Source organism: Cyanistes caeruleus, chromosome 10, assembly GCF_971803275.1.
Source record: "Cyanistes caeruleus chromosome 10, bCyaCae1.hap1.1, whole genome shotgun sequence".
In the NCBI taxonomy this organism is placed as follows: domain Eukaryota; kingdom Metazoa; phylum Chordata; class Aves; order Passeriformes; family Paridae; genus Cyanistes; species Cyanistes caeruleus.
The window spans coordinates 15,960,984-16,525,878 of record NC_141710.1 but is presented as its reverse complement, the minus strand read 5'-3'; the positions used below and the strand labels follow the sequence as shown (position 1 = coordinate 16,525,878).

General features: G+C 45.6%; 22 protein-coding genes and 10 long non-coding RNA genes across 99 annotated transcripts in view; 16 read left to right on the top strand and 16 right to left on the bottom strand.

Moving 5' to 3' along the window:
• The window catches only part of DVL3 (dishevelled segment polarity protein 3), a 34,020-nt gene extending 3,411 nt beyond the window's left edge, over positions 1–30,609 (bottom strand). For 2 of the 8 annotated variants that reach the window (XM_086844684.1, XM_086844685.1), the window contains exons 1-13: positions 29,920–30,123; positions 8,674–8,743; positions 5,221–5,342; positions 4,732–4,838; positions 4,026–4,161; positions 3,671–3,764; positions 3,233–3,302; positions 2,806–2,945; positions 2,532–2,608; positions 1,915–2,027; positions 1,278–1,427; positions 385–516; positions 1–155 (exon numbers count right to left, since the gene is read on the bottom strand). The exon at positions 1–155 is cut by the window's left edge and continues 13 nt beyond it. In XM_086844684.1, the coding sequence (XP_086700810.1) occupies positions 1–155; positions 385–516; positions 1,278–1,427; positions 1,915–2,027; positions 2,532–2,608; positions 2,806–2,945; positions 3,233–3,302; positions 3,671–3,764; positions 4,026–4,161; positions 4,732–4,838; positions 5,221–5,342; positions 8,674–8,743; positions 29,920–30,086 (1,533 nt within the window). In that variant the 5' untranslated portion in view covers positions 30,087–30,123. Of the gene's footprint in view, positions 156–384; positions 517–1,277; positions 1,428–1,548; positions 1,600–1,914; positions 2,028–2,531; positions 2,609–2,805; positions 2,946–3,232; positions 3,303–3,670; positions 3,765–4,025; positions 4,162–4,731; positions 4,839–5,220; positions 5,343–8,260; positions 8,340–8,673; positions 8,744–25,942; positions 26,267–29,919; positions 30,124–30,514 lie in introns of those variants that run through there. The other 6 variants (XM_086844681.1, XM_086844683.1, XM_086844686.1 and 3 more) reach the window with 6 other exon arrangements.
• LOC147651333 (uncharacterized) lies at positions 29,772–41,587 on the top strand. Its single transcript, XR_015274668.1, has 2 exons — positions 29,772–30,029; positions 36,121–41,587. It is a non-coding gene; the product is annotated as an uncharacterized LOC147651333 (long non-coding RNA).
• EIF2B5 (eukaryotic translation initiation factor 2B subunit epsilon) lies at positions 33,912–52,671 on the bottom strand. The gene is made up of 16 exons (XM_023932939.2): positions 52,461–52,671; positions 51,197–51,321; positions 50,649–50,834; positions 50,384–50,561; positions 49,108–49,188; positions 48,365–48,442; positions 47,972–48,284; positions 47,169–47,314; positions 46,739–46,874; positions 46,184–46,285; positions 45,439–45,546; positions 44,460–44,550; positions 43,552–43,675; positions 38,282–38,407; positions 36,675–36,785; positions 33,912–35,625 (listed from the first exon to the last, which is right to left on the bottom strand). The coding sequence occupies exons 1-16, from the start codon at positions 52,611–52,613 to the stop codon at positions 35,560–35,562; spliced, it is 2,124 nt and encodes a 707-aa protein (XP_023788707.2). The 5' UTR covers positions 52,614–52,671; the 3' UTR covers positions 33,912–35,559.
• Positions 52,672–65,400: 12,729 nt separating this feature from the next.
• Positions 65,401–67,364, top strand: LOC147651332 (uncharacterized). The gene is made up of 2 exons (XR_015274671.1): positions 65,401–66,258; positions 67,170–67,364. It is a non-coding gene; the product is annotated as an uncharacterized LOC147651332 (long non-coding RNA).
• Positions 67,365–69,104: 1,740 nt separating this feature from the next.
• Positions 69,105–115,610, top strand: ABCC5 (ATP binding cassette subfamily C member 5). 10 transcript variants are annotated; one of them, XM_086844670.1, is made up of 32 exons: positions 69,149–69,372; positions 70,559–70,733; positions 83,601–83,758; positions 83,997–84,152; positions 84,862–85,009; positions 89,684–89,917; positions 90,030–90,203; positions 91,469–91,616; positions 92,114–92,262; positions 92,834–92,941; positions 94,721–95,071; positions 96,547–96,618; positions 96,748–96,872; positions 97,481–97,553; positions 98,088–98,291; positions 98,952–99,095; positions 100,809–100,914; positions 101,596–101,780; positions 102,250–102,396; positions 102,730–102,859; positions 103,401–103,554; positions 103,669–103,797; positions 104,130–104,316; positions 105,293–105,382; positions 107,594–107,783; positions 108,505–108,664; positions 109,095–109,173; positions 109,772–109,885; positions 110,931–111,095; positions 111,757–111,840; positions 113,994–114,124; positions 115,092–115,610. In XM_086844670.1, exons 2-32 carry the CDS (start codon positions 70,605–70,607, stop codon positions 115,276–115,278), a joined length of 4,611 nt encoding a protein of 1,536 aa, XP_086700796.1. In that variant the 5' UTR covers positions 69,149–69,372; positions 70,559–70,604; the 3' UTR covers positions 115,279–115,610. The 10 variants fall into 10 exon arrangements, with proteins under 10 accessions (XP_086700802.1, XP_086700796.1, XP_086700795.1 ...); XM_086844669.1 differs by having other exon boundaries at positions 83,598–83,758; XM_086844673.1 differs by lacking the exon at positions 115,092–115,610 and having other exon boundaries at positions 113,994–114,418.
• Positions 113,270–117,388, bottom strand: LOC147651331 (uncharacterized). Its single transcript, XR_015274669.1, has 2 exons — positions 116,450–117,388; positions 113,270–115,766 (listed from the first exon to the last, which is right to left on the bottom strand). It is a non-coding gene; the product is annotated as an uncharacterized LOC147651331 (long non-coding RNA).
• A 144-nt stretch (positions 117,389–117,532) lies between these two features.
• RNPEPL1 (arginyl aminopeptidase like 1) lies at positions 117,533–139,112 on the top strand. 3 transcript variants are annotated; one of them, XM_086844680.1, is made up of 12 exons: positions 117,542–117,985; positions 118,175–118,351; positions 124,743–124,883; positions 125,531–125,682; positions 126,111–126,227; positions 127,369–127,604; positions 129,917–130,030; positions 131,105–131,217; positions 131,911–132,019; positions 133,414–133,641; positions 133,906–134,048; positions 134,724–139,112. In XM_086844680.1, the coding sequence occupies exons 1-12, from the start codon at positions 117,635–117,637 to the stop codon at positions 134,994–134,996; spliced, it is 2,154 nt and encodes a 717-aa protein (XP_086700806.1). In that variant the 5' UTR covers positions 117,542–117,634; the 3' UTR covers positions 134,997–139,112. The 3 variants fall into 3 exon arrangements, 2 of the variants coding, with proteins under 2 accessions (XP_023789034.2, XP_086700806.1); XR_015274665.1 differs by having other exon boundaries at positions 117,533–118,351; positions 133,906–134,160; XM_023933266.2 differs by having other exon boundaries at positions 117,539–118,351.
• An 816-nt stretch (positions 139,113–139,928) lies between these two features.
• On the bottom strand, positions 139,929–140,765 carry LOC147651330 (uncharacterized). Its single transcript, XR_015274670.1, has 2 exons — positions 140,687–140,765; positions 139,929–140,068 (listed from the first exon to the last, which is right to left on the bottom strand). It is a non-coding gene; the product is annotated as an uncharacterized LOC147651330 (long non-coding RNA).
• A 650-nt stretch (positions 140,766–141,415) lies between these two features.
• CAPN10 (calpain 10) lies at positions 141,416–154,591 on the top strand. Of its 10 annotated transcripts, none has more exons than XR_015274666.1 (15): positions 141,416–141,573; positions 141,946–142,152; positions 143,517–143,648; positions 143,895–144,091; positions 145,327–145,544; positions 146,062–146,203; positions 147,743–147,909; positions 148,486–148,769; positions 149,236–149,438; positions 149,807–150,062; positions 151,117–151,316; positions 151,910–151,955; positions 153,316–153,341; positions 153,906–154,055; positions 154,525–154,591. XR_015274666.1 is itself a non-coding variant. In XM_086844691.1 (15 exons), exons 2-15 carry the CDS (start codon positions 142,009–142,011, stop codon positions 153,967–153,969), a joined length of 1,962 nt encoding a protein of 653 aa, XP_086700817.1. In that variant the 5' UTR covers positions 141,416–141,573; positions 141,946–142,008; the 3' UTR covers positions 153,970–154,114. The 10 variants fall into 10 exon arrangements, 9 of the variants coding, with proteins under 9 accessions (XP_086700817.1, XP_023788703.2, XP_023788701.2 ...); XM_086844691.1 differs by lacking the exon at positions 154,525–154,591 and having other exon boundaries at positions 149,807–149,859; positions 149,977–150,062; positions 153,906–154,114; XM_086844695.1 differs by lacking the exon at positions 154,525–154,591 and having other exon boundaries at positions 141,478–141,573; positions 148,486–148,526; positions 148,638–148,769; ... (1 more) ...; positions 149,977–150,062; positions 153,906–154,114.
• LOC111933405 (cytochrome P450 2J2-like) lies at positions 154,287–163,596 on the bottom strand. 2 transcript variants are annotated; one of them, XM_023932943.2, is made up of 9 exons: positions 163,157–163,596; positions 161,981–162,143; positions 161,317–161,466; positions 159,757–159,917; positions 158,714–158,887; positions 158,351–158,492; positions 157,520–157,707; positions 157,266–157,407; positions 154,287–155,609 (listed from the first exon to the last, which is right to left on the bottom strand). In XM_023932943.2, the coding sequence occupies exons 1-9, from the start codon at positions 163,325–163,327 to the stop codon at positions 155,431–155,433; spliced, it is 1,470 nt and encodes a 489-aa protein (XP_023788711.2). In that variant the 5' UTR covers positions 163,328–163,596; the 3' UTR covers positions 154,287–155,430. The 2 variants fall into 2 exon arrangements, with proteins under 2 accessions (XP_023788711.2, XP_086700825.1); XM_086844699.1 differs by having other exon boundaries at positions 158,351–158,516; positions 163,157–163,556.
• LOC111933406 (cytochrome P450 2J6-like) lies at positions 155,520–178,681 on the top strand. Of its 4 annotated transcripts, none has more exons than XM_086844697.1 (14): positions 155,520–155,630; positions 156,173–156,321; positions 160,447–160,660; positions 162,272–162,444; positions 164,104–164,212; positions 169,215–169,328; positions 170,718–170,880; positions 172,378–172,527; positions 173,116–173,276; positions 174,004–174,180; positions 174,939–175,080; positions 176,375–176,562; positions 176,950–177,091; positions 178,276–178,681. In XM_086844697.1, the coding sequence occupies exons 7-14, from the start codon at positions 170,754–170,756 to the stop codon at positions 178,452–178,454; spliced, it is 1,266 nt and encodes a 421-aa protein (XP_086700823.1). In that variant the 5' UTR covers positions 155,520–155,630; positions 156,173–156,321; positions 160,447–160,660; positions 162,272–162,444; positions 164,104–164,212; positions 169,215–169,328; positions 170,718–170,753; the 3' UTR covers positions 178,455–178,681. The 4 variants fall into 4 exon arrangements, with proteins under 4 accessions (XP_086700823.1, XP_086700824.1, XP_023788712.2 ...); XM_086844698.1 differs by lacking the exons at positions 155,520–155,630; positions 156,173–156,321 and adding exons at positions 159,565–159,994; positions 161,582–161,760; XM_023932944.2 differs by lacking the exons at positions 155,520–155,630; positions 156,173–156,321; positions 160,447–160,660 and having other exon boundaries at positions 165,323–169,328.
• A 2,708-nt stretch (positions 178,682–181,389) lies between these two features.
• LOC111933409 (cytochrome P450 2J6-like) lies at positions 181,390–190,624 on the top strand. Its single transcript, XM_023932954.2, has 9 exons — positions 181,390–181,652; positions 183,222–183,384; positions 183,723–183,872; positions 184,839–184,999; positions 187,273–187,449; positions 187,614–187,755; positions 189,133–189,320; positions 189,543–189,684; positions 190,185–190,624. The coding sequence occupies exons 1-9, from the start codon at positions 181,482–181,484 to the stop codon at positions 190,361–190,363; spliced, it is 1,473 nt and encodes a 490-aa protein (XP_023788722.2). The 5' UTR covers positions 181,390–181,481; the 3' UTR covers positions 190,364–190,624.
• An 845-nt stretch (positions 190,625–191,469) lies between these two features.
• Positions 191,470–206,631, top strand: LOC111933604 (cytochrome P450 2J4-like). 3 transcript variants are annotated; one of them, XM_086844702.1, is made up of 11 exons: positions 191,470–191,704; positions 193,029–193,085; positions 193,827–193,931; positions 194,907–195,069; positions 195,998–196,147; positions 197,916–198,076; positions 200,499–200,675; positions 202,784–202,925; positions 204,704–204,891; positions 205,062–205,203; positions 205,967–206,631. In XM_086844702.1, the coding sequence occupies exons 2-11, from the start codon at positions 193,041–193,043 to the stop codon at positions 206,143–206,145; spliced, it is 1,452 nt and encodes a 483-aa protein (XP_086700828.1). In that variant the 5' UTR covers positions 191,470–191,704; positions 193,029–193,040; the 3' UTR covers positions 206,146–206,631. The 3 variants fall into 3 exon arrangements, with proteins under 3 accessions (XP_086700828.1, XP_086700827.1, XP_023789035.2); XM_086844701.1 differs by having other exon boundaries at positions 191,548–191,704; positions 193,833–193,931; XM_023933267.2 differs by lacking the exons at positions 191,470–191,704; positions 193,029–193,085 and having other exon boundaries at positions 193,725–193,931.
• A 12,419-nt stretch (positions 206,632–219,050) lies between these two features.
• LOC111933411 (cytochrome P450 2J6-like) lies at positions 219,051–230,343 on the top strand. 3 transcript variants are annotated; one of them, XM_023932958.2, is made up of 9 exons: positions 219,051–219,261; positions 220,566–220,728; positions 221,854–222,003; positions 223,029–223,189; positions 225,109–225,285; positions 226,415–226,556; positions 226,752–226,939; positions 227,363–227,504; positions 228,586–230,343. In XM_023932958.2, exons 1-9 carry the CDS (start codon positions 219,091–219,093, stop codon positions 228,762–228,764), a joined length of 1,473 nt encoding a protein of 490 aa, XP_023788726.1. In that variant the 5' UTR covers positions 219,051–219,090; the 3' UTR covers positions 228,765–230,343. The 3 variants fall into 3 exon arrangements, with proteins under 3 accessions (XP_023788726.1, XP_086700830.1, XP_086700829.1); XM_086844704.1 differs by lacking the exon at positions 219,051–219,261 and adding an exon at positions 219,795–220,068; XM_086844703.1 differs by lacking the exon at positions 219,051–219,261 and adding an exon at positions 219,799–220,172.
• LOC147651329 (uncharacterized) lies at positions 223,702–240,027 on the bottom strand. Its single transcript, XR_015274672.1, has 4 exons — positions 239,885–240,027; positions 227,493–227,853; positions 225,460–225,583; positions 223,702–225,271 (listed from the first exon to the last, which is right to left on the bottom strand). It is a non-coding gene; the product is annotated as an uncharacterized LOC147651329 (long non-coding RNA).
• EIF4E2 (eukaryotic translation initiation factor 4E family member 2) lies at positions 240,017–258,274 on the top strand. 4 transcript variants are annotated; one of them, XR_015274667.1, is made up of 8 exons: positions 240,017–240,173; positions 240,973–241,087; positions 242,197–242,331; positions 244,651–244,755; positions 247,478–247,630; positions 247,722–247,858; positions 255,259–255,362; positions 255,592–256,952. XR_015274667.1 is itself a non-coding variant. In XM_086844720.1 (8 exons), exons 1-7 carry the CDS (start codon positions 240,154–240,156, stop codon positions 255,302–255,304), a joined length of 711 nt encoding a protein of 236 aa, XP_086700846.1. In that variant the 5' UTR covers positions 240,017–240,153; the 3' UTR covers positions 255,305–255,337; positions 257,805–258,274. The 4 variants fall into 4 exon arrangements, 3 of the variants coding, with proteins under 3 accessions (XP_086700846.1, XP_086700847.1, XP_086700848.1); XM_086844720.1 differs by lacking the exon at positions 255,592–256,952 and adding an exon at positions 257,805–258,274 and having other exon boundaries at positions 255,259–255,337; XM_086844721.1 differs by lacking the exons at positions 255,259–255,362; positions 255,592–256,952 and adding an exon at positions 257,805–258,274.
• A 3,882-nt stretch (positions 258,275–262,156) lies between these two features.
• CHRNG (cholinergic receptor nicotinic gamma subunit) lies at positions 262,157–266,726 on the bottom strand. The gene is made up of 12 exons (XM_023932942.2): positions 266,574–266,726; positions 266,054–266,190; positions 265,906–265,950; positions 265,586–265,695; positions 265,336–265,491; positions 264,993–265,090; positions 264,022–264,225; positions 263,625–263,739; positions 263,265–263,379; positions 262,746–262,950; positions 262,510–262,643; positions 262,157–262,431 (listed from the first exon to the last, which is right to left on the bottom strand). The coding sequence occupies exons 1-12, from the start codon at positions 266,614–266,616 to the stop codon at positions 262,264–262,266; spliced, it is 1,530 nt and encodes a 509-aa protein (XP_023788710.1). The 5' UTR covers positions 266,617–266,726; the 3' UTR covers positions 262,157–262,263.
• An 884-nt stretch (positions 266,727–267,610) lies between these two features.
• On the bottom strand, positions 267,611–271,694 carry CHRND (cholinergic receptor nicotinic delta subunit). The gene is made up of 12 exons (XM_086843359.1): positions 271,572–271,694; positions 270,753–270,898; positions 270,527–270,571; positions 270,327–270,436; positions 270,056–270,211; positions 269,739–269,854; positions 269,280–269,480; positions 268,818–268,929; positions 268,581–268,695; positions 268,186–268,387; positions 267,962–268,080; positions 267,611–267,876 (listed from the first exon to the last, which is right to left on the bottom strand). The coding sequence occupies exons 1-12, from the start codon at positions 271,615–271,617 to the stop codon at positions 267,694–267,696; spliced, it is 1,551 nt and encodes a 516-aa protein (XP_086699485.1). The 5' UTR covers positions 271,618–271,694; the 3' UTR covers positions 267,611–267,693.
• A 652-nt stretch (positions 271,695–272,346) lies between these two features.
• PRSS56 (serine protease 56) lies at positions 272,347–274,277 on the bottom strand. Its single transcript, XM_023933271.2, has 5 exons — positions 274,103–274,277; positions 273,544–273,697; positions 273,347–273,436; positions 272,986–273,101; positions 272,347–272,857 (listed from the first exon to the last, which is right to left on the bottom strand). Exons 1-5 carry the CDS (start codon positions 274,247–274,249, stop codon positions 272,684–272,686), a joined length of 681 nt encoding a protein of 226 aa, XP_023789039.2. The 5' UTR covers positions 274,250–274,277; the 3' UTR covers positions 272,347–272,683.
• Positions 274,278–281,432: 7,155 nt separating this feature from the next.
• SLC12A9 (solute carrier family 12 member 9) lies at positions 281,433–292,900 on the top strand. The gene is made up of 13 exons (XM_023933272.2): positions 281,433–281,689; positions 283,767–283,901; positions 284,073–284,210; positions 284,427–284,726; positions 284,943–285,050; positions 285,165–285,276; positions 285,374–285,531; positions 285,796–285,878; positions 286,229–286,353; positions 287,697–287,889; positions 288,053–288,227; positions 288,956–289,102; positions 289,549–292,900. The coding sequence occupies exons 1-13, from the start codon at positions 281,509–281,511 to the stop codon at positions 290,382–290,384; spliced, it is 2,691 nt and encodes an 896-aa protein (XP_023789040.2). The 5' UTR covers positions 281,433–281,508; the 3' UTR covers positions 290,385–292,900.
• Positions 292,901–295,914: 3,014 nt separating this feature from the next.
• ECEL1 (endothelin converting enzyme like 1) lies at positions 295,915–306,071 on the top strand. 2 transcript variants are annotated; one of them, XM_086843468.1, is made up of 18 exons: positions 295,915–296,196; positions 297,621–298,506; positions 300,163–300,231; positions 300,376–300,486; positions 301,070–301,162; positions 301,392–301,516; positions 301,923–302,145; positions 302,286–302,384; positions 302,482–302,556; positions 302,999–303,102; positions 303,308–303,366; positions 303,511–303,562; positions 303,670–303,737; positions 303,844–303,968; positions 304,216–304,281; positions 304,486–304,581; positions 305,090–305,166; positions 305,404–306,071. In XM_086843468.1, the coding sequence occupies exons 2-18, from the start codon at positions 297,763–297,765 to the stop codon at positions 305,501–305,503; spliced, it is 2,286 nt and encodes a 761-aa protein (XP_086699594.1). In that variant the 5' UTR covers positions 295,915–296,196; positions 297,621–297,762; the 3' UTR covers positions 305,504–306,071. The 2 variants fall into 2 exon arrangements, with proteins under 2 accessions (XP_086699594.1, XP_086699595.1); XM_086843469.1 differs by having other exon boundaries at positions 295,934–296,106.
• A 103-nt stretch (positions 306,072–306,174) lies between these two features.
• Positions 306,175–309,510, bottom strand: LOC111933403 (intestinal-type alkaline phosphatase). The gene is made up of 11 exons (XM_086843471.1): positions 309,390–309,510; positions 308,732–308,848; positions 308,503–308,618; positions 308,130–308,304; positions 307,815–307,987; positions 307,598–307,732; positions 307,438–307,510; positions 307,222–307,354; positions 306,918–307,111; positions 306,699–306,809; positions 306,175–306,612 (listed from the first exon to the last, which is right to left on the bottom strand). Exons 1-11 carry the CDS (start codon positions 309,451–309,453, stop codon positions 306,350–306,352), a joined length of 1,554 nt encoding a protein of 517 aa, XP_086699597.1. The 5' UTR covers positions 309,454–309,510; the 3' UTR covers positions 306,175–306,349.
• A 96-nt stretch (positions 309,511–309,606) lies between these two features.
• Positions 309,607–313,030, bottom strand: LOC111933413 (intestinal-type alkaline phosphatase-like). Its single transcript, XM_086843472.1, has 10 exons — positions 312,685–313,030; positions 312,405–312,520; positions 312,156–312,330; positions 311,884–312,056; positions 311,675–311,809; positions 311,526–311,595; positions 311,272–311,410; positions 310,970–311,178; positions 310,710–310,826; positions 309,607–310,467 (listed from the first exon to the last, which is right to left on the bottom strand). The coding sequence occupies exons 1-10, from the start codon at positions 312,860–312,862 to the stop codon at positions 310,181–310,183; spliced, it is 1,599 nt and encodes a 532-aa protein (XP_086699598.1). The 5' UTR covers positions 312,863–313,030; the 3' UTR covers positions 309,607–310,180.
• A 1,695-nt stretch (positions 313,031–314,725) lies between these two features.
• DIS3L2 (DIS3 like 3'-5' exoribonuclease 2) lies at positions 314,726–491,700 on the bottom strand. 4 transcript variants are annotated; one of them, XM_086843961.1, is made up of 22 exons: positions 491,370–491,700; positions 488,257–488,973; positions 473,052–473,210; positions 472,616–472,758; positions 467,373–467,426; positions 463,189–463,290; positions 434,163–434,397; positions 421,818–421,924; positions 420,376–420,623; positions 413,625–413,798; positions 400,335–400,414; positions 387,871–387,983; positions 380,845–380,952; positions 377,235–377,468; positions 352,004–352,083; positions 324,773–324,956; positions 323,499–323,585; positions 319,352–319,499; positions 319,112–319,242; positions 318,774–318,878; positions 317,988–318,089; positions 314,726–315,256 (listed from the first exon to the last, which is right to left on the bottom strand). In XM_086843961.1, exons 2-22 carry the CDS (start codon positions 488,951–488,953, stop codon positions 315,158–315,160), a joined length of 3,390 nt encoding a protein of 1,129 aa, XP_086700087.1. In that variant the 5' UTR covers positions 488,954–488,973; positions 491,370–491,700; the 3' UTR covers positions 314,726–315,157. The 4 variants fall into 4 exon arrangements, with proteins under 4 accessions (XP_086700087.1, XP_086700088.1, XP_086700090.1 ...); XM_086843962.1 differs by having other exon boundaries at positions 488,257–489,019; positions 491,370–491,677; XM_086843964.1 differs by lacking the exon at positions 314,726–315,256 and adding an exon at positions 315,325–315,446 and having other exon boundaries at positions 491,370–491,669.
• On the bottom strand, positions 334,357–338,860 carry LOC147651328 (uncharacterized). Its single transcript, XR_015274528.1, has 2 exons — positions 338,721–338,860; positions 334,357–338,356 (listed from the first exon to the last, which is right to left on the bottom strand). It is a non-coding gene; the product is annotated as an uncharacterized LOC147651328 (long non-coding RNA).
• Positions 363,791–371,276, bottom strand: LOC147651327 (uncharacterized). The gene is made up of 2 exons (XR_015274529.1): positions 371,180–371,276; positions 363,791–369,094 (listed from the first exon to the last, which is right to left on the bottom strand). It is a non-coding gene; the product is annotated as an uncharacterized LOC147651327 (long non-coding RNA).
• LOC147651326 (uncharacterized) lies at positions 491,468–498,455 on the top strand. The gene is made up of 3 exons (XR_015274527.1): positions 491,468–493,926; positions 494,089–494,227; positions 495,191–498,455. It is a non-coding gene; the product is annotated as an uncharacterized LOC147651326 (long non-coding RNA).
• A 3,528-nt stretch (positions 498,456–501,983) lies between these two features.
• NPPC (natriuretic peptide C) lies at positions 501,984–506,635 on the top strand. Its single transcript, XM_086843969.1, has 3 exons — positions 501,984–502,344; positions 503,743–504,049; positions 505,389–506,635. The coding sequence occupies exons 1-2, from the start codon at positions 502,252–502,254 to the stop codon at positions 504,034–504,036; spliced, it is 387 nt and encodes a 128-aa protein (XP_086700095.1). The 5' UTR covers positions 501,984–502,251; the 3' UTR covers positions 504,037–504,049; positions 505,389–506,635.
• COPS7B (COP9 signalosome subunit 7B) lies at positions 505,840–528,844 on the bottom strand. Of its 24 annotated transcripts, none has more exons than XR_015274509.1 (12): positions 526,222–528,767; positions 525,511–525,645; positions 521,562–521,737; positions 520,330–520,405; positions 518,707–518,795; positions 517,938–518,140; positions 517,077–517,182; positions 514,660–515,795; positions 510,958–511,075; positions 510,048–510,153; positions 506,956–507,147; positions 505,840–506,855 (listed from the first exon to the last, which is right to left on the bottom strand). XR_015274509.1 is itself a non-coding variant. In XM_023932965.2 (8 exons), the coding sequence occupies exons 3-8, from the start codon at positions 521,721–521,723 to the stop codon at positions 515,637–515,639; spliced, it is 795 nt and encodes a 264-aa protein (XP_023788733.1). In that variant the 5' UTR covers positions 521,724–521,737; positions 525,511–525,645; positions 526,222–528,844; the 3' UTR covers positions 514,432–515,636. The 24 variants fall into 24 exon arrangements, 6 of the variants coding, with proteins under 6 accessions (XP_023788735.1, XP_023788733.1, XP_086700093.1 ...); XR_015274511.1 differs by having other exon boundaries at positions 507,045–507,147; XR_015274518.1 differs by lacking the exon at positions 514,660–515,795 and having other exon boundaries at positions 507,045–507,147.
• Positions 528,845–528,890: 46 nt separating this feature from the next.
• PDE6D (phosphodiesterase 6D) lies at positions 528,891–562,633 on the top strand. 2 transcript variants are annotated; one of them, XM_086843970.1, is made up of 5 exons: positions 528,891–529,004; positions 555,343–555,431; positions 558,572–558,697; positions 559,518–559,623; positions 562,007–562,633. In XM_086843970.1, exons 1-5 carry the CDS (start codon positions 528,955–528,957, stop codon positions 562,086–562,088), a joined length of 453 nt encoding a protein of 150 aa, XP_086700096.1. In that variant the 5' UTR covers positions 528,891–528,954; the 3' UTR covers positions 562,089–562,633. The 2 variants fall into 2 exon arrangements, with proteins under 2 accessions (XP_086700096.1, XP_023788737.1); XM_023932969.2 differs by lacking the exon at positions 528,891–529,004 and adding an exon at positions 554,646–554,715.
• Positions 531,700–538,209, bottom strand: LOC111933420 (uncharacterized). Of its 2 annotated transcripts, none has more exons than XR_015274525.1 (4): positions 538,078–538,209; positions 536,330–536,475; positions 533,834–534,125; positions 531,700–533,714 (listed from the first exon to the last, which is right to left on the bottom strand). It is a non-coding gene; the product is annotated as an uncharacterized LOC111933420 (long non-coding RNA). The 2 variants fall into 2 exon arrangements; XR_015274526.1 differs by having other exon boundaries at positions 536,330–536,472.
• LOC111933421 (uncharacterized) lies at positions 535,460–543,400 on the top strand. The gene is made up of 3 exons (XR_002866694.2): positions 535,460–535,602; positions 536,714–536,855; positions 539,037–543,400. It is a non-coding gene; the product is annotated as an uncharacterized LOC111933421 (long non-coding RNA).
• Positions 562,634–564,895: the final 2,262 nt, after the last annotated feature.

The following is a 564,895-nucleotide window of genomic DNA, read 5'->3' as shown; positions in this document are numbered from 1 at the left end:
CCCGAAGATGTAATAGCACTGCTCCGAGAAGGTGATCTTGTTCACGGTGTGTCGGATGTAGCCAGCCTTCAGCAGATTGCTGGCATATTTGCGGGACTCACGGCGGTCTGTAAAGCCCTCCACGTGGTGATAGAGCCAATCTACCACATCCGAACCTGCCACCAAATACAGAGTTAAATTTGGCAAGAGAGAGGAAGATGGCGACTCTTGAGGCAGTGAGCCACACTGGAGCAAAGACAAAGTGGGTCAAGAGGTTCAATGTGTGACTCTTGCCTAGTCAACAGCTTGTTTATGGTGACATAGATGCTCCCTTGCACACCTACTTGAAAATGGGCCACCCATTCCCCAGTCCCTGCCTCTGCTGCAGGCAGCACAGTCTCTTACCAATGAAGGCATTGGGGATGGTGATCTTCAGCCACATGCGGTCACGCACCTCGAGGCCTGACTCTGGTGAGGCCATGGCTTTGACAATGGTGGCCATGTCACTGTGGATGGACAGGTGAAAGTCATCGAGGCCTGTGGTGTGGATGAAGGAAGGTAGGCAGAGGTGAGAGGGGACAGAAGAGACAAGAGGGCCACATGGAAGCATCACACACAGGAGGAATGGGCTGGAGAACAATACATCGCAGACAGCCTTGGGGTACATGCTGCCCCCTTCCAGCCTTCCCATGTTATCCTCACGTGTCAGCCATTTCCTCTTGGGCAAAGTCCAGGCAAGAGTCACAAACTTACAACAAACTCCTGGCTTGTTGCCTCACCCAAGCTCTCCAGACCCTTGCTTCAGGGCTCTACACACCAAATCATCCCAAACTTTCAGAAAGCAACCAAGAGCCAGCCCTGTGCTCAGCAGGACCCTGACCCCAGCACAAGGGTCTTTGCTCTCAGCTGCCTCCTCTATTCTGCTCTATCTTTTGTCTGGGAGGACCTCTAAATTGCTCCAGGGACATGCTGAATCCACCTGGCTCCACATTCTCAGCAGCTAACCTCTGACTGGTCTGAGCCTTTCCTCTACACCTGCCAGAATTCCTGTCTGCACCCAGGCTTCTCTCCTCTACTCTCTTCACACAGAAGGCTGAAAAACATGATATTAATTCTCCGAGGTAGAACTCCTACTGATCAAAGTGCCAGCCTGGTGAGAGCTGCCTCCCTCCCAGTCCCTTGGCAGGGCAGATCTGGGCCACCCCAGCTGTCCCCAGGCAGATGTATTGCTCCCTTCTCAGCATAGTGAAAGTGAGGAGCCCGTGCAGCGGGTGCAGCACGGAGGCACAAGAACTTACGTTCAGTCTCTGGGATGGAGCTGGTGATGGAGGAGCTGGTGGAAGTGATTGTGCTCATGGATGGACTCATACCGTACGCTGGGTAGGTGCCAGTCATCGCTGCCGTGTGAGACACCCAGGCTGCCGGGTCGATGGGCCGGATGGGCTCACCTGCATTGAAGAAAGACTTGGTCAGTAATTGTAAGAAATTATCATCTCATCAAAACAACCTCTGGGAAGGGACAGGGACTCGGCACAGCCCATTCCATCCCCAGTATTTGCCGGGACTCACCCGGATCGGAGCATGGAGAGTCTGGCCCAGCCCAGATCCGCTGGGGAGCAACTGGGAGAGAAAGAAGAGAGGGAGGGTCAGCAGGAGAGGTGCAGAGGGAGAGATCCCCCTATGACTTAAGTGGGGGTTTCTCTTTCCTCTGGCGCCCCGAGCAAGTGACCTCCCTGCCCCAGTGAAACGCGTCCCCAGCGTGATGTGGGAAGGAGGGCTGGGCTTATGGGCATTTTGGTCTGGGAATAGGACATAACAGCCTCCTAAAAGGAGAGCTGAAACCCCATCAAACCCCAATTCAGTGCCCCATGGAATCACACACACAGGGGAGGAACAAGACAACAACCAAGTATGTGCTTAAGGCAGGGCTCTCACATGAGCTAGGCACCAGCGCTAAGGGTGGGTCAGCTATCCACTTACTCCTGGGTAACGAGAAGCAGCCCCGCGGACTGGGGTCCCAGCACTTGGCCACAGTCAGGGTGATGGGCCTGCAACAAAAAGGTGAGAGTTAGAACCAGGGCACAGTAACACAAACCCCTGCATGATGGGTGGGTGCTGTGTGCCAGCTCACTCCTGAGAGACAGGGAGAAGCTGCCAGTAAAGTGACCTTGCTCCCCCTCCAGCTATGGGTTTCCCTAGTGGCATGAACAAAATTATGTGACCCTGCTGAGGGTTGCTGATGACCCAAATAGAACCAGAGAATCACAGCACAGTTTGTTTCAGGAAGGATCTTTAAAGGTCATCTAGTTCAACTGCCCTGCAATGAGCAACAACATGGCATCCCCACCAAAAAAAGGGGCACAGACCCCAATTCCCTGCAATTCCGTTGGCTGCAGTTCTTGCACTGGACATGAAAACACAGGAATCACAGCAACACCAACAACCTAAGTTCTAAGCTACTGCAGAGGCACTGGCTGGAAGATACAACTCACACACCCCAAATACAAATTGTGCAGATGTACCTGGATGAAAGGAACAACCCAGATACTCACCCCGGCTTGTGCACAATCTCCCTCAGCACTCGCACAGCATCATCATTGCTCATGTTCTCGAAGTTGATGTCGTTTACCTGCAAACAACACAAAGAGGTGAGTCCCAGAGATGTGACCAGAGGCTGAGCTCCCCACTCAGCTCAGCAGTGACTCAGCTTCCTTCTTCCAAGCACAGCTTCCTGGGTTTAGCCTGCCAAAGTTCTCAGGGAGGCTTCTGGGTCTTTTCTTACTGCTTTCCCAGGCCCAAAGATGGAGATATGTGGGTGTGAAGTACCTGTAAGAGCATGTCTCCTGGCTCAATCCTGCCATCAGCTGCCACAGCGCCTCCCTTCATGATAGAGCCAATGTAAATGCCTCCATCCCCACGCTCATTGCTCTGTCCCACAATAGAAATGCCCAGAAAGTTGTATTTCTCTGCAGGGATGGAAAGAGAAAGAAGTCACCCCAAAGCATCAGACACAAGCACGCCTATCCTCAGTAAAACCACATCCTAATGATGGCGATTTGAACCCCTGCACACAGACATGTCCTGGGACACACAAACTCCTGAGAGGCAATTTCTACAACAGAAGCCAATCTCCTACAGAATCCATCTTCTTACTCCTCCCTCATGCATTCTCTTTGCCCCCTCCCCAGTTCCCTCTCCACGACCCAATCTCGCTCTGGAAGGACTGCAGGCTCCATGCACACCTCCCACTCACCCATATTCAGCGTGACCGTGATGATGTTCAGGGACATGGTGGAGTCTGTGATGCTGCTGAAGGATGAGGACTGCAACGTAAGCGAAACATGAGATGTCCTCCTGTGCCTCAGTAACATTCCCAGCCCTAGCTTCTTCCACTTGTCCTCTCCTTCTTGTCCCTCCTTGTGGCACTACAGCCACCACCCACAACTCCAGTCTTATCCTGGGAGCTTTGCAGAGCCAGAGAACAGCCATGGTCCTAATGACCTCTCTACAGCTGAGACAAGGCCTGTGGTCCCAGTTCTTGAGGCTACATTGGCTTGGAAAAGGTTCACAGCAAGTCTCAGAACTTGGACACTCATCCAAACCCATGCCCACAGCAGAAACAGCTGAATCCCTGAGAGCCCACTCTGACCTGCACTGCCCTCCCCAGGATACCCAGCCCCTTCCTAGGTACCCGCTCAATTCGAGGAGCCTTCTGTTTCCGCCGGCGTCGCTTGTGCCTCCTCATTAGACGGGAAGCACTGCTTTGCTCTGTTGAACTGCTAAACCTGCAGGCAAAAGCAAAAGTCAACTCTTCTGCTGCCATAGTGGTGGCTCTGGCAGCAAGAGAGCTATGGAAATAGTACAGGGAAGAGAAGACTGCAGGGTCAGAGAGGAGAACATGCACATGGAGGACAGACAATGGCAGAAGGGTCTGCTGGGTGACACAGAAGCAGGTCTGAGCCTAAGACTACTGTGCCCTGCAAAAGCACCTCTCTGTTCTGGAAGTCAGGGAAATTAGTGCCTCCCCAAGACCCAAGCTCTCCTACCTGCTGGTGGAGTCATCTTCATCTGAATCAAAGAAGCTGGTGGTCTCCAGCTCGCTGCTCATGAGTGTGGAGGAGCTCTCGTACCCACCCAGATCTCGGCGCCGCTCTCCCTTCACTGTCCCATTTACCCTGGGTGCTGTGAAAAGACAAGGGCTTGAGACAAACCCTTCCCCTATGCAGGGCTCATTGACAACCTCCTCAGAACAAATCTGGCCACCAGTCAAACCCATCTAGTGCCAAATAACTTCCAGTCTGCCCTGGGATCAGATCCATCTCCTATGGGATACCTCTTTTATCACTACAGGATGGGGAAGAGGCTGATGGACCAGTAGGAACGATGCTGCTAAACTTGTGGAAGACTTGAAGCTGTTTCCTTGGTAGAGCAAGAAGCAGCACAAATGGCAAGGCTAAAGCTCACTCTGCATCCCAGCTAAGAAGACAGAGGCACAACTGTCTCCTGCTCTTGAGGCTTCTACAGGAGATATCTCCTTTGACCACAAAGGGTTCAACACCAAGCTCTGCTCTAACACAGGTGTTAGCTCTTGCCTCCAGTGTGAGGCTATGGGCCTTCTAAAAGCCATAGAATAGCCCTTTTGAGCTGGGAAGCTCTACAGAGCAGAGAAAGTTGCCCCAAGTCTAGAGCTAGTGCTGCCACCATGCTCCAGCCATGCCCTTGCAGAGCTCTCACCACATTACCAACACTCACCATGCTCAGGCCCATCTGTCCGACGAGGTCGTTCCCTCTGTGATGACACCACCGAGTCTGTCTCTGTCTCATTATCCAAGTTTTCCCGACTCCCCCCAGTGTTAGGACTGTGATGAGATAAAAGCAACAAATATGTTCAACAGGGAACAACTTGACAAGGCTCTCTCTACCTCTGTCCTGACCAACACAAGGTTCCAGCCATCAGCTGTCTCCTTCTTGAGGGACAGGAACAACTACAGCACATCTACAAGTGCAGGGCAAAGGACTAGGGATGCTGTGCTTTTTCATTGCATTATTTTCAGCATGCCCTTGTTTGCTGAATAACACACTCCACATCTGCTCCCAGCCCCACTCTCCTCCCCTCTTGCTGGCTGGCATCCCTGACAATTTGGGTAAGAGTGTCCCAGCCCGGTCTGGGATACTAGTCTATATTACAGCAAATGCACCATGCGTCCCTTGGAAACCAGAACAGATGTCCATGTAACTTACTGGAAAGAGGGCGGCCTGGAGTCTCCAATTCCTCCTGTGCGCTCCATGGAGGGTGGCAGCTCTGTCTGGTTATCGGCACAGACCGAGCCAGCATCTGAATGGGAACCCTCTGCAGACACCAGCTGGAGGGATGAGAGACAGAAAAGGAAACAGAAAACATTTAGAAGAGTGGCCAAAGGAGCTGGCCAAAAGCCTGCCTGGCCCAGGATCTCATTTCTGGCAGTTGACAACAGCAGATGCCCAGGAGCAGGTATGGAACAGGCCAAGCATGTAGCAACATTTCCCCCCAGACACTGGCTATTTGTGGCTCAGGAATTCCTGACCCAGCAGTGAAGCCTGGCTGGGTGACAGCCGTGCTTGGACACTCTGACATCACCTGGACACCCACACCACACACTCAGGTAACCTTTAGCACACATCCTGCAGTAGGGACGGGATTGCCCCAGTTCTCACACTGGAAAAAGCAGTTACAAGTCACTCCTTTCCTCAGCTCTAGCAGCCTCTACAGCTCTGCCTTCAAGCTGCGGGATCCAGCAGGACTTTTACCTTCCCACTCCTCAGAAACTGGGGGTAACAGAGCTCAGGGCCAAAGCTAGCTTTGAAATAGAATCTTGAAACAGGCTCTTTTTCTGGCTTCCATGCATGCTTCACAAACTTTCAGGCTGTGTTCAGGTTATTGACTTGAGCACAACCTTCACCCAATCTCTGGGATGCTCAACCGATTCCCCAGTGCAGAAATTCAAGAAAGGGTTAAACCCTAGAGACTCTTTATAGCAGCCATGCTGTGGGGCAGCCCAGGAACATCAACACAGTGTGATTCTGGTTCTATAATAAACCATCAATTTCAGGGCTCAGGGAATGAGCTGGAGACTCTCCCAAGGGCCAGAGGCTCACCAGTGGAATGAAACAGAAGATAGCCTGAATGAACTGCTCCCTGTCCAGATTTGCATTCTCCCTTAATTTCAAGATGTAATGAACTGGGCTAATCCAAATAGGACCAAGCAAGAAAGCAACAAAAAGCTTGACAAAGGCATTCAGGATCTCCAGAACAGAGGTGAGAGATACCCACTGTTGCTCAGGACAGAAGAAACATGAAACATAAGCTGGATAAAAGCTGTTGTCTGAACCATAATACCCAGGGTAAATTGAGAAGCAGCACTACTGCTTGCTGTTGAGGGAATCACATCGGCATGGAGCCAAAAGCAGATGCCAACTCAGATGCTAGAAGCATAGCCCATTTATACAGGTCTTGAGTGCTTCCCAGCATCACTGATGAAAGAGCGGTGCCCTACCCACCTTCAGCAACTGGGGAAACCCTTGTAAGGGGGGGGTTGGAGCCCACAGATCATCATTAGAGCAGCAGATGAGAGGTCCACTGCCAGAGACATTGCTAACAGAGACAGGGATCTAGGTGGGACAAGGAAGACAAGGCAGCCTTGAAAAAGCCAGAGCCAAGGCAGCAGACAGGGCAGAGAGCAGCCTCTAGTGTCAAAAGCTGCAGAGCCCGTCCTACAAGCCCCAGGACAAGCCCAACGGCTCCTGCTCTCGCAATTAAGCAGCTCTTGTCTCACGCTCAGGTCAGCTTCCCTCCTTCCAGCAAGCCCCAGGCACATGCCTGGCTCTGCTCCTGGAACCTTCCTGGTGGCTTGTCTTCCCAGGACACATCCCCCTCCCTAAGGGCCACATCTCTACTCTGGTAGCCACTGCCTGGGAGCACAGGGTAGAAAAGATGCTGAAAGTGGTCAACATTTCCTAGGAAAAAGTCATATAATACTTTATGCTTGAAAATCTCAAAGCAACATCAAGCAAATAGATCTGGACAGAGGGAACTAGCCACAGGTAGCTGTCAAACAGTAGTGACAAGACTTGAGGGGGGTGTTCCCAAGCTGGCGGGATTGATGCTATCTTCCTCTAACACTCCCAAGGCTGGGATTTCCTCACAGGAAGGTTTTGATAACCATCCTGCACTTTTCCTGCCTCTTACACTGTCAGGAAATACTCACTTGGATTCAAGCCCCCGTCTTTCCCTGTTGCTAACATTAGTACTGAGTTCCTAAAATAGCATCATCCCAGCCTGTCTGTCAGAAGCAGCAAAGCAAGTGCACCCCTCTCAGCCCCCAAACCACCCATGAACTAGGAGACTATCAGCAGAGGTAGAAAAAGGGATCATCAGGTGCACAACGGCCTCTGGGACTGCCATTACCCTTCATGCACAAGAGCTGGGAGGGATGCTCACTCTGGGCACAGGTATCCAGCCCAGCAGAGCAGCAGCATGGTGGTCACACCAGACAGACCCACACCAGATCTGTGCCACTCACTCTGAACAACCAGAGAGCTCCTACAAGGAAAGCCAGCAGCTGCATGGATATATGAATCACAAGGAAAAGCACACCAGATTAAAAAAGGAGCAATGGAATGGATTTAGAGACTCTGGGACTCCCCATAGGGCAGGTGAAAGCAAAAAAGCAGCTGGAAAGGGTGGGGAGACTTCTTGGGGCACATGCAGCAGCAGCAGGATGGATGCAGAGGAATGTGTGGTGGCCAAGAGCCGGACACAGACTGTTTTCCGAAGGGCCTGGATAACCGCTAGAGGGAGGACGGCAGGCATCCGGCCCCGGCTCTTTGTGCAGGAGCCCAGCACAGCTTTTCCTCCCTGCTCCAGCCTGCACCCTGCTCCCCTGGCTGGAATCCCAGCGGCAGCCGTGTCAGCAAACCTAACACTGTTTGGTGCAGGGACAGAAGTAGAATTAGGTCTGACCTAACCTGATTTGCTGAGGATTTTTACTGCTCAGGATCTGTTTAGAGGTCTCTAGAAAAAGGCACATGAGTCTTGGCTCTCCTTCTGGTGTAGATCCACACACCCTCATCAGCATAAACTGCAGCTCAGCAGAGGGAAAACTGGATGATGTGCTGTGGAGACTCTCCCCCCACTAAAGGAGGATTCCCGTGGGGACAGAGGGAAGCATGCGAGCAGGGAGCAGAGCATGTGCATGGCATGGTACTGAGGGAAAAGCTTGTCCTGCAGCTGCCCAGGCAGTACCTTTAGTCTTCAGGGCAGTCAAATCCAGTCCGCTTCACCAGCACTAAAGTCACTTAAGCCCTTTGCGCCAGTCACTGGAGCGGGACTTTCCTTGGAAAGCTGACCCTGCCATAGGGGCACAGGGGTTATGCTGTGGACAGGCCATGACCATTATCTCTGCTAGGCATCAGTTACCATGAGCTCTTCATAGAGGTATCCCACATCTTCCCTGGCACAGAGGACCCAGCATCACAGAGAGCTCCCTCTCCAGCTGAGGGACTGGAGTGTGGGGATCCAGCTCATCAGCTTCGTGAGCACCAGCACACCAACAGCATGGAGCAGCCCCTGTGCTTTACTTGGCACTCCACATCCAAACGGTGCTTTCAGAGAGGGCAAAACAGGCTGAGAGATACTGAAGCAAGGGACTTGCTTACCCACGACACCACCCGGCCATTGAAGCAGGGAAGCTTGGCATTGTCATCCGAGATCTCTTCTTTCACCACCCTGCAGAGAGGAGAGGAGGCAGTCAGAGCTGGGTTCAGGACTTCAGAGGAAAAGGAGACTTTCCCAGATGGGTATTTGTACTCAACTTCAGGCAACCCAGGCCAAAATTCAGGTGCACATCACAGACTCAGAATCATTTAGGTTGGAAAAGACCTTTAAGATCATCAAGTCCAACCATTACCCAAGCACTGCCAAGGCCACCACCAAATCATGTCCCCAAGTGCCACATCTACACATCTTTTAAATACCTTCAGGGATGGTGACTCCACCCCTCCCCTGGGCAGTCTGTTTCAGTGCTCGACCCTTTTGGTGACGAAATATTCCTTATGTCAAATCTAAACCTCCCCTGGCACAACTTGAGGCAATTTCTTCTTGTCCTGTTGCTTCCTATTTGGGAGAAGAGACCAATCCCCACCTGAATACACCCTCCTTTCAGGGAGTTGTAGAGTGATAAGGTCCCTCCTGAGCCTCCTTTTCTCCAGACTAAGCTCCCCCAGCTGCTCTTCACAGAACTTGTGCTCCAGACCCTTGCCCCGTTCTGTTGCCCTTTTCTGGACACACTCCAGCATCTCAATGTCTGTCTTGTAGGGAGGGGCCCAAAACTGAACACAGGGTTCAAGGCGTGACCTCACCAGTCCCAAGTACAGGGGACAGTCACTGCCCTGGTCCTGCTGTCCACGCTACTGCTGACACAACCCACAATGACATCAACTTTTTTGGCCACCTGAGCACATGCTGCCTCATGTTCAGCCACTGTCAACCAGCAACCCCAGGTGCTTTCCAGGCTGCCTTCCCCCCAGCCTGCAGAGCTGGGGGTTGTGACCCAGGTGCAGGACTGAGCACTTGGCTTTGTCAAACCTCACACAACTGGCCTTGGCCTGTCAATCCAGACTGTCCAGACCTCTCTGCAGAGCCATCATACCCTCCAGCACATCAACACTCCCACCCAACTTAGTCACCTGTGAACTGAGTGTGCCCTCAATCCCCATGACCAGATCACTGATAAAGATATTAAACAGGACTGGCCCCAGTAGTGAGCCTTGGGGAATACCACTGTGAGCAGTCAATAGATGTAGCTCCATTCCTGACAACCTCCTGGGCCCAACCATCCAGTTTTCCACCCAGAGAAAATGTACTTGTCCAAGCCATGAGCAGCCAGTTTCTCTTGGAGAATGCTGGGGGAAATAATGCCAAAGGCTTTATTAAAGCCCAAGTAGATAACAACCACAGACTTTCCTTCATCCATTAAACTGCCCCACGTTGTCACAGGAGATCAGGTTGGTCAAGCAGGACCTGCCTTTCCAAAACCCATGCCAGCTGGGTCTGATTGCCTGGCTGTTCCGTACATGCCTCATGATGGCACTCAAGATTATCTGCCCCATGACCTTCCCTGGCACTGAAGTTGGGCTGACAGTCATGTACTTCCCTTGGATTCTCTTTCTGGCCCTCCTTGTAGACGAGCATCACATTTGTCAACCTCCAGTCACCCAGGACCTCCCTGGTTGACCAGGACTGCTGGTAAATGACAGTGACTCAGTGAGCACTTCCACCAGCTCCCTCAGTATCCTTGGGTGGATCCCATCTGGACCCATAGACTTTCGTCTATCTAAGTGGCATAGCAGGTTGCTGACCATTTCCTCTTGGATTACATTCATTCTGCTCCCTGTCCCTGTCTCCCAGATCAGAGGGCTGGGCACCTGAGAACAGCTGATCTTGCTACTGAAGACTGAGGCAAAGAAGACATTAAGTACCTCAGCCATTTCCTCACCCTTTGTCACTGTTTCCCCCCACATCCAATAAAAGATGGATTCTCCTTAGCCCTCATTTTGTTGCTGACATTATTTGTAAAAACATTTTAAGGGGTAGCCAGGTAAGTTCCAGTTGGGCTTTGGCCCTTCTAGCTCTTTCTCACAACATCGTTGTAGCACTCCTGAGTTGCCTCCCCTTCTTCCAAAGGTAAAATACTTTATTTTTTCCTGAGTTTGAGAAAAACCTCTCTGCTCAGCCAGGCCATTGTTCTTTCCCGCTGGCTTGTCTTCCAAGCATATAGGGACAGCCTGCCCCTGCATCTTTTAGATTTCCTTCTTGAAGAATATCCAGCCTTCCTGGGCTCCTTCACCCTTCAGGACAGCCTCTCAAAGGACTCTGTCAACCAAGTCCCTAATCAGGCCAAAGTCTGCCCTCTGCAAGTCCAAGGTGGCAATTCTGCTGATCCCCCTCCTTATTTCTCTGAGAATCAAAAACTCTTTATCATGTTGTGATTTGTGTGCACAAGGCCTCCAGTCATCGCATCACCCAACAGTTCTCTGTTCACAAACAACAGGTCCAGTGCTTGCCTTCCCCACCCGCTGTATCAGGAAGTTCTTCCACACACTCCAGCAACCTCCCAGACTGTTTCTGCTGTACTGTATTTCCAGCAGACATATTTCTACCAGTTTGCTTATTTCTAAAGAAATACATAATGTAAGCCTATTTATAATGATCTGAAAGAATCACAAACTATGCCAGAGATTTCTAATAGATGAAAGTGAAAAACATTAAACATGCTGCCTACCAAATGATACTGTTGCTTTTTAATTACATACATAATATTTCAACATCACTTTAAGCTTTATAGTTGTGCCATAATGTTATGTCCCTGTATTACACAAACAGCTATGTTATTACCAGCCTTCACAGTGAAAGAAGCACTAACTTTGTTCTTTCCCAGAAGTAAAAAAAAAATCAGTTTTCTTTGGAGAAAGTTTGGGTTTGTTTTTTTTTTATTTTAAATATCACTGTATCCCTAAATACTTTTCCCACAGAGAATATGCAATTAAAACAACTTGCAAATTCAGAAGATTCAATTACTACTATCTTTGATAAATCAAATGCCAAAATAGGCTTTAACAAGCCTATTTCCTTTTCTATCCAATGACAACATTTTAAGCATTCCAATTTAATACAAAGATATATAACAATTAGTTTGTGATACTACGTTCCCCCTAAACCAAGACAGGTCGCTTGACACATATTATGCTTAAAACATGAAGTAACTAAATAGTGAATAAATTATAGGGGGGCAGGAGGAGCAGGAGAGTCCAACAAAAGAGAACAAAGTAAAAGATGTGAAACCAAGAGAAATTATGTATTAAAAGTACATAGATTATAAGTATCTAACACTACTCAGAAGCGGAATCCTATCAACAGCTCCAAAAGGTCCCCAAGCCAGTCCCCAACTCACGGAGAATCGAAGAGGATGCAAAAGTGGGACACAGAGCTGTGACCCATTGCCCCAGAGTGCCATCGAGCTGCAGCACGCTGGGGCTTGGAGAAACAGGTGCTCTGGGCTCCTGGCTGTGCTCCCTGGTGTGCCAACAGCTGCCCCAGCTGTCCCTGAAAACAGGACACAAGGCTTGCCAACACTCATAAGGCATCAGCAAAAGGAAAATGCACAGTGCTGGAAGCCTAGACCTGGGGAGCAGGCTTGCTCCACCCTGCCAGCCCCACTGGTTGCACCAGTGTCACACACGCTCAGCAAAGGCTTGTCCCACGGGGTGAGAGGTAGCATGTCAACAGGCCTTTGCTGGCAGCTGGCACTCACAATCCCTGACAAAACTGGAGAGCCAGCAAAGGGACTGCACGAAGGCTACCCATCCCCAGAAGGCACAGATGAGGTGGTCATGGTTTGAGCAGTCTAATCCACTCCCAGGATGTGTGTTAATTCCTCTTGCACAGATGGAGAAGCAGGAAAAGCAGGAAAGGAGCAGTGATGATGGATTAAAACCCTGCTAGCTTAATGCTTCTTCAGCATGTTCTGTGCCAGCCTCTGCCCAAAGCCCCTGCAGCCCAGATGAATGTCAAATACAGGCAGTCCCTTTGGGACCCACCTTCTTTGGTGCCCACATCAGCCCTTTCCAATGCAGGCAAGTTGTCATCTCAATTCCAAGTGCACACACACATGCACCCTGCCCTGGCTGCACTAGCATCCATTCATACTGTCGCCAGCAGCCTGGACTGCATCCAATTCCTAGAGAGAACTTCAGGCAGAGCCAATTTTCAGTGCTACATGCTGCCTGCTCAGGGACACAGAGCCCTGCCTGTGGGTGAAGGGACAGGGTGATAGATTTGCTGGGTCAAGGTGACCAACCGCTCAGCACAAGTCAACTATTCCACTTTCAGTGGGGACAGAGGAAACCAACCCCAAGACCCGCCCATTGAGCCTCAGCTGCAATGCCTGATGGAGAACAAGCTCCCTCTGTCCTGAGAGCTGATCCCTCCTCACTCTTATTACCCTGCGGCTGCCCCAGACATCCCAGGGGTCAGCTCCACCCCGAGCAGTTTTCTCCCTCCTTCCCCAGCTACTACATTATTTATCACTCTTTATCACCCAGATGCCAGAGCACAATGGATTATATATTTAGACTCTACAGAGCAAAAACTGATAGTGCTGGAGTCAGGCACATGCCAAGCAGGAATATCTCTGCAGCGCTGCTCACATCTGTCACCCCTCACACCATCCCAGCTATCCATGCCCTGCATTCCTTTCCAGTCCGAGCCTGAACTGCAGCCTTCCCTTCCTCCTCCCACCTCTCACCACTCTTCCAGTCACACTTCTCGCACGGACGCGACCGCAGGTTCACACGTCAGAAGGCACTGAGCGAGCAGCCTCTGGGGGAGCTGTGAGCAGTGCCACGTCTCTGCTCCGCGCTTGAACGGGGAGGCAGCCATGAGATCAAACTGGCCTGACCATCCCGTCAATGTGCTGGGAACAGCACCCACCTGATACGGTATGAGCTCGGGAACTCTGAAAGAGCAAACCCAGAAGGAGTTCGAGCTCTCTCAGTTCTCAGCAAGCCTTTCCTTTCCCCAGAGCCCAGGGAAAACATCTGCCTAAGGCTGATTTAAGAGGGACTGCTTTGAGTTTACTGTCAGGTTTTGAATGTACCAATGTCCTGCTGGGGACTGGGTGCAACACGGCTAAGAATGGTGGCCAGGAAAAAAACCCTTTCATGTGGAGGCAACCCTAGCCTTGCCCAGGCGAATGCGAGTCCAGGACCCTCGGTGCTGCTGCCCTGCCCAGAGAATTGCCCTGCATGCCGAGGCCGAGCAGCAGCTCAGCGCCTGGCCCGCAGGCCCAGCGCTCCCCGGCACTCATCTGCCTTGAATTTTCCAACAAAGAGACCTGCGGGAGGGAGGAAGGAGGGAGGGTTACAGGGGAGGCAGGCCGAGTGGGCGGATGATTCCACCGCCATCCCCAGTGACACGGGGCCAAGCCGGGGGGAGGAGGAGGAGGAGGAAGAAGAGGAGGAGGGGACGAGGCTCTGGCTGCGCAGGAGCCCGGCCGGGCTGTGCGGAGGGGGCTGCCAGGGCTGACACAAGCAGCACATCTGCTCCCATGCAGCTGGGGGAGGGGAAGGGACAACCCCGGCAGCAGGGAGGGAAGCAAAGGAAACCCAGCTCCAACCCTGGCTCCATCCCTACCCTCCCACCAGCTCTTCCTTTGGAGCCAGCAGACCCCTCTCCCCACGGCCTGGGAAGATGCCACGCTCCCAGTTTCCCTCCCGCTGCCTTGCCGGCGGGAGCAGCTGGCAGCCTGGAATATGGATGCAGAGGCGGGTGAGGGACGGGCATGCAGACACTGCCTTCTCCGGGGAGTTCCAGCCCGACTCAGGAAATTAGAGGGTATTTTATATCACAGAGTCATGTCCTAGGAATGAAAGGAAGGTGGGGATCAAGAGAGTGTGCACGGGAGAGAAAGGAGGCCATAAACCCCAAGGCGTGGAGACGGCCGTGCCGTGTCAGACCCCGGCTGCGCACACATCACCAGCGCAGCTGCTGTGTTCCAGCCTCCTCGTTTCCCCTCGGTGGCCTCCAGCCTGGCTGAGGCTGCGGATACAAGCGAGTTTCTAGCTTCAGCCAGCTCTGGTCTCTCCTCAGCAGCATCCGCTAGCTAGAGCGAGGTCCCTGCGATGAACTCTGATGGAGTAATACAAGCCCAGTGAAAGAAGAAATCTAAGAGGCATGGACAAAGGTCTCCACAGGATTTGAACCCCAGATTTGGAGGCAGGCTTGGAGCCCAGCAGCAATTACCACTTGTCTTTGGCAGTCCCATCACCCAACTTGACTATCTAAGGGCTCGCAGCGGGGAGGATACTCAGAGAGAAATCACAGATGTGGAGGCAAACACAAAAGCTTAATCAGAGGGGTCAGTACCAAGAAGGGAGATAGGGATGGGGATCTCTCAAGTATGTTGGACAACTCGATGGCCACGATGAAAAACAGGGGACATGCAAAGATTGAGAAGACAACCGAGCAGGGACAATTTCATACTAAAAAGATGCAAAATTAGTAGAGCAGATGAAAAAAGTAAATGTCTCCTCAATTATTCAGAGGAAACAGAACAGCAGTTCTGTTCTTTACAGAACAGCAACGTTCTTTCCAACAGTGCGAAGCCCAGAAATTAAATTATAAACAATCTTCTGTTACAACATTCCAGAAGTGCACAATTAGGTTGGTCATTCCTGTAACCTTAACAGCCCTGATCTTCTACAGCTCAGAAAGGAAGAAAAAAAACCCAGTCAAACAAAAAATCATCAGGAGACACTTCTACCCAACAGCACAAGCTTCAGGGATTTACACACTAGAAATGTGATCTTATTTTCAAGACCTATTGTACATTCCCCTTAGGGCAGGGATGTCTTGCTTCCAAATAATTGTACAGATTAATAATGCTGCATAGCAAAAGAAAGCACCTTCATGTTTTACTACCCAAATATGAGCAGCTCCTGGCTCTAGAGAAAAATCCTCATCTCTTCCATAAGACAATGCTGAGGCCACAGGGATGAGCTCTGCAGCCATTTCACCAGAAGAAAAAATTGGACAGGGAAATTCTCTACGAGTGTTGGGATTTCAGTTGGGAAATACGTGCCTGTTAGATTAAGCCCAGACATGATATGTCTGATTCCCACGGAGATACAATTCACCCAAGGGCTACAGGCCTAACCAAAGAATACACATGGCAGCGATCACACGTGTATTTGCGAGACCTCGGGTTTTGCAGGCAAACAGGATGCATCAAACAGGATTAGAGGATTTGAGCTGTCTCTGTAAGCCAAGGCACTCTTTGGGTCTCCCTCACTGTATTTTCACCTCCTGTGCAAAGAGGAGTACAAATTGCATGACACTGGGGTGAGAAGGGCTCTCCGACCATAAACAGACTGTCACTCTCCCATTTAATTCCCCTTGCAAGCTCCCAGACAGGGTATTCTGCACTGCTCCTCTATACTGCAGCACAAGATAAAAAGGGAGACAGATTTGTAGAAGGTTTCATTCTGTTGGACCTTCCTCCCCAGAGGAGCTGTTGTCCTCCTGGACCCCATGTGAACATGAACTGCTTTGCAGCACTGTCTTTACTTGGTGTGCTTTTCAAGAATCAAAAAGCACAAAGCATCTTTTAGCAGCTGTCCTGTTACTGCAACAGTAACACAACTCTGCGTTTGTGCAGGAACAGCCACCCCTCCTAACAAGTCCAAGGAGAACCACGAGGACTCCTCAAAGGTCATTCCATTTCATATTACCATTCCATACTACCTGCACTACTCAAGAGTAGACTCTTTCGTTTTCAGAGAATGGTTTGGGTTGGAAAGGAGCTTAAAGTTCCAATCCCCCTGCTATGGGCCTAGAGCCTCCCTCAACCATGTTCACTTCTGCTGCCCCACAGCCTCCTCATGCACCACTCCCAGCTTTCTGTGCTTTGCCTCCATGGTCAGTCAGGAAAGGGCTGAACAGACATCCCATATGCCAACTGTTTTCCCTGAGAAGTCCTCATAAACACATTTGCAATCACTCCACTGGACAAACACCAGGACAAGCAGAGCCTCTGGGTCTGGGCAATGCTTGGCTCCAGCTGGATCTGTGCTCAGTCCTACAGGCATCACTGACTGGGTGGGAGATGACAGAGATCAGACCTCCTGTTCACCTAGTCCAAAGACTGGAAAAGGAATGGCATTTAGGAAGGAGCCACCCAGGCTCAGAGGCCTGCCCAGGAGCAGCACTTATCAAAGCAAAGCTACAAACTGATTTGAAGGTGAGCCAGAGCCCTGCCGGCCCCTCCCACCTTGATCCTTGAGTGACCATCAGGCTGCAGCCCTGCTCTGCAACCAAGCCCGACAGGCCTGTCCTCCACCGACCGACCGGCTGCAGGAAGCTGCAGGGGACTGCAGGAGGCACCTCCACGCTAATTAATCCCGCCCTACCCAAGCGATGCTTCCAACCTCCGGAAGGACATTTACAGACATCATCAAAGGAAGCATTCTGCAGGCCCCCGAAGGTTCAGTGACACTTTTTCTCTTTGAATTGGAAATCAGGACAAACGGGAACTTCCAGCAGAAGCCAAGTCAGGTTCTTCACCTTAGTAGCTCAATTTCAGCTCCTCGATAACTAAAAGCTTACGTAGCCCAACACAAGCCCTGCACAAGACAAGTGCAGGGACTCACTGTGAGAAAAAAAGATTTGAGGTTAAACATCTGCAGAAATGACCTTCAGGGAATGGAGACAATTCCACAGATATAGTAACAGTGGCCAAAAGCTGGGCTTATGTTCAGGGTGGGAGAGGAAACAGGCCCAAAGAGGAGGCCCCAGCCAGAGATGTGTATGAGACAGGGTAAAATCCTGATGTGGTTGCTGTGGTTCACACTAATGTTGTAAGACAGCAAGCACACCGGAGAAAGGAGGCTGGGTCTGCTATGACACTTAGCTCCATCTGGACACAGACAGCAGGAAGAGCCCACAAGGCAGAGCTGCAAAACGCCAGCTCCTGTCGACAGAGGAAAAGGGAGAGAAGTGAAAAAAGTGCAGAGGTAGACAAAGGGTTTATCTGGCTACTGCTGGTAACAAAATGCAAAGGACACAACACCAGCTTATCAAGAAGCTTGTGAATGAGGTGTTCGAGCCCCACAGGGAGCTCCTTGCAACTCCCCATGAGAGAGAACTCACTCCCCCCTTTCTAGGCTGGCTAGAAGAGCAATAGCCTTCCCTGCAATGTCCAGGGACTTCACACTGGTTAAGGCGACTGTGAGGAGCTGTAAAGAGCCCCAAGGGCTGCTGGGGGGGACAGTGTGATGTTTGCACATACACAACCAAGGGAGAAGGCCATGATGCCTGTGAAGGCTCTGCACACACCATGAGGAATGCAAGACCAGGCCTTCCTTTTCTGGCCCTCAGCTGAGGGACACCAAGTCAGTCCTGCTTTTTCTAACAGCAAGTGAAGCTCCTGCCAAGAAAGCGCTGCTGCTGTGGAATGTGCTGGGCCAGCAGTACAGCTCATTCCTGGAAAAGCATCAACTCAGTGGGAGAGCAAGGAGAGGAGAAGAGGGGGAAATTGGGAAGAGGGGGAGGGTGGGAAACAGAGTCTGAAAGATTGGACTTCCACACCTGGGGAAACACAGAACAGTCTGCTCACCAGCACCTCGTCATCATGGGCAGCCAGCACAGCATCCCTGCCCAGCACCAGCCCTATGCTCTAGGAGCTCCCTTCTGCCAGCCAGATACCTCCAGAGCAGATCTAGGACCACACAGACCAAAGCAGATGTCTGTGGGGAAGAGGAGCAAGGTTCATTTTCCCCCATCATGTTAATAATTAATTTAATTTAATGACAGATCTCCATGAGGAGATGACAAAGCACCCTCCACATGTGTCCTGTCCTCAAGACACTGACCAGCTCACATTACTCTCTCTTTACATAAACAATTTTGCAAGAGTCTCCCCAGGAAACCGGTTCAACCTCTTACCCAATGGGAAGGGGTCTTGAAGCATGACAAGCTATAGATGGCTGTACCTACTCTGCACATCCAGCTGGGCTGCCATCAGCAACAGCTCTCCTAACTGGGTCTGTAAGACATACAGAGAACCCCAATAAAACCAACAGGCAGTTAATAAAGTTCATAGCAAACTTTCACCACAAAACATTTGCCAAAGACAATGAAAAGGACTCACGCAAAGAGCCTTTCAGTGTCACAACAGCTGCATGGTGGCAAAGAGAATTCTGTCCCTGATCCCAAGCTATTGCAATACTCTGAAAAATGGGCAAACACTGAAAAATGGGCAGAAGAGAGTATGAGGGGTCTGAACACCCATAAGAAACTTCTCTGACCATTGCTAGGCCAGGGATACTCATTCTTTTTCTTCCTCATCTGCTTTTGACAGTATCATGCAGTGGATAGTACAAAAAATTCCCTGTATAAAAACTCAGCAAACAGAGCTTTTTAGTAGCCTTTTATATGCTTCACCAATTTCACTAAATTCAATCTTATTCACCAAACTCCATTAAAGACAGAGGGCCAAACCCTTGAATACAAGTGATGCCTACCAAGCATTCTTTACCAGGCCAGCCAGGCTTGCCCTCCAGCCAACAACCCAGCAAGCATGAAAATACTGTTCAACTCTTGGAAGAAAGAGACAAGAAAGGTGCTCCAGTCCTAACCAAAGCAAGCATGTGCTGGCACATGACTTACTCAACTAGAGGTCCAGAAAGCAGATGAAAGCCAATACATTACAGCAAATTAAAAGTCTTCACAGCTCCCATTTAGAGAATTCAGTTCAGGTCCTACCAGGACTCACCTCTACACCAGGAATCATCTTCCTTTTCAACAAGAGGGTAAGCTCCCCCTTAGTTTAAAAGAGGACAGTGTTTTGGATCACTGTAGCACCAGGTCCAACTGCTGCTTTTCTTTGACACTGTCAACTCCTGGATCTGACCCTGTCACATACCATGCAAAGCCTTCCACCTGCTGTCTCTGACAACTGCACCAAAGGCTGGGAAATGGCCACTGTCGTCCAGAAATCACCATCACATGACATTAAATGTTCCTCTTGTGGAGGGTTGGAAAGCCATAACTGCCAACTCTTAGGTCCTTCAAGGATGGAAGAGTGCAGTGGAAGGCTGCACAACCTGTCCACTAGTCTGTAAATATCCCATGAGCTCAGTAACTGTGTTGAACTGGTCATTCTACACATTCTACATTAACTATTCCCAAAGGCAGTCCAGAAATACTCATCACATGTTATTACTGCATTAGGGCCATTTCCAGTGTCTGTGGATCTGCTGGTAAGTCCAGTTACAAGACCACCCTGGTTTTCAGCTTCCTAATTATCTGCAACACTGACATTAAGTGCCCTTGAAGCATGTCTCCTGTAAGTTACATATAGAGTGACCACAAACACTTAGTGCCAGCATCACATGTTGATAAACCAGGAGCACAGCTGGACCCCTCAGTCAACATGGCCAGACACAGTCCCCACCTCAAATCTACAAAGCCTTCTACATGGCACAGCTGAGTCAGACCCAGCTCCAACATCATGCACACTGGCAGAGATGTTATACAGTTTGTGTTAGTTTGGAACTGTCCCAAGGAAACACAGAGCTTACCCTAAGCTGATGCAGATGTTGACATCTTCAAAGTCCCCTGGTACTTCCAGGTGGGGTGAACTAGACTAGACAAGGAATAGTCTTAAAGAGTTTTCCCAAGTCTAACCTTTTGTCCCCGGCTGAAACAACACATTTTTAATCTAGAAGAAAAATCCACCTCACAGGACTCCCTTCAGGATCTAAAGGTGCATTTACCAGCTCTAGGTCTAAGGCAGGTTTGCCATAAGGGACTCAGCTCTTCAGCCAGAACCATGAAAATCCACCCTTCTCAGAGCCACAAAACCAGTAAGAAAACTCAAATGAACACAGTGCAGTAGCAAGACTTCATGCACTGAGGCCCATATGGATTTCCAGTATGGTACAGCCCCAGCTGGGCTCAAAGGCAAGTCTCTGTGTGAATGGCACTAACATACTGGTTGAGCTAGGCAGGGCTGAATGAACTGGGACAGCTGGTTATCTGTATGCAGACACAAGTATGGAGTTTGCATATCCATCACAGCTTCTGAAAAAAGCTTCAGTTCAAGAAGCTGCTCCACCCTAGGGCCAACCAGGCAACAGCCATCAGCACTGCAGCAACTTTCTCTCTGCCCTGATGGCATCAGGCCACCAAGCCAAGGTTGTCACCCACTGCTGACACTGCTCTGGCTGTCAACAGCAGCACAGCACAATGCAGTGTACAGGGAACAACCTATCTGCTTGGAGATCATGACATACAAAAAGACCATGAGTAGGTGGTCAGAGTAATGCCGAGCGAAAGACTTGAAGCCCAGGCAGGGGCAGGTTTACTGTGCTAACATCGGCTTCCCTGCTATAATAATCCATGCAGAGCCAAAGCTCCTGAAACACAGACTCTCAATGTCCCCAGAACCAGCCTGGAGCCACTAGCAAACAAGGAAAAATTCACAAACACTGTTACCCAGCCTATCACAGAGACAGCTGCCAGCGATCAGAGGGACCACGTAGCAAATAAATTCCTCTCCAAACTCTAGGGGCAGGTCAAAAACCAGCAGAGGAAAGACCTTCCCACAGAGCAGCCAGTAATAGCTCTCTCAGAAACAGAGCTTTGCTCCAAGTCATGTGAGGAAGCCCTTCCCACTTCAGCTTCTGTCTTCAGCCAGGACCAGAAGGACAGACTCCCACTGCAGCAACTCAGTCACTGCTCAAACTGCATCCTCTTTTCCTCCAGCTCTAATATCATAACAAATTTTAGCCAACAAGCCACAAGGACAGACACTCCAGTGAGAAGATAATCACCACAAAGGATTTAGTGGAGCAGGGTACCCAAATGCTGCTTCTGCTGCCCTCCATAGCTAGCTGTGACTGGAAAAACAATGCCTCTGGCATGTCCACTTTAATAAATAACTGATACAACAACCACAACAGTCCCAAGCCTCTGCTGCGATACAGAGTTACACCGCACAGGAAGGTCAGTACCAGGCATCTCTGCCTGACAAAGCCTCCAGAGAGTTCCAGCCCATTCCTGTATGGGTTTAATATTAGTGCTACAGTAGTAACAGCATAGCAATGGAAACAAGTGAAACCAAGAGCTTTGGGGCTCAGGGAAACACTAAAGCTTCAGCTCTGCAAGCTAATGCAGTCCTCAGAGACAGTGATATTCACAGCCCAAAAGCTCACACTCTCTCTTAAGGCCACCATGGCATTACACAGATAAGCACATGGACAAAGCAGACAAAGTCACAGAGATTAAACTAATTCCCCTATTTGTACCTTATTGAAATGCCTTCCAAAAAGCCTTTACAAAAGGATTTGGTCCAAAAATTTCTAACGGCAGCCACCAGCGGGATTAAGTTTTACTTAACTTGCCAGCTGCTGCCTAACAAGCCAGCACCAGCGGGACAAACAGTAATGTAGCCACGTGGTGCCACATCCCCCTTCTGGAAAACAACAATCCATCCAGCACAGGTCAGAAGGGCAGGCTCTGAATAACAAACAAGGGATGGAGCAAGGAGGAAATCAATAGGAAACACCAAAAACACACAGCCCTGACTGCTGCCTCATCAGATGTGCAGCACGATGCAAAGCTGGTGCAACATGAAGGCAATTTCCTGTGGACTCAGTATCTGTTGTGTTCTGGAAGCCTAGCTTCTCTTCACAGGCTTTTTCACAGATCAAATATCTTAAACCACAACACTGTTCTATCTATTTGGATGCAGTCAAGGGTGGAGGAGTAGCAATTCATTACAGCAGGTACCCTCAGCTCAGAACAGTTCAGCAACTGCCATGCAGACATGGAAGAGGCTTCCCACCCCTTTAAGTATGCTGAACTCAAAAAGGACTTCAGGAATTTCAGCTATGCTCCCTACACCTCTATATATACAGCTTTCAAGTCTAGATAAAGGGCCTGATGCCCACCCTGATAGAGGATTGAAGCCAAACCCATGTGTGCAGCAGAAAAGCTGCAGGGGAAACCAGATTTTCTTTGCTTATATTCACAAACCCTTCTTTCCTAAGCATGGCCACCTGCATAGCGATGGGTGGCTGCCTCCACCTTCAAGAGTTCACACCTGCTAGGAGACCAGGTGAAAAAAATCACAGGAGAAAGAGGCCAGGAGCATGATGGTGAAGAGGGACTTACTGAAAGCTCAGTCCTCCAAGCACAATGACCTTGGGCTCATGGACCATCTACCTCCACCCCTGCATGCCAGCATCTTCCTTCTCAGAGTTTCTTATAAAACACTGTCTCCTCAGCAACATCCTGCTCTCACTGCAGCCATATAGGAAGGAACATCACTGCTTACACTACCACCCAGAAGACCCAGTACTCACCCTGCGGGTGAGCCAATGTCTGGGATTTGGGAACAGCAAAGTTCTAGATGAAATTCTAGAGTTCACTTTAGAAAAAAGATGTACCTCAGCAGGAACCAGAAAACTGAGCAGTGGGGCCACCACTATCATCCCATAATGACAAAAAAACCAGCTCAGATTGTGACCCATTATGGTGGTTTATGAGACATTTTCTTATAGCATTTTGCCTTGACCTCCAAGACTGAACCATGCTGGAGCACAGCTGTACCACAGTCAGGGCACACTGATTTACTTTGCAGCAACTTCTGAAACATCAAGGTAGGTTTTTGCTCTGTGCTGGGATTTGGAGGACCAGAGTCCTCCAGATGATTTCAGAACACTGAACTGCACCAAAACAGCTGCATTCACATGGCCAAGTAAAGGTTTCTTGACCTTTCTTTCTCTTTTTTTCAGAAATGACAAAAGAGGCTTAAAATTAAGAAACATTCCCATCAAACACATAACAGAAAACAATGCCTCCCTAAGAAAAATGCTGGCTTCAACATAACACCATATTTTGGGAGAAAATACATTCAGTAAAAAAAAAAAAAATTCTGACCAGTTTTGGCTGCAAACTAGCTCAATAGCTGTTGTAAAGCTTCATTGTTTGCATAGGACACACAAGGCCTTAGGGAAATTGGTCTGCAGCCTGATTTGGCGAACTTGGCTTTCTGAACGCCACCCCTGGGCTTAGAAACCAGGCTGTGACTGCCATCCAATGTGGCCTTCACATTGGATGGCAGTCAATGAGCAGCTCCAACCACAACTGAGAACACCAGACACCTACAGAGTCATTAATAGCTGGGTCTGAACAGCAGGACACACAGGGCCAGACGCAGGGCCAGGGCAGGGACTACTGTCAGCTAACCATCTCCATCTTCACCTCAGCCCTGGCACGGCTGCAGCCCCCACCACTACCACCACACCACTTGGAAACGGCCTCCAGCAGCAGCTCCAGCTAGAATCAGCTCCAGTGTCCGTGGGCCACCCTCAGCATGGGCAGCATTACAGGAACTCCCCACCACGAATGCAGACAGTGGTTAGCAGCTCTCTGCCAAATCCAGCTCAGGAGACAGAGGCACAGGCTGCAGTAACCTACATACAAAATGTCTGAAGTAACTTCCAGTGGGCCCTTGCTAACCAGGGCAGCTCACCTCACAGCAGGCACAGAAACACATCCTCTGGAGCACAACAGATGGGGTGCTGTGACCTCTCATGTAAAGTGCTCACCCTCCACATGGAATGGACAGGGGCTGACAAGAAACTGGAAAAAAGTGATAGCCACCTTCCAGTAGGGCCAATGCTGTCACTTAGACCAGCACAAACCATGTGAGCTCACAGGGGAGTTTTGTAGGCCCTTTCACTCACAGGCTTTTTGCCATCCTCTCCCAACATGAAATTCATGCTGACATGGAAGCAGTCTCCACCAGGGGCATGGGACAGGCAAAGGTCTTCTGGAGACAGCAAAAGTTTCCAATTAAGAATAAATTTTAGAAAGTTCCCAAAATCAAAATAAAACAACTCCCCCAACACACGCTACAAAGAGCTGGCAGGAAAGGCAGGGGCACTATGCCAGCGCTCACCACTGCTTAGAAACTGACACTGCTTATTAAGTTTAGGATCCCTTCCCCAGCTCCCCACATTTCCAGCCAGAAGGACAGTCACCGCTGGCATCAATTTCAAAAAGACCTTGCAATAAAAATAAATCACTCAGCCTTTCAGAGAGCATCAACACGTTTCCTCATGCACATGTGCAGAGATGAGGCCGCCAAATACCAATGGCATCTGACCCCTACACTGGGAATTCCAGCAGCGCCCGCTTTGTTCTGCCTCCAGAGTGTTGTCCTAATCACTGCCTCATACCCGGCTTTGGAGAGCAGGTGATAATTAAGCAGGTCTGGATAAGATACTGGGCCAGTCATTAGCTGGATACCAATTTTCACTTCACAGCTGAGACCAAGGAATCACTCACCACAGCTATAAAACTAAAATTGGAATTGAGACCTGTAAGAGGGAGAAACTAGCAGCAGCAGGAGGAGCAGCACCATCGCACCACTGTACCTCAGATCACTGGTGTTCTCCCAGCAATGCAGAACCAGTAGGATAGGGAGAGAGGAGTGGTCCCCTTGCAGAAGAATGAGGCCTTTCTGCTCTCCAGTCTAGAAGAGGGGAGGTGGCCAAGTGAAGATAAGTGAAATGATCACCAAAGTGATTTCTTCACAGGCAAAAGAAATTCAAACTTTCAGGCACTCCACAATTTACGAAAAGACAAGGCATAACTTCAGGCCAGGTGCTAAGGATTTACCCAGACACACAAATTGCAGTCATTAAACTGCTCTGTAAAGTTTAGCCTAACCTTTGGCATCGCCCGGTGGGAACACATTTTGATCAATAGAAAATGAGCAGTATCAATAAGAAACATGATCATAAGAAAATGAATCAAAAGAAATCACATTTCAGCTGATATAAGAATATTCTCAGAGTTGTACCACATGAAAAGACAAATCTGTAGTTCAGCTGAGGCAAACATGCACAACACCTGGCTGGTGAGAAGTCCATGCTACCCTACATTTCTCATGATGGACTTGGGTTGGAGACAACAATCTACACATGACTGAAGCCTATGTCCCAGAAAACTACAAACTACAGACCATCAGCATGGTCGCTCCCTTCCCACTGGCACAGGTGCCCAGAAGAATTTACAGTCCTGTTCTTGCAGCACCTCTATGGAACTGAGAGCTCTGTCATTCTAAGAGCCACACAAATGTTTGCCCAAGAAGCTCCCAGTGTCAAGCAGACAAAACAAGGCACAGTTGGATATTCAATTAAAAAAAAAAAAAAAAAGAAAAAGAAAATTAATTTAAAAGTCTGCTCAAAATCCTATGAAAAACCTGGGGGAGGTCTGATGGAGAAATGGAGAATGTGCATCTCACAAGCACTGCACTGATCTAAGGTGCTCTCCTGCTGACCAGCATACAGCTCTTACCTGTGAAACACTGAATGAAAAGATTCAAGCTGCAGGAAGAAACCTTCCCTAATGAGTGCAATGTTAGCAGCCAAGGGTATTTCCACACTTCGTGGTGAGACACATCCACACAAAGCATCTCAGGTCCAGGAAGAGTCTACCACATCTGTGCACTGCCACACTCACACCATCCATCAGCTGATCTTCATATGCCTCCACTTCTGAGATTAGCAACACACAAAGCCAACAAGGGCACAGATATCTGCACCCTGTTACATACAGCTGTAGCCCACTGCATCAGGAACAAAACCCTACAGCCTTCCTGCTGCTCACAACTCCTCTTCTCAGGACCAGGTGCATGAATTCTTCTCATTTCTCCTCCTTGCCACCCAGAAGTGATACCACTCTTGGGTCTTAATTATTTGAAGCTGAGCACTAACTCCTGCCATAGCCCGACAACTCCACAGCCACCCAGGGGAACCCCAGTTCACATTTCCAAGGAGATATAAACACTGAAGCTGCTCCATCACAACTCTGATTCTCAGAGCAAACAAATATTAACAAGATAAACAAAAGAATGAAAAATCCCACACACCAAGACTGAGGCTGTAATACTGCCTTGGGGATGGGGTGAGCTGAAGGGAATACCAGACTGGAGATCCACAGCCTGGAAAAAAGGAGGAAGAGTGAGAAGAATTCAGACTGGGCAACAGAGGTGAGAGGAAACATTGGACATCCTGCTCCAGCTGGCTCTGGAAACTGAGATGCCTCCATTCCTAATAAAACATGAGAGGAAAACTTTGGTTTATGCCACAGGGATCCTGCAGAAGGTCCAAAGCAGAGCCATGGGACCTGAGGGCCTCCTCCTCATTCATCAGCTGCCCTAAGGCCATCTACTTCATCTCTCACAGAGGGGGCTTTAACCTGGGTCCTACTCCTGGACATTGCCCAGTTGACAGACAGCAGCCCAGCACAAGCCAGAGAGAAGGCAGCCCAAGGCAATCCCCTCAGGAAAGGAGCTGAGAGGAATACATGTGTGAGAAATGCTTTTCCCTGTCACACAGCTTCTGAATGCCACCATTGTTAACCTCCTCCTAGTTTTCACTAATTGCCCATGCATTTATAGTCAAGCAGCCAAGGTGCCTCCTGCCCTTCTGTCTCTGATTCTCCCTGCAGGCCAATGGCTCGCTTTCTCATGGACATCAATTACCAGGGATCATGAAACTTTTCAGCTGGACTTGATGATCTTAAAGGTCTTTTCAAACCAAAATGATTCTTTAATTCTATTTTGTATGCTGCCTGGGGCTTCAGGGCTTCTCAGAGCAGCTAGACTGCTCTGGTTGTTCCCACCATGTTCCAGCCAACCACCAGCATGTTCTTCAGCTGTCTGGAAGGCAGCAGAGACAGCTTTCCTGAAGAAGCATTCATGGTGACACCATGTGAGGCTTGCTCTCTCTGTCATACCCCAGGCCTTGCACATGTTGCTCCAACTGCACAACTCATTGTTCAGGACTTCTCTAAGGAACAGGCTGTCCATACACAGCCCCCGACCCCCTATCAGCTGCACCTTCCCTTCCAGAGCCGTTTACGGTTCTCAAACAAGTTAGATGAACTGGTCACAACAAAAATCTCATCCCATGCATTTCTGACACAACTGATCTTGTGGTATCTTCCTGAGTGATTTTCCCCTCTCCCTGATATCACCCATTATAACTCCCTATGCTGCTTTATTGTTGAGTTTTGTTAATGTATCTTCAACCTCCTTTTGTAGAACCTTAAAGAGATAGAGGAGGATGAAAAGGCACAGCACAAAACTTCAGTGCCACCAGACCCCTCTTCCCAATGTGAGACACTGCTATTTATTACTAAACTTTGTTTATAGTTGCGCACTCTCCCACCCACATGGCAATGTTTCATTCAAGACAAGTTTGAATTCACTTCAAGAAAAACATTTCAAAGGATCCCAAAGCATTTGTTTACAAACAGCATGCATGGAGAATTCACTTCTCCCACCAATGAACATGGTCCCCTCCAAGACAGGGAGAGGCAGCTGTTTCATAGCACCCAACACTACTCAACAGCTGAGGGACAGGAAATGATCCACAGACAACTGATATTGCTGAAGAAACTTATGGAAAATGAGGACTGGAGACTTCTATTTGCCAGGGGAGAACGGGGAAGCTTCTGAGGACTAAAGCTCTCCACTGGGTCAGGAGGAATTTAGGGAGGCAAAGCATCCCAGACTGTGGTCAAAGGAGTGACTCCAAATTTCAAGCCTCATCTGAAAGCTGGCACCTCCCGAACTAACGGGAACCTGGGCACTGGGATAATTTGGCTGAGGAGGGGAGAGCACCCCCTGCTGAGGCAGCCACAAAGATCTCATCCAAGCCCCAACAGGCCCAGCCCTGTTCAACATGGGGTACAAGCCAAAATCACAGCCTAGAGAGGTATTCGGTGCAGTGAGAAGACACTGAGAGGCTATAAAACTGAAAACACTTTGCAATCCCAGCTCCATATGCGAGACCTACTGTAAACACTAAATCTTCAGAGGAGGAAGGACAACTCCTTCAAATACCAAAGTCCTAGGAATGGTAAAGAGTCGTATGTTGTGGAAGCCAAGAGCGTCCCAGAATGGAAAAAGAGGTGCTCAAAAAGGTTAAAGGAAAGTCAGATGTAGGAAATCCAGACACAACAAATTGATGACAAACAGTGTTACAGGGAGCTGGCTTCACATGGTACTTGCTCCCCAGAAGAGTAACCAACTTTAAGCAGGTAAGAGACAACAGGGACTCCCCAGAAGATTGGTGAGTACAACATCCATCCATGTGAGCACAGAACACACCTCCTCACCGCTTGTGCTGGGAGGAACCAAAGGGCATCACAAAAGAGGTGATGGAAACACCAGTGTTGGAAGAGAGCTGCCCTGCTGGAAATGGGATATGAGGCAGGGCTGCACCCCTATTCCATACCAGAGATTGAGCACAGGAATCTCACTTTGAGGATGGGACATGTACATTGGTACAGTGGGTCTTGCACACACCCCTTGCTCAGAGACAGGCAGCACATGGAGAGCTCTCACTCCTTCTCCATGGGGGCAGGGGAGGAGAAAGCTGGTCCTCTCTATGCATTCTTCCCAAAAATTAGATGCAGAGGACAGAGCTGCCAAAATGGATGTCCCTCCCCAAAATGGATGTTAGGAGAACAAAACTGTCCCAAATACATTTCATAGAAAGAGCTGATAGAGGTGGCACTACCCCCACACCGTGTTTTGGAAGAGGGAGCAAGGGGCACTTTCTCCAGGCAGACACACTGGGCGATGCCCAGGCCCTTTTGGTGGGTAATGACAGTCCTGAGTAGGATACAACCTGGGGATGCCACCCTAGACACCCCAATGTGGCCTGCATGGGAGATACTACATCAGGCAAGGTGTTGGCCAAACATCCTGAGTACGGGGAGGGGGTGACCCTCAGATGCGGATGATGGTCTCCTCCAAGGCGCCTCTGGCACCTAAAGCAGGGTATCACCAGCTCTCTCACCGAGTTTCGCATGGAGCAGCTTCTCCAGAGCTGATGCGGGATCCGAGGATGTGGGGCTGTCCCCGGAGGTAGCACCCAGGGACAACGAACCCCAGAGAATGTGCACAGGGGGGTACCACCATCAGCCTCCCACAGGTGAGATCCTGGGGTGCACGGAGGGTGTGTCCCCCCAGACAGAACCCAAGGGGGTCACCACCCCCATCCTCTACAAGGAAAGTCAGTGGGGATGGAGGATGGATCGGGATCCCCCTCCCCGCGCCGGGCACGAGAAGGGCACCTCCCCACCCCGGGGTCCCGGCCCCGCCGTCCCGGGGCGCAACCGGGGCCGAGGGGCAGCCAGCCCCGGCCCAGCCCCGTGACGGGCGGGAGTTCTCCAGTCGCCCCCCCGTGCTCCCCGGGGAGCCCCACGGGGCCCGGGCTCCACGCGTGGCCCCGGGGGACCGGGCCCGGGCCCGCTCTCACCCGAAGTCGTCGTCCATGGACTTGAAGTAGAACTTGTAGTTGGGGCGGTTGAGGAGCCCCTTGAAGTCGCCGAGGGTGACGCGCTCGGCCGGGATCGGCAGCTTCACCAGGTACGGCGTCTCCTGCTCGTCCAGGTGGTAAATGATCTTCGTCTCGGCCGCCGCCATGGCGCCCCTGCCCGGCCGCCAGGCCCCCGCCTCTGCCTCCGCCGCCTCCTCCGCCCCGGCCCGGACCCCCAGACCCGGCCCGGCCCCCGCCCGCGCCCCGGCCCGGCCCGGCTGCGGCCTCCGCACGCCCGCTCCCCCCGCGCCCCTTGTTCTCCGGGTCCCAGCGCCGCCCGGCTGCACGGCGCAAGCTCGGCCTCGGCCGGCCCCGCCCCGCCCGCCGTCCCGGCCCCGCCGGAACCGGAACCGGCGCCCCGCGGGGCCGCGGCGCGGAGCGGGACCGGCCCCGCACCGGCACTCGCTATGGGCCGGGACCGGGCTCAGCGGGCAGCCCGGGAGTTTGGGCTCAGATCCCGCCACGATGCTGGCCCGCACCCTGCCCCCGAGCCAGATCCCGCATCGATAGGAGACCCCCCTTCGCTAGAACTGACCCTCTCGTTTGGAACTGACCGCCCTACACACCCATCCACCGTGCCCCGTGGGGGTGCACGGCCCCTGGGACTGCACACCTCCAGCCCCATCGCCCGTGGGTGCGTTGGGGTTTATACTTTATATCCACATCCTCCCATCCGCAGCCTGGTACTCCCCGTGCACCCACAGTCCCAGTGCCAGCTGGCAATATACCTCTCCCAGGCTCCTCACCCCCATTCAGCTTTCACACCCCTGTTACACCCTCTGATGCTGCTTCACACACAGGGTCGTTCCTGTGTCCCACAGCCTCTGCTTCTGTCCACACTCCAAGCCTCCCCTTCTATCTCTGCAGCCCTGGTCCTTTATCACACACCTCCCAGCTTTCCCCATGCTCCTCACACAGCTATGTGCCCCGTGAGTACAGCTTACAAAACATGAGGCATATCCATCTCTACCCTACTCTACCATGTGCAGACGCCTCTGAGCTTCCTGTACTGTGTCTCAGATGGCCACCACACACAGGGACTATCATTGACCCCAGCTCATGTACAGCTGAGGCTTCCCTCTGAACCCCTTGTCACCATCCAACAACTAATCCCAGTACTCAGATCTTTTCCTCACTAAGCAGACTCTTTCCTCTGCTCTTCGTGAGCATCCCCCGTTCCACATACCATGGCCTCTTCAACTGGGCACCTTTTGGCTGTGTGGTTTCTTCCCATCCTCTATCTCCCTGGACCCCAGCACATCCTTACCTATAGTCATCAGCACTGTGATCCCAGCCCCTAGGACTTGCCTCTGTTCCACAGCAGTCTCAGGCTGTCTGATTTCCCCTCTGCACACCTTGCCAGCACCCAATGGGCACCACGGAACCATCTCCATCAGCAGTTTCCCGGAGCTGTGGCTGAGAGCAGAGCTGGGGTAGATGGAATTTTGGGAACACCCACCAACAGGAAGGACAAGAACTGCCTTGCACCGTCCTGGATTAGAAGGAACAAATGCAGAGGAAGCACCACACCGTGGGCCTGCACAGGGCATGAGACTAGATCAGCCCTCAGACTAGACTCTCCTGCCGTAGGAAAAGGAGTCAGGGAGGTCCTAGAGGGAACAGAGCCAAGTTCCTAAGGCAGGCAGGCAGGCTGAGCTAAATAAGCCTCCTAATGCATGAAATAGTCCTGCAGGCATTGCTAGTTATTACCTGGGCAGCACTGCTAGACTGGGGGAAGAACCTGACATTAAACTTAAAAAAAGAGTAAGAATCTAAGGGAAGTCCTCAGGTAAGCAGAAGTTGTAAAAGGTCTGAGACTTTCCTGTGTTTCCACATCAGCTCTTGGAAGATTGTAATTTCTTTATGCTCGGAGCTCTGGTAAAAGCTGGTGTACCTGGAATGAAGAATCCAGGTCAGGAATGGAAAAGTTTAGTTTAAATTACTTCTTCCTGTGTCAACCCTGACAGAGCTAATCCTAAAGTCTTTGTGTAACACCTCTCTGCCCCAAAAGCAGGCACATGTAAAAGAATCCTAGTCTGCCCTTAGCAGGGCCACTGTCTCACCCACCTCCCAGCACAGCTGTGGATGCACCTCAGAGCCTGTATTGTACACATTAGACACCTTTGTTACCAATAGGGCAATTTTCAGTAGTGCTGAGCTCCCAAAGGAGCACATGCAGCTCAGGGGAGCAGTACCACACCCCCCAGGGTAGTAGTAGATGAAATCTCATTGCTACAGCTGCCTTTTCTTTTAAAACAGGCCAAGTGACAGAATAGACTCAATGATGGATTGGTTTCACTGTTCACAGAGGCCTTGTGCTGTATGACTCACTAACACAGTGGCAAAGAAATTAGCAGGAGGGGATTACGCTGTGCACTCCAAGGTCCTCAAGGAAGAGTTTCTGAACTGCCTGTTGGCTTATTTTTGCAATTATTGCAACTTAAAAATTGCACCATTGATAACATTGTTTCTTCTTAGAGAGTACACAGGCTTCAGACATTTTAGTGCACCTTGGAACAGCCCAAAGCAGAGGTGATGTACTTGAGTTCCATTGCTTACACCTTTAAGCAACACCGAACTATTATCTTCTTTTAAAAGGGTTACAAGAATGCCTTTCTTTTCCTCCTCCTTTCCTTTCCTCCTTTCCTTTCCTCCTTTCCTTTCCTCCTCCTTCCTTTCCTTTCCTTTCCTTTCCTTTCCTTTCCTTTCCTTTCCTTTCCTTTCCTTTCCTTTCCTTTCCTTTCCTTTCCTTTCCTTTCCTTTCCTTTCCTTTCCTTTCCTTTCCTTTCCTTTCCTTTCCTTTCCTTTCCTTTCCTTTCCTTTCCTTTCCTTTCCTTTCCTTTCCTTTCCTTTCCCCCTCCCCTCCCCTTCCCCTTACCTCCCTCCCTGATGGAAAGCCAAACAACTTGATTATTATAGCCTTAGGAAAATAAATTACATTGCTCAGAGATGGGCAGCAATGATTCCACATTCAAGATTGCTCTCAAAGGCATTTCTAGTCTTCCAACCAAAAAAACTTCTTGACTGAAGCAGTAAGAAAGCATCAAGTCCATCCTACACTTCAGCAATGGAGTAAATGCTCCTTTAAAAAGTACCACACATATCAGTACATAAGGATGCTGCACCACACCAGAACTCCACCTTGGAGAGTATCAAGTGTCCTAATTTGTTTTCTTTTTGCTACTCTACTCTTGGCATCTGTAAAACTACCCCACCACACACACCACCAGGGCCTGAAGGACATGGCCATAAAGCAACATTCTCCCCTTGGATTTTAACTCCCAGGTAAAAAAGCAGCTCATACCACAAAGTTGGAGCAAAGGAGGAAGGAATGTGGCAAAAACAGAAGTGTAATTGTTACTTGGCAGAAATAATCAAGAACTTCTGGCAAACTGAACTATTTACAGCACTACATGTTAAATTTATTCTTAAGTCATTTTTACCCTGTAAAAGGAAAAAAATACTTGAGATGTCCAAAGAAATTTTAAAATAACCAAGTCTTGCCACTGTTTTGTAAATGGTTTTACTAAGAGCTCTGCAGTTGCCTTTCCCTGCCTCTGCCAACTCCTATTTCCCAACATCAGGAGGGCACAACGCAGGACATATCACCCATCAATTCCCATAATGACAAATTATAACATTTCTTTAGATTTAAGGTTCATCTTTGCAACATAATTCTGTACAAAACCAAACCTCACCCACTTCAGGATTCCAGGTTCGGAAGTTTTAATGAATTGTTCTCTAGTTGCAAACATGAGTTACCACCAAACACTTTCATTGATTCAGTGCTGTGCTGATTTCCTACCTGCCTATTGTGTGCTTAAAATCTGGGAAAAAAGCAGTGATGAGTTATTTAACTTACACATGAAGCCCTGCTCAAGGGCAGAGACTGGAGACATAAAATTCCAAGTCAAAAAAGGGAAACAAGCTGGTAACACCAGGATAGTTTTTATTTGCTCCCTGAATTAAATATTGGCAGATACAGAAAATTCAAATACCAACTATTTCCCCAACATTTACAAGACTGAGTTTGCAATGTCAGAAAACAAGGACATTTATGCACAATCCTGGCAACTGATAGTGTGAGTGCACAAGATGGCCCTGCCTGAACATCAGCTTTTTAGAGGCAGTATCCCTGGTTCCAGCATCAAATGCTGTCCCCTCACTGACAATTGTGGCACCACGGAACGGCCAAGTAAATATCCTGAGTGGGCAGCTCCAGTGCATTTCCCCCTGCAAAGGATTTATTCCATGCTCCTCCTGAAGGGACAGAGGCAAGGTCAGAACATCCAACAAATAACCCACCTATGAACACAAGCTGATGGTTGTGGTACCCTTTTCACTCTGTTTTTTGTGAGCAGGGGAGAATACAGCACAGTGACACTTCCAAGCAAGCCGTTCTTAAAGGCCTTGCTGCTGCCACACATTGTCTGAGCCAGAGGCACACGCACTCCCTGCTGCCTGCCGAGCTACTCTGCAGCTGCAGAGCCTCACGGTGGGTTTGCAGCACTTTCCCTGCTGTCTGAGGAAAGTTTTCAAATAAATAAACAGCCATGAAGTAAGCAAGCTTATGTAACTGAAATCATGTGGATACACAGACTGTGTGCTGCTGAAGGAAATACCATTCGCTCCTTTTCACACTGGAGCAGAACTTAGGAACTTGCATTCTCCTCAAAGCAGCTGGTGCAGTCAATGCCCCCAGGGCAAAACCCAAGTGTAGTTGGTGCAGTGGGAGGAGCCAGGCACCTCTGCTCCCTTTTCATAAAAAAGAGAAACAGACACTTCTCTAAAACATGCCTGCTAAGCTGGGGGCTCAGAAGAATGATATGTGCAGGATATGGTGATCCGTACAGCCATCCACCATCAGCCAACCCTGTGGGGAAGCTGAGCACACATCACCCCCAGTTCTACAGAAACACATGGTTTTACCAACTCCGCTGTGCAACTTGTGTTAGATCCTAACATGGCAGATGGCAAGAGATTTTCCCTTTTGTAAAGATCACAGAAGTGCCTTCTAGGCTGCAAAATGCCTTGGGCATCCTCAGACATTGCATCTTCTCCAGGCACAAGAACTCCTGAATTCTAGTCCTGCACTCCAGATCCTAATCCACATGCTCTTACTCACCAACCTTGCCAGTGTCTCTTCAGCAGGAGTTCCCTTAGCTCCAGAAGCAACAATGACTCCAAATACCTTAGCTGTATGACCACTCTTCCACAACCCTGATGGTTAGGTCTACAGGGGCATCGTATGCATTTGCATCTACTCTCTCCCTTTGTATTAGTAACAAGGACCTCCCAAAAATAGCTTACAGTACATCATATCCAGGTTCCAGAGGGATTCTAGGTATCACCACCTCCTGCTTTTCCCTTATAGTTTTTACACTGGGTTGCAACATAAGGTGCAAATGAGGGAGGGAGGGAAGTGGCAAAGTTGGGAACACACAACTGAATTAATGATGGGATTGTCAGTCACTTCGATGTCAGGCCCCACATCTACACACCATGCACTGGCATTGATCTTGCCCTGCCCACTTGGCCCAGAAAGGCAGTGAGAGCCTCTTCTCATGCTGAGCCACCATGTCAGTCTTGGTCGCCATCAGACGACTCCTCCTCTGCCTCCTCCAGCCACTGGATAAACTTCTGGAGCTGCAGAGAGAATGAGACATAATTGGGTAACAACTGACACCTAAGGGATGCTGGAAATGCTCAACAAATACACTTGTGTGAGTGACCATCACTATAATGCACAAGAAAGAGAATGTTTCCAGAAGAAACAGAAATGGAGGCAGATTGAGGGAGGGAGATACAATTAGGTGAAAAACAACTGGGATACCACAGACAAATGCAGACTGATTAAATTCCTAAAGGAGATTCCTCCAGTCAGACAATCCTTCCAACACTCAGCAAAAAGACAAAAGCTTGATGGCAGCTTCACCTCAGCTGACATGTTAGGAAAACTCTGCTGGGGAAAAAATCTTGTCCCTCAGAAACTGCTGTTATAAAGGCAGTTCATTTTATATTTTAACTGGGCTTGAACAAGCAGCTGAAAGCTTTGCTGACCTATACTAATAGCTGACTTTGCAAAGGTCTTGAACAAAGTTGTTCTTCAGATGGCTTTTTTTTCCTCTACTTCTCTTCCAGATCCAGGGAGGAGGACTGGAACAGGGCTCAGCAAAACTGCAGCACAAAGTTCTGCCTGATGGAGGAGGGAAGTTTATATGCTCCTTGCAACAGAAGCCAAATGAAACCACTCAGTACAGCAAATGCTTAGAAATATATGTGAAGGGACTGCTGAGCCAGGAATGAAAGCTTCAAAGGAATTGCATGGGGCCAGCACACAGGGCATTGGCCTAAAGCCCATTGCAAATGGGTGTTGGCTTAGTGAAGCCGTGCTGCTACTCCCAGAAAGTGCTGGCCTCGTGCTACAGAGCCCACTAGAAACAATTCTCATACTACCTCCATTCCTCATCCAAACAGGATGATTATGGCAGAATGCACAGAAATGTCTGCTCTGGAGAACAAATCTGTGTTGCTTAGCGCACTGTTTTTGTGCAGTGTTTCTTGGCCTACTATGTGATGGCAGCTGCTCCACAGAAGGTGACAGTGACACCAAACTTCACTCGAAGTTTCTTTCAGCAGCTGTTGTCTATCTTTCTCCCCCCACTGTGGCCTCTCCCAACACCTTTGTGACTCACCCGTTGGTTCTTACGAAGCTGCTTTCCTTTGTCAGACGTATCCCGCAAAGAGAACCAATTGAGAATTACATCTTCTTCCAGAATTTCCAGCTGGTAAAATGTCATCAACACCTGCATCAATTAGAAAAGAGCAACAGGCTCTCTATAAACTCTTTTGGGACTAGCTCACGTCCAAGTACAAAGTTTGCACGTAAGCTGTGTCTCTCAGCTCTGTCTTCTCCAGAAGGCACTCAGTCTGCTTCATTTTCCTTCTACTGTTAAAAATAACCGTGATTCTCCCACCAAGCCTTATGTTCCTGATGGATGCTGTGACACATAATGAGTCAAAGTTGAAGCCCCACCAGCTTCAGCTCTGAGGATGTTGGGTAGGACTGAGAGCAGTGGGCAACAAGGGGTCACAGAGGACATCAGTTCAAGATGTAAGTTATTTTTAAAGCAAACCCAAACACCATCCCCAAAGCAGATCCAACGAGCAACTGATGCAGGCTTACATACAACAGTGACACGGGCAGAGGAGCATGAACCTATCCAGCTCTGCACCCCAGGCTCCCTCCTCCTGCCAGCTCTCTCTTTGCAGTGCCTTATGGCAGGTGACAAAAACAACTGGTCATTCGTCAGCTCAAGCCCCTGCCCCGTGAGCAAGGGGGAGACACCATCAGGCTTTCTCAGGGTGCCTTTGTGCTCAGGCAGAGCAGGCACTTCGCCGTTGGTCTCCCTGCAGTGCAGCACTAACAAAGCTGGCTGCCAACTCCGAATATAAAGTGTCACTTCAATTCCCAGCCTCTAGGGAAACCCAGGCCCCTAGAATAATGGACACATGCCAAACAATTGCTGTGATTCAAGGACATTTTGGCTCACCAAACTGAAGGCTTTTGGCTCCAGTCCTAAGTGCTTTGCCATCAGCCAGAAGTACTGGTAGCAGAAGTTAGGATTACTCTTTCTTGAGGAATCAAGAGCTAAGCAGGCTCTAGGAGAGCTCTTCCAACACAGACAGGGGCTTCCTGAGTTGATGCTAAAGAAGCCTTGCAATCCAAGTCAAATGCTCTCCATGTGATAGGGCAGACAGAATGCAGGGACAAAATATTTGTGAAGGATGGTGAGGAGGAATATATGAAAATTCTCAGAAGCAGGGAGACAGATAATAAGCCACATGGCAGATTCCCTTTACTCCCAATTTCATAACTAGCTCAGCCTGAATAAAATTCCACTTTTATTCGCAGCTTTTCTGTTTTGCATTCCAAAGTAGGATAAACCATTTAGCAGTGAGATCCCAGGGACCATGGAGAGATAAATGAAATGAGTGAATCTCTGGCCTTGCCTCTTCCAGCGTCATACAACAAGGACATCTATGTTGGAAGCTGCAAAATAATAGCTCCCCACAGGCTGCAGGGTGGTAATTAATACTCACCCTCAGCTGTGCTCCCTCAGAGGCACAGGCAGACACAGAACTTTTTTTGTTTTTAAATAAATTGTTACAGATGGATTTTCTACACACCCTCACCACCAAGACCCCAAAATTCTCTCCCCTAAAGCAGAGAGGTGATTATGTAAATAGGATGCATTCTACTGTGAATCTAGCAAAAACAGGTTTGGGAGCGGATACTCACTTTAGCTATCGATGTGCAGAGACTGTCATGTTCCAAGAAGAATTCTTCAATGGCACATAAGGCATTCAAGTGATCTGACGCTCGTTTTATGTAGTTCTTAAACAATGGGGTCCAGTTCTTCAACAGCTGCAGGGAGAAAACACAGAAGATCTCCTGAGCTGAGATGGATGGGTGCACTCAGCCCTGTGTCTCAGCTGTGTTACACCAAGAAAGTGACCCAGGGAAGCATTTTATGAAACCATTCAGCTGACTACTTCAGGTATTTGACCCTTGCTGTCCATGAAACAGATGCTATTGAGTCTCACATGTGAGGACAGAACCTGGTTTTACTAAGGTTTCAAAATATCTATTAGCTTTCTTATTTTTGCCTCTCTTGATGGAATACTAGATCATCACAATAAATGTGTTCAATGGAGTCTGGTATTCAAATAAAACCTCTTCACTGCAGACTGATAAGGAGAGATACCTCCATGCTACTCAGAGCCTCCCCCCACAGAACAGCTGACATTTCAGTGGAATTTTCCTTCAAAGCAGAAGGACGAATAAGGCAACATAGAAAAAGATAATGCCAGGTTAATTACCAGCTGAGTAGAAGTGAACAGTGAAAAACAACCAACCCTAAAACAGGAACACGTCAGAGCAGCCCCTAAGTGCAAATCACACATTTGCTGTGTGCCTAGAGGCTTGTTTGGATCCTGAAGCCTGCTGCAGGGAATGGGTGGGAAGGATGAAGGGCAAGAAGTTGTTACACTATTAGTTGTTCTCTCCTCCAAGGCTTATTTTTCTTGAAGTTTTAAGTTTAATAATTTTAGTGCTGCCTCTTCAAACAGTATTTCTGAGTCTCCCACAGCTCCTTCCCTTGTTGTACCTATCTGGGAAATATGCAGCAGGGAGCTCTGCAAAGCAGCACAAACTGACCTGAATCTGGGATAGGAGATAATACTTAGATCCCTGTCCATAAAAATTTTAAAAGCTATCAGGGCTTGGATAAGATACAAAAATTCTTCATTGGCCACATCATGACCTCACCACCCTACAAAAACATCGTAGGAAATTAAATCAGAGTTCCACATCTTTTTAAATGGAATAATTCAACAGCAGGCAATCCTGAAACTACACCCCTGGCATGCTTGCACAGATACAGTGGTTTGCTGTGCCTTCAGCAGTGTCTCCTTGCAGAACACATCTGGTCTGTTTTGAAGGGAAATTGGAAATCCACAGGGGCTTGGGGTGTGATGAAGAAGCTTTTAGTCACCTACATTTGGGGTTCATCAGCATTATACTGTCCAGGATAACTGTTAACAGGCATTAGACCTGAGAGAGGGAGAGTGCCAGGCTAGTGAGGACTACCAAAGGTAGCCTGAGCTAGGAAACAATGCTGCTCTGCTCAGTAGTACTGTAGATGGAGTACAGAGCACTCCATCACCTCTTCAGAGACATTTGCTATGCAACCATGCTAGAATTTGCATGCCTCAAGCAGAAACAAAGAAAAGGATTAGTACAAACAAATAAAATGTGCAGTGGTACATTGGCTGGTTTAAGGAACAGCAGTAACAGCATAGAATGATCCTGATCATCATGGTATCACAATAAAACAACTGAGGGTTCTGTGGCATTTACAGGAGGTACTTTAGTGTTTAGCAAAATACTAAACACTCTTCCCTCCTCTACAACCATTTCCCCATTCTTATTATTCTTTGGAATCTTCACCTCAACTGCAGTAAAGCTACTGAGAAGTTCCTTCCAGGCTAAGAAACACTTTGTAATACCTTTCTATTAACACCTTTAAATCATAAGCAGGCACAAATCTAATCAGAAGCTATTGAGTTTCTGAAAGAAGGTTATTTGTAAAGAAAACACTCACAACCCCACGACTCAATTCAGTGTGCCTGCTGCTGGAAAAGGGAAAGAAGTAAAAATATACTGTGTCAAGTTGTATTGCACCGTAACTGGTGCTAATGGGGATAGTAGGGCTCAGCCCCACAGAGCCCCTAGGAAAAACATCCTCTAAGCCTGACCAGAGAGACTATTTTGGGAGTTTCATGAAAATCTAAACTGGAGAATTAGAAGCTTGCAATGTGGAGTTGATGAAACACTGAAAAATGTGGAAAGTTACCTGACAGAGAGGCCTATGGACAATATCACAATTTTTCAGGCTTTGACTCTACACAGATAATTCCTCAAAACAACCTACAGTTTGGAGAAAGCAATGAGATTTCTCTAACAGGTTGATTCATTTTTCATCAAATCTGGTCAACGATATTCCAACTTCAAAGAGGTTTGTGATCCAGCTCTCTTGTCAGAAGGACAGTCTCAACACCAAGATCATTTTATACCTACCACCAGCACAGAACACCATCAGGAAGTATGTGCAAAACATGATGGACAAAACTGTAATTCCAGCCTGTCAGACCACAACAGCAACTGTGCTAATCACCATAAATGGCTTCAGTGACAGCAGAAATCCATTTGGTCCCCAAATAAGCAATCCCACAGTGTGTTCACATACACACAATTACAGAATCCCAGATCTGGGAAAGGTTTATAGCTGTTGGAAAGGTCTATTTCTGCACCTTCTCTCCTTTACAGCTTGTACAAGAACTGAACAAGATGCCTGACATACCTCAAACTGGCTATCTCTATTTCTCAAGCCTGCATGTTTCATCTGAAAAAACTACCCACGGGAATATCCTTTACGAGATGCGTGTTTCCTAAAATTGCTGCAACACTTTAGAGCATCATGCTCAGGGGTCAGCACTTCAGACCACATACTGTGGTTTCACGTCAAACCATACATCACAACTATGGCATTCCCACCATTTCCCCTCCTGAGCTGCCTGGGACTGCTCTGACATAGGTTTTACATAAACAACCCATCTTAATTCAGCATTTCTTGGTCAGAGTTGAGCTACAAAGAGAGTGAGAAACATAAAAAGGTCTGTAAGGTTCGGTGGGCTTCGGATACCCATCACTCTCAGAATGCAGGTAGCCTCAACTCACACAAAATAACACTTTTCCATAACTACACCATTATGAGCAGCTCTCAGCCCAAAACTGCTATTGCCTGAGGCAGTTTTAGCTGCAAACTTCAGCAGCAACTGCTTTCATTATGTACTAACTAAATACCAAGCCTGTGCTTGGGATTTGCAGACTGCAAATCAGAATTAGTAAATTAATGTTCTTTTTGCTAACCAGGGAATTGCAAGCTGCAGAGAAGCCACTGTTCCAGATGCTGTACAACTTCTGCCCAAAGAATGGGTCTTTTCAGAGCACTGCTGGTAAATACACAAAGCTGCTGCCTCAGAAGACCAGTGATGTGTGTTTAATAAGCCTTTTTAGGGTGGTTCATTACATCTATTAGAGATGTATCTCATCCCAAATACTGGGTTATTGTAACAGTGACAAACATCATGAGTGCAAGTGAACACACCTGTACCTGACCAGGACACTGTGCTCCTGCTGAATGCAGTTCAGAAAGTCAGCACAGCAATCCTGAACACAGTGAAGGCACCATCTGATGCACAATCTGTCCCAGAGAAGGATTCTCTAAGAAACTTATTGGTTGTTCTTTACAAGGGAGAATCTAGAGAAACTGGCTGCCATGATGTTCAATTGGTTTGACACCTGGCTTTTTTTGAAAAATCTAAGGGTAATTTGTACTTCATAAATGAACACAATTCCCTGCCTAGACAAATGCCACCTGCCCATGACATGACACATGGCCACTCTAAACATTACAATTTGATTATTACTACTTCTCACTAAAGGTGAGCTGACTTGCTCTTTCTGCTGCTAAACATAAGCATTAGCTTTCCTTTGATGAAAAATATATGGACAAAGTTACCCAGAGAAACTCTTCATGTACTACCATTGTCTTCAGCTTCTAGGGGTTTGGGGTAATTACACAAAACTTTATGCATTTATATGCTTCATCCCAGACTACAACATCTTCTAACTGGGTGCTGCAGTGAAATTCTCCTTTACCACTCATGCTAGAGTAGGAGCCTAATCTGGAAGACCAAGAGATGCCATATCCCAGTTGGGATAAAAAAAAAAAATCCCACTATTCTATATAGCTACCAACTCCACACAAGCTGTTGTCTAGATGTACTGCTTTCCACCTAGAATCTAACACCTGCTCCAACATTTTCTTCAGTCCTCCTCCTTCAATTCTTTTTCTAGGACAGGACATGCTTGCTATTCAAGAAAACAGTCTGGAAAAATGAACAAAAGCAAGCAGAATTTAAACAGAGTGAGCAGCAAAATCTCACTAAGCCATCTGAAGAATAGATCAGTTTACATGGATGTTTTCTGCAGAAGGCAGAAATCTCCATGTAAACATGGACATGTTTGTTTACATTGGACATCACATGTCCAAGGGGTGAATTAAGTAGCATTCTTACACCTACACAAAGGAGAATGTTTTCCACCTTTTCCCATCAATTGAAAGCACATACTTCCTCAGAGAAAAGATTATGAGGAAGTTCAGTGTTCCTTTCAATCTCCTAAAAAAAAAGTAGTCCTAAAAAATTGAAGTAGTCTTTCTCAGACATGTGTCAGACCTATTCATTCTGAAAGAGCACATTCAGAATCTGTAGAGTTTGCAAAGTCAAATACATAAATGGACAAAGAGACAAAAATACTACAGTGACTTCAGCTTGGGTGAACAAAACCATTAAGAGAAAACTGCCTGCTTTTAAAAACAGATCCTACCCTATTTTGTCTGCCATAAGGCAGGAAATTGAAGTTGGTACACCCAACTATACAACCCATCTCCCTAGAAAGAAAGCAGAACTTTATCTTTGCACAAGGACTACGATATCATGACTTTACATTTGGCTTGAAAAAAATTGTCACCAATTACAGGATGCACACAAGGAAGATCCACTGGGATCCCCACTGTGCTCCCCACTGTCCCAGGCACAGGACTTGAGATGGATTAAAACCGCATTGCTGGAATGCAAGCCTGTAAAGACATCTCTACCAGACCTTCTCTTTTCACTTTTACAAATGATGCACTTCTACTGTCTCACACAGGCAACAGAAATAACCACAGGTATTGAAGTAGAGCTCCCACACTTGCAGTCTCAGGTGAGCTCTGTCAAGCAGGAACAACAGTTTCAGTTCATTCTTACTTCTATAGAAGACAAAGAGGCTCATGAACTCAAGGAGTTCAAGTGGCTCCAGGCTTAACCAAAGAGATTTCTCAGGCAGGAGCTACTTGGGGCACACAGAGAGCCCAAGGAAGAGTCAAACAGAGCAGGACTCACAGGAAGTAGTGCTGAGAAATAGTTCTGGGAGTCCAGGTTTGCATCCAGCTGCTGCAGTGGGAACTCCAGGATCACTTTACTGAGCACCTGCATCATCTCGTTCAGGCCAATGTTATATGCATACCTACAATGAAAAAGGCAAAAACCCCTCAACATTTCACACTGTCTGATCTCTGCAGACTGTGGCTATTCACAGAAATAGAGTAGAAAGTCTCATTTTCATCTTCTCAACCTATTTTTTGTTTATTTGGTTTTGCAAATATTCAGACAATAAAATCACTTTATCAGTGATTCATCAGGCCCTGCATAAGTCCTGAAAATGTGTTTTCACAATTGGAACAAGCTGCTGCAGGGACAGCACCCTCACATTTACCAGAGTGCTGTAGGAATGCTCTTTTACAAATACAGGCCCACAGGTTTAGATTTGACAAACACTAGACAAAAGGCACTCTGATTATGTGTTCTAGACTTGCTGCTGTAAAAATACTGTGGACAAGCCACACCATAGCACAGCCCCAGCTGCAGGCAGGTGGCTGAATGCTGCAATGCCCAGAGTAGCACACCCTGCATGAACTTCCAGGCAGTCATACCAAGAACTGGCTTGTTCTCTTCAGTCCACAGTTATTTAGCAGCAACTCAATCTCTTGTTACAGAGATGGGGCAGGAAAAGCCTAACCACCAAGGATGCTAGACATGCAGCTGGTGCTCTCCATCAACTCCTGCTGTCATTCAGTCATGATGTCTAAGCTGCATTTCTCATGCTCCATATTGATAAAATGCCTAACAATGGGCATTCACATGGTTTCTCCTCTTCTTTTGACATGTCTGCTGTCAATCCCAACTGTTCAGCATAAGGAACAATATCCCTAAGGATGTCCCAAGGATGCTTAAGGACATCCCCAACTCACTTGAGGGAGTTGATTTCCAGGACCAGGTTGTCACAGGAAATGTTTTCTTCTTCACCCCTTTGTAACGTACCCAGAACCTCATTCTGGAAAACTAATGAAAGAAAGGACAGGCAGTTAGACTTGAGGGAAAAGCACAGATTCTTCAAACTGCTCATTACTGAAGGAATGATTCCCTTCACAAAAAAAGTATTCTGACACAGATGTCTATTTGTTCTCTGTAAGCTGACACAAACCCACAGCAACTATACTTATAAATAGTGGGATATAATTCAAACAAAGGAAACCACCAACTAAATATCATTGATGTATCCACAGAAACCAGTACAAAGCTATTTACCTCTGCAGCTTTTTAGAGAAGATTTTCTGTTATACTTTCATAATCTAGTCTTTCCTATTCAGACAAACATCATCTTCCCATAATTGAAAGTATTAATTCAAATCTAAAATTTATTGGTGTAATTTCCTTTGTGGTGATATTCCAACATGAGAAAGTTTTTGAGTTTTTCCAATTTGGCCTGAACCTCTTTCAAATCCGGATAAGCTTAACACAACAAAACAGAAAATCAAAGCATCTCTTCCAAAAGAGGCAGCTCCTACAAGGATATTTATTTCTCCAGAATGATTACAGTACTAAGCTGTCCATACAGTGAAACTCGGCTGGACCTTCCCATAGTCTCTAAAATTAGGCTATGGCACTGCTATTTAAACAGACATCTCAGGGAGGTCTCTTTCATGAAGGTCCAGTGATGAGGATGAGAAAGATGGAGGCTCTTTGTCTAGTTTCTCACCCTTGACTGCCTTGGGTTAACCCAGTAGTGATACGGGGAATATTGAAGAACTCTGTAGAAAACGCAGGAAGTGAGATCAGGAAACAATGTATCATAGAGATGCTCAAATTTTCCTGTACACCTAAAGAAAGCAGCACAAACCTCCCACACTGCATTATCTACAGTCGCTGTACTTCTTTAGCCCATCTCACCTTTGATGTCATCCAGCTGAGGGGAAGCTGCCCGACTGTCTGGCTCCTCAGAGCCCATGCTCAGGTCACTGTCAGATTCGCTCTCTTCCTCAGAGTGCATAACTGGGCCTGAGGAAGGAGAAGATGCAGCATTCAGCACTAAAAAGCTGCAACTATCACATGCCATGAGGAACCAGCTGTCCCAGGGACTTCCCAACCAAGTCAGCAACTATCTGTCCTTGCAAGGAAGCTTCTATTTACAGGTCCAGATAATTATATTCGTTGCAGAGGGAACACTACAGCTGGCACTAGGATAATGGGATTTTTTGGGAGTCTGCAGGCAGACAACAAAGGACAGGGACAGAAGCAACTGCATTTTGCGCAGACTGCTGACTCACAGTGGAGCAATGTCAGCAGACCCTGCCACTGGCAGGAAGAAAGCCAACAGCACCTGGAATAGCCAAAGCATATTCCCATCTGAGGGAGGGCCTGGTGAGTGACCCATAGTGCAGCATTCCCAGCACAGACAGCTCTGTGTGTTAGTGTAAGGCAAATATCTAACAAACACCTTCCACAGAGCACATGTAGAGAGAATCTGGTCCATGACCTGCTTTTACCTCTCACTCTCCCTCCACACATAGCTGTTACATGGAGCCAATCTGCTTCACAAAGCCCAAGTCTTGCTCTAGACACAACTACCAGAATCCCACTTGGCCCACATGCCTATCTGTTCACCCCCAGGTGACCACACTAAACTTCTCCTCACCCCATAGGCTTTGTCTCTGCTCTTCTTCATCCTCTTCATTCTTGTCATCTGCTTTCCAGAGATAGCCTCTGCCTTCTGAGCCTACATCCTTTTTATTGTAACCTGAAAAAGAATCAGCAATCAGAGTGTGGATGTACTGGATCTGCTTACAGGCAAAGCTGAAATAGACTGATATAACCTGCATATTACTGCCCCTAAATAGCCTTCATCAAGAAGGAGCTGGGATTCCTGCAGATGCATATGGGTTTCAGCTTGGATTTTCTCACATGCTTTGACAAGTGACTTACTCCTTCCTACAGCAGCAACATTTGGCAGACCATGTTTAGATCCCTTGACAAACCCACACTGTAGCAACAGTATTTCACAAGGACAAAGCCCTTGGACACAGCTGAGTATCCTTGCTTGCCCTGATTAAAACATATAGGTTCCAGGTTGAATGAAGCACTAAGCACCCTGGCCCTGCAGTGTCTGGAATGGGGCTGGTAAAGACCCCAAAAGACCATGGAAGACAAAACCTTCTGCATAGCTTTAGTGCATGGAGACAGACTCTCATACCTTTCAATTTCACTTTGCTCTCCTTGTTTACACCAGAATCATCGCTGAACTGGTCATCGTCCTCTTCCTCCTCATCTGGGGGGTGCAGAGAGATCACTGTGCCCTCAGAGAGAGTAATGCCAGGACCCACTACTACCTGAAAATACGTGAGACATATCTTAATGAAAAACACTCTGACTGGCCCTTGTACTTCCACCAGAACCTCCTCCAGACAAGCTGTCCCTAGCAAGTGTAACTGAAGACATCAGCATGGCTACATTTCATACTATACTGTTCCAGCCAAGCAAAGGGAAGAAAAGGGTAGGAGCACTAGCACAGTTTCCACCTCTGCAAAAAGACTTGGGGCAGCCCTGTGTTCTGGAATAGTACAGTGTAAGATGAGTAACCTGCCAAGAGAGGCAGAAAGCAGAACAGACATAAATCAGCTCACCTGAGAAGACAGGACACAGCGGGGCTTTAGCTTTACTTTCTCCTTCACTTCAGCCTCATCACAGACAACAGAATGGTTAATCTCCACGTTATCTGCTACGTGCACTCGGTCCCACAGAACAGCTCCATCCAAAGTGACTTTATCACCTGTTATACACCAAGTACAAATTTGTTAAGGAAGGCTGTCTGGTGCTCTCTGACACTGCTGAGTCCACTAGGAAGCATCTTACTGACTCCCAACGCCCTTGATACATGATGGATGTTAGACAACAGGGCAAAATTTACCTCAGAGGCCTACATCCACTTCTTACCCAAAATTGAAAGACAAATTTGTTCCCTACAGAGAATTGAAAGTAACAACTGACACCTCAGTTTTGGACAAACACAGTCAATTCACAAAAAAAAAAATAAAATAGAAAATCCAGCCAAGGCGAAGAGGAAGTGAGCTAGGAGGGAGCAAGGTTAGGAGTGAGCTGCTAGGAAACAGCTCATGAAAATGGGGACAGATGTCCCTTATTTGCAGGATGTTGGTGGTTGATAACTTTAGATCAGTAAAGATCATGCATTCTCTGCTGCTGAAGTAACTCATTTGCATGAAGTACTTTCCAGCTTCATTATGGTACCCTCAAAACTTTAATCTATTTCCTCTGCTAGTAAACCAAGATTTTCTCCTTTCTTCACAAGCAATCAATCAGGACCCATGTATCATCCTCTCTCAGTGCCAAACACACTTTAAAAACTGAAGTTCAACAAATGTGTGTCCTGGCCTGGCAAGGCTGGTACATCCCTCATTCTTGCACTCACCTATCCTACAGTTCTGCCCAATAACGCTGTTGGTGATGGAGCAGTTGCTGCCAATGACTGTTCCCTGCCCGATGAGCACGTTTTCTTCCAGCACACTGCCATGGCCAAGGCTCACATCCACCCCTCGGTAAATATTGTGTTTAGAGTGGGTGTAACTCTGGTTCTTGTCATCAGTGAAGTTCATCTCTGGAGTGAGAGGATAAACCCAGCGCCGGATGATGTCAGAGCACACAGCTTCGTACATCAGTAGGTTGCATATATGAGCACCATACTCTTCTGTTGCTACATGCATATGGATCTGGTTCCCCAGGACCTGGGAGACAGGCAGGAGCACATCAGAAGGTTCTCTAAGGCAAAGTAAGAGGATCTCCCTTGTAACAACCCTCTCCTTACCTCCTCATTCACCAACAGACCACGCACGAAGTCATCCCGTGTCTGGTAGTCAAAATTGTCTGTGAACAGTTCAGCCACCTGCCAGAAATAAAGTACATGGAAATAACACAGAGTCAAATTATACAATATAGGAAAGCGATGGTCTTGTCTTGAACAAAGCTCTGACTCCTTCTGCTAGGAATATTGACCCTCCCATCTCCTCCTGAATCCATGAAGAGATTCTAGTTTTCAAAAGGGGTAAGACATTGCCTTAGCATTTCCAAGCAATTTGCCCAGCCTCACTTTGGAGTTTCACCCCCAAAGGAAGGCTGTGGACAAACTTTATCAGATCTGGAAGATATGTTACTAAGCCTTAGCTGGAATAACCCTGAATGTTACCCTATCATAGTACCAGCTTACAAGTACTGACACTTCAGAGCACAGCCACCACCTCTGCTCCACAGATGTTAATTCTACCAAAGTGAAATCACATTTTTTCTGAAATAGTTTCATTCTGTGCCAAATCAGACAGTCTCTGGATGCATCCACCATGTATTTCTGCCTGGGCTTGAGCAGCGGATGCCATAAACAGACTGAGCCTCCATGTGTTCCACACAGCAGCACCACATGATCACCCTGGCCCTCAGCTCAGACAGTTCTGTTTTCCAAACCTGGTACTCAGGCCACATAAAGCCCCTGCACACCAGTAGTACCAAGGGAGCAGTGCAGACTGATTTTTGGATCCTTGGAAGGGCAAGGCTCACCTGTGGAGAGCAGATGCTGATATGACAATCCAGCAAGTCATGGCGCACCTCGACATTCTCAATAGAGTTCTGGAACAGACTCTGATAGAGGAAAAAATTCAGATGACCTGAGTGCCCCATGCAGTACTGAACCCCAAAAGCTTCTATAAGCCAGGGGCAGTATTGACTGAATTATATTAAACTAGATGAAGTTCTGAGAATCAGAGAGATCTAGAAACTACACTAGACCCAATCCTAGCAAGCACAGACTGGTCACACAAAGAGTTGAGTGTCTGCTAGCAGAGACTGCCCCTGCCCTTACAAAGTGCAAGCCTCCCAGAAACAGCTTGTACTTCCAACAATCACTTTTCTTCCAGGAGGCTCCTTACCTCAGTCTCTGGGAGCTACAACTGTACAAAAAAAAAAAAAAAAATTGATAAAGCTAAATATAATTTTTACAGCTGTGGGTCAGTTTTGTATTGTTGGGTTTTGTTTCTTTTGGTTTTTTATTTTTGGTTTCCTACAGTGATTTGTATTTCCATTTGAAGACATGAAATAACCTCTTGATTACTGATTTGAGGATGAAAATATTATACAATCACAGCTTTAGTTCTGAGTTGAAGAAAAAAACTGGTCCATCTATCTCATGGAGAAAGTGCCTCCATAGACATTTACTGCATTAAGTCAACAAACAGGTAATAGGAGGTACCACTCCTTGCACCTCTGTAATCCCACCCCAAGTCAGGCTCAACAACACTTCAAAATGGAAAGGGTTGTTAAACACTGAAATGGACTGTCCAGGGAGCTACTGGTGTCCCATCCCTGGAGGTATTCAAGAAATGACTGGATGTGCCATGGTCTAGTTGATAAGGTGGTGATCAAAGGTTGGACTCTGATCTCAGAGGACTTTTCCAACCTAAATGATTTGGTAAAAATGATCTGTGTATGGTAGAGGTATATGCACCCCAATTTGGGAGCCCCTGCGATAGCACAAATAATCTCATTTCCCTGTTTTACATCATGGAAAGGAAATAAAGGGCAAAACCTGAACTGTGAGAAGTACATCTGCCATTCAGTTCAAACTGGAATGAGCCACAAACGTGTGTCCCAGCATGATTTCACCAAGCCTCAAATAAAGATTAAGGGGGAAAAAGCCAGTTTACCCCAAGTTACTTCCTATCATCTGCTTCTCCAAGAGGAGCAGCTAGGACAGTTCCCCAGCCCTCATTCGGGGAGGATCTCCTTGGGTGGGCTGCACTACCACAGTCCTTTTCCACCTGCCAGGTTCCAGACGCACCATAGGAAAGCGGAATCGTTTCAGCCCCTGCGTCCTCTGGTAGTGAAGGACACGGTTTGTGGCACTGTCCATAGCAATAACAATGTCATCCTCCTTGCACCTGGCATGGTGGCCAGGCGAGGACTCCTTGAATATCATCGTCATCACAGACACATTCTTTTCCATCTTGCGACGTAACCTAAAAAAGGAGGGCAGAACTATGAGAACACTCCTCAGAGAGCTACAGACCACAGTCTGAGCAAGCGTTCACTCTTCCAGCACCTACTTGTGCTCTTCCAGGGCTTTGGATATATTGAAGTTGGACACCACATCACCAGTGACCAGGATGAAGTCAGAACGAACAAGGGACTTGGCATCCACGTCTCGCAGCACGTCACCAAGGGAGCGGTACAGGTCCGAGGTGACAAAGCGCACCGTATTGGGAGATGTGTGCCGGCACCACTTGGATTTTCTGGAAGAAGGGAAAAAAACATCAGGAAGGAATAAAGAGGCTGTTCCTACCGACACACTACGACACAGTGTCCCAGTGCATGCCACACCCGTAAGGGGATGCAAGGAGCATCCTGTGACAGTGAGCCCGATATTGCCAGGCTCGGGTACACTCAGAAGGTGAACTGACAAGCAGTCCCACAACACTCAACTCTTAACAAACTGCACAACCACCCTCCTACACAGCAGGAACAGTCTTTTCTGAAATAGGAGACCACTGCTGAAAGGATGTCTCTTACAGTTTTCGTAAGAATCAGTGAGGCCTTTGAGGCTCACTGGAGGGTAGATGAATACTTTCTAAAACTAAAAAGAAGAGATTCTTACTGCAAATGCTCTTTTATCTCAGCTGACTTCCAACAGCAGAAAACAAAGGTTTCTTCCACTCCAGTTGCTGTTAGGAACTCCAAGGTATAGTCAATCATAGCCACATTTGCCATAGGTAAAAGAGCCTGAAAAAATAACAAAACCAAAAAACATACAGATAGCTGAACAAACACTCAGTGCCCCAACATCAGCAACAGCCCCTTCCAACCTGGGGATATAATGTGATCAATAGTACCAGAAACATAATGTAAGTAACCATACCAGGTTTTATAAAAACGTTTTACAGTTGATCTAAACAGTAAGAGCTAATTTGTGATCTTCTAGGGGCAGATCCTCAGTTCAGAAAGAAAGGCATAAAAATATGAAGTTATCACTGAAAACTGTTCAAGAAGACTCAGATAAATGACAAAGACTGGAAAGAACCCCAACAGAACAGTGCTGATTCCCTGACTCAGGCTTTAACTGCTTCAAGAAAAACCTGTCAGACATGAATGATGAAGCCACAGGAATATGAGTGTCCAGAATTAAACAAGGGGAAAAAAACCCAACCTAAAGTGAAATAAGTACTCTCTTGACTTGAGATTCAAATCACACTTTTAAACTGAGTTACTGAGTCACACCTTAGTGATGCCATACCATTCCTTAATTCATTTTTGGTGCTGTTTCATCTCAGGCCTGAGCCTGCGTGTATAATTACAAGCACCACCAACACTTCATCAGCAAATGAGGTAAGATAATTGTTCAGACTTAAAGTCTCCAGATGCTTTTCATGTTCCTTTAACACACAGCCTTTTGAGTTGGATAATTAAAAGTACTACCCCCATCCATTTTTCTGGCCATATTCTTTAATGCATTACAGCTGGCAAGGGCCAAGATTTCGTTTCTTCTTTTCTGATAATAAACAAGCCCGTCCAAACCCGCTGCCAGTCCTGCACCAGCCACAGACGAGGAGCCAACAGCGCAGTTCGCCAGGCCATATGGAAAAGCGGGCAGCACCAAGGCAGCAATCAGATCCTCGCTGCCTCTCCAGAGGGGACGGAAATTCCCACGGGCGAGAACTGTCGGAGCGCAGGAGGGGGGGACAAGCCGCGGCGGGGGTTGCCCGAACCCGGGAGGTCGGGGAGCCTCGCCCCCTCCCGACCCGGCCCGGCCTCTCGCCAGATCCCTGCCCACCCCGGCCTCCCGGGGACGGTGCACACCGAGATAGGCGGCCCCGGAGGCACCGGAGCGACGCAGGCAGCAGCACCCAGAGGGGATTTCTCACCCGTGGCCGGTCCTTGGAGATCGGGAAAAAGCGGCGGTTGAAGCTGTCGGCGACCAGCACAGCCTGGAGCGGCGGCGGCGGCTCCTCCTGCGGGTCGGGGCCGCGGGCGGACCCCCCGCTCGCCCCGCGCCGCGCGGTACCGCGGGCCGCCATCGCCGCACGCGGCCGCCGCCGCTTCCGCTTCCGCTCGCGACGGGAGCGGCAACGGGCGCCCGGCGGGGACACAACAGCGCGGGGCGGCGCGTCCCGGCCGCAGCGGGGCGGGAGCTGTTCCTTGGCTCCCCATCATCTCGCTCCTCCCGGCATCACCTCCGTGGAGAAGATCCGCCGTTGCAGGGCCTCAGGAGCGGGGAGAGGCGTTTCATCGCCATCTCCCGAGGAGGCAGCGGGGGTAGAGCCGCGCAGCTGCCTGGGGAAAGCCTGAATATCCCCACAGACGTCCCCAGGTGGCTTCGGGGTGTGTGTGGTGCTTTGATGTGACCCTGATGGTGTCTGGTTTAGGGAGCAGTGATGTTTTCTGATACACTTCCTAGCAGCGACGTGTTTGTGCTGCGTTTCCAAATGTCCAGACGCTGTTTCTGCAAAGGACAGCCTTGATGTGAAGCAGCCCGTCAGTGCACAGCTCTCACCTGCCATCAAAAAGCTGTCCCCAAAACCCACAGCCCCTGAGGGACCCATCGGAGCTCACCCAGAGACCCTTCCAGAGTGGATGGGAGGAAAGAAGACGTGGTTTCTGAGAGTGGGGGTGGCATTTTTCTTCTCCTCAGCTTGGTGAAGCAGCTGAGATGCTGCAGTGCTGGCTGTTCCCCTGCTTGGACACTGTCAGTTCCACGGATCCCGATCTCCTCCAGACATTCCTGCCCAGCCCAGGCTCCATCCTCACACAGCTCTCTGATTGTGCTTCAGTGCTATCCCGGTCCTCAGGGATGGGCCATGTACAGCCCTCAGCACAGAAAACCTGCCCTCAGCTGTGTCCCTCCTCTGCTGCCTTTCCCTGCAGCCAGTCCCACCATCACCTGCTCATTTGTCACTGAGGAAAAGCTGTGTGATAATCCTGCATCCAAAACCAGGAAAACAGGCTGAAAGACCTCTGTAGGGAGCTCCTCATGGGACGGCAGCAGAAGGGCTATGGAGGGTCCTGAGCCTGGCAGCCGGAGAGCCCTTTCCAGGGCTGGTGCTCGCTGCCTTGCCCCGTTGTCACACTTCTGCCCCTCCACGTGGGACAGGCATTCACAGCCCCTGCTCTGTCACCTCACCAGCCTCTCTTCATACCCCTCAGTCCCCATAAATTGACACACTGTGATGCCCTGCTCTGGTCCTCACTGCTGTCATCTGCTATTGAGTGACAAGCCAAAGGCTGAAAGAGTCTCAAATTCAATTGTGGTCTGAGAGAAACAGGGCATTTGCACCCCCACCTCCGTAGCAGGGCCTCTCCCAAGGGCGGAAGGTGGCACGCGCTTATCAGCCCAAGGCACACACAGATGGCCTTTCCATCCTGAGGGAGGGAAATTGAGGGAGGCACCACTTAACCACAGACCTACAGCACTGCCCCAATGTCATGGGCAGTGCCACACAGTCCCCGTAGCATTGCTGAGGGGTCTTTAGTAAAGGGAAGAAAGCTGTAACAGGCAACATGCGGTATTCCTCCCCACCGATTGAATTGCAGGTCCAGGACCGATGTAGAAAACAAAGTCTCCTCTGTCTTCTGAAGGACTCTGCAGCACTGGGTATTCCCTGAAATTTCCCTGAGCAGTTAAAATGTTTAGGCATCACTTACGTGGTGCCATCTGTGCCCAGTGACTTGTGACTGAGCTCTTGCTGTGCCACAACTTGCGGCTGAGTCGCTTGACCTTAGCTAGTGGTCTGGAAAAAAGCAGCAAGGATGGACACAACAAGAAAATATAAATTAGCTGCCCATGGGAAATAAATAATCCCCATCCTTTTCAAAAATAAATATCTGCATACCCCTGGGAATTCTGTTGCCCTGGCAAAGGAACTAACCCCAGAACAAAGGGTCCCAGATGGTTTCAGCACAGGGGTCACAGCCTGAGGAGTGATCCAAAAGGTGGATTTGTCATTGCCTGAGGGCAGGACAGCATCTTAGTTCCTGCTTATGTGGCACTAAGTGCATAAACAGCACCAGAAATCAGGTCTGATCCAGCTTGCACAGCCACTGCGTGTGTTGGGACCGGGCACAGAGAGGTTGACAGGGGAACCAGCAGATTATCTGGCTAATTACATCCTGTTCTCTCCAAATGAGGCGAGTTTCCAAGACGTTGCCCTGGTAAATTGGCAAGAACAAGGAAAGACAAATCAAGGTAATTGCTAATGAACTAAACTCAAAATCAGCTTGATAAATATTCCTCAGGCTTTGCAATTTCCCTTTGGTCTCACTGGGAACTTGCAGGCCAGCAGCACCCAGGCCAAACATTTTCTGAAAGCAACGTAATTCCAGGGGAGCTTTTAAAACTGAAATGACCTCATGAAAATTGAAATGAGAGGGAACTGGATTTGATTGGAGGTCTGCCAATCCCAGTATCCCACAGTGACTGGGCAGGGTGGTGGGAAGACAGAGACTGTGGGACTTCTCCTTGCTGCCTCATCCTTGGATATCCCTGGACAGAGCATACACCCTGTACAGGGCAGCAGACACTGACTCTGGGAATGATGAGCCTGGTGGGGATGCTCTGCTCCCTGGAACAGCTTTCTGGTCCCTGTTCCTGCATTTTAAAAAAATTTCTCTTTTCATTTGTTTCTGAGCATTTGTTTGTTTCCCTCCGTAGACACAATGGTCAATGAGGCATATCTAAGCCTTGGCAGACAGCTCTGGGTTTGGTCCTATATTAGACTGCTTTGAGACCCCACTCAGGGGCTGAGTGGAATCAGGGGGTCTCCAGAGTGGTGAGATTTGCAATGAGGAGGATCACAGGAAATCTGCATGGAAGGACCATGTACCTAACATGAGGCTCATTTCCCCTCATATGTCCTGCCTGGTGGCCAGCAACTCTGATGCTTTTAGAGCATCCTTCTGTGCCTTCAGCAGAGCTGTGCGACTTCTGTCATCTCAGCTCCAGGTCAGGGATGCAATTAGTGCCTAAACTCAGCTCTTCTTGGCCCACTCCATGGCGTCAGGGAGCCTGGTTTTGTTGGGGCAATTCCCACACAGTGCCAGATGTGACAGGCACAGGCCATGAACCCCAGCACACAGAACTCTGGGCACTCAGCAGAGTGTCCTGGACTTAGCCAGGACAGCTGATGCTCACTTGGCAGATCTAGAAAGGGGTCTGCCTGCCCCAAGCACCCTTGGAGGAGCTCCTGCCCTGGGGAGAAGGGATAGGCAATGGGCAGGACATGGACATTGTCCAGCTTTCTTATACATCTGAATGACTCTGTACCTGACACGAGATTTACCTGAGCATTGAACCAAATTCTGCAGGGAAAAATAAAATTGCAGACCACTAGTAAGTTAGTAAGCATGAAAGCCAGACAGATTCTACACCCCAACCCTTCTGCCTCCTTGCCTCCCACGCCCTGGGCTCTGGCCAAGCAGGGACAGCAGGGATACTGACTCACAGGCTATTCATCTACTCTTTGCTCATTTGGGTTTCTCCTGTGCTTCTCAGCAGAGGGTTTCTGCCAGATGAACTGCTGGGCTTCATCCGCTCTTGGCTCCTGGCTTGACATACTTGAGAAGGTGAACCAGACATGTGGCCACCCTGTCTGCATCCCCCTGGGTTTCCAGCTCTCCTGGGGTGCTGCTTGCAGACCTCTCTGGTATTGCTTTCCACCACAGGGGATTCTGTGCCCAGCATCCCTCAACTGCTAACAGGTAGAATGCATTACTGCTGCCTGAACTCTGGGCTACCACAACTCCCTGTACTCAGCTGCTGTACCAGCTGGGACATGCAACAAGGCAGGAGCTGCATCAGCACTTCCCCAGCTGCCAGAATATGGAGATGGAGCTGGAGGGGTCCATTTGCAAGGAGCAAAGCATTTACAGCAGAGAGGTGCTGATGGTGGACATTCATCCCGTGTCTCTAGATGCCACACAGGTATGTTAAGCTGAGAAGGTTCCCCATGTGTGGCACAGGTCTCCCTGGGGGGACAGGGGACAGCAGAGGCCCCTCTGCTTACTTACAGAAGGGACATCCATGTGACAGTCTGTCTGCTGCTGCCTGGAGCTCAGGAACCTGAAATGAGAAGGAAAGCACAGCAAAGTCCCAGGGTAAATTTCTCTCTAATTTACTTCTTCTTGGGACTTTTCCTGGTCCCAGGCCCTGCCCTCATAGACACAGGCTTAGCAGTAGGATATACTGCCCTGGATTTTTAGCTGAGTTTTCATTACAAGCCTTGCTCCAGTTTCTCCTGCTTGCAATGATTTTTCTTTCTTCACATGGCCTCAGCAAGAAATAGCTCCTCCCAGTTTTCATAAGTAGTTAATGGATGAATTCTGTGTGATGTGATTCATCCCTCAGGACACTGCTTCCATGATTCCTCACCAGCAGCTCTCCTGAGGAGAAACACCAGCCCCAGGGTGATGGTGCTCATGTCCAACTAACAGACATGGTCTTGCCCAGGTAACCATCGTGCAGATCCAGGAGCACCTTTGTGCTGCCCTTCTACTATCACTGCTCATGCTCTGGCTCCATCCTCTGCTGATTCATCCCTCTGGTCGCTCTTAGAGATTGAGGACTTGGTCATGGCAGGCACAGGCTCCTCAGTGAGCTCAGTGAGAACACCCTGTTCAGGGGTGGAAAATGAGGCAGTGGCCATCTGAGCTTGGCATGTGCTCCAGCCACAGGGACAGCAGTCCCTGGAGGCAGCCACCCTGTGTGACCCCAGAAGCTGCTTAAGCCTGAAGAGCAAAGCACATTTCCCGTGGGGGACAGTGCTGGAGCAGTCACAGGGACAGGCACTCCCGGTCACATGGGGACTGCCTGAGCATGAACACCCTGGAGCAAGGCTCCTCTCTCTGCAGAGCTCCCCTGTCCTTTCGGTATTTCTTATTCATATACAATGTTTTGCTCTGCTGCTGCACCAGCAACACCTCCTTTCCTGGGACCTCTGGCCTTCAAACCCTACCTTTGTGCTCCTGTTTGTCTCTGCACTGAGACATATGAAATGGGGTGGCAGCTTCTGAGCAGATTCTTTTTCCCACTTCAGTGGTACATAAGGTGGGAGGTAGCAGAGCTGCCTCCTGTTTTCCCAACTAACCCATTTCCAGCTCTGATATGTGTGGATATGTGTACCAAGAGAAGCTGGGAAGACCGACCCCCCCCACCTCCAAGGAGGTATATTGGGGTAGCCCAGACAGGCTCAGTATCTCCTAAGAAGGGATCTGTGGGCTGAGCCAGAGAGAAAAAGGTGTGGGGCTGGGTAACCATAACCTTGGGATTGTTGAGATGGGCAGAGAAATGCCATATTGCACAGCAGTACAGGGACAAGACCTAGCGTCACCTGCATCATGAGAAGGGAACCCATGGTGCCATTAGGGCTGCCAGGGACAAGGAGGCAACTGCCTGTTTCTAAACAGCCAGGACAAATACCCAGGAGAAGGTTGGCTGGTCACTGTCTGACTGCCCTCATTTTCAGAACAATTTATCTGGCTCCAGCTCATCCCTCCACTTCCTCCCACCTGGGGCCTTATGTCATCAACACAGAGCAGGCACCAGCCAGAATTGTTGCTCTGTTCCTGCTCCCTTGCTCTGAGATGGGGCTGCTCCACTCCTGTGCAAGGGCAGGGTTATTCATCTCTCAACTTGTCCAGAGGATGAAAAGGGCTCTTGTAGCATTCCCTTCAAAGCAGCCCCAACTTTGCCTGGAGAAGATGCACAATGAGGAGGAGTCCATCCCTCTGCCTTCTCCCCACTGCTGGCCCCAGATGCATCATTTCAGGAACGAGACAGCTCTGCTTCCCACTGCCTGGTCTGCCACAAGTGAGGGGGAGCTTTGATCCAGGCACAGCTATCTGTGCTCTGATCGCTGCCTTTCCTGCAAGGGCCCTGTTCAGAGGAGAGGGAACATTTCCTTTAACCCTTCTCTCCCTGTGAGCCTGGAGCTCCACAGGAAAGGCACCTTTATTACAACTTCCAGACCAAAGGGCTTCACATTTCTAAGGATGTCTGGGAACTGAGTGATGTTCAGTAACTGTGCTTTTTCAAGGATCCATTCCGTTGTTCATGCATCCAAGGTTTTGGTTTAGAAAATCTTTGTGCTGAGGCTGCCTACAGATCTAATTAATAAAGAGAATGAAGGGAAACTTTCTCAGGGGAACTCAGTGGCCCCCTTCCAGCACATCAAAGCTGCTGAGAAATCACGTTATCTTGACAGATGTTGTATACTACAGATCTGGTTACTGAACTTATGTTTCCCATGGACTCATTCCAACACTTCTTTTAATTTGTCAGGGATGTATTTCAAAGTGCAACATGCACATGGTTGCAGAAAAGTTGAAGGAAGTTGCTGATTAATGACCTTTTTCCTGGTAGGGTAGATGTGGTCATTCCAGCTGTAGTAGATACCAAAGAAAAGGTAATACACTGGAAACAAGAAAAGAGAAAGTCTCTTAGATTAAAGATTCTTTTTTTCTTTTTCTTCCAAGTCAAAGCAATTAATAATGCTGTAACACAATGTGCTCAGACATGTGAGGGGGGTCTGTACCTAAGGTACATGGAGGAATTCATCTCAGTGCTCCCATCACTTTCTGTCACATCAGTGGGAGTATTAGGCACAGGCAATTGGGATGCTTTTTCTCTGGGAGCAGCTTCCCAGTCTCCACTTGTCTGCAGCTCTCTCATTTGAGTGCTGGCTTGGGTGCCCTAAACAGATGTGTTATTTCTACTTCTTTTAACCCTTTTGCATTCAACCACAATCCAAAGCACTGGTGATATGACCAATCACAAGGTTTGACACCCCTGATTGCCTTATAGTTATCAAAATTGTTTATTGTCACAAACCTGAGATGAAATGAAATTATTATCTCCACCAGGTAGGAATATACTCCTTCCTCAGCATTCAGACAGCTCCCAACCCAGCCAGGCTTGATGAATGCTGTCAGAGCCAGTCTGGATTGCCTCTGGGGCTGTCTGTCCCCACTGGAGGGCCTCTACTTCCAAAGAGGGACTCCAGACACGACTGCAGTGCCAATACCCTATATGAGAATAAACTCACCTAGCAGGATCATAAGACTCAGCTTTGATCCTCAGCCCTTACAGATGACCCCTGCAGTGCAGGGAGTCACAGCCTCTTGGGTAGGGATATCTGTAAAGACCCAGCTTGAACTTTGAATGGGTATCTGCAATGACATGAAGTGCAAAACAGGGCAAAGGTAAGCCCAAAGATACCATGACTGCAGTAACTTCTCTGGGCTGATGCAACAGGAGAGCCCAGAGCATGCAGCTCTAAATGAACAGCCAGAGCCCAGCTCTTCCCTGCCATGGTGGATGGTGCAGGGATTCTCTCTGCAGAGACATTACCCAGGCCTACTCTTACCTACAGGTGACACAGGTATTCAGACAGAAACTTGATCTAAATCACATCTCTGCCTGCAGCCAGGACATCAGGGTGTGATCTGATTGATCTGATAAATGCCTGCAGTAAAATCTGTTTAAAACCATCTCTGTGCATCAGTGCAAACACATTGAGGAAACAGAAAGGTGAAAAACGAATCCTGAGAGTTGAACTTACTTCAGACAAGACTGTAGCCACAGTAAGTGCAGTGCAGAGTGCAGATCCTGGCTTTTTTAAAGACAGAGGAGGCAGCAGTAGGATTCACAAAAGCTGTACAATGCTGGAGCTTATTTTTCCCACCCACATGAGGAGCTGCTGTATTTTCAAGTCAGGAGCAGCTGGTGATTGATGGTACATGTGCCTCACTTCAACAAGGAGCTGGGTCTGAATAGTGTATGTTTCATTAGTTCAAACTGTTTCGATCTTTTGTCTTTAAGAAGAAGCCAAAGGTGGCTCCCTCATGGGGATGAACTTCTGCCCAGCAGTGGTTTGAGACCTTGCTTTGCTTTTCATACAGTGACTCTCCTTTGCCTCTATCCCATGGTTTCCAGCAGTCATGCATTTTTTAGGAGGAGGAAATGAGCCACAATTTGGAGATGTGGTACAATTGTGGTCACACAACAAGCTGCTGACCACCCCAAGAACTCACCACTGTCTCGTTGCTCTCACCCTGTAACTGCATTCTGAAGGAAGTGGTTCTTATGCTTCAAGGGCTTTACAACCCCCAGCTCCCACGTGCTGCACTCGCAGTCCTGGGGAGAGGGCAGGGGGAGCCTGGAGATTTTTCTGGTTGTCATATTAGGCTGTTTGTTGTTGTAAGTATTGTGGGGTTGTGGGACTGTGCTTTGAATTTACCAGGCTGCAGACCCTTGAGTTCCTTGGCCCTCCTCAAGCACTGTTCTCATCCCTGAAGCCACAGCTCGGGGGGTCCCTGTCCTCTCAAGTTGCAATGGAGAGCAGCACACAGCAGCTGGAGTGCTTTGTTTCCAGTTGACCTAAGCCATGATTACACAGGGGGCTTTTCCTATTTGTAGCTCAGAACAGCTGGGGGATTGTCCCTGCCTGCAGCACATGGGACAGGCACGTGACATGTCTCTGTGTGGCAAAACAAACCTATACCAGTATGCCTTCCTTTTCAGGGATTTCTGCAGCCTTAACAGCCTCTAAGTTTCAGACTGATCTTTTTGGGATATACATCTTCATTGCAGGCTTCACCATTCCTCAACCAGGCTGTTGCCTAGGCTTTGTCCTAAATTTTTTGGTGTCCCACAATGGCTGTCCCCATAGTCTCACTAGTTGAAGCAATGAGAGGAGGTTTGAATGAGTGCCATGGACACCCAGACTGGGACCCAGCCTCCTTGCACTGTGGCTCTAATCCACTGCTCAGAGGCCAAGACTCCACCAGGACACATACACGCATCCACTCACTCTGCCAGTCCCACACAAACCCTGTGTGGCTGGGGTTAGCAATGCACAGAGGGCAGCATGCAACTCCTGAGGAGCCTGGGGGCTGTAATGGCAGTGCAGGGTGGCTGCTGGTGCTCAGGCAGCACTTCCCGAGGAAGCAAAAGCAATTAGCTCAGCAAAACAAGATGTACACAGGGGGGTTGTATGAGGAAATCCCAGGAAACCTTCTGCTCTTTGTGTGAGGGGAAAGCAGAAGACAACTGCCTCTTCTGCTTTCTCCCCCAGCAGCAGAACAGAGCAAGTCTCCCAAGCCCTGATAACTACTCACTGCTCCCTAGAGTTCCCACCACTTTGCTTTCTGAACACTTAACTGCCAGCCTTCCCCTGCAGCCCCAAGCAGGAGTCTCCTAAAACCCCAGTTTCTTTCCCCCATTACCCCTGTGTGCAGCCAGGCCAGCCCCTGGGCTTGGCCACCCTGAGACCTGGGAGAGCTCCAGCCCCAGCTGCAGCAGCAAGGACAGAGCTGTGTTTGACTTGCAGCTTCTCCTGCCTCCCAGTTTTCAGCACACAGCGACAATCCCAGAGGCCCAACGCTCTCTGACCTTGGCTGTCCTCATTTGCTTCTAAAACTGGCTGATTGCACTGGCGAGCTCCAAAATTGGCATCCCAGACGGCCTTTTCTCCACCACGTGGGATTCCAGGCACCGCCAGGGGCTCCCAGCATTTTTAATTATTTTTCTCCTTTTTCTTTTTTGAAGGCTTTTTCGGTCATGCTGTTTATGCTGTTTCCAATAGGACAGAATGGCCTCCTCCCCACAGGCTGTTTGCTGTGTGCTTGCTTAGGCTGGCTCACCCTTCCCATGCATCTCAGAGGGGCACCTGAGAGCATGGAGGCAAATACAAGCTGGCTATATTTCCACTGTGGAAAAGCCCCAGGGTTTTAGGACACATGGGGAAAGAGACACCTTGACTCCAGCAGTAGTGGCAGTCCCTGCGGTGTCTTCCTTACATTCCCACTGTCAGGCACCAGGAAAGCATCCCATCTTGCCAGGAGTAGGGAAGGACGCAGATGTGAGGTATGTAATGACCATATGAGCAAGAATCTCTGCAGAGGATGAGAACAGGTGGTGAGAGAGCTGATGGCACCCACGAACTCTGTCCTGGGGGAGGACAAAGCAGCAGAGGAAGGTGTTGGATGTCACTGCTATGCAGCATCCCCAAGACCCTTTGCTGGCAGGGCCACTTCTCAACAAATAGGAAATAGGGAGGGTTTGGGGTAATGGGAGTGAAGACATGGCTAGTGGCAAGCTTATCATCTGCTGGAAGATGAAAGAGGTGGTGTCTGTCCATGTCTGATGTGCAGCTCATAGACGAGGAGCTGCTCAGAGGAGCTGCAGCGTTGTGGGTGCTGGCAGAGAGAGCAGCAGCAGGCAGCACTTTGCACTTTAAACAGGACTGTCACTGCTGCATCCACTCATCGCTTTTCCATGGTACATCCTGCTGGTGCCCATCCAGCAGGCTCTGCACAGCCACATAAACAGCCAACTAAAAGGAACCCACATCCCCATACAGGCCAGCCAAGTGACCTTGCTGCTGTGCCTGGCTCTGCTGTTTCCATGCAGCTGGAAGCAGTGACACTTTCACCTCAGTGGACCCACAGGTTTGTTTTTGCAGAGGTGGATGAGGAGTGGACAGAGCCCAGCTTTGCCCTGGCAGCAGACGGTGACCATGTCCCTGGGTGCTAGTGGGAAGGTCGTCCTGCATCATGCTCTGGCCACTAGCTCTGGGTTTTGTGAGGCTTAAACCAGTTCCCTCTGCTACAGCCTACATACAGCCGCAGCCATGGCTGCTTGGCCACCCCAAAAACTGTTTGAGAAAAGCAAACCGAACTGAACACAACATTCTGATGTGGCTGTTCCCCTTTTCTATGCCCTGTCTTGGGGACAATCCTGGGCTGCTTTTGGAAAGGGGTTAGAGGCATTTTTCCTTGCATGCCTCAGGCTAACCAAAGCCACTGCTGCACATCTGCAGACTATGGGAAATGAACCAGGGATCCAGCTGAAAGGACCTAACTCCCAAAGCCAGAGTGGTATAGTTAGAATGCATTCCAGCCCATTAATGCTCATCCAGACACATCTCCAGCTTTTTCATCACAGCACTGTTTGTCCTTTCCACTAATTTCATCAAATAACCAGCTATACAACACAGTCTGCTGTGCCAGTGAGAGCAGGCAGGCTCCAGCCTGACCCATGCTGCTGACTTCTATCGATTACTCTTTAGCTGTGGGTGTGGTGCAAGGCGTTGAAATCATGAAACTCTCTACCCATGTAGGTCTGCACCGGTTTCTGGTCCCTGGGCAGTTCTTTGCCCTTGAATTGATCTTGTCATCTGAATTATCAGCTTTATAGAAGAAAAATTGAACAATCAGTCCAAGTATGAACTGCCTTGAACTGGTTTTCTGCGCTGGATTACACTTCAAACATTGCAACAGCTTTGAAATCCTCTTGATTTTCCCTGTAAGAAAAAACAGTTCTGAGTAAGTTGCTGCTAATTGTGTTGGGAGGGTTTTATTTGTATCCCACTCTCCCAAAACCCAAAGAAAGTAGCATATGAAATAAGATACTTTTTCAGTGCTTTCTCCTCCCGACCTGAATGATGAATTACAAACCAAATTTAATCTGTGTGATACAGCGCAGCATTACACCGTTTACTTCTGCACTTTTACAAGAATAAATGCTGCAGAAAGAGGGCAGGATGATCAAAACCTGAAAAAAGAAAAATAACACCAAGAAGCATTTGTTGCAGAAGCATGACTATTTGTAGAAGCTGTTGAGAACAAGAGTAAAACACCGTTAGCTTGGCTAGAAAAGTTCATCTTCCCACATGAAGTGACAGGAAGGCAATGGGTGGTACTGCTGTAGCCTGGAGTGATATCTCTGCCTGGATCAGCTTAGGAGCTTCATCCTCTGAAGCATAATCACAATGCAAACGCCCACACTACCAACAGCTTTGCACAAACATCAAGCAAGTACAGTTTGTTTCCAGGAAAGCCAAATGCACAGGTATATTAAGATATTAATGAACTCCTTCTGCTAAAATAGGTCAGGAGGAAAGAGAAAGATTCCTGTTTTCTCTAGTTCCGAACATATCCCTCTTGAGTACTTTTCTGGGGAAAGGGCAAGGAAATAATGGCTCTTCACTGTGCTGTGTGAGCTGGCCTTCACTCTCAGCAGTTTCTGATCAGCAACACAGATTGTTCAGCACTGAACCAACATAAAGCACATGAACTTGAATGCCTGGATGAGTCATTTTCAAATCTGTAAGCACAATGAGACTGCAGTAATGAAAAAGTGAGAGCTCAGAGAGTACCCATTCTGTGAAGTGAGGGATTCCTGTGGTTTTGATTAGGTCTTGAACATCCCACAAGGTCCTGTGCCTCTCATGCCCTAAATCAGAGTAGCTGCATGGAAAATGCTGAGTTCCAAGAAATGCTCAGCTTGTGGTACTGGGTCTTTAGTGCTCCAAGTGTGCAAACCTCTCTCTGTGCAACTATGGCTGGGATGGGGGAAAGGTTTTGGTACTATGTCAATCTAGGGAGGTTATCAGCCCCCATGCTGTGTGTTTGGATGGAACCAGGTAGGCATGAATTGTGTTTGGTTGGTGTGTGCATAGTCTTGTGGACAAGTATCCATGTCCAGCAGACAGGGAGATGCCTGGCACAGCATGGACAGTTGTGTCTATCCAGGTGTTGCTGTGGGCAGCTTGGAGGGCAGCGCTCATGACCCTCGCCAGACCAGGAGGATAGATTAGATTATCCAGAAGGATATTTAGAAAGACTCTGATGCTAGTAACACTAAATATGTGCAGGGAGTATTGGTGCCTCTGGTTCTTCAATTGCAAGCCATGACCAAATCCATTAGATACCATAACTTTTCTTGAATTAAAAACAACTGTCACCAATTCTTGCTGTAACAATAATGACCTATTGTGAAATACTGACTACTATTAACGTCATTGTTTGCAGGAAACTGGACTACGGTTTTCACGTGACAAACCCAGCCCACTGATGTCCCCAGATAGCTTATTTTCTAGTGAGATTGAAGAGGGGAATGATTGAGCAAGCCACAGCAGTCTGTGACAGCCCTGCTACAAGTACCACCTTGACTTCTGCCCCCTCCCTGTCTCTGCAAGGGGATGTTAACTCTGTAGGCTAAGTATGATGGATTAAGAAGGATTACCTTCAGTGGTCTTGTTGATGTTTTTGCTACAAAAAATTTCTTTCCTCTGGAACTGTGAAAGTGGATACAAGATACAAAGGAAAATGAATAGCAATGTCTCTACCCTCCAGTTGTTGGCAACATATACCTACCTATGTGGGCAGCTTATTTCAATCTGCCAAGCTGCCCACATGGATTGGTGCTCATGTGGCCCAGCTGAGTCTAAGTTATTACTTTCAGGAAGAGTGACCTGAAGTAGTTGCAGTGCTATGGGAAATTTTTCAGACTGCTCTGGGAGCTCAAAGTCCTGAACAGTCTGTGTGTGAGAGGGAGACTTGGACATGATGGACAATAAAAGATTGGCTGCTGCACAGGGATAGGGAATCATGAACAAACTGATAATGCAGTCTCTTCAGACCTCCCTATTTCTGGACTTGTTACGGTTTGCAGTGCTACAGGCTAAATTTGGTCATGGGACTTCTGTTTGAGCTGTCCAATTAATCTATGAGTTCTGCACTTCATGGCTGAGAGCTCTCATCTGCAAGAGAGTAGAAAACCACTAGCAAGAACAACTGTCAGCATGCTCATCAGGAGGGACAACTTAGGAAACTCATGCTGAAAATGCAAGTGTCAGCACCCTGGACCAAGGATCCCAGTGGGAAAGGGTAAGAAGATGATGTCATCTGTGTATGAGGTACATAGGAAAGGGGATTTGGGAGAAGGGAAAGAACAGGTCTTGAACAAAGACCAACACTTCCACAAGCTGAACCTTGGTTTTCCTGATCAGTCTAGAGATACTCCATTTTCTGCTTTGATGGCTCAAATCAGTTTTGATTTCAAGCATTGCTTTAGATTTGTTGCTGATGATTTTTTGGGGTGGAGTGGAGCACCTTCTGGACACCTCTAAGAAAACTAATTTTCAGGTGTTGCTTCCTCACCCTGGTGTGCAGGCCTTGGCTTTGAAGCTGTTTCTGGCTCTTTGGTCTGGCTCTGCTTTTCTTTTGCAGTCAGGGCTGATTACAGCAAATCCCAGATCTTGAATCAGGGCAAGTTTTAATACTGTACAGGCCTTGTTTATGTAACAGCTCCCATCCCTCAGGGATGAATCCAGGACTCGCAGCACTACAAGCATTAGCTGCTGCCACTGGAGCTAAAGATGTAACTCCTCTGGCTGGTAGCACCAGTACATTTATAGCCTTTAGAACAAACGCTGGAGGAGACTTGTGACACACTAAAAAGTGGGTTATGCCTACTTAAGCATTTCATCCCACTGCCGTACTAAGGGAGAATGTACTCATAGGACCACAGGTGTGAAAACACTCCTGATGCTGCTGCCAGCCCATTGCCCAGAGCTGAGTGGAGTGTACACATCATTACCTACCAGCACTTTTCTACTATCACTCAGGTCCTCCCTTTTACTCTCAGATCTCCTCCAGCACTGAAGAAATAGAGGACAGAACAAGTGTAGGCAGGGCTCTGGCTCCCTTGGCTTAAACAACGGTCTCTGCTCATCTTTCTGAACACATTTTGTAATGACTTTGGCATAATGGAGGTTTATATTCTTCTTCCTTTCCAGGCATGTGATGCAGAGCCTTTGGGCTTCAACCTATCAGCAGCTCAAAAAACAGCCAGCCACCTCCAAAAACATCTCTGTTTGCCTCCACAGCCCAGGGGCCAAAGGCATGCTCACAGTCAGAACAATTTCAGGTCAACACCCTGAAATATCAGTGATTCACCTTGAAGCTTTAACACAGTTTAATTTTCTCCATCATTCATGCTTTGTCATTTTTGTTTACGCTGTTTAACTACACAGCTCAGTATTTGAACAACAACTCACCCCTGCGTTCCAGTATGTTTGGTGTAGACAAAGGTCAGTTTAATGACTGTTCAGGGACTTACTGTAAATTGCCTCCTGGCTTCTGTCTTAAAATCCACATTTTGCTGGGACATAGCATTTATAAAGCATGAAGTGCACCTTGAGTGCCTTCCCCAGCAAAATGCCAGTCCAACCAATCTGAAACTGCATGATTGCGAGCCCTGGGGAAGTGTCTGCAGAAAAATACAGCATCTATATTTGTTCTTGGCCGCTGTATCAGGGCAAGGTATGTCTGTCTGTCAGTTTCCCTGTCCCAAAATGTTAAGAGCACCTGCAATAGAGCTGATTCTCATTTTTTCCAGAAATAGAGTCAGAGCTCTGCAGGATGTGTGATCATGTATGTCAAGGAACTCTGCAGGGATTTTCTGGTACCTTACGGGTGTCCTTGGATTGTTACTTGTACGGTGACACCTTCTACCTGCACCTCTGGCTTGTGGGCTTGGAAGGAATATTCTGTCCCACTTTTATTTCCAGATTCCCATCTCCCTTCTTTACCTGAGTTCATTTCAGCATTTCTATCAAACTGACTCTCACAAACATTCCTGACAGGAGAGCAAGGACTGCGGTGCAAACAGGCACTCGTTACATAAACCACTTAAATGAGACATCAGCCAAATCTGGCTGGTGGAAGGAAGATGTCAGCTGAGGACAGGGTATTTAAACGCAGCAGGGGAGAAGCTACAGCTCAGGGTTTGTTAAGGATATTTACGGCCCTTTGTGAGAGGAAACGCAGCTCTGTCCATCTCTTCACTGACTCCCCTGAGGCGGGGGCTGGACACCCTGTGTCACACTCTTTTGGGGAAGCAGGACTGCTGGTCCTCCACCACACAGGGACATACAGCTGCAGCTTCCATCCCTTTCAGCCGGCAAAGCTTGGCTGTGAAAGCCCTGGGACAAGCTCCCCGTCCCTTTAGGTGGTCTGAGGGAGCTGGAAGGGCACAGCTGGGGCTTGGCGAGGGAATCATGCCCGACTCCTTGGGAAGCGCGTCGCGGGCCTGCGGCAGTGGCTGCCGCGGCTCAGGAGCCGCTACTGACTGCGGCCCCGGCTGCGGCCAAGGTTAAACCCGGATAAGGGCACGCCGCACTTTCCCCGGCCGAGGGACTGTAGATAACCGGCAGCGAATGACAGGCTGGTGCGATGCGAGCCGCGGGCCGGCCGGGAGCGGCGGACACCGAGGCCGCCACTCGTGCTCTGTGGGCCAGCACAGGCCGCCGCTCCGCCTCTGCAAACCGGGCAGCGCCCTGCGGCAGCCCCCGCTGCCGGGAGCGCCGCGACGGGGGAAAACCGAGACACCCCTGGCCCTCTCCAGCACCGAGCCAGCCCTTCGGCTCCGTGTGCGGTGTCCGAACAGAGCTGACCCCAATTCTTCCCACCGGCAGTGGCTCGGTGGAAGGAGCCGTCCTTCCCGCACTGCACGGTACCCGCCCGGTACAGCACGGCTCAGCACAGCACTGCGTTGTGCTGCGTTGCATTGCACTGCAATGCATTTCGCTGCCGTCCTCCCGAGCGGTGAGGAGCGGAGCGGAGAGCTGCGGTGCCGGAGCGATGCCCCGGTGCGCCCGCCCCGCCGCGGGGCTGCCCCGGCGGGCGGCGAACGTTCCAGATCCCCCACGCTGCGGCAGCGGCGGCGGGACGGGGCTGGGCGGGGCGCGGCGGGACGGGGGCACGGCCAAACGGAGCTCGCCCGCGCGGGGCCTTGAGGGAAATGTAGTTCACTGTAGCAGTCAGTGAGTGTCCAGCTCTGAGGAGCGGACTACATCTCCCATGGGGCGCCAGGAAGGAGCGGCCGCCGCAGCGCCCGCCCGCAGGCGCAGTAGGGACGCCGGAACCGCTATAAGCGGCGTTGTTTGGGTTCGCGGCCGTGGAGCGGAGAAGCTGCGGCGGGGCCGTCGGCGGGCGGAGGTGAGCGGGGCTGGTACCGGGGCGGGCGAACCTTTGTGTGATAAGGAGGCGGCTTTGCTGTCCCCTCTCCTGTCAGGAGCCCGGTCGAGCAGTCCCCTCACCTCTTCCCCGGTGAAGGGGCTGCGCGGTGCCCCCTCCCGCCGCGCTCCGTCCCGCCTCAGCTGCAGCCGGGGGGCACCTGTCCTTGGGCGGGGCGGTTCCCGTCTTTACGCCAGTGCGGCGAAGACACGGGGAGGCGGGGGAAGAGCAGAGGGGGGCTCCCCCCGGATTGCTGGGGGATGTCCGGCCGGGGGGGCTGCCCCGCATCCCCGCCGCGGGAGGGACGCGGAGCCCGCGGGTTCAGCATCCTCAGCCCCACGCTGCCGAAGGCGGCGATGCGGCGGCGGCAGAGCCGTGGCAGCCCCGCGCACCCCGGCAGAGCTGCTGGTGCAGTCTGACCAGCCTAGCGCAACCAGGCGTCTCCCACCGCCTTAGTTGAAGGCGAGCGGCAGAATGCAATAAAGCGGAGTTATAAAACAGAGTCTCGCAGTGGGGAGTGATTTTGTCTTCCGGACTCTGGTTCTCCTTCTGACCTTTCAGTGCAGTTTGATAGACTGGGTGGAAACCTGCAGCACTGAAGGTGTGACTCATTCCTGTGCATGCCTATACTTAATTATAGCACAAACCTATGGAGTAAGTGAGCAGTGCTATAGAGAAGAGATGTAGTTTTCTCTTGAGTGTTTATACTGACTAATTTTATCAAGTCATCTCTCTAGAGGGATTGGTTTTGCAAAACTTTGTACTGATAAATTATTGGATGTATGCAATTTCAGACTCTTTACAAAAGATTTTGGAGATTTGATCTTCCCATCAAGTTTCTCAGGGTTTCAGCTAAATGCTGTAGCTATTACTTTAATCTGTCAGATTGCATAATTGTATTTCAGAGATCTAAGGAAGGAAGTATGACAGCGCTCTAGTGCATTGAGGATCATTGTACTATTTGATTACCTCAGGGTATGTTTAAACTAGTTCATAAGAAGTTAGTTTTGTGTGGACTTTGAAAGTCATGTTATTATAGTTCTGTTGTACTATAACTCATTTTGCTTACTGATTTTTATTCAGAAAATAAACTTTAAAAATGGGTGACTAAAAGTAACTGGTGTATTGGGCACAGCACATAATGAAGGGGAATTTATTTATTTTTCAGACACTTGAGGTGAAAATACAGGTGTAAACCCTGGCGTTTACAGAAGATGAAAGACATCGACATAGGAAAAGAGTACATTATACCCAGTCCTGGGTATAGAAGTGTGAGGGAGAGAGCTGACTCCGTGCAGCACGAAGAGCAGGAAGAGTCTAATTTTCAGCATTCTAAACTTAAGGTCAGTTTCTTTTTCATTGTTTATTTTGCAGTCTTTATGCTTATTAAATTGCATGCAGCAGCCTTTTTGCTGTGCCAGCGGTATTATAGATTTGCTGCATTGAAGGTCACTAATGAGTATTGCCTATTGTGTGGAAGAGGTCATTCCAAGGGGTGCTGTAGCTATTTTGTTAACAGGTCTGAGCATCTAGTAATCATTTTTTACTTTGAAATGTGACTTTTCAGTAACATTTGAACAAAAGCTTTTCTAGTATTCAGATATTGATGTGAATCAAGGAACTTCTTTAAATCTTTGTGTTTTAGAGAATCATTTCAACCAAGCAAGAGCAGTGAAAAACTTGGCACAAATCATGTACCATTCAGTGCTGGCAGCTGAAAAAACTCATAATCATGCTGTGGTGGTTTCAAGGATTAATTTTCTAAAACAGATGTCTAGTTTGCTCTAGTAGCATGACTTTTTTACTTTTCCCCCTCAGATGAAAGTAATTTTTATTGAACACTTTCTTGAACATCTGTGTATTTATCATGGTGAGGTACTGTCATAGTTCTACTTTATTTTGAGAGCTGGGTCTTGAAATAACTACTGGCTTAGAGCTAGCCTGTCATTGTTCAGAGCTTCTGAATTTTACAGCTTGTTTTCACTGCAAAGAGTGCATATACTACCAAGTGCTATAGAGAAAGAAAAGGCTCAGAGAAATGGAAACACCCGCACTGGTGGAAGATATGGTCAGAAACCAATAACCCCTGCTAGCTGAAGAAGGTTAAAGATATTCCAGTGCTAGGATTCAGAGCAGCTAATATTTTCTTGCATATCCTGTTCTTGACCTTTTCTGAAATACTCCAAGGACTGATATATATTTACACACAGACAAACACACTGTAGATTTTTCTGAAAACAAATAAAGTTAACTGTGCTTCTGTCTGATTTTTGCAATGATGACTTCCTTGCAGATATGCTGCTTGTTATTCCACATAGATTTCCTATGATAGGACTGCCGTGAGACGGTTGGAAATAGGGGAATTGTTGTATCTGTATGGAGGAATTGTAAAGACCTCTGAAAAACCTTAATCTTTGCTTCGTTATAGTAGATGCTGAGATACTCTCTATTTCAGCTGAAGGCTTCCCTTGTTTCACTGGGTTTGAGGGGCTCCCAGTGCTGCACTGCTGGTTTTTGTGACTGGAGAGCTGAGCTCTGCAGCAGGCTGAGTGCAGCGAGCGCTCGCAGGCCCTGCAGCTCCAGTGTCCCCACAGGCTCTATGACTCAGCACAGTGCTGCTGACGGTGTTTGAGCAAGGTGGTGTCTGATTGCATTAGAGCAGGCACTGATGCAGAACCAAGAGCCCTCCGGAGTCATGGTGCAGATTTTTGACAGTCTTTATTATCTTGGTGTCATGGGCTTGCCACTGACCCTACCCTGTCCAGTAGCAAATCTGCTCTGTCAAATTACTGGTGACAACAGTGATGCTGTTGGCTGGCAGCTCTGTTTCCTGACCCGTGGCACTGGAATTCAACAGCAATCATTGTATGTTGTCTCTCCTTTGGTCTGCATCATCTAATCAGGGTTTAACTTTTAAAGGAAACAATACTTATCTTACCTGTACATTTTTAATTAAATGAAATCACAAAGCCAGCATATTTGTGGAATCTTTTGGTTTTTTGGGGGGTTTAATTTTGTTTTTTTTTTTTTTCCTTCTGTGGAGACCGAAAGTAAGCCAAGTCCTGCATATTTGTACAGCCTGGCATGAAAATCTCTAACTCTGAGGCAGCTTCAGGTCATCTTAACTCAGTTGCTGATCTTTTTTTACCCTTCTACCCCCACCATTTGATATGCTGCCTATGACTACAGGGTAGTACACAGATAATTGATTGCAAAACAGGGATTCTGTGAACTTGTGATTACTGATGTAAGAAAATGGCTTACCCAAGTTCATACCTTGAACTTTATCTGGTTTGTTCTCTTTGAGTAGAAGAATGAACTAAACTTGTTTTGCTAATGGAATCTTCTGGTTCTAAAAAGTTACCCGCTTTACTTGGTAGTTATCTTGTTCAGTATGCCAAGGTTGTGTTAATTTCTAGCTCAGACATTGGTACCATTTTTGTTTTGCTAGCCTTGCAGCTCGGGTGTATATGGTCCACAGACACAAACAGCTCTGAATTTGTTGCTACATGTCAGTGAGATTAAATCCTGCTTGCTTGCAGAGTACTAAGGTTAAGCAAAAGGAGCTGTATTCATAACACCTTATCTAAGTTGGGTATTCATGTTTGTGTACCAAGTTTTTCCCTTTCTAGTTGAAACAAGCTCTGGTTTCAGCAGTGTACTTGGATTAGGGAAGAGCAAAGATTTCTCTATCATAAGGCTGAACTTTGCCTGTATGGTTAAGCACTTTCCCTCTGTGTGTAAGAAAATGGTGTTTCAACAGAAGAGAAGGAACTCTGTCCTTAGCTACTTTGTATCTTTTATGGAACCTGGATTAGTTTAGATGCCTAAATCGGGCTGGTGACAGAACATGACAGAGGGCTGATGTGATGAGGGAAGGTAGGACCACAGCAGTTCAGATAGAGGGATGAGGTATAGTGGAACTCTGTTATTTGGACAACAGTGTCCAGTGTACCATCAGTAGAGGTGTGGTGACTCTCAAATTTCTCATAGAAAATCTGGCTCTAGTATTTGAACTAGGTTGAGCAGAAAATGACTAAGCTGTAAGCATGATCTGTATTGCCAGGAACAAGCTGCAAGCAAATGTGGGCTGTTATTTCACCAGTAACTTTAGATCTTTGTGGAATGCAAGTTTGATATTGTTTTGCAGCAGACTTTGACTGCATGAGGTAGACTGCTTGCTATCATGGTACACCCTTATAGGGTGAGGTGGAATCCTGTATGCTTAGGATGGTAGTCAAGAGCCACTGGTTCATTGCCAGTGGTGATGACCACTTCTGGCAGGGCTACAAGTACATTTGGCTGATCAATAATATGACTCATTGGTTTTTTTTTGTTGCCTGTATTGCTGCATTTTCTGCATCCTTCTTAACTTGACAAGTCTAGTTGATTTTCTGATCATGATCTTTGTAGGTGAAAGACCTGTTTTAGTATTGAGCCATGGTCCCAGAGCTTTTTTGTGTGTCTCTCTTCTTTGCATTGCATAAAGGATATATTCAGCTTTCCATTTGCTGTCTTGAAACCTCCATTCTTGTGTTTATTTCCTGCTGAAAGGATGCTGTTTCAAACTAACACAAATGTGTTCGTGACAATAGTGAAAAAGGACTAGCAATTCTTTCCTTGGAAGCTTAAATGCTGCTTGGTCACAGCTTGAAAGATCACATCTTTGAAAGACAGGAGCTTTTCAAATAGGCTTCCTGGAATCATAATTGAAATAATTCTGTAATATAAGTAGGTCTAATCCAACATTTCCTGGTGCCTAATGGGAATGTTGCTATAGAAATATGGATGTTCAAAATAGGCACTTTGGAACTGAAATTCAAGAAAAAAATTATTCCGCTTGTGAATACTTATATTCACCTCGTGAATAAGTGTCTGCAGTGTGTTCTGATAACAATTGATTTTTAAGTCTTTGGAGACCTTAATGTAGCTTACAAAACAGTCTTAACTACATGTTCCCACTGCATAGTACTGCACTAATTGGGCTTATTGTGTGTGGGGACATGCCTCTGCTGTAGAACTTGTAGGTGCACTTGCTGCCTAGCACTACAGTGAGTGGTCTTACTCTGTAAAAGCTGTTACATGACCAGTGAGTTATAATTAAGGGATGTTTTGAAATATAGATTAATACTTACACCCTTAGGACTTTCTGTTCTCAGAATGTCCCTATGTCCTTCACCTTGCAGCTGAAATAATTATGTGTAGTTTTTCTCATGGAAGCAGTGTGTCCTGGGGAGGACAGACCCTGCTGTGGCCATGAAATATGCTATAAAATGACAGGCAAGGAAGAGAAATAATTCATTCTTGAAATGCTTTTGGAATAGGCTTGTCTCAAATGTAGATTTTGTTTATTTGATGGAATAGTAGGCAATGAATTTTGCTTTCCTACCCCATTACATTTGCAGTAGAGGAGGATATGAGAACAAGCTGCCTCTACAATATACAAGACTCTACAATATATATACTCTACAATATATATAAGAGCTTATGAGAACTCAATTCTTGGAATTTGAGTTCCTACATTAATGATTCTATGGCACTTATTTACAAATTGTACACCAAGCTGTAGTTGGTTCTGGCTGGAATATACTGTTCAGGATGCAGTTTTTGCTGCTGAAGAATGACTGCATCTGTGGTAAATCTAAAGTGCAAATTGCTGCATTTCAAGGCCCTAGCCAGGGGAACTGTAGAGATGGCTTCAAACATGCAGGAAATGTGTTGCTAACTTTAGCTATCAGAAGCCCTACTAATATTCCTGTCTTTACCTTGATCTCTTGTTTTTCAGGTTTGTCTCTGACATCTTTTGCCCAAGACAGCAGGGAATGTGATCATAACTTGTTGGAATTGATGTAAATCCTTCAAGCCCTGATAGCTTTGAAGTGATTTATCACTGAGTATTTAAATAGATCAATTCTGCCTCAACGTCTCTGAAGCATCTGAGTGTCTGAGTCAACTGAACAACAGGTTAAAAATAGGGGTGTTGAGTGTATCCTGGGTACTTCTGCCTTTGAACTCCATGCTTAGAGCAGTCCTAGACAGCTTAACTATAAACTGTTATTTGTAGCTGAAGCTGCTAGCTGTGTCTGCATTTTTCCAGATGACTGCATATTTTTGTAACCAAGTAAACACTTCTTTTACTTCAAGTCAAATGAAGGCAAAATTTTAAAATCTGTTTCTTGTAGCAGTTCTATCATCTTTGAAAACTTCGAACACAGACTAGGTGAAGTAAACATTTGTGATATGTTCTAAAGATGCATTAATTCCATTATATCTCCAAAGAACTGTAATTACATGATTGTAACTACTGGTTACAATCATGTTTTGTTAAGTTGTTTTACCACTGAACTTCTGTTGGTAAAGCAGTCACTGACAGCGTGATCACAGAATCAAGTTACTCTGTCAAGGATCACTTGATAGAAGATCCTAGAATTGTTTGTTGGTGTATGTTTTAGAATGACCCTCTAACTACACTGAAGAAGGGATATATCTCTACCTTGTCCTCCATTTCTGGGTGAGCATATCACTTTCTGAGAAAGGAGCATATCCACAGCCAGTCATGTATCAAAAGTTTATCATTTGATTTGGAGTGGGGCTTATGGTATCAGAGAACCCTTCCACTTACAAGGAGGGACAAAAAAGCAAAACCTGTTACTGGGCAGAGACATTTTCTGGAGGAGCATTGATATTCTGGATAATTCACTGCTTCCATTGGAACTTGACTGCCTTCCTTAGTGCACAGCTATCTTCTGTCCAAGTCTTAGCCACATTATAAAACCTCAGCTCAGACCACATGCTGATATTGTCTTTGACTACTGTGGATTGCTGTCCCTTTGTTCAGAGCAGATTTCTATATCAGCCTGCTCATGACCAGAAGTGTGTAAGGAATAGATTAGCTATCAGTGAAGGAAATCTTGCAGTATCTTTTTCATTGTAATGTTCTGTTTTAGTGCTGCAGACATTCTGCTCTATGGCTGCTTCAGAAACTCAGTGTACAGCTATAAGAGTTGCCAGAAATATTTACTGCATCTATCTCAAGCTATTGGTGAACTTAGCTTGAAGCAAATTAAAACTGACATATATGTGTGGGGTTCTGATGTCTTGGGACACTGAAGTGGTTATTAGTTTTTGAAAATTTGTATCCTAGTGATAAGGAATAGTCACTTGTGTGCTGAGCCACAGACAGCAAACAAGCTGTTCCACAAACAAAATCTGTATTTCAGTTGTTTTTGAGGATGAAAGTTAAGGAATTTCAAAGTCAACATGTTTAGAGCCCTGAGATGTTTAGTTTGAGTTTCCTAGTTTACTGTTTGCTTTTGGAAACATGTGTTTGTACAGGAAGGTGAATTCAATACAAGATGGTTGTATTAGGCTTGATAAATGCTGTGGTGTCAAAGCTTTTGCTGGCACTCATTGGTGACTCAGTTCAATATGAGTTTAAATTCAAGGCCTTCCTGGATATTCCAAGTGTACAAAATTCACCTGTGTAGCTTCTGTTGTGACCTGACTTAGGCATGGCCTGAATAAAGATTGCTAATGAAGAACACCCCCAGAATGTGGCAGGGTGGTTCGGCAGAGCAGAGCTAGCAAGGCAGCCAGATTCTCAGCTTGAGCTGTGCTAGGTTGATCTGCTTAGTGAGGAGTTGGTTTCCCATTTTTGCAGTCAGAGATGTGTAGGGTGCCAGTTCTAAAGCTGGTTGTTTGCAGTTCCACAGGAGTTTGCTGTCACTGTGCATGAGCTATGTAGCTCTGGTGCTGGGTGATCGATGCCCAGCCTTAGTTCTGAGTGAATCCTAGAACCTTTGCTTACAAGATCATGAATACTGGTTTTAATGCAAAACAAAAGACAGGGATTCATGGATACCACAAGCCTAAGCACATGCACAGCTGCTTATCAGGTGCATTCATAGCAGCTACAGTTGCAAAATTCTAAAATAAGTGCTTCATGCCAAACTCTGTATTTCTTGGATTGCAGGAATAAGTGGATTTGCTAGGAAAGAGTTGAGAGCATCTCACCTCAAAGCTGATGCTGGCCAGCATTCAAGGGCAAGGTAAATTAAGAAATATTCCTGTAAGAAGCTGATATATCTGTCCTCACCAAGGACTTTCTGTGCCTCAAGTCAAAGTGCTCAATATCTGTGACTAAAATATTCAAGCTTACCAGATGTACATACCCTGACCTTGTTTGGCTACAGAGCCTTGATATCAGTACCAGGCACTATTGGGAAACTTCTGCTTTAATCTGAGGATGCATAAACTCAGGCTAGTTTTGAAACCATAACTCCAATGTTAATACAACTTCTGCTGATCCTGGCCCGGAAAAGTAACAGCAGATCTTGTGTAATCAATCACATGTAACTGTTAAAGCAAATAGCTAAACTTCAAGCTTTCCCATCTCAGAACTGTTGTGGTAAATCAGCATGTTTCTGAACAGTTAATTTGTATCTTTTAAGAGAAATGTCACAGCTGTACTTATTCCTGCATTTGGCTATGTGTTTGGTACTGTGAAGAGCTGTTCTTCCAGGTAGCAGAAGCTGGGAAGGCAGCAGAGAGGTTTCATGCATACCCTTCTTTTCAGGAGGTTGAAGAAAATGGAGTCTCTGACTTCTTGACGTGGTTCTTTTCAGCAGTTCTGGAAATTGTAACCATAATTTCTAGGCATCTGACACTATCTGTTGGTCTCACCTTGATGCTGTGTCAATTCAGTTGTGCTGTTTGCACTTTGCAATCAACGTGTGCAGGTGCCTAAAGGATCAGTGCCTCCTTCCTCACACCCACTGTCTCTGATCTAGCCCAGTGCCTGCTCTTTGCTGCCTCAGCGTCAGGGAGACAGCTGGTACGGGTGGATGATACACCAAACTAGTCTTAAATAGGCTCATGTTTTAATCAGACTGGGTATTATAAAGTATCCTAGCTACAGAGAAGGCTGGGAGCCTAATCCTGCAAATCCCCTTGTTAATATTTTTATAGATTGTGTACTGCATCAAAGGCAGTGAAAGGAGAGGAGAATTGTCTTGATAGACTATGAAGTTCATAGTGCACTTGCTGCTTCACCAAGCAACTGCAGAATTGATAATGTTAGGACCTGCAAACCTATTTAATTTTCAAGTGTTCTGGGGTTTGATGACTTGCAGTGTGGACAACAGTGCTTTAGGGGTTGCCTGTGCTACCCTTACTCCTTTCTAGTGGGAGTGTTCTTGGACTCAGAGGAATTTCTGGGAAGAATGTAATTACAATTTCAGAGAATCTTTTCTTAGACTCTTGTTTTATTTTAGTTGTGCTTAAGCTAAATGGAACAGTTGATTATTTTCTTCCCCAGCCCATACAAACTAATAACTTATCTTGTTTTGCAACACCAATCTTTTAATGAAGTTTTAAATATTTTTAAATTGCCCTTCATCCTGGAGTTGTAATATGGAGAACGCTTTAAGCACTGAGCAGCACTGATGATATAATTCTCTTTTTCATCACATGCCCACCTAGTTCTGAGCTCTGCTGTTCTGGTCTCTAGGTTTCCCATTTGTGTCTCCTTGCTGGGAGCTTTAAGGGCATGAGGAAGCCTGCTGAGCTCTGGCTGCTAAATGCAAGAGGTGGGAGTTCTGTTCTGCAGTGTTGCCAGCTCAGAGACCTTTACAACTTAAATCAAGCAATTTTAACTTTATGTAATAATAAGTCAATCACAGTAACTTTTGTATTCTATGTCAGCTGCAAGGACTAGTAAAAAAGTAGTTTTAGGTCTGTTCTAGTTTCCTGTCAGCTGCGGGTAGGACCAGAAGAGATGCAGCTTCCCTGCTGTGATCTGAGCCCTGGAAGGTGTTCTGCCTTATGGAAGAAGGGACAATAGCTGTTCAGTGAGTGGGGTTTGGGTTGTATGCATATAAGATTCTTCACCTGCAAGATGAGTAAGGGATGGAAAAATCTATTTTACTTTGCCTCCTGTCTTGTCTGCTTTTGCAGTTGTATGATGTTAGTTGTCAAACCAATAATTTGCTACCTTCCTTCAATTAGGAGATTGTTATAGGACTGTGTGAAAGGCTAGAATCTCCCTGGGTGGCCTTTTTCCTTCCCACCTGACAGCTGCTCCATTTTTCTTTACCTGTTCCCCACACTCAGATGCCCATGTTGCCTGCTTAGTATGTTTTCAGAAGTGTGCAAATTCACATAGTTGAGTTTACTTGCCTTTCTGATTAGGGTTCCTCATACCATTCTTGCTTCCTTATGGAACTGCTGACATCACGTGTATATGACAGCTTTGTAGCTTGGCTCCTGGATGTCCTGCATTTTCATGACCTCAGATTGTGGATTTGGTACAGCTGTCTCTAACTTAATGAGCAAATAGTTTCCCCTTTGGAATTTCTCTCAAATTTCTCGTAGAAAATCTGGCTCTAGTATTTGAACTAGGTTGAGCAGAAAATGACTAAGCTGTAAGCATGATCTGTATTGCCAGGAAAAAGCTGCAAGCAGATGTAGGCTGTTATTTCACCACTAACTATAGATCTTTGTGGAATGCAAGTTTGATAATGTTTTGCAGCAGACTTTGACTGCATGAGGTAGACTGCTTGCTAACGTGGTACACCCTTATAGGGTGAGGTAGAATAATTTCCTCACCTTACTCAGGCTTTCTGTCATATGTCTTGAGCCAACCATGTAATCTTTCTGACTCTCATTATCTTAGCTTATTGCTATGACCAATTTTTTGACAAGGAATTCATGCTAACAGGTGCTGGTATGGATTTTGTTGTTTTCCTGAGCTTAGAAAGTCAGATGTGGCAGGAGCACACTGTGCTCTGTGGTAGCAGCACCAGCTGTGCTTCTCTTTCTCTGCCCCTCTATGGCACACCCATGAAGGAAGAAGATCATGTGTGCAGTGATGCTTCCTTGGGACTCACCCCACTCTTGGGGATTGGGCCCAAGATTAAAAGTTTAACTGTTTTCTTAATCTGTTAATTCTTACAGTCATCTATTGGATTGTATCAGCATGTATTCAGGTGTGTCAGAGCTTCATGGCATGTGGAGTGCAGAACTATTATGCTGTTATGAGATGCCTATGGCTGCAGAAAATTTATTTGGCATCCACCAGCTATTAATAAGCTGCTGGATCAATGATTGTTCTTGCCCTCTGTCATGTATTTAGTAAGCCATGATATGCTTATCCTATGTGAGTTTAATTCTCCAGTATTTAGTGCATTTATGCATTTGAACCTTACAGTATCCTGTGATAGAGAATTCTAAATTTAAGTGTGCCTTGTTCTTTTTTTGTAAGAACAGTTGGTGGTCATAGTTCTTTCTTCAGGCCTTATGGACCTCTCAAATACCTGTACCTTTATTCCTTTTTTCTATCCAGCTGAAACATTGTAAGTTTATGCTATTCCAAGCTCCATTGTTATTACTACTCAAGGAAAGTAAGTTTAATACCCTTTTTGAACTGAACTGACAAGGAACAGAGTCTGGTGTTCAAAAAGGATGCACACGCTAGGGGTTTTTAAGTGGTATGGTAATATTTTCAGCTTTATCCCTTGTGTCTTTTGTAACAGTTCTTCATTGTTTTTTTGACCTTTTGGTGCTGAGTAGTCATTTGTTGTTTTCAATAAATGTCTGAATAAATCTTCCACTTAGCAGTGTCTGATTTAGGCTTGTTTTTTTTCTGTGAGCATTTCTTTGGAGTTATCAATATCATGTTGTATCACTCATTTCATTGCCTGTTTTGGCATATTAATAAGTTGATGAATTAGAAAAAGTGTATTTTAATTTATTTTTCATGTTTATTAGACTTCTATTTCAATAGCAGAGCTGAAGCCTTTTGTAGCACATTAGTAACGACTCAAGGCATTGGTTTCCAAGAAAACTGTGAACACATGCAGGCAATCAGAAAACCTAATCAGAAACCTAAATTAGGTTGGGATTGGTTTGTTTTTTTTTACTTCAGTCTTGTTCCTGAAGTGTATTGTTGAACAACTTAGTAGTCTCACTCCTTCCTGATAAACTCTGCTTTGAAGATTTCCTAATCTTCAAAGAACTACACAGAAGTGTAGAGTTGTTCTTAAATCTTAATTGTACAGTGGTGTGATGCATTAGTTTCTTGACAGTCTTGCATGTGGGATTTTGACAGTCTTACCAAGATGGAGATGAGCAATGCTCTCAACGAGGGGTTTGTGCTTGTACTTGTCTCTATGGCAAGACCTTATAAAGGCCTTTCAAAGGCAGTGCCCTTGTCTTTATCAATGCAGCTTTTCCACATCTGCTGAGAGAACTCTCTTGAGCAGCTCTGGAGAGTTGAATTATTTTTCACAGTGATTGTTTATGAATATTATCTTTGGACTGCCTAAACCCCTTGCAACTGTGCTTATTTATTAAAAAGCTATTCTTGTTTCTATGTGGTGAAAATCTGTTTTTATGCTCATCAACATACTGTTTTCTGTTTTGGAAGTTTCAAAATTTTTTTTGCTTATAGGCTTTTTTGTGTACTCTGAAAAGCAATGTTTATGCAACTAGCTTATGGCATCACTTGGAAACAAGTGTGCTATCAGCAACAAGATGTTTGGGCAGATCTGCCTGGGGCGTCTTGCAAGGGTGACACAACAAACCAGTTAAGAATTCCTCTGCTCTATCCAGAAAAGAGGTGATGCAGAACTCTTTCCTCTACTGACTCCTTTGGGATGTTTATGGCAGGTCCCTTACTAATGCTGATTTACACAGATTTAGTAAGGCAGTGTTGCCTTAGTGAGTCAGTAATTTAATATAAATTGAGTGAGAAGTCTTTTAATTGAGATTCCAAGTACTGTGTATTTTTGAGTCACTCCACTTGTCATAAGGTTTTAAGGTTCTTTTGTTTTTGTGTTACTTGGCTATCTTTTGTTACCATAGCTTTAGGTGATAGCTTAGCAAATATGTTTTTTGAGATAGAACCATGGTTTGTTGACAACATGCTTAGGCACTATTTAAGTACATCAGTTAAGTAAATAAGGGACAGATTTGACATTATCAATTTCCTGTTCTCATCCTTCACATGGGTGGAAGCAGCATCTTAATGTGCTATATAATTACATGTTAACATACTACAGACAAAGCCTATGATAAATGGCAATATTTCCAAAAACAATTATATGACTTGGAAGTCAGGAACCAAATACCTGCATTTAGTGTTTGCTGGAGGCTACAGTGTGTTAAAATTACTTCTTTTCAAGGAAATAAGCTAACTTGGCTCTGGTAAGTCAACTAATAAAGGCAGAGTCATAGTATCTTTGTAAGAAGAAATGTGTTGGTTTTTTTTTCTACAAAGTAGCTCAGGTGCAATAAACTAGAATACAATCAGGTAACATGGTCCTGCAATAAATGGCGCATTAAGTTAGCAAAACCAGTCAAGGGCCCTCTGCCAGTACAGGTAACAGGCTCATCTCATGTAGTATTGGCACATCTGGGTGTTCATCAAAAGATCTGTTTGAACTCTGCAACGTTTTGACTACCATGTATCACTGCTGTTTCTCCTCTTGGATTAGCATTTAAGTCTGCCTTTCACTGAGGCTGTGGAAACCCTCCCTGAGATAAGGTTTTGCTTTTTAAGTAAGCGGCTGTTACCAAAGTTGCTGAACCATTGAGAAGCTGTGCCTGGGAGCAGAGAAAATTGTCATCTTTGTTCCATTTAGATTAGGGGAAAAGAGGAACACCAGGAAGCATGATAAAAGGAAGTACAATTCTGCTTAGTGCATATTTGTTGTTTTTTTTATCTAATCCAAAGTGTTTTTGAATAAGGAATTTTAGTAGCATTCTGAAAATACTTTGTATTTTCTGTGGATAAGAATATCTAAATTATACTAAAAGGGTGTAAGTTTATCAAGAAAATGTCTTAATTTCACTGTGTAAGTCAGTCATTGATTTCCTGAATTGATGTCATAGGTACTTCATGTCGTCATTTTTCTGTACTGTATTTCCTGTAGCAGGATTAGTCTGGTTTATCCTTTTATCCTTTGAATGCACAGGCACAATACTGGTACAAATTCATGTTTTCCAAATTCAGCAGTCTAACACAGATGTAGAAGCTGTGCCTTCCATGGCTTTGCTGCCAGGATGAAGCCTGTGGTCTAAGACATTGAAATGACTGTGATTGTTGCACAATAATTTGCAGAAGAAAGAGGTGCAAAATTGCTGGAGATGGGAGTCATGGACTTCAAATGTAGTTTTGAAGTCTGAATCTGTTGTCTTTCTTGTAAAAGCAGATTGAATGCCAGGATGCCTTGGAAGCAGCAGCTCGGGCAGAGGGCCTGCCACTGGACACCTCTGTGCATTCCCAGCTGAGAATGCTGGACGAAGAGCATCACAAGGGCAAATACCACCATGGTCTGAATGCACTGAAACCCATACGGACCACTTCCAAGTACGTCTTTAGGCTACCACAGAACTGATACAGCATTTGCTTTTCAAACCAGTCACAAAGCACAATCGCAGATGTAGGTCTGCTGACTGGTACTGGAAACATCAGAATTTGTGTAGCAAGTGTGGACCATTTGGTACTCTGAGTGCTTTCAATGAGAGGAGGCTTTGTTTTTCTTGAAGATTTACATTTCCTGTTTCCTTTTTCATTTGTTTGTGATTTTTTTTTTAAATTCTTTTAGGCACCAGCACCCTGTTGATAATGCTGGGCTGTTCTCCTCCATGACCTTCTCCTGGCTCACTCCTTTGGCCCACAGAGCATACAAGAAAGGGGAGCTGTTTATGGATGATGTATGGTCTTTATCAAGGCATGAATCTTCAGATATCAATTGCAGAAGGTAAAGACATCTAGCTCGTCATTATTTTCTTGTTCCCATTTACTACATGTTAGTGCACAGGCAGTGGTATAGTGTTTCCCTAGAAGAGCAGCACTGACATTTTGTTTTGCTTTTCACACAATGGTGGAATTCACTTTTGTCTTTCAGAGACGACTTTCTCATGCAGCACAGTTTCTGTAACCTTGCCAATTCCATATCTTTAGGAGTGTCTTGCAATTCTTATTCTGATTTTGCATGTCTTTAATCTGATTTTTTTATTAAAACAATTTTTTTTTCTCAAGGCTACAGTGAAAACAATCTTGTGCTAAAATGAGAAATAATACTGTCAGTAGCAAGGTGATTTGAATGTGGATCAGATCTTCTGATCAAGCTAACCTTCTGTGGTTAATGAGAATTTCTTCAGGTTTTGATTCTGCAGCTTTTCTGTCAGTTCAGCAGAGAAAGGCTGTCACTATATTAAAATTGCCAAAGAGACTCCAGGCAAAGAAAAAGCACTGTGTTTTTCATCCCTCTGTCCTATAGCAGTAATACATAGATATTTCTCTTTACCTCACAGAATGTATTTATTTCTCTTAATATTATTTTTTGTTGCTCTGAGCTAGGAAGCACTTAAGAGTTTTAACAAAGAATTATCTATGAGACTGTATCTTTTCTCATGGTGAAAAATTTATGACACGAATAAATGTCATAAATCTCCTGGTTTTATTAGGCTGGAAAGATTGTGGCAGGAAGAACTGAAAGAAAGTGGGCCTGATGATGCTTCTCTCCGGAGGGTTGTGTGGATTTTCTGCCGCACCAGGCTCATCCTTTCCATAGTGTGTCTGATGATCACGCAGCTTGCGGGTTTCAGTGGACCAGTAAGTAATATCCATCCTTTTTTTAACAACCCCAGAGGGCTCCATCTCATGGCCAACTGTAAAATCTTAAGGTTTCATTGCAGAATCACTTAAATGTTTTGACTAGCTAGAAATTTTGGGGTAAAATTCAAGAGCAATTCAATAATCCAAGATAGGATTCCTACAGCTGATGGATCAGTTGCTGAATACCCAGGCAAGTTCTTGGAGAAGGGAGGGGGAGTTTAGGTATCTTGGAAGAAATGGACTTTTTGGCTTTTCTCTTTGGTTTTGAGTATAGTTTAAAGTTCTTCCCTAACAGCATAAGCTTAACTGCATAACTTGCTTTTTTCATAAGATTCTTATGTGCAGGTCTCCTAATTGTTTTTCTCTTTGAAATTCTGTAAATTTATCTTGGAATAAAATTCAGTCTGACAAAACGCTAATCTTAAATTATTGGCATTAATAACAGTTTTCAAGAAACGGACCGAAACATTTGTGAGAGCACTGCTTAAAATCTAATTTGAGCAGGTCTCAAGAAGTCTGTGGGCATAGTCTTTACTGATCCTACAGAGAATGGTCAGACAGGTTTCAGGTAGAAGTGTTAGAAAACATTGCTGCCTCTAGGAACGGCTGCTGTTTGTTGCTAAGGGTCGTATTGAAGATAACAACATGGGACTTGACATTCACACCATTTTTTGTCACCTGTTTGTTGCACGTGCTGTGCAGATTTAAAGTTGAAATTTTGACTAAATTTATTCTCTACACATTTCCCTTGAGGAGTAGGAGCAGTATTACTGCTAGTAGTACACGTTTCAGTGTGCTGGTAAGCTGGAGGTTCATTTCTTGGGTAAGTACACTTGGGTGCACTGTTAGGTGAAATGTCTTTTTAAAATGTTTTCCTGATTTTGAATGTCTTATCAAAATGATGTTCTGTTTTTTAAGTCTTAAAGTTTGCTTTGTTTCATGTAATATGAATAACAATGAATGTTTCTGTGGTATTGTTTTCTTTGTAATATTTTCTAGTTGTCTTTATTATAAAATATATATGAACGTACTTTGATAATTAACAATAAATCATGATTAAGGTTTTAACAGCACTAGCTTTTCCCAAGAAGAGCTTCTGTCATTGTTTCACTACAGGGCTTGAGGAGCTATTTTTATCTTTAGCAAAGAGCTTGCAGCAGGGTTACCCCTAATTTCTGTAGTGTAATGGTCTCAATTTGTTTCAGCCAAACTCTGCTGAATGAGAGAGAGTGAGAGGGGAAAGGAAAAAACAAACCAGCTTGATTATGTTGGGGGCTACTGCTGCAACTGATACTTGATATGGGTAACTTAAAATTATCTATAGACAGTTGCCCATTTACAGACAACCTTATTCATGTTTCTGAATAAGGCCAAATTCACTTTTGGTTCCACCATTTGGCATGAAAATAAGTCTTTACCATCCCTCCTCCCTGTTATTAAAAATGGCATGCCTCAGGGATATGCCTATGCTGTCTCCTCAGAAGTATCAGTGCTTTCCTGTATTGTTGTACGCTTTCAGTCACCTGAAGGTGAAAAGGGAGATCAGGAAGAGCACTTGACTTGACCTCATGTATTGGAGGAAAATTATGAAAGTGGAGTTAAACACTATATTAAACTTGAAAAAATTTAATTGAATGTCTGTGATCTTGAAATGCCACCAAATGGCTGTGGCTTTTCTAATGAGCATTGTGATGGTTATAACTGGAAATGAGTTGTTCAAGACTTCCTGTGTGGACTCTTTTGCTTTGGTTTGGGGTTTTTTGGTATCAGACCCTTCACGGGTCTTCGTCTGTTTTTATTTTGATAAATTTTGCATCTGGCACAGAATCTAAACCAATAACCTGGTGAATCAGCTGCATGTGTCAGACTGCCTTGCAATAACCATCAGAATGTACTACTATAGGTGATACACTATTTATCTCCAATTAATGCTTGCTACTATTTGATCAGCTACCAAAACTTTCAAGTTCTGGTGGAGGAGCAAAGAAGTTTCCTGATTGCTAAACAGAATCAGTTTAACTCCAGGTCTGAACAATGTACCTGTTTGCTACTGTTCAGAGCTATTATTCCCATCTGGGAGATGGGGAAACTTGCTATTTTAGTGGAGCACAGCTTGACAGTTTGGTCACTATTTGGAGGGGGGAGTGGTAAGCAATGGGAGGTAAGTTTTCCAGTTTCCCAGTTGGCTCCAGCTGCAGCCTGCCTCGTGCTGTGGCGCGCTGGCTGCAGCAGGGACGCCGGCACTGCAGTGGGACCAGTGACAGAAGCTGTTCTTCAGCATTTTCAGGATGGCTGTTTTCTGCGTCAGGATGAGGCATTCCTGCTGGCCAGAGCCACCGCCAAGAGCAAAGGTAAGGTAATGTTTATTCCATGGGAATGCTTAAGACAGCCAAGCAACTTGTACCAACCACTACGGTAGTAGCCACAGGAGCTCTTTTCCCCCCGCTTTAGCTTAGTTTATATACTGTAATGATTTTGTTTTGTAAGTAACTTTTTGCTGGATTCTTTTTATTAAGCTAATATGAATTTGAATAGTCCTTATTCAGATGTAAATGTTTAATTTTCTGTGACTTTTTCCCCTCCCTTTTCAAAATTCTTTAATCTGCTGTTTCCTCTTTTCTTTCTTCCGGAACAAAAATAAATTGGGGTGTAATGTAAGCTGGTCTCTATTTCATCATGGGAGATGCTGAATCTATAAAATAGTGCTGCAAAATTGCACTAAAGTTTTGGGAGGAATGAGACCCCAGGAAACATCTGCTATCTTTATACATCCTCTCTTGGAGACTTTCAGCAATGCTGTGGTGTGTGAGAAAATGCTTGCAGTCTGCGACCATGCTGAGTTACAGCTCGTGAGGAAAAAGGGGAATTTTCACCCCAATTGCTCAGTGACTCGGTTGCATATGTTGGATTGAATACTGGAAAAAGAAGTCAGTAATCTCCACAGTAACTGCAAACCAACTGTATGCAGTTGTGATCCAAACAGTCGATGTAAAATTAAATCCAATCAGGAGAAAGTTGGAATGCAATAGATCTGTGAATGTGAGCTCCTCACATTTGTTCAGTGATCGGTATGTAAATTTTCTCAGTGGCCATTCTAGAACCTGATGGACATCTGGCTTTAATTCACACCTGTGAAAAAGAGCAAAATTATTTACAGCATGTTTCCTTGGTTCTGATGTGCAGGATTATTTTCCTCCGAACAGATGAATTTGATCTCCACTTTTTTTTTTTTATTTGGTGCTGGGCTGTAGCTCTCAAAATCTTTGCTGGAGTAGTGGGTTTTGGTTTTTTTCCCCTCTCTTCAAACTATATAGAACTCCTACTTGCAAAACATGATTTAGCCAAGAGGACTTCAACGGACTATGTGAAAGGCTTCTCAAATATTTCCTTTGGTCTCAGATTTTTTGTTGATTTTTCTTGTGGGCAAAGGTAATTCTCTACTCTGTACTAGTATATCAAAAGCACCAGTATCTTAAAACATCATTTGTTGAAAAGCTCTCTAGGAAGTCTTTTGCTGTCTGTGAAGCCTTACTGTAGGATATTTTTGAAATCAGATTTCAGAATTTGTGCAGCCTCAGGAGCCTCCTCTGTTGGTACCTTCAAGTTTGACTTCTTTTGGACTTCGTGTACAAATACCATTCTGTTTTTGTATCTTTATAATTTTGTGTGTAGATTCAAATCTAATTTGTTAGAAGCTAAGACTGACTGTTAGATATTAGCCCTTTATAATTATCCTGTATATGCAGATTGTATGTTTATGCAATGGTCTACCTGTTGTATAGTGTTTTTTGAGATGTTACCATTTAAGATGACACTTCATTTCAAATAAAAGCCTATTGTTTCGCAGTTAATAATATTTAATGCTGGTGGTTGTGAATTGTATGATGTTATATTGTGCCATTGGACCACAAAGAGCTGGAGTTGGGAATTGGTGTTCTGGGGGCTGTCCTCTTTCTGCAGGTGATGTTTGAAATGTGATTCCTGAGGTAAAGTGTTTATGTTCTTGGGGGAAGAGGGTATGGGGAGGGATTGAATGGTTAATTTTTTTTCTTTTTTTTTTTTTTTTTCTTCTTCCCCATCCCCAATGATTTGTGGTATTGCGTACCTTGTGCTTTCTGCTTGTTTTTTTCTTTACTATTAAACTGCTGATGTTTATTTCCAGGAATGTTTTGCAAATGTCCTTCTCACTCTTCCCCTCTACAACTGTAGGTACATTGTTCCTTTTTATCAAATAAGCACGTTTGAAGCAAACCAAAGATAAAATAAAAAAGGTCTTAATGTCACGTAAAGGAATGTTTCTTAATGTGTGCAGATGTATAAGTAGTGACTATATTTTAAAACTCTTCTATATGATAATGCATTGCTTTCAGCTAACTGACACATTTATGTTAAGTTAGAAGACACGGAGGATTAGAAGCGTGCTGCGAGGAATATGGTTCCAAATTAAACTCTTTACTTACTAAATTTGACTCAGTGCTTGGCTCTTCAGCAGGGCTTGTGTTACAGTACTTCTTGCATTGACACCTTTTACTTCTGGAAAGAAGATGCTTTCTATTTCAAATGGCTCTTTTAAAAGCAAAGTAGCCTACTTATTTCTAACTTAACATAAAGTTGTTGTATGGTCTTCTGGGATGATGGGGTGTTCATGCAAGCTTGCATTTCTTCCTGTAGGCATTCGTTGTGAAACACCTCTTGGAGTATACCCAGCAGAGTGAGTCCAACCTGCAGTACAGCTTGTTTTTAGTTTTTGGCATCTTTATGACGGAAGTGGTGCGATCGTGGTCCCTGGCACTAACCTGGGCATTGAATTATCGCACGGGGGTCAGACTGCGTGGGGCTGTCCTGACAATGGCATTTAAGAAAATCCTTAAGCTGAAGAACATCAAGGAGAAGTCTCTTGGAGAGGTAAGCGGCAGCCGTGTTTTGGAAATGGCAGTGTGAAAAGGGATGTGTAATGTATTCCTTTGAGAATGAGCTGTGCCTTAAATCTAAATAATCTGTTCTGTCTGTTTTTCAGCTCATAAATGTTTGTTCCAATGATGGTCAGAGGATGTTTGAAGCTGCAGCAGTTGGCAGTTTGTTGGCTGGGGGCCCTATTGTGGCTATCTTGGGAATGGTTTATAATGTGATTATTCTGGGCCCAACAGGCTTCTTGGGATCTGCTGTCTTCATCCTCTTCTACCCAGCAATGGTGAGTTGGAAAGAGTTAAGACTTACTTTATTTTTCTTTGGTCAGACAAATGTATAGTTCTGAATAAAAGGTGTTGAAATGGGCTAGATTTAGTCAGTTTATGGCATTGCACATTATTAAAGTTGTTACAGTTCAGGAAGCTGAAATTTGGAAACAGGAAGCTCAAAGTGATAAAATTAGAAAATAGAGATAGGAAAGCTGATAGATTTGGCTGAGACTAATATTCATAGCTAAATGAAACTGCAGAATATTCAGGTGTTCATGGTTGAGGCTGGAAAGACATGAGGCCTCCAGCTTGTGTATGGGAGCTCAGTGTTGCATAAGCAGTGTACTTGATTTCTTGACTCAACACAACATGTTGAAAAACACTACATCTGGTACAGCTTGTTCTTGATGAGGTACTTCTGCTGAGCTGTGAAATAGGCTAGTTCAAGCCACAATCTTCTTGCCTATAAGACTGCTGAAGATTTGTCACTGTGTTCATAATACATGTTTTATAAAACCTGGAGGCTGAATACTGTGAGGTTCACTGTGGTCCAATTTATCTGGCCAGAAGTAATGATTATGTAGTGGGAATTGCATTTTAGAGAGGAATAAGGAGTGGAATTTGAACGTGTTTTTCAGTTCTTTCCACCAGTCCTCCTTTATTGATGGGGGATTTCAAAAGAGTTTGCAGGTGTATGAAGAAAGGCAAGGAGCTAAAACTTCCTCAAGTAGTGTGTTGGGTTTGAATTTCAGGCCAGGAATGGGATGAATGTAGGAGCAGCAAGTACTTTGAGACATGTCAAACAACTTTCTGTTTTTAGACTAGTTTAGAAAAAATATTAAGAACTGTTTTATTACCTTCATAGCACAGTCATAGACTAGAAATTGATCTGGCTGGGCAAAGTGCTGATTTGCCTTACAGAATCAGGTTAAAAGGCTGGCTAAAGTGGGGGTCAGCTTTGTGTGTCTTTAGGTTAACTTTGTGCTTCAGAAACTAACTGAACTGGTACTATTCAATATTGGTAAAAGTGCACCCCTTTATTCTCGCAAATTTTTGTTGAAATTTGCTCTCATGGGTCTGGTGCTTGGTGCAGGTGGAGCAGGAGGAAATGAATGGTGTTTCCAGCCTGAGCTTTATGTTAGAGCAGCAGTCTGACCTGGCCCTATCCCTGAATCCCGTTTTCAGATTAAAAATTCATTTTCTCTGGTAATTAGGAATTGAATGTACTTGTTTTTTCTGAGTTGCCATTAATGTTTCATGGTGTTGTCTTTTGTTTCAGATGTTTGTATCACGCCTCACAGCTTATTTCAGAAGAAAATGCGTAGCAACAACAGATGAACGTGTGCAAAAGATGAATGAAGTTCTTAATTACATTAAATTCATTAAAATGTATGCCTGGGTCAAACCATTTTCTCAGAATGTTCAAAGTGAGTTCCCACAATCTGCAAATGTCTCCTTTGATGCAGATGTCCCATTGCTTTGTAGCCTGGTGCATCCTGACTTAGTGCTGTAGGTGCTGCTGTACGAGCAGTGTAAGAACACTGTCATCCTTCAGGTTCCTCTGTGTTAAGCACAACGGGTTGGACAAACAGACCAGCTTCTGAAATTTCACCTTCTTGTGTAATGATGTTTATGGCATGATACTAATCTTAAATTTTTAATTTTGTTCCTCTTTTATTATTTAATAAATGTGTTGGCTGCCCTATTTTGAAAAAAATTCAAAAATCCCTATATTCATGTGCTGATTACAGACCATTATTGTTTCCTCCTCTATAATTGCTTTCTTGGAGAGGGTTTATAATCTGACAAACACTAAAGTGTAGACTTGGGTCTGTTAGTGTTCATAGTGCTATGGTACTGTCTGTTGTGTGTATGTACCCCCTGAATCACAGTGCAAATGTGGTGCCCCTGTTTGTGTTTCCAGAAATTCGTGAGGAGGAACGCAAAATCTTGGAGCGTGCAGGCTACTTCCAGAGCATCACTGTGGGAGTGGCTCCCATCGTTGTTGTCATTGCCAGTGTGGTGACCTTTTCTGTCCATATGATCCTTGGCTATGACCTTACAGCAGCTCAGGTAAACTGTTGGAAACATTCTTTATGCTTTTGCTTCTGTAGCTGTTCTGCTGAGCCATTTCTCACGTGGCTGTGCCCACGTGGCCAGGCTGCATCCTCACTCACATAAGTGAACATCTCATGGCTGTGACAGCAGCAGGTGTAGTCTTGTATTTTGCACAAAAGGCTCTTGGTGCTCCTTTGTCGTGACCTTCCTCAGAACAGGTTTTGGGCTGAATGTAAATGAGTCTTCCTGTTTGCTGTTTGGATGGGGCGTTGGGGATTACTGGATGTTTTTGTTTTGCAGTGTGCTTGGATGCAAAAAGCACAGATGTCTAAAAATAGGATTTGATTTTGTGCCTTCACTAGTAGGTTAATGCAGAATTTGCTGGTGGCTGCATTTGTTAGACCTACAAACAGAACAGGTCTGTTTTGGTCTGTTAAAAGCACTAGGGAAGGAGCTGGATGGTTGCTCTTGGACTGGGCCTTTTGTATGGTTTTGACTTGTTACTGTGCTATTTGAGCATTTAGAAGGCTGGAGCTGTTAAAAATATTGCACCCAATGTTGATTATTTTTCTTGTCTTTTTTTTAGGCATTCACAGTGGTCACTGTCTTTAACTCAATGACTTTTGCTCTGAAAGTAACTCCATTCTCAGTGAAGTCTCTGTCTGAGGCATCTGTTTCTGTTGACAGATTTAAGGTAAGCAGTCATTTGGCTTCACAGTTTTCACTGTAAGTGTGGAGTGTTGTATGTGTTCAGTAGATGCAAAGGGAATGCTTAGAAGGTAATATGATTTTAATGGCAGAGAAGTCCTTTTTCTTTACACTTAACATTCCAGATTATTTGATTCTGCAAGAGATACAAATACAGTGAAGGAATATGGGCAATTTAAGAATAAAATACCAGTGTGAGAAGCAAAATAGTCTGATTCAATGATTTTATGATTTTGAAGTTTGCCACAGGAAGAGATAAGAGTGAAGGACTCAGTGGCTCACTGTATAATAATTTTGAACTCCATTTTAAGAATGTCTGTATGAAAAACCTGCAACATGTGTACACGAAGTCTTATGCTTTGCTAATAAAACCTTTTGAGAATATCAGGTGTTAGGTAAGCAGTTTGACAAAAAACAGTGGAGTTTTATCTGTGGTCACAGAACCCTGAGGTTTTATATTTCCAGACCAGATTAAGTGACTGAAATTCCCCTATATCAGTAAAATGGAGCTGTGACCTGGCAAAAGAGATCTATGGCAGAAAATGTAAAATCCTGATAATGAACAATCTTATCTCACATCATGGGGATTGGAGGATGAATACACTGTGTGTACTTTATGAACTCAGAGGGGAGACCTGTACTTTGTCTTGTCTCTTGAAGATAACAGTGTATTACACATTGTGGAAATTTCCAAACTGGAAAATAGCACTTTCTAAATAGAAACTTTGACAAGCATTGACTGATACATGGATTCTGTGGAATGCATTCATGAAACAAACTTGTGTGAGAAAAACAGGATCTGTAGAGTGCTTTTGAGATTCCATTACTTCTGAGCAATTTTGCTTCATCTTCTGAGTCAGCCTAAAATCAGACTTGCTTAAATCCAAGTGCACTAAAGGGAAATTTCTGTGGGGGAAGAGAAGGAAAAGGAAATTGAATTATCTCCCAGTTTGGCTATAAATTGTGTAGGAAGTATAAAATAAGGTGGGCATACTCTTACATCACAGTAAAAATTTAATTGACTTTTTGGCTCTTTAAATGAGTATGAGCTTTCTTATGAATGTGCTTCAGACATAGCAATTGTAAGAATAAATAAGGCTGGGAATTGTGAATTTTTAGTCACAAAAGACTACTTGGTTCAAAACAAATTGTGTAAGTGGCAAACATTTTATCTTGTAATTAAATTGTGTGAAAACTGTCTTCCTAATCTGTTGATTGTAAATACTGATGGATGTGGTGGAAAACATGATACAGTTGACTTAATGGCTTACTTCTTATTGCCAAGCAGCCTTAGATCAGCTACACTTGTGCAAGATGGCTTTTTCACAGCAGAAAAGTTGATGGGTAAAGGCTCAAGTCAAAAGCCATTCTGTCTCTTTCCATAATGAGTTGGTGTGCAGGACAAGTCAGTCACTCTGTCTCAAGTGACTTCTCCAACCTGTGTGTTCTGCTCACGTGTTTTCAATCTGGAACATACAGAGCTGCAGTTGCAAACAGTGTCAAAGGAAGAAGCCCCTGTCATGTCACATCCAGAGTATTGCACTTCTGTGAAAGTCGAGTGTATCCAAGTGCTTCCACCACATCCAGGAATGCCCCAGCCACTTAGCAGACCTGGAGTTAGTTTACACTAATGAGCTACCTTTTGCTCTTCAGCTTCCTCCTACTATATAGCCTGATGTGTTTTGCTGCGTGAGTGTGCCGTAGGCTTGTCTCCCAGTCTTGATCAGGTGTCTCATCTTTACACCTCTCTCACAACTCCTATCAGAGTTTATTTCTAATGGAAGAGGTTCATATGATAAAGAAAAAACCAGCCAATCCTCACACCGCGATAGAGGTGAAAAATGCTACCTTGGCTTGGGACTTCTCCCACGCCAGCGTCCAGAGCTCACCAAAGTTGACCCCCAAAGTGAAAAAAGACAAGAAAGTCACCAAGAGCAAGAAAGAGAAAATGAAGCTACAGAATGAGGGACAGCAAGCTGTGCTGGCAGAACAGAGGGGCCATCTTCTAGTGGACAGTGATGACCATCACAGCCCCGAAGAGGAGCACAAAATCATCCACCTGGTTAACCTTCGGCTTCAGAGGACTCTGTACAACATTGACTTGGAGATAGAAAAGGTAAGAAGTAAAAGGAGGAAATCTAAACTTTTAAAAGGCCTCATTTTAGCTGCCCCCTGGAACAGAGAGCTGTGTGCTGTTTCATTTTGTATGAAATGGAGCATATTGCTTTTGTGCACTCCTGTAATATCCATGGCAACTGCAGTATCCAGGATGCAGTGTCTGATCTTGCTGTAAACAGCTGTGCCATTTTAGCAGCTAGATCTTTGCAAATAGCCTGTGAAACAAGGGCAGGCTGTATAGCTTGCACATCCAGCTGAGGGGTTTGCAGCTCCTAGGACAGTGTGTGAGCCTCTGAGCTCAGAGAATCTGCAGGGCACCAGCTACCAGCTTCTGGTGAACAGTGTGTTCCTGCAGTGGTTTGATAATTTTGCAGAGTTTCAGCTGTATCCTGGGTGAACATTTTAGGTGATTAGGTGTTCCAATGGAGTATAACAGTGCTTTTCATTGAAAAATGTGCAATTTTCTTCCTTGAGATTTTTTGTACAGTAGGAATCAGGTTTTCAAGAATTGTAGAAGCATTTGGAGCTATTGCTCCAAGATGGGTAAAAGCATGTAAGATGTCAAAGAAAAAGCATTGAACTTAATAGATGACATTATCTACAAATACAAGAGCTTTGCAGTTTGGCATTTGGATGTTGAAATAATGAGATCCATTTATTTATAAAGATATTAATACTTAAATTGTCTTATATAGCTCTGAAAATAGAGGGAGAGTTTAAACTATTTTAAACAGTAGAAATAGCTGTATTTTAAACTCTGGGGGAGAAAGCATATAGCTTTAAAAATTGCCTCAAAAAGGAGTATGATTACTTGCAAATGTAAAGGCTGGTTTTGTCTCAAGTGTGCTATCAAGATAAGGCCAGCAATGTGTTGTTTCACAAGTGTCTGTATACCTTTTTTGTTCACTTTACATTTTTTACAAAAAGAATAAAAATAGTTTTGATAAATTAATTGCTTAATGTGGGTATTAATCCACCCATTCTCTTGCAGAAAAATTATTCAAAATGACTGAATTCTAGTATTTTCATGGTACATGTTCTTTAGAAAATTGGATCTAAGTGGCAAGGGATTTTACTGGACCCATATATGCTAAATTCTCTTTTCTTTCAGACTTTTCCTCTATATCTTTCCTTACTACTCTCAAAAGCATCTTGATGCATTCTGTTCAGCCAGGCCTTGGCACTTTTGGTTTCTTGATCCTCCTGGCCTGTATCCCTCGTAAGAAGGAAGCTGATCTTCAAATATCTTCATTTTTACCTGTAGAATTGATTTCAATTATATTTCACTGTGAGATTGTATTCACTCTATACAATTTGAGCATTAAAATGCTGAATCTTGCTTTTTTTTTTGTCTTATGTCATTTTAGAGCTGTCATTCATATCCAACTTTCAGAGATACTAAAGGTAGTCTGAATTCTGAAAGGGGTGAAGAATGTAAGAAATGAGTACCATAATTATTTCCTTTCTGTGCAGGGTAAACTTGTTGGAATTTGTGGCAGTGTGGGGAGTGGAAAAACTTCACTCATCTCAGCAATTTTAGGGCAGGTGAGAAATCCTGTTTTGAGTACTTCTGCTTTTCTTTCCCATCTCCTATTTCACTTTTTTGTATTCTGTAGAATGAAGTCTAGTGTAAACATGGGGTAGGATAATCTCACAGCTGGTGTGTAATTCCAGATGACCCTGTTGGAGGGGAGCATTGCAGTAAGTGGGACGTTCGCGTACGTGGCCCAGCAGGCCTGGATTCTCAATGCCACTCTCCGGGACAACATCCTTTTTGGCAAGGAATATGATGAAGAAAGGTTTGTCAGACTGCTTGCTGATTTTCATGTAAGCTTAGTAATTATTGGCCCAAGCTTTGGAAAAATTTAATGCAGAGTTCACTGCAGATAAAGCCTCTATGTCCTTGTGGAGTCTGTTTCTAAGTCTCCTCTAAGTCCCATTTAGGATCCTGCCTCTCTTGCATGTGGCCCTGTGGCTGGTGGCTGTCACTGTGTCTGTCACTGCTCCTTGCAGTGAGGCTGGGCCTCATCCTGTGGACCTCTGGTTAAAACCAGCAGCTGCTGTGAGCAGCACTAAAGTGGTATTTGCTCCTGCTGTCCTGGCCTTGCCCTCTTCAAACACAACATCTGCTGTACTGACATCTTCCATGGCCCCCCTCCACTGGGGGACTTTTCTGTGGCCCTTAGCCAACTATCCCTGAAAACAAATTGTCTCTATCCTCACAATGCTTCTGAAGTAGGTGATTAATTATTACCCTCAGTTTTCTCCTGAGAATTCAAGGCAGATGATTTGTTTTAGGCTGCTGGAATATCTGCTGTTAGTGTAGAAAATGATGATATATGCTGTACTAGCTAAATAATTGTGGGGAAAATTAGTGTTCTTAACTATTTATCTACTTGTTCTTTAGATACAATACTGTGCTGAATGGTTGCTGTCTAAGGCCTGACCTGGCCATTCTTCCAAATGGGGACCTGACAGAGGTATGTTTTGCTTGAACTAAACTAATTAATACATGGAGAAAAGAGTTTTGGTTTGGCAGGGTAAACTAGAGTTGAGGGTACATCAGTCTGGGCTGCATATGAGCCAAGCTGTTGAATGCACTCTCTTGAACTGAGCTTAATGGGCCCTAGACTATTGAGAGTTGTACCCTGTTTTTCACTCAGATGTTGACTGTTTGGGAATTTTTTTATTCTGTTGTAAATTTAGCAGCCTTAACAGGTCCTAATGGAACTTGATTTAAAATAGCTAAGAAAAACAATGGCTTTGTTAATTCATAAAAGGTAAAATAAGCAGAGAAAGTACTGCCAGATTTCAAGCATATTAACCTTGAGTTTGAATGTATAACACATGTCACAAAGTAAACACTTAAACTTGAATATGCATGTGTATTAATATAAGATGTTATGGGGGAGTATTTTTATATAAAAATTAATATTATGGTCTGCTTTATTCTATGGTCTTCTATGTTGCACGGTGCTGAAGAAATAAAATAATGGATGTGTGTCTCTGTGCAGATTGGTGAACGAGGGGCTAACCTGAGTGGGGGACAGCGTCAGAGAATCAGTCTGGCTCGAGCCCTGTATAGTGACAGGGACATTTACATCCTTGATGACCCCCTTAGTGCCTTAGATGCTCATGTTGGAAATCACATTTTTAACAGTGCAATAAGGAAGCACCTGAAGTCAAAGACTGTCCTTTTCATCACGCATCAGCTTCAGGTACTGAATCTCCCATACTTTCTTGGACCTTCTTGAAATGGTTTGTTAATTGGTTGCCTTCATACTGGAAATTTCTGTGCCCTGACCTGTGACAGGACAACCCTGTCTGTCTATAGAATGTCTTGTTTACATTTATAAACTAGGTTTGAAAATATGCACTGAACAAAATTCAATTATTTTATACCAGTGTTGCTTGGTGTCTGATTGGGACTGGTAACACTTGTCTAATGAAAACTTACCAGAGAACTAAATACCTTGTTCAAAAATATTTTTGTTAACTTACTGTAAAGCTATTTCATCGCAGCAGAAAAGTTATATTTGGTGTCAGTCAATCAGAATTGATGTACCTGAGATTTTTTTGCTGTCTTCTGTACATAGAAATATTAGTGCTTAGTCTATCAGTATTTGCAGTGTTAAAGTATCCTGAGTCATGTCTTCCAGAAGAGATTGGTTTTGATAGGACACAAAAACATTTTATTTGTACAGTGTGAGTAATCATGGTGCTCTGGTCTGAGGAGGACCTCTGAAAATCAGCTGTCTGTTATGTGGGAATAGGTGTGCTGTGTACCAGTGTCTACAAGCTGCAGAGAAGCGTTGTGTGGGAGTGTTTGGTTATTGAACATCGTGATAGAGACTTGTTCTTACTGTCACTTTCTCCAGTATCTTGTTGACTGTGATGAAGTGATCTTCATGAAAGAAGGCTGCATTACCGAGCGAGGCAGTCACGAGGAACTGATGAATTTAAATGGGGATTATGCAACTATTTTTAATAGCCTACAGCTGGGAGAAACACCACATATTGAGGTACTTGTTTCTTTTAAAGTGCTCCGAATCTTGACTATTCTGAGGTGAACCAAGTGATGCTGTTGGAAACCTGGAAAATGGCTTCACATGTTTTCATGTGTTGATCTGACCAGTAGATTTCCTGTAGAAGAATCTGTGCTTCATTAGGACTTTGTCACAGTTTGCTTTTAGGGAATGTGTGCTAGAGAGGACTCTGCTAATCAGCTTGTGAGTTAATCATGAAAATACTGTAGTGTCTCCCCTGGTGATGCTCAGAGCAGGAGGTTTGTCTCTTTTATTGTACACTCTACAGTTTAATTTATCTCTGAATTAGCACAGATCTTCAAACTTTGTCTGAAAAAATTACTGGCTTGTTACTACTTTTTCAGTGGAATGTGACTGAGGCACAGCAGATGTGACAACTTATCAAAAATTAGATGGAACAGTATTTTGGAATCATAACTGAAATGTGTGTTTGGGGGAATTTATGAAAAAAAAAGTTTTTGCCTTGACAGTAATTCTGTTATGAAAAAAGTCTGTAAATGCAAACTTGAATATGTGCTCTAGCATTTCAGTTGGTGCAAAAATTGTAAATCTAGAAAATAACATGAGCCATTCAGTACAACAACATCTAAATTTTCAGCAATTTAATTTTTCCTGCCCTTCTGCTTTCTTTCCTGAAGTTAATCTCTGGAATAAGGATCCTTGTGTTTTGTTTTATAATAACTTACTTGTCTAAATTCTGTCTGTATTTCCTCTTAGAAAAGATTAGAAGTAGATGAGCAGTTTAGTTTTTAAGAGATGAGAGGCTCCTTACTCACAAGACATTTAAAGCATTTCTGAGATGGAAGCATTGTAAGAATCTATCAATATATTGAAGCAGCTTGGTGACACATTCTCCTGGGAGATGTTTGTGAAAGAAGCAAAAGGAATATAATGCATTCCTCTGCACATCCTTTGAGGCATGAAGATGATAGTTCTGCCATTTTAAGACTAATATAATGATAGTGAACAAGAGATTCTCCAGTCCTCATGCTTGGCTGACCTTCAGTGTCGCTGTAGACATTAGCTCATGGAAGGGAGCATTAAATTGCATTCCCTATAGGATAAGAATAAATGGATGATCAGTTGGATTCTCTGTGGTTTGATCTTGTGTAAAGTGTGGGAAGGCAGCCCGGAACATGGTGTGTAAGGGGTTTCAGTCCATGTAGGCTGACTCTGAACATGCAGTAACTCCCAGTTATGGGAAGATGGCTGGGTTTAGAACAGTGCTTGTGTGTGCACTTTAGTGTTTGGATATTGGATTTCTGGAAGATGAAGTTAGCCTGACTTTTCATAAGAAAGCTCTCATGAAATTTCTGTAAGTGCTAGAGTGCTTGGGGAAAAAAAGCCTCTTTAAAAAATTGTGAGTTACTTTTACAAGGGATAGGGAAATTACATCTTTCTTGCAATAGTATGGATATCATTCCTCTACCAGGTACGCTCATAATTTCACTGATTGTGGAAATTAACCTTGTACTCTGCCTGTATAGGTTGGTAATAGTTCGGAGTAGTAGAGGAGGAGAGTTTAATCCACCAGAGTTGGCAATCATCTATAATAACTGTGAAGTTAATATCCTCTGTGACTTGAATGCTTTTGTCTTTAAGAGGCAGATTAATAAAAGTTTGTATTTACATATGAAAATGTCAAAGCCAATTGCTCCCAGTATGTTTAGTGTCACTGTTTTCCTGCAGATTAATATCAAGAAGAACACAAACAATTCACTGAAAAGGCCCCAGGATAAAAGTACCAAAACAGGGTCTGTGAAGAAGGAGAAAGTTGTAAAGAAGGAAGAGGAGGGTAACTATGTAATCAAATTTCTGGCTGTCATTATTTTGTACTTCAATAAGCTCAAAACATTATATACTTCAAAGTATATTGTTAATGTACCTCTCAGGTTTTGGAAGCTGTCTCAATCCTAATCACTTAATGTGGTTGATAGGATACAGGCAGTGGGCAAAGAACATTCATTAATTCATTAAATATAGACACCTGTACAATGTTTTTAAGTTCAATCAGGCTCCTGTTGGTCAGATGCCATCAGCACAAAGGAGCTGGTACTGCCTTGTCTCCCACACCACCTCTCCCTCCTGTCCCGGGAGGGCAATGTATACACTTGGCACTGGGCAAGACATGGCATTTATGGATGAAGGGAAGTGCTGACCTCTGCAGTTCTGTTTCATGTTACCTTTGAACTTCATGGTTTAAAAAGCAATAGTGAGGCTGATCCTAGCCTAACATTTAAGTTTGTGCTGATAAGGCTTTTTCAGTTGTATCAGGACTTAAATGATTCTGCAGGAGAAATGTGACTTTTTGAAAAACTGTTTGAACTACTGAGTTCTAAGCATGAAGTAAGGTGTGTGTTTCTGAAAGTACTCTGCACAGTTTGAAAGACTAATTTTGTGTGTTCACAAATTTATAGGAGTTTAATGGAAGAGCTTTCTTTTCTTTACTCCCGTTTAATACTCTGTTCTTTCACAGGTCAGTTGGTCCAGTTGGAGGAGAAAGGCAAAGGCTCTGTTCCCTGGTCTGTTTATGGTGTCTACATTCAGGCAGCTGGAGGCCCCTTTGCATTCCTCATCATCATGGCACTGTTTGTGCTGAATGTGGGCAGCACAGCTTTTAGCAACTGGTGGCTGAGTTTCTGGATCAAGCAAGGCAGTGGAGTAAGTTAAATAGTTTTTCTACTCTTGTGTCTAGTGGGCTGGGGGTTTGCTCTGCTAGACAAATCCTAAGCAGTCTTGTGAGACCAAATGGTGCTTCCTAATTTAAGTAAGTTGTTAGGCTCTCCAGGAGGTGGTCTCACTAGGGAGTTTGTCTCCAAAAATAAGAGAGATTCAGTAATAGGAAAGATAATAATGTGTATGGTTTAATGCTGCTCTCTTGTTCCATTTCTTGATTAGTCTAAGAAAAGGAAGTGAAACTATGAAAGGGGCCAACGAGCTAATTTTAGTGTTGTTTTTTGTTTAAATGTGATTATTATACCTAACAGGATAATTTTTGTTAAAATATGGCTTGAGTTCAAATGACATATCAAATATAATGAGAATGAAGGCAGTTGAATTCTACCTCATGTAATGCATACATGCTTCATTCTTGTCTTAACCAACCTCTGAAACCTTGAATTTTCTGCAGAACACCTCTGTGACTTTGGGAAATGAGACTGTCATAAGCAACAGCATGAAAGATAACCCTCATATGCATTACTATGCTGGCATCTATGCACTGTCTATGGCAGTTATGTTGATTCTGAAAGCTGTTCGTGGTGTGGTCTTTGTAAAGGTATGTGCCAGTGCTGGCGTTTGTCTCTCCCTCCTCCTACTTCTGCACATTGTTTTCACTGTGGTTCTTTTGGATATCTCCCAAGAGAAACTTTTGAACCAGAGTCAATCATGTTATGTAATGTTTCCATAGCTAGCTCTTGAGGCTGCACTATGTTTCTGCTAAACTTCTGCCCAAATAATAGCTTCCTCCATTGGTTGGAAGCACAGAATGCAGTAAAAAAATCTCTTATGGCTGGAGAGAGAAATGAAGTAGAATATTTGGGTGCCAGAGGAGAAGCAGTGGCAAGAATATAACTGCTTTATAACACTGCAATGTTTTCTGCATTATCAGGGAACTCTCAGAGCATCCTCAAGGCTCCATGACGAGCTCTTCCGACGGATTCTGCGTAGTCCCATGAAGTTCTTTGACACTACACCCACTGGGAGGATCCTCAACAGGTTTTCCAAAGACATGGATGAAGGTATCTCTCACTGTGTGCCCTGTAAAGCCCATATTCAGACCTCCCAGTGAACTCCTGAGTACTCTCCAGTTTGTTGCTGTTGGGGTGATTGTACCCTATGTCTGTTGCCAAAAGTGCACTTGAAAAAACAAAGGAATTGGGATATACCTGGGTTATGATTCTAGAAGGCAGATGGTAGCTCAGGTCTGATCATTCACTTATGAAGGAGGAAATGTGCTGCTACTGTTGTACCTCCAGGCTGCACATGGACTCTCAGCAGTTAATGCAGGAGCAACTTAAAGCATTAGAGTGAAGCTGATGTGCAGCAGAGGTGGTAATCAGGTCAGGGTTCCATCAGTGCTATTTCTGCAAATGGGAGTAATTAGATGGCCAGGAACTCAGAAGGTAAAAACATCCCAATGAAAATGTACATTTTTAATTTGAATAAAGTAAGAGAAATCACTGTCTTTGTTACTAATGTACAGCTGTACTGAGTTGATTTCTATAGGGTGTTTTGGTTTTCTGTACTCAAGATCTTCCTCTTTTTCTTCCATTTCACCAGTTGACGTTCGTTTGCCATTCCAAGCAGAAATGTTCATCCAGAACGTCATCCTTGTGTTCTTCTGTGTGGGGGTGATTTCGGGGGTGTTCCCCTGGTTCCTGGTGGCAGTGGGGCCCCTCATTGTCCTGTTCACAGTTCTGCATGTTGTATCTAGGTAAGTGCACCAGCTGCTTTGAGTAAAAGTAGAGATACTTTCACCTTCAAGTACAGCATAGTGGTTGGCATATGGTGGTTCTGCATGAAACTCAAAGTGCTTCTTTCCTTGCAGAGTCTTTATTCGAGAGCTCAAGCGTTTGGACAACATCACACAGTCTCCATTCTTGTCTCACATTACATCTAGCATCCAGGGTCTTTCCACAATCCATGCCTACCACAAAGGACAGGAATTTCTGCACAGGTCAGTCTAGATACCTATCTGGGAATGGTGGAGCACAAAGCTGAATGCAGCAGCTTCTGGGATTCAGAAGGATTTATTACTGGGTTCTATGACTGAAAGTTGCTTTTCTGGGAAAAACAATTGGGAGAACAGAAGGAAGGGTAAGGGAAAACTGGGAAGATCATTAGTGAGGGAAGTTTTCAAACCCTGCCATCATGTTTTGGTTTGAAACTTGGTCAGTGGTGAGTCTTCCCACCCTGAATTCTGATACTGAAACAGGGGTCTAAGTAGGTCTGATGTTTGTAGAACATCAGGCTCATGGTGTCTACTAACCTTTGCTGTGTTTGTTTCAGGTACCAGGAGCTGCTGGACGACAACCAGGCCCCGTTTTACCTGTTCAGCTGTGCAATGCGCTGGCTGGCTGTGCGCCTGGACATTATCAGCATTGCTCTGATCACAACCACTGGCCTTATGATTGTCCTGATGCATGGCCAGATCCCTCCTGCCTATGCTGGGCTGGCTATCTCATACGCTGTGCAGGTGAGTGTGACCACATACTGTAATACTTAATTTCTCTTTTCATGTAGATGATATTTTTTTTATGTAGATGATATTTATGATACTGCTAATACCATAATTTTGAGCAAACAGCATCCAGCGCTGGTTCAGAGGAATTGCAGGGCTCTGAGCGCTCGTCTTTGGCTGCTGTTTGGCCTCTTCTGCCTCCTTGTGGCGCCGAGGTGAAATTAAAGCGCTTAGACACCTCATACTTAAAGCCATTGCTCTTGGGAAACGTTTCTAAAGCTGCCGGTTTCTCAAGGGATTCATGAGATACGGTGATTTTAAAATGAACTGTTTAATTAACTTGCTTTGAACACTTTAGTTGTATGATGCCCAATGTCAAGAGTATCAAATATCATAGAATTCTTTAGGTTGGAAAACACCAGTAAGGTCATTGAGTCCAGGTATTACCTCAGCAATGCCAAACCCACCACTAAACCATGTCCCCAAGTGCCACATCTACACGACTTTTTTAATACCTCCAGGGATGGCGAATCCACCACTCCCCTGGGCAGCCTGTTTCACTGCTTGGCAAGAAGTGTTCCTAACATCCAATCTAAACTTCCTCTGGCACAACTTGAAGTTGTTTCCTCTTGTCCTATTGCTTGTTAAGTGGGAGAAGAGAACAAACCCCAACTGGCTACATCCTTCTTTCAGGGAGTTGTAGAGAGTGATAAGATTCCCCTGAGTCTCCTCTTGTCCTGGCTGAGTTCCCCCACCTCCCTCAGCTGCTACTCACAGGACTCCAGACCCTTCCTCAGCTCTGTTGCCCTTCCCTGGACATGCTCCAGCACCTCAATATCTCTGTTGTAGTGAGGGGCCCAAAACTAAATACAGGGTTTGAGGTGTGATCTCACCAGTCCTGAGTAGAGTCACTGTCCTGATCTTGCTGGCCACATTAATCTCTTAATTCAATAACCAGTCACTGCTCTAAAATTTTTTTTCACCCCTTCAGTTAACAGGGTTATTCCAGTTTACAGTCAGACTGGCTTCAGAGACAGAAGCTCGTTTCACCTCAGTGGAGAGGATTGATCACTATATCAAGGTAGGACTGTAATGCATTCAACTGCCTGTTGTGAAATTTTGTGTTGCTTGTTATGTTGCTGGCCTCAGCCATAATCTGCCTTTGTACAGAATATATATTCCTGATCTTGGAAAGGCACTAAAGCCTGTGCTGTAATACTGCAGAGTGAGTTTGTTTTGTGAAGTACATGTATCAGCATGAGGGGGCTGAATGGCCCCAGAGCTGGTAGATAATTAAACCTATAGAGGCATTGCTGGGTTTGGGTAAGGCTATTGGAAGTTTGCTGACACAGTAAAGAATGGAGAGTGTGAAAGGGGTAACTTGGGGATTCAACACATTATTTTACAGCAGAAGGATGGTGTTCTGGCATCCTTCATTTCAAACCTAATGGAATTCCTTCATTTAAGCACAGATAACTGTTACTTTATCTACAAGTAATTCCACTTCATCCTATTAAGCGTGCTTTTCCACAGCTGCCTTACGTAACATACTTCTATATGCTTGAAAAGTCAAGGGAATGCTCTTACTGTAAACATGAGAAATGTGCTCAGCTGAACATGATAAATGTGCCAGGCTAAATGCTTAGCAAGCTACTCTGATTATCTGTAGCCCTTTCTTTGTAACTGGGATTTGTGTGTGCAGAGCTGGGCATAGGTCAATGGGGAAAGTGTAGCCAGGAGAAAGCCTCCTACTGGGTCTGCTGTGTGAAGTGAAAGGCTTTTCCATTTAATGTTCCCTGTGAACCTCAGAGGAAGCTAGATATATGTATTTGGTAAATCTGGGCTATTTAGTAGTTGATCTTTGTAGCTTTTTTTAAAGCCTGTGGATTTAATCCATGGGCTGAAAAACAGAAGAAAAAAAAAACCCCAAACCTCTCCCCTCCCCCAGCTAAATAAATCCTCTGGAGGCATCTAAGTAGAAAATTTCTGCATATGGAGGACTTGGTGACCACACAAGTTGACAACTGTGCCAAATATTGTATCTCTCACTGGGCTGAGATGGGTTTATCACAGTTAAGCCCTTAGTGGGAAAACCTACAGTTGTAGGCTGTTGTTTGGGCCTTTTTGAAAGATATATGTCTCATTCTATATCACTATTAAGCAATATTATCTCTAGACAGCCATTTATGAAACTGTAGAACTAGTTTGAAGCTGAAGTGAGGGTGGGTGGCCAGTGAAACACCATTCAGGTCCTGTGTTTTACCAGGGCCCAGGCTTGGCTTTTTTCAGTGGGGGCTCAAGGTTTTGAGTACCAAGCTCAAAGAATTGGAGCACTGTCATAGCAGAGGGCTGTTTTTTTCTCTCAAACCCCTGGTGTACAATTAATCTGCCTCTAACTAGATGTTGCAGATGTCCACAACTGAAATCCTTGTGGAATCTCTCAATGGTCAATGTAGGAAATGAGTGTCTCTAGAGGGTGATTTATTACCTGTTCCAAGTATTTACATTAGAATGAGAAAAATAGCACTCCAGAAATGCTGTTTTATAGCATTTGTAGAGATCTCCCTTTGCAGAGACTATAAAGGAGCTGTCATGGTCTTGTTCAGTTACATGAGGTGAATCCCATGACAAGATTGCTGCCATTCTTTGAGGGTGCTTGTGCCAAATATGGGAAAGTGACCTTGACTTCACTCTAAACATTCTATAAAGCCTTGTTTGGCTTTCAGAGGTTCTGCTTTTCTGTTTAATCTGTGAACTGCCCAACAAGGGGCAGAGTGAAATAGCAAAAGTGAGCAGGCTGGAAGAGACTTGGTGGTTCAGTAGGACAGGGGAACATGAGGAGGAGAAGGAAAAGGATGGTATTTACTATGTTACTTGGACAATCTCTTCTGTGTCAAAACCAACAGTAGTGACCCTGGCATGGCATAGCAAATGAGGCATAGAAATGCAGCAGTTTTTGCATCCAGTCTTTGGGAGTGCCATGAAACTCAATAGGATTGTGCTAATAAATAATAGGCCTAAAATACATTTTGAATCGCATTGAAGAAAACTACTCTTGTATAGAAGGACTGATGTCATTACTGAGGCAACAGGAGGGGAATTAACAGTGTGGTCAGTGTAATACAGCAAACTTCTGGAACACTGGGCCCACATCCAGGCAAACAGCTCATCATGAAACTGACATAAATTATCTGGGCTGAGTCTGCAGGGAAGACTGCTGAAAGCTGCAGCTGATAATTTTCCTTTGGTGCTTTGTTTTCTGGAAACTGAACTTTTGTATTTTTGTTAAAAGACACTTTCTCTAGAAGCTCCTGCTCGAATTAAGAATAAAACTCCTCCTCTGGACTGGCCACAGGAAGGTGAAGTTGTTTTTGAAAATGCAGAGATGCGGTATCGAGAGAACCTCCCTCTAGTACTTAAAAAAGTGTCCTTTACCATCAAACCGAAGGAAAAGATTGGCATTGTGGGGAGGACAGGCTCAGGTAAGGAAAAACACTAAGCAGAGTTAAATTATTACTTCCATAGAATAGATTGGGGCAGTCATATTGGTTCTTGTCTGTGTTTGAGTAAGTTGATGGCACAGGAGGGGTTGAGCACTCTGTCAGTGGAGGTTTCCATTCATGTCTGTACATAAGCAAGATCCCTGTAAAGAGCAGTGAAAACAAGTTTCCATTTAAAGCAGAGGGATAATATCCTGCTATGCTTGAACCAGTATGCTGATCATATTTAACTCCCCAAACCACTGACCAGCACAAATTGGTGCCTACAATGTGCTCATTGCAGCTTGTCTGACTCTCTTGAAAGATTCTGTACTGATGCTGCAGCCAGGTTTGGCTCTGAGCCATCTCAGAATTCTGTAATTTGAGGAATCCAAACCCCTGTTTCTGAGACTTAAAGCAATCTCAGAATGAGTTTCTAAATAAGTGATTTATTGTTGTATTGGGGTTTTGTGTCAGGGTTTTGGCAGTGGGGTTGGGGCAGCACTCCAGGGAGGGCTGCTTTGAGGAGAAATTAGGAGCTGCCCCCCACAGTTGCTCAGAAGTTTAAATGCTGAACTTCAGAACTTAGCAGAGCATTGCTTGCCAGAATTTTTTGGTATTTAAAAACTTCTTAGATGTGGACAGATTTTAAAATGATTTCTCATCTGAAAGCTGTTATGATTCTGTAGAAACACCAGTCTTCTTTTTCCTGTCTCATTTTTAGGGAAATCTTCCCTTGGAATGGCACTCTTTCGTCTTGTTGAACTGTCTGGAGGCTGCATTAAAATTGATGGAGTGAAAATAAATGATATTGGCTTGGCAGATCTTCGGAGCAAACTCTCCATAATCCCTCAGGAACCTGTGCTTTTCAGTGGCACTGTGAGGTTAGTGAGAGCATAAGAAGGCAAGAACGGACTGAGCAATCTTCCAGCTTATACCTGAAATGCAATAGGTGCCCAGTGAGGTGGTAGCTCTCAGGCATCCTAGCTTCTGTTCTGGTTTTGAAACAAAAAAAACCCAAAACACAGATGAATGATTTTAGCTGGCCTTGTGCAGCACTGGGTTTGATCATCCTGTATGTAAGCCTTGCTTCCCTTTAGATGTGGTTGAAGTTTCAGTATCTTTGTCTTCCATCTCTACTCTTGTTTTATGGCTCTTCTAACCTCAGTGTGCTGGGAACATCTGATTTCCTTGGCAAGGAAGCTGTTAGTGGAAAGCCAGATGGGAATCACCTGTATGGATGAATTAGCACACTGCTGGTTTTCCATTCATTGCTGAATTAAAATTCTGCTTGTTTTTTGCTTCTCCTTCCAGATCTAACTTGGATCCTTTCAATCAGTACAGTGAGGAACAAATCTGGGCTGCTTTGGAAAGGACTCACATGAAGGAGTGTGTAAGTATTATGTGCCCTGGGAGATGCATGTTTGCATGTGACTTCCAAAGCAACATAATCTGTTAGAAGCTACTTTAGAGGTCTTTATCTAAGCTTTTTCTCTGCATTTTCCCTCTTGTTCTCTATGCTTTATTTGACCTTTTTTTTTTTTTTTTTCCAATGATTTTATCAGACTGATATTTTTGGTATTTTAGGAACATGCCATATTCTGTGGGGTTTTTTTTGTATATAGCATAGCAGTTCTTCATCACAGGAATTCTTAGGGTGTTAAAACATTTCAGGTGATATTTTTCTGTATGTGCCTTCGATATGCATTCTGCATTTCTGTTTGTGACTATACATGTCACATATGCAAATTTGTGCTGAACTTAAAACCTTTTCAAGGCCCTCTGCAGCAAGTCTTGCTGCCATGGCATTTCCAATTCTTTTTCTTTTAAGTCAGGTGGCAAGTATGGCTATGGAACATTGGCTGCAGGAATCCCTACAGGGACTAGGTTCACTCTCTCCTCCTGATGACAAAGACTGTCAGGAGATGTGTTTGTGTTTATATGATTTTGTGCAGTGGTCTTAAGATTTTTGCCTCTTCTTTCCCACACAGGTTGCACAGCTGCCTATGAAACTTGATTCAGAAGTGATGGAAAATGGGGAGAACTTTTCTGTTGGAGAGAGACAGTTACTGTGCATAGCTAGAGCTCTGCTGCGTCGCTGCAAGGTAAGCACAGCAGGGAGGGAAATAGCTGGAGATACCAAGAGTATAGGATTGAACAAGCCTTTTTTGTGCTGGATTCTTTGTCAGAGGAATCACACCAATGATTATTGCAACCCAGACAGAGGTGTAAGGTTAAAACAACCAGGAAGGTGTCTGTAGCCAGCTCCTGTAATTTCCTGCTATTGAAAAGGCATTGCTTGCAAGTGCTAACAATAGTGTGTCAGACTGGCCTAATCATATATTCAGTGTCCTGTTTCTGGGGAGCATCAGATTCTTCCCTTCTTCCACCTTTTTGTGAATATGAGCCAAGTGTTTTCCTTCTACATGGTGCTCCACTAAAATGTGGGCTCCAAGTGGAATTTGGAACCATGCTATGCTAGCCAAGTGAAAGATTTTGCAGGAATGGAAAACAAACAATTATAGTAAGAAAGGATTTTTGGATTAAGATTGACGAGAATTCTGGTTTTAACAACCTTTTTTTCCGAAATGTGACATATCATAATATTTTAAAGTTCACTTTGCATGTTTTTGAAATTAGACTGCTCAGCAGAAGTTACTGCTGTCTCTGCAGTACCTGCACAAAGCATGTCCAATTCAGCTTTGACAGGAAATCACTCCAAATCAGTTAGGTCTGAGGGGAAGAGATTTCTTATCCAGCATAAGAAAGCCATTAAGCCTGGTCAGTATTGACTTGTTCCAGGAGGAATGTCACCACCAGGGATATGTCAAATGAGTTTACTGGTAAAATTTATATTTGACATTCACCTATTGAATATAAAATTGAAGGTAGTAGAAACTTGAGGCCCAGGTCAAAACCTGCATGTAGCTGTGACCATAAAATGTAAATGTCATCCATAGGCTTTGTTGAAAGCAATTACATAAAGAAAACTGAAAGGATACTTGTAAAACCTGTGTGCCCAGAACTCTGTAAGGATTGCCAGTTGTGACAATTCTTGGAAGTGGCCATTCTGCCTACTTTATGTATTTCTATATTCAGGGAGGGAAGGTGTGACCATGAGTAAAAGCCAGGATTCTGTGCTGTTTTCAGATATTGATCCTGGATGAAGCAACAGCTGCTATGGACACGGAGACTGACTTACTGATCCAGGAGACCATCAGAGAGGCGTTTGCAGACTGCACTATGTTAACGATTGCTCATCGCCTGCACACGGTCCTGGGCTGTGATCGGATCATGGTGCTAACACAGGGACAGGTGAGCAGGGAGGTGTCTCTGCCTCTTGTCTGGTGATGCCATGTGTGCAGACTGAACTGGGGGAACAGCTGCACTACAGGCTAGAAGATCCTGATTCATATCCTTGGTAATTATACTCAGTTGCTGTCTGTGGCAGGATCAATGACAAAGATTTTTTTTCACACCAAGAAAGTACCATAGAATAACAGTCTGTCTTTAAAAATCTTTTTGAGACTTCTTTGTAGGTTAATTCTAAGATGGGTAATAGCATAAACATCTCTGCTGGGGCTCTGTGGCAGTTTCCCATTACTTTCATAAAGCTCTGTGCCATCAAGGACACCTATGACAGATACTTTACCTATTTTTCAGGCTTCCATTTGGGAGCCATAAACAGTTAAATGCAAGAACACTGGGCAAGGTTCTTAAAGGTAGAGAAGGCAAAAGCTGATAGCATCTGCCTCTGCCAGAACCAGAGGTTGCTTCCTGTTGGGCTAGTTCCAGTTTATGAGCCAGTTTGAAGCATTCCAGGTTCAATATCCATAAATGCTATTTTCACTGCCTGGTGTCTCATCTAAAGATGACTGCTGTGTTTTCTATTCTTTACCATCACAAGTCCAAGGGGTGGGAGTCAATTCTCTGCTGAATTTTATTGACATATTTTACTTGCCTTGTTTGATTTCAGGTAGTGGAATTCGACACCCCGACTGCCCTTCTGGCCAACGAGAACTCGCGCTTCTATGCTATGTTTGCTGCTGCAGAGAACAAGGTTGCTGTCAAGGGCTGAAATTCAGGGCAAAGTCACTTTAATTTTGGAGAGCTACGCTCCCTGCCTGTGGCAGGCCAGCTCTTCCTCCTCCTCGCAGATTATTGCCTTTTCATCTTTTAATTTTTAGCACAATGTGTCAAGTCAGAGAGTTTTTAAAACCATGTCAGAAGAACTCTTCATGTTTTTATTATTGTATTTATTCCATATTACTAATTTTTTGTTATTAAATGCACTCTACAAATGGCTCAGGGAGCCATAGTTATAAATGTATCAGAGGCCTATAATGAAGCTTTATACATGTAGCTATATCTATACATAATTCTGTATATAGCCTATATTTACAGTGGAAATGTAAGCTGTTTATTTTATATTAAAATAAGCACTGTATTAATAACAGTGCATATTCTTTTCTATCATTTTTGTACAGTTTATGGTACCAGAGATCTGGCTTTATTGGACTGTATCAGACAACATTTTGTCTTTTACAGTTCATCTTTTCCTAGTGCCGGATTTTCTGCGTGTCTGAGTGGAAGTGAAGCTTTGCAATAGTGTCCTTTATTGTCACATCTTTGTCTAGCGCAGCAGAGAAGAGCTCTGTGGTGTAACTATTGCATTGTAATTTATCAAAGCTATTTGGGGCATTGCTGATGTTCACCACGGCAGGGGCTGCTGCTTCCCATGATGCTTTTCCAAAGCAGGGTTTTTAGTGATCCGAGTGGAAAAACCACTCCTGGGTCACATTAAGGCCTTGTATTTTCTCAGTGTCCTGACACAGTATTTCTTACTGTATCAGCAGAGTTTATTTTAATGCAAGCAAGCCCAAGCTCTTCCTGCTTTGCTGATCTAACACAACCAAAATCTTACTGTTTGTGGAATGATCTGTAACAAATTAATCATAAGGTTCAAATCATACCCTGTATGCTGGCAGGAAAGCCTTTTCAGAATTGCTTCAGCTGACTGACTCTTTACCTTGAAGCTGCTAACACTCCTCAGAGATTTAGGTTGGCTTTCACTGGCATGGGTACCACTAACTCTTTGTTCTGCTCACTTATACTAAGATTAATCAACATCGATATTTCCTGTTTCTTTCTTGCACACTTGTTAAGGAAGCAGTCCTCGACCCCACGTCTTCTGGAACCTTAAAGGGGTTCCTGTTGATCAGGATGTAACACTGGTGTAGGACATGGTTTTCTTACTGTAAATGACCTACCTCAGGTTACTGGGTCCTGCGTAGTGCGTTGCCATGATCACTGTACACCATCCCTGTTTTTTGGGACCTGTGGCCCGGGGGGACACAGTCGCTCCTGTGATAACCGTGACTTATTGAATGGTCAGCGTTGCATGTCTTTGTCAACTTGGACATTTTGTAGCCTTAGCATGTTTGCAAAATGTCTCATTGAGGCAGAAATCTGAAAAGTAAATAAAACTATTTTGGGTTTTGTAAATTTTATTGGTGTAAGTGGTTTGTTTTGGGCACATAAAGAACTTTGCACCTTTTTGAGCCTTTAGGAACAAGTTTCCAGGATTTTTTTTTTTCCTCTTCTTATGCACCTCAGTCTGATCTTTCATTCTTCAGAGTAAAGGTGTTTCTTTAAAAAAGAAGTGTACACTTTAAAAGTGTAGTGAGTGATTTTTGTGCCCTCCAGCATGGGGGTAGCTTGCAATACATGTATGTTGAGTAATACAGGGAGTAATAATTTATAGTCCAAGTATTCAAGCCAAGTTGAAGGGCTGAGGTCAGGTGGAAGACCTTCCTAGGCTCAGATTTTCCATTTTCTTTACCTGAAAGCACTACTGTTTATAGAGGGACATGACTGCAAAGTCACAGAAGCAATTCTACCTAGTAGTACCACAGGCAGATTGTGGTATTAACAGAGCTTGCACTGTAACTTGAAGTAGAATAAAAAGCATTGTTGTGATTGTTCTTAACTCTTGTCCAAAACAAGAATTAAGGGGCACAGACTTTACCCTGCTCCCAGGCTTGGAGTTTACCCCACGGACTTTCAATACTTCCTTTGAAGGAAATGAGCTAATGTACCTGGTTCTGCATGCTGCAGGGTCAGTGTGTGGCTTCACTTCGCAGCTAAGGCTGAGCTAACAGCAGTCTGGGAAAAAGGGGAGCCATCCTGATCTTATCCTCCTTCTTCTTCCAGGCTGGGACTTCCTCTTCCCTTCCCGATGCCAGCAGTGGCTCTTGTGTGGTCCAGTTCAGAAAGCTAACTTGCAGAAAGCAGGAATGCTGTACAAAGGAGGAGACAGGAAGGCACCACCCACAGGAAGGGAGGTGAAGTGAGGCTGCTCTTTTCAGTAGGTTCTGGCTGTAACAGTAGCATAGGTGTGAGGGGGAACGGCTCAGCATTCACTGCCCCAAACTGCTGCTTCCCAGTTACACTCTCCTAAAGAGCTGATTCCTTACTGCAGCTTTGGTCACCTGAAACAGCTCAGCAAGGTGTTAAGGGTCTGTGATGGAGCAGGTGAACAGTCATCTGTGAACAGCAGGGATTATCTCAACCATTTGTTAAACCTTGGCTGCAGCACTGTTACTTTGGAATTAAAGACGGAGACTGACAGAAGGAAATGTTCTTTCTGTTGTGATCACTTATGTGCTTCATTTGGCACTTGTCTCACAGGTGTACTGAAGTATTGCTGCTCACAGGGGTAGCTGTAATTTTTTTACTGGCTTTCATCCTGAACCACAGGAGCAAGCAGAGGCCTGACCAAAGGCCCTGTCACTGAAGGGGAAGGAAAGAACATTAATATTTATAAAGGGGACTGAAATATCTTTATCTTCGGAGCATTCTGAAAGAGGTTGATAATGATGATTGGAATGTTCAGGAGTTGGATTCTGCTTTAGAATTTATAGTGTGATATCCAGAGAAGACTTCATCCTATGAGGAATAGAATAAGACACTAGGATTGGGATAGAGACTTTCCTTAAAGAGATCCTACCCAAAATAGCATGGGAGATAGCACATGCTTCTGTTCTAGTTTAATATCAGCTGGCAACTAAGCTCCACACAGTCCTGTGGGATGGGGGGAGAACTGAAAGGGTAGAAGCTAGAAAACTTGAGAGTTGAGACCAAGACAGTTGAATAGGGAAAGCAGGAAACCACACAAGCGAAGCAAAACAAGGTATTCATTTCCCATTGCCCATGGGCAGCTATCTCCATGAAAGCAGAGCTCCATTGTGTGTAATGGTGATTTGGGAAGACAAACACCATCATTCTGAATGTTCCCTCCTTCCTCTCCAGCTTTTATAATGCCATATGGTCTGGAATATCTCTGTGGTCAGCTGTCTCTGCTGTGTCTACTCCCATCTCCTTGAGCACACTCAGCCTCCCTGCTGGTCAGGTGGGGAGCAGAAATGTCCTTGGCTCTGTGCAAGCCCTGCTCAGCAACAGCTATAAAACATCTCTGAATTATCAACGCTGTTGTTAGTACCAACCCCAAACACAGCTTGATACCAGCTACTGTGAAGAAAATTCACTCTATCCCAGCCAAAACCAGCACATTTTACAGCAAAGGCTGTGGCCCAAGACCAGCAGGTGTGCAAGATGAGAGACATTTGCCTGGGATAACTGGTTACTGTATTGTTCTCTGGAATTTCCATTACGTCAGTTTTGCTTATTCTGTCCAAACACAGTGAGTGCAGCTGATCCTGATTCATTATCAAAAGCTTAGAGCCTCTTCAAGAGAATGTGTTTCTGCTCATCTCATCTGTCTGATGAGTGGACACACTACACTTGCTTGGGACTTCAACCAAAGCACAGGTAGGATTCTTCTAAAATTACTCTGCAATTAACATGCAGTTAGATGGGTGTAATCAGAGTCTAAAGTTGTCCTGGCTGATGACATTTCACCTTCTCTGTGGTGAAGGTGTGCAGGGTCAGATCCTGGGGTTGCTGGGGCTGTGCTTTGCCCATCACCTGTAGATGAAAGCCGGGTCAAACAGGCTTAGTGCATCACTGGAAACAAAACTGGAGGAAGCTGCATTTTTTCAATCGGCAACTGGTGTGAGTGAGAGGAGGTATCAGAAGGATAAAAGCAAGACATTTGACTTATTAAAAGAAGACATGGACAGCAAAAAAGGCAGGACAAAATGTTCTTCTTAGTTACAAGGGGGTTTATTGCAAAGGCAAAATTTATTTTTGAAGGTGGTTCAAAAGAACACTGAGAAAGTGTGGAGCGCTGTACGCAGCAACCAAAGAGCCTGAGTGCTATCTCGTTAATTTTTACTGCAACAGTAGCATGTGTTTTACTATATATAAGTGATTACACAAAGGTTTTCTTTAGCTTCAGGTCGGTGGAGGGTGATACTGTGATTTGATTAACCCTTGGTTGAGCGTGTAACCGCAGCCACAATTTGCTGAGGCCACAATTTTTGCCTCTGGTGTGACGATACAGTGGAAACTGAGCTGGAATTTGGTGCAGATGCTGCAGTTGTTAGTGTAAGGTTTGGGAGGCTTTTAGAATGTACCACTATGGATTCATTAAACCCACAACCATGTGAGAAATGTTCCTGTCTTGTCCAAAATATGCGCCTTGGAGCCTCATCAGGCAGTGAGGTAGGCAAAGCATAACAGTGAAAATTAGAGTGAAAATAACTTACAGAAGTGTCATTACATGGGGCAGAGACCGTGCTTCTCTTTGCCTGGGGGGAGTGCAAATCACAGTTACTTGTGCACATCATCTTCCTTCCAGCTTGCTGACTCCTGCTGTTGCCATGCAGAGAAACAAGTGCTTGTACAAAGCTGATAATTTTGTGGTTTCTGTCCTTTCCAACTTAGGAAGATAGCAGTAGAGGGTGTGTGATTGATTGCCTCGACTTCTGGGGAAAAGTACATTATGTATGAGCTGTGCTCTGGGACCAGTTTACAGTGAGAGCTGGAGGCAGGAAACTACAGGCAGCCCAGCTGGGAGAGAAGGGATTAAAAAACCGGGTGTGTATGGGGTCCAGGGCGAAGGGAGGCTGTGTAGGGTTAGCTGTGAGCTCCATGTGGGTGTGTGACCAGGAGGAGTGAGGAAGCCAAACTATGTACCGGTGGGATGAGGGTGCAAGAATCAGCGCTGCTGGAAGCCGTGGGGTGGAGGGTTTGGGGCTGCTTGTCGTGGAGCTGGGGCGGGGGACGGTGAAAGTGAGACAGACATTCAGGCGGTGCGCTAGGAACAGCGCTGGCTGTGAGGGGACACGAGCGACCCGAGCGGGACATTGTGGCCATGCCAATGGCCGTCCCCAGAGCAGGAGAGGTGGGATCGGTGTGTCCGGACCAGGCACCGGGGCTGGCCTATGGGGAGAGGAGGGAAACTCTGCGTGGGCCGGTAAAAGCTGCCTTGTGAAAGGGGCACGGCCGGACGGAGCCGCCGGCGCTCAGAGCGGCACGCGCGGACACCCACGCCCGTGAGTGAGGGAATGAACGAACGGACGAGCAAAATGCACGAGTGAACGCTGCTGTCCCCCGAGCGCTGCCGGTGTCCGGGGCCGTCCCGGTGCCCGCCTTGTCCCCGGCCCGGGCTGAGGCGCCGGGGGCGGGGCGGGTGCGCGCGCAGCGGGCGGGGCGGGGCGGGGCCGCCCTCGAGCGCCCCCCGGCGCCCCCGCGGCGCCCCCCGGCGGCCGCGCCCGCCGCTGCTGTCCGGGCCCGGGCCCTGCGCTCTCTCGGCCGGTCCTTTCCGCCTCCCCCTCCCCGCCCCGGCCGCTCCGGCCGCCGGGGCCTCCCTCCTCCCCGCCCGCCCATGGATTTCACATAGCAGCCGCCGCCTCCGCCGCCGCCTCCTCCTCCTCCTTCTCCGCCGCTCCATGGCGGCTCCGGCTCCGCGGCCGCCCGGCCTGTGCTGCTGCCGCAAGGGCTCCGCGGCTGGGCCAGAGGCTCCGCCGGCCCCGCCGCCGCCTCCCGAGCCGCCGCCGGACGTGGCGTCGGCGTCCAGCTCGCAGCTCTTCAGTCTGAGGCACCTGCACCTGGGGTTGGAGCTGCGGCCCGAGGCGCGGGCGCTGGCGGGCTGCCTGGTGCTGGAGCTCTGCGCCCTGCGCCCGCAGCCCCGCGCCCTGGTGCTGGACGTGCACCCGGCGCTGCGCGTCCTCTCGGCCGCTTTCCGCCGTGCCGCGGCCAGAGAAGCGCCCTGCGCCTTCGCCTTCTCGCCCGCCGAGGCCGCCGCCGCCCCGGCCCCGCCGCCCCCGCCGCCCTGCCCGCCGCCGCCGCCGCCCTGCGCGCCGCCCTGCGCCGCCAGCCCGCCCGCCACCGCCACCTTCCTCTCGGCGCCCTGCATCGCCGCCGGACCGCTGCCCCCCGCCGCCCCCCCGGGGGACCCGCCCGCCGGCCCCCCGCCCGCCGCCGCCGAGCCGCCGCCGCCGCTGCCCCTCTTCGCCCAGCCGCCCTGCTCCGCCTGCCCGCTCGGCTTCAGGGTGGACCCCTTCACCGACTACGGCTCATCCCTCACCGTCTCCCTGCCCGCCGCCCTCCAGCCGCACCAGCCCTTCCAGATCATCGTCCGCTACACCACGGCCGACGGCCCCGCCGTGAGTACCGGGCGGGGGTTGGTAACGCAGGAAACGGGGTCCCGGGGCGGCTGGCAGAGCCCTCCCGCGCCGCCCGCGCCTGTCGCGCATCTTTGCTCTTGTAAGTGGCCGTCGGGGAAGCGCCCCGGCTCCGCAGCAAAGGCGGCGGGAGGTTTCTCACTGCCAGCCCCTCCGGTCCTGTCCCTGGCCCCATCTCCCGGCACCGCCAGCCCGCTGGGCAGCAGCATCTGTCCCCTGCCCGCGGGCCCTCGGCACTGCCATCCCCTCGGTCCTCCCGCACTCAGCAGCGGTGCTCGTACCGACCCAGCTGTTCTCCCTCCTGTCTTCCCCATCACGTAGACCCCAAGGCTATTCATCCTCCCCGACTCTAGTAATTTAAAAGTTTTTCGTTCTTTAAGGACATTGCAGTTGTTGGTGAGGAAAGTGAAAATTTGCAAACTCCAGTCTGACTCAGTCCTTCAGGATAAATTATGTCATCCACAATTCAGGAGTTTCCCTGGGGGTTTCGCCAGCTGCTAACAAAATAAGGCTTTGCACACCTAGGCTGCTGTTCCAATGAGCCATGGTCAGGACCTTTGAGAGGAACGGGGTGATTCCACATGTTCCTACAAGTTATCTGCTGAAAAAAGGGATGAGAAATGGCCCAAAACATCCCTTTGGCTGTAGCCATGGAGGTGCTTCCATGTCTGTGCATTAGCTTTCTTCAGCAGTGAAATGCTTTGTAAATTCTGTCATTTCTTGCAAACTCCCGTCATTTAGAAGCACTTTATTCCCAGCCTTCTAGGTGCTGCTTGTCAGACCTTGTGTTTTTAGGAAGTTATGACGGTGAAAATACAAAGTTCCCACTGAAACATCAGTTGTTTTTATTACTGTACAGTCTGTTCAGATTGGAAATTAAACTGAGGTGATTTTCATCATGTGGTTCATGAATCTATTTGCAAAAGAAATATTTTTTTATAAGAGTCATGCAACTTTCTTGCATCTATCTTGCCTAGAGGAATTGTCCCTCAGCCCTCTGATTTGGTGTTGCTGTTGCACTGCTCAAAACCAGTAAATGTGTGGATCTATTCGACTTTTACGGTGTATTTAACAAGAGCAGGAATTGAACATAAAAGCTTCTTGCAAAACAACCCACAGGAAGTAAATAGTAGGCCTTTCCTCTTGATAGGAAAGTCTTGCTGATTAGAATGTGTTTGCTGGATGTTTCTGTCTAATTTTATTACTACGTGGAAAATGACAAAAGTAATTTCATCCTTGGAATGATCTGAGTATTCTTAATACATTGGCTTGCTTGGAATACTGAGTTCCACATGAAGTTTTTTATTGACAGAAGTTTCCTGTGGTCATATGGTGACTTTAATGTTATAGTCTTTCCCTAAAAGTGCAAAAATGAAGTAAGATTCTGGCACTTTTAAAGTTCAAATCCACTTGGATACTGTTCCTTTTCATCTATGGAATTCCTGGCTTTACTATTTCCTTGTACAGTGCTCTGCCATGTAGATCACAGTATGTTCAGAAGATTCTGTTTGTTATTTTTTCCCCCAGGTTTATGAAGAAACCTGTTTCTTTTGTCCACTCTCTGCCTTGTTTATGGTGAGAAGGCTTTAAAGTTAATTTGGCATTGCTGTGTGCTCTGTAATTGTTCTCTGGTCTGGCTGAGCCACACCTCCCAAAGTACACGATAATGTGCTTTCCTCCTCTTGAACAAATTGTTTTATTTTAAGCCAGCCTGTGCTTTCCCCTGCGTTTTGCCAGCCCTGTTGCCAAATAGGCAGCCTGTCCTGCTGAGTCTATGGAGAAATGATCTCACTATCATTAGAATACTGATCTGGCTTTGGGAATGTGAAAACCACTGGAAGGTTCAGGGCACTGATTGATGTGAAGTTAATTTATTCTCATCTGTATTAATGTGTTGTCTCATTGGCCCCACATGCCAATGCATGTGTGTGGATGCTGAAGGAGGACATTTCTTCCATTCCCTCTGTTGTCTTGCTCCCCATGGATCAGAGGTTAACTAGTTATTCTTTGTACTGTTTTTTGAAGTCTTTATTGTACCTTTAACAGCATGTCCTGCTTCAGCTGAAATGAAGCTGCAAGGGCATATGTCAAGATTATTGATGGTCACAGCACTGGGGACGTACACTGTCCTTCCCTAGTGATACTGGAAAGCAGAAGCAGGCATGCTCACTGACACAAATCCTACCATGTTTGCTCACTCTCTGTTGTAGGTTTTGGCTGGCAAAATATTTGTCCTCGAGTAGCACCTGTTGTAGCCCTTCATGTTCAGCACACTGAAGTATTTTGTTTGGATCCAAAGCGGTTTGGTGCTATTGTAGTGCTCTCTCTCATTGCTGTCTTTTGGCCCGGCACTGCACTTTAACAGGGATGAGTAACCCATATCCGTATAAGGGTCAACGGGTTTATACTCACGTCTTGTAAATATTCTGGCAGTCCCTTTTCTGTCAGTGAGGCACAGATTTACAGTGTCAGACCTCTCTCTTCTAAAAGTTCTATTTTCTTTGGCCATTCTAGGAATTTATTCTCCTTAGGTCAGGGTTTATTTTCTGTGGGACCTTTAGCATACTTATGGGACCCATAAAACAATGACTGCATGTTACAGTGCAGTGTGAATGTGTTGGCAGTAAGATCAGCAGCAGAGATAGTAGTGTTTAAAATAAACCTGTTGTCTTGATATATTTGCTTTGAGCCATCTGGACATGTTATTTGACTGTCCCATTATTTCTCGTGTGGAGGAAGGAGCCAAGATCTTTGGTTGTTTGATGGACATTGAGAGACAGCTGAGAGATTAAATCTGCCTTTCACAGAGCATTCCAGCTCCCTGTGCTCTTAGGAAACCATATGCTCAGTACATCACCAGTTTCCATCAGAGACAAGGCTGTCACAATCATTATGTATCTCTCCTGGTGTGGGCTGAAGGCACACAGTGATCAGGTGTGTCAGGGACAGTAATCCTGTTCTTCCCCTCCTTCTTCTCCCCCATCTCTTACTTCTTGGCAGTACTCTTGTGTGATATTTTCTTTTCTCCTTCCCTAGAGAAAAAAATCTACACCTATCTCTTGCCCACTGTGTCATTCCTCTGATTTGGCAGTGCACATCTTAACACCAGTGCTATTTTCTTTCCTTAAATGCAAATCCTTCTCTGGGTTCTGGTACAAAAAAAAGATAACATTTCCTTATCTGAAGGATTTAGCAGAAAGGACAGCCTTCTTTGCAGTGCTAGGAGCTTCCCTGTAATTCCTTAGATTTGTCTTGATTCCTCAGTCCCCACAGAATGACTTGCTTTCCAGGTGTGCCTTGCTCCTGTCACGTGCTCTGCATCTCAGGTGTTTTGTTTACTTTGTCATCAGATAGAGCAGCTTGTTTGCGTAGAACAGAAGCTGTGGCTTTACAGCTCTTCCTTCGACCTTCATCAATAATGCATGTAGAAACATGGAGAGGTTTAAAATTAAAAGAGGCTTAGCTAATTGCCTTTGTCATTTGCCAGATTTGGGCAAAAGATTATGATCTAAGTCAATAAAAGTTATGCTCTTGGCAGGTGCCTTATAAAGTGTGAGCTTCTTTGCAGTATGTGGGCAGGGGAAAGCCTGGGCTGCCCGAAGCCTTTGTTCAGCAGAGGAATCATGCAGTAGGTCTTCTTAATTGAAATGCACCACAGAACAGCTTTAATGTGTGAAATAGCTTTCCTGTATACATGAAAAGCTAGATAAAAATGAAGAACATGATGATGATGATGATGTCATGTGTATTTGCCAAGGGGAAGTGCAGGAGGGATTTGGATGTGGAGTAGATGATACGGCCCCAAATACTGCTCTGTCCCTTATGCTCCACCATCCGCCCCAGCAGCACCCTGTGCCTTGCACTCCTTTCTGGGATGCTGCTTATACTCATTTTCCCCAGCCCATAGCCCTGCCTCTGTCCAGCAGCATAGCCTGGTCTATTTATATTACAGATCTATTTATATTGTTTCAGGATAACTTTCATCATTGTTCCAAGTGCGTCTGGAAAGAGAGACAGAGGCTTGCCATGTAGCTTCAGACATTAGAAAACAGGGGAAAAAATACTTCATCCTCTGCAAATGTTTTCCTTCTTGGCCTGTGGGGTTGGTGCTTCACTTAACTTCAATCAAATGTCAAATAAAGCAGGACTGGTTGAAAAGAAGTGGTCCTTAATTTATGGAGTTTCTTGTAAACAAGAATCAACTCTTGATTCCCCTTCCCTTCCTGCTTATGTTTCCTTCCTACACTGCTCAGGGAGAACTTCCCCATACTTCTCTGCTGTAAAGACATCATCTGTCAGCCCTTTTTCCTCCCTACTCAAGTGCTGCAACTTAGGTGTGGTGGTGCCTTATCTCTCTGTTTTCTTTGTTAGCCTCTTCTGTCTCTCAAAAAGCACAGGAAACTGTTTAGAAGATGAGTCTCTTCAGCAGGGCCAGCGATACAGACTGGAAGTCAGATATTGTGATACAAGCGCAAAGGTCAGAGGAGTGTTTTTAAAAGACATTGGGGGAGATCTTTGAAATTTGATTTCTGAGCCTCTTTCCTGGATTGTTAGAAAACTACTGCCCTGTATTAAAATACAGCACCTTCCTTTTTTTTGTAAATGTGTGTTCTGGGTGGAAGTTACTAGTTATTGGTGTGTAATGAGACATATGTCCCCAAGTGCCTTCTGGACCAGCTGTCTCCAGTTCCATAACGTGGCATTGCAGAAATGATATTGATTGCTATGAAAAGCAGGTATCCATGAGAAATGTAGTGGAAATCTGTAGCTATGTAGGTGCCTGCCCCTGGGCTGTGACCCAGGGCTGTGGGCAGTACTACACTGAAATGCAGCACATGGATGTGAACAGACAGGGCTCCTCAGAAGTCCTGCTTTAAGCTTGTTTCTGGTCCTGCAGGCTTGAAATAGAAGAGGGTAATCTTAAAACAAATTTCAGGAGATTAATTTTACTTCTAGATAAAGGTTTTTAATTTTGTAGTGCCTTCCACCTAAAAAACCCCAGTTAGCCAGCAGAAGTGTGAGACTCCATGGGAATACCTGAAAGCTGCTGACTGTGTGTTTCCTGTCCTCACCTTTCAGTGATCCCTGGGGGTGCTGCTGCAGTGGATGTTTTGGAAGGGGAGCACACTAGCATCTGAGGAAAAAGATCTAAAGGCAAGGGAAGAAGGTCACAAAAAGTAACCTTATAGGACAGAAAGAGAGAAAACTTCAACTTCCAAAAGTTAATTAGGAGACAGAGTTGTAATATCCTGTTAAAACGTGAGCAGACTTAGTACCCAGGCTTCTCTTCTGTGTTTCACTGCTTTCCCTTGAGGACCAGAACTGAACTAGTATTTCCACTAACTGCTGTTCCCTGATCTCAGATTTATTGGTTGCTTTGATCTAAGAATTCAGCAGACTCAGAAGTTTTATTCCATGTGCTTGACTGTTTCCAAGACTCGCAGTGGTTCCAATTTTATTGCAAATTTCATAATATTTGATATTTTCCATCAAAGTTCAGCTCCAGAGTTCTAGGATTACAAGGAAATCCTTATTTAAAATTGCTCCTACACTTCAAAGTTGGAAGCAGGGAACTTTTGAAACAGCAAGACCAAAAGGCAAATAATTGGACTTTTTCTTATTATTCTTAATCTGTTCTAATTATTAGCTGAGGGTCTGACTACTGATTTATTTGCTGTTTGGTACTGAAAATTGACGTGCTCGGTGGTGTGTTTTGTTGGCTTTTCTTTTGTGACCACCCAGAATCTCCTTATCCATTCTGTAAAAGGGGGCCTCCAGTGTCCTTGACCAGATGTTTCTTACATATACTGACTTTTTTGCATAGTGTCAAAATGTTTGATGCTTCAGCCAGGAGGGCAGTGTCAGGGTCACAGATAATGTTGTGTACACTGTTCAGCTTCAGGGATTTTTGGTTTGTGGATTTGGGTTTGTTTTGGGTTGTTTTCTTTTCAGCTTATGTTACCTGACCCCTTCTATTCCTGTTCATACTGAGTTATAAACATGGAGATATCCAGAGAAGAAGGTTCTTCACTTTGATAAGAAGATTGTGTGGATGTTTGTTAGGGACTTGTTATTAACCAAGCAAATTGATACAACAGAAATAATGAGTGGCTGGAAGTCACTATGTTACATGTCACCACTCAGTGTTCAGACAGTAAGAAATTTTTCTGAGCATTCCCAGCAAATAAAATGGAGTAGAAAGATGTATTGTTAGAGATGGAAATGTGTCCCGTGCCAGGTGTTCATCTGGGGAGCTAAGCAGCTGAGGTGGTGCTTCTCCCCCACAATCTCCTTGATTTCACGTTTTGTTTTTGGCAGTTCATCCTTGTCATGTTGTCCATTTCCCTCACCTCTTCCCATTGTGTTTCAACAGATCTGGTGGCTGGATCCAGAGCTGACATATGGCAATGCCAAGCCCTTTGTCTTCACACAGGGACACTCGGTGTGTAACCGCTCCTTCTTCCCCTGCTTTGACACCCCTGCAGTGAAATGCACCTACTCAGCTACTGTCAAGGTAAAGGATGGCTGTGAATGGTTCATGGAGCTCTTAGTTGCTGTTAACCTGTGAAAGCATAGTGACATCATGTTGTTTACACTAGTTTACATTAGTGGTTTACACCTGCGAAAAATACTGTTATAAAGAATACTGAACTTTTTATGTCCAGTTCTGGTTCTTGGGCCAGAATCAGGATAGTGCCACAAAAGTAACTCTGTTGCCTACCATGCTTGGGTCTTGCCTTCCTTGTACTCAATGCTGAAAGAGTAATTGTGAAATGAAAATATGAGAGAGAATTTGTCTGGTCCCTTCCAATAGTGATGATAATACTCAATTGTATTGTACCAGTTTTTGAAAGAAAAAACCTGAAGCCTTTTGAAATCAGCATCAAATAATGTTGCATTTTGTATAGATGAAATAATTCAATACGTGGGTGCTTTTGGGGCAGCTGGCACAGGAGGAGTAATATCTTTGGTTGGTATGCTTTCATGGATTGGGCAGATTGTGGTATAAAAACCTCGCAGAAATCTTACATTTTGTGTTATGTAAATGATTGTTTTTAATGTACATCATCAGACCTAGATGAAAATGAACCAGAGATCTGTGGTTCAGTCATTCAGCTGTGATTATCTGGTGAGTTGATGTGTATGATGTTGGTCTTCCAGGCTCCAGCAGGCATACAGGTGTTGATGAGTGCCACCCAAAGTTCCTACCTAGAAGAGGAAGGTGTATATCAATTTTATATGGAATATCCAGTTCCTGCCTACCTAGTGGCCCTGGTGGCTGGAGACCTCATACATGCAGACATAGGTCCAAGGTAAGATTTGCAGTGAATTCATTCTGCATTTTATGTCTCTGTACAGTGCTTCATACTGTAAAGTAGCAAAGATGTTGAGTCATTGATAAGGGAACAGTTGGGTTCATGTGAGCACGGAGAGAGTTTGAGGTGTAGTTGGGTATAAAGAAATTCATGGCACTGCCGTGGCAAGGTTCCTCTTTCATAAATGTTGCCTACTGTCCTCTGAAGTCATTACAGCTGCTTTCTCATTGCCTTGTTGAAGGGAATTTTGGTTACCTCTTTCCATGTTCCATGGAGCATTAGTCTAGGAGGGCCTGGGTCTGATGGGAGGGCTCCTTGCTCTATTACCATACATGGAATTATGGTAAGCAGTCAGGCTGGTTTTTTTTTCTAAGAGATAATTCAGTTTGCTGAAGTATCACCTGATGTTTTCTGTTTTCTGACAGGAGCAGAGTGTGGGCAGAGCCTTGCCTGCTGCCAACAGCCATCAGCAAGCTTTCTGGAATTGTTGAGCGCTGGTTGACTGCTGCAGAGAGTCTGTATGGCCCCTATATATGGGGAAGGTGAGTTTAGTCAGTCTCTTGGGAATGTGCAATGGGAACAAAATAAAACAGTATTGAGAAATGATCATGCTTTCTCCCTATAGCAGGGCAAACTAGCATTTCAACTGGCAGCATTATAGTAGTTGACAACAGACTCTGGAGTTTTGTCTCCACAAGTGCCAGGGAGGACCATGGCGGTGTTTTAGCTGGTTTGCAGGGCAGAACTGGAGGTTTCTAAATAGTCGATCTTTCCTGAGGATTGAGGGGTTTTCATACTACAGTGTTTTGTGATGTAAGTCCAGCACTGGGCTGGACACCATTTAAAATGTATGGTTGTTTTATTTATCTCATTTATTTCTGCATTTGTTGTGGCATGCCTGAGAATACTGGAAATCTCAGTACAGACTTATTGAGAGTCCAAGTCTCCCAAATCAACAATAATAGTTCTTGAATAGCTTGACTATGGATTATAAAAGAGTGGTTTTGAGAAAATACTTTCAGTCTTTGGATGGGAGAAAATGTTTACAAAGGTTGCCAATATTCTTTGCTAAAGGTAAGCAGGAAGGTCACCTTGTTGTTGACTTAAAAATATTGCTTGAAATAATCTGAGAACATGGCCCAGTGTGCCAGTGCCGATCACTGGTAAAGAAATTTAGAAAACAAAACAAGTATTGCTGTTGTGTTCTGAAGCAGACAGATTAAAGTTATTTTGCTGACACTGCATGTATAGGAAATCAGTTTGTTCATTGACAGCTTCCTAGCCTCTCTCTTTCCTGGGGGCCTCTGGGGACTCAACACTGTTGCACTACTGTTTATAGTGTAAACAGTTTTTGTGGCTCCCAGACAGACAACTTGTGATGAGTTTGTGTGTGTGAAGGGAGAACAATGCTTCTGGCATGTGCTGCATCTGCTGCACATCAAAAGACACTCAGGTCTTTATGTCCAAATATAAGCAGGTTCAAGAAAAGAAATTGTGATCCTCTGATCAGAAGAATCAGGTACCACTGGTCTAGAACGTTTGTTCCAGAAGTCACAAGAAGGTCTCAGAAGAGCATTCCCTAAAGAAACAAAAATTTTATTGTGTCTTCTGAAAGAAAAAAAAATTACTGTGTATCTTGTAGCTGCAGTTTACTAATTTTCTTTCTTCTCTCCTTAATTTTAGATATGACATTGTTTTTCTTCCTCCATCCTTCCCTATTGTTGCCATGGAAAACCCATGCCTGACCTTCATCATCTCTTCCATTCTGGAGAGCGATGAGTTTTTGATCATTGACGTCATTCATGAAGTTGCCCACAGCTGGTTTGGGAACGCGGTCACCAACGCCACGTGGGAGGAGATGTGGCTGAGCGAGGGCCTGGCCACCTACGCGCAGCGCCGGATCACCACCGAGACCTACGGTACAGCTGCAGAAGCTTCTCCTTGTGCCCCTTCTTACCACAACTCAGAGTTGCCTGCTTAGACTATTTGCCTTGGAAGCTCAGAAGTCTGTAGGGAGCTGGTTTTCAGTTAGGTTTTGTTTTATTTCTGGAACACACACCCACACACAGCCCCAAACTTTGTGTTGAACATCTTGCATACTCAGTTTGACGTTATCTTGGCTTTAGTGGGCTCAATACCTGATATGGTACCAGGGGCTTTGAGTGAGGTATGTTAGCACAATGTTGTGGGGACTTGGAATTACTGTTGGGTACCAGGCAGGTGCTGATATGTCAGAGGAAGGTGAGCAGAGGATGCTTCAGAGAAAGATGTAAGAAATCTTATCACAGTTACCTTGTAAAATAACTGTTCTCTGATCAAGTGTCCTTTTAATTCTAATCAGTTATTAGCTACCTACTGTTAAAAGAATTATGGCAGTAGCACTAAAAGAAATGTACAGATTTATGTAGCTGTTTATGTGCTGGAGGCTTCCTGCAGGATCATGAGCTAAGCCCTGCCTTTGCTTGCGTCAGTGAATTTCACAGGTCAGTTTTATGGTGCTGACTTTATAATATATAAGTAGTAAATTATTCCTCTTGCTTTTAAGTGTAATTGGTTTTTTATTGAAGTGGATAATGGGAACGTATGCTTTTCTAGTTTGTCCTGTTATGTTCTTAAATACCAGTTCCATGTGTTTTCTCACGCATCAATTGCAAACAGTCTTAGAAAAGTTCCTAGAAATCTTGGCAGCAAAAATGTTTAGAATAAAGCATTTGTTTTTATTCATGTATATTGTTTTTGGAGATGAACTGATGACAAGTTAGGAAAAGAAGTGCTCCGAGCATCTATAGAGATGTTACAATGCATATTATGTATCTTTGAAAGCTGTTTTATGTTGAGTAATTCTCAGTGGGTAGTGCTGTCCTAAGTCACATTATATATGGCAGTAATGTGAGTAGGTCAGCAGATATTAACCTCTTCATCATCGTAGTCTGCTCCATCCAACATAGAACAAATCCCTGCTGATTTTGGTGTGGTCTCTAGAACTGGTTGTTTCAAGAAGCATTTGCTGGGAAACTAAGAAACGTCTTTCCCTGTGCAATTTTTCAGTAAGCTATTTCTCCATTCTATTTTGTTTCCAAGACAAACCTCTGATCTAAATCTTACAATTTCTGACATAATTTCTGGAGTATCTTCTTTGCAGGCATTACAGGCAACTTTGCAATGGTATTGTTTAGAGAAATTTGAGTCCACTGACTACCACTCCTCTTGGATCTTGCTTAATTCTTATCTCTGTAGCTTGAAGTAATTGCCCTTAACACTAGTTATCCTAGTTCTTGCTTTCCTGGGAAGCACATCAATGTCTTTTCTCTGCTCATACAGGTTCTCCTGTTTTCCAAATACATCCTGGCTCTTAATTCACATTTGGCTACCTAGGACTCGGGTGTTAGATCGAGACTGAGGATGTACCTATGTAACAAATCCTATCATCAGGTTAAAAACTCAGCAAAGAAGGCTAAAATGTTAATAGTTATGGATGTTAAGTATCTTCTAAATATGAAAATCCATTTTCTGCAGCTTCTAATGTCTGCGAGGACATAGGAAAAAAATCTCTTGACTTGGCAGTGTAATACAGCTAGTTTGGTTTGAAAGCATGGAATGCTCTACATTGCAGCTAGGGAGAAGAGTAGCTTACCCAATCACAACTGTAAAAAGTCTTAATGAGAGGAAGGTGAAATACTTAGGGCAAAAACCAGGTAGGATGATAAATAAAGCTTAAAAAATATACAGAGGAACTATAATACAATAATAAAATCAATTTTTTTTCTTTTTCCACTCAAGAGGTGACATTTGCTTAGTAATATCCTTGGCACTGAGTATGGAATTGTGTCTACTATTCTACCAGTGACTGTATGTTTTTGTAGCAATTGATTGCTCCCTGAAAATTACCTGTACAATATTTTTTTCAGTGCTGCTCTCCTTATCTTGCAAGAACTGATGAGACTATGTCAAGGATGTAAACTTTAGCATAGTTTTCATGCTGTTTTATTTTTCAGTGCAGCCTGATGCATGATCAGAGTGAGTAAATACACTGGGTTAAGCTCTGACTTCCATTACTAATTACAAGGATGTTCTGCTCTCTGGTTTCTCTGTCATTACATTACTGTGATTCTGTCTCACTGTTCTATCTTTTATATATGCAGCAGCTTTTATTTTGTCCCTGTGCCAGTCCTGCACAGATCAGGTTTTGCTGATTATTTTCCCACAACTAACAAGTTACTTTCTGGGGTAGGAGCTGCCTTCACATGTTTGGAGACTGCATTCCGCCTCGATGCTCTTCACAGACAAATGAAGCTCCTCGGAGAGGACAACCCGGTCAGCAAGCTTCAGGTTAAACTGGAGCCAGGTATTGCTTTTGGCTGAGGCTGCTCTACACAAAATTATACACCTCTGTATATTCATGATGGAATATTGACAAAAAAATGGCTAATATTTACATATCCTTTATGGGGGGGGAAAAAAAAATTACTGGTTTGTAAACCAGTGTAAAACGAGGTAAGGAAGCTTTGCTTTCAAGCTTTTTTCAAGGTTGGATAACTCATCTTTACAGATACTGTTCTATGTAAGAGCAGACTTACTGATTAGAAAGAATGTGAAAAACTGCCTTGAAAGCTATGTGGGTTTAAATTCTGGGTATGTAAAATAAAGTATTTTAAAATGGAAGTATTTGGAAACATAAAATCCTCTGCTATTCAAAGTTCCTCTATTTATGTGTTCTTGTAAGAACTACATATGTATTTAGCATGTATGTGTGTATTTAGCATGTATGTATGTATTTAGCATGCAGATAAACATGTACTTGCTCTAAGTAGAGCTGTGCAGAGGCTGTTCAGTTATTCCCTGAGCCAGATGCATGACTGCACTCCAGATTTACCTATCTCCTATATAGAACCAGAGTTCTCTAGCTCTGTGGGCACAGTTGGGTGGGTGAAGCAGTCTTCTATCTAGATGATATTTAAAACAACCTAAAATGTAAGTAGAGAGTCAAATTTGGAGTCAAATGGAATGGAAAAGCACGTGTTGGAAGCCTCAAAAAAGGAGCAAGTGGTGATTACCTTATATTGATATATTTGAAAATTTGTGATATGGTGATTCCCAAAATCTGGCACTGACAAAAGAAAACAGGATTTGTTTTCCAGTTCCAGATCTGTTTTCAGTGACCTCTAGTTTGAAGTAACTTATTGCATTGGGAATTACTACTTACCTTACAATGATTGGCAAAAGAAAATATTATTTTTCAGGCTGTGTCTTTAGACTGCATCTGTTTAATTTACTGCAGTAACTTAAATGTGCTGATGACAAGCTTAGGTTTTATTAAGTCACTGTGTCTCACCTTGGTGATCTCTAAGGGGTCTGTATAACTCAGAAGGGATGGAAATCACTCTCCTCATTAGTTTCTTATCATGCTGTCTTCTTTCAGGTGTGAATCCCAGTAATTTAATGAACCTCTTCACCTATGAGAAAGGCTACTGCTTTGTTTACTACTTGTCCCAGCTCTGTGGCGACCCCAGACACTTTGACTCCTTCCTAAGAGTGAGTGTAAATATGTGTTTTCTTGATATTTAGAGCTGATTTTTTGTTTTTGTTGTTTGAGTTTTTTCTGCAGATTCTTTCACTGTGGCTAATTGTTAAGGGTAAAGTTGAATAAAAGTGTGTCAGAGCTGGAGGAATGTTTTGTGCCTGTCTGTCAACCTACATGAATCTTTCTACAAGATTTCTGAGATTATGAAGTGCTAGATATAGAATAGTAATATATATTTGTTATCTCTTGTTCTGTGCTCCAAGTAATTAGAAAGCTGTTCCAGCACAGTTTGCCTGTGACTGGAAAGATGTGACTTGATTCACTACTAGGAAGTGTTAACTTGGGTTTTTTTAACCAGGGTGACAAAGGGTATGTGTTACTATATTGGGTCAAGTCAGTGCCTGGAAGCACTCTTGCAAAATCTGTAGAAAATTGTCAGCAACTGCGTTGTTTTGGAAAAGGAAAATGAAATGATACTCAGCTGTCAATGTATTTGCAGCTACTCTTTTTTTTTTCTTGTTATGGTGCTTCTTTATGAGGCTGAGGAGGGAGACTATTTTTCTTTTTTTTTTAAAAGCTTCAAATAATTGTTCCTATTCTTATGTTTGTACTTTGTTGTTGTTACTGTTGTGGAATGCAGTGGTTCTACATCAAAAGGAAGCTGTGTTGCTCCTAATCATAATTTGAACATTTCACTGTTTTAGGCCTACATTGAGAAGTATAAATTTACCAGCGTTGTGGCTCAAGATCTTCTTGATTCCTTCCTGAATTTTTTTCCAGAGCTGAAAGAGCAATGTGTTGAGAGCAAAGCAGGTAGGAGATTTACTAAGTTAACTGTGAACACTGTAGAAAACCTGGATGATAAATTTTGTGCCTGGCTTGAAGGATGCAGGGGAATGCTAAGGCAAACAAAATATTTTGGCAGCAGCCAGGTGTTCTTGACAGAATTTGTGGTTACTGCCTCTATGTTGGGGAATGAGAACCTCTGAAATTGCTGACAGTTTTGGCATTAATTAGCTGAGTGTTCCTTGATTAACTTTCTCATTAACTCACCTTTCTGCAGACAGAGTGATCAATGCTTGTGAGATTCACACATGCTTAAATGCAGGGAAAAGGTGAACACACTTTGAAATTTCATCTATTTTAATAACAGAAAACATGTTTTGGGAGCTGTAACTTCCCCTAGATCCTACCCATACATATAAAATCTCTTCCAGTATGTTTCACTTTCCCTTATATCCCATATTTATAGCTGTTGGTGGATTTGTCGAAGGTCTGTGGCTTACCAGGTGTTTATTTATCTCACTTTCTTCAAGAAAGGAGATTCATGTTATCCTGCCATGTGTCCATCCCTATGAGTAGCAGTTGAGGTCATTGGTCAGTTTAAACCAGACTGGCAGAGTACAGCTCTTAAGCATACTGTGTGCCTGCAGGCTTTGTGGAGAGGAAACTGCCTGTGAAGAGGTGTAGATGAGAGCGTTTACTGTGGGAAAAGCTGCAGCATGAGCTCAGCAGTTCTGTGTTTTATTTGGCCCACTGGTAGGCTAATGAGTTAACCACAGAATTTGCTAATTTTTGCCTGGCTAATATTCAGGGGATGTGGAAGATAGGTTTAGTGTAGATGGTGTGAAACAGGAAGCATTGCCAAGGGTTAGGAAAGTACAGAGGTGGTAAAAGGTCAAGAGGAAGAGCTCTGCTGCAAAACAGGCTCTGCTGCTTGTGAAGAAACTTTTTTTTTTTGCTAGTTGCATAAATAAATATAAATTGCTTGGGTTTACTGGTTGGGAGGAGAAGTTTAGTTAGCCCTCTCACCTCCTTTTTTTTTATAAAGTGGGTTTTCTCCGTATTTGTCAGTCTTCCTCAAAATTCTGAGGGAGAAATGCAGACACGCAAATATTAGAGCATAATTTGAACATAGGTACTTGTCAGCTTGGCTGCCTTAAGAGCACATGTGTTTCTTGTATTTACTATACTGTTGAGCTCTAGAAAATTCACAGTGAGGTTTGGAGAGGTGTTGCCGGCAGTCTGCCAGGTGCTCCATAGGCTGTTCCATCCCAATGAGGCTGCTAAGACTGTTGTGTCACTATAACTATTGGTTGATGTTGTTAGAACCTCTTTTAACTGTGCTAGAACTGGTCCTGAACTTTGAGGCAGCCAAGCCACCTGCAGAACTCCCTGCTCCACATTTTTGGTGCTCCTCATTCCAGGACTGGAGTTTGAACGTTGGCTCAATGCTACAGGACCTCCATTAGCTGAGCCAGACTTATCTCAGGGATCCAGTCTGACCAGACCAGTGGAGACACTCTTCAAACTCTGGACCACAGAGCCTCTGGACTCTGTTGCTGCTGCCAGCAGTGTTGACCTCACTAAATGGAGAACGTTCCAAACTGTGCTTTTCCTGGACAGATTGCTGGATGGATCACCACTGCCACATGGTGAGTACTCTTACCAGCATAGTAGAAAATTATCCCTGGAATAATTGATTGAATTCTAAAGATCCCACCTCTGGTTGACTTTATAATTCACGTAAAGTCGGGTTGATGTCCTGGGCCATGGCAGAGAGATTAGGTGATCTTCAAAAGTCTTTCTCAGCCCAACAGATTCTATGCTTCTGTGATTTTATGAATTGTTATTATCTGATGACCCTCAAAATTGACAAAACAGTCATAGTTCTTTCTCTGTGTATGTGCTTTCTTCAGAGGTGATAAAAAAGCTCTCGGAATGTTACTCCTCTCAGCTGGACTCCATGAATGCAGAAATCCGTATCCGCTGGTTGCAGATTGTAGTCCGAAATGACTATTATCCAGACCTTTACAAAGTCCGTCGCTTCTTGGAAAACCAGGTACTAACTGCTGGATTAAAATCACTGCACCTCTCAGTGCATGAGACATGTGCATGAGACATGCGACGTGAAAGACCTTGGAACTTCTGCTTCCTGGCCAAGTGTAGTCCAGGTGTGTTGCGAAGGGGCTGAGCATGGCTCACCTGCTAGCGGTGGGGAGGAATGGGCAGATGTAATTTAAATGCCTACAGATAATCTCTGCTTTTCTAGCCTGACTCAATACCCTTGTTCCAGCTCTGCCCCATGCATTTTATGTATTGCTTTGTAGCAGCCCTGGCTTTTCCAGACCACAGGTTTTTGCACTACTAAGTCATGTGTTTATTTGAATATTTACACTTCAAGCAAGGCTAGGGCTCATGGAGTTCTTTTCAGTAGTTGTTATTGTGCTGGAGCAAAAGGTTAATGCATGTGCTCAGTGTGGCCTCTTCTATTTGGCCTTTAAAAAATAGTTCTGTTATTTGTGGAAGTAGCTCAGTCTCAGAGAGCAGATTATTTTTTTATTACCATTCATAAAAATCCTTGCATCAGACTTAGAATAGACTCATCTGTCTTTTGAATAAATGTGTTGTTTGTCTCCAGTCTGAAGTTACTCGGGGCTGTTGGAGTGTAGCTTTAGAAGAGACGAACTTCTTGACTTTCATTGAAGTGTTTTTATCTTGTTTTCCTTTTTTGTAGATGTCTCGGATGTACACAATTCCACTTTACGAGGACCTTTGCACTGGCACCCTCAAGTCTTTTGCCTTAGAAATTTTTTACCAGACCCAAAACCAGCTGCACCCCAATTTGCGGAAAACGATCCAACAGATCTTATCCCAGGGCTTGAATCCACTTCCTGCCATAGACACTACAGCAGTCACTACAGACACACCAGCAATGGTGCTTGAGGACAAAGTCTCAGAGGCCACAAATGGTGCCATTTCACTCAGGGATGTCAACGTGTCTGCTTAGATCACCAGTTCATGCCAGCCATGAAGCTTGAAAATGGGGACAGGAACAGAGGAAAGATACCAAGCGTTGCCTCCTTTCCCTCAGCCTTGCAGCTGCAGTGTGTTGTAACTGGATTTCTCTCCCAAAACACAATGAAAATGTGCCTTCAAGTATCCAGCGTTTGATACTGCCAGGTTTCAGAGATCTCCGCCAGCTGTGTGATGAATATTTTGATTCAGTTTCTACTGGGCAGGGACTCCTGGGCTGTTGCTTCTCCATGGAAAGTGGATAGTTCCCTTTCCTGAGGCTCTTCTGGATTTCTCCGGGTTTGTTGTTTGGTGGGGGGGAGGGTGGTTGTTTTGTTGTTTTTTTTTGGTTTTTTTTGTTTTTTTGTCTGAGGCCACTGAGGCATGTCCTACTTGCTGTGTGTATGTTGCTGGGGAGTGTGTATGTGTCAAGTTGTCATTGTCCTAATATTTGGGCTAAAGTTCTGTAAAGGAGAGACTCAGGAATTGTTAGTGGCAGCAAACATGTTTTCATGTTATGCTCCTTCCTGTGACAGAGGTATTGTGATTTCAGAGGAAGGGGACTAATGCTTAAATGAGAAACTAATTTTAAATAGCTCCTGTTTCCCCCTGCCCATAGGTGGCTAAGTAATAATAATAATAATGCTCTTTATATATATTAAGAGATATATGAAAAAGAACAGGGAAACATGATGGATTTGAAATCCTTCTGTAGTTAACCCTACTCTCAGTTTTCCCTTTGCACTCAATGGGACGAGCAATAAAGGAATGTGTAGGCTTGAATTTTCAAAAAAGTTAAAATTAGGTTCCCAAATCCCATCAATTCTGGTACTAGCTGGATACCTAAAACTTTTTAACTGTTTTGGCAAGTTTAGCTGCAACTTTTGCTAGTGTGTCAGGATGTGTGGCATATGTATCAGATGCACTCTGTGTGTCTCCTATTCTGTTCTTTTGGAGGAATTAACAAGACCTGTAATTTTTTTAAGATCCCCAGCATATCTTGGCCTGTAAGTCAGCCATGAAAATATCCATGCTAAGATTTTACTGCCTTGAATACTTTTTGCCTGAATAGCAGTTGCCCTGTCCTACAATAGTCTGAGGGAAATACCATCTTTCTTGATGTGAAACTTTTAAATCCCACTTTATCCAAGTCTGTTTTCTGACTTACAGTGGGAGTAAGGTGCCATTTCATTTCCCTGGCGTGCTGTTTCTCTGGATCATTGGCCAGCCATGCAGGATGGGAAGACACTGTCATCCCTCTGTGCTGTTTGGTCTCAAGAAGCTGAGGGCAAAGTGTCCTGGGGTATTGCAGAGTACAGGTGATAGTTCTTAGACTCTGTGCCACAAACTTTTTATTATGTGCTCTCTGTGAGCTCCCACAAGGCATCTCTGAGCTGATGCATCACCAGGATAGTATGAACAAAAGGCAAATCATTTGGAAAAGACTCAGCTAACAAAGATGTGCGAGAGAAATTGTTTTATACTTCAGGGCAAATTTTAGCTCTGCTATGGGGATCTGCATAGACAGGAAGAGGAGGAAATTTGGGAGGGTTTTTTTTTCTTCACCAGAAGTATCTGTTTACACCCATGTGTGGATGGGGACTTAGGTGCTGTTGCTGGATCTGCATTTTCTGGCTTTAAATTAATTTGGACTTCACCATAGCCTTAGCCTGGGCTGAACTGGGATAAAGCAATAATAAACTCAGGCCTCTGTAGTGCTTCACTAGTTTTAAAAATGGGCTATCAGCGTTTTTGGGCTTCAGAACTCCAAGCTCTTCTCTTTGCTCCTTGAATGGGATTATCTTTTAAATTCTGTTTTGTTTTCCCAAAAAGGATGGAGAATGATGTTTTCTACACAAATCTCTTTCATTTTCATTTCTTGTTCTATTGAAAGAGATTTGTACAAGCTGACTTTACACTTCTGGAGTTGCCTCTGTTGGTGCTGTGTCTCCTGGACTCCACTGCCAGCAGTGGCAGCCTGGTCGAGACCAGGAACCACTAGCATTTTTTGGAATCACGGGCCTCTGTTTTAACACATTTTATTTAGTGGGAGAATGTTTGTGACCCTGATGGGAATTTTTCATTTACATGGATGCCTTATGATGATTGTCAAATTAAACTAAGCTTTGTGACAAGTTCAGCCTTTTGGGCAGTTTTTTGGCGTCCCTGCGCTAGCTGTGTGGAAGAGCTAACTTGGTTCATTGTCTTTGTTTTGTCCTTTTCTGGGATGCAGCATAGAGGGAGTTTGGAAGCTTTTTCGAAGCTGCACAGGAAGGTGCTGGAGAGGTGGCAAAAGCAAACAATCAAAAATAAATATTATTTATTGTTACTAGAACTGACTGAAATAGATCAGCTCTGTGTTTGGGATAGACACCCATCAGAGTAAGGAAATGCTGGCTGAACTGAACAGACTGTTTCCTGGTTAAATAACACAAGATATAAGTGAGTGTTTCTGCTCTCATCTCTGTGAGATACTATGAAAATGGCTTTTTACCTAGGACCTCTTTTCTGAAACATGGAAGCAGAGCAAGATTTTTTGAAAGTATTCTGTGCATCCTCCTCCAGGTACTTCTCTTTCTCCTGTGAGTGAGGAGTGCATTTTTTATATTGTAGAGATAAAAAATTGGCAGCAGGTTTGTGGAGATAAGCCTTCCTTTTGTTGACAGAAAATAAATTAATGCTTCAGGCCACTTCTGTCTTGATTTGTAGTAGACTTCATATTGACAGGGAAATTACACTGTGATTAAATAGAAACTATTTGCCTTATCTTTGGTACATTAATTTCTGATCTAAGTTGGATTAGACATCAAATCGGTTTTATTCAAACAGATGCCAAGAGATCAGGTTATCTTTTTTATTTTGAAAATGAAAACTATTACTTTATTTCATTGCAGCTTTGAGCAGGGCAACAGAGGATCTAGAAATATCACTTGTAAAAAAGCTCTGAAGAGCCAAACAGTTTAATAAAATGGAGTATTTCTGACTTAAATTTATAGCATTTCATAGCTGCAATTGGTTGATACATTCAATATAATTCTTGTTAGCTACAGTATACTCTGTTAAGCTTGTATCAGTAATTTTGGTGTCTTGTTACATTGCAACATTTTAACCACAAACTCCATCAACCAAGAACAATTCTATCAAGTATCCCAAACATTCTGCTTCAACCAAAACTCTCTCATATTTTCGCACTGTAGTGACCTTGGCCATTGTCTTTTTCAGATAACACAGGACTTTCTGTACATCTAAGCTCATGAGCTGCACAATTCACTTAGGTCAAATACGCTTCTTCAGTCTTCTTTCCCTGTTTGTCCAAAGACAGAACAACACAGTACAGTCAACACGCTAAAATCACACCACACTTCTTTTCACACTTTTTACTATAGATTGATAAAAGCTGAAAGACACTTTGACCACAGTATCAGACTTGGTGTCTAAGAGAAACCATACTAGAAATCACTGTGTGAGATTTATTGAGCCACTGTCCTCTGAGACACAGAATTTTTGTCAGTTGTGAGGACACAGTTTGCCACTGATTTTGTTGAAGCCCCAAGTAAATTGGTTTAGCTGTTGATTACATGGACTCCTGAAATGCATACCTAATGCCTACTTTGGATTTGTCGACTTTTATCTTCCAGCTCTGGAAACTACTGCTTTGTTTGTGAAAGTTAAATTACTTACCTATAAACTACTTACCTCTTTCTCATGTAAGTACTTTTTAATTCTTAAAAACAACAGATTGATTGGTCTCTTGATGCAAGCTATCTTCCACAGCTTCATGTACTGATTTTGCTTGGGTGGAGCATGATGTTTCAATATCCTTTTAAAGTGGAAATTGCACATTGTTTCTCAAAAATTACCTCAATTGCTGCTGTATATTCCACATCAACTTTAAAATAATTTTTTATTGATACTGCCCATTCATCCTGTTTTTTCCATTAATAATAGTAGTAATTTGGGCACCTGTTAGTATATGTCTTACCTGGACATGAGAACCTTTAAAAGATAGAGAAGGGTGGAAAAACTATTCTGGAGGTGACTTTTCACTCTATACAGAGGGATACTAGCCAGTTGCAATAAATGATTGAGCCTGTGTGAACACTTCCCTTCAGTTCTCTTCCTGAGTGTATCTTTTGCACTGGAAAACTTACGTCTTACGCCTCTGATTCCTTGTCCAGAAAATTATGATTATGTTGAACATTATATGCTCTGTGTCCAACAAGGAAGGTGTTCTAATATACTGGAGACAAGCATTTCTCTAAAAATGAAATGGCATTAGTGGGGTTTGCAGAGCATTAGACCCTTTTCCAAAATCATATTCACTGAGATGCACTATCTTGTGTGCTGTGGCAGCCAGGCTGGAAATTTGGAGCTGTGCTCTACCTCTATGTGTACCTAATGTAATGAGAGAGGTCTATAACCCCAAATACCCACTCCAAAGTCTCACTTAAGCAAAGAGACACTCAATGTTGTTCCTTTGATACAGCTCTGATCACTGTCAGCTGATTATTGCTTGTGCCTTCCTAATCCTGGTATCAGGATTCAGAGAATTGGAAGAGCTCCCTTGTGAACAGCTTCCATGCATCAGAATTTGCAGAAACAGACACACACAATTGGGCCCAGCCACTGTTGCTTGATTACTTTTATTCATCTGCTTGTCCATGAACCAGTGGGAGTTGGAGACAAAAGGAAACATGGGATTGATGAAACCCCAAAACTGGCAAACATGAAAATATCAAACACTGTTCTAAAGGATCAGTTTCATTCACATGGAAATGGGCTGATTATTTAGCTGGACACAAATCCCTTTTAAATTTCTATAGCAATGGGACTCAACCTCTCAGTCTTCTTTCCTTCTTTCCAAGTAAAAATGAAGCACCTATGTTAAAGTGGACTGAGAAATAGGTTGACAAACAGGCAAATATAATTTTGTCTTAAAATATAGATATATTTTAGACAGGACATTCTGTCTAAATAGACCTGCACTTTGTCTTCAGAACAGCTTAATCCAGCAGGATTGCTAAGTGGCAACAGGGAAAGTTCTCTGCTGCTTTCATTCCAAAGTTTCTGGTTAACAGAAAAAAAAAAATCGTCAATTGCATACTGTATTAATTTGCCCCTTTCCAACCTTGCAGTGACAGGGAAGACATGTCACATATCTGAGGGACCAAGATAATATCTGTCTCTTTCCTTCTTCTAATACCTTAATAAATAAACAGGTATTTAACTAATTAACTGTTGCAGGCTGGACCTCTTGTATTTACAGTTAGAGCTCAACATTTATCCTGCTTTCTAGAATCGGTCCTCTAATGGAATTTATGCAGTTGTGTGATCGCTGTTTCCTAAAGAATGCAGGGGTGAAATCACACAGATCAGAGCCCCACTGTTCCTGACACAGAGGCCTTTTTTTCCCCTTTCCCTCCCCCAACAGAGCTCTCCTGTGTCGCTCACTCGCAGCCGCGCAGCTGCAGCTCCCTCTCATGAGCTGTGGACAAGAGGGTTATTCTTACTGCCAGCAGTGTTTCCTCTGCCCCCGAAAGGGTCAAAACTCCCATGTGAAAAGTCTTGTTTGTTGATTAAATTTGTAGTATGCAGGGGAGAAGCCTTGTGTCTGTAGAATGGGCATGACGAAGAGGCACAGAACCTATTTCCAAATGTCGGGGGACGGACAGCTGCTGCAGTTACCTGAGAGCATTTCCATCTGCTAAGGCTGGCTTGAGGGGGGAGGATTTCTGCATTCATGTCTGATAAAAGCCAGTCACGACCATGTTTTCTGTGACTCTCTCATTCAGCTGACCTCTCTACCTAAGGACCAGGTGACCTTAGACTCACACGCATCATCACAGGCAAGTGTGAAAAACAGATTTTTCGGTAAACACCTCCTCCTTCTACAGTGGCTCAGCAGCTTTTTTTATTGACCACACCTAACCTCCTTGAGAAACACTGATGTGAAAGGACTAAACGTGAAAAAAACAACAGCCTCCTTCAGTGTGCCCTGAAACCCAAAACCTCGGTGTGCTGAAGGATGGCCTCGTGGGGGCCTTATTTCTGCATTTCTGTTTTTTGTTCCTCAGCTAGGCAGTATTTTTAAGGCACTTTTTCTATTTCACTGGTCAGCGGTAGCTATCAGAATATGGGGATTAACATATCTCCTTTGTCGATTCAGTCTGTGGATGACTATATGGTGATAAACGATCCAAAAATGTGATCTTCGCCGTTAGGTCAGGAAAGCACTCGATGTGGGCCAGCAATTTCTCTGGGTTTCTCTGTCACAATCTTCATGAAAACACTTTGGTTTCATTTTCCTCCGTCCGTAGGATCCCGTACCTCAAGCTACGCGGGCAGTTTCCCATTTCTCCCAGGTATTCCCGGCCACGGAATCTCGCGGCTCCCGGGGCCCCCTCTGCTCCCCTCAGCTGGGGAGGGGCGGGGCCAATGCGTGGTGTGCCCCTACGTATCGCCCGCTGATTGGTCGATGGTGCCGTCCGTCATGCGCGGGCTGGGCGTGACCGCGCGTGCCGGTGTTGCCGGGTAACGGCCGCCCCGGGCAATGGCGGCGGGACCGCCCCGCGGTGAGGGGGGAACGGGTGCGGGGGCCGCCGGGCCGACACCTCTTGTGGGACCGGGGGCTGATGGGCAGGAGGAGGCGTGTGTGGAGGGGCCCTGTTCGGGCTGGGTGTGAGGAAAAGGGTGGGGGAGAAGCTTTGTGTGGAGGGTGTGCGCAGAGCGGGCGGAAGGGACCTAAATGGGTATAGGTCCCCTCAGGGGGACCTTCTCTTCCAGCTGAGCGCTGTAGGGTGGCATCAGGTGCTGGAAGAAGCCAGTAATGTGGTGATTCCAAATGCTCCGTGTTAGAGTGAGAGGCTGTCAATCCCTAAATAAATCCGCCATGGCTGTTATGTTTCCCTGTTGCAATTCCCCAGTAACACTCGCTTCTGTTGCAGGTTGGTGCCTGGCGATATAAAGTCGTAGGGATAAGCCGGTAAAGGTGCTTAGGACTGTTGAAAATGCTGGGAGAGAAAAAACAGTTAATGGTGGCAAGAGACCTTTACACAGACCCCACGTTTCCGGCCAGTGATACCTCTATATTTTTTGATTATTGTACCCCGCTCGCCCAATTCAGAGGCGAGATATCCTGGTTGAGACCTAAGGTGAGTTTTAAGGTATAAAAGGCTGATTTTATTAGAATGGGGCTTTTAGGTAGTAAATACAAAGTAGCACTGAATGACTGCTTCTGGGTGGTTTTTTTTGTTTGTTTGTTTGTTTGTTTGTTTTGTTTAGAAACACAGGAGTAATAAAACCAATGTATGTTAGCGTTAACAATACACGAGTTACACTTTTTTAAGTCTAGTGCTTGTTTGTGGAATTGATTTAAATCCTCTTGTAAAGCTTTTAAATTTCATGGCAGTAGTAGAAATTCAGATATTTTATTATAAATAAGTTTCATTATGCAAATTTTGTGCATACCAAGTTAGAATGCAGCATTATGTCATTCCCAGTTTTTTTGATGTATTGCATAACTGTCTTGAAAATAAGTAATTGGATTTTATAATTTTTCAGAAGCCTATTGCTTTTTTTGTGGTTGATTTCTTTGACAACAAGAAAGAAAACTTCTTAAGTTTATAACTTGTCATATGATTCTTATTGCTTTTAAACTTATAGCTGGGTTGTAGAGCAAGCTGTATTAGAGCTAAAAGCTTTAGAATGCATTTCTGAAGAACACCCATTTGAAGTGAAGTATTTATGATACTGCCTTTGTGTACAGGGGGAAAAAGGCTATAAAAATGTAATGGAGGAAGAAAGTATGTTGTCTTGAGTTATATTTTTTCCCCTGTGTCTGAGGCTGTGTGTGGAACAGTGACAGAGCTGTTGGTTATTAGGTGTAATTGGCAAACAAATGATTTCATGGAGTCGAGTTTGCAGCTTCCTGCTTTTGTACTTTACATCTTGATTGCTGCTGAGGGCTGATGAGTTAATTTCCATCTCTTGCAGTGTTTATATATAAGGAGAAATATTTCACAAACTCACTTTCAGATCAGATTAAGTATTCAGAACCTTGCATTTGAAATTCCCTCTTGTGCTACCGATTAATCTATTTTTCTGTGCCCTAGGGAAGGTTTTTCCTTTGTTCTAATTTTGAGATGTTTCTAACTTGGGATGTGCAGTTTAATGTAGATGGCATCAGCCTTGAAACAGTCAATCATAAGTCTAGCAAGGAGCTGATGAATTATGTTGTCTTTCACTTATTACTGCTTTTGCTAAGGTTGCACCTGATGGGTGACAATTGTGTACTGAAATTCATGTGGGAACTAGATTTACATTCGTGAAGTACCTGCAAAATACCCCAACAAGCCATTTATTTGTTACTTCTTACTTAGGCTGTGTATGAAAAGGAAATTTTCTAGAAGTAAAAATTCCCTGATTTTATGAGAGCTCTCTGGAGCCCTCCCAGTCCCTGAAACATAGACTTTCTTAGAATGCCATGCAGGCCTTAACTCCTCCTCTTTAATTTTAGGACATTTGTTCTTCTCCTCGGTTATTTTCAAACAATCTGGAGGATGTGCAAGTAAAACAAGGAATTTTGGGAGACTGTTGGTTCCTGTGTGCCTGTGTAGCTTTGCAGAAGAGCAAATACTTACTGAACAAGGTATGGAGTAGTTTCATGGTGGAGAAGTTTTCTTCACCTAATTGACAATTTTGTATCATTCAGCAGTCCCAAGCTGTCCTATGAATATTGCCTTCATTATGCTCAGTTCCACTGGTTTTGTTATCCTATTTTTTTCTGTGTTTGTTACAAACAGTTGATACTCAGTGTATTTTAAACTAGTTTTGTTTCCAAAGAATAAAATTAATGAATTCATTGTTTGCCTTGATTTTGGTTTTTGTCCTCCAGGTAATCCCTCCAGGTCAGCCCAGCTGGACAGATGAGTCCTACCAAGGCTGCTTCATGTGCCGGGTCTGGCAGTTTGGCCACTGGGTAGAAGTGACCATTGATGATCGCCTGCCTTGCCTTGGGGGCAAACTTTGTTTTTCCCAGTGTCAGACAGAGGATTTGTTTTGGCTTCCACTACTGGAAAAAGCTTATGCAAAGTATGTGAACACTGCTATTGATGAAAATGGAACTGCAATACTTGTATATTTCTTCTGCTTACTTATTTTACGCAGCTGCTTTGGGCATAGATCTGAGCGTTGTGGCTGCTGGCGGTCCTGTCATGGCTTGTGCAGAAGTTGCTCTTTAAACTGTATGTTTGTAAGGTGTGCTTCCAGTTGTATATGAGGTAAGATAGTCTTAGGGAGCTAATTCTGGTGAAAAGTAAACTGCAATGAATTTTCAGGATTCAAATTATGTTTGTTAAGTCTCTATCCATTAGTTATCTAATTTGTTAAAGGAAGATGTTCTGTTAGGGAAGATGAGAGCTCAATGAGAAGCAGAAAGCATGCAGATATTTTCATGGAAAGCAACATTATGTAAATTTGTGCTAGCTGCGGCTCTGGTTGTGTGAGTTTCACTTCTCTTTTGTATAATTTGTTAGTTTATGGTTTTAGAAAGAAAATGCAGCTATTTAATGGTTTATGGCACATCAGCGGAAAAACTGTCCAGATGGACAAAGCAATTTGGAGATAAAATGCGCTGGTAAGATAGACATCTAATGTCCTAAAGAATCTGAGCAGAAGATTTTGTGGTTGCCAGCAGAGGGCAGAGGCAGACTTCAATTAGGAAGTAACCTACTCAGCTGTAGATGCAGTGAGCACAAGCTGTGAAGCACCAATGTCATGTTAAAGGTTCTCTGCAGATTTGTAATGTATATTTGTTTTCTGTAGAGATCTTATTGTTCAATCTTAGAATACTATTTTAGTCTTGACGACTTTTGCTGTATTTTGCATCTGCTACATCAGGTGGGGCAGTCCCTTGGTTTGTTTAGGTTGTTGAGGGAAATGCTACTCTGATTATTTGTGCAGTGAATAAAGAATAACTGAAGAGAAAGAAAGAATGAAGTTAATCAAAAAAGATAATGTAGAGCGTGGATAATAAGGTACAAATGACTAGTACTAGACAACAGCAGTTTTTAAAATAGAATAGAGAGAATGTAAGAAACTTCCCATCAAGCAGTGGACTATGCAATGACTTACATATCCTTTAGATGTTGTGTTCTATATAAATAAGATAGTATGTGCTTTCTCTTTCCTACTTTGGATTATGAAGTAAGGCACAGTCACAGTTGTGATACAGAGTGGGGTTGAAGTGTGTAAGAACCGTGTTTCTTTTGTTCTACTGTGTGTACAAATTTTTCCTTAGTTTTTAATTTTTTTTTGCTTGTTTTTAGAGTGCATGGATCTTATGAGCAGTTGTGGGCAGGACAGGTGGCAGATGCTTTGGTTGATCTGACTGGAGGAATTGCTGAAAGATGGACCCTGAAAGACCCTGGAAAAAATGTGGAGAAAGAGAAGACTGGCATGGTTTTGGAGAAAGCAGTGTTTAGAAGATTGATGAATCTAAAGGAACAGTGTGTAATAAGCTGTTCAGTCCTCAACTCCAGACGAGGTGATAGTACATGTCTCTATTAACAGGCTTCAAAGGACAAGGCAGCCAGCAAATATAAGTGCTGATTCTAGTACCATGCCAGTTTCATGGTAAAATTTGAAATGTTTGGATAAATGAAGATTTAAGGATGTTACTGAGTTCAGGATGGGGGCTGCTTTTGAGTAGTGCTTTTTATATTAGAAGCTAATATGGTCAGTTCTCAAAAAAAATTGCACCCTCCCCCTCCACTCAAAAATGCACTCCCTTGAAAAAGCACCTTGAAAACCTCATTGAATTTCAGCACAGTGAATTTGTAGGGATTTGAGATCAAGGAGTGAGTTAATACAGTTTGCAATGTTACTTTGTTTCTCTGTAGTCACTTAAATGAACTATTTGGGGTTTCTTTGTGCTGTTCTAATACAGATTTAAAACTAATTTCATTTTATCACAAAATTGCCTTCTTTCACTAATGTTACTGTAAAATATGGAACAGATTATTTTGTTTATTTTCAATTTATTTTTTTTTTGGTCTATTCAGGTGCAAGTGAACTAGGAGAATTTCATGCCTTTATTGTGATAGACACATTGAATCTCTCTGAAGTGTCAGGCAAGGAAATCTTCCTACTACGAATACGAAATCCTTGGGGGAGGCGGTGCTGGCAAGGGCCTTGGTGTGAGGGGTGAGCAGTTTTATATTCATTTAAAAAACCATTTGTGTAAGTTTTGAAGCACAAAGCTTTTCTATGTATTGCATAGGCAAACACTGCTAATAATCTGTAGCAGAGGAGAGAGGCTTCAGTGTCTGTGTGCAATCCTTTAGAGAGCTGGAAGTTCACACAGCTCATTAGTTCTGAGGCTAGTAAATTTGATCTCCTAGCTCTCGCAGTCTAAATTTTTTAATAACTTTTTTGTTTATCAAATCATCATGTCTTTTTATAGAGACAAACTTAAGGTGCTGGCTAATTTTCTGTTTCTGATTTTTGTGCTTTTTTTGTTGTCCTGCCATTGATCTAAGTGTCTTTGATCCTGTTTGTTCTTGCAGTCACTCAGCTGTACTTGACTCTCTCATTTGATCCTGGCTCAGCTGCAGAAAACAAGCAAAGGAGTAATGATGAGATTATAGCAGAAAAAAGGATACATATGCTTTTTGTTTGTGGGCTTTCATTTCCATAGATTGATATGCATAGGAGAAGCTGGAATTAAGTCCATATAAAGTAGAAATAAAGAAGAGAACTGTTTTATAGGACTTGCAGAAATATGTGTAGCAGCTCAAATAGCAAAGTAACAAGAATGAAAGGGCAGACCCTACTTGCTTATTTTGGAAAATGTTAGCATGTTTTGACTGTAGAAAAGAACATGCAATTCTTGACCCAAGCAACAAGCGTTCAGCATTAAAATATGTTAACAATATGGTGATGTTAATGAACGTTTTTGTGGAAATGTTTTTCTTCCCTGAGTTAGATAATTTAATTGCATTTATTGAGACTTCAGCTGATGTTTTTTTCTTTTGTTTTGGTTATACACTTGGTCTCTTGTAGTTTCTTTGTCAAAAAGTAAGTTGCTATGTAATTCCAAGAGGATAGGGGGTCATTGGGTGGCCTTAGAGCCCTGTTTTATACAATGTTTTATACAATGTTTTATAACTGTTTTATACAGTTTATGCAGAACTGTTCTTTTTTGCTAGTGAAACAGTGGAAAATGTCAGAAGTACAACTTTTAATGAGCCATAAATGATGAGGCTCAAGGTTTAAGTTCTTGTTTTATCAAGACTTGGCAAGCAGATTCAGGGGGTAGCCAGTTGCTTAATACAAATGGCAGTTTTTTATGTAAAGCGTAACACTTCTTTCAGAACAATCTCAGTGCAGCTTGTTTTACTTTTTTGCCTTTTTTAACAACATTTAGGAATCTTTATTTTGCTCTCAGTCTTCTTACTGATTTACTGACTTTGCAAACAAAGCACCTATTTCATCCAGAAGTTTGTTCTGCATCCAATTTGGTATTAGGCTGTTTCTAAGTTTTCTGAGATAAGTTATGACTTGTGTTTCCTATGATCCATCTCATTGACCAGCAATGTGCAGAGAAATTTTCAATGAAATTATTTCACAATAAAATGAAGAAATCTCTTCTTGCTGTCCTGCTCCATAAGATATTTGGTAGAACATTGTTCTGGAACGCTACTGGGCAAAGAGCTTGAATGTTAACTTTTGTCTTATGTGCAGTGGTCAAGGATGGAACCAGCTAGATCCAGTAGTTGCTTCAGAACTCCTCTCACAGATCCAGGAGGGAGAATTCTGGGTTGATGAAGGTGAATTTTTCAGGGAATTTGATGAGATTACCGTGGGCTTTCCAGTCAATGAGGAAGGACAGCTTCAGAGTCTCTATACAGGTGTGATATAAGAAGACATCTTTATCATGCAAATAACATTGTCAAGGGGAAGAATTTATTTGAATTGCAAATGGGTGTAACAGGACTATAATTTCTTTCTCAGTTTTCCCCTCACCTTTAGATCCATAGGCCTTTTCTGTCTCTACTGCAAGAGCAGGACAAGCAGAAATTAAAGATCTTGAGAGAAAATGTTGCTATTTCTGTGAACTCTAGTTACTTGCTAGTTGGTTGAGAGATTAATGTCCTCTGTCTAGAAGGCTGTTATTCTGGACAGCCCTGTGATGTTTTGTGTTTAATGGTAGATATACTTGAGATTTCTAGTAACAATTTCTTGTAAAAATCATGTCATCAGTCTGTCATTACTAACTGTGGCATTAATTCTCATGCCTCTCAAAATCTTGGTCATGAATTTCTGCTTTAGGGAATGTCAAGCTATGACACAGAATGTTTTCTTGGGCTAGGGAGTCTCTGCCAGATACCTGTTGTGTAATATTAATTAATTATTTAATTGTTTTGTAATATTAATCAGATTCTCATGTCTGAAATCCACACCATGGTTTTTTCTTATTTTGTTAGAGAAAGTGCTGTATCACTCACAGAATCTTTTTGGATCCTGGGTGAGAGGCCAGTCTGCAGGTGGCTGCCGTAACAACAGCAGCTTCCCTACCAACCCCAAGTTCTGGCTGAGGGTCTGTGAATCGAGTGAGGTGTGCATTGCTCTGCTGCAGAAACACAGGAAATACAGCACTGACTGGGCTGGAAGGATTCAAAATCCAACTCGCTTAGCAGAGGAAAATCCATCTTTCACTGAGGGCATTCAGAGAAAACATTACCAGGCTGTGGGATTGCATGTCTGGAAGGTAATACAAAAGTGATATTTTTCTCTTTGCAAATAGAAGTTTAAAAGCATTAGTGAAATATTTGAATAAAATCATTAATTTCTCATGTGATATGATTCAACTGGTCACAAATTTTCTGTCTCTGCTTTATGCTGGAATGGATCTGTTTTTCTCACAGATACTGTCTGTACAAACTATTACTGGACTAGTACTTTCTTCTTATCGCTGGCACTTGGGACTGTTCCAAACAAGTGCATGACATTTCAGGCTGATGACTTGAAGCCATTCTAAATTTACTCCTCCTGAATATTAACTCTTCCTACTTCTCTTTGATGTTTAGGTCATCTGCTGACACTCTTGTCTTTATTTCATTTGTCAATATATGCGTGCTTAAAAATGTTTTAAACAATATTTGATAATTTTTAGTTTTTATTAAAAGCTACTAATTTCTCCTAAACCACCACACATCATTATGTGTCTATTCTAGGTGGAGAAGAAACGATTTAACCTTCCAAAGACCCTCTCTGCTCCTCCAGTTGTAGGTACAGTCTGCCATTCCTACGATAGAGAAGTCCATGTGTGCTGTGACCTTTCACCTGGCTTTTATCTTGTTGTTCCCAGCACTTTTCTGAAAGATGCAGTAGGGAATTTCTTGCTTCGTGTATTTTCAACAGGAAGGATCTCTCTCAGGTAGGTTTAAAACAAAGCAGAATGTTTCTTAAAATTGGTGACATCAATACTGGTGTAGCACTGAGTGGAAATGTTCAAAATATTTTGAAGAGTTGTGCAGGGTGCTGTGTAACAGCATTGTATTGTCTTTGAATTCATGCAAGTTTCTCAGCTCCTTGTTTTTGTCATGAAGCTGCTACTACCTCTTGTTAAAATACAAACCAGACGTAGCCAGATGAGTAGCATCTTGACTCTAAGCTGCAGCTTAGTGCTATATGCAGAGGCAAAATGTAGTGTTAGCAGCTGCTTAAAAGCTGGTCAGATTTGTTTATATTCTGTTAGTACATGTTTTATACACTTTAGTTTCTTTTCTCTCTTATGTTTGATAGTGAGCTAAAGCCACCACCCACGGATGCTGCCCTCTGTGAAGAACTCCCAGCTGGTGAATGGGAGACGGTGCAGCTGCATGGATGCTGGAAGAATGGGCTAAATGCTGGAGGTAGCAGGAACTTCCCCTCCTTCCATACCAATCCCTGCTTTCCCCTCTCCATTCCTGCAGGACCGGGGAAAAGCAGTGTGAAAGTCACTCTCCGTCAGCACTGCCTGGATAGCAAGTGTTGTCCAATAGGTTTCCATATTTTCCAGGTAAGGCTTCTGGTCAGTTTGATTGCTCATTTTCCCAGGGTCAAGGTTAGCTTGTCAGCACAGGGCTCCTTGTAGTTTGCAAGGGACTTGCTGTTTCTGGGAGAAACACAGGCTGACTCTGGGAAGTAATGCCCAAGAAAGATACGGAAAAATTTAGGTAGTTACACAGCATAGTAACCACATAATTGGTCCCACTGAACTCTCACAAGGTTCTAAATTAGTTTTAGTAATGATGAACTCTTTTGAAGATTTGCAAAGAATTCTCAGTGCCCTAGTAATTGAGGACCAGACCTTATGGTAATTCATCATGAAAAATTACTTTCTTTGCATCTAATAATTAAATGTCCATAGGCAAATGATATTGGATCAAAAGGACTGTGATATCTTGAGCAGGTGATCAGAAACAAAACAAGATTTGATTTGGTATGGATAGGTACTGCTTCTACATGTGTGTGCCAGTGTCCAACAGCATAAATGTAACCTGAGAAACTGCTGCTTAAGTAACTATTTTGCAAAGAAAGGTAGCTTTATTTTTAGAAAACATGCTTCAAAAAAAGTGTTGCTTAAGTGAAAAGTCTGGAGTTTGGCATCAGAAGTAATCATAAAACTTCAAGTATACAATATGTGAAGAAAGATTGGAATTTTTTGTGATTATAGGAGACTGAGATGAGGTCTAATACAACTTTTTAGTACAGGAAAGACTGCTAGATATAGGAAGGACACAGTCTGCTCAGCAGATCCCCGGGATGGAAAACAAGTGCTTTAGGCTCCATCAGGGAAGAATAAGTTTAGACAATAGAGAAAGCTCTAGAGATAATGTGAGTAGTGGGTTCTATACATGGTCTACAAACAGGCTAGAAATGATTCATCTGTTCTTAGTACTGCCATCTGGGTTTTCTGGAAGCTTTTTCATTCCTCTTCTCTCTAGCTCTGTACAGTAGAGCGAGTATTTGGAATAGAGATGGACCATATTACACTGTGGTGTATTAGGAATGAACCATTGTGAGACCTGAAACAGATGAAAAGCTAGGCATGTCTGCATTCTTTTTTGCAGGTGCCTAACAGCAGCTGGAAACCACAAACTACTTCTTTTGTACACTTGGAGCCACTGGTGAGCTGTGTTCCTCACTGCTATTCCCAGGAAGTCAGCCGACTTTGCAGGCTTCCTCCAGGAAGTTATGTCATTATACCTTCTACATACTTGCCCAATACAGAAGGCAATTTTACAGTGGTCATAGCAACCAAAATAGACAGGTAAAATTATATTGCCTTTTATTTGCACTTCTAGTCTTTTTAGTGCATGTATTACAGAATGCATGGAAATGCCTGTAGTAATGTGTTCTTGTGATGGAAACTTTGTGAAGTCCTTGTATTTCTGTTGTGTTTACATGCACTGCTTACTACTTTGATTATGTTGGAAGAATGACTGAAAAAGGGTAGTATTTGTTAAATCTTCTTGCATCAGTTACTGAATATCAGATATCTGTTGCTGGAGGAGATGGCACTAAAGTAATTAAGTACCAGCTGTATCATCCATGTTAGGTTTTATATTGAAAGTTAACAATGCCTTTTAAAAATCAGGATTGTTTTTGAGAAAATGCGATGAGTAGCCAGCCTTATTCCAGGTAATTCCTAACTATGATGTCAATAACAATGGCTCTGAATCAGAATTGTAAATTCCATAAGACTGCAGTAAGACTCAATAGAATTGTAGAAAGATTTGTTAAGGGAATGCATGTGGAACAAAGCCTGATATAACTTCTCTTTTTGAAGTGGGATAAATACTTGATATATACAAGATTCCAAATTCTTTGTGCAGAAATAAGTGTGGTCTGGGTTTTCAACAGGAAGCGCATTCACAGTCAGGAGACACTTGGACAAGTATTACAAGAGGTAAGTGATATATTTTGATGGATATAATTTGGTGTATTCATTCTTGGTGTCACCACAGATCTGCTTGTTTTAACTATATGTTATATCCTTCCACCATCTGATTGGTTTTGCTATTTGGTATACTCTGTATAAAATGTTTATATTGTTTGAAATTCTAATGATGTTATAGGGTTGTAAAGGCTTAAGAAAGCAGTGCAAAATGAGAAGATTAGGTTTTTATTTGTTTCCCTACAGCAAGCCCATACAGCATTCCACCATTATAATCCCTCCTGGAGTACAAGTTGTTTTGATCAAGTTAATGACAGCTATTTCAGATTTTGATTTGGTTTTGCTTGATTAGATAGGCATGTAATATAAAAGAGTTGGATGTGAATACTGAGTAACTAATACTTACGATGTTTTTATTGGGTGAAGAGAAGTTTGATTAAAATTTGTTTAATTAAAAAATAAAGTATTATTTTAACAGTGTTTTGAAGATACATGATTTGGTTGGTGGATCAAAACATGTCCTTGATAACACTCTGCTTATTAGGTGGAACAAGACCATCTAGATACTTGGGTCTTTCCCTCTGAGGTTTGAACAAAACAAAAATTGTAGGAAAAATTCTTCACCCAAGTTTAGAATTGGCTTACTCATTTTCTGAATCTGGGTCATGTTGACCAGTGATTACATTTTTTTCTTAAAACCACACAAACAGTATGGATTTTGTGTGCTTCACGAAGTGGACACAGACCTGTGTGTACTTTCCATATGGTTCCTGTTACTTTAATATTTAGGTGCTGCAGTCCTAGTGAAGGTCCTTTGTTACCACTGTTTTGGGAACAAAATGTTGCAAGGCTGTTATATCAAAAGCAATCTATTACAACTTAAGTTTCTTTATATTATTTCATGAAAACAGAATCAAACAAACACTTCAGATTCTTCAGGATAGGTTAAAAAATCTGGAAATTGTGGTTACGTTTTTCTTATCAGTGGAATGAATTAATGTCTGAATCTAATCTTCAACAATATGAGCTTTTGTAAAGACTGGATTTTAAACTTTCAGGAGTTTAGCTCCTGAGGGCTCCAGGCAGTCTTCCTCACTTTGTACTAGTGATTTCTAAAAGATGAATAACATCAGCAGAGCTGGATGTTAGTGTATTTTTGTAAAAGTTTGACTGTGTTCTCTAGTTACTGAGGTGATGGGATTTTGAGTTTTAAAGTTTTTTGGTTTTTTTAAAGGATGTTTCACATGAAAAGCTTGCATTTTGATCTTAGATTTAGTGTAAATCTTTCTTTTCTCTGATTCACTTCAATTCCTTCGTTACAAAAAACCCAATGAAGCAGCTTTTTTTCTCTGTATTGCGCATTTTGTTGTAGGTTTCCTTTACAACTGTGATGAAAAGGTAGTATGGAATTCTCATACTGTCGTTTCAAGAAACATTGGGAAGCTGAGGAATGCCTCATCTCTTGCTCTTCTCAGTTTTGAATGGGATAACAAGAAGATGCTCTTAGCGGAACTAGTTTTCATTGCTACCAGCTGTCAGGCCTGTGACGACTTCTTTTTAAAAAAACACCTCTTTTAATCATGAACACTGAATATTCGGTCTTCCCACATTTTTAGAAGGAGCACTGTACAGCAAATTATCATGTACCTCAGTTCTTCAAAAACATACAGGTGAAGAATATGTGCATTGTTTGAACCCAAGCTACAGTTCTGGAAGAAAACCAGAAAACTTATGTGTAAGGCCAGGTTGGATGGAGCCCTGATCACCCTGGTCTTGTGGAATGTTTCCCTGCCCATGGCAGGGGGATTGGAACAGGATGATCTTTAAGGTCCCTTCCAACTATAACCATTCTATGATTGTGAAATAATATTTTATTGGGAAAAAAAAATCAACATGACGGAATAACTTAATGTAACCAAAAGGGTGGTGAACATAGAGGAAAATTTTGAGTCTTTTTTTCAGGTGGGATATACCTCAAGTATCATCAAAATACACTGGAGTAGAAAAAGTCAAAGCTCGTATCTGACACTGCCAGTCCTGCTGCTGAGCACTTTACCTTGAGCCCTCTATGGAACCAAGCAGATTGGGGGTTCAAAGGAAAGATTATTTTTGGTGAGTTTTTCTTTAATGAATGCAAGAAATAAAAAGGACAAGACTTGAAAACCTTTGAACTGTCCTGTCAGACTGCTTTTGTAAATCTGTCAGAATGTTTTATGGAAGAACTGCCCTTGCTGCAAGAAATGTGAAGTTTAAGAGTTGTTTCTTAATTTATGTTTGAAAGTATTTCTTATTCAAGCAGGATTTTTAAAATATTATATTTTCCTCGATAAAAATAAAGTAACATTGAAAGTTTTAAAATGGCTTTTATTAAAAAGGTGAAAAATACCAATGATGTCAAGTATGCATTTATTCTGTGGTAGCAAACATTACCGTGTTTTAGAACCCAGTGGTTGTCACTTAGTGGAAGGGAATAATTGGAAATATTTTCAAGGGGAATCAACTCTTCCATTAGTTTTATGTCCCAGAAATACATAGTATTCTGCTTTTGTTTTTAATTACATCCTGTCATCATTTCTGTTAGCTGCTGTTGAACTTTGAAAATTCAAAGGATTTTAGGATGCTTTCAGCTGAATTTTAAATTGTCAAAACCTTCCACATCTGTTGATGTGGAAAAAGAAAGAAGAAAACACTGTGAGTAATAAATCTCTACTGTACCTACTTAAACAACTGTTAACATCTTTGTTTATATTCTTAATTTCTTGAAAAGCTGTTCCGTTCTCTTCAAATAGGAAATTATTGGATCATGCAATAATGTTTCTAAACAGAAGGAAAAGTTTTTGATAATGAATGGACCAAAGCTGTGATGAAATAGAACTTGGATACTGAGGATGTAAAGAAAGATATAAGGATTCCTAAATGGGCCGTGGTTATGAGAGGCCCTATACATACTATAATCATTTTTGTGTGTGTTTGAAGTTTATGCTACACTATATAATGCTTTGTGGGAGAGTGAAAGGCAAAGGACTCAACACTGTATGTACTCAGTTACCTCCTGCAAGAAGTTCTGTGAACTCAGAAGAGTAACAGCTTACTGAAGAACATTTTATTCAAGCATCCTAACTGAACAGTTGTGCCATTTTAAGAATGTGATACCTGACAGATCACATATGCAGGAAACTGCTTCATACAGGCTACTTCTCTAACATCCTACAGCTAATTCACTGCTACTGAGAGTGTGAAAATACATTTTTTTGGAAATATTGTGTGTTTGTGTATGCCTAAGACTCAATATGTGAGTTTGGCAAGTAGATTTATTTTCATTTCAGAAAGTTCGGTAGATGAGATCAGACCTCCTAAATAAAAACCCTATTTATTTGCTGTGTAGAGCTACCTCCATCTGAATAGGACTGAGATAGTGAAACATGTTTTTAGAGAATCCACACTTACTAACAAGTTGAAGTCTCTCAGCATTGTACTGTGTTGCAGACTAGCGTGGAATAGCACAGAGTTTATATGGATGTGGCTGCAGTATTGCACCCAAAATGTACTCCAGATTGATTTCCTTCACTCCCTCAGGGAGCTGGAATGTAAATGCCCGAAGGAGGTTGGTAAAGAAGATGAACAGTTCAACTCGTGCCATCTGTTCCCCCAAACATACACGGTGCCCTGCAGAGGAAAACCAAAAGAGTTGGTTGAGTAAAGTTAAATCTAAATCTACTGTGTTCTATATTCTGTTATATATATAAAATTCTGTTTATATAATCCCATTTCCTTCTGTAAGGAAGAAGGGGGTGAAACATTTAACTGAGAAGCTGTGCACCTTGGTCAAGTCTTTGATTTGGTGGTTTGGTTTGTTTAGCTTTTTTTCACCCCAGGAGCATGTATATGATTCTCCCTTCACATTGTTGATTCTTGTTCTGTGAGAGCCATGAATTTTTTCTTAGCTAAGCCAGATTTTGAAAAGATTCATAGACTTCAGAATCTTATTTTGGTTGTTGAGAAGGGAGGGCTGGAGCATTGTGGGATGTGGTTCTGAAGCCAAGGAGAAGGATGTAATCAGGATTTCTTTAACAGAAATTCAGAAGGGTAAATGAGGTCCTTGTAGTCATAACGCTATCAGGAGCAGATGTGTGAGCTAAGGGAGTGAAATGTGCAGTGATACATAGACTCAGGGACTCATTTTGGCATATTGATTACATGGGATATTTCAAGATATCTGTGTATTCCAGACTGAAAAAACCCAAGGATAATCAGAAGATATAAATACCCAGATTACATAAACAGAAAATAACCAGAGCAAGTTATAGTCCTATGTCACAGCTGAAGTGGGAATCCAAGTTAGTGGTCTCGATTCATGGCCATTTGGTGAGTGAAGGAGGTAAGAGGATAGATACCCATTTTGCAAAGATGATTTTGGGATTTACAGGAAATTTAGGCAATTTAAAGAAAAAACAACTGGAATTACTACATTTAATCTGTGTGTTACTCAGTTTGCTCTTTGCTTTTTCTCTACAGGAAGTGTGTAGTAGTATAATGTCACAGTAACATAAAAAAGCCTCAGCTGTTTCCCAGAGGTTTTATTGTGATTTTTTTACTAACAATACCACTTTCCTCTTTTGTGCTGCTTTTTTTCATAATCAGTTTATTGGAGAATCTGGTAGACTAGAGAAACTTTCTAGAGTTGTTTTATACTGCTTTTCACTCTTTTTTCCCCCCTTCCATAATCTTTGAATCCCTGCATTTTGCACTATAAGTTAGGGTTGTACATTGTAATATGCTTTTGAAAAGTTACAATTTCTTTTGGTTGCCTAAAAATATTCTACTGAAAACTTACAAAATCTACTGGATTTTGCTAGTTTTCTACAGATACAAGAAAACCTGGTGCTAGACTATTAATGTAGGATTTGGGAAACTGAGGTTTGGTTTCCTACTTTTTTTTCTCAATATATTTTGAAAAATGACATTACTTTTGTCATTTCACTTCCTGTTTGTAAGGTGAAAATAAATAATTTTCCTGATTTAGGGGAATTACATTGTTTTAATACATTAGGAGATAAGAAGCTCAGATATCCTTAGGTGGAAACCCTGCATCTGCTAAGGAAAAAGAGCATTATGTCTCCCAACCATATTTATCCTCTGTTTGAATATAGGAAAAATACAAAAGGCGTAACAATATTTGTGGCTCTTATGGCAGAACACCTGACTTAAAATCTTTGTGTCAAATACATTTGTATAAATGTGTGTTTTTAAAATTTTAGAAATAGTATTTTTAACCTTCCTGCAAAACACAGCAAACAGGAATATTGAAGGTCAGGGTGTTACCTGCTGAGAAAGGTAAGAATGCCTCTTTGTTCACAAAGTTGCCATCCAAATCTAGGAAATGATCTGGGTTGAATTTCCAAGGGGTTGCCCAGTGCTCAGTGTCATACACCACGGAGTGCAGATTTGGCAAGACGAGTGTGCCCTGCAAGAAGCAGCAGAGATCTTATTTTCCATAGATTTTCCTTCTCTCTAGATTACATAGATGCTAAATATTAACAGCTCAAAGATGAAAGAAACAGGGGTATCCAATATACCTTTTTAATGTGAAAACCCAGCAGAGTTGTGCTCCTCAGACACAGTCGAGGGACCCCAACAGAGGTGACGTTGCTGTAGCGCAGAGCCTCGTGAATCACAGCGTTTGTGTAGGGCAGCTTCTTACGGTCTGCATAGCTGATGACATGGGAGGGTTCCAGAACAGCCTCTATCTCTCTTTGAACCTTTTCTGCAGACAAATCAAAGTACTTTAATTCCCACTCCACACCCCTCCTCTTCTCCCCGTTTTTTCCAGCAGATTTTTGTATGACAATGTCCTGTATGAGGGAAATAAAAGAAATTATGTTGCTGTGAGATGCATTGGCATGTGGTTTGACTGTGAAGGTTGCAGTTGATCAAGGAAGTGTATCTCCCTGAAGCACAGGATGATGTCTCATTTAAGATGTATCCTACTTGGTGATGAGGCTAGTACAATTCTGTGTTTCAAAAAATGGATTAAAATTTGAAACAACAGGTATAATTTCTCTTGTTTATAAATATGTATCAGATTGGGTATTTTTTAACTCTCCTACTTCAAAGGTTAGGAAGAGACTAAGTTGCATATGAAATGTCTTTAACTTGTTATTCTGTTTTACCAATTCCTTCTAGTGAGGTAAAGCTGTGGCTACTACTAATTTCTGCTAGTGTTGCTGGTGAGCCAGATGGGGAAACACCTGTTTGTTTCATTTATTGACCTTCTATTTTGTGGATCTCAATTGCTGATGTACCACCACTCATGTGCATAGCTATGGGTTTTTTTGATGTCTTGCAAGTGATTGAGCTAATATTATACTAATGATGTTCATTGTGATGTTGATAGTGCTTTTGCTCACCTTGTATTTCTGGGTATTGGACCATGTAGAGCAGTGCCCAGAGAAGGGTGGTGCTTGTTGTTTCTGTCCCTCCCAGCAAAAGATCAATCACAGTCTGAACCATATTTTCTTTATTGAATGTAGAAGTAGGGTCGTCCTTGGTCTGTAAGGTATAGTCACAAGAAGACTGGGAAATAGATAATTTAAGATATTTCACATAGAATCTGTCATTATTTGATGATAACAGTGAGCAGTCCACCAAATCAAACACTTTCAGTGCTACACAAATAGTGTGCATGTAAAAATCCTTTGGCAATTATTGGAATAGTGTTTGTAGTAGGCATTGAAGCCAAGGAAGGGAGAGTGTGATAAACAGATACTTACTTTTGATATTTGAGCCAGGTAGAAGTCAATGAGATCCCGTGGATCACCTGTGTTCAGTCTCTCATGAGCCTGCACCTCCTTTATGACTAATCTGTGCATGAAGTTGCTGTATGCAAACACCTCCTGATGAGGCCCTGGGAGGTGGTGCATGAGCCATGGGAAAGCATCGTACAGCTGTGGTGTTAGACAGAAAGCAAAGAATGTCAGAACCCAGTTCTGATTTCCTGATAACTGTAAGGTCACTGCAACACGTGCGCAACCAAATTGGGATGAGAGGCAATAGACATAAGTAAGAGAGATTAAATACAGGGAACATGATTATATTTTTCTTTTTGGATGAATACCTAATAATGTAACAGGTGTTCTGAAAATGGGTGAGTAATTGAGTGCTGAACCTGACTCACAAACATATTTTCTCAACTGTGTATTTTTACTGTAATTTTTTTAGGCATCCCTTTATGAAGAGCCTGATAGTCTTTTAGAATGCCAGGGTGCCAAAATCTGCACAAGTTAAGCAATAGCTAGGGTTTCAAGAACTTTAAAAAATATTCTTCTTGGTGTGATGAAGTTGTAACCTGTATGTTATAGGAAGCTTGGAATAACTCAGATCTTGATGGTAATCTGAATTATGAATTAAAGCAAGATATCTTTTCAAAAGAGCATCAATTTGAAGATTTAGTTCTTATTAACTGCATTTCTAGATTGCCAGACTAAATGAAAGTTAAATTTTAGACGTTGCTTTGATTTTAAGAACTAAGAATCTTTAATACACAGTATTCTGCAAATGATTACTCATTGGAAATGTGTGAAAAGCAGTGATGACCTAGAATTTTAATTTTAGGATGTGATTTACAGACATAAAGAAGGATTAGAAGCCAATAATTACATATGTAATGATTTATTACTTCACTGTGGCTTATAGAACAATGATATGTTTGGAAATGGACATGTTTATGAATTATTGTCTCTGACTTTTAATTTCTTTTGACTTGTCAAGTGGAAATGCACCTTAAGGAACAAGAACAAGAAAATCAGATTCTTACCCTGCCCCAGATAGTACCTTGAAAGTAGATCACAAAATAAATAGCTTTGATGAGTTTGCTGAAAGATTCATCCTCACTGGAGAAGCGATGACCGAAAACAACAGCACAAATGATATTTGCAATTGCATGGACAATGGAAGTGTGGGGGTCAAAAGGTTTGCCTGTGAATATGGGAGGTGCTGTGAGAACTTCTGAATAGACTACAGCAAGAAAAACGAGGAAGACTTTTTTTTTAATGGTAAAAACAACAAGGGATCAGACTACTTTTAGAAAAATTTGACATAAGTGAAGCCTGGTTTAATACATATTAACTGTATGAATTATAAGTGCACAAAATCCTAATTTTCAATCTGCTGTTTACTCTTGTAAAATACAGTGATTATCAGTTCTGAAAAGACAAACATAAAGTCTCTTTTCCCTTCTTTGAATTGAGGTCTGGATTGTGTGGAAACACAAGCAATTAATTAGAACATATGTCTTCAAATATGGAGGTAGATATTTAAGTTTTGAAGTTAAAAAATAAAACAAACAACCCTCATCCCCCAAACAAAACCCAACTAAAACAAACAAAACAACAAACCAAAAAAACAACAAAATAATAGAATTTTCCTTTCTTAGAAATGACTTCTCTCTTTTTGGTTTACAAGTATCAGCTTAACAATCCAACCATTGATGTATTTTTTTCCACAGACTGAAAAGGCAAGGATCATACATTAGGGTGGAATACATCTCCCATTGAAAAGGATTAAATCCAGAAAAAAATAAATTAAGTACACATTCCAAGGGCAAACTTTGAAGTATACTTCTATGGAAAATGCATCCCTGACTTCAGTCCAGTGCTCCTGGTTGTTCTTGGAAAGAGTAAATACATTTATTGAGTTTAAAATTGAGAAGGGATTGGATGGTAAGTAAAGCTTTGGGCTATACAGAGACTCAAGGCAGATGATGTTTCTCATCTCCTACATTTTAAAGATGTGTGAATGTTGCTCTGGGAAAAGAGATGGGCCTGGTGCAAGGAGAGAGACCTCAGGCAACCTCCCTGTGTTTTCACATGGAACACGATGTGGGTGAGGGATTTGGCTGCTCAGAACATTTATATTTAATTGCTTTATTTTGGCAGCTTTCTAAAACTCTATTGGTTTCTATTTCATCCAAACCTTGAAAAGAATTTTTTTTGGATAACTGAACGATACATTCCTTGTGTTGGGGTTCTTCCTCTGCCAAATCTTAAAATTCTCTTGTCCTAGAATGACTTGCAGCAGGTCACACGTTGTGTATTTTAAGGCGGGTTTTTCTGTACTACTTGAGTATAAGGCTCATTACCAGCTGTGCTGATAATAAACATTTTTTAAACTCTTCTTATTTAAAAAAAAACCCCAATTTTATATTGCCCACTGTGCAGACAAAACATTTTTTTTGCAAAGAATGTAGTTAAGAAGCCAGTAGAAGTTCTGCTAACATCAACAGTATCTGTATTACTTGTAAAAATATACTGTGAAAGTTTTACTAGCTCTAATATTTCAGGAAAAGCTCTAAGTGTTGTCTTTCTAGTGAATTTACCTTTTGTATTTGCAAAGATATCCACAAGGTGACAGGCCTCTGTTTGAATTTGATGCTCCAAGTTATTCTTACCAAGTGCCAGACTTCTTATAATTGTCATGCCAAAGCGTCTCTGCTGCTTCCAGGTGTGGCCATTTGTCAGGAAAATACCTGAAAAACACAGAAACATTTAGTTCATTGCTGAGAAGGGAAATCCTTTCACTGCGAGAAGAAAATTTTGATTTAGATGAGGTTGTGTTTCACTAACAAGATAGAATTATTTCAGATTTCAGAGGCTGAGTTATCGTCTCTGAGGATTTTATGACCCCCAGCTGCTCATAAATGTGTCCTTGGAAACTGAGTGGGTTTTGGTGAGGACTGAACAGCTTTGTTTATAGAAATCTTCTACATGAGGAATCTCTTGGTTTAGAAGTGATACAATTTAATGGCAACTTCTCCAGGCAAGTATTCCTTTGGATCTATTGGGAAGGAAAAAGACTGAGTGATGTGCTTTATAAGACAATAAATTTTTGGTTTTTCTTTATTGTGCTTAGCTCTGCATGAAACATTTTTGCAATGAAAACCCAGTTATGCCCTGGTACAGCAGTAGCTGATGTGTGTGCACAGGAAAACATCTTCCTTCTCTACACCTTGTTCTTTCTCACTCTTGTGGAACACCTTGTACCTTTCTCGCCCATCATATCCCTGTAGAAAGGGGTGAGAGGTCTTCCAGAAACTTCTTCTGAGTGGGTGATGATGCCATCTTTTACTGCTTTGTATCCATTCAGGACAACCAGAGGTGTCTGTCCCATCCACAGTGTGTAGATGTTTCCATAGATGTTGGTTAACTGAAGAGTTGATAACAGGAAATTTGTAACTATAAACCAGGGAAAGCATGCACTCAAATATCATTTTATTTAAGAGTTTTCTGTAGTTGTAACTAAACCCATTTTTTGTCATCAAATTGAATTGCAAGTTTCAGAAAAGGATTATCTTTCTGTTATTAATGTGCTTTGGGAACAGAAGATATTTGTTCTTTATGGAAGAGATGCTAAGGGCATCTCTCAGAAGAAGATGTCTGAAAATTTCACAGAAAGAAACCCAGCAGGTTACTTTGTCAGCTCTGAGTCAAAGAACAAATGATTACAGGTAAAATCCCAGAGCTTTTCTCTTAATTTTATTAATGAACCAAAATTTTGGCATTTTCTTGTCTCTAACTTACAAAGAAAGAGATGTTCTTGCTTTCTTTTCTATGGCTTCCACAGGATATTTCTTATTTTCCTCTATTGTCATTCCTCACACCATGCTTATATTTTTCCTTGTAATAGTGGGAAGCAAATTCCTAACTTAAAAACCATTTTGATTGGTTGTATTGTAAACAAAACAGCAGTCAGATTCTCCTGCTTTGTTTTAGCAGTAGCCTGTTTATGGCAGACAAGAAATCTTTTTGCTGTAAAAACAAGGAAGAAAAGTGTCTGTTTAGGGCACATATTTGGTCTTCTAATGGAAATGTTCCAGTGGCACTGCTGTCAGGAAAGGAGAACTCTGCTAGAAGTGGCTTACAGGGCTGGATATCAACACAGAAACAGAATGAAAATGCCAAAAAAATACCATTCTATGACAGTGCTTGTGAGAATGTAACCAAAAGAGAGAGAAAAGAGCAAGGACTAAGCAATGGTGGTGTTTATTACTCAGAAATATTTTTAATATTAATACGTGCAGGGTCCTCGGAATCTTTGAAACTGGCTGGTGATCAAGATTGAGGTTTAAAAAAATAGCATTTTAGGCTGTTCCTATGCAATGCACAATTTAAGTTAAAATATATTCTGACTGATTTTCAACCACAGAGATAAATAAATACCTTACTGAGAGTTTCTCGGCGAAGTTTGAAGTCCAGCAGCCATAAATTTCCGATGATGGGGAGGGGAACTGGTCCTGGAGGAAGCTGGGTACGCATCCATTGCATCTTGAGGAACTGCAAAATCAGGAGACACACTACTAGAGCTATAAAAATCTCAGTAATCCCCAACATTTTATCAAAATTTGAACTTCTCACTGGGTTTTGACTTTTTTTGGTATTATCTTTTTCTGTTTTTTTTTTTTTTTTTTTTTTTTAATGTATGACTTCTGAAAATTTGGATTCGTGGAGATATGCTTCTTCTATTGAATCCAAACTCTTTCTAAGGATATGCCTCTGGTAGCCATCTCTCTCTGACAATCTACAGATTCCCCAAGCAGAACTCCTTAGAAAACCAAACTGTGTGATCCTTTGTGGTTAGCCAAGCCACACCCACTCTTTTTTTATGGTCTGTAATTGTGATCTGTCTCTTTTTTCACTTAGAATTTTGTTTCCTTATTAATCTTGAAAGTGGGTCGAAGTGCCAATTATTGAATAGTTATCCCAGGTTTTCAAGAGTTTTGCATAATGGTAACACCTCAGGCACTTTCATGTTGTTAAACATTGAAATGCATTAGCAAATGTCATTCTGAAATACTACGATTATTGTGTGGTTTCTTTATAGAAGAAGAAATATCTATTTGATATCTAAGGTCTCTGAGGTGTAAAAGAATGAATTCATGCAGCATAAAGCTAAACAATTGTCTTCAATAAGAAAAACAAATGGTAATTTAATAATTTGAAGAGTATCTTCTTTCCCCTTTTATCACATCCTAGGTTATGATATTATGCGAACACGAGTGAGAGATTACTTTTCTATCCATCAGATTATATGATGTTTTCTAACTTTTCTTTTTAAAAAATTTTAATTTTATGCTAAGTTTTAGAATCTTCTGGTGCAAATTTTGCAGATGAAACCATGCACAGGTTCTATTAGATCTGTGGAAAAGAACAAATAAGTGGAAGAGGCAAAACTTTTAATCCTTCCTGAGTTGTGGATCCCGTAAATTTATCAGAGAGGTTTGTATCAGTGTGTAGCAAATTTTAACTTGAGACTTACTTTTCATACTTACTGATATAATATGCAGTAATTGTCAACACCTTGTTCAAGAACCTAGCTAATTCTATCTTCAATTCTAAATAGAAGATTAAGGAAATCCATACAATTGTACAAGTTGCATGTTTCAAAAGTTTATCATAATTTTGCTGAGCAGGCCTGCTGAATTTTTCAGTCTGCACTTTTCAGCTCAAAAAGTTTCTGCAAATCAAGGTAGTCAACTGGAAAAAATATATGTTGTAATCCTGAAATATAAAGATTTAATGATATCCATGGGCTTCTTAAGAACTGAATTAAAGTTCAAGAAACTGAGAGTTACAGATATGGACACTCATTGCAGTTAGTTTTCTGATGAGCTTATTTTTTTTGGTGTGTGGGGGTTAGTAAAAGAAAACGTGGTAAATACAGTCTTGCATGAGTCAGTCTTGAGAAATGTGTAGATGACAATTGGTCTTTTTTTCTGCAGTAGATTGTAATAACTTCAGGTTCCAGCAGGAAACACAGGGGCAGTTTCACAGGGTAGCAGTGAAATTGCAGCATTTTCTTGCCTTACTTTCCTGAGCAGCCACCACCAGAATTCTCTGTGCAGTTTCATGCACCACTTCTGCTTCGATGTGCTGCATGTGCAGATGCTTTTGCAGGAAGTGTGGAAGTGGAGCAGCCATCAGAGGCCAAGGACATGCCTGTGCCTCTGTTATCTGTTTTTTTAGGGTTTTTTGGGCAGTGAGATGGAAACAGAAGAATTTGATAAGCATCATTTCCAGCAGCATGGTTCTATGAATCTTACAGTTGAAGAGTTAAATCAACAAAAAACTGAGGGAAGCAATTTGAAATTCAATAACTTTTATGGTTTTGTTAACCAGTTCTGGCAGTTCCATATGTATATCAAAAATTGCAGTGTTACTGAGTCATGCTGTTGAGCAGTTATTTATCCACCCATTTTTCAGATTTTGATGCTATTTGAGACTTTAAAATTAGTTACCTGATGAAACTATTTAACTAACTTCACTTGCTGCTTGTGTGCATGAGAATTTAATTTCTTCATTTGTTTTATTTCTCCCCATTTCATCCAGCTGGTCCTGTGTGGTTAAAAGGAAGTGAGTGCTGTTCTATTTCTTATTTGTGCACAGAATCACTTGTTAAGTTTGCAAGTTTTGCAGCAGTTAAAGGCTCCTGAAAACTCTTGATGCTCTCATGCCTATCAATGAGGGTATGATTTATACACTTAAAATAACGAGAATTAAGATGAGTTAAGCCATGAAGTTGCCTACTAATAATAGTAATTATGATGCAACTTAAGAAAACAAAAAGAAAGAAAAGGGCTTAATGTGAGAGAAATCTGGGTCAGCTGAATAATTCTGAGCCCACCACAAGCATTAGTCTGAGCCTGGACCCTTTGAACACTGTGGGCAGTGTCTTTGCCAGCTGCTAGGTGAGAGCTATGGGCAAACTGAAATACAGCAAGGCAAAGTTATTTTACAAAACATTGGGCTGAAGTTCACAAGGAGAGAAAAAGCAAGGAAGCTGTTTCAATAACCATGGATTTTAATATTTTCAGTACATGTGTGTAGTAGCTGTTCACATAAATCTTGCTTGATCTCCTCTGACTCTAATACTATTGCAAGAGCTGCATCTCCACTTAAGATGACAGCTATTGAGTTGGATTGTTTTGAGCAGATGAGGAAACCTGCTTTAGTAATGAAGATTTCAGGCCACAGGAGTGGGAAGCAAAGAAGAGCATCTTTAGGAAGGTTTGAAGCAAATGATAAATGTGCATATTGGGGGTGGAAAGGACTCCTGGCACACCTCTGCTCAGAGCGTGTGCCATCTGCTCTGACAGAAAACCAGGGCTCATTTTTTGTCTGTTGCAGGGACAGGCTCAGCACGTGCTAGAAAACACTGCCTGGTGCTCTTGCTGCCTGGCCTGGCCTCAAGCTAAACAGCACAGGCATTACTAAGCGGGTTTTGGGATTTGTTTGTGGGTTTCGGGGTTTTTTTGTTTCTCTTTTTCCACCCCCCAGTGGAGATGCTAATTTGGATTTGGATCAATTTAGCTGTCCCTTCCTCCCCTGCACTCCCTCATCTTTCAAGAGCTTCATAATAGGAGCTGTTAACATTGGAGGTATCAGAATTTCTCTGAGGGAAGAGTTACACTGACACTCTATGTCCAGGCAAGCGCTTAGAGAGGGAGAATGTGGCTTACAGCATAGCTGGAATGAACACAAGACTGGGAAATGTGAGCAAAAGAAATTCCCATTCTGTGTTTCTGTTCAGTTCAGGAAAAGAGAACTTTGCTGACATGTATTATGAAGAAAGTAGGTAGGTTTTTGCCTCCTGCTGTCGTCTGTTTTGTTGGGACTTGAAGATTGATGAACTTTTTAGGTTGCATAGACAAAGTACTGGAATGGGACTTGAAATTTCAGATTCTGTTCCTAGATTTGTTCATACCTTGTCTGTGACTCTCATGAATTTGATTTATCACTGTGGGCCTAATCAACCCTATGTTCACTTTTCAAAAGAACTTGAAGTTTGAGTAATGAAAGTCAAGCTGTAGATGGCAGGTATGACTGTTTCTGTTCTGTTCTTTCCCTGTATTTTATTCCCACTCCTCTGCTCTAAAACCTTCATTAGAAATGAGGGTTTTCTGAGCTGACTAAACATCTTCCATCTCTGCCAAGCAGCTCTTATGACAGTATTTGTCAGATAATAATGAGTAAGGCTTGCATGGAGAGGTGCTGATCACATCTGATGAAGCTATTGGAACCAGGAAAACTGATTTTCGCCAAAACAACTTGTTTGCAGAAAGCTTCTCTGTAATTACCTGTCTCTACCTACTTGATCTCACATTTACTTTATTTGTATTTTAGTCCGTAATTTGTGCACTTAAGTCCTGCAATTCACATACATTGGTGGAGTTAATTTAAATTGTCACTCTGCATTACAATGAATTGTAGCATCCATTGCTTTCTCTTCCTGCTAGTAATACACAATCATCTCAGTCGTCTCAAAATAAAACCAGTTGGTATATATAGTCTAATAGAGATTTACCAAGTTTTTTGCATCACTGGCATGCAGTGAGAGCAGAATTAGAAAAAGCAAGAGCTCTACCTATTAGGAAGGAAAGTGACTGCTGTAAACATTCCTCTTTTTGTTTTCCCATTGCTTTTGTTGTTGTTTGTTCTGTTTGGTTGGTTAGTTTTGCCTGTTTTGGTGTTGTAACGCAGTGCTATTCAGGTGAAAGCAGTGCAGACCTTGCTGTGGTGCTGGATATCCTCTTGGTGTGGGAGCTACCAAGGCCTGGTGCCCTTTCCGTCTCCCTGGTTTGTGAAGTGCTGTGTAATCTTGGCAGTGTTCTGCAGTCAGCTGCAGAAGAGTTGAACAGAGACAAGAATTTCAGAAAGTAAACATAGCACATACCCTTTTCTCACTGAAGTGTCAGGAAGAAGTAATTAATGTTGTACAGACAGTTTTACTTTTGGCATTTCCTAATGTTTGAGTATTTGCAGCCTCAGCATTCTTTTTGACAATTTTCCAGAGCAGTATCTCTTAGCCCAGATGCTGCACTTGGAATGTCAGATGTTGTGAACAGAACAGAAAATTTGAGGTAAGACTTGTTCAGATTAATTTGCCAGGGACAGAGGTTTAGAGACAGCCTAGGACCAACTCCTCTATTCCTGCAGGACAGTATGGTTATTGCAAATATATTTGCAATATATTGCAACTGATTCCTGAGCACTGGAAGAAATTTCTGGAATACAACCCAGATTAATTACTGTGTAAGGAAGGATTTTTTTCTCCAGGGAAGGGTTCTTGCCCTTGCCAAGAGTGGTTGACATATGCTTGAATGCTACCGAAGAACTTGAATGAATGAATAAAATGTGAAAAGATCTTTCAAAACATGCCTGATGTCCTTTCTGCCAGCTGATAAATAACACCAATGGATTATGCAAGTAGAGTTGCAAGAATGAGTTGAGTGTTTTTGGACAGCAAATCTTGAGACAGAATAACAGCCCACAGGGACATCTCTGCTGTGAAAGGAGCACAGCCACAGAGAAAGCACCAACATTCCACACAGCCTGTTCCACTAGCTGTACTCTAGAAATCTTTTAAGAACTGCTCCTGTTTGTAGGGATTTGCTTTCTGTTGAGGAGGTCTTTGCATGTGCTGCTTCAAATGCTGTGAATTAAAAATAAAGCAAAGAATTACAGGCTCTGGAATTTATTCTGCTGAGCAAGACTCCTGCTACTGAGATAAGGCAGAAACTAATTCATAAAGCCTCATAGGGGACAAGAACTCAACACCAAAATGGAACTTATTGTGATGTCTGTAACACTTTTTGCCATCTAGGAACCACTAGTTATTTTTGATTCTTCACTGTGCTATTTACAGTTGATCTGTATTGTTTACTGTGAAAACTCAAATTACAACACTTCATTGCTCTTGGTTCCCAAGTCTGCATCTGTACCCACTGTTTTACAAGGCTACTGGCTGCTTCCTTTTACCTCTGCCCCGAGAATGCTACAGGATCAGTGTTCCTGCCTTCACCTGACAGCTGCAACTTTGTACCTGAGTTCTTGGCATGCACGTAGGCAGTATTTTGAATGACACCTTCCATAAAACTGATTGCTCAAAGGGATGTTTCTGGCTGAGGTTCCCACCTTCTCTGATCCAGCCTCTGCTGGATCTTTAAATAATGGTATCATTAGCATATTGCAGCATGGTGATGTATTAAATAACACTCAAGAATGGAAATAATCCTCATTTTCTTGGATCAGGGACAGTGGTAGGAAAGCAGGGAAGTGAAAATTCAGAAATCTTTAATGTGACAGGGAAGAGTTAAGAAGAACAATACAGAGCCATTTCAACTGACAGATTTGTAGCAATTTTATAATAAGAGTTTGGAAGTGTGAAATGATGATAAGTGTAATTCTCATATCTCTGGTTTTGTTTCTTCTGAGTGCACAGTTCCTGAATCTGCAATGGAAGAGTCGTGGATTTCCTCCTGGACCAACCCCATTTCCCATTATTGGAAGCGTCTGGTGGATAAACTTTAGAGCAGATCATGGGAGCCTGAAAAAGGTATGTATTTGCAGGTGAACTTAAGTTCCTATATTTGCAGGTGAACTTAAGAGCTATTGAGGCAAAACCTATAAAAAATGATGATGGTTGTTGATAGGCTGATGTGGTAACAGGGAGAACCCTGAGAGAAAGTGAATTGTGGAAGTGAAGTGCCTGAACAAGTTAAGGTAAAAACCTGCAGACAGTCTAATTCGTATGAAAGCTGATATGTGTACAACTTAAACAGAATTGAACTTAGTAATTTTGCCTCAGAAAAGACTTATATATTTAAGGGAATCTTTGGCCTTGAAAGAAAAACGTGATTCTCAGATTTTCTATCACTGGCATATATTAAAAAAAAAAAATAAAACTAAGTGTCTTGAATTCAGAAGCTGTGAGAAGCACACCAGGACATCTTCTGCTGTCCGGGAATGGAAACAGGATTGTATCCCATATGCAGCCAAATCCTTTGATCCGTCGTTTCTCTGAGGTCCAGTCTGGAATGTGCTCTCTGCAGATAAACTAAAGATGTAAATGATGGTGAAAGGAAAGAACTGATGAGAAGAATTAGGTCCATGATAAGCCTGTTAATACAGATTCTTTCTGTTTTCAACATCCTCCACTGAGCCACAAGATGTCACAAAAGAACCCAGTATGTTACTGTGTTTTTCAAATTGCTTCCTTTACCTTATGTGCTAAGTGCAACTTGCAGGTCAGTGGGTAGCTGGCTGCAGCTGAAGGGAGCGTAAAAGACCGTGATGCTAAAATATTCTGATGGGTACATGTTAATCACTGTGAGAGGACAGACCTGTACTGGTTCTTGGTCTAGCATCACGGATTTTGTCCTTGCAGAATACCCACAGCACTGCCTGAGAGGAGTCCCTATCACTACCCAGAGAAGGGATCTACGCTTAGATGCCTCAGTTGAAAGTATTTCAGTATAAGACAGGAAGAGTTCCTGCCATTGAAACGTGAAATCTGTAGTAATAGAAGGGGAGTTACACCTGCAATTCATAATTTCAAGGAATTCTGGTTGTTGTCTGAGGGAATGAAATACGGAGTTGAAAAATGTAACCAACAATGGGCGGGTGAAATTTCACAGGAAACCTTACATAGATCCATAAAGACACAGGGGCATTTACCCTATTGTTGGTATTGCAAAGGTAACCAAGGCCAAGTTCTAGAAAGGGACCATTTTTTCTTGCTCACATTTCTGTGGGTGCTGTGTTCCCAGGGAGAGCCCAGATCCTTCCTGTGGAAAGCACCCCCACCACAAAACTCAGCCACTGTCCCTTTTCATCTCCAGAACCCCTGAGTAGCGTTGTGCTGGAGAAGAGCAGCCCATCATGTGTGCACATTTGTTGATGTTTCTCCCATGGGTATTTTTTTTGGCGCTGATCTTACCTGCAGCTGGCAAAAACCTATGGCAACATCTGCACCCTGTGGATGGGTCACAGACCTATTGTGGTGCTCTATGGGTTCCAAGCTGTGAAGAACGGTCTCACCAACAACTCGGAGGATGTTTCAGGGCGACTGCAGAGCTACATTTTCAACAAAATGGCAGAAGGAAAGGGTAAGGTTTTCATGTCAGTGGAAGGACTTCACCCTTGACTTTCTTTGTTTCCTTTTGTGTTTTTCTTACTGAAAACCTCTTAGTTCCCAAGTGACTTCTTCTGTCAGCTCAAGGTGAATTATATAATTCTGAAGCATCATCCAAAGTGGTCTCCAAATCCCACTGTCACCCATGTATTTCAGAATCTTACCAGAGCAGCATGGTCTTGTTTGTCCATTCTTAGTGTATTCTGTGTGTCCTGATTTGAAATAATCCTGAGTCTGTGGCCTCCTCTGCAAGCTGAGACTAAAGTAAATCTTTATGCTCCCAGCTGTTTGTTTACAACAAAGGCTGTAGTAAGGAAATCATATACACAACTCTGATCTTGTTCTGAAGTACAAAGTCACATGAAGGTCAGTGGAGCTTTCAATTTGTTAGCCAGTGTTCAAAGCATTGTATTTGCTATCACAAACACTGCTGAATCACAGTGGATGGAGAATAAAGAGTGATATGTTTAAAACAGAAATAATTGAACTTGTTTCCATCAGCCTCTTATTTAGAGAATGTACAGCAGATGCCTTTACCCTCTGTCAGGATTCATTTCAGAACTACAGACTGGAAAGTTTTAATTTGTAATGCTAGCTAATGTAATTAGAGAAAAACCACTTTAAGATACAGAGATTAAGTCTGTGGACATTTCATCCTTCATTTGGAAGGATCTTGTATTGCCACTTTTTATCTGGGTGCTGTGGAGAAAAGTAGCTGAGTTGTGACAAGTGCCGTAAAATTTGTAATTTGTAGCAGGGAGGGCTTTAACAAACAGCTGCAGCTCAGCTGCAAGTTTCTGATTCTGCCACACAAATACCACCTGCCTGTCCCTTGTTCCCAGGACAGCAGAAGGAATAGGGGAGAGTTATCCCAGTCTGCAGTGAAGCAGCTGTCTTGGGGAGCAAGCTGGCTTTCCCAGGGGAAGTGCAGGCTAGACTGGTGGAAGGAATTTCCCCACCAAACAAATAATTCATGCTGGGTGGTCTCTGATAGAACACAGACTCACAGCAGAGTAGCCTGGGATTCCTTTTTGTCCCACAGGAACTCTTGATCCAAAGATGCTGTTTGCAGATTGGCTAAAGCCTACTTTTCCTTCTCATTTTGGTTGGGTGGTTCTTGCCCTGGCTTCATTGTCCTTCCAGAAGGGACCTTTCCAAGATGAGAGCTCGATATTTGGTGTAAAGATCCTGGTAGAAGGATCTCAAAGACCAGAGACAGATGCTTCAGAAATAATAGAATTAAGTTTGGAGGGCAGGTGTGTGAGTCCAGAGATCCAAGTGGGTTTTTTGCAGGGATGGGAATATCTTAACCAAGGTGTTTTCTCTGCCTCTAACAACATTCAATTCAAAGAACACTGTCCTGAAGTGTCCCTCCTCTCTGAGTGATGAGAAGATGGCACTTACTGTGTTCATCATTTACAGTTATATGAACTTTAATATGACATATAAAATTTACTCTTGGTGGCTAAAGGTATCTTGGTCTCAAATGGTCTCATCTGGAAACAACAGAGGCATTTTGGAATTGGAACTCTCCGAAAGCTGGGAATGGGGAATAAAGGAATGGAGCGTGGGATACAAACAGAGGCTCGTTTCCTGGTCGAGTTCTTCAGAGACAGAGAGGGTATGGCATTGACACAGTGCTTGGGGACAGACACAACACAGACTGCTTGACTCTAAGTGTAAACACTACTTTTGTTACAGAATAGAATGGATTTGGAGCACACCTTAGATCGGCAGATGTAGGATAAGGTGCTAAAGAACTGCAGACCCCACATTCTGTGGGGTTTGCTAACAGAAAAAGAGCTATGAAGGAAATCCCTGAACCCAAAATACAAAGTTTCTTTGCTTATTTTTTTTTTTTTTTGAGAAAAAGCCCCTCAGAACCCTTGAGATTATTGTACAGCTGGACCTCAGTGGTCTCTATTTTGTGAGCAACACCAAAATTGAGATTTAAAAAGAAAAAAGAAAGCATAAAGGGAAGCAAATTTAAAAAACAAGGCCAGGAGTTTAAGATTTGAAGCTTTTGTGTCTTCATTTTTGAGTGGGGTTTATATTTTGTTACATTTCCTAGTGAATTTTGGGTGTTTCTGAGTAACAGTATAAATATCATAGGGGACATCTGTTATAAAATGTCACTATAATCTTGTTCCCAAATAGCAAAGGAGGAGAAGGAAGTGCTTTGGAGATTAATGTTTTTCTCTGTCTGCAGGAGAAGCTGTTGACCCTTCCTTCCCCATTGTCCACGCTGTCTCCAATGTGATTTGTGCTGTGGTTTTTGGACATCGTTTCTCCCTAGAAGACAAAACCTTCCACCAGCTGATTGAAGCCTTCAATCATATAGTGGCTTTTGGGAACAGCCACATTTATTATGTGAGAATATTACTTACAAGATTATATATTTCTTATTAGAATAATACTAATATGCAACTTATTTAATTATTGAGCTCATTATTTATTGAAATATAATTATATCAGTATGTATATTATTAAAGTATTGCATTATTGAATGCTGATAAATAGTCTGACTGTGAATATGAACTGGACCTCCCACTGCTTTGGGTTTGACATGATTCAATTATGAATATTGTATTAATAATCTTTATTAGAATGTCTTAACAAAGGTAATGTGCTTGGGATAATGAACTTTCCTGTAATGGAAATATGAGTATTGCTAAGGTGAAAAGATGATACTCTGTGCGAGAATGAAAGAGAATGATTTTTTTTTATTATTATTTTTTTTTTGATGCTAAGGTGGTAGACAAAAAAGTTTATTAACATCAGACATTAATATTGATGCGTGTTACATCTATCTGCAAAAGTAAATTATTTTGTTGGTGAATTAACAGGAAAAATACAGATGGAGTTCTGCAGTAAGGATGGGAAAAAAATCCAGGGTGGAAACTGTGCTGTCCCTAATTTGTGGTTTTAATGTGCTTTTATGTATTCAACATGTACTGAACATTTCTTTTTGATGCCACAGGACTTTTCCCAGAGCAACTAATTCAGTAATTTAACACCAAAACTGTTCATGCTACATGTCTATCACAAGGCTCTTCAGTGTCACTAACTTCCTCTGTGCTGAATTCCTGCTCCCCAGATGTGTGAAGTGTTCCCGTGGTTTGCAGAGCACCTCCCAGGACCTCAAAATAAAGCAAGATTTTCCCGGGATTTTGTTCATTCCTTTGTAAGGCAGGAAATCAAAAGCCACAGGGAAAAAGGCAGAATAGATGAACCAGAAGATTTCATTGACTTTTACCTGAAGCAGATAGAGAAAGTGAGTAATCAGCGCTGTACATGACACAGATCCAACCATAATGGGTTCCCTGCCCCTTCCCTGCTGTTTTCTGTCCACAACAACATTACTGCAGAACTGGACAAGTACAGCTTGAAAACTCTGCTTGTCAAACTCAAAATATGAACTTTGAATAGTTAGTTCAATAATTGGTTCTGGAAGTACACATTATTTACATTGGTTTGTTATCATACTGTGGAATCCTTAGTGTGGGCTGGGCAGCAGGGAGGACCTTGAAAAGGTGCAGCTATTTAGATGGCTGCCTAATTCTGATTCATTTTTGCCTTGTTGTATTACTTTTGTGCAGAGTAGTGCTGTATGAGTATCATGACAATCTTAAAATGTTGGCAGTCTCTGCTCTGAAAAAAAGCATAAATCTTTAAAAGGATAACATTATATATTAGATAGATTGCTGAAATTGGCAAATGTTCTGAGAGTGGCATGGGTGGCATAAAACTACCTTGAAATGTGTTTTTCTGCTGTGGAACAGAAGTCAACATGCCACTTTATAAGGCAGCATAACAGGACTTATACACCTGACACATTCAACTGCACCTGTAATTTAACAATATCAGTGTACTCATTTGAGTAAAGTCTTTGCCTGTATCTGTGTTCTGCTCAAGAATTTATATTTTCTCTGTCCTATAGAAATCTTGTTCCCTTAGATACAGTGATCACTGTCTATCTTAGTGCTGTTACACAGCTATACCCCATTTTACCATTCTCATTGACACTTGTAGACTAAAAATGTGCCCAATTCTACATTTGATGAAGACAACATGGTGCAGTCTGTTTTTGACCTTTTCCTGGGTGGCTCAGAGACCACAGCCACCACTCTGCGCTGGGCTCTGCTCTATATGTTGGTTTATCCTGACGTCCAAGGTGAGTTATACACACAAACATGGATATGATTCAAGTAGAGAAATTTTCTGTTATTTTATCTTTTTTTTTTTCTTTTTTTTTTTTTTTTTTTGCTAAAATCAAGGGTTTTTTTAAGATCAAGCTTTCTTTTTTAAAAGATAATTCCTGAACTTTGCTTTTAATAAGCCAATGTAGTAAAAAAATTCAGACAGTTTTTAAAATAAATTCAGGGCTATTTAGGTTCTGATATTGTATTGGGTCTTGCTGATTTTTGTCAGACTTTCAGCACTGTAAGCATATATTGGGAGATACAGGCTGAAAACACACAAGGTGAAATAAGAGTTTGGGTTAGGGAATAGTGATGCTTTTCTGGTATCCAGAGTGTGTAATAAGGTTGTATTATTTGAGTTCATTAACTGAAACATCAATTGAATTTCTGTAAAATAGATATATTTATTCTAATATATGGGAATATTAAGCAGAGAAGGAGGAAAATAATAGGAAGACAAAAAGATGATCCAGAAATTCTAGACTGGAGTATAGTTCCACACTAGTTTCAAAATTTTTGGATGATTTGGTAGAGGGTTTTCAGAGGTGATGAATTATTAAGCCATGTTCTTGATTCTCAGGCTGAGGGCTAGAAATTCTTTTCATGCTTGTGGTGCTAGAATGCTAGAAGAACAGAGCCCTGTGCACACACATGAATTTTAAATTCTGATAAATTATAAAGAAAAAAGTGCCTCTTAGCTTACTAGCCCAAGTTTTAAGTATGAAATCTGACCCCAAACCATTTGAGACTGTATAAGGTGTGTTAGTTACTGAAGCTTAGATAGCAGTCCAAAGAGATTAACACTTGGTGATGCTTTAGTAATATGATCCTGTTTCAGTTCTCAGTATTACACATGTATCAGCTTGATGGGATGGCTTGCTTGCCCTCATTAGTGTGCTGTGAGTCTGTAATTAACCTGGAGTAAAATCAACAACTTGATTTGATCAACAGAATTGATCTCTTAATAAGAAGGTCTTGTTATACTTAGAGTTTTCTCCCCCTCCTTTTAATATAATGCTCCATAAATCTGCTGAGCCTGTGGAAAGAGGGTCTGAACATAGAACCTATAAACAGGGAAACAGAGTGTAGTAAAATTATAATTAGCTGGTTGTATAAATGCATTTACACTTTAGGATATGGTAAGTATAAATTCTTTATATATTGTAAATTTTTCAATCACTACTATACTCTAAAAAGGAAATGAAAACTCTGTTTCGCGCCAAACAACATTCCTGTATTTATAATGGGTATTTTAATTTTTTTTAGACAAAGTCCAGAAAGAGCTGGATGCTGTTCTGAGTCCCTCCCATCTCATCTGCTACGAGGATAGGAAGAAGCTGCCGTACACAAATGCTGTGATTCATGAGATCCTCCGCTTCAGCAGCATTGTTTTAATCACAATTCCTAGAGAAGCTGTGAAGGATACCACAGTTTTGGGGTATCACATTCCAAAGGTACAGATATTCCTTCTATTCCAATGGATCTTTGGCCACAAGTAAAGGTTTACCATTAAACCCTTTCTTCTCCAGCTCAGGACAGGAAGGTCATTTCACTAGATTTAGGATAAGGTGCTAAAGAACTGCAGACCACACATTCTATGGCATTTGCTAACAGACTGGAAAAAGAGATGTGAAGGAATACAGCAGGGAAATCCCTGAACCCTAAGTACTGAAGTTTCTTTCCTTTTTTATTTTTTGAAGAAAAACCCCCCTCAGAACCCTTGAGATTGTTTTTCCCCTAACTATGTAATCTTTAATTTCTGCTGCATTTCCATGTGCAGAATTACAGCTGGAATCTCTGTTGGCACAGACAGAACTGTGCCAAGCACATCTTCCTTTCAGGGCACTATAATTATGGCCAATGTAGACTCTGCTCTTTTTGACCCTGCCTATTGGGAGACACCTCACCAGTTCAACCCTCACCATTTCTTGGACAAGGATGGAAATTTTGTGACCCGAGAGGCCTTCTTGGCCTTCTCAGCAGGTGAGTGCACTATGAACTGAGCCCAGTTATGTAGGTTAGATGAAGTTGTGTTATTTTCATTGTGGAGAAGGCCAAAGGGGAGTGTTACCCCAAAATGCAGGAACATGTGGTTTTCCCAGCCCAGAAAAATGTTTGTCTGCAAGAATAAGTTGTTTGGCAACTGTATAAATGCTTGATCTTAGATTTTTATGAAAATGCAGAGAAGATAAAATGAGTAAGGTCCCAAAATTCCCAGTTACTTAGGAACTTGAGTCTTTACACTGCTGCCCTTGGTCCTCCTCTGTATATGCCAGGTTATGCCATTACAGTGGATATTCTGTGCCAGGCTGCTGTGCTGGAGCTGATTTATTTTGTATAAATAATTCAATATTCATCAGTGCAGACAGATGAATGGGAGATCCAGAAGCTGGATCAAATACATCCAAAAATCTATGTCTTTCCTGTGGAGCTTCTGGAATCACTCTTTCACCAGTGTGTGAGTTTATAGAAGCTTAAACAAACAGAAGCTCTGGGGGATCATGCCAGGAGGGAATAGCCTGATTGTCAGAGCTGTCAGTTGAGATGTGAAAATGTCAGGCTCAGGTTTCTGGTCTAAATTGGGCAGAAGAGGAATTGATTTCTCACATCCAAATTGAATAACCTGACCACTGCATTTCAGAGTTTGTCACTGTCTGTCTATGGGAATTATATCCTTGACAGAGTTAATTGATAAGTTGGGAAGAGATTTTTCTTTAATATGTTCTTTTCACTGAAACCATTATGTAGGAAAATGTTTTATCAGGTGTAGAATGTCATCTGTCTTCTGATTTTTCACTGTTATTAGGGAAGATAAGTCAGTGCTAAGTGGAAAATGTGAGGGAACCTAAAGATGCCTTCTTGTCGTTTTTATTTGGAATCAAAAGACTGAAATCTCTTTCATAAAACTAGAGAATCCTGTAGATTAGGAAGCAAGAATGAAACTTCTGAGAAGCATCTCTGGTATCTTTTCTATAATATGGGCAGATACTGCTAAGATGAATTGCAGATATCTCAGTTGTGTGTCCAGTTCAGTCTGAGAAGAAATTGTCAAATTCAGCAAAGCTCTTAGTTCCTTGCTGAGCAACACTCCTGTGAAAAGCTGGGAAACAGGTGCTGGTTGCAGACCTTGGTGGGGACTGACTTCTCTTTCCATTCACCCCTTGCAGGTCACCGTGTTTGTCTGGGAGAGACGATGGCCAAGATGGAGCTTTTCATCATATTCTGCAGCCTGCTGCAGAAATTCAAGTTCACTGTACCAGAAGGAGTTAAGGAAGTTAACACAGACATTATCTTTGGGAGCACCATGAAACCCCATCCATACAAGCTCTGTGCAGTTCTGCGCTAGGTTGCTCAGCATTAGAGATTTAAGAGGCACAGACACAGGTTTGGTAGTGTGCCGGTATTTGTGCAGCTTTAGGGTTCTCATTTTTAGCTCAAATGCAGTGCAAATCTCTCCTTGTTGTGTTACATGTCTTAGAAGCCAGTCCTGAAAAACACTCTGGTTTCCTGTGTCTGGAAAGTGTCTGTACTTTTTTCCTGCTGTGTTACAAATGAAATAAATGTAGACAATTATTGCTCTGTCTAGTCTTACTAGAAACTCGGCAGAATCTTACTGGAGGGAGCAGGAACACCAGAGCTAGATTCCGAGGAGTCTTCCCATACATTCTCAAATCCAGAATGGTGTGTGGGAATGCTGTTCCCGGAGGTGGTGGCTCTGGGCATTGCCAGAGCTCCCAGCTATGGTTGCATGGGAACACAAAGCTGTGGAGGGGCGTCTCAGCTTGCTGGGAGCAGATTTGTCTCTTTAGCCAAGAGCCACTGGCCGATGATCACTTGAGACTGGAAGTAACAGAGAGACAACAGTGTAACTCTTCATTTGGCTGTGAGGCTCCTGACTCGGGCCAAAAGCAAAGGCAACCCCCTCCTATTGCCTGCTGGAAAATGCAGAGGGAAGCCCCACTGCTGGTGAAATGCGGTGGGTAGAATCAGATAAGGACCAGTGGGCTGGCCTGGAAATTGTTTTATTTTTTTATTTTTTGATATATGCTCTTGTGGTGCATTTGAGAGCCAAATCTATGAAGGTGGGAGTCTCACACACCAGGGTTTGTAACAACGATGATGTATAGCAGATTAGGTTTGCCATGTGTCCTCACTGATGCCCAAAAGCACAGTTCAGGGGGCAGCTTGCAGTCTTTGCAGTCTTGTGCAGCAAAGCTTGATGCCTGCAAAAGAGGGGCAGAGCAGGAGACATTGACGTGGTGTTCCCCAAAAGCTGTGGGAGAACCAAAGCTCTTGAGAATTTTCTGTGACCAGAGGGGCAGCTGCACACAAGCAGCCTTCTGAGAGCTGAGCTGAGCCTGCTGAGTCCAAACCCACACTGAGGGAAGAGCTGTGCAAGGTGCAGCTGGCAGAAGCAGGGTTCAAGAAGGGCTAGTGGACAGCAAGTGCCAGAAGCCACTCTTGCTGTGGGACTGGCCTTGTTAACCACCCTGTGAAGTTTAAACCCAAAGTCAGAGTGCAGGTTACTGTTGCTCTACCTGTTTCCTTCCTTGAAAAAAAAAGACTTTACAGTTGTTATTGCAAGCATTCTTCAAGGACTAGTTGGAATTACTCTGTTTATCCATAGTGTCATGGGCTGAAAGGAAGGGAGAGAAGAGAATGGGCCAGCAGCTCTCCTGCCAGGAGTGAAGGGAGGAGGATTCACTTGTTAGAGAATAACTTTCTGTTCTTCTGAGCTCTCAGAACCCCCCAGTTCCTCAGGCATTATGTTCTCTTCACTGAAGCTGTGGCAAATACAGCTTACAAAACCTTATCAGGCTTCTCTGTTCTCAACCTTCCAGCACCATCTTTTATGAGGAGAAAAGCAATTTGTATTCTCTTTGACATCTCTCCCAAAGACTTGGCAAAGCTGCCTCCCTATGTGCTACGTGCAGGCAGTTCGTGTCTAGGTTGAGAGATACAATCACCAGAACGTGGCTAATCTGTGTGGAAAAGTCAGAGTGAGCCTGGAGAGCCAGGGGAGATGCAGATCAGCCAGCCAGGACTGTGCAGGGGCCAGATGGGGCTGTAAGTGAGCAGGGCAGGCAAGCCTTGGGGCTGTGAGTCTCCTCCCAGGAACACTTCGGAAAATACTAAACTCAGAGCTGGGAGCAGTTTGAGATGAAGAAAGTGCAACACCAATGAAGGAACTAGAAGTCCCTAAAGTGATCTTGAAAGTCAGTAATTCAGTTCTTGAGGTTGATCCCAGTTCAATCAGTGGGCCAGCAAGATGGGTAAATGTTATTTCTCTGCCCTGGTTCTGGGGTAAACCAATGTCCTTCAAACCTCACAACTCTTATTTCTAGCCGTGCCAGCTCTGCAAGGTTGGTACATGAGCAGCAAGGCCATCTAGGTGGCTTCCCAGAGTGCCACTTGCTGCTGTCATTGTCAGATGAGCTGAGTCTAAGCTAATGCTGTTTCTGTGCAAGTGCCAAATCTGTGCTGATTATGTTCAAATGCTGCCCTTTGCAGAGCTGGAGTTGCTTAGTTGTATGAGAGCACTTGTGAAAGAAGCTTCAGAGGTAGCTGTATGTCATCTTTGTTCTCCTGCTGCAGGCAATCCAGGGGGATTAGCCAGAGGCAAGCAGAGGGGTGAAGAAATTTTGCTTTCTGCTTGGTCAAGGAGACTGTGCAGCCCCACTTCCCTGTGCAGCTGAGCAGGGAGTGGGAGGACACTGAGGTGTTAGATCATTATTACCATCAAACTCCTGTTACCCAATGATCAGTTGACATCTTTTATGGTCTGTGTGCCCTAGGCACAAAATTAAAAGGTAGAGTCATCCCCTGAACATCTTCCAATATAAACTGTGAGGAAAACTATTACAGGAATAGCAGAGAACATCAGAATCAACAGTATTGGGGTGAGTTAAGCAGCAGAGCATGTAGTTGGTGCATATGATGGCTGAACTTCTCAGTAACCCCGCTGCCCTTGGATGTGCAGCCAACCCTCAGGAAGTTTATTTTTATATCTTATTCTTGCAAGAGGTTTTTATGCAACCAGGGCCATGGGCAGAGATTTTTGTCACAGCAGGAGTCATGGCACAAAGAGGTGTATAATTAACCTGTATTTTGTGTCCCTTGCAGAGGCAATGATTGAGAGATGTGTAACTGTAATATAATGGAATGATGTCATATATACCTAAAAATAAGAACACTTAATTCTCTGGGATGGGGAAGTAAAAGTTATAAAGAGGGGAAAGACAGAGAGCCACAGGAGCGTCAAGTGCTTTTTCCCTTTTCAGGGAGGTAGCCCAAAAGCAAGATAAACTGGATCTCTCCTCTCTCTACACAGCAGTTGTAGAGAGACAAAGTAGCTGTGTAAATCAGAAGTAAAATGTTAACAGTGAGTGAGGTGCTGGTATTCTTTGTGGTATCTCTGCTGTTGATACAGTTTCTGAAACTGCAATGGATGCGAAGACGATTTCCTCCTGGACCAACTCCATATCCCTTCTTTGGAAATCTGCTGCAGATGAACTTCAAAATCCATCATGAGCATCTTAAAAAAGTATGTACTTTCTGGCAATCTATTAATGGACTCAATAAGCTGATCGAAAAGTAAATGTGTTTAACATAGTCTTATTTTGAATGCTAGGGAGGACTTTGTTCTAAATTGCAAAAATGTGGAAGTAGGTAGAGATAATTAAAATATCTGTTTCTTTGTGAAAATTTGCACTTACTATGAAACATATACTTAATACCTTATGTGCATATGAACAAAAACATCATGATCATAATAGTCCTGTCTTACATATAGGAAAAAGATGTATTTTAAAGTAGACTGAGTAATTCAGTGCAGTCTTTTGGATGTCTGAATTTTGACTGTTGTTGCACTGACATTTTCCAAATATCCCATTAAATAGCTACTGGGGACATGTGTGTTTCCAGTATGGACAGGATGATTTTTTTCATATACTTATTCAATGGATTTTTGGAAAGATCTTAGAATAAATTTTTTTCTGACATACAATTTATTCAGATTTTTACAAGAGATTTCAGTCTGCTTAGCAAGACCGAGTTTTTACATGGCTAAAATAATTCACAGTATGCTCAAACTCTTTTCTAAGTCCAGTTGTAATGTACAGCACTTCTGAAGTTTGTATCCTGTTTTTTTTATAGTTCTTATGCATCTATACTAAATATTTAACCTTTAAATATGTCAGTGATAGCACCTCACTCTCCCTCTTCATTCTCTACCTTCATTTCCCCAGGTTTTTCCATGTCCTGCCAGTTCTGTCCTCCTGAGCTGCATATTTCAAGGCAAAGTGATATTATTCCATAACATAAAATAGTAGCTAGTGCCTGTCTGCTGTATTTTCTTCTATTTCTGACATCCCAGACACGAAGAGTAGTACTGGTCACCACAAGGTTTCAAAAGCCATGAACTGGTCCTGACAAAAATGAATTAAGCACAAATGTGCAAGCACAAGCACATACATTTTTGCTCACTGTACATAAGTATTCCTTCTTGTTTGCTCCCAGGCAGAAAAATTTTGCAGTCTTCTAGTCCTGCATTTCTTGGGTTGTCTTAGCAGCACAGCACTCTTTCCTGCCTATTTTGCTACTTTTCTAGCTCCTGATTGAGCAGCCAGGGGAAGGACTGTCCTGCCTGCTGCCAGCGATGCCTGCGTGCACAGCAGCTGAAGACAAGGCTGTCACAGCTGAGCTAGAAAGGAAATTCCTACATTACTCAGCTCCTTGACTGCTTTTAGTACACTTGACACACAAAGAGGAATCTGTAGATGGTTCATATTAAATTCATGAGCTACTGCTGTAGCAAGTGGTGAGGATGGAAGAGTTCATCTACAATGAGTTTGAATCATAAGACATAATAAACAACATCACAGACTTTGGCAATATTGGCTGACATTTTAGAAACGTCATGACCTTTAATAAATGAGACTTTAGATAGAAACCCGACTTCAAACTATATTGTATGTAAGAGCATATCTGATGCTCTCTTCTCAAAGCCAGTCACCCTTAGGGCATCTGCCCAGGGGGAAGATCTGGTCCATCTTCTTTGATTTAAAAGCACCATTTCTCACTCTTGTTATTCTGATCCTGCTTTGTTCTATAGATGGCTAAAATTCATGGTAATATCTTCACCTTATGGTTTTCAAACACTCCTGCGGTTGTCCTGCAAGGGTTTCAGGCAGTGAAGGAAGGTCTCACTGCTCATGCTGAAGATGTTGCTGCAAGGCCCACAAGCAAAATTTTTCACCTTCTGACACGTGGAAATGGTAATTATTATTCTCAGAAATTCTTTTAATGTGTTCTATCCCTAGTTCTGAATATTGATTTAGAGCCTAAAAGTCCTTAATTTACATCAGGAAAAAAGTTTTAATTTTTGTGAGTTTTTAAAAACAATTCTATTCTATATTCTGTCAGAACAATAATGTCAGCTTAGAGCTAATGTAAGAGCTTCTATACAGAGAATAAATGGCTAAAATACAAAAAGAGAAATGTTGCCAGACTGCTGTAGAAAAATTGAAAAAATTTGAAGAAAAGAGAAGCTTCTTGGATGTACAAATCCATTCATTTAGAAGGTACTGACAGCATTTGTTCATTATGATTCTAGGTGTTATATATGCTAATGGTCACCTCTGGAAGCAGCAGAGGCGTTTTGGAATTGCAACAATGAGGAAAATGGGAGTAGGGAGAAAAGATAAGGATTATCTACTGCAAGAGGAGGCTGCTCACCTGGTGGAATACTTACAGAAAACAAACGGTATGTGAGGGTGGGCAGGGCAGTCTGTGCAGTGGGAGACTTTGCTGGAGAGTGGGGCTCTGGTGGCTTTTGAAACTATTTGATTACAAAAATGGATTCAAAGTGTATGTGCAGAGATATGTCTCAAAAGTCTGTATATGCTACCTGCATGAGATATTTACTTGCTGAAGTGTGAAACACCACAGCAAGCTCAGAAGAATTAGAGATTCCTGTCTTGTTATATATATGTCTAGTTACATATTTATAATATACTGGTCCCTATAGGTGTTTTTACTTCTGAGTCCATTCTATGTTACTTATGGTAACAGCATCAGGGTAACAGCAAACAGTAACAAAATCAGTGTCACAATGCCTCCTATTCCTGTGTAGAGAAGAAAAAGCATAAAATATGCAAAGTTTTGACCAAGGATGCACAGACCTGTTCTCTCCTCTGTCAAGTGTAGTAGAATAATCTCAGCTCACACAGCTTATGGTGAGCTCCTCAGTAAGAGAGGGAGTTTGTTCAGATTGTGGTGCTGAAAAATGAGGTGAATCAATGGGTAGGTTGAAATATTCTAATATGATAAAATGATATATATTCTAATATGGTAAAATGATATAAAAGAAGACTAGAAGGTGGTTCTCTTCTCAACTAATCTGTGTATTTAATGTCTCAGCTGGTTTTGTACCCTGGTTATTGCCAAACATGAGATCTGCTGATGCCAAGGTTTGATAAAATCAACATTTTTATAATTAATACTACTAATTCCATTTCCACCAGCAGTTTTTCCTTTTTTTAACCAACAGTGCTTTTTTAGATGTCAGAAGTTACTTTTTCATTCAGGCCTTTTAACAGTAAATTACAATTTGCCATCCAGTGATCTAATTGATGTCAGAAATATTTATGAAATTTTATCAGCTCCCCTCTCAGTGAGAAAAGCAGGAACAAGAAATTTTAATGGTGAATGCAGTCCCTTGTGTTTACAGGAAAACCTCTGGACCCCACTATGCCTGTTGTTCATATGGTCTCAAATGTGATTTGTCTTGTGATTTTTGGACATCGTTTCTCCAGAGATGACGAGAATTTTCACCGCCTGATTGAATCCTTTGACACCATTTCAGCATTTTTGAACAGCGTCTCCTTTTTTGTGAGAAAAATCAGTTTTGTTTGTTTGCTTGCTCTCTATAGATAGATGGTGCAAAAAGGCAACTTGCTTGTTACTTTTGTAACAAAAATAAATATTAGAGCACCTGGAATTTCTGGAGCGCACATTAGAACAGTGCTTCCAGATGCCTGGTTCAAAACTTGTTTCAATTGCTTGTGCTTCATCATAGCAGAAAAATTTCCTGTGTCTGGGGGACAGGGATGAAAATGCAGATTTGTTACATCACTGAGAGATGTACAAAGGACTTTTTTGCAAAAGTGCCACCTGTACAACTCCTGTGATTTAAACTATATTTGAAATCAGTAGTAAAATATGGGTTAAATTATCTGAAAAGCTCTGAAATAGGCTTATCCTAATTTATGTCTGGTGAACCGGCTTTCTTCATTCTGTCATATGACATGGCTGTCAAAAAATGTCAAGAATAAATGGATTTTTACGTCTTCCTTCACTGCTGCCAGCTGACCTGATATAAACTGGAGTAGAGAAACTGCTTTGTGCAAAGGTAACATGGCATGAAATTGCTTAATGGCAGCTTTTCCCTACAGTTTTTGACAACAGCACCTGTACGACATCTGCACATCCTTACAAGAATACAGTGACACAACAGAAGTCACCCTCCTTTAGCTGCTGGATGATATCTGTCTCCATTCAACTCCTAACTTCACTTCTGGTCCCCGGAGAGAAAAAGTCTCTCTTGCTTCTGTATGTGCATCTGTGACTGCAGCTGCCAAAGGAGCAGAACAGGTGGCCTCAGACTGGGGCAGTTTTATTATGAATCATTTATGAGAAGGAATCATGGTACTGTGTGTAGTCAAAAAGTGAATTTACCCATGCACAAGGCAGCTGCTTCTGCAGAATCTGTAGGAACTCATCCAGTTCTGTGTCTTGCGTGATTTCCACTGCCTCTGACTGACTGGAAACTGCTGTAAGCAAGGTCTTAGGGGATTTGAGGACTAATTTGATACTTTTGGTAGATAAGCTAAAATAAAATGACTTATTAGTAACTATCCCAGAATATACCAGTGGAATGATTCCTAAGCTACCCTTTTAATCAGGGTAGACACAGGTTCAGCTGTTTCCAAACTGCTCTCAGTAGTTATTTGTAAAAGTTGTTTTTAAAACACCTTAATAGTGTGTCCAGAGCAAACAAAATTGTTTTAGTCCAGCATTTCATTGTGTCCCACTCTCCACAGTGCTTTTACAGGAATGTACAATTCCTTAATGACTGGCTGTACTTACCTGTTTTCCTGGTAAAAGGACAGGTAGTGCTAAGGAAAATTATTCAGTAGGGCGAAGAAGAAATAGAGCTGGGAATCTGAACAGGCATGTGGGGAGATAAATCTTTGTAATGCACCTGCCACTTAAACAGGTGAGCCCAGAAGTTAAGATCTAACATCCATTATAATATGGGTATAATTTAAGCTGCAGTAGTTCTGTAACTAGAAGGACATGATGCAGTCTGTAAAAGGGGGGAAAAAGAAAATGAAATGAAGTAGAATGGAATGGATGTAAGAAGTGTTTTACTTCTTTTCTGCTGATATATGGCTTTATGACAACATAAGGACAAGAAGGTGAATATGGTGAACAATGAATAAATGGGAGGGAAGCCACACAATGCAGTGATTCTGTGTCATTGAGTTATTTTGCACATCACACAAATATGATCTATTTGCTTCTTATATATGAGAAGGCAAATGTGAGTAAAATTCCCATGCATTCACTATCCTATTGTAAGAAAATAAACCTGGGTTTGGATAGTTCTATTTTCACTTAACAGATGTGTCAAGGAAGTCAGCCTGGATCTGGTTTTTTTAGTGATGAAATGGAAATTATGTGTGTGTTGGATAAAGTGAGATTAGGGACAGGTTTCTTGGGAGATTCTTAGTTCAGCTGAGCAAAGTTCAGCCCAGCAAAGAATTGGGGTAGAGAGGAATTTAATTTATTCTTTCTACATCACATTTTATTTATATAATCTCTAAGTGTGGGTATATATATATAAATAAATACAAAACTTTTTCATATAAAACTGAGAGAAATTTTGATTTTTGCTCCTGGGAAAAATAGAATTAAGAAAGCCTTTAATCTTTAATGAATCATGGGATAAGCACTACCCCTTCAATCTAATGCTGATTCAGTCATCAATCTTTCACTTGCTTTTTCCACTACCCAGAAGCCTGAATTAGGATTCAAATTTAGTTTGCTAAATGTCACATGTTTATATGTAATATCACATATCTAAAATATCTCTCTTACAGATATATGAGTTGTCTCCCTGGCTTGCTGGTCATTTTCTGCCATCAGTTAAAAAGCTTAAGTCCTGTGTACATTTTGTGAATGATCTGTTAGCAAAGGAACTTGAAAGTCACAAAGGAAAAGGAAAATTTGATGAGAATCAATATTTTATTGATTACTATTTGGATGAGATAGATAAAGTGAGTACCTCTGAACTTCTCTCACACTTCATTAACAAAAAGGAATTTTAAGTGTTTATTTTATTATGGTGATGTCTAATATAAATTTAGAAGTGTATGATTTCTCCAGGTGGTTTAATTCTTCTTCTGTGTGCCATAACTTTCTTTTCAATCCATATCTGCAGACTAAAGGAGATGCTGATGCTACTTATGATGAAGTAAACTTTCGCCAGACCATTTTTGACCTCTTTATAGCAGGCATAGAAACTACAGCCACCACTTTACTGTGGGCATTGCTCTATATGGTGATTTATCCTGACATTCAAGGTAAGTGCATTCAAAGAGGTCTGCAACTCTAGCAATAATACAAGTTTAGATAGTGGTTGTGCCTGTTCAAAGAGAAGTAGAGGAACTAATAACTAAAGTGTGACTCAGATGAACTGCATTTGTTTCTTGCTGTATCCTTTCTAACATACAGCAAATTTCAGTTTGTTGGGGTTTTTTGGTTGTTTTTTTTGTTTGGTTTTTTTTTTTGTTTGTTTTTTTTTTAACGTATCTAAACAGAATGTAATTAATTTAATCGGCTGGAGGAATTTAGTCCCAGATGAGATAAATTGCACCATTGCCCCTCCACACAGAGTAATGCTTAGACTTCCACTAAGGAGTCTTTGGATCATCCTTTTAAATCTCTGACTCCTACTCTTTGATTAGCTCTTGGCCTCTTGTAGCAGAGAAAACTTAAATACAGTGTGAGGTTGCTAATATTGGGGTGAGTAGCTTGAAAATGTGTGCTTTTAATGATGATATTCACAGAAGAAAGATTCAGGTTGGCAGAGTTAAATGACTGGAAAAAAAAATGAGCCAGAGTGTGTGGGATAGAAAGGATTAGAAGGTACAAAACTCACTTTAAAGACGTCATAATTCAGAGTTTAACCTGAGTCCCAGGCCCAACAGGAGGGAGGTAAAAAGAAAATGTGGAAGTGTTAAGGAGAAAGGATCTCCCATTTTTGTTACCTTCAAAAGACTTAAAACTTGAGACTGAGCTGCACATACTGAATTTTCACATTTTTCATCTTCTCAGGATATATTAACACATTGTTAAGTTTTGGGGGGGTAATTCTAATTACAATGATAGAGTCTGTAGTATTAATAAAAAAAATAATTAGAAGTTACCATTTCAGCTTGGATTGGAAGTAAAAAAAAAGAAGTCCTTGGGAAAAATTAATTTGTGTGAGTGCTTCCCAAGGCAAGTAATTACAGAATAGCAATTAGGACATCTATAAATGACAAGCAAAATCTATGTGCTTCTTAACGAAGAACAATCCTTGATCAATTACTAAACTGTTCCCCTAACACATAATTAATATTTTTTCTCATTGCCTACCTGCCTGTTGAAATAAATATTAATAAAAGTCTTTTTATAAATTACCTTGGAGCAGTAGAGGTAACAGGAACCCACATATTATTATAGAATGACCTCATCTGCTGTCATTATTTTAAAAGTATATATGCAACCTATAAATAACTTTAATGTCAAATTTTTTCAGGTCATCTGTATGAGAATTTGAAGACATCATTTTTTTATAAAGTATATTTTCCATCTGGTTGGATGCCATTCTGACTATAAAAAGCAACAGAAACAATTATGACTATAGAGTTTATAGAATGTTTGCTGTATATTTAAAGCTGACTATTCCTCCTTAGAGAAAGTCCAGAAGGAGCTGGATGCTGTTGTGGGTTGTTCCCACGTATTTTGCTATGAGGACAGGAAAAAGTTGCCCTACACAAATGCTGTAATTCATGAGATCCAGCGATACAGCAACATACTCTTAATTGCACTGCCCAGACTGAGTGTGAAGGACACAGAGCTGCTGGGATATCATATTCCAAAGGTACAAATGTGCTGCATGTTTGAATGAATTTTATCCTTAGTCCATTAGATGATTTTAGAAAGGCTTTTGAGGTTTTTCCTGATTGGGGACATGAACTCTTCTTCTGGCAGTGCCTCTAAGATTTGACATTCTCTGTGGATGGCCTTTCACAAGGCTTTGTCCTAGATATTAGTAGATTCTACAGTCATAGTTTTTGTTGCAGCCACTGCTCTATTTTTTCAGAACACCATAGTTTTATCAAATATTGACTCTGTTCTGGCTGACCCTGGAAAATGGGAGACACCTGATCAGTTCAACCCAGGCCACTTTCTGGATAAAGATGGAAACTTCATAAACAGAGAAGCATTCTTACCATTTGCTATAGGTAAGTGCACTGAACAAGGATTTATTTACTTCTTGTGGTAACATCTTCAGATCCATACATTTCCCAGAATGACAGTGAAGGCACCTACAAATGGGCATACACAAATTGTCTTAAAGATCTCTAAGAAGAGAGAAAGTCCAGCTGTATGCAGAAAAGATTGGAAGAGAAGGAATAACATATAGAAAAGTCTTTCTTGGAAGACAGATCCAATTTCTCTCTGGACAATCAAAGCAGTAGCAGAAAAATGCATGGTGTTGGGAAGACTGTAAATGTAAACTATGCCACCCTGGTGACAATTTCTAGAATGTCTAAATGCTTGCTGTAAATGCAGATGGAAATTTTTTGTGGAAATACAAGCAGACTTTCAGTTATGAATCATTAAATGACAAAGAGAAAAGGATAAAATCTGCAGAAAACAAGCAAAGAAAATCCCAGGCAGTTTAGAAAGGGAGGTATGATAGAAATCCTTGGGCTGAATTGCCTTTTCTGTTTCTTCACAGGGCACCGTGTGTGTATGGGGGAGCTGTTGGCAAGGGTGGAGCTCTTTATTGTCTTTTCTACCCTCCTACAAGCATTTACATTCACCCTGCCAGAAGGTGTGAAGGAAGTCAACACCAAATTTGTTTTTGGGAGCACAATGAAGCCACCTCCCTACCAAATCCGTGCCATTCCTAGATAGGAAATGGCAGATTCAGGGAGGAGTTACTCTAAAACTGCTTCTGTATGTGAATTACTTTTTTCATGTCCTAAGATTTTTGCTTTCCTCTTCATTTGCTTAATCACTACTCTGAAAGATTCTTGGCAAACTGTTGCATCCTGAGCACTATAATTATAAAGGGTTCATATTTTGTTCTTTTTTTTTTCTGTTTGGAAAATATTTTTCTCCTTTGGAAAATAAACTTCTCCTGAGGTGTAACAAATAAAGACATTAAGGGAAGAATTACAGTTGGGACTTGTTTATTACCAACTGGAAAGAGGTTTTACAGAATCTTGAAGTGTGATCTATAAGTCTCATGAATAAAGATTCTTTCTCATAAGCCACAGTTGCATTTGTGGAGATGGGTTCAGAGGTCTTCCAGTCTGTCTCGTGGTATCAGTGGTTGAAGAGAAGCCCTTGGAGGAAGGAAGGCAGAAGTATGATCTGAGGTAACATTCCCTTAGACTGATATGGTTTGCTGTTGAGCAGGCCCGTTGTATACAACTCTATCATTGTCACTTGGGAAGAACATTCAGGGTTTCACCCACTAAACCGGGCAGCATTTCAACCCTTCTGATGAAAATAGAAAAGTGTTTTCATCAGGCAGTTGTGGAGAGCTTTTCATATCCTTGCAAAGAGCAACGACTGGAAGACAAATGACAACAGTGAGCAGGCACAGTGTTAATTTATTCTTTTTTATGAGCCCACTATTTTCAAGCAACGTGGAAACTTTTTCTTCATGCCAGGTAGTCTACTTGTGATGATTGCTCCAGATCCTCTAAAAGTTTATTCAGCTTCATTTTTTCTTTAATTTTTAAAATGGATTCTTTATCACAGTTAGATGACCTCACTTAGCACACCATGACCAAGAGTATATTTGGCATTACTGAAGAGTTCTGGAAGCCCTTTATGAGCCAGGTGCCTAAGGAATTGGCAAAAATGGATGTTTTCCGCTGCTCTGCTTACCGGCAGTTTAAAAGGGATTTTCTTTTATGGCATTGGGATACATTCTTCTTGTATGAGGTACAAATTGGATACTGCATGCCAACACAGAAAGGATTATTTTTATACACTGATTAGCTGACAGTGCCATCTCCAGGACTGACATCATTATCACAGCTGCCCACCTGGTGTTTTAAAGCACCCCAGTCTAACAGGCAGGGATGTGCACACAGGATCAAACCTGGGTTGGCAGTGTCTTCCCCTGTAGGATTACCTTTATGGGATGGTTCTACCCATATCCAGCATGTCCTGGCAGGTGGTTGGTATGAAGTTTCCTCATGCTGGACCTGCAAACATCCCCCGGGCAGTAGCTCCACACTGGTAAGAGACTAATTCATTTGTATCCATCTGGGTCTGGGAGGGGAAGCAGCAGTTGCTTGCCTTTAGCAAGTTAAAAATCACTAATTTTAAAGAATAGCTGGAAGATAGTGCTGAAGAAACGCTGCTGATGGTTGCATTTAGTAATTATTAAGAAAATGGAGCCTTGGCTATCTCATAAATACATTTTCCATCAAATAAAGTAAGATAAATCCCATGCCTCTGATCTGAACCAACCTACAGTCATCTTCCTTTTCCAGTGTAAGTGAATTGTATTCCAGGCTGGCTCCAGCTGAACACTGGTTAAAGGTGTGAGACTCCAGCCCTTGTGGGGTGAAGGCACCAGGGCTTAATTTCCAGTGCACATTAATGACTTTTCCTGATGAAAAATCACTTAGATGGAAAATCTTCTAATATCTAAAAGAAAAGGGAACACATTATATTGATTCCAAATTAAAAGTTTTGATAAATTGGAGATTTTGAAGCAGAGTTTGTGAGATTTCACTGGAGAGAAGGCAAAACTTAACAAATTTCTTTTTAAAGAGAATTTTACTTTCCCCATTGAAAGAGAGAGACAAATTAGAAATGATTGTCTTGGAAAATCACCTTTTAGTGTACACAAACAAAGCTTATGTGGAAACCTACGAATATCCCTTGGTCAATACACATTAATCAGTTATGCATTAGCAGTAATGAAGAGCCGTGGTTGAAGGCTAATTGACCTGGAGGTTTGTAAACTGTGTGCTGGTAGACTCCAGGCTGCTCCTGCAGGGTCTTCTGTGTTCCAGAGCCACAAACGCTGGAAAATAGCTTCTGTCCCAAAGTCAGCTTGTAAGAAGAAAGTTGGTTCCCAAGTCTTGGCAGTTTTTTCAGAAGATTAGTGAAAACATGTTTCTTTTGCAAGTGCTTTGCTCTCAAGGGATGGACAGTTCTGACAGGGAAGCATTTCTGCCAGGATCTGTAACATGGGACTGCAGTGGTTATGGTAATGTGGTGACCAGAACCCCTCTTGTGAGGTTTCCATGCTCTGATTGCAGCATGTGAGCACCCTGCTGTGTTTGTGGTTCCTGCCTGTGTTGAGGCTTGGCAAAGAGCCTTGGCTACAGACTCTGTTTACAAGTTACCAAGGATCCAAACTCATGTCATGACTAGTTCTTGCTGGGGCCCTTTTTTCTGGTAGTAGCTCAAGATCCCTACTAGTTTTTTTCCCATGTTTCTAATGTTTTTGGTTTTTTTTCTTTTAAATCTGTTTATTTAATACTAAATGTACTTTTCAATATGCATTATTTATCTCACAATAATTTCTGATATTTCTCAAATTATTTAGGGTATCCACTTTATGTCAAGACTGAACAGGGAAGTGCAGAAGAAGACAAAACCCTCTGTGAGTTTACCTAGTGCTAATAGGTTAGGGAAAAAAGTGAGGTCATACATCAATCCAGTCATATTTTCAATTACATTCAGAAGTGTAACAAATTTTGCTTTTTGTATTAAGCATTATATAGTTGTATATGTATCTTAAGATAAATGTGGGCTTTTAACTTCTATCAGCCTCGCCATTACTAGATATAACATGTACATGGAATATATACAAACCAATTTAAAAACTCCAAGATTTAATATCCACTTACATTTGCCTGCTTAATTTGTATGTATGGCTATTGCTTTTCTAAAAGCATTCCTGGAGTATTTGTAGGAACACATACCATACAAAATTGTCCCAGAAAAACTAGATGGAGAATTAGCATGCACCTGCATTGCCTGGAAAATCTTGGCCCAGTCTTTTAAGGTACCATTCCTACAAATCCTGTGATCCATACTGAATAAGTATAATCTGGATGAGAAGTAGAAGGGTGTGCATCTATTAATATGCTGAAGCATGAGAATGTAATAAGTGGAACAAAAAGGGAGTGGTTGATAATAAAGAGGGAGGGTTAGAGGTGGGGAATACTTATTAAGTGAATTCAAGCTCTTATGAAAAAACTGGTTTAGCAACCAGCCTTAATAGCTTCAATAGACAATTTTGAATAAAGGCAAGTTGGTAAAGGCAGACGCTAAAATGTTGACCATAAGTCAAGCTCTTGTAGCAGTGGCTGTATTTCTCCTAATTACGCAGTTTTTTAAGTTGCAGCGAGCACGGAGATGGTTTCCTCCTGGACCAGTCCCTCTCCCAGTCCTTGGGACGCTGATACAGCTGAACTTTCAGTTTAATCGTGATCTCCTCATGAAGGTACTTATTTTCAGATCCTCCTAATTGTTCAAAACTCTTTGTGATTTCTCCTTTCTCTTGTTGTTTGCTATGTGAAAACATCCTGGCCCAAACTGCATTGGTAGTAACTGTAAAGTAGCTGTAGCTGTTAACTGGCCACTGTGATATCACACTTGGTTTGGTTCACAAAATAAGAAAAAGATATTGCAGTGTAAAGTAGTTTGCCTAATGCTACGAAACCTAGTATTGGAATTTCTGAATGTGTGAAGATCATTCTGGTGTCTAAACCTATCCCCTTTAACACTGATTTTCACTGAAATTAGTGTGAAACTTGGTATCTTTCTATCATCCCTTGCCACTAAATTTGATGAATTCATGTGAAAATTGATATAATTTAGGATTAAATATCTTTGGGGATGATATGTCAGATTTGGAATTAAGGAAAAAATATTATAAAAAATTATTTTCACACCATGGATTTGTAGCTTTCTCTAGCTCGAGCAATGAAAAGATACTTCCCTGTACTCTGTGTGTATGAGCTTGTTTGTATTGACAGGATTAAAAACAGATGGGAGGAAAGAAGAAAGTCCAGTCTCTAAGCTAATTACTCCTCTGACAGTTCTGTGTTCTTTTGTGTTACTGTACTTGTGCAAAAGAAAGAACCCTCCTGAAATAAATTGCTAAATAGAAAATGCTCTTTATCCCATGGATGATTGTGAACTGAGCCTTGGCTTATATACAGTAATAAAAGATACATAATGTTTCTTGGCATAGGCATGTGGCTATGAAAAGTGAGAATGGGCAGGTGTTTCCTGCCAGTGAATGTTGGAAAAGACATTTATGATTTCTCAGTGATAACTGTAGTCTGGTGGGAAAGACAAAGAACACCACTCCACCTTAGGGCTGGTCCTGTAATCAGTGCAAAAACAGGTTCATCCTCTGTTTGCAGTGTGTGGGATTTCATCTGTGCTTTCCTGGCTTCTCTCCCACCTCTAGCTGGCAAAAATTCATGGCAACATATTCACCTTATGGTTTGGATGGGCCCCGGTGGTGATACTGAATGGATTTCAAGCAGTGAAGGATGGGATGACCACACATCCTGAAGATGTTTCTGGAAGGCTGGTGTCACCTTTCTTCAGAGCAATGGCCAAAGGAAAAGGTGAGATTTTCCTGGCATAAATAGTGCACAGAAATGTCATCTTGACAAATTGCAGTACCTTTTGTAGCTTGTGACCACCTTCAGAGGTAGCACAGAGGAAGGGTTTCTCTGTGAGGAATGGCTGCCAGGTGAACTGCAAGGTACAGAGAGGTGAAAGAGCTTTTGGAGAGTAGCAGGAGGAAAATACTAACAAGAGGAGAAGGATTCATAATATCTTCTATGGAATACTGGAGCAGATTCAGAGGTGATGGGATGAGGCAATGATAAGTTGTGGCACAGAGAAATGGAGGAAAAGCAGGAAACAGCCCAATTCCTTGTCCTGGACAAGCTGCCTCCCATTATGATACTTTCCATGGAAGAGTGACTTTGATGGTGGGATCTTCTTCCCATTCTCTTCCTTTTGTGAATATTTTCCTGCGGCACAGTTGCACCTAGAAATTCAGTGTGCTTCTTCAACCTTGTTGTAGGTTTCATACCACCAACCACACTAGAAATTCCCAAAGCCTGTCACAAAGCCTAAATACTGAACATTTCTACCCTGCAGACAGGAACTTTTCTCCCTGACTGAAGACAATCAGAACTCTTTCTCCTTTTCCTTTCATGAGAATCATTACCCTGATTCAGGTGAGCTTCAGGCATAGCAGAGAGCGTGAGACAAGCTCTGCAAAGAAGATCTAGAAAAGCAGCTGAGATATCCTGAGATTTTCTGGGATCAAACTTAATCCTGCAAGTCATCTTATTACCCAGCTGAGTTTGCCCATTTCAGCCTGCCAACATGATTACAGGTCACAGCTCTTCCTTGGTACCTTTGTGTTCACAGGCAATGCAACAATTTAATTACATTCTGTGGCTTAGTAAATCCTTTAATGTAGTCTTTGTCTATGATCAATATTAGCATGATAAAGAGCTCTTCCTGTAATGGATGTAGGAATTATGTTGGCAACCGGTCACACCTGGAAGCAGCAGAGAAGGTTTGCTCTGAGGACTTTACGCAACCTTGGTCTGGGGAAGAGAGGTCTGGAGCACCGAGTTCAGGAAGAAGCCCACTACCTGGTAGACTTCTTTGCAAGCATGAAAGGTATTTCTGCAAAAAATAGCAATACATTTTTGCCATTAGTCTGATATCTTTAGTGTATGAGCTTCTGTCTCCTGAAAATGAAGGCAGCTTTTGTTCCACAAGAGAGTGTGCAGGGTCCTACACTGTGTGGAATGGACCGAAAATGCAAAGCCCCCAGTCACTTTTGTGTTTTTAAGGATATTATTCTTGCTCAAAATGATTTACAAAGCTACTAAAATTGAGAAGAAAAACTGAAGATTATTTATTATTATTTACATTATAGATCCTAAGTTCTATACATTACATTATAGAACCTAAGTGGAAAGATATCTCTGAAGATAGTCTAGTCTAACCCCTACTCAAAGAAGGGTCAATCTGAGCAGGTTTCTTAGGGCTGAATTGTAAATATCTGCAGCAATGGAGACTTCACCACCTCTCTGGGCAACCAGTTCCACTGTTCAGTGAGTGCTATAGTAAAAACATTTCTTGTGTTTCCGCAGAATTTTATGTATTTACATATTTTTCCTGTTGTCCCACTTGATACCACTGAGAAAAGTCTAGTTCTATGTTCTTTTTATCCCTCCACCACGCATTTATACATATTTAGATATCTCCCTAAGTCATCTCCAGACTAAATAATCCATCTCTCTCAGCCTCTCTTATGCCAGATGCTTCAATTCCTCAATTGTCCTTGTGTTCTTTGCTCAACTTGTTCTAATATGCTGACGTTTCTCATACTGGGGAGTCCAGAGCTGGACCCAGCACTTCAGCTGGATCTTGCCAGTGCTGATCAGAGGGGAATGATCACCTCCCTTGGCCTGACAGCAATTAATTTCCTTATGCAGCCCAGAATGATGTTGGGTTTTGCCTCAAGGGCACATTTTTCGCTCTTCTGTGCTGGTGCACAGAGAGACAAAATCAGTGCTGATGAATTAAGCCTTGTAATGCCATTTGCACACACTCTGTAAAACACTGACTGGAATCTTGTCTCCCTTACAAGACTCTATCTTGATCAACCCAGTTAGCATCACGTGAGTTGGATTTCCCAATACTGATCATTATGCAAAGGCACAATAAGTCAGGACATGCTGTGGCTAGTGTTGTATCAATTAAAAGTAATTAGATTGAGACAAATCCTATGGTTTAAGAGCTAGGAGAGATTGGGATGTGACCATGTGTGCAAGGAAAAAAGCCCAGAACAGTAAGTTGCTAATCAGAATTGTGCCTTGGCTGTTGGGCAGTTGCATCAATACATACACAAATAGAGTTTTATGGTCATATATTCCATAGTCACAAAATAGTTTTCTTGGGATCAGGTTTCAAATAACTGCTTTAAAATTAGTTATTATACTTTGATACAACTGGTTGAAAGGGGTTTACAACATTTTATCTTACTGGAGGTTGTACATCTCTAGCAGGGTCAGACAAAACACAGTAGCCTTGCATGCCTCTGTGTCCTTGATCAATAAAGCTGACCCTCTTCTTGCTCTTTTACCCTCAAGTTCCCTTTGTCCATAGTGTTCTCAGTCATTCCCATGCTTGAGACATACTTTGATTTTGCCAGAAAGCAAATTTACATCATTTTTTTTCCCCCCTTACCTCTACATTTAAGGTGCCACACATTCCTGGGATTGCAATGAATCAGTCTGATACTACAAGTTTGCAAAAATATTACTGCTTCTCTGTGAAATGCAATGCCTTCTTTAAAGTTCTGTGGGTAACTTAGAGAATTCTCACATTTCACTACAACAGGGAATATTAACAATGGTATTTATTATTATGCTTGCAGGGAAACCTGTGGATCCTTCTTTCCCTCTTGTCCATTCTGTCTCAAATGTCATTTGTGCTGTCGTGTTTGGACATCGTTTCTCCAGAGAGGATGAGACCTTTCATGATCTGATTAAAGCTACAGAACATGTCTTCAAGTTTGGGGGCAGCTTTATTCATCATGTAAGTGAATAATCTGTTGTATTTTTCTGAATAAGACAGAGAGTGAGAAATGCAGATTCAAGAGCTATCAGGCAGAAGTTTTAGGATGGGTGAGTGATGCCCCATGCAGTTTTACTGGGCAGTGAGCTCTCTAAGTGTGATGGTGAAGCTCCACATGCCAGTCTCAGGCATTTGTGTTCATTCTCCTGTGTTTGGGTACTGTGGTAGGTTGCCCCTAAATCTTTGCAATAAGGCACAGGTTCATGCACTGCTCCTGGGTCATGGTTGTCACTTGGTTTCTCAGCCCCTGTGCACCACATGTTCCTGCCTTGGACATCATGATTCCTAAATATTAAATGTCAGGTCTGAAAGTGCAACTCATGTACCAAATTTAGATACTGTTTTATGTACAATCAACAGGGAGAGGAATGAGTCAAATACCAAAGTAGCCTGTGGCTACTTACCTCCATTTCTTCTGTAAGACACAGACTTGAAGACTTCCCAGAGAAATTCCACTTCTTTACCCTGAGTGAGGAGCAGCTCCAGGCACAGGCAGCAAAGGGCAAGAAATGCTATGACAGCAAATACAACTGCAAGCTTTGCGATTAAACAGTCTAAGAGTCAATGTTCCATCTGACACTAGAGGCCAAATTTGCACCAGAATAATTAAAAATTTCCTGAGAGTTCTGGTTCTACTGCTGAAGTTGTCCCATACATCTTATAAGTAACTTTTTAATATAGAATACATAAGCAATTCTTGGAGTACAGATGTCTTCCCACATCCCATGGAACCTTCTTCTCACTGAGTTATGGTCAGGTTCCCTTTTGCTTAGTTTAGCTTTTGTCCTGAAGCTGGTTATAGTGGTGGCATCTGCTTTTAGGACAGAGAACATAGCTCCTTTTCTTCTCTGCTTCCTATCCTGACTTGGATTTGATTTAGTCCAGTGAATAAGATACTGTTGGGGAAATAAGAACAGGGGTTCAAACCATTCCAAAGGGATGGCCACCATCTTCCCACCTCCCAGATGCAACAAGTACAGAGAATTATGCAAAAAAAAGTGGATATTGCTGCATCCACATCCCAATTTCTTATCTGTATCTCATGCTGTCAGGCACTGAACAGGGAGACACTGTGGATTGGGCCTCTCCATAAATGGAGGAGGAGTTTTGGCAGGTACCCAGGAAGGTGGATGGACACAGCTCCTGTCTTGAACACTGACAGCTAAATTCCACTTACAGGTAGAGTGCCATAATGCTGGAGAGAGCAGACATTTGGGAGTTGGAATGCCTCTAATCTGGGCAACTTTATGTGATTAGTCAGACCACAGTTGTCTAAGGTTTCTGAACACATTTTACAGGTAAAAAATATTAGAGATGGAACTAAACAAAAAGGTTATGAAGTTCTAAGTGAATTTACCAAGGACTGGACTAGTACTTTTTTTTTTTTTTTTTTTTTTTTTGTGATAAGGCAATCATTAATTGGTAGCTGAATGTCTGACAATAAGAGTGGATTTCCCAAGAAGACACAAGTATGGTCTGTCTATTTCAACCATACTCCAGTGAACACCTAATAATGTGCTTTTCCTAATGTGATTAAGAGAGTACAAGAAAAGCTCAGGAAAATTAAGGCTGAGAAAGGATAAAAAGTCTGCTGTTAAATAAACAATGGAATTATATTTTGATCAGAAAAATAACTATTAAGAGAACATTGTATCTTACAGATACAAGAATATACACATTACCCAGGCATAAATGTAGGCTAGAAACCAAAATTAACTTTCTAGCTATCAGAATAGGTTGAAATCAGCTATTTCTTATGCCAGATTTTCCCAAATGGTAAAACAGAAGGAAAAAATAATCTGGTCATGTCAGCTAACCCTGTCTTTCTTTCTAGAGAGAAGTACTCAAAACAAAGCTGTTCCTTAGCTTTTCTGGGTTTCAGATATTTGTAATTTCATGGAGGAGCCTTGAGAGGTCGATTGATACAGAGTAATTTGGGGGTTACCCAGCCTGTAAAGCAGCCACCGGGAGCCAAGCTTGCTTTGGCAGCATCCTGGTGAGGAGTTTCCAACTTTCTCTCTTCCCGGTGTTCTCCACTGGAGGGCAGGAGCTCACTTTTGAAATGCCTGAATGCAGTAAATAGCAATTGAAGATACGAATAACTGCATGGATGAATACCATTCATTCTAGTTATAGTAATTCTAATTTGACTTGTAATTCAGCTGAAAGCCTGTGGAACTCTGAGTCTCACCATCAAAACTAGAAATGATATGGTTTACTTCTCACAGCCTGAAAGCCCAAGCGCAGTCTTTGTCAGCATATTTTACTGATGAGACCCTAATTCCGAGCTAACATCAATGTTACCTTTCTTTGTAGCAGGCCTTGCTAGTGCGTTTTCTTGTGATAGAGACTTTGCAGGACCTCTTGTGTGTCACTCCCACAGCTCTATGAAATCTTCCCCTGGCTGATGAGCCGTCTCCCTGGGCCTCATAAGAAGGCGTTGGCTTGTTATGATGTCCTGAGCAACTTCACACGGAGAGAGATCCAAATGCACACAGAGCGTGGGACACCAGAGGAACCACAGGATTTCATTGACTACTACCTGGACCACATTGAAAAAGTAAGTTTTTTCTGCCCAGTCATACAGTCATAGGGGAAAAGGTCAACATGGACCATTAAATCATCACAACCAATCTGAATCATCACAATCTCTTGTCTTTCTAGACATCATAATGTGAATCCAATGACCAGGATCTTCCTAAATTCTTTCTGATCATTGATGTGCCACAGCACCTTGCAATCCTTTCATTAAAGGACAGGTTAATACACTATTTCTTTTTTCATTGGCTCAAATTGCAAAATGATTGAAAGTCTCCAGGAAAGAATCATTAATTACTAAATGAACAAGAGACCTGGGAAGACCTTTGGAAGAGAGTGGGGTGGTTTGGTTACAATATTTTGCTGGTAAAGGTTTGCCAAGAGAATTTGCAAGAGGACAGCTGGATTTTGAGTACATTTTATAGAGAAATAACCTAGGAGTCAGCAGTGTTTCAGACAAGACTGGAAAAGAGGAGTGTCAGAGTCAGCGAAGTGTCAAGCAGACAAAGGAACTGGGACAAATAAGGGCATTTTGGTCAGGCAGGAGTAGTAGAGGTAGGTGGTGAATCCATAGGGCTGTAGGAGGTGTGCACAAGATCTCTCCCTTTTCTAGACCATACCAGGATCACTTTGTACAAAGCTCTTGGGTACTGGATCCCAGCCCTGACCCCTGGACTGTCAATTGCCCTTCCCCTCTGTGACTCCAACCTTCACTTAAATCACTTTTCCTTTCTCCTCTCCTCCATTGTGGCAAGGTATTTTCCTCTTCCTGTTCTGCTTGGTGACAGGAAGAAAAATGAGAAAGAGGAGGAAATGGCAAGATGAGACTGGTCTTACTTGGATGTGGCAAGGCAAGGGTGGCCCAGAGAGCCAGAGGTCCTGGGGAAGTGGGCAGTGACTGCTCCTGGTGGCAGTGCTGTCCTGCAGGGACAGCCAGTGTCCCCTTCACCACTGCCATGTGCTGGTAGCAGCAACAAGAGGCAGCCACAGCCTGTTGGGCTGCAGCACGCACCTACCTCTCCCTGATAATTATTTATTGATCAATTCCCACATAAGCTGCTATATTCTTATGTCCGATGTGGATGTCAGCCTAAATAGCTTCTAGCTCCTTGGATCCTCTTGTTTTAATTTTTTTTTAATATCAGCACAGTAGCACACCTGGCTTTCCAAAGTATTTGACTTTTTCTAAAGCCTTTCATTGCTGTTCTAGGATTTATGAGACTTGACCATCAGTATACCAGAAATTGTTTCAATGAGCTCTTCTGGGACTCTGCTGGGTGGAAATCATCCAAGTTTGTTTATTAAAAAAATTGAACTGTCTGTAATAGATGAACAGGGGCAATAAAAAAAGATTAGATGATATTACAGCAGGGAGAAGCATCTCTCCTTCTTTTCAATTGCTCCACTGGCAAGAGAAAGATTCAACACCCCTGAGCATAATCTCTCTAAATATAGACAATGAATTAATTCCCCCAAACCATAAATGTGTTTATTTATAATTTCAGTGTACATACACATCCTCACACTCCTAATTGAAATCTGTAAAACCCCAGAGCAGCTGAACATGAATCATTGTGCCCTTGTGTAGAAGAAATGTGAATGCCACAGGTTAAGAACTTTACTCAGCCCAGTGTTCACTGTATTGCTTGATAGAACAACTGAGTGTGGACTTTGAATTAAGACATGAAGAATGATGCACTGGTACACCTTTTCAGAGGAAGATTTACTTAGGAAACATTCTAAATTAACCACTATTTGTACATTAAGGTCATAACCCTTTTTCTTTTTCTTTTTCTTTTTCTTTTTCTTTTTCTTTTTCTTTTTCTTTTTCTTTTTCTTTTTCTTTTTCTTTTTCTTTTTCTTTTTCTTTTTCTTTTTCTTTTTCTTTTTCTTTTTCTGAAGATGTGATTTAGCTTCATGATTAATAGTGGAATAAGCATAGCTTGTCTGTTTGTGAAATGTTAATTTTTGTGTTGATAGCCATCTGTGGTGTCTAACATTCCTTAGCAGTCTTTCTGCATTGTCCTATAAGGAGAAGACACTGCAGCTTGGAAAAAAACCTGCAGCTTGCAGTTATAAAATCACATTAAAACCTATTCTGTTTTTTCTAACTTTTCTTATCATTTGCAGTCCAAAGATGAACCCAGGTCAACATACAATGAAGACAACATGGTTTATTCTATAAATGACCTTTTCTTGGGTGGATCAGAGACATCAAGCACTACTTTGAACTGGGGCGTGCTCTACATGGTGGCATATCCAGACATCCAAGGTGAATAGATAAGCCCATCACAAATATCTCCCATGCAACAGAAAAAAACAAATCATAACATTTTCATGGCTCAGAGATTATTCCTAGATACTGATATAGGTCTAGTGGCACGTGTATCTTTTCATACTTGTGGGTCTGCCCTAGGCAGCATCAGTAGATCCAGGGATTAAATTAACTCTGTATTTGAGTTTCTTGTAACAGAAATTATTCTAGTCAGGAGGGGAAACAGATGGCTCCTCTGTTACATCTATGTGCATTTAAGAAGTTTGGTTTTAAGTCTGGTTTTTAAATAACCACCAATCCCTTTCATAGAGCACTGAATAAAAACCACAGGAAGAAGGATATTTTATGCTGGATAACAGAAATCTCACAGTTAGGTTGCAAAATATGTGCAACTACCCAGAGAAGAACAAGATTTTAAATGGATGAAAGAGATGAAGATAAGAAAAATTTGGTCAATTTGTAGGTATCAGACAAGAAATTCTGCTTAATCTCAAATAATCACATGTTTTGTTATCTCTTACTCTAATTAAGGTTATGAAAGCACTGACTCACCTGTATAATTTTATTTAGCTAAATATAATACCTTGCACATATTTGGGAAAGCAGGGTATGTGCAGAGTGATTTTTCCTGGGCTTCTTGAGTAATACATTGCATCAGGGCTCTCAGAACGAGCTGACACCAGTCTGTCTGTCCTCATTTAATTAATTGGTGGCTTCTTTTTGAACCCATTCATACTTTTCCTGTGTTGACATCCAGTGACAGTGTTCCACTCTGTACCATAAGGAGAAGTTTGGCCCTCTGCCTCATCACTGAATAGGGAAGAGAAATGTGTGTTTATATTATGCAGTGACTGATTACTTCAAACTACATGGATTCTCAAGTAATCATGTGCCTCTGGAAGATACTTCTTCATAGAAGGAAGTTTACTTAAAGATATTTCTGAATATGCATTTTAAATTCTATAAGGTGCTCAAATCTCTGTTGTCAGTTTAATCAAGGACTGCTGGCAGTCACAGACAGGCTTGATGGGAATGGGCACAGACTGATCAATGCAGAATGGGTTTCCCTGTGTCTTTCTGTTGTTCCAAAAGGCCTGGAAAAAAGACCAGGATCATTTATTAAAAATCTAAGGTTTTTTTATTTATGTGTGTACTGCCTCTCTTGATGTTTATAAATTAAAGGTTTTATTTTTGTTAATGCCTCCAAGACTCCCATGCAATAAGTAATTTAAAGCATACTGTTCTTGATTAAAAGGCAGATGCCAAGCAGTAGATACACTTTTTAAATGGTATTTGGGCCTTGTACTAGTTGGCATTGCTTCACTTAACAGATGCCCTGTGTAAGAACCATATCCTTTTAACAGGAATTAGACTTTTAAGGCTCAGACTCACCTGGCATAAATTTCAGAGAGCTGTGAGCTTAATGTTCCAAGTGGCTGCAGGTGTTTGAGGCACCTAGGCAAAAGAAAACCCAAAAATAAATCTGTTATCTCTTGGATTTGTGGTAGTAAGATAACACTTAGTTTTACATTTTTGAGCAACAAATGTTTTTTCTTAATCTACGATCAAATAACTGCAGACCCAGAAGCAGAGTTTTCATATGTTTAAGCTGTTGGAATCCTGCTACTTTAATTATCTTCATTAAATGTTACTTACTTTTCTTTATTAATTGTGGTGCTGTTCTCATAGTTCTAAGTTGGAAATGTCTTTGAAAATGAAATTACTGAAAATACTTGATATGTTTTTCCGCCTGAAGCAGTGAATGTTTTCCACAGAGAAAGTGCAGAAGGAGCTGGATGCTGTTCTGGGTCCCTCCAAGTTAATCTGTTACGAGGATCGGAGAGAGCTGCCGTACACAAACGCTGTGATTCATGAGATCCAACGCTTCAGCAACATTATCTCGGTTGGCATGCCCAGGGTGTGTGTGAGGAACACAACCTTGCTTGGCTTTCCCCTCAAAAAGGTACAGACACAGTTTCTCAGTTGCTACACACTTCCTGCATCAGTAGAGCAAGGTGTGGGCTAAAATCTGTTTGTGCCAGGGTATTCTCCTCAACAGAAGCGGGGCTGGATGCCTTTGGGTCATGGGCTGAATGTGAACAAGGAACAGAATGCAAGTTCTTCTCTTTTCAGGGCACCATAGTTCTTCCAAATATTGCTTCATCTTTGTATGACCCAGAGCAGTGGGAAACACCTCGACAGTTCAACCCTGGTCACTTCTTGGACAAGGACGGAAACTTTGTTGCCCAAGAAGCCTTTTTACCATTCTCAATAGGTAAGTGGGCTACACACTTTCACAGACCATCTATGAAACATCTTTCTTATTTTCCTGAATTTATCTTTTGAGACCATATAATGCTTTTTGTATTGGATTTGAAATTCTAGTTCAAAAGCCACCTTTTGTTTACAGCACAAACATCAACAGTTTGGATTGGGACTGTAGAATGAAGATATCTATTAAAAACATATTGGTTGTCTATTCTAAACTTTTTGTTGGAAGCCGTGCTATAATCAACATGATTGTTTTCAGTAATATATGTTCTACTGGACAAAAAATAACATGGAAAATCAGAGGTGTCCTGACAAACATATATATCTAACTTGCCCTATTTTTGGAAGGAAATTCTCTGCTAATGATTGTGGCTATTGATTTCAGGGACTCATTTCATACCAGACATATGTATGGAAAGCACTTTCAAGTAGTCCTCTTGATTCTTTATGCATTCAACACTAGAACACAACATCTCCCAGGAAAAGCAGGTCCTTATTCTTCATTTACCATGATGGAATGAATTCCTTTAAAGTTGTCAGTCAAATGACAATGAGTCTTTTGAGGAAATTGAAGGGAGCAGAGGGGTTACACAGTTATCTACAGCAGCAGATAAAATTCTTTGAAGGAAGAAGTACATGAAGCCTTTTTGTCATTGATTGCATTAAGTCCTACAGAAATTCTAAACTTTGCACTGTGTGGGGATGAACACAGTTGCTGTTGGGGTCAGGTTTATTTACTCACTGTCCTTCCCCTCTTCCCTCTGCAGGGCACCGGGTGTGTTTGGGGGAGCACTTAGCAAGGACCGAGCTCTTCATTTTCTTTGCCAGCCTGCTGCGGGCGTTCACCTTCCGGCTCCCTGAGGGAGTGACAGAGATCAACACTGAGCCCATTTTTGGGGGCACTCTGCAGCCTCACCCCTACAGGGTTTGTGCCATTCCACGCTAGGCTGGCCACATGCAGGGTGTCACAGACCATCTATGAAACATCTTTCTTATTTTCCTGAATTTATCTTTTGAGACCATATAATGCTTTTTGTATTGGATTTGAAATTCTAGTTCAAAAGCCACCTTTTGTTTACAGTAGGTAATTTTATTTAGACCCTGTTACCTGAAAATGAAGGTGATCTTTTTTTGTGGTAAAAATTCTTTTGATCTGTAAGACCCCATCATTCTCAGCCATAAAGGCATCATGCAGTTGCTGTCTGGCCTGGCAGGTATAAATGTGTGACACTGCTGAGCAAGACAAAATTGACTGCCAGACTTCAAAAATTCATTTATTATCTCTGATTATGAATTCATTCATTATCCTGTTTCAAAAAGTAAATCAGGAAACCTACCTAGAAAATTCTGCCTCTTGATGTCACTATCATCAATAGCAACATTTCAGTCAACATTTTGTTGATGGTCACTAATAAAAGATATGAAGGAAAAACTAAGAACTGCTTTTATTTATAGATGACTTACAGCTCACTGAGAATTTCTATATTTGATGCAGCAGAATATGTGTAAGGCATCTTTAAACCTGGCAGAGAGTAACTGAGTCCAACAGTGAAAATGTGCAGGCTGAAACCTGGTGAAGAGTGAAGATACAGTGAAGATACTTGGTGAAGAGAGAGATTTCTTTTGGGGTGCATATTTTTAGCATTTTAAAAGTCTGACAAGTTAATTCATAGACAGTCTTTTCTAACTAAGGGCAATTGTTTACTCTCATGCCTGACTCCTGTTAGGATCAGCACTGGGAGGCTGCTACACCAGGTGCAAGGACTTCCCAAGGAGCAGTTTGGGTGAGGAACCTACTTTGGTTAGAGATGATGGTAAATTGAAAAATGTTCATGGAAAATGCCAAGGATACTTTTTAAACATCTCAGCAGGTCAGCTTCCAGAAGCCAAAAAGGTATACACAAATACTAGTCAAATGCAATTAAAGAGCCTACAATTAGTGGAAAGGAAAAAAAATGGTTCCTATGTTAAATATTAATATTGTCTGGAAAAGTCTTGTAAAGTGTAAGTGAACTTGTCCTTCATTAATGTTCCTGTTTCTGTGAGAGAGGACAGGACAGCTGAAGAGATGATCATCTGCTAAATGAGTTATCACTCGATGTCATCCGCTATGTGATTGAGATTAGTTCCGGCAGTTCACCATGAATCACAAATTTAGATTTGTCTCATTATTTCTAATTCAATGGCTGATGGAACACAGCATCAAAATAGTAACCACTTGATATTTAGCTGTTATTAAATTAAATGGCAGGATAGCACTAGTGAAATATGGAAGATCACATCCTGACATTTTATGTGACAGAAAACTGTGCCCTGGTAGAAACTGATGTCAAAGTCTGTGTGGATTTGCATGTGTGCATGGGGAGATAAGGCAAAGCTGAAACCACAGTGATTTGGGCATGTTGGAGCTGTCATTGCTGCTTAGAAATGAAGCTGGAAACACCAGTAGCATTACAAGCATTAACATCTCTGCTTTGTGATGTAGTCACTCCTGATGGCCACGTGCTTCCACAGATATGCTTCCAAAAGGGAAGCTCGTGAATGAGCCTGGATGGCCAGGACAGCCCGATGCAGCTGGAGCAGGCTGAGCTGCCTGAACCCATGGAATGGCACAACCCAAAGCAAGGGGCATAAACACCACTCGTGCAGGTGTGCGAGAGGAGACACGCAGGGCATGTCAGAGGGAAGCTGCACCTCCTGTTGTGGGCAGGTTAGTGCCCATCTGTGAGAGGAGCAGCTCGTGGGTGGTTTCTAATCCATTGTGCAGAAATGTCCAGGGGATGAGAGCCCAGAACATGAGCCATGGCAGCAGCAGGATGTCAGAGGGCAGCTCACAGCACTGAGATGGGAGAGCTGTTGCATTTCTGCTCCTGCCTGATGTTTTTAAAAGTGAGACACTTTAGCTCATCTTCTAACAAATCCTGGTCTCTTTGAGCTTTTGGAAGCCTTTTTAAAGCCTGGCTGCTGCTGCCACAGAAGGCCAGCAAAGCTGATAGCAGATTTGAGGGAAGCCAGCTCCCACTCCTGAAGTATGTGCCAACCCTCTCAGCTTTGTCTGAGTGGTGTCACCTGCAATCAGGCTGCTGAGCTTTAAGGGGTGTCTTAGAGACTCCCCCTCACACTCACATCCTTAATTTCTCTTATACTCTTCATTACTTCTATGTTATTTCTCATGTCTTCCTCAGGCTCCATTTTGTTGTGCTTGCTTTTGCAGTTGCCTGCTTTTGTAGGTGCTTGCACCTGCTCAAGCATACAGGAGAAGATCTGGCTATAATGGAAGATACAGAAAAAGTAGAGAGGCAAAACAAGGTTTTGGGCTCATGTAGCTCTTGGAGAGGCTCAGAGCCTGGTGAATCTGTGATGCTCATCTGATGCCCTTTTCACTGAAAGTTTATACATGAAGCAAATACAAGTAGTAAAGAAAAATAATTGTATTTCTAGTAGTATAATGAGGAAAAATGGAACTGGTGGTTTTTCAAAACTGCAGTATATCAGGAAGGCTCTCTGGCAGATGGGAAACTCAATGGTTTTTTTGGCTTTTATTGTCAGTGAAAATGGCCAATGCATTCAACACCACTGGTGTTCAGGGAAGATTTCTGTCTAGGCTAGGAAGAAGAAGTTAGAAAATAGCTAGATAAACATGATGTTTTCAAATTGGCTGAGCTGATTCATCCCAGGGCACTTAGAGGAACAGTATCAACATCAGAGCTATTAGCAATTATCTATGAAAACCCGTGGAGGATGGGAAAAGGTCAAACATTTCCTTGTCTTCAGAAGGTAAGAGAAGTTGCAGTGTTATAAATCAGTCAGCCTGATTGCACTTCTCAGAATATCCTCAAATAATCAAATTTTAAGCACTGGAAAGAAAGCAGAGTCAGTGCTCACAAAATAATGTCAAAGTTACTTACTTCTGTTTGATGACATTGCTAGAGGTCTGCTTTCAGGAGAGAAGCTGTTAATGTAATTTACTGCTCTTTAATGTGGCTCTCGCAGTATCTCACAAATTCTGTGGAAATGTGGGGTATCTGAAGCTTGATAAAACTTCATGGAAAAGTCAGGAAATGCATATAAATAGTACTGTGTCAAACTGGAAAGACACACTGAATGAGATCCTGTCCTTCATCTAGTACTATTCAATATTTAATCAAGGACCTTGATAGTTAGTAAGAGCACCAGACCTGGGTAAGGCCTAATTTCTTGATGCTACCAGATCCAAACTGATGTCTGCAGCAAGGTAAGAAAGAGGTATTCCCAAACTTGTCTAAATTCAAAGAGATTTAAATGCAGGACAGTTTTATTTGTATGTATTACTTAAGTGAAAGTGTGAAAGTGCCATAACATGGATCCTTCTCCTTAGTAGTTTTAATGTCATGTAGCTGAAGCATCTCTCATTATTCCCTCCTTCCTTTCTTCCTGGAGTTACAATTTTCTCTGGGAAATGTGTCTGGGATATTTTTTTTCTTGATCATTATGGTTTCCATGGAGCAGTAAGCTGTAGCAGAAGGATATATTTTAGTTTTGCAGTGACTCAAAATGCCTCTAAAAGCTATAGAATTCAAACTCAAGTTTGTTGTCCTGAATTAAAATATTTTCTTTGGATATTCTTGAATGAAAGACTTAGTGGAAAGATTAAGAAGTTTTCATTAGGAATTTCTGAGACAGGTTACTTGAAACTGTATTAATGCATTGAAATAATTGGACTAAAAATGCCAATGAACTGTATTAATTTGAAGTAATATTTCAGTTGTGTTTGGGATATCTTTTGCTTAGTGAAAAGTTTATGAACTCCTAATATCTGCAAAGAAATCAGAGCCTGTGGTATTTTTAGCCAAATACTCCAGGAACCATTTATTTGCCATCCTGCAGTGTGAGATTCTAATGTTAAAAGAATAACAATAACAAAATTGCAGCCCTTTCCCAGAAAAGTTTATGAGATACAGCAGATGAGACTAGAGATGAGATAATAATATGAATATATTCTGTAGTCAGCTGATGATATGGTATTCTTCAAAGCTGCATTTTAAGGAACATTACAGAGAAAACAAAAAACCAATTGGAATGTTTTATATGATATTATTTTTGAAGTAACTTTTTTGAGCACTATAAAAGTTCTTATTTCAGTGGTGCAGTCACATCAGCATTGGCTCTGCCTTGTAAATTCAGATTGTACTGACAACTGCAAGCCATGAGTGACTCTGGTTTCTCAGGTAAGACAGGCAGCTTCCTTTAGCCTGCTGGTGAGTAGTTTTGGGAAGGGACAAATGCCACCACCCACCCCCTAATATTGAGGGTATCTGTAGTTTCAGTACTCACAGACAGCAACCAAAATCTTAGAGAAATACAGGCCATTATGGGACCTGCAGGCAGAGGTACATGGGGTTCCAGGCTGGCCACTCTCTGGCACTGTTGTGGCATTGGCCTGTCCTGGCAGAACTGGCCACGGCTCTGTGGGATCTCCCCTGTTTGGGAATCTAGTCCTGGCCTGTGGGTCTGATGCTGCAGCTAAGGGAAGCTGCCTATCCTTGAGCAGAGCACCAAGAGCTGTCAGGAAGCATGTTGGCTAACTCAGCATGGATCAAGCGGGAATTCCTCAGCACAAAATGATCCCGTGTGGATATTTCAGCAGCTCTGAGGCACCAGGCAGAGGGCAGCAGAGGCCATGAGCTGCTGAGCACACCCGTGTTACCTGGACATGCTGGAGCTCATCACACCTTCATCTGCCGACAGCATGGGACTGGTTGAGGATGAGATTGAAATGCTACAATACAATGTCCTTAAAAGCTTTCTTGGACTTTTTGGTAGAACACAGTGTCTGCACGGTTTCTTGGTTACATGGACATTATTCACCATGACTGTGCTTTTCTGCTGTCTGATCAAGATAAAAGGTTCATAATTTTCTCTGTACTCACAATCTCTCCCATGAAAGGGAATGCAGCACACCAGGGAAGCTCCCAAACAAATTACTGTATGCCTTGCACTAACTTCCATTTTCTCCAGGTGAGGTAGTGGCATTTGACCAGGTCCAGACATAGGAAAAACAAATTATACAGTTTGAAATGCGGGAATTGCATCTAAGATACCTAGAAGCAGAATTTTTATTTTATTTGTTCTGCCTCTCTCCTTTCCTTTCTGTTAAGTACTGCCAAGAGAAAATTTTGATGTAATCAAAACAAACAAACAAACAACCCCCATACCAAAGCCAAATATTCCCCCCCTAAAAAAAAATTTAAAAATGCCAACAACAACAACAAACCCAAAAAAGAAACCAGGAAATATTGAACAAAATAATTACGGCTATTCTCCATCAATTTTAGCTTGTTGTTGGTCCTTATCCAGGCTGATAGCAGGTTCTGCAGCAGGGGAGTCAATTAGGACTAAAATTGTCTTTTATCTTTATGATGTGTTTGACAGGATGCTTTACACAGAACTGACCTAAGTGATTCTCCTTGAACAGTGCCATCCTCTGATCAAAGAAAGCCCTGTACTCCATGAATCTGAGCAGCACAAAATGTCTCCCTACTTTTCCCTAATTATAGAATTACAGATTTGTTTAGGTTGGAAAAGACCTCTTAGACTATTGAGTCCAACCATAACCAGAGCACTGCCAAGTCCACTAGTAAACCATGTGCCAAGTACCAAATTTACACATCTTTTAAATACCTCCAGGAATGATGACTTCAGAACTTCCCTGGGCAGCCTGTGCCAGGACTTGGCAACCTTTTGTGTGCAGAAGTTTTTCCTAATGTCCAATTCAAAGCACCCCTAGCATAACCTGAGGCCGTTTGTTCCTGTCCTGCCACTCGTTACTTGGGAGAAGAGGCAAATCCCCACCTGGCTACAGCCTCCTTTCAGGGAATTGTAGAGGGATAAGGTCTCTCCTGTCCCTCCTTTTCTCCAGGTTGAATAATCCCAGCTCCCTCAGATGCTTCTCATCAGACTTGTGCTACAGACACATCACCAGCTCCATTTCCCTTCCCTGCACACAGTCCAGCACCTCAACATCTTTCTTGACAACTGTACAAGAAGTTCTGCAGGCTCTGAGGGCACGTCTCTTGTTCTCTGTCACCAGGTCCAGAACTGTGACCCTGTGCTGTCCCATGTGTGTTTGACATCCCCACTCTCTTCCATACGTCCTCACTCCAGCCGTCACACATAACCAGAGGATGCAGAGAAGCTGACAGGAACAATATGTAGAAGTGATGGATGTTTAGGAGAATACAGTTTGTTTTTTGTGGTAGAAGATGGTTTTCCTGGTTTATGTGAGAAACTCAGAGGTCTCTCTCAGGAATATTAGTGCAAGGAATAAAATTTCTTGCAGCATATCTACAGGAGAAATAACAGTTTTGACCTCAGGTGGTATTTCTCAATCCCTTTTATCACAACACTCATGGAATATTTTTTGGGGAAAAGGACCTTTCTGGACATTGCTACTGTATTGCACAAGCAATAATAACATTATTGGAACAATAAATAGAAGTTAGGTAATTTATAAATATATATATATATCTATTTCTTGCTTAATTTTGGGGATGTATCTAGCCACTGCAGTTATTTCATGTGCAATCAGTTGGGAAACTTGTGTCTAAAGGCCTGCATTTGCCAGTACCAACTGCTAATCCCTGGATACTGTATAACAAATTAATATGCAGTCACTGCCACCCAACTTGCCCTTTGGTCCATAAGTAATTGTCAAATGCTGAAAGCTACTGAATTTTCTTGCCATCTTTCTTGCAAGTTGCACTAGCACAGTTGCCATAGGTGCTGGAAGTTATTTCCTGGAGGCAGGAGCTGGATGGAAAAGCTGTGAGCAGCATTGTCCGAGTGCTTTCTTCCATAGGAGACTCGGATCAATGTGGAGGGGCACTGGTTACGTGTCCCTTCCTCCCTCCCTCAGGGAACTGGTAAAAAAGCAACAAAGAACCAGCAGAGAGGCAGATGTTGAGACAGGGCAGATTAACGGGGCCTGTCAGGGCATGGCCCCAGCTTTAAGTTCAATTTTGAAGGGAATTTCTTGCCACACACAGTGTGTAACTCTAAATCCCCTTGTTCCCTTCATATTAGCAGTATTGCAGTGCAAGTACCCATCATTAAGCTTTCCTTGGAAGTGAGGAGATAAAGCTGCCCTGGACCGGGAAGAAAGGCATGGATCAGACTTCTGGTCCCTGCACTTTATGCATGGCTAATTGTCACTTTGCCACTTTAATAAAACAGATGGTCTCTCTTAGAAGCTTAATGCAATTAGTGTAATACTTCAAAGGGCTGCTGCCCCAGCCACCATGCTGGAGATTGAGGAGTGTGTGATTGGAGGGTTATTAACCTTCTGTGATACTGCTTGGGGTTTTTTTCCTACTTAAGCTATAGAAAATCAAATACAGAAATGTCCCCTAAATCTTTCTCCAAAGTATTTTTGGATGCATATTTAGGTTGCTAAATCAGCCTCTCAAATCTAAAATGTTACACAAAAGAGCTCTGCCTGAGAAAAATCCTGTGAGGAATGATGGTGTAATTGAAGGCTGAGCTGCCAGTCACAGTTTTGGCCAGAGGATGTGTTACCTCCTCTGGGTTATGAGCCATCCTGACCCTCCCTAATGGCCATGTGGCTGCTTCTATTTCAGTCTTCCCTTGGTTTCTGCCTCCTGTAGCTTGACTCTTCCTTCACCCTAATTAAAGACTTTGAAGACTTGAAAATACCCAGCTGCAAAAGATTGCAATGGGAAGTATGAGGTGGAGAGAGGTAATGGAGTTGGTACAGCTCCATTTATATGAATCTGGGATAATGCATTGCTAAAAGTTGAGTGTAGTAATTAGAATACATTTTTGAGTTGTGCTGGTTCTACGGTCATGTTTTGCATTTAAATTCCTACTAAATGTAAATTTAGGAGTATTAATAGTTGCCTGATTAAAAAGTCTGCTCTGTTAACACATTTTAATTATAAAAAAATCTTGTAGTGCTGTGTAATTTTTTTGCCATCATATGTAGAAATAGATATCTTTGCCTTGATACACCTCAAATATATTTAATAATGATAAAGCACCCTGAAACACTTTCTGGAGTGTGAACTAAAGAAGGGAAATCATTGCTTCTTCTTAGTATTGTATAAAGTACATTGGAGTTCTAGGTCAGTGCTTATATCTTGATGTTTTTAACCCTGGTTTGATAGAGCAGACATTGTAAGCTCCTGGATATTGAGATTCTGTTCCTATTAATTGTTTGATGACAAACAAAGACAGGGTGGGAGTCATATTGGTATTTCCATCTTTATGTTATTCATTCACTGTTGTACATTACTGATTCCTTCTCAGCTTTTCCTGGTCTCCAAGTCTTCTCTGGTTTGAAAAGCTGCTTCTCACTTTGCAGTCACTGGTATCAACACCTGCAACTCTTTAAAGCTGTGTTTCTCTCATAATTGCCAAGCTCACAATCTGCAACCAACCTGGTAAGAAAATGTCAAGAGACAAGCACTCACCTGCAGTGTTCCCTGCTAGGGACACTTACCACCCTAAGTAAATCCTTAGTAAGTCAAGATCTACCTCAAATATTATTGGCATTTTTTGTGCTGAGATGATGTAACTACATTGAGTGAATCCCCAGAGCTGATGCTTTCAGTTGAGAATGACTCTGCCATGTGTTTATTCTGAACACAACGGCAGATTGACCAGGGCATTTCAGACTGCTGAGACCTGGGTGGAAGTAGAACACTATCCCCAGAGCCATCTGCTGTATTTGAGGCTATTTTGAGGTCAGTATCTTTATTCGGGAAGATGCCCAATGCTCTGCTTCAGAGTTTGTTTGTCCCTGATGTGTCTGAACACACTTAGGATCTCCTGGTCAGCCATGCCAAGATAAATTTCCTCTAAACCTTCTTTTACTCCTTCACAAGATTGACTGTGGCACCCCTGAGTCCTTGTCCAGTTTGTAGCTGAGCCAGGTTTGGTGCCAAGACTTTTTCACTTCTTGGTGCAGAGCTTGAGGAGATTGCATCTAACTCTGTCTTCCCACTTCCCTTGGGACAAACTGCTCCATGTTGTGTGGCTTTCCATGTGAATGCCCTGCAGCAGATGCAGTGTTTGCCACCTCTGTCAGTGATCTGGCTTCCTGAGTTTCTGTTTTCTCAGTCATGAAATTTGCAAACTTTGTAAACAGCATTTTTAGATTTTCTTAAATAGTTTAAAGTAATTGAAGAACATTTTAAGTAATGTACCTTTAAAGCCATTGCTTTATCAACCAAGTTTGTAATATTTTCAAATTAAAAAAGAAAATCAAACAGATAAATTTTTATCTGTTTTATCATACAGATTGTTTTCTCTATTTTGTGAAATTTTAAGACTGTAGAATGACTACATAATGCTTTATTTGTGTATCCTTGGAGTGGAAAACATGGGCAGACAGCTACCGGTCTTGTTTTAACTTTGACCAGTTCCTTCAGTATTAGTTCTCAGTATTTTCTCAGCCATTTGCTTTTTGATTACAACCCTCCTGGATTTCAAATTAGATGTATTTTTTTGTGATGAAGTGTTATGACACACACTTCTAGATGCTTAATTTCTGTCAGACTTTATAGGAGGCTCGTATGGAGTTTGTTTATTTAGGTTGACTTAAAAGAGCTCTGTCATCACTGCCCTGTCATTGTCGTTTTCCTTTTCTTGGCAGTCATCAGCTGTGCTGTGAGGAAACCACTGATAGAGATTGAGATGATAAATTGCTCCAGCTTATGACATTAGCATTGCACTTTACAGTTTTTTCCAATATTTTTGCTGGTGCTTCTCTCAGGTGGTTCTAAAAAGATGGTATTTGTGAACTTTGTGCTTCTATTTTTACCCCACAGGCCTGTACATGCTCCTTTACTCACTAGCAGCAGTAACACAGTGCTGTTGCCATCCAAAAAGGATCCTAATGTAAAGATACTGATTTCAGCCTCTTTTTGTGAAAATGGAAACTGGTTCTTTTTGTCAGGCTTGAAAATATATCTTCTAACATCTTTTTACTGTCTTTCCCTGTTGATTTTCTTAACCCTTTGAGGGATTTTGTTATGTAGAAATTTTGGAGATGATCCCAGGTACTTTATATTTTCCAGTGTTATGAAAAATTCATCCAGCTATTCCTTATGTAGAGGTATCATGCAGTTCCCAGTAGTCTACCCAGAAAACATCGAGTTGCTCTTCTCTTAGGCAAACTTTCTGTCACCAAAGGTCTTGCAGCAATTAGGACCAGGGGTGCCAGTCCCATTTCTGTTGCTTTTCTCATTTTTATTTTGGATATTTACATAAATTATCTTGTTTCTTCATGCTCTTTGTGTCACCTGAATTGCAGCCTTAATGCTCCCAGGTTCTATTATTTCATTCCACCTTGTGAATTTTGCAAGTTTCTGAAGACAATTGTGAGCAAAGATTTAAAAAGCGTAACAATGTATTGTGCAATTTCCACTTCTAAATATTATTTATTTGAAGCCTCACTCAAGGCAATTGACTGCTTCTTTGTGCCCAGTGTATGAACAGTTCCTGTGCTTCAGAGATCCTAATTCTGATATGACATTCCCTCTTGCCAAATGTGTTACAGTTTATTCTTCGTATTGAAATATTGATGTCCCAGAGCTGAAATGAAACCTTTGCTTACTCAAGTGTTTCAGGACCATGCTTGTTTGATTGTTGCATTACCTGCACAGCTTTACTTTTGCAAGCATTGTACTAATCTTCCTGAGACTTACTTCACACTGTGATTTTAAGTCCACTAACTTTGGCTTCCTGATAACTCTCATTAAAACTTGCTGGTTTTACCTCTATGTTCACTTCTTTGTACTGCTTTTTTTTTGGCTTACAGTCTTCTAGGTAAGCTGAGTTTTCTGCCAAAAATACAAACCCAGCAAATATTGCTGATAGTCTGTCCAGAGGAGGATGCATCAGACAGGAACAGGTCCGTGTGCACACAAGATCCTGATTTTCTTTCCAGCACAGCTCTTCCAGTGACATTAGGTAGTGGTGGAAGTAACAATTCATGCATCTGGTTTCAGACAGTTGGGGAAGTTTAAAAACACCGGAAAAGGAAAGCTAACGGTAACATCTGGCAGGATAAATTGCTGGATGGCTCCTTTGGCTTTGTCCTGATTCTGACACTGGTGATTTTACTGCAGTAAAACCTGACCCATGTTCTAAAAGAATTCAATTCATTCATTGGTATCAACATACTAATACAATACCAATATGAAACAACTAAAATTAAGCAATGGAATCTGGACTAAACAGAGAAGAGATGAACATGGTTTCATTTAGTCTATTCATAAAATTTATGTAATTTTTTCTAGCTTCAGTTGTCTGCACATAGAACTTTCTTCCATTTTTTTTCAAAATTTTTTAAAATTTGAAACTGATATTTTGGTTTGAAGAAACAAAATTTTCTGATTTTATGTTTTGCTGATTTCAGTCTCATAATGGGCAATGGTACCTAATTTGCACCAGTTTTAGCAAAGCCATGGAAGCCACCTCAGCCCAATTCTCACCATGTTGTCTATTATATGCACAGATAAGGTGATCAAAGATACTCATCTGTGCTGCCTTCTCTGTATAACACGGCACGTGTGCACCCACAAAAGCTGCAAAGCCTGGCCAGCTGAAGGAGATGAATGGCTATCACTGAGTCACATTACTTTCTTCATGCTGCCAGGTTTGCAAAATACCGCGTTTATGTCTGCGTTGGAGGGCACAGCAGCTTCTTGTTCAGACTTGAACTCACTTTTAGTGAAGACACTTTCTCTTCACAATGCAAGATTGAATCCTCTGGTTACTGGCACAGAGCTTTCCCCGATCTGTGCTTCAAACTCAGTGTGAATCCCTTCATTAGCAGAGGACAGATTTTTAATGTGTCCTGTAAACTTATTGAGAACTGGTAACAATAGCCATGATTCTGAAACTGACTAAAAAAATGTAGACAATAAACCAAGGTACATGAAGCTTTCAACCAGGTTACATTAAAAAAAAATATATAAAGAATTGGAATTTCATATTTATTTCATTTTCTAATATAAAAATTGTAATGTGATTTTAAAAATTATTTAATTGTTATGTGAGGTTTTAAGCACTGTGTCATTAGTGCTCACTTGGTGGAATGTTTCTTTCTTCCATTTACTGGAAAAAAATGGTTGAATGCTCAAGGCCAATTTTTCAGATATCACATATAGCAATCTCATCTTCTAATTACATCTTTAGTCCTTAACTACACTTGATTTTTCTTGCGTGAACTGTGTGTAGGCAAATTTGAATTTACAGCCACATTTAAATAATGCTTGTGATGAAAATGCCTGGAACCTTACCTACTGTAAGTACATACTATATATCCAATCTAACCTATTGTAAATATATACTCTGTACTATTGTAACTATATTCTATGTAATTGTGTAGCCTAACCTACATGTAACAATCATAACCTGAATTAAGTCATTCTAAGGTGAATCACTAAGTATGTTTCTAAAGTTCCCAAGGCAGATGAAACTGAGTTTCACCCATCTCATGTCCGGTGGTCAGCAAGGGCTCTCACCTGGTGTCACTCCAATCCAGATCTCCTAATAGACACCAGCAGTTCCCTGACACACTCTTCAGGAAAAATACCTTGAGTATCAGTGATTCCACATTCCAATACTGAGGCTTGCTGAAAGCAGAGAGATGTGCTGATCAAGGATCAGTTTGGTACATCTCACTATGGCAAACAGATGGGGTGCAGGAAAAGGGCAGGCATTGATGAAGAGGGAGGGACAGAGGGAGGGAAAGGAACTGAGACTTTATAGAACTCAGTCTGCAGACAAAACTGGTGGAACAAGAAGCAAGGTTACTTTTTCCCAGCTCCAGTACCTCCTTTTTTTATAGAGACAGCTATAAATCACCAGATAAATTAGCTCAGAAATGCTAACAATAACTCAAGGTTTTATAGTCCTGATAATTTTTTTGTTAATTGTTGAGTTTTTCAGGCTGCGAAAAGCTTCCAAACAATTCCCTCCTGGACCAACTCCTCTCCCGCTGCTTGGAAACTTGGTGCACTTGAACTTTCAGTTTCATCGGGATCTTCTGATGGAGGTACTTCTTTTAATATGCTCTTAATTGGTTATTTTTAACCATGACTTAAAAAAGTGTGATTAATTGAAGTTTTTAAGTCTGTGAAATTTACAGACAAGGTGTGGACATATAAAGATCAATTGATTCCTACATTTGAGTCATCTTCTTATGTGGAATATGTTGGCTTCATGAGAAACTTAACGCCCTTAAGAATCAAGTCAGTTTGGGGAGAGAGTTTATGACTTGTTATTAAGTTAGAGAACAGCAGTAATCTAAAAGATGCTTCTGCATTGCTAAGTGTGAATCTGTATCCACTACAGTGATAGCTACATCTGCTATTCCTACACGATACCTTTTAAAATTCTCACTGGTATTGCCTAATTTGATCACAAAGTGGGTAATATGGTGCATCTATGCTTGTAGTACAGGAAGGGCATTTGCTCCCCATCTTCCTACAGCTCCTGAAAACAGTTTGCCACTTGTTGTTAGTGACAGCTGTGGTAATTCCTCTAATGGTTTGTAGTGACCTCTAGTTCAGGTGGATGCCTGAGAGCACACAGGGGCCAGTGAGTACAGAGCAGACTCAGGTTGTGACTCTCTAGCAGGGAGAGGAAAGCCAGAATCTAAAAAAATATGAGGAGAAGCAAGTATCTGGTGTGATCAATTGGATTTAATTTTCGTGGCACCTCAGACACTGTCTGCCACCTTATTTATATCATTGTGGGTGTGCTGGAGCAAAGTCCATACTTGTAAAAAGCTTTTTCATGCATGATTTGAGTTCCTCTGCCATACACTCATCCCTGCTTGGATACCTCTGCTGTGTGCAATGTAAGTGCTCTCAGTGCTGTGAGGAAACCCTGGACTCAAATGCAGCCCACTGGCACTTCATGGCTGTTGGTTAATTTCCGTGTCCATGCCCTCTCCTGGAGCAGGTATTATCAGCTTATTTCATTTTGCAAAGGCAGGACTCGCTGGAGGTGCAGAGCCCCAGGGTGGTGCAGAGTGTGGCTCTTAAATTAACAAGGGACAAAATGTTTGGGTTGCAGGTGATGCATAAAGCACAAAGTTTTCTTTCTTTTACTGCAGAGCTGCTGCAGAATGTGCTTTGAAAAGACAATAACTTCCCCCTGGGGTAAATAAAATTAGCTGCTGAAAGCCTTATTCTCAGCAAAACAACAGCTTCTTCCTGATTCTATCTACATGGGGATGATGTTTTCAGCACAAAACTGTCCCCTGGGCTGGTGAATAGCAGGTGCAGTGTCTGTTCGAGATCTATATATGGGAATTCATCTGTTCTTTTTCTGGCACCTTTTTTCCACTTACAGCTGGCAAAGACTCATGGTAACATGTACACTCTGTGGTTCGGGTGGGTCCCGGTAGTGATACTGAATGGATTTCAAGCAGTGAAGGATGGGATGACCACACACCCTGAAGATGTTTCTGGGAGGCTTGTGTCACCTTTCTTCAGAGCATTGGCCAAAGGAAAAGGTGAGATTTTCCTGGCATAAATAGTGTAAAGGAATGTTGACTTGAAAATTATTCTGCCTTTTTAGACTCTGCCCTCCCATTCAGAATACTGTTCAAGTCCTCCACTGACTTTTGAGAATTTCTTGCTGTTTGCCATGCTGTCATTTGCACTGAGCTTTGCCTAGCCTAGGAAACACTCCAGGTTGTTTCTATGTGACCTTTTTGCTGTATTCAAGATTTATGTATATGATCCAACCAAGAGCCCAGCAATCTTTCCCTCATCACAGACTAATCCATTGTGGTACACAGGATTTTGCTGTATATCACATGAATGCAATGTTTGTTTGGTAACTGTATACATTATGGTTGCCAAACACTTTCCATCATGAGCAAGTCTTATAAAACCCTATTTCAGATTTCACATTTCTGTACTTGCGGACACTCCCAAACATTTTGTGAATACACTTTGATTGTGAGAGTACCTCCAACACAGGAAAACCCACTTATTCTTAAGAGTTTTCCAGCAGTTTGCACTCTTTTTTTCCTGCCCCTGCATTTGCTTGACTAAAGCCAACAGATTGTTTAGAGTTGGGTGAAGCCTCACCTTCACAGCAGCAGTTCAGGGCTCTTCAGATGATCAGGAGTGCAATCTAGCAATTAATGGAGTGTTGTCTCTTCCAGGATAGAAACACAGCCCAAATGTCCCTTATCTTTCACCTTCATCACCTCAGCCTACAAACATCACATTAATTGATCTATATCTCCACATACATACCTTGTTCTGAACTCTACTCTGTGGAAATTCATCCAGTTATTCATGTCTTGAGTGTGATTACTTGAGTATGGCTAAAGCAGATCTCCTAAAAAGCCATCTTAAGGTGTTTCAGGGTTTTTAAGACATCAAGAAATGGAGCAGTCAGAAAATCCTTAGATTGCTCTCTTCAATTAACTACATTCAATATTTAGAACAGTGGTCTAGTTATAGTTTGGGTATGTTAGGCTATGATTTTTGGTTATCAGTAACTTCACCTCGAGATACTTGTATCACAGTATATCCCCTGATTTACTCCATGTATTTTATAATATATATTTAAATGAATTGCTCATATCTATGGAAAATATTAACATGCCAGGAAACACCCTCAGGTATTATACTTGCAAGTGGTCGCTCCTGGAAGCAGCAGAGACGTTTTGGAATAATGACTCTGCGCAATTTGGGAATGGGGAAAAAAGGCCTGGAGCATCGAGTGCAAGAGGAGGCCTCTCACCTGGTGGAGTTTTTTGTGAACCTAAAAGGTATCTTACCTGCTAAGAAATCAGGCACCTTTCAGTCTGGATATGGATCCATATCTTCAGTATGCAAACTTACCAATGCACAAGAGCAGATAGAGCCTAGAATCACAATTATTTCTTTCTTATATAACTCTTCATACATCTAGTGAAGCTGGAAACCTCTGAAATTCCACCTCCATGGGCTGATAATTTGTCTGTGATATTTTGTACAATGACATGGTGCTGCTGAACTGCACAGGCAACCCATTCTCAGGCTGCCTGCCACGGGTAACTGAAGACTATTGCAGAGCTTACTAATTTCCTTAAATTTCAATGACATTGGGTGCCCTGCATATTTTAATATATATCTGGCAAAGTAACTATTGGCAAGAGAAACAAAGAAAGTAGGAGGTGGGAGGGAACTTCAGTGGATTATCAGGTTAATCCTAGAGTCCATGACAGGATGATTTCTATCCACATCATTTTTTATGAATATCTGTTTCATAACATCAGAAAAAAATCATCAGGTAGAGATATGATCTACTGCTCACAGCTGAGACTGTAAAAATTCCATTATATTTACTTTGCAGTCCTTGTCTGTCCATTCTTTTTCTTAGACCTTCCCACATTCTTCCAGGTTTTCCTTGTAATTAGTTTTTTACATTTTTTAACATGTCTGTCACTGACTCTCCTTAGTTCATCTCCTGTGGCACTACCTCCTCACAGTCTCTTTTCTGCCTCCTCACAGCTGAGGAGAGCAGATTTGATGTGATAGCCTAGAACAGATCTTAGCTGTACAACACTATTTCACAGGAAGGGCTGTGAAATTGTTTTAGAGCTATGAGAAAACAGTTTAACAGTGTCCTTTGTTCTAAGACTATGTTTGATTTTTATTAATTTATATTAGTGCCACATCTCTGTACTCATTCACATCCCAGCTGGACAAATAGAATATTTTATTAAATCTTTAATAACATCTAGTCCTATCTATATAAGGAACACCTGAAAAAAAAACCACTGAGAGTGAATTCCAATTACTGTGTTTGCAGGAAGACCTGTGGATCCTTCTTTCCCTCTTTTCCATTCTATTTCAAATGTAATTTGTGCTGTGGTTTTTGGATATCACTTCTCTGATGAGGACAAAACCTTCCATGAGCTGATCTGTGCTACAGAGAAAATATTCAGGTTTGCAGGCAGCTTTGTTCATCAGGTGAGTAAATCATATGCTGGTTTTTTTTCTGAAATAGGTAGAAAGTGAAAGAGCAGATACAAAAATGTATCTTCACTAAATACAGAGCAACAGGCAAATATAGGCTGGGAGCTAAGAAGTGTCCTTGGGGAGGGACCTTATGACTGCATCCTTGGTTTTAAGGCCATTTTTAAGAACTCTCTTGGTTTTTTTGCAGGCTTAGGGGCTTTAAGTCTTTTGGTATTTCTAAAACTATTAACAGAGACCTTTAAATTTAATTTGAGACTGGAGTTGGTAATATATTTGAATTCTGCAGTGTTGCTCCTCCCACTTCTATTTACTTCTCCAGTAATGGGTATCATTGAACTCTTCTGCTTTTTATCACTCTGAAAATCATATGCTGAAAATTTTATTTTTCCCCTACCTCACAAATAATAAAATATTAATTATTAATCTTTTCCTTACTGTGTTATAGCTCACCATTCACACATTGCAAATACATACATTCTCTGACAGTCTCACAATTCAAGTTCTGTCAGAGATTTTATTGTAGCTCCTTCCCACAAAATACCACAAAGACCAACTTTGCACTTGAGACTTTCCTCATGAATTAGACTTTGTGGTTTAGACCCTTAAAGAGGGACAAGTTGTGTGTAATGAGGAATGTGGATGGCATAGCAGATTTAACTGGCATTTGAGTTTTACAGGAAAAGGCAAACTAAAATGCTGATATGGCAGTAAACCATTCAACAAATCTGTCATGTGAAACTAGCACTATACAACTTTTCCGCAGTTGAAAATACAAAAGTAGATTAAATTTGTGGATGATCAAAACCAGGAGACTTTAAGATACAGAGGAAGTTCAGAGTATCTTGCTGCAAGGGTTAGTAAGCACTGTGGATTGGAGTTATGAGAATGGAAAAAATTGTATTGGTACAAAATGAAATTACAAAGCATTCTAGGAATTAATAAGATAATAATCAATAAGATTAATTATTCTAAGCTCACTTACTATGAGTTTACAACATGCAAAGGTTAAGAGGAAAGGGATTGGTGAACTAACAGATAACAGAATGAAAAAGGTAAACAGGATCTTAGGGTATTTCTAGCACTATTTTCCTTTTAGATCCAGTGAAGTGTTATAGTAGGTTCTGAAGTGTAATAATCTGTGAGACATATTCTAGGGTCTTGGACAACTTTTGCTGTGATTCTGAAGGGAAACAAAGGTGGAGAATTGGTAATTAAGTAACCTACAAAATTGTCACTTAGAGAGACTCTGCTTGTTAGCTCTTAAAGAACGAGGGGATAGAACTGCTCTTTGCTGGGCAGGGTGGAATGGCAGATGCTGCACAGACAGAGCTATCTAAGACAGAGAACAGTACTTAGAGCTGAAAAATGTGTGTGTAAATACACTCAGCAGGCTGAGGATGTAATATTGTTTACCATAAATAACACCAATTATTACTCCTTAGCAGTCACGAGGACTCTGACTGGGAAAACTAAATTAGCCCTTATCTCAGACTGATACCCAGTCCTTAATTCCTTTTGTGAGCTCCAGAAATTCCTGCCATTACTTGAGGCTGCAGACCTGTTAATCTTAGTAGCCCCATTGTATCCAGAAAGGATGTCCTTACATTTTGAGTGTGTGGGAGCTGGGGTCTCCAACTGTGCAGGAATGAGGTCATATAATGATCTTCATTAGCCAAATAAACTTAGAGGTGTGAGCAGAGTATTGTCAGAATTTCCTTGACCCCTGGAATTGTGTCAAATTACTATTAAAGCTCTCCCACATGATGGCAAAAATCTGCTCAAAGCAATGCTGATTGGTTTATTCCACTATCAACATTTCTGGGCAGGACATTTCATCCTTTTGGTGTATCTAAAAGCAGCTTTGTCAGTGACAGAGAATTCATGGTACCTCTTGTGTGTCACTCCCACAGATGTATGAAATCCTGCCCTGGCTGCTGTGTCGCCTCCCTGGGCCTCATAAGAAGGTGTTGGCTTGCTATGATGTCCTGAGTTCTTTTGCAAGGACGGAGATCAGAAGACATGTAGAGAGAGGGATACCAGCTGAACCACAGGATTTCATTGACTTTTACCTGGCTGAGATTGAGAAAGTAAGTGTTCATTCTGGGTGATGATGCTGTTACGAAGCAGTAACAGCATCATCACCCAGATGGTGATGGTTTTAATGGTCAAACAGACCATTAAATCACTCAGTGTGACCCTTCCACCATAGTTTCTTACATTTCATAAGCTTCTTAACATGAATACAGTATCTTGGGACTTACATGTCTCAGAAAGGCATCCAGTTTTGTATTTTGGTTGCATGAGTGAATTACCATCAAGTATGATAAGGGGTGAACCCACGAGCTCTCACTGCTTTCCATAAATATCCATTAGTATGTCTCAATCCTGTAATAAATATGAGACTGTTTATTCCTGTGGGCTACATAACTTTGGTAGACCACCTCATCTCCTACTGTGAAGCTCGTGTTTACAGTGGGATTAAACACACATGCACAAATCACTGCCCTGAAATAGCAAGCATGCTTCTTTGGGATCCAGCATGTGTACTCCAGCACCGGCTGTCCTTGTGCCACATAACTGTCTGGTTTCTCCCTTGGCAGGCAACCATTATCCCTATGTTACCTCTAATTTCCCCACTGTTTGGGGCATGGCTGGCTTGGCCCCTATATTCAAATTGGACAGCATAGAAAACAATTCCACAAACAATGCCATAATCAGCATTAATATTCTTCATTGCCCAGGCTAGTATTTTCCATAGTAAGATGCGAGTCTGAGATAGAGAGGCTCTGCCAAGTGCACTATGGCTTCTGCTTCAAATTTCAGGAGGTAAAGGAAGCATCTCTTTCCTAGGGTAGATGAAGTTTATATAGTTTCTACCTCTGGCCATAAGCTTTCAGCTAGTCAGGCTGCTGTGTCCTCACTGTGTTGGCTCATGGGCTCAGAAAGGAGCTGATACATCATCTTTTGTGATCAAGTTATCAAGCATAGTATTGCCTTTTTCTGATGAAAGAATAATCCACCTCATGAAAGACAGCAATGCAGACTTACTGTGCCTATTTGGGAAACTACTAAACTCTTAGTATGCATCAAAAACTGTAATTTTGACTATTCTTTGTGCACATGCCAGCTGTGGAAGTCCCACAGCTCTCACACAGAGGGCATACAGGATAACCAAATTTTTATGCTTTAACTTCAACTTTTTATCACCATCTACAGTCTAAAGAGGGGGCCAAGCCCAAGTATGATGAAGAGAATTTGGTATATGTCATAAATGATCTTTTCCTTGGTGGATCAGAGACCTCAAGCACTACATTATACTGGGGACTGCTCTATATGGTGGTGAATCCAGGCATCCAAGGTGAGAATGGTGGGATTTTCCTGTTTATTTTTACTATCCTGTACTAAACTCAGGCACTAAATAATATTAAATCACAAGATACAAACCTAATGTACTATGTTGAAATAATAAATTTTTCTATTGCTCCAAGAAAAGTGACCAGCTAAAGTATTTTATGCATTTTTCTCCTCTGAAGTGGTGAATATTTCTCCACAGCAAAAGTGCAGAAGGAGCTGGATGCTGTTCTGGATCCTTCCCAGTTAATTTGTTACGAGGATCGGAGAAAACTGCCCTACACAAATGCTGTGGTTCACGAGATTCAGCGCTACAGCAACATTGTCTTTGTTGGCGTCCCCAGATTGTGTGTGAGGAACACAACACTACTGGGATTCCCTGTCAAAAAGGTACAGGCACATTTTCATCTTCTTTCTTTGGCAGAGAGTCATTCCAGTTTTGTAACCAATTTTCCCTCAATAAACTACTTTCTGTTAAACTCAGGAATGTGGTGCCTGAGGAAGAGTTACTATTTGTGGCTCCAGGAATGAAAGAAGTCTTTTGCCTAGCATGTAGGTGCTCCTATAGCTGATAAGACTTATGCCAGGGAAGCCTCAAGTGCCTGCCCATCGTCACAACTGCAGAGACCAGCTCTGCATGGCAAGGGATGGACTGAGAGGAGAAACCTGTTTGCCAAAGCACTGGTTAAGACATCCCTGCCCAGCTTGGCACTCACTCAAATGCCAACAAGCAACAGTTTTATCCATCAGGCATGAATTGATGGGCGACAGGCACTTGTATTTGGAACTGAAACAACAGTTTCTTCTTTGCAGGGCACCATTGTTATACCAAATATAGCATCTGTTCTGTACGACCCTGAGCAGTGGGAGACACCTCGACAGTTCAACCCTGGCCATTTTCTGGATAAAGAAGGAAACTTTATACCTCGAGAAGCTTTCTTACCATTCTCAGCAGGTAAATGCACTGACAGTCTGAACTGACCCGACAGATGAGATGATGAATACAGAAGCATGAGATTATGGTATTTCTTCAGATAACATCTTCTATATCTGCAGTTTGCTGCTTTTAAAGAACATTCCTGGCTTGTTTCTACCAAAGGAGAGGCTTCTGTCCTGTCAGACCCCAAACTGTTCATAGGACACTGTGGTGGGAATCCTCAAACTCCCAAACTTCTTGGGCTGGCTGCATGCTGCAGTCATACACAGGTTTTGTCTGTAGTATTTTTTACACATAGCTGTTTTTCTGAGAAGTAATTTGTCTGATGTGTACTGGACTTAACTGCAATCCCTTTTAAAGAAACAAGCTGAAAGAAAAGCAGAAGACATCTTGATAAATACAGGTTTACAGTCTTGCTTACAGTACTGAAAATCCAGTTGCAAAAGAAGGAAACAAGGTAACAATGCACAGTTAGTAATCATACCTAGCAGTAAAGTATCTGCTAGTGGTTTTGTTTTAGTTTGTTGATAGTCACTCAAATGACCATACAGAAGTCGTTCCTTAGTTCAAATGGCTTGTTCTTTCCTTGTATTTGTCTGCTTTCTGGAAAATTAAACGTAATATTCACCTTCTGCTCACACTATTGCCAAGGAATTGGAATCCTGGGAAATGAATAGTAGGCATCATGCTTTGCTAATAAAGTGACCAAACTTCTGTTCAACTGCAAATGCCACTACTAAGTAATTTTGCTCTGTTGATGTTAACTCACTAAAGCATTTGCAAACAGCTGGCAGATTTTTTTGCGTGTGGTCCTGAAGTTCAAAATCTTCTGTAAAAGCAAAACAGTTTTTTTCTGTCAGGTCAAGAAAGAAATTATGTTGGCACCTCATGGATTCTCATTGATGTTTTGAGTCTCCTAACCTAAGACATTCGATGGAATCTTTTTGAGAGGGAATTCACAGTTTCAGTTCTGTGGCTTTCATGGTGCTCTCCTTAAACAAAACAAAACCCATGTCTGCTTTCAACAGGAATGAACGAGGTGATTATGAAACTGAAAAATTCCTAGATAATTCACTATCCTTTCCTCTCTGCTCTGCAGGGCACCGGGTGTGTTTGGGGGAGCACTTAGCAAGGACCGAGCTCTTCATTTTCTTTGCCAGCCTGCTGCGGGCGTTCACCTTCCGGCTCCCTGAGGGAGTGACAGAGATCAACACTGAGCCCATTTTTGGGGGCACTCTGCAGCCTCACCCCTACAGGGTTTGTGCCATTCCACGCTAGGCTGCAGCAGCCACAGGCCAGCATGAGACAGCCACCTTTACCTCCATGAATTTCCTCTCAAGTGTATAAACCTCCTGGCTACTGATACTAGTCTATCCCAGCATTATTCAGAAAGCGGATTCAAGCCAAGATCCAGACTAACAGTATTTTTTGGTCTGGTCTTTGCAAAAGTCACAGATATTCTCACAGGGATCTTGGCCGTATTCACTTCTCTGAGAACACTTGAAGCCAGATGCTGTGGCTCCCAGCCGAAGCCATGCTGTGTCTCCTTGTCCTGGTCAAGCAAAATCATCCTCATTCTCAGACCTGAGCAAACCTCAGGAAAATTCAACAGACTATCTCAGCAAGAGCTGAGAAGGTGTTATTTCTGTGAGTGGCCTGATGACCTCAAGTGATTTGACTGCGGAAAGCACACTATTAAAGCTTTGTTTTGGTTTTATTTTCCTGAACTTAGCCACTTATTTTGTCAACAGGTTACAAAAAAAACCCAAACAAAAATAAAACTGTCATCTAAATTCCAGGAAATACATTAGAATGCAGGTGCCTTCATATCTGAATTTGACGTTGTCTCCCATATACTAGGTAAAAAGTTATTCTGAAGTTGAAGAAAGAAACTTAAATTTAGTATTTACAATCAATGTGAAAGTGTGACTTTGCAGGCTGATTATAGTTCTATTATATTGTCAAATTGTTAGTTAGTTTTTTATTGTTTATTTTATTTTTAATTATGTGGATTCCCACCCATTATCAATCCTTCTTGGATAAGGCATTGAATGTGAGATGAGAGAGTCACTTTGCCTGTGAATTTCACTGCTAACTCCATGATAGAGGAATGTAGAGGCTTTGGAAGGCAGCCTCTAGGGGCTACCTGAACACTTCAGATAGTCTCCATTTCCTCTGTGTCCTTTACTTTTTTCATTACAACCCACACCACACTTCCTGGTCTCCATTCGACTTTCTCTTGCCCTCTTTCAGTTCCTGCTCCCACCCCTACCTTTTATCCATATAAACTCTATTTCAGGATTCACCTTGATGTGAGCTTCTCTCTGCTTTTTTTCTGCACAAGTATTAGTAGAGGAATCCATGCTGAGCTGAAACACCAGTGTGTTTTCAGAAGGGAACTTGGAAAATCTCATTTATTTGTTCTTTAAGGGTCCAGATTATGGAAAGAAGTGCACAGTAAACTGTGGAGGGGACACTAGAGGTGATTTAGTGTAAGAAATAAATGATGATGTGATGCAGGAATTCCAAAATATCTGTTATTTAAGGTAGCTGCTCCTTGGCACTGATTCAACTCAAGAATAGAAGGTTTGAGCACACAGCTGGAGGTGACAGCCAAGTTCATCTGTAACTTTGTTAAAGTGAAGTGCTGGAGAGTTCTTGTATGCGAATCGCTTTTGGAAAGGATTCAAATGTTGGAGTTGAGTAGAGCTGCCTGTAAACACTACTGTAAACTTAGCATCAGTTAGTATTGAGTTATTACTTAGTTATTGAGTTATTACTTAGTTTGTATTGAGGACCAAAAGTGCTTTTATGTTGTAAGATGAAGTATTTATAATTAAATCACTGTGGTACATCTGAACTTTCTGAATTTAAAATGGAGGAGAATGTTACTACAGAGAAGGAGGAACTGACCAGATCCTGGCATGCCTTGCAGCTCTGGCAGTGGTCTGTGCCAGCACAACCCAGCACTGGCAGGCTTGCAGGGCTAGAAGGGAAATGAGGGCAGTGAGAACTTTCACAAAGCAACAGCTGTTATAAATAATCCAGCCTGTTGCTCCATGCAACAGACCAAAGAATGTTCCAGGGCCTACACACTCCTGCTCAGCCTCCTTTCCAGGTTTATCTGTGCTTCTCCTCCACCCTATCAGCACACATCTGCTCCTATCCAATAAACCTGTGTCTTGATTTAAAAGACAGGTGTCTACCAAGAAAGGCAGGAACCTTCCTAGAATGGAAAAAATGACTCCTCTCTACATTATTATAACTTTGAAATTATGAGGCTTTCAGGCAAAGATATGTGGAAAGGAATAACAGTTCTTGACTAGAATGTCTATATACCAAGACAAACAAACAACAACAATAGCAGCAACACCGAATAGGACCACAAGCCCAGTCCCAGCCTCTCATGGCAGCAGGTGCCCTCCCCTCGGTGCAGCTCCGCTCCCCGCCGGCAGGGGCGCTGCTGGCTCCTGGCCAGGCAGGGAAGATTCCCCCGCGCCCACAGGGTTGTGGCTGTGGCGTGAGCGCGGCCTCCTCTGCAAGTGGTGATGGTGGCAGGAGAGAGGAGAGGGCTGCCCTTGCAAACCTCACAGCGAGACGCCGGCCTCTGGGCCACCCCGGATGGGGAAATAGGCTCTAGCAGCAGAGATGAGCAGACATGGGGTGGCAAAGTGTAGCCAAAAGCCCTGGGGCGGTGGCAGGAGCAGCAGGGCTGCAGGCACAGGCTGGGAGTCAAGCTTAGTGTATCAATAACCCCCGCAGCAGTGGCAAAAAACAGCCAGGACTGGTCGGACCTGGGAAGAGAGAGAAGGTGGAGGGAGGTAGGTGTTTCAGGTTTTCCCCTGGCTCTCACGTGTCCCTTGTGATGTCCTGGGAATGGCAGCAGTACGTGGGAGGTGCTCCCTCTGGAGAGTTTTCAGGGCACCTCCTGGCATCTAGATCCTCCTTTACTGTGTTCAGTGCTATGGCCAGCTTTGTGTTGGCTATTTTGTAACATTCTGTACATGTGTGGAAAATTAATTTCAATTAAACTCAGTAAAACTCACAGCTTTGGCTGGAAACTCGCTGAACGAGGTAAGACATATTTGCAGGGATGGTACAAAGAGATCTAGCATTAGGCTTGACTTGATTTACCATCCTCACTGGTGATTAAGAAGAGTAGAAGAGTAGAAATGTGACATTTTAAAATTATTCTAAACTCCTTGCAGAACTCTTAGATGAAAATAGGGGGTTTATAGGTCTGACTGAACATAAAAACGAAGACACAATGTAGAAAATAATTCATAGAATAAAGCATAGACAAATGTAGGTACAATAAAACTCAGACAAAATAGTCCTAAATTATCTGGGTCATTTTCCACTATGCTCTGAAGAACCTCTATAAATCTGTATGAATGATCTGTTAAGGTGATTTCACAGAGCTCATATTAGCTGGAGCAAATCAATGGCTTTATATGCACGTGGGAACATACAGAAATGAATAAAAAATGATGGGTTTCACTATAGATTTCCCCTTGTTTCAGAGACATCCACAGGAAATAAAGCAATCAGATTTTAAAAACACAGCAGCTCTGAACCCTATCTTTTAGATTGAACCAAAAGGTTTTAAAATTTCTTCTCCTTCCTCCATGTACTCTGGGGAATAATTCAGATTAAATTTCCATTCAAAATAGCTTTTATAATTTCCCCCTGGGGGAAGGAGGGAAGTCTCAGTAGGAGCTGAGAGACTACAGTGCGCTAGGTGAGAAATAGCTGGTGGGAAAGTGTCATATATTAAACAAATTTCATCTCAGCAGCCCCTGCCCTGCTGAAGATTCCAGAAAAGAAAAATTGCAAGGAATGAAGTAAAATGGTGGGAAGGAGAAAAACCTCTTTCCTACTGGTGGAGAAAAAGGAGTTCAGCTTTTGTCCTGATAAGCACAGAGGACAGATAGGGAGCAGCGAGGAGTCAAGGGAGCATTCAGCAGCTCCCACTTTAATTTTCTCAGCAAAAGTGTCACATCTGTGCTGAGAAAAGAAGACCAGACCCGCCCCGCCCCCCGCACAAGCCGGCTCTTCTCCCCCCCACTGAAAAGAGGCTGTGCTGACTTCAGATAGCACCGCAGCCAACACAACATCTCCCAGAAGTTACACAGCTTGGGTATTTAAAGTAGCTAACAGATAAATTATTAAATAATCTAAAGATGTAATATAAATAAGGGGTGTTATATGTGGAGTAATGCTGTATCTGCAGCTTACTCTTGTGAAAACAAATGTCACTTCCAGAGCCCATGAAAAAGAAGTGTGGATTTAGGGGACACTTCTAAGTCTCATAGGGAATGGTGCTTTAGCCATGTATTTCTAAATGCTGCTAATCAGCGTCCTGAAATGGAACCATCATCATTGTGTCAAAACATATCTCTTGGAAAAGTTAAGTAGTAGATCTTAAAGCCAAAATATACCTTAGATACTTCAGTATGTTGAGATATTCACAGAAACGTTTTCAGTTGTCAGGAACTTGTATGTTTTGCCCATTCTTTGGTAAAAAAGGAACACACAACTGCTGCATTTTCTAGCATCACCAAGGGCTCTGTCCTGCAGGTCGGCGTGGGAGGACAGTGGTGGGGGAATAGGAGCCTATGAACTTGTCCTAAAGCTTTCACAGATATAAGAAAATCCCATGAAGTGTTCTGAATTCAGCAGACTGGCAGATCTCTGAAAGAAACATCTGCCATTGAAAAACTTCCAGCTTGATCTTTTGCTATCATTCAAATCTTTTTAATACTGCCTATTTGCTTTTTCAGACATGAAATATGGTGCTTTCTCAGACATGAAGAGACAGAAACTTGTAAGACACTACTACTTTCTACTGCTCTTCACATTCACCCGGTTTGGAAAATCAGAGATTCTGAAAACTGTTGTTTGCTGAAGTCATCTGGAGTTGATGACTGTATATGTTGCAATGTTGGCTGTACTCTAAACTCACCCCTCTCTTGTCTGAAGATTAAAAGCAATGCCATCTCTGCAGTGTGACGAAGACAACCTGGTCTGGAGCCTCCACGTCCTCTTTTTGGCAGGAACAGAAACCACAGCAACCACAGCAACCACTTTGCACTGGGCACTGCTCCATATTTTGACTTATCCCAGAAAAGATGGGAGACTAATGAGGTCACATGCAAAACTGCTTGGATTGTGCTTTCTCAGAGAACACACCAAGGGCAGCACAAAGGTAAACACTTGTAAAACTGCATCCAGTTGGAAATTCATTCTCTCTGTGAGCTGACAAACACATCTGATTTATTCAGAGCCCCTTAGCTTCATCTTTCTGGCTTTCACCTTGGCAAGAAGTACCCACTCTTTATTCCCTTCCATGACGGTCAGGATGAAAGCAGAGGGAGCTGGGCACACAACAAGCCTGTGTAAGATAACTGGAGAGTACAATGTCTCTGCAGCTGTGCTGTGAGCACAGCCAGTTCCCCAGGCCTCTCCCAGGGTGGTCTTGATGAGACAACAGCATTGACAAATTGTACATTCACTGAGGGGAAACTCCCATCCTTAACATATAGCTTCAACATGGGATCAAAGGAACACCTTCCTTACAGGCCGCCACTGTCCTTCACCAGTACAGCCTGTTCCAAGCAGTGGCAGACCCCCTGAATGTCCTTCAGATTCCTGATGCTGAAGTTTCTCTCTCAGAAACTGAGTAAAAGAAACTTTTTATCTGGGGGAGAAAACGGTATTGGCAACTCCTGAGCTCTTGAGAAGTACTTTGCGATGCATCATTGTCTTTCACAATGTTTCTGAGGAATAACAAATTCATTAGATTTGTTTTCTGTCTTCCATAAAGTTCTTCCATTATAATGTCTCTCCATTCCTGAGCCATCCATACACTTTATACCTGCAAAATCTTATTAGGGCATTAGCTGCGGATGTTTTAGTGCATTAGAAGGAAACAATCACCAGAGAGTGAAACATAATTTCTGTACAGGGTAGTTCTCTGTTTACTGTCACTGGAGTGGTTAACTGGGAATGTATTTGTGACAGCAGCAGCCGAGGGCTCTGTGCTGCAGCTAAAATGATCAGTGAGTCTGCCAAAAGGGGTGGTCCTGCCCACTTTTGTCCTTGGCCATGTTCTCACTCTGCTCAGTGAGGCAGCAGCCAGCAGGTGAGTGTGTTCAGACTGCTGAGCCAGAATAAAACTAACACTGTAGCTAAAGCTGAAGGGCTTTCCACCAGATCAGCCAAATCAATCCAGGCCCTTTTTCAGCTTTGTGTTGCTGGATCCAACCCTGGTGAAAGGGAAAATGAGGGGATGGGACTTGCAGCACAGCAGGGAACTGAATCAGGTCTTTAAAGTCCAAGCCAATGTCCAGAGCAGGGAACCAGCCTTATTCTCACTGTGAGAGCTGAAAAGGGACCCACCTCAGTTGACTTGATCCATTCTCCTGCTCACTCTGTGCACAGTGGAAGGGACACACTCCATCGCTGCCCACATGCCTCTGCCTGGGACTAGATGGGGTTCATTTCCTGGGCTTCCAAGTGCTCCAACATGGCTAATGCCTGTGGGAGTGTGGATCTAGGGGCTGCAGGCTCTGGGGCTAGCAGGTCACAACTGAGTGAGGAGGGACATGAGAACAGCAATGTTTTCAAAAAGTCCATTTTTTTGTGTGTGTTTTTGTTTTTCTGTGTATCTGGATTTCTCTGATATTCCTGAACATCCAGAGGGCCTAAAGGAAACTGCCTCCAAGATTGACACCTCTCTCCTTAACCAGCTGTGGACACTGATGTTCCAGCTCACCATGAAACACTGTTGAAGGTATTTGTGCTTTTTATAGTTTCATGAATATTTAATCTGTAGACTCCTAATGTATCCTTGGCTAGAATATAAAAGCAGCTTTTTGCTCCTTCCTGGCTTCAGTCTGAGCTATGAACTTTCCAGGCAGAACTCAAGCCTTGTGTATACTTGATGGACTTTAGAAAGGACTAGTATTGAATGAAACAGGCCTGTAGTAACAGTTGGAGATGGTGTAAGGCACTGAACAGTCACCTGGCCAAAAATAATGTCTGAGGAATCCTGTTATCATGGCAGAAGTTACAAAGAGGAAGGAAACAGGAAGAATCAGCAAAAGTCCTCAATGAGGAGCAGAAAGCAAAGTTTGTTTGCTTAAGGAGTTAATTCTGTTGACTTTATTTTGGCAATACTGCTGGTTGTGTCTTGGCACAACAAGGCCATGGAATGCTCCTTGGCCAGACCTGGCCAGTGCAGAACCAGAAAAGCAGGTGAGACTGCAGCTCACTAGAGGTGTTACTGCTCCAAGCCAGTCCCTGCTGTTCAGAAGAGGAATGAAGGGAAAAGGATGAAGAAAAGTGGTATTACCTGTGGTGTTCAAATATTGAAGGTTGTGTTGAGACATAATTTCTTCTTCCCCAGAGTTCTGCAGGTTTTGGGAATGTGTTGCAAGTGACAGTAATTACCAGAGCCACCGTGCACTTCAAAACAACCAAGTGGATGGATTAAAGTCTTAATCATTTAACTGCATAAGTGAGCAGCTGCACAGACCTGCAGCCAGGTGACATTGTCTGTACTCTTTGGTAGGGTATCAAAACACTGCTTTTCTGGCTTCTTGTTGTTGTTGTTGTTTGACAGTGTAGAGGCATATTAGTAATATTACTGATTATCCTTAATATGGTGTACACCATATTAAGATGCATGGTGCATCTGCCATGATGAGTTAGGAGGGATTCCTGCTCAGGATTCAGGATGTGCCCCCATCTCTATATGTACCTCTCAATATATACCTATATTGATAAAGAGTTGAGTCCCTAAGCCTAGGACATATATGAGACAAACTGCATTATTAAGGCTTCCTGGTTTCCTGTGCATACAAAAGGAAGAACCAGCTCTGATGTTTCTTTGGGTACCAACTGGAATCCAGTTCTGGGATTCAGGCACTTGTTTCTTCTTCCCTTTCCACCTTGCTTGGGCTATTAAGGTAAAAGATTGGACTCAACTGCTGAGGAAACCATCCTTCAAATTACTGTCGCTTATGGAAAACAGACATTGCTCCTAGCAAGTTGACATCATCCAGGTTCCCATTTATATTTGCATGCATTTTCAGTATGGTCAGCATATTCCAGAATCCCTGGTTACATCTTTGTTTCCAAAAATTTCAAAGGAGAGGGTCTGCATCATCTAGAGAGATACAGATCCTGTTTATAGATGTTCTGAGTTCAGCAACACATTACCAGTGGATTCCTAAGAGCAAGCTGGAGAACTCAACACATGTTGAAACTGTGCTCAAACTCTTAAGAGCTTAACAAATGCCATGTTTTCACCAGTTCCCTGAATATCCCTAGAGCAAAGAGGTGCCTTTTCATCTTTGAAGTGTCCAGCATATATTATCAAAGTGCTGCAACTGCTCAGAAAAGGATCACATTTTATATATAAAGTTACATATATATGTATATAGTTGCATATGATGCAGGGACCATCTTTATTCATTCCTGTTTTATACTTTAAAATTCCTATAACATATGTTCAGAAATCCTTATGTCCTATCCCATACAGTCACAGGCTAGCTGATGTTTTTCGTATCTGAAATCACAAATCTTTGTGCAAGGTAACGCTATCTTGTCTTCCCTCCCTCTGTGCAATTAAGTCTTTCTCAACTACCCAGGTTAAAGAGTTTAAAATTGGCCTCTAATTTATAGTTGCCAGAGATTTGATTTGCACAATTACCGAAAACCCAAACTCCACTGGCAATCAGAAGGATCTGTAAGAGTTAAATACTTCCCAGACTGTTCAGGGTATGCAACACATCTCCAAAGAGAAACTCCAGATCAATGACTGATTGAAAAGTTTGCCCCACTGGCCTCACCAGATCCTCCAGCACAGCAGTGAGTGAACATTACCATCTAATGGCTGCACCTGCTAATTACAGCTATAATTCCTACTTTAATGGTGGAGGCTGGTCCTTGTTGTTAGTACTGAAAAGGCTGTAGGATTGGAAAACAAATAAACATGGAAAGATAATAAAAGCAGAATTTATGATTTTGCAGTATCGATCAATCCCCTCTGGTGGGCAATGTGAATAGAGGAATCCTAAAATATTTCTGGGTATCATGTCACAGTTGCTGCACTGATGGCTATACATGCTGCGAACACATGAATAATGATCACCATAAATAATAATCCAATGCATTAGTAACTGTGAAAGCCTTTTAAGATTCTAATAGTGAAACATGATTATGGCCTCTTTTCTTCCTTGAGAGCAAAATGAAATTTCTCCCATCCCTTCCCCAGCCAATGCCAAAGGTTGCACCAGTGCCAAGCTTCTCCCCACTCCTTCTCCATTTTGTTGCCGGTGTCATTTATGCCAGTGGGCCCATCTAGAAGCAGCAGAGGTGATTCAGGCTGATGACTGAGAAAGCTTGGACTAGGGAAGAAAATCCCGGAAGTCTGGGTCCAGGGTGAAGCTTGCTGCTTCACTGTCAGAGGAAGGGGGGAAATATAGCTCTGTATGTGCTCATTCTCCTTATTTCCAGCCCTGCTATTTCTGCAGCAAGCTGCAATTTCCACAGTAGGTTCAATGAGAGGTTCACACAGCTGATGCTTTCACACTGGAGTCTAGAGCATCATGCCTGACTCACTGCTCTCCTGCTAACCCTTTATGGGAGAGACAGATGAGAGGTTCCCAAATAGTGCTGATTATGCACTTTCCTGTAGGGTGAAGTCTTGGCCCCACTTATTATAAAGGTGCTGGAAGAACAATCCCCTGGTTTGTTTCTTGATTCCTGCAGTCTCAGCTATTTGTGTAATCCCATGCAAATCAAATGCTCAGTGTAACAATGGGTCAGAGCCTATAAAAGAAGTTAATTATGCAGCTTGCTTTGTTTGTAGGCATGGATCTCTCTGTTCCACTCCCTTCTGCCATCAAACGGATGGCTTTTTGGACATTGCTTCACTACAGAGGCTGTCATGTGCCAGAGGCTGCTCAGAGGATCCCAGGCCATGGCAGAATTCCATGGCACCTCCTGGCCTCAGGTAAGCAAGGGCTTCCCTGTGATTGTATCAACATCTGGCAGCATTCCTCAGTGAGCTGTGGCATGGAATGGTTGTTCTTTGCCAAGGCACAGAGAGGAAGGAGAGCTCTCAAATAAACACTGAACTCGGCTGTAGCCAGCACTGCTGTGCCCTTCTTTCTCAATAATGATCTCTCTGCAACTGTTCATGGCTTGCTATGCCTACAGAGCTTTGAATCTCCTGTAACAGCTCTCTTCAGAGAGACTGGCTTGACTTTACATATATAATATGCAGCATCAAATTTGTCATGGAGCCAAAGACTCTTAGCTTGTGTCTTGGAGAGTTTTATAATAACCCTGATATCCTGTGTTAGACTGGGCTGCAAGAACCCTCCAGAATAAACAGGACAAACTAACATGAATGTGGCTTTGAGAACTGCAGACAGGTGTTGACTTAAAATTTAGGAAGGAAAAGGTCATTTGGGAAAGACTTCACTTAGAAAACTTAAGAAAAATTGTATTTAAGGGCATTTGAATCTGCCAGATCTGAAAGCTACCGATGGAAAGCAGGCAATGCAGAAGTGTATGGTAATGGTCATCCTTAACACATTTCCCTACAAGATAATTATTTTAATAATTAAGAGGTCATACATTTCCTATAGTCAGACAAGTAATGAATTTAGATCATTGCATGGTCAATGGTTAGGCACAGTTCAGCTGTGAACATTCAGCCTGTAAGTGCTCTGTGAAGCCAAGATGTTCATGGCATTCCCCTGCTTGTATTTCCAGGTGCAGCTCCAGAACACTTTCCCATCATTACTGAGGCCCTCAGGCACTTTGTTGATCAGAAGGCTGCTGGCAGTGACACCCCTGCAGGATCTGTGAACTCTTACTAAGGCTGAGATCAGGCACCACCAGAAGAGCTGGGTGCCTGCACAGCCGCAGGACTTCATTGCTGCATGCCTGAGTGAGATGTTAAAGGTAACTAGTAATTGTATCTTAGGCAGCTGCTACATATTTCAAATGCTTCTAGTTAAAGTATTTCCAGCAGCACTCCTCCTACCTCTCCTCCTTTTTTTCCGGAGAGACTGTTAAGCTATTTCTTTATTTGAATTCCACCTAAAACATGAAGTGAGTAATGTGCTCATGGAGTAACATGGGAACAGATTCATGAAGTGCAAGGAGATGCTGAGGGAGGGACTATGGCCCTTACCCTCGTTCACTGTCACTTCAGGAGTGTGCAGGCTCTTTACTGAGACATCATTTCCCATTTTCTGTGCCATTCCTCACTGTACATGAAGGAAAAACGATGGGGAGGTCGTCGAGCAGTCGCCACAGGAGGCAAGGTGGGAAAACCCTTTGAAGAGTGACTGTCTGAGTCCTCAAACTGTACCTACCGGTGCAAAGTTTATTGCATGAATAATTCATAACGCTCTGACTCGGTCCACAGCGCCAGAGATGCCACACCCAAGATGGCGGCCCTGCCCTGAGGGACGCTTCCGACAGCTCGTTCCCTTTCCCGCCCGCCGTGCACAGTGTCGCGGCTCCGGGGGGAAACGCGGAGCTGATGGCGGGGCCGCCGGAAGAGGCGGAAAGGTTTCGCGGGCGGACCCAGCAGGGCGGAAGTCGCTGAGGCGAACGGGGGTGGCGGCGGCAGCGAGCGACGATGAACAACAAATTCGACGCGTGAGTGTCACCCCCGAGTCCCCTCCCGACCGAGCCCCGGTGCGGGGCCTGCACGGCTCCGAGCCCCGTCGGCGCCTCCCGCCGCTGCCCCGGCGCCGGCCGGGCGAGACACGATGAGTCACGGGGCTGCGCACAGCCCTGTCCCTGTAGCCGGGGCCCGGCCTGGCCCCGAGGGGACGCGGGACCGAGAAGTGTGGGCGGTGGGCCGGCAGCAGTCCCGCACCGCGGAGTCACGGGCCGCCCCGTGGCCCCGCTTGTCTCTCGCCTTTTTCGGCCCTTCGCAGGGAATGGGGCGGGCGGAGAGACCTGTGGGGTGCTGGAGGGACCTGTGGGGTGCTGGAGAGACCTGTGGGGTGCTGGAGGGACCTGTGGTGTGCTGGGTGCTGGCGCGGTGTCTGCTCGCCCGAGGCGCTGCCTCTGCTATGCTGGGGGGCGCGGGGAGCGGGGTGGGCAAGAGTCAGCAGAGGTACAATGTCAGGTCCTCATGTGGGCCCCCTGAACAGCAGGGAAGCCTAGCAAGTAACTGGGGTTTCCTGTGGCAGATCAGTATCTAGCACAAGCTACTTGAGCTGGTTCCAAAAAGCTGCTTCGTGGTTCACTGGGGCTTAAAAGTGCATGCCCAAGATGCCTGTGATGGGGATGAAAGCAAAAGTAGTTTTTACTGTGTGTGTTGTTAAGTGTAGATTTTCAAACTCTGGTGGCCCTTGTACCATGGAGGAGCTTTGGAGCAGAGAACTGCCTGGGCTTGGTGTGAACCTTCTCCGCTGTGTGATGGCTCTCTGTTATTTTTCTTTGCCAGATTGAAAGATGATGATAGTGGAGACCATGACCAGAATGAGGAAAATAACACACAGAAAGACAGTGAGAAGGAAAAGAATGATCGTGAGAAACCACAGAGTACTACCAAGAGGAAGGTATGGTGCTGGCATCTGCACTCACTGCCAGGGCATGGTGTGGCAGTGCTAGGGAGTCAATCCTCAGTTCAAGAATAATGAAAATATGTCTTGGAGGGCTGTGGTGTCAGTGCATTGTTACTGCTGCAGTGAAGACAGAGGGACTGTGTTTGATTTCATTAATTTGATGCCACTTTCAGAGGTCTCTCATCTGAGGGGTGAATGCTCCCTTCACTAACATAGTTGGTACCCTGCCTGATTTTTGAATGGAAATGAGAAGTAAAGCTTTATTTTCATCAAGAAATAAATTTGGAAGAGGACATGGGGAAAGGACTCCTGTCTGACAGAGCAGTAGTGGCTTGAAGGTGGTTTAGCAGGCAGTGTTTGTGACGCTGTTGAGATAACTTTTAAGATGTGTCCCTGTGTGTAATGTAGTCTTGTCAAGAAGGCATAATGTATATATCTCCTGATTTGTTTTTTTTTTTTTTTTCATCTTGTGCTTAGGAAAACTGCTCTGTCTGAAGTAATGCAACCCTTGTAAACTTGCCATAGTCAAGGAGAGATTTAAGCCGTGGTAACTCCGGTTACAATATCAAGTAGTATAAGATAAGGGCTTTGATTGGAGTTTTCTCTGTAAGTTTTGACTCCTTGCTAGTGAGCTCTCATTAGCCTCTTTTTTGCTCATTAGAAGTATTTTTGATCAGAAATCAGTGTTTTGGAAATTGAGAAGTGATGGCTGCCCACTGCTGGTGATGGGTTCTGCCAAAGCTGACATAACAAGTTCTTAGATTAATCTTCCCAGAGCACTGGGGTGTTGGTTGCTTAAGGCAATTGGTGTCACCAGTTTTAATTGCATTTGAATCATGATTCATTATAAGTGGGATTTACCCTTCCCAGAGGAGGAGAGTGTCTTTTTTTTTTTTCTTAGTTTGAAAAAGTTAAAACTCTCACATTTCCCTTTTTAGTTCTTTTTTTTTTTCTTTTCCTTTGAGACAGGCACAGGACAAAAAAAATCAGTAATGATGCCTCTGATGGCTTGAAGAGTTGCTTTTATATGCTGTAAATGTAATTTTTCCGTTCCCCTTTTTAGAGGAGCATACAAGGGGTAAACAAGCTTTTCTGTTCTGCAGGCTGTGGTTCCGGGGCCAGCTGAGCACCCCTTGCAGTATAACTACACCTTCTGGTACTCCCGACGGACCCCCGGGCGGCCCACCAGCTCCCAGAGTTATGAACAGAACATCAAACAGATTGGCACCTTTGCCTCTGTGAGTACCCCCCTGCTGTCCCTGTGCCACTGGGGCACAGCTGGTCCTCCTGGCTCAGTCCCTGTGTGCTGGCTCTGTGCACACTCAGTCTGTGCTCATGGTGCCAGAGAGTGATTTGCCAAAGCAAATGAGCTCTTGAATTACAGCAGGAGATGTGTCTTTAGCACTTTTCCTCTGCCCTGTGCTAGATCTTTGTGCATGGTGGTAGCTGGTATAATAATAGAAAAAAAAACAATAAGAGCAGGCATCTTCCATCTATGGCTAGAGCAAGAGAAGAAAGGAACAGCTTTTCTGTTCCATTTCTGTACCGTCCCTCACACACTTCCCTCCACCCACATTCTCACCACAAAGACTGTGTTTGGAATAAGCATCTGGTGTACTGTATTTGCCAACAGCTGGTGGCCTGTTGTCTGTCTGGAAGTGATGGACAAGGTGCAGTTTGATGTTGCAGTCAAATTAATTAAAAGGCAAATTGCTCTTCCTTTCCTAGTCTACTCTGTGGTTGCTTGTTCCTGGAATAAACTTGAGCATGTCCTGGAAAAGCGGTGTTGGGTTTTTGCATGGTGTTGACAGAGTAAACCCTCCCTCAAGAGCCCAAGATACATAAGCAAAATGAGTCCCTATTGGTATTCTAGAGCCCAGGAAGTCTATTGACTGTTTTCTTCCTTTTTCTTTTCAATCTGGTGTTTGCCCAGTTTTTTCAGGTTCTCTTATAAATGTTGATTTTTCCTACCAGTACATATCCTCTGCAATATGAGAATTTATAAAAACAGCCCTTTATTCCTTCTGGAGGCTGCCTAAAAATATGCCTGAGCAGCTGGGTTGTGTCACTGTATCGACACAGGATAAGGGTGGGAAGAAGAGCCTGTTGTTGTGGGTAGTTACTGCTCCTATTACCCTGTGTGAGCAAGTATTTTCAGTCCAGGGGATGAAAAATGTGGCTGCTGCTTGGTGATCTGGCAATAACTTTTCAGTCTGATAAATCAGTGTAGACTTAGCATTGATTTTTTATCTCCTTAGAGGAAAAACATTGTGTTGAATATTCTGTTGCCTGCTCTTTGCTGCAGAGAATTTGCTGGGGCCAGTGTTGGCTGGAAATGCTGCAGTTCTCTTAGGATGGAGAGAGACTGAACAGCATATCTGATATGTTTGGGTCTAAATTCTGTTTAAGGGGATGGAAGAGCAAACTTCAGAGAAAATTGTCTAGCTAAGTCTGGGTTCAGATTTATTCTTTCAGTGGAAAGCTCTAAAAGGTGTGAAATGTGAACCACTAGAGGGCATGTTCCCTCACTGTGGGAGTGTGATTTCCCCACAGATGTCTGACAAAAACAGATTGCTTCTGACCCCTCCTCAGTCTTGGTTCATAATTTTATTGGCTGTAAAAGTAAATTCCAGCTTAGGTGGCAGAGGTCACAAATTGGAGTGGAATTCCAAGTGCTGACCAAGTCATTAAGTGATATAGTGTTTGGGGTGATGTCTGACCCCTCCAGCTGCACTGCTGGTCTGCCTAATAGCCATTGTCTTACTGAATAGAGTCTTCTTAAAATGTGGAAATTAGTATAATCTCTTCCACTGCCTTGTTTAGGTTTAAAGATCCATCCTCTCTCAAATCCTTTCTTACCCAGCGATTCTCAAAAGATAAATATGCCTTTTAGCATATTTATGAACTATAAAAAATAAGTCCCTTGCCTTACAGTCAGATTGTCTCAAGCAGACACAGGGAAGTGGTCAAAGTGAAGTGGTACTAGTGTGTACCATGGTAGATTGTAAAAGGAAGTAAGAGGTATTGAAATAAAAAATCTGAGTAGTGCCTCCCGATCTTAAACTAGCACCAGAATGTATAAAAAACCTGCATACAGTAAAATTAAATACAAAAAAATAACTTATTTGAAGGCTTTTGCAGTTTCCATGGTCACGGAGAGCAGTGGTTATGCAGGGTAAAGAGGCTTGGCTGTAGCTGATGCATTTGACAAATATCCAGTGATTGAAAGTTTGGGCAGGAGTTAAAAGATATGTTTGGAACTGTTCTCCAGAGCAGCTGTTATCTTAGCACAGATTTCTTCAGACATACACTGAGTGACTTTAGAGGCGTCTCTTAAATATTTCAAGTGGTGGTCACCTGTAGTCAGAAACAGGCGCCCGAACTCTGACACTACTGTTGCCTTTTGTGTTGCCTAATCAACACTCTGGTGACGAGAGTAAAACAGAAGAGGGGCAGGCTGCTCTGGAGAGCTGGTGTAAAAATGGTAGCCTGTTTCTGTAGAAATCTTGACTGTCATCAGTTTGAGCAGCCTCATTGTGTGGTTGGTGTTGTTGCAGGTGGAACAGTTCTGGCGGTTTTACAGTCACATGGTACGTCCTGGGGACCTGACAGGCCACAGTGACTTCCATCTTTTCAAAGAGGGCATCAAACCCATGTGGGAGGTGAGTTGGAGCTCTCATTTCTGCCTTGATATTTTCCCACAGTATTTTAACAGTCCTGCTGCCAGAGAGGGAAGGTGGGGAAGTTGCTGGCTGCACCTCATCTAAGCTCTGTGCCTCCCAGTATAGGCACTTGCCCCTTATAGCTGCCTCCAGTGACAGCAGTGCAGGCTTTCCTCTGGAAGGACTGGACCTCTCCAAGTGGAATTCAACAAAGCTTATAAAAACCCACCCTCCTTTTTCAGTCAAGGAGGTGCATATGGTTAAAAGCCTGCACCCACAGCTGGAAATGAAAAAACAACTTTGCCTTTTAATTGCTTTGTTGTTGTTGGTTTTGGTTTTTTGTTTTTGTGGTTTTTGTTTTGTTTTTGGGTTTTTTGTTTGTTTGTTTTTTCTTTTTCTTTTTTTGTTCCAGGGCTTTAGTTTGCTTCTATTTCTATCCAAATCTGTTAAAGGAAAATTTAAAAAACATCTTTCCCCAGCAAATCATTCTTCCAGTTCCTGCCCTGCTTCCATCAATGACCAATAGCATTCACAATATGAGGATTTTATGTGTTTCTCTGAAGTACCTAATTATACTGCTTCGTCCTGAGAAATTTATATGTGACCCTTGTTAGCAATTATTTTAAGCAAGGTGTTTTATAGCCAGTTACTGCACATACTATTTATATAAAATGTTTAACCCTCTTTGGGCTCCTGGTGAGCAAGTTCCTCAGACAATGTGTCGACCAGAGAGTCCCCAGGTTAATGATGCCAGAATTTCTATAAAGCATTTCCTGGTAGACATTTTAAGATGGAGAGATTCTTTGGTATTTTTACTTCTGGCCCTACTTCCTTATTGTATTTCTAGAAGAGGACCTGAGATCTCACTTCTGGCCTTCCATGGCTGCATGCTTTGTAGGGCTTTGTTAATGCTTCTTTCTCTTCCAAACCAATCCTTAGTTACTGTCATTCTTGTAGGTACATATGTGCCTGTGTGTAGCTCTGATCCTTTTCTGCATCCATCTGTGCCTTTTCTAGTGAAGTCAGAAGCACTAAGCATAATATTCCCTGGTGATTTACTGGGCTGTAGATCATTATTATTCTGGTGAAGGAAAATCAAATGCTTGACTGAACTGAAGCTTGTTTAACCTGAAAGAAAACTAACAACAACCATAAAGCACATGATACAGCATCTGACTCCCAATCACTGCTCTCTCTGTAGCCTTGAACCTGCTTAAGCCACCTTTGAGATATTTTTAGCAGTATCACTCTCTTTGGCTGCCCATTAGTCATTGTGGAAACTTTGAAGAGTTAAACCCAAGTCCCAGTCTAAAGGCTGTGATGGTCACAACTTGGAAAACAAGGGTACTTAACAGAAACCAGTTTGCTTCTCACAGGATTCTGCCACATTCCTAGAACTTGTGTTGATTTGGATGGCTCCTGTTATGCTTTGAGGTTTGTCTGGAGCTGACGCCTTCTCCTTTCAGTCCAGCACATACCTGAAAAGTAGGAGTCAGATGAATGCTGCTGTTATGCTGACACTTCCATGTTTTCTCAGGATTGCTTCGTTAGCACTTGCTTTGTCTGAGAGAACAGATAAATGTTTAGTTTTATCTCAGCCCTAGGGAAGCTTTAAGGCTAAAATAAAACTAACTTTATTTCATTAAGAGGGGTTGGGCTGCCTCGCCTGGCATCTTCAAGGTGTGTCCCAGCTTGGCAGAGGGGATTGCTGGGGATTTGGAGAAGGATGTCCTGTTTCATGCAGTCCCCTCTGAGTCATCCTTTGTTCTCCCTTTCTGTCCTAGACCTGTTTTCCCTCACCCTTCCTAACCTCTTTGACTTGTTCCTACCTCTGTCTTCAGCTTTGGATGGAATTTGTTCCCCTCTCACCTTGTAAGATTTCCCAGCTACAGTGTTGTACCAGAGAATGCCAGTGTTCTGCACAGAGGAGGAGCTGCTCTTTGACATAGCTGTCATCCTGGGGAGCAGGGGAGGCTGTAGCAGTTTCCAGCTCTTTGTCACCTTTACAGAAGCACAATATTCAGGTGACAGACTGGGTGCTTAGCATAAAATTTTTTGTTTACCTTCTTCCCTCATTTTGGTTATTTCCCTGGGTCACCACAGTCTGGAGCAAACGTTCAGCTGTATGATGTGTTTTAATGTCAGTAGTTCTCAGAGAACAGGGTGGTCCTTTCTGTTAATGCAACTTGTGAGCACATTCCTAAAAATGTGGAAGGAAAATGTTTGTAAAATTTGGCTTGCTTTTAAAATACTGTTTTGCAAACACTTTCCTGACCTTCCATGCTCTGTAATGAGGGGGTTCTCCTGTTTTACAGGATCTTGTTGTACAAGCAGAGCTACATATACAGGGGATAAGACAAATGGTGAATCAGTCTCAGGTTTAGGAGTAGTTTTAAAGTCCTTGCCTCTGGCTCTGTTTGTGCAGATTGGTAGGCTGGCATTAGTCTTTGCTAGTGGGATCAAAATACTGGAACTCAAGTCAGGGCACAGAACTTTGTCTGGAAGGCTGAGGGCCATTGTTTCAAATACTTTGTATTCAAAGTAAGTGGTTTTCCTCTGTCTCTGTTTATATGCAGGAGAAGTGAAATAAAATGCTTTCACTTGAAAATACTTTCCTTGCCCCACCTAATCAATATCTGCTCCTGTGTGTGGCTCTGCTGTCTTGTGGGTAGCAGAAAAACAGCTAGGAGAAAACAAATCAATTTATTTCCCCTCTTCCTAGGATGATGCCAACAAAAATGGTGGTAAATGGATTATCCGTCTGCGGAAGGGCTTAGCGTCACGGTGCTGGGAGAATCTTATTCTGGCCATGCTGGGAGAGCAGTTCATGGTGGGGGAAGAAATCTGTGGGGCCGTCGTCTCTGTCCGATTCCAGGTGAGTGCTTCTGAGGACTGGCACGTGCTTCCATGTGGCAGGGCTGCAGCAATGCCCTGTGCTTACCCCTCCCTCCTGTGCCGTTCTGCAGGAGGACATCATCTCCATATGGAACAAGACAGCCAGCGACCAGGCCACGACAGCCCGGATACGCGACACGTTACGAAGAGTGCTCAACCTACCTCCCAACACCATCATGGAATATAAAACCCACACCGATAGCATCAAGTACGTGTGCTGGCCAGGGGGGTGCTGCAGGTTGCATGTGTGCTCGAGCAGCTCAGTGCATGGCACAGGCCTTGGCAGAAGTGCTCATGTGCGTTAGGGCTGTTCCTGCAAACTGACGTGCAAACAGCAGCAGTTGTTGCCAGCGCGCTTTGAAAGCCAGATTCCTGTGTTGTTGTCATACTGTTGTTGGGAGTGTTTGGTTCTATGAGCAAAACCTTTTTCTTTTTAAATGTGTGATCCAGGGTTATTTTAACAGTTCACCCAGCCTGTCACTTGGGCAGTCCAGGGTGGGACTGTGGCTTGATGTATTCAAAGACAAGAAAGATTGTGTGTGGGGGGGGGTGTCGAATCATTTGAATAAATAGAGATTCTGGGGAATAAAGTGCAGAAGCTAACAGGGATTTATGATGCCATTAGACTTATAAATGGTCTGAGGAAAGTGCTGTGTGAATTTACAGTGCTGTACAAATGATTTCTAATCATAATAAACGTCGTATATTAAGTCTTCCAGGCCCTGGTGACAGAGGCTCTTTAACAAGACTAGAAGATCATGGTACACAGAGAGTACAGCTGTATTTTTAAATAAGTGTATTATAGCTTTCCATATTAGGCCATTCAGGGTGACTTTTATTTCCCACAAAGTGACAAAAAATTGCATATATAGGTGAAAAATATGAAACTTAGAGGTGAATAATATGTTGTTTTTCTTTTTTTTCTTAGGTGTATTATAAACCAATACACTGATTAGGTCATATTGGTTAAATTAATACTTGAAAAGGTGCACAGAGAAAAAGAAGTGAAACAAATGAATAAGACACTGATGGGGCAGAGAGCTTTCTAATCTTGCCTGTAATGAAGGTGCAAGTATCTTTCATGATTTTCTTTCATCACGTTGGCTTGGTCTTTCCACGTAATCACCCTGTCATCAGTCTGCTGTCAGACAGTTTGATGGGATCAATCCTGGTTCTAGCAGACGGCTAGCTTCCAGTTTTGAGTATGGGGTCACTAGTAATTATACAGAAATCTCACTGATACTGCCTGCAGGCATCTAGAGTTCCATGAGGTTCTCCCTTCTGTGTGAATGGAAAAGAGAAGGGAAAGTGATGATTTTTTCAGTGATTTTGCCACTAACATTTCTCCTGCACTTTTTGCCAGGAGAGGGCACTATGGACTCTCTGTCCATGTAGGGAAATAGCAACGTGCTCATGTGGACACACAACAGAGTATTTTACTCCTGTTCAGCAGCAGCAGACTGCGGACTGTGGTGATGTGGCTTTGTGGTGAGAGAGCAGGGAGGTGTTTGACTTCTCTCAGTCTCTGTAGTAAAAGCTGTGTATGGAGCCTGCTGTCCTAAGATGTGGTGATGGTTCATGTAGCAAGTGTAGAATGAAAATGATGTGGCCTTTCCCTTGTGAGCTATCACCACCAGCATTTCCTAGCACAGAAAATGCCGCTATAGCAATGTTTGTTTTTGCTCTGGCAGGTGTAAGGCCATGAGTGATGGTGCATCCAGTAGTGTGGCCTCAATTCTCTACACCAGTGTAACATGCTGTGCTTGCTGCTCTCTCTTCCTGCATAGCATCCAAGTTTCATTTTATGCTGCTGACGTGTGGTGCAAAATGAGCTTGTCTGAGAATAACAGGTGTTGGAGGTATCAAGTTTAGTAGCTCAGATTACAGCTGGGAGCAATTCTTAAATAGAGGCCAACTGGCTTGTCTTCCACTCATTCTTCTGTGGGTAGGAGGGTTAGTCAAGAATTGCTTTGATGATGTCCCTTTCAGGTAGGTCTAAGCAATTAACCTTCTGCCTTGTAGGGCATCATGAAAGCCCCTTTTTTCCCATTGCCGCACTTGAGCTGCAGCAATCTGATTGCAGTGCTCTCCAGCATCTCCTTCCAATGGCACTGGTGTAAATTCAGAGCAGAACTGCTGTCAGTGGAGTTTCTGTGTAGTGGTGCACAGACCACTTCTTGTGCCTCTCTTGCCTGGTACCAGTAGGCAGCAAGGGGCAGCAGCTGCAGAGAGATGACGGTGACTGCTTTGTGACAGAGAAGAGCAGGACAGCCCCAGCTTTCAGTCTGACTTGGTTTCATATCATTAAGGTTCTCTCACTAATAAAGAATCTCTTGTGTAACTAGTTCTATCCTCCATGAAGTCTGGCTCCTTTTCCTTGCCCATCTATCAAGTCCTGTTGAAATACTGTCCGTCATGAATAAACTCCACTTATGCTGCACATGTACCATGTGATTTATGACTTGGGAGGGCTTCCTAGCCAGCACTCTATATTCACACTCTGGCTGTGTTTCATGAAAAGCTCTAATGGAAGAGCTGTGCTCTAGGCTTTGTCAGGGCTGCCTTTTGAGGGGGGCTTGTGGCATTTTTCATTTGTATGGGCTGCATCTCTCCACTAGAGCTCTGCTCATGTGCGGGGTTTGATTGGCATTGATTGTGCTTCAGGGAAGGGAGCATGCTTAGCAAGAAAAGAACAGGCATTTCTCAAAACCTTGACTTTTAGGTAGTGAATTGACCTGGATTAGCTTTTGACACACTGTAAATGAATGCTTCTGTAGAAATTGCTAGCATTCCTCTCACTGTGGAACCTGAGCCCTGTGTTTCAGGTTTTGTATATTCCTTTTGTGATGATGCATTTCATATTAAATCATTTCTAGACACCATTTTTCATGAGTTGTCAGTGAGGCTGCAGTCTCCTTTGTTTCAGAAAGTGGTGGTGCTGCCAAGCTGCATCTGAAAAGTACCTGTTGCGTCACAGCTATTCCAAGGAGCTGTTCTGCATTCTGTCCTTCCTGCTCTCAGTGGTGGGGCTTGTGCATTTAGCTAGATAAGCAGATCTTTCATTGCAATTTTCCTGTGTTTGTCTTTTCTCTTGCTTGTGATATTGACAAGCTGCCTAAATCCCATCGAGTAGAAGGGTCAGCCTAGTCTGTATGAATTTCAAATCTTGCTAGGAGAGCTAGAACAATCTCTTGGACTTTGCTTAATTCTGGAAGATTTACAGTACCTTAGACGTTACAGTACTGAGCACCTGAAGAGAACATATGTGACATTTTGTGGGCTGCCTTGTTTCTGTAGCTGGAGAGAAATTGCTTCTTTTGTTCCCTTTGAGGTGCATTGAGAGAGGGGCACTCAGATGCAGTGAACCACTTAATAGGTTCAGTTCATCAGTGTTGTTAACCTTGGAGATGACAAGGTCCAGTAGTGACAGTCGCTTGTGGACAGTGGTACTTCCTGTGGCTTGGAATTAAAGGAAAAAAACAGTCTCTTTTGCTGCTGTAGCAGGTGCACCTTTTTGAAAGCAGAATGTTGTCAACCACAGCCTGGCCATGTCTCAGTGAAGCCACTGAAAATATTCAGGTATCTGCAGTTGGGAGGGGGGTGGAGGGGAAGTGATCACTTTCACATTTGACTTGAGCATTGCAGCATGAAGTTCCTGGCTGCCTTGCATACACTTTTGCCCTGCCTGGGCTTATCAGCCTTTCTTTTCTGCCCTGATAACTGTGTGGTCAGTGACCATCTCCTTTGTTGAGAGCTCTCTCGCACAATACTGCCCAGGAATCCCAGGGAAATTCAGCAACACCGCTTCCAGTGCCAGGACAGAGCAGAGCAGAGGCCATCAGCAGGTTGCCACTGAGCAGGCTGGTGTGGAAATGTTTTGGTTGCTGTGTGACGTTATGGATTGTCCTGTCAGCTCTAAAGCAAGGCTGCTTTTTCTGAAAACAAAGCTTTGCTTATTCGTGAGTGCCTGCTGCAGTGAGAGCTGAGCAGGGTATAAAACTATCCTTTCCTTTCAAAGTCACCAGTGATAACTAATGGGATGGCTTGAGTAAATGAGAAGAATAGTTGATCTTAATAGAGCTGGTACTGGGTTCATTTCACTGCAGGCAGTTGGAGGAAATGGCCTCAGACTATATTCTAGGTAGGAAACAAGAGGATATCCTATGGAGGGAATAATGCATTGTAAGAAGACTGCAGGGGTGAGGTTCTTGGGACAAAAAGAGAGGAATGGCAAAAAAATGTGAGGAATTAGGAAGAGAAATCATTCTGGAAGTGGCAGGTGTTGGGCAAGAAGGTCAGTGTTTATAAGACAGCTGGTGGTAGGGTGCTTGTGAGATTTCCCTTGTCACTAGCAGAGTTCAGCTAATCCTGTAACTATTGTGGTTTTATAGCACTGGTTTCCATTTGCTTGCTGATTTCCAAAACCTTAGGAGAATTCCTCAGTGCTGCTGTTCTACTTGTGTCACCTGTACCTTTGACTGTGTCTTAAAAGGAGTGGGCAGGGTTAACCTTATCTAAAGAGAAATGGTTTGCAAATGGGATCCTCACACATTGCCTAATGCCTGACAGGGGAAGGCAGGTTGCCTTGGGTCTTGCGAACTCTAGAGCTGCATTGTTTCACCCTCATCCATTCAAGTCTGAGAGCAGGAATAAAATCTAGAGGAGAGCAGTGAGGTTCCAGATCTGATATCTGTCCTCTTCTCCTGAGTCTCTGCAATACTGGCTTCATTCATTTATCAAGTCCATTCTCCAGTTCCAGTAATGTTTCCAGGTGCTGCAAGTCTAAGACCACTTGCATAGACCTCATCTTTGAACTGAAGAATTCATTGATTCATTCTCCATCAACATAATATACTTTTTTCAGAAGTGTCCAAGACTTTGTGAAAGGCTTCCTTATCTTGGTGGCCAGTCTCATACTAAAAGAGTACCTATAACCTATTTATTTCATGGTTTGTTTGTTGGTTTTTTTTCCAAGGAGGTCAGTTTATTTGTGTTTATTTAGTTGTGTTATATTGCCTTTGCTACAGGTACTGTCAGAGAGGTGAAAGAATTATTTCAGGATAGAACACTATCCTAGATTTTATTTTTTTTTTCAAGCTGTTAGTCACAAAGTTCTTGTCTGGCTGTGAACAAATCCCAGGGGAAGTGCCCAGAAAGAGGCTGTGCTGCTCTGAACACCTGCAGAGTGTAATGAGTGATCAGTGTGCTCGGAGGTTCCATGTGGGCTGGCAAAAGAGACAGACCTTGGTGCCCTTTTGAAAGGTACCATAAGTGCACTCTGAGCTCTCTGAATCCTTTCTTAGCTGGGGAAGGAGAAGGTAAGGAGCAGGGTTGCACAGAGAAATACTGGAGGCAAACTGCTAGAACTTAATTGAGGATGTTTGCAGAAAACAGTGAGTGATGCTTGCACAATGATGATGTGGAAAGCCCCTTGAAGCAACTAAGACTGCCCTTCCTCTTTTTGCTGGAGTCTTCATTGTTTTTCTCTTGCTTCTTTTGTTGTTTTTTCTTCTTTCTTTTTGGGGAGATAGTGGCTTCTTTTCTCACTTTTTTTCCTCCAGTTTACATTCTGGGGCTAAAGGAAGCCCTGTCTGGGTCCTTACTTTGGGCAGTGGGGAAGAAGGTGGGAAGTTTCAACAGTTGTGGGTCAGGAATGAGTGTGGAAGAACAGCTCTGGCTGACTTTGGCCTGCTAACGTTTCCATTTCCCATCTGTTCAGTGGGAATAATCTAAGTGTTTGGGATCAATTCACTGAGTATCTGATCGCTGTGCAGACAGTATGGCAGTAAGGTACTAAAAATGTCTATACATAAAAATAACCTCTTAGACTCTCTGGCATTGTGCCTTTGGCATGTCACAGGTCATAAAGATTCTGCCAGATGAAATTAACTGGCAGCCTTGTTCAGTATGGAATGAGAGCAGTTTGCTCTCCTAGCATAGTTTAGGTACATTAGGGCAGACACATCCTAATGTGGATGTGGATTTTTTCAGTCAAGTCAGCAGATAGTTGGAGTCATTAGTACTATAATATGTATCAAGGTCTTGAATTAAAAATTCTTGGCTGGAAGAGCTTTTTCTCTCTGTCTGTGAGGACAGAGATGAAGGACTGTGCATGATGTTATTGGGATGTTGGAACAAGGAACTCCTTAGTGTGAAAGGGGTAATAAATTATCTATTACGTTGACAAGTAATCTGCCCTTGTGTTCCTTCTGCTGAGAAGTCAGAAGTTTGGGAGAGCTATGGGAGAGGAAAGAGATTTGTGATTGTTGTGGGTGATGGGAATGTGGTAGAGATGCAAGGGAGGTTGGAGGGTAGACATGAAGGTGGAGACTTTTTGACAAGTCTGGAAATTTGCAAAGATTACCAACAACTAAGAAGGATTCAGAGTTTCTCTTCTCCCTAACTTTATTCTGGAGAAAGGCTGTTGAACCCTGATGTCTTTATGTTTATTTGGGCTATGAGTTGATGGGAAAGAGCATGTGACACCTGGGCTGCTTTTGCAGATGCTGTTTGGGAGCTTGACTGAGGCTCAGATAAGAGCCAGGTTGGTGGTCTGGTTTTGGCACAGGTGCTGATTAATACAGGGTTTCCATTTCTGGACTCTCCTGTTGTGTTGCAGTGGCCTGATGAGGCAGTGCACAGAACAAAATGTGGAGTGGCTGAGAAGTACCAGCAAAAAAATCTAGAGGGTGGTCTGAATTTGATTGACCTGGGTTCTCTTTAAGGTCCCTCCAGCTCCATGGGACTCTGTGGCTTCAGAAAATGGCTTGGCATGTGCTGTAGGCTATTTTGCTGGGCATGGAGAACTATGAGGTTCTTTGATGTCTCTGATCCCAGAAGATAATAGTCATGCTCACATTAACCTCAGCATGTTTTCCTGAGAGGGTTTTCAGTATACTGCCTTTATAAAATCAACAGCAATTTTTCAGTCTTCTCCCTTCATCCATTGGTAATGTTCTCCACCAGGGAATGCAGTGTTGGGCCTGTCCCTCAAACTTATCTAAAACCATTTTCATTTCAAATAGTTGTGATGTTTTTACTGGGTCATTATTAACAACACAGGTTTACAATAGGAAATGAGACTTCCTAATAACAATTGGATTCTGCTGCCTGATCAATGAATTTCGTAAGAACTAAGCTGTGTGGCATTAAAAAAAGCCCCTTTTGGGGGGATTACCTGCGTATACAGTATGTGGGAAAGCATGAGGCCAGTAACTGGCTGAGTTTAACCAGCCAAGGAATGTGATAATCCTCCAGAAAGATGTAACATGGGCTATTTTATGAGCAATAGGAAATGGATATTCCATTTGTGACTAGGAAGGTCATACCTGTCTCTGGGTATTAATGTGGCTTTATCACCAGCAGCCAGTGGGAGCGCTTCATGTCTGTGCAGAACGCTAAAGCTGCCTTGTGCTGTCAGATGTTTGGCTGGATTTTAAGGATGCTTCTATCCACTAGAGCTATCAGAGAATATTGCCTTGCTCTCTGAAGACAAGTGCCTTTTAAACGTCATTGAATGTTTCTGCTCTCGTTAAAAGTTAAGAAGCCTTTGATCTGAAGTGCTATTTTTTGGTTTTTATTTCATTTTTTTTTCCTCTGGCTTGCCAGGGCCTGGGAGGAGTTTCATGGCCTGGTGAACAGCAGTGGCCGCTGATCGAACGCTCCCCCTCCCTCTGTCACACCCAGGGTAGGGCCTCATCTTTTTTTCCTCTGTGACTTCATGGCATACCTCTCAGCTTCCAACTTTCTTCCCATGGGCTGGCATTATGGGCCTGATGGTGGGCATTCTACTATTTGTTCTTTTCCAAAGGTCAAAATGATTTTTTAATTTTTTTTTTTACACCAGCATTTTCTGTTGAGGTGCTGTGTGCCATTTTGCTAACGAGTCCTTCCTCTGTATGAGGCACTTATATCGCAGACCTGGTCCCAGGAGGCTGAGAGGTATGTCTTCAGCTTGGGTGTGTTGCCTAGGGTTGACTGTAAGCAGGTATGGAGTGGTAAATGAATCCTAAGCACATCCAGGTGATGGATGCTGACACACAGCTCTTTAACAGTGGGCCGAAACAGAATAATAAATTAATTGGTCAGTAAAAGCTTGTTTGGGAAGGACACCCAGTAGCTACTGTAGATAGAAATAATAATGTTGTGGATAATGAGACAGCCACCCTCTACTGTGGCAGTGTCAGCCAAGATGTGCAGAGAAGATAGCCAAGGTGAGCCTAGGGCTGCTGGGAGCCTCACAGCTCAGACTGTTTTTCCCTGCAGTGCCCACTTCCCTAATAGCAGGTCCTTAAGAAGGGCCAGCAAGAGGCCTGGCCATGAGAGTTGGGTTGATTGTAGCCAAGTGGGATCACTGGATTGCTGAGTGCCAGAGGAGAGGAATCTACTGGAAGGAAGCATTTACAGTGTCCAGTTCCCATAACTGGGCAGTGGAATGCAGCTGCTCCAACACAGCTGAGCTCTGAGGAGCTGCCAGGGATCCCAAAACCTCCCTTAACAGCATTGGGCAAGCAATGTTCTCATACCTTGCTCTGAAGTCATGGGTTAAAATAATACCTCTCTCTCCTCACAGGTTTGGCTTTTTGTGAGGATCAGTGTTTACAAAATACTACACAGGCACTTGATAGTGTTGTTATTGTTAGATGACATTCACATGTCCTTCTGGAAGAGGAAACAAGCTCACTTCATGACATACCAGGCTCTGAAGGCAGCAAATGTGCCAAGAGTACAGGAAAACAGTGGCAGAGTTTGAGTCCCAGCTGTACTGAGTAGCCTGTGCTGAGCAGGGATAAGCAAAGGGCCTGGGGCACTCCAATAAAGGCAAAAGGAGGGAAAATGTAGGGAAAGTCTGTCCACTAAAGAGCTGCCTAAAGAGAGCTGTCCTCCTGAGGTAGATGGCACAGGTGAAAGTCCACTGTGGGATAGAAAGCCAAACCATTGTTGCAAATTAACCAGAGTCCAGTTAATGAATCCTGAATCACATTTCCAAATGGCAGCCCAGCCTGCTCTTCTGGCAAGTGCAAAGGTGAACCCCAGTCATCTGCAGATGGCCTCCAGCATGGATTTTGCTGTCATGTCATAGCAGAGTAACTTTTTCAACTCTAAAAAGTGGTTTTTACTTCCTTCTGTTCTTCCAGTTCTCCAGCCCACCTCATGGAGGTGTTCCAGCCTGTGCTGGTACAGCTGCCATGCAGCTCCTAGCAGCACACACAGATAGCTCAAGGTTTTAAATGGAATTTCACAGTCCTGCACAGCACCTTGCTGCTGAAGTTGCTGCCTTTGCTCTTCAGCGATTTGGTGTGGTATGTCCTGGGGCATCCCTAAATGTTTTGGCTTGGGCAGCTTACAGCCCTGTCCCTGTTTATGGGAAGAGCTGCCAAACCTATCCTATCAAAGTAATTGTAATCTCCTTTGTTTCCAACACACCACCTATTAATGTGGAAAGACGCTTTGCCTGTTGTTGTTGCTCACAGGCTGGCAGTAAGCAGTAACAGACTTCTGTAACCTGCCCCATCTTCAATTGCTGCAGTGCCATCAGACTTGTACTGAGGGAGGTTGTAGACCAGCACTCCTTCCTTGGTCAATTGCCCCTGAGGCTTGCAGCTGTACTCATGAGTGAGTAGAAGCTGCTGAAGAAACTCTTCTATTTAAACTTGGTGGAAACACCCTTTTCAGATTAGATACTCTTTTAAGGTAGGAGAGATCAGAGAGCTAAACTTGTTGACAGTATGACTAAATACAAGGGACAGAGACAGTGGGAGGTTGGTCTGATAGTGTATTTGTGCTCCAAGCAGAATCCCCAAGATAAATGTTTGGTAAGGAAGAGACCTTGCAAGTTGTTTAAACACCAGAATCCATCAGGGAGGTTTCCACATTCTATCATGTGCTTTACTCACAGGAGATGACAATTTTTTCTTCTCATTGAGTGGGGATGAACCAGGATCTCCCTCTGTTCCAAGTGTTCTGGAGTGACAGCTGACTTGTGTGAGAAGTCTGTAGTTAGGAAGATCTGCATGGGAGGTTTAACAAGCATTGATTTTGAGTGATGTACTGGGATGGCAACACTGGTAGCTGTGGTGGGGAGGATGGGGAGGTGCTGTGATACAAAGGAATTCACATCTTTAACCACGATTTTTCTTCCCTCTGTTTTCCAGGGATAATTCAAGCTTTCGAAACACAAAAATCACATTGTGAGAACAAGAGTTGGCACTAAGCTCCTCTCTCCGTGTTGAAAGCACTGAGAGTGCCCTCCGACCTCTGAAGGGACTCATGGGCCACTCTCGCACTCCTCCCTGGGGGAAGGATCATCTGAAGCCCTCCAGCAGCGGTGACAATAGAGGCCGATTTTGTCTTACACAAACTTTTTTTTAGCAGTGGGGCGGGAGGCAGCCTTTCAATTAGTGGTGGGCCCTTGGGGCCGCATCTTGCAGCACTTTCCTCTCTTTCTCTACATGGCACGCAGGATCTCTGGGATTCTGCCTCAACATCAGAGCCTTTTGCTGAGGGATACCAGTATTATAAATCTCTCTGCAGCTGGGAGAAGCATCCCAGTTGAGAGTCAGCCCTGTGGTTTTCAAATGCCCCTTTTCAGTTCTGCCAATAAATTATTGGGTCTCTTTGTTTCTCTCAGTCTCTCATTTTTTGGCTCTGTCTGAAATTCAGTGGAGTGGTATTTCTCTAGGCTTCTTGCTTTATCTTTGCCTCTCCTTTATACTCCCAGGTTAGTAGTGCCTTGTACCCATCCCTGTTTGTTACGGAGAGGGACATGAGCTTCCCTTAAACCAGGATAAAGAGATGTTTGGTGTCAGTTGTCTTCACTCTGTCTAGATGGACAGCCAGCAGCACTGGCTTAATTCAGGACCAAGCCTTCTTCTGGTGTGCACTGGGGTTTGCAAGTCTGGCCACCTGGGAAAGTGGGCCCCCAGTGGGTGTAGCAGAAGAGGGCAATGGCCCAGCCTGCTGTTCATAGCTGTGTGACAGCTGTGACCAGAAGAGGGGCTGGGAGTGACCCCCTGTCCTTCGGGGTGAGCCTCAAATGATGGGTTGTTGCCTGGAAAGCCAGCACGGCTGCAATTTGGATGCCAGGGAAACAATAGGAGCTAATTATTTCCTCTGATTCTGCTTGACTACAACACTAATTGTACTCATTAACAGCTCCAGCCTTTTCTCCTTTTCCTTGGGGAATCGAACAATTGCCTTTCATTTTTAATGGAGCCTTTGCCTTTGGGCCCAGGAGGGGAGGCTGTGGCCAGTGATGGGGCACATCTGCCCCATGTGCTTTGTGCAGTCCCCCAGGAGAAGAGGCTGCTTGGGCCAATCTGCTCGTGACTGCAGAACCAGCAGCCCGTGTCTGGGACAATTACCAGCCTTGGGGCCTGGGAGACCTTCAGCCTCATGACTCCAATTGCAAATTCCTTGTTTTACTATGGAAGTCTAGATTGAAAGCAGCAGAGAAAGCAGTTTAAAATACTCCATCTCCTGAAGAGTTTGTTTTCTTTGTTGAGGGTGACAGTTTTAGGCTGTCTCTAGAAACATTCCTTGCACTCAAAGCCATGACTAAGTGCTCCCTGTGCTCAGGCAGTCAGCACCTGGCTGGGCAGGGAGCAGGGCTGTTCCTGAAGCTGTAGTGGCATCCCTCTCTGTGTTTCTTGAGACCCATGGTCCTGTTCCTGCTTTTGGCACTTGTTTGTCACCAACTCTCAACCAAATGCTTTTCCAGACACAGTTTTTTTTCCCTGCTGTGGGCAGGTACTACTACAGCTGCTACTTAAGATTCCTTTTAAATACAACTCTCCCCTGCTGCTCTCCAGTGTTTGTTAGGGGGGATTTAGTTGCAATTACATTTTGGCAATCTAAGCAAAAATAGCCTTACAAGGCAGGGCTGAAATACTAGCTGCAGGTTTCTTTTATTCACAACACATTTAGCTTTTTGCAGATGACATCACTTAGGGCTTTAGTCCTGTTGTTGTGCCCAGCTGTGCGTCATGTCCACCTCTGTTATTTTGTGTACTCGCCCACTTCTTGCCTCTGATGGCCCTTGTCTAAGCTGGTGCTGATGAGTGCAGGCTTGCTATTAAATCTGAAAATGCTGCGGTCCTGCTGTGCTTGCCCTCAAATACGCTTTGTGAGTGAGCTGTGGAAGAGCCCTTCCCAGGGAAGCTGTTCTTCTCCTCCCACTGCCCCCATGGTTGAGATTTAGAGGAACTCAGCAGAGGTTCCTCTTACTCAGCCTTGAAGAGAGTGAGCTGGCTGGGTGTGGAGGTTTTCCTCTTTAAGGCTACTTTTCCTGAGGTCAGGAGAAAAGCAGTGGTTGAGCAGTGCCAAGCACTAGGTGCCTTCTATAGCCTGAAGAGGGATGGAGCCAAACTGGTTTTTCAGCTGGACTTTTGCTTTGTGGTCCACTGTGTCCTGCTAATGAGAATGGTAAAAACAGGCTTGAGGTTGTTTGGGAAGGGAAGGAGCTTCTGTCATGCTCTAGAAAGAAGTTTCAGATCCTCTTCATTCAGGAAGGAAGCCTTCAGCCACGGGAGCCCGAAATCTGTAGTGATTCAGGACCTTTTCTCCTTTCCGTACCCCAAAGGCTTTGAACACCCTTGAACTTTAAATCCCTGCAAAGTGGCATTTGGGAGAACTGGAAGAGCTTTGAGCCCTGGATCCCAAAGAAGAGCATTCCCTTAAGTTCTTCTTTCCCAGGGGAATGCTGAGTCGTGGTGGGCTCATGGGCCCTGGGTGTCTCTGGCTACAGCTGGTCTGATGGGGGTTGATGGCTCTTCCCAGCCCACAGAGAGAGGAGTTCTCTGTGGAGGGAAGCAGTTGGAGGATGATGTTGCCTTGTCTTGGTGCTTTTTGATGGAGTGTGGGCACATGAGGTTGATACTGGGCTGAGGAGGATTTTCCTCTCACTGCACTCCCCCCATAACCTCAGAGGGTGACCTGTAAGGCATTCCCCTGCCAGATCCTGCAAGGCATACCTGCTGCCCACGATCTGTGATGTACAGCTCTTGTTTTTGTTCTTGTCTCTGGAATGAGAAACCACAGAGATCTCCTAAGGGCTCATAAAACTACTGCTTGGTGATAGTGGAGAGTGGGATCTCTGTCACGAGCTCCTGGCAGGCTGGAGGAGCTCACTCATTTCCACTTGTGCTGTATGGACATGCTGGAGCCTGAGGTCACTGGCAGAAGCAGCATCCCTGGAGTGGTACGAAGTAGGTGATAGTACCTGACCCTGGAGACTGGCAGCAGGGCAATAGGCACCCAGTAATCAATGGGAAATAGCCAGGAAAAGACAGACCAGAGCTCATCAATTATGCATCTTCTTGGGGACGGAGAGCCTGGGGGCTTTGGCCATGCCGTGTGCTCTGGTTTGGGCACCTTATGGCAGCTCCTGGCTCTCACAGGGCTGGAGACACTGGGCCAGGAGGGTCTGACCCAGGCAGGGGGCAGGACCTGTGAGCACCCCTGCCTGCACCAGTGAGCACCATCCCCACCTCCTTCAAGGTGCCAGCTGCGAGCTCCATATTCACCTGGCACTGGTGCTGTGGGCACCTTGCAGAAAACAGGGGTAGGCTGGCACAGCCCCGAGTGGTTCTGGGCCATGACCAGGATGCAGATGTCCAAAAAGTGATGTCTCAGCTGCTGTGTGTTCCTCCCTCCTCCATCTGTGCCCACAGTGCCCAGACCCCTGTCAGGCAGTGCCAGGGGCAGTTGTGGGCAGTTATCAACTGGTTTTCTCCCAGCAGCAGCAGAGGCAGCAGGTGCTGGGACTGTGAGGCTGCTGCACAATCCTGTGATCCTGTGATCTTGGAGCCAGGCACAGGTGGCATGAGCTGGATCACAGAAGAGCAGATGCTGCTTGCCACCATTCCCAGGCTGACCTCTCCCATCTCCCCTGCCAGCACGGACAAAGCCAGGGGGCCCCAGAGGTCACTGAAGGGCACAGGGGGATGCAGCATTGCTGGGATGGGGGAAGGGGCTGCGCTTGACAGAGATGATCCCATAGGGCAAGGAAGGCTGGTGGGGGAGGGAGTAGTGCTGATGCTCCCAGCAGGATGGATGCCACAGGGCACATATCCCTGAAGGTGTTTGGGTGCCTGGTGGCCCAGTGTTTCCACTTCAAGCTGCTTGCTAGGGATCAAGGACAGCACTTTAGCTGTCCCCAAGATGCATAGTCAGGGTATAAATGGAGGGAAGAATTAGCTGCCACCAATCCCATCCATGGCTCTGCTGTTGCCCCAGAATGGGTGGCTATAGCTGTGACTCCTGCCCCACTGCCATGACAGGGATGACAGTATTCCCATTTGTCCTGGGTTTGAATTTGTAAATTTGCAGTGGGGTGATGTGGTTCTTGCTGACAGCACTGCTGCATGGCCCATTAGATGTCTGACTCTGGTCCAGTTTCCCCGTGTCTCATCTCACAGGACTGTGCAGCTAAGAGGTGTGTGGCCAGCCTGCACAGGGTGTACAACCAGCCTCTGAGGTGGGTGGGCATGGAGCAGAGATGCCATGGAGCCTTGCAAGACTTGGGGACTTTATTTCCACATTCAGCACAGCATGAGCACCCCACGTTCCTCCTTCCCCCATCTCCACCACTTGGCTGGTGGGCACCTGTGAGCATCACTGTGGCAGGTACTGCTTGGGGTCCCCAGGGAAGGGCAAGGGGGGTGCCTGATTGAAATGAGCCACAAGAAAGATTCCAACAGTGCCACACACAAAGAGAGAGGCCATAATGAAGAAGCAGACACGGTCGATCACCTGTCCCACCATCATCCACTCTTCGCTCTCCTGCCAGTGGCACAAGAAGGGTGAGGGCTGCACCTGCTGCCCCCTGTACAGATCCCTCTCCCCCCAGCCCTGACTCACGCTGCTGAAGTCGTTCTGCTCCCGCGTGGCATTGGCGATGTAGTTGCAGGCATCCACGCAGGCACGGATCTCAGGACCTGCCTCCTCCAGGCTCTGGCAGAAATCCTGGGTACTGCCACTCTCCAGACCACGTCCTACGAGCAGCAGAGCCAGCACAGCGGGCACCAGCAAGTGCTCAGCCACCTGGCACAAAGCCCAACTTCACAGGGAGGTGCCAACCCCCCGGGGTCACTCACCAATCTTCTCCAGCACAGTTTTCATCAGCCCATCTCTCTCCTTCTGCTTCTCAAAGAGCAGCTCGGTCCTGGCTTTCCAGAGCATGTACTCATCAGCTTTCACCATAAGCCCCAGGGAGCTGCGTCTGCGGGTGGCTTGCTGAGGCCCTGAGGTCTCCTCTGGCATGGCCATGCCCAGGTAGTGAGGCAGAAGGTGCAGGAACACCTGGGCACAGTGTCACTTGTGGGGATCTGTCCCCCTCACACCTCCCAGAGCACCCAATGGGTGTGACTGGTTTCCCTGGCAATGCTTGGAGCGTGGTACTATTGGGATGTTGGCACCTGCTGCTCCCCAGTGTTGGGAGTGGCTTGGTGGCACAGTGTGGTCCACTGGGGACATCTGGGGCCTTCTCTTTGTGCCAGGACTTGCACTCAGATGAAGGCATGCCTGCCACCTTACTCTGCCAGGGACATGGCCTTGATCCCCAAATACCCATCCCACTCCCCCTATATAAAGGGTAGGAGGATGATGGCAGCTACCTGGCGCACTCTCTGGGACATGGAGTGAGTGTTGGGTGTTCTCAGGGAGACGTTGAGGACAATGACAGCATTCACCACAATCACCACTGTCACCACCATGAGGAAGGTCAGGTATCTGGGGAGGGGGAACAGAACCTCAGTAGGGCTGCTGGGTCACAAGCTGTGGTCATGCAAGGTCCTTCTCTGTGCCTTCCTGGGCTGGAAGCTGGTGACTGGCAGTGAAACGTGGGCAAGTGGTAGCCCTCTGTCAGCCCCATCTGGGCTGAGGGTTTTTTCTGTACCACGGTCCTGACCCTGGCCACTAGCTGCTCCACAGCACCCGAGACCCTGCTGGCACCCCTATCCCAATGTGTCACTTACTTCCCAATGAGAGGCACAGCCTGGGAGGTCTCAGGAACCTTCTGGGCAATGAGGAAGAGGAAGACAGTCTGGGCCAGGAGAACATTGATGGAGACCGTGCATTTCTGCCCACCCGCTGCCAAGGAAAGGCAAAGGCAGAGTTGGGCATAGAGCAGTGCTGTGGGCATTGCCCTCCTAAGGCAAAAGACCCCCACCCAAAAGCTGAATTAGACAAGTCCTGCCTTGAGGCATTAACTATGGGATACTTAGAAATTTACACACTACCCTCAATCCAAATACTACAAGACTGGGTGAGAAGTGATGGTCCCCAAGCACAGAGGGGACGAGGAGCCCTTCCTGGAGTGTTGCTGTCCCTTTGCACATCCCCATGCCTGCAGTGGGCACGGTCCCAGTGTACCTTTGGCAGGGAGGAAGTAGACAAGCACAGCCATGGCAGAGATGAGGACACAGGGCACGATGATGTTGATGATGTAGAAGAGTGGCTTGCGCTGGATGATGAGGTAGAAGATGATCTGCTGGTACTGGATGTCATCTGGGGTGAAATGGTCTGCGTTGATGATCTTCCGAGCGGGGCGGTGCTTGATGGCCCATTCTCCATTCTCTGCATCGTGATGGTGCCAGGTGAGTCCCACTGTCCCCATGGGGGCACTGGGCCTCCAGTCCCCCAGTCCAGGGAGGAAGGGGAGGATTGGTGATTGGCATGGGCTCCACAAGGCACCCAGGCTGCCCACAGTGCTAGAACCACTCATGAGGGAGATGAGCACTGTGGAACCCAATATACCCCAAAAAGCAGTTGGATGGGGCATCTGGGCACATACGGGTCACCTTTAACCCCTTGGGGGCTCCCTGGGTGGGGAGCTGTGGGGCTGGGGTCCCCCCATCTCCCCATTTCTGTAGGGTCACAGAGAGAAGCCAAGCGTGACACTGGGTGACAGCGCTCTGCTCTCCCCTGCTCTCCGTGGGAGCGATAGATTTTTTCCCAGTCAAGATCGCAACTCAGGCCGGTAATGAAAAAATAAATCTCGCTGCCCGAAAAGCATTTTGTTCCTTCAATATGCAATTAAAATGTGATGGAAAACGTCATTGTTTGGCCATGACAGCTACGTTCCCAGCATCAATCAAGCTTGCAGGAGCGGTGCTCTCCGGCAGCAGCTGCCAGGCTGCAAGAGCCCCGAGTCGGGGGGGGTTAGAAAAACAAATCTCTCCCACACTCCCACTTCCACTAATAGCTTAAGTGCCCATGTAATGGTGGGAGCTGCTAATAGTCCCTGCAGCCCTGCTTTGGGCAGCCACCAATGCAGCAGCAGACCTGTTGGATGTCCCCTCTGGTGGGACACTCCTGTGCCATGGCTGTAGCTGCAGTGTTACCTGTGAAAGCCTCAGGGTCAATGAAGATCCACTCTATGGTCTGGCCATCCTCCACTGTCAGCAGAAGGTTGATTTCATTGGCACTGTACGTCTGGGACCTGGGGAGAGATGAGGTGCTGGCACAGGCTGGCATGCAGCAAGCTGGATGGGCAAAAAATGCCAGTGTGGCACTAGGTCATGCTGGCCACATCCAGCTCTTCATTAGGGTGCTTGGCTTGTCCATGGTGCCTCCTGCCAAGTGGCAGGGGACAGGCAGGTGGCACTTATCTGCCCAGGGGCAAAGGTGGGCATTCCACGCTAATCCCTGTGTCCCAGGAGGAGCTGCTGTGGTGCCCATGCTCACTGGAAGACCATGGTGCAGTTCTGCCAGTCAAAGGGGAAGTAGGTGACGTGGATGACACAGACACTGCGGTAGATGGCAGGGGGCAGCCAGTAGATGCTGCCATCAGGGGACACCAGCACGTTGGTGTAGAGGGTGATTTCGAATGTCCCGTCGATGCTGGGGGAAGATGGATGGGCTCAGTCCCAAACGATGCCCAGGGGGCAGCTGCCAGCCCTGTGTGGGAACATGTCCCCATTGCCCTGTCACCTACTTGTTCTCCAGGACAATGTCTGGCAGCCAGACCATGGTGGAGGGCACCCGCAGCAGCTGGATGTTGTCATATTTCTCAGGGTCCCAGCTCAGGCGATAATCAGACCATTGCTGGGAGAAGGAGAGATGAAGAGGAGGGGTCATGGAGCCCCCCCAAGATGAAGGAGATTGTGAGCTGCCTGTGCTATGCTGTTCGCAAAATGGGCTCATTTGGGGGTGCCCACAAAGGAAGGTGCACGTTGCAGTGCCAGCCCCTCATGTGGTGCCACCCTGATATGCAAACAGGTGGTCTTGATCCTGCCTAGAGGGGAGGGGTCTCACCATCTCGATCCAGACATTGGTGGTGAGGGTCTCCTCCCTTTCATTCTGGCAGGGAAGGAAGGAGAGAGATGGCTTTAGTGCCCTGCCTTCTGCCCCACATGTGAGGGCAAATTCTGTCCCACTGGTGGTACATGGGGGCATCTCTCACCAGGGAGATGAGGTTGGTGAGGGTGAGCTTGAGGGAGACATCGATGATCTCATCCCCTCGGGCCGGGCGCAGTTGTCGATTGTAGTTGGACATGAGGTCCTGGAGCAGCTTCTCCTCCTGGTTCCTGCAGGCCACACCTGGGAGGGCACACGCCGTGGGGACACCCCGGGGGAAGACAGCGGGGTCACTGATGCCCCCAGACCTGATATGTTGAGTGGGGAGGCACAGGGGTGTGTGTGCGGGAAAGGGATGCCCAGGCGTGTGTTCTGCGGGTGTGTGCGCTGCGCCCCATGACCCCGACAGTCCGGTCCGTGCCCCGCGGGCAGACAGGGCTGTGTGCCCACCCCGCCCTCACCCAGCTCCCCCGGGGACCTCTCCTGGGCAGGACACGGAGGCAGGGGGCTGCCAGCACAGGGACAGCCCGGTGGGGCGGTGCCTGGCGCTGTGCTCCCAGGGGTGACAAAGCTTGGTGCCAAGGGGGGGGCAGTCAGCCAGGCCTGAGTGGACGGGCAGATCTTACCTGCCAGGGTGCAGAGGACGAGGAGGAGGCCGTGGCCACGCATGGCGGTGCCGCAAGGGCTGGGGCTCCGCTCGGCCCCCTGCGCCGATGTGTTCTGGGCCGGGCGCCCGCCGGGACAGGACAGCTGTCCCCTGCCACCGTCAGCTGTTGCCAACAGCCACGGGGGCCCGGGAGGGACCACCCACTTCCCCCGCTGGTGGGGCGATGCCGCTTTGCCGGGGAGCTCCTCTGGCGTTTTGTGCCGGAGAGGCTGGAACTGGGGCAAGGGGCAAAATGAGCTCTGTGCCTTGGGTTCCCCGTGTCTCCCCCAAAGGGATGCATCTCCTTGCAGGTTATGGCAAAGGGGTGGCCCCTGCCAGCACATCCTGTCCCTGCCATGGCAGTGGCTGCCCCCAGACTATAGGGTGGGGAAGGGGCAGGCAAGTCCCATCCCATCAGCCTGGGGAGTGATGCACCCCCCGCGGGTTCAAATCCTTCCAGCCTCTGTGTAGGAGGGTCATGGGGAGGAGGGGATGTGGGTATGGTGAGATTCCTGGCTCAGTGGAGAGGATGTGACAGCTGTCAGAGGATGGGCCACTGCCGGTGGGGGGACGTCAGCTGCGTCCCCTGAAACCAGAGCCCTGGCATCCCACTGCTGACCTGGGGAAGGAGACACCTCTCTGGGCCCCCAGCCTTGCATTGTGGGATGGGGTGTGCTGGGGGGACACTGTGAGTCTAGCTGGGGGATCATGGGGGCAAGGGGAAAATGTGGGAACTGATGGCATCTCTGCCAACTGCAGTGGGTCTTCAGGGGATGGTGCCATGCTGGGGGGGGCAACTCTTTCCCCAGCCCATGCTGCCCCAAGTGTCCAGCCCACAGGGCTAGCAGGTCCAGTACCACCACATCCCCTCTGACAATCACCCCTTCCAGCCACAGCTGAGGTCCATCCAACAACACCCGTTCCCTGGGTGGGCATCACTCTCCCCAGGACACACACAGTGTTCAGGGTGGGCATTGTGCCCAGTGGGGCCCACTGAGGGCAGCCACCAGTTCAGTGTCCCATGGCAAGAAGTACTCAGCTTTATTTTCCCAAACCAAGACAGGTGGGGAGAGGCTGGCCCATGGGATCCCCACACCCCTCTAGATGAAGCGTTTGTTCTCCTCCCGGTAGTCGTAGGGGTCTCCAGAAAAGGGCAGTGGTGGTGGGTGGTTGTAGATGCCCATGAGGAAGATCCAGAGGGTGCCCACCACCAGTGTGGGGGTGATGATGAAGAAGCACAGGCGGTCCAGGGTCCGGGCCACGCGGTTCCAGTTGTCGACCTCCTGTGGAGAGAGCCAGGAGCCAGGCAGTGTGGGGGCACAGTGGGCACAGGGAGCCCCCCTGCCCCCCCAGTGCCCATGGTCCCACCTCATTGTAGCTGTTTTCTTCCCTCATGTGCTTGACGATGTAGTTTGCATTGTCAATGACAGGTTTTATGTGCTCATAGGGCTTCTCCTCGCCTGAGTCCATGCCCAGCGGCACCAAACCTGGGGATGAGAGGGGGTGGTGAGATGGGCTTCGAAGAGCTGCCAGCCCTGCAGACCCCATCCCTGCACCCTTCCGTCTGTCCCTGCGCAGGGGCTGTGGCTCACGGGCAGGGGTGATGCGGCTGGTCAGCCCGTGCCGCTCTGACTGCTTCTCGAACATGAGCTCGCTGCGGGACTTGACGCTGAAGTATTCCTCCGCCTTGGCGATGTAGCCGGCCGAGCTGCAGCGCCGGATGCACGGGGCACCTGCCGGGCTCTCGGATGGCTGTGTCATGCCCAGCAGCCGGGGCAGGCTCTCCAGGAAGACCTGGGACACAATAGGGAGTGTCGTGTCCCTTGGCCACCTCCCCAGTGTGTTGCCACCTTGTCCCCACTTTCTGCCCACAGAATCCATCCGGCACAGATGCAGTGCCAGGGCTGTGCTGCCCCATGTCCTCTGTGGGGTACAGCGTGACCCTTGTACCCACCAGTGCACCCACCCCAGCCCACACCCCGCTCACCTCTCTGACCCAGTCAGACATGATGTGGGTGCTGGGGGTGCGGAAGTGGAAGTTGAGCACCACGACGGAGATGATCACCACGGCTGTCACCAGAAGCATGATAAAAAGCAGATACCTGGTAGGGAGCATGGTCTTGGAGCCAGCATTGCCACAGGGTCTGGGCACAGGCAGAGCTGCCCTCTGGCACCAAGGGACTCCACAATGTCCCCGCTGCACTCAATGGTGCCCAGAACTCACTTTCCGATGAGGGGGATGGCATGGGAAGTGGCAGGCAGGCGCTGGGAGATCAGCAGGAGGAAGACAGACTGGGCCAGGAGCACTGAGATTACCAGGGTCATCTTCTCACCACCTGAAGAACAGGTGAGCTCAGGGAAAAAATTGCCCCACGTACCTCTAGCAGAACCCCCAGTACAGGGTTTGCTCTTCCAGTGTCCCATGATACAGTGCCCCATATAGGGGTTTTCTGTTGTGGGAATACCCTGGGGTCCCATGTGGGATATCCTATGCCCAAGTGCACCTCTGCCAGGGTACCTGGCCTGGGTGATGGTGTTCTGCATGGGGATATTCCAGTTCCAGGATGTCCTCATGCTGGGCATTAGGGTGTTGCTGTGCCCCAGGACCTGGTGCAGCTGTGGGACACGGAGGTGCCCCATGGATGTGACTCCCATTACTAGCACACATGCCACAGGGCTCACTCACTGTCAGCAGGCAGGTAGAAGACAAGGATGACCATGAAGGCGATGAGGATGCAGGGTATGACGATGTTGATGACATAGAAGAGCGGTTTGCGCTTGATGATGAGGTAGAAGGTGATGTCCTGGTGCTCACTGGTGTCCAGGGGAATGTCAGGGTAGATGTTTTTACGGGCTGGGCGGTGGATGATTTCCCATTCCCCATTCTCTGCCAGGGCACAGGGGACAGCATACAGCATGGGGGACACCTGCCATGACCATCCTCACCAGGTTCACTAGCACCAGCCTCCCCCACCAGGGTGTGGATAGCATTCCAAGGTGGAGTGAGTGCCAGGATGCCAAAGCCCCCAGTAGTGAACTTTCTCTATGGCAGTGCACCCCAGCTCCAAAGCGTCCCCTCACCACTGTCCCCCTCTTTACAGGGTGTCCCATTGCCACAGGACATGGCAGAGAGCACCAGCATTACCTGTGAAGCCTTCAGGGTCAATGATGATCCACTCCACTGGGTAAGACTTCCCTGTGTCTGGGTCACTGTCTGTCTTCAAGTGCATGTTGATCTCCAGGGCACTGTATGCCAGCGACCTGGACCACAGCCGGGGGGACAGACAGTGAGGGGCTGCTGGATACCCCCCACCCAACCCCCCCTGACCTCCAGCATGATGGACTTAGGCCACCAAGTCATCTACAGACCCCCACCTCGCTGCACCTCAACAGCAAGGGGAGGTGCTGGCAGCAGCAGGCACCCAGGCATGACATGGCCACCCTGACCCAGCCAGCCAGCACCTGAATCTGAGGGAGCAGTTCTGCCAGTCGAAGGGGAAGAAATCAACGTTGATGAGGCAGGTGCTGCGGAAGATGGCAGGTGGCAGCCAGTAGACATAGCCCGTGTCGTAGATGAGGACGTTGCAGTAGTAGGCAACCTCGAAGAGCCCATCATTGCTGTGCCAAGAGGGAGACAAGGTTATGGCACTGTTGGGAAGGGCCCAGGAGAGTCCTGGACATGCACTGGGAACAGTGCAGAAGGATTGGGAGGGGAAATTAGGGCACAGCTCACTTGTTCTCCAGGACTATCTCTGGCAGCCACAGCATGTCTGGTGGCAGGCGGAGCACCTCAACGCCCCCAAACTCAGATTTGTTCCACTGCAGGCGGTAATCAGTCCAGCCCTGGAGGGGAGAATCCACAGCTCACCCCCTCACCATGCTGGGCCACCCTATCGTGGCACAACTGATGCTGTGACACCTGTCCCTACTCACGTGCTCGAGCCATACGTTGGTGGTGAGTGTCTCGTCCACCTCTTTCTGCAAACAGAAACACGGGGCAGTGAGATGCCAGGGTGTCCCCCCAGCCCAGGACCCCAAACCCTCAGCATCCAGGGTTGGGAGAGCAGCCTCAGGGTTCGCTCCCATGCACCCTCCCTCACATGGGGGGGAGGCATGGCTGGGGGGCACCCCACAGTGGACCCTCCCCACTGGGGCTCACCAGTGAGATTAGGTTGGAGAGGGTGAGGGCCAGGTAGACATCTACAACCTCGTCAGTGGAGACCACAGGGCGCAACTCTTTGTCATAGCCCTTCTCTTCGAACAGGTGGTGGATGAGCCTCTCCTCGTGGTTCACACAGAGTCCACCTGGGGGTTTGGGGTCAGGCAAACCAGGGGGCTCAGAGGTTACTGGGCCCAGTGCCACCCCCCTAAGGATGCTTGGCAAGGGCAGGGTGGTATAAGAATAGAGGGGAGAGGAACAGGCCAGGACACTGCATGTCTGTGCTGCACAGGGGACCAGACATGGACATGCAGGAATGACAGACGTGTGGGAGCACATGGTCACACATGGTCACGGGACAAGGACGTGGGCACAGACACAGAGCAACACACAGATAGAAACCCAGCACAGAGAGGGACACAGACACGAGACATCTGGATACAGACATGGTGGAGCTGTGCACACAGGTGGCTTTACATACAGAACACACATGGACCAGTGTGTGCAGGGACACATGGTCATAGAATGGGGACAGACAGGCACTTACAGGGACACATGGATACAATGACACTGTGCACTGGCAGCACATAGCCTGGGTAGGGACATGGCTCTGGGTGGCACAGCCACGAAAGAAGCACAAAGGACACGCAGTGAGCAGACTCTGCCAGGTAAAACCCAAAATGCAGCCCTGGGGACCCTAGTGCCCAGTTTGGACCCTCCCACCATCATCCCCCACCAGCCCCACCGAGGGGACCCATAACCCATTGGCACCCCATGCAGCAGAGCAACAGGGCACCCCATGACCCAGACCCTGCTCACCCGAAAGCATCAGTGCCCCGAGCAGGGCCAGCAGCAGATTCCCCATGTGGTGCCCACGGTGCCCTCACGCCGTGCCAGGCCCTGGCTGCTTCCCTGCCTGGCCTGGCTGAGCGGATGTCCGGCTGCCGGAGGGAGTGGGAGATGGATGGTGCCAGGTGCTGAGGGGGAAGGGTACCGGCACCAGAGAGCCGCTCCAACCCCTCTCTTCCGGCACCGCCACGTGCAGGAAAGGCAAGATGGGCAGGCACAGCTGGTCTTGCCAGCCCCACAGGTGTCAGCCCATCACCCTGAATCTAGGCACCCCAGCACAGGCACTGCTGGGCACAGGGAGCAGCAGTCCCTTTCCTGCTGCTCAGCAGTCCTGGGATGCTGCTCAGAGAGGCAGGGTCCCCACAGCAGGGTCCCCACAGCAGGGTCCCCACTGATGCCCAAGCACAGGGCTGGCACCCACCACTGATCATAGACCCTGTGCACACACAGCCCCTGCATCGGGAGGTCTCATGTGGGGTGCTGAGGGTGTCACTGGGGTGAGCACCAGTGCTGTGCTGTGGGTGCTGCATGGGCAGGAGGGGTGTCTGACCCCTAGGGAGGGGGCTGGGGAGTCTGTGCCAAGGTGGACACAGCAGGAACCAAGGCTGGAGGCATCACTTCAGAGTACAGGGGGATGGGAAGGGGTATGCAATGGGATGTCATAGCTCCCCTGAAAAGTGCCTCCATTGTCACCCACTTCAGCAGCACTGGGTGACATAGCACTCACTTCACATTCACCAGCTACTGGAAAATAGAACCCTTCTTTATTGAAAAATAAACCTTCTCTGTACAAATAAATAACAGCTCAGGTGCCTCTGGGGAAGATGGGGTGGGAGTGGTCTTGCCAAGGTGGGGGTCCCAGGGGAGAGGAGGACTGTGATTCCTGGCTGAGGTACTTCAGGTACTCACCAGGGCCGTATCGCCCTGGGGAAGGAAGTGCTGGTGGGAAGAGAGACTGAGGTACAATTGGAGATAAAAGGGTGGAAGAGCCTGAGACGGGGAGTGGAGTGTGTTTGAAGGACAAAAGAGACACCTGCCCTGGTGTCCTCTCCCCATGCTGGCACACTGCTCCAGGGGCACCATTAGGTTTTCAGCACTTCTAGTGCCAGAGCAACAAGGCCAGGCATGCTACGGGCCAGTGAATCATTCTCCAGCCCCACGAGACCAGTGAAGGCTGTGGGGCGCCCCCCTACAGTGGCCCGAACCTGTGCCCGGTACAGTCCCTGGGTGTTTTTGGAGCCCAAGTCCACCAGGATCTGTGGGGAGACAACAGTACCGTGAGTCCCAGGGGAGCCAAGGGTAGAGCAGGACAGTGTCAGGCTGGGGGATGGCATTGCCTGGCTGCCAGGATGCATGGCTCAGAGTGGCTGGATGGGGCACTCACCTCTTGGAAGGTCATGGCCAGGTCTGCCTCGGGCACCCGCAGCACCCAGGCATACAGGTCCCGCACAGCGCCCACCCGCACTGCCGACTCGTTGAGGCCAGGACAGGCTGCAGCCCCTGGGACGGGCAGGAGAGACATGGAGGGGACATCAGGGATCAATCGTGGGGGCACCGTGCTGCTCCCCACACAGGGAGGAGCACCCTTGCTCTGGGGACGCCAGAGGGGCATGGGCAGAGGGCAGGGAATACAGCAAAAGACTGTCCCACTGAAACAGGACAGCCCTGAGACAGGGGTGTAAGGCTGGGCTTGTCACTGTCCCCATGGGGATACCTAGCACCCCATAGGGTCTGTGGGAGCTTACCTCTGCCCACACCTGCCTCCTCCTCCTCTTCCTCCTCCACCCTGGGCAGCTCCATGGGCACCAGTTCACGTTTCTCCCTCAGTGCAGACCCTGCCACCGAGAGAGGTGTAAAACCCCAGTGGGCACTGCCCAGACACAGAGCTGGCCTGTGGATGGACACCCTGCTGCCCCATTTCCCCCAGTCCCTCCAGGCTCACGGGGTTCATGGCTTGGCACGGGGGTCCCTGCCAGCTCTCCAGATGCCCGTTGTGGCTCCATGGCTTTCGGGGTGGTGCCAAGGTCCAACTCTGCCCGCAGCTGGGTGAGGAAGGCTCGTCCCTGTGCCACCATCTCCTCCACCACATCCTCACTCTGACAAAGGGAAGAGAGGGACAGGATGGGTGATGGGGCACCCACAAGGCACCCATGGGCACAGCCACGTGCATGGTGGCAGAGTGCAGAGCATGGGTGTGCTGGTGTCACACAGGGCATTGGTGACATGCAACTGCTTTGTGGCTGTGTCGGGTCAGATCCTGAGCTGCAGGGTCAGACCCATGGCTGGCTCCGCACTGGCTGGATTTGGGAGCACTGGTTTCAGCTGGGGATGGTGAGATGCCCCTTCTGTGGTGGCAAAGTGAGAGATGCCACTTCTGTGGCTGCACAGAAGATAATGGACCAAGGGATATCAGGAGGGGACATGGGGACTGAAGGTGTTTGGTCCCTTGTGGCCCAGTCACGGGAGGACAGGGGTCCCCCAGCCTGTCCCTCCCCACATACCTGCAGGAAGAGCTGCATCTCCCCTGGGAGCTGCTCCCTGTCCTGTGTTGTCACCAGATGGCTGCCCCCTGCCATGGTCCTCAGAGCCTCCACCCAGTCCTGCAACTGGGGTCCCACTACCCCAAAAAGCTCTGCAAAGGGAGGCATCCGCCTGTCCCCCCACCTGGAAGCACAATGGGGTGAGCTCAGACTGGGTGGGCAGTGCCCACCTTCTTCACCCCACCTGGGCACCCTGGGGGGATGCTCTGGTTGCAGCAGGAACAGGATCCAAATGCTTCAGGCTGTCCCCAAAATGGCAAGTCAGTTCCCACCAGTATCTCAACCACCTCCCCAGCCTCTTTAGCCCTTCACCCTGTGGCCCACCACACCTCACCTGCTGGGGGGTCTCTGGGGTCCCATTGCTGTGGGGCTGGATTGGCCCCGTGCCACAGCCAAGCCTGCAGGGACAAGAAAAGGACAGGACAAGAGATAGAGGAGCCCTATTTGGGAAGCCATGGCAAGGGGCTGGTGCTCCATCCACCAGCATAGGGGAGACTGAGGGGACCCCAAATGGACATGGGCTGGTCCAGCCTGGGAGAGTACCTGGGGCATCCCTACGGACACGGGGAGGGAAGAAGTGCCCGTAGATCTTGCCCAGGAGCTGAGGCAGAGTGCGGGTGAGAAAGGAGAAATCAAACTGGTTTCGGATGAAGTCCCCAGCCCGGCGCAGGAGATCCACCAAGGTCTGGGCATAGGAGTGCAGCTCTGTGGGTGCAGAGGTAGAGATGTGGCCCCGGTCCCATGTCAGAAATGGGGTCCCTCCCTGCACCCTAGCCCTGGCATGACCCCCAGCTCACCGCATCGTCTCGTTCTGGCACGGCAGGTCTCCTCGGCCAGGCGGGCACAGGTGGCCCGGCCCTGAGGCGCCCGACAGGACCCGGCGTAGAAGGCGCAGAGACGGGCGCGCTCTGGGGACTGCTGCTCGGGGGGCAGCTGTGCCAAGGCTAGCAGGTCGAAGCAGCTCGGTTCTCGGCTGCCAGGGGCAGCTGTGAGAGAATCGGCGCTGCCATGAGTGCTGAAAACCCCCTGGGCATCTCCATGACCCCGCGGTGCAGCCAGCAGCACTCACAGTCCATCTGGAGACTCAGCCAGTCCGTGAAGGCAGTGACACGGGTGTAGACTCCTGGTTTGCCCTGCTCACCGCAGCCATCACCCCACGAGGTGATACCGTAGAGGACAAAGTGGTGCGAAGTGGGGTCCTCGCACGCCAGCGGGCCCCCTGAGTCGCCCTGCAGGGGAAAAGCCTGTGCATTGGGCTGGGCTGGGACTCCAGCCGTACTCACGGCCTGCGGTACGAGCCCGGCACTGTGCGAGGGATTTTTGAAGTGGGGTGCTGACAGTCCCTCAGGCACGGTGGTACCTGGCAGGAGTCGATGCCTCCAGACAAATACCCGGCACAGAACATGGCACTGGTGAGAAGGTCCTTGCCCAGGGCACCCCGGCACGTCTCCTGGCTGAGCAGGGGCACCTGCGCCTCCATCACCACGTCGGCTGCTGGTCCCTCTGCCAGGCAAGGCACCTGTCACAGGGTCTCCTGTGCCCGGCCATCTCCCTCTGTTTCACACCCCTTGCTCTGCCTCGGTGCGCTGGGGCTGGACACCCCAGAGGGCACAGAGGGGCACACCCCACGGTGTCCCTTACCTTCGTAGAGGGAACCCCAGCCCGCGATGTAGCAGGGGGTGCCGGGGCTGGGCTCCGCGGGGCCGCTGGGAAGGCACACGGGGCTGACCGTGGATGATGGGGCCAGCGGCACTGCCAGCTCCAGCAGCGCCAAGTCCCCGTGAAACGTCTTTGGATTAAACTGGAAGGAGACGCGGGGATGTCAGTGGGGGCCCCTGGGCGTGCACAAGGAGGTGTGGGTGCTGCCCACCTCCACCGACCTTAGGGTGAGGCAGGATGCGCCGGACGGGCACTGCCCGCTTGCCCGCTCCCGGCTTGCCCAGCTCGTAGTCGCCCACCACCACTGTCCAGGCCAGCTCGTTCCGGTTCCTGGCGGGGTGGGGGGCAGCCAGTTACAGGGGTGATGGTGCTTCCCCGTGCCCGCCTCTGCAGGGACATCATCGCCACACTGCTCCCACCGTACCCGCCGAAGCAGTGTGCCGCCGTGAGGACCCAGGAGAGCCCCACCAGCACCCCTCCGCACATCAGCTCCCCGTGCAGCCGCACCGACACCAGCCAGGGCCAGGCGCCCCGCGGGGCCACGCTGCCGCCCATGATCCGTCCTCGGGGGGCTGTGGCGTTGGCTTGTGTGATCCCGCGGCGCCCACAGCTCCCTGGGGGACAAAGTCGGGATGACTTTGATGTCAGATGTCCTGCAGGCGGGCTGCTGGACACGCCGTCTCCCAGGTGGGCGCGGGTGGCCGGGGATGGCCGTGGCAGGTGGAGGGGGTGGCGGGAGATGAGGCGCGTCGGGCGCGCTGTCAAGCCTCATCGTGCTCACGGAGGCGAGCGGGCGGAGGGCCGGGGGCACCCCGCAGCCCGGCAGCTGCCGACGCTAACCTCTGCCCCCCGGCCCAGCGGGCAGCCGGGGGCCGGGGGCGCCCGCCGGCGTGGTGGGGAGGGGGTGGCGTGGGCACGGCGGGGCCGCTCCGGCTCACCTGGCATTGCCGCCTCCGCTGCCGCGTCAGGACTCGGGGCTGCGGCCACCGTCTCTGCAGGGATAGGCTGTCATGGCATGTGGGGGCAATCTCCCCCGATGGCACCACCACAGCCCCGCTGTCCTCAAATCGCCCTAGTTCCTTTCAGTGCCCCCAGACCCCCATCGGCCCCAACAAACACCCCTGTACCACCCCAGGGAGTGCTCATCACCCCCAGTGACTCAGTCTCCCCAGTTTCCCCTTGCTCACTTCTCCCACCAGATTTTTCGTTGCCCCTCAATGTCCCAGCCCAATTTGCTCATCCCTCCAAATACCTCTGTCCCCCAAATCTCCAATTTCCTTCCCAGATCCATCTCCTAGCCTTCCATCCCACCAGAGATCCCCCATCATACTCCCACCCCCATCTCCCCACTCCATCCCAACACCCTCTGTCACCCCAATACCCCGTATCCCTTCCCCTGGGGATACCCCATTTGTTATTGTAGGCTCTCCCATCTCTGGGAGGAGCTGGGGGGGTGCAGGTGCCCACTCACGGCACTCCTGGAGGCGGTGGCGGCAGAGCTGGGTGCTGAGTGGGGCGCAGGTGTGCAGGGCCCCCTCAGGCGGGCACAGGCGCTGGTAGGGGGCACAGGCTTGGCTCAGTGCCTGATTGCGCTGGGACAGCTCGGGCAGCGCCTGGGCAGCCAGCAGGGCCTGGCAGCTGGGGGGCATGGCAGGAGGCACAGCTGGAGCTGCAAGGACAGCAGGGCTGTGGGCATCACTGTGTCCTCCCTGTGCTCCTCTGCCCAGGCCACCCCAGTCTCTGCTTTGGGATGCGTGGGAAGGGAGCATAATAGGCTGTGGAGTCAACATGTTTGTTAAGGTCTTCTGGGTACAGGGGTATGCTTTTGGGGTGAATATCAGAAAAGTTCACAAGGGATCAGGCAATGATTTGGATAGGGCTCCAGGTGGTTGGTAAGATCTGGATATGATGGGAACTGTTTGGGAAGGGTCATTAGCAGTTAGGGATATGTTTCAGGAGTCTGGGCACTGTTTTGGTAAAAGCCTGTAGGTTAAGCCTGTAGGAGATGAGTACGGTTTGGATAAGATCTTGGGGTATCATTTTAATAGGATTTTTAGGGGATGATCTAGGCATCCAAATAAATATTTGGGTAGAGCCTCCAGGCATGGATGCAGGTTTTGGTAAGATCTTCTGGGCATGGGATGGTTTTTGGATAGGACCCCTGGGCTGTGTTTAGCTGGGGATCCTGGTTTCTATTTGGGTAGGATGTCCTGGGGGCAGGGCAGTGGCGTCATGACTCACGTGGGCAGTGGCCGGTGGTGTTGGCGCAAGGTGGGAAGAGGCAGGGGGCACAGAGCCCGCAGGCACCCCACTGCCGCTGCTGCTCAGACAGTGCCCGCTCCAGTGCCAGCAATGCGCTCCTCAGTGCCGCCTCCAGCACCAGTGTCCCCCGGCTTGACAGTGCTGATGGGTACACACAGGGTGCTCAGACCCCCAGAGCCCCCCCGCTGCCCCCCACCACAGCCATGGGATGCCCCCAGCCTGCCTGGTGCCTGTGCTCTGGTATTGCCATGGTGAGTGTCAGGCTGGGCATGGCCTGTCACCCCTTGACATTACCTAGAGTGACAGCCACCGGTGTCACTTCCCTGCTGGGACTGGCACATGCACACCTGGGTGTTTGCCCGGGGTTCTGTGTGCCTGTTGTACACAGTTACAGGGTGTGAGCCCAGGCGGGTGTGCCTCTGTGCACACTTTTGAGTGCACACTTGTGTGTACCGGTGCCCCTGTCTTTCTGTCCCTGCACGAGCCCATGTGTCCCTGTGACTGCCCTATGTGTGCATCCCCCCCTGTGCCCCTACCTGTGACCAGCTGTACCCACGCAGAGCCACCTTCCTGCTGGCCATGCTGTGGCAGAGGGTCCCCTGGGACTGGCACAGTTACTAGGACCAGGGGGAGTGTTGGTGCCGCAGAGCATAAACCACAGCACGCCCTGCATCCCCTGTGTCCCCTAGTGCCACTGGCGGCACTTGACACCCAGTCCAGGCAGCACAGGCACGCTAGGGTGAACCCAAGGGTCCCGTCTCCTACAGCCACCCCATCTCCAGCCAAACTCTTCCGCAAAGACACCCCGTTCCTGTGCCCCACTGACCTTGCAGGATGCTGGCCGGCATGGGGTACAGCCTCTGGCCCAGGGGAGCCCCCCCCACCAGCTGCAGCAGCGGCAGCAAAAGCACGGGGGGGACCAGCCGGGCCCCGAGAAGAGCGTCCCGTGTCCTCTTCCCTCTTTGCTCCATCCCCGGGCGGGCAAGGGGGGCAGGCGGGGGGAACCCCCGAAATGCCCGAGGCAGGCAAGGAGGGATGGATATATACGGTGCCCCCCGGGCGGTGGGAGGAGAGAGGGGCCGGGGGAACACAAACAGGCGAGTTCATTAATGTCGCGCCAAGATGCCAGCTCGGGGCGGGGGGCGCGGGGGGGGTGGGGGGGGGCGCAGCCGGGGCCTCAATGCCGCCTTTGTTCGACGAGGCCTCCGGGCGGGCAGCATCAGACGGGCGCTGCGCTCCGGCGCTGCCCGCGGCCCTTGATCATTTTCACGCCAAGCCCCGGCCGCGCCACCCTCCCTCCTGCGGGCCCCGGGCGGGTGGGAACGCACCGGCGGCTGCGGGCGCGGGGGGCCCGGGCTGGGCGTGGGAGCCCGGCCGGCGCTTTCAAAGGCGGGCAGCGGGCCGGGAGCGGCCGAGCGGACAAGGCGGGGGAAGGGAAGGCGGGGGTGTCCGGGCGGGGGGTCCGGGCGGGGGGTCCCCGCTCTGTGTGCCAGCCTAACCCTGGCTGAACGGGTCGCCCCCCTGGCAAGTGCACAGCACAAACCCGTGCTGAGCAGCGGCTGCCCTCGGGGATACCCCTCCGATGCCCCCCGCCGCAGTACCCCCTGTCCTGCCTGGGGTGCGGGAAGGAGGATGTGCCCCGGCGAGGGGCGAGGGGCAGGTGGGACAGTGTCACCGGTTGTCCTTCTTGCTTGTTCTCCTCAGCAGCGGGCCCCGGCTGGGGGCAGCTTTGGCCCTAGGGACGGGGGGGCTACACTCACCAGCCCGGCAGGACAGTCTACTCCGTGCCTGCTGCTCAGCTGGTCATTGGCACCATATTTTGGCATGCCACCGTCCTGCCCCCGTTGCCACCCTCCTGTGCCCAATAGCTCAACCTCAGCTCCTCTAGTGAAAGAGTGCAGCTGCATCTCCATCACCTCTTCGGGGCGCAGCAGATGCCCGTGCCCCCACCTCTGTCCCTGTAAAAGGGACTGAGGTTTCTGAGTCCCATGTCCATTTGTGGGGCGCCCATCTTTGCTAGGGGGAAGAGATGGATGCCCGTGTCCAGACCTCTGTCCTTGCTAAGGGTAGGTGTCCGTGTTCTCATATTCACTGGGGTGCCCCGTGCTCCAATCTCTGTACTCCGTAGGGGGTACCCACGCCCCGCTCTCCGTCCCCATTAAGTGCAGCAGGTGCCCGTGTCCCCATCCCCGTTTCGAGTCCGAGGGGTGCTCGTCCCCATTAGGGGCATGAGCGGCTCCGTGCCCGCGCTCCCCCCGGTCTTCCCGGCCGCGATGGTGCCAGCGGGGCGCGGACAATGCTGCTTCAGTGGCACATCAAAGGCGCGGGCTGCCCGCGGCTGGCACGGCGACAGGCCCGCCGCAGATGAAAGCCCCGGCCCCGCGGGCTCCCACCTCGGCCGCGGGGGCACGCTGCGCCTCTGCCCCACGGGAGACGGCGGGGCCGGGCCGGGGGACACACCAGTGCACACAGGGGACCGGGCTCCCGCCCCGTCCCGGTGTCCCCGCACGGATCCCCCCACCAGTGACACGTGGGGGTCCAATCGGTCTGCTGACCGCAGCCGGCGCCCACGCGGGTACTTGAGGCCGGAGTGGTGTTCGCCCCCGGCCGTACCGTGCCCCCCGCTCCCGGTGCCGGTGCCAACCCCATTAACCTAATTGGCGAGGCACTCGGCCGCCCCGGGCGGCGGCGGCAGTGGGACCCCGGGGCCCGGGCAGATCCCAGCCCTGGCGGCGGGCAGGGGGGGACGGTGCCCCCGGGGCCCCGATTGTCCGGTAATTGGCGCGGGCAGCCGAGCCCGGCCGGCAGCGCCGCGGGGCGGGGGAGCGGGCACCGGCGGGGGCTGCACCGGAGTTCCCGAGGGAGCCCCGGTCGGTATCACGGTGTTGGCTACTGGGAGGTCGGGGACAGGGGGCGCCTGGCGATGTAGGGGCGGGTTTTGGGGTGCAGGGAGGAGTGGGGCGAATTCGGAGGACGCTAGTGGGAGGATAGTGCCAGGTACCAGAGTGGGGAGACCCCGGAAGGGCCGAGGGTTGGGGGTTTGGAGTGACTCGGTTGGGGGAAGTCACTGTGGGGGTGTTGAGGTGGGGCCTGGGGGGGCGGTGGAGGGGATCACTACGGGACAGCGTTTTGGGACAGGGGCCGTGACAAGGGCGGGGGGCTGTGGGCGGGGCCAGCAAGGGGCGGGGCCAGAGTGCGCATGGGGCGGGGCCTATCAATGGGATGGAGCTTGGCGGAGGGGCCCACTCGGGGGCGTGGCCTGAGCGGAGGGGCAGTGGGCGGGGTCAAGTCTGGGCGGGGCTACGTGTGGGCGAGACCGTGTGGGGCGGGGCCATGTGTGGGGAGGGGCCCGGCGGGTCGGGACCGGGTCGGCGGGCGGGGCCGCCGGGGCCGGGACCGGGACCGGGCTCTTTTCGGGGTCGGCGGGGACCGAGGCGGGCCGGGCCATGGCGAGCTCGGAGCGGAGCGCGCTGCTAACGTACCGCCTGTGCGGCGGCTCTGCCGAGGAGGAGCGGGGCCGGGAGCGCGGCCGGGCCGCCGCCGCCCCCCGCAAGCTGCCCACATTCCTGGGCGTTGTGGTGCCCACGCTGCTCTCCATGTTCAGCGTCGTCCTCTTCCTGCGCCTCGGTGAGTGCCGCCGCCCCCGGGCGACCCCCGCTCCCGGCCGCGGCCCGAGGCCCCCCGAGAGTCACCAGCTCTGCCTGGTACCCCCAGCCCGGCCTCCGTCTAATCCCGGAGTCCCCGCGTCTGGAGCCCCGAGCCACCCAGTCTGGGTCGCCAGTACCCTCCCAGTGCCCTCTCCTGAGCCTCCATCTCTGCTGCAGTCCCAGTGCTCCCCTCCAGTTCGTACCCCAGTCCCCACAGTCTGGGGCCCTCGTGCCCTTCCCCTGCCCGCTCAGTTCCGCCCCGACCTGGGGTCCCAGTGCTGTGTGTCCCCACCTGACCCCGCTAGGCTTGGGGACTTGGGTCTCAGGACCCAGGGACAGGAACCTGCAGGACAGGAACCCAGTTAGGACCGTAGGGACCTCTGTAAGGGACACAAATTCAAACCCTGGTGTTCCTGGAGCAGGACTCCCGTGTCTTCCCAGTGTCTTCCCTAAACGACATTCCAGTGCCCTCATGTCCACCTGTCCCCTAATGCTGGGACCCCGCTGCTTCCCAGGCATCCTCCAGTGCCAGGCTCCAGCACCCCAGTTGTCTCCCGCATCCCACCCAGCGTCCCAAGGGGCAGAACCGTGGTATCCCCCAGCAGATACTCAGCTGCCCCTCTGTGTGCAAAGGGCACACATTGTTTTCCAGTCTGCCCCCAGTTTGGGTTATGAGTCTGTTACTGAGACCCCTGGGAGATGTAGGGAGCAGGATGGACATGGACTGGGGCAGCTGGCAGCCTTCTGGGGAGCCCTGAAGGGGGTAGGTGCCCAGCATGGCCCGGGGCAGGCGGGGGCGGGCAATGTTTGCCGTGGTCCGGGAACGGGAAAAGCTTTTCCTCTTTTGCTTTCCGCCCACGAAAAGCCCAGGGCGGGAGTTGGCTGCGTGCCCGGGTGGCCTCGCTGGGCCATGGCAGGGGGTGGGCTTTGAGACCATTTCCCTGTCTGGAGACCCCCCCAGGCTGGGGGCACGGCGCTCTACTGGCATTATTCACCACTTCCCCACTCCCCTGCTCGGGGTCTTCATAGAGGCCCCAAGCCCGCAGCGAGAACCGGCGTCTCCCTGCCCGCCCGGGGCTGTGTTACCCGGGGGACCACGGGACTGTCGGGAAGGTGTCGGGTGGAGGGGAAGGAAAGCTGCCAGGAAGAGGAACTTTACCACTCTGTGGGGCCAAGGCTCTCCCTGTCAGCTCCCCGCTTCCCCCACACCTCACATGCTCCCCAGATCTCCTGGCTTAGCAGCCCCTTCTATTTATGCCCATAGTGCTATTGGGGCATCCCTTTATTTCCACCAACACCCCCACCCACCCTTACATTTGGCACTCGGATGCCCTCCGGCTCTCTAGGGACCACAGCAGGTGACCCCAAAGCCAGCCTGTCGCCTCAAGGGTTGCTTGCGATGCCCGTGCCCCGGTCACCCGGCCTTGCCTTTCCCGCGGGCACATCCGCGGCTTGGCTTGTGGCTGAGATAGGGCATCGCCCACAGCCGCGGGCATCCCCTTCCTGCCCGCAGTGTCACCAGCCGGGATCGCTGCCGTCACCCCAGGCAGCGCCGAGGGTCTCTGGGCCCCCTCTCTAAGGGAACACCCACCCAACCCCCGGGAGCAGTGCCGTGGCTGGCAGGGACTCCCGGACTGCTTCTGCTTCCTGTTGTTTTGTAGGCAAGTGGGGAAACAACACTGACTCTCCACTCTGGGGAACAAGGGTGGCAGCAGGGCACAGAGGTCCCAGCAGCAGAGCCCTTTCCTTTTTGTTTGGGTTTGGGGCACACCTGGGCCACACACGGGTGGAAGATGGAGAGACCCTGAGGGAGGGGGACACTGGCAGGTGCTGCTGTAGGTGGGAGGTGGGAGCATCCTCATCCTGGAACAGAGGGGGCTGGCAGATCCTGGGGGAAGCTGTGGGCACAAGGATGGGGGTGGCTGCATGCCTCAGTGGGGTGATGTCTGTGTGGTGGCACGTCTGTGTGGTGGCAGTGCCCAGGGGCTCTGTCCTGCAGGTTGAGCTGTCCATGCTCAGCTAATGGGCATACTGGCCTCCTCTCCCATCCTTGGCAGGGTTTGTGGTGGGTCATGCTGGGTTGTACCAGGCCCTGGCCATGTTCGCAGTGGCATATTTCATCATTGGTATGACGGTGCTCTCTGTATGTGCCATTGCTACCAACGGGGCACTGGATGCTGGAGGAGCCTACTGTATCCTTTGCTGTGGTGCTGCTGGGATAGGACATGTGGGACAAAGCTGAGTGACTTCCCAGTGGCCTTGGGATGCCGTGCTGGGGCTGGGACTCTGTTGGCCTGGGAGAGAGGGGTGAGAGCATCTGATGGTGGTTTGTGCTGTTGACATCTTTCCTTGACTCGAGCAAGATATGATCAGCCGTGCCTTGGGCCCAGAGTTTGGGGGCAGCATCGGGATCATGTTTTTTCTGGCCAATGTGTGTGGCAGTGCCCTCTATGTGCTGGGGCTGGTGGAGGCAGTGGTGGACAGCTTTGGGATCCCGCCTGGTGAGTACCTGTGTGGGTACAGCAGATGTCCCTTACCTGAGCAGCCCTGGTGATGTGCCAGGCATGCCAAGCACCATGCCCAGCATAGCCAGCCATGGCTCGCTCACCCAGGCCTCTGGCCAGTGAATTGGTGCCCGTCATGCCTGACACAATGGTGGTAGCTCTCAGCTCCCAGTGATGCCTCCGAGCCTTGCTGATCCTGACTTGTCTGCCCAGGGCAAGAAGCGGGCACAGGCGTCCATGTCCTGCCCCAGAGCTACTGGTATGAGCTGCTCTACGGCACTGTGCTGCTGGCGCTCTGCCTCCTTGTGTGCCTCGTGGGTGCCTCTATCTATGCCAAGGCCACTTTCCTCATCTTCCTCATCGTCGCAGTTGTCCTGGGCACCATCCTTGTCAGCTTCTTCGCCACACGGCCCCTGAAGGTGCCCATCCGCCTGCCCAACGGCAATAGCACTGAGACCGATAATGGCTTCTTCACCGGCTTCTCCCTCAACACATTGCGAGACAACCTGCATGGTGAGGAGGGGCTTCCCTCACCCTGCCTGCCATGCCCACTGGCACTGCCCCATCCCATGGGGCTTGCTGGAGGGTGGGGGCAGCTTGTGGGCACAAAGCAGGTGCTGTGGGGTGGTTTCTCCTGTAGTTTTTGTGTGGAGAATCGAGGAGAGGGCCTGTGGTGGGGCTGTGCCACCTTGGACAGCCTGTCACAGCCCCTGCCTGTGTGTCCTGTAGGTGAGTATAGGGTGGATTACACCACCGGGCAGATGATGAGCTTCAGCTCCGTGTTTGCAGTGATGTTCAACGGCTGCACTGGCATCATGGCAGGCTCCAACATGTCAGGTACGGACAGAAGAGGTGCCTGGCAGGGTGGCACTGGGAACAGGAGCTGAGGCTGGGAGAGATCAGGGGTGTGCTGTGCCTGTGGGCATTAATGCTGCCTGCTCCTGCCCACAGGGGACCTGAAGCGCCCGAGCTACTCCATCCCGCGGGGCACCATCTCTGCTGTGCTCTTCACCTACCTCGTTTACAACCTGCTGGCTTTCCTCATGTGTGCCACCTGCAACAGGTACAGCCACCTGTCTGCATGCCAGGGTGTGTCTGCTGCCAAGGCATGCTGGCCTGGGCTGAGACGGATCCCGGTGTGTGTCTGTGTCCCTCTCCAGGATCCTCCTGCAGAAAGACTATGGCTTCTTACGTGACATCAGTATCTTCCCACCGCTGGTCACTGTGGGCATCTATGCTGCCACTCTCTCTGCAGCCATGAGCAACCTCATTGGGGCATCCCGCATCCTGTACGCTCTGGCCAGGGATGATCTCTTTGGTGAGTGCCCACACTGCACTGGCACTCATTTGAGCCCACTCAGAAGGTTGTTCCTGCTGGGGACCAGTGCTGACACCAGGGAACTCCCTTCTTGGTGTGGAGGTGATGGTTTGTGGTTTGGTGTGGGCCATTTGGGTCACCTGCATGCCCTGGAATTTGCCGCCGCCCCAGCACTCAGGCTGGGGATGGAACTCCTGGCTGGTGGTTGAAGCTGTGGCTGCCTGCTGGGGTGTCCCAGCCCAGCCTCTCTGCTCTGCCTTGCAGGCCGGGCACTGGCGCTGGCCAAGAAGACATCTGCCAGTGGGAACCCAGTGATGGCAGTGATCCTCTCCTGGTTGGTGGTGCAGGTGAGTTTGTCAACGATGCTTCCTTCCTGGCCTCGCTGGGTGAAGATTGGTTGTCACCTGGGCTGGATGTTGTGGAGCCTGGCACATCCCCCTGCCCCTTGCAATTCCTCCCACAGCCCCTCTGCCCTGGGTGTCCTGCTGCAGTAGTGCCCTTTCCTCCCTGGGGTGGGAGGTATCCCATAAATCAAGGATAAATCACAAAAAGGGAAAGGGATTCCTGTTTGTACCCTTACCCATCCTTACCTTACCCAGGGTGTATCCCTGGGATACACCCCAAGTGGACAGGGATGGCTTGGGCACAGGCCTCATGTGCTGTCCCAGGGTATGCATTCACTCTGTGCTCTCTGCAGATTGTGCTCTTTTCTGGGAAGCTCAACACCATCGCAAGTGTCGTGACAACCTTCTTCCTCCTGGTTTATGCCACTGTCAACCTGGCCTGTCTGGCACTAGAATGGGCCTCGGCCCCCAACTTCAGGTACCCACTGGCACAGGGGAGAGGGGCTGTGCTGAGATACTTGGCAGGCACCCATCCCTCCATTTCCTCTATCTGTGATTCCCCTGCCATCCCTGGGCCTGAGATTTATTATGAGGGGGTAGGCAGAGATGCTGAACACCCTTCTCCTGGGCATTAGAGGGACAGAAACACCCCTATCCCTGGGGAGGGAGAAGGGGACATGTCCTGGAATGGCATTGGTTTGGTTCTCGTGCACTGGCACTGCTTTGCTGAGTGGGTACAGATAAATCCAGCACCACTGGGGACCACCCACCCCCTCCCCTTAGGCTTTCCAGAGGTAATTTATAGCCTGTGCCCGGCCGGCATCCCCCGGGCAGTTTGCCAAGCAGTGATGGAACCCACTTTCCATTAGCGCTAATTAAACTAACAGAGAAGGGGGAGGGAAGAAGGGGGATTCTGGGTGGGAGGAGGAGGAAAGATTTTCCAGGAAGAAGGAGTATGTGTGGCAGGCAGCCCCAGCCTGGGGTGCAGGGTGTGGGGTATTCTGGTGTAAGGCTGGGCTGGTACGGCTGCCCAAATCTGGGGTGCAGGGAATGGCTGGGGGGAGTCTGATCTCCCTCCTGGGCGATGCCTACTGCCCTCAGTGCAGGATGCTGACTCCACAGCAGGGAGAGTCCCCCAGGTGGGCAGAGGTGTTCCACAAGTAGGGCTGGGTGGTACTGCCTGGGAGTCCCCCAGAGGCCCCATTCCCAAGGGAGAACTGATGCCTGTGCCAGGCTGTGGCTTGGCCCCCACCCGCCCCACAAGCCCAGCTGCTTCCTTGACTTGGCACGGAGCGGGGCAGGATCAGTGCCTGAGGTGAGCCTGCTGGGGTAGGTAGCAACAGGCCCCTCTCCCACCCTACATCTGGTGCCTCCCCCCTCCCCTCACTGAGGTCTCTATCAAGCACAGCGGAAAAGGATTTTAATTACCTTTCAGGAAAAACAGCAATTAGAGAAAATAACAGCTTCTCGCCTCCCTGCCTCTGCCTCCCTGCACCAGAATGAGCAGGCAGCATGGCTGCTGGTGCTGCCATGCACTGCCCAATACTACTGGGGTGTGCCAGGACAGAGCCAGCCCCATGGCCATCATTGCTCTCATTGCCCAGGGCTGGCAGCAACAGGCTGCCCGGTGCCCTGGGAGATACCATCTCCCCTCCATAACCTCTCCTTCAGGCACATGGGGTGCCCGACATGCCCTGGGCTGGAACAGTGGAACATTGGGGTGGGTGGTGTGACCCTTTGGCACAGCTCCCTTTGCTGTGCCCTCCCTACAGGTAGCATGGGCACCACATGATAGCAGGTGTCTCCTCCTCCCTGCTGCAGGCCCACTTTCCGGTACTTCACCTGGCACACGTGCCTGCTGGGCATCGCAGGCTGCTGCGTCATGATGTTCCTCATCAGCCCCGTGTCAGCCTCAGCGAGCCTTGGCTTCCTCCTCCTCCTCCTCCTTGCCCTTCACTACCTCTCACCCAGCAGCACCTGGGGCTACATCAGCCAGGCCCTCATCTTTCATCAGGTAAGCCCCTGTCCTCCTGTTGTCCCCTTACACTGGAAAGCTGGTGTCCCTGTGGCAGCTCATCTGTGTCCTGGGCAGATGTCCTCAGGACTGGCATCCCCAGGGGGTGGGTTGGTGAAACAAAAAGGGTTTCCTCACCTGTTTCCCTCCCCCTGCCCTCCAGGTGCGGAAGTACTTGCTGATGCTGGATGTCCGGAAGGACCATGTCAAGTTCTGGCGCCCGCAGATGCTGCTGATGGTGCAGAACCCGCGAGGCAGCGCCCGCCTCATCGACTTTGTCAACGACCTCAAGAAGAGCGGCCTCTATGTCCTGGGCCATGTGGAGCTGCAGGACCTGGGTGAGGATCTGCACTGTCTCCTGTGCTCATGGCTTCTGCACTTTGCTGTGGTGCCAGGGGACTGCCCAGGCTTCTTGGGCTGACGCTGATGCCCAGTTGATGGCTGGGGAATTGTCAGCATTTCGGGCACATGTGTGGCACATTTGGCTTAGTGGAATTGTGTCTGTCCTGTGCCTCCTGTGCACATACACTTACACACACATGTGCACAAGTGTCCATCCCTACACGTGCCCATGGGGCTCCTGCATGTGTCGGTGCTGGTACATCAGGCATGTGCCAGCCAGGTTAGCGCCTGCACACACCCAGCACACACATGGGCACACACTTGGCACAGCCTTGCACACGTGTGTGCTTGTGTCTGACCTCACCTCATGCCTGCTGCTGTGTGTCCAGGTACCTTGGGGGTGTTTGCACCCTTGTGTGTGTTGGTTTGCACATGTGTGCTCTCCTTGGCACGCGTCATGGCTGATGCACAGGCTCTGTTCCCCCTTCCCTGCTGTTGCTGTGGTGACTAATGGCCTGAAATTGGGGAGTGGGGATGGGGCTGCCTGGGTTTTTTTTTATACATTTATGTATAATTTTATATTTCTCTCTGTAAGCACCTTCATCCCCTTCTCCATTTCATGGGTGCTGGGGTGGGCATAGAGTTTTGCAGCAGGGGTGAACACCAGGGTTAGCCCCAGTATGGGATATCTGTCCCACTGATGCTGGTTTTGCCCCCTACCCAGACATGCTGCCCTCAGACCCGCTACAGCCCCAGCAGGACTCGTGGCTGAGCTTGGTGGACAAACTGAATGTCAAGGCCTTTGTCAGCCTCACCCTTGCACCCTCAGTGCGACACGGTGTCCGGCAGCTCCTCTTCACCTCTGGCCTTGGTAAGTGGTCCCTGGTCTGGATATGGCTGAGTGCCCATCTTGCTGTGCCTGTGGGCTGAGAAGTGCCAAGGGGTTTGGAGGCACCTGGATGGTCAATGCCAGAGCCAATTTTGCTCTTGGAGGCATCTGGAGTGAGTGGTGCTGCAGGCAGGTTGGGGTTTGGAAGTATCACCGTTGGCAGTGTTGAGGGACTTGAAGACACCTGGATGAGATATGCCAAGGGGTTTGGAAGCACCCAGTGGGGGCAGTCTTGAAGCTGAGAGAGGTATTGGGTGGGCAGTGTGAAAATCGAGTCAAGCCTTGGAGATATCTGGGTGTGATCCTGAGGGATCGGCAGGGTGAGCAATGCCAAAGTCAAGCCGTGGCTTGTTGACATGTGCAGTGCCAGGAGGGCTAGTGGAGCCCTCTGCCTCTGCTCAGCTGGGCTGGTGCTGTCTCTCTGGCAGGCGGGATGCGCCCCAACACCCTGGTGCTGGGTTTCTACGACGACGAGGCACCACAGGATGGTCTAGCCCGGCACCCTGCCTTCACCAGCGCTCGTGAGGAGGTTCCCCTGGGCTTCCCCCCACTGCGGGCACCCACCTCTCCCAAACTGCTGTCAGCCCGGGAGTATGTGGGCATTGTGGCTGACGCCCTGAAGATGCTTCGCAATGTCCTGCTGGCCCGGCAGCTGGAGAGCCTGGACAAGGCCTGGGAGCTGCGGCGGGCCGCCAGCCCCCCGCCCACCATCCATGTCTGGCCTGTCAACCTGCTGCGGCCCGACAGCGCCCGCTACGCTGACACCTGCAGCCTGTTCCTGCTGCAAATGGCCTGTGTCCTCAACATGGCGCGGGCCTGGCGCCGGGCCCGCCTGCGCCTCTTCCTCTGCGTGGAGGCAGGCACCATGCCCCATGCCCAGGAGGAGAAGCTGCGCCAGCTCCTCAAGGACCTGCGCATCCAGGCCCAGATCCAGCTGGTGCCCTGGGATGCCATCACCCGCCTGCACTGGCAAACCTGCCAGGGACCCCCAGGAGGGCCAGCGGAGGAGGAGGAAGAGGAGGAAGGGGTTGTGAACTTCCCAACCAACACCACCCAAGTGTCGGACGAGTATGTGTGTGCCGCCAACAAACTGGTCCTGGAGCAGAGCCCCGCGCCAGCCGTGCGCTTCCTGTACTTGCCGCGGCCGCCGGCCGACACCAGCCTTTACCCTCTCTACCTGCACCAGCTGGAGCTGCTCACCCGTGGGCTGGGCCCCACCGTGCTGGTGCACGGGGTGAGTGCTGTCACCAGCACCCAGCTCTAGGTGACCCCCAGGTTCCCCCCAACTCCCTGCACACTCCTTTGCCCAGTGCCTTCAGCAGCCTGAGCCTGGGGATGGTCCCAGTGTCTCCATCCTGGTGGGCAAAGAAGGTACCCTGCAGTGAGAGGTGGGTGCAGGGAGGGGGTTTGATTTTCGGGGATCTCTCCTGTAGAGGATTAAAGCTGCCCTGGCAGGATCCCAGCACAGCTCTGGGGCTGGATGGGCAGCACAGTGCATTCACGGTGCCTTTTCTTGGGGTAGGGCATAGCAGGGTCCTGGGGGAGCCAAGCACTGGGTGTCCCAGTTGTCTGCTGGCAGCCCCTTAGTACCCCCTCTGTACTTCCTCCCCTGCCGCAGCCCCCATCCTCTCCTCCGCCAGCTCCTCCGGGCACCCAGCCAGCAGCGGGGATTGATTAAAGGCAGCCTCGACCTTGGTGCCCCAGCTCCCCGCCATCCTCCTGCCTTTCATTAGGAAAAATTAAATGGGAAAGGGTGGGGGAGGGGAGCCTGGAGGCCTGGGCTCCCTGTGTGAGGCTGGGTGGGTGGGGGAAGCAGCCGGGTGCTGGCCCTAATGGCTGCAGTGTATGGCACCCTAGATCTCACTTAGTACCCCCAGTGCTGCTGCATGGGGAGCATCCAGATGCTCTAATCTGTAATCCCCCCCACCCCTATGGGTGCTGATCATCTGGTTCTGGCAGGAAATGGGAAAATAATTTGTGGTGGGGTCCTTACCCACACACTTGGGTCTCCTGACCTGTTTCTTGGGGCATTGTTATTTCTCTACATGCATCATGACCTGCAGGGGGAAGCTGGCCTTGCCCCCTGCCTTCCTTTATTGATTAGAGGAGGGCAGGAAATTGCCTGGGTGTTGGACAATAAATCCATCGGGTGCCTGGCGGGTGGGCAGTGTGCCCAGTGCTGCCTGATGGATTGCTTCCTATTAGCCCCAGCACGGGGGGCTGCTCCCAGCCAGGCTAGGCTCCAGCAGGGGTGACAAGTGTGGCACTGCTGCCTGTGCCTGCTCTCACCAAACTTGGCACTGCTGGCTGGCAGCTCTGGTCAGGCAGAGGGCTGGAAAAATCCAGATGGTTGGGTGCAGCTGGGGGCAAAAAATGGTGGAGACCCACATTTTGCAGTGGATTGTGTCCTGGCTGGGGAGGAGGGCTGGGGCTGGCTTTGCTCCCTGCTGCAGGACCTGGGTTGCCCTGGGGTAGGCACCACACATCCCACAGGATTTATTTACAAACAGTCGGAAGCTGGCACAGGGCAGCCTGGCACCAGCGGGACCCGGAGGCCTATAATGTTAATTATCACCACGTAATTAAAAGCCCATAAAAAGCCTCACACTTCATTAAATTAAAGCTTCCCCTCACTGTGCCCATGGGCTCCAGCAGAGTTAACCTTGGCCACGCCGGGCACCAACACCTCTGCAGCTGGGACCCGGGGCTGGGAGTGTATGGGAGCACAGGCTCTGGACCGTGCAGCCCCCCCCAGCATTGTAGGGGGGTGCAGCATTGCACGTGCATGGGCACCCTGCAACACCAGTTGTGTCACTCCTGGGGCACATACCTGGGCACACCCAGGGCTGCCGTCCCAGTCAGAGATGCCCATGCATGGGCATGTGTGTCCATGGCACTGCTGCAGACACACTGTCACACACACCGTGGCATGGGCAGGGGGCTGACATGGGCACACACAGCCAGGTGTGCACATGCAGCATCGTGGGCACTGCAAAGGCAGCACCGCATGCCAGCACCCGCGGCTCCGGCAAACCAGCTCTGGCACGCAACGCCCACGCGGCACACACCTACACAAACAGCATTCTTCCTCATTCTCAACAGCCAGAGGTGCAGACAAACAGCCACACTCACAGCCTGCATCTCCTCCAGACTCCCACCCGTTGGTGTCTGTGCCCAGAGGGAATGGGCTGTGAGAGCACCCATCTGTGCCTGCCCTCTCTGTGCCTTGATTTTCCCGAGTGCTGGGCTGTGCTGGGGTACAGCAGGGTGAATGAGGGACCCCCAAAACCTCCTGCCAGCTGAGTGCTCTGGATCAGGGCTGCTATGCCAAGGTGTGGGGGGATACAAAGTGGGGAGGAGGCCCACCAGCACACAAGGAGGGGTGTGTGTACGTGTTCAGGCAGGGATATGCGTAAACTAGGAGTGTGTGTGCATGTGCACATGGGAGGGGGTGCTGTGCTGAGGGCTGTGCATGAGCACGAGGGGTGTCTGTATGTGCACACATACTGGTGTGGGTGTATATACCCACCCCTAGGTGTGACACGAAGGGGGAGCCAGGAGAGCACACACCCTTATAAATCGGGGTGTGCAAACTGGCACACGCATCTGCCCAGAACCCCAGGACTCCACTGCCAAGTGGGGCCGTGGGCAGGGGGCTGCGGGGGTGGGTGCCCATGCCCCGGCCCTGCAGGGGTGGGCAGCCAACAGGGCCTCGGCTATTTCTTGGAAATTTTGCAGCATTCATTTCAGTGCAAATAAAAGCTGTCATTGCTGGAGAAATGATACTGATCGGGGTCTGAAAAGACAGCAAATTACCCGCCTGAAAATGCACCGCTGGAAAAAAATGCATATTAAACACACAAAAAGGCACTTTGCCATCAGCCGCACTTCCCCCGCCGCTCCAGAATAACCACACTTTACATAATTCTCCCTCTCCACCTCCGAATTAATTTCGCAGACAGAGGCAGAGGCAACCCTCTGACAATAGCGGAGGGGAGACGCGGCGGCGGCGGGGGGGAGTGGGGCTGGGGGAGTGCCTTGCTCTGGGCTGGGGGCACGGCAGTAATGGGATGCCAGGTTTGGAGCTGGGGGAAACTGAGGGGTTTTGGGGCGGGGGGGAGGGTGCGGAGGGACTGAGTTGCTCGGGAAAGGTGAGTCCATGGGTGAGGGTTGTGGGTAATGGGTGCATGTACCCAGCTGTGGGGTGGAGCACTCTCGTACTCCTGCCTTGAGTGCTGGGAATGGGGCTTCTTGGGGTGGGACTTGTGGGGTGTTGCCCACCCTAAACAGGCAGGTCTTGAGCCAGATGTTTCCTGTAAGAGACAGCCCCTCACTGGTGCCAGCCTCCACCAGGTATGTGGGTGCACCCAAAGTACACCATGAGGCAGTGTTGCCCACCCAGGCTGACACTCCCAAACTAGCACCCCTCTAAGAAACCCCCCGAGAAGCTGCCCTGTTTTACTGGGGGTGAAGGCACCATGCCCTGCACCCCAGCACTGCCGAGGGAGCACAGCGGGTGGAGCAGGGGTCCAGCGGTGATGGGGATTCGTCTGGCTGCACTGAGGGGCTGACAGAGGTGAGGGCGGGTGGCGGAGGTTGGCACTGCGCTGCTTTGCATTTTCAATGACAGACCCATGCCGGGTGCTCGGGAGAGTGGAAAAATCTTATTTGTCACCTGCTGGCGATGCGCGGAGGCTCCCGCGCCGCGGCTAATCTTGGGGAAAATGAGGATGCCGGCGGGGTAGCCCGCGGGATGGGCAGGGCGGAGTGGGGCTGGTGAGCTGGGTGCTGCCCAGGGCCTGTTTGCGATCAGAGCTCTGGGCCACGGGATGGTCGCACCCACGTGGTGATCTCTGGGTGTGTTGGCCCCATGGCACGGATCCTGCTGTTTTGTGTGTGTGGGCTGGGCAGCGCTTGGGCATCCAGAAGCAGGTGCCCTGTCACCCAGCCCAGTCTACAAAGGGGTAAACTCTTTTCTTCCATCCCAGCTGAAGCAGCATCTGCTTGCCTCACAGTACCAGTTCCACAGGTTGGCACTGCTTGCACATCCTCTCAGGGCACTCAGTGGACTTCTTTGGGGAAAGTCAGCACTTGGAAGCGGGTGCAGACACTGCCTGATGCCCCATATTGACACACAGGTGCTCATCCCACACCCTGGCTTTTTGAGATGCCAACACCTGCGGGACGCCGCAGCACTCTGCGGCCAGCTCAGATTTATCCATTATTTTATATCCACACGCCTTTAATTTTTACAGCCCTGTTGGAGCAATACCCAGGGCTGTTAATAACACCAGGCCCTCCCCCACCCCCCATGTGCATCCATCATGCTCCAACCAAGGTACCAAGCGTGTCTCGGGGCTGGGTAAGTGCAGGCTTAGGGAGGCCGGTGTGCGGCACCCAGTCCCATACCCCTGTCTTCCAGACAGCACCCTCATGAGCAGCAGGCTTGGATTCCCTGTGCCCACCCATGAAGCAGCCTGACTGGGTGCCCTTGCATCTCCCTGGGGTTGGTGATACCTGTCTGGTTGGGATGCCCAAGCCTGGGTGTCTGTCTCGTGAGATTCATGATTCTCTCATGATTCTCTCATTTCATCTGCCCCATGAAAGCTGCAACACCTGAGCTCATGTTTAGTGTGCCAGGGTACATGAGGATGGCAGTGAACGCTTGAGTGTGAGAATGTGCGTGGAGGCACAGAGCGTGTGTCTGTGCTGGTGCATGTCTGTGTGTGTGGGCGTACATGTGATGTACATGTGTGTGCCACTGCCTGTGCAGGTGATGCTGTGTCTCACTGCTGCAGAAGGCACCGTGCCTGGGCCGTGCCCAGCACCCCAGCGCAGGAAAGCACAGCCTCAGCAGTCCCAGGCATCCAGAGCCATGCCTGGGGCCAGCCCACAGTGCCCACAGGACAAGACAGTAAGTCCCACATCACGGAGCCACCTGTGCCATGACAAGCAGGGCCCCACGCCACCACGCAGCACCCAGTATGTGCTGTCCCTCCTCAGCACCCAGGAGATCCAGAGCCCCCTCTGAGCACCCAGGGATGTGCCAGCAAGGGAGGGTGAGGGTAGCAGGGCACCCCTGAGCAGGACAGGCAGGACGGCCGCGGGGTACCAGAGTACCCAGGCACTGCAAGGGGGCACCGTGGGAATTGCTGGGCTATAAATCTCCTTGCTGGGCCCCCCCGTGGCAGAGCAGCTCACGATATTTATGTTGGGGATTTATCTGCAATGCAGTTTAATATTCCCGGACCTTCCCGTGTGTGTTTGAAATCACGGCTGCCTCCTCGTGCCACCCCGTGCCACCCCCGTGCCCACCCTCTCAGCCGGAGCCTTCCAGGCTCCGTCTCCTGCCCACCCACAGTCCCGTCCCCTTGCACCCACCCTGGCAGAAGGGACCGGGACAGGACGGGCCCCCCAGGTGCCCTGGCAGGGAGGGGTGTGCCGCGCCGCCGGGATGCTCCTGGCACAGGTCGTCGGCCGTGCCCACCGGTGCCCCTCCTGGGTGTCCGCCTGCTGGGGAATGGGCGGCAGGGTCCCCGGACGGGAAATGCCAAGCAGACTGGCACTGCCAGCCCTGTGCTAGCCCCCCCCCCCCCCCGGGATAAAGGGTCCCGGGGACCCCCCTGCCCTACCTCCCCGCCGGCGGGGATGAGGTAAGGCTGGCGAGTGGCACAGGGCTGCTTCATTTGCATAATAATCTCGTTAATGGAGCCTGGCCTGCGGGAGAGCCGGGCTGGAGACACCACCCCCTCCCCGCCCCGCCGCCTCCCTCCGGCCCCGCCGCTCCGCCAGCCGTGGCGCGGGGCGCGGAGCGGAGCGCGCAGCCGGACGGGCGGCGCGGGGCCGGCCAGCCCCCGGCAGCCTCCTGACACCCTCCGAGAGAGCCGGTGAGCACCCCCCGGGGCCCCCCGAGCAGCCCGGACAGCGTCCCCGAGCATCCCGGCAGCGTCGCTCCAGCATCCCGGGAGCATCCTCCAAGTATCTCGGTGAGCAAACGACGAGCGACCCCCGAGCACCCGCGTACTTCCCGGGCAGCAGAACGAAGATCATCCCCCCGGCATCCCTCGAGTACCTCGGTGAGCAGCCCGCGAGTCCCCGCGCCTGCCGGCGAGTACTCCGTGAGCATCCCCCGAATATCCAGGGCATCATCCCGGGGAGCACTTCCCGAGCATCCCTCGAACAACCCTCGAGCATGTCCCCGAGCACCAAAGGCATCATCCCGGCCGGCATCTCCCTAGCACCTCCCGAGCATTTCCCTACCATTCCGGCAAGCGCCTTCCTGGGCAGGCAGCATCCGAGCATGTCCTCCGAGCATCGCGGGCAGCATTCCCCGGGAACCCCCGAGCATCCCCTGAGCATCTCGGGCAGCTACTGAGCAGCTTCCTTCGAGCTTCCTGGATAGCTCCCTGGCCCCCCCACGCCTTGCCGTGCCGGCTGCCATCCCCGCTAACTTTCCGACGGCAGCAGCTCCCTGGCACGGGCACAGCCGGGCTGCTGCGCCGGGGCACAACTTTGCCCAAGTTGCGGAAGGAACGGGGGCACGGGGGAGCCCGGCTGTGGGGATATGACCACCTCCCAGCAGCTCTTTGTCCCCAAACCATCCTCCCTCACCTGCAAATCCGGATACCATTCTGCACCAAGCAAGAAGCGGGGTCTCCTTTTGAAACCCTCCTCCCCCAACCCATTTACGTCCCCACCCTCCTTTCCCTATGGGCAGACCCCTTCCTCCCCAGCATGTCACCCCTGACAGACACCCCTGCCTGTCGGACACCAGCCAGAGGAGAGGGGTTGGGTAGATGGTGGTGGTAGTCGTGGGGGAATGCTGTGAGGTGTCCATGGGGTCCAGGGCTGCCCCCAGACTGGAATTAACTTTGTTCACACATCACGCACCGCGCCACAATTTGACACAACGCAATGCAACACGGCTCACCACACCACCCCACACGGCACGATGCAACACCACCTTCCACGGCACAGCACCATCCATGCAACCCAGCGTGGGGCCACACAACCTGAGCCAGCCCACAGCACCCCAATCCAATGCCTCCCCTCACAAATCTCCCCAAAGCCCCTCTTCCCCAAGCTTCTCACCCCATCCATACCCCACCCAGAGGGGCTGGCAGCCCTGTGCTCCCCCTGCTTGGGAAGGGTTCTCATGGTGCTGAGTTTGGGTTCACTGGAACACCCTGAACCTCCACCCAGCGTGGGTGCTCTGGCTGGAGAGCTGTCGGGGTGTGTGGGGGTGTGAGATAGCTGTGCCAGGGACTGAAACCTGCCATCATGCAGGCAGGACCCTGCCCTGTCACCAAAGGAACTGGCAGAGGGGACAGCCATGGGGTAGAGGTGCCACTGAGCCCCTGGCACTATGGATAGTCCCAGTGCCGGCGGTGGGGCATACATGGGGATGGATATACAGGCAGCAATGACGACAAGAAGCAACCCCCCCCCAGCCCTTGCTCCTCCCAAACCCCCCCTCATCCATCTCCTCTGCCTTTTCCAGGAGCTTCCTGACGCAGCTGGACATCACCACTTCCCCATGGCAGCCACGGCTCCAGCATGAACTGTGGGCTGCCTGAGCCTGCCCTCCATCTGCCCTGAGCCCCCTGCACCAGTGCTGCTGGCAGGGAGTCCCATCCCTGGCCATGGAGAAGACCTACTCCTTGACAGCACACTACGATGAGTTTCAGGAGGTGAAGTACGTGAGCAAGTACCAGAGTGGGACCCTGCCCAATGGCTTCGCCCTCCAGCTGGGCGCAGGGGCCAAGAAGCGCCGTGGGGGGCTGCCACGCTGGAGCCGCCGGGAGGTCTGTCTGCTCTCAGGGCTGGTCTTTGCTGCGGGGCTCTGCGTCATCTTGACGTGCATGTTGGTCCTCAAGTACCTGGCGGCCGAAGGGGACAGCTACTGCATGGAGGGGTGCCAGGAGAAGAAGGCCTTCCTGAGGGCATCCCGCTTCCTGAGCGCCAACATGGACGCTACCATCGACCCTTGCCAGGACTTCTACTCCTTCGCCTGTGGCGGCTGGCTCCGGCGACACGGCATCCCCGAGGACAAGCTGGTGTACGGCACCATCGGGGCCATCGCCGAGCAGAATGAGGCCAAGCTGCGGGCGCTGCTGAGCCGCCCCGTGCGGCGCCGAGCCCGCGCCTCGGCAGAGAGGAAGGTCAAGGAGTTCTTCCGCTCGTGCCTGGACCGGGCTGAGATCGATCGGCTCGGCCCCCGGCCCATGCTGGAGGTCATTGGGGAGTGCGGTGGCTGGGATGCCCCTCCGGACCGCAGGGACATCAACGAGCTGCTCTACAAGACTCAGGGGGTCTACAGTGCTGCCGTGCTCTTCTCCCTCACCGTCAGCCTGGACGAGAGGAACACCTCCCGCTACGTCATCCGGGTGAGGGCACCGTGCCACTGCGGCTGCCCCCTGCCCCGGCCACCCACCAGTGCCGCTGCCACCTCCCCGATGTCGCTGCCCTCGTTGCAGCGGCACTGGGTGCCTGCGCACTGGGTGGGCTTGGCTATAGCAGACGGCAGGGGTGGGGACCCCTCCTGTCCCTGGGGACCCTCCTGTCTTCCTAGCATGGGACCTCCTGTGTCAGGCTGCTCTGGGGTGAGGGTGGCACCTCCAGGACCAGGCTGGTGACATGGTCAGGGGGATGTACAGAGTGAGGCAGTGCCTCATGCCTGGGTGCTGAGGACAGCCCAGCAGGCCACCAGGGTCTCCAGAGTTCTGGCAGTCAAGCCCCTCACCTTGGCATTGCGGCTGCCATCTGTACACAGGGGGCAAGGCCCAGGCAGAGGCAGGGAGATGCCCACCAATCCCTCAGCACTGTGCCAGGGCATTTTCCTATGGTGTTCTCAGTCTTTCCCACCCCTGCCAGACCATATCCCTCACCCTGTGCTGCCACCAGAGTACAGGTGGGCATTATCTGGCTGGCCAAGTCTCTTGGTGGGTGTGGGGGTGCAGTGGTGGGCATGGTGGGAGCACAGCAATGGCACAGCGGGGATGCCGTGGTGGGCTCGGTGTGGGCACGGAGGAGGGCATAGCAGGGACAAGGTGGACGTGGTGCTCATGGTAATGGCGTGGTGGGGACGAGGTGGTGATGATGGGGAGGGCATTGGGGGCACACAGTGGTGGGGAGGAGCCGCTCCGTTCCCTGTGAGATGGTGGGGCTGTGAGAGATGAGTGTGAGCGGGTGTGCGGGGCTGCCGTGTGTGACACTAGAGGGAGCGTCTGTCACAGGGAAAGGGTGGGCGGCTGAGCCGGGACCGGGAGTGCGCGGGGTGGGACACGGTGGGCGTGGGGGGGAGATGGGTGTGACAGCCAGGGCTGGGGGGCAGCGCTGGGGGTGTCGGGGAGGGGTTGATTGGGCGTGGGCGTGCGATGGGTGTGAGTGGACAAGGTGTATGAAGGGGACTGGGGTGTGTGTGAGGGCTGCAGGTTCAGCACCCGTCTGGGAAAGCCAAGGGGGCAGGAGTGATGAGGGAGATGGGGAAGGACGGCTGGGGGTGCCCGTGGGTGTGCGGGAAACGCTTCGGCTGTGTGAGTGGAGGGGGACTGGTGAAGTGAGTTGTGGGGAGCGGAGACAGAGAGAAGGAGAGGGTGCATATGGTTACAGCACAGCAGGGGTGTGTGTGAAGAGCAGGGGTGTCCATGCAGCTCACCATGCAGGCTGCAGCATAGGAGTGGGGCTGGCCATGGGGCAGGTGTGGGGACACCAGGGAGCAGGGGCAGAGTGGGGCAGAGAGCAGTGGCAGCATAGGACAGGCTATGAGGCAGCCTTTGTGCCAGTCAGGCCATGGAGCAGGGACCTGCTCTCTGCCCACACTCCCAGCCTGGTGCACTGTGCCTTTTGCAGCTCCAGGAGTCTCTAGCAGGAGGGAAACTGAGGCACCGATGTGCCCATTCCTGGGGCTGTTCCAGCACACTGCCATCCTCTGGCTCCAGGGACACCAGAGGCACTCTGTGACACTGGGAATGTGAGGGGTGCCTGGCTCAGCACAGCCCCTCTCCCTCTGCTCACCCACTGCCACTGTCTCTTGCCCCCAGATTGACCAGGACGGGCTGACCCTGCCTGAACGGACCCTCTACCTTGGGCAGGATGAGGAGAGCGAGAAGGTGAGGGGGGCACAACCATGCCTTGGGGACACCAGGAGAGGGACCAGCACCCAGCATGGTTGGCAGACAAAGGGCACCGTGCCGGGGACTGGGGGTGCCACAGGACAGTGGGGGGTGGCACTGAGCATCCTTCCCTCTGAGTAGATCCTGGCTGCATACCGAGTGTTCATGGAGCGACTGCTCACCCTCCTGGGGGCCGAGCACGTGGAGCAGAAAGCCCAGGAGATCCTGCAGCTGGAGCAGCACCTCGCCAATGTAAGGGGGATGCGTGCCATGTTTTGGGATGCCCTTATCCAGCCCTTGGATATCCCAGTCACAGATTTTTGGGGATGTCTGTATTTGCTTCTGAGCAATTCCATTCCAATCCCTTCATGGGGACTTCGACTCCCAGCCCTTGGGGACCTTCATACCTGTAACTTGGGGATCTCAACCTCTTGAGGACCTCATGGCAGAGTTTCAGGGACCCAGTCCCACATCCCAAGAACCCCCAGTCCCAACACTTGGGAAAAATCCCTTCAGCCCCGCATCTACTCCTTGTGAGGCCACTCCAGGCCCTTGTAGACTCCATATCCAGGTCTTGGGGACCTCAGTCTGCACCACTGGGGGACATGTGTGCCCATTCCTCAGATAACCCAGTTCCTTGGCAACCTTTTGACCAGCCCTCAGGGTCCCCCTGCCAGCAGAGGGTTCCTGGGGCAGGGAGTGGGAAGGATGTGGGTCAGTACCCACATCAAGAGATGTCCTGTTGCCCCAGAGCTGTGCCCCATCCCAGTGTACTATCCCAGTGTCACCCTCAAGGTGGCAGTGGGATGGTGACAGCCATGCCCACCGTGTGCAGATTACAGTGTCCGAGTATGATGACGTGCGGAGGGACGTCGGCAGCATGTACCACAAAGTGACCCTGGCCGAGCTGCAGCGCATCACCCCCACGGTGGGTACCCCTGGGGCCAGCCTGTCACCCTGTCCCCCCTCTTCCTGTGCCCCACACTTGTCCCTGTCCCCCTGCTCCATGCCCTCAATGCCCACCACCCTTCCCAGTTAAATCCACTTGAGGATAATGCACTCCTCTGGTGGGAGGCTGGAAAGCCTGGAGGGGGTTCCCTCCAGGGTGGCATGGAGCGGGGGTCCCCATGCCCCCCTGACAGTGCCTGCCCTGGCAGCTCAAGTGGAAGCGCTTGCTGGACCGCATCTTCCACGACAACTTCTCGGAGCAGGAGGAGGTGGTGCTGCTGGCCACCGACTACATGCACAGGGTGTCCGACCTCATCCGTGTGACACCCAGCAGGTGAGGGGGGCTGGCACCCCCTGTGCCCCTTTCCCAGCCTGGCAGGGGGCACAGGACAGCCGTGGCTGGAACCTCCCACCATCACCCTCCTCCTGGGAAAGCTGGGCTGAGCACAGAAAAACTGGGAAATCTTGTGGGAAAAGGCACTGTTGTGAGCCCCACAGCATCCTGGTCATGGCTGGACACCTGGTGAGGCACTCACGCCTCATGTCTGGTCATGTCTGGTCACCAGACTCATCACACATCGGGGGGGACATGGTGCCTGTCCCGGTGCCCCCACCAGCCACAGCCCCCCTGTGTTCCTGAGCAGAGGTGTCCCCGGCAGGGGTGTCCCCATCCTGGCACATGCTCCCACCTTCCCCTGTGCCTGGGGACATGCTGGGGACTGACCCTGTCCCTGTCACAGGATCCTTCACAACTACATGCTGTGGCGCATCGTGGTGGTGCTGAGCGAGCACCTCTCCACCCCGTTCCGCGATGCCATCCACGAGCTCTCCAAGGAGATGGAGGGCAATGAGAAGCAGCTCGAGCCGGGTAAGATCTGCCTGAGCCAGGCCAACAAGCACTTCGGCATGGCCCTGGGAGCCCTCTTTGTTGAGGAGCACTTCTCCTCTGCCAGCAAAGCCAAGGTAGGTGATGCTGCCTATGGGCATGAAGCCACCACGATCTCCCATCACCTTGCCAAAGTGCCTACTGCCCCCACCAAGGGCTGTTGGGCCAGTGATGGATGGTGGGGATGCCATGCCAGCAACATGGTGACCCACCACAGGTGCAGCAGCTGGTGGAGGACATCAAATACATCCTTGACCAGCGCCTGGATGAGCTGGACTGGATGGATGAGGAGACACGGAGAGCAGCCAGGGCCAAGGTAGTGGCCCCCAGCATGCACTCCTGACTTTGGCCCCATCACCAGCATGAGAGCACATGGGATAGGGGCCTGAAGCCACCACTCATTTTGCCCACAGCTCCGGTATATGATGGTGATGATTGGGTACCCCGATTTCCTCCTGAAGCCAGAGGCCATCGACAAGGAATATGAGGCAAGGGATAGCCCAGGAGCATGTGAGGGCATGGGCACACAGTGGGGGAAGATAGTACCCACATCTGCATCAGGGTTGGTAAAGATGCCACCCCAAAATGAGCCCCCTCCTGGTGCTCACTGGGCTCACTGCCGGCAGGGTGCCCCACACCAGCATTGCCATACAGTGCCTGGGGCCTGGGATGGTGTCTCCTTCCCCACACTGCAGCTCCCAGAGCTCAGCCCCATCCTCAGCAGGGGCTGGGGGTGCCAGCATGGCCCAGGGACCTCATGGAGCTGACAGAGAAGCAGCTGTCCCTGTGGGCACACAGCACGGGACATGAGAACACACTTGCCACACATCCACACAGTCACCAAGGCTCACAGAGGTGGGAGGACACCACAGGCCTGCCCTCCACACTCTTGGGGCTGGCATCTCCCCTGATGTGGCTGTGCCCCACCAGTTTGAGGTGGATGAGAAGACCTACTTCAAGAACATCCTCAACAGCATCGCCTTCAGCATCAGGCTCTCGGTGAAGAAGATCCGGCAGGAGGTGGACAAGTCTGTGTGGGTATCCCCTTGCCCTGGGGGGACACCAAGGGGCCCAGCATGGTGCCACCAGTGTCCCCCGTCCCCATGCCCGGATGCACCCCACAGGGCAGAGGGGCACAGGGATGCCAGGAGTACCCCCCTGTTGCCCAGCTCTTCAAAGGGGTGGCACTTCCATGTCCCTCGGTGCTCTGCAGCCCAGCACTGCTGTCTCTCCTTGCAGGTGGCTGCTGCCTCCCCAGGCACTGAACGCCTACTACCTGCCCAACAAGAACCAGATGGGTAAGCACTGCCCGTCCCCGATCCTCCCCCGGGGCAGGAGCAGGGAGGATCTGGGATGGGGACAAGGCCCAGGGTCCCCTGGTGCTGGGGGACACTGTACAGGGCAGGGTGACACCCAGCTGCAATGTTTTTCTATATCCCCAGTGTTCCCTGCTGGCATCCTGCAGCCCACCCTCTACGACCCCGAGTTCCCGCAGTGAGTGTGGGGCTGGGGATGGCCGGTGGGTTGCCGTGTCACGGGGTCACCCCATCCCTGCCAGCACAGTGCTCTCCACCCTCTGACCCCTGTTCCCCACCCAACAGGTCGCTGAACTATGGTGGGATTGGCACCATCATTGGGCACGAGCTGACCCATGGCTACGATGACTGGGGTGAGTGTCCCTCCTATATCCGGCCGGGATGTGAGGATGGGGTGAGGCAGCCAGGCAGGACACCTGGGTCCCTTGGGACTATTGGAGGTGGCGCTTGCCTTGGCAGGGGGACAGTACGACCGGCACGGGAACCTGGTGCACTGGTGGACGGAGCGGTCGTACAGCAAGTTCCTGAAGAAGGCGCAGTGCATTGTCAACCTCTACGACAACTTCACTGTCTACAACCAGAGGGTGAGAGCCCCCTCTGCTGCCGGGCAGTGCCCAGCAGGACACAACTGTCCCACGGTGGGGTCCCTGCTGCTCCATTGCTCAGGGCTGGGTGCCTGCAGGAGAGCTGACTCTGCCCTGCCCAGCCCTGAGACCCAACAATTCATCACACCTTAGCTTGGAAATTCCTCAGGGCACTGGGCACAGCCTCGGTGCTGGGGTGGGGATGGGAACACCTCTGTTCATGCTGTAATTTATCCTCTCTTGGCAGGTGAATGGCAAACACACACTGGGGGAGAACATCGCTGACATGGGGGGGCTCAAACTCGCCTACTACGTAAGTGTCCCCCGCCCTGGGTGTCACAGCCATGGGGCAGCTGCTTGTGCCATCCCTCTTGAGTGGGCAGGAGATCTCCCCAGCCCCTCCTTCCTCCCTGCAGCAAGGGCCAGCCATGATCCTCATTGCTGGGGGCTTGGGGTGGGTTCAGGGTGGATTTGGGGGAGTGCCCAGGCCATGCTGAAGGCACCCCTTGTTCTCCAGGCCTACCAGAAGTGGGTGCGGGAGCACGGCCCCGAGCACCCCCTGCACCACATGAAATACACACACGACCAGCTCTTCTTCATCGCCTTTGCCCAGGTGAGCCCCTGTCCTCCTCACATCTAACAGGTATTGGGGCTGGAGAGTCACATTGTATGGGGCCAGCAGCCCAAAGGGATGGTGCCATGGCCAGGAGCTGGACTCGGCTGCATCAGCAGGTCCTGGGCTCAGGGTACAGAGCTCAGGCCTGAACGAGCACCCCACACTGTCCTGTTGCTGCTGTGGACCCTACAATAATAAATTAGTGTGTCCTCCATGACTTCCAGAGGCTCCACAGTAACAAATATATATGATCCCTAAATTCTAGGAAAGCCTGCAGCCAGGCAGCTTACAACCCCGTAGACCCTACAAAAACAAGCACGACTCCACATTCTCCCAACCCAATTACACCATGAACACAGGCTCCTGGGAGACCCTACAATAACAAATTCAACCAGGGCATCACTGCCCTCAATCCCTAGCAGCCAGAAGGGCCATTGTGTCCTGGTGGTTGCCAGGACCCAGAATGCCCCATGTGGCTTGTCCATGGAACCTTTCTCCCCTGCAGAACTGGTGCATCAAGCGGCGATCCCAGTCCATCTACCTGCAGGTGCTGACAGACAAGCATGCCCCGGAGCACTACAGGTACTGGGTACTCCCAAAATAGGGTGGGATGGGGGCATGGTGGCTGCCAGCCTTCCCCAGAGATGTCAGTGCTGTACAAAGTGGGAGGAGCACCCTTTGGAGTGCTGGTGCAGATTTTGGGTGATATCCCTGGGGCAGGGCTGCTGGGGTGAGCATGTGACCTGAGTGAGTGGGATGCAAGGCAGCAGTGTGGGGGCAGGGGGTGCCCAGCTCTCAGGTCCTCCCCTCTCCTGGCAGGGTCCTGGGCAGTGTCTCACAGTTTGAAGAGTTTGGACGTGTCTTCCACTGCCCCAAGAACTCGCCCATGAACCCGGTGCACAAGTGCTCGGTGTGGTGAGGCCAATGACCCTCCAGCAGGCTGGGACGCTCCATCCCCACCCCTGTGCCCACTCCCCAACTTCCCATCTCCCCTTCCTATTCTCCAGGTAAAGGGGGTGCCCTCGGGTGTCACAGGGGGTCACCCCAAAAGCAGGAACCTGCCATAGACACTTGGGTTGGGCAATTGCCTCCTGCCCTTCCCCCTCCTACCCACTGCCCTGCACACTGAGGGGTCCTCATTCCCCATGGAGGAACAAGGGCATGCCCAGGCACATCTGTACCCCCTTTTCTGTCCATCCAGCCCAAACCATTCACCCAGCCCTACCACATCCATCCCAGTGTCAGTCAAACCAGGGACAGGACTCCAGTTTCCATGGGGGTGCCCCATGGCAAAAGCCTCCCCTGCACAGTGCCCTCCCTGGCATTCCCCATGCCAGCCCCTTCCTGTCCATGCACCAGCCCTGCCAGGGTGGGGCACAGCCGCAGAGCCAGGGCTGGGCAATGCCAGCCTGCCTGGGAGCGTGGGCACACGGACATTGCTGTACTTTTCGCTGCTGTTTCTGGTCAATAAAGCACTGGATATACTGGATGGTTGCCAGGGGCCGTGGCCAGGGGATGGGAGCAGTGGGCAGCACCCCCAGCCCTGCCCACATGGCACAGGCACCCCCACTCCATGAACACACCATCCCACCAGTGTCACACCCCGTGTTTATTGAACACCACACTGCCTGGATTTGCTGTCCCCATGGCTGCTGCATCCAGGCCAGGGATGCTTCAGAAAGCTGTCATCTGCCCACAGGTGCCACACTGTGGGGAAGGGAGGGGAACATGAATCTGTCCCATGGGGGCCCCTAGGGACATGGGATCAGTGTAAGAGGGGCAGAAGGAGGGGAGGGAGGAGCAGGGCCAGGGGCGTGGCGCGGATGCCAGGGGCAGAGTTCCCTTGGCGGCAGTCAGTGTAGGGCTCGATGCAGGCGGCGTAGGCCATGATATGGGCTACACAGGTCTGCTCCTGCACCCCGTGGAAGAGGTGGGCCATAGGACCCTTGGCCAGGATAGCCACATCCTCACCACCATGGCTCTCCGACTTGAGGGGCACGGCCGCCTGCTGCAGGTAATCGAACTGCACTGGGGAGCAGAGAGAAGGGGGTGAGAGGGGCAGCGACGGCCCCCAGCCCCACCCCATCACCCAGCCATGGTCTCTGTGGCCTTACTGGCTGTGTCCGGGTCCACGTTGGGTCGCTCAGCGCCTGGGTATCCCGGCCCATTCCCGTAGAGGATGGATGTGTAGTTCTTCTCGTCAATGGCTGTCTTGGGTGCCAGAGCTGGGGAAGGGGCAGTGGAGGGTCAGACAAGGAACACTCCTATCACCCCTCTGGCCACAGTCAGGGTGTCACAGGGCTGGCAGAACCCAGAACAGGGCAGAGCCCCACCGAAGATGGAGGAGCCACGCAGGGTGTAGCCACCAAAGGAGAACACGTGTGAGTGGTCAGCAGTGACAACAGTGAGGGTCTCAGCCTCGTCTGTCAGGGTGCCTGCCCGCTCGATGGCCCGGTCAAACTCCACCGCCTCTGTCAGTGCCTTTTGGGCTGCGCCTTCATGGTGGCCATGGTCGATTCTGCCACCTGCAGATGGGCACCCACGGTGGGCTGGGGACCGACAGCAGCACGCCCAACTCCTACCCCCACCCTACACCCCCCTCTCACTGGCCCCAGGAGCACGAGCTCCAACTTATCTTCCACAAAGAGGTAGAACCCTTTGGGGTTCCTGCTCAGGATGGTGATGGCTGCCTCTGTCATCTCACTGAGTGACGGGTCCAGGGTGGCGTTATGCACCAGTTCATACTTCATGTCCCCAGGTTCAAACAGACCTGTAAGGGGATGAGTTGGGGACAGCATCAGCACCTGAGTGTCCCAGAGCCTGCTGGGTCCTGGGACTGGGGTCATTTGTTACCCATCAAATAATTCACGCTGGGGTTGGCCGCAGCAGCCAGCATCTCTGTCCTGTTCCAGACATAGCGGGCACCCTGTGGGCAAATCCCTCAGGGGGTTAGTGGGTGCCTGGCCCTGTGCCGGGGCAGTGGGCAGAGGACCGTCCCTGAGGCGTCACTCACCGGCCGTGCCTCCAGCCACGTGTTGATGAGGTTTTTCCCATCCTCGCGTATCCCGTTCTGCGCGCTGTCAGTGGGGTACTCAGGGTCCGGCGTTCCCACGGGGCTCATGTATTTCCGACCACCACCCATGATCACCTGGAGGGGATGAGGTGGATGAAGCATTAGTGAGGTGCCCTGAGAGGGCTCTGTCCCTGCCCTCCTCCTCCCGTGCTCTCACATTGATATCGACGTTGTGGACCAGCTGCTGGGCGATGTCCTTGCAGCCCTGCTGCCGCGCCTCCTGGGGCATGCTGGAGTCCGCGTACCAGTTCCGGTCCACCACGTGCGCATAGGTCCCCGAGGGTGACGCGTGCTGCACCCGCGACGTGGTCACGATGCCCACTGACTTCCCTGCCAAACCCCGCTCATCAAGCCCCACCGTGGGCAACACAGGATCCCCACCACCAAGCTATGGGATTCACATGGGGGGAAAGCCCCCAGTGTGGCAGCCCTTGTCCGCACAGGGTCCCCCCAGCCCTGCATCCCTCATTACCAGCTTTGCGGGCTCGCTGCAGCACTGAGATCACCTCGTTGCCGGCCGTGGTGTTGCACTGCAAGTATCGGGCGGCCGCGCTCAACCCTATGGTCTTGTAGTTGCCCTTCACCCCGCAGAGATAGGCTGTGGCTGTTGACGCGCTGTCGGGGACGTGCCTGTCCACACTGTAGGTCTGCCGAGGATAGAGGGGCTCAGGGCAGGGGTCCCCAGTGGGGTGTCCCCCGAGCACCCCCTGCCACGCTCATTCACCCACCCATGGACACGTGTGGGATGGGGAGGGACCCCATGCACAACATATGTGCAGCCCTGGGGTGCCGGCAGCCCCATGCCTGGGATCACTATGGCCCCTTTCCAACATGCTGGAATTTACCTTAGAGAGAGCCACGTAGGGGAAAGCATCCAGGGCAAGAGGGGTCTCAGGGCCCAGCTTCCCCTGCAGCTGCGCCTTTAGGATGCGGGTGGCTGTGATGCTGGGGATCCCAAATCCTGGGCAGAGAGAGGGTCCTGGTCACCCTCTGGACCAGGTGCCCTCCACACATCCCACTCAGCAGAGTACTGGCCATGTCAGCCTGCCTGCCAGGGGTGCCAGTGGGACTCACCATCCCCAAGAAAAAGGAGGAGGTTTTTAGCTTGGCTTATCCTGGGCTGGATTTTCAGGGAGGCTTCAATGGCTGCAGCTGCCTTCTTGTTCCAGAAGGATGGTTTCTCCTCCTCCGCTGGGACAGTGCAAACATCCATCAGTCCCAGCTCACCAGAGTCTGCACCCCCAGGGAACCCCTGCAGGGTACCCACACCCCAGGGATACTTGTTCCCTGGGCACTCCCATGCTGGGGCTTCCTTTCACATGGACCAAGTGGTTCGGGGAGCTATTTGGGATGGGGCAAGACCATGCAGGCTTGCACCGACTGCTGGGCCCCAGGGTCCTGGGGCAGGGAACAAGGGGGACAGCAAAACCAGATATGATGGGACGGTTATCTGGCAAGTGGGATGGGGAAAATCCATGGTAGGGAGTGGTGATAGAGGATATAGGCACTTCCCCCAGACCAGCCCCCGGCACAAAAGCAAGCGAAAACCTGGGGGAAAATTGGTTCAAAAACCCCAGAAGAGCAGGGGTAACTAACCCCCATTAATCCTTGTTTGGCTGGGCAGCCTCAGCTTCCCTCCCCAAGCCCTCCTTGTGGCCAGCCAGGCTGACACCCTGCTTCCCTGGACACCCACCACAGCCAGCCGGCCACCCATCCCCATGCTTGTCCCCACCTGGGATGATAGCAGTGCTGAACCCTGCGCAGAGGCAGAGGACGAGAGATGCCAGGAGCCGCATGTTGAGATCTGACAGGCCAACGCTGCTGGCAGTGTCTGTAAATACAGCAGATCTGGGGAGGGACTTTGGACAGGGATCAGCCCTAGCAGGGTGTGTGTTCCAGCGCGTCTCTGCCGAGCAACTCGGACAAAGGCCGGGCTGATGGCACCTCCTTGGCACAACCTCCTGTGGCTGATGGGCACAGATGTGCTTGGGAAACAGTCAGATGCAGGGAAAAGAGGATGTGCACTGCTGGCAGGAGATCTTGCCCTGGCCATGGTGTCATGGTGCGCATGGTGCCTGTCCCAGGGTGCCACGGGCAGCTCTGAGCATTGGACCTGGGATAACAGCGGGTATGGGGAGCACCTGGGGTCACTCCTGCACTGAGCACACTGCTCTCTGCCCAGGCTTTCTTGAGGAATAAATCCAAGGATGCAGACTAAAACTCTGCTCCTTGCTCAGGCCTTGACATGGAAGTACCAACCTTTGTGTACTGTTCCCCAACCAGGCAAAGCTGGGGAGGACACTGCCTCCCCTCACTCACATTTCAACATCTCCTTCACCCCAGTGCCTCCAGTGCTGGTCCCAGGGGAGAACCAGGAGCCACAGCTGACTGGGGAGGCAGGCACGGAGCAGCAACTCAGGAGGGGACCACCACTGTGAACCTTTGCACGGCGGATGGAGACAAACAACCTGTGCTTTATTGCATTGCTTGGTCTTGTCCACAGTGAGACTCAGCCAGAGCCTCTTAGCCCCTCACTATAAGGGCAGCCATGCAGAGGGCCAGGAGGGCGAGCAGGGGCTGTGGGGAGCACTGTGTGCCATGGGAGGCTCTGCGGGCTGCCCTGCATCCAGGCTCTGTGGCATAGGGCTCGAGGCAGGCAGCGTAGGCCATGGCATGGGCGATGTAGTGCTGCTCCTGCACCCCGTGGAAGAGGTGGGCCATGGGGCCCTGGGCCATCACCACCACGTCTTCCCCACTGTGAGTCTCTGTCTCCAGGGGCACAGCTGCCTGCTGTCTGTAATCCTTGTCCTCTGCAGGAGGAAGAGGAGAAATGAGGCTGGGAGTCTGGCTCCTTGACATGTCACAGGGATGGGGGGACCACTCCCTTCACTCCTGCATCAGTGAGATTTCTGCCCAAGTGACTCCTGAGCCTCACAGTGGCACCAGGACCTTGTGTGGCTCCTGTGGTCATGCCAGTGGGATGCTGTCCCCAGCAGACTCACTGGGAATCTGTCCCCAGCCACCCCGTGGCTCTGCCACATCCCCAGCAGACCTGCGGCAGGGAGGCTGGCAGCTGGACGGGCCCCATCACGGATGCTGTAGCCAGGACCATTGCCATAGAGGATGCTGGTGTAGTCTCGCTTGTCCTTGGCTTTCTTGGGGGCCAGCCCTGGCACGGGGAAAGACATTGTCACCCCCTATCCCAGCTGGGTACCTCTCCCTAGCTCCCTGCCTGGGCAGGCTCAGCCTCCCGTGGGAGCAGCAGGGTGAGGTGGAAAAGAGGGATGCTCACTGCCCCTCTCCAGGACCCACCAAAGATGGAGTTGCCACGTGGTGTGCTGCCCCCAAAAGTGAAGACATGGGAGTGATCAGCTGTCACCACGGTCAGGGTGTCAGCGGGGGAGGTGAGCTCGCCGGCCCGTGCCACCGCCCGGTCCAGCATCACGGCCTCCATCAGTGCCTGCTTGGCCCGGCCACTGTGGTGGCCATGATCGATTCTGCCACCTGCAAGGGGAATGTGGCTGTCACCCTCTCCTTGGTCCCCTTGGATGGCCACCTGCTCCCAGGACCTACATCCCACCTCAGCCCCAGCCACACTGCCCGCCTGGGGCTACTCATCTTCCACAAAGAGGAAGAAGCCATTGGGGTTCCTGCGCAGGATGCGGATGGCCTTTTCCGTCATCTCCACGATGGAGGGGTCTGTGGATGTGTTGCGGTTCAGCTCATACTTCATGTCCTTGGGCTCAAAGAGGCCTGGGGGAGGAGGGTGAGGGGGTCCATGCTGGGGCTGGTTTGTGCCCCTGCTGACCCCTCCAGAGAGGGAAGGAGGAGGAAGTATTGCCATTGGGGCAGGCAGTAATGCTCCTACCCATAAGGTGGCTCACAGAGTCATCTTTGACCGCATCCAGGCCCTTCTTGTCCCAGACGTAGCGGGCACCCTGCCAGCGAGAGCAGAGCCAGTGCCAATGGCACATAACCTGTGCCAGGAGTCACGTTTCCTCTTCCCCAGCACGCTACCTTCTTGGCACTCAGCCACTCTGCAATCAAGTCCCGGCCGTCCTTCCTGGTGCCATTTTGATCCGGATCCTCTGGGTACTCGGGGTCCGGAGTCCGCTTGGGGGTCATGTACATCCTCCCGCCGCCCAGGATCACCTGCCATGGGAGCTCAGCAGCCCCTGCCAGCGTTCCTGGTGCCCCCTCCCTCCCGCTCCCGCTCCCCAGCTCACGTTGATGTCAGTGTTGTGTATCAGCTGGTCGGCGATGTCCTTGCAGCCGTCCCGCAGGGCCTCCTTGGGCATGTTGGCGTCAGCGTACCAGCTCCGGCTGGCCGAGTGCGCGTAGGCTGCCCCGGGGGACGCGTGCTGCACCCGCGTGGTCGTCACGATGCCCACAGACTTGCCTGCAGCGTGGGCAAGGGTTTACAGGGAGTCCATCCAGCCCTGCATGGCACTGGATAGCCATGCCCGGCTTTCCGGCAGGCTTTCCTGCTGCCCCGTACCCGCCAGCCTGGCCCGGTGCAGGACAGAGTCCACCTCATTGCCAAAGGTGGTGTGGCATTTTCCATAGACGGCTGCCCCGCTCAGTCCCAGAGTCTTGGCGTTGGCCTTCACCCCACAGAGGTAGGCGGTGCCCGTGCCAGCGCTGTCGGGCACCTGGCGGTCGATGGTGTAGGTCTGGAAGCAAGATGGGTGCAGTGGGGCTCCAAGTAGGGGCAGCAGGAGTGCCCCCCCAGCACTGCCCCACTCACCTTGGCCAGGGCCACATGGGGAAAGGTCTCCATGGCCAAGACGCTCTCCTCGCCTGAGCCACCGGCCAGCTGCCCCTTGTAGATCCGAGCTGCTGACACGGTGGACACCCCCATGCCTGTGGGCATGTGTGAGTCACCGGGTGGCAGGGGGCCGGGACTAGAGACAGCCCTGCCCTCCCCAGGCACTGCCCGAGGGCTTGTCCCAGCCCCAACTCCTCATCAGCCCTGTCCCCTGGCTGCTGGGGAGCTGCAGGGCCTGGCAGTGGCCCGGGGCACTCACCATCACCCATGAAGAGGATGATGTTTTTGGCCCGCTGTGCTGCTGAGTGCAAGGCCAGGGCCAATTCCAGCCTTCTCCTGGCACCTCTATTCCAGTAGCCCGGGGTCTTCTCAGCATCTGGAGGTGAGAGCAGAGCTGGGAGCCTCCAGGTGCACCCCAAGGGGTCCAGCATGGCCATCTGCACCCGAATGATGTGAATTTAGCTGCTATAAGCCCCCCCCACTGGAGGTCCAGGAAACGCCTGGAGATCAGCACTGCTCAGAAACCACCTGCAAAAGGGAAACTGAGGCACAGTTTGTCAGGGAAGTCCCTTGTGCCTCTTGGCAGAGTGGATGAGGAGCCTGAGGATCAGCCACAGCAATCCCACAGCTGGGTAACCACAGCTGGCTGTGGCTATTGGGCCACTTTATCCAAAGTCAGGGATGGGGGCTGGGAGCAGCAGGGATGGGGGGGGGGGGGAAGCAGGGCCTGCTTTGGGGGCAGGGGGCTGAGACCAACCCATTCAAAGGTTGTGGTCTCAGAGCACCCTGAGGTGGCTGCGAGGGTTCCCGTTTGCTGGTATCCCACGGGGAGGTGACATGGTCCCTGGAGATCCCCAAGGAAGTGACACCAGCCCCAGCATCCCCCACCAGAGGCTCTTACCCCACTGTCCCGCACGTCCCCTGTCACCAGAGGCTGCAGCGGCGAGCTGGGCGAGGAAGCAGAGGAGAAGGCAGGTTCCAGGGGAAAGCGGCCGTCCCATGCTGCCCACCCCGGCTCCCTCCTGGAATGCTGCCTTGGTCCAGGGCGAGGGCACCGCCCTTTATGGCTCTTCCCTGTCTCGTGAGACGATGGGCTGATAACATTCACGGACTATCTCCCAACCCTCAGGGCCCTCCCAATGCCCTCGCCCCTCCCTGAGGCCATCCCTGCCCCCCAGCAGCAAGGCAGGACCTCCAGCCTGTCCCTGAGGACCAGGGCACCTCTGGGCCCCAGCTCCCATGGGGGTGGATGCCTGCGGGTCCCCGGGGAGCAGGAGGGAGAGTGCAGGGCAAAGGGCTGTTTTTGCGGACAGGCTGAGCTGGGCCAGGCTGGATTTGCCTGGCTTCCCCTGAGACAAACCTGAGGAGGGGGACACCAGGCTGAGGGGTAGGGTATGGACATCTTGGCTTTGGTGTCAGTGTCCTCTGGTCCCCTCTCCCAGCAGTCACACACTGCCCATCAGCTCCTGGGACACCTGGTACCTGACATACTGCCCTGGGGCAGCCCATGCCAGCACACCTGCACAGCGGGTACCTGCTGTGCGCAGGGAACGGCCCCATGTCACCAGCACCAGGTGACATCTGTCCGTGATAGTACCAGGCCATCTGGAAGTGCAGGAGCACAAGTCCTGGGGACTACAGGTGTCCTTGATGGCTTCACCAGCTCCTAGGAAGTGTGCTGTACCCAGCCCCGATCCCCCATCCTGATCCAGGCAGTCGGGGTTTGGCCAGTTCCTGGCTCCTGCAGAGGGCTGATGTGCTGGTGCCAGGGCCATGGCTGTCACCACTGATGGGCAGAGTGATGCAGGGCTCCCTCCCTGCCTGGCACAATGGACTCATTCCTTCTTGCCAGACATCAATCCCTGCACCAGCCACTGCTTGTGATGCCATGGAGGCTGACAGAGCAGCCCACTGCACCAACACATCCTCACAGTGTGGGCGGGGGACATGGGGACAGAGAGCAGGCAGAGGTGGCTGGAGATGGCAGAGGTCAGTTGGTCAGTGAGGTGCTGGATCCAAGGACATGGTGCCATAGGGTCCCTCAGCAGAGTTAGGAAGAAGGCCAAGGTGTGAGGGACTGGATCAGACACACAGGGACTCCTGGTGGAGTCAGAGGGACTGAGGGAGTACCTGCTGGATCAGGAGCTGCCCTGATCTCACATCTTCTGGCCAAGCATATCTGAGGCTGGAACAGGCAGGGTAAGGCAGGGGGCTCCCCAGAGAGGAGTTACTGCTGGGATCCCCCAGCTGGGGGAACACGGAGGGCACAAAATAAAACCTGCACAAGCTCCACACACAGCTGCTGACCCGGCTTTTATTACATGACACAACCCTGCAAGAAACCCTCCTGCATGGCCCCCTGCATCCCACTGCATCCACATCCCACCTGGGATGCTGGAGCCAGCCCCTCTCTGCTCCTGGGGAACACATATCCCCTCTCAGCCCTCACCACGGGCACTGAAGCTGGAAATGGACACCACTGCCTTATAAACAAACATTAAGAAAGCATCATGCTAAAAATACCCAAGAGTAGATATGTTCTGCCTGAGGCAGGCTCAAGCCCTGAGCCCTGCTCCCAGGTGGAGTTAAAATCCAAACCAGAAATAAAACCACAATGGTTTTAAAACTCAAAACCCCAAAGTCCTTGTGGGTCCCTTCTGTCTCCAGCAGGTGCCGGAGCTGGGCCTGGGAGGTGAGGGAGCAGCAGCAGGGAGCCCACAGAGCCAGGGCGCTCACTTGTCCAAGCTTGGCCTCTTGAGCAGGGCACTGTACTTGAGGGGGCCACCATCCGCCGTCAGCACCACCTCCACCAGCGTGAAAATGGTGATCACCTTCATCAAGGGAGAGGAAGAGAGAAAAGAGGGTTTTCAGGCAGTTTGGAATCACACCAAGATTTGCTTAGAGCTGTGCTGGCTTTTGCTGTCTCCATCAGTGTACCTGTGAGGAACCAAGGAATGGTGCAGGATGGATTCAGATAGCTCTGCTGGGGTCCAGGGTGCTCCTGGGGCCAGAGGTAGCATCCTCAAGGGCAAAACATGGGTTCTGACATCAGCCAGGGCACTCAAACCAACCTGAATGAGCCTCCCAAAACATCCTCACTTATCCCAGCCTGATCACGCCCCACTCTTGCTCTCCACACAGTCTGGGAAGAACTGTGGGCATTTGTGCCCTTGGCTTTGGGTCCCAACCTCCCCTCAAGGCCACCCGTGCCTTCCCTCTCCAGCCGCAGAACCACGTCATCCCTCAGTGGAGCTTGGCCAAGAGCCAACGTTGAGCTGCAGCGAGAAGGGTTTTCCACATGACGTTGAGCATTTAATCAGCATCCCACAAGGAGGGAACAATCTGCCTGTGCTGCCACAGTGAGAGGACACCCAGGAAAGGAGCACAGCAGATAAGAGAGATGCAAGGGAACAAAGACCTCAGAAAATCAATCCCTCCTCTTCAGGAACTGCACTGCTGCTGCCACCTCCCTGTTCCTCTGACCCCAGCTCTTCCTGTGATTGTATGGATTAGAAGTGTAAAGTATTGATTTGGTTTGTCCTTGAGGCACAGTTAAGGGGCTGGCTGGGACATTGGGAAGGGCTGTCCTGGGGTCATGCACAGGCATTTGGGGACATTGCTGGAGCCTGTCCCCAAGCCCTATGCTGTAGCAGGGCTCGCTGGGGCCATCTGCTCAGGGCTGGCCCCAAGAGAAGCAGGCACAGAGCTATCAGCATAACCTTGTCCAACCCTTCCCAGCTCATCCAGCACCGGCTGCTCCAGATTAATCATTCAGAACGGCAAAATCTCATTGAGACTTAAATGTACCAAAGTGGCCAGAAAGGAGCAACCTGCAGGAAAATCCTATCACAGCTGGCTGCCAGAGAGCTGTGGGCTACTGAGCACTAGCCCCTGCCTGCCAGCTGGCTGCAGTGCAGGGGGTGGTGCTCATGGAGAAGCCCCACACACACAGAGGAGTCAAAGGGGGAGTATCAAGATACTCCCTTGCAATCCTGCCTTATCCCTTTGCTGAACTGCCATGAAACAGCACAATTTCACATCAAATACCCTGAGTCTTAGATCCACTTCTTACTCCACCTCTGAGTAATGTCCACTGAGGCCTTGGTCATCCTGAAGATCAGCAAGAAATGAGGGCAACATCTCTCCTCTGTGGCAGGGCCTGGCACAGCTCCTCTCTGACAGCCTTCCCTCATGCTCCCACTGCCTGGCCAGGCTCAGCTACACCAGGAAGCAGAGGCCAAGTGCTGGGGCCAGGTAGGGAGCTGGGGTGCTGGGTGCTGTGAGGTGTCCAGGTGACATCTACTAGAGTTCAGCATGGCTCACAGGAATCTGGCTCATCCCAAGGCTGGAGATTTATAAACTCAGGGATCTACTGGCTCGGAGGATAGCTCAGAGCCTGATCCCATGGGAGACCTCCAGTGTTTTCTTAGGAGGTGTGGAAGGTTTGTGGAGGAGTTTCCTCTACCAACTGTTTGCTTAACCAAAATGGGCCCTGCTCATGCTGTGGCATCATTTTTCATCAGCTCCCTGCTAGAGTGTAAGTGATCCCTGCTCCTATAGGAAAGGGGGAACTGAGGCCACTCCATGCTGCATCCACTGGGCTTCTCTGAGCCAAGCTGAGAGAGGAAAGCTCAGCTTCAAAGGGAGGGAGGTCTGCAGAAATATTTGCAGGGCCAGAGCCAACTCAGATCACAACATCCACCCTGGGAAGGGAAGGACTCTCCAGCACATGCATCACCCCAGCTGGGAGGGTCAGCCCACTCTGTGTCAGGATCCCTCAGTGGGCAAGGATGGGATGTGCTGGGCTTGGATGGAACTGGGGCTCAAGTGCAGAGCTCCTGAAGTGGTGCAGGGAGAGGCTGGGATTCAGCCCTTCAGGCAGGGATCACAGCAGTCAACACAGCTGGGGTTTTATAGCCATGCCAGACAAAAGCTGGCAAAGAAGCACCACTTAATCAAGCCAGACAAATGCGATTGCTCCCTTTGATTGAGTTACCAAGTTAATAGATGACAGGGACACAAGAGAGAGATTTCTAGATGCTGTTAAACCATTTGACACTGCATCTCAGGAAGTCTGATTTTAAAAATTTCTCCTAATTGAGGCTCAGCCCTGTCACAGGGATGAAAAGCCCAAGAAAAAGCCATGTCAGGGGCAAAGAATGTCAGGATGGGGGGAAGGGTCTAGACAGGAGCTGCCTTAGGCCTGATCTTACTTAACATCTTAATTGATGATCTGGAAGGAGGAAGTAAACAGCATGTTAATTCAATTCCTGGAGGAAACTGAATTGGGAGGGCACACAGCAGGCAGGGCAGAGACCGAAGGCTGTGGAGGGGTCAGATTGTGAGGGCAGTGATGGGACTGGGCTGCATGGCAGAGGAGGCTGAGGCTGAATGGGCTCACTGGGAAAGGGACACAGAGGGACAGCAGGACCTGACAACCTGCAAGGCAAGTCCTGCCTCCCAGACCTATCCCTGCAGACATCACAGGATCCATATGTTGCCCAGAGTCTCCATGCCAGCCCCATGGTGTTGTGAGCCTGTCCCATGTGGTGGGGGTCTTACCTGGGGCACAGATTCCTCCTCCAGCTCCTCTGGCTCCCACAGGAGTGTCAGCTCCGGCTTCTTTCCTGCCTTCTGGAAGTGGAAGTCCACCAAGGGCAGCGCCTGGAGGCAGGGAGAGTGTTTGGAACATGCCCCCACAGCTCTCCTCCACCTTGCCTGTGGGTGGGGCTGAGGCTGCTTTTGCCCAGCACGCTGCCTCTGCAGCTCTTTAACAACTGGGATGCAGCAGCCCGTGTGCCTGAGCCTAGCGTGTAAATCAGGGGCTGCTGTGATACACCACCATCCCATATATCATGCTCTATGTCCTGTTTAGAGATGTCATTGCCAGCCATATAACCAGGTTATTAAGAGAGGATGCTGTCACCAGCTGCAGGTGCTGGCCCACAGCGCTGCTGTCACAGCCCCAGATAAACCGTCTGATTAAATGAAATGAAAACCAGCCTCGCTCCCTGTCCTCGCTTCAGATCCATGCTTATCTCTGTTCCCCTGAGTCTGGATTTATTCCCTTTTACCTAGGCTAGATCATCCCCAGCACGTCACAGGCAGAAGCTGGTCCTTAGAGACTGGGCTGATCCAGACCCCCCAGTCCTGTGTGCCTGCCTGGGCTGAGAGATGGAAGGCAAACTGCAGGAAGCTTCCCTCCCCGCTGGCTGGCCCAGCTGGGGCACAGCTCTGCCTGTTGCAGAGCTGGCACCAAAGGGCACCAGGACAGCCACTGCCTGCAGTGATGCCAGGCTGCTCTGGTGAGGCAGTGTTGGCACTGTCTCACACCGGTGAGGTACTTACATTGCAGTAAATGCGCTTCTGGACTCCAAACTTCAGCACCAGGACATCAAAGGCCTTGCTCAGGACACCCATCACCATGGCTTCTGACTCCAGAGGACCACATTCCTGACAAGAGACAGGGCTGTCACTACACAGCAGATCTCATTCAGCAATCTCCAAGGGGAAACAGTGTCTCCAGGTCCTGGAATCCAGCAGTGGTGGTTGCTGAGTGTGTCCTCTCACTGATTGCCTTTCCTAAAGCCAAGCGGGCAGACACAGCCCCCTGCTCAGCAGCATCCAGGCTGGGCCTCCACAGGGAAATCAGAGATGCTTTGGGAGAAGACAGCCTTGGGTCTTACCCTGACAAAGATGGAGAAGAAGAGGTCAGCACTGAGCTCCTGCACCCTCTTGGAAGCCATCTTCCGGTCATTGCAGTGATCTGCCTGTTTCTGGATGGCCTCTTTCTCCATCTTGATGGGGGATCTGGCACCTGCAAAGGGGACAAGTGACAATAACATGCCCGTGCTCCCTCCTGCTACAGAGCCATGCCATGGCCCCTGTCCCCCAGTGGCCAGCCCATGCAGGTGAGCAGCACCCACCGAGCGAGGCGGAGAGCAGGCGGTGCACGATGATGTCGGCGTAGCGGCGGATGGGAGAGGTGAAGTGAGTGTAGAACGGCACGTTCAGGGCATAGTGGTGAAAGAGGGTCTCATCATCCAGGATGCCGGTGCAGAAGTAGAGAGCCATCTGAAAGGGGGGAGAAACGAGGGAAGGGTGTGAGCAAGGCTGCTGCCATGAGGCCGGAGGGGTCTGGCTCTGTGACACACAGTGCTAGCAGACAATGGCTTTTCTGGACATCCCGTCTGCTGGTGGTCCTTCACCTGCTGCTCAGTTTGGGCTGCACAGGCACTGCAGAAACCAAGCACAGAATAAAAGGGGCAAAGCCACTCTAGGGAGCTGCTGGCTGCCAGCTGTCCCTGCCTGGCCCCAAGGACAGCATCAACTTTCACATCATCCACGGGTGTAAAGAAGCTTCCTGCTTCTGCTAAGGCCCTGGGGCTCATTTGCCATTCTCCCATCTTCCAGGGGAGAGCCCAACTTGTTCTGTGCCCACCTCAGATGCTTTCTCACCAAGGGGCCTCGCAGAGCTGCTCCCATGCTGGCTCTTTGGGGTCTTCTGGGTCTGGCTGCAGGCTTTAAACATCCATTGTGCCTGCTTGGAGAGCACTGAGGGCAGGTATGAGTGGCATCCAAGGAGGAGAGACAGCCCTGCTGAGATCCCTGCTGCTCCATCCCATCATGACAGCTGGGGAGCTGAGTGGCTGAACTGCCCATCTAAACCAACACCAGGGCAACAGCGGCACCACTGCTCAGCAGCCTCTTCAACAGGAACCTCTCCTGTGTCACCCCTGTTATCCCACAGGTTACAGCTTTTATTTTTACATCTGTGAAACACCAGCTCTTGGGGCTGGGAAAACACTGGGGGCTGGGCCCAGGCAGGGAGGGGAGGCTGTGCAGGTCAGGGGGGTGGCGGCGGGGTCACGGCACAGTGGCGATTGAATGAACCCATTTAAAAATAAGAGCAAGTGATTTAAAAAAAACAGGAGTAGCCAGCTCTGATTACAGAGCCGTCCTGGGATCCTTGGTTTGGGCAGCTGTATCCTCTGCTCTCCAGGCCAGTGGCGCAGCCAGCTCCTGCTGAGCAGCAACGCACTGATCCGGGCAAGTAAATAGAGCAGGTTAAAAAAAGCAGCATCAATCCCAGCCTTATTATGAGACCCAAGAGCTGGGATAGGAGCTGTGGTGGCTGCCAATTTCCACAACCTAGAATTAAATTGTTTCTGATGGACTCCAAAAAGTACAGTCTCCACTCAATTAGCTCGGCTCCCACCGAATGAGGCTGAGCAGGGAGACACACCGAGCTCCAGAGGCTGCTGTGGGAGTGGATGAGTGCCCTTGTGCTGACAGACAGCATGGAATCACAGGGAGCTTCCAGGCACTTGTGCCAGGCTTCTGGGCAGAAGGCAGGAAGGTCCCTGCAATGCCAGGCAGGAAGAAGGCTGAGCACCACTCAAAATCCCTCTTCTGAGAAAGGCATTGGGAAGGGCCCATCCCTGACCTATGCCCAGCAGTGTTTCAAGTTATACCCCACATTGCTGAAAGTTAGAAAAGATGCTGAAAGTCCTGTGCTGCTTGCTGTTGTCTGGGACACTTTGCCTTGATTGATATGCTGACCACTGTGAGATCCAGCATCATTTTGGACACCCTTTTGGCAGTCCATGACCCTCACTGACATTTGCAGCAGCTTGAGTATCACTGCAAAAATACTCCCCTAGGCCATGGCAGGGTTACATCCTGCAAGGAGCCCAGTCTGATATGTATCTGACACCCATCCTCACCACCCTGACAACACAACACAGTGACATCAGCCTGGCATGAAGCAGATGTTTTCTCGTTAACAGATTTGACTCACAAGAGGTCTCAAATCCCCAGAGTTTGTTGCAATCCCTGGAGAACTGCAAGGAGCCTGGAAATAAATCAGCCCCAGCCAACCAGGGGCAGCTTTTCCTTCATGGACAGATTGAATCCCTGAGTGACTGAGCCCCTGAAAAATGGTGTGTCGCTGCTCCTTCATCTGTTACAAGGCTCCTGGCATGCCAAGCCAGGCATTCCCTCAGGCACACGCATTACCAGTTGTTTCCCACCTCCCTCCTCCTCCAAGAGGCTGATGTCTTGACTACCAGCACACAGTGAAGAAGGAAGACACAGGCTTGGCACGACCAGGGGTTAAACCCATGGACAGGTTGTTTAGGCTGATTTAGCTGCAGCCTTGTCCCTGAAACATCAGCTTTATCACTGGGAGCTGCGACGTGCACTGGGATACAGGTGACTCAGTGCCCCGAGCAGACGTTCTCGCAGCACCATCTGTCAGAGCAATGGCTCAGCCCTGGCCACCGGCCTGGGCCCCTCAGTGGCTGTGCTCTGCAGCTGCCAACACTCCAATGTGTCCTCTCCCCCGTGAGGGACCACGACATCCAGCAGGATGGGGCTGATTCTTCCATCTGCTCTCATGCTGGAGGCAGACAGCAAAAAAATACTCCTTGCAGGGAAAGCTCCTTCCTCCTGGAAGATGTTTGCCCCTTTCCAAGGTGTTTTGTCTATAATGGGAGTGTGCCAGGCAGCAGGTTTGCCACGTATGAGTGGACTGTGAAGCACACCTGAACACACAGGCACCTTTGTCTTCTGACAATGAAATGAGACTAGCTCCTGCCAAAATCATGTCTCATGGAATTACCTCCTTTAAAAGTTCTTTTTTCTCTCTCTGATATCTACTCTGCAGAAGACTTCATCCTCAAAACTTTGATGGCTCTTTCATGTAATGAACTAATGTAATCACAAGGCTAAATCTTAATGAGAGCCACTGTGTGGAATCTGAAAGCACTCCCACCACTTCTCCAACCACAGTCTCAGGACACCACAACAAGATCTCAGCAAGTCAGTGGGACCCCAAAAGCTCATCTCCTCCTTGGTGCCACTGCAGAACTTTCTTCTTGCTCATCCATCCTGGCCAGCAGCCAGGCTTGCTCCATGTGCTGCTACTGACAGCCCAGGCTTGTGCCACAGGCAGCAGAAACAGAAAGGGACTCAAAGGAAGTCACGTCACCAGTGCACCTTACACCAGACAAGAAGGATGTGACAGAAGGGACCGGGGTAACCCAAAGCAAGATGTGGGATCTGGGATAACACTTCCAGCTCCAGAGGACACTCCCTGCTCTTTACAAAGCAGCCTCCTGAGCAGGACACACATGATAGGCTGATTTACTAAATGGCCTCATACCCCAGTTCCAGTCACAAACAAGCATTAAGTCCCAGAAAGACAGCAGGACTTCAGGCAACTGCTAATGAGTAAATGAAGCAAATAAGCTAATTAGAAGAGTGACAGTCAAATGAGTGATGTTGGGAAGATGATTCATTCCTGCAGTGATAAGCAGGCCACAGCAGAGCGATCATTTCAGGAGCGTGCCCCTTCTCCCCATGGAGTAGGACTTTCCTCAGAAGAGGTTGTGCCATGCCCAGCTGCAAATGCAGCTGATGCCTCACAAAAACATTTTATGATGGTGATAAACACCCAAATAAAGTGTCCTGAGCTACAGATGCACCAAACATGACAACTGGTGTGAGCAGTACAAGCCTCCATTGCAGTGACTGTCAAAGAAAGACACCTGGGCTGGAGGAAGACTGAAGGGTTTCCAGAATTTTCCCTCTTCCAAGAGCAGGTACCAGACTGTATTTATGGTCAGTTTTACACCCCTACTCTTAATTCATTCTTTGGACCATTTGAGATACCACAATGTGAAGAAATGGTGCAAAATGAACCATGGAGCCCACCACCAGCTGTTGACAGGGCTGGGTGCTTGTGAGTCTGCTAACAGCCCTCATGCAACTTCAAGGGTGCAATATCCCAACCAATAATAACAGGGACACTGAGGACAGTGAGGAGAGGCTCAGCCTGACCTTGCCATCCAGTGAAGCTTTGTTACTCAAGGGATACTCCCACTGCCAGCTGCACAGGGCTGGAGGCACTGGAGGAAGCTGCTAGCAGCCCTGGAACACCACGTTCAGTATTCATTCACTCCCTCTGTGTGCAACAACCAGCTTGATAATGCAGAAGGGGAGAGGACTGAAGATGGAGCCACAGCAGAAAGCTACAAGCAGACATGCCCGACAGCACAGTGCTGTTCTCACCTGCATGGGCCTGGAGAACATGTAGGTCAGCACTTCTTTCCTTGCTCTGGAATATTTGTCAGCACCAAATGTTTCATTTAAGCTTTTCTGGAGGAGAAAAGAGAAAGCATTCAGTGTTGGCATGTTATGGTGGTAAAGGGACCCAGGCAGACCTTAGTGGTGCTAACAGTAGCTTGTCAAAGCCAAATTTCCCCTTTTCCCTAAAATCCCCTTGTAAGCCAAAAGGTGCATGTTAAACTGGGCTTTGCTGTGGTCCCAGCAGCCCCTGTAGGACTGCATACACGGTCCTGAGCGCTGTCTCTCCTCCTGGGGTCAGTGGCAGAGAGCACCTAGGGCAGGGGACTGCTGACTCTGTCCTCAGTTGTACAGTGTGAGAGAGAGCCTGTAAACCCTCTCTGTAACTGTGTCTGGCTCCCATCCAGCTCCTGAGAGCTTCAGCACATGGACTAATGGGACTCTGGGGAGACATGGATATGGGAAGTCACTGCCTGGGGGTAGCAGTGAGGAAGGGCTGGAGAGTTCAAAGTGCAGGAGAGGAGCTGAGTGAGCAGCCCTGCATCTGCTGACATAGGCTGGGCACAGCCAGCAAGTGGGAAAAGCAGTCCCAGCTGATGGAGGGGCATGCAGGAGGCCAGCAGGGATGGGATTAACAGAGGATTATCCACAGTCCAGTTGCGGTGAGTAAAGAAAATCCTGGAACCTACGCTGTGCTGTTCAGCTGGAGTTCAGCCTCAGGACATGCTCAGCAGAGGAGTGCTTGGATACTTCTTGCACTGCTGCATCTGACCTTTCCCAGCACTGCTCTCCAGTCCTTCCCAGTCACCCCACTCCCCACCTCGCCCTCCCTGTGACCAGCAGCAGCCCAGACAGAAACAGCCCCTTGCACAGCTGCTTTCTTTGTGGTGTGGAGCAACCCAAATCCTGCCCAGGATCTGCTCAGTGAAGGAAATCTGGGTGTCTCAGTGAGTGCTCCTGCACTGAAACATCCTTCCCATTGCAGGGAGGGTGGTGCAGGGGTCACTTGCAAGGTCCTTCCCACCCTGCTCTAACCTCTGTGCACAACATGGCTGACCAGGACAGGCTGGGCCACCCCTGCCCAGCACTGATGGGATCAATAGTGAGGGAGGGAGGGAGGTGTTTGTTTTGGCATGGCATAGTTGTCAGCTCTGCTTGGGCAGAGAGGGACAGGGGATAAAACACACGGTGCCACAAACATGCCATCACGTAGCTGCCCACCCTCGGCTCCCATGGCCCTGCCAGGCCAGCGCACTCACATGCAGGCTCCCCGCGCTGCTGAAGTCGATGTCAAGGCCAACTTGGTTGCAGAAGTCCATGAGGTCTTTCAGCAGCTTGGTTTGGGGCTGGGGGTGGCGGCGGAGGAAGGCCTGCTCGGGGAAGGAGCGGTAGATCTGATGGGCCACGGCCATGTTCGCCAGCAGCATGAACTCTTCAACCAGCCTGCGGCACGAGAAAAACAACCCCAGGCCCCAGTTAGACAGGGGAGGCCCCTGGGAAGCCAAGCCAGTCCACAGTGACGGGAACTAATACGACACAGGGGGACAGGGGAGCAGCTTGTAGTTGCTGTCATAAGCACAGATTAGATGTAAGACTGCAGCAAATCCCCCCAAATTCTCACTTTCTAGCAGAGGTTTCCCCAGGGACTCAGAGTAAGCTGTCCTGCTGGTGCAGACAAGCAGAAGTCAATGATAAACTGACAGCTTAAATGAGGATAAAATAATCTCCCTCTAGGTCATTTTATCTCCTGAAACGCTTGACAAGCAAAACAAACGCCATGCAAAAGATAGCACGGAAAACAAACACACATCTCTGTCTTCCTGGGCCAGAGCAAACAGCGTCTCGCTCGCTCCCCCATCCTGAGCTCGACATGTGTGGTCAGGCCCCAGCACCGAGCCCTGCCCCACGCCAGCTCCCAGCCACAGCACAACACAGCACTGTCCCTGGGCAGGACAAGCCACCAGTGCTGCTCCAGCAGGGCTGCCTTTGGCATCCAGGACATGCAGGGACTCCACAGGCTCCTCCGTACAACCAGCAGAGTGCTGGGGTTTCCCAGGCTGGGGTGAGCCCCTCAGTTTCCATCTCTGAATGTACATTCATTGAATGGAAACCTCTGGGGTTACACACTGCTCAGGAAAGCAATCCCAGCACTAAGAGATAATCTTTGGTGTGTGTACGGGTTGTGCTACCAATGGCAGGGCTGTGCCACAGGGGACTTGTTTAACTGGGCCTGATAAGCAAGAGATGTGCTTAACTGGGCTTCCTGCTATTGCCTGCATGTATTCCCAGGGCTCCCAACTGGTGCTAATTGCCAAAAAAGATAATAGATTTACAGAAGTAACCTCATCCTCCCAGCAATGCCTGAGTGAGCTATTGCTGATTATGTCAGCTCAGCCTTGTTGCTCCTGCAGGCAAAGCAGGGATTTTACAGGGCTGGCTGGGGGAGCAGGGCTGCAGCCAGTGTTCCTGCAGCTCCCAACCCTGGCCACTGCTGGGGACACTGGCCAGGTGAGATGTGCAGGGCACTGCACTCCTGGGGTACTCTGACTGCAGCAATACATTCCCAGCCTGGGAGTACTTGCCAAGAACTCAAAACAGAACAGAAATAAAGACATGCCTGGAGGAGGAATAAGCACCTGACAGTGATCATCAGCATGGGAAGGAGCTCCCTTATTAAAAGCCCTGTGGATTCTCACAGAGGGTTTTGTGTCAGAGGCCAACACTTCAGGCCCCACAGGGAGGGCAGGAGGGACATCCTGGCCCAGGGGCACTGTGGGTGGGGCAGGGCAGGAGCAGCACGGTCTAAATGGGAATGGGCTGCCTGCCCTGTCCCTGGAACACCCGCCCCTGGGGACATGCTAAAGGCCAAGGGCTGGGTCGTGGGTGGGCACTGCCCTGTGACCCGAACAGGATCAGGACACGCTCCTGAGGGGCCACTTCCAAGAGGGCTGAGCCAGGCTCTTGCTGCTCCTGTGCAGCAGAACCGGCAGATGGCAACCTCGGTCCCTCTATGGCCACCGGCTCCAGGGGGTGCAGGACACTGTGTCCGGGGTGTGGGACAGCATGGCCGGGGGCACTGGGCACCCCGGCTGTGGGACAGCCAGTGGCAGGCAGCAGTTTATGGCATGGCCATCCCCATCTCCTGAGAGTGGGTGACATGCCATTCTTACCGAGAGGCACATGGGGAACAGTGGCCTGAGGACAGTGAGAGGCTGTGCCAGCCCATGCTCACACCTGGGAAGCCCTTTCTGCCCAAGCCAGGTCACAGCGAGGCACAGAGAACAGGGCAGACTGCAAAAGGCAGCACCTCTCCTTCCCATGGGCTTTGGTGCAAGGAAAGAGGGAGGCATTTCCAGCATTAGCCTCAGATAAACAGATGCATGCTTGGGCAAAGGTTGGCCATGGAGTTCCCCCTGCATCTCCCTTGAACTGTGGCCTCTATGGAAGGAGCAAGCCCATTTTTAAGGACAAAGCAATAAACACCTGTGAACAAAATCCCCTCCTTGTCACAGGCAACACGTGCTCATTGCACGTCCCAGAGATGAACACTATAAGCAAATGCTTCAGCACACTGACATTCCTGTTCCTGTTGAGCACTGGAGTGTAAACCCCTCATCTCTCATCTACAGTGACACTTTTGGCTGGATGCAATTTCCACCTGATTATTAAGTTCTGCATTTTGTTTTACCATTCTGTGGCTTGAGGTTTTACAGTTTCCTGGAGATATCCTCATTCTGATGTTGTAGGTACTGAATGGAAGCTCATACCTGAGCATCCTCCTGCCAGGGATGCTTTTATTCTTGAAGTAAAACTTACAGCACATACTACCCACTTTGCTCTGCAAAATCCCATCCTGGGAAGCACCCAGGAGCTTTGCACCCATGACAGGGTGTGCAGGATGTGACCATGGATATTCAGAATTGAAAAGCTACTCCTGCTCTCTCATCCAAAGGCAGAGGCAGGCTCTGGGAGATACATCTGCAGTTCAGGCTTTCAAGGATCAGGTAACACAGATAAGGTTGGACACTGTCCTGTATCTGGGGGAAAAAGAAGCCCCAGGATCTGAGGGGTTGGTTTGTGTCAGCTCAGGGTAACAAAACAGAGTGCCCTGGGAAGGCTGCAATGCCCTGTGGGATGATGTCAAAACCCCTTACAGGGACAGAGGGTCCTTCCCAGCTCTGGATCACTGGGGGGTCACAGAGCTGCTCCCCAAATGCACTCTGCTCCAGTAGTCCTGCAAGCTTGAAAGGGAAGAAGAGTGTGGGGCTGCTCTATAAGTCCTAGTCAGATTTGTTCTAAACATCAGGAGTCCAGGGAGAGAAAAGCAGGTTCCAGAAGGCACAAGTCACAGCTGGGGTAATCCAGAGCATGTAAGAGCTTGCCAGGGTCAGAGGGAACAGGCTGGGGACAGTGAAGGAGCTGGCACCAGGAGTTAAGCCACGCTACCTCTTCCAGCAGGGCAATGGGTCTGGGGCTCAGGACACAAGGAGGGAGAAAAGATCTGCATGAAATAGCTTAATGTGGTGACCTCACTGTACCTGAAAGGAAAATCTTATTCCCAATAGGAGCTCACACAGACTGCATGGGATGTTGGTGACTCAGGTGGATGAGCCAGGGCTAGGACTGCCCAGCAGGCCAGCAAGGCTTCACGTGCTGAGGAGCCGGAGGGCACAGCAAAGCTGCTGCCTTCCTGCCCTCCCCATGTGGACTTCCAGTTGCACTTTCAGCTCATGTTCTCATGAGATAATAACTTGAACCAGGGCTTCAACTAAGCAAGCACCACACTGTGGCTTGGAGAAAAGCAATGGATGCTGAAGCTGATGGAAGCAGAGGTTGGCTGGCAGAGCATGGACCCAGCCCAGTGGCTGGTGCTGATGTTGCTGGGAGCTGTGCTGAAGCCCTGCTAACTTGTCGGCAGGTCAAACGACAAGAGGTTTTGGGGTTTCTGTGGGTTTTTTTTCTTAAAACAGCCTAGCCTGGAGTCTGGCTCAGTGCAGCTGGCAGACAGGAGTACAAAGAAAAATATTTCATGGCTAAAAAACGGAGACAGAAAGACTGGTCCATCTGAACGCGTACTGAATGAATCCCATGTGAAATGCATTCTAACGCCATCACTACAGTTTCCCCTGGATTAGCTGAGCTATCCTTGGCTCCTGGCTCCATAAAATCCCATAAACAATCTGATCTGAACTTTTGCCCTTTCTGTGCTGATGTGAGGTTTCCTTTGCTGTCCCACAGAGAGGGCTAGGGGTCAACAGGTGGCTGTCCCTCCCATAGGTGCCTGCAGATCCCAGCCATCTGCTAACTGCTGCAGGAGGGAGCATTTCCAAACCTGTTCCATGCATCACTTAACATGTGCCCATCTGAGGGGAAGGGGAAGGAGTGATGGGATGGCTTTTGAGCTCTGTAACATGTACATCTCCTGTCAGCTTTTTCAATACCCAGATTTTGCTCATGAGTTATGTGGATGAAACTCATCCTCAGCCTTCCTGATGCAAGAGGTCAGCTGGAGTGTATGGCTTACACTCACCTCTGAGTTTCAAATGTGACCAAGGAATACCAGTGCCTAAATCTCACCAACTTCTGGGGAGATTTCAAGCTCCCGAGATGCTTTTAAACACAAGTCTTGGTGCTTTTCAAAGTATCTTTGATAGTCACAGGTTCTGTAGGGAAACAGTCACCTATGAAACCATCCAGCTGAATAGGACTGATGACATCTTGATTACAGCCCAAAACTCAAGCTAGTGGGCTGTAATTCCTCTCAGACAGCTCCTGCCAGTGCCAAACACCTACAAGATGCGGGAAGAGGAGCTACACATTCAGACCCTTGACCTGCTTTAGTTACCAGCATTACTATTTGCTCCATTAAATGTTAGGTAGGCCCTTCCCAATCTCTGGACAGCAACCTTGGAAAACTACTGACACCCTCAGCAAGTTGGTTGGTGGCAAATAAAATAATGACTTCTCATGGCAAATCTGCAAAGAGAGGCAGGGCAAGTAAAATGCCTGTTTGGCTGCTTGTCTCCATGGCAATGCAGCTAGGCTGCACAGCAGCCATCGAAGTGCCCACTCTCCTTGATTAACTTGACAAATGACATTAGCTAAGAAGGTTTTGCTGAAAGGGAGAGACAAGGAATACTTTGTGTGCAATCCAGTAAGTGCAGGAAGGAGGCAGGCAGCTTCCTTAAAGCAAAAGGACACAAAAAAAATCCTGCTGTTCCAGCAGAGTAACAGACCCAGGGGCTTCAGAGCAATGGCAGTGAGGTGGGGCTGAACAGATGAGCACAGCTGCTCCCCCATAAAACCTGCACCTCCATCCCCTCCTACAAGATGTAGCTGATGGGTGCATCCAGGTGTTGGAAGAGTTACCACAGCTGAGGTGTGAGAGATAAACCTGAAATACCACACAGCTCTTCCATAGCAGGGTTCTTGGCTTTTGATGGGCTGGAGAAGTTGGTCTTTTCTTCACATGTAGCTCATTGTGGAAACCTGCTCCCAAAAGGATGGAGCTAAACTGTTCTGAGCTGGAGTCTGAGCCCCTCTTCCAACAGTGGTCCCTCTGGCTGGGTGAGCTGCCACCAAGTAAATCCCCAGCATTTTTTCAGCAGTTCAGACTAGAGCCAAATATGACCAATCTCTTCTACAAGGGTTATCAAACTTCCTTCTCCTAACCCATTAAAATATCTCATCTGCCCCTCTCCATCTTGTCTCTCCCTTGTAGCACTTACTCCCTTCCTACAAAAGGAACAAGATTTCTGCTGTTCAAATTTCTTCCTATTTATGGATAGATTTACCATCCCAGATCAGCAAGGGTTAGTGCTTCAACCTGCAGTCAAAATCCTCTGGTTTCTCAGCCCATACCTATGTGCCTGTCTCAGGTGTGTCCAGCTCCATGCTGGGTCCAAGCAGGGTTAGGACAGTACAGCTTTGACAGCGTCAAACTTGAACCAAACAGTGTCACAAAAGGCTGGTGCTGAGAAAGGCAGCCCTGATGTGTCTGTGTGTGTCTGAGGGAGCTCTAAAGATGCTGATGGATTTATGTCCCCTTGCTAAGGGCAGTATACTGCTGAGATCCCCCACTCTCTGCTGGCTTGGAGGGTGTTATTGTTACAGCATGATCTCATACCAAACAGGAGATCTACAGCCACCTCCTGTGAATGGGACTCTAAATCCTGCTGCATTCACCCACAAAGTCACCTTCCACAAAAAGCTGCAAATAGTCCTGTTCTCATCCAACAGGAGCAGCATCAGCTGAAGGAAAACAGTAAAGAAACAGGAGCACGGCTCAACCAACAAACCCTCTCCAAGGCGTTAAGTCCAAAGATGCTGGATGTGGTATGACTTTTTCTTCTTTAAATCGTGTTAGTTTATTTTTGATTACAGCTCTTCCATGAAGCAGAGGAACTTGAGAGGTTTCTATAAAAGCTCTCCTAAAACCAACATTAGCTAATCCCACATCTCCTGAGAGTGCAGCCAATGACAGAATCATGCTCTTTGATGAGTGGCTGAGCCGGCACTTGCAATGGCTCTTTTCCATGCAAAATTATGCAAGAACAGTGTGCTGTTTTCTTGGTGACACTCTGCCTATCCAACTAACAGGAGCATCTTCAGTCATCCACTCTTCAGGAACAGCACTGCTGCCTGAAGAGCCATGAAAATCAAATCCCCTATTATCCAAAAAAATTGGATTGCAGTGTTACATATGAGCCTTGCAATGTTGGTGTGGAGCTCCTGCTGCCAATGACAGTTGCCAAAAGACCAAAAGACCTACTTTTTTTTTTGAAAGAAAAAGTAGTAAAAGGCAAGAATGCTGGTGGTTCCTGGCTTGATGAAAGTCATTTGTGCTTCTCTCACAGCTAGCAGTAGCCTTGTACAAAGCATAGCTGAATAATGGAATTACTCCACTTTCTGAGATTGCTCAATTAGCTCTTGGTTAAAACTGCTAACATTGAAACTTGATGAGAATAGCAGCTCTGAGGCAGTTTTAGATTCATTTCTTACTAAGCTAGAATGGCTTTTCCCTATAATGAACTCCCTTTCTGGAGCATAAAGAATGCCCTTTATATTAGCTATGCTGCCTTCCCAGTAATAGATGCCTACAACACAAATGCATGGGAGGGTTCTCTGAATACAAATGTCACTTACAGACCACTCTCACACCTTGGGGCTTGAAATGCCACAAGACCACTCTCTTTGCTTTATCCAAATTATCTGTGGTACAGTGGAAAACCGTTTTAAGTTCTCAGTACTGATGCTGGGCTCCTGAAGGCATTTGGCATGATTAGGAATTAATTGCTTAAAGCCTGATGTACTGGTTTGCACACAGGGATTTACACCGCTAGAAAAACCTCAGCCATTTGCTTGAGTTCCTTTGAAATTATCAACACCACTTTGCAGCCCTGTTAAATGAAATTGCTGACTACATCTGGCAGCACAATGTCAGGCCAGACGTTGCAGCACTGGGTAGCACAAGTGGCCACAGAGCCTTTGGGATCTCTTGGCTCTCAGCTGTGTGGGTGCAAAATGCACCCTGTCCAGCCTGGAGCTCTGCACCCACATCTGTGGTCCATATGGAAGGGATAAAGTCAACACCTGTCTGTCCTACCATCCTCCCTCCTGTCTTGATTCAAATGGCAAAGGAGGCATCACTGGACTGAAGTGTTGGTGTTGCAGAGGATGCAGTCACTGTGGGCTGTACATCTTCATTAAAGGTTAATATGACTGCAGTCTGCTCCTTTTCATGCAAATTGGTGACAACCTTCAGATTCCTGGCATGGTGCCCCTGTGCCCCTGTGTGCCAAAACAGAGTCTTCAGCTGCCTTGGGCCAGGAATGAAAGCTTAGACCTGCACACATGTGCTGGGCCACACAGGATGTGGAGGTACAACTTCAACAGGCTCTCTCAGCCTCAGCTCCACTTTCTCCACAATTTTCTCAGGACTGTCACATATTTGAGCCCAGGGCAGAGGACTTAACTCTCAGCATCACACAGAGAGGAAGATCTCCATCCAGGAATGGCCGTCCTAGATCCAGAAATCCCTTTTTTCATGGGCCCCAAAGAAGCCCATGGAGTGCTGCTCACTCAGAGTGGGCACACAGCCACATTTAGATCCCCTTCTAGGAATGTCTCCAGTCCCCAGGGCTGCCTGGCACTGCCACACCGACCTCCCACTTGTGTTGGGTGTCAGCATCAAAGTGCCAGCAATGTTAAAAACCCTCCCTGAACACACAACCCCTTCACCTTTGTGTGGAACACAATGGGAAAGAGTTTGCAATCCTTGCATCTCCAGAAGCTGTGCAGTTGGGAATCCCAGTCCTGCTTTCCACAGATCTGTGTCAGACCCAGTTTGCCTTTCCAAGGAGCCACTAGCTCACCAAGATCTCAGCTCTCAGAGACAGCTATGATGGCAAGGGCCCTGCTCCCACTCCTCAGAGCCACAGGGAAGGGATAAGGATGGATCACTAATGCACAATGCTGTGCTCAACTAACAGAGTGATGACCTGCTGGGCTGGCAAGCCTTACCTCTTGGAATGCATTAGGATGCTCCCAAGCAATGGTGCTGCTCAGCCACCTGGGGCCAGAGCAGGGACCTGAGACCTGAGTTTTCTCCAGGTCATGGTAATTCTTGGTGGGTGAATGAGCTCTGACCCAGGCTGGGGCAGAGAAGAGGGGAGATACCTCACAGCCAGAGTCCAAGCTGGACTGGCAGTCCACATTCCTGAGACGTGCAGTCTGGTATGCCACTGGCTCTGAAAGCACAGCTTATGACATGACAAGACACTTAATATTAATGTCATCCAGAGTCTGGCTAAGAGGAGAATGGAAAGAATTCCTGAATGAATGCAGACAGCCCCTCTGCTGACAGGAAAGTCTCCAGCCCCACACATCAGGCCAGTACCGCCTGTTATCAGACTGCCTTTCCCACTGGAAGGAGGAAGCAGGAATGAAAGGCACTTTCCCTCACCATTAAAAGTTTATGCAAGTGATTTATGGGTCAGAAAAATTAGCAAGTGCGTTGCTGAGTGCTCCATACAGCAGTGTGTGTTATGTGGCTGCTGACCAGAAATGCCAAGGCCCATTGCAAAGGGCAGCATGATGGAAAGTTAAAGATGCTTTTTGCCGATTTAGTTAATTAGCCAGGTCTTTTCTCCATCCCCTGCAGCCCTCATTAATGTAATATTGAAGTAAAGAAATATTAACAATTCAGACAACACATTAATATTAACACAACACCTGCAAAATGCAAGTGTTAGTCCATTAGGTAAACATGATCTTAAGCCATTGAGGCAGAAATAATATTCTGACATTTCCTAGCACAAGTATCGTGCAGACATACTGTCCATCACTTATGCTCCATTGTAAGCCATGGCCCCTGGTACATGGGGGGCTCTTCATCTATTACTAGTCCCTGAATTGATGAGAAAAACTTACATTTCCATTAAGACATTTACCCGTTCCATATGGAAAGTATCTTACTAAAGCCATGTCATGAACCAGAAAGATCAAAAGGGATTTTTAAAAGGATTTTATCTCTGTGCCAGCAAGGGATGGAGATAAAACCTGAACCTGATAGCTTGTAAATATTAACCTAAACTTGGGAATGCTCCAGAACATCAGCTTTCTATTATGGTGGTTTCATCTGAGACAAGTTTTCATTAAGGGAGAAGCAAACAGTTAATCACCCAGAGAACTGATAGTGCCACAGGGAGTCACAGACTGCTAGAACCAGCCTTCCTGTTTCACATTCCCCACCAGCTGATGTTCTCCCCGACATTCCTGCTGAGGAGACATTCACACCTTATGTGTGTTACACCCTTCAGCCTTTGGATTTGCATTTTCCCAATTGACCTGGCATTAAAGAGTTTATAACTTCCAAAGCAGGAGACAATTGGATGGACAAGGGGGAAATAAAAACACTGGATGAACATTCCAGACTAGAAGCATACTCTGAGATGGTCAATGACTGGGAGCCCATAGTCTACCAAGGAGGATGTGACCCAGGCACAAACAAGGAGTCTGCAGAAACTCATGAAGAGATGAACAACAAAAGATAACAACAACAACAAAAATAAAATTAAAATACCAAAACAATGGAAAGTAATCTACATAATCTGGCAGCCAAAGGCAGCGGTGGCATGATGACTCAACATACATTCCTGATGTTCACGAAGTAGAAGTCAGGCAGTGACTTGCTAAGTAATGTCCTCTTCTGCTGCAAGTCTCTGGTCCAAGCAATGCAGAGTAACTTCAAAGTTGGATTAGGCTGGCCTTTCCCAGTTGAAATCTCCAGCTTTCTCACAGCCTCTCTGGGTGCCTGTGCAAGTTCTTAACCATGCTCACAAGAACTGTTTGGGCTCATGGGAAGAGACCTCCATGAGAAGCAATCACCCAGACTAGCCAGCCTTCTTCAGCAAGGGCCTTTCCAGAGGAGGACTGCTCAGGAGAAACTGCAGATCAAGGGAATCAGAATGACCACTGGGACCACTGGTTCTGAGAACATTTGTGTCAGAAAAACACATGTACCTTAGCAAGTTCCCAAGGTCCCCAGCAGACAACACCCAAAGGCAGCTGCTCCCTGGCCATGGGATGCTCTGCTAGGGGTGCTGCTTTCCAGGCAGACCATGGATCAGGGCTCACAGCGCTACCCAGCACTGCTCTGGTTCAACCTCGGATTTGCAGTTGTAGCACTGAGTGTGGGCAGGTTAAGGGGAACAGTTGTATCAATACAGAGTGAGGGATCCAGCTGGCTCTGGCTGTATTATTCTTGGTCTGAAATGACTGCAAAGCAATTGTGAACCTTCTGGTTACCAGGACTTTCAAAGACATGGAAACCCAAAGGGGAGGGAAGCAAGGTACAGGGGACACTGACAGCAGATCGGGGTTAAAACAACCAATAAAAGTTGTCAGGGAAACAGGCAACACAGAATTTGGGGGTGATGTTTTCTAAATATGCTACTGAAATACTCTGGATAACTTCTACTTTCAAGCAGCCTCTTGGCAGATTAAAACGTCCCAGAAGGTTTTATATCCAACTCCTACGATCTTAAACTAAATATTAGGTGAGAAAAACATGCTTCTAAGGAAAAGTCAAACATAGCCCTGAGTGAAAAACAATGATCAGGAGAATGAACATATTGGGTTTGTTGAATATACAACCAACATCAGTTTTCTTGCCCAAAAAATAAAGCCAAGGGAATAAAATGCAGAGATGAGCAAAATGGAAAAGCTGCAGGAAATTTAGGCAGTCTTTCCCCACCCCACATATTTCCCCAGGCAGGACTCTCACCCTGCCTGGCCTCAGCCAGCAGGCTTGGAGCTTTGCCTTGAATTCCTAAGAGAGCCTTACCCCCTCTGCAGCAGGACAGGCTCAAGGTACAATGGGTCTTTTCCCTCTGTAACTTCTCTCCCTTGACTTTTATGTGCATCGATTCAAAAGCTGTTTGATTTACTGATTCAGGGGATGTCAAGAGTCTGGTTTGGTCTAAGGACAGCCTGAGGTTAAAGGCAGCAATGCAATTTCACCACCCTGTCCATTACAAGAAAATATTCAGATCTGGATTTACAGTGATGTTCTGGTGAGCCCACACATGATGGCAGGCTGAAATTAGCCTCATTTACACAGCGGGATTGAGGAAAAATGGATAAACATCCCACTGGAGTTGGATCCCCATGGAGAGTGGCATGGGAAAGGGTCCTGAACAACAGCTTGGAGGGTGTGTGGCTGTGGGTGACAGAGAGCTGTTTGTCTCCATATGGAGCTCCTGCCAGCCAGATGGCAGATGAGGACAGATGAGGCAGTTTCAGTGAGACCATAACAGGGGAGGATGAGCAGCATGGGACCCATCACTGTAAGCAAGGGAGAACTGTATCCTTCAAGTCCAGAGATGAATATGACTCTCCAGAGCTGCATGGTAAGAAAGGACTTTTTTTCATGTCCCAGTTCCTCTACTGAGATTAAACAGAAGTGAGAACAAGCTCTCTTTGATGCCAGGGTCTGCAAAACCTCACATGCTGCTGGGTGAATTTAGCAAATACCTCCATCCCTGATTGTCGAAGTCATAACCTGGTTACTCCAGCTAGTTCCTCCACTGACTTTTATGGATCCCTCAGTTCCATCTACGAACAGAGAAACCAAAGCTAGATCTGTGATGATATCCTGAAACTTCTCCTTTGGGCCAGGATTTTACTAAATGAAGTGAAGCTTGGTTAAAATTAAGACCCAGGTGTGATGAAGAACTCTTGCAATGTTACCTGCCAACTCTTCCAGAGTTCAGCAGCAGCACAGATCAATGTTCTGAAAAAATTGCCAGAAAGTAGAGACACAGATCTGTCAGCCCATTTGTGCTGATGAAACAGACGGATCTCAGCACTGGATCATGGTAAGATTTGCAACACTGTCATCTTGCAAAGCCTTGGCAGTGCCTTTTAATCCTTGGAAAAGGAGCACTTCAGGCATAAATTCTTGACTTTGCATTTGAATGTTGCAAAGCCAAAACAACATCTCTTGGAGCACATGGCATATCCTAAGATGCCCCGGAGCTTTCTTGTCCTACAGACATTGAGTAGCAATCTCCAAATGACAAAACAGAAATAAAACCATATATCCTCATGCTTTGGTGAGCCTCCAATCCAAGCCTGACAGATACCTGGCTATGAGTGCTGCGTCTCTCAGACTGCTTAACTCTTGATTAAACAGGGGAAATGTACATTTAGAAGAAGCCTGGTTTTATCCTTCTCCCCCTTCAAATCTAGTTTAAAGCTCTTCCAATGAGCCCTACTAACTCTTGGGCAAAAATCCTTTTAACCACTTTGAAACACATGTGCCCTGTGTCACCAGCAGGCCTGGTGCTGTGTAAAGCAACCTATGAGCAAAAAACCCCCAAATTCTTCAGTGACCCCAGGCCTGGAGCCAGGCATTGACCTGCTGGTTCTTACTGTTTCTTCCCTTATAATTTCCTGTAACTGGAAGAATAGGGAGGACATTGCCTGCTCTCCTGCTCCCTTAATCATCACAAAGCATTCAAGTGTCTCTTGAATGTTCTTGGACTTCTTGTTGCAGTATCATTGCTGCTTACCTGAAAAATCAATAATGGATAATATCTGAGGGCCATACCAGGGTGGGAAGTTTTCACTTTTATAACTTGGCCCCAAGGAGGCAGCAGGAGTGGGTCCAGCCTATGTATTGGGCCTTCAGCTCTCTACCAAGGGTTACTCTGTAACATCCAAGGAAAAGCTTTGGGAGCTTCCTCCAATTGATCAACTTGTTGAATCTGAACGGCTGAGAACGACAATGAAGCTCCATCAGATCTTCACTGACCAGTTTCAGCAGGGGACAAAGCCACTCAGAACCACTGCCTGCAGCAGCAACGTGACTGTGCCAAGAGGTGTTAAGAGAAAGGGGACACATAATAGTTTAAACAGACAATCCAAGTACCTGGCAAAGGGCAGGGATTACAAAAATCTGGAAATCCACCAAAGGGGATACAACAGCTTCTGTTACTGCCCACGCTTCATGTGCTCACTTACTGCTGTCTGGACATGATGGACACCAGCAGCTTCTGTGGATGTTTGTGGGAACATATCCCTCCACAGCAAGAGAGGCACCAACCCCATTTCAGCCTGGGCTTGCTCCATATCACACCCAGACAGATCCCATATGGAAAGCAAACAGACTGGGAGCGAAGCATGGATGGGCTGAATGACAAAGCATGGGAAATGCAGCTTAGGGTACGTGCAATCCAGGCACATTATACCCCCTTTGAAACTCACTCTTCCATTGTTATTTAACATCCTGCAGGTTTCAGCCAGACTCCCATCCGCGCCCCAAACTGGCCTGGGTATGGCTGGGAAGAAGAAAGGGAGCTTGAAATGAACTGTGGAAAGATTTAAGTGCTCTAAGTGCTGCTTTCCAATACAATTTTCCACTTGGGGCAGAGGAAGGGAAGGAGGAAAGCCTGACAGTAGTTTAGAGCCAGTCACAATTGTGACAGGTTCTTCTTTTCCATTTCCAACCAGCTCACAGGCAGAAGGAGCACTTTAACTTCCATTAATTATCACAGCCTTATTCCAGCCCAGGGTTTCAGAGCAGCAGTGGCAAACTCATAGGACCTGTTAGGAGCAGGTCCTGCCTCAAATTGCGCTACACTGCTCAGTGCAGTAAAACTATAATTCATGGAACCAAGACTACTGCAACTCTTCCTAGAGTACCTCAGTTTGCAGCTAAGGGCATCTCCTGTAGGCAGCACCAGTTCTGTCAGAGAAGAGGATCACACAAACAACTTCTTGCACTCCAGACTCTGAGAACAGGTTAACAGCCATTTAACAGACGGATCTCTTGCACACCCAAGCTGTACACACAGAAAAAAAGGAGGTTAACAGAGGAGTACATTACTTCTGTCTCCTCCCTGGCTACCAGAGATTCCTGTTGTAGCACTACCACCACATGAAGCTTATGGCATTTATCAGCACTGATCATTGGACATGCAGCTTCAAAGTGTGCACATGTTGTTTAGGGAGACGCAGACAGCTCAAAAACATAGCCCTCACACAACTGGGGCAAAACTATTATGAAATATTGCTATTGGCTTCTCCCACTTTTTGGCTTCATTACAAACTATCAATGAACATTACTTAAAAATAGCTATAACTGAGATGTGCCTGTGAAGGGACTAAGATGCCCTAGCTCAGCCCATGCTGCCCCATGTCCCTTCCTGCTCCTCTGCCTACAGGTTTGATGATGCACCCTCAGCTGGTCTCTCCTGCTGAGACCCAGACCTAGCCCCTGCTTCCACCCACTCCCAGCACCTAGCTGCAGGTACCACCTCTTCATGCCCACTGATGATAAGATGTGCAGTATCCCCAGTTGACACCACACCTTTCCAGACACTTATGGCTTGCAAAGCATCCACAGGTGTTTTCAGCACTGAGTAATGAAAGCAGGGAGATGCTGCTGCTGGATGCAGCCAGACCTGCTTCCCAGGGACCCCACAGTCACCCCAGCAGATGCTGGTAAGCTGTGTTGGGATTCAGGTGCTTCATGGCTCTGAGTGGAAAGCAAGCTCAGCCACAAGCATTGTTTCCTTGCCTGCACCACCTGGAACAGCTGATGCCTTCAGCTGTGGCAAATTTACCAGTCTGGAGAAGGTGAGGAGCAAGCCTCTGTTTGCATGGACACATCCAAAAGGAGGAAGGAGGACTGACTATGAAATCAAATTTAGAATGACTGGGACATACTGTGCCAGGATGCTGAGGTTCACAGCAGCTCCACATTTAGCTCTGAGTCACACAGGAACCAGCCTGGGGAGCAATTACTGGTGCACAAAAGCTCTTGAGCTGCAACAAAAGAATGGCAAGGAGTTTCTCATCAAAACCCCTTGAAATCTTTATCTTGCCCACTTAGGTTTGGGAGGATACTTCCTCCTGCTAAGACAAGTGAAGACTCAGCAGAGCATTTGGGATGCTAGAGAGGAAATGTTCTGTGACGTGAATCAGGGGTGAGCAGCAGCCACTGCAGCACAGCAGCAATGACAGCCCTGACATCACCCCATTCCCATGCCAACACTCGGGACTGCAGGAACTACACTCCATTAGAAACAAGCTGTTCCCCTAATTCAGTCCTCCTGACTCCTCTGTTAAAAGATTTTCCTCAAACTGTGTAGTGCTTTGACTAGCCAAATGCATTTTGACATCTGACTTCAGCCCTCCAGCTGCCAGCGCATCACCCCCTGCAAGCTCAGCCTGGGCTACTGAGAGCCACAAGGCAAGAGGAAATCCCTGAACCACAGCCTGCTCCCAAATCGGGTCTGCAGCACCAACCACACTTCAGTCCTCCTCCCTGCATCCTCACACGTAAATGAGCTTTTTATTCATGAAACCTCACAGACTACTCTAGGTCTGAAAGGGAATTACATTACAGCAAGCACACGCCCAGTTGCTCATTTTGTATGTGCTGACAGTCTAATTTTGACTCTACTTTCTATGTTTAAGGTGTTAATGGGAACCTTGATGTATTTCAGAGGGAACGTGCACAGATAGAAGACAGATGCATGAGTTTAAAACCTGGCTCCCAGATTTCATATCAAGTGCTAGATTTGTTTATATCCATATGATGCAATCTCCATAGAAAGCAATCAACCACCACCAAAAGGAGATGTTTCAATATCTGCACAGCCTTCACGCACTAGGCATTAGGTTTGCTTTTATGATGCAGAATAATATAATGGATTTCTTCCACAAGTTCCAAAATGTTGTTATTAAGTGTTGCTTCTCTAATAAAATATGCTGCAACATACAGCAGTACATGACGTGGCATTTACACAAGCCTTGTCTCCATATAGGACTTGCTGGCTTTTAAACAAATCTGTCTCTTCTATACACTACAGAAGCACAAGATGAGTAATTATGTTCTCTGCTTAATAATGTTTCTGCACTGGCCAATTTAACAGCTAATCTCCACAAACCTCTGAGATAGTCCCCCAGCAGCTACATTTGCATGTTGTAATCAAGTCTTGCTATTAAATCATACTTTGCAACAATAACTGAGCTGTCAACGACAAGCAGTGGCTCTCGGCTCTCGCACTGGCACCATGCAGGCAAAAGCCCTGGATAAACATGCACAAAGCCTCACTGCTCTGCCAGCTAGGAGAGCATCCCTTTGCACTTTTGGGAACTCAGAAATGGCTACACCCATGACAGATCTCAGGACATGCATCCTTTGTCTCACTCAACTCTCTGGTCAGTCAGCTTGCAAGCTGTTTTCTCCAGGCCTGCCTGCTGCTCTCTGCAGTGATACAATGCCAAACTGGTTTGGCTGTGGTGTGCTCTGTCATACTTCTCTGACTGCTTTTTATGGTGTCCTTATAAATTGAGCATACTGGGTACAACAGAGAAATCCCTTTGTGGCAAAGGTCCTGCCTTGGCTGCGTGGGCAGAACAGTTTGTATAACCATGCTGTGATCAGAGCGCTGCACCCCTCAGGGTTCGCCATGCTCCTTGAAAATGCCCTGCCCAATTTTCCAGTTTCTTTGCTGTCCTTGTTGATCACAGTGCAGCAAGAAGATGTGGCTGAGACAGAGGGCAGACCAGAACCAGCTCAGTTAAGTGTCCCTGTTAGTGTCATCACAGTTTGGCTGTGGAGCCCTGAATAGCTGGTGTGACACACAGCATTAAAGAGATGTTTGATCTTCCTCCACTGGCTTCAACCAGGGAGTGATCCCCTGCTCTGCACTTCACATTTGCCCTCCCAAAACCTCATCCCCAAAGAGACCCCACATAAACTGCAGATTAGCTCAGCACCATATTCCTGCTCCTGTACATTCACTGAAGAAAAGTGTCCCTTCTGCCTTGCTTTCCCACAACCTCAGTTTTCTCTCAATGACTGTAAATATCTGACTGATCTGAGTGCATCTGTCAAAGAATAGCACAAGAGACAATTCCTCTGAATTCCCTGCAGCAAACATCACTGCTCTGGTCCAGGGTGTTACTGGTGCCAAAACCTCCTGCTCTGAACCAGATTCTGACTCTCTGCAAAATGCTGCAGATTTGCAATACATAGCAGTCTTTTTGAATCCTGCCTTTGCAGTAGCCTGACCAGAGGCAGAGTTTCAACACAGCAACGTGAATCAGCCCCAGCCTGGCCATATTGATGACGTCTTTCTGAACCAGTGATTCTTCCTACACATTAGCACATTTTTTTCTACCCTGCCCTGTTCTTCCCATTTATCCAGAAATCTGACAAGGTCTCCTTCCTTTGAACATGGAAACACAGGGAAAGGAGAATTTCTTGCTGGAACTGGCTCACTCTGTGAAAGTAGACAGATCAATCTAGATTCAATCCATCTCACTAATTATTGGAGGCTGGAACTGACCTGGGGATGGCCCAGCTGGGGGTGTGCATGTGAGCACAGGCAGCCTGCTCCCAGTTTCTCCTGCTTTATGCTGCAAACAAATCACACCAGACTTCTTCATGCATGGTGGACCCTGTCTCAAGTTACCTGGACACTTGTGGCCAGCCACATGTAACCTGGTGGTTCCTGTCTGTCAGCAAGAACGCAAATGAGCACTGAGCTTCAGTAACGCATGAAAAACTCATTAGCATTGACTTCTCACCTCACTTTAGGTCCTATTTTACCACAAATTCCTTCCCAGGAGTACTTCCAGAGGGGCTAAGCCAGTGTGGTCTTTCTTGAAAGTCAGGACAACTGCACATGTAGGTGATCACTAAATTGATTATGTTGAGATGAGCAGCATTTGCATCAACTCTTTTACTGCATTAGACTGTTTAACCTGGACTGTCTCAGCAAAATGAGATTATAACAGAGATGCAACATATACAAGAGCTCTGCCAGGGCTGGTTTTCACCACAGGGATGGTGTGATGAGCAGTCGAGATGTCGGTCTCTGCTCAGCTCAGTGGAGGTGGAAGGAAATATCTACAAGCAGCCCAGAGGGAGGCAAGAACTCTGCTGTACAAGGCAGGAGTGAGCAGTGATGTGATCAGCCAGAGATGTACAGGAACAGTCAATCACTGCTGTGTTCAAGTGTCAAAGCTACTGGAGGAGCTGAAGGGCAGAGAGCAAGGAAAGGGAGGGGAAGGGGGAATCCTGAGTTGTTCAGCTCACCAGGCCAATGCCCAGAGCAGTATGGCCCTGCAGAAGCAGGAAAGCCAGACAAGACATGAGCCAGGCTAAAACCCAGGCTGGGCTCTGCACCTGCCTGTGCCAGCCAAACAACATGTGCAGGTAATTGTGCCCAAAGCAGCAGAGCTTTGCAGAAACTGAGAGTTGAGTGGCAATGATAAAAGTTCAGTTTTCTCTATTCCCTTCTGTTTGATGATGGCAAAGTGCTTTATAAATGCTAATAAAAAAAGTGTCTGAGGATTCTTGCTTTTTTTTTGCTCAATGGATGGTGGTGGAGCAGAAACAGATGTCGTGACTTGCCAGAGACCATGCAAGGAGCAGCCTCTGAGTTGGGAGCTGACCATAGAGCTCCTACTCCACGTGTGGTGAGCTGGTGAGGGGTCCAGGGGGATCAACAGAGAACAGGACATTCCCAGAGGCAGGAAAAGCTTGCAGAACATCTTGGCCAGTAATGAGGCTGCTCATTTAAGAGTGCTGCATTTCAGATGAGACAGGTGAAGGACACAAAATTTAAGATGTTCAAAGCTAATCTGAGAAATTTCAAACCAGCTTCCATTAAAATTAATGGAAACATTAATGCAAAGTACACTCAGATCCTCAAACAGGTTCTTTCCAAGCAAGATCCTTCCATTAACTTGAAAGGAAGTTGTGCCCAAATCCTCCTACATCACTGGGAACGTTTGAGACAGGCAAAGTCAGGTTGCAAATCCATTAGGCTCCAGACTGAGTAATGCACGGCCAATTGAAAGAGGTGAAAGTGCTAAGCTTTAAGAGGAACCCCAGTCAGGGTGACCTTGAGTGAGGAGCTGAGCACACAAAACATGCATGTGACTTGGAGTTCCTTTTTTCAATGGAGAAGAAGTAGGGAGGTGTGGAGAGAGTGTGGAATCCACTGCCAGACTGATGTAGCTGCTCTGAAATGGGGGACAAAAGCATTGAAAAATCAGCAGGACCAAGAAAAACGCACAGCAGTAGCTGGAAAAATAGAACTGGGACCTTAGTTGCTCAGGAGAGGGTAAGAAGAGATAGTTCCACTCTTACCCTCTAATTTGTGAGGACATAATTTCAATAAGGTCCATGGAATGCCCAAATCAGCAGAGTATATGGAGAGAGGAGTGGTGTCAGTGCAAAACTCGTCTTTTACATTAACACAGAGCAATGTGTCAGGGATTTAAGACTAGGAAGATTATTTCACCAGCTGATGCCCTGTGCCTGGAGGCCTTCAGGTAGCTACTACTCCGGTAAAAAAGACTTGCAGGGTCTAAAACACATTCCAGAAGTGCATTTGTCCTTGAAAGAGAACTCCCTGTTCTTCCCTCAGCCCAGTTTCCCAGTTAATCTCTTTTGCCTTTCAAATGTGTGCTTTATTTCTAATCTGAACGCTTCAGCTTTCAGCCAGTAGCTCTTTATGAGAGAGCAATCCCAGGTGGCTGCCAGTTACTCCAGCTCACACTGCCGATGCCCTGGGGAACCGGGGTACTTAGTGCTGCACAGACCACAGAGGTCCTGCCTGTGGCAGACCGAAACCCTCGCTCCCTCCAGGCAGACAGCACAGGTCCAACAGCAGGATGTCGAGCAGGAATGGCAGGTTTATCCCCCAGCAGAGCATCCCTCATCATGGCCAGCTCCAAGTACTCAGGATTCCCTTCATCACCTTTGGTCTTACCCTATAATCAGTCCCTGCAAGCAACTCCCCATCCTTAGTTTGTACCCCAAGCATCTCCTGACAAAGCAAAAGAAGGAGGCACATCCTCTCACCCACTGTCCCATAATTTCCTGCTTGTGACACCCCAGGGTGGCCAGCAAAATCTGCTCCTGGCAGAGTAGTCACTCTGCACTATGCCTACACATTCAATGACACAGAGACTAGGCCAAAACAAGGAGTCCTTTTCCCTAATTGTTAAGATAAAGATATGCCTAGAAATGTTGCTGGGAGAGGCATAGCTAGGGGGTCTGGTGATTTTTCTAGCCAGATCCCAGCTCAGGAGAGGGCCTTCCTTGACACAAAATCAATTCAGCCACTTGGGTTCAGGATGAAACTGTGAGGTGCTTCTTGTGGAGGGACGATTATTCATTCTTTCTCACGTCAGATCTGTCCTCTCCCATGTTCGTAAGGGCTAATCACAGACTCATCTAATTCAGGGCTGCTAAGAAACCCATATCCACAGGTTAGCAATTCTAGTCCAGATATAGCTCACTGCCTTGAGCATTAGTCAGACACATATGGGCCAGGGAAATGGTGCCGAAATGCTTCTGAGGGCTTCCAAACATATTGTTAAACAAATGGATATGTAAACAGATCTCCAGGATGACACATGGAGACGGCATCTCTGACTTAATTACAACTGCAGCTGGTTTTCTCACCTACCTGACTGCCACCAAATACCCAGACACCGCACAGTGACACAAGGAGGTTTTACAGCTCCTTCCCAAGCAAACCCGGAAACAAGTAAGATGACAAACTCCTTTGATTCAGTCTAGGGAGTGAAGAGAGGTCCCACACTCATTGAGACTTAAGAGCCCAGTCCTGCCTCCTGTGGGTGGGAGCACACACTAACTGCTCTGTTGAGGATTTAAAGAGAGCTGCTGGTCACTGTGGGATACTGTGTAAGTCACTAAAGAAAGCTTCAAACATTTGTTAGGAAGGGATGAGGTTATGTCCAAATCCCATCTGCCTGCTCAAGGAGAAGCTGGGTTTCCTTGATCATCTTTTCTATTTGCATCCCCCTCATTGCACTGACACCCCAAGGATCTGGCAGTTACTATCTCTCCAGCTCTGATGGACTGGAAACTTCTTATTAAGCAGCAGTGTGGCAGGAGGAGACAGATCTGTGTCAAGAAAAGCAGGTATGTAGTACCTGGGCAAAGCCTTTTGCAATAGTCCTTCTACCCGAGCTAGGGGCCCCTCTGGAAAGAAAGAACAACTCTCTGCTCCTCGAAGTCTCAAGTGACAAAGGCTGTTTTGCAGCTTATGTCCCGACAGCCTTTGGAGGTGCGAGACAGAAAACCAAGCTCAGGCAGGAAGGATTACATATCTTTCGAAGTTTTAAAGGTCAACCTCCAGACTTATTCTCCTGGACAATTTACCCTTCACTGAACCAATGCCAAAACCAGGAGGACTGGTTTATCTACATGTACAGTGACAGAATAATTCACCAGCCTTGTTGGCCACCTCCAACGCTTACCCTTTGCCAGGTGAAGGGTGCACTTGTGTAAAGTTTAGTGTCAACAGTGAAACAAAAAACAACACATGGCATCAAAAGAAAAATCCCAATGTGCTATCGTCTCTTTCTTTTTTTCCTGGTAATTGCATTAATTTTATTTTGTTCTGAAATCTAAAGAAAGCATTTCACAAGTTTCAGGTGAATAACTGCTGCAAGAAAGCATCTGTCCAAGCCTGTGATGTCAAGGGACATGTACATGGATCTCCCCCATGAAATTCCAGTCTACCAGACAAGATAAACAGGAGAAGATCATGCCACTTTCAGAGATTTTCCCTGGCCTTGTAGGTTGGAGTGGGGCAGAGCATGATCACTAACTGGGAAATCAGATGCCATCAGGGGAGTTCCTTTATACCAACAGAAGCAGTGCTGCTTCGCTGGGATGTGTACCATGAAACAACCATGTAATAAGACAAGTCAGGCACCCAGGGACTGTGTGAGCTGTGCAGCAGCTCCTTGTGCAAACAGCCCACTCTGCAAGCCTCAGTTTCTCAAAAGGAACAAAACACCTTACAAATCACCTAGGTAAACCCGCCAGCTCATTGCAGAACAACCACGTCCATGCTAAAGTCCAACACATGAGCTGTACACCTGGTAAGTATCTCTGAAAACAAATCAACAGCTGTGTCAGCTGCTTAAAATATTTTCTTCCTAACACTACCAGTTAACAGCTCTTCTAGCAAAAAAGAATAAACTCCAAACAATTCTGCTTTGCTCTTTTTCAGAAAAACAAACCCTCCCAAAACTCCACCCAAACTCTGTTTACACCAAAACTGCTGCAGTCCTGAATGGGAGCAATAAATGGAGTGAGCTAATGTGTTAGTGACAAATAACCAGTTCAAACAATTCCAGCATAATTATAGGTTGGCTCTCTTGATGTAACATTGGGTACATCACCACAGATATTACATTCACCTTATGAAAAGATTGCACAGAGAAGCTCACTTGGTAACCCAAACAGCATTATGTATCATGAGCCTGTCAGCATCAGGAGTGCATGCACCCTGGCATTTGAAGTCCTGGTGTTTTAAGTGATAATCCAATGTACCAGACATCATTGATCTCTATATAAAAGGGGGCACCACTTTTCCTTTCAACTGGAGCTGTTTTTCACTTCTCATTCTGAAGAGTTGTGTGGTGCTGCCCGCAAGTGGCTACACTGCACAGCAGCTCGATCTGCAGCACTCTGGGTCCCCAGAGAGAAAGTGATCAATACTCCAACGCTGCTTTTGTAAGAGGTCTCTAAGTGCTTCCATGCAAGATGCTGCTCCTCTGGGTTTCAAAATTACTCTGAAGAGAACATGAAAGCCCCCATTGCAAATTCACAATCCTGACACAAACTGCAGCTGCAGCACAGAATTAAAATTAAATTCATTGGTGAGCTGCAAGCTGGTCTATCAGCAAAGGTGGAATCTGGGATGTGGGAAGACAAAAACAGACCAAAAGCTGGACACTGAGGGAGCAGGAAAACCAGGGAGCTGGACACTGAGGGAGAAGTACTAACTGGGGACAAGAAAGTGTCATGCTTGACAGGGATTAATCCTACCCTGGTGGGTCTGGGATGGAAGAGACCCTGAGCACCATCTGCGAAAGGTGGCAGTAATTAGAGAGAGACTTGGGAGGGAAGACAAAGGCATATGAAGAGTCAGGCTTCCTATGGATAGGTGGGCAGAGCCTAGGAGGTCTCCAGAGAAGCATCTGGATAGTGATGGTGAGTGCAGAGAACAGACTACATTTTCTGTTTCTTGGATACAGCCAAAAGACACTGGACTTCTTGCAATTAATTTCTTCTGGGGGATCTTGAATTGGCTTTGGTTCTTCCTGCACACAAGCTGGAAGAAGTCTTTCATGATGATCCTTTATGGATCTCATCCTTCTTGCTGCCCACAGGGGCAGGACCAGTCATGTCAGGCAGGCTGGCTTCAGAGTGGGCAGCTGGTGCTTCCTCCGCACAGCCCATATCACATTCCTGGAGCAGGGACTTGGTGAGTGCGTGTTTTAAGACAGGATTCATGAGCCATGGTGGATGTGAATGAACTTGATGGTCTTTTACTGCCAGGCTAGGTTTTGTAACCGGATTCTGTGCAAGATCAGAGAAACCCAGCCTGTGTCAAGCAGCAGTGAAAGAAAGCCAGTCCCACTGTCAACACCTGACATGTGCTGTGTCAACACCTGACAGGACATCTGTCCCCTCCTTGATGTCACTGCTCTAGGACCATCTGAAGGTTGACAGTATGCTCCTGTTCCAAGTGTCACCCAGCACCTGTCACAGTCTGTGTCACAGCACAGTGCTCCCCTCACAGGACAGCGTCCCACAGAGCCCAGAGCACCGGCCTGGGGCTCTGTCCATTACACTGACTGATGTCCATTAGGGAGAATTTAAACAACATGGCTTAAAAATGAGAAAGCACACTGCTTATTTCTCTCAGGTCAAGCCACTTCCTCTGGGGCCAGGAAGGGCTGGCAGGCTGGGAAGGCAGCCCAGGGGATGAAAATGCCTAGGTCTGAGCAGGAGGAAGAGGAGAAGTGATGTCCCCTGTGGTCTCACCCCTGTGACTGCAGGGACAGTGACAGCCCCCTTCCTCCATACAGCTCCAGGATGCCACTGGGACTATCAAGTGCACTGGATACCTATCTATTAGAGCAAGGGTTGGAAGAGCAGGGCAAGCAGCTGGCTGCTCAGCCATCTTCTGCTCCCCATCCAAAACTTCCAAGATTTCCAAGGTTCTGTTAAGCCCAGTCCACCTGAAGTGTTTGGCACACAGGGTGCAAGGGTGGAGCAGGCGAGTGCTGTGCCAGTGAATGCTCCTGCAGACAGGCAGGCAACTGAAAGCTGACAGGACCAGCAACGTTTCCTTGGAAGGTTTTTATCATCTTAAAGGGAACAAATTCCAATTGATTGCCCTTGTACGAGCCTGCATAGTACTTGCACTTCCAGCCTAAGCAATAGAAATATTAATTGCTCCGGTAATTACAGTTTCAGCAATGCTGCAGTCCTTTGTTCTCCACGTGAGAGACCAATATCCGCTGTTCTCCGGTGGCCCCGTCTGGCTGCAGCTTGGAACAGCATTTGCCACTTGCAGGGGAAGGGACATTCCTTTAGTCACCAGGGTGACACCAAGCCTTGGCATGCACAGCCTGGCATGTGCAGATCTCTGGGGCATTGAGTGCACTCCCCAGGTCAGACGGGTTTCTGCCAACCAGAATCACCTTAGTTTCCTCCTGTTAATGGTGCTGCTCAAGAGCTTCACACACCTGCATGCCTGCTGTAAGTCTTTCCCTGGAGCAGGTCCCAGGTCTGATGCTTTGCTGAGGACACTGGGCTCTGGGGTGCACATTTCCAGTCCTTCCCACGCATAAACTTGCAGTGTTTCACCAGTATTTCTTCTCTGGGCTATAAATGGTTTCAAAATACAATGTAGACACCAAGGTTATGTTGCTTTAGATTCTGGCTACATCTTTAGGAGGTAGAAGAATTCTTACCCCCTGAGTCCTTATGGGTACTGTCAAAGCCTGACTACACTTGGGAGAACACAAGCCCTGCAACTCCTGGAAAATGACTATAAGGAAAAACTATGGTGACAAATGCCATGTTACTGCACGGACATCAGGTTAACCCTGTGACAGGCACAGTGCTTGAGAAGAACAGTGTCTGCTTGGCTGAGCAGGAGCCACGTCTGGTGCTCCCCAACACCAGAATTTAAATTTCTTGTTGCTAACAAAGCTGCAGCACACATGAGCTCCTCCAAAATCATCCAGGGTACAACCAGAACCAGGCACATGTTTAGCTCAAGGGCATTTTACCTGCAAGAATGCGTCAGCCCTAGCACAGACCTTCACGCTTCAGTTCACCAGCCAAGCACTGGAAGTGCTGGGCTACACACACGGGGTTCAGGGGGATAAGCATGTGTGCAAACCTAACAAGGCTCTCCCTGGGAAATGGGATCCTAGTCTCCCCAGGTTGGTCAAGCAAGCTATGAAATACAATGTACAGGAGCCTGAATGGAGGTGTAATTGCAGTTTGGATCTGTCAGACACACACGAAGTCTGGATTTACTTGCAATTCCACTCATCCTGCCCACAAAGGATTTTTTCAAGCCATGATCCTGGCTGGCATGGGCCAGGGTGGCTCAGCTCCCATGCTTGCCAGAAATGCAAGACACAGACATACATCTTCTCAATCAACAGCTGTTAACATAACACAGCTACTTTGTCACACACTGGGCCTCTCACAGCTAACAGCAAAGTTTCCAAGAGGAATTGCTACTGGCCTTAGCACTTAAACAAAATAGCTCTACTCATGTCCCTGGAGTTTCCTCAAACAATGGCAGAAAACACCCACTGGAGCCCGAGGAGAGGAGGGTCTGTGGCAGAAAAACCACAGCTGCTGATTTTTGAGATATACACCACACAATTAGAAACACTGGTCTATAAACATCCTTAACAAAGCCCAGCGGGTCTGGGGGGTTTCTTTTCCTCGCTGTCCATTGTGTGCCACTGCCTTTAAAACTCTCAAAAACAAATGCTCTTCCCTTGTTGATTTTATGCTTTGGCACTGAGCTGCACGTTGCCCTGTGAGCTTGGTGGTGCTGGAGGTACCAACTCTGCTCATACAAGGCTCTGGGGCTGGAATACTTGGGATGGGACCATGTATCATGTGCTAATCACCCACCCTCAGGCAGGAAGGGGTCTGCCACAAATGATCTCTCTTCTTGTTTAAATATTAAGATTTCACAGCTAAGACACTGCTCTGTGCATTTGCAGATGTCCCTCTTCCTTGCTGGGACTGCTCTTGCTGGCATTTCTGAGCAGATCTAATTACAGACTGTTCTGTTCATTGACAATTTCATATACTCTCATTTTTTAGGTTAACTTGAATAACTGGCAAGAGGCAGAACTACATGGGTGGAGTAACAGGCCATGGATTTATGACATGCTGGTATTCAGGGCAAACACAGAAATATCCTGAACTCTGCTGCTGCTGTCAATTTGATAATGAGAATGTGATTTGAAATAAAAACATTTTGGGTGCCAATTCACTACAGCAGCTAGTAAAAATAGGCAGAATACCTAGAAAAAGAGGACTCTGTGCTCCAAACACATCCAAAGCTTGAATATCATATAGTATCTTACAAAAACAGAGCACGTGGCTTCACTGGGGCTAGGGTACCACAAAGGCCACTCAGTGAACCCGTGTATGAGCTTTAGCAGAGTGAATGGGCTGCTGTGTGGGTCTAGCTAAGCACAGGTGAGGGCTCTGCTTTCAGGTACTCTGCAGCCTTTGGCTGCTTTTCCCCAGGCCATGCTCCCAGAGTCACTTAAGCACCAACAGTGCAGAGTGTGAGTTGCAAACACCCCTGGGCATAGCCTGTCCTAGAGCAGGCCTTTTACACAAATAAAAGCAGCTTTTAAAAGCTAGAGGGGAAAAAAAAAAAGGGGGCTGCAGGGCCTTGTGCATTTTAAATAATCTGGCCTTTACATAAGCAGTTCCCAGTTTCAGGTCAAGCCTGAAGCCTTCTTTAATCTACTTTTAAGTTGTACAAGCAGTTGTGATCCTTTTCTCAGAAGGCAGGGCAGTCTCCTTTCACTGCACCTTCCCTTGTTTGCTGTGTGTAATCTTCCACAGGACTTACTTGTTGCTGTCCCGGTACTGATAGATATAACAGCCCTGAGGCATCCCACTCTCCTGGTCCAAGGTAAACGAGAGCTTCATCTGCACAGAGGAGAAGGGGTGTGGGACAATGAAAAGAGAGAGAGAGAGAGAGAGAGAGAGAAAAAAAAAAAAGCAACATTTTAGGGTCTCAGTCATTACAGCAACTTCAAGCAAGGCTTGTGGGAGAGAGCTTAACTCACCAAGGCTGACACGCAAACACCATGGCCTGGAACATACTGTGGGGTTCCAAACCTCAGGGAAAAGTCACATGCATTGCAGAAACCTCTTGCTTTTTCCACCCTTTGTTACTATAAAGTGTTCGTGGTTCCTCTGAAATGCACGGGTCGTAACAGCTCACCCCTCCAAACCCACCCACACACACCACCCTTCACCAAAGCGATTGCGGTTCCCCTCAGACACTAAAGAAATGAGTTTCTCCATCGGCAGCTGGAGTTCCCACGAGTCTTTCTCTGAAAACTTTCCCGGCTCCATCTCGTTCCTCCAGTGCATTAGAACAGAGGAGAAACCACAGAGGGAAAGGTGACAGATTTTTCCTTCTGTGCAGAGTTATTAAAGAGCTGTTAGAAGGGTTTGCAGTTTGGATCCGCCTCCGGCAGCAGGCTACGATGGGACCTGGAAGCTGCTTTCGTTGCAGCTCCAAGAAGGCATTCAGCAAAGGTTTTTGGATTTCAAATATGGCTTGTTTTATTAAGGGGGAAAAATTAATCCTCTTTCAACAAGCAACAGAATGGTTCTGTGGGGAGACTTTTTTGCTGAAAATGTCTTCAGTGATTTTATACACTGAACTGCCTAGAAAACAGCACAGACCTGAATTCTGCAACAGCCCTGCACATCCAAGCAGCTCCTCATTACCCTGGGGAAGGCTGCTGGCCCCCAGGTCAGTGTCCTACCAGCTCTCACAGCCATGAGGTACAGCCCCTGGGCTCAGCTAAAGAACTGCAGACCCTGACCAGGAGCCAGCAGGGAGGGTATAAGGGGCAGCATCCTTTAGAGGAGGTAGCTGTCAGTTTTCATGCATATTTTCAGGGTCACAGAGATTACTATCAGCAGGGCTCTGCTGGATTGTGCAGTACTCTTGAAATGGTCTGGGAAGATCATGACAAGGGCTAAAAGTCAAAGGAGGTTTGTTATGATGAGCCCGACCTTTTCAAGCAAGGAGAGGAGGAGAGAGCAGTGTTGAGCCACTGCATTTGATCACAGACTCCTCTCCTCTGGGCTCCAATGCTAACTCAAATTAATGGCTTACTCAGGAATGAATGCAGAATTAAAACATCTTTCTCCTGCAGGCTGTAAAGAAACCTTGTCTGCTGAATCACTAGATGATGCACTGATTCTCCCTTCCCTAAAGAGGAGCAAAGTCATACGCTGTGCACTTACTGACCAAATAAAACTGCATGCCATGAAATCACTGAAAAATTCACCACCTTGAATACAGAGTTAAGAACCAGGTACCAGGCTGAGGCCGAATTCAGCTGAGCTCCCTTGACTTCTATGACCCTACCAGTGTAAACCATTCTGAAACACAAGCTCCTGCAACACCACAGAACAGGAGTGTCCATGTTACACATATCACACTTCATACCACTGTCAAGACAGTGACCTCTTAACACTCTCCACAGCTCCCCTTCTTGCAAGCCCTGACCTTGCACCAGCTTAGCAGATCACTCAGATCCACTTTGGAGAGCAGTGTCCATGGCAGGACTACAGGGCTGGCTGGGGATGCTTCTTCTGGCCAAGATCCATGAAGCCTGGATCCAGCCTCTCCAGGTGCTATGATGGCACATGGCAGCCACCACATGGGAGCAGGAGGTCAGCAAGAAACAAAGGAACCTCCCCAAGGGAGCCAAGCAATCACCCTGCCAGCCATATGTGCTCTGTAAGCAGAGTCCTTCCACATGAGCTGCCCTGGTCTGGGGAACTGAAGGAGGAACTGCTTAAAAACATCTTTTTCTGGGCCAGGTTTTCCAAAGCTTTCCTGCTAGAATATCAGGAAGCACCTCTGAGGCCAAAGGGACAGAAACTATCGCAGACACAGATCCATCAGATCCTTTTCTTTGTGGAAAAGGCACTGTACCACAGAATCAGTGGAGGTAAAGCACAAAAGAAAGTGCAAAATTTGGCAAAACTGTGGCTTTGGCAACTTTCAACAATAATTTTGATCAGAACAAACTCAGGAATGCCTGAACCTCTTGTTTGCAGCTCTCAGCTAAGTGGGCTTTAGGGCTGTAGTAACTGAGCATCTCTGGTTATAGCTCACCTGGGCTCTGGGTGCCCAGCACAGCTCAAGAGTAGAAAGGAAAATAGCCTTGTTTTGACAGGATGCCAGTGAAAGCCTTGGGGCAATCAGGTATGGGAAGGTGTCCTTTCCACTATCTGGGGCAATGAGGTCCCATGGAACCTGCCTATCCCCAAAAGGAATGATTACAGTTCCCAAAGAGAACAGGTTTTCATCTTTCTGTTATTTTAATCCTTCTTTGTCTGCTCATGGTATTCCAGACAAATAAAACACACCCTGCTTGGCAGGCTCAGCCATCTCTGCATCACCTACCAGTGCTAGCAAGGCCTAGATGATGGAGACTATACATGGCTTGACCATCTGAGTCAACACTGTCAGGCAAGAGGATGTTGCCATCACCCACTGTGACAGAGGACCATGCTAAGAGAAAGGTCAGGGTCAGGCTGTCACACAGAGAGATGTGTAACTAAAGTCTGTCCCAGCAACCAAAGCTCAAAGCAGCTGTGCTGTCACTGATTCACAACCCATGCTCTTCTGTCGATCTGCCCTGCTGATGGACTGCATGGTCAGCCAGGAGGGCGAAGAGGGGACCTGTGCTTGTCACCAGGAGTCCTTACAGACCCCAAACGAACAGTCAAGCTCTGACTGTGCAGCCACCAGCAACTGTCCAGCTGCCTTTGCTCCTTTGGTAGCATCTGGCCTCTGTAGCACAAAGCTCTCAGACAAAACTCATCTCAGGTGGAAAGAGAGCAGGTAAGGCAGCTAGGGAAGGACTAGCTGTGAAGGAGAACACTGGGAATGCAGACTGTAAGCTTCCTACTAAGCTTATCAAGGTTGTCCACACCCACTCAACACCTTCCAGTTGGGTCCTCTCTGGCACTGAAGCCTCAGGAGGGCTCCACTGACCAGCCTCTCACTTCTGCACTGCCCTGCTCACTGCAAAGGCACTCATGCTTCCCAGCACCTCAGTGCTTTGGAACGTCGGTCAGTACAGATTTTTTCTCTCATGCTAAAGCTAATCTATGAAGTGCCTGCTGTCACAGACTTCCAAAAACAGAATCCAAGTGTCCTTTCCCAGCTCTCTGCAGCCCTACAGCACTGTTTCTCTCTGGTCCTATCTTCTCCAGCAGATGCCCTTTCCTTCTGCATTCATTCACTACACACAAAACCTCTGGCTACTTCGGAACCGCAGAAGACTGCAGGGCAAGGCTGGGACAGATGTCAGGAGCTGATCAACCACTTCATCATTCTTCTATCTGACTTCTGCTGCAGCAATGTCACGAGACATCCAGAACCTCCTGCATACACAAAGCCCTACAAAACTAGCAGCCTTTTGCAATCACCCCTCTGGCACAGCTTTAACTCTTAACCAATTTGGCAATATTGCTAAAACACCACACTGCTGCTTTGAAGCTCCTTTCTGTGTGTGTCAGTGTTCCTTGTCAGAAGGAGCTCGCTGTAAAGCCAGTGAACTAGCTAATACCACAGCACAGGGAAAGGCATTGCTCCCAAAAATGCTCCACTTTATACTTGCAGGGGCAATGGGGGACTGAAGTTTCTTAGAGAAATGCAAGTGCAGGGTGACCTCCATCACAAATGAGGTTCACCAAGGGATCTTCACCATTAAATATATGAAGTCATTTAATCTTACAAGACTCTGCTGGGCTTCCCTGGGAGAGGAGGGGGAGAGGAAATTTCCCAGTGCTGAACTGCGGTGTGATTTGGCTTGCACTGCCCCCATCGGTTGTGTAGCCCTGGAGCTGACATGGTAATAAAGATCCCTTTCCACTTCAGTGGCTCTGCACATAAAGAAGCGTCCGGCATGGTGTGTGCATGAAGTCAATGGGAACGGGAGCTGGAACGCAGCCATGCTGAGAACAGAGTGCTGCCTACCAGGAGAGCCCCATCAATAATTGAAACATCAGAGACACAGGGAAGAGTGTGAATAAGAGCTGTCAAAAGGAGTAATCTGGATCTCTTTGGATACGGTGATGGATAGGCTCACTCATCACCAGACACAACTGCAATACACTGAAAGAGAAGAGGAGCAGAGCACTGAAATTCCAAGGGGTTGGGGCAGGTTGTTTGATGGGCAGGATGCTGTTGACTCCACGGATGGGAGTATCTCATTTAAGGCACCAAGCAGGTGTGAGCACACTATCCTGTGACTGGTAAATGGAGCAAGAGAATGTACTCACAGCACACAGAAGCCTTCACAGATCCTTGGTGAGGTTTGGTGGCATGTACTGCAAGCTCAAGGTGAAGATAATGCCACCTCCTTGAGGAAAGCCACCTCAAGGAAAGTCATCTCCTGGGCCCACAGTACTGAGGGCTGTGTGAACATAACACTTGTTTGTACAATTACTCCACTATTTGGATTAGTAGCATACTCCCACTCTCTATTCCTACATCCTTAAATCCAGCAGAGGATGCAGCTGGCTGACAGCAGGATGCTCCTTATTCCCCCATCTGCCAGACACTGACATGCTTCATCTGCACCCAAAGCTCCCACCCCACCCTCAGCAGAGGTGAGCAGACACTAAACCAGTGCACAGATATGAGACACCAGTGAAGCAGAAGCAGCAGCTGCCCCTCAGTGCACTGGCAGCTCTGTGCCCCATGCCCTGCTCAGGCAGACAGGCCTTGGTGGGTGTGCCGGGGAAGCTCCCTACATCTTGAGGCTTCTTCCACCAGGGCTAAAAAGAGGTTTTCAGAAAGAGTGAACAGTAATTCACATTGTTATGGATCTCCAGACTTGCCTGGGTTTCAGTACAGCCAGTAGCCATCCTCATTTTAAAGAATGTTTTAGACCTACAGCAGTTAAGGGCTCGGTCATGTGATAAAGCCTGGTAGCTCCAACATAGAAAGAGCATGAGTGGCACTCTTCTGGCTGCTGAAACGCTGCCAGTCCCTATATTGACCTGACTGGGCAAATTCTGCATGTCCCTTAAGTAAATAGCTTGGCTTGGATCCTCTGTTCCCAGCCTTGGCTCTGAGCATCAAACCTTTGACATGAGATGAAAAGTTTTCTTTACACATGCACTGTGTCAGAGAGGTATTATCGGTTCAGCCGAGGAACCAGGTCACAGATTTGAGCTGTCCCAGTTGTAGGGCGATGTAAGGGCAGCCTCGGTTGGAGCTGGTCAAGGTAATTCCACTGATGTGGGGGGTATTCAAGCAGAAAGAGTTCACCCAGGGCAAGGAGGCAAGGCAGAATGCGAGCTTCTGAGACAAAAACCAGGGAACTGGATCTAAAGATCACACTGAAAACAGTCTCCTGAAAGGCAGGGCTTCTTTTTACTCTGGGCACTTAATCAGTTTTAACCCCATTTGCGTGGAAGTCCAAAAAGACTGGTATCTGCTCCAGTGGACAAAATGGAATAAAGGCTCCCCTCTCCAGCAAGCTCTAGAAAGCTTTTTAAGAATAAACTTAGTCATCAAGCAGGTTTTTATGCCCCGCCCAAACTTCGGTTTTGACCCGAAAAAGAAATAGTCCTGAAGTCCTGACACTCACTTTTAAAACCACAAAAAACGAGCCATGCTCCAGTAACGTAATCACAGAGTTTTCTGGCACCTCATCCCTTAAAAATACATCCATCTGCTTCCACGCAGGCCATCAAACTCAATCTTGTTCACAATGGATTTCCCAATTCCTGCGTGCTGGAAGCTCTGCAGCGGTGCTGGCTGTGCCGGCTGGATGAGCCCTTACAGCAGCACAGGCTGCAAACCTCACAGCTGCGTTTTCACTTAAAGGAGCTGCTCTGGAGACCAAAGCACTTCTTCCATGAGCTTTTCTATTTGTGCTGCAGCTCAAAATTGCTGGAGAAAGACCCTGAGTAGTGGATGAAGAACATGTGGTAAGGACAGGATGGGGGTAATAAAGGACAAACCAAAAGTCCTACAGTGGAAAAAAGAGGAAAGACAAGGAAACTTGCTACCAGCTCAACAAGTTACCTCTCACACTGGGTTTTGGCTTTGTAGACAGCAAATGTTTGGCCAATCACAGCACCTGATTATGGGACTGCTGTTGCTACTGGTTGGAAGTCATGAATTGGTCTGAAAGTGGTACATCACACCTACTGCCTCCTCTGTGAGGCTCCTTCTCCCCATCCCTAAGAGCACAATTACCAGGGGAAGGTTTAAATTCTCTAGGAGGTTCCTGGATCTGTCCCTGCTGCCCCATGCCCTCAGTACATTAGCCAGCAAACTGCCTCCTGTAACAGGCTACAAGATCCATGCATGTGGCTAAGGACAATGTCAAATCAAACCCCAATCCAGCCTAGGACTAGGAGCTGAAACACATTTGGGGTATTACTCTGGTCTGAATCCCTCTGCTTACTTTAATTATAAAATCTCATCATTTACTTAACTGCTGCCTGCATTATACAGCTGCATAAAACGTGGGAAAAGCCAGTGAATTCCTGACATGGCAGATGGAAGAGAAAAGATAGCTCTTCCCTCTTAAATTAATCTGGAAACCCAAAGGTTCCCAGCCTGGGAAAGCCACAATAAGCTATTACTGAATTAGCCCACAGGCTGCAACAGCTCCTGCTCTCCAAACATCAGCCCTGGGATGCAGTGAGGGGGTCTCCCTGTTACAGAAGTGTAGTCACCAGCACATATTCCCTGGAACATAAGAGGGCTGTCCTATTGATGGCTAGTGGCCCCAAAACCTCTGCTGTGGGTATTCAGCCAGCAGAACAAAGCCAGGAAGAACTGTGGCTGGAACCTTTGCACAGACAGGCAGATGCTGTCACCAAAATGACAAGCTGGAATCACACCCTTGGCTTTTATGTGACAGCTGCAAGTCAAAGTTGAAGAGTCTCTCTAGAAAGATAGGGCACAAGACAACTTTCACCACTTGGCAAAAATATAAACTGCAAATGAGTTTATTTTTAATCATTCACGCTTGCATCAGAGGTTTCAGACGCAATCCACAAAGAAATGGATCCAGATTTATTTAGAAAGAAGAGCTGAATTCTTCCGTTCATTTTATAAACTGGATGAGCTCATTCTCTACATGCAGGATTAGGAAACCACAAAACTAAAATACAGATTATACAATTGTGAAGAGTTTAAATTTGTGGATTAACAATATCTTCTTCAGAAGCTAACAAATTGTGACACTGCACTGCATGCCCTAGACCACTAGGGAACTGTCAATGAAGTTAAAAGTATTTTCTACACATACACCAACTTGGAAATAGAAGCAAAACATCCCTAGGAAATGCCATATTAAAAAAAATGTGACATTAACAAGACACATGCCAAGTTTCACTGCTTGGCTGTTTCATTTTCTGTTACTCAGAGCTTGTCTCCCAGCCTCTCCTTAAAGCATTTCCAGCTCTGTTGTGTCTCCCAGTCCCATCCACATTTTAAAATACAGTTTCACTGATTTCACTTTGTGCAAAGCTCAAAACTCACAAGCTGGGCTTTGCCAGCCTCCATTGAGACAAGAGATTTTGGGCTGCAGAAAATTCTTGCATTCTGAAAGCTGATGATGTCTACAGGCTTAGCAGGAAACAGTTAATGGGAGCAATTTCATCCTGCCCAGCCCCAATGGTCTCTTCTTTACTTGAGAGATATGGAAATTCACTTGGGAAAGCAGGAGTTTGAGAGAGGATCAAGACCCTAGTAAGAAGGTAGATTGCAATCAAGAATTTTAAACAACCCCAGAGACTCCTGGGGAGGTAAGACTGCCCCTTCTCAAACAATTAAGAGTTGATGGCAAGTGAAATTTTTCTGTCCATGAAGAAGTTGATGGCTGGAGGGCAGCACTCAGATCTTATGTACTTACCAGAGGGTTAAAATTGCCTAGGAGAGATCAGAGCCCAACAGCCAGAGGCCAGGAAACAGCACAGGGCGCTGTAGCTGGCGTGAACATGAAGAGGCAATGCCTGGATCTGCTGCATGAGAAGAGAGGTGGGAAATGGAGCTGCTGACACTACAGTTCCAAAGCCCACAGGCACCTGCAGTTGGTGCAAAGCCTAGAGAAGGAGAGAATGACACCAGCAGCACCCACTGATACCCAGGAATGACCCAGATCCTGGGCCTCAGAATCTCTGGTTCATCCACCAGGGGCTGGCAGAGCAGCAAATAAGTCCACTGCTCTGAAAATCCTGGAGCAAACAGACCAACCAAATGAGTTAAAGCAACCACATGAAAAAAAAAGGAAATATTCCTCACCATTAACAAGGAGAGGAACTTTGGGGGTTCAGCTGACATAAAATTTCCCCTAAGCTGACCAGTGCCAGCAGCCAAAGAAAGAGCATTTCTGTGCAGCCATGGCACCTGTGGCTCATTGGTCAGTCACAGCCAGGACCTGAGGGGTCTGTGGGACCAACACCAGCTTTGTCATAGGTTGGGTGGTGTGGAAGTCCATGTGTATGCCATCGTGATCTGACAGAGAAAAACAAAGCCTGATCAGAAAGAGATCTCTAAGGCATTTTCTGGCCCAAAATGGTATGTGAGAGCTTGAAAGAAAAGCAGGAGATGTGTTCCACATTTGCTTTAGATGAAAAGTAACACAACCAAGTAGAAACCCTCTCTAAACTCACTGCTTGGTATGCTGTTATTAGATAACAGGTTATTATCCCAAATAATAACCAAGTAATAACCTGCTATTATTTCAGACTCTTGACAGCTGTACCTGAAAACAGGTCTTAACTTACTGACCCCAGGTTTAAGCAGCCTGAAGTTTAACTTCATGCTTGGCCCTGCTGATTTGCAAGAGCCCATGGCCAGTAGAGAACCCCGTTGCAGAAGTCAGCAGCTCCCAAAGAGAGGTCAGATCCAGCCCCTGATGGATGCACAGCTCTGCTAAGGCACACAGCACCACAAGGGAAACACAGTGGTGCCCCACAGGCAGTGTCTTTAATGGAAAACAGATCAAGAACACCAGCAACAATGGATGAAAAGTGAGGGGAAAAACAGCTCTTCCCAAAGCACTGTATGGTCTCTGAGAGCTGCCCCAGCCTCACACCAGCAAGAGAGCAGATGGCAGTGGTTACCTGGAGGAGGATGTGACACTGTGCTGTCTTCAAATGGCTCAAGTCACAAGGAAAGGCAAGGTAAGAGCTGTGGGTGCAGATGTGTCTGGGTATGTGGCAGGAGGAAGAAAGGTTTGGTGTCTTTTACTGAACCTGACTACAACACAGCTTTCCCCCAACCCAATAGCCCTGGAGGATGCTGCTACATGTTTTACAAATCAGTCTATTTTGTGTCCTTCCTATGATATTTTGTGCCTTCCCATAATGTGCCCAGTCTTCGTCATTGCTATTGGGAGGATGCAAGGAGGGCAGATCAAACACAGCAAATCCTATTTTCTTAAGTTTGTTAATGCAAACTGCTTCCCCTGCTAAGCTACTAATGGAGCTGTGAGAATCCAGGAGCACAGATTAATTCAGTGCCCAGGTACTGCCTCATGCCTGGAGGGATTTCCATAGAGTCTCACTGGAAGACAGATGAAAGCTTGTAATACCCTCCATACAAGAGATAAACCCATTAAAACATGAACAGCCCCTGTGCTGACACAGTAAGAGCTCTACCAGGTAACAAGAGCAATCACAACAATATTTCTAAGTTTAGTTATATCTGAAACCCATTAAACTGGGACTGTGAAGAGCAGAATACCCTGATTACACCACGCTGATCTCAGTTTGTCAGACACACTGTTCTCTCCCATCCCTTGGGGTGCTGCTGTAAAATACCTGCCAGTCCTGAAGTCCAGATCTAGTGCTGCTGACTCAAGCTTTGCTCAGTCTCTGGGGACAACCTGGACTTTCCTGCAGTATGTTACAACCTGCCAGGGCTGCAGGCAGCTGTGACGTGTCCTTGGTCAAACCTTTTCCAGCTGACACTGTTACAACATGGGGATGGGAGGACATCTGCCATACACACTCAGAGCACTCAGCTGCAGAGCATCTTCTCCTGAGGCTGCATGCCACAGAACACCGCTCCACGTCCCACCATGGCAGTGCTGGCACCCTCCTCCCTGGGCACAGGTCGGCTGTGTGCCATGACTTCCTTTCCCCGACTTCATTAAAATCCCTTGGCATGTCTAAGCACAGTTGCTCAGTGCATGAGTAGGAGATCCAAAGCTTTCCAAAGACATCTCTTTCCATTCCCATGGACAGCAAGAGCTGCTGCTGTTAGCACAACTGCCGGCCTCCCCTGGGAAGAGTCTGGTTGTGGTGCGGCTGAATTCTTCTGGCAGAAACCTACTCCCGCCCACATTTTCCTAGAGGCTCCAGGCTCCTCTGTCACAGGAAAAGAAGGAAGCAGGAATGGACAGTGGCCAGGAGACTTGTCCCAGCAAGCCCAGAACCTCTGGCAGCAGGACAGGCACCCTGCCCTCCAGCTAAACCATGGCCAGCTGTCCTCTGGCTCCAACACAGCTGTGCTTCAGCGGAGAAGCAATTTCTGTATGTAGGCACTTCAGAAAGGGCTCTGGTAAGGTTCACACTGAGAAGGTGTAAATTCTATAGCATTTTGTAGGGCCAAATTGATGTCAGAGCCCATGATGCTGCTGTGGATCCCTGTTGGCGCGTGGGGGAATCTTCTTCCAGTGTTAATGCACAGCAGGATGTTACAACCCTCTGTTCCACGCTGTGACTAAACATATGTAAGGGGCTCAACATGGTTTATGTTCAGTAGCTGTGGTTTCCAAGCAGTATTGCATTTCTTTAAAATGAAGATACATAATATTTTAAAACTATTTTTAAAACCAGCCACAAATCTGCAACCTTTTACGTCATCCCTCCTTCCTTCCATCAGACCTAAAACATAGCACACAGTCAGAGAAGGTCAGCAAGCTCATGTGTGAGAACTTGGCTGCAGGGATCTCATGTGTGCTTGTGTACACCCACACACAGAGGGAAACTCAAAGCTGTAATTCAAATACAATCTATGTTTAAGGTTTCGAAGACACCCAGAATGTATTCCACTGTTTAGAAGTGTGGGTACCAGCATGCTGCAGCAGAGCAGGACAATCTAAGAGCTGAACCACAGCATGAGGTTGTTTATTTAACAATCTGCCTCAGCAAGTGTAAGATTTCCTGCCCCTGGGAGTTCAGCATACAAGCAAACTGATTGTGTATCCCCCTAAAATCTCATCACAGCCTGCTCTTGCCAGGACTGCTCCCATCCACACCCGAATCAAGTCACAACACAACTGAATCTCAAATTCCCATTTTTAATATACCCCTCCAAAAGGCAGCATCAGCTGGAGCAGGCAAATCTTACCAAAATTTTTAGAAATTATCTTTATAAGACATTCTGCAAAGGCCTGCTCCCTAGAAATGCCTGTCTTCTGTGGAGCACAGCAGCTCTTGCAGAGCTCTCTGAGTTTTTGCAGTAGTCTTGCATAAATCAGGCTTTGCATTTTCCCAGCTTGATGGACTTGGGTCTTTGCTGGGTTAATTTTGTCCAGTCAGCCCTGGAACAGGAGCTGTCCATACCAAAGCAGTAAGTTTTAAAGGCAGAAACCAACACCATATTTTACAGAGACAGTCAAGTTCTTAAAATTAGTTATTTATTCCAACAATATTAAAAGGAAACACACCGCTTTCTCAGTCCTTTTTCCATTCGTAGTACTTTTATTTTTTTTAAACCCATGAGCCTAATCCCTAATTTCTCTATGGAAAAGCTGGAAGGAAAAGATCACAGGGAAGAAGGATCAGCCTGCTAGAGCATCCACTGTGCCTGCTCTCCCTTCGGAGAGGCTTATGTTTGAGATTATATTTTTAAATACTTTCTGAAAGTAAATAAATAAATAAAAATATCTCCAGGCATCGGTATTAGCCTGTGAAGGAGACCCAGACAATGCATGGGAGGCTAGAAAGGAGCCAGTAAATTTTAAGGGTGTAGAACAGGAGAGGGGATTAAGCCTGGTGATTAAATTAGGAGACGCATGAATACATTCCAATGCACAACATCACTCAAGCACTGGACAAAACATATGGCAACAATGGAGAGCGCTGCCCACGAGGTCACCTTTAATATGATTAGCCATGGAGGCCTGAAAGGAGATCTCCCAAGTACCAGCATGGTAACCCCGCTTTGTGCAGCCTGGAGGAGCTCCCTGTGAAAGCCTTTGAGGCTCCCTGAACCCGCACAAACGGCTGCTGTGTGCTCAGGGATGTGCCCGAGTCCACTGAAAGCAGGACACAGACAAAAAAAAGGAGCCTTGAGGCCAGGCGAGCGTGCTGAGAGTGGTTTTTGTTCCCCACTCACAGGGCAGCGGTGGGAGCTGTCCCCAGGGTGTCCTGCCTGACAGCTGGGTCACCACACGGGCTCTCCTGTTCCGCTTGGACTTTTCAACTCCGCCGTCCCGCATTCACCGGCACGGCTCCTCTCTTTGAAGGGGGAGAAAGCGCCTCATCCATCACTGACACGAAGGCAGTTAATTCACTTCTTTACAACTGGAAAGGCTTTTGCTGTGAGCAGGAGGGAGTGCAGGAAGAGTAATGAAATCCAAAAGGGAGCCAAATGATGCTTTCTTCTGCTAGACGCCAGCGCTGGCAGTGCTTGCTGCTGGCACCGTCCGTGGTGGGTGAAAGGAGACTCTTTTGTGGTATGCCATTAGCTACTTCCAAGGCCCCAGTTCATGTTTACCACAGCCACTGTGTTACTTCACTTGGTGTTTTTTTCCAGTCGTGTTGATCATACTGCAGAACTGACCGAGTCCGTTTGGAAACCTTGCTCACAGAAAGCAGGAACAAATTGCTTTTTTAAAAGACTTTTTTTTTTTTTCCTTCTGTAAACCAAACCTCACGCTGCTTTCCATAAACCCAACCTAAAGCTGAAATCCTCACTTAAAACTGAAGAGCAACGGTCCCTGCTAGGTTTTACCCACACTGGTGGCCTCAGCCATGCCTCTCACCCATGGGGATGCCACAAGCCACAGGAGTATCCAGCTGTGCTGCCCAGACTGCACATGAGGGCATCTCACAGCCTGGCACTGCCCTGCAGCCCCAGCAAGTAAAACCCTACCACAACTGCAGCCAGCAGGTTGTCACAGGATCACAGAATATTCCGAGTGGGAAAGGACCCACAAGGACCACCAAGTCCAACTCTTAAATGGATGGCCCAGAGGGGGATTGAACCCACATTATTACCATGCTCTGATCAACTGTTCTGTCAACTGTAATGGGAAGAAACACTCAGTGACATCAAAGATAATCTCATGTGAGTCACTCTGCATGACAACCTTGCTGTAATCAGGTGAGCCCTTCAGACTGCTGAACTCTACCCCAGAGGACCTTGGCACACTCAGCTGACTTCCCTGCAAGGTTTCTGCAGGCTCTTAGCATTTCAGATTCCAGACAGTGACTAACTGGGGACACGTGAGGGACAGGTCCAACGGCAACTTCTTTCACCCACTTTGTATCTGTATGGCTGGAGGGTGAAAGTCATGGAGACAACCCCAGGAGCAACTTGCTCTGGCTACACAGGTCCCAGCAGCTACAAAGGCTCAGTGACAGAGCAGCAACAAACACGGCTCAGAACTGCTACCAGCTGAGCTCCTGCTGCTGCCAGGAAAAGGAAAGGATCATCTCCTAAAGCCCTTTCCAGTTCTACATTTCCAGCATGCCATAATTGCAGAGCCTTGACACAACACACGCCAGGAACTGCACTGTCACAGCTGACATTCAATAAGTTGGGAGATTCCTACCCTCTCATACCATAGAGTCACTTTTGATCCTTCTAAAAGATCTCATAGACTCACATGGAATCTGCCAAGATTGAAGATCAAGCAAGTTTCTAATGAGACAAGGCAGACGGTGCAGCTGCACGCTAGTTCTAAAAACATTTGGGGCAACAGGTACATGAATGGTTTGGGGGTTTTTTATTTCAAACAAACAAAAAACCCTTCTCCAAATCCCTCCCTCTTTCAAAATGAAAATTAATTCAAGCTCTTTTCAGTAAATCTTCCTCCTCTGAACTGTGTTTTGCACCCAACAAAGGGTATGACAAAGGCTACTTGTGGCAAAACCACTGATGCTCAGTGCTGGGTGTAAAGTAAGTTACAGACAATTTCCTGAAGGGATGATGCCCACGTGATGTTACTTTGTCCAACTGCTTGGGGCTGGGGCAAATCCTCTGTCCTCTGCAGAGTTCAGCTGCAGGTGGCAGCTGTGAACTCTGAAGAAAGGTCGTCCAGTTCACTCCTGTGGTGTATCCACTTCTCCCTACGAAGCGGGCACACAAGGACAGGTTTGACACACCTCTGTCTGCTGGATTTCCTCATCCCAAGAAGAATGTACAACATTTTTCTAGTCCTGGCTTGTGGAGACAAACTGGCTTCTATGCTGGGCCTGGCCTGTGGAAACTCTGTTCAGATACCATATTTCACCCTGGCATCTCCTGGTCCTCATCTTACTCTATCCTTTATCTCAGAACTCCTGGGACTCTGAGCAATAGCATTCTTCCAACGTGGAGAACCTCAGAGTACTCTCTTGCACATTTTTAAGGAAAGACACACCTGTTTACTATATCAGCTGGCTGCAACAGCACCATGTTCATGGTCTTTAAACTGATTTCAAGAAACCTCTATAAATGCTTGAGATTCTGAAAAGAGATGACCACACTGCCAAAGGATTTCAAGGTTAGCCCCCCCGGGTAAAGGTATTTATCAGCAGCTCCCCCTGGAATAATGTTATGGATCCATCAATATACCTAACTTTTACTCTTATCTGAACACGAGAAACCAGTAACTCCCCAGATCATTTAACCACCTATATGTTGCCCATTGTCTTATTAAAAACAAAACAAAACAACAACTAAACAGCAAGGAAATGTGTCACAAGCAAATGTAAAAGGAATTCACTTTCAGTAATGTTTGAAAATAATAAAAACCAGAGAGCTGAAGTGAGAATTCAAAACCTCAAAGTAATTTCAAGCATACATACACGAGTAGGGAAAAGTTTATACATGATGCAACAGAAAAAATGACTCACTTTCTGAAATGCCAAGGCCTGTTTTAGTTCATTTTGTCTTCTATACCTGCTAAACACATCAATGACCGAGAAATCATTTAATAAATTGCATTTTTTCAAATCCCATTTTAGCTATTTAAGCGTTTTATTTCCCAGTACTGTGGGTCAGGTTCTACTCTAACATGCTAATTAGAAATAAAGTGCAAGCTGGATCAAGGGGTTTGTTACTCAGAAAAGCAAGTATAGTCTTGAGATTAAAACAGAGACCTTGAAATTGAGGTGAAACCACAATCCTAAAGTTAATGCAAAACCTCCTGCTGACTCAGGGGACTGAATTTTTCAGCATGGTCATGAGACACCCAATAAGTGACAGCTCTGTAGCCCCCCAGTTCTGCAGGATCAGACAGATCAAACCCATCAAAGGGCAGGTTTACTTCAGCTGTCAAGGATGGCACAAATTAAATTTTGTTGTATTCAGGCTAGGCTGTTTTTTTACAAAAAAAAAACCAAACGAAAACCAAGCAAGAGTGACTGCTTGGTTAGTTTGTATTTCTGTGGCAGAAGCAAAATTTTCAAGCCCAGTTAAAGGAATTACCTGCAAAAACCTCTCCACAGTGATTCTGCATGGCTGGTTTCTCCCAGATGTCTCAAGTCCCTCATGCCACTCAAGGCCAGCAAACTCTTGAGACTAATTTCTCGCTGTCTCTTGTTTAGTTTTCAAGTGACCACCAATTTATTTGGCATCCCATCCCAGATGGGCAATGGACTTAGCTGGTAATCAGCACAAATGCAAGACATTAGCTATCAGATGAAATCCAAAATAGAAATATGCTTCCTTCAGAGGGCAAAGTTTAGTAGTGCTGGCAGGTTTAAGGTGTTGACAATGAAATAACTTGTGAATACACATCTCTGGGGAGAGATGGGTGTTTGTGCCTCAAGATGGAAGCAGGAAATGACAGGGAATGTGTCTCCCACAGGTGAATGCAGAGCTGCCCAAAGGAGCACACTCAGGGAGGAGGTCTTCCTCAAATCCCAACTAAGGAAACAAGTGCAACGTGGACCAGCAACCTTATCTGAGATGCTTCATGCTCCCATTTTACGCAATTCCATATTCAGGGGAAATCCATAATCTGAATTATGTTTGTGTGCTTAAACAACTTCCCTGTTACCACATGAAGATGCAGAAAAGGGCAAGATAAATGATCCAGACTACTCAAGACAGATTCAAAGCCACGTGCTTTCAAAACAAACCCAAGAGGTTACTCAACAAAATGTAATCCAAATGAATCACTGCAAACTTTAACAGGACATATCATTTCAGAAGATGTGAGCTTGGACTTAGAACACTTAAAGATAAACCCAAAAGTAGACTTCAGCAGGCACTGCTTTCCCCAGATGGGGCATGATCAGCTCTGTCCTCAGCTCAGCTTGAGGATCTTGGCTAGGCTTCTGTAGTCTCATTTCAGTGGGCTATGAAAACCACAGGTGCTTTCTGAGCTTCTTTGTACTTCAGCATCTGTATGCTATGAATGACAAAAGATAAAATATCCCAGGACTCAGGAGTGATCATACCCAGAAACACCTGATAAAATGAGTTGTGGCCATGAATTTTTCCCTTCTCACTTTGGAACTGTAATAAGAAATCACAGAACTGTAATGTCAGAATCTTTCATCTCCTTCCAAACATCGTCTTTTGTCATTATACAATTATCTTTTCTTCTATATACTGTTGGGTGAAACTGAAATGGCTCTGACAAAGAGCTGCTACATCTTCACCCATGGCAGACTGATACACTTGCAGTTATATCAGTCAACACCCAGTGACTCCATCTAAAGAGGATGATGGATTAGCCATGCAGTCAACTATAATTAATACCTGAAAAAAAAAAAAGCCCTTGTCAAGTCTTTGTTCAAATACGTGATAAACAGAATCTGGAACAACAAGAGACTTTCTGATGACGTCTGTTCATCACCAGGGAAGAAAAACACCATCAAGTGGAGGGCAAGGCTCTGAGAGCAAGGATTGTTTCCTCAGCAGAATATGTAAAATAAGAATTTCCTCCCAGCATTCACCCCATATATACCTCTACACAAACATGTGTTTTCCTAGGTTTTATTTGTCTTGCTATCAGAGACACTGAAGAACCAGTTTGTTTCTGCTTCATTAAGAACCAGTTTTTCCATCCTGAGCCTTTTTCAATATAGCCAGCAGAAGCCACTACTCTCCCTGTCAACCTCAAAAATACCAGTGAGCAGCTTGCTCGGCTGGATCAAGCACTGAATCATCTGTTCACCTGAGCTATCAGCATCACCTTTGGGACACATTCCATCACACTAAGCCAACACAGATGCCCTCTATTTCCCCTAGACATGATATTTGGCACTGTCTGAGGTCCCTAAGAGCAGATGACACCAGGTTGTCTATCACAAGGCAAGGGCAAGACCCATCTGCAAGAGCTAATCCACAGAACCAAGAGATGTGTACTTCATGTGTGAATTTGGAGTGCTTGCAAACACCTTCACCCTTGCTTGCAGGTCAGCAGGTGATGACTGCCAGCTCACCCCCCCTTCTACAATGGCTGATCACCAACTGAATTCAATCAACAGAAAAAGTTGAGCAATTTGGAAGGTCTAATGATGCCCACTGCAACTCTGTCCCAGGCAAGCAGGAGGGACTTCCATGGGATAGCAGCCCACTGGCTCGGTCCTGGCACACACAGGCAAAACCCAAGAACATAAAAGAATGGGGAGAGAGGTTACTTGTGAAACACACCAATTGCTCTTGCACTGGCTGGCCACAGTTCAGCCCTCCTTGTTTCTCTGCTCTGAATTGTGAGACATATTTGCTAGGGAACCAGGAAAAAAAAACCCTGTCCTTAACTGGGCCAGCAATACACAGTAGAAACAAAGAAGCACCAGTTCTTATTCAACAGCTGTAATAAACATGAGATGAAGAAAAGGGCCCAAGGCACTGGATTTGGCAGGGGAATCGGATAAAGTCCTGTCAGCTCTGCCACCAACACACCATGTGAGCTCAGGCAACTGCTTCACCTCTTCATACCATTCCCATTGTCTGGAAGGATGGAGCCAGCCTCTCCTCTGATACTCTCCTCTGAGGCTAGCAGGTGAAAGAACAACACTTCTGCTGTGTTACACAGCATCTCAAAATTAAAGCAACAGACCTGTTTTTTACAGAGAAGTTTCTCAGCTTGCATGTCCGATAGATTTAATAAAACTCAAGGGTTATGCTGTGTTTGTTTAGAAGCAAACCACTTGTACATCACCAGAGGTCTTAAGCATCTGAGCTAGTGGCTGGAATACTTTCTCTGGGAAGAATAAAGTAGTAATCCACTCTTGCATTACTGATGGTAAATTAATGCCAGAGCACCACTGTGTGGGGAGCTCCTTCCTGCCTGTGTTTGCCCAGACATCTGGCTGCAGTGGCTCCCAGTACAACACTCCACAGCCGAGCCCTGTGCTCCAGTGTCCGACTCTCCCCTCCTGCCAAAGCCAGCTCTACCACTTCACCACCTGCTCCTGCTGGGACACAGCTGCTCAGCTCTAAAAGAACGATTGGGGAACGGCAGGACATGTGCAAGGACATCAATCCTACTCACACCCCTGGGAAGACTTCATTAAAATCCCAGGCCAAAAGACTAGATACAGAGAGCTTTCCACTCAAAATCCTAATATAGTCAAATTATTTTAAAACCTCCTGGCAATGCAAACATCTCCATGCAAGTGGAGTGATGCTCAGCCAACACACATCCCCCTCCATAATATGATCCCATAACACCTCCATCACATGTGGGTCCTCGGTGTGTGCGCACATTTCCCAACCTAAGCCATAGCTGCTCCTGACCACAGTGGTGACATCTCCTATTTTCCTTTCAAGCACCATGTTCTTCTGTAGTATTGCAGGGAAGACATGCTGAAAATCCTCCCTACTTTTCTGACATACCTTTTCTCATGCATTTTAGGTACTCCTGCAGGGAAGAGCAGCATTCCCCAGGAGGAAGCTGCAGCCTCAGGTGCTCGTTCTGGTGCATTAACTGGGGCTATGCAAAAGACACAAAATCCCCAAAAGAAATTAATCTCCAAGTACATCCAACATTCCCCCAGCTGCCTTATGTATCACACAGTATAAGCAACTGTCCATAATGATCCTATAGCACCTGCTGTCCCCAATCTGGGTTTCAGTGATGTCTCTTTACCAGACATCAAAGAGAAGGAGCAGACAATGGTGGAATTGTGATAGGAAGTGAATAATGAAAGCTCCCTGTCAGTCTGAGTTTCCATTTATCTCACAGCCCCGTACATACTGCCCACCCTGCCTCTGCTGTCATGTTCATGCACTGTTGTTGTAACAGCCTCTTTAGGGATGTATCATAGCAGTTTTCAGGCTTTTATAGATGGGCCTTTTGGATTTTCTCTTGCACCAAAGCCAAGTGCCCAGCCAGGTACGTACTCTGCAAATCTGAGATGAATTTGGTACCAATGTCACATGCCATGCAATGAGCACCACAGCTTTCTCTCTGAGAATGACCAAGAGAGGCAACCCCTGCTCCAGTCAGGGGCTGGAGCAAAGCCTTTTACTCCTCCCTTGAATAGTCCACACACTCAGTGTGCAGGGGTAGCACATACAGCAGCCTTGGACAAAAAACCCAAGGATCACTCCAGGGAATAGTCAAGCCAGGATGAACCTTTCTGCCCCAGCAGCATTTTAAGACATAAATTCAGAGCATGCTATTAAAGGAAACACCTCAGACTGAAGTCTGTGCAACATTATAGCCCTTTTCTGTCCCATCTAAACACTTCTTCCAATGCTAAGTCTTCTATTCATATACTAATTAACTGTATTTTGCACACAATGACTGTTTAACCAGGGTAGAAATATTTATTATTTTCACAAAGCAAGAATAAAAGATCTGAATGCTTACTATACAGATATGAGGCAGGAAATATGACAAAACAATTTCCCATAATTATTTCCAGCAGTTGCATATTGGAAAATTTTAATAATGAGAGTAATTAATTTGTGGTTCTTGAGATTTACAATTAAACAGCATCAGCAAGGACAACTGTCTAAAAATACATCTGTCCTATCCCATTAGCTATAACCAAAATGGAAATTTCCCAACATACAGTGTCACATCCTGCACATGCATTGTCCTTCCTCCTCCTTGCTTTCCATGTGAATGGCTTGAGTCACCTTCTCAAAGCCATTTGCATCAAGTAGGCAGACTAGGTTCTGAGAGCTTCAAAAACTACACAGAGCTGGCTACTAAATCACATGTGTCATGTACCTGGGTGGTTTGGAGCTGGTATTCTGCACACATCATGGTGCGTGGGATCTTTGTTTCCCTATGTTTTCTGAAGCTCTATTAAATGCTGTCTTACTTTAGCAGTACCACCAGTCTTAAATAAACAAAGATATTCTCAAAGAGCACCAATTTCCTTATCCCCAGCAACCATGGGACAAGACCATAGGTCTCCAGTGTGCTACAGAGCTACAACAATACAATTTTTGCTACCTCTAAGTTACTCAGAACAATACAGACCCACAGGGAACAGCAACCCTTGCTCACAAGACAAGACAATGGCATCATACACAAGCTGGGAGCAAGAAGAAGTGAGACCATTTCACTACGAATTCAACACTTAAATTTGCATTTTTAACATACTCTCATCTTTGTCATTTTTGTCCTTTTTTTCCCTTCCCTTCTCCCACACACCTGCAAAGCTGAATGTCTGTTTTGCAGAAAACAAGAAGAGAAGCTGTTCTAGCAAAGAATTCAGTGCCACTAAGTGGTACAATGTAAATGCACTTTGGGTTGATCTCGCAAGGAACTTTGGCCAACGCTGATGTTTTGAGCACCCAGGTGTAAGTGTGCTGGTAAAGGTAGAATCAGTGGCACAACAAGAGGAAACACTCAGCTCACAGACAGTTGTCATAGAGACAGATCAGCATCCTGGGGTATTCTCATTTTAAAAAGGCACAGAAATCCTTTTTAACCTGTCTTCCCGTAGGCATCTGTCCTCGTGATTCATTTCTAAACTGCTGAGGCCAAAAGAGAACCATTTATCAGCACGTCTCCTCTAGGCAGGCTAAGGAGCTTTTCTGCAAGCTTGATGGTTTTTGTTGAAAGCAAGTTTCTATCTGATTCTCTGGCTAGTGTTTCTAAAAGCTGTGGGCTGGGGAAGTGATCCAGCTTCAAAGTAACCTGGCCAGGAAAAAAAAACGAAAGCTGCGGGTTGTGCTCACTTTGCTTTTTAAACCAGGTCAGATATCTGCTACAATTTATAGATTGGTACACCAGGAGCTGTGAGATTACAGCACAGGGGTGGCATTTCTTGGTCCTGCGCAGGAAGGAGATGTTGGGGGTGAAGACAATATTGTAAATACATTAACATTTTTTCTTAGTCACATACAAGACTTCTTGCCTTTGCACCTAAAAGCTGTAGCTCTGAATGAGAAGGAAAAGAAATACATTAATCTCTGTCTGTGTGGACAAAGTTTCATAAGCTTCTTAGCTGTTGAAGGTGCAAAGTCTTTAAATCTTTAAAACTCAGCTCAGCTGCTTTTTGGAGCTAGGAAGCTGGCAGGCAGCACAGGAAACCATCTCCTAGGGAAAAAGCCCCAGAAGGGGCCTATAGGGACAGCTGGATCCCCACGGAATGACGGATGTGTGGCTCTGGTTGCAAACACGGTCCTCAGACCCAAGGTCCAATGCAGCAGGATTCCCTGCAATCCTGGCAGGATTCCCAGACTTCTGCAGAGGCATGAAAGGAACTGGGGAGTGGGGGGAAAGAGAGGGTCACAGGTATGTAGGTTAAAGTCATGGCCAGGATTAAACTAAAGCAGGAATTCAAAATTACACAGCCCCAAGAGACACACATATACTGACACCGAACCCACAAATCCTAAGCTTTCCAGACTGTGTACTATCTCTGTAATGTCTCATGGTCTTCTGTGTGACCTAGATACGTAATTCCTAAGTTATTAAAATATATATTTATATCTATATTCTTAATCTGTTGAGCTATGGAGATTCCTGCTTCTAAAATTGCTGCTAAAAGATAAAACTTTGCGCAAGCAGATGCTGCTCTCACATTAGGTCGTAACAATTCAGCAGTGGCATTCAAAGAGGAAGCATTCCTCTGTCTCCATCAGGACCAGCCTGACACTGCTGCATCCTACTGGAGCCATCCTGTGTCAGGTCCAAGGAGCTCCCTGGCCAGCCAGTACTTCTGCTGTTAAGATATGCCCATGAATGGCTTCATCTGAGAAATGTTCTTCATTTTGGGGAATAAATCCTAAACTACATGGATACCATGGGACAGATCAGCATCATTCCAAAGAGAAAACTGAGGCAGACAGAGAGAGCACTGGCCCAAGGCCACCACAGCCAGTGGCAAAGGAGGATGGGAGATTCTTTCCCCCAGGATATTCTTAATACCAACAGGAAGCACAAGAACACTTCACACTGAAAAATGGCAGGATGAAAGTAAGTAAAAAAAGTCGTCATTGTTCAATCAGGAGTTACCCCGTGGTAGAACTCTCAAACATAACACAATGTATAGGAAGAGGGCTCACATCCCTTGGAAAAAAAGCATAGGAGTCATCCATGCTCAGCTACCCCCTCCCTTAAGACTGTGGGATGATCATTTCCTTCACTCACATATTTATTTGGAATTCGATAATTCATTGCCCCAAGCTTCCTGCTGGAGTTTGTCTTCCATTGTTCAGGATTTACATTACTCAACAGGAAATCAGTGAGAGGTCCAGTGATTAGAAAGGTGTGTTTTCCATTTGGACCCACCCTTGCTTGCTCAGTTGGGACTGGAAGTGGGACATAGCACACAGCTGGGCCCATGGGAACTCAGAGAACTGGGGAAGCAAAAGTAGAGGTATTTGTCCCCTTCTGTTAAAAGACAGAAATTGCTTTGTCCTGCCATACGCCACTGGCCATGCCCACAAACATGTCCCTCACACATGGTTCATACTCAGGCCTTGGAGCAACCACTTCCTCCATGGGCTGGGGAGGGTGTAGTTTATCAAAATAAACCTATCAGGGCAGTGCTTGACTTGACTAAGTGTGGTGAAAGTGTCCCTTGATCTAAAATATGCCTCCTTCTCAGAGACCATTACTTTGACATTCTTGCCAGGGGAGAGAGATTCTGCACAGTGTAAAGTGCCACTTGTGAGCTATAACTCAGTTTATCATGATGGTTGGGAACTAGGCTGAGCAGGAATCAACTGTCTCTGGTGCCCTTCACTGTGGCTTTTAATCCCAATCTCACAAATGATGCTCCAATATGTTCTCTTTAATGGCTCCTCTGTAGGAGCACAGAGCGAAACAAAACACAGCTAATCTTTTATGGGCTATCACTGGAACAGGATGCTTCCCTGGCCAAATCCTCCCATTGAAAATGTCACAGATGGTTTAAAGCATATTTCCCCTGAGGTTAGCTTGATAACAGGTAACTCAACTCAGGGGCACACAGTGAGCACTCAGAACTACACTCTAACAGTGACTTGTGGAAGACAGCCGGTGACCTTTCTGGGCCACAGCTCCCAGTCACCATGAAGTCTTTTTCCAAGCCAGATACCTCCAAGGCTTCCCAGCAAGCTGATCTCAGGCAAAAGCTGTGTTTTTCATGTTTCTCCAGCATTCAGGATGTGCATGGGAACAAAGGCCCAGTTTATTAGCTATTGTATGCTAAACCTCAAAGAAGGAAGTCTCTGTTCCAGAAGAGGTTTAAGAAAACTTCAAAGTGGAAGTTTGATTTCCAAAAATTATTTAAATATAATTTTAAAATTAATTTAGGGGGGTCTTAAGCAAATGTCCTTGCTCCAGGCTCACTTATGTGTGTTGAACCAGTCCTCTGGGACCTTCTACAAAAGATGTAGGCATGATAGCCTCAGACACCACACTGCCTACTGCAGAAGGTTTATCCTAAAATAAAAACTCCTCTGCTGAAACCCAAGATACAAATTTGTCATTCTGTTCATCTTAGACATGGGGGAAAGCACATTGTCTCCTCTTCACAGCAGCTTCACCAGAGTAAGCTGTGTACTCTGCTGGGGAAGGTAACAGGTTATAGACACTTGCTCCTCTTGCTCTGCAATGATTTCTCTAAAATTAGACCTTCCTGGAACTGGAGACAACACTATAATTCTGAGGAAAATGGGAGGGTCACGACATATGTCTCACATACAATAGCCCTGTTCCCACCACTCCTAGCTTCTTTCTCAGCAATAAACTTATGTTGGTCAGCAATCATTTTCCAAAATGAAACAATAGTGTCTCCTGCTCAGGAAGACCACTGGATTCTACAAATTACTGGAACCTCCTATTCACAAAAAATATCAGAAGCCACCTCAGAGCAGCTAAACATCATGCAAAAGTATTTTTTCCTGTGATAGCCTAAAATATCTGGATCTCCTTGTAAAATAGAAATGACACATACCACTCCTGATACAAGATTATTTAAATCACCCCAGACAGAAAACCTCCTCACTAGCATTTTTTCCTCTGAAACACACCCAACACTTACAAGTATTAGCTTAGATAACATTTAGCCATTTTCCCAGAACAGAGAACTGCTATGAAAGCTGTGGAAAACAAGAATATTGCAAGCACAGAAAGAAATGTGGAGGATGAGCCTTTCCCAGTGAAATGTATACTTATATCTGCACTGCATGATAATGAATGACAATGTCATGATTTGTTTCACTGTATGAATTACTTACCCAGTCCAACAAGGTTTTAGGATTTTGAAAAATGTTGGAAAATGGATCACTCCTTTAAAAACAGGGATTTTTTTTCTTTTCCTCCTGCTTAGTGCTTATGGTACATAATTTGATGCCGCTCTTAAGAATACACTGGCACTCAAACCTGCCTTTCTATTCCAGCCTTGATTTTACCCTTGGAGTTTTCAGATTGGCCAGGAAATTCTTAGAGAGTACAAGGTGAAATTGCTTTGGTGAAGCCTGAAGGGGCTGGACTCACCTGGTCTAAGTGCAGGGCACCCTCGGTGAAGCGCTGCTTGCGCAGGTGCTGCGCGACTCGATGCAGGTTCAGCACAGCCTCCTGGATCTCGGCTATTGAGTGCTGAGGTGAGACAGGGGGGAGCTCTTCAGGTGACAACACCTTCCCAGGGCTGTCAATCATGCTCTGGGCATGGTCATAGCTGAGCTTGACGCAGGAGCAAATGACCGTCCGCCCAAACCACTCATCAAGGATCTGCAAAATTGCAAAGTGTAAATTGATCTCAGGACTCATTCTTCTGGTGCACAAAAGCTTGGGGAGTTGTACAAACACTGGGAGGAATTACAAAAGACTTCCCCACTACCTGTGATGTTTGAGTGAAGATCTTGTCCTACTGAGATCTCTTGGCCCTCTGCCCATACAGATTCTCTAGCATCTAGTAATGTGTATATGCACGTAATAGATAACAATATACTGTGCATGTACATAGGAGACTCCTTGGATCCCCCTCCTCTACCTGAGTTCCCTCCTTCACAAAGCTCAAAGAACTACAGACCATCTGGGAGTTGAAACCAGCCTGTTGACTTACAGGTTACCAGGTGCAGGAGTGACAACAGGCAGATACACACATGCCAGAGAGGTTCTCCTTCCTAAAACACAGCAGAATGACTTCAAGTGTGGCCACCAGGGCACAAGGGACTGGCCTTAAAATACTGTTTTCAGGAGTACTGAAGGAACCCCAACATATGACTAGCACTTGTGAAAGTGCCTGAGTAGGACTTTGGTGGATCTGGAGGAGAGATGGACAGTCACTGACCCCTTGCTTCTCTGGCCACGTCCATGGTTCTAGGTTCAAACTCAAGCCAGGAACCTTTCTGGGCTTCCAAACTACCTTGGAATTGAGAGGAAATTATTCAATAAATTGCTTATAAAATTATTTTATTTTAAACCAGAAGCCACTCCCATTTTAAACTCCCTAAAAGAATACCGGTGTAGAAGTAGGAATTTGGAATTATTTCCTAAAGCAGACAGGAAAACTTATTTTCAGCAAGAGAATCCAACAGTTCCTCAAGGCAGTGACAAAGCACAGAGGGACATGGGCAGAAGGCTCTTCACAAAAGTCAAGAGCACTGGCATGAGGCTCTGGAGACAGATGCAGTTTGTGATAAATCATTCAAAGCACAAGTGCTGAGAGACTGATTGGAGAATTGTAATTCTGCCTTAGCTGCCAGTGCCACCTAACCCCTTCATCAGCCCAACAAGGTAAATTCTGCAAGTGACAGTGTCCAGGGAGAAGAGTGAGCTCTCTATGACAGCCTCATCAAGGATACTGCTTCAGAGACAAACCTTCTTAATAGGAAGGGACTGATTCCCAAAATACCTTTGCTGCCTACCTCTCTAATGCATCACAGAACATATGTGCTGTATAACTCAGCAACTCAGAGCTCTGAAAGTCACAGGGCTTTTAAGCTTATTTCTAATTCAAATAAAACTCCAATTTTAATAGCAGAGATGCAGCAAGTAGCATCTTGCAGTGCAAAGTGCACTGACCATCAGCTCATGGTTATTCTCTGTGTGTCTCTTCCTCTGTGCTGTGAAGAAAGGGAGAGAAAGCCACAAAGCTGGACAGAGATGCTGTGACAGTGCTGGCAGTGCCTGCTCTGTGTTCTGCTACATCAGTTCAATGCAGTTCAACTTCTTGTGGTGATGGGGGATGCATGTCCAGTAGGTCAGAAGCCCCAGCTTTGGAAACACTACCAGAGGAATGGGCAAGCTCCCACAGGATGGCCCATGTGCCATGGCTGAGGGATGGGCAAGGTACAGTGCAGGAGCAGCATTTGGGGGTTGTGAGCTGGGACTTGGAGATTACAATGAGTAGCCCACAGGACCAGTCTGCAAGGTCTCCCCCATCACAGCAAACCTGGTGCACCCAGAGTCCTCACAGAGCACCAGCATCTAAAGGATTTCTAAAGTTCTAAGGCTTTCCCAGTTCTGCCTGCTTTTGAAAAAAATCCATAGTCCTGAGGAACGTCCTGTCCTCACTGTCAGTGCTCCCACAGCTCTCTACCAACAGCTAAACTTCGAGGGCTGTGTTGGGGCCTTTTACTCACCTCCCTTTCACCCAGCAGAATGTGAGAGAGCATGTGATCCTGTATGCACTGAGATACAGGTATAGTAACACCTAGAAATACCAGCTTTTAGAAGAATGCCCTCCTGGGCAAAAGCCCTACAACCACTTTTCCTCTTGGAAAGAATAAATTCTACTCCAGCCTTCACCTGTCATCCACATCAAGTGACCTTGAGTAACCCTGACAGGCCTTGTAGGAGAAACCAGTTTGCTGAGATGGCCACAGGCAGTCTGTTCTCCCAGGGATTGCATGGCCCTGGCCCAGACCACTCCAGAGGTCTGCTCCCTGAGCTGAATGCTACAGCTCCTCTGTTTTCTCACTGGTCAGACAGGGTCATACTGAGCACTGCTTGAAGCACAACGGATATATTGAATGGGAAAAGAGACAAGATGTAATTAAAAGCTTATTTTAATTAAGACTTGACTTTTAGCTGTTCAAAGATGACCCACAGTCAATGAAGGATCTACCTAGTAGCTACTCTTAGAAGGCCTCATGGGCAATTATGTTGTTGCTAAAGGAGGGGGAACACTTCACTGTGGACAAAAACAATCCACCTCAGTGCCAGAGCAGGGACTCACTGCAGAAATACATAATCAGGACTGCAACTGTATTTTGTTAAAGCACAAAGGTTGATTCAGCACCCATTAAAGCAGCTGGGACAATAATAAGGAGGTGAATCTTTGTGAAAAATTACCAAATTGGCCCAAGAAATACTGTCTAGAGAAAGAGTTGTATATGAGCACAACAATGGTTAAAAAATAAATCTGAGTACAGAATGTGCATAGACTAAAGAGTGCTCTGGTACTGCCAGTTTTTAGCCCTCCTTGATTAGTAAGGGATTCCTGTGATCAACAAAGAGGAGGTTTTAGGGTAAGAAAGCGTGTGGGGAAGGGAGAGAAATGAAGACCTGGGGAATTGTGGCAGGCAGCTGAAGGCAGCTCAGTGCACCAACAGCCAGCCTCCACAAGTGCTCCCAGGAAATAACACATGGAGATGATGGAGCCATGCCTTTGCTGAAGGGCTATCATGCTGTATTTGGATTGATGTAATTTGCAGCTCTGAAGAGGAATTAAACAGTCAGTTTACCAGAGAGGCCACAGAGGCAAACTGCTGCATCTGCCGCATTGCACAACTGCCTGCGCGCACGAGGCACGGCTGGAGCCGCGGGCACATCTCGTCCCACCCAAAGCATTAGCTCTGAATTGCTGCTGGAGGTAAGACATTAAATGGTTGGGTGACCTGGCAAAGAGCAGGCCATTCTCCATTCCTGAGATTCATACAAATATTCATCCTTTCCCAACCATGTTAAGAGATTATTCCAGTTAGAAATTCCACAGTATGTCATCAGCAAGACAAGACACTGGGACAGTCCATCTTCCAGTATTGTTCACCTTTGCTATCCACCTAAGTGTTAAGGGACGACATTTTTACCACTACAAGAGCAGGGGCTGGCCACAGAGGGAGGACCAATTAGCAGGAAGACTGCCTGCTGTCTGAGGTACCTTGCCTTCTGGAGTCAACTTCCAAATCACAGAGAACGTCAGTCTGTCTCGCATGGGATTGAGACTGCAGAGCTCCTCACAGAGCAGCCTGGGAAGCATTGGGATCACCTGGAAGAGAAGAGAGCCTTGGTGAGACAAGCTTTTAGTGTGGACAAGCTACCCTGACCAGTTGGTAAAGAGAAAATGTGTTAAGCTGTCAGCATCATGTTCTCTGTGGCAGGAGTGGCTATGTCACAGCTCTGGGATGCATCACCCCTGCCAGAGCTGTATCACATAGCAAACAGTGTGCTGGCACGGAATGAAGAAGTAAACCAAATCCTCTGAAATGAGAGGATTTCAGACATGGCTAAGGCCACCAGCACCTACATCAGCCCCATCCCTCAATGAGACCAGAGGCAGCTACAAGTCTCCAACCTGGGAATCATTAACAGTCCTTCCCTCCAAAGAATGGAGTAAGCATCCTGGAGTAATCTGCATCTTTAGTTATGCAAACACACTGCAACTTTTAAGGTCACAAAGTTTGCTCTGTTTTCCACTTCTTTCCCACTACTACTTTGGCACTGGGAAGAATGAGGAAGGCTGGGCACATCAGGAAATTTAATGTTGAAGAAACATGGTCCTGGCAGTCAGGAGCTGAAGAGGTCAGATTTGGGAACTGTGCTTTTTGCTTTCCCACTGAATACCATGTAACCAAGAAGTAAATGCAAGCTGGCTCTTTACAAAGCATAAATGAAACTACTCCCATGCAACACAGGAGCCACTCTTGGCTTCAATAAAGACTGAACCACGCTTGACAGCACAGACAGGAACTTGCAGATGCAGGTGAGATAAACAAAAGCACCTGTTTTAGGACTATTGACCATGCTGTTTACAAATGGAGAACAATTACTTTATTATACTCAACATTTCAACAAAATGTCAGCCAACATAAATTTCTGGCAAGTTTTTTTAACCCATGTCCTAATTCCTTACAACTAATCAATATTTCTGCTGCTGAACATTGTATTACGAAATCACAAATTACTCACCTGACTACACCAACAAAGCTAAAGCTTTTGAGTGTATACATGCTAGAGCAAACCCGAGTAGCTCCAAGTGCTTCCACCATCCCTGAGTTATTTCCTAAGTGAAGTCTGTATTAAAGATAATCTTTAGCAGCTGCTTAATGAAGCAAAACTCATTATTTGAATTTCACTTCTGACTTCCCTTCTCATTGTTTACATTTGTGAAGAAGCAATAACTGCCCTCAAAGAACTACTACATTATTCCTCTAGTTTATTTTGAGTGGCAACAAGGAATGGTGCTTTTCAGAAAAACAGAGAGAAATGCTCTACTTTAAAGTAATTTAGCTACTTAATTTAGTTTCCGTTTTGACTGCTCTGTGTGCCAGCCTGTAAACAGAGGACCAGCAGGAAGCTGACTGGCATACAAATCCCAGCTCTTCCAAACTCTGACTCCTATTTAGTGATTTCAGAGATAACTTTTTCTACCTGGAGGCAGAAGAACCACCGCTCTTCAAAACAGTACAAAAAAAGAGTCTCAGATGCTCATTTTTTCTTCAATGCACACACTTTACACTTACCTTTTGCTTTGAAGGAAAGACTTAAAAAATTTAATCAAGTTTGTGGTTTGGCACCAGAAAATGGCTATAAATCTCTTATAACTGCAGTGCACACTAGTGCCAAAAGGCTAACTGTATGGTCTGGGGCTGTCAGGGAGTCACACGGTGAATCAGCAGCCCTGGTTTGCCTGGAAGGTCACAAGGGCACAGCTTATGATAAGCTGTTTCCTACAACACAAAGGGTGCCAACTCTGTTATTCCAGTTGCAAACAGAATGTTAACAATACTGCTACATTCATAACTCACTGACCCAGTACGTGAGCTTGGCCATGCTGCCTGGAAGGACCCGCACCCCAAGGGTGTAAATTTAGTGTGATGCCAACTCATATCATAAAAGAGAGAAAATAGCTTTATAGACTCTTGGAAATCCCTGTCTGCCTAAGATCACCCATGACCATCTTAATACCCCAAAGTTCAGACCACAGAGAACAAAACGCTAGTAATTTAATAAAACCTCCCATGCCCTTTCCCACCCGAATTTAAAGCTGCTTCTCTCTCTCTCTCCCCCAACTCTGATTGATCATCTGATAATGGTCCGTGCTTACTGAATATTTGTGTGCCTTTGCACACCCTCTTTCCTTTCACATCTCCTGAAGCAATACAGGTTTGCTAGAAAAATGCCTACATGGAACACAAAAGCCCATGCTCGCTTTAAGTGTACTTGAGCAGGATTAATATCCAATTCAAGAGGCTGTAATTCAATGGAAGGGCTTTCAATGATGTGAAACACAAGCAAAGCTTTAACTCAGATCATAATTACAGCACTAAACACCCACCAACCAATTAGCTGTAACCAATCTACTGTTAGGGATGCATCAACCTGTGTTACTTTGTTTTATAGGAAAGAAACTTTAAGCAAAGTAACCTAACCTAAGCCATGGGAGGAAGTCTCAGGGGAGAATAAGAATACAATCAACCTTTTCCTGGGCTCAGCAAACACATACATAACATAATGTGACCTTGCACTGAAGGTATTTCAATTTATTCTACCTTAATGAATTAAAAGAAGCCTGTTTCCAACACCACAACAGCCTTGGCTGACTGCTTCCTGCTTTAACTTCACAATTCCTCTTCACCCTCTACATGGAGAATAAACCAACTGTCACAAGGTACAGGAGTTTAAATTATAAATACATATTTCCTTCTTCCTTAACATGATAACGGTCACAGCCTGAAAGGATTCCTAGTAATTGCAAGCCCAGCATTTAACATACAAAGATGTCACAATTGTGTCACACTCAGAGAGCGAGATGTTCCAGCAGTGATCCCAGGGGCAGCCCAGAGGAACTATGGCAACAGGATTATCTCCATCTCTTTCTGACAGAGACACGGGATGAGAGGAGATTTCCCTAAGCACATCTTTAATGTCCAGATTTGCAAAATATCAAGAGTTGTGTAGAATTGCCTTGAATAATCCAGAGGTTGCCCGGCACCTTCTAAATGCTTTGCCCTTGCTGTGACTGTCTGCCAAGAGGCAGCAGTGTCTGCCAGCTGTCCTGTGGAGTGCCAGGGCACGCAGGAATCCAGCGAGCTGAAACGCTGCCGAGGGATTGCACCTCCAGTGGGAAGTGGTTTCCTTGGCAAATTGCTACGGATGTGTCTATGTTGGGGATCACATCATTCAGCTTGATTTTATTGTAGATGGAAATAAAGTCACCTGGGCTTATACAAGGGTCATAAACCTGGAATAAGGGGTTTGCAAATGTAGCTGAATCTAGAAATGCAGTTGGAGAGGCCTAGCAGGGCTAGGCAAAAAAATAATTTACAATGTGAAAAAGGAGCTACGCCCCCCAGGAAATCCTTTCTAATGAATGTGTCTTAGAAACCAGGGCTTGGGTGGTGAGAGCTTGTCTGGTTTTAAACCCCCTCTTCCAGTCAGGTTAATAAAAGACATCATCTCTCCCCACAAGCCTAGCAGTGCCCAAGAGATGCTGGAAAGGGCACTTCTTTGAGTGAAAGGCTGATCCCCACAATGCTGACAGCTGCAGGTCTGCACTTCAAATCAAACCACAGACAGAGGATTTCTCTCCCCCTATTTCCAAGTCCTAAATGCAAAATCTTCAGCACTACCCTCAAGACTCAGTTGTCCAGCACTGCCTGACAGCCTGCTCCATGCTGCTGGTTCTCCCTGCAGGCAGCCACCCATCCCAGAAAGCCAAAGCAATGGCACCACTGGAAACCCAAAGTGAGAGAGGGCTGGGGGGTGCTACACACCACCATGCTGGCATCATAAAACAGACGGACCTGTGACCACAGCTGGTCACACCACTTAGCAGCTGGCTCCTCTGCATGGGAAGATCTAAATCTCTGCTTTTGAAAGCTCTGGGGTTTGTTTTGTTTTCCCTCTTCAGCTAATAAAATGCTTCCAGAAACCAAACATCAGTTTCCAGTCTCAGACTCATTCCTGAGGAGCTGGGCAGTGGAAGGGAGCACATGAATGCTGGGATGATAAAACTTCTTGTTCCCTATAAAATCAGAAACACCTGCTGCAGCCAGGACTAACTCACTGGCCAGGTTCAGAGCAGGTTAGCCAGAGCAACTGTGATAAATTGACTTGTAGCAGCTTTTCAAGGAACAGAAGAGGAAAACTGGTCAGCCAACCAAAGGGAAAAAGGAACAAACACTGGTCAAGCACAATCCCTTATCTTCACAAAGTCACATGAGTAGTTTTGCTCCTTCAAACAAATTCATCCTGCTTTGGCTGCCCCCTAGTTCTTGGTTCAGGTTGGTTATGGCCACCACTGACTCACAAGGTGATCCTTCTCCCACAACCAATCTAATGAGGAGGGATTGCATTAAGCAAGAATTTCCACTAGAGCTGGTAGGAGGATGCTGAAGTCCAGCAATGGAGTGGGTTCAGCAAATCTCTTGCTTGTACACTAAAAAACACTCAAAGGAAATAGGCAATTTGTTTATGAGCCAAGATTTCTCCTCAGGAGTAGTTGATACTACCACTTCCACGAATTCAGATTTCGATCAACTCTTTGTTACTCAGCCTGAAATTATCAAAATATCAACACCCTGACAACCTGCTGGTGTCAACAGTGAATGTCTTGAAGTCCTTGGACTCAAAATGAAGACAGGCTTACAGCTCTGATCTTTGATCTCCAGTGTAAAAAAGGACCAGTAAAATATTACAGGGATTTATGGCTGAACTCTCACTCGAGCTGCTTCACACCTAAAATAACACTGTGAGATGTGCCAAAAAAGAGGAAACTGCTTAGGTTTTCTTGCTTCTTAAAACCTGATACATTCTTATTTCAAAAACTTTTGACTTGTATTAAACAGACCACTAGCAATTACACAATAACTCCCCTTCTGGTTCAGGAAAATTAAATATGTGGCTTTATTTAACTTCTTTAGGAGGATTAGCATGGTGCTAACCTCTCGCAGAATCACAGCTGTTCTTAGGAAACAGTTTCATCAAAGGAAAGCATATTTTCTACAAGAGTCATGCTACCATCTTGTTTCAGACAACCTGGCTGCGTTCCTTTGCCCATCCCCATGCTCCTTTTCATCTCTTGCAATTAAAATATTGAAAATTTCATCATCTAACCTAGTTAGTTGTTTTAAAATGTGTTTTCGGCAGGGCAGAAGTGTGGGTAAAACACTAATCCTGACTGCTGGGCCATGGTAGTTGAAGATGAATTGAATATTGGGGCAGCAGGTAACTTATTCTGGCATTGCACAGGATTGGCAGTGCTGGGGGGAAAAGGCACTTTGAAAGAAAATTCAGTTAGCTTCTGCATCCAACTAGATTTTCATGAAAAATGTCTCCTTTCTTTATAAAATCTTCCTTCTCTCTTGACTAAAATAATTACATGGCCTCAAAACACAGTATTTTTACTTGGAAATACTGCCACAACATCCTCCTGGAGTACAGCTTTGCTGCCCCCAGTGATATCCCCCCTAGGCCAGCCCACACCTCACATCCCTCACAGAGGGGGAAGCAGAGCACTGCAGAAGCCAAGGACTTATCACTGGAGAGACTGTAGGGTTGGGAAGACTGGTGCCAGAACAGCTGTTTCCATGAGATACACATCGCTTCCCACTCGTGCAGAACAGCAAGCACAGGGAACTGGGGTCTCCCAGCACAGAGCAGCTGTGTCCTGTTGGTGTCACTACCACTGACCCCGTGGGGACACCCTGGCATTGCTGTCACAGTGGTTCCACAGGGAGCTGAAACCCACCAGACTCCCTGAGACCCCCAAAGCTGTGCCTTGCTGCTTCCACTCAAAGAAAGCTACAGAACAGCTGCTAAAGGTAAACAGCTTGATATGAAACCATTAATTTGATGCCAGTAGTGTAACATGAATCATTTTATCATCCAGAAAGTGTAGAGAGGACAGAGGAAGCTGCTGGAACAAGCCTCATTACAAAAACCTCCCTGGATAACAACCCTGAAAGCATCCAGGAAGGGAAGGCATGGGGAGAATCCTAATCTTAAATAGAACACAGGATACATTTATTTATTATATAAAAGATGTCCTGTCATTCCAGAAGGGGCTGTGGAGACAGTGACTTCAGCCTGACTGAATGGGAGTGTGAGGAGAGGCAGATTAATCTGCTCCATGAGACTGTTTCAACACTCCTCTTCATGCAGCTGATGCCTCAAGCCTGCACAACACTGACAGCCAAGTTTTCCAGCTTCCCTACATGCACAGTGCCAGTGGTATCTGATGAGCTACAAAGTGTTTCTGCACATTCAACTGAAAATAAGACAGCTACAAACAAACCCTACACATTTCCTTTCCAACAACGTTAAACCTGAACCTGTTCATTTGTAAAGCTTAGCAATCAACTTAAAACTTGAGCTTAACATTTGATTCTGTTAAGCTAAAATCTGTATAATTTCAAGCATCTTTTCATTGCATGATGAAGGAACACTATTCCTCCATTATTAGGGATATCCAGATAAAGTAAGAGTGTGAACCTTTTGTTTTACCTCAAGATGTTTGTTTGTTTGTTTGTTTGTTTGGGTGTTTTACACCTTATTCTGACACAAATCCATTTCTGGGAGGGATTAGTTGGACTCTTGTACCAAAAGCAAGACAAAATCTTCCACATCTGCAAATTTGAAGCCTCCAAGATCAAAGTGGAGGAGCAAGCTTGGGTGTGGAGGGCTTGGCTCAAGTCAGCACTGAGCTGGTGAACCCTGGCACATGTGGGGCACTCCCTGACCACAGACAGAGGGTCACAGGCTCCTGCTCCACCTCTCTCTGTAAGTTCCAAGGCAGTCAGCAGCTATGTCACCTTCTGTATTTCCACCAACTTACTCATTTTTGTAGGTGTCCTGCAATTACAACCAGATTTTGATTGTGAGCTTCTGAAAACAAACCTTGAAAATGAATTTATGGTAAATGGAAGGCACAGTCAAAGACAGACAAAGGAAAAGCTGTCCTTACCTTCTGCACCAGATAGACACTGGTGGCCCTTTGGCTTGCTACTTTATCCAGTGCCGTTTCTTCCAGTACGAAGTAGCTCACATCCGCAATGTGCACTCCCACTTCCAAGTTCCCTGGAATTGCACAAGGAAGTCAGTAAGCTGTGAGCAGAAATGAACTGCTGACATACTGAACTAATTCCTCTCCCCCAGTGCTACTGCAACCTTTTTGCTTTATGCCAAAATCTCACAAAACCAATACTTGTTTCCACTTCTCCCACCTGGGATGAAAACCATGGTCTCTAGGGACACTCTCAAATTCACCACCACGTGGCAACAACATGAGAGAGAATATACATAGAAATGAACCCTCAAGTACAGAGGTGGAAATGTGAAAACCCTTAAAATCATGTGGATAAATCTTTCCAATTAGGAGCTTGTAATAGTGAGCTCAGGCCTCATCCCTTTGCTGCCAGACAGCAGCATGAAAGAAAGATGGAACCCCACCTCGAAAACACGCAGGCTATGCAGGACCCAATTTCCCTGGTGTGCAGTCACACATGCTTTTGGGTTTTCAGAACTGCACCAACCTGGTTGAGCCCAATTTGCTGCTGGGGACATGAGGAGTCTTCAATTACTTTGGACCAGGCTATGCAGAAATGCAGTTTTCCACTAGAAGAATGTTTTCACTGGTACCCTGCCCTTCCTTCAGATTCGGCTTTTTATCCTTTAATTTGAGTCCAGTTTAAAAGCATCTTAAGTCAAAAGTTAGGCTAGAGAGGAGTACTACTGAGGTTTATCGTGAAGTTATGGCAGTAATTCGGATTTGGAAGTAGTGATCATCCTCAGCTTTGGAAGTAATTAGTACCTGGGTCCAAGAAATTCTGGTTTGCTAATCCTCAAAGCAGCCTATTGACCTTTGTTTTCTCTGGAAGGACTAGGCTGAATTTGAGGTGCTTATTTGTAGAATAGTTCTAAGTGCAGCGGGTTCCTAATTATAACACTTGGTTCTTTAGAGGAATTCACTAACCCCTTGGTATCTATAAATATTTTTTCTTTCCTTAATTTTTCTAAAGAGACAAAGTAATAAGATCCCACGCTGGTGACAATCCTGTTTATTTATATACCTCGCAAAGAACATTATCAAAGCCCTTCTCTGGAGTGTCACGTTTTTGAAGGATAAATGGTTTGTAGCTGTTGTCATTAAGCAGTACATGTGCCTTGAGTGCCCTTCTGATGGATACCAGCACAGGATTTCAGCAGAGTAGGAGTAGAAACAGATGAAGAGGAAGCATGAGAAGGTTCAGCCTCTTATTAGTGGGAGACACCCAGCCCACTGTGCCCCAGCTGGGAACTCAGGGAAATGAGCCCACCCTGCAGAGCTGCCTGACTTCATAACGATTTAACTTTATTAAGCTATGTTTGCACAGCGCTGCGAGCGCGTAAAGTGTGATCATGCTTTTTGAGCAGCTTTTGTGCACTGAACAGAGCACAGATGTCCAGAGTACAGAAACACACACGGAGGGCAGGAGGGATGGGGTTTAGATGTGCACACACAACCTCCAGTCACTGGAAGGGCCTGCAGAGACTAAACATGACGGCAGCAGGGAGAGGGGGCAATAATCCCATTGCACACCAAGGAACAAATTCCACCACTTGTCAGGAAGCTGGGAGCAAAGACTGCAGATTAAATGGTTCACCTCAGAAAGCTGCCTACAGCTGTGTTGTGATATTATCACATGCCTTGAAAGCTGCTCTACATGGATTAGGCATCCAAGCCTGAAACTACTTAGACAGTAAGTCTTAGACCAACAGTTCAACCAACAGGTTTAATATTACACACACTCAAAGCCAACACACTCAGAAGGTAAAAAAATATTGAAAACTTTGAAGTCAATATCGTAATGTATTGACCCTGCAGGCAAATATTGACTAAAGGAAAAGGAGAGGGGGTCATTACATCATGCCTTCAATCGCACTTTAATTCAATATGTGCACTGTTACATACATGAACTTTTTGTCCTCGATAGAAAATCGACAAACCAAGAAAGATCTCATTGCATGAGATAATAAAACATGGAGTCAGCCAACGAAAACACACTAAGCAGAGTTAAATTTCGTTCAGGTTTCCCACCAGAGCTTCTAAAAGCCGGGGTGAGCATGAGACCCTTGCTTTTGAACTTTTAATGGAAATTCTATCTAAATATTTTCTTACATACATTGACATAATGCAAACTGGCAGCTCTTGGGTTTGTCTTGCTCATGTATGAATCACCCTATCTCCCTCACCCCCAAAATATTCAGACCAAGAGAATTTGAAGATACAGCACAGTGATCAACCAATCTGATTTCTTTCAAATTATTGCTTTTAAATGTGCTAGACAAAATACCAGCCAAAGAAATACCTGCCTGCTGCTCTCTCCTGGTTTATTTGCTAATTAATTTGAAAGAGCATTGTGGATAAAGAAATACTGTTCACTAGAATTCTGTTCTAGGTCCACAAACAGTTTTTCTAATCATGACAAAGTCACAAAAGGAACATTTCACATTGCGAAAATGCGAAAACGTTATTTCCCAAGGCAGGGGGAGGAAAAAAAGGTAACAAGAAAAAAGAAAAAGTGTCCTGAAAGGGAAAGAGAATTTAACCAGCAGTCAAGGAGTAAAAAAGTGTTGTCAAAGAGATCAGAGAAAAGGGGTAGAGGGTGAACACCACATGGACAACACAGCCATAGGCTACAACACATGGTCTACTTGACCTCCATTTTGTTGAAAAAAAAAAAATCTACTTTTCGAGCAAAGAGAGGCTGCAAGCCTTGCCATGTAGCTCTCCATCACAAACTTTTTATAACCTAAATTTCTTAGAGAAACAAGTACTTTTACAAACTACAGATTTATTTCATCCCAAATTCTCTAACAGGGAACTTAAAGCTGCACAACAATCCCTTAAGCTAGGTATACACTACGAGTTTAGGGTTAGGGCTTTTTATAAGGAATTTACATAAAAATGTACAGGAGATTAAGCCAGACACTTCATATGCTGCTATTAAAGCAAGAGCTGCAGGGAGCATCTATTGCAATGAAAAATGCTGAAGTCACTTGGATGGCTTCTTTCACTCAGGGTCTCTGGGACTCTTTCATTTAAAATAATTTCATCTGAAAGTGGATGCAAAACTGTTGTGCCATTCAAACTCTACCACTGCCAAGCTGCTCTTGGGAGATGTTTAGCAACAGGGAATGCAGTTTAGAATCAAGCAAGGCGTGTTTTATTAACCAGCTGAACCCTATTAGCTCCTCTCTGCAACTACAGAGATGCAGTGACAGGGATGGATGGGAGACAAGAGCATTGTCTGAAATTACACCACAGCATTGCAAAACCTAGTAAAGAGGCCCTTTGCAAGGAGGAGCTCTCCTGAGGTCTGCAAGAAGAAAGGGAAAGGGCTGGGCATTCAGCCACCCAAACTCCCCTTGGGCCAATGCTCTGCCAGTGGGACAGGATTTGTTGTCATCTTACTGTAAACAACACAGTTGTGATGCCACAAACAGAGAGGACAATTTCCCTTTTATTTACCATCGTGTGGCTGCGAGAATGGCAGAGCACAATGGACTTGTGTCTCGCCAACTTTCTGAAAGCTTGCGTCCCCTCCTGGAGCTTGCCAAGTGACAGAGCCATGAAAGGCAGATCTCCCCCAGCACAGTGGGCACACAGTTGTTTTGGAGAAGGTTCAGCTCCTCAAGCAAAGGATCTGGCTTGTTTGAACCCACCCCAAAATCTCCTGTGCATCAATATGATGCTAAAATCAAAGGAGAGCAGTGGCATCTTGCAGAAGAACAAGGAACAGGCTGTTCCTTTTTTTTTTTTTGCTGATGATCTCATTCTCTATGACAAAACAGTTCAAGGAACTTCTTCTTTATTGAAAAAAAATATAAACAAAAAGGGATTAGTAAGAAAGAGCTGGAAGAGAAGGAAAAGGCATCTTCAGCCTGTAAATGCTTCATAAGAACTTCCATATTTCAAAAATCCCCAATATGAACAGAACTGAGATTGGCTCCAGTTACTCCAAACTGAGAAACAGCATGAGATCACAAGAGAAGGGAGGAAAAAAAACCAAAAACCTCTCTCAATATTAACTCTCCCCATACTGCAAGTCTAGGCACTTCCTCAACTTCTACAAGCATCTGAGAAACTGCTGTCAGGAAAGGTGACATTGCAGTGATGCTTTTAGCAGTTCTAAGAGAATAAAAAAATACTCCGTTTTTCACAAAAATAAACCATAACAAGGTTTTTGTTAATTTCTTCTTTACTTCTTTAATTTAAAAGGTCAATGTTGGACATCAATGAGTCTAAAATCCAGAATAACATGATTCCTAAAGTACTGTTTTACTCTGGTCAGCTACCCTGACCTTTGGCCATTTTCTCCCTTACATCAAAACTGAACATTACAGAGACAACTACAATTTTACAAACCAATTTGTGACTAGCTCTAGGTGAGGTCCAAAACAAAACTCATCTGTTCATTAAGTGCAGCAAAGGACAAGTGAGGATGAAAAGCAGAAATCTTTTCTAGAGTTTTCCATGAGCCATCAGCAATCCTTCAAATACTTTCAGAATTATGAGGAGACTATATCTATTACTAAATTAAATTCTGGAAGCAGGTCTTTCATGTGAATTGCATAAAATTTTTGTCTGCAGCAGCTAATAAATTCAGCAACGTCCTAAAACCACTTGATATAATTTAAAAGCCACCTTTTATACCTCAAAACAAAGCCAGGACACCTTCATAAGGTGGCACTTCATGCACTGTGCATTACAGAGCCCTGAGTTTTACACACAAACCAGCACAAGCCCCTGCAGGAAAGAGACACCCCCCAAATCTGAAGGGGAGGCTCAGAGATGGCTCTTAGTCAACATGAGGCTGTCTCAGGCTCTCAGGAAGGCAAATCCTCCCATGGGAACACAGGGTAAATCTTTGTGCTGGTGGTGTTCTCCCAATTTCCAAACTCCCATGAGCTGGAGACAACTATGCTGGCATCAGTCAGGTCTCCAGACCCCACAGATGATATCACCAAGACAGAGCAACTTAACAAGCTTCCTCTCCTGAGCAAACCTGCATCAGCTCTTCATCACCTTATGACAAAAGATGCTGCCACCCAGAAGGCACCTACTACCCACACCTGTCTTGAAAACTACCTTAAAACCTGACACAATAACTCTGGAGAAGAATCAAAGAGCTCTTCTATGCAAGTGCTACTACTGCACCATTAAGCTGGATACTTGCACAAGGAAGGAATTCTCCTGAGGGAAAAACACTAAATACTCAGGACAGAATTCACGCAGCATGTACAAGATAAAACATTTAATTGCAGACTGAAGGACACAGGCAATGATAGCCAACAGAATAAGCACACTGAATAAGGATTTTTTCACACTGCTGAGCAAGATACAAGCAGAAAAATACAGATACAAGCAGGGAAGAAGTATTGCAGCAACAAAAAAATCAGGAAAGAACGCAGAACAATTGGGGACACACAGTATAATGATGGAAAACAAAGGGAATGTGACATTTCTTTGATATATCAAATGTGTCCATTGGAAGACAGAGCAGAGACAGTGGTTCCTTATGCAGCAAAGCCTGTATCCCACGTCCTGCCCATGCAGGTTTTGTCCCCATTCCTGTGCTGGTACTGCTTACACTGTAGAGGTTCACAGCAGAGCTGGTTTCCCCTGTGCCTGCATGAGTGCTTAGCAGACCTTGTGATGTGCCAAAACAGAAAGTTCCACTCAGAGGTATTGTAAACTGTACGGATTTCTTTGCAAGACTCAAGTAATGAGCGACTTAAGAGGAGCTACAAACCCCAAACACATCAGATTTTTCCACTGAATGTCATTACTTATTATATGGTCACCTCTGGGAGAACCTTTAGATGACTACTTACAGCTTAAACCCAGCATGAATCTTTGTCATGCAGACTCAAATTCAACACTTGGTGGATGGATCTTCCATCCTTGATCCTGACAAGATGTCAAGCAGGAGAACACAGAGGCAATGGCTTGGATTCCTGGCTCAGAAAGCAATCTCTGCTGATACCAAGGCAGACTGCCCTGAGCTCTCTTGGCAGCCTCTTAGCAGTGAGGTTTGCAGCCAACATGATGAAGGTAAAAGGACAATTTCTGGTATTCACGTCATCAATTGTTTGTATTCCAAGACTGATTCAAGAGGCTCTATCAGGAAATCAGCAGTCTTTGGATTTAAAGCGATGGGAAGTGACACCCAGCAGCTTTTGAGATGAATTACAGTATTTCTGGGTGTAGGATGTCATCCTGTTCCTGAAATGAAGGTTTAGAGTGGGGAGGGACTAGCCTCTCTCTATTGCTTGGTCAGTTCCTTTTGTGATATCTCTACTGTATGCAGTAATCCAAGGCTGAGTGAGCATTCCCAGGCATTCAAAGAGACCTTGAGATGTAGTGCTAGGCCAAACACATACAATGTACTTCCACAGAACAGCCTTGACATTTCTTCAACTTTGGAAATAGAACGAAGTTGCTGAGATTTCACTTTTAGCCATCCAACTGGTTTTGTTTATTTTTGGAAAGATTTTCAAAACATTTCCATCTGCACCTGGTTTTACTTTTTCTGTGTATCTAGCAAAATAGTAAACTATCAATAAATACTGTAGTGAACTACAGTGTAAGATGTTTTTCCTGTTCAACTGGGTTCCGAAACCCTACATTACAGTATATAACAAGTTAAAACAACAACTCAGTGATTCTGAGGGATCCTACCATTTCATAAAGTTGATAATAAAGACAATATACAGCAGTAACTCCTTTGCTGCCTACATGTAACAGAACATGTGACTGAAGATAACCATGTGGGAACGCACTGCCAATTACTTGTATCCTTTTAAAATTTATCTTCCTTGAATATCTTCTGACTTTTATTTGCTACATTCACTGAAAAGTCCTGTTCTCTCTAGGACTGAATGGTCATCCCCTATCATTTGTGGTTCTTCTCCAAGGACTCTCCTGGTCCTTTTTCATGAATGGAAATTCTAGGCAAAGTGCTTTTAGATCTGTTTACACATGAATTTCTGGATCTTCTTTCCTTCTTTCCATTATCCAGCTACTTAAAGGCATTTTCTTTATTTTTTTGTTCCTTCAATACACAATCAAACACTCATTTTTTTAAAACTTTGTATCCAAAAATGTCAGTGAGATCCACCAGGACATAAAATCCCACGCCTCTAAATCTTTGGGGAATTGTCCCAGGTCCTGAATTCATGAACTGAAATGATCCAAAAGGCGACTTTGCCCAAAGCATCTCTCCTCCCTGCAGAAAAGTAAGCTCACTTCTATGAGTAATTCCACTGGTATTTGCACATCTGTTTGCATGTTCTGCAGACACAGTCTTTGTTACCTTAGTCCTTCTCACACAATATACCTTTTATTTTGTTCTAATCCCATGTCTCTTTGCCACACGGCTTTCTTTGCGTACAGTAAAAAAAAAAAACAAACCCAAAAAACCAAACAACATTTGGGATAAGGATGAAGTATTTATAAAATATTTATACCTGATATAAAAATCCAGCACAATAAATATTGATTATCAATCACAAACCCTGCCCAATTTTGCTTAACCAAGCTTTTAATCAACCTTCTCACAAGCAGCTTTCAAACATATGCAAGAAACCATTTTAACAAATTATGTTCTAGCAATAAATGCTCTATCTAAATCCAACCTTTCTTAATCACCCCAGTACCTTAACACCCAGTTTAATGCACTTGTCTGGGGATTTGGCTCATTCTATTCCCCTTTTGGACAACAGCAATTTGGAGCAACTTGCCCTATTCCCAGTGGAACTGAGGGGAGCCCCACTCCATCAAGCTGTCCCACCAATTTCAAGAGAGATGTTTGGTGGAGAAAAGCAGACTCAATTCAGCCCTCTGATTCCATTCAACCCTGCACTTGGAAATTGGAAGTGACGTGTGTTTCCGCACACAACCCCATGTTACCTCCAAAGAAGAGACAAAATACAGTGTACATGCTGCAGTTCCCAGCATTACACAGGAGCGCACTGTGGGGCACAGCAGGGATCTGGATTTGGCAGAGATCTGAGAGCATTTTGCATATTTCAGTGAATCTGCAACCACAAGCCTTCAATAGGAAGAATATGTACTTCTTTCTAATCACTGCAATATGTCTTTTTCACTCTCCTAGTGACACAACAAAACATCCCCAGATTAACCAGCAGGTAACAGGAGAGACAAGCTAATTATATCTGATGCTAAAGTAAAATTTTACCAAATGTTGCACACAGTCCTGCTCCTTGTAGATCTAATTTTTCCCATATTTGACTCCTGCAGTAAATCTAAGCAAATTGAAGTTTATGATCATTTGACATTTGACTCATATGTCAATCTGTTTCTGTCATTTTCTCTGCAGGTCTGGTGTCTGTTCATTTTAAACAGCTTACAAAGAAGGAAGCATAGTAATTTCATAAATTATTTTTGATAAATTAGTCCATAATTATTTCAAAAGTAACTTCTGATCCAACACTAATTTGTTCTTCAGTGTTTATCTTAAGCAAGTCTGCACAGCAAGACTCCAGTTACAAACTCTCCTGATACTCTGTCCTGCAGGGACCAAAGGAATTTGCTAAAGGGTTCTGCACCACATTTTGCTAAAGCAAATTTCACCCTACAGTCCTTAAGTGGCCAGGGAGACAAAGCTGAATAGAAGAGGTAATATTTACATCTTAAAAAGCAAAATATAAGTGTACAGAACTTTGGAAATTAAAACATCCTAAGTGTTTGCAAACTACACCAGGAAAGAATGTGGATCAAAGGAGAGAAAGACCAGGTGGTCACCTGAGATGGTAGAGAATATCTTGGGGCTACCGGGGCTCTACAGGTGTTTTTGAAGCACAAGATTCTGGAGTTCACACACCAGGGAATGTCTACTAAGCTCTCCAGGTCTGAGAAAAACAGCCCCAGAACCTGGAGGTCTGCAGCGAAGAAGGGAGAATTTTATCAATATTTGGTAAAATATTTGTTTGCTTTACCAAAATGAGTGAAATAGGCTCCTTGAACAGAGAACTAAGTCTCAGTTTCTGCAGATCTGTTCCCAAAAACTCCAGCTCACAAGGTGCTTTGTGCTAAGCAGAAAGGTCATGCTGCATTCTTCCAAGATTTGGGTCACAAAGAAAAGCTCTCTTCTTTGCTTATACCCCATTTTTATGACACATATAGAAACACAATGTGTTGGATTTTTTTTAATCCCATTTCTCTTAGGTATATTTGATTAAAATTCACCAACAGATTGAATGGATTTAAGAGAAACAGAAAAAACCAGGGGGCTGCACACTGTAGAAGCCTCATTTGTTTAAGTCATCATGCAAACATTGGGAAGAGTAAATGATTGTATCTATTTATGGCCTCACTCCAAAATGCAGACAACCAGCGTCACTATGGACATGGAAACCAGGGCAAACAGTCTGTAGAATATATTTCTATTCTGCAGTACAACAATTCCTCCTAAAAAAGATGTAAATTACTTGAACTTAAATTACTTTGTTAAAGACTGTAAGACTACAGGAATGAAAGAAAAACACAAGTGAGAACCATATTAGTTATTTATATACAAATAAAAGATTTACAAAAGCTCTGTCAGTACAGCCCAAAGCATTACTTTGAGATCAGCATCAAAAAACAACCCCTCAGAAATACTTCCACATAATTTTTGCTTCATCTTTTCCCATCATGGCCTGACCTTTCAATAGAAGGAAGTGCCTGTCTTGAAATGTGCCAAATTCCATTTACACTCGTACCAGTAAGCAGCCTTCAAACAGGACTGCATCAATAGTGTACATTACCAGAAATACAAGCACCACTGGCAGATATTTCCCAGAAGACATTTGGAAAGTGTGAGAAACATGCCTGGGATCACTGGGACACACAGGTCACCTGCCATGCTGAGATCAGAATGAATCTGTAAACCTCTGCACCCTGGGTGAAAACATTCAGGCTTGAAAACAGTACAGCTGTTTTCTTGGACATCCATACAACCTGAGAATGATTTTGCTGTGCCTTCCTGGCCTCAGCAATTTGCTAGAAGACGTGCAGAAAGGATCACAAAAGAGCATTGACTGAAATGAACTTGTTTAAAACCTCAAGCTACCCTGAAAGCTCTACAAAGGCTGTAGAAACTAGGTGCAGGCCAGAGCCATCTTTTACTCCAAGCTTATGCTGAATCATCTAAATGGAGTACAGTTTGTTCATATTTCTGCAGCTGTTACATAAATAACCCTATTTTCCTTCTTTATTGGAGCTGATCTCTTTTAAAATATACACTCACAAATGTGAACAGCAAGCTCACCTCCCTACTGCTATCATTAAACAATAACGAGGAGCACGGCCGTTAATCAGAAACAGACTCCAATATAAAATCCTCTCAAAACCAGACTGGCCCACTTAAAACATATATCCCTGGAAAAGTTTCCAACTGCTGCAATATCCTACTGCAAGCTCCATTAAAAATACAGCTCTTCCCACAGCTATCCCAAGCTTTCTTTGCTAGTGGCACTCTGCTACTGGGTAGTTCTTAATGATAGATTTGTGAACTACTTTAGCAAAAAAACTCCTTTCCATCTTTTCCTGAGGCTGTAGCACCTCCACCCATTGACCAGATCTAATAAGGGTCTCACTGAAAAGGCTTGAAACTCCACAAAGGTGCAAAGACAATCACTTATCTCTCTGCTTGTTGCCCAAGATTCTTCAAGGCAAAGAAACTGTCACAGTCTTGAATAAATTAACAATGAATGCTTGAAGACAATTTAATTCTCCAAAATCTTCTGAAATGCCCTGATTTAGCTGTCTTGTAGAAGAAGTGTAGGCAATGAGTGTGTTTTTTTGTAGAAATTCAGTGTGCTATACACCAACAGAGAATTCTGAATTGGGATCTGCATTCTCTGTTGATTTTTGGAGATCTCCTGACATCATGAGGATGCCAAGATATGTGGTTTGTTCATGTTGGGATTTTTGGTAAGGTTTTTTAAAGTGTTTTACATATGGGCAAAAGAGATGGAAAAAATAATAATTTCTTGTAACCACGTTTACATTTGGAATAAAAGCTGTGTTAACTCTTAACACAACTTTGCCCTCATGAGAGATTCAGCCTTGCCAGACCTGGACACGCTCTTAAGTTCTAAAACAACTCTTTGTCATAATTGCAGCTATCATAGCAACATTTAGAGCCAAAAGTTCACAGGGTACCTCTAAAACATGTCAAAAGGTTCTACTAAGCATAAGATTGAGGTTCCCATAGGGGCTCTCCTAAACACCGAAGAGCTGGGAACAGCCACAGCTTTGCAAGCAAGTGAGCACAAAGAAGTGACCCCAAAGGACTCCCAGTACTGGTTTTGGACCTGTCTAAATCTGCACATTCCTGAAAAAAAATGAAGTCAAAGTACAGATACCTTAGAAAATTTTACATATGCTGATGGACCTATTACCCCTGCTTTCACCAGCCACAAAACTGCTATTGTACAGTACAATTAATTTTATTTGCCTCAAATTGTCTTTCACCTCTGCTTTTTTCATCCATTTTATAGCACTGTTATAGTACTCTGTACTTGGGTCTAAATGGCATTACAATTCATTGGCTACATTGCACAGTATGAAATCAACTTTAAAAAATGGAAATTATGTCTTGGATGTCACCATATTGTGATGACAAGCAAGAGTAAGAAAAACTAGACACACACTGAAAAAAAACCCCCTTTATCTTCATTATTAGGGGTAGATAGGCTAATCTAATCATGCACTATTTCTAACCAAGCCTGTTACTGGATCTTATCAAACTAAATGAGCCCAGCTTGGATGGCAAAGTAAGCTTACAAGAGAGAAGTTCCTTTGGTCATAATCATCAAGATTTGGCTTCTGGAGCTTTACTTTCTGTTCTGTTGGCTTACAGCATAGTGAAAGTACAAATAAGGCAGAAGAGAAAGCTCAAAAGGCAATGAGAAGAAAAACACAACTTATAAGGCACACTGTGCTCATCTGACAATTCCCAGCATCCCATAAACACCAAAAAACAGTTTAGCCAGTGACCTTCAAAAAACTGGATTCCTTTACCCATGGACTGCAAACACAAGGTCAAAGTTCCACTTGACTTTAGCCTGCAGGAGTGGTGTATTAGCTATTCAGCTTTAACTCCCATAATGACAGGAGACAGCTGAGATCTGCTCAAATCAAATTACAGCTCTGATTATGCAAAACACTGTGGCTCTGCATTTTCTAACACTAAGACTGAGTGCAGCTTGAAGATGTCTGCTCGAAGATTTCTAAAAACAAGCAATTAAAACTACAGAAGGACTAGTTTATTACTCAACTTATATTTGGCAAAGAATACTTCAGGACAAATTATAGATACAAGTGTGTCAACAGCTGAATACAAACACTAGGAGTATTTTGTAAAATATATCTCATACCGTCAGGGAGTTGTTTACAGGACAAAGCATCATCAAGATCTCTGGCAGTTGATGGGTCGATGGTGAAAATGCATTCTTTCCTATCCAAAGAAAAAAAGAAAAGGAAAATTTATCTCCCAGTCATGAAGAAGGTATCAAAACAGAGAGCCCATCAGAGACATCCAGACAACAACAACAACAACCATGTTTTCAGAAGACTCTGCTGAAACATCTTGCAATCTAATCTGAATTCTAAATCTAATCTATTTTTAAAAAAAACTGTTTAGACAAATGAATCTCCTTGGGTATTTTTTCATTTTTCTTTTTGGTTTAACTGCTTGGTCTTAGCAGCTTTCATTTCATTACAGATATTCCCTTCACTAAAACTAAACAATTTAGCCCATCAAGTTCACTCCAAAGAAACAAGCAGGAAAAAGTCTAGATGCCTTGCAGCCAGAGTAAAAATAGATTGTTCCTAATTGCAAAGCTAAATGGAACACAAATAACCCTCATGCCCATGCCAAAGAGTAGATGTCACACCATCTGACACTCCTTGTGCACAGCTAGCACAGAGCAGAGGCACGGAGACACAAACCAAGCTGAATGTGACAAAACTGAGTGAGAGTTTTGGTCCCAGTAAAGACACCCAGGAGATGCAGGACTCCTTTGTTTTACCTACACTGCCAATTACGGACCAAAGGAAAAAGCAGGTTCAGTAGGAAAAAATGTGAAAATTATAGAAAGGGCAAGTTCCAAATCAGCTCATTAGATCTTACAAATCAACTTGGTGCCCAGGAAAAGCACTTTTGCATGTGCTGTCCCAGGTGGCACCTGGAATTCACAGCCCTGCCCTGGAAGGCTCACATATATTTGTCCTGTAGTAGTGGGTGGCAGAATACTGGGAACACACCAAGCTGGACCACAGATTCAGTCTAGGGCCACACAGATGAGACAAACAAAGCATCTGACTCAGGAGCCATCACGTTTAATAGGACAGAGTCTGGCACCAGTGAGACACAAAACCTGAAGCATTCAACAAATAAAACTTCCTAAACTCCTGCTTCTGGGCCTTTCCTCATCCCAGGCTGTCCTACAGCAGTTTCTTTCCCAGACTTCTGGACTACGGCAGAGTTCTCCCAAGCACTGTGAGGAATGTGGGACCAGAGCTGAAGAGCAATGAGGTCAGTAATGAGTTTGCTGGTTTATTTTGTTTTTATCTTAACTTTTAGAGTAAGTTCAGCCCCTCCCTAGTTAAAAGATCCCCAAGCACAATGGTATAGGCTGAGGCTGCCATGGAAGAGATCAGACCACTGCTTTTCTTCTTTTCTCCTTGTCACAGAAAGACTCATATCATGATGGCAACTCCCTTCTAGAGATGAATAATGCAAACACACGCTATTTTTCTTACAGGATAACCACTGGTATTACTCCTGGGGTAGGAGAGGTGGGAGGAGAAAATTACAGCAAATTCTTAAAGGAGCAAGTGAACATGGAATTAGAAAGTCTTAGTCTTTTTGTATGGGTGCTATTTCAGTGAGAGCAGTGTCCCCAACTTTGCAGACCTACCACTTCCATACTGAAATGCTCTGGGTGTATCAGCTGGTGTCAGACAGCTGGAAACATCTATGTAATTTCACCAGGCACACTAAATGGACATTTTCAAACACATAAAAATCAGAAAAGCACTTCACTGCCTTCAGAGACTTTGAAAATCTTTTGGAATATGCTGGCTTTCAGATTGGATAGCAAAGCTGCCTTAATCCCCAGATGCACATTAGTTTCTGATCCTTTGCATGCATCTAAACAAATTAAGAGACTGTGACACTGAAAGATATAAAATCTTTCAACTACATCTTTGATCTGTTTTTGACCAGCACTGGTCAAAAAGAAATCCAAAACATTTCAGTGTGGCAGCTTCCACTTTTTACAGGACCATCTTCATGTAAAACAGATGCCTAACACAGGTTTGCAGAGGTGAACTTGCTTTGGCATGGAATTTCTGCCAATGGAAGAACAAAATCTTTCCTCCCTTCTCCTTGTTTCAGAGGTTTTGAGCACCAGAGCAAGGCAATGCCTGCAAGACGTGGGAGGATCAGGAGAACTACTCACAACTGACCATGAGGGACCTGCAAGCGAGAGTCAGGAAAGCAGGAGCCACCCAGACTGCCCAGACCCTGCCAGCCCCCAGCAGCACTGGCCAAGACACCTCTAGCCCCAAGGTAGTGACAAGGGCCCTGCTAAAGCTGGCTCTGTCTGGCATCTTGCAAATCAACCACCTGAGGGAAAAAAATTACAGAATAGAGCACTTAGTTTATTAGACAGTAACGACAGTGTCAACCTATACAGGCTGGTATATCAATCCTAATTTAAGGAAAGCTAATTAAGTGTGGTGCTGTTTGCACAGCTTCAGGAAGACTAATTAAAGCAGACAAGCATGTCTTGCAGAGCAGTTAGTCTTTTTACCTTTAACAGGACCTAAAATAAATGGCTAGTGCAGCAGTAGAGGTAAGATAAGTATTTTATTGGTGAGCTGGAATTACCATCATGGTAATTAAAATGTTCACAGATCACAGGACTGCAACAGCAGTTTGTTTTCCTTTGTGCAAATACATACATCTATGTATACATCTAGGCTAAGATATTCACAAGAATCAGCAGAGAAAACACTGCACAGTTGGTGCCTCAAAGATTGGTACAATATATTTATTTTTGCCAGTAAAACTGTTCAGAATTAAACATATCACTTAGTTTAACCAAAAAATATGAACACCTACGTCATCAGGCGATTACAAATTCCAGTGGTCAGGGCTCACTCTTTGCTCAAGAGAGAGGCTACCTGCATCAGGATGAAGCATTGCAATGGTAAGCCATGGGCTCAGGCTGTATTAGAGGCAAGGTTTCTGGCAAGACCACCCAGCTGGGCAAAGTTTGGGTGCTACACTGCAATTTTCTTGCTGCTTGGAGAGCAGTGCCAGTTTTGTACACAGCAGACAAAGCAGCACCCTACAGATCCTCCTGTATAACTCAAGGATCTTCCCAAGCAGCAGCACATAGATGAGTCAACTCACCAGAGGAGACATGGAGCCCAGATTCTCACCACTAATAAATGCTAACAACATGAAATATCAGTCTAGAGAACTGCATGTACCCACTAGAGCATCAGGAAACCCTTCATGAAGCAAGATGCTGTCCTTACCAGCCTTTCGTGGCAGGCGAGGCCTAAAGAAGTGAAGTATGACCCAGCTATTCAGGAACCAGGCAAAGCAGAGGATGGAGGAATTTCACCCCAGGCAGCACAAGCACAAGTCAGCTGGCAGCCAAACCATGTCCATGCTCCTATAAATGATCACCACTTCTCCTGGTCCTGGCAGCAACCTCCACATCTCAAGTCACTCAGGCTGAAGCCCCAGCTTTGGCACTTGTCTAAACTTGGACTGCTCAGGAATGAGGCTGTGGACAGAGTTTAGATTGTCAAGTCTCACAAGAGAAAAAGAGAGAGATTCTTTGCAAGAAAATCAAAACACCTAAGGAAGGTGCTGAGCAGGGAATCACTGGAAGTCTTCCAACAGGAAACCCAGACACACAGGCGGGAATAGAAGGAAATGGAAGGGAAGTGAATGAAGAGGAATAGAATAGAACTATTTCAGTTGGAAGGGACCAACAACAATCATCTGATCCAGCCTGTCCAAATTAAAGCATGTTGTAGTTAAGGGCTTTGTCCAAATGCCTGTTAAACACTGACAGGGTTGGGGCATTGCCCACTTCTCTAGGAGACCTCTTACAGTGTTTGACCACCTTCTCAGTAGAGAAATGCTTCCTAATATCCAGTCTAAACTTCCCCTGGCACAGCTTTAAATCATTCCCACATGTCCAGTCACCAGGGGGAAGAGATCAGCACCTTCCTCTCCACTTCCTCGTCTCAGGAAGCTGATGGAATTAAGGCACCTGGACTTAATTAGCTTTTTTATCTCCCCATTCTGACTCCCCTCCCACAGGCAACTTTCAGACCAAAGCATTCTCCTGTGATGTTTTCTAGACATTTACAAAGACCAACACATCCAAAACAACTACAAAAAGAGAACAAAGAACACACCAGAAGCTTGAAGGTGGCTGAAACCTGCTATCTGTGAATTCCAGCATTTAAGACTCAATCAGCCCAGGCTACACATTGACACCCTTCCCTGCCCCAGGAGCAGTTGTCATGGCCCACAGTCCCTCCAGTCATCCAAAGACTCCTAAAGCACCAAGCCCAATCTTTTACAGAAGCATCAGCCCATTTCCAAAGTCCAGACTGCTTCAGCTGGAGGTGAGACAAGAATGACCATTGTTTATTAAAGTTTCGGCAGCACAAGCCTTCTTTAAACTTGAATATGTCAGTGCTAAGACATTTACAGTACGAGTGACTGCATGTCTAGACACTTGCAGTGCATTTACATTCTTCTAGGGACTCCTTAGATTGTGCTGTTCTCTCCACTTTGTGAATACATACAATAGCCTGGTGGGAGTGAAAGCTCAGCCTCCTGGTTTACCCTTATTAACTCCAGTTCAAAGCTGGCATTTTAAAATTAAGCATAGCAGAGGCACTTTTAGAATCTTTAAGTTCTTCAGGTCATTTCTAAGACCCTGCTGAGCACCATCTCGCAAAAGCTAAGCATACACCATTTCTCAGAGCTGGAAACGGTTGTTTTAATTTGGGAACAGGCATCATAGAGCTGTCAACTCACTCCAGTGAATGCCACTAACATTTTTTCACACAACAATCCAATTGTTATGGCAACCACAAAAATCAATCTCGTTCTTCAATCACAAGTAAACCCAGCTCGACCGCAGTGTCAGCGCAGGTTTGCTACCAAGTGCCAATAAGCACAGGACCAATTCTGCCAATATTCATCACTCAAATCAGGATGAAGTACCCTTTCTTAAAGAGAAATTTCAGAGACCAATCAGTGCCTGAGCATTTGAGACTTCAACAACTCACTCCGAAAGACATTTATTACTTGTAGTGTCTACCACATTTGTCACACTTGATGCTGGCAGATTTTAGTTAAAACCCAAGAGTGACTGCTTCCAAGACAGCCTCTTAAAAGGAATATATTTTAAAAACATGCCTGCAAGAGAAGTACCCTGACAAATCTCTGATGGTACTCTGAATGCCCTGTAACAGACTGACAAAGATACTTGACACATCACAAAACTCTTTTGGAATGGTGCATAAATTTCAAAATGAACTAAAAATATACAATAATTGGAAGCAAAAACTAATCCCTTCAAACGCTGATCATTATAAACCCCAAAAAAATCCAGCAGAGCACAAAATGCATTGAAAGCCCAACTTCAAACCAGCACTACTCTTTTTAATTTCTCAGTGTTTATGTTTCAGGTAATGTCCTGTCCTGGTTCAGAAAACAGGCCTCAGTCCAAGAGAGCAGCTGACAATGACTCCTGGTGTTTTACACATCTACAACAATAAACTTTTACATTTTCACCAGAGACTGCTCACTGGAATGCCAAACCAGAATCAATTATTCCCTCTATTTATTCTTCTATTATTTCCTCCATATTTATGGCCTCCAAGTAAGGGGGAAGACAGAAAAAAAGAGCACTGCAGTCTTATACCTATATGGCTTGAAAAGCCAACATATATTCATAAACGAGAGTCTCTGGGAGGCCAAGTACCAGCAGTATTTCCTACAAGTCATGCTGTAATTGTGCCACAAATATAATGAGTTCTCTGCACCACCACTATCCCACGCAAGAAAGCAAAGTATAATTGAAAATGCACTTGCACTATATAAACTACTTTAATCATAGATGCACGGGGCTAGAAATTGAAGAGACATTAGGTCATCCAGCCCCCATAGGTCAGACCCAGGCTGTTCATGACAGTACATTTGCAAGGACTTTCTCCTGTATGGTATCAAGCATCTTTAGTGATGGAATTATCAGTCCTTTCTTTAGCAGTCTACACTACAGTCTATTTTGGGTTGGACAGGAAAAGCTTCCTCTTTGTTTTACCTTACTTGTCCTTATAACACCCCTTTTTATCCTCCCGCCATCGTAAATGATTCTCATTTTTTCATTCTGATCCACGTATTTTTAACTATCAACTACTATATCTTTCACAAACTTCTAGTTTCAGTGTTGGCAGATACACATTGAACAGTTAATCCTTCCTTGTAAATCAATCCCTTATCTCCCAGAATATTTTTGCTAGTCTTTTCCAGACTGTCCCACTTCTAATCCATGCTGTGATATCTCCAGGACATCTATGTCTCATACATTTGCATTTGGGCCATCTATATTATGATTTATGGGTTGTTTGGTTTTTTTATGGAGTGGTCTGAGAATAACCTAGTAACAAATTTCCAATCACCCAAAAAATGAGACAGATGGACAGGTTAAAGCATGCTCCAGGTCACTCCATCAGAGTGAAGCACAAGGAAAATATTGTTCCTGGTAATGGCCAGCTTGTCCTAGTGATCAGCTCTGAAATATCATAGCAGAGATACACCACCTCACCAGCTGGAGTAGTTCTTGGTTTCTTCAGCTACAGCACCAGAGACAGATACCTGTCTTGACACCAGGACTTGGGCACTTCATCTCTTCTCCACCCTGTGCTATCTGACCTGTAGTGAGAGCAGGGCACCAGCAAAGCACTGTGATATCAAGAGGCAGTATTTGGCACACCTGAACTGACCACATAACACATGAGGGGATATGACACTTTTCTCTGCTCATCAAAACCCCACCTTGTGATCCATTGGAATCCTGTAAGAAGCAGAGACACTGTCAGACTTATTTAAGATTTTATCCTCATCTTCTTTCCTTCCACTTCTCTCCATAAAATGAGTATCCTGACAAGAACAAGGCTGTATGTATAACAATCTAGGTGCAAAAGTTATTACTGCTTTCCCCAACTAAACAGATTTCTAACAAAGCAAAGTTAGGTATGATGGTTTACAAGACCAGAAAGCAAAAATCCTATTCAAGCACACACCACAAATTCTGCTTGAAGCTGCACTTCTGATGATCACATGCACCTCCTGGTAAGGAAAAAGGTGAAGGTGCCCTGTGTCTATGTACACCAGGCACTGGTAACAGCATCTGAGAGCACAGACCATGCATCATTCTGTTCAAAACAGGGTCACCATAATTGCTGTAGCGATACTGTGGTACAAAATGTTATAAAAACAGAGAGGAGGAACAAAAGAAGCCAACCAGAAGTAAGGAGCTGAATCACATCAGTGGCAACAGCACCTTGAGTATATTTACTCAAGAGTTTTACTTACTCAGCTAATGGCAGAGAAAGGAGCTAACATGAGGTCTCCTCATCAGTCCAAGAATGGCACAGTCACCCATACTGCCTGGAGAGCAGAAGTACCCAGAGCAGGTACAGTCACCATCACAGGTTCTGGAATCAATCCTACTATAGAGGAACTAGATCTGATATGCTCAGACACCACTGAGTAATCCTTTGTATGTCACCTATGCATCTAATCCGATGTATCTCTCTATGGAGAACATTTAATCAGTCACAGAACAGCTCAGTGAGAGAGCAGAGATCACAATCTGGCCCTTTTTGTGGCTCCACTCCACTCCAAGATAACAGTCAGTTCTGCAGCAATGCTGCTTATACATTTGCTAAACAAGTAATTTTTCAGTTTCCATCAGAAACCAGAGCATTTTTACATATCCTATTATAGCTGAGTAAGACTTGCTCTACTTAACACTAGCTTTTTGTAGTGGAAAATCTCCAGGAAACAAGCTGTTTAACGATGTTTTATCTGCCCTGCACTCATTCCTAACTAAAGTTGTCCACCTGCCTTGGAAAGACATCTGTTTCAGAGACTGACTGCTTTCCTCCAACACCCCTTGCACAGCTCAAGGCTGCCATTTTTACCATCACTTCTAATTTTATCAGCCAATTATTCCCCTGGGCATCTGCAGCAATGACCACACTGTCAAACCCTTACTATACACAGTGCTAATCCCTGTTACCAGCTGTAACACTCCTTGAGAAAGAAACAAATGGAAAGCAGAGCTGCAGTGCAGTACCAGCAGTGCTACAGAGCTTCCCTCTCCAGTGGGCAGAGGGACACAGCAGAGCACCTCTGCTCTTCTTCCCTCATCAGCCAAAGGAAGGATGCCACATTTCTGAAGGGGCAGCCAAAAACACAAATTTGGCCTTCAACAACTTGGATCAGTTGCATGTGGGGTCCTGTGCTGAAATACCAAGATGTAAACTTTAACTGAAAGCTTCATTGCATTCATTTGCCTGCAAGAGCAAAGTTCAGTAACTCTGCCCTGCGAGGGGAGCAAGTGAGCACTGACTGCCTCCTGCCAATGCAGTGGATCCTGGCTGGCCCCCCTGTCTGCTGCCCTTTTAGCCTTGTGGGAGGAACAGCCGGCCACACCGCCACTCAGAGGGACCTTGGCAGAGAAACTGTCTGATGGGAATCTCATGAAGCTCAAAGGGAAAAACAGAGTCCTGCATACAGGGAGGAACAACCCCGTGCACCAGTACAGACTGGGGGAGAACCAGCTGGAAAGCAGCTTGGCAGAAAAGGATGTCCTGATGGACAAGTTAAACATGAACCAACAATATGTCACTGTAACAAAGGCGGCCAAGAGCCTCCTGGGCTGCACTAGGAGGAGTGTTGCCAGAAAGCCAAAGGATGCATTCCTTCAATCCTTCCCCTCTGCTTGGCACTGGTGAGACCACAACTGGAGTGCTGTGTCCAGTTCTGGGCTCCCCAGTGCCAGGGAGATATCAGCATAGCGCTGCAAGCTTGCTGAAGCACCTTGATGGCGATTACGGAATTGGAGCATCCAACCTACAAGGAGAGGCTGAGAGAGCTGGGACTGCTCAGCTTTGAGAAGGCTCAGGCAGGGAGATCTTTTCAATGTGAAAATACACCTGATACAGGGAGTAAAGAAGATAGCAAGGCAGTTTCCAGTGTCCAACAGGACAAGGGATAGTGGGCACAAAACACAGGAGAATCTATTTGAAGGAAAAAAGACACGTTCTTCTGAGCCCCAGAACATGTTCCTCAGAGGGTTATGGAATCTTCATCTTTAGAGCTAGCCAAACCCCAAATGGGCACAGCCCTGAGCAGCCTGCTCCAGATAACCCTGCTTTGAACAATGGGGTTGGAGTAGATGATCTCTAGAGATGCCTTCCAAGCTGAACAATCTGATGATTCTTCAGAGTTTAGCCCTGCTCAGCTGAAGTCAGTCAGTTTCTGCTCTTCAGAACACATCCATCTTGTAGATATTTCAGAGTTCCCTGCCACAACACCCTTTCTCTGCTCAGTATTTTTAGCTCATTGTTTTGTATTTTGCCAGCTGAGAAACTGCAGTTTGTAATTTTACCTTCAGCTTCATATTTCTTCTTAAAAGTGAATACAATGTCCTGTTTATAATAATAAAATCACTAGTTGGCAGGATGACATCAAATGGAAAAAGAGAAAGCAACTGGAAAATTTAGAGCAAGCAATTTTGAGTGCCAAGTTTCACATTTGTAATAGTCCAGCGGAGGTCAACAGGCTCACTTATTATTAGGCAAATGGTAAAGAAATAGATATCCTCTAGTTCTTCCATGTTAGACTATATAAACCATCTCTACTTGAACAAGTTCTAACGTTTTCCAAAAAAGTGATGTTATACATTTTCCACAGTAACACCAACAATGGGAGACAAGCAAAAGGCAGAATTGCTTTGCAAAGAACTGCCTTTTTTCTCTCTCCAATATTTAGGTTCTTGTTTCCCACTATGATTGGACTTTCCTGGCTTTACTTTCTTGTCCCAGTTAAGCAGTAAAGGAAACAAAAAGATATGAATGAAATTAGAAACATTTGGAATGAGTCTTCAAAATAGCTTTTGGGTTTCTTAGATTCCTGGCTAGAACTCTTCAAATGGCCTCCTCCTCCCTCTGCCCCCAGCTCCTGAACCCACCTCAGAAATTTCCTTCTTTGCCCTCACCCCTCTTTTCTTCAGGGGCCACATTTTGTCCCAAAGCAAACACGGAAATGAAAATTACATGTTGTAACACTGGAAAACACAGGAAAGTGGTTGAAACTTTGCACCCATCAACATTTGTCTCTATGACATTAATCCTCCAATGTTTCCCTAAAAGCAGAAACCAAACTTCTCAAACTTCTAATGAAACAAATACAAATTCCAGTCAACCTGAATAATAAAATGAGCACTCCATTCCTATCTGTATTATAATATTTAAAGTTTCTGGAAGAGAAGTTTCCTCAACCACACATTCTGATACTTCATGGACCTTCATGCTCTCTTTAAAATGCAGCTGCAGGATGCAATGCCAACACCTAATACTTGCCTAGTGATTTTCGATAGAAGTTTTGGGTGCTCTTTAGAAACAAGTAAGCTGGGAATGCCTGTGAAATACTTGTCTAATTTTATAAATAAACCCATGCAGGTGAGAAACAGATGTCCATGATAAAACCATGCAAAAGTGGCAGAGCAGAGTGTTAAGCCAGCTAAATCATTTCAAAGCCATCCACAAGGTTTGGAACTTTTCTGCCTTAAGTAATATTGAAATATTATGTAAACCTTTGTTTGTCAGCTATTACTGGAGAAATGAGGGGAAAAAAATCTCTTGGAAGCAATTCTACACAGGCTGTGTAGGTGAGATCACAGTTGCTATCCAAATAGAATATGCATGGCAAGAATAGGCTTCCTGTAAAACTGAAAGACTGGCAGGAAGATCAAGAACACATTTACAAGATGGCATGGATAAAATGTCTTTCCCTCTTGCCCAGCCTTAGCAGCTTGGTGAAACACATTGTCTCACTTTCATCTATAACCACACTCACAAACACCTCTGGTGCAGAGCCCCTCTCTCCATGCTCCATACTCTGACTCCCAGACCACACCTCAGACACTGGTCAGCAGAGCACATAAATCACCTCTTAAGGAGGAAAGGGTCATTTCCCAAGACAAAAGGAAACAAGGAAAAGTTATCTCAGGAAGAGGAAACACACAAAAATACAAGACATTTTTTGGGTCTCAGTTCCAAATCTCACAACTTTTATACATGATGCTAGAAAATTTACAGCCCCATGTTACAGAACTACAGAGGATTTTCTAGAGGTGAAAGTACTTTAAGCTAAACTCTAACATGTTTTTACTCTAGTCGAGCAAGCAATGTGTAAGCTAATTTAGGATGAGCTATTTACAAGTGTTAACATGGCTGTTTTAGGGGAAAAGATGAGGTTTTATTTCACTGTAATTAATTTATATCATACTCTTGGACTACTGTACAGTAATCTGGGAAGCCTGACAAACCACCATGCACAAAGTAGAGCAAAGATGGGCACGCACAGAGGCAGGTGTGTGAGATGCCCTGCAGAACAAGGCATAACTCAGATGTGCACCCAGAACAGACACCCAGGTCCAGGTGTGTTCCTATGGATGCAATCCTGGGCCGTGTGTACTGGCCCTTTGTCGGACAGTACAGGTCACAGCACACTTGTTGCTGACAATATGAAAGCTGATATTTAATAACAAGCTGAGGCCAAGATACCTTGGAACTTGCCAAAAACAGTCTCAAGGTCTTCTGGTCTCATCCATCAGAGATGCCAGCCAGGTCTCCAACTGCCTGACACCACCTCCCTACAATTCATACTGCATTTACTAATAAAACTCATATTTTTTTCTAGGTAGACAAACCCCTTTCTGTGAGGAAACAAGGAAGACTCACCTGTATTTTGTTTTCCATAACTAGAAGTCTCATGTTACCTCCATATGTGTTTAGACCACAGACTGGTTAGTCAGCAGTGTGGCAGTTGACATTAAAAGGATTAGCAAATTAAGCTCAAATAATTGTCTTAAAAATTTTGACTGTTAAATGTTTATATTTGAGAGGATCAAAAGGAAATCTACTTTGTAGTGTGCACTGTGGTCAGGAAGGGGCAGAGAGGGATTTAAATAGCTTAACCGCAAAACTGTTATCACCTTGATAAGTCCCAGTGTAATAACTCAGAATAAAAGCAAGAAATGCACTTGGAATTTATTTCCAAAACTGACTGACTGGAGACAAGTCAAGCTCTTTATTTGCTTAAAAGAACTCGGTCAGAAGAAACAGAGAAGGCTACTGAACCACAGTCAAGAATATAAAAATAAACACTTTCAAGTGACATCTGAACATCAGCATTCAGTATCTAATTTTTTTTTATGCTACCTGAACCCTGCAGTCCGGATCTGGTATCTGAGTGCTAGCATTAGTCAATCAGGAGTGTGATTCTCTGCTGAATTATTCCACTGTATGGCAGTGGAAATCCAGGAAGCTGAAACAGGAAGGAAGCTGCAGAGCAAAATTAGGTCCAAAATAACACCTGGAGTACAGGTACAGATACAAATAGATATTCAGCCTTGAAATAAAAATGGCTGCAGTTTATCAGCTTATCTGCTCAAATTGCTAATGTCCATGCCAGTAACACAGATAAATGAAGAGGAAGAGGAGCTTGCTGCATACATACAGGTGCTTGTATCAGTGCAGTGTCCAGAGGAATCAGCCTCCTAGGGCTGCTTCACCTCAGCATTACACAAGACAGCAATGAATCTGCCAACTGAGTAAGGATGCTCCAGCATAAGCAAGGCTGGAAGTGGAACATACTGTAGTCTTCTTAATAATGTATTTACTGTTTGCCTGCATCATCCTTTATTGCAAAGTGAGGTTCTAAATAAATAATTTTTCTTTGGTCTTTAAATCTTTTCTAGTAAGGATGTCTCTAAAATCTGACACTTAGAAGTATAGCAAATCCACTAGTAGTTTTGGGTGGTCCAGTAATGTCAATGTCTGCCTCTCAACAGGGTGAGGAGTTCCTGAAAGTTGGTTGGGAGCATCACTACATTGCAGGGATGGCTAATGTGAGGTAGGTGGACAGTCTTTATTTGTCTTAAGTCTCAAGAGTAACAACGTCCCAGATCATTGATCTGCCAGACATTCCAAAAATCTCTGCTATAAATCTATCACTAAAATGCATAATACATTCCAGACAAAAACAGAAAGTTTTCAGATTAGGTGCCGAACACCAAATTTTCAATTTTCAATAGTTCTTTTAGGAAAAAGCCTCTCTGCCTCACAAAATACTTCTCCAAGTAAATAACTGGGTTTGCAGTACTTTGAAAATAAGTTTCTTTCTATGCTTTCTAGCACAGGTAAGGTATAATATGGTACACACATTAAAGTCAGTGTCTTTACAAAATGTGATGAAAGCAAAACAAAACAGCACAACCCTGCACCAACCCAAGGAGTATCAAGACCATGCTTTTTGTTGTTACCTTAAATCTCTTCTTTTGGCCAGCTCTCCAGGTGAGATAACCCAGGGTAGGTTCTGGGGGAGACATTCCAGGACTTCAGGGGAAAAGTCAGAGAAATCCACACCATACTCTGTCAGGATCCCTTCTGATTCCGGCTCAATCTCTCCGGCCTGCCCAAGACTTTTGCACAACTGCCTGCAGAAAGAAAGGGATGCTTTTTTAAAGTATACAATTACTACTGTCATGTTGTTATTGTCCCTGCAGAGAGGCTGCTGAGCCCTCAAATGCACTCTTTCACCTATTCATTTCTCCCTGAGTTTTGGCAGAGGACTTAGCAGGAATTCAGACCATACCATGACTTGTGTCTGCTGGAGATGCAAAACACTCACCAGCCACTACCCTCCAGTGTTTTTGTGTATCTAATTTGAAGTAGATGTTTTAAATTATTAGGTTTTTACAAAGGTAAGAAAGTTTCCAATTTTAGAGAAAAATGCATCCCACAGGGATAAGAAAAGCACAGCTGTCCACACAGGCAGCACTAGCATTACACATGGCTGCCTTGAGACCACACCCTCCTCTCCTCATCACTGACAAAGGTGACACACATCTACTACCAAAAATGAAGAATAGAGTCACACCAAATACCAGACAGCTCCACAGAGAGCTCAGTACACTGCCCTCCATCCCAAAGGATACACATCTCTGCCTGGGCAAACCCATGCCCTGTGAACACAGGTGTGAAGAACCCCCACTGCCTCCCTTACAGGAGTCTTACACAGACACACCCACAGATCTTTCCAATCATTTTCCAGGCTCCTTCCAGGACCTCAGCATTCCCAGTCATTTGTTCCTCCTCTCCTGACTAAGCAGAGGCCTCTGAACCCAGAGCTAACTGGAGAGGGGCCAGTGATTTAGAAACAAGTCACAGACAGGAGAAACTGTCCCCCCCACGCTAACAGTGCTTGATGAAGTACTCTGTACACGTGTGGATGAGATTGCTGCTCTATTACGCTTGGAGAAAGTTTCCATCTGCTCCAGTGCAAACCCCAGCATGGATCTCTCCAACAGCTCTGGTGTCAATCAAGGCTCAGCTCTGGACTCTGTGCAAACCAGGACTCCAAAGGAGTGAGGCATTTGTTCCCCCTCCAGCTGATTACAGATATCCTGTGAGAACCCATGTGACATGGTGGCTCCCCCTGTCCCCTTTCTCACCTTTAGATTGCACTACAGTACACAGAGTTAAATTACTTTTCATTTTTTAATATACTGCCATTAGGCCAATGCACATTACAGTCAATAGAGATAATGTTCCTGACCCAAGATTACAACTGAAATTAAGGCGAATCCATCAAAATATGACACAAAAGAGAGGAGTAATAATACAGCACAAAACCAGCCACTCTAATAAGTGTTTTTCCACTGCATAAAATACACAATCATTATATTGATCCTTCTGCTTTCATTCCAATGAGTGAGAACAGACACTAATTACTTTCCTAAATTGGGGCCAAAACAGTGCACTTGTTATTTGGACAAGCAAGACAGTCTCAGGGCTTCAAACGTGCCATAAACCCACAGAACAAACCCCAAACTCTCAGCACAAGCGAGCCCATCTTCTTTATGGGAGCAAAGCTCTTTCTTCACAACGGGAAGGGCTGTGTAATAAACCTGTCACATTGTGTAATATGCTGGAAAGGATTGCTCGCTTCATGGTATGGTAAATTGTAGAGTTCACATCATCTAGCCTTAAAATAAAAATGAAAACAAGGATAAAAGATATTTCCCTTTATTGTTTCGATTTTATGTACAAACTGTATGGCAGAAATACGTGCACATTTGGCATCGTGGCTGAGTTCTCTGTTCCTGCAGCTGGGTCCCAGGCTAATCCTTATTTTAATGTAAATAAATGAGGCATCAGTTTTATCTCCCTCTCTCTCAGCAGTAATAATAAAACAGAGAAATCACCATTTCATTTCCAGCATCTGGTGAGGAGCTGGGACTGAGCAGGGATGAGCCTCTTGGTCTGCAGGCCCACCAGCACCGCCAAGGATGGAAAAAACACAACAGGAAATGAGAGGGCACATTGCCCTACCCAGGAGAAATGTCAAGAACTTGAGTCTCAGGTGCCCCTTCTCTTGGCAGGGCAGATCTGGGAAATGCACTGGGAGGGCGGCTGGACATCTGCAGGACACGCCATGGAAAGCACCTCTGAATGCCAGAGTGCTTTCCAGCTCTGTCTTGAAACCCATGTTCCTCTTGATCCGTTTACTGAAATTAGATTACGAACCACAAGGGGTTTACCCAGAGGTTTGATATAGGACTAATATTTTTTTAATAGTAATTAACATTTGATTTACGGTGTTCCAGGGAACATTTCCCAAGTACCTTGAAATAAAAAGTGTATAACTGACTTTAATTGGGGCCATGTTACAGTCACACAGGCATGATGACTTGCATCAGAGCAAAATCTGACAGGACAGCATGTGATCAAAGGTAATGCATATAGGATCACCGATGGCCCCGGAGTAACAGCCAGGCTGCAAAATCATTCCTGGGGCTCCACGGCCACCAAGGGTAGCAAGAATAGTTCAAGAGGCTTATAAACAACCAGGGGCACCGGGCCCAGCAGTACTCAGACGTTCACTCCCAGGGAGTCACGGCGTCTGTGACACCCTGGGCTTGCGTGCATCTCTTTTTTTTTTAAATGTCAAAAGGTAAAAAAAAGTTACAATGGCTACAGACGTAAATATTTCTTTTCTGTGACGCTGATGAAGGAGCATTACCTTGAATTCCTTGAATACCCTTGGATTGATGTCAGACATGGTGGCAGCTTGCACTGACTGGAACATGCCATGGTTGGGGCAAAACAGGGTATTTCTCCAAATCAGCCATAGCTGCAAGATCCCTGAATTGCTCCAAGGTGTCTGCTCACCAGAGTCTAACCTGCCATGGATGTGCCTGGGGGCAGAGACACCCTCAAGATGCCTCTTCCCTCTCATGGTGACACCACATCTATTCAGCCACCCATCTCTAGCTAGAATATTTGAGCTCTCTCCATTCCACTTCAACTCCCCTGAGCTGAAAAAGGCCAGTGTGTTCAAAGTTTACATGGTAAGAACTCTCCAAAAAGACAAGGCAGGATTACATAAGGCTTGTTTCCTTTGAGAAGCCAGGCAGGCTCCCAAATTGGAGTGAGTAACTTCCACTGGGACCTTAACACCCTCGCTCAGTTTGTCCTGGAGCAGATTTGTCCACAGTCATACTACATGGAGGGTTTCCTTCAGCAGCAGGAGAACATCCCACACAAGCCACCAGTCCTTAAGGTTTGCAGAGAAGAGATGAGAGCAAAGAAGACCTACCTGGGTGCTCTCACTGCCCAGGGCCCAGAACTCACAGACAGAGCTGCACAGGCTTGAGGAAAGCCACAGATGCCAGTGGGGATGGTGAGAGGCTGCAGGGCTGTGCATCAGAGGGGCAGAGAGCTGTGCCATGGAACCCCAGTGCTTGGGAGCACAGTCCAGCCCTGCTCCACATCATGAAGACACCTTCCTTCAGCTGCCAGGTCACATCCCATCAGAGCACAGGAGCAGCATGGTGCTCCAAACACGGATGGGGCAGCCCTACACAGTGATTAGTTGTGCCAAGGGAACAAAGCTTTATTGAGGGACACACCCATCTGCAATAAGGTGTTTTTTCAACAGAGCTACACTGCTGTGTTGAGAGAATTGGACCTTCCCTTGAGCCTTACAGAGAACTACCCAAGGTATCTCCCCTCAAACAAAATACACTTTTGAATTTAAAAAAAAAAAAACAACCCAGAATAAAATGCCAGAAATGAAAAGAACTCAAGCCACTCAAATAGCTTTGGAAACAGCAGCAAGTGAAATAACACCCTGCAACATTTCATTTTATTGCAAAAGCTGGAACAAATCATGTCACCTTGACAGACCAATATCTAAGACCCTGAGCTAGAATGGCCACAAGCCCAGTGTGACACAGAGGGAGTCAGTGATTCCATGCTTTTCTATTAGGTGTTTTTTTAAAATAATCCCATCCATCATCACATGTTGGGACAAAAAAATTCCACCTTAACCATCTGCAAAAGTGCAGAGACGTCTGGACTAATACTCCAAACAACCGTGGACTCCAAGACTGAGAAAGGTCCCCAGAAAATAATGGTACATGGCAGCACGTGCAATATTTACCTGAAAAAGGAGAATGTTTGGAGCTAATTTGCTTTACCTGTTACCTGAAGCAGGTACAGTCATACGGCATTTCACTGCCAAGGTAAAGTCACTTCACATGTAGGAGGGAGCAACAGCAGCTCAACTCAGCATGGCCAGCAAGAGCTGGGGCCATGAGTTCCTCACCACTCTCAGCATAGTCGGGGTGACAGGGTGGCCTCTGGAGGGGACAGTGTCACGCTGGTGACCACCAGGTGGCAATCATGACACAGAAACGCACCCCCCTCCCCAAGGGGACCTCCAGGGACTCTCAGGTTGCCCCTGTGCAGGTGAGCACTCTGGGTGGCCAATGCCACTACCAAACTCTTGGCAGGAGAGTCTCATTTGTCCACCCACACATGGTCACTGTAAAGACCAATCTGTATCATTAACTGTGCTTGGAAACTGGCACTGAGCTTCCCAAGGGAAAAGGAAAGCTGAGGAAGGTGCACGACCAGTCTGGGAGAGTTCAGCTGCAGGATGGAGTACCTAGAAACACCCAAGGCATCCAGGGGACTGGACTGCCAACCCTGGAGGGAGTTTCCCTTGTCACACTTCCAACAGACAGTGCAGGGCGATGACCAACACGTTCCTTGTCCAGACACCTTTAAAACCACGGTGGTGGTGCCAAAGGCATATCAGGAACTTTGTGGGCAGAACTAAAGGGTGCACAAAAAAGTTCACTAAACAAAGCATGTAAAGAGCTGCAGATCACCTGCTCTTCTCTCCTTCAGAGGGGCCATGACCAGCAACACAAGTCATTATAAATAAGGCAACATGGCTCATAAATGAGCTCAAAAGCAAACAGAATCTTTTGGAACCTTCAAGAGGTTTCCTTGTCTTTTAGTGTATAAACAAGCATTATTTATGGCTAAAAACAAAAGGGGTCACCAAGGTTTTATGCTCCCATCTCCACAAGGCACTTAGTGAAGTGCAACCAACTCCCAGAGGAAACGACTATGTATGAACACAATCATGGACATTTTCTTTCCTGACAACACCCTTTACATCTTGGAAATGATCAAATCAGACAGATGAGAATATCCACTATTGTCAGAAGTACAGACTAAAGACACACACATTAGCCAATAAAAAAGATATTAGCCCATCCTCCTAATTTCCCGTTTCTGCTGAAATGGGGGGTTGTTCACGATCAGAAGCCAAGCACTACAATCACCCTCCAGTCTTTTCTCAGTTGGAGTCAAAGAAGACAAAGCAAATCTCTGCCAGTAAGAAACTTATTCTCAGTGAAGTTCACAGCACAGCCAGACCCTAGTTAAGTGGGGCTCAAAGGGAGGCCACTGCAGTTCATGCACTGCAGTTTATCTAGGAAACACTGAGTGACTTCATGGCTCACGTGGCTCTCAAGGAACACACATGAAACTTGTAATACTGGGCACACAAAACAGCTACAACACAGATAAACTCTGTGAAATGTGGACTTAAGCTTAGTTTACTTTTAGCTCTAGGGTTGATAGCTCTGTGCCGACACACTCTTAAAAATGTTTAAGTTTTAAGCTTTACCAGCAGTTTGAGCTGAGGACTCCCAAACCTGCAGTGCTCACACTGTGCATCGGCTGTGCTACCCCATCAGAATTGCTTTTCAAGGGCAAGAGAAAAGCTGGACTTTATGAACAACTCCCACTACTGCACATGCTCCAGATTACATCCAGATGCACCTGTAAAATCTGACCACAGTATGGTCACAGAGTTACCTACTCTGGATTCCCAACTAAACCAGGACATGTAAGTATTCCCAAGGAAATTGAAATCACCGTTTCTTACTGAGACCATTCAATAGAAACAGCATGGCCACTCCAGGTGGGAGTCTGGCACCCTACAGTGGGGACCCAACAAAAAAAGTGAAAATGCTGAAAACCACTGTCTTCTTTATGGATAAGCAAAATGAATTTGCAATCTGGACCCAGCCCAGCATAGTCCACTTGTGTAGTGCTGGCTTAAAATTTCCTTCTTCACAGCACTGCCAGCAATTTGAACTCTGGACAGTGATGACTTTACAGTGCCTGATGAAACACACGGAGTGCAACACCCTTCTCACATGCTTCTCTTGATTTCTACTATTCCTCCTTGAACCAATGCAAATTTAAAACCACAAAAGTCTGTGACTTCTTTCTAATTCTTACCAACAAAGGCGTAAAAACTAAAGATGAGCCTCACAGCCACTGATCTTCCCCTGGCAGAAGGGAAATGTCTGTACACTGTGTACTACTCTTCCACACAGGGAGGAAAGACAGGAAGGCTGCCAGAACCCCATGGTGCTTGTGCTGGTCAGGCTGAGCACGTGTGTTCCCCCTAGACCCTGCACTCATCCATGCTGTGATGGACCAGCACTGAAACAAGCACTCAAAGAAATTAACATTTATGAGATTAACTAGCAATGAGCTGTCCTCCATCCGACCATAAATCTGGACACAAGACAAGCATCTTGTCAACAGATCTCTGTCTCTACTGTTTGTAACAAATTAAGTGAAAACAAGAATTCCAACTAGAAATTTCAGTCATCTCTACTTCTGATGGCAGCCACATACCCTGATGCAAAGTTGCTGTCTTCTTTCCAGTCCACAATGCGACAGATGAAGAGCATCTGTGAATAGGCCTCGGGCTTGGCCACAAAGTCTGGAGGGCAATCAGCCAACGGCACATAGACCCTGGGTACTCTGTGGTCCACAGGTGAGAACATGGCACACCTCTTGAAGAGTTCACTGTTCCTGTCAGCCAGAAGTTTGATGAAACCTGTAGCTGCACGAGAATGCTTCTTTTCCAAAATATAGACCACCTGGGAGAGGCAACAGTTCCTATAATTAATACCTTCAGAGAAACTTACTTTATTTAGCAGAATAAGGATACACAAATGCTCAGCAGAGTATCTGGAAAAGTCACAAGGTCTGTATCTTGTTTTCCCTGTGTGTGTATATATGTGTGTGCATTTTTTAACTTAGTACCTATTTACAATGTATTTTCCTTGCCATCTTGCTCATGGCTATAGAAGAGCTAAGTGCTTTCCAAGTGCTAGCTCTCTACAGCAATTTTCTTGATTACAGAACAAAACCAGACAAGAAGCAGATGCTTCCAAATGCAGGGAATTAGCCACAAAATACAAGCAACTCCTGTAAAATCTTTCATTTGTATTCTCGGCCTGTGATTTCAACAGTCAGCACAGAATAGGCCAGTCCAAAAACGGTGCTGCTGGCAGATCCAATGCTAACCACAGGAAAGGATGTGCTGTTGGGAATTTGGCAGTTCTCTCCTTCTCTTTGTGCTTTCTGAAGTTAGGGGTTATTTTACCTTTATACAAGATGGCTTTGAAAAGAATAATAAATTACAATATCACTAAATAATTGTTCCAGAGAGGTGTTCATCCAGGCTATATTTTTGTAGACCATAATAAATCACTGGATAACAGAAACATTATAGCTGATTTCCTACGCTTATACAGAAGAGTTCTTCCAGAAGGTTTCAGGAGTTGCACCTCTGCACAATTCTGAGTGCTAGAATTGCCACACTGGATGAGACTAGAGCAGCCCAGCCAACAACAGGACCAGAATCAGAGGCTGCAAGGGAAAGCACAAGACGTGGAAGAGACCTGACCCAGTCTGACCCAGCAGCCCTTTTCTGGTCTCTTAACATTCAGAGATTGACTCAAATCTTGAATCAACAGTACTAGCAGCCTTTCCAAAGTCTGTAAGAATTAATTCTGACAACTCTGGATATTCTGACATTCATATTAGTATCCAATCTTTTTCCTGAATCTTGCTAAGTAATTTTGCATGACAAACAAATGGAATTTAACCTAGGATAATTGGTAAAAATAACAAGTCACTTGATTTTTATCAGATTGGACAATTACTCTCTCTGAAATGGAGAATGAGACTCAAAGATCAACAGATAGAGGCTACAGGGAGGCCAGGGCTGGTCTCCTTAAGCCTTTGGGAGCACACACATGCTTACTTGTCACTTTCCATGGATTTACCTTGGCTGTCCTTTGAAGAAACTCATCTGGGAGGAGCCTCGGATCATTGACCTTGGGTCCATCATCTTGCTTTGTTCTGTGCACACCAGTGACCCCCGCAGCCTTCCCTGCATCAAACACACAGGGCAGTTACTGTAGGACATTTCCATGACAAATTTGTCTTGGTCCTTTGCTCTAAAGCACAGCACAATACAGTATGCATGTAGTAGACTTATTTGAAAGGAAAAAGATCTCTCAGGTGTTACAATTGCCAAGCATGAAGTAATTATTACTTATCTGAACTACAACAGACAGCAGATACATGTTCACTTACCATGCAGATGTGCTGAAAAACAACAAAAATCAAAGTAAGTCCCTACTTTGTAAGTAGGACTATATCAGTCATAATAGACAGAGGTAGAAAACAAGTTCTGCTTATGAAATAATAAGGGCTAAGAATTTTGTGGCATTTCTTAGTTAAAGTCATTAACATTACATAAGCAGTCCTTTCCTACATACATCCATTTAATATTTAATCTCCTATAAAAACATTATGCAGGGTTATAAAATGTGTGTTTATCTTAGAAACTGAAATCACATCTACTAAGCTGACCCTCTTCAGCTGTGGACCAGGCTTATGAAGAGTCTTATAGAAGTAATCACTGTATATGACCAAGAGCTTCCTTCCCCTGAGATCTATGGACCAGATACTCATAATATTAAAATCGAGTGTCAACTAATTTCTAGTTTGAAATTTTGAAGTATGTGAGCTTGGGAGCATCTGCTACAGATGGCTGGCATTTAATGTTTATAAACACTGAAGTCCAAAGTGATCTTTGCCATGAAGAAGGCTGATACCAGGCTGCTCTTGAGCTGCATCCCTGATGAGAGCCTGTGGTTACTGCTCTGCCAGAATTTTTGGGATGGAAGCATCCATGAGCACTTGTCTGGAGGGCTCACAGGAGATGTCTGACTTTTTCATTTGTATGGCAATCACATCCATCTTGAGCACATGTGCTAAAATCAGGCCTAGAGTGTTCAAAAGAAATCTTGCTTTCCTAAGGAGAGTCCGTGGCACCAACTGCAAGTTTCAAGGGACGTAGCTGTCACCGTTTTCCTTAGAAGACACGAGATAAAACAACATTTTGCTGAGGTCTGTGCTCCAGGAGGCTAACAGCACTTACCCATGTGAGAAAGCCCCCAGAAGCACTGTGGTAACATGCAGACCCTGGCCCCCAGATGAGGCCAGTCTGTCCCACAGAGCCCCAGGACGAGGCTGCTGCTGACATGACGGACGGAGGGGCGGCTGCAGCGGAGCAGTGCCGGGTGTTGGGCCTCACGCTTGGGAAGGGGGACAGAGGCACAGCAGCTTCCCCAGGGGTTTGGCTGTGCCCCACCATCACCAGGGCATGCTCACAGATGGCTGTGTCCCCACGGAGGGTCTGCACTGCCTCCAGGCAATGTTACCCCAGCAGTCACTTGACAATGACAGCTTTGCTCTAATGACAAACTCTGGTTCTCATATGTCGCTAATTATCCTCAGCTTTGTCTTCTGATATGCTCTTCCTCTCCCCAGAGATCTTTGCTAGCAATGCTGAGAGGAAAATTAACAGGTATTCAGGAGTTTAAATAAAATTCTATTTTGCTTTATAAAGCCTGAATAATAGAAGCAGTAAACCCATTTCTGATTTACTTCAACTGAAATGAATTCAGACTTGCCAAAACCAGTTTACTACAGGATAAAACCTCCTAAAGTTTCATGGTGACAAACAAGGTAGGGAAAAAAATTGTTTGTATAACTGTAAGCAGTTAAAAAGTGGGGGATACCAAGGTTGCCTCATTTGCTTATCTCCTCTAAGGTTTCTGCCAGTTAAAGGTCATACCAGGCAATCATTTAGCAAAGAATTAAAGCCAGGAGCCATTTTGTTTCCTTATAAATTTTCAAGTGATCAGTTAACAGGTGTGTCAATCATAAAGAGAGCCTGGGCAAAGAACAAGATGATCTGGAACAAAGGAAAGCTGGACGAGGCACAGGACAAGGGGAAGTTGGGAGCCTTCCAAAGGCCATGCCCCCAGACACACCTGCCACAAGCCCAGGGCTTTACTGGAGTGATCTCTCCCCAAGGAATAGCACATACTGGTGGGAAGAGAAACCAGAACTGAACATGCTTAGGAAAAAAGCAAGAGCTGCATTCACTGCTCTCCCAGTGCAGCAGAACAGCAGCAGTGACTCAAGGTTCAGCAGGCAAGAATGAAAAAAGCACCCACAGTCACGTGAGGAACACGTCCTTGTTAGCACCGACTTTTTTCCACTTCTCCTTCCAAAGCCCATCGCTCGAAAAATCACTTGGAAATTTTCACTGAAGCAGTTTTCTCAGTCAGAAAGAAGCCAGCAGGGATGTCCTGGAGAAGTAACACATACACACATGCAAAAGCACAGGAGCACCAGGATGCAGTTGTCACAGGGAGAACAGCAAATGGGTGGCCAGGCCTTCCCTGGCCTGGGATGAAGAACACTCAGGGCTGGGCCACTGCCCCTCTTCCTGCTGAAGATGAGCCCCATATGAACCCAGTACAGATATCAGAAAGCACCCAAATTCACACCATGGCAGATGAGAGAACTTGCCTTTTCCTTCACAGCCAGCATCAACCAGGGGCCTTTGGCTGACTGGAGAGTGTCTTCTTCAGTAGTCTCTCCCATTTCAGCTTCCATCTCAAAAAATCCTGGTATTGTGAGAGACTCCAGCAGGCAGAGTCTGGGATCTACAACTACTCCATCAAGAGAAAGAAAAAAGGGAGCTAATCCCAGCCATCTACTTCTTCATACCTAACTTTTTTAACCAAATTCAGTATCTTAAATGCTATCACACATATTTACTAAGGGTGAATGCTCCTGAAACAAAGGACAGGACAGAAGAGACATGAGGAAGTCTGTACTCCTGGAGCTAAGAGATGTAGACTTCCCTATAACTTGTAGCTGCTCCTTTTGAAGTCAAAATTCTGTTGGTACCAGAGCTGCATCTAATGCTCAGGGGTCTACAGCAGCAAAGCACCAGCCATGAGGAATCCCTGTGACAAAACCTCCAGCTCAGAAGGGACAACTACCCAGATCCAATGTCCACCTGGCTCAATTGTCAAATTGTTGCACAGGAACTTCAGTCATGGCAGCAATAATCTACCACAAGAGTTTGGTACCCGAGTTCCCTGAATATATCTCTGACAGTCCCTCTCCTTCATTACACATCCTCCTCCCCTCCAGTGGAGCTGAGCAGAGAGGGGCAGTAACACAGCCCCACTAGAGACTGGTGGTCAAGAAGATCTCAGCTGGGAGATACAAACACCTCCCATAACAGGGCAGAGGCATGGAGGCAATCCTCAAAGAGAGTTAAATTGTTAGAGCAGGATTTTGTGCAGGGAAGGTGGGAAGAAACTCCTTGCATTATGCCAAACTAAAAATGAATTATTCTGACCCCTTTACTGCAGTGGTTATTCAATGACCATTCAATATTTCCACCCTAGGCAAAGACATGTTTTCTGAGAAAGATTTACTATGTTAGCTTGGGCAGTACTTCATAAGCTTATCTTACAGTGAAAACACACTGCAGCAACCAGGATCCAGTGAAACTGCATTATAATCTCAGTGTTTTCCTTTCAGCGATTATCTGACAAACCAAAACTGTAATAGTCTTACTTAAAAAAAAATTAGGCACTAGACACAAAAAGAAACTCAAATTAGTTATGTTATTACCAATGAATAGATCCAGGACACTTGGAATTTGCCTCCCTCTGTAAGAGATCAGTTTAGGCAGCTTCAGTACACACTTAGATTTGCCTGATAGGCATTCCTAGGTCAAACATTGCTTTTTTTAAAGTCCCCCAAATTTCCTTCTACAATTCAATTATCATCACATTAAAAGGTGGCCAAAATGGACCAAAAATCATCAGACTAGAATTCTGATTACTTATGACAGATCCAAAATTATTTTCACTAGGTTTGCAATGGTCACTGTGGAAATTTGCAATTCTATCCAAAAAGAATACAATTAAAGATGCAATATCCACTTGCAAATGAAAATATATCATCGTTTCAGATCTCAAACACAGCTTGCTGAAAAAAAAAAATCTCCCTCCCTAAATGGAAAAAGCCAAGTTTTTTAAGAAAATAGTTCAATGTTTGCTACTTCAGCTAGGAAAAAAATGTACTTGGGAAGCTGAGTTACTCTACATGGGAGTATTTAAGAATCCCATCAGAAAATACTGTTCTTCAGCTCAGTGCTCAGATACCAGCACAGCTATAAACCTTTCAGTGGCAAAGCCAACCACTTACTAATGAAGCAACAACACTTAGGTTCTCTGACGTCTGCTTCAAGAAGCAGTTTTCAGTATATTATGTTTTAGTACCAAATACCTAAGTGGTGTAAAACAGACCAATTTATTATAAATATCTCCTGGACTGTGTGTCACATGCACAAAGGATGTGTTTTTGCAATTTTGCCTGTATCAGCACACAACAGACTTTAGGAAATGAAACTCCCTTCAACCCAGAAGTGATACATGTATACCCAGAGACTTGCTCTGGGCTACACTATTCTGCTACAATCTTAATTTTTAGGGATAACAAAAAGGAAATGTTGCTGTTTAGAAGGAATACAAGGACTCTTCATATTCTGCAGCTGATGGTTTCTTGGCACAGAGCAGCTTTTTTCTTCAGAACACAAACCTACCATAAGGTAGGGAAGAAGGAAAGTGCTGTTTCACTTGGTACCAGGTACTATAGAAAACTGGAATCTATTTTAAACACCCTGTAAGTAGGCTCACCTAGGAAAGTATCATGGAAAAAGCAGTACTTTGTATTGATACCTCCTCACACAGAGCTTTCCACCTGTGATGGAAAAAAGACAAGTATTTCACTGCAACAAGACTGTTAAGCCAACAGCCTTGGAATTTAACACGTGCAGCCTGTCCAAAATCAGCCTAACAGCTCCCATGTGCAGTGGAGATGGCTCTGCAGTAAGAAGCAAAGCAGCTCCAAACCATGCAGCACTCCTGAGCTGTCTCATCACAGAGCTGTGTGTCTAATGAACAGGACTAACCTCCTCAGAGATGTTTATTTTTGAATACCCATTTAAGCAAACTCACCCTGCCACAGCTGTTCATGTCTTAACACCTGAGCACACACACCTGCCTACCCAAAGGCACACTGAAGAGAGGACTGGGGGACTCAGATGATTAGCATCAAGAGTTTTGAAGATGCACAGGCAGGAGGAGACCCTCAGAGAGGGAGAGGAAAGGCATAATAACAGATGTGTAGAGCACAGACAAGCATCTGCAGTAGCAGAGCAAGGCAATGTGAAGAGGTGAGTACAGCTGGCTCCCTCAGACACACAAGGCAGCCAAGCATGTAATTATTTACTTATATTTAGCCACCTCCACAAGGAGGGATGGAGGATACAACAGAATGATGAAACAAGAGTGTCACTTTTCCTTAGAATCCTCCAAGTCTTATCCACAGCAAAGATCAACATAATTTTGGTTAGTTGCCATCTAGCCCAGCAGATCAGATCGTAGCTGTCTCAGTAGCCACACAGCATTACTACAACCATAGCATGGCTAGCAGACCTCCTGGCCCTCTCATGTCCTTGAGAAGCAGTCAGACAGCACAGGGGTTGGAAGCCTTATTGCAACAGAATTAAACCTACAAAAAAATCAGGTGCTGCTGCAGTCTACAGAAATACAGTTGTATTGCATTAATGACGAGTAAAATTAAAATGTTACAAAAATAATTCCATTGAGTATTTTGCCTGTTTACTTAATGTTCTTCCTTCCTGCATGTGCATTTGTTCCTAAAGTCTGTGTGTCCAGTATTACTATTCCATGGAAAATATGCTAGCTGAATGAATCCTAATCTGCTTCATCCTGGAAATCTTGCTGGTAACAATGACCATACTCTGTTTATCTCCACACCCACAATTCACTCTCAGTCTCATGCCCTCTCATTTACTTGACCTAAACTTGTAACTCAAAGGAGAAACATAGGTGAACTCAGGAACATATGGTAATATGCTGAACTTAATCTAATTCCTGTTACCTAATTGCCTAAGTAATTTATTTTTTCCAGTACTTAAGAAGTCACTTGGGGGTCAAGAAAACTTACTAGGGAAGAACAGTGTAAGGAACTTTCCCAACATTAACTTCCATTGCAGGCTTCAGCTTTACAACAAAAGAATAACTGGAGCTTTTTCAGCCTGTAGCATTTAATCAATGCAACCATAAAGCCCAATTTGTTCAATACCAGTAGAACACTTTTCTTCAGTTGCTATACTGTTTATTCTGATAAAAATGGATGCTGTTTAAGAAAAGTTATAGCAACAACCAGAAAAGCTAGATCCAGAGACCCACAAACATGAACTAGGATAAACTAATACAGAGCTGTCTTGGGCAGCTGAAACTGCTCCAGCTTCTCTGCCGGCTTTCCAGGCTTCAGCAGAGTGAAACTGATCCGATTTTTGACAGTTCCACCTCAAGGACTTCTATTAAAAGCCATGTAACTGAGAAGATTTCCTGGTGAGCTTTCGCTCTGCTGTGGCCTAGAAATTTTGAGAGCTATGCAGTGGCGGTGATCCATCTCCAGAAAGCTGCAGGCTAGGAAAGAACAGTGAAGCTCCTTAAAAGCACTCAGAGTGAATGAGAGCCCCTGGAGAGCAGGGAGAAGAACACTTGTTCCTTCCAGTGGCAAGTGATGTTGGTGGACTCTAAATACACCAGACTTCATGGCTGCTAAACAGAAAGAAGGGCAAGCCTGAGCAGAGAAGTTCAGCATGTAATCCAGATTTTTGTCACCATCACTTCCCTACCAGACCTGGCCAAGGAGAGGAATAGCAGTAACTCTCTGAACTCTGCCTGATTCAATAGGAGACACTGGTAACTGCAGGACCCCAGGTGCCAGAGGAAGGCACAAAAGGCAAGTAAGCACCTTGTCAAGCTTAAATGAAGAGAGAGGACACAAAAGCACTAGAGGGGACATGGAAATGCATGGAAGTGCAGAAGTACAAAACAGAGACTAAACTCTGCATTATAAATACATTTTTCTGTTTTGCTAGAAAGATCCAAAAGCCCTTCTAAGCACTGACTCTGCAACATCATCTAGAGGAAAGAAAGGCTTGATGCCATTGTTACACAACCATACAGTGAACTTACCAAACACCACCACTTCAGGTAAGCCAAGCAATCCTGAAATACTCAAAATAACAGCCTCCAGTCAGCAGCAGTGTGGACACCCAGTAATTTTAGGTTATCATTTCTGACCTTATCAGGACTACTAGGGACTGACAGTCACATTTGACTTGACAGACATCGACCACTGTCCACATGGTGAATGCTGAACTGACAGGGAGACACCAGCAAATTCTACAGAAGCTTCCAAATTCTGTTGACCCTACCCTTTATCCAGCAGTTGGTTCATGTGAGTCTACTCTTGCCTGTAAATGAGCTATTTCTGTTCAAACTTTATTACATCAAGGCAGTGAGCAAGCTTCAGACATTCGCATATCCAAACTCTGATTTATAGTAGTGTAGGTGTAAGTGGAAATCCTGAACAAACACAACTCTCTGATTGCTGCCAGGGCAGCCAGTCCACCAGCTTGATGACTTCCACCCCCGTGGGAAGCAGGATATTTTGTGTATCTGGTGTAGTAAGATCTCCCATGAGAAGAGTTGAAAAAAGCCGAGCAAACAAGTTTGACAAGGATAGCTTCTGGCATAGTGACACTGTTTTACAAACTTTTATTTGAATATCATTTTGCTAAAGAAGGGCTGAGGCAGTTTTATGAGAACAGCTGCCATTCTCATGAGTGCAAGTAGCTGCTACTGTTCAATTGCTGATATTTCTTTATCAGAGAAATCTGATTCCAATATTTAACAAGAGACAGCTTACATCTATAGAAAACTCATGTGACACACAGTCTGTGTAGGGATACAGCATCATAAACCATTCTGTACAGAACATTTTGCACTTTTCCCAGGCTGAAAGATACAGAGGGTTTCAACTTTTCATTACATATTGAAATGGTCTATAAAGGAAATCCTCCTACTGCAGTGAAAAGACACAGAAGTAATGTATTCTAGGTCAGTTGTAAGTGATAAGATAAAAGTTACATGACTTCTGTTGCAGTAGACAATGTGAATGAGGATTAAGAAAAAGAACTACAGACCTAGCAAAGGTAATGTTGACTGGTGAATGAGTTGTGTGGACAGTAGTGACACAGAGTAAGCTGAAGTCTCAGGGTACAACACAGAGGACTTGCATGTCAGTACCAAATACTACAGGGATTTAATATTTTCTGTGTACACACTGGGGGCTCAGACTATTGCCAGGATGCCATTGCCTTGTCCTCTGCCTGCATTTCAGTAGGACACAGAAATCCCAGAGAGGGTTTGAAGGACACTGCTAAGGAAGCTGAGAAATTTTATTCAGGGTGCTCATTCTTGTCTTTTTAAGGAAAAAAAACAAACAAAGTTTGTTCAGCATTAAGATATTTACACTTTGAAAATACAGCTGAAAAATCCAAGAGAAAATGTTATTTTCAACTTTGCAAGGCCAAATGCCAAAGCATAACATTCAGACAATTTAACTGTGGAACAGGACAATATTTGATCCTGTTATATGGTTTTGTGTAGAACCAGGTGCTGGAGAGGAGAATGGCTGTCACTTCCTCAACTAAAGACTTTCCAAAGAGGATCTTTAACCCCATTTCTTTGCAAGAAAAGTCCAGAAAAGCAGAGCAAACTCGTTTGACCAGGATATCTGGCAGAGTGACACCAATTATGAATTTCTATTTAAATACCCTTGAGCAAAGCAAGACTGATCCACTGTCATGAGCACAAGAAAGTACATGGGCTGAGAATTAGGCTGAATGCAATGGTCTCTTCACTTCCATGGATTTCTCCCTCTTGCTTATCCCATCCTTTCTGGCCACTCAGGAATAGAAAGGCAGGAAGCACAGCTCTCGTAACAGCAGCACTTAGAGAAGACAGATCTAACATCTGAGTCTAAGGCTGCAGACTTGTGCATAATAAAAATTTCTACCAGTTTGCCCTAAGACCCACAGAGGCACAGGAAATCCAAGGTACAATGACTTCAGGGAAATTCAGTCCCTCAAATCTAGGCCATAATCAGTGTACACAATGTTTCGTGCTTTCATGCTTTCATGAGCTCCTGACAGCAAGGGCCAACCCCAAAATTCTTTGCCCCAGCGTGTAACTAGAGATGGAGAGGGTGACTGTGCTCTGAAGAGGAACAGAGCCATGAGAAGGGATGGGACACAGGCCAAGGTAGAAAAGACATCAAAACAGTCTGCACTCCCAGAGTGCTCTTATTCTAATGACACGTCTACTTTTATTCTTCATGGTTCATTCTGACCATCAGCATCAGAACAAATGAGCCAGCAGAGATATTGTGCAATCCTACTCCTACATCAGAAAGGACAAAAGGCATCTTGCAATTGAGAGCAGAAAACTGCAGGGCTTGTGTTCATGAACAAAGATTTGAGCACAGTCTCAACCTGGCTCTGGGTTTTTTGCCCAAACTAAGTAAAACATACTTTTGATTCCATTACAGTAGTTATGGATATTTTTCACCTCCAGAAATCTCGTGGATTTTTTTGTTCAATTTGAATTTTGGGTAGGTCTTTTTATATATATGGATCTTTTCATAAATATACACATAAACACACATATATGTATGCAAATAGATACATTAAGTGCATATGAGAACATGATAGACTATTTCTTGATTTTGTTTCATTAATGTATTATCTTTGATAGAATCTTTGGCCAGTTTGAATCCTTCAAAAACCCCTTCCAAAAAAGGAAGAAAGCCCATCACAAGTGTTCATTTAAGACTTGTGCTGACCACAGAAAATTCCTCCTGCTCCCTCCTGTGCATAAGGCCATGCAATGGGGCCGTGTGATAAACCCTGCAAAGCAATGCTCACAGGGAAAGCAAGTACAGCACTGGGTTTGGTGGGTCAGGAAGAAATCCCCCTGTGAATCCAAACTTCCACTCATCTCTGTTTTACTGCAGTAGCTGTTTCCAGCAGAAGGGATGTAACATGAAAGAAGAAAAGGCTCATATGCAGGAAGTTCAGCTGGCAGCAGCAGCCAAGCAGCTCTCCCAGGAGAGACCCACGTTACCCAGGGAAGGGCACCTCCACTCACCACAGCCCAACCCTCCAATGCCAGCACCATGTTCCAGAGGACGGCCTTAGAAAGTCCAACTAGTTTTACTCTCTGAGGTTCAGTTCTGCCTTGAAAAAGTGTATGTTTGGTGCTTTTAAAAAAGCATTTTGAGCCACACCTGTGAAGGCTGAATTTGGCAGGATTTTCTCTTTTTTTCACAACAGTTATCAGTGATGCTAGAATAACTATAGCAGTTTTCCAGGCAAGACTGAAAATCTGGATAAGTGATGATATGAGAAATTGTATGACAGACAGGAAACAAGCCAAAGCAATCATCAACTACTCAAAAACACCTTCAGAAAAATCAGCATCGTAAACTTTATATGTATAAAAAAAGGAGGTATTAAAAAGCAGAGAAAGTAGAAAGTAGGGAAAACTCCATATGGGTTATATGGCCAAAGAAGCTGAAGCAAATATTAAAAGAGGTGATAAAAAAACACAAACTCAGCAGAAATCTAGCTGGCACATCCACACCAGCCACAAGGCTTGTTAAGGATGAACATGGAAAGGCCTTGAAAACAAAGAAAACAGCTGGCTTAAGGAACTGCAGTGGAAAAGCTCAATTTCAACTGTGCAGACAATAAACTGATCTCATATTTGTCCTACAAATATTCTTCAAAGACAGAACCAAATGGCAAAACCCATTCAGATGGCACAGATTTTGAAAGACGACTTTGACAACTTCCAACACAGGTCACTCCAGAGCATCTCGAGGAATTATGATGCACCAAAAAAAAGTAACTCTCATCAACTCTTTAAACTAAAGCACAGCTACACAACTAAAGTAAAATACTGGCTCAAGCCTGTATTTATTTTAGATGCTGGTATCAAACTAGAATGTACTTCTACAATGTTTAACTTGGCATTGATATCTGAAGCAACAAAGATGCAGCAGACACAACATGTGACTCAGGAGAATTGTTGAGTCCAAGTGACCTAGTGGTGTGCAGCTGCAATAGACTGCAAAACAGCTGGGCTCAAAAACCACCTGTGTATAGTATCCACAGACAAGATGAGTAACTCCCAAATCAAGCTATAGCCTGGAAAGGAGTGGAACAAGAAATTAGTTGGTTCACATGCCTTGGCAGGAACTCAGATACCCAGAAGGAAATAGCATCACAAACTGGTAAAGTGGCAGCTCTATTCAAGAGGTGAAACCAATGCTTTATCATAAAAACTACAACACTTCCATTCAAATATTATTTCCTGGTTTATTAATAGGTGGGTGTGAAAAGAGGAAGTCTACCAACGGGGGTCTGTGCATCTTCAAATATCTCAGGAAAACACGAGGTATTAAATAGCACAGCTTTATAACCATTACCAAGATTTGTCAGAGTCCAACAACTGCTTAGGTCCTGAGTTACTGCTGCCCTTTCTGGACAACTGGGGCAAGCACCTGGAACACACCAGAATGTCTGTCCCAGCAAACTTTTCATGAGCAGCTGAAGGACCATGTTAAATGTGCCAATTGTCAAAATCCTTTCTACACAGAGCTCTTCAGGAAGGGATTTAATACTAGAAAGGACATGCAAAGAGCTGCATAAGCGTTAGTTTTGGGACAGGGGAGCCTATTTTATTTTGCCCTAAGCAACGCTTGATGGCTTGAAAGGAATTCAGATTCAGAATAAAACAGGTTTGCCTTCAAAACAGATCGCATAATTGGCTTTAGGTTTTAGTGCAATTTTCTTTTTAAACAGACCAAATCTTTAAGTTGCTTATAACTCAACTGCTTGAAAACAGCAACAAACTTAACTGCCCCCAAGGAAATATATTCTTATCCCCAAACTGAGACACACAGATTGGCTGGCCAAGCTGCAAGGAAGAAAACCGCTACAGCGGCATCTTGAATTAAACAGCAACCAGCAGTCCCCAGACAGCCCCAAGAATTGCAAATCTAAAGGTGTGACTTCTGTTTCGCAGATTTACTTTGCACCAATAAAAACTACATAAACCCCAGCCATTAATATACATTCAAAACCATGAAGACAGTTCAGCAGAAAGGGATAGAAGTGATAAGGCATTAAGCTTTTATGCCTGTATTTTATATCTCGCAGCAAAGCGAGGCAACCAAGTAACATTTCAATGGTTTGCTCAAATAAAGGCCTAAAATCAGCAATCTGATCTACTCACCCTTTTCACTGGTATCCAGGGAAAATTTCTTAATGTCATCAGTCAATGTATCCTGCAAGTGGTCTTGTCCATGCTCCGCATCATTATCATCAAATTGAGCTTCTATAATGACATCCGGACTCTGAGCATCGCCTTTCGCTGTCTCTTGTGGAATGCAAGTCCCCAACATATCCTCAGGGAGGTCTGATTCATGTGTGACTTCTGTTTCTTTGTCACTACCATCTGGCTTTATTACCTGAAGGAGCAGGGGATTAAAAAAACAGAGGCAAGCTAAATCACTGGACTGAAGAAAGAAAACATTATCTTTCCTTTTTCATTTGCATCCCCAAGGAGCTGACAATGAATTGTGGGTGGCTGGTGGCACACTGCAATTGCCATGTAATTAGCCACAGATATTGCACAATCAAAAGAGGCTCCTCAGTAGCATAAAGACTGGAACGGCAGAGCTTTTGCAATACCTCGACTGTGACAATAATGTATCCAAAGTGTATCTAGAGCATAACCATACAGTTCCTGCCAAGCCTCTAATCAGCAATGCAGAAGTTAGGAGTAAACACAGGCGGGGAGGAGGATACACTACAATTTAATAGATTGCTTAGACCATTGTTCACCAAGATACACTAATCATCCTGGGACATCCCAAAACTTAAGCAGTTCCAGTGAATGCTGGGATCATGTCAAAGCTCCTCCACAGAATTAGGAACAGACTGAAAAAGCAGAGATTAGAGAACACTGTGTCCTGTGACCTGTAGAAGAACTGGACTGTGGCAGCTTGGTAAGGCACCAAGCTTTACATTTATTTTAGGCTGTGTTTTTATTGTTAAGGGCACTCAGTTATTGCCATTACTTATACAAATCTCCAAATCAAATTACTGAGGAAGAGCCCAATTCCCAGTGAAGTAGATGCCAGGCCTGGATGGCATCCATCATTGCATGTGACAGGGACAGAAACTGCTCCAGCTCAGGATATAATAACCAAAGTGGTTGATACCTTGGACACACAAGCCTTTACCAGCATTCTTCATGCAACCAACAGTGAACTGGAAACACCTACACAGCTGGAGAACCTCGATCCAGGTATCAGTTTCCAAAACGTTTACGTTTCACTCCAGCTATGGTACTTCAGAGTGCGATGAAAACCAGTTCAGAATAAGAAATAACCTACAAAACATTAAAATCCCAAAGATACTGGGTGACCCATTCCAATGCCCTCCCAATGGCTGAGCTCCCCTCCAGATGGTGCTGGTGTTTGCCAGGAAGGTAATTCCCCAGAGATGCTCCTCCAAGGTCCCCAGTCCTCAGCATCATAACCCAGTACATGACAGCAGCAACTCATGCCACCAGCAAGGGAAGTGAAGGGCCCTTTAAAAAATGCAATAAAACAAGAGAAACAACGTTTTGGTAACATACCTTTTATGATCTACATAGTTGCTAGAAATAAACATAAATAACCTCAACAGGTGCTACCCCAAGACAACTGTTCCAAGTAAGAAAATAAAAGTCAAAAAAGCTCCACAAATTATTCTTTAATAACTAAAAAGCAAGTAAATCAAAATCAGACCTGTACAGGGTATACTTTCACAGCTTTACATACAAAGAGCTACAGTCATGCTTTCATCAAGCAGTATCCATTTCTTTGTAAGCTTTTCACAATACATAACAGAAATAAAATCAATTTTAAAATGGGGCTGAATTTAAGTCTTTAAAAATAAAAACTCAAATGACATTGATTTGAACTCTTGTTACCTTTTGTGACTCTCCATCTTTGTTTTCATTTTTTAACATGTATATAATTTGTTACCATAGCAGATTTTGATTCAAACATTAAATTGTGACAAAAAAGGGAAAAAGTTTGGCAGAAGGTGGGAAAATGGCTGATTATTAAACCTGGCTACATTTGGTACATAAAATACTGACACACAATGGTCTGGGCAAGAACAGTCTATTAGATTAGAAAGCTGACAAGGCTCCACACGCTAGTGACTCTGCCAGTGTCCAAAAAGAAAACCAGCATCAACAGTAATGTTTGGACCCTATCATGGTCAGATGTGGATGTATTCAGCTCTTAAATTTCAACTGCACCAGATGTGTGCAAGTGTGCAACTGTAGCAGGAGTTCATTTCCTTCAACTCCTTCAAGTTTTGCCTGCATTTCTTTCTCTCCCAGTCTTTCTTTGGAGAGTGTGAGATGTGGTTTGGGTCCTAAATTAGTATGTTTTCTATATGTAAAGCAGACAACATCAAATATATCTTATGACAGGAAACACTTATCTAAAGATGTGGCACTGGGAGGGTTATGCTTGAAGAGTTTACGTGGATATTAAAGAAGGCAGCAGATATAGATTTTATTTTAAATGCTCTATGCTAAAATTGCCATGCTTCCCCCAAGCTAGAGGACGTACACTGCTGCCACCAGCAGCACAATATTCCAGCTGTGACTACCTAAATCCCCAGTCACAAATTTCCTTATGGATTTGCAAAAGGATTTTTCAGTAAAGTTTTCCAGAGTCCACAAAATCACAACCTCCACACAGAGTAGATCAGCAAAATGTCCAGATGCTGGCAAGCCTGGGCAATAGGATTTGTTTTCTTTTTATGGCCAAGATAGATTATTTAGGCTGAGCTCATACATAACAGAGCAGGGAATTTCACCCAAAATTTCTCATATCACACCAAAATTTAGAGAAGCTGTACATCACAAGACTGGAAAGTCACATAAGACTTTACAAAATCAGGAGCTCAATGGATACAATTACTCCATTTTAAGATGATCAGAGGTGCTGGCCAACATGAGCTCATCACATAGATTCCAAAGAGCAGGATCCTTCTGTCTATGAGCAGCAGAAAATCCAGCCATGACATATTAAGTATTTCTTACAAGTGGCATGTCAGACTGAAGAATCTGATGATATTGCACTCTTCTATTCTAACATTATTGCAGCATATCCATGGCATAATGTACACAGCTAGAACGGGTCAGCTCTGATCACAGACACAGAGTAAAGTGAATACACAATTGGCTCAGTCTATTATGTAGTCATGTGTGCAGTACAGAGTCCCATTTTCTGGCAATGCAGCTGGCCCTGCATGGACCTAGAAAAATAAGATTCCCTCTTGTTACATACGCATGAAATGTATGACCCCATTGATACACAAACATCATTAAAGGCCCTTAAAGGACCTTAACTTCCTGATCTAGGACACAAAATGTCAACCTTATGGTGGTTATTTTTACATGCTCTTTAATAGTAATTTAAAACAAGTTTTAATAAACATTTTGATGGAAGTCAATTGTTTGAATGTCCTGAAGATAGTGTCCAAGTTTTCTTCCAGCTTAAAAGAGACATCTGTCACTGAACAAGCATTAAGTTTCTGCCCCATTGGTGACTGGTTTAGTTTGTAAAGTCATAGCTGACAGAACACAAGATATTTGAATGAAAATCCCATTTCAACCATAAGTATAATAAAAACCAGCTAGTGGGCAAAACCATCCTGGCATGGACCTGTACAATCTGGACAGCAGAGCACCCAGCCCAGTCTTGAAATAGTAATTAAATGACCAATTGTCCTGACTCAGGAGGAATTTGTTCCAACAGAAAACTGAACTGGGAATCTGTGCTTCTGAAAGCATAAGGGTTACCTCCTGTGCTACAGAAGAAATGGCCTCCTCTGACAGAACCAATCTCATATCTGTCCTGTTAGATCCCAGCTTTTCACAGACTTTCCATCTAAACCTCCACACAAAGACAAGCTCAGGCCTGGTTACCCTCAGATGAGGTAGAGTTTTTGCTGCTGCTTCCTCAGTCCTGTAAACTGAAACATGACCAGTGATTTTCAATAATCTCTGTGCTATTAACCCCAGGCTCTTTCCAATAAATGTACCAAGCCCCTGAAGTGTTTAAGCCTGACACTAATAGGTTTGCTTTTCCTTCTTATTCATCTCTGATCCTTACAAGCAATCCATGAATCCACATAGATCTGAAGGAGTGACATGACTGCTGGACTAGACAGTGCTGGATGAATGCACCTTGCATGGCTAAAAACTTTCCATGTAGGGTCACTGCTTTCAATGGAACCTTGTGCAAAAAGACCTCCTTTACTGAAAACATATGGCAGGTAAGGAAGAATTATCTTCACTACAGCCAGTTTGGAGATAGAGTCAATAAAAATTAAATTCTTCATCTCACTCAAAAAGCTGGAAAAAGTGTATTTCCAGAAGAACACTGAGGCAAAATGGAGATTATATTTCTACATAAAAGCCTGTAAAGTGTCTTCTAATGAGTACTCAAACCCAGAATATGTAACTTGCCCAAAAGATTTTAGAAGTGACAAGCCATTAGTGGTAACTCTTTTCACTGGGGCAGACAGATGATGCACAGAGGTTCCTCATGCTTGTACAGAAAGGTGCAGTCAATTCACCAGCAAGTGGGAGCTGAAGAAGGTTCATAGCGCAAAGAACTCACATTGAACAGGGAGGGCTAAACAGGGTAATAGGTGTTAGCCCAAGCCTACCTTCTGAGGCCTGCACACCAAGGTAAGATGCCTTTCTTTGTTTGAGCACAAATACTTCGATCAAACACAAGTTCTGCTTTAGCCAACGTCATTATGCTCAATACTGGGTAGGGAGACAAAGTTTAGGTCAGAGCTGCTGGTCCTCTCTGAGCCTTGGTTAAGCAACAAGTCTCAGAAACAAGTTAAAAGCAGATATTTCAAAAGAAGGACAGCTGAAAACAGGGGCTTTGGACCAAATTACCATCCCCTCGTTAAAAGAACCGTTGCTACCACAACACTAATACAAACACCACGTTTCACACCACTGCTGTGAACACCTGCATCTATTCGTCTCCCAGCTTTTGCCATATTTAACAGGCTTCACTTAAAAGCTGGTTCCCTAATGTTCTCTCACAGGGGAGCAGGAATAGAGCCTGGCTAACACGAGGATGCTGTCAGAGCTCATACACACACACTAGAGCCAAGCTACCATAAATATTGTAAGGAAGAGCTTTGCTTTTCTGAAAAGAGTAACCAAACAAAGGCTGGCTCATTCTAGCTCCTTCTTGGATAAAGAAAGGATGGCACTTACAAGAAAAGAAACACCTGTCCCAAGCACCCTTCCTTCTCATAATCCCACATACATCAAACAGTACTGGGAAAACAACAACTCAGTAAAAGTGACTAGCCTCAGTAGGAGAAGTTATGGCATTACTTTTAAAATAACAATAATGTTATACTGAGGAGGTTTGTTATGGTTTGGGATTGGATTTTTTTTCATTACAGTCTTTTAATTCTAAATCACTGGAAATACTTGCTAACAGCTCCCAGGATAACTATTTTGTATTAACAGCACATTATAGTTTATATTTCAGACATCACATTGGATGCAATAATCATACAAACATCCGTATTAAAATCTCTCCCTCTTGATTAGGAAAAGACTACTTGTTCCTCCCCAAGGGATTCTGTTGTTCCCAGATGTCACACACAGTTTTGTCACAGCAGTCACTACAATACCATCCTGCTTGTGGATTCAAAGGGTAAATGACCTGAGTACACAAAGGCTTCTTGGAAACAGTGACTTTTCAGAATCTGCTCTGACTTGCACCCACTGCAGCAGGTGAGAAGTGGGAAAGAAACAAATGAAATGTAAGGTTTGTGTTTTGAAAACAAAATATCAAGCCAGATCTTCAGTATGGCCATCAAACCTGTTGAGACCTCAAAGCCACCTTGACTCCTCTGCTCAGGCTAACCTGCAAAGTCAGTTTTTACTGCAGAGTTAACTCAAATAATCAGACTGAATATCCATGTTTAGTCCAACCTGAGCAGACAGCCTACAACCAGGTTTGTCAGGCACTGCACAAGAAACAGAATGAACTGTAGAAAAAAACCCCATATCTCAAAACAGCCACCTCAACTCACGACTTCTTTCTGCTTCTACCAATAAACCTCATTCCTGAGCTGGTCACTCATCTCTCTGTGCTTCAGGCTGTACCAAAGCAATCCAGGTTACAGCGTATTCCCTCCAAGTCCATCTGAAGTCCTTCTCCTACCATCTTGCACAAATAACTAGAAAAACAAGTGGAAAAGCATCAACAAGGAAAATTCTAAAGACTGACCTTTCTGAATCCTAAAGCCAAAACAAGAACTGTCTCCTCACCATGTATTTCCACTCCCTATCTGGTCTCTGACCTGTCATTTGCCTCTGAAAGCTCCCCATTCCCATTCCCTGGCCCTCATCCCACACCTACTGTCTGCTTCCTAAGGTGTTTATCTACACCTCATTATCACTGACCAGGAGACAGCTGCCTCTGCCCCTGTCTCTTCTCAAGTCTACTCCTACCTTCAGCCCCTTCCTGCCACTTCTCTGTGGTGACCCTGGACCTATTTCTCCAGAGTCTGGCTCTTGCACCTCTGCCTGTAGGATACACACTACTGGGATGTGGACCATGTTTCCTCAGGTTCATTTCATCTGGTTCTCCTAACAGGATAAACAGCTCCATCTGTACACTCTTGCCATTTGTACTCTCTAACAACTGCTGAGAAGCAGGGAAAAGTTGTCAGAAATAGCTGTCCCTGCTCAGCACTGGTACCCCACACATCATGGATAAACCACTGCTGAGGGTAACAGTGTCAGAGGTATGGGGAAGGACAATGCCCTCGATTCTCTTGCAGGGAACACTCTACCACCTCCTTTGCAGGCAAGCCAATGCTGCTGGGAGTCACTACCAAAGAGCTGTGTATTGCCATAGTCAGATCAACAAACTTGTTCCACACTTTCCACTCCTGCTGCCACCCCCAGGATTTCACTGGGTGCTAAAAAAACAGCCTCTATTTTCAGAATACCTCCTTATATTGCACTGACCTTCCCACACACATTTCCCAAGGCACAGAGGTCCCTGGAGCAGAAGTGATGCAGCAAACACCTCATCTCCCAGCTTCCCAGCCCACATGCTATTCTATACAGCAAGATGTTGTCACACTTAAAGCACTGATGAATCCTTAGCCATAGCCCACCTCTTAAGTGAGAAAAGTTTGACCCCAGAGAAGCACAAAAGATTCACTTCAGCACCCAGCCTTTAACAACACACAGGAATCAACCTCCCCCTGCACACTCACAAAATTCAAAGAAGCACAAACAGCTTCTTCATCTCCTACCAGCAAATTCATTTCATAAAAGAGGCCCTTAAAACTGGCAGCCTCCCTGCTGGACCCCAGCGAAATGTTCCTTGTACCTTGGGTCTCTGCACTGCCTGCTCCTCGCAAGACCTCCCACTTTGGTGCATCTCATGAGCTGTGTGTTGCACTCCAGGCCACAGCGAACTGGAAACAGGAGTGCAATGCACAGGGCCCAGCTCTGAGGTTGCCAGCACATATTGGTTTGAAACATCACAGAAAATATTCAGCTCCATATTTTCAACAGTAGCCAGGAAGAAAATGCATGGAACAGTTTTGAGAACTGTTTTTCAAAAGTCATTTAAATCAAATTATGCCCCATCCACACCGGCAGCAAAACCCTCTCTACTAACTGGAACTGGTTTTCTTTTCTTGTGTGTGTGTTCTTTTCTTTTTAGTTTAACTTTTCTTTTTTTGAAAAACTGTCTCCCAGCCATCTTTTTTCTGCACAGACACTGCAACACTACAAGAATGGGTGCCAGGCCAAAACCTATGATGCACAGTCCCTAGAATAAATCACTCAAGAGGGGTGGATTAGAAGAAGAGAGCAACATAAGGTTACATCTTCAAAGGTATGATTCTCTGAAATCCCTGCATTTTAGGCAAATTACTGCAAAAAGATACCCAGTTTGCATCTGATGTAAAGAAGCAGACAAGCTTTTGGATTATTTGCAACTTCAAGACAATACCATGAATCAATACATATTTTAAAAGATGCAATAATTACACAGAGCTTGAATGTAATCAGAAAAGAATCTACTTGTGCTGAGTGTGTATCATTTGAAAGCTGCAATGCCAAGCCAATCCACACCGTTGGCTTGCACAAACCAAAGTATTATCCATTACTGCCTTTTTTTAAAACAATACAAGCATGTATGAAAAACATATTTCCTGGAAACAATTATACTCTTTGAAGATTTATTCAACATTTCACAAACCAAACAAGCCTGTACCCGCACGTGCCCGTAAGAAGAAAGTGGGCTGACAATGCAAACTAATCAGAAAGTACTGGAAGGGCTATCCAAGATATTTGCATAGCTATACTTCCCAAGGGTTTGAAGTTTTCTTCAGAACTGTATAAAAATTATTTCCCACATGTCTAAGAAAATCTCTTACTGATTAACACTTTAACTCATCAAGGTAGGAAACAAATCAACCAAGCATCCACATATTGGGTCTGATACCTTAAGCCCCTCACTTGCAGGTTTTGTTCCTTTTGGTCAGGCTCTAAGTGCCAGCTCCCAGGGGTCTCAGCCTCACACATGTTGTGACACACTTTCAAAGCCCAGAATGAGACACCTGGGACAAAACACATACTGTTCAGGAAGTCCACAGGGGCCAAGAAAAGCAATAGAAATTTCCACAGTTAACTTGCATTACTGGTTGCCAGTAAGCCTCTTATTATGAAAACCCATAATTGGAAACTGTCATATTACAGAACAATTTATGGAAGTTTTCGGACTATGTATGCCCCAGTGGGAACTTCCTTTGACTGGTGTGTTCCATCAGCCCAGGTCTGCTTATTTATTCACACAATGGGATAAAAGCATCAGGAACCTAAACAAGTCATCACTGAAGCATCACGGAGACTCCCACTCTAGAAGTGCTTCAAATAGTTCTTCATTTCTTAGCCTTCCCAGCCATCCATCTTCATGGCTGCATTCAGTCAAATGCTGAACTGTCCTGTCTTTATTTCTTTTCATCTTCTACAGGAACATTCTTGCACTTGTTTTGTGTTTCACTGTTCCTTTGAGGATATAGAAGGCAAAACACAGCTGCTCTGGGCTGAGTGCATCCCACTATGCCCATCTCAACCCCATAAAAAGAGCTTGTCAAAATTACTTCCCACTCCTATGATCTCTACCTTGCCACACCAGGGAAACTGGCATCTACATTAATTCCTAAATCAGATTTCAATTGCATTAAAAGATGGCTGCATCCAAGAACAACAGCCTCCTCCAAAGCCAGCATGATACTGCTAAAGTCACCCGCACAAAACCACCCAGTGCTTCCTTTGCAAATACTCATGGTTTGGTGTGAAGGTAGGGAGATCTGGTAACAGGTGATGGAGACACTTTCCAGGAAACTTTTAGCAAGGGAAGACTGGAAATCCACTTTAACACTATATTTTTCATGCAGGAGCCAACAGGTACCATCTGACAGAGTGGTTCCAACTATGAGCTCCATCCTCGAGGAAATGGACTGAGCCATAACTACACCTATGTTTTGCCATGTTGTACTGCTGCCACTTCCAGTCATGCATGCCAAGACCACTATGAATCCAGTACCTTCCCCATCACCCCAGGATGGGCTGGAAAATATTTGTGCTCAGGGGAAGCTGTGGCAGAACAGGGGCAGCCAGGCTGAAGAGGACCACCCGCAGATGAAAGGAACTGGAGAAGATAATCCCTGCAAGCACAGTAAGTGGAGGAAAAGAAAAACAGATGATTCACTGGGGATTAAAAAAGAACAGCTTCCTCAACTGCTGAAACCTTCCTGTGTCCCTTTAAAGTTGTTTCTGAAGAGAAGACAAGCTGTGAGGCAAATGTACTCCTTCACTTGACTTGGTATCAGCAAATTCTGACCCCAGACAGAATCTCACTGCAACATAAATCACCAAGGGACTGTGAAAGACAAGAGGGAGATGACAGCAGCACAATTTTGCTCAAAGATTCCTTCTGCAAATACACAGACTGGGTTATCAAACTGGGAAGGCTCACCTGTGAGCTAAAACTGCTGGAAGTCCATTTATTTGGACAAGGGGTCCTTGAATGCCTAGGTAGAAAGTGCAGGTGGGATTGATTTCATATTAAATCACAATTACTGGCAGGAAATCCCAGGCTTCCATATCTATCTTAAACTTTCAACAAGCTCCTTACAAAGTACATAAGGAAAGTAATCCTGCTCAAGGAAAATAATCCTGCTCTCAGTTGTCCATGACTTGAAAACTCACTCAAGCCAAGTTGCCCAGTTTGCAGCACTTGACACTGTGCTAGGCAGACCTGCACACTCTGTCCTGAAGATGTTACACCTGAATTTCACACAGCTGGCAAGGCAAAGTCCAAATGTGAAAAGAAGACTGTAAACAGCAAAGCATGCACATATGGTAAGGCAAAAACCACAAATATCTGAACAATTTTCATATATTAAGTATTTAAGGTCATTCTGCTCCACAGGTATTAAAGAAGAGCATGGCAGAAACCCCCTCTTCAGGTAGTTGGAAGAGGCAGGTGTCCCAGGAAAAAGTGAGGGCATATTTCCCCACTCAGAAAATGGGGATGATATCTGGTTTACATGCACATGTGAGGATTAATGTTTTCAAATACTTCAAAGCATTATTTCACTCTCGAGGTCTTATCAGAGGCAATAACACATCAGTTGGTTTATATGAACAGAGGGAGGCTTTCTCTCTTCTTCCCACCTAGGGACCAAGGCTTAAGCACAGACCATGTTCAGGGCTTCAGAACCACAGATTTCACAGCAGAAACTCACATAATTAAAGACCAGCATTAGTTTATTTACAGCTGCTGCTTGAAACAAAAGAAATAAAAGAATAGAAACAAATGTCACACAGCTCTAAAAACAAAACACCCATTATTTTTTATGTTGTTCGGATAAAAAAATTATTTTTATTTCCACACACACTGCTAACAGGCTCATCACTAAACAGAGCAATTACTGAATTCCTATTTAAAGATGACCTGAGATATCATTCAGTTGTATCACACCTGGAAATATCATTAGAACAGCAGAACAGAAGCAAATCATGAATGACTCCACAGCTATAACCATAGCATAGCTATTTCTTCATAATTTTTAGGCACATACTAATAAGAATTTTTGACAATTTGTTTATCCATGCCTTTCCAAAATTAGTTCATACCTCAGACAAAACATTTAAAAACAAAATTTTAACTAGTTTAGAACCAAAATATCTGATTCCAAAATGTTTAGGTAATTGTCTATTATAATAACAAAAACCCTTGAAGTCTTCATAAAAATTTATTCACTGAATTTGCCTCCAGCAGCAAAACTAGTTCACCAAGGTGAAAGGTTTCCAGAACCTTTCTGTGAGATTTTTTTTTTCTTATTATGCAGCTTCATCAATAAACACACAATAGCAATGGTACCAAAAAACTTTTAAGAAGTGAGCCCAAAACCTGCCAAAACAGAAGACATTATAAAAGGAAAGGCACAAGAGCATCAGCATTGGCTGTCTCCAGGGAATTGGTATGTTTGTCTATTTCTGCTGGAAGGCACAGAAACACCCACTGAAGGCACAGGTTCCACACACCCCTGTCTCTGATAAAATGCACCTTCCCAGGGTTATTTGTTTTTCTGCTGTGCCCAGCTGCCCCAGTCAGAACCAGGTACACACCACTCTGAGTTCTGCACCAAACCATCCATAACATTGTGGATGCTCAACAGAACTTCTGTTAAAGACAAAGCACATTAACAGAGGGAAATAGCAGAGCACAAGGTGACAAAAAGATTGCATTTGAAAGGAGCCCATCTTAATGGAAGTTAAAGCGAGCTAGGATCTTAAGGCATAGTAAAGATGAGTGATGCTTAACATTTTGCTGAGGACTTATATTGCTGCAGTGTTTTTTCTTCTTCCAGTGAAAACAATCAGTATCACCAGGTTTCCTCCTGAAATGGGGCAGGGAATGACTGCTGGCATTTGCGTCACCAGGATCTGCTCATATTACTCAGTGACGAATCTCATTAAACAGCAGCACCTCAAGCAAAGAGTCTATAGCTCAGTTTGTTTGCATTTACCTTTAGCAACATGGCATGCTTCATTAAATTTTGAAGCAGTGTTTATTAGAAGAGTAAAACACATCAGCATCCACCACCAGGGTTCTCAGCTTATTTTCATGACGTCAATATTCAAGGTTTATTTAATCCAGTGAAAATATGCATCGATTGAACATGGTCTCAGAGCATCTCCTGCAGCACTGAGAAATGGAGTAAATAGGAATGGCATATTTTTACTGCTTGCCTTCAGAAACAGATTTACCATCACCATAAAAAAAGCCTTTCCCAGTGGTGGGAAGGGCTGGCCCCTACAGAGTTCCCTGCTTCTTGATGCCAGGTACCTTCTGGTCTGTTTTTCCTGCCCGGCAATGAATGCTGTTCTGTCAAAAGCTTTTCCACAAAATTACTCAAAAGTTACACTCAGTTGCTATAATTCAATTTAAAATATAATGCAGGACATGGGACTAACACTGGGGGTTTCTGTTGTGCTACTTCCTGAGTTTTGTTAACAAGATATTTCAGTGTATAATTCACCTGTGTAACCTCAACTTACAAAGCAGTTCAGGTTTCCTTCCGTCTCTCAAAATTCATTAAAAAGTCTTACTTGAGCTGAGATGTTGTACACAAGTTCTCTGCCAAGAATGAATTTTTACAACTTAGTTTTAAGCTCCTTTAGAAGAAAAAAAAAAAATAAAAAAAATCCAGACATTTATAATGGAAACACTGACAGTGCCCATAATCACAAGTACAGAAATTTTATTGCAATAGGTAGTTTGCATTCCATCCAAAAAGAAAAGAAAAGTTGGTCCCTCAACCAAATTCCACATGCATTCTGTAACAATGGCCAATTATGAGATCAGTAAAAGCAGGTGCAAATAAAAAATACCAGGGGTTTAAACACTGATGATGGCAGCATAAAGCCATCACCTTGGTCATTAAATTCTGATTGCGCAAGAGTTTGAGTTTTTTTTTAGAAGGTCTTGAATTACTTTATAACTCACTTCTCCTGGGCAAACTCTTTTCCTAGTGATCATCACAGGCTAACTTGGCAAACCTTTGAATCATGCTTCCAAGTCCTAACAGCTTGGCCATTCTCAGATATTAGTAATACAGGATTTATATTCAGTTTTGTCAATTATGTCTCTCAGTTTAGCCTGATGAAGCCCACCACTACACATGTGCAGATCAGTCACACAACAGCCAGATATTCCCACTGACAGGGGGAACATCTACCCTACAGCTTTCAGGACACCTTCTGTGTGCCAGTAGGAAATGGATGGCTGCACACTGGAGCAAACTGCATCTCACAGGCAATGTAAAAGCAGTGATGAGCTTCCCTCATCACTGCCCAGAAGAGGTAGTTGTACCTCAAACAGAAAGCATCAGGATTCACCCTTAGCAATACATTCCTCCCAATATCCTGAACACACATCCCATTCTCTTAAACATGCAGCAAAGACTGAAACACAAAATGCAGAAATACAAGAAAAATTATGTGCTAGGTTACATTAAAAAGGTAAAAATCCAAGGTGCTAATGGGCCACGTGGGGAAGAATAGAATCAAGTGTTAAGCCCATTCAACACTCTTACGAAATAAATCTGAGAATCACAAAATTCAAAAGCACAACTCAAAAACATGTGACTGTGAACTAGCTTTGACACCTGCTTATGCCATTAATAAAATACTTAATATATGAAAAACACTGGATTTTCGAAAGTGTCGTAACCTGCGCCTAGATGTGTTAGTCATTCACGAAGAACTCCCACTTGAGCACGAGAAATTACAGAACAAGGAAATCAAACCAAATCCTTACAAGGAAGCCAGCTCAAATGCTAAATCTGGACTGTGCTACCTGCAAACATTCATTAACAACCATGACAGATTGCTAGTCCTTTAACCAGAAAGGCAAAGACTATCTCTCCCCTGCAGTGCATTGTGTACAATTATTAGATCTGAGACAGGCAGCTACACTGGGCTTTCAGTATGTTCATTAACCAAGCCCAGGAAATTCAAAGCTGCTTCATACAGATCAAATGAGCTCAAAGCAATCTTCACTTTCCCTCTGGGTAAAAGCAAGTATGGGATGACATTTAGTAATTTTCCTTACCTAGAAGAAGTTATTTGAATAATATTTACCAAGTTAAACTGTAATATAGTAAAGGTGTTAATGAAAAATCATTTAAGCAACTTGAAGAAAAAAAAAAACACCCAGCAAAAAAGGCAGGCTGTTCCAAAAAATGAAGAAAGTAAATTTATGTTCATTATAACTATTTAGATATAAATTAAATAAGCTGATTCTGCAACAACTTCTCCCATGTAACTTACAAGGTCTTCAGAAGTATATTCTTGAAACTCCACAAGTGACAGCACTAAATTTCAGTTTCATTTCATCTCAGGGAAGTTTGGAAAGCAACCTCTGGATACAGTACTGCTGCTCAGCAACTCACCAATGTGTTTATCTTGTTAAGAAAGAAAAAATTAGCCCTTTCATATACACATACTATTAAGATAACAAGATTTCCTTCACAGCTTCAAGTTAGGCATTAAAGTACTTTGTTATGATTAGTTTATCACATTGAATCCAAATGCTCTGGATTATTAACCAACTCTTCTGACAGGTCTCCAATAATGAAACACACCATACACTGACTCACCATTCATCTTAGCTGATAAAACAGAAAAGGAAGATGGGAAAAATCTCAGAGCCTACCCAGGCAGTACACAGCTTTAGGAAACCCCTTTCATTTGCTTTATTGCCAGCAAAAGCAGTTTATTTGTTGGCTTTAACATGGCAAACTTCACACTTGCCTGCTTCCATTCTACCCATTGATGACAGGTACCATGTCTAAAACTATTGGTACCCAAAGCACCTACACTGTCTTAAGAGCTAAGGACACCTGAAAAGCAAGTTAACGTCCTCTCAAGTAAAGCATTAAGTCTGCCACTTCCTTGTTGCTTAAAACCTCCTTGAAATCCCTGCCTTGTTTTGAAATACCTGTTGACCCTTGAAGCTAATTTGCTGGTTTACCTGCACCATGCTACAACTGTGCCATAATACCATTATCAGGAAAAGAAAACACTTCACGCAGCAGTTTGTCCTCAGACTGCTGAGGATCCAAATTGAAATCCCGCTGCTCCATTTGGGACCCAAGGTACCACATCCACCTCCACAGTTTGGCCACACTGGGCCCTAGCACTGAGGAATGGAGGATGTGCAGAGACAAAGTAAGTGAAGGAAGTCACAGAGAGGTGGAGATCAGCAATGGGAAGGTTGAGACACACACTCCCACCTCAGTCTACCCATCCTCGCCCACAGACTGTGGAAGAAAGTACTTTATAACCCCTACTGTGATTACACAGCACTGGGTGAAGTCAAATGACACAAGGAAGCTGCACATAAGGCATTGGGAGCAACTACATTTCTTGTGCTTAAGTAACTCTTACAAGCTGGGGAATACTTACTCCATCCCTGCAACACCCCCTTTCAGACACCAGCTTTTACAGTCCCTGATCCAAAACAAATTAAAAGGGACACAAGGTACACAAAATCATCCGGTGATAAGCGTTTGTTCACAGCGAAACAATCGAACGGAAGGATTTGTCTTGTTAAACACACAAAAGGTTATCGATAACCCACCAGTTCACATCAGGTCTTCCAGCTCCAGGGAGGGACCGGATGCCACCCCACAACAATCACCTGTGCTGCCAGCCATGAGCAGACACGGCCAGGCACCTCCACCAAAGACATCCTTCCCCTAAGGATTCAAACATTCAAACCCTCCCAGATAGGTTTCTGCAGAACAAAGGCTATTGGCAACACAGACTTCACACCAAGTGCATGATCAAACCTGCTTCCTTGTAAAATATTAACAGTGCTCCACCAAAATAAAACTAAGCACGTTCTCAGTTCTTAACTAATAATTTTCCTTCTAATTTGACCACACTGTAAAGTTGCCTTAAAACCTCCCACAAGTTATTTCACTGCACCTTGCAGAGTCCTTGGAGTAGAATTAAAATCTTTTACCCAGCCTCTGCGTTTGAATAGTTTTCGTAATTTCTTAACAGAATATTACTTTATTTGCCTAACACAATCCATACACCCCCAATTCATCAAACCTTTAGTCTAGGCTTGTTAAAAATGAACCCAATACTTTAAAAACTAGATGAAAACCAGTTGCACTTCTCACACCATTCAGCTGTCTGCCTCTTATTTTATTCTCTCATCATGACTTTACGAGCTGCTCCCACCAAATTACACTGCAAATGACACTGAAGAAAACTATGAATTTGTAACTGAAAGATGCAACTCAGACATTTAACAGCTTCAATACCACCAAGAGTATTCAACAATGAGCCAGGATCCATGAGCCCTAGAAGCACTGAGACCTGACCTAAAATTAAAGCTGCTATGGTATTTTGAATTTAAGAGCTAAGGTAAATTAATACATAAAACAGTCTCACTGTAGAAACTTTCTCACCATTATATTTGCAAAAAGTCATATAAAACATATGGATATTGCAACTGAGGTACTGTGAAACAAGCATGCTACAGTCCTCCCAAAACAAAAAGTACTCTGTTTAATGATAAAACACTGAATTTTCAGCAGTGTTAGTTAGTACGGCATATGAGCTCAAAACCTTGTAAGCTTCAGTCCATGTAATTATGCATTGTTTAGGAATTTAAACCACTATTGTTTTCTTGGAACAGTCAAAAATTGCCACACAAATACCAGTGTACTCTTGACCTCCACAGGGAGTGGCTCATTCCCATCCAACATGCCAACAAACTGCTCAGCATGAAGTTTCCCCATCACTGGCCTAACACACTCATCTATCATATCAACACTCTCATGTGCATTTGTATGACTTACTAGATCTTAGAGGTATCCAACTCTAATGAACATTAACTTTTCCAAAGCAACCCCCAAAAGTTTAAACACATCCTAAAGGCTACGAGTATTTCCTTTTCTTTTCCTCACCTCATAGCCAAGTACAAATGTCAAGATTCCACCCTGCAGTCACCAGCTGCAATCTCACAGTAAAAGAAAATTCTTGAGGTAAGTCCTTCCACAGGTACAACATGATGAAATTAAACCATTTCAATACACAGCATTTTACTTAAATTGAGAAAAATCACAGAGTAGACTTAACAAACTTTATCCATACAACACTGACTTCAAAACAAACCTCCTAGCTCAGTTTTCTGCCCCAAACAAGCTTCAGTGTAGACCAGCACTTACTTCTCTAATCTTGTAACACAGAGAGATTGACAAACCTCAGCTTTAACTATAGTGTTAACACCAGCATAAATATCCTGTAATGTATAATGCATTAAGGCATGATTTAAACATTCTTCAGCAAAAATTTTAAAATATCATCTCTGTCTATATTGTTTTCAATTATCAATGATACATGAACAGCTCATTCATTTATTTTGTATTTATTTCTGCACAGTGAGAATATCGGAGCAAACGTGCTAAAAAAATCTGACAATTTTGGGGTAGAACTTTTTTCACAACCATGGATCAAAAACAATTAATGCTTGGGAGGGCACATTTTTACCATGAAGAAAACATTATGTATTCCTGGTAAAGAAATAAAATAACTTCCCCTGGCATATCCTGAGGAAGAACAGCAATTTTGCCACATTACTTTTCATTTGAGAGCTGAGGGGACGCAACACAGGCAGGAAGATATTTATTCCAATGCAGTTCTGACTAACCCTAAAAAACAGACCTGAAAAAAATTCAGAGGGGGCAGCAACTAATAAAGAAACATCTGTGGCAAATTTTAAATATAATGTTGATGTTTTACATAATTTGTTTTTTAGTAACATAATATAGAGTACATCCAGCTATGGATTCAGCTGGAAAAACATTTTACAGTAGAAATGGTCAACAATTTAAATAAGGAGCATTTCCTGAGGCATCCTGCTAGCCAGGACATAGGAACCATGCTACACCCTCCTTACATCTGCAAAGGGGAAGAGGTTTTTTTTCTAACAGACTCAAGGGCACAGAGCTGCTCATTAGAGGCAAGTATTTTCCCTCATCCTAGTCCCTCACCTCACCCAAGCGACACAGCTCAACCTGTGCAACCAGCTGCTTTCATACAAGAATTTAAGACTGGGGCACAGTGCAGGGCATGGCACTGGGGCCAGATGAAGGGTAGGAGAGAGCACACCCAGCCTGCTGAGAAGCAGAGGTGTTGAGGCAAGTCGATGAAGACAAAGGATCCGGATGTCAAGTATCCTAAGGAAAAGTATTTGACAAATACTTAATGCTTTCTAAAGTAATCAACCCTGAGCTGGTGAAACCACAGTGTTTAATCAGAGGGTGATGTGCCAGTGTTGGGAGCTCTATTTCCTAATACCTCAAAACCCTGCACAAAGAGTTATATATATTTTGCTGTCTGTCATTTCATACAACGCCCTTCCCTCAAGCACCGGTCCTCAGGACGCATTAGACATTGTTAGAGGAGATTAATTTAACTGCAGATTATTTTTTGATTATTTTTTCCTTTCTTTCACAAAGCACTTAACAGGAATCAGTGCTTGGGAACTGGAGCTCTGAAGCACAGTCTATCCATTTATTTGTGATCATAGCAACTAATTGCTCAAAGACAAGCCTGAGGCCCCAGGACCATTCCCATGTCACTGAAGCTGGTTGCTGCAATGATGTGCCACTCATCCCCCCCCAAAAAAAAGTGTTAACTTGCTTGAGTGGCTTTGTGGTACAGAGGGCAGACAGCTGGATAACTGACCACTGGATAATGCTGACTCCTTCAATGGCAAAAAGACAATGGTGGGAAAAATAAAAAATTAATTCTGACGAGTGTTAGTGGTTTTGTTAACAAAAAGTCTGCCCAAGGTCTCAGTCAGCTCATAGGAAATTCCTGTGTAGCTGGAGACACTGCCCTGACAAGGCCAGCCTTCCCCTCCCAGCTTTTCCTCTACTTCACAGCCACGGCTGCTACCACACCTAGTCTTTGGGCTCCGTTATATCAGCACTGATAGGAGCCACCCCATGGGAAAGTTGGATAGTGGGAATGATGTCAGGTACCATGAAGAGCATTTTCCTTTTCTGCTTCAAAACTTTTGAACCTTACAGAAGGGGAGCCATCCATGTCTATGCTTTTTTTTGAGTTCCTACAAACGAATTTTAACAATGCATATCCTGCCAGGAAATGTTATCATGCATTAGTGATAAAGCATTAGATTAAAAGGCAAATTAAGTTTCCAAGACACAAATCTCAGCTGATAAACATATTACATCCACAGCTCAACAACTGTGCAAAGAAGAAAAGAAATAAAGCATTTTAAAGAAAGGCTCAGGAGTACTGGGGCGGGAGGAACCAGGAAGAGTAGATAAAGTAATGCCATCCTGTCAAAATACTGCTCAGACTATGCATGAAGCACAGCTATGAAATTAAACCAGATTAAACTAATGGCCATTCATTAACCTTGGGTATGTCTATATGGTAAAACACAGACCTGAAGAGGAGCTCAGGCACCAGACGTCTTGCCAACACAGCACTCTCTCCCAGCACCAGCTCCCTGCTCAGCTGAATAAATAAACTAGAGCCAGAGGAACCATTTATTCTCCTCCAGCAGTGATGCTGCACAGCTCTCCAGTCCGACAGGCAGCAACTCTGCTCCCAGCCAGGTGACACAGCTGGGCACAGTCACCAGAAAGGAGTACTGGGACATTCCCTCTGGATGCTGTTCTAATATGGAGATAATGCAAGGAAGCTGCCTTTCAAACACCAGCAAGCCAGCTGTACATTTAAAGGACAGCTGCTAGAAAAAGGCTGAAGGGAAAGGCATTGCAAAGCTTCACAATTGCCAGACTGCTCTGCCTAGAGCATGAGCCTAAAGGTCAGGGCAAGAAACAGACTTCAAATGGGCAGTGAGCTGTTCCCAAGGAAGTCAGGCTGTGCAGGACATTGGTCCCACAGGTTTGTCAGACACAGTTGGGCTATGCCCAGCTCTGATGTTCACAGGCCTTTTAGAGAGGATGCTTGTCAAGGGATAAGCTCCCAGACTCGGACTAAAGGGAGAAGAGCTTCAAGTCCAAACCTAAACCAGACCATCACAGCAGTTGTAGTTGCTGAAAGAGGCTACAGCTACAAATCTGATCTTCACAGAAGGAAAAAACTCCTCGGCAATCTGACATCAATAGGGGTGATAAAACCTGGAGGAAATTTACTTTACTGCAAAAAAATTCCAGGAGGGCACAGAGGTGAGTTACCTAGCTACTGTCCTTGAAACTTTTACCAGAACTCCCCACACCCTGAACAGTCATTAGGTCAGGAAGAAAGAGAAGCTGCTGAAATATTCCTTCCACTTCACACAAGTCCTTTGGACTTTCCCCAGACAGCACCAACCTGGCAAACATTACACCATGAGATTCAGAGATCACAAGAAGAGAGATGCCAGTTTCTAGAGAGCTTGCCAGCAAAAGTAGCCAATGCTCATTCCAACAAACAAGCCAAAAGCAAGGAGACTGAGAAGAAAAGGACATCCTGGCAGCTAATTAGTGAAAGCATTACAGTCAGTACCTCCAAGCACCAACAAGAACTAAGCAGGACATACAACTTAATGCAGGATTTTTTTCAGACAGAACAGAGAATGTGTCTGGGGAATTCTTCACCAGTCACTTCTTGAGACCAAAATACACAAGCACTAATTAGATCATGCCAAGTCTTCATTTTCACACTTCCAAAGCTGCTCAATTAAAAGTATGCGTTTTGGCACTGCTCTCTGTTTCAAAACAATTTAGACAAAGCTGAAAACAAAGAAATGCTTCAACCCCAGGAGGTGACACAGCTGAAGATGGATGAATCAATAGCATACTGGAAACCTAAAAAACTCATAAGCAATACAGACAGACTTACTTTCATGAAGCAGATACTGCCTGATATGACAGAACACAGAAAACAAAAATAAACCAACAATGAGAAAGAAATAAAGAGTGAGAAAATAAGGAAACTCAGCCTTTTTCAGCAGAGTTAGTAGATCAGCTCTACCTTGGAGTATTTTCTTAGATTGTTACCAACTTTTTAAAGAGCCTCCAGGTAGTTACAACTGGGATAAAATCTGGAGAGTGCAGGTAGAATCTGGGACCTTCAAAAACCCACACCATATGTCTTACCAGCGAGCACATGCTGAGGAATGATGTCATGTCCACAGCTACTGAAGCTGTAAGGAATTTGTGGGAAAAGATAATCAGGAGGACTTTTAATTTCTCTTTCAGTGTTTTCAGTGGCACTTTGTAAATAAGAAACTTGATTCAAAGTATCAGTTGCAATTCTTCCAGATGCTGCAGAAACAGACTGTCACAGCTACAGGTTCCAGGACATACATCTGTATATTGAAGGATAATACCAAAGCAAGAAAGCAAGACTTCCTGGGGTAGCAGCGTTAAGAACACTGCTATTGATGCACATGAGTCACTGACCACCTTGCACTGCATGACAGTGCACCAAGACCAGACTCATTCCCAGTTTTTGTGATGTGCACAGCAGTTAGGACATAAGCTTCAGAAATCTGAGGAGAAGGCATCCCCCTGCTAGCAAGTAACATCACAAAGCCAGGCCAGGAGAGAGTGAGAGGCCAGGCGATCTCAACCTGGCTGCACTTTGCCTCATCTGGAGGAAGACACAGAACAGTGTCTGGGAGAAGGCACAACCATTCCAGCTCCCTGAAGCAGCAGCACGCTGACTCAAAACCTACCTACTATCAGCCTGCAGACACCTTTATCTTAGATGGTTACAAATTACCAACAACAAATTTCATGCATCTCATCCCTTCTTATCTTCAAGAACAAATGACAAATATCCTTCTTATCTTCAAGAATCACGTGGTTATAAATGAGGTCCCACATCCTACCTCAAAGAACCTGTTGCAGAAAAATCCCTGTCACTCCTCCAGCTGCTGCAATTCTTCATTTACATAAATTGCCTCTGTTTTAGATTCCTTGTCCCTCTGATTTATGGCCTTCAGAAAAATAAACATGAGTTAAGGAAACAAGGGAAAAGAGTAAATGAGCCAACCTCAGTAGCTTTGACCACATGTAAATACTGCAGCCAAATGCTGTTTCTCTGACAGCCAATAACAAGAACAAACATGCAAATAGATATGTAGCACTTTTCCTATTCTTCAGAACTTAGGGATACAATCCAAAACCACATCACCTCAGGACTTAAAGATCATCAGGTTTTTAGTGTCATAGTAGCTCTTCATTTCACCAGCTATCAAGCTAAATTAGGAATATAGTCTCCCTGAAAAAAAAAACAGAGTATGACAATCACTGTAGCAAGTTTAGGCCAGATGAGACTTTTAGCATCAGTGCAGTTGATTTAAACTTATTCCTAATTATGCAGATCAGAAAGAAACCTGGACTACAGAAAATCTGAACAGTCTCTCAAGAAAGCATTTATAAAAAGTTAAGTGAGTTTAATGTGCATGACCTTCTAAAAACCAATCCCATCACAACAACAGGTATCCTGACTCTTATAAGGTGCAGGCTCCAAATACTCATGTGATATCACCAAATAAGTCTCCAAACTGGCAAAAAACAAACAGTTCTAAGAAATACTAATTCCACAGGAACCAAGAACTAAGAAAAGTCCAAAATTATGGTGGTTATATAAGAGATTGGATTAAGAATAATCTACTGTGATGTGTGCATATTTACAGAAGACTTGGAAGAACAGAGTTTAAAACAATCACTTGAAGAAAAGTTAGTTGTTAAAGGAAACAATTTGCTGTACTAGATTATTATGTGACCAAGAAAAAAGTAGTGAGCAGGAGCAGACATCAGGTATTAAATGCTGGCTTGCCTCCTCTTCTAAAGTAAAATTAGATGCCCCAAGAGCACTTCCCTCAATGCAACATGAAGCTCTTTGAGCAACACACACTGAAATTTAGCAGTATCTCACACAGCCTGAACTCACCCCCATCTGCTATTATTACACTGGGGATGTAACAACTGACCACATGTCATGAATGATTATTTAATGTTTAATTGTTCACCTAAGAGTAACGTTTTTATCTTATTCTGTGCCTGTGCAGCCAAACCACAGCTGCAATGTGACTCTGTCTGTGCTGCTAGGACAGGATGCAGACAGTCAATAAAAAGAAGTTTGTCTTCCTACCTAACCAAACAATTTGCCTTTTAATATCACTTTAATTCAGAAGAGAAGGAGGAAGAATAAAAAGAATATCAGACTGTTCAAAAACTCCATACCTTTCTTGTGATTTTATTATTCAGGATCCTGGTTTTGGCTTTACCATCAGAGAGACAGAGGCAGGAAAGGCCCTTCTCAGGAAGGCAAGGCTGCTTGCAACATCCAAAAGGTTGGTGTTTCTGCCTCCTTGTTTTCCACATGCAGGGGGGGCAAGGGCTGAATGCAGCACTGGGTCATGGCAATCTCACAGAATCCAGATCATTATAGTAATTATATCATTATACACCATAAAAATGCATGCCAGTGCTTGCTATTAAAACTGACTGTGTTAAGATGCTGGTTGATTCACTTCAAGTGGTATTTGATTAACAAAATGTGATAATAACATCTGTGAGAAGGCAAATGCAATGCCACATATGTCTCAGTGAGCAGCACTTCCTATTCTCTCAGCTTTTCTGCTATCAATCTACTGTACTGCTATTCCAAACCCAGTCAGTTTACAGCTAAGCAAAGCCTGGGAAGAGCCATGCCAGCTCACAGCGAAGGCCCAGCAGTGTGGAACAACATGTGGCCATCCAAAGAATGTCACAATTAGAAAGTTAGCATGTAATGAAGCTTTTCCAGATTCCACCAATTTGTGGCTTGGGAATTTGCCAAGCTGGGGAGGGATATGCACGCACTTGTGTGTGACCATCAACTTACAGCCCTCACTGTAAAGCCCACAGCAAAGCAAATTAAAAAAACAAAACAACTGCCCTCCCTCCCTTACAGCATCCATCAACCTTTCAGATTTGCTAGAGCTCTGCTTTTCTGGACATCTTCCTAGTTGGCTTCCCACTTTACTCCTGAATATCATGAATTACACTTGAATGTTTTTAGTGTGCCAGAACACTTACTATTTCAATAATGACTTCTCCAGAACTTTTTTTTTTATTATTATCAATGTAATGTTTCCAAACAACATTCTTGATTGTTAGACTCAAACAGTGTTGCTGTGATAACCCTCTAAGAACCTCATCTCCTCCTGAGTTACTGTTATCCTTACATTAGCTGCAAGATTTTGAGAAGAAACTGACTCTCAGAAGAATTTGGTTGAAATGAATTATTATTCAGCAGGACAAATCCAAAGCTAGCATCCCCTCTGGATAACTAATGTTTCATAGGTTTTCACCAACAGTGGGAGGCAGTGACTTGCCAGGATACGTAGCTCTGTTCAAATTATATGTGGTGATATTTGTGATGACTGCTTAAATCAAATTGTTCCTTCTTCACATTTGTTTGTAATTATGCCAACAACAGTCACAGCTGGGAAAAGTGAATTGTACTTTATGTCTTCTGTACAGAAAGTGTTTAAATATTTATCTGTGATGTATGGCTGAGAAAAGGCAGCTTGAAGATCTCCTGCTGCACTGTATTGCCTCTGACAGCTCAGTGTTGAACAGAACATGTGCTTTCATGAGCTATGAAGCATTACTATTTCTATCACTGTTGGACACTTTGTGACCAAAATGTTGGACCCATTATCCTTTTATCCGGCAACACACACTGTACATAATGAACAGCTCCCTATCCTTGGCCTTAGAGGCCTTCTGTCAAGACCAAAAGAACTGGAAATTGTGGCAAGAAGTACTGTAAGCTAATGAGGAAATTATTCATAAACCAACAACAACAACAGAGGCACTGATATGCACTAATTTCTGTGAAACTAGCAGGTTAATCAGGAATTATTTTATCTACATATACAGTATATTTATGCATAACTGGAGACCTTGCTGGCATATTGTAGCAAGCAATAGGGAGTTAGACCCCAAAACTCTTTCTTTTAAGTTTTGGGCAGCACCAAGTCCTTGTCTGGGTACTATTTTCAGACTAAGACTAAAATTTCAGCTGTAGCGTGCAATACATGAGACGGTTGTCATGAAAAACATTCCACGTTATAAACTACTACTCTAAAAGCACCAGGGATTGGGCCAGGAATCCAAGCCCCAAGTGATATCAAATGACTTATTATGCTATTTCCTTCCACCAAAGAAATTACATCTTGCAAGAAAAACCAAAACAGATACCTGAAATTAAATAAATTCTATCTGGCAATTAAGCAGGCGGCAAAAGAGCAAAAAGAGGCTGTGAGGGAAAACAGGTTAGGTTTATCCTCTATACTGACACACTGCCTGCCTCCTTGATGAGCATACAAAATAATACCAACATTTTCTTTGACTTCCAGTAATTACACCACTGTATAACTGAAGCTTCTGAAATTGACGTGAGCACAACTCCGTAATATATAACAAGAACTCAAGAGTGGAAGTTAAAGCAGTGAAAATCAGTCAAGAAATAAAGCACCATTTTTCTTCTTTATCAGAATAATCAACAAGCACTGGGATAAATCCTGTCACTGGCTATCTTTTATTGAGATGTTCTTCCAGAAGATAAAGGCACAGGCGCAGGGAAGCCCTACAACTTGAAGTCAGGAGACAGTCTTGCAGACTGCAATGACACTCTGACTTCATTTGCTAAGAGTAGGTTAAGTACCTGGAAAAACAGCCTAAGTCAAATACCTTACTTTGCAAAAGCTAAATATTTGAAAGTTACCATAGCACCTCAATATTCCCAAGATGTAACACAAGAGGACAGGAGAGGAACTTCTGAAACGGAGCCTCTAAATGCGGTCGCTGCAACGCACACCGCTCAAGCCTGGCAGGAAGCTGATGGCCACCTCCTTCAGGACAGCAAGATAACAAATTCTGGGGACAAAAAGTCTCTCCTTCAAGTCTGTGGTGCCACACTGAAATTGTTGGCTCTTGATCAGAACTAATAGTAAGCAGAGAATTATGAACTGACAAACTGATCATCGCTGAACAGCCGCAGCTCTCCCAGCGGATGCGTGAACAAACAGAGCTTTAAGACCAGACAGAATAAGCACAGGCAGGACCATGGTAGCTCATCCAAGCAATTGATGCACATGCTGGGAAGGACACAATGTTGAGAAATTCAAGCCTGATAAATTTCCCACCACTGAGCCAAGAAGTAGAAGGCTGAAAATACTGCTGTCTCTCTCAAGAAGGTATTACATAAAGTATAACCACACATCCAGAGTATTTCACCATCCCCTTACATTTCACGGTGGCATTTTTACCTGTGTGTAAGGTAGCACCATTACAGCTCAGTGGGACACAGTATATCCCTGAAGAAACTGCTCTCCAGCTGATGGCTTTTCCCTCACAGGCACTTCACCTGCAATGACCAACTCACCAGGGACAGGGCAGCTCCTAATTCTCTCAGCAATTCATGCAAACACACAGGTTTCTCTATTCAAAATCCGAAGTTTGTTACCAGTCACAGGTTCTCCTGTGACTCCACATTTCCTCCCATTTACACATATAAATTGAACGGAGGTGCCTCTAAGTCCTGCCTTTACTGGAACACAGCAATACACCGTGACTGCAGGAGAAGGTCCATGGAACCACTTGCACTAGCAACATGAAGATCTTCCTCCAGAGCATCCAGAGACCATCCAGGGTGCTGGAAACCCAGAAGGCACAGACTCAACACACTGCTGAAACAGCCTTATCTTGTTCAAGAAACTGGTACAACAGCAAAAAAAACCAGCTCAGCTCTCAGTGGAGCACAGGGTAATGTGTTGGGAATAGAGAACCATAAAAATAATCAGCACACACATCTCAATCCTAACAAACCAATATGTACAGAGCCAGTAAAGCCTCCTCTGAGAGCATCAGTTATACCATATATCTGATTTACATTTTTAGAGAAATAAATGAAGCTCTTCAGCTTGTTCCAAAGGCCCAGTGGCAAGGAGAAAACTCTCAATACACCTAAGTGGCAGCTTTGCAGCAGCATGAGACTAAACAAATGGAAAAACCTAAAATAGGTTGCGACAGTTTATCATTAATCAGTATAAATTACTTGGCAGAAGGCAGTATCTTTCAGTGCAACTTAGTGGCACCTTTCCCAAAGAACTAATACAAACATGAGCACGTAGCAAGAGATTTGGGGAGCAGGGGAAAAGGGATGTCATCGCTGATTGAGTTGCTGATGGCAAGAAACAAAAAATGAGACTACACAGGGCAGCACCTGTGTGGCTGAAAAACATGACTGGCATGTTCCAGCTACTTCATTTGGCAAGGTTAAATTCACCACAGAAGAATCATAATCATATTACAAAACACTCAAGTCTTTTGAATGGTTTCCTTGCAGTCAGATACCACTTCTCTAAACAGTTCTATTTATTTATGCATTTTCCCAGGACAGGGATAACATTCTGAATCCTTCCTCTTGTATTCATAAAGGATCATTACTGTTGGACATACAAAGGTATGAGAGTAGAAGAGAGATGGAGAGGCATTATCTTTGTTTAGAGACAGATATAAATGGAAAACTGCAGACAAAGCTTCCAGCTCAGGCAACCTCTATCAAGCCTACAAAGATGCCCTTGTGCTGGCAGGCCCTGGCAAAGGATTTGAGCATCCAAACTATTCAATTTTTCCATCTATATGAAATGTTTTAATATGAAAGATAACTTGCATATATGGATTTGGTGATCAAAACACATAGATATCAACATAGTTTTGGTGAACTCTGACTTGAAGTCTTGATTAGCTATTGAAGAAATCCTGCTTTGACCTCAAAACTGGTTCTCAGAGGTCACCAAGATAGCTACAGACCTTTCTTTTATTTGTATATGGATATACCTGTAATACCTTAGATCCCACTTGTGATTGCCTTTTGTATTAATTTAGTTTTGTACTTATGTATGTCAAAAAATACTCATGTCATTCACTCATTTTATGCATACTTAAAAGGAAGAGACAAGTTCTAATATGTCTCAAACCATCATTTCAATTAGTATTAGATTTAACAGAATAGGTAGAAGGTTCAGCAAATGACCAGACTAAACTTGCATTTGCAAGTCTAAAATCACATAGCTTCAAACAAAGAAAGGTAGAGAAGGTAGCTAGACTGAGTAAAAAGCACCAGGCCAAAGTAGTTCAGACCAGTCCCCACTCTGCTGGAAACATCCTTACTGTTACTTTTGTCCAAAAGATCTAAAAAAAGTCTTTAAACTGCCAAGAAGAGTTCAAAGACCATTTTTGGAAAACAACTTGTGGTGGTTCTGTCATGCTTAAATATGAAAACCTATGTTAAAATTGCTACCTGTAGCTTCCATTACCCAGCAAAAACTGCCCTAGCATAGAAGTGTTAAAAGATAAATCTGCAAACAAGATAAAATTATCCAGCTATTTGAAAGGACAAAGTTTGATTAGGAAAAGAAGTTTCATCAGTGGAAAAAAAAAAAAAACCCCAAACAACCCAGACAGTGAGCTTAGTGAAATCTCAGACATGAAAATGAAAAAGCAATCATCCCACATTTGTATTGCTCCAGTCATTTCACACACGCTTCATTCATGTAAAGAAGGGTATTACCACAAAATCTGGAGCTGTTACAAGGTAAGCTTTTCATGGACTGAAGACCCAAAAATTAGAGTTAATCATAACTAAAGCTTTGTGAACACCACTTGTCAAATACATGAGCAATTGCAAACACCTACACAGCACTATCCAAAACACCACTGCATGAAGACAGCCAAATAGCAGATACCAAAAGTCACCTCTGACAATTGTGCTTGGAACCAGTCTCATCATCAGACTTTCCCATACAGTGATAATGAAGGCCATTCCATGCAAAGAATGAGGTTTCAACGCCTCAGGTATCACTTCTTTCAAACATTGTAATGGATAAAGTCTTTTAATCAACAGCAGCGTGAATTCAATTTAGCTAATCTGATTTGTATGAAATTCTCTGTTCTCTGTCTCAGGCCCTAAAAGTTTAGTGATGAAAATTGTAATAAGCTTTTCCTCTCAAATCACAACAAAAATATACTGAACTGACCTTCCATTGATCCCTGGGAAGCAGTTTCACCACCACGATGTCACCGTTCAGGGCTCGGTTGCGAGCAACCACTCCATCAATAAAGATATCACGACTCCCATCCTAGCCAAAGAGGAAGAAAAGTAAGTGCCAGACCAAAACATATTAAATCATGGTTGTAATGAAGCTTAAAACATCGCCATCAAGAAAGACACACACACCCTGGTGAGGCAAATACCCTGCAGTTGTACACAGGAACAAAACAGATTCACCATATGCCCTTTAACATACAGGATCTTTCAGCAAATGAGCACTCTTCTATGGATGTGCCAGTACAGTAGTTCCACACTATTTACACAAGACAGAGCCAAGCCCTCAAGATGTGTTGTCTCAGTTTGTCTGCAGTTACTCTTGGGAACAGGTAGAGAGTTTTCTGCTGTCACAGCTCTTGACACATTAATCTGCCACCTCAAGCATTCAAAGCCAGTGTTCAGAAAAGACAAATGTTCAGAATGGTTTACAAGACAGTCTCTGCAAACTGCTCCATGCAGAGCTCCTACTGCTCTCCCAGTGAGCTGGGAAAGCAGGGACATGCAGCTCCCAGATCAGCAGGGCACTCCATGAAGGTGGTCTGGATTGTGGTGAGGGATGCAGTCTCTTGTTTTTCAATTGAGTTAACACCATATATTCTGCATTTGGCACAACTAATGTTAGAAGGTATCCCAGATAATGACAACCACAGATGCCAACTGCAAGCCAGGAGATCTTTTACTGTAACAGACAAGTCAAGACACCTTCTCTAAATATTCTGGGTTAGCATCCTTGCACAAGAGCCTCTACTAATTGCACACACTATGATTATCCACCCCAGACATGTCTGGCATTTGGTTACTCTAGATTTAGTTTGGGAGATTTTCTTCATAGGGCAAACAAAGTTTCCTGAAGATGCCAACACAAAGATTTTAGTTTTTAAAGGATTTCCAGCTTTGTCCTTTTTTCTTTTCTTTTGATAATTACTGACTGTGCTCTTGCTGCTTTCATTCCTTTCTCATAATTCAGTATACAAAAAATTCCATGTGCCTGTTTACAGTGCAATGAACATGTCAAACAATGTGAGCATTTAGTATCAATATGACCAGTTTAAATAGTTTTTAGAGAGTTATCTTTGCACAGTTTGGAGGTACAAAAAAGGAGGTTGAGTTTCTTCAGATTAGTACTTCATTGTCTTTCAAAGAAAAAACAGCCTCATAAGACTTAAAGTCTTAATCACAACTTCAGCTGTTTCTCAGACACTCCTGAGTCTCATATGCATGAATAAATCCAATCAGAACTACCAGAATGCTCAGTGTCCAAGAAAAACTTTTATAACCTGAAAACATGAAGCCCAAATATCACATAAGTATCTTACTCTGCTTAGATACCAAAACAATAAAAGGAAGAACCCTGCCATGATGTGAAACTAAGGCTGTCCTCCAAGAGACCAAATTACTCTTAGAAAGAAAAGCAGCAGCAGCAGCTCAACAGCTGTGTGAAAGCTGCCTCCCATGACAAGATGCAGAAAAATTGCAAAGCCTTCTGGACCAACATAATTCAAATTGGAAACCGTTCTTTTCAAAAAGCCAGATTTTTTACACATGGTCTTATTCCTTATTTCTCCCCACCCTTTCCCTTCAGCTCCAACTCTTTACCTAAATCTGTCATATACATAAAAATGAAATGTTCAAAGTCATTTTCTAAGGCAAATTTCTGGTTTTTGTTAGAGGGGTTTTTTTTGTCTGTACCTGTAGCTGCTCTGTGCTGCAGGACACAGGCTGGCATTCACAATAATTTGCTCTATAATTTTTTCCCTTTTCTCCTGTGTTCATGAAAATACAAGACATTTTCTTCCACTCCCTGTAAAGGTGCCTGATATAAGACATACCATCTGGTTAAAGCTGCATCTTCACACTCTGCAAGAGTCTTGTCTTTAATTGCATCCACACACTCTTTTTCCAAATTACATATATATATTTACACAAATTTACATATGTATATGCACACCTATTTTACAGCAGTTAATTTCAACATCTGCAACAAAGCTGTAATCAGAAAATTGCCATCAGTTTTGGTTTTCTCTCCAAAAAGAAACATCTCTGTATCTTGAACTTCAGGCTTACAATTGTTGGGTGAGCCCACACACTTCCAAGAAAATTTGTGCATCCCACTTTTGCTCTGCACAGCTGACATTTCAGCTTATGAATACAATTAAAATGGCATTGAATGACAACAGAACACAATCACCTGCAAAGTCTCAGCTGACCCTGGGGTGCACCTACTCTATTGGCCACAATGGCCTCAAGACTTCCACAGCCATCCCCAGGGAACCTGGGGCTTTCTCTGCAAATATCTCCAGCAGTGCTCCCTGTCCCCCTCTGACAAGGGATCTGCAGTACTTCCACCTGCTCTGGAAGTGCCTCTCACAAGCACAGCACAGCTCCAGTCACTGCCACTCATGCTCAGCAGCACTATCCCTTCACACTGATGCTCCAAACCACACCACTCTGCATAGGGAACACACAAGACGTGAGGCAGAGATTTAAATTCTTGGGGTCTGTTCTCTGGGTAGCTTCAAGAAGAAAGCCCTGGGCCTTCCCCTCAACTCTTCATGCAACAAAGAGACGAGCAGACGGAGCACATGTGCAGCAAGAAACACGCAAGGACTTCTGGTGTCAGAAGGTGAACAGCTGTTGCATTGAACTCCATGAAGTCATGGCCAAGTCATAGCTGAAGTGAAAGGGGTACAGTGCCCTCGTCAACAGCAGGAAAGAAAGGGTGATTTTTCACAGCTGCAGCTCTTGCAGCATCTGGCAATGATGGGAAGTGCTGCAGAACACCAAAGCTACAACCCCTCCGTTATGGAAAATAATGTTGTACAAAGGATATGTTTCCCAAAGCATCTGTCTCAAAGGACTGTGCCTACACAAGCCAGAGTCATCTTCATCCACGTGTTGATTCTGCTGGTTCTCATATTTATTTCCAGAAAGGGCAGAAAAGTAGAAAGCTGAGATAACCACCTCTGCTAGCCCTCCTTAATGTATTCATTCCTGCACACAGAACAGGCACAAGGCAACAGCTGGACACCAGAGGGGCGATTAGGGGTAAAGCCTCACATCCAACTAATTCATGAGAGTAGCTGAACTTCCCATCTAACCTTGCATTTTGTAAATTCAGAGAATATATTTAACAGCTTACACTTCCCACACCTACAAGGACACCTGGAAAAAGGAAGGATCAAAGTTCCTTTCACTTATACACTTCCCTCCTGATGTACCAGAGAGCTGCTCTGTAGTTCTTCCTCTAGTTAATGTTAGTGCATTCTGTGCAGCCCCAACCTTTTCCCACCCCTGTACTGCCAACCTTCTCTAACAAAGCTCCAAAACATTTCCCCAAATCAGCAACATGAACTGATAAACACCATGAATTTCAAGGCTTTCAGTCCAAGCCCCAAAACAATAGTGCTGTCAGTAGTTGGGACAACAACATAATCAGTGCTTCATTGTCTCAGGGCAGGCTCTGACTTCTCATCCCTACACCAGCAAAACATTTCAATATAAAACTCTCTCATTAACAGCAACACTTTGACCAAGTCAGTTCTGGATAAAAAGCTTTGGGTGTGCCAGCTGTGAGGTCACCTTCCCAAATGAAAGACCCTGAAATTGCAAGAGTCCTTCTTTTCTGTCAAAATAAGGAGAGAAGAGGTGCAAGCCAGTCCCACCCAAGATACAGCCCGTGCCAAAGCGGGCACATGAAAAGGAATCACGCATATTATTTCTGGAATGACTTTTCAAATTAGCTCATGCAGCAGATCGAAAATGGAGAGCATATTTGTTTAGGGAAGATTAACTTAAATCAGTGGAAAATCTATAAAACCTCTGCAGCCATAAACCAAGGGTTTCTGATTACACTGTCTGGTGGTCCTCAAACCTGACTTCAGCTGGCCTCTGTGGGACCCTGCAGTGTCCCCAGGCACAGCACAAGCAAAGTGTTTCTTTGAGGTATGAGAAAGCAGGATTTGTTTGGGAATATTTGATATAAAAAAAAAAAATCCAGATTGTGTTAATTTATTCCAACTCATTCACCTCTGAGCAACCTTCTGTGCACAGCATAACTCCTATCTTAATGCACCTTTACTTATGAACTTTAAAGCATTATAAAATTACACTTACTGGAGATGGAATGAAGGCTTCATGGTACTTCTTAGGATTTATTCTCAAGGGTCCCTTGAAAAAAAAGAAAGAAAGGAGAAAGATTATGCCTGAATCTTATTAATTTTATTTAACACCAGTTAAATTAGAGAGCTGTGGGTAATATATCTACAGTGAAACATGAGAGATACATCTAAATTTCCATTATACATTTCAAGTCTTGACAACTTAGCATCCAAGCAATTTCAAGCCAAAAGGCAGTTTCATGATAGGCTTAAGCTGATCTACTGCAGTCTGTCATCAAAGAGATGTTGAATCATTAGTTGTTGCTGCTACTGGGTGAACTGAGGATCCAAGTTTTCCTGTTCCTTTCACACATTTTCTGCTGAGCATCCACCAACTTTGTTAACAATTGGATAATAGAAACAATTCGGCTTGCTCTGTCTTGGAAAAGGAGAATGTTGGGTTTGCTTATTTTGGAGGGTGCAAGGAAAGAGGAAAAGAAAAGCTGAGCTTGCATGGCAGCAGGTATCATTCTTATGGGGCTCTGGCTGCTTAGGTTGTTCCTGCAAACAGACAGCAGCAGTAACTCTGTGATAATAAAGTACATTTCCAAAGAAGAATTAAAAGGATTTTCCAAAAATAAACATTTAAAGTCTACAGGATTAAATTCTGTTTAAACATACTTAAAGGCTAACTATCTTAAATACATTTGAGAATTCCATGGTCTATCTATTTCTGCTTTGTTATCTGCCAACTTAAAGGCCAAGTCACCTGCAACAAATTCATATCAACCCTCCAAAGTAAACCAACCAGTTTTGCTGCTTGCACTCAGGTCCATCCAAGAAAAAGGCAGAGCCAACCAAAGCCTTATAGGCTACACATTTGCATCCCAAAAGGATCCTGGAAATTTGGATTCAGGTGACTGCAGTTCAAACTGATAGCATTTGAATCTTATGGGAATACAACTTAGGTATCTGCCTTTCAACAGGCTTCTGCTCTGGGAAGAAACTTCAGAAATTTCTCCACTTATGTATTTGAAGTAATGTTAGCCAATTTATTATATGAACATATTCCATCTGCTTGCACTGCTGTGTTAAACAATCAAAGGAGCATCTCACAGGAATTACTTCTTTAAAACTTTACTGCAGCAAATAATTTTTTATGTATTCTGGAAAACACTCAAACAATAGGAAAATAGAGCTGATTACATGTGAATGTTTTGCTGCCTTGAAGAATTCACAGATTTACAAAGATTTTCCATTGCACTTATTTGCTAAAGTTTACCAGCAAACACAGAATACCAGATTACCAGCAGCATGTGTTTCATACTCTTTAGATACTTTTTGAGTACTTTGCTGCACTATCTGATTTTATGTCTCACATAACTTGTACTAACAAGGACACTCGCCCCCATGGCAGGCACAACCCAGGACAACAGCATGGAAACAAAGATGACCCACTGAGAGAAACCCTGGGGTATTTTATGCTTAAGCAAAGTGAGAGCTGAATTGCTGTCATCAGTTTCTATTAGTGCTGGTACCCACTGATGGAAAACTCTCAATGGTCATCTTCCACTTAATTCCCAGAATCAGTCACCAGAAGATGCTACAGAGAGAAAGGAAAAAAAGGAAAGGGATTGTTGCTCTGTTTGACAATGAGTCAATTCCCATATGTGGATCTACCCACCAGCACTAAGCAGATGAAGGGATATCCTGTTTTCCTCCACACAATCCCCTTGAATAGTTTGGGACTGCTGTCAATCAGTCAGGTGTAAATGCCAATCATGCACATGAAAAATCAGGGTTTGTGTACATGGCCCAGTAGGCACCAGAGCAGCAACATGCCCATGGATGCCCAGCATCAGCAAAAGCACAGAGCACGGTTTTACCACGTTTATTGTGCAGCCTGTTTATCTGCATTTTATATTCACTACCTAATTATGATCAGCATTAGAATTCTTACGTAAAGTAACATTAAAAAACTTCAGCTCTTTCCTTTAAGCAAGAAACTCACAAAATTTATCTTAGAAAGCAGATGGGCCCTATTATCTGTGCCCATGAAAATCCTATTTACAATGTTGTACATTTCACGCTGTGATATCATATCTGGAACCAGTCACTCTCCCCATCTGCAATGAACAACTGTTCTCATATGTGTATTGGGGGGTGAGGATCTGGCTGCAGAGTCTCATGATGTCACACTAATGTTGTATTATTTTACAATAGCTTGCAAATAATAGCTGCTATATTTATCTGTGTTTTTCTGTCATTAGGGCTTTTGTTATGAAAGGGAAGAACAAGGTCTGCAGGAAGGTTTCTAAAACATTTTCTGATGATTCAAGGCAGTTTCACAGGCTCTTGCCAACCAAGTTTCTAACCTTATTGAACTTTCCCAGTGAGACACAAAAGGGTCACAATTTCTCAAGCTGCTCTGCTAAACCCAGACAGGCAGTACTCAGACTAAACTTCAAGCATCCCGAACCAAGCAGTTTATAACAACTATTGTAACACAATAAGTCTAGATTCATTTGCATGCACAGAACACCAAAAAAATATCAGGGTTCACAAGTATCTCATTGCTACCAAGGCTTCCTTTGAAAAAACAATCCATGAAAATCAGGGAAACCCCAGCTTTCACATCCACAAAAGAACAGCTTTCCAAGGAAAAACATCCTTTCAACAGTAAAGCAGGCTCTGCATCTCTGTTGGCTCCGCCTGACCCCAGCAGCCCTGCAGGGAGGGTCTGGGAGACGCTGGAGGCGTGGAGCAGACATGAGTTTCTGGATGAGGCTTCAGAGGATGATTAGAGTCCTTTGGGTCAATGCTCTTTAATACACAGCCCGATTTCATCTGCTGTGTATAACCGTCATTGGGAACGAAGCAGGAGTTATTCAGTCTTGTTTGCCTTCAGGCCATCCGCTGTGATTCCAACCAACCCGACACGCCTGCCGTTTGCTCCCTGCAGTTTTAAGGGCAGGGAAGTGGGAATTCTGTGCACTCGTAAGCGCCTGAGCTCAGATCCCTTTTCCTGTGGAAGGGCACTTCCGGACACATCGCATGACTAAATGAATCCAGGAATGTACAGGGCACACTTCTCGTGCTACTTATCAAAACATGACTTATGTCAGATACAGCACCAGAAGCCATTAAGATCAATATTACTGACAGACGTCAGCACCCATAAAGATAACCTTTCACTTTTCCTGATCTAGGGCTGCCTAATCTTCACAGCACTCGTGTGTCATCTGAGCAATCTCCAGGTCTGCCAGTAGTTTCTGTGGGTTGGGCTTGCAGGAACACTTTGTTGCACAGCTGCATTGCCAAGGTCCAGCAAGAATCTCAGTGTTATGGTAGGCTCTTTTCTCCCTAACAGAGCTCTCAAATTCCCATCCAAATATAAGCAGATCCAGTGTTTCCAGGATGCTCCAGGAGACAGCCCTGTTCAGAGAGTCATGCTGCTGCCTGGGAGCACTCCAGTTTCCTCAGGACCATCAGATTCAGACCAATAGGTTTGTCCTCTCCTTCCATAGGCTCTTGTGGAGCCTTTTTGCAGGTTACCATGCCAGACCAATTCCCTGCTTTTGGGATTAACACAACAGGAATTTGTTCATTCTGTCTCTTGCCACTGTAGAGAAAACCACTGAATATTCGTCCATTCACTAAAGTTGCTCTCAGGATCTCACCTACCCTGGTTGAAGCTGCAGTGATGAATGGTCTTGATGAAATCGTAAGGATGAATGAACTGAAGATGAGAAATACTGAGCTGGGATGCCCATGATCTAACACTCAGTTCTGAATGACTAAATCCAGCTTCTACAATCTCAATTGTTTCCCTGAGATGTGGAACTGGATGAAAGGGAAACAGACAGAGCCTAAGAAAGCACACATGACTCTTCCAGTTACGCAGCACATGACCTGGAGGAGACACTACACATTTACAAGAATTAAGGATTCTTTTGCCAGGGATCATGCAATCACAGGTCCATAGGGACTAGGCATTTCAATGGGATTCTCAGGTAGTAGTCATAGCCTGATGTGCCTCATCAAGTGCAGCTGCAATTGACCTCATAGGCAGTCTGCACACACTGCACTTAACACTATCAGGCTGTGTTACCAAAAATGGTGCCAAAAACACTCCTGAAGCTTTAGCTGATTCCATATGCCAGTGCAATCATGAGGGAAGTCACAGCTTAAGGCTCCTATTTCCTCCCTCACCATTTGCTTCCCACTGCAGATGTCTGTGATGATCTTTAAAAATGTGTTGGCCTAAGGTCCGAGTAGCCCAGTGGACCATGCTGATCATCAACAGGGAGATGATTTCTCTCAAAGCTACGAATGCATGAGACTGGTCTTCAGGATGGAATCAGGGAGTCTTTTATGTAAAATCCTCATCACACCTTCAGAGATTATGCCATTATAATGATACACAAGAATTATTATGCAATTATAACAAAAAAAAATCAGACAAAAATTGATGTGATGTCATTTGAGACTCCAGTGTATCAATGAAAGTAAGTATCACAACCTCACCAGCACTACAACAACTCATTAAATGGCAATGGACCTGTGTGTGTTTGGGTAAACAGTGCCTCAGCATGGATGTCATGCCCTCATTGACTTCCACTGGCCCTTTTTCTCCAGCCAGTCTGATCTCACTGGGATGCCAGGTGTGTCCTGAAGAGCATTACACCATGTTGAGGACTACTGTGAATGTGGTGGAAGGATGCTCTCTTCTTCTCCATCTGAGCCCTGCCAGCCTTCATGTAAATCTCCTCTATCCAGCAGACAGGACAGCAGGTCCACCCCCACATTCTTTAGAAAAGAATTGCTGCCTAATGATGGCTACAGTTTTGCTCCTCCAATATGAAGCACAAATATTTTTGTGAGAAATTTCAGCAAGAGGTATCTTGCTAAGGGCATTTGTTTTTGCTTACACTGACAGAGGTTTCCAGCAACTGCTGTTGTTTTTAGCATCATCTGTAAAAGTGTCTCCCCAGTAATGACCATCATGAACCAGAAATCTGCAATTTATCACCGGATCAGGAATTTCACAGAACATGAAATGAAACAAAGAACTACTTCAGAGGAATGTAGAAGATTCCATCCCACTTGTAGAATGTCCTGAAAAAGAGAAAATATCTTCCTCTGGCATCTACAAGTGCTACATCAATTCCCTGTCATCAACTACTGCTCATTTCCAAAAACTGTCTGTGATTTCCACAGACTTATCACAAGAGCATGGACACTGTACATTTCAGGCACCTGAATTAGCTCTCCCCTCTTCAGTCCTGCTGAAACATTTTCCTTTGACATGTAGGCTTCAAAGATACTCTTCCTCCTCCCTCGAGTGGGTTTATTTAGATTCTTTCTGTCACCTGATGTTGGGACAGCAGCATAGGGTCCTCCTGCAAACAAAAATTCGTAAGTGTTACCTTGCCCACCAAACATGTCTGTGTATCTTAACAGAATCTGTACAGAGACTTTATATGCAAACTTGAACTTTTGAGAACAGTTTGCCTAGAAACACTGGCACCCGACTTCAGAACACTGAAAAGCCTGGAATAATCATATTTTACAAATAATCAACAGTATTTTAGAGCTCATTTTAAAGCCAATAGCATTCATCCCAGCCCATCTTTTAAAGCACAGGATTCAAGGCAGCTTATTCCTGAAGCGTGTACACACACTGCTTTAATACCTCTGGGAGTTCCCAGTTGTCTGGGATTTATTCTGCTGTCTGAATTGTTCATTGTTTCTGTCTGTGATTCAGAGAGTTGCCTCTTCCTATCGAAGTTCTGGGGAGTTCTTGCAGATTCAGAGTTGTTTCTGGTCCTTGCAAACCCTCTTTTTTCTGCACCTGAAATCAAATACAGGTTTAAAATAACAAGGAAGGGAAGAGGAACCCCAGTGCCAGCTTGTGGTCCTGGTGAAGCTCATGGTCTCTAGTTCTTCAGTACAAGTTACAACCATGAGTCGTAGCCTTTATCCAAGAGAAACAATGTCTTCATTAGTTCGCTTGTAATCTGTTGGCTCTTTGGGCCTCATAATACACCACTAACTTATTTTAGCATAAATAAAACGCTGGAAATTACGATGCTGAAGTTCAATACAACCCTTCCAAAATCCTGGGAAATTCATTAGAGCATATAAAATGTGAAATTGTTAAACTGTTTCCAAAGTCTCCACCCCATTAAGCCCCCAAGTAGTGAGAAAATATAACCTCCCTACAACTTAATTAACCAGTTCAGGAATCAAGGAGGCAAAAAGAAATTCTTAACAACCCACACTGGAGTTATTAACTTTGGAGCTACCAGAGGCAGCACAGTACCCAAGGACACCAGGAAGAAGTGCCAAAGCTCCAAATGTCCAGCCTGCTCAGAATAGGCCACAATCATATGAAAATATTCTGCAGAGACTCACCCCTTACTTCCCTGCCATCACCTCAGCCCCTTCCCTACAGCCAGGAGAGCAAGCAGCAGCTTCCAAAGCGTATGCCAACGCTGTTCCACGGATCAGCACATTGGAATGCAACCCAGCGCCGCGCAGCTGCCCTCTTGGCCCTCCACCTGGATACTGAACATGTCATCACAGCTTTGCCTTCCAGCCCCTCCTGGCTACGCTCCCTGGGTCCAAGCTTGTACCTGCAAGTCAGAAAACGTGCAACGCCAACTTATTTGCTACGGTGCTATCCAAGTTACAAGGCAAATTTTTTACCTATGGTATCCTTCTCAAACGAAATAGCAGATTGTGTCACAGCAGCGAGACAAAAATGTTTTAAAAACTATTCTTAAGCAGAGATCTTAAAAAAATATGTTGTAACAAGAGAAAACTGCTAGTTTACCAAATCACAGAGAAAAAGCAATGTTCATATATATAACAACAGGCAAATCAGCAGGAGGGAGAGATCCCCTAATTCAGGAGGGAAGACACCAAGACAGGCAGAGGGACAACTGAAGGTGCCAGCTCAGATCAGTCCAGGAAGAGATTACACACCACAGCAATGTCTCTAAATGGGAAGCTGAAACAAAGAGGAGGCTTCTGTTCTCAGTCACAATAACACAACATAGCTGGGCCTTTTTCTACACAATCAAGCTTTTCACACTCTGAGGGTGCTTCCAAGGTGAGGACTGTCTGAGGAGGTCGCAGCTGTAACATGGCGAGAGCAAAGTAGCAAATTTAGGTTTCAGCTGAGACGACTGAGGCAACCCAACCTGTATGGCCCACATAATGAGATGGAACTAAATTAACCGACTTGCAGCTGCCTAATGAATTTGATTTACAAAAGTCCTAAAGGTCAAGTTATATTTAAAAACAGACACCAAAAGTAAAAGTACAGACTAGAGAATTGGCAAGACAATTTGCTCCTGGGTATGTTTTCAGAGACATTTTGGTGTAGGAATCTGACTTGAACTGCAACAGGCGGGATTTTAGGCTGCTCACCCAGAGAGGTCATGCAATCTGCTTTGTTGGAGGTTCTTAAAAATAGGTGAGACAGACATCTGCCAGAGTTGGTCTAAGAAGAGTAGTTTTTTCCTTGAGGTAGTGAAATGGATTACATGAGCTCGGAAGGTCCTCTAAAGCCCCCGTTTCTATGACAGCAAGTCACAGAAAATACTACTATGAATTAAAGAACCCAGGATAAAAATGAGGCTAAATCTTAACATATAATTAAGAAGGGGCTGAGAAAAAAATATAAGAGAGCAGAAAACTAAAATGCAGAGGGGAAAAGCAAAAAAAATGTCTCATGAATTGGGCAGCAAGCTAAGAGCCAGAATTAGGCACTGCAGAGAAGAGTTGTCCCAGTACTTGGCTTGTCCAATGGTTCAAAAAATTTGGGGCCCCTACAGCCAAAAATAATGTACACCAAGAGCAAAGGGTGGAGAAGCATCTTTGTGTGATAAAAGGTAGACATGCAGAGAGGCATCTGCACATTTTCAGTACTTAAGCCCTAGGCTTGCTCTTTAGTGGGATTTCTCTTTGCTGAAACTCAAAAACAAAACTCAAAGATAAAATTCACTCAAAAAAACAAACTCTGCTTCAACATAGCTGGCCTGCACAGCAGTTTATACACAGCCACTTTGGACAGTATTTGATCCCCTTGGCCATGACATTTATGGCTAAACAAAGCCACCCCTGTTACAAAGCCACAGGCAACTGTCACAATTAGCATTCAACTGGAACACATCAAATTCTGCATGACTGTAATTTCTTGTATTTCTTCTTTTAAAAGAAAAAGACCTAACTACAGGTCACCATCTGTTTCAACTAGAGTCACTATTTGTTTCTACAATGCACCTGTCCCCTGAAACTGGAAGTTAGAAATACCTCTCAAGATGGGCTTTCCTGCTGTCCCCACTGCCCAGCCTTAATATCCTGATGCATAAACAGATAAAATTCCACAAAGCAAACTGTAACTTGACTACTCTATAGCACAGGATATACTGAGACTATTCTTTCTGAAAAATCTATCACAAACATGGTTAAACTCTATTCCAGCACCACGTGTGTCAGTCTTACTTTTTCCTTGGTGTTACAGTTGACTGATACATAAGAGAGAACAAAATCTCTCATGGCAGGATGTCACGTAAAGTAGTACTGTATTCTAGGCATTAAAATAACCAAATATTAAATAAACAAATAAGTAAATTAATACAAGGAAAAAAATTAAAATCACTTCAGTGTAAGGAAGACTAAAGTGCAGAGCTGAGATTGGCTGATCCATCCTAACAGACTTGAATCAACCACAGAGCACCAAACACATCTGCTGTGCAGAACCACTCAGGCCTGAACACAGAGCAATTCTAGTGCACGACACAATAAGCAGCAAATGCAACATGTTTGGGTGTTTTTCTGGCTGCACAGATGATGCAGAGCTGCTCCCTGTGGATGCAGCCAACACTTGCCTGGGATTTCTAGATATTCTGCTGTTTTCAATGGGATATGACAAAGGACTAATAATTTGAGGAAAGGTGGTTAACTGTTCCACACTTGAAGTCCTCTGGAGGGAGATTTGGGTTGAAAAAATCCCAACACCTGCACCAGGCATGGAGGCTCCCTACAAGAGGAACACCTAAACAGGACCAGCAATTCCACTCACAGAGCAGGGAAAGCCTTCCAACCAGCCAAAGGGAAGCACCTGTGGGAAGCAGAAACACACAACCCTCACTTCCACAGCAAGAGAGGCATGAAAGAAAAGTGGGTGCGTTAGTGGGCTTTCAGAACAGTTCACAATCAGTCACTCACTTTTATTCTCACCATGGACACGAAGAAATGGAATGGAAAGGATGCAGGGGCTGGTTGACCTCTGCTGGAAAAACAGCCCTAGAGCTCCATCTGAAATCCAAATCACCTCAATTCATCTCCATCAGAACAATGACATCACACAATGGCACATTTTGGTCTTTAAACCTAAGTACCTATTAATCTTTTCTTATTTGGGGGGAAAAAAAAAAAGCATGCAGGCAGCTTCCCAGAATAATTGATCTGTCTTACAGTAAGAGAGGAGGCTAGATGTTTTAAATCAGCTTATTTTGACATAATTTATACAAAATCACTCTAGGGTTTAGCTTTTCAAAAGTACTGCATTTAATTAAATTTACATCTATTAGTCAGTTGATCAACTAAATGGTCAACTAAATCAACTAAAATGCTCAACTAAACATGAAGTTAGCACGGCCAGAAAGTCTTTAATTTTATATTAAAATTTGCATATTGATTTACATAAGAAAGAATCAAGACCCTCAATTTTATTTACCAAAAATAAAACATTCTAACTGCCCTCTCTCACCTGACAATCTCTTTGATTACTACCAGCAGAGAAGGAAAGTATCACTGAATCTTCATTGGCACATCCATGACAACTCCAATCCAGTATCCAACAAGAACCAGTTTTACTTGAGAGATCCAAGAGAAGTTCAAGATAAGGAGATCTTGGAATAGTTTCTCACTTTCCTACCAAAGGGCATCTACATTTTCACCAGATAGTTCTACCTCCAAACTTCCAGCTTTCTTACCATCTATGTTATTTGTGTAGATACCTTATAACAGTTAGGCAGCTCCCTGGGGTGAGTAGGACTGTGAAAGCATCACAGTGATGCTGGTAACACCTCTGCAGTGTCTGACCACCCCAGACACTATCTCAGCATGTAATGGTTCCTTTCACATTTAAAAATAGAAATTTATGTTGAAAGCATTGGACAGAACAATATTGTTACAAACTTTTCCAATACAAGATACTTTCATCTATTATTTACTTATTAGTCCATGATTGGACACCAACAGCTCCACTAACTCTGCTATTGCTAAGAGGATTTTCCATTGTTTCCCAGCATAAGATCATGGTCTAGATATGGCAAGGAATCTTTGGAAAACCCTGTTTTCCAGTTAGTATAAGCATGAGAAAAAACAGAAGCATATTCCCAGAACTGATAAGATGCAATAGAGACATTTGTTATCAGTTAATGAGACAGTCTTAACACATAGTTCCTAAATATTTGTCCATATTTCTACAATGTTCCATTTCATTTCTGACTCATTTCAATGACTTAAACCAATTTCCTTCAAAACTTCCAAATAATTCTTCAAGACAACCCAGCTGTGCACTTAGTAAGACATGATAAGGACACACCCATGATCTTGAAGACATGGCAGCTACCAAAAGAAGGATCACCCAACACTGCCCTAGCCCCAAAAGCAGAAATTGACCAGCCAAGAATTATCCTGATACCAGCCTGTGCTTAGTCCCACACTCCCATTTAAGTCAGACTAGGTTAAACACAGAAAGTTAAATAAAGCAAGTTACTGCTCATCATTACTAGAGATTTAATGAATTAGTGCCCAACAATGAGGCAGCCCAAGGCATCACCTCACAGATCTGTAAATTCAAGTTGGCCCTTGACTCCTGGCAGAGTTGACAAAGCAAATTTTAGAAACCATCAAATTTGGTCTTTTAGCAAATGAATACTCTGCAAGAGCTGCCAGGAAGTTCTATCTGTGACTTTATGAGGCACTATGGATGCTGATGTGTAACAGGGTATATTAATAGTCTCAATACTAAAGTTCAGCCAACACAAACTCTGCCTTGTTTTGGAAAGACATCTGGGACATAAAAAATCCACAATCCTACACAGCCCCTGAACAACACATCTCAGGTACTTTTGTGAATCTGTCTCTGCAGAGCTTTAATGAGCTGGGGGGATGCAGCTCCTGGCTGGGAGCTCTGGACATGCACAGACCCACTGCTGGCACTGCTGTAGCAGACAACTGCCCCTTTCGTTTTCCAAAGTCAAATAAACTCTCCCAGCAGAAGACGCTTTGCCAGTACAAACTGCATTAACATCAGGGTGGTTTTGCTAGAATCCCTGTGCCTGCCCCTTTCATATACTTAAACAGGGAATTTCAAAGCTATTTGGTATTTTCTGCAGCTCAAAGAAGCCTTTAGAATAATTCCCTCTCAAATTTTAAAAGCAGAATTACATTTGTTAGATTGTTTTGAATTTCTAATGGCACCAGTGACATCCAGTAGATGCCATATTATAGAAGTGACTAAGTCAAAAATCTCTAAGCACTTAAATGACTACTACAATATCCGGGATCAAATTACCACACACAGGCAAAAACAATAGGCAAAACCAACAAACACCACTAAAGTGATCTCAAATGTGAGTTATGTCAACAAAAGCACTGGTCACAGGCAGGCCAGAAGTAATAAGCAATTTATGTTTTGCAAAATATTTTGTGGATTTAGGAGGTTAAATGCCCCACTAATGGTAACAGCCAAATCCTTTTTTGTTCTAATTAGTTTTAAAAGGAAAAACACAGACAGCTGTTGGTATAGTTGCTCAGGGAAGGAGTTCTATATCCAGAATTAAAGACATTCCTTGCAGCTATCTCTGTGCTAGAGCTCCAGTAAGATACATGCAGGACCAAACCTCATCCACCATGCTCAGAGCTCAGAGCACAGCTCTGCTCCAACCTGTTAGGAACAGCCATGCTTCCACACCTCTCTAAACATGAAGTAAAAGAGTTCTTGGACAGCCTTGGAACAGAACCACCACACATTTTACAATATCTTGAAGCCAAGAGGTTAAATAAAGTAGATGGCTCAAGATTAAAGACAAAGCAATAGAGATGAATGAGGATGTCATGGGAAAGAATTCATTAGGGATGTAGGAGTGGAAAGGCAAGACTTGGAGATATGTTATCAGTACAGTGATGTTTCATTGCAACAGAGACCTGCAGGAGATAAACATGGTAGGCAATATTTCAGATGCTCAGTCTGGAGCCCAAGAGAAAATCTGAGAGTGCATTCTCCTTATCACAAGCAAATAAAAGATCCTTCTTCTCTCATTAAATGTAAATTCAAAGAATCTTAAACTGGAGGTTCTGCAGCACATTCCTCTGCTTGGTCCAAGCCAGACCATGAAGCTAAGAGAGTTCCTACAATGTTCCTATGAGTCCTCCTCAAAAGTAGCCAAGGAAGTGAACAATTTGAAATTATCTTAATCATTGAAAAGTAGGGAAAACTTCCAGGAAAGGGAATATCTTGGTAGAACTGGAAAAGAATGGTGATATAACAGCAGTGTAGGGATTTAGGCAGATGGCAGATTGCATAATTAAGTTTAAAGTTAATTAAACAGTCATTCAAGGAAGAGAAACAATGCAAACCTACATTTACATGCACAGGCTCAGCCAAAATGCAAATTCTATGCAAATGTCCTGAACTGAGTGGATGCTGTCTTGAAATCCAGCTGTCAAAAGCAGCTCCCAAGCCCCCGGCCTCACTAATTGACCCATTATCATGGGCCACCAGGGTCCAGCCACAGTATAAATCTAAATGTAACTTTCCACCGTCAAGACAAATCAAAATAAAATGAGAAGACATCGTGTTAAGCAAAGGCCTCTCCACACAGCTCTAAAATGTGAGTTCAGCAGCAATTCAAAGGACTGGAAAAGCCCAACTGGCTACCAGCAACTCTCTACAACATAACACAGCTCTGCCTGTGCCAGCCAGCAGGTTGTCTACGGGCATGGCTGTGTTTGTGCACCAGCACACTGAGAGTCATCGGTGCAGCCATCCAGGAACAAACCCAGAGAGCTCTGTCACCCTGCCTCTTTGGAGAAGGTGATTCTCCAAACAGATTTGGCAGAAAGTCTGCCAAGATCTGCACAGAAGAGTCCAACAAAAAAAGAACAAAGGGAATCTTTACCACGTGGGGAACAAGTTGGCTGCAGACAGGCAGCCTATCCCCCAGCCAGTGACTCCAGGTGGGGAAATACAGGTTCTCATGGTTTGTGAGGGAGTTCTTAGGGCCACGAGCTGCCTTTGGAAGTGACTGTGCCACTGCAGCTGATCATAAAGGATGCAGATATCCAGCACTCTTAGAATGAAACACTGAGGAAGAAACATGCCTACTTAAGAATGAAGATAGCAAAAAAGTGGTATGTCCATGGATATTAAGCAAAGTGGGGAATAGAGACAGATGCTCATTTCCAGACTCATGAAAATGAGGTGGGAAGCACACATACGGTGGAAGGCACATGTTGCCACTGCTCTTTTGCTTTAAGCTGCACATACTTATTAAAAACTCTTGTGCTGCACGTCCCCAGATTTCAGTATGGAACTAGGGAAAATGTTCTTGCTGACTTTGGCTTTCAGAAAGGGCCTAGGCTTTGAAAAACTGAAATGAAGAAAAATGCACAATGGATTCTTTCTGCTGCTGAAAACAATGCCGTGGAAACTGCTCCTGACAGCCAAGATCATGTGCTCACGACACCATGCTTCCACTTCCAAAACACTTCCAAGCATCCTCATGCTTACAGGCTTTTGACTTCAGTAACTCAGACAGTAATTGCAGTTTTATTCAATTGCTCAGCAGGGTTTGTGTTGTAGGAATACTACAGAAGTGTAAGAGCCAAAGATACCATTCCAGGCTCTGAACGAAGGGCTGGTGACGAAATTCATTTAGTAGCAATAGACTAAAAGTTTATCAAAATAGTTACTGTGCTCCAGCTGCGTGCAGCAGCGCAGTGGTGTTGTCAGGGAGGGGGTACATCTCTTTTGGTTTTCAGGACTCTCTGTGAACCTGCTCCACCCTGCTCGTGACCTCCTCGCTACCTACTCCGCCTGATGACTGCACTCCTCCAAGCTTCCACTCCTGCCTCAGGATGTGGGTCAGGGCTGCTTCCACTCCCCCTCATCCTTCCATCTTCCCTAAACATCTTCCACAATACCTTTTGCTCTTTATTTTATCCAGCAATTACGTGAAAAGGCTTCTTCAAGACTTCAAGAAAAACACTTTAAAAACGCAATACTGTGGAAGTTCTGTCTTTGATTTTTCTGGGCTTCAGTAGTTTGAGAGAAGCAAGTTGCTTAAAGAACAGAAGAAACTAAGAGGCTTTGAAAAGCAAAATACCTGACAGGAGGTGCTAACATACTAGAAGATATTAACAACTGAAGAAATCAAAAGAACTGCCTTCAGATTCCTGCATATCCTGAGGTAACCCAAGGTGCTGCTGAATGTGTTATTCTGCTGATGAACCATTCCCCATACTATCAACTCAGTGCAGTAGGCACATAAATCACAATCCCTAGTAGTGTGGGGGGAAATGCCTAAAAACATACAAACTGAACAAAACCACATTTTGGCCTCTGGCTTTTATTTGCAGAGAGCCTGGAATATTCTCCAAGGCAGGACATGCCCCATACATCTGTAGGCTGCAGCTGCTAGTGTTGACATTTTCCTTCAGCACCCTGGAAATTTTTGGTTTTGTCACAGAAGACATTATTTTATGCAATAGATCACAACATTTTGTTTTCCACCCTGCCCCAGCCTAGTCTCAATTCTCCATAGCCTGGCTTTCCCCACAAGAGGGAGTTCGGGACATGCAGCCCACAGCATTTTGTGGTGCTGGTTAGCCGAGGATTGGGCTGGGAGGGCAAAAGATGGGCAACAGCATTTGGGACAGGAGAGGTAGGACCAGAGTTGTAGAGGAAGTCCACAGCAGCCACAGGTGAGAGAGGAACCACAAGAGCCACTGAATTCAGCTGCAAAGAACCTGTCCTACTTGGATATCCATGGTGAAGGAGACACTGGGACATTACCTGAGTAACAGGCCAGACCTGACCAGGGTGTGTGGGCTGACTGATCTAATGGACAGCAGAGGACAGAGGGCTTTTACAAATTAATTCCTGTTTGAATGACAGTGTTTTTCAGGGGTGGAAATTGTTATCAGGGCTTCTAAACATGCTGGTGACAGCCCACATACCACAAGCCTTGCTAAAACTGTTCCAATGGTCATTCACCCTCACTGCTAAATTGTGCTGTGTTTCAAGCCTGGATTTGTTTAGCCTCAAATGCGTTATATCATAATCTGCTCAACTGAGTAGCCTATTACTGAACATCTGTTCCCCATGTAGGCAATTTACTGAAAATTCCCCTCCCCCAAGCATCTCTGTGATAACTGAAGCAGGGTTCCTCAAATCACTCACAATTCCCAGCGTTTTAATCTTCCCTATGGCTGTCCTCTGAGCATTCATCAGTTCATCACCATCCGCCTCAAACCGAGCGCATCACTACAGGATACACTAACACCTCAGAAGCTGCTGCTGCCCTGCCAAAGGCACAGAGTCCATACTCCATCTTCCAATTCCCATGCTCATACATTACCCTTTTGGCCGCATTTCACAGGAGGAGAACATTCAGCTGATTAATCCATCAAGACCTCAAAACTTTTTTCCAAGCTGTTGCTTCCCTCACCAGGTTCCTTGCACTGCTATCACGGCTCTGCGCTGGCAATCCGATAAATGGATTTTGTTTTGCCTGCTCCCAGTCCACCAAGTGATCCAGATGGCTGCCACTAACTACCCCCATTTTTCAATACTCTGCAAGTCATCAAAAAACCCTTTTCAATCCTACTCATATATTTTCTTCCTGGTGACTGACAGATGTATTAAACAGCACAGGGTCAGGACATGACACTGCAAGAACCAGACACATCTGTTGGTAACAATTCTAAATTTATTGCTGCATTTAATTAGTTTGACTAAACAGGTTAAAAACATTGCACATGTACTGTGATTTAATTAAGTTCACACACTAACATCCATACTCACACCTTTGGCAGCAAAACCCCAGTCTCATAAGAAACTGACACTGAAGAGCTCAAGAGGAACTTTGTTAAATAAATTGATGACATGTCACATGGAAGAAAATATTTAAATGAATTAAAAATCAACTCTTCTAAGAGCCTATTATTTTCCAAGGACTAACACCACACTGGCAGGCATAGCTACCTACACTACATAATGGGAGGCTGAGTAGGAAAAAAAAGTTTAAAAAAGTAGCAGTTAAACAGCAACAAGTGTTTCCACTGAGGAACATTTTCACTTGAGCACCAGTAGGTGAAGGAAGCTCCTTCATTCACAGAGGTGACAGCTTTGCTGTCAAATGCAAGGGCTCCTGCTGCAGCACGGTGTGCTCAGGGCTCTGCTAAAGGACACAGAAGACAGTTATTAGATCACATATAAAAAAACAGTCCCCGCAAGGGCAAGATCTCATCTCCCCAAAGGAGGATACATCAGATATTAACTCACATACTATAGCTGATGTTTGCCAAAAACATTAGTTGCACAAGATTCAGGAATGCAACATTTTTTTCTATCAAAAGCAAGAGAAATTTATGTTTGTGATGACGTTGCTAAACCATTAGAGAAAGGAGCATTCTATTTTTCATATGTTTCTCAGATGGGGCCATACAGTAAATCCAGTTTTCCCTTCTCTCCCATATCTTATTACTATGATTAACGTCATCTAAGGAACGTTACATTGAACCTGGCAAGATTAGCTACATTTTAAAGATTTCCACAGCAACCAACGTTCTCCATTTATTGAGCTGATTCTGTGGCCTTTAGTAGATTGCTGGCTCATGTTTACTGGTGCCAGATAGGGAGATAACAGCATTCTTCCGAACTGAATTCCACCACAGAAGAATTGGAACACTCACCACTAAAAAGTATCATTATCCCAATTTAGCATTACAAGAAAGGAAAAGCGGAAGCTGTGGTTCTTTCTCCAAAGTTCCCCCAGAGAAACAAAGGCAAACACACAATTATATTGCAGTGTACCATGGGAAGACAAAATACCTGAGATTTTGCCATCTTATTAAGGCTGATATTTCTTGAGCGGCTGTGCCCATCAAGCACACCGGAAAGCCAATCCAGGATATTTCCTTTACCTGTCCTGAACCTTTTAAATGTCAGGTTTGCAGCCACAAGCACACCACCACCATCCAACAGCAACAATTGTTTTTAAAGCTCTGATGCTAAACACCAGCCTGCATGCCAGCACCACTCCTCCGTGGAAGCTACCCAAGTTGGTTAAGTACCACAGGATGGGGAAATAAATGCCAAATGTCAGACAGCTGATAAATCAGCAAGGGCTGTGGAAATCTTCCACTGTTTCAGATGAGGCATGTTGTTACCCAGGAGTTGTCTGCTTCTACTCAGGGGGCATGCTGACCCTAACAGGCAAGATACCTCCATCACATCATAAACCCGTGAAGTTTTTAGTGAGAGAAGCCTCAAAAGGATACCTAGATAAGCTGACTGTTCTTCCCAAGGAAGCCGTCTGCAGATACAGACTGAGACAGTATATCCAGCCCTGCAAAATCTGAACCTATTTCAGAGCAGTCTGCCTTGACCAGCATCCTGCCCCACCCAAATTTCAACATCAACCAAGCCACCTGACTCCCAGGTACTCTAGCTCCCAAGATCCTCTGAAATCAAGTGTGGCTGGGAGACGGTATTCCAGGTTTGGAGGACAGTCCTTTTCTGAATATGTCTGATTTCTAGGCTTTCCAGCAGACCTGGGAATGTGCTATGAAACAGCAATTCTCCCTCGGTGTACATCCTCAAAATGCAACTGAAATCTTGCTGTTCCAAATAAAACACAGCATTTGTTCTAAACTACTTATTGACAAAGCAAAGCATCACAAATATTGAAGTTCCAAATAGCAGCCATGCAAATCTCAACTCCTGGCACACGACAGATGCTGCAGAAAGAGTCATCACTTCTGTCCTCAAGAAAAAGGAGGTTTTAAGCCCTTTTACAAAAGCAACTTCAGTCTGAATAAAGATTTTGATTACTAACTATGGACTGAAATAGAAAAACCCTAAGAGCCTTTGATCAAAACCAAAAAACAACCCAAGGGACTTGATAATTTTCTGTTAAGGAAGTTTAACCAAATTTTAACACCCAAAGAATCTAGAGCATTGGAGATTTAAGGGAAAATACCAGGAGGAAAACTGTATTAAAAACTCTAAGCATCACAATTTAGGATTATTTTCTGGTTTATTGGGTTTTGTTTGGGAAGAAACTTCAGAGCAGGAGGTTTTTCAGTGATTCTCCTCACAGAGGCTTAAACTGCACAGAAGGGAGCAACTGTCAATTCCTCTGTCTGCAGCTTCACTTGCCCAAATCCAAGATGCTGATGCCAGAGGGAATCCAACCTGCAGTTTCATGACTATGTCATGTTTCACACCAGGGACAATGAAGTTCTGTTCACACTCGTCTCTCCCAGCTGCAAAGCCTCCAGTAGTTAGGAAAGGCAGCTTCTGTATGGAACTCCAGACAGGAACACACCAGCAGAACCAAGCTCCAGGGCTCAGAGATACCTGCTTGGGGCTCCATAAACTACTCTGCTTTCCTCTAAGGCCAGAGCACTGAAAGGACCATTAACAGGGACCTGTCCCTTGCTGCCTACAGCCTGCCCCAGGGAACTCAAAGGGTTTTCAGAGATCACTGTATCTGCCTTCACTATTAGTTCTGTCAGTTTTAGGGCCATTGCAAACCCAGCCATGGCTAAGCTTGAGGTAAAAAGCTGTTAAGAAGAGGACAATGAAATGAAATGGTAAAAAGAGAGATGCTTGCTTTTGAGATTAGCTCAAAGAGCCTTTTGGAAAGCCTACAACAGTCTAAAGAGCTAATTTGTGAAGAAATGTCACTCCTGAAAAGATGATAGCCTGGCTGCTATGGCAGAAGCACTTCTTGCCATCACAGCTTCACAAACCTTGATTTAAACTGATCAAACCAGACACCTGCCTATGCAAAATAATATGACTTGTATCAGCATCTAGAGAGAAAAAGCTTTGAAGTGAGAAAATATTAATCTGATACTGTGATGTGTGAGTTCTTATACCTAAGTACTTGCCTACTGCAAAATCTTTATTTCACTTAAACAAGAGTTCTAAAATATACTCAGCCTGAACAGCAGAAAAGGCATTTCTCTGAAACAAGTGACATATTTATTTTTTCCTATTTCTTTCTGCCCCAAGAAACTGTTTTCACATCCCTGCAAGCATTCTGGAGGGTAACCAGTTGCAGCTACACAGGAGGGTGGCTAGGGAGGAATGCAGGGGGAAGAAGAGGAAAGGTGTCACTGCTGAGCAAATAACTTTCCAATAATCTTTCCCACAGTGTGAGTTTTCCACCTGGGAAGTCAAACACAAGGGTCAACACGTTCTGCTTTAAGTGTTTACACTAAATAAACAACCAGTTTTTAAAGGGTTTGTGCAATCCCACTTCCAACCAAAGCAAGAGGCCACTGGGGATGTTTGCTTTTGAAAGCCAGGCTATTTTTATTTTATCCATGAAGGCACCTGTAATTTTCCTGGATATAAACTGTATGCCTTTGAGACTCTTCATCTGTCATCTGCTCTTCCTATGCTTCTAAAGCTGAAGGAAGCAAAGCCTATTATGACAGGCTAGCACAACAAATAGTGTTACAATGAACCATGTAAAAAAACCCTCCCAAAAATCAAGCTCATCAACCAATTTTACCGTAATCTGCATTAAATCTCTATCTATGATCAGTTTTTCAAGAACTCATGGAAGTTTACCAACTTTAGCACATTATGTGTTGCCACAGTCTCAAAAGTAACCCAGAGAAAAGCATATTACTTGTCCATCTTGAGTCTTAGGATTTAGTTTTTAAGACTGATTTAGCTAAACAGTTATTTGATTTTCAATTCAAAAGTTGTGATAGGCCTCAGGCTGATCTTACCCAGATAAGAAATCTATCTCTTTTCTACTTGTTACAGAGAATTTAACATGGTGACATTTATGAGTTCCTTCAGTAGTAGTTCATAAGATCAGGCTATCAAAGTATTTCAGCATAAATAACATTCAGAGAATGTTTTAACCCATTACACTGAGAAATGAAATTTAAACTGTCTGGTTTTGGTTCCTTATTCATGCTGTGCTCTGGGGTTCTTTTAATAAAAATTTCACTTACGACCCTGTCCTGGTTTAGGGCAAATTTGGGAGAGTCCCTAAGTAGGCTTTTTGCCTTGAACATCACATTTAAGAGGCACATTCACTTTGGTACTGCAAAATGTGGTCTCTGTTACTAACAGCAACATTTCCTGGAGTCAACACTCTCTATCAGGAATTGGCTAGTATACAGACATCTTAGCCCCTGAGTATTGGATTTACCTGGACCAAAAGCAAACCAGCACTCCAGATTCAAAGAAGCAATGCAAAGAAAAGCATGACTGTGCCCTGAGTCAGCTCAGATCCAGTGGTCTTATTAAGTTGGACTCTACACCACAGAAATTGGGCTCTTCTAGACCTGAGCTGATCCTGGAAGCAGCACAGCCACAGTCACAGGGTTTAGGCCAGGGAATTAGGTCCTGCCAGCACTGAGCTGGCTCCACATGAAGGCATTTGCACGCACCACATGGCTTACTTGTAAACCAGGACAAAGCCACCCACAGGTAACCAAGGGCTGACTAACTTGGACAGAGCAGAACTGGCTCCTCTTAACTCATTCATGACTAACATACTGCTTTCAATTCCACAGTAATTGTAGCAAATGGACCAAACAATTCATTACAGTGAACTCACCTTGGACTCGCCCTGGAGACAAGTGACTGTTTTTTCTGGCATTCATTGCCAGCGCATCCTCACCAAACTGTTCAGTCAACAAGTGTGGAGCTGCTGTATCAGTGTTGGCAGGACATCTGCCTCGTTTCTTATGTTTCTTCCTCCACATGTCCTCTTCCTCCCTCTCATCAGAACCAGAAGATTTCTGCAGAGCCCCCCGGTGTCTCAGGCTGTTTGATGCTCTCCCACCAAGGCTGTCACTCACATTTAACAAGCCAGATCCAGCTCCCCGCTGATACACATAGTAGTCTTCCTCCACCTCCAAGTCTCCCTCTGGACTAACAATGGCATTTTTTTTAAGAGGACACCTGTTCAGAGCACTTTGGGGTTTATCATTCTCAAACCCAGGCAGGGGCTGTTCCAGGTGAGATGTTCTGACTGGTGAATAGCTGTGCATGTTTATCCCATTCCTGGCTGGATTATCCTTCACCAGGCCTCTCCTCAAAGGCAGGTCCAGATCCAAGCTGGGGTCATTGGAGAAGCCTTCTTCCAGCTGCATCTTCTGTGCAATGTGGTTCAGGTAGGACTGGAAGCGGCCGCTGTGGTGCTTTTGCACGAGCCTGGTGTACGCGTTCTTCTGGGGGGCAGCCGCCTTGCTCAGTCCCTCCTTGGCACCTTGGGCAGAAGCTGGACTTCTCACATGCCCCAGCTGGTCCATAGTGCAGTAAAGGGCCCAAACTTCAGAGAGTTATAAACAGACACAGAGGAAAAAGGGTTTATTTTCCTGAAACAAAGTGTCAAACAATTGATTACACCAAAAGATATAAAAGCATACAATTTTTGCAGAAAAGGAATTCTGGGTTTGTAAATCACTCCAGTGTGGGGAACGGGTGTCACAATGTACCCAACATCTGCCCTGCACCAAATCCCTGTCCATAACCTAGGACTGACCACAGCCCATAAGCTGTACCTGGCCACACACCACATAAACCAAGGATTTTGTCTCACCCCGAATACACAGGATTCCTTTAATCTGCTCTTCCTTGCCCTCAAAAAATTAAACTAAAGGAAAATTAAAGCAGCAACTGACAGACTAACAGAAGCATCAGTTTCATGGTTATCAGAAGCAAAATTTTGTCATGTCCAGCCTGGAATCCTCAAAAATAACTGCATCCTTACTGAAGTGCTTCATTGTTGCTGTCAAAAGCAAACACTGCCTGTCACCTCCCTCCCCTCTACAGTACTTCTCCACTGTACAGGACAGTTTTTTCAAACCACCAAGACTACCCATTTCAGCTTGTCTTTTTAGCCATGAACTCCCTCCCAGTGCAACAGAAGTAAAAAAATAATTATCTTGCAAGAGTTCCTAATTCTTACTGAGACACACTGCCTACAGCTCCATCCAGCACCAGTTTCTGTAAATGGTATCACATCTCCACCTTTGCTGCACAGGTATGAAACTTAAGCAGATCAAATATCTTTCAATCCTTTTTCAGGTGCTTTAGCTTTTAAGCTTTTGAAGCAAAACAATCTACTAAATTATGCTCAGCTACTTTGAAGTAAATTATAGGTATAGACAGGACATAGCAATGATTTTTGCTGTATGTAAAATCAAAGAAGAATTTAAGAATTTCTTGATAATGGAGCCCAGTGCAACTGCTGGCTTCTGCATGTTTTCACAAAAATGCCTCTTTTTCACTTCAGGACAAGTTTGAAGCTGAACAGATGAATTTTACCCCAGCTGACAGGGATCTCTGTCATCTCTGCTACCCCAGAACCATGGGGCACTGGACTTTAAGTTTAAATAAAGGACACTGCCTGTTACTTCCCTTCTCTTAGCACAGGGATGTTAGCAGGTCAGAATATAGAGATCAGCAAAAGTGAAATTTATATTTGTTTCCCTACTCCCACCATGCTTGGAATTTTCCTTTGCCCTTACTCAGCTCTCTTCTCCTTTTCGCTGTCATTGCACAGAGGATAAGCACCCAGGCAGTCTCCCTCCTCCGTGCACACCCTGCCTGGGAAGGGGGCATGATCCAGCAGGGACCACAGGCTGCAGAGCCAGCTCCTCCTCAGCGTGCCTGCTCCGGCCCTTTCGGAGAAACAACGCACATTGCACCGGGATTTACTTAAGTAATTGAGCACGGATGTGAGCAGGCTTCACAATGCAAAGCAAAAATTAAAAATCCCTGAACAAATAGGAAAAATTCTTTATGTGGTTTGTGATTTTTGTTCCTAAGATTTTCCATTGGTGCTGGCCAATAGCTAACCTCTTCTAATAGACAGACCTGCTACCGAGCTATTACAAAACACACACGGGTAGGTCTACACGAGCTTTCTTCTAACATCACCTTCTCCTGTTGCCAAAGCAACAGGAGCAGATAACATTTATAAAAGCTAGCAAGACTACTCTCCAAACAATAATTTGGTTCCAGGAGACAGGAATTTGTCATCTTTATTTACCAGTAAAGAACAAACATTCACAGCTTGCCTTCACTATAATTTCTACAACTTTAACCACGTTAGCAGTCAGCAAATGCAGCACTGAAAAAGACACAAGCCCCTATGCATTAGAGTTTCATTACTAGTCTTCTGCGAGCAAGCAGGAGTTGAAATATTCCCAAGGGAGCCGAGGGAAGGCAGAGGTACAGGTATATCCTCTCTGCCTGGCGACGGTGATGAGGACGAGTGAAATGCCAGGATGGACTCGCAGAGGGAGGACACTCGCTGAGATGGGCCCAGGATGAAATCCCCCCTGTTATTGTCACCCGGCTGGTTCTGAGGATCACCACTGGCCTCCATCACACGCCCCCCGGGGTATCCAACTCCCTAGCCAACGCTCCAGCTCCAGCAGCACAGAATCCCCGCACCCTCGGCACCAGGAGCAGTCCCTTGCCCGCTGCCTCTCCTGCCAGGCGCCCCCGACCCCTCGGGAGCGCGGCCCGGGCCGCCAGCGCGCTCCTGCCGGGCCCGGCGCGGCCGGACGGGACAGAGAACTGCGGGGCCCGGCTGCGGCGGCCCTGCCACCGGGCTGGCCCGGGCTGAGCGCCGCCGGGCCGGGCTCCGCTGTCCCACCTCCCCTGCCCGGTCCTGGTCCCTGTCCCTGCCCCGCTCCCTCCCCCCGCCCCGCTCACCGGCGCCGCGGCCGCTCCGCTCCGTTTGAATGTCCCAGCGCCCCGTCCGCTTCCGGGGCAGCGGCGCCTACGGGCCGCGGCGGGGCCCAGAAGGACTCAGCGCGAAGCGCTCGCTCCGCGTCCTCCGCGATAGGGCGGGCAGAGGGATCCGAGGCGGGGGCTCGGGTGTCCCAGGCGGGGGCTCGAGTGTCCCAGGCGGGGGCTTGGGTGTCCTAGCCCCGCTCCCTGCGCTAGACGCAGGTCCCCCCGGTCTCCGGGGGGACGGGGCAGCCTTGGGCTCCTCTCGGCCAGGCACAGCGTGTGAGGGTGGGAGCCCACCGCGGGCTGAGCTGGGCCATCGCGGGGACATGGGAGGCAGGAGGTGCTGCCACCCAACCCGGACTGACCCCAGCCTGCCAGGTTTGCAGCCACCGGGATCCCTGAGGGGTTTTGGCAGCCACCTGCTTCCAGCCGGAACCTCCTGGGATGGACTGCCCCAGCATAAGGCCAGCGCTCCAGCATCAGCCAAATTTGTAGCCAGCTCAGTGAAAAAAGCACAGGTTAGCTGATCTAATATTGTCAGGATCTGAGTCTGGTGTTGTCCCTGAGGAAACTCACAGCTTTGCAAGTACCTGTACCTCCAAAAGCCCCATGGGGAAACGTCCTTCAGCACCTACGTGGCTTCAACTGCACCTCAGAGAAGAGATCTCCAGGATCCTGTTCTCTGAACTCTTTGGGATCCTGTTCTCTGAACTCTTTGGGATCCCGTTCCCTGAGCTCTTCCTGCTCCCCTGGCACTGGAAGTTGGGCAGCAGGCAAAATACTGATCCCCTGTTCACCCACGCAACAGCACACCAGGGAGGGACCAGCCCTTGGTGCTGAGCAGCAGTGGCCTGACCTCCTCCAGGATAAGTCAGAGCCTATGGATGACTATTAAAGCATGAGACCAGAGTCAAGAGCTGGCACTTTTATTACCTCCTCTTTCTGTGACCACAGACCTCTCACAAGGCTTTATAGGAGAGTCAGACCCAGGCTCTGGCTGACTGGGAGTATGTGGTTTGGCCACCCTGCTGTTACCTGCAAACTCAGGTTGTGTTTGCCAAAGAATTTCAACAAGAAGAAAATCTGGAGAGCAATAAACTGTCCTCATGGCACCCCCAGTCAATCCCAGTTGAGTTTTCTGCCTGGAGAATCCCCTCAGTAGATGGAGGAAGGATCCAAAGGGACCTGAACTGGTGTCACCAAGCAGGGGAAAGGCTCTGTTTAGTCTTCATTTTGGCAGGAACATCTGAGCAGGCATCCGTGCTGCCCCTTCACTTAGGATGGGGAAGATGCCAGCCCCATGGTCCTTATTCTTCATCCTACATCCTGCAGATCAGTGTGCACATTGCTTGGTAGCAGTCACCTCTAGAGGCCATGAGGCCACATCTGCTCAGGGTGCAGCATCACCTGTGGCTGCCAAACACAACCTGGCCCCTCAGCCATTCCCACAGCCAGCACTGCTGAGCTTCCACGAAGCTGTGGCAAGCCCAGACCATTCCAGCTCCAGCCCTCGGGTGGGTCGAGGGAGCTGCCCTGAGAAAGTACCGGGCTTTTGCTGTGGACCGAGGGCAGCAAGCACAGACCTGCCTGCACAAGGACAGTCACATCCGCCCCAGCGCCAGCATGCCACCAGCAAAGGCAGCGTCTCATTTGCACAAACCATGCGGAGCCAGCAGCCTCTGCCCACGATCTGCTGGCACTGATGCCAGCTCATCAGCAGCCCCACCCTGGCAGCTCCGGCCACCTCAAGGAGGAGAGTGAGGACTCAGCTCTGTCCTGGCATGGCTGGGAGGCAGTGAGTTGCCCCATGCTGGCCAAGAGCAAGAGACCAGCCATCCTCTGAGCAGAGCCAGCAGTCACACAGCAGCTACTCCCACGGGACCCAAAGAGAGAGGGGGAGACCATTTCTGCTGGAGCTGGCCCCATGGGTAGCATGGCCACATGGGATCACGTCAGGCCACATGGGTCAGAGGGAGGATGTGTGCTCCCCTGCTTCTTCCTGCTCTCCTGGCTCCTAATAAAGCAAGTTGTTTGGCACCTGCTCTGTGAAGGCAGGGTGGTGGCACATCCCCAGCTGTTCAGGGCTGACCCACACCATCCATTCAGGCTCCTTTGCTGCATGGGGGAGAGCAGGGATGGGGTGGGGAGACCCAGGGCCTCCAGCCCCACTGTCCCCCTGCATGTACCAGCCAGGTGGGAGCAGCAGCTCCTCTCCATGTTGCTGAGTCATGCTGTGTCTCTGTTCTTCACTCCAGTGGGGATGAAGCTGAGCCAGGAGCTTGGCCAGGCTGCCCCCTGCACCAGGTGGTGCCACCAACAGCAGTGGCTTCAGCATGCCCTGGTCCTTCCACAGATGGGAGAGGAAGGGGGAGGATTCGGTGTTTGGTGGTGCCGCTGCTGGCAGTGGGGCCATGGCTTGCAGTGATATCAGGTGTGGTGAGGAGAAGGATATGGTCCCACGGCTGGATGCCTCTGTCACCCTCACCTCCTGCCTCCATTGGGGCCCTGCTGCACAAGGGGCCATGATCTCCAGCAGGTCAGCAGAGCATTTCTCAGCCCTGTTCTCCTGGTAGCAGACAGGGATTTGGAAATCTGGTCTGCTCCATGGGACAGGGCCTGTGTTTGTGCTCTCTTTCGCTCTACCTCATCACTGGCCCAAATAAATGAGAGTTACAGCAAATCTGTGTCTCCTTCCCAGTATCCCATGGGCAGACAGAAGATTCTGAGTGGCTGGGACCAGCAGCATCCCCATTCTTCACACCCTTTGGAAGAGGTCACGTGCAGACATTACAGCAAGCTGGTGCCTCTAGCAGAATCTCAAACACAATCCCTCCCAGGTAAGGGCTAGACTGCTTCAGTCTCACCTTTGGCTTCATCTTCCATTCACACCATCCTTGTGGCTGCTGAACAGAAGGGAGCCATTGCCTCACTGCTGCTTCCATGACTCTCCATGGCATCTTATGGGCTTTCTAAAAGGAAAAGGTCCCTGAGCAGATTTTTCCCCTGCAGTCTCACTTCCTGGGGTCCTGTAGCAGCAAGCCCAGCCCAGTGCCCTGGCTTGCTTTCCCACAGCACAGGATTATCTCACCATCTTCCCCCGGGCAGTAACTGGTAGCTGCTTCCCGACTTGGAGGCTGGAACGTGTTGCAGCACCTCAGCCAAGGTGAGAGCACCACATGGCTCCTTGGCTGGGAGCTCCTCACTTACGAAGGCTTTGGCTCCTCTGCCTGTGGTTTCAGTGAGCAGTGAGGGCCCGCCCGGCACTCGTTTGCATCAGTGTTAATCAGGAGTGACTGGCCAAGGGGCTGGAGCCACCCCGAGATGACTCAGCAGGGGGGACCCTGGATGGGAGCAGAACGGTTCCTCTGACACTTCCATCCGCTTCCTGCAGCCCACCCAGCGTGAACTGAGGCTGCACATGGAAATGCCACCCCTGCAAACCCAAGTGTCACCTCTCCCAGTATTTCAGATTGCAGGCCATAGCAGAAAGCAGCAAGGTGCTCTGCCTCTGCCTCCCTGCTGTTGTCTGCAGGAAAGACCCAGAGGGCACAAGGATGTGCTCAAAGGCAAAGTGGAGCTGCGAGTTTGCTCTGGAGCCTCTGAGCACCCTTAGAAATGTCTTGATTGCAGCAGCAGCACCCAGCGTTAAGCCTGAGTATGTCTCCTTTTGACATCTCTCAGGCACTGGGAGTCATCTGGGCACTTGGCCGGAGGGCATAAGCCACGCTCAGGGAGGATAAAGGGGAGTGCGACAGATTTATTACCATAAATAAGCTAAAAACCATCTCTCTCCCCACTAGATATCATCTGCTGTGTCACAACACATGTGGTCTTGCCCCATCCGTCCTTCAGCTTCTCCAGTCTTCTCCTGAGCCCTCCATACCTCTGGTTGGGAAACATGCCACCCAAGATCAGGACTGATGGGTTCCCATCACCTTCATTGCCTAGAGGAACATCTGCAACTCACCCCAGGCAGCTGACAAGGTCTGGCTTGGCTTTGTTTGTCCAGTCAAGGAAGAAAGAACTAGACCCCAGCAAAGAGGGACAGGCAGACAAGAAGCAGGTGAAGGAGGCAGCGGAGGAAGGAGGTGAGAAGCCAGGGTAGGAGCAGGGTTAGTGTCTTGCAACTGATGTAATTGAGGCCACCTGGATTTGTCTTTTGGATACCTTTAAGTCTCTTCCTCAGTAGTTCTGCCTGTCATAATGGTCAAATCTCTTTTATAACATATCCCTCAGTTTTCAGTGTGGAAGGCCTTCCAGTGGCACGACTGAGCCTCTCAAAGGAGCTCAAACTGGCTATGGATGACACCAAAGTTCCACAGGTCACATCAGGAAACTTGGGAATGGAGCTGCCCTGCACTTACTGAGATTGTGGGCAGCAGGGCCGGGGGACAGAGGGGGTCAGGGCACATGGGGCAAGGGATGTGCAGTGTGTTCCCTTCTAATGCTCCCAGGGAGGTGGAAAAGATACTTTCCAGGAAGGCAGGAACTAAGGAACCACACAGCTATGCAGCGTGGTGGGGACTCACCTCACAAGCCCTCATCTCCGCCTTGCATCTCCCACTCCACATACCAGGATGAGACTGAAACAGCCCCCATGGGGACCACTTTGGAGACGGGTGATGAGTGGGGACAGCACACTGAGGGGAGATGGGGGCAGTGCTCCAGTGGGACCAGGGGCCGAAGGGTCGGTGGGCACATCCCAGCAGCTCAGTGAAGGCAGGCGGGGGCTGCTGCTGGCCCCGCTGCGTCTGGCTGGCGGGGCACTGAATGAGAGCGTAACTTATCAGTATTACCTCATGTGAAAGCTCGGTGCCTTTGTATCTCAAGCAAACACCGGCCATTATGCCCCAGCAGGCCGGCATTGTTATTCTGTCTGGTTGCTAAAGGTTAGGGCTGTGGAGCCCTGCACGTCCACAGCGGCTGCCGTGGGGTGGCAGCGGGGCCACCGTGACCCCCTGCAGCCAGCAGCGCTCCCCGGCCACATGAGCAGCCACCTCAGCTGTTCCCAGGCATGGCCAAAACCCAGCCAGACCCTTATCAACACAAGGCTGCCCCACCATTTGTGGTGCTGAAATCTTCCTCTTCCAGTGCCAGCCCCCTTGCTGCAGCCAGGGTCATTCAATGCTCCTCAACTGGCACCTGTACAAACTCCCTCCCAAAAAGGGAAAAAAAGAGGCAAAAAGCCCAAACTACTTCAGTGGAATCACAGTGGGATTACTTCCTTTTAGGAAGTCAAAGGCTTGACCACCAGCACCGTCAAGACCAGCACAGGTTTGGCTCTCTGCATCCCAACACTCCCCAGGGGTTTCCCACAGCCAGGGGCTCCAGGGAGACACTCAGGAAGCCCAAAAGTCTTGCCCTGAAGAACCAATACCAAAAGGGACTTCCCATCACCTGGAGTGGGTTCCCAGGAAGCCAGTTCAGAGGAGCTGGAGGGTGTTTGTGTCTGGCAGGGGGACTGCAAGGGAGCTGCTGCTGATGGCTTTTTTGAGGATGACGGGGGTTTGCACAGCCAAACCAGGTGGAAGAGGCTCCTGCCAAGCCAGGACGTGCTGCCGCCACAGCCGTGGGGCCAGTGAGGACCTGTCGCCAGGCCTGGGTGTGCACATAGCGCAGGAGGGCTCAGATATCCATCCCCCTGAGGCAGTGGTGGCATCTGTCTGCACCACTGCGATGGAGATTCCCTGGATACAGCCTGGGGGTCCATCCCCACAGGCCTGTGGGATTCTTTCTCAGGATCTGCACACAACATGGCTCCCTGCAGGCACAAATGTGATATCAATAACCCATTCTGTGGCCTTTCTGCCTTTTTGGGCCTTTTTGCCCTTTGGGCAGTTCCTAGTCTCAAAGGGAAACTCAGTGCCAAAACCAACAAGCCTGGGATGGTGCTGGAACCCTGAAGCTGTGGATAAAACACTGCTAGACCCCCATTTCTGGGGGGAAGGCATCTGAAAAAAGGAAGACACAGACGACTGTGGCATTTAGTTTGGAAAATCCCAGCAACCTGCCCCTACATCAGCTGCAGAGCTGAGGCTGCCAGGAGCTGGAGGCAGTACAATTCATATCCTCTGAGGACTGATGCAGAGGGAGGCTCATGGTGTGGAGTCACCCGTGCGTTAGAATTGCTTAATTTTATTGACATTCAACAAAACCCTGAGACACTGTGTTCCTGCCCCCACCAGAGCAGTGAGGCATCCCAGCTCCGGAGCACAGATATTCCATTATAGCCCTGGGAAAAACACCCAGAATATCAGGAGGAAACTGTAGAATCCTAGGAAGTCCAGGAGAAGCGGCAAATCCCAAAAGGCAAAGCCCTGGGGGAAAAATACAATGTGCCTGTCAGAATATCAGCACTTCACTGGCAAAGACCTATGAGTCTCTGCCCAGGGCTTGTCCTCTTCTCCTCAGCTTTGCCAGCCTGGGAGGTTTTGGGAGGGGTCAGAGAAGCCCTCTTGGTCTCTAACCCTTGCAGCACATGCAACTCCGTTATTGACAGACCCATCAGGGCAGCTCTGTGGGGTGTCTCCCCATCACCATCCCAGTTTGGGAAGGGGGGATATTGGCCATGCCTGTATCCTCAGGCAGAGCCCTCTTCCAGACCCAAAGGAAACAGGGGAAAGTGCAAAATCACGTAGTGTTTCCTGTAATGCCTCATTCAGCAGCAGCAGCCAAAACAAACACCAGGAATGTTCAAACAGGCCAGAATCTCCATCAGTGTTTCACACAGCACCCCAGGAGCATCACACCCACTGTGTAGACCCACCCCATCCCCATACCAACCTGGTGGCTGCTGGGGCTGGGGGCTAGTAGTGGCCAGGTTTGAGCTGCTGGACAGTGCTCCTGACTCAGGGGCTACAGTTATTCCCCAGAAAAAGTTCCTTTAAAGCATCCTCAGGAGGCACATCACCACAGAGGGGGTACCAGATAGTCCTCTGCCTGCACCAGAGGCTGCTCATCCAACCCAATAATCAAAATTGAAATCTCTTTTCAAACTGCTTCTCACTGAGCTGATTATCATCAGACTCCTAGAGAGGTACTTTAAAACCTGTAAAAAAAAGAAAATCAACTGTAAAAATCTCGTGTTGCAGCACATCAAACCCTTGCTGACATTCTCTTGGTGAACACAGCACACATTATATTCCTGGGGACTGCTAGTTGGTGACTCTGCTGGAGGGCAAGTAGCTCCTTTATCCTAATGGCTGCTCCATCTTTGTACCTCCACCTTTGTACCTCCTCCATCCCACCACCTGGGATAGTCCTTAACCAACAACTCCTTCAGTTGGCTGCTGGTTATGGGAAAACTTCAGCCACTCTGGCATCACCATCACATGCACTCAGCCTTCTGATGTCTCTTTTTTGCAAAGGGATTGGCAAATCAAATCAGCTGAAAATCCTCATCCTAAGGTTATCCATCTCTTGGTCAGGAAATGCTCTCCTGGCCCAAGGCAGCAGAAGAGACATAAATCTGGCCAGTGATTTCCCAAATCAATAAGAAATGTGCTTCCTAAGGATAAGTGAGTTGAAGAAAATGGAGATGGATCACTGTCTGTTCACTGCTACAGTAGCAGCTTACTTCAGACTTGAGTCCACATTTCTATCCTATAAACTTTCTTGACATCATCCTCCAGAAGGTGCCTGGAACCTAGCTCCTAATTTCAGCCAGGAGAGCCAGGGCCCCACTGCTGCCCAGCAGAATGCAGCCTCACCCACAGACATTTCTCACCCCTTCCTTGTGATGTGGCCAGAACACTCCATGTTACTGTCACACATATCCCCATGACCAATCTCCTCCCACTCTCCAAATCATGCTGGCACTGGTCATACTTTGATGAATCCCTCTCCATCCTCAGACAGGGGATATGTGTGCCCTCTCACACACACAATACAGTCCCTGCTCCCTTCCCCACTCCCTCAGTGGGGTGGGGCTCACCCCACTTCACCAAGATCCAGCAGCATCTCCCCATTTTTATCCCCACAGCAGCCCATTCCCCATAATCTGGGTTCAACGCTGGTATTTCTCAGGGACAGGCCAGCCCTGGTGCCCCTTCTCTCCTCCTGGCTCTCTTTGGGCCCCTGGGTGAAATGGGGAGGACTGTCACCCCCTCCAGCCCACCCCAAAGGTCTCCATTCCTCCTTGTGCAGCTGTGCAGGATCCTCTTTGCTCTCCAGTGCCTGGGAAAGACCCCTGTGAGCCCAGCCCTATCTCTTTTTCACTTCTCATTCTCCACACATGCCCTGAGTCTGTCAGTTCTCATCCTGGGTGGTCATTCCACAGGGCTGTGCACTAATGAAGGCCCATCCCATTAAGGGTTAAAAGCTTTCAGGCCCCCACCCCACCAGCCAAAAGGGTTTCACACTCTTAACCCCTTCCTGCACACCTCTGCTCCCCACTTTGAGCTTTTGCCACCCCAACGGATCTGATCTGGTTTGAGTTAAGGCTTTGTGTGCGCCCGGCTCTGACTTCGGCAGAGTAATTTGAATAACAAGGCTAATTGGATTTATAAAGCACAGCCCCCCCTCTCCCGCCCTCAAACCCGAGGCTCTGCACAGTGTGACAAAGAAAACACACTAATGAAAACCACACTAGTGAGAGCTGAGGGCAGGGACGAGCCTCCTGCGGGCAGGCACTGGCTGAGGCCTGACCACCTTGTGGCATTTGTGGTGATGCTCTAATCCTCAGGGGCCAGGGGCTGCTGGAGCAGCTCCAGTACCGGCCCCATGACCTGCAGTGTGCAAGGGGGGCTGGTGGCAAGTCAGGCAGCCCTTCCTGCCCACACTGTGACGTTTCTCCACAGCCATCTGCCTTGTCTCCTTCCCCATCCTGGGTCCACCGTGAGAAGCCACAGGGCAGGCTGCTCACAGCATCAGGGCAGGAGCCAGCACAACCAGGATGGTGATGGCAGGATTCTGTGGGGGTTGCTGAGCTGCTGGTGGCCTCGGGCACCCCAACATCTCCACATCTCATGGATGTTGAGACCCAGGGCTCAGCTGCAGAAGCCTTGCTGATGGGGGTAGTGGTGCAAAGCCCCCCAGTCCTTGCACCCTGGAGAGGCTGGCTGTCACATTCCCGCTACACTTCGTGTGGGACAAGGACTGAACCCTGAGAGAAGGGGCCTCTCTCTGCTCCTTGCCTGCACCCACAGCTCTCTGGCACCCGGGGTCAGCTGTAATCCCAGCTCCATCACTTTGCTCTGCCTGCACGCAGAGAAATGCCCAAGCACAGCTTCACACTCAAAAAAGTCCAAGTTGTCTCCACCTGGCAGGCACAATGGAAAAAACACCGAGACCTTCTCCTTCCAGCTCCTGTTCACATGAGCTGAAAAGCCAATCTCGTTTGAAGTGTCCTGTGCCCAGTAGCCTGGGCTGTGGAGGAGGAAACATCTCCCTGCTCCTGAGCAGGGATATTATGGACCCCCAAAGAGCCATGGTCCCCCAGCAGGGGAAGCTCCCCAGAGATTTGTGGAGCAGCAGAGCCCAGAAAGACCAGGATACAGAGCAGGAGGAAAGGACCAGACTGGAAAATACCCCAGGGACAGGGGGAAGAGCAGAGAATGTTTCCCTGATCTCAGGGAAGGGATGTAGGGGGCAAATATATTTTAATGCAGTCCAGCCCTGGATACTTCTGCAAAGAAAGGGGTGTCTTTCCTTTGGCCTCATGCCAATAAGAGAATTCCCCCCCAGACAGCAGGCCAGGGATGGTGCTCAGGAAATCCATCAGCAAAAAGCCAGCAGAGCTCTAGAACTGCCAGGAGCAGCAGAGGCACAAATCCTGCCCTGCCAGCAAGGGAAGGGCAAGGCTGAGAGCAAGGGGCCTCCTCAGCGGCCCTGTGATCCACTGGAGTTAATACCAGGATCATATCTTTCTCGCGTACCCTCTAGCTCCAGGAGCAGGTCAGAGGGAGGCCAGCCCTGCAGCAGTGAGGTCCTGTCCCCAAAAGGGACCCTGTGACACTGACTGTGCCTTGCAGGGGACATCCCCAGGGTGCTTGAAAAGCCCCATCTCTAGGGCCAGGAGCACCATCCAGATCCTCACAAAAGCAGAGACAGGCTGCTGTCCTTGCAGCCCCCCAAGGCAAGAGACCCACTTAGGTGCCCTCAAGACACACCGCTGCCCCCTTCATCCCTTTGTGTCCCCAGTGTCCCTGTCACAGAGGGCAGTGGCCCTGCTCCTGCCAAGCATGGACCTGGGAGGCAGTTTCTGATTTAATCCTGGATGTGGGGGAAAAAAGAGAAAAAAAAGAAAAAAAAAAAAAGAAAGAAAGAAAAAAAAAAAAAAAGAAAAGAAAAGAAAAGAAAAAGGTGTTTTCTGCGCTCATTCTTGTCTTTTGGGATGAATCCCGCACCGGGACCACCCCCCCCCGCCTGGCCCGAGTTCTTCCGCAGGAGGTCAGCAGGGCAGTGCGGGGAGCGGAGGGGCCGTGGGGCAGCAGGCAAGGGGAGGACAGACAGCTTGCAGGGGGGTCCGGGGGCGTTTTGGGGAGGGCGGGGGCATCAAGCCAAATGCCCCCCGCTTTCCCTTTCGGGTCTCCGGCTCCCGGAGCTGGTTGTCTTGTGTCATTTGTTACCGCCAGGAGAGAGGGGATACCACCCCCCACCCTACCCCCCCTTTAAATTCCTGCTATTGTGGAGTGCAGACCGGGTTGGACCTGGGTATTTAGATGACATCACCGAGCAGGTTGGGTTATAAAATGAATGAAGCAGAAAGCAGCCCAAGTTCACTAGCTCGGCACTTCGCAGGCGGCAGGAGGGACCGCGGCGCTCCGCTCTGAACTTTGACTTCCGTCGGTCCCGTCCTCTCCCCGGGGCTGCCCTCGGCTCCCCGCTGCCCCCCGGCCCCCCTCCCGCTCGGCCCCGCAGGATGCAGATCTCACCCTTGCTGGCTGGTGGACTTTTACTCGCGCTGCTCTCCGTCAGGCTGGAGGCGAAGCCGGCGTCTCAGCTCCCACAGAAGGTACGGCTGGAGCTTTCTCCGGCTCTTCCTCCTCTCCCGGTCCCGCTCAGTCCTAGCGGCACAGGGGGAGACGTGGGGTGACTGTGGGGTGCCAGATTCAGTGTAAAGAGGGGTTCTTCTCTCCGCACGGGCTGTTTGACTGCAAGAGGGGCTCCCTGCTTCTCCAGGCTGTCCCGAACGTGTGGGGACATGAGCCCCGACCCAAAGGCTGGAGAGGGACGCGGTGTGCCCCGTAGCCTGCGGGATCGGGGCAGGGGAGGGCGGCAGTCTGCTCCCCGGAGTCACCCTGGGGACCCTTCTGTGCCGGGCACGGGGGAGCAGAGCCGGAGCGGGGCAGCAGCAGGTGCACGGTGGGACAGGGGGCGAGACCAGAGCCCGCCGGGCAGCCCCGGCCACGCAGGCCGGGCAGGGGCACAGAGGTGTGTGCCCCTTCCCCGCGTGTCCCATGGGGAACGGGAGCCCCAAATGAGAGTGTTGGTTGTTACGAGATGCTGAGGAGGGGTGTGCCCGAGGCCACCGACACTGGGTGGCACTGCCCCAAGATCTGGGCTGAGAGATGGGGACACGGTCTGAGGAGTGCCCCAGGACAGCAGTGGGATAAGAGTGGTGGTGTCCCTGTAAGGCACTGGGGTGGGGGCTGAAGAAAAAGTGTTGATACAGGGGGAAGTTGGGAAAATGAATGAGGATTAACATTCCAGGGCTTGGTGGGCAGCAGCTCTGAGCAGGGAGAGAGGTGGAAGGCCTGAGAGATGGGGGGACAGTAAGGAAGGAGGTGTGTCCCTCTAATTGTGGGTCAGAATTGGAGGATTGGGAGGACACAGAGAGCATTAACTAGGGGAGAGAGCAGCAGGGAGGAGGAGCCCTGATCTCTCCACCACTGCTGGGGACACTCTGCAAGGCAGGGTGCAGGGGGAGCTGTAGGGCAGGACCCCTCCCCATAATCTGAAGAGGTCTGTAAACTGGTGAAGGATCCAGTAACCGAAATGGTCTGAAAGGAAAGGACCTGCCAGCTTTCAGGTCCCTTCAGATTATGGGTCAGGGGAGGACGGGACGGGATGGGACGACAGGATGGTGACCGCAGCACAGCTGAGGGATGCAGCACCACCAGCCCTTTGGAGGGTCGGTGTGGATTTGCAGTGACCGGGGCAGGAAGACACTGCTATGGTGTGGGTCAGGGGGATGCTCTTACCCCAGAGAAGGGAGCACAGATTTAGGGAGGGGAGAAGATGCCCTGGGCACAGCCGCAGGGTGATGGACTGCACTGCCGGGCACAGACCCAATCGCGAGTTTGCATCGCAGAGGGGACACACCGACCCCTCTGCGCGCCCCTTACGGGGGTCCCCAACACTGATGGGGATCGCTGGGGACGGCGGCGCTCTGACCCTCTCCTCCCCACAGGCCTCCCGCGGGTCGGCAGCGGCGGCGGCAGCGGGTCCGCCCGAGGCGGCGGAGCGAGAGAAGGAGCGGGAGAAGGAGCGGGAGAAGGAGCGGAGCAGCGGCGGCGGCGGCGGCTCGGGCCCGCGGGAGGCGCGGGAGGCGCGGACCGAGGCGCGGCCGCGGGCGGGCTGGGCGCGGCTGCTGCAGGACCCGCCGGGCCGCCGCCACAAGGGCCTCCACAAGAAGGGCCTGGGCAAGGGCTGCTTCGGGCTCAAGCTGGATCGCATCGGCGCCATGAGCGGCCTCGGATGCTGAGGGACCCCTGGCGGTGAGTGCGCGGCCGGGATGGGGCCGGGGGGCTGCGCTCCGGTACCGCGGGGGATGCGGAAGATGCACCGCCTTGCGAACGCGAGATGCCAGCGGACGGGACTGCAGGTGTTCATCCCGCTGAGCCTCGCAACCTCCGGCTTTGCTGGCGGGCAAAGAGGAGGACCCCAAAGTTGGCCCAAAGAAGGGTCAAGAAAACCCAACTGCTCCCGCAGCAGCTTAAACTGGATTCTCCCTAATTTGTAGTAGACCCGTAAGCCCTGGGGAGGAGGCAGGAGGAGCTCTGATGCAGCCACTTGTTCCTAGTTGCTCCCTGTGCTTGACACACTTAGGTGACCTATGGATAGGTGTTAGGAGGGCAGGGTACCCCCTGTGTGCCTGCAGTTGGAGAGTTAGCAAGGCTTCTGTCTCACATGCTCCAGTGCTTTCAGTTTAAGGAAAAATAATACACAAGTTTCCCAGGTGTCTTCTAGGTGTGGTGACAGCCATGAGTAGCACTTTCCTAACTGCAGCCTCGTATCCAAGCAAGTTATGGGAAACTGGGAGTTCTTTCCACGGTGCTTCACAGCCACTGGGTAGCAACCAATGGGCGAAGGAGTGTCACTTCACCAAAGTGATAGTTTGGGAAAAACATGGCAGTGCCTCCCCTGCCAGGTCTCCCTGCAGGTGCTGGGGACAGTGAGGCACCGTTCTGGCCTGGCCCTGCCAGCAGGACACACACAGATGAACTCACACTTCAGGAAGAACTCACCATTGCAGCCCAGGCCACTTCTTCCCATGGCACAGCACTGCTCCATTCACAGGGACATGCCCGGCCCTGCAGTGACCTAACTGGGCACAGAGGAGACTGGATCTAGCATCCTGCTGCTCTGCAGAGAGATGGGAATAGCACAGCCCAAAGATGCCTACAGGATGCCAGTGCTGGTCTATGGCCTGTCCTGGAGGGATGGGTGCTGTTTCTCTCCTCCCACATTTAGATACTCCTCAGTATTACCAAGTATTGCCAGCTCAGGGCTCCAAGAGGAACAACATACCCCATGTAGGCAGGTCACCCATCCTCTCTCACTAAACCCATCAGAACAAGAAAAAGAACTCCAATAGATACAAGGGCAGGAGGAGCAGAAGCTTCCCTCAGCCTCTCCTCTGAACACCAGCCAGAAAGCAAAGGGTGCACTTCCCTCCTTGCTTTAGCACAACCAAGAAGCTCAGGAATGGCTTCTGCTGAGTCCAGCAGCCCCCAGCCTCAGGCCATGGTTACTTCAGGAGGGGTTCTGGCTGGGGATGGGTAAGGGGTGCTGCATGGCAAGTACTAATGGGCACTTTGCTCTTGTTTCTCGCAGGGCTTTGAATCTGTAGTCCACTTTTTCCTACAACACACGGCCAGGCACGGCCATCCCCCAGGCAACACCTAGAGAAGCAGAGACCCCCTTGGAACGGCGAAAGATGTGGCTGTGTTTTTCTTTTTTGGTACGAGGAGTCATGGCACCAACTGTTTTGGTTTTGTTATTTTTTTAACAAGTGCTCTCTATCTTATATATATTATATATACAAACACTCACCGAGACAAGGGACAGTGCTTTTCCAAGAGACTGATGAATCCAGCTGTATAACGTTGCTGTTTGTAAATTCATGTCATGCATAAATGTATTTATGTTGTAAAGCTATTTATATATTGTTTATAAAGAGATATTTATAAAAAAATTATTTATGTAACTAAATGAAAAGTCAAGCATTGTAACATTTTTTGTCCTAAGTAGTTGAAAAACTTTAAAAAAAAAAAATCATTCCGTGTGGCATTTTGTAACCTGTTTTTATTTATCAAATTCACATACAATTTAAATGTCGGATTGATTGATTTTAACAGACCTAAAGAAGAAATTGTTCAGATGTTTTCAGAAAAGTCAGAAGTGAGAGAAAGGCCAGCTGATATTTTAAGCTTTGATCCCATATGCAAAAGTAAACTTGTGCCCAATCCTGTGATGCTTTGATGGACTGAATCCTGCCTGGCGCTGCAAGACTCTGCAGACTCCAGCTGAGCTCCTTGCAAGAGCACACGGCCTCAGGCAGCACATCCATGGCCTCAGGCAGCACATCCATGCCCAGATCCCAAATGGCACCCGTGGAAATGAGCCCACCATTGTTAACAGCCGAGCCCTGGATCGACAGCAGTGTGACAAGGGCAGCATCTGTCCTACACATGCTTTAACAGCTTCCAGTCCAAGCTTCAGCCCGTAACTACAGCTCTATCGCTGGTGCCGGATGGAGACGCCGTCCCTGCTGACAGCAACAAAAAGCTCACGCTGGATCTGGCCCCCGGCTGCGCTGGTGGGAGCAGAGCTTTGTGCTGGAGGCACTGCTATTCCAGGATCCAGAGGCCCACTAAGTGTCTTGTTGATATTCCCATTCACCAACCCTTTGCCACTAAGCTGTAAAGTCCCTTCCTCCAGCAGAGATTTATTTAACTGAGCCAGGGACAATATGTAGACAGACCAAAATATACTGAGAGCTGCCTTGTAAGGATTCATGGACACAGCTGTTGCTACAGCTTCTTGCTATGTAAAGTGCATGAAATAAATTGTTAAAATGACTCGGAGCTCTAAAGGAAACAGCAAGCGAGGGGGCGGGGAGTGCAGTAAACATGCAAACTCCTGCTTGAAGGCTCTTTGGTCTCATTCTTCAAAGAGGCCTTAGAAAAAAAAGAGAGTGGCAGGCGCCCAGCCCAGCCGTGACAGGAGTCACAAATTATGCCCTGGCCATTGTAGTGGGCTGGGAAACAACGAGCATTATGTTCCGCTGGGCTCCGGTGCCTAGGACAGGGCAAAAAGAAAGTCACCAAGACCCAGAGGCAAAGCGATCCTTTTCCTTAGCAACCACCAGGAAACCATAGAAACCTCCAGCCAGACTCACCCCAGCTCTGACAGAACCCTGGGTGCACAGAACAAGAGGATTCATCCAGAAACCCAACAGCTCAATCATCAGTAGGGCACGTTTCTGACCTTGCATGAGCACAGCCTCCATCAGAGACAGGGATCCACTCGCAGCGCTCACAGGGTCCAGCTGGATGGGGAGCAGCAGCTGATGGACCACATTAGATGTTGCCTATGGAGAACAAAATCAAGACCCTGGCAGGGAGGGATGCAGGATGGGCATGTGGCAGCTCTCATAGGGAATGACAACTTACTGTCAGGGCTCTGTAAGGCAAGTACACCTGTGAAGGTTGCCCTTCCAGCTCCACACATCTTTATAAGAAAGAAGGGGCTATATCAGGAGCTCCTAAAGAGATGCCCATTAGACGGGACTGTCCACCCAGGAAACCTAAAGGACAATAAGGAATCGCTTACTGTGCAGGCTTTGCATAGCCAGGTCTGAACAGAGGAGTAAGAAGGCAGTGCTGCAGATCCCATTCAGGGTCCTGGTCCTTGAGCTTGAAGCCAGAGTAGTGACCATCACAGAGTGACAGGCTGGGACCAAGGTGGGGACAATTCCCCTTCCAGTTTTGGCTTTTTGCTGCAAGCCAGAGCTGAAATAAAAGCACCTGCCTGGTGACAGAGGGGTTGACCTCAACACAGTGGCAGTGACTCAGTCTCAAGAATTCAATCCACACAATTTGACCACCTGAGGCAGAACCTGAGATAAGGTTGGGAGATAGAAGAACACAGCCTGGGGTCATGTACAGTCTGGATTTCTGTTTCTCCACAGCAGCATTGTCCAAGAGAAAAAGCACAGCCCATAGCATGGGTCCCTTCTATCCACTGGGCTTCCTGGGAAAGAGCAAGTCCAAGGAAAGGGCAAAGCTGTATGGCAAAAAGCCATTAGCTTTGGCAGACAAGTGCAATCAGAGCTAGAGCTCCTGGTACAGAGGGAGAGGATAACAGCTTGGTTCCTAGCTTTGCTGCTTCTGGTCTGACCAGGGATAAGCCACCCTGTCCCTCAGGATATGGATTCACACCAGCACGACATGCCCATGCATGGTGGAGCTGATGTGCAAGAGGGAAGGCAGCACTAGGGGTGAAAGAACACTTGGGAAAGCTCAGATTCACTCAACCTCAGCACCTCCATGGCACAGCCAGATCAGTGGTCTGACAGGCAGAGAGTGGCCCTGGTAGCAGAGGTCGGTTCTCAGAGCCCTGATGTGCATTTTCCTGCTTCACTGGACAAGCAAGAATGGGAATCAGAAGTGGCTCATTAGAACACAGCACTCACCTGAAATGACCACAGCTGGGTCTCCCTGACAGGGGCTCAGTAGAGAACAAGGGCAGCAAGAAAGAGGGGCCACAGGAATCTAATTAAGAGGCAAGGAAGTATCTTGTGCAGCAAAAACAAATTCATCTCTCATCACTGCCTCCCCTGTGGGCCAGCTAGGTCAGATCCTCACAACATCCCATGAAGGGATCCATGGCCAGCGCTGGAAAACATCCCAGCCCAGACAGCCTAAGTAAACAACAGTTGTTCTGGATGAGAAGTGCAGCCTCAGGAGGTGGTACATGATATCCCAACCACAGTCTCAGACAATGGCCTTTAGCAGAGATGTGTTCACACACCTGGAAGTGAGGGAAGCAGGAGTCCCAGAGTTACCTGTCCGTACTCAGGTCAAATTAGCACTCAAGGGACCTACATATTTTCTGTTCACCACTAGCTGAATGAGCAGTAGCCATTTCAGCTTCCAAATGGGAACACTTGTGACATGACGTAGGAACAGCCGTGATTTCTCCTCTCCAGGAGCAATTCCTAGCAGGAATTGAGCCATAGGCTCCCAGCCTGAAAAAGCACACAGCTCTCTAGTGAAAAAGGACAAAGAGCTTCCTCCAGTGCTGTAGTACGAGTACCTGGCAAAGCCCAAACAGGCTGGAGCAAACCTTGGAGCACTCACAGTGGGGACACTGTTGCTTTCTCATGTGTGGGAAACCAGTTCTGTTCCCCCAGCCCATATTGCATGTTTTTCCCTGGTACCATTCATGCACCTTTTTCCAGGTACTTATTGCTGAAGGGTTACAAAGCCCAGCTCAGGTGACAGCAAATCCCAAAGCTATGAAGAAAAAGAGAAGCCCAGAGTCCCAGAGCAAGAGAGCAAAGGAATTTTCCATCTGGAAAAGGACTTGAGGCATGGAGCAGGGACTGCCAGGGGCAGCAACACACACGCCCCTGCCACTTGCTCCAGGACTTCTCCAAGCTTGGGCTGCTTCTCTCAGAACGCAGAAAAACAAAGAGAAGGGATCACAGGGCAACTTCCAGAGGGAGCCTGCACCTGACACAAGCGTGAGTTAAAAACAAGAAGGGAATTGAATTCAGGCCCCTTCCTGTCAGTCAGCAACTAACCTTGTCAGAAGGGATGGCAGCACTAACCAAATCAGGCAATTCATTAGGTTGGGGCATGCAGCAAAAGCCCACGCTCTCTGGAGCAGAACTACAGTGAAAATCCAGGGTAATGAGTTGCAAGCTGCCTTTGTAAATGACACTTCTGCAGCAACTCTGGCAGGATGGGAAAAGAGCTAATAGGAAAATCATTAGGTAGCATCCCTTTGATATTGTTGAAAACTGCACAGGCTATGTTTCCTGCCCCCTCCATAATTAACCTGGTATATTACCCATAATACTCCAGGCTGATAGTCTCACAATGGACCACCTTATCTGCATCAGGGGAAAAGAAGGGTATGCTACTTAAAAGGAAGATGATTTCTGGAAAAGCTTAAAAGGTGTAAGATTTCCCCCCTATTGCACACGCTCATCCTCTTCAACTCCATCAGCAATCAACCTCTGCCCAACCAGGAGACCAAAACCTTGTCATAGTCAGCAGGCAGGAGTGAGGCTGTCCTGGGAAATGCAACTGCAGAGGAACTGATCTGCCCAAGGTTGCCCTCCGCAGCTGCAGCAGAGCTGGCTCTGTGCTCTGCCCCTTATTTACAACACCGTCCTTGTCCTTGACTTCCTTCACGCTACACCAGGCTACAGCCTGCGCCTCCTGAGATGCAGAAGAGCTCTGAGGAGCAATGCCTACCCACCTGGCTCGTCTGCCAGCAAGGAGAGGTGTCATCTCAGAGTCGTGATGTAAAAGGTACAGCATCACAGCTGGCAGGTGATCCTGAAGGAACTGGTGCCCTCTAACAGCTGCGAAGGTGACAATGAAACACCAAGATGTTACTTACTGCATCAGCACAGAGCAGCCTTAGGACTGTGCTAATCATGAGACAGTGAGTGAAACGTGAGGGCTGGTGAGATAAACAGCATCTCTGGGAAGAGTCTCGAAGGTGAGAGAGCACTACTTCCAAACTTCATGTCCATGAAAATACAGCCTATGGTCAGACAAGCTCCAAATACTCACAAAGAGGCTTGTCCTTGATGGAGCCAGGCTTTGCTTACCCACCACAATCAGCTCTTCTAGAAACACAGGTATCATGTGTGATTAGGGCATTTCAAAAAACACCCTAATGATACAGGTTTCTTCCAAAGGCTCTTTGGAGATCTGGAGATGTGCAAGTGTGTCCCATCTTCTACTAGAATTACAGCAAGCAAAGACTACTGGCACAAATTCTTTTGTGCTCTGTGGGGAAATATGTATTTCAGGACTGTTAAATGACCTTATGGCATCCCATTACTGCCTGGAATTTCCAGTATGGATGTATGCATGTTCACTAGAGCAGGGACATCTTTTCTCATCAACAAGAAAGAACTGTGGTCACAGCTACCACACTCAGGCAATTTGCAGTGGGGCATGACATGAGATGTACACACTGCACAAAGAAGCATCCATGCCTGTGGATTCATAGCCAGGGAGCAAAGTGCTGCTCTGCCCATTCCTTTGCCTGGCTGAGCAATCGGAGAGGGGAGTAGCACCATGGGGATGGCGAGAGGCAGGGGCAGGCCAGGCTAGGGGGTAAACACACACTCTCTTTACAGAGTACAATCACTTACCTCTGAGAGCTCTGTGGGAGGGCCAAACTTGAGGAACTATCAGCAAAATGTCAACAGTCCCTGAGACACAGACCTTCGCCATGGAGCAGAGTGAAACAGTGACATATTCCTAAAAACTCTGCCGAGAAATTCAATCAGACTGTCAGGCTAAAATTCCATATTAAGAATACAAGGTTGAAGTTACAAGTAGGAACTGAGATCTCTCTAAACTTTCATTTACCTTTCTTGATGACCCTGGGTTACTCTCTCAGATTACACAAAAATATGCCCTGAAGACTCAGGTTTTGGTTCCCTTGCATTAGGTCAGGTCTTACAGAGGACTTAGTGGGGTGGAAAAAAAACAACAGGAAACTTTGTGACCAGGTGCCTGAGATGGGGCTATCTCAATGTGTTGTATTTGTGGGGCAGGCTCTTAGATTTCTCAATTTCCCCATTATTTAGAATAATAAAGAGCAAGGTTGATTTTCTGCACTGCAGTTTGCAGCAGGTTCAGACAAAAAACAATTCCCAGCACCAACAACCCTACAAATGCACAAGTTTGGACTGTTTTACTGTGCAGGGGTGGGCTTTGTGTGGTTCCTACCTTAGCTGAACTCGTATAAATCTATGCAGAAGTGAAAGTTTAGGAAAAGTCTGATTTACCTATGTGATTTATGTTCTAATACAGCTATCAAAGATAATGGCACTGTTTCTTCTGTATTCCCTGCAAGGAGTAAGTACAAGTCTGCTTCGCACATGCTGACCCAACACATTTTGCCCTCATAGGATAAGAACACTAAAACCAGAAACACCCTCTAGGGTCTGCATCCTTTTACATTCTTTCAGGAACTGAAAGATGTTCAGCAAAATTCACTTTTTGGGGCTGGTGGGAAAATGGCCATTTCTTTCTACCACTGTCTTCTGTAAAGAACAAAAACTTCACTTTCCCCAGGTTCACTATGGAGAGCAGCTATGCAGGTCCTACTCCTGTACACAATCCACAGAGAGAGACCTGCAAGCCTGAGAGTGGCTCCACAAGCATCCATAGGATTTCCTATGTCTGCACAAGACCAATTGCAGGACAGGTCTCAAATCTGAAGACAGAAGGGTCTGTCAGCATCACTGATTTTTCCTTCTGTTTCTCAACACAAGAGTAAATTAGCATTCAACTTAGCTAAGAAGGTGAGAAGGGAAGTAAGAGATTTCAATCTGAAACTTTTTTTTTTTTTCTGTTAAAAACTGACATCAGCACTGCTTTATCATGTTCCAGAATTGCCTGATGTTAGCTGGTATCAACTGAGTCTCGGCAGGAATGCCAGGGACATTTGTTAGCATGAAGCAGAGCTTTAGGGCTAGGGCAGCCTACCAGCACTGCAATCAGCTGAGATCCTCTCTTCCATTTTCCAGCTCAGTGCCCAATTCCATATTAAACAAGCACTAGTACAAGTGGAGCTGCAGAACACAAAGCTAGACAATAAAGCCCTGAAGAGCAGAAGGAAGGCAGTTTCAATCCACTTTCTCTCCCTCTGGGTGGAAAAGGCAAACAAGTTCAATAGCTCAAAGTCTGTCCTGCTGCAATCTTGGAGCGAGCTGCAGCTGGAGCATCCCATCGCTGCCATAAACCAAAGCAGGGCAGGATGCTCGCCCTGCACCAGGGAGCAGCATCCAGCAGTGCTCAGACAAGCTGTGCCTCCAGCAGGCACAGGCAATTCATGGAAGTTTGCATCAAATCTGCCTCTGCTTCCACTTCCCTCTCAACCCCATAGCTCCCTGGGCACTTCTCACTTGAAACTGCCCACAATTCAGCCCACACAACACTCCTCTGAGTTGCTGCCCTTCCTGTAGTCAGAGGGCATCAACACAGTCTTTATCTGTTGTTCTGAAACAGCACAGCACCTCCTGCATCCTTGCCTGTTAACAAACCTGCCTTCTGCTTCATTCCTGGAATAGCTTCTAACTCTTTCCTTCAAGCCAGATTCATTAACCAGCTGCTGCAGAGTTGTTTGCCTCCCCCAGGTACTCTGTGCATGTCATTTGTTAATGACTCATCTCAGCCTGGGCTCATTGCAGACATCCCCCACCTTTTGCAGCACCAAGCCCTTTGCTGGCACACCAGGAAAGCCAAACAGCCAAACAGCTTCATCCCCTCCAATACTCCAGTCCCTTCTCTGCCCTCTGTCACCATCAGACATAGGACAGCTCTTTATTCAAAGTGCTATTTCCTCCCTTGCTGCTTTGCTGATCAAAGGCAATGTGAACCAAAGTGTAAATAAGATCCTCACCCCCAGCCAGGCTTTGAGAACAGCAAAAACGTAAGAACTCAAAAACTTCCAACCACTAAAGAAGCTTCAGCAAACTAATGTGACTCCTGTAACTGGCAGGGAATAAACATCAAGGGTGCCAAGTATCTATTTCCCCACACTGTGGCTTGATGAGGAGCTAAAATGATTCCCAAAAGCATTTGTATTCCTCCTGCTACTTTGCAGGACTGATATTAAAAATGTAAAGAGGACCATAGAGCCTCTCCTCACTAGTCAAATCCAGTGAGGAACTGGATGACCAGCACATTACAGCTGTCCACACAGCAAGCCAGAAACAGATCCAGTCCATCACACAGACTTGGGGACACAAGGTCCACCAGCACTTTCCTGAGAAGCTGTCAGCTGAACACTGGGAGAAGCTGAAACAGGAGCTAATACTGCCACTGCTTGGGAAACAGTTCCCTTGAGTTAGTGGTGAAGGCTTCATGCTCTGAGCTTATCCACTTAACATCCTTGTTGCATTTCAAGGTGGAGAGAGAGCTGGTAAAGAATCAGAAGCCTGACCACAATCAGAAATTTCTGGGACTTGACCCACAGGAAGCTGGAGGGAGGGTATTTAGATCTTCCTCTCCAGATTAAAGGCTGGTGTGCCTGCACTGCAGGAGAAGAAAAGGAGAGGGATTTACTTTCACAAGTGAGCAAGTCCTGTGACTGAGGACTGCAAACATGCAGATGGCAAAGAGTCCTGGTAGCAGTAAGAGGAAGGCACGTGCATTGCACAAGCAAATGCAGGTGACAGCTGGCTGCAGGACTGGAGCACTGTCACAGTCCTCTGCCTAAAGAGCTCCCCTGCCTGCTCAGGGAAAGAGCTTCTCTTTAGAGAAGTGAAATTCAGGGGCCAAAGTACAAAGCAGCACTCTGCTAGATGCAAAGGAAGGAGCTGACTGGCCTAGGAGCACAACTACAGACTTTCTACAACCAGGCATCAAAGCTGTTTAGGCTCACGATACGGGGCTCAGCTACCAGCTTTGCCACGGATCTTTCTGCACAAATCTGGACAAAGATGAACTACTGACAAAACATGAAGAGGCTTCCTTGTCTCCCAGATGCATCAGAAAGATCAGTCAGATCTTCAGTCAGCTTACACCAAGAATCAAATAAATGCGCAAGTGAACAAGTGCCATTGGACAACAAGCCTAAAACAGCCTCGAAGTCAAGACTCCAGACTCTGAGATTAAATCAGCATTTTTAATTTTTTTTCTAAAATGTGCTTTTTTTATGAATTGCTGTTCCAATGCTTCCCCCTTAAAAAAAACCCCACACCCTGCCAAACTAGGTGCAAATCACCTGAAGTAAGTTTGTAACAAATAAAAAAAAATAACCCATGAAACAAAGGCTGAAATGCTTTAGAATCACAACAATGTACAAAAGAAAAAAAAAAAAAAAAGGAGGAAAATACAACCTGAAAGTGTTCAAAATTCAGAAAGACTAGTCAAGTCCATTGCTTCAGCAAGGGGATGCTGCTGCGACCCCTGCCAGTGGGTCCTGGGCCACCAGCCTGCCTCGATGCCAAACAGGCTCCTCTCCCCACTGTCGCCAGCATCCAAGGAAGAGTGAATGCATTACCCTTTAAAGGTATCAATGGGGGAAACAACTCACAAGCAGCTCTGGGAGGTCACATCACATTCGGGAGGAACAGTTTCTAGCATGCCCCTAACCACCTGTGAGGTCTGTGTGGAAGAGCAGCCTTCTTCCTCCATATTGTACTGATGCCTCAGAGATGCAGAACAGTGCTTTAAATCTGTGAGAGATTAAAGGGCTTAGTAAGGGCAGTAAACAGACAGTTAAGTAAACAGCCCAGCACTGGAACTCATCTTCACAGAGAGAGGTAGTGTGAATTTCACCCCAGTTTAAAATAGACAGGGGTAGCGGAAAGGCTGAAGACTTCCATGTAAAGCAGTTCCTGACCTAGAAAACCTTCCTGCGCTCCCTTTGGGAATGAAAAGATCTGTGTTGATGGCTTCCTCGCTCCCAGCCTGGCTTTGGTAGCCACACTTCAACCCTGGGATTCAGATGCTTGCTATAGAAGTTCTCCCATGATCTGATTTAGTACAGCAGCTTCCTCAAGGTTAAGCAGCAATGAACTAGCTGGGAGGGAGCAAAACAGTCAACAGATATTTTGGTTTTTTCATGCCCCTTTTGGTTAGTCCCTTTCTTTAAAAGTCCCTCTTGACAGGACTAGAACAGGGACACCCTGAAAACTCATAGGAGCTGCACAGTGTAACTTAGCCAGGTGCTGCTAATTGGGAGCTGTTCAAACAGGGCTTTTACTTGCCAGCCGGGAAGGGACTGGCCCAGAACCCACTGAAAAAGGAGACACAGGCCCGTTTTGCTCCTCCTGTTGTCACTCCTAACCAGCTGACATTTAGATGGTACGTTCTAGTGACGGCTGGAGACCAGCCCTTTGACTTTGGACATCTTCTTTGTGGGCTGCCTTTGTTCTGTGTGTGGAGGGCACTCTCGCTCTACCAGCTGCTGTTCCATCTCCTGTGCCGACGACGAGGCTGTAGCTTTTAATGTTTTCTTTATGTTTGTGACCTGGCCAAGAAGAGACAGTGAATCAGCACCTGCTTCTTCCTCCCCTCATCACAGACACTCTGTTCATAAACATATTGAAAAACCCCTGGAGTATAAGAGTGCAGATTATAAAAGAGACTCTCCCAGCAGTAACACACTCTGCACTGGAGTTTAATAAAGGTAATGTTTCATCCTCATTTACAGATAGAGCTGATAGTATTTCCAGTCTGGAATAATTAGGGATTACTTTTTTTCCCAAGAGACAATGGTACAATATTGTACCACCCATCTGGCTGGCTGGAGAGACCTACTACTGCCTTGGTGCAGAAGGGAGCCATCCTATCATTCTGTTGCCCCAAAGCATGAAGGGGAAAGGAGACAGTGAAAGAAAAATTTATTCTCAGGACACAACTCAAAAAGAGAAAATGCCATTTGGCCTAGCTGACTGCCTGAGACACAGGTATTTGCTAAAAAGCAGGAACAGAAACTGGTTTTGTGAGAAGCAGCAGTAATGTTTCTGCTACTCTGGCTGAAAAGGAGAGATACAGCACTAAGCATCATCCTCTATCCCCTGGAACTCTGTAGCGTTTACCACAGAAACTGTGAGCAAACCTTCAAAAAGCCCCAAGATTTGGGAGTAAGGTGTACCACTGCAAGCCAAAAGCATCTGGCAAAACAAATATGCTGTGGATGCCGATCAAGCCACCAAGCAGACGCAACATAAACCTGCAGGGATGATAACCCTTGACGCAGCGTCTCGGGAGGCCCATCCCCACCTTCCCAGCGGCCGGAGCCGAGGTTCGGGCGCAGGGCCGGGCTGGAGCGCGGGCTCGTGCTGCCACCTAACGGCGGGAGCGCGCCAGGGCTCGGGGGAGCTGCCGCGGGCACTTTTTGCAAAAACAATTGAGACTCCAGAAATTTTTAACTACATTTCCAGGTTTAACAAAAAGTGATTTTGACTTCCTGCCTGCCTTGTACGAAGGGAACAGAGTTGCAATGAAGATCTGTGGTAAAAGCCGTTTTCCTAATGAATCAATACAGGAAACCAGAATTAGTGCAGTCTCCTAGCCTAAATTTATGAAAAATTATCAAGGAAAGTTCAATTCTCCTGGATGTTTGATATTTGTGGTCTTACTAGCACTCACAAGCAGATGTGTTTTCTTTCTACCCCACACCTGATTTGCATGATTGCTAGCCACCTTCTGAGAGCTGTGACCATCAACCAGGCATTACCAGATTATTTCCTTCAGCAAACAAACATTTATCCAACAGCACAAAGGCCTGAGATGACTCTGTACCCACCTCCATCTCTACCTGCTGCTGAGTTCGGTGGTGGTTCTCTTTGTACTGGTTGGCTCTAAGTACTTGCTGCTCAATTCCTAAAAGAACTGCTTCACAGCCATCACACCTGCAAGATACAAACGATGTCAAACAGTGTTTACAAGTTCTCTCTGGAGCAGCTCAATCAGGCAGTCTGAAAAATCACACTCATCTAAAAGTTTAAGAGATTTTTAAATTTATACTTCCTGCTTAGAGTTGCAAAAGGCTGGCAAGAAAAAGCTTTGCTGTGTACTTGATGCATTTCTCAGCATTCTCTAGGGAGTCTGTGTTACTCTTACCATCAAAGAGTAAGTGCAGGTTCAATGCACTTTCATCTTCCTTCTCAGTCAGAATGACAGCTTAAACAGGATGCAACATAGTATTCAAATGTAAAATTTAAAATTAAAGAAGAAAAGTAATATTGAGATAATCCTCCTGCCTGTTAAGTGTCCAACCACAAGAGCACTGAAAAGTAAAAGCTCTCTCTTCATTATCAAGGGTTGCAGCACGAAGGGCAACAACTCCCCCCACAGAACCATGAGTTCAGTTTGGCACCCCTTTCTGCAAAGTCCTCAACTTCTCACTGTGGTTCTACCACTGTAAAAGCTACAGTGAGAGCAGAAGCTCACAGTGTGGTAGTTTGGCTTGATACACAATACAAATTGAATCCCAGATGGGATCTTGGAAAACTTGCCCAACAGACTCCTCCTCCAAGTGCCTACTTATAGTATAAGACTCCTGATTAATGGAACATGGTGAAATTGAGCCAGCACTTGAAATTCTGGGGGGAAAAACAGGACAAGCTATGTACAAGGAACAAGGAGGGCAGAGAGATTGCCTCACCATTCCTGGAGTGTTTTGACAATGTTACTGATGTCCTTCCTCTGAATGTCTCTGCCGATACAAAAATCCACTTCTAACACCTGGTTTCGTTGATCCAGCTTCCCTTGGATAATGTCTGTGTAAACCGCTTCAATAATGAGATCTTCCAGCTCCCTCAGATTCCTCATATCCAGGTCCTTCAGCAACACAGAATAGGGAATGCACTAAAAATAGCAAGACCAAGAGTAAGTTAACAGTCCTGGAGCCAAAATGAATGGCTAAGTCTCAGAAGGTCGAGACTCAAATGTTTATTGTATCCTACACTTTGATCTGCAGGTGCAGCAGTGACTGATCATGGCAGAACAAATGCTTTGGTAATTACAACTTTGGCAATTCCTGAAGCTTTGGTATAGCACATTCTAGAAGAAAAAAGGTAAATGGCATTGTAGAAGAAATCAAGAGTGTTGCTTCATTTTCTGTAGAACAAAAAGTCAGTGTTTTTAAGAATGATTCTTCATCTCCAGCAGTGAAAAAGCCATACAGTTTCCCAGACCTTCCTGACCAATCTGCACATCAGTTCAGGCACCCCCACACTTCACCCACCAAAGCCCACTAAATTAATATCCCAAATGCACCAGGAGAGAACACTGTACCCTACAGGTACTTTGCCAGTACGGGATTTCTTTTGTGAGTACTCATGCAGTCTGACACAACTGCATTGCTCTGGAATGGATGCCGTTTTCTGAAACAAAACCAAGAGACAACAGCTGTCACACCCCACGCACTTTACCTTCATTCGGGAAGCCAGGCTTACGATCGTCAAGTGTTTCAGCTTGTTTTTCTGAGTCACTGTTAATTCAGGCAGGTTATCTTTGTTTGCTGTTAATGTCAAAAAGACAGGATTCAGGACTTTACTTTGAAAATTACATAATCCAGCCTGCAGAACTCCAAGCTAATTATGCTACGCTACACCCTGAAAGACTGAACACCTCCAGCTAATGTGGGTGCTAGCTGGTGAACAGAGTGCACTTCTGCTGCTGCTGACAAACTGGCACACCCAAGGAGAGAAGGGGGAAAGTTAAGAACAACTCGGCAATTCCATTCTTCTCTGCTTCTTTAGTAATTCTGGTTCAGAAATTAGAAGGTAATTCACAACTGGTGCCCTGGTGAAACAGCTGGTCAATGGCTTTGCTTCTACCAAGTAGTTTTTATTTCATTAACAAGCTGACAGAAAAAAGTCTTCCCCTTTCACTGATCTGGTTGCAAATACAGCTGGTTTTATTTCTCTGAAGAGCTGCAAAATTTAAAGTGTAAAGTACCAGGCTGAGGAAGAGAGGAGAAATTATTAATCTAGATGGCCACACTGTCATTGTATTATATCCATGTGCTTCATGAATATTTAAAAAGAGAAAGGAAACTGGCAGCTCTCCAAAGCTAAAAATCTCTTTAAAATATCTACTTTAATGGAAATTAGTGTTTCATAGCCACTCAAATTCTTCCATCCATCCCATCTCATCCAATGCTCTACATTTTGACTGGTTTTGCCCCTTTCTTCACTAGAAAGGGAAGAATGAACTGTATTGTTACATGCTGTGACACAAGAGCCATGGACAGCAAACACATCCTCTAATCAGTCACAGAATTCACGAGGCTCATGTTGCTCCACAGACACTAGAATTTCCAGTCCTTGCACTTATAGATGCCACTGCTCCTTACAGGAACTAGATAGCTCATCCACCACCCTGAGAACCAGCACTATGACAGAATTATTTGTCACACTCTATAATCGTCTAGATGAGGCTGCTACCCACAAATGAAGCATTAAATTGTAGCACAATGGAAGCATAAGCACCAGAGATAAAAGGACATTTCAACAGATACAAAGATGATTCACACACAGTCTTTCCAAAGCTGTATAAAAGTAATTATTTTGACTTGTATTCTAGCTAAGAAATTATTCATTTTGTTTCAGCAATGCCGTCAGGGAATAAAAGGTTATCTCACAAACCATATAGGTTTTTATAAATAATGCAGAATAATTTTGTCTAAGTTTTCTGCAGTTTCCATAACTGGTGTCATCTAAATTTCCACAGACATATCTGAAATTTCCCTCTACATAGGTAAGTGGCCTGTGAACATCAATGAATTCTGCTGCAGACCAATTCAACCCAGAGCTGCAGTCCCATCCAAACCAGTAGCACACCATAGTCTCTAACCGTTCCTTTCATTTTTAGCAAGTAAAAAGCACACATGACTCAGACCTCCTTATGGACAATTCTGCTAAGCAAGTTCTGTTCCTGGATGCTCTCACCCAGCCACACTACACCAGGCATCTAAGAAAGCAAAGAATTGCCTCTGACAATCCTAAAGGTCATCCCAGCCCCACATCTGCAAACAGGCAGCAGTCTCTTACCTACATAGTCCCGGTACGTTCCATATGCAAACAGGTTCAGCAGCTGGAAATAAGCAGCATTAGACCCCTCAGCAAGCTGGATGGGGAGAAAAGAAATGTCACAGAACATGGGCAACACAACCCTGATAGGCACCTTCTTCAGAGAATGGTTTACATCTGCACAGGACAAGCAGCACCCAGAAAAGCAATTATATCCCAAGCTGGACCCTTTCTAAGGCCTTAGGAGCAGGAAATTTCAGCAGTTTTACAGTCAAGATGATCTAGCCATTTCTATGCACTGGATCTTAATTTCAGTTTGGACTGTCAACTGCTTTGTGTGACATCTTGAGATAAAAGAAAAAAGCAAACCTACAGGGCCAGCTCTTCTCATCAGATGATAAGCAGGCAATGGTGATGGCTGGTAAGGATCCTGTGAAAGCTAGGATAGCTTACCTGCAGAGCCAACACAGCTTCAAAGCAAAGCAAGCTGGGACACTAACTGGAGTGCATTTGAAGGTAACAGCTCTTTGCTTGCCTGCAAACACTTCACTGGAATAACAGCAGCACCAAGCACTGATTGTTATTGATTGTGTTTTAACACCATTAGCTGCACACAAATCCAGGCAAAAAACAGTACTTGTGACTTGATGCTAAATAACCATTGAGGTGCTTTTATGCATATTTAAGAGCATATTTGGAAAGCCAAACTTGCTGTACATTGTATTACTCCAGCTGCAGATACCCAACTTAGATTCCTGCATTGTAGTAGAGGCAGGGGCTGGCAAAGCATTCTCAGCAAAAGATCTGGAACTTGCTTTCCACCTTGGTTTGAAATGGTTTGGATTTGGTTACCACCCAGGCCTGATACACTAGACATCTGTTCACAAAGACTTTTGGAGAGCACTGAAGTTCTGCGTTCCAGGACAGTAAAGAAGTAGAAAGGGATTTTTTTCTTGTTGGCTGGCAAAGTGCCTTCTTAAAACTGCTACTGTGCTGCTGCCAGGCTTCTGCTAGGTTTTTTGTGTTAGCAATTGCCTTAAGGTAGCAAAGCTTTATATAGGTACTCTTTAACACCTAGCATATACAGGCAAAAGCAAAGTCAATCTCTTATTCAAAAACATCTCACAACCCAGGTAAGTTGCACCAGGCCTTCCTGGCACAGAATTTCACCCACAGGCTGCCTGTGGAAACTTCTGGGGATCCCTTATATTGCTAGTGCAGAAGGGGCATTAGAATAAAAACTCAACTCTTACCTCTTTCACATTTGTTAACTCCAACAGCTCTCCGAAGACATAAACCCCAGGAGCTTCCAGCACTTGATTTATAAGAGCAGTCAGAGCTGAGCCACTTGTTCCTTTGGCTAGTAAAATGAACTGCTCTAGAAGATTGCAGGACGGCTTCTGTTCTCCTGCCATTCTAGGTTTTCAATCTGTCAGTAAAAGAACATAATATTAACACATCCTCTCTCCTCTGCCGAGTTCTGCCTGGCAGGGGACCAGAAGGTGCTCAGCATAGCAACATTTCAGTGTCAACACAGCCAGGCTTTTCTTCAGCATTCAGGGGCCAGGCCAGAAACCCAACAGGTTCAACTGCCGATTTAGCTGGGGAGCAAGAATGACTCCCACAATTTCTAAGCAAAATTTCTGTCTGATCAGTTCCCTAAAAGGATCTGCTCTTGCAGATCCCCTCTTATTGGACAGGAGTTTAGATTTCATGCTGTTTTCAGAGTTTTCCTTCCAGTGTGATGCTGCCAAATTATGCCAACTGTAAAGATGCTTTTTGATACACTTGACTGACTTCCTCCTTCCTCATTACTCAGCTCCAAACTGTGTTTGCATCTAACATAATTCCCTATGAAGGACTGATGTGCACTCTATGCCCACACATCCCACCTTTTCCTTTGACTCTGGCTATTGATACAGTGTGTATCTATAACTCCCCTTGCTTTCTGAGCCCAAAAGGCAAAAAGAACTGCGGCCTGTAAGCAGCTCCCCAGTCTGCACTGTACAGTTCAAGTGCTTTGGGTTAACTGGAAAGCTTAAGTGATAAAAAATACCCTTTCTACAAAGACTCTATTTAAGTTCCTGTAAAGAGAGGTCTTTGTCTTTGTCTGCTGCCTGACATTTCTAGTGTGCATGCTGTCTCCCAGCACCAACATGTGCTTTTGAAATGTAAACCACTGTTTATTAACAAGTTCTACAAAATGAGCTGTTTGTTTACAAACAACTAAGACAAAACTTCCAAAGCACGTTATTCAGAAACCAAACAAAGAACTTAGCAGATAAGGGAGGTTTTGTATTACGCTTGTATGGGATAATTATCAAGCAGAGGGTATAACCTTGATGAAAACCAAACACCAGAGAATCTGTCTGGTTCTGTGTGACCCACATGGGCTGGGCCCACATCCACCCACAGGGGCTTCACTGTTTCACGGGGCCTAACCAAATTAAGGCTTGTGAAGGCATCACAGACAGCTTCCTGTATTAGTCAATGTTAAGAGTAATTAGAAGATTGTTAGCCATGTTACAGTTACTGTTTGTAAACCCCTTACCTTGTACCCCTGTCCCAAGTTGCTGTACCCTGTGTTTCTCGTTCCTTGTTCAGCCAGGCCCTGCCCCCACTGCTCCTAGACTCCCACATGGCAACATTGTACCCCCGCCCCAAGTTGCTGTACCTTGTTCAGCTGGACCCTGAGGAGGAGGATGACATAAGGACTTTTATGTAAACGAGAGAAACCAGAGACTCATGGGATGCATACAGACTGATAAAAAACCAGAGACAATGAGCCACACTAAAAGGAAGAAATAAAAACAGCACCACCGAAGGAGGAAGACCCAGAGGAGTCCTCTGCCTTTCCTCCAGGAGCTGACATAACCTAGAGGGAACTCGACTAGGATGACACTATAGACTACAAGGCCAAAAAAATGAGCATTCCTGCAGACTTTTGTGAGGATTGACTCTCTTACTCTGCTAACTCTGTCGTGTGCCAAAACCAATCTCCTCCTCCTTTGTGTGGAAACTGGGAGCAGTGGTGGTGTGAGTGACCCCTCGGGCCCCCATGCAAGCTGATCCTTATAATAAAGGCATTAAAAGAAGCTCTAGTCCGGATATCTCAGCCCTTGAAGTCTCTTTGGGGTTCCTTCCAGCAGAGGCACACATGCGGCCTTGGCTGAACAGCACCTCAGTTCTGACTGAGAAATCCCTGCAATACAGAACATTAAGTGTAGCTGCCTAACACATCAGTGTAGCTCACTCTGCTCACAGAGAGGACAATTTCCTCAGGAGAGAATACGGATTGACTGTGCTGGGAATGAGATTCAGATTTCACAGTTCTATTGTCCTCCCTCACAGGTAATCAAACCACACGCGGGTGTATGAGATTACAAAAGACTGGCTGGCTGTATCCATGCCCTGGTGGGAAAGGGATGCCAGCTGTCTGCCCTTTCCAAGTAAACGCTCGGACAATTGCTATTGCAATCCGTGTGCACACCCATATCACCGGGAATACCTCGCTGCTTCCACAACCGACTTACCCCGGTGAGAAGTGACTGAAATACAGCAGACACTCCAACGTAGCTTGTCCAAAGGCTACAACAACCCAAGTAGGGGGACAAGCCGGGCTTCTCTCGCGGTCAGGCCTTTCTAAGGTAGCTCAGGGAGTTTTAGGGCGGGAAGCGGCCCGCAGACCCTGCAGCAGCAAGGCGAGGGTTTCCCGGCCCTCCGTTCCCCCCAGACCCCTGGCAGAGCCCTCGGGCTCCACCGAGCCCTGCTGCACGGGGTAATTTACTGGGGGTCCCTCGTCGCTGCCCCTGTTCCTGGGAGGCTTCTCCCAGCCCCGGCATTACCTCTCTGCTCCTGGCCTCCCGTCCCGCCGCTCCCGGCGCCGAACCCGCCGCGCCTCAGGCCGCCATGATGGCGGCGCCGGTGTCCGCACGCGGCTCCTTCCCCCCCGGAACGCGCGGGCCCCGCCGAACGTTCCGCCCGGTCCCGGGCGGCCGCAAGGACCGGGAAGCAGGAGCCGGCATCCCTGGGATACCGGGATGGGAACGGTGGGCTGGGCGTGCTGACACCTACAGAGCCATGGTGCAGCAGCCCATGGAGCAAATCTCACTTGCTTGTGCTGCATCAGCTGCTCCGCTGGGTCCCGAGCAGCTGTTTCAGTATAAGCAAATAAAATTCCTGCCTCTCTTTTTGGAGATACGAGGTCCTGTGGCAGCATCACAGAACTTTGCACCCCAAAGTAACCCGTGCAAAGGGCTGCTGTTGTAAGGCCACTTCGTTATTAGAAGTGGGGCCATTATTAGATTGAATGGTTGCACGAGGCACTGGAACAGACTCCCCAGGGAAATGATCTCGGGGAGGGGACCCCAAACCTGGCAGAGCTCAAGAAGTATTTGGACAATACTCTCAGGCACATGGTGGGATTCTTGGGGCTGTCCTGGCACGGACAGGAGTTAGGCTCGATGATCCTTGTGAGTCCCTTCCCTTCAGAATAATATATATGATTCTACCAGCTGAGCCTCTCAGGCCAATCCTCCTGGGAAATACCAAGAGATGGAGTGAAGGTAGAACTGATTTTAAACTCCATAGAGAAATGGTTCATACTAACAATGAACCAAAGGGCAGAGCTCTGGCTGTGACATGGGGGAGCAGGGAGGTGACTGGGAGGGTCCCAGGGCATAGGTCAGGAGTCAAAAGACATTTGAAGGGGTACTAGAACAAGGGTGGAAACAAGAGGGAATTTGGGGTTGTTAACTTCCCCAAGGTTTGTAGGCTCATCCGTGCCATGTTGTGAATAAAATGTTCCTCTGTTAAAAATCCTTCAGCTGAGAGCAAAGTGCTTCTGACTTTCAGTCAGCAAAGTCCCTGAAGATCAAATCATGGACCAGCATGGTCAGGAGAGGGGAGCTTTCAAGGAATGAACATCAGAAACTATTAGGGAAACTGATGGGGCTTAGCCTGAGTCTCAGAGCCATCTACAGCAGGTCCCTAGGGTCCCATCATCCATCTGAGAAGGGGTGCCAGACAAGTGCAGAGCTGCAGGTGTTGGAATGCTGTTGTGACACTTTGGGCTTCAAAGCAAATTGGATGTAAAAAGCCAGGCTCTGCGCAACAAGGGAACTCAGCCAGGGCTATAACAAGCCAGTCAGTAATTTACTTAAGCCACACTTAGCTCTCATTTGCACAGGGAGGGAGAATTACCTCTTTAATCACATCCTAACCAGGCCCTTCCCCACGGTTCCTGTCATCCTGCAGACATGTTGCTGGAACAGCTGCCTTGGACAAGCAGTGTGTGGCCTCCTTTTTCCCAACACTTGCTAAACCTTGAATTCCAGGCTGAAATAGAGATGGAAATATATGATTTCAAGCTATTTTCCATGGATTGGTTTTGCAATCTTTTGCTAGAACCTGTGGTTAAAAATCATCTGTTATCCCCATGTAAGTCAGCCAGGAGTCCCTGTCCTGATACCTCCCAACTGTTGACAGCCAGCCTGGCTGGCTGACCTGGACATTGGAGGACAGCGTCAGCTAAGCTCAGCTTTTGGGATGGATTTTTTTTTTTTTAGAGGAAAAATATGTGGCTGTCCAGCTGTCTCATTGCCTTTAAACAGCTATTTCAACCTCTTGCTCCACCCACGCAGCTCTCTGTGTGCCAGGAGATGTTAATCCATTTTATCTTTTAATGTTGGCATTATCTCTTGACTTACCCCACCTCTTCCCCTTGTGATTCTGCAATCCAGGTCCCTTTTAGGCAGCACATAATTCGCCTTATGTCCCCTTATTTCCCTGCACTGCCACAGTAATGTCCCCAAGCAGTGGGGTCCTGGACCCCCAGACTTTGAGGACACCTGACCTCACCAAGGAGAGGGCCAACATTGAAAATACTTTTGTTTCTTATCTTTCATTACTCACCTATGTGTGTTTCCACGACCCTTTATCCTTATTCACTGCAGCTGCCAGCACACACCTCCGGAGCTCGGTGGAGGGGAGCTCCCAGGCCCTACTGAAAAGTTTCCAAACTCTGTATTTCCCAGGACCCAGGGACTAAGCTGCTTGCTGGACTCTCATCTCAGCCAGGCAAGGAGTGATGTCTGGGTGGTTGTATATGTGAAGTTGTACAACCTCTTCCATCAAATGTGGGGTGGGATGAAGCCCTAGTTTACTAAACTATCTCTCAGTTATGCTGCTCTGCAGAAACACCAGCTCCTTTACCTGCACCTTGAGAGAACAGCTGCTGGAGAAGCAGAAAGCAGGCTAGAGGCACCATCTCACCTGCAATGGTATCTCAGAAGCAAGTGCCAGAGACATGAAGGAAAAGTTTTCAGTTCCGAGTGGCACCAAGAGATAGAGGCATTTGCAGCAACTTCCTTGCAAGCAGATTTTTAAGATGATGTCTCAAGAGTGCTGTTTGTGTTAATGCAGCCCAAGGACTTTGAGAGATCCCAGGGGTTTTGTCACTGTGAATTGTGCTGTCACATGTTCTGCTGCTTGGCCCTGCACGGGCCACACGAGCTTCACACCTCAGCTATGAGCTCTTCTGTGATTTTGAAAAGTTCATGAATCAGAGGCCTGTGCCTCCCTGCACAGTAAGGCAAATTTGGGAATTCTGAGACTTGGTCTCAGAATGCAAAGGCTCCAACTCAAAACTCCACAAACATCCCTACCCCTGTGGTAGAGAAGCGCTTCAAAGCTGCAAGAGTTCCTTTCCATGAGATCCATTTGGTCTCTGGCTCCTTCATCTCTGAGGAGCCTGAACAGAGACAGAATAGAGTTCCTCGTGACTTCTGTAAACCAGTATGTCCTACTTCCACCTGGCAGGCTCATCCCTATATACAACCATTTGTTTCTGCCTTTTTCTTTTGTGCACTTTTGTCTTGCTTGCCTTTTCTCCTCATAAGTCTTTTCTCCTTGGTGATCTTTAGTCCCTCCTCCTTAGACAGCATGCAATTCCACAGCACAGCTAAAATCCAGGATGGACTCTTAATAAAACACAAATAAGTATTTGCACAGCTGACTGTGGCACTCTGCCCAGACTCAAAATGACCCCTTCATACACTTAAGCTGATGGTGGGAAATTGAGCATGGATCACATACATCAGGGAAATAAATGCTGCCTATTTTTATTATTAAGATCTCTTATTGGTGATACTGGCAGTGGCCTTGTCCTTATGCATTAAATGCAGCCTTTATTAATGCTCACATTCTCCACTTTTGTACAGTGGCCGATTTGGAAGCAAGTAGAGCCATGAGTGAGTGTACTGATGGCACCCTGACTGTTCACTGGTCCTCTTTTGAGAACTGCTGGCTTTATTTTTACCATGACTTAATGCTTTTATCAGTAGCATTCAGATCGTTAACAGAGGTTAATGTTAAAGAGCAGCCTGGCTCCCGGGACATGCCAACAAACCTGCGAGTCTTCCCCGCCACAATCAACTCTGCTACGCAAACATAAAGGCCATGAAGATGATTAGAGGGTAGTACACCTCTCCTATGAGGAAAGGCTGAAAGAATTTGCATTGTTCAGCCTGAAGAAGAGAAGGTTCCAAGGTGACCTTATTCAGGCCTTTCTGTACCTGAAGGCATCCTACAAGAAAGCTGTGGAGAAACTTTTTACAAGGAGATAGAGCTCTAGTGATAGAAGGAGGGGAGTGGCTTCAAAATGACAGAAGGCAGATTTAGATTAGGTATAAGGATGAAATTATTCACTGTGAGGGTGCTGAGGCACTGACATAGATTGCCGAACAAAGCTGTGGATGCTCTATCCCTGATGTGTTCACGGCCAGTCTGGATGGTCTTTAAGTCCCTTTCAACTCAAACTGCTCTGTGATTCAAGTTTCTGCAGCACAAAGAAGGCTGCCTTTGTTCCAGGGGGTAGCACGCTATTTATTTTAAACCTTCTCCACAATGCTGGTCCTGTTGGCTCCGGCCTCGGTACACGCAGAATCACAGAACTGTTAGGTTTGGGAGGGACCTCCGGCGATCATGCAGTCCAACCCCCTACCAACACAGTGTCATCTGGAGCAGACGACACACAACTCGTCCGGGTGGGTTTTGCAGGTCTCCAGCAGAAGCCGCTCTAGGTCTGAGCACCCAGGTCCCCAGCACCACCCTGGTCCAAGGCTGGAACTCCGCCGCGCAGCCCCAAAGACGAAACCCTGGGACACCCACTGCCTGGGGGGAAGCGCCTGCCGAGCTCCAGCGGCTCGGGGCCGTTCGGCCGCCGCCCGGCGGGCGCTGACCGGGCCCGGGGCGGCTTCTCGTCCCCTGAAGTGCTCCCTGCTGAGGCCTCCCGGGCCCGGGAACCGCCCGCTCCCTCTGCCCGGTCATCCTGCGGCGCCTCCATCGCAGCCACGTCAGGCCCAACGGAAAAGTCTCGGCGACCGCTGCGCACCCACCCTTGAATGAGGAGAGCGCTGTCTGATTGGTCAGTAGTGCTGTCATTCCTAAGCCAAAAGGTGGGGCGAGGAGGAGACAGCAGTAGCTGATTGGTCAGTATGGCGCCGGGCGGCCGCTGGGGTTGGTTGCGCCGGGCAGTGGCGGGTGCGCGGGAGGGAGGGGCGGGGGGTCCTGAGGCTCCGCTGTCACCGCCGCGCTCCCGCCAGGCCCGGCCCAGCCCCGTCCGCCCGCCCGCGGCGCGGCAGGACCATGTCGGCCACGGACGAGCGGGCCAAGGAGATCCTCCGCGGCTTCAAGCTGTATCCTCCGTGCGGGGGCCGTGAGGCGGCGCGGGGGGCGCAGGGATCGCCGCCCCGCTGTGGCGAGGCCCCTGGGGCGGGAGGGGGGTTGCTATGGCAACGCGGTTCTCAATGGCACCGCACTCCGGCGGTGGCGGGAGGGTCTCTCAGGGCTGGGACCGGCCCGGAGCCGGCTGGGGCGGGGGGACGGGGAAGGAGGCCCCGTGACGCCGGGACCGGGGTCCCGTCCCTGCTTAGCGGGGTGCCGTGGATGGCGGGGTCTCCGCGGCCAAAGTCCCTGGCAGGGTGGCGGCGGCCACCGCCCCTCTGGCCCCTGCCCGGCGCTGAGAGAGGCTGGGCCGGGGGCGGCCCCGGGCAGCAGGAGCCCCCCACCCGCAGCGAGGACAGCTTACAGAGGGCAGGTGAAATAGCTCTGCGCCAGGAGGACCTGATCCCTTTCCCTCCGGCCTGCGCTTAAGCACCTCTTCTTGGGAAGGAAATGCCTGGTCGTCAGGTCCAGGAGCAACTAAACACCTTGTTTCTTGTCATACCGTGAGGTACCGGCACATGTGTTGGTCGTGCAGTGTCTTTTATTGTTGACGTATTCTGCGTGTAAATGCCTTTCTGTGCAGCTCGTTTAAAAACTTTAAATGTTGTGGCTTTCAAAAAGCATTCTGATTTTATGCCTGTGGTACCTGGATGTGTATTTAAAGCTGATGAAATGAGATAGATCTGAGCTCAGAAGAGAGGCGAGAGCCTTTGTTCACCTTCCAAATCAGGATTTCAGCAAAGTAGAGAAAGGCTCAACCAAAAGGCCCATGTTCAAACTAATAGTGTGAGAAACAGAGTAGCTTTATTTTACATATGGTATATTTTAATGAAGTAAATTCCTCTAAGCTTAGAAGGCAGATGCAAGCTTGCTATCTTGACCTTTAGACATCAGAATATTGTTGTGAGTTGGTTTACATTTATTTTTTTACAATAAAAAGGACAGAAGTGAAGGAAATATCTTGATCAAAACCAATTATTTCTAAACAGGGTGGTGGGGATTTTTTGTTCTGTGAGATGTTCATAATCTCTATGCCAGCTGTAGCAGGATCTGATTTTCTAGGTTGGATTTAGACAGATAGCTTTTATCAAACTATAAGCAGATGCTTCTCTTAACTTTTTATAGAATCATTGCAGTCTCCCCCAGCTGTTACTACTGCATCTGGTTTCTTCGCTTCTGTGCTGATGCTATTGACATTTCTTTGTATTTATGAAGATGTAGTATTTTAGCTGTCAAAACATAAATTAAAAACATTTTGTGCTGGCAATTAGAAAAAGAATAAGCTTCTGACAAGACCAGACTAAGCTGTTGGTAGAAGTGAGAAGTGCCTTGAAAGTTAAGCCTAGGGAGCAAACTTTTGAGTGCTTTTTGCATGTGTTTGTACATAGTCTTTATTGGATAGCAGAATTTACCTAAAGGCCTTTGTCCAACTTTCAATGAAATGCTTTTTGTTGTTTGCTATCTTAAAGAGCAAATGTTTTTTGCTCTTTGAGAGGAAGGATGTCAGACAACAAACTGTGATCTCAAGCAGCCAGAGCATGGACAAGAAGCTTTATTAGAAGCACTCAGCAGTTTGTGTTGAAGTGTCTAAAGTCTAGTCTTCCTTTGTTTGTCCTTGTAAAAAAAAAAATAAAATTACTTCTGACAGGACAGTTTAAGCCAAAATCTGGGCTGCACTTCTCCAAAAAACGTGTTAGAGTACATTGATAGTTGCCATAGGGGCCGTCTAGTACAAAGTCTGACAAACAGGAAAGTCTGGAGAAGCATTTCATAACTGAAACTTTTAGCAAGTTGAAATAGTTGAAAAACGTCTATGTTGCCTTTGGTAAACCAGAAGAGAGGCTGAGCAGACATTCCTCATTTGTGAGGAAGCCTTGAGACACCACACCATCCCCACAGGAAACTGCTCATGCCCAGCTGTAACCACGCTCCCTGCAAGGGAGACATCAGCTCAAACTTCCTATCCCTTGTCCAAGGGCAGGTATCTGCTCCAGAGACAATTGCAGTTCAGAGATGCTTTATCTTCCACACACCCTATTGCTGCATGTACTCAATTAATAGAAAGAAAGAGAGAAATGTGTTCTGAAAAACTGTTCAGTTCATACTTTTAAGTACCTGGAAACTTTCTCCTCTGCTCCCACAAGGGAGGGAGTTCAACTCCACCAACTTAAGCAGATCCTGCAACCTTGGCACTTGAACTGAACTTGCTTTTAACGCAAGAGAGGAGCATGGCATTGTACCCAGGGGCTGTGTGCAAGGGATTCTTGGGAAGCAAGAACAGTTGCTAGGGCCAGAAGCATCAGGAAGGAAGGAGGCTTCCAAAATAATCCCTAATTTTAACATGACAGCAGACACTCTAGCTGGAAGTCCAGTTCACATTGAGAAATCAGTTTCCTCAAACAATCCTGTTTACTTGTGGTTCCTGAGAAGGGGTTAATTACAAGCTTTTCTACTCATTGAGGCATGCTGGATGATTTGGGCATGTGGAAATTAAATTATAGCCTAAATCCACCCTCTAATTTCAATGCAAAGATAGGTTTTCCTTCCTCTATGACACTAGTGCAGAAACATGCTGTGACTAATGTCCCAAAATTCAAGCCAGGAACATTTATTCCCTCTTCTCATGGATTTTGCTATTTTAAAAATATTAAAACCAAGGGCAATATATTTGATGCTTGCAGGAAAACAAGAATATTATACTTTATTACACTTCTCCTAAGATTTTTTATGGCAGCAGTTAAAATTGAACACAACAGTTCAGTAAATATGGTGCAGACAAATTTTGAAAGCAGACAACAAACACTTAGAGCTTGTCACTTGTTGAGGGACAATATTTGCTAACAGAGCTTGTGTGTGTGTTTATCAACAAACTGTTTTGAGGGCACTTGCCTGAGCAGCAGTTGTTACACCCAACATATCTACAGGTAGTTTAGTGCTATGAAAACTCACTTGTTTGGCTGTAAGCAGCATCAGTTGGTAACTGAAGATTCATTTGTGTGAAGTATTAGCCAAGTCTTGTCTCTGCAAGTATTTATGCACATCTGGTCCTGTGGTCTCAAATGCATGAAATTAGATTATGCCTTTGTGTTTTTTTCCTCTGGAAGACGGGACAGTTACTCTCTCAAGCTACAGAAGGGCATTTTACTTGACTCTCACCCTTTCAACACATTCTTCAAGTCTTGTTCTGTCATTTTGTCTCTAATCTGTACTATTAAATGTATGTATTTAGTATATTTTATGAAAAGAAAGTAACACCAGTGATGTACTTCCCCAGCAGTCAAAGTTCAGGGTTGTTTTATTTTGATGGCTCCCCCCACAACAACTTGCTTAACAATTTGTGGGTTGCCTCTTTACCTTTGTTCTGAGATCAACTAGCAGAGAATTGTTTTTTCAAAACACACTAGAAAAAGGACCCTGTAGATAGTTACCCTGTTGAGTTTGGTTTGCCAGCATTTGGAAAGCATCTGTGCTGTAGATTAGAAATATCCAGTCATAGTTTGCAACAGCAAATTCACATCCAACTCTTGAGAGGCCACAGTCCAACTTCTTTAATCAGTTCTTTTTGTGAGGTTTCAGTCAGAACAGCAAGGAGGAAAACCCAAGTGAACTGGTTGATTCTCCTAGGATGGTTAAAGTGCCATGTCTTGCCTCTCAACGCAGGAGTAAGGGCATTTGCTTTCTATTTTAAATATTACAAGTCAAACAAGATATCACCTATTTATTTGCTTCTGTACAGAGAAGTCTTATCAAAATCTCTGTAGTATTATTTGTCCTGTAGCTGTGTATCAGTTTAGGACATGAACATCAGTTTTCCATGAACTTAATTTTAAGGCTGTGCAGTAGCCTATTTTTCAGAAGTCTCCTAAAACAAGGTAATAGAGTGAACATAAGCAGGAAGAGACAATATTAACTGGCACTATTAACTCCAAAACAACTAGAGTTATGAAACTTGTGTTTGTGGTCAGTGTAAACAAACATCTGTAGCTCAAGCACTCCAACACTTGCTGGCAAAACTTCTCATGTGAAAGACTGACCTGCTTTTCTACAGTACTCAAAGCTCCCTGTGCAGCATCTTCCTAGCTCCCAGAGCTTTTTCCAGCTTTATTCTCACCATTGTTTTTCTTCCTAGGAAGTCTTTCTAGCAGAGCATTATCCTCTTTGAAAGATGGGTATAGCTGTAGTGAAAATGTAGTTATACCAGAATCACTAGGAGTATCTATGAACTTTATACTACTCCGCAGACAGGGAAACTTCCACATCCAACTTCAGCCTGGTCTGCTGTACTCACAGGAACTGAAGTCAATTACAGTCTTGTCCATCAATTCCTAGAATAGTCACTGAAGTTTTGAACTAGTTTGATGCAGCATTCCAAAGTTGAGAAATCTTGTAAGCAACACTGAAATAAGTTTCCAATTTCATTGCTAGGCTGGTAGGTGTTTGGCAGCCTATTAATTAGCAATGCTTACCTGCTGCAGTGTTTACAAAACTAACAGGGTAGCAGCTTTAATTGGCTTAAAGATTCCCCTTTGTTTTGAGGTTTCCTCTGTGCACTTCCTCAGATCTCACTCTGTTAGACTTCTTGCAATGGAATAGAAAGATGAACCATCAAATTCATGGATTAAAAGGAGGCACTGGCCAGCCAAAACAAGGAACAGGACTTCCCAGAAGCTGAGACATATACTCTGTAGAGACCCAAAACAGAACTTGCACATAGCTTGCTCTAATGCAATTTCAAAACACCCTAGAAAACATGAGTTTGTTCTGCCTCATCCAGGTTTCTGGTTTTTTTTAACCCTCTTACCTTTTACAAAACTTAAAATACTTTACAAGCAAGAGTTGTCCACATCCCCAGTTAGTCTGACTGGAACAAGTTCCCACCCCGGCAGCATTGAGAGACCTTTGTTTCAGAGAACAGAGTTTCACACAGAAGCTTTACGCAGGTTGTAGTTGGTAGTTGAATGTCATGGTACCTGTACCTTCCATATCAGAATTATTTCCAGCATTGACAGAAGTTCTGCACTGTGCAATGATCTCTAGTTCTGGCATGCTAAACACACTCATCATATTTCTTATGACTGAGTTATAAGGCACACCTGCAAATAAAGCAAGAGCAGTTTTACCAGGTTTGATTTTACCTGTCTGGTTCCCGAGTGAACACCAAAACTTCATGTCCTCCTCATGTTAACTTTCATTGAAAAAAGTGTAAATATTTAACTATGGTTAGCCTGAGATTTGCATTAACTTGATATCTGAGCTACAGTCAGTTGTCTACTTGTCAGATTTAATGCAATCCCTGTGTAGTGTTGGAAGTGGGGGTTTATGCCCAGGACAATGGAAGGGGCATCACAGGATACAAATGAGTTGCCAGGTGCCACAGAGAATACATCTGACATCAGCTTAAGAGTGGAAGTTGACATTGGAGTTCAGGTTTTTCTTTTTCATCTACAATATTGCTTTAGTACTTTGTAGTTACAAATTTATATCTATGATTTATCCTTTGATCTCTCCAAAGCCTACCTATCCAGCATTTTGCTGGAATTATGGTTTCAGTATTTTTAATTCTTGTTTAGTGCCAACCTAATAAAATACTTAAAATAATGCAGTTGTCATTAGTAAAATTATATCCCCTAGTTTCCTTTGTATCATATTAAGATATCAATTACTCTTTGCATCCTTGGAAGTCATTGGTGCCTTATGCTTCAGCTGTTGTTACAGTATTTGAATTTCCACAGAGCAGAAGATAGTAATTTAATCCATCAAGTGAGAACTGGTAGAGCTTCTTCCCCCTCCCACCCCCTGCATCTTCACAGCCAACATATAGGATAAAAGCCAAGCTTACACGGATATAGAGAAGAGAAGAGGTATTCAAAAACCAGCAGATACTGTTCAGAGGAGGGTTTTTTAATATAGGTATCTGATGTGGCTCTTGTGTCTCTGGCAAAAAAAGTTTTCTGTTAGCTAAAGCAGCCTTAGTGTGGAAGCTGATTTGACTTGGTCTTACATGTTTATCTCTGAATTTAGGCTGATCTCAGAAAGAATGTTGAGTCAAAGTTTTACTCAAAATTTATAAAATAGCAGGCTACCGTATATCTTACATTTGTGTAAAATAAGCCTCTTCTGTTTCTCTCAGTAGGGAAATTAAGGCAACTTGAGCTCAGAGTCTCCATTAAAGATAAACCAGTGCTTTGCTTACATCTAGTGATCAGTGTTTGTATAGAAGTAGGAGATACGCTACATTCCCAGGTACAGAGAACAAGCAGAAAACATCATGCTCTATTAAGGGCCACATGGCAACATTTTGTCCTTTTTTTCCCTGCATGTTAGTACCACAGAGTTTATTAAATTTAGTTATTTAAGCAAATGAAAGGTGATTTTTGCACACCTGTTGTTCTCACATCTTAAGGAACACATCATATGTTTATTCTAGATGTGCAATAAACTGCAGTAGCGAGCACAGAATATTAAAAGCTTTTCTCAAATGCTGCCTTTTTGTCCTGAGATTACGCCAGGAGCACGCAGAGAAGCAGGTTTGTCATCTGTGTAGCATCACTCCCCAAGTAGTTTGAGCAGGTGAGTAGTTTGATCCCCATACACTCGTTGGGCACTACTGTGAGGTTTCCAAAGCCATTTGGCCTCATGCCCAAGCAGACACAGTAAGGACTATTGGGAGGCTCTGTCTGGAAGACACCTGACAGCAGCCAAGGTTCTCTTAGGAACCAGATCTCAACTGCACATTGCTAAATTCTTGACAGCCAGGATTTTCAGTTGTGATTATGAATTTGAGATTCCATTGTCATATTTCTCCTGAACAGAATTCTCACTGTGACAGAAATGTTATGTATAGAAGAGACTTAAAGGAAACAGTATCAGATTAGTTCAGTCATGAGTGAGCCTTTGAGTTGATTATGTACATGACTAGAATTTCATGCAGCATTCTTCTGGAAGAATGGCAGGCTTAGGTAAAAGGAGAAAGAAGAAGAATGATTTTTTTTTTTTCAGTCAGTATTTTGGGATAGCAGTGCACAAAAGAATAGTGTTATTAAATTTATCTTGTATTGAAAGGATTGTAACTAACTAGGAGCAATAGTCTTCTATTAGAGATTGAGAGTGCAGGGCATTATACTTTGTAATTCTGCAGAGGACTATTTATATGAGTTGCTCTGTATGCTACACTGTACATAACCTTCATCTACTCTGTAGCAAGTCAGAAGCTTATTTAGTCCTTGGGATAGCTAATTATATACATCTTTTCATATTTGTCAAGAAAGCAGGGAAGAAGATCATATACTTTACTCACCAATGAAGGCAGACTGCCTGCATGCCACTTTCCTCCTCTTCACATGACATAATTTAAGTTTTTTGAGAAGGAAGGCTAGACATGCTTGGAATCAAGAGTTCATCTTATGTTTTAAGTGTCAGAAACTTCTGATCAGGGACAGCCTGCTAAGGAAGCAGAGAATTAATGTCAAGTCAGCTTGGTTTGAAAGGTCAAAGGAAATTGTATTTTAGGAGGCAGTAAAAAAGCTGTCTATTTGCATGGCTTTAAATAAAAATTTTGTGTATGGGAAAATTCTTACAGAAACCCTCGCTAAGGGGGACCTAGTTTTGATTCAAGTGCTGGCATGAACTGTTGCCAACTCTCCTTACGAGAGTTCTGCAACACCCTCAATTGCTCTTGAAGGAAGAGTTTGCAGAGAGAGAAGGTAGAGGAGTGATCACTGTCCCCATTGATATACTGCCATGTGGTGAAATAGACCAACCCATCTGGAAACTGGACACCAAGAAATATGTACCAGCCTTTAACACAGGTGGATCTTCTAAAGGTACTTTAAACATTTCACTTCCATCTTAACTCTTTTGAGTTAGTGTATTAGAATACTGGCCTGTTGTTACAGTCCAGCTTAAGATTTCACCATTTCTTAGTAAAGTTACTTCCTTTCTCAGAAGCTGAAGTAAAGAGGTAAAAAGTTCTTCTGTTTGTTATTTTGCTTGAATCTTAGTAGACTTAAAATAAAGTTTAAAAACAGCTCAGTCCAGGAAGTGGCATCCTGCTTCTGAGCAAAGAGGACATCCAAAAATATCTGCATTCTTTCTGCTCCATGCTTCTGTCACAGCAGCTGTACAGAGCATGGGTTACCATCCCCACCTCCTTGTTGCCTCTTTTTCAGAGTCAGTAGTCAATCTGCTCAGATGAGCCCTGCAGCCTCCTGCATGCTGGCTTAAGTAACTTCAGCAACAGGCTAAGGAGCAGGACCTGTGCTGGTTGACAGTTTTACCAACAGCTCAGCTATTCAATTTGAGGGAGAAAGTAAGAAGCAGCTAGGGAGGGCTGTAAGCAGAGTCCTCTCCAGCCACTGCTGCTGTTGGATGTTATGCCCACAGCCTCAGATCAGTTGAGCTCAATGCAGCCTCTTGATGTGTTTTCCAACACTCAGCACCACCTTACCTGACAAGGCTTCTCACATACCATGTTTAGTTATCCAACACCAATTCTTAAAACCTAGCTTACCATTATTAGTTGTGCATTTTAGCTTCAAATTGGTAAGTCTGTGGTCACATAATTTCTTTTAAGAGAAATGCATTTGAGATGACCTCAGTAAGGTAGTAATTTTCTCTTTGCCCTTGACCTCTGCAAGAAATCTTCAGCATTATTGTGCTGTGTAACAACTTACTGCCTGGTCACCAGACAAAGTCACAAACAGGGTCTGGAACCATGCAGCAAGTGCTATTAGAGGCTCTATTCTCTGCAGCTCTCAATGAACCAGACAGAGGAAATCATTGGCTGAAAACCCCATGCAGCCTTTGAGAGCAAATGCATGTTGTTTTTAAATACTCTTTCCAGAAAGAGACAGAGAAGCCAGTAAATTTCTCAATCCAGTTTGGGCCATTCATTTATGGAACCCTCATTAATCTACAAGACATCGTTACAATTGTATTGTTGCCATAAAAACACAGTATTTAAACAGCTCCAGAAAAGGATTCTTTTATGTGCTTCCCCCTCTAATTCCTTCTAAGGGAACTGCATTATACTACTACCATACTGACCTTAAGGATTAGTTTCATAAGAATTAAGAAACACTGGCTCCCTGGTTTTCCACATATCTTCCACTTCATCACTAGAATAAGTTCCTTTCCTCTCACCACTGGCAATCCCTCCATGACCACCTTCTCCCTCCCTACACTAATTAGAGGGGCAGTATTAACTACTCTACTAATTAATTAATTAGCACAAACCTCTACTGCTGATCCCCAGCCATACTGCCCTCTTTAAGGTTCTCATATAACTACAGCCCTACCAGTGGCCAGCTGAAAATATTTCACAGTTCATGATGGTTTCTTGCATCTGTTTTCCCTGATAAAGCAGTACCTTGTTTTCCTCTTAGTAATATTGTATACCTCATTCCTAATGTTGCCAGTTCTGAAATAGCAGGTGCAGGGAATGAAGCAGTAGACTGTTTGGAAAGGTGCAAATTCAAATAAAAAAGGACTATATTTTAATGTAGGCACACCTGTAAAGGGTGCAGCTAATGGCAGTTTTTCAGCTTTTTGTGTCTAACTTCACATTAGCATTCACCTTAACATGAATGCTTATGAAGTCCGCACTTTAAAACACCAAAATCATATTTTATAAACATATTTGTATCCTCTGTAAGTCTAGCTTTCCAGGGAGTAAATTTTATTTTCATGTTGTTAATACCTATATTCAAGGAATCAACTTTTGAATTACAGCTAATTGTAGTTATACATTCTGTCTTTCTTCACAGCAGAAATAAGATATTCCACTGCTTGAGCTAAAAATATATATTAATAGTTTTTTATTGAAATTGCAAAAATCTGATTTGATATATTCTGAAAATTTAACATACAGCTACAAGCACATTAAAGTAATAAAATTTACACCTTATTATAAACATAACTGTAGATTTTATTAATAGTGAAAGCTGTAAGAGGTGCTTGGAAGCAGAGTAGAGTAATAGAGGTCATTGCTTTTTTTGTCATTTCAGTGGAGGTTTCGTTACTCTGTCCCCACCATAATGTGGTTTTTTTCTGAATTCCACTGCATGCTAAAGCAGAGAGATCCTGGTTTGGGCACAGATCCTCCATCTTCCAGATCATGGTGATCCTAGTGACACGCTCGGAGGTTCACATCCGTGTAGGTCATGTTACTGGAGCTGTAGAGGTTGATCATAGTACAGCATTCAGAACAAAATCATTTTGGTGAGGAGGTATTTTACCTCCTCTCAGCTGGTTTGGAACTGAATTGTTTCCTTGTACTTCTTGTGTTTTGCTGTAGTGCTTTTCCAAAGTCTGTCTCTCGTTTCAGACTGCTGTACTGTTGAACACTGTGTAAAATGTTGGGATGGTTAAATTGTCAAATCACTAGTCCACTCTGCCATTTGAAGCACTTCTCATATTCTGGAGATTCCAAAAAAAGAATAGTATTTCTGATATCGAGTCCTTGGTTTTTGAGAGTTCTGCTTCAATCTGCATAAATCCCCCTTTATTCCTCCTCTCTGCATCCGCTTTCAGCAGCCTCTGGTCCATTTACAAGATTAGTTTTCTCCTGCAACTGTCAATCATTCCCTCCTGACTGTATTTTCATTTTGCTTTCATTCTCCACTTGGTCTTCATGCTCTGAGTTTTCCTCCCTTCCTTGGAAGAGACAAGATAATGAACTTGTTTTCCTTGAATAATCGTAGTCCTGTCAGTTTTAAGTGGAAAACCAAAAATTGTTTGATGCTGTATGGCAGCATGTGTTCCTGCCTGCATAGTACTCCAGAGATAAAACCACTTTAGTGTCTCAGATCCATGACTTTTCTTTCTCTTATCCATTAAATAACTGTATCTGATTCTCACTTTGGTCTTGTCCTCTGAGTCTAGAGGGCCACTGACATCCATCTAAGTATTCACATCCCTACTGACTCCCTCAGCTTGGCATTGAGGGTGTTCGTAATAATTTTCTGCCTGGAAAAACAGGGTAACTGGCAGTGAGGATGCTCTTGTTTAGTCAACTCTTCTGGCTGTGGGGGATGTACAGTTTGCAAGGATGCCCACTTCTCATGCAGACATAGTCCAAGTTAAAAAAAAAAAACCAAGCAAAAATGAAGTATTTGTAGCTCCAGTGACATTCAGGCCAACACTATCCACAGGGAGTGTATATCCAAGGAACCATTTAAGCTAATGCCAGGAAAAGTGTGGCTTGTTCCTCTGCTGTGCTGTGTCAGCAAATAGGAGACTGGCATTTGTCATTGTGGAGTTTATGAAAGTGCTTGTTGTAGCTGTTTCTCTGGCTGATTTGAATTTTTATTTTGTTTATTAGGTGTAGATTGTGAGTGCCAGGGCTAAATGCTGTTTTATATGAAATCTCAATAAGATTAAATCCCCTTGCCATTCCGTAATTAATTTCAAGGATACTGTGTTGTTTTCCCAGAGAACTTGTGGTGATCTCTAGGTGCATTCCTGGTTACACAACATCTCTGGATTGAAACAGTGAGGGATGTGGTCTGTATGAAATATTGTGGGGCAGTTAAAGGTTGCAGAGCAACCTCAGAAAAGCATAAATCACCTTTAGGAGAACTGAGTGACTTCTGCTCTACCAATTCCAGCATCACATTCCTGCCAGCACAGATCCACTGGGCACAGCTGGGAGACTGAACAAAACAGCAGATCTGTGTTCAGCCAATATTACTTCTGCTGCAGTAGTTAGTTTTCACTCTTGTCATAAACATAAACCCTTAAAGACTAACTACCAGATATACTGCAGCAGTAGCACGTGTCCCCTGAAGGTTGCAACTGGCATTTGCTTTAAAAGCTGTGTAAAGATCTTTTTGGGATATCATTCATTTTTGTCTTTTTCCAGCATTACTTGTGAGAAAGGGCAAATGAGCCCACCTGGAAAAAGAAGTTCAATTGTCTGGCCTATTTTTCTGAATAGCACACAGAGCTGTAATCTCACCTTGAGGGAATACACACCATCTTTATGCCAAATGGCTTGGGCAATATGGAATTTGTTGGTGCCAGGAGTTCTTGAAGGGATGTAGCTCCACAGTGTAAATGTACTGCACTGGATAAAGCCCAGTCTGTACTCTTCTTCCCAGTGTCAAAGAAGAGGTGTCTATGCTTTTTCTATGTAGACTAGAAAAAGCTCTAGTCTAGGTAAAACCACATTGTTCATATGCTTAAAATTTACCCCAGTTTAACCATTTCTGCTTGATTTCCCCACTGTGCATACCTTTATCCCTGGGTGAATGTGTCTGGTTCCAAGTCACTTCAAAGCTTTGGAATTGGATTCTTGGAGAATAAAAATATTCAGGCAAAGGTTAAATAAGGGATAGTTAGCTCAACTCTAAATTCACTTTGTGCATTAATCTGGATTGACTCGAGTGTAGTGACAAATTCCCAGTTAATTCAGTTGCCAGAGAAAGGTACTGTTTAAAAATTAACATTGTGTTGAAAAGGTGTTCAGTAAGGGGAATTCAGACAGAATCAGTGTGTGAATGCAAGAGAAATCCAGTGCTTGACCTTTTATTCCTACTTCCTCTTGAGACTGCCAACAAGAATCTCTTCAGTGCTCCCTTTGCAGTTGATTTTGGTGGTGTGAACACCTGCCTTTTAACAATTAGAATAAAACTCATAAACTCATTTCCTGGAAGGCAGGAGCTATCAGATGTAATGACTGCAGGCTTTATTGATCTGATGGGGAGGATTTGGAGTGGTAGCACACAGCCTGAAGTTTCTATGCCTAAAAAAAAATCCCTGAGTCCCTGAAGTCCTTTGTGCAAATGAATTTTTCCTCTTTTACTGACCTCTCTGAAGTTGAGACATGTCTGTCTGAAGACTGAGCTACAGATTTTCCCTGAATGTTTTTACAAAGACTTTTTCAATAGTGATTTTTTTGCTTTGTTCTGTATAGGTGGAAGCCCCACTTGATAGCAACACTGAAATCTCCCCTGGCCTAGTTTCTGTTCTCAGCAGCACAAGTTAAAGTGTTCTCTAGAATGCAGTTTTATTTCTGTTTTTTCCTGATTCCCTGGAAGAGCAAGAAACCAAACAAAAGCAACTTCATATCAGAAATGCAAAAAGTCCAGGGTAGAACTTTCTCTGTAGGGACAACTTTCTGTCCTTCATGTAAAAGACATCGATGAACAGCTCTTGATACGAAAGATGCCTCCTTTCATGTACCAAACATTCACTACTTACATAAGATTGTTGGAGAACAATGAAGTATCATTTGAATCCCTTAAAATGATGTCTCTTGAAGACTTCTGTGGTAGCTGCAGTTGCTTGTATATCCAGAGTTAAGGATCTGCCCTCCTGTGCATGGAGGGGTGTTTAAAGGGCAGCTCAGAACAGGATCTCTCCCCAGTAATAGTGCAATGTGCTTGTAGCCTCTTCCAGTCTTTAAGCAGGTATGCAGAAGTAAGAAGTATTTTAAATGTACAAAACCTGTAATGCTTGATTCTGCCCTGGCCAGTCTTTGCTGAAGAAGATTTTTAAAAATCACAGTTCTTCCTGGTTGCTAAATTTGGTGTTCTGACAGTGAATTGTCTATCATCTCTATCTGTGAATTGTCATGTTTTATACGCTAAATTTGGGGGATTGTTGATTTGGGTTTTGTTTCATGAAGACTGAGAAAAAGAATTCCATTAAAAGATGGAATATACATTTGTTCTTTGTAGAATATTTTTTGCCAACAGAAATTACAATAAAATTCTTGAGTAAACAGTATCCACCTGAGAGGTAACCAAGCTAGCAGGGCTGTTGGCAGCTAAGACACTAATCACCTACTTAATGTTAATATATGGCAGTGCAGGGATGATTAATAGGAGGTTTACAAACATAGGTGTTTGGCTAATACACACATCCTGTGTGTGTGAATGACGTGATGCCATCTCTGACATTGGCAGCAGTCCAAGGAACAGTGGGAAGAACCTGATGTTGTTGAACTGCTGGACATGCAGTGGTGCCACTGTTCCATGCCTTTTTATCCTTGGAAATGGAACAAATAAATACTCTCTACAGAGAAGAAGCCCATTTGAGTTGCTTGGAATTCAGGCACAAAGAATCCAGAAGAATTTTTGCACTATTGAGAATGGCAGCCTGGTAAAATAGTGGGTTTTGAAATAAAGCTCTTTTGGATTAATAGGGGAAGCCTTTATGCAAAGTATTACTGTAATTGCAGGCTCATGTTCTGATTGCTTTATCAGGGGAGATGCATCCTCAATGGCATCTTTGTTTGTCTTACAATGGAAAGAGATAGAAAATAAGCAATTAAAGCACACTTACTGAAATGCCACAAATCTGAGCATTCAGCTATGCACTTCTAGCTAAGATTATTGGTTAGTTTTTGTATTAAAAAAAATAAAAATATTGCTGTGGTCTGTACTTGCTTTGTAGTATTGCCAGACTACTGACAAAAGAAAAATTTTCTCTTTTTGTTTCAACTATGATCTTCTTTCTTCTCTTCCTGCTTCTCACCCTAAAGCAGTCTTTTATGAATGTGCTCATAGAAATTAGAGGTTAATTACCTCTGTTGTATATTTGGGATCCTTGTTATTCCAATGAACCTTGTAAAGAAATACTACAGAATCTGACACTGGTAATTTCAAAAATAGATGGACTTTGCTCTGATTGTATATTAGCTGATATTTTAGTAGTGAATAGTGTATTTATTGACCTTTATGAAAATGAAAAACAAACTCCTTGTTCCCTGTTTTGTGGTCTAGTGCCACGTAGGCATGAGCAAGTCCAACATTAAATTTGTATCTCCCAGGAACAGAAGATTCCCAGAGGAAAATCAGCAGACATCTTTTATATAGTGATAGGGAAATACATTTTCTAAAGAAAATGGCTTGAGTTTATCCTCTAATACCTCATAAGAGCAGTCTAATATTAGTGGAAGATTAACATTATTCAGTCATTTAAATGTCAAATCTTTATGGCAAACCAGCATAGATTTTGAGTTAAATCTCAAAGACTCTTGCTTTCTAGTTGTGTGTGTCTGTGTGTTGCTTAATCTCCCTGGCCAGTACAGGGGATGTTGTGATCTCCTCATTAAAGACGTCACACTGAGAAGATTGGAGTAGAGGAATAAATAGAACAAGTGCTAGAAAGCCAAGCAGCTCATCTTGGTTGAACTAAAATGCCTTCCCCATAAGTTCCCATTTTGCAGAGTATCTAACCAGCTCATTTGAGGCTCTGCTAAGTATGTGTGCATCAGGTTCTGAAATGTTGTTTTACCTCATTGTGTATCTCAGTAGCCAATATTTTTAACATGTTACTCTGGTGGAGAAAGCAAACAAGGGCAATGGCTCCCAGAGGGCAAAGAGGTTCAAAATTTTGCTGGTGAGGTTCAGTATGGAGCTTGAGCACTTAAAGTTCTGCTGTATCTGCATTGAACGTTTGCAGCCCCATCCCATTATCATTAGCCTGTATTCCTGACCTGTGCACCAGAGTTATTCTGGGCCAGGGCTGCCAGATCTGTCCAGGCTGATTCTGTGTCTCCAAGTGCCAGGGGTACAGTCACAGCATGTGTCTGTGAGACAGGTCTGCTGCTTCTCCTTGGAACTGGCCTGTGTGGAACAGTAGGGCTGTCAGATGTTCAGACACCCTTCATAAATGGAGGAGATCCAAAAAAACAAATACATGTTTTTTCATGGCCTTTTGTGAAATGAAGAATGGAGCCCAGCATTTAGGAGTTCAGTGACAGGTAGATAGCTAAGATTTGAAAGATGGCTCACTAAAATGTTTAATTGTTTGTGATAGTAAATTGCATACAAAGAATTGTGCGTTCCACAAGAATGAGTAAAAAATGAGTCTTTGCCCATACTCAGCAGGATCTGGTGAGGCTGGAACTACTGGAAAGTTTTTCAAGCAAAGTGAAGTTAGGAAAAGCTCATTGCTGGAACTTACTGCTTTTTTCCAGAAGTTGTTTTTTTTTTTTTTTTAATTCCAGCACTGTGCTTAGTCTTTGTCCTCCTCTGATCCCAATAGATTCTGAAAGAATGTGATGAAAAAAGGAAACAAGGCAGGTTGCAACGGAGTGGACACTTCCCGACAGTGACTGCTTGCAATCCAACTCTGGGAAGCTTTAGTGGATATGGAAACATCTAATCTCAAAGTATAGTTCCCTTACAGTGCAGTGCAAGGAAGTATCTCAGTGTCACAGGGCCATTTGGGGATCCTTATAGAGCTGGTCGGGTGGAATTTGTTCTGAAGGCACAACTCTGCCTAGCACAGAGTTTATTTTTAGTATTTTAACCAAACAGATTTCAAGAATTAGAAATTTCTCTAAAATTTAATTACTTGACCACTGTCATCCTGTGTTCAAGGAGTCTGACTTGAGGCTGATGATGGAGTGAAGGTGGTACAAGGCTGTTTGGACTTACTTAAGCAAAATGTGTTTATATTGGTTCATCTCTAAGGGTCCTTTAGACTCTTAGTCCTCTCTGAATGTCATTCTGTGCAAAATTGATGGTCTCTGTACAAAATGGAGTCTGCCTGTCCCTGCCAGCAGTGAACAGCCATAGCATTTGTCCCAAGACTTTGTCCTTTCAGATTTACTGCTGGCTGCCTTTTGCAAAATTATTGCTGCAGTTCCTGGAGCTGGCAGTTTTGAGGACAGTTTGAATACATGGAAAAGTGCTGTGTTTCCACTCTTTCACTGGGCTTTTTTTTTTTACACCTAATGAACTGTGGAAGGAAACCTCGTCTATTAAAGCATGATAGAAACTTTGTATCAGGGCCATCACTAGTTTTTAGAGTATGGAGATGTTTTAGCTTAGGTGGCTACTTGCTTTAAATCAGCAAAAAACAACCTGTGATGTTGAGTGTGACCTGTACACTGAATTCACTGAAGCACTTTGAGCTCAAAATATACTTGAGTGTTCAGACTTAGAAGAGAAAAAAGACCATTTTTACAGGAACTCTAGTTGAATTAATATGAATTAAAGCAGGAACAAATGCTATATTTACCCGCATGGCTTTCCTATTTTGTACTTCTGGTGATTTTTAAAGTTGTTTTAAAGAACAAAAATATTACTGATAAGTTTCAGAGGCTTACACATTTTTCTAGTTTAGAACACTTTTGTTTCTATTGTCAGAGGCAATAGAGCCATTTTGCTGTCCTGCTTTAATATGGCATTTTAGACACTAAAAAGTCCTTCTAATTTTGCACAGTCCTCTTTATTTTCTTCCTGCTCCCCACTTCCATTAGTAATGCTTGACAGTGACTCAGAACCATTCTGCATTGGAGATAGGGTGACTGAGAAACCAACAAAAGCAGGAGAAACAGAGTGAAGGAAACGACTGGCACCCACCCCACAGCATGATTGCAGCAATCTGTGCTCCTGCAATCACTCCAAGTTACAATAAGAGTTTCCATCAGCCAGGGAGCACAGTTCCTGGCTGCCTAAAGAGAGAAGCAGTATTTTCTATTGAAACACAAGTCACAAAGCCTAACACCCCCTGAGATGTCTTTCCTCTTCTCTTACTGATTCATTGTGTGGCTGTGGGCTAGTCTTCATGCTTATTTCCCAGTCTCTACAGCAGGCAGTTATTAAAAAGCTACTTTGAGAGCATGAGTTGAAGTTTTTGTAGCACAGTGTAGTACTAGGTATGGTTTAATTTACTGATCACTGAGCTGTACGGTGTGGCCTGTTCAGGGGGGCATTCTGTCTCTCCAGTTATTTGATGAGGTTTGCCTCTTGTCTGGGGTGGCTCTTGCTAGATGACAACGACAATGTGAAGCTGTGCAAACGGCTAGCACAGTCCACACCAAAGCCAAATCTGTCACTAATTTCCAATCTGCATATCTGTTCTTAGAAGTACATGATATATTAATGCCTCCAGTAAATTACACATTCTTTTAAAATACATGAGACTGAAGTAGTCTTCAGAGCTCAGTAGGCTGGTGTGCGAGAGAGCTCTGTACGAAGAGGTGTGAAATGAAGGAGAGAAAAAAGAAATGAAACACTAATGGGGAAGAAAAGCACATAGTCACTACATAAGCACAGGCAATTGGAAGTCATGGAGGCTTTCTGTGCTGTCAGTTGTTTATTGTACCAGGGGGACACTTTCAGCCCGAGATATTGCTTGGAGCTGGATGGATAAACGGAACAGCAGGGGGACCTGCTGATGCTCAGCTTTGCCGTTCTCAATAAACATCACTTTGCTCAATAGAGAAATTATTGCAGAGGCCTTCAAGGAACAAAGGCATTGACTGACCACAAGCAGTGCTGATAAAACTGCCTCTTTAGAACCTTTTAGGTTTGCTTTTTCTCCACTTTTCACGCAAGGCTACAGTGTGAAACTGTATGAAAATGCCAGCTAAGCAGCCATGTTTATCCCTTTTAAAAATTTGGTCAAAGAAGTCATTGTTCCTCTGCTCAGGTCTGTGTCCTTTCATGGAGAAGTGTGAAGATCCTTTTAGACATAAAATAATCCAATCCTCCGGTGCTGCAAAAATGACATTAAATCAATCCAAGCTTTCTTTTATAAGCAAGCCAGTATAATGCATATTTTAGAACAGTTGAATAATTGTATAAAATGAAGAGTCATATTGAGGTTTAAATTGCCTCATTCGTTTAAAGCTGATTTTATTGCATGACTGTCGTGACATCAGCTCTGTAAAGAACAATAGTCCATAACAATTTACAGGGAGATAAATTCCTGTGAGGGCTTCTAGTTGCAACCTTATCTATGAAAATGAAGTTATACACCAGAACCCCTTGATAAATTGCTTCCATGAAACTCCCTTTAGTTCACTTATTGCTGAGAACCTTGAAATGTTACCATAATAGTTCAGCTGTGAAGAAATTATTGTTTTGAAGTAGTTAAGACAAAATAAAGTTATTTCAATTGCTGATTCAGTGTTCACTTGCAGAGAGGAAAATTATTTGATGTGCTGAAATTAAAAAGTGGACAAACTGATTCCAATTGTTTTGGGACTTAAATTCTTTAACTTAATTTTAAGCATGCTGGATGTGGCTCCTTGAACTGTCCTGCAACCTGTCTCATATTTTGATATAGGCCAGGCATCTTCTCTAAGTTCCAGTGTTTCAATTGTATTTTTAGTTTCTCCTGTATACACAGTGTCTCTGTTTGCTTTCTCCGTAGTTACATTCAGTTTTGTTCTGAGCTAAGCAACCCACTGTAAAATTATGTTCTGATAAAGCCTTATGGATTTTAAAGGTCACATTCTTTTCTCAGATGAATACATCATTCCCATTGATTCACCTGCTGTTTCTACAAACTCAGTATTACTGATGACATTAATTATGTTAATATTCAAAGGGTTCTTAGCACAAGCTTAGGCTTTTCTAACATGCTAGTTTTTGAGATGCATTTAAAATGCAGGGAAGATGGGAGGAGTGGGGTGTTACTGCACTGGAAAAGCAAATAATTTTCTTTGTGCAATTCCTGGTCCTGCAGGTTTTCCAAGTTATTGATTGTTTTGCTACCTAGATTGTAAAGCAATCTCCAGATGTGATCACATGTTGTTTTTCCTGCTGAGGCGTTGGTATAAAGGAACTCTGTCAAGGCTATTGAGACAAGCCAAAGAAAAGCCTAAAAAACACAGGCAGCAGAAAACAGCAGAAAACCACTACATTGCTTCAGCTTGCTTTTGTTTTGGCACTGTTGTCTGGTTCTAGGAACCATTTTAACATCTGTCTCTAGAGGAAACAAAGCACATTTTTAATAGTAGCAAACAGGTCTACACAAAAGGCAGCTTGCTCCCTCTGACAGGGGAATCTGCCCCCTGAGCCAGTGATGTGTGTGTAGATTTGATTTGGAGCTTATTCCCACTTTGAATAACGTTGTATTCATTGTACCACAAGTACATTTTGGGTTTCACTTTAAAGTTTTTTGTCAGGGATCTCAAATCTTAGGGTATGGGGTTTGGTTTGAGATTAGAAGTGGTGTAGTCTCCTTGGGTTGAACTTAGTTCCCGGAGAAGTCCCCGGAGCCTTGTCTTGTAGGCTTTGCTGGTGTGCCTGGGTAACAGGGCAGTCTCTTCATCTGCTGCAAATGGACCTAGGCAGCATTTTTGTTGCAGACTTTTGCAGTGTGCCTCAACATGAGTCCTGCTAAGTTGAAATGCATTCAGAGGTTCAAGCAGGAAATACTTGGTGTGAGCACAGCTCAGCCTCAGAATGGTCATCCAAAATGCAGAGAGAATGTGACACATTGCAGGGAGTACTGGAGCTTCAGTCCAGGACCACCCTACTGCCCAGTGGGAATGGTCAGAGCTCTGTCTACTTAACACAATAGAAGGGAGCAATATTAACTTCTGCCCTTTTAGCATAATCTGTTACAGCCAAGGTAAGGTTGGCATGGTGTGCAGTAACTTGTGTAACTGTCTTTCCAAGAGCATGGGCCAAGAGCAGCTTAATCCAGAACTGTCTGATGGATATTTGTCGTGGTGATACCAGATCTGTGCAGGCACACACAAAGATGTAATGCAGAAACTATAAAGGGAAGTACAAAGTATACAGGTATATTATATTGTGTTGATCTTTTTGCTGTGATGCTGTAGCTGTTAAATATGTCCCTCTGATTACATAATTTGCTGTGAAATTACTTTGTTGGTTGTTGAGGATTTTTGCTGCATTTTGTCATGTGGTTCACATTAATCTGTGGATCTCCCTGGCTTCTGTTGCGCAGCAATTTGTTCTGTACAGGAGACTTTAAAAGCAGGCTCTTTTACAGCAAGTGAAGGAGTGCCAAGAGTGCTTTGAAGGGATAATTGGCTTCCTTCCATTTGAGGATATAATAAAGCACCTTTCCAGTCCCCAGCACCTCCCATCATTTGGGAGCACAGTAACCCATATCTTGTGCATCACTCCAGGAAAGTTGGTTTATAATAGATGGGTTTTTAAAAAAAGTTCTGTCCCTGTAAGAGCTGTCACAGCATGTTTTCTGTCTAATCAGGAACTCAACAAAGTGTGCTGCTTTCTGAAAGCAGAAGTTGACAGTACTCTACCCCAAGGCTCTAATAATGTTTGAGGAATAGCTTCCAGTTTTTATGTGTTGGTATTCCTGGTCACAGAATGGGTGGATGCTCATTCAATAGATAGGATTTTGCACTGGATTTCATCCTTAGGCTAGGAGGAACACTGCCAGCATGTGCACTTGTGGTTTATTAAACAGCAGACAGCAGCATTTCTCTTGAGTGTGAACAGAGTGAATTCAAGGACCTGAATCAGCAGAACATCTGTGCATATGCTTAAATTTAAGCACACAATTAGGAGTTCTGTGGAAGATGGATTTGGGAATTGTGATAAAAAGTGAGAGCAGAGATGGCAAAGATTACAGGATGAATGGCATGAGTGGAGGAGAAGCGTAAGGCCATTTAGGTGGTCTATTTTGTAGTCCTGTAATTTGGTAGTTACTTTACATAATTTATATTGGTCCTTATTCCTCAGACTGGATTAAAACAACTGAGATGCAAATATTCTTCTGGGAAAATATGTCTGATATAAATATAATCCCTAAAGTTTGAGCTTTACGTCCCTGTAAGGTAACATGCCTGCTTATGCCATGCTTATGGTTGTGTCTGCTTTTCACAACAGACCATGTAAAATCAGGAGTGAAGGTTGGTGAGTCCTGATCAGAAGCATTTTTGGTCTACAACAGAGATTGTTGTCTGAATTGTTCAGGGCTTTCAGCTCCACCTTCTCCCAGAGGACAGGTCTCATTAACATGTATTTGTTGAGATGCTGTTTGCACCTGGCAGGTAGTGAACTGTTCTTAATGTTGCATTTCATGTGGAAAAAAAAAAGCTGGCAGGGATGATGAAAGACCTTCCTTCTAGGAGTGGTTATGAACATTAGCCTTATTTTTATTATGAAATGTAGGAGTACAGCAGTTCCTGAGGTTTTAGAATGGTGTAGACATAGATGGCAAGGAATAAAATGAAAAATGGATCATTTTAACAAAAGAAATGATACCTACTGTTTGCCACAGCCTTTGAGATATTCAAGAGGTGCTAAACATTACAACATACAAATAATAGGGAGATTGAGACAGAACTTCTTTTAACTCCATATTACCTTAATGGTAAATTTTGTTTGTACTCATTCTCTTCCTCAAGGCTACTTTTAATTACAAGTGTGGTAATACAGGGCAATCTTCTGCAATGCTAATACCTTGAAAGATAAGGTTGTACATTCTGATTTGTTTCAACAAATCATAGAGATGACAGATACAAAAAAGAAAGAACTTCTGACATCAGAGGTATTCAAGAAAGCAAAATTTGGATTTAGAAATGCACAAGTCATTTCTCTTCATCAGGCTAAGCAAAGTAGGTCTTTGAGGCAGCTAATTCATGTCATGTATATAAAGCAAGTCAAGTTCCAGCTACTACAAAGCTTTTATGTAAGACTTTGCTGACCCAATAGGTGGTGGAATATAAATAGATCAACAGTACACCCTTCCTTCTGCTGTTCTACCTAATCCTTTCTTGCCTTCAGGATTGAAGAGTGTTTGATCTATTGAGTCTTAAATCAGACATCGTTTCCAAAAAAAAACCCCGAGACCCCAAAATACAAATGAATGAAAATTTAGTGGTGTAAGAGTGAGAAATTGAATTAGGAATACAGCACCGTTCTTCCTTCCCCTCCCCCTGCCACATATACAAACTTCACAAAGCTGGAACTGCCTGGCTTCCTACTTGCTCTTAGCTACCCCTGTCAAATGGTTTGACATGAACCTCTTCAAAAAGAGTAATTGTATGAGACCAATATTAATTTACTTTCTCCTTTTCAATAATGCTTAAAATGCCCTCGTCATACTGCCTGCAGGTCTGCACTGCTGCTCAGGAGGTGGAGCACTCTTTATTTTTAGTAACAATATCTCTCATGCTGGGGTGGAAGAATCTTAAACCAATTAAACACATTAGAAGATAATAGTGTGTGTGGGTTTGGTTCAAGATCTCCATTTTCTTCACTCTGGGGTATGTCCTATTACCAGCTGTCCTATCCAAGATGACAGGAATAGTGTTGATAAGCTGCTAACTAGGTAAGCAGTACAGCTGCTGCTTTGTCAGGTATTCCTGTGTCAAGAAATCATTTGTGATGGGGTTTGTCTCCTTTTTTTTTAAATTCCATTAAATTTTTATACATTATCTCAGTTTAGACAAAAACTTTTTTCAGATGCCTGTTTCTTTTTAAACATTTATTTTTTAAAACTAATTTCTCTCTTGTACATGATGTGTTTTTTTTCAATAGAAAGAGATTGTGTGTGTCTGTGCTTTTAAGAGTTGATGGTTTGTTACTCCCTTTTAATAATGTTTAGTTACTGGGAAAAAACTTGTGAACTGGCTAGTGTATTCTGATTCCTTCAAATATGTCTGGGTCCACATATTTTTACTCTTTGTATACACTCTGATTAGCAGGTTGATTTTGTTTCTTCGTTTGCAGAAGTTGGAAAAGCGTGCCCTCAACCAGCACATGGGTGTGTCAAGGTCAGAAAGCTTTTGACTACACTGACATTAAACCTTTATTTATTTGATAAGGAATTTACACGAGGATAACGATGTTCAGATTGTTTAAATACAAGATATTTTCTAGGAACTGTGGCATGCATTCCTGCATGCATGAAGCATGGTCTAACCAGCAGGAGTAGAGCCTTGAGCTTTTTATTTATTCTTCATCTTGAATTTGACAGTCATAATACAAAATATGGGGCAGGCTGTCCTGGATAAATTTACTTTTACAGTGCAACATCAATAAACAAAATAAAGCCAGATAGCACTTCATAGATGTCCAACACCCCCAATGTTAACATGCATTTTAAATGTTAAAATTGTTCAGCACAGCAATGTAACTTGTATCATCTTTCTTGGACTGAATGAGAGAGAAATCCTTATAGGAAGAAGTTACAGAGGTCAGTAGTGCACAGTAGTGTTTTCCCTCACCAGAAATAATAGGTCACTAACACTATAACTGTGTATTTCAAGTAAGGATAATAATAATGCTGTCAGGCTACTTCTCACTGAAGGGCACTTCTAATATAATACTTTTGAAAATGGTGAAATGTGATTTTAGAGTGCTCCAAATATTGTCAAGGGAAGAGGAATGGGAAGGCAAGGCAAGTCATGGCAAGGAAAAGGAATGGTCCATTAGTTAGAGTACTGATATAGCTGTTGAGAGGCTGGATCAGTTCCTTGGCAGTGCTGGGTTTGCTGTCCTAGTCAGTGTTTCATTTCCAGTTCAGAGGAACTTGGCTAGTGCTCAGTTTGGCACTACACAGCCTGTGGCCAAACCTGGGAGCTCATAACTGACTGATATTGATAGTGAACAAACAGCAAATAAATACTTGTGACAAGTATTTATTTGTGCTCTGAGAGGACCATATTTACTCTGAGAGGACCATTTTTTAAAGGTAGTACCAGTTTTTGATAATGAAGTAACCAATTTACTAAATTACTGTTCAGCTAATAGTTAAGAGTGTTTGCATGGCACGATGTCGGGAAGATAAATGAGTTTGTCAGTGAGATGCTCAGATTGTCTCATTTGTTATTTTCCCCTCATACATGGCTTTTGATAGATGGCACACTGCTTTCTATGCAAATAACTTCACCCTGGCTAATTTGAATGCTTGTGTTGGGAAGATGTATGGAAGAATGACGGATTTTTTTGGCATTTTAAATTACATTTGGGGCAGTTCTGTCCTGCAGGTTGTGTTGGCTAAGGACTTGGAGTCTTTCAGCCAGCACCACATGAAATGCCCAGCCCTGCTGCAGGTTCTTCTTGCCATTCTGCTGTTCATTTTCTCTCTCTGATTTCTCTGCCAGCCCCTGTCTCCCTTGGGTTGCTGACTAGAGAGAGAGCTCCACTCTGCAGGTTCCTGCTAGGATATGGAGGTGCCAAACAGGGACCTCAGAGGAGGTTCTGCCCCTTTCTCTTTTGCCTTAATCCCAGAACAACTGGTAGATAAAAGGTGTTTGGAACATCCTAGAAGGACATAAGCAGGCTGCCCTATGTTCCCTGTTCCAATGCTCCAAGTTGTTGCTAAGTTTTGTGTGAACAGACCCTGTGCACAGATTCCCTTTGTCTTTTCAGTAGGGCATGGAAAGTCTGACCAGCCTTCAGCAGGGGAAAGACTCCTCACATCTCTGCTGAAGCAGCCATTTTCCCTTCCCCTCCTCCATACACATAATTTTAAAACAAATGTTCGCCTGTTATGCAAAATTTGCTAAAGCATCTGTTTCTTCCCGGGAGCCTTGGAAAAATGTGATCAGTGTGATGAGTTTGTGTGAGTCTGCCTGGAAACTGTGTGTGTTAGAGGATGAGTTCAATATGCAAATCTCCAACAGCTCCTATTTATACCCATGTCAAGGTCCATATTGTCCTTCTTCTGTCTCTCCACCTCCCCAGCCAGGTCCTTGAGCAGTTGTTGTAGGCAGTAACTGAGTACAAAGGGTGTGCTGCCACAGAGCAGCCAAAGAGAGCTCCTGGAAAGGCTCTGGTTTGTGTGGGCTCATCCCACAGATCCTGCTCTGTTCAGTCTCTGGCACTGACACTGGAGAATCTTCAGAGCCACCCTGAGGAGCTGCAGAGGAGGAGGGCCCGAGGCTTATGGATGGCTGTGTCCCTGTTCAGGATGGCATCATGCAGGTGTGCAGGCTCCTTGTTTTGAGTGTCAGTGTCTGAGTTACCCCATGAGAGAGATTTTTCAAAGGTAAGATCATTATTAACTGTCCCTTTGGAAATACGAATATTTCCTACTTTCCTGTAGATTTATTGACTAATTCACTGATCGGGGCGTTTTGGAAGCTGGCCTCACTTGCTGAGAGTGAGAAGAGAAGATCTCTCTTGGCTTAGCACTCAGCAGCTGAAGAATTCCCATGAGTGGCAGTTGTGAGGTCAACAGCAATAGAACAACCCTTGATATTAATATTTTGTTTAAGAAAATGAGCTTTTTTCCAAGTGTTTTTCAAATGCTGGAGAACAGCAATTGTGTAGAATTACCTGTTGTTGCTAGCAATGTTTTTGCTTCTCTGCCGCACAGTGATAATGCCTTCATCCTTTAGAAGCAATGGAAAATGATAAATGAGGTTAACAAGCATCAGTCTAAAGTGAAAACAAAATCTGTGGCTGTACAACTCTTGTTGCATTCATTCTGGTCAGGGGTTGGTTTATTCATCTATTCTCAGAGAAAAAGCATCTCTTTTCCTTGGCCTCCTGAGAACCAGAAACCATGACTGAAACTCAGCTGGAGTAGCCTATTTCAGAGCTCAGCAAACTATTCTACACATGGCATTTAGGGATATAGATAGGTTGTTTTCCTTATTTGCCTCCCAATCAGAAATTGGATGAACCTTCGGGATGCAGAAACAGGGAAAATCCTCTGGCAAGGAACAGAAGATCTGTCTGTACCTGGAGTGGAGCATGAAGGTACGGTGTGACTTCATTGTGCATTTGGGGCTGGGTGGTGCTGCATGTCTGGGTCACCTGAGTTGCAAAGATATCCCTGCTTTGAAGGACAGATGTCACCTTTGTCACTTGGGCAAATTATATCACCTCACTGTGCCTCAGATTTTTGTTGCAAATAAAACAGGAAATTGGGGATTCAATTAAAACATACTCTGGCCTGAGACTAATGCCCGTCGTACAAGAAATAGTTAAGACTTTATCTGGTGCACAGTTCACTCATCCATCTAAAAGATGGATGACTGCAAACTGTGGCAGATGCAGAGGAGAGCTATTAGGAGAAGCCACTGAAAAAAGAAATACAGATGGGAGGATGGTTTTCCTTGGGAGAAGAGACAAAAAAAGCAGTTCTTGTATGTCTTAGCTAGAAAGGAAATCTGTGGTGGATAGGTTGTGCTCAGTAAATAGGCTGAGAAGCGGGGGAGACATCCAACAAAGCAGGGTAATCTGATGATGAATTAAAAGGTGTGGGAAAATGTGATTCTGATACAGTCCTGCAGCAGAAGCAGTGAGGGCAAACAGAATAATTGTTCTAAAATTAAAACCATATGTGTCTTAAAGTCATTATATAGTACTTGTGTCTGTATGTTCTGTGGCCATTCAGGGCAAATCACAGTCTAGACATAGCAAATGAAGAATCAAATATATAGCAGAGTGAATATAATACATTTTCTTTAAACAGGACTTCCATTTGCTTTTTAAATATGACTTCTATTTGATTTAAAGTACAAGTTTCTTTATAAAATGAAGTTTTAAGTTTCAAATCATGATACTATATTACTACTTTAATTTACTATTACCACTTAGATGAAATAAAAACAATATTATTGTGGTATAGGATTGCTGCCAAATCTTAACATTAAACTGCCTTAAGTAGTAAAAATCACAGCCTGAGCACCTGAAACTGGAATTAATCATCTAAACCAGCTTTTGGCAGCAGGAGCTAATCCAGTCAGCTCTATTCAGTGACAGGGCATTCAAAACTGGGAGGCAATTTAGAAGATGCAAATCTGTAAAGTTTGGTTTCTTCCAATATACAAGCAAATCTTGGAGTAAGCTGCTGAGGTGTAGCTGTTACAGAATCCTCACAGCCAGCTTTCATTCATGACATACTAATAGTCCTTTCATTATCTAAGAAAAGGTGTAGTTTAAAATGTAAAATCAGTTTGGCTAGGATAACTTGCTTTCTTGAATGTCCCAAATATTTAAGGTACCTTTGTTTAAATGAAAACATAATTACATGGATATTTTAATTGAATTTCAGTTTCTAACTAAACGGTTGGACCCACAATTACGTGTGAGTAAATAAGAAATGTGTCATTCAACACTTTCAAATCTAATCATCATTAAGCATCTGACTAAATGTATGTTAACCATGTAAGTGCTTAAATAAATGTGCAGGTATAGTACATCCTCAAGTTAACAAAAAGCACTAGTAAATTTAGGATTAAGTCTGTGCTTATCTGCATCCCAGCATGTTTTAAAATGGATTTAACTGATGAGAATCAAACTTCCTTCTTTTTTTTAAAAAAAAAGAGAAATAAAAGTAAAATGAGCTTAAAATAATTAATTTAAATTAAAATTTTTGCCTGGTGGTATAAATGTAAATTAAAATGTCTTAGATGTTTAAAGACAACACAATCCTACTTTTATTAAAAGTATTATTTATTCGGTGGCTTTATAATGTTAAAGCAAACATTCTCAGGACTCTCTCTTGGGGATGAAAGAAATGAAATTACTAAACTTCAGAATAGTTTTAACGAGTCATTTTACACTTAACTGCAAAGGGATGTTTATCCACAATGGTGTAGTCTGTACCGGTGAGTGCAGTAAAGGATGGTGCCCTGCAAATTTTCATGGTGCAGAAAATCTCATAAAAGTAATTACTGATCTTTTACATTTCAAACTTCTGCCTTACACTTCTTATTTTCTTTTTAATATTTTTTTTTTTTTAACCAAACTGTGGGCCGTGTACTTCTCCTTGGGGTAGGATGCTGGCTTACATTCCCTAAGCCTCCAGCTCTTGAGTTTGGTGTCATATCAAGGTCCTACTCCATTAAGCTGTTCTACATGAGATAGATTTGCCTGGGGTTTGGGAGAATCTTCCTGTTATTAAACACCAGCCTGCTCCCTGCTCATGGATGTTTTGATATGCTTTCCATTTTGGAACAGTTTGGCTCATAAAGCACATGCCAGCTGTCTTCCCTCCCCTCTTTATTTCTAAAAAATTCACATGAAACATTCTAATAATGCTTATTAGAACATGCAGGAAGGATTATGCACAATCACACCACTGAAGTTTGGTGGACTTGGAAGATTTTTACTGGTTTGACTCCCCTCTCATATTCTCCTGATTAAAACTCTTAATCAGTGCTCTCAAACTGTCCCTTCTCTTACTCCTCCACCTCTAAAAAGAAATCATCTTGTGAAATATCTACCAGGTACAGTTTGCCACTTGCTGTTCGTGTCTTATCCATTGCAAGAGCTCAGAAACCTGTATTGTCAAACTGCTCTCTTAAACCTTCCAGTGTGGTTGTGGCTTTATAGCCTGGGTAGGTCTCAGTGTTAAGGGAACAGGCATTTACTTCTCCAGGACACTTCCCAGAGCTCTGAGATGGCTGAGAAAGTGCTGCTGGGCTGAGAAACACACGTTTGTGGTTTGTTGAGGATGCACAGTCTGAAAGGGAGGGAAAAGTGAGAAGGGCTTTGTGTGATAAGCAGCCCTTTGGCTGCCGGTGATCTTCAGCACAATTCTTAAAGTAAAAATTTAAGTTGCATCTTATATTTCAACTGGAAAAATTATGAGGTTTAGTAACAAGCAACGAAGAACCAGGAGTCTGATTCTGAGAGAGCAGTGTTGTATCTCTGATTCTGTCATAAGCTTCATTCTTGGCTGTGGGCAAGTTACTTAAGGTATTTGCATCTTGAATTTCACTCTTGCAAATGTAGAAACAAATGTGAAAACTAAGTCCTTTGTGTTTGCATTTTTCCTGTTGCTATGATCTTGTGTTAGTCCTAATCATTATTTCCAAGTATAGAATAATAGTACCTGCAGAAGCTGGATTTTATTCTGTCCAAGTAATGCTTCTTTATCTATTTCACAGCTCGAGTTCCTAAAAAAATCCTGAAATGCAAGGCAGTATCTCGGGAGTTAAACTTTTCCTCAGCAGAACAAATGGAAAAATTCCGTCTGGAACAGAAAGTTTATTTCAAAGGGCAGTGTCTAGAAGGTATGGATGTGCTCAGTGTGCTGCAGCACAGGGACTGACCCCCAGCAGGGCAGGGATTAGAGTGACTAAAATGGGTTGAATGTGGTGATTTTAATTTTTCAGAGTAGCACTGAAGCACTCATCTTGTCAGGACTAATGGGCCACAGTATTAAGGATAGCATTTCATAAGTGTATTAACACTTTGTTATGTAAGAAAAAAAGCTGGGTAATCATGCCTGAGGGCATAAATCCACCACAGGCTGCCTGAGGCAAGGAAACAGGTTATTTCAGAGTCAGCTATTACTGGAATTCCTGGGTTTTCCTCAGAGTACCAGGCTGGAGCCTCTGGTTTACCTGGGTTACAACAGTTCCAGTGACACCACAACTGAACATCTGACCCTCCTCACTGCAGTGCTGCTCTTAATCTGGGCTGGAGGAGGGGCAGATAACACATTGAGCTCTGAGTCTTTTGGTCAACCAGTTGCACACTTAACCTCAACTGGATCCCAGGGATGTCTGCAAGAGGAGGAATGTGGTTTCCCTGTTCCCAATTAGGTGTGTTGAAATTTTCACCAAATGCCAAGGAAGTGGTGTGACCTTATCAGTACCATCAGCTATTTTAGAAAGTGAGTATCTGCTCTAAGAGGAGTGCAGGGTTCAGTGCAGTTTAAGCTGTACAAAGTAATGTAAATGTAAAATGTTGGCAGCCCAGCAGGACAGTTTAGAGAGTTTCCCAGCCTGTCAGGTGAAAAGTAAAAGGACCATATGTGAATTCTCTTCTTTCAACTGCCTCTGGATCTTTTTTTTTCTTTTTTTTTTTTCTTTTTTTTTTACTTTGCAGAATGGTTCTTTGAATTTGGTTTTGTGATTCCTAACTCCACAAACACTTGGCAGTCCTTGATAGAGGCAGCACCTGAATCACAGATGATGCCAGCTAACGTTTTAACGTGAGTGCCTTGGGCTTGCAGAATCTGAGAGCAGGCAAAGCAAAAGCAGTGTGTGGCATTTCCTTGGGGGCAACGGTGGGAAGGAGGAGAGGAAACTGCTACCAACTCCAAGTCACCTCACTGCTGTTAGTTGTTGAGAGATAAAAGGGGTTAAGCCAACCTCATTACCTTCCTTCCCATAGGTCCAATTTGCATTAATATAGCAATAAAGGTTTGGAGAAAGTGAAACTGATTCTTTAATAAAGTTGCTTAATTTTTTTTGGAAGGTGAATCGTGAAAGGATTTTAAAATGTTTTACAACTTAATAGCCATTACATCTAGGGGAAAAAAACGCAGCAGATTTTTGGGCCATTTTAAAATCAGCTATTGATCACTCATTCTTGTCCAGGGTAGTTTAGTTCAAGCAATATATCACCTATGGTAATTGCTCTAGTGTTTATTTCATGACTGTAACATTTTGCTGAGCTTTGTGTCTTAAACATTGGCTTATACACATTTAGTATGTATACATATATATATATTTATATACATTATGCTTGGAGTTGTTTCTGGGGCTAAAATACCCTTAACAGGTAGTAATCAGTTACTTTACAGTCACCTGCAGGAAGATTCACACACCCTCCTCACAAAGTCTGCTCCTGTGTGCACATGGGCTTCTGAGCAGGGCAGTGATGCCTCAGATGTGTCACAGTAACATGTGCTGGGCATTGCACAGTGTGGGCAGTCAGGCTCCAGCTTTGGGGGGATGATGGAAAAGGCTCCTGGATGGAGGCTCTTGGGAAGGGTAACCATCCCTGCAGTGCTGGATGGGTGCTGGCAACCACACAAGGAGTGCACTGCCAGAAACAGAAGGGTTTGGGAACCCTGCTGCCAACAAGAGGCAGACGGGGAGCAGCCAGTCTCATCGCAAGGTCACTGTGTCCGCTGGAAGACCTCCCTCTCCAGCATTTTCCCTCTCATTCCCTGTCTGGAGCAAAGCCAGTCGCAGAGAGAAGGCACCAGGATGGAAGTTACCATCACTGATTCCCATTCACAGCACGTTTCAAAGAGAGAGCAGGCTTGGAGGAGAGCACCAGTGTTCCAATAGTGCTCCTGGCACAGCCTGCTCGGAAGCTCGGAGGTGCTGAACACACCCTCGGCTCTCAGAGCTGGGCACTATCAGTCAGTACAGGAGGAGCCAGATTTGGGAACCAGAGTAAAGAAACAAAGACATCTGACAAGTTGGTTTTGATCATCTCAGGAACTCAAGATGTTTTCAGGACTGGGAGTAAAGAGAAGCTAGTTTTCAAATGACCTTGAGGATTTTCCAATGTTCTGTTTGTTCTCTGATGTTCACTTGTAGTGGGGAGCCCAGATCTCTCTCCTATTCATAGAGGTATCCTAAAGTCATTCTTGAGGCTTTTCAGTAGAAGCCCCCAGCCCAAAGAAATCCAAAGGGAAATTTGTGGGCCAAAGAAGTCATCATTTTACAGCTGCCAAGATTTGGAGAGCCCCTCGTTTTCTGATATTCCCAAAGACCTCATGTTTGTGTTTCTGAACTTGGAGAGAATGGAGATGTGGTACTTGGTGCTAACCAAGACACTCTGCATGAAGAGTTCCCAAGATGACTGAGTATCAGATTGAGAACATCCCCTGACATTTAAGTTTAAGCATTGTCTACACCACAACAAAACTTTGCACTCTCAGCAGGTCCAGCGTTACAGACACCAAGAGCCACAGTGGAAGTAGATCTGCTGCTTTGGTTTTCAAGAGCCAGGTTGTTTAGACATGGTCAGATCACACTGCACAGGTGTCCAGGTGTTGTAATGATCCCAGAGTTCTTATGTACTAAAATCTCAAAAGTCAGCAAGTTAAATCCCCAGAGCTTCTGTTACACTTCAATCCACATTTCCATTGCAGTTTGTATAAAATATGCTTGTGTCTTTAAATTTAAGCACTTCTTGAGGGAAATGACGTGTTAAGTTGGTGGATGTAGCTTGCTCAGCACTAGAGGACAGAGAAGGAGAATAAAAAAAGAATTCCCATTGGTTTTCACAATTCCTGCAGGAGACAGGGGCCTGAAGGTGCTGGGACTGCTAGCTTATTTTTAGCAATAAAAGTGAGCAGGAGTTTGCTTTCTGAGCACTCTGCAGCCTGAGCAGTACTGTGCTCAGACAGGGGAGTGATGGGGGGAACATTCTACATAGGAATGTGTTTGGGAGATCCTTCAGTCCTGACTGACCCTGACCAGGACAGTGCTCACTGTGTGCAGCCCCAAACCAAAGAGATCTTCTTGTGGGGTGGTCAGAGTGTGAGCCCAGGCTTGTGTGAGAGCATGGAGAGGAGCAATCACTGTCCATGCATCCTTCTAATGCCTCTTCTTTCTCCTCCTTTCCTCCTGCAGTGGTAATGTTATTATAGAAACCAAATTCTATGATGACGATCTTCTCGTAAGCACTTCCAGAGTGAGACTTTTCTACGTTTGAGATGGGGCTTTTTGGAGCTGTTTTAGTTTTCCTCCATACAGTTCTTGGTGCAGAACCCCCCGACTATCCAGTGGAAGACACTCCTGTAGGCAGTGACCCTGGGGACCAGCTCAGCGTGGGTTGTGACCTTTGCCCATCAGTTATTTTGCTTTCTCCTCTGACAAGACCAGACCAAATCCTCAGAGATGGGGCCATCTGCTCAGTGATGCCCTCAGGAAGAGAGGCTGTCTCTGAACACAGGCAAACGATGGTCATGCAGAACCAATACTGTAAATTTATGTTAATCTCATCCTTTCTACTTCTCTGGACCCTGGTATAATCTCCCATTTACACACACACCAAACTCTCAATGCTTTTCTTTTGGGGTTAAGTTAACCTTTTCATTTTTCTCATGTTGTAGATTTTTATCCTTTTGCTGGATTTCTGTGTAACTGGTCCACACATCCTCTTACCCCAAACTTGTAAAATAGACTGTGATACCACCTAATGTAATTAAAACAAATTTCTCAATTAAAACATTCCTACCGTCCAAAGAAGGGAAGAAATGTTAGTTTTGTGTGTTTTCCTTTCTGTTACAAAAATGGACCTCAGCAGGCACAAACTCCCATCACTCAAGCCAACAGCAGACACTGTCCTGCCCCTTCCACAGCCCCCATCTCTGTTAAACTTCTCTTTCTCCAACTGTCTACATCAAAAAGGTGTCCTGGCTTCTCCTTGGCCTCTCCTCTGTCTGTCAGTCCCTTGGGGCCAATTGTCCCATTGGTTTCTCGAGCAGCATTGCACATTGTTCTGCTTTTCCAAGGGCCTGGGGACACTCAAGCCCCTCTGGAAAACCCATGTTCCCCTGAGCCCACCAGCATCACTCCTGTGCTGGGCTGGGCTCCCTGGAGCTCTGCTGGGGCTGCAGTTGCTGACACCAACACTCCCCATGTGTGGAGGCTTCAACGACACACAGCAGCACTTCTTCTGTGACAGATTTCTCCAGCCCTGCTGCAACTTTTCCCTGCCGTTTGTAATCAGCTCCAGCACATGGACATTGTGGGAAGGGGCATCTCCAGCTTCTGCTTCTGAACATCACAAGCAGCTGTGTAATCATTGGATGCCTTGGTGAGCCTGTCCTCTTGCTGGGGGTGAGGTCCTCAGAGCCACAGGGAAATGAAAAGCATCATTTCACATCCTGGATTCAGCCACTGGGTGTATGTGGGAGGGATACAGAGTAAATATTGTTTAGGGGGTTTGAAGTTAGACCATTAACCCCCATCAGCCATGGCAGCAACTTTCTCACCAGCCCTCACTGATGGATCCCAGCCTGGAGCACCCACAGGGCAGAGTCTTGTCAGCAGTGACCCATCCTAGGCCAGCCTTAAAACAGACATCAGCCAAAACTGCACCCAGCAGGAACAACAGCCAGTGAGGGTGGGACTTCTGTCCAAGAGGAGATACAAAGGTATCCAAAGTGGAAGAATAAAAAAGACTGAAGGTGTTGAGTGCAGCTAACTTCGTGTTGTAGGGCAGATGCTCCATTAGACCCACACAGGAGGTGTCCAGCAGAGACAGGGAGCAGGCACCACCACTGCCAAGCTCAGCTACAATCAAGGACTGACCCAGAGCAGAGGGACAGATGGCTCCCAGTGGGTCTGAGTCTACCCTGGTGCCTTTTCTTCTAGCAGCCAGTCGTATCCTGGGCTGCATCCAAAGCAGCACAAGCAGATCAAGGGAGATGATTCTCCTCTTCTACCTCGTGAGAGCCCACCTAGATTGCTGCATCCAGCGCTGGGGTGTCAGTACAGGAAAGACATGGATCCGATGGAGGAGGTGCAGAGAAAGCCGCAAGAATGACCAGAGGGAAGGGTGGGCTAGCCAGTGGAGACAGGCTGAGACGGCCATGGTGGTTCAGCCTGGAGAAAGCTCCAGAGAGACCTTTTTACAGAGTTCCAGTACTTGAAGGGGCCTACAAGAGATGAGGACAGACTTTTTAGTAGGGCCCCTAGCTATAGGACAAGGGGTGAAGGCTTTAAACTCAAGGAGAGTAATATTAGATATAAAAAGGAATTTTTTGAGGGTGGTGAAACACTGGAACAGGTTGCCCAGATCGGGTCAGATCAGTGGGTCAGCACCTGACCTGGCTGGAGATGTCCCTGCTCAAGGCAGGAGTGGGGTTGGACTAGGTGACCTTTAAAAGTCCTTTCCAACCCACATCATTCTGTGAGACAAGCTGTGAATTCCCACACCCGGCGCCTGCGGGACACGCTCCCTGCGGGGCCGCTCACGCTGGAGGCTCCGCGGGGCTTCAAGTGGCCACCGACACCCGTGGCTGAGGCTCCGCCGGGTGAGCAGCCCTGGGAGAGGGCCCCGGAGGGACGCGGGGCCTGAGGCGGCCCGAGGGGGTCTCCGGAATCCCTTCCTTCCGCGCCCGCCCTGCCCGGGCTGGCCCAGTTGGCCCAGTCCGCCCAGTCGGAGCTGGCGGGCCCCGCTACGATGGGTCACTGTCGCCCTCCAGTGGCTCCGCGGGAAATAGGCGGGAGCCGCTCCTGGTCCTGACAGCTTCTCCCAGAACCCACCCAGCGCCCGCATCAGCTCCCCTGAGGAAGCGGAGGAGCAAACGGCGGGGCTGCGGGAGGGTAGGGCAGGGGTGACACTGGGGACTGAGCAGCCACCTCCCAAAACCTAGGCAAAGGGCCCTGGGGTGCTTAGAGCAGGAGCCCGTTCTTGGCCCAGGCAACTATGGGTTCCCTTCCATGTGGGGCTAATGGGATTTGGGAGCCCTGGGAGAAGGGGCAGGAGATACGGGCATGTCCCATGCCCAG

What these genes read in the sequence shown, in the direction of transcription:
- CAPN10 (XM_023932933.2), top strand. Translation starts at nt 142,009, where the DNA reads ATGCTGGGAGAGAAAAAACAGTTAATGGTGGCAAGAGACCTTTACACA. An exon ending in GCAAATACTTACTGAACAAG is followed by an intron (nt 143,649 to 143,894) that starts GTATGGAGTAGT and finishes TTTGTCCTCCAG; the next exon opens with GTAATCCCTCCAGGTCAGCC. An exon ending in TTGGACAAGTATTACAAGAG is followed by an intron (nt 151,956 to 153,315) that starts GTAAGTGATATA and finishes ATTTTGTTGTAG; the next exon opens with GTTTCCTTTACAACTGTGAT.
- NPPC (XM_086843969.1), top strand. Translation starts at nt 502,252, where the DNA reads ATGCAGATCTCACCCTTGCTGGCTGGTGGACTTTTACTCGCGCTGCTC. An exon ending in CGTCTCAGCTCCCACAGAAG is followed by an intron (nt 502,345 to 503,742) that starts GTACGGCTGGAG and finishes TCCTCCCCACAG; the next exon opens with GCCTCCCGCGGGTCGGCAGC.
- CHRNG (XM_023932942.2), bottom strand. Translation starts at nt 266,616, where the DNA reads ATGCGTGGCCACGGCCTCCTCCTCGTCCTCTGCACCCTGGCAG. An exon ending in TCACCAACCTCATCTCCCTG is followed by an intron (nt 265,951 to 266,053) that starts GTGAGAGATGCC and finishes CTTCCCTGCCAG; the next exon opens with AATGAAAGGGAGGAGACCCT. An exon ending in CCAATGTCTGGATCGAGATG is followed by an intron (nt 265,696 to 265,905) that starts GTGAGACCCCTC and finishes TCCTTCTCCCAG; the next exon opens with CAATGGTCTGATTATCGCCT.
- LOC111933411 (XM_023932958.2), top strand. Translation starts at nt 219,091, where the DNA reads ATGCTAACAATAACTCAAGGTTTTATAGTCCTGATAATTTTTTTGTTA. An exon ending in ATCGGGATCTTCTGATGGAG is followed by an intron (nt 219,262 to 220,565) that starts GTACTTCTTTTA and finishes TTCCACTTACAG; the next exon opens with CTGGCAAAGACTCATGGTAA. An exon ending in GTTTTTTGTGAACCTAAAAG is followed by an intron (nt 222,004 to 223,028) that starts GTATCTTACCTG and finishes CTGTGTTTGCAG; the next exon opens with GAAGACCTGTGGATCCTTCT.
- LOC111933409 (XM_023932954.2), top strand. Translation starts at nt 181,482, where the DNA reads ATGTTAACAGTGAGTGAGGTGCTGGTATTCTTTGTGGTATCTCTGCTG. An exon ending in ATACTTACAGAAAACAAACG is followed by an intron (nt 183,873 to 184,838) that starts GTATGTGAGGGT and finishes TTGTGTTTACAG; the next exon opens with GAAAACCTCTGGACCCCACT. An exon ending in ATTCTTACCATTTGCTATAG is followed by an intron (nt 189,685 to 190,184) that starts GTAAGTGCACTG and finishes GTTTCTTCACAG; the next exon opens with GGCACCGTGTGTGTATGGGG.
- LOC111933405 (XM_086844699.1), bottom strand. Translation starts at nt 163,327, where the DNA reads ATGTTGGGGATTACTGAGATTTTTATAGCTCTAGTAGTGTGTCTCCTG. An exon ending in GGATATGATGGGCGAGAAAG is followed by an intron (nt 161,467 to 161,980) that starts GTACAAGGTGTT and finishes TGTGTTTTTCAG; the next exon opens with GTATTTTCCTGACAAATGGC. An exon ending in AAGGTACTATCTGGGGCAGG is followed by an intron (nt 158,888 to 159,756) that starts GTAAGAATCTGA and finishes CTAACACCACAG; the next exon opens with CTGTACGATGCTTTCCCATG.
- CHRND (XM_086843359.1), bottom strand. Translation starts at nt 271,617, where the DNA reads ATGGGGAATCTGCTGCTGGCCCTGCTCGGGGCACTGATGCTTTCGG. An exon ending in TGACCCTGAAGGCTTCACAG is followed by an intron (nt 269,481 to 269,738) that starts GTAATGCTGGTG and finishes GTGCCCTGGCAG; the next exon opens with AGAATGGGGAATGGGAAATC. An exon ending in CTTCTACCTGCCTGCTGACA is followed by an intron (nt 268,930 to 269,279) that starts GTGAGTGAGCCC and finishes CCTGTTCTTCAG; the next exon opens with GTGGTGAGAAGATGACCCTG.
- EIF2B5 (XM_023932939.2), bottom strand. Translation starts at nt 52,613, where the DNA reads ATGGCGGCCCGCGGTACCGCGCGGCGCGGGGCGAGCGGGGGGTCCGCC. An exon ending in AACGATTCCGCTTTCCTATG is followed by an intron (nt 49,189 to 50,383) that starts GTGCGTCTGGAA and finishes TTCCTCTATCAG; the next exon opens with AGTCTGTTCCAGAACTCTAT. An exon ending in TCAGCATCTGCTCTCCACAG is followed by an intron (nt 48,443 to 49,107) that starts GTGAGCCTTGCC and finishes TATTTCTGGCAG; the next exon opens with GTGGCTGAACTGTTCACAGA.
- SLC12A9 (XM_023933272.2), top strand. Translation starts at nt 281,509, where the DNA reads ATGGCGAGCTCGGAGCGGAGCGCGCTGCTAACGTACCGCCTGTGCGGC. An exon ending in GGATGCTGGAGGAGCCTACT is followed by an intron (nt 283,902 to 284,072) that starts GTATCCTTTGCT and finishes GACTCGAGCAAG; the next exon opens with ATATGATCAGCCGTGCCTTG. An exon ending in TCTCCTGGTTGGTGGTGCAG is followed by an intron (nt 285,879 to 286,228) that starts GTGAGTTTGTCA and finishes TGCTCTCTGCAG; the next exon opens with ATTGTGCTCTTTTCTGGGAA.
- ABCC5 (XM_086844669.1), top strand. Translation starts at nt 70,605, where the DNA reads ATGAAAGACATCGACATAGGAAAAGAGTACATTATACCCAGTCCTGGG. An exon ending in GTGGTGTGGTCTTTGTAAAG is followed by an intron (nt 102,397 to 102,729) that starts GTATGTGCCAGT and finishes CTGCATTATCAG; the next exon opens with GGAACTCTCAGAGCATCCTC. An exon ending in GTTCTGCATGTTGTATCTAG is followed by an intron (nt 103,555 to 103,668) that starts GTAAGTGCACCA and finishes CTTTCCTTGCAG; the next exon opens with AGTCTTTATTCGAGAGCTCA.
- LOC111933413 (XM_086843472.1), bottom strand. Translation starts at nt 312,862, where the DNA reads ATGGCCATGCTGGACCCCTTGGGGTGCACCTGGAGGCTCCCAGCTCTG. An exon ending in CCCATGTGGCCCTGGCCAAG is followed by an intron (nt 312,331 to 312,404) that starts GTGAGTGGGGCA and finishes TCTTGCTTCCAG; the next exon opens with ACCTACACCATCGACCGCCA. An exon ending in TGCCAGCCTCCCTGCCGCAG is followed by an intron (nt 310,468 to 310,709) that starts GTCTGCTGGGGA and finishes TTCCTCCTGCAG; the next exon opens with AGGACAAGGATTACAGACAG.
- LOC111933406 (XM_023932944.2), top strand. Translation starts at nt 169,161, where the DNA reads ATGATGATAAGTGTAATTCTCATATCTCTGGTTTTGTTTCTTCTGAGT. An exon ending in ACCTGAAGCAGATAGAGAAA is followed by an intron (nt 174,181 to 174,938) that starts GTGAGTAATCAG and finishes TGACACTTGTAG; the next exon opens with ACTAAAAATGTGCCCAATTC. An exon ending in GGTTTATCCTGACGTCCAAG is followed by an intron (nt 175,081 to 176,374) that starts GTGAGTTATACA and finishes AATTTTTTTTAG; the next exon opens with ACAAAGTCCAGAAAGAGCTG.
- COPS7B (XM_023932965.2), bottom strand. Translation starts at nt 521,723, where the DNA reads ATGGCAGGAGAACAGAAGCCGTCCTGCAATCTTCTAGAGCAGTTCATT. An exon ending in AGTTAACAAATGTGAAAGAG is followed by an intron (nt 520,406 to 521,561) that starts GTAAGAGTTGAG and finishes CTCCCCATCCAG; the next exon opens with CTTGCTGAGGGGTCTAATGC. An exon ending in GCCTGGCTTCCCGAATGAAG is followed by an intron (nt 518,141 to 518,706) that starts GTAAAGTGCGTG and finishes TGCTATTTTTAG; the next exon opens with TGCATTCCCTATTCTGTGTT.
- PRSS56 (XM_023933271.2), bottom strand. Translation starts at nt 274,249, where the DNA reads ATGCCTCCCTTTGCAGAGCTTTTTGGGGTAGTGGGACCCCAGTTGCAG. An exon ending in AGATGCAGCTCTTCCTGCAG is followed by an intron (nt 273,698 to 274,102) that starts GTATGTGGGGAG and finishes TCCCTTTGTCAG; the next exon opens with AGTGAGGATGTGGTGGAGGA. An exon ending in TGGCCATGACCTTCCAAGAG is followed by an intron (nt 272,858 to 272,985) that starts GTGAGTGCCCCA and finishes GTCTCCCCACAG; the next exon opens with ATCCTGGTGGACTTGGGCTC.
- ECEL1 (XM_086843468.1), top strand. Translation starts at nt 297,763, where the DNA reads ATGGAGAAGACCTACTCCTTGACAGCACACTACGATGAGTTTCAGGAG. An exon ending in AGGATGAGGAGAGCGAGAAG is followed by an intron (nt 300,232 to 300,375) that starts GTGAGGGGGGCA and finishes CCCTCTGAGTAG; the next exon opens with ATCCTGGCTGCATACCGAGT. An exon ending in GGCTCAAACTCGCCTACTAC is followed by an intron (nt 304,282 to 304,485) that starts GTAAGTGTCCCC and finishes CTTGTTCTCCAG; the next exon opens with GCCTACCAGAAGTGGGTGCG.
- DIS3L2 (XM_086843961.1), bottom strand. Translation starts at nt 488,953, where the DNA reads ATGGACCAGCTGGGGCATGTGAGAAGTCCAGCTTCTGCCCAAGGTGCC. An exon ending in ACAACTGGGAACTCCCAGAG is followed by an intron (nt 472,759 to 473,051) that starts GTATTAAAGCAG and finishes TTTTGTTTGCAG; the next exon opens with GAGGACCCTATGCTGCTGTC. An exon ending in TTCTTCAAAGGACAGCCAAG is followed by an intron (nt 420,624 to 421,817) that starts GTAAATCCATGG and finishes TGCCTCTCCCAG; the next exon opens with GTGGTCTATATTTTGGAAAA.
- LOC111933403 (XM_086843471.1), bottom strand. Translation starts at nt 309,453, where the DNA reads ATGCGGCTCCTGGCATCTCTCGTCCTCTGCCTCTGCGCAGGGTTCAGC. An exon ending in CCTACGTGGCTCTCTCTAAG is followed by an intron (nt 308,305 to 308,502) that starts GTAAATTCCAGC and finishes TATCCTCGGCAG; the next exon opens with ACCTACAGTGTGGACAGGCA. An exon ending in CGTGGCTGGAGGCACGGCCG is followed by an intron (nt 307,511 to 307,597) that starts GTGAGTGACGCC and finishes ATTTGCCCACAG; the next exon opens with GGTGCCCGCTATGTCTGGAA.
- RNPEPL1 (XM_023933266.2), top strand. Translation starts at nt 117,635, where the DNA reads ATGGCGGCTCCGGCTCCGCGGCCGCCCGGCCTGTGCTGCTGCCGCAAG. An exon ending in CATGCAGACATAGGTCCAAG is followed by an intron (nt 125,683 to 126,110) that starts GTAAGATTTGCA and finishes GTTTTCTGACAG; the next exon opens with GAGCAGAGTGTGGGCAGAGC. An exon ending in GGCCCCTATATATGGGGAAG is followed by an intron (nt 126,228 to 127,368) that starts GTGAGTTTAGTC and finishes CCTTAATTTTAG; the next exon opens with ATATGACATTGTTTTTCTTC.
- LOC111933604 (XM_023933267.2), top strand. Translation starts at nt 193,761, where the DNA reads ATGTTGACCATAAGTCAAGCTCTTGTAGCAGTGGCTGTATTTCTCCTA. An exon ending in AGCAATGGCCAAAGGAAAAG is followed by an intron (nt 195,070 to 195,997) that starts GTGAGATTTTCC and finishes TAATGGATGTAG; the next exon opens with GAATTATGTTGGCAACCGGT. An exon ending in CTTCTTTGCAAGCATGAAAG is followed by an intron (nt 196,148 to 197,915) that starts GTATTTCTGCAA and finishes TTATGCTTGCAG; the next exon opens with GGAAACCTGTGGATCCTTCT.
- EIF4E2 (XM_086844722.1), top strand. Translation starts at nt 240,154, where the DNA reads ATGAACAACAAATTCGACGC. An exon ending in AGAGTACTACCAAGAGGAAG is followed by an intron (nt 241,088 to 242,196) that starts GTATGGTGCTGG and finishes TCTGTTCTGCAG; the next exon opens with GCTGTGGTTCCGGGGCCAGC. An exon ending in ACCCACACCGATAGCATCAA is followed by an intron (nt 247,859 to 248,361) that starts GTACGTGTGCTG and finishes TCGTATATTAAG; the next exon opens with TCTTCCAGGCCCTGGTGACA.
- PDE6D (XM_086843970.1), top strand. Translation starts at nt 528,955, where the DNA reads ATGTCGGCCACGGACGAGCGGGCCAAGGAGATCCTCCGCGGCTTCAAG. An exon ending in ATCCTCCGCGGCTTCAAGCT is followed by an intron (nt 529,005 to 555,342) that starts GTATCCTCCGTG and finishes CCTCCCAATCAG; the next exon opens with AAATTGGATGAACCTTCGGG. An exon ending in CAAAGGGCAGTGTCTAGAAG is followed by an intron (nt 558,698 to 559,517) that starts GTATGGATGTGC and finishes TTTACTTTGCAG; the next exon opens with AATGGTTCTTTGAATTTGGT.